Source organism: Triturus cristatus, chromosome 7 (genome assembly GCF_964204655.1).
Source record: "Triturus cristatus chromosome 7, aTriCri1.1, whole genome shotgun sequence".
NCBI lineage: Eukaryota > Metazoa > Chordata > Amphibia > Caudata > Salamandridae > Triturus > Triturus cristatus.
In genome coordinates this window covers 144,788,862-145,359,360 of record NC_140590.1, presented here as the reverse complement: position 1 = coordinate 145,359,360, position 570,499 = coordinate 144,788,862, and the positions used below count along the sequence as shown (strand labels likewise).

The 570,499-nt window shown below is 46.1% G+C and overlaps 1 protein-coding gene across 5 annotated transcripts; it reads right to left on the bottom strand.

The window, feature by feature from the left end:
* Nucleotides 1-89,930: 89,930 nt before the first annotated feature.
* On the bottom strand, nucleotides 89,931-516,821 carry LOC146809062 (B-cell receptor CD22-like). Of its 5 annotated transcripts, none has more exons than XM_085615864.1 (8): nucleotides 516,686-516,821; nucleotides 470,044-470,183; nucleotides 410,559-410,957; nucleotides 249,524-249,817; nucleotides 172,961-173,239; nucleotides 137,411-137,510; nucleotides 132,822-132,885; nucleotides 89,931-93,945 (listed from the first exon to the last, which is right to left on the bottom strand). In XM_085615864.1, exons 2-8 carry the CDS (start codon nucleotides 470,084-470,086, stop codon nucleotides 93,823-93,825), a joined length of 1,302 nt encoding a protein of 433 aa, XP_085471990.1. In that variant the 5' UTR covers nucleotides 470,087-470,183; nucleotides 516,686-516,821; the 3' UTR covers nucleotides 89,931-93,822. The 5 variants fall into 5 exon arrangements, with proteins under 5 accessions (XP_085471990.1, XP_085471991.1, XP_085471992.1 ...); XM_085615865.1 differs by lacking the exon at nucleotides 516,686-516,821 and adding an exon at nucleotides 513,208-513,344 and having other exon boundaries at nucleotides 93,308-93,945; XM_085615866.1 differs by lacking the exon at nucleotides 249,524-249,817 and having other exon boundaries at nucleotides 93,308-93,945.
* Nucleotides 516,822-570,499: the final 53,678 nt, after the last annotated feature.

Below are 570,499 nucleotides of genomic sequence, written 5' to 3'. Positions count from 1 at the left end.
GGCCGTAGCGCTAGGAGCGCTTTGATTCTGTTAGCCGGTGCCCACCCGGCGTGTGCCCCGCTTGTGCCGATTCTAGAGTCTTCTGGCAGGTGCCCACCCTGTCAGGGACATTGCAGTAACTGAAAGCGGGTGCCCACCCCGCGGGATAGTATTTTATAATCGAGGGAGCCTACCCCTCTTGCTGCGCGAAAGTTGGAATCACCGTCGCGGCCCGGGCTTACCGGAAGTCAGGCGGGCTGGCGGGCGGGCCTCCGGGACAACCGGAACTGAGGAGAGGAGGGCGGGAGCCTACCCCGCCTCCTACGGAGCGACGCGGTCGCAGCCAAGTCGGAGGAGCCGGAGATCCAGGCGGGAGCCCACCCCGCGCTGGACCGTGAGGAGAGCGCGGCCGGAGCTTGTGTGGAGGGGGGCGCGAGGCACGTTATCGGTGCCTGCCCCCTCCGCGGTTCAGGAAAAGCCTAGGAAGCCTTCTTCCCCCCCCCCCCGAGCGGAGAGAGAGACGACGCGGGAGTCCCCTGCAGACAGCCCGGTGAGTGTTTAAGAGGGCTGGGGGACTCCGCGCATGTGCTGGGGGTGCGGGGGCAGAATCAGAGCCCCGTGGCTCCAACGTGTACAGGGCATCCTTGTGCTCAGAGCGCCCAGAGCGCTCCAACGAACGGGGCCAATTTGTTCAGAGCCGTGAAGGCTCCAACGACTGGGCACGTTGTCCTCGAGCCTAGAAGGCTCCCACGTACTCGGGGGCATTGTTGTAGTTTCTGAGCGCTTGGCGCTCCAACGATGGGGCAAGGTTTGCGAGAGCCCATCGAGGCTCCACCTAAAGGGGGCACCAGTTGTTTCGTGACGGGGCGGCCCCAGATGGCAGCGGGTCGCTCCCCCCTTGCCCCACAGTAACGTTTAGGGCCACGATGGCTCTAGGGGGCATTTTGTGCATTTAGAGCCACGAGGCTCCAACCCCTGCCATATTTGTTTAGGAAGGCACAGTGGTGCCCCAGCATTTCACCAGTTGCCCAGCACTTAGTGGGCAACTGCTACGTGTAGGCTGTGCTTTGTGCGCCCTGGTCTGCGCAGCCTGCGCAGTCGCGCCCTGACTTTGCTGGGACATAGGGCGTCCTAGCCCCGACAAGGCCAGTTGGCCTAGGGACTGCCACAGGTGGTGGCGAATGTGAGTTTTGCGCTATTGTTCCTTTCCTGCACCTCTGAATGTGTTTTTATGCGTCATGTGCCTTGCTTTACACCTCTGAATGTTATGCATCATGTGTTTATGTGCTTAGACCCCTACAGGTATTGTGATACCTAGGTGGTTGTTTTCTCCCTAGTACAGGTGGTGCTAGTGAGGTCCTGATTCCCTGCGCAATATTTTCCTAAGGTGGTTAGGGTTGCGTAGGTGGTACTTACCTGATACCAGTAGTTACTGGTTGTGTGCTACATATGTTATTTTATACTACAGTATTATTCCTATGTTCTAAGAGTGCTAATTCCGGACAGCGGTCCAGGTGGCCCTGTCCCCTGTATATATAATCCCTTGTAAATTCTGCCCGTGCCTGTTGGCTCATTGTAGAGTGTGTGTTTTTATCTAATGTGTTGTGTATAATACAAAGGCTATTTTTATAGAATACCTTGTGTGGAGTTTCCTTTGTGGTGGGCCTTGGGTGTTGTTGCTGGGTGCACGCGCAAACGCTTTACACATCGCCTCAGGGATAAGCCTGACTGCTCGTGCCAAGCTACCAAGGGGGTGAGCAGGGGTTATCTTTGGCGTGTAACTCCCCAGCCCTGACTAGAGTGGTGGTTTCTGTCTGGCTTTGGCGCAAGCCCTAGCCAACCAGAAATCCCATTTCTAACATTGGTGATCAGCGGTGGGATTTGGACTTGCGTTTGCGCTGTACCGCAGCGGCAACTGGCCGCACTACAAAACTCTGCATTTAGATAAATCACATGGTATAGGGATTATTGTTTTAAAATTGTTTTTAAATTGTCATTTCTTTGGAAATGTGTTTTTGTGCACTCTGAGTTAGGTGTCCCTAGCTCGGGAGGGTAGATCATCCCCCTTAGTGCATTGTGTTTTCTGGATTCACCAGAGGGTGGGATCCAGTGGTGGCAGCGTAATAGTGTCCTGTACATTTGTCCCCCGCCCTGCGCCCAGAGTTGGTACCTGTGTCACGTGGTGGTCAGGTTGAGGAATCAGGGGTGGTAGAAACTGCCTTACCAGTCCAAGGGGAGGGTTGTGTGTGTGGATGAATGGTGTGTGGCACTAGGCAAGTGAGTGTGAGTTCTCTGGGTTAGAGAGCTTGCTGAATCTTTTTGTGAATTGTGTGCTCCTGTGTTAAACGCAGACCCCTAGGTTCTCTGTGTGATCTTTTCTCTAGAACGTCTGCCAGAATGGAGCCTGCTTTTGATCTCAGTGATCTAATTTATTACAGTATGCAGGAGTTGGAAAGGTTCTGTAGAGAGAGAGGCATAGGGGTGAGAGAGTCAGACACTATGTGTGAACTTAGGGGCCACATGATCCAGTGGGTTAAGAGGCAAAGAGATCTTGAGCGCAGTACGGAAAGGGCCCAGGCCTCACACCTGGAGGGTGGTGGGTCTGTGGGGAGCCCTGAAGATTCAGAAGAGGAGGTAGAGGATGACAATACCTGGACGCCAGTAGAGAGTGAGGACCCCATAGGTAGGGCGTCCCTTGCTGGGTCCAGCGTAGGAGGCAGCGCCTCATCCCTTTCCCTGTCCCCAGAGGAGTGGGAAGATAGGAGGAAAGAAAGGGAGCACCAGCTGGCGTTAGAGAAGCTCAGGTTAGAGCATGCTCAGGCTATGGCGCAGCTGGAGGCCAGGAAGCAACAGCGAGAGACTGAGTGGGTCTTGGCGCGGGAGAGGGTAGAGGAGGCTGAGAGGGCCTCCACCAGAGGCAAAGTAGCTCTGGAGGGTAGACTATCCCCTGCGCGCAGTTTTAATTTTCTGGACTCCCCAGGGAGGGTTGAGTCCAGTGGTAGTAGCGATGTAGATTCCAGTGTAGGAAATCCCAGTCCCCCCAGTCTGGTACCTGTTCCCCAGGAGGAGGAGTTAAGGTTGAAGTTCAGGGGCAGTAGGAAACTGTCTCACCAGTCTTGGGAGGAGTTTGTGGATGAATGTGAGGATGCCCTGTTTGATTGGATAAGAGTTCCCGCAGAAGCTGATTATGATAAACTGTGTGATCTGATTCTCAGAGAACACCTGCTCAATTGTTGTGCACCGGGGTTGCGCCAACACCTGTTAGGGTGTGGAGTGTCTGCGCCATTTGAGCTTGGAGATGAAGCAGAGCGCTGGGAAAGGGCTAGAGGTTCTCTAGAGTCATTAGGGAGTGACTCCAAAAGTAGTGGGTCAGGTATCTTCCAGCCCAGCGTGGTGGAAGAGGCTCAGTGTAGCCCAGCTAGGTCCCAGGATAGCGAGGAGGGTGTAGGGGCTCACTGCCTGGCTCAGTGGAGCAGGAGTGAGAGGGTGACCGAGGGTCCCCAGACGCACGAAACCCTGCCTCAGGACTTGGATGGTTTCTTGAGGGAACACCAAGTTGGGGACCTAGGCTGTCCTGTTAGCCCATTTGAGGAAGATCTCCTGGTGAGTAGAGGACCTGGAGCACCTGTAACCAGGGCTCCTGTGGTTCTAGAGTCTGGCAGTACCGCTCCGGTAGGGAGGGTACAGGAGTCCAGTGTGAGGAGTGATTGGGGGATGAGTTCCCCAGTGGAAGAGCCTGTGGGTCAGGGACTACCCAGTTGGGCTAGGATCCCGTGTAGTGGCCAGGGTGGCACCACTTCTGTTCTGGGGGATCTCCGCGCACTGTCAGGTGGACAGGGGACGGGAGATCAGCGCCAGACAGACAGTCGCTCGGCATATGTGTCCTTTGATAGCCTCAGGGGGATGGAGTGGAAATCCCCAGAAGTCCTGGAGTGCCAGGCAATTATTCCACCAAAGGTTCTAGGCCGGAGGTTGGGAGGCCAGGTTCAGGATAAGCCTGACCTGAAGGGTGGGACGTCTGTTACCAGCGTCCCGACCAGTTCTTCTTCCAGAGGTACCGCCCCAGTTGGTAGGGAGCAGGGCTCTGGAAGGGGGTGCAGAGGGTGGGAGAGCCCACCTCTGCCCCCGGTACAACCTGAGGGGTTAAACCCTGGGTTGGAATGGCGTTCTAGGTGTACCCCTCGCCAGAGGAGGAGGAACCCTAGGAGAAGAGGTAGGGGGAGGAGAGCCTTCCCTGAGACTCCTGGTCCGCCTGAGGGTGTAGACCCTAGGCTGGAGAACCAGTGGCAGTCTAGTCCTGTCTTTCAGAGAGGAAGAGTGGAGAATGGCCGCTATGTGCCAGGGGTTACTACCCCCCACTCTGTGGTTAGGCAAAGACCAGTGGCACCTGGGTGGCCTAGGGCCTGGTCTTGGCCGCGGACAGCTTGGGAGTACCAGTGGGGTAGCCCAGTTGGTCCAGACAGTGGTGTTAGAAAGAATTCCATGGGTTCACCGTGGCGTAGAACCGGAGGGTGTCCCTGCAGTTGCGGGCCCGCGTCCGTGTTCTATCGCCCCAAGCAGGGAAGTCCATCACGGTGGTGATTGGTCTGCCCTGCGTTTTGGCTGGAAGGGGGTTGTGTTGGACTTGGCCCTTCTGGCAGGTTCACCCCTGAACTTTTTTGCTTTTTACTGATGACTTGGTGTGGTAATTGTTTGGTCTCTGCGCACTTTCCCTGTGTCCCAGGGTAAAGTGCGTGCGTGCTCTGAGTGCATGTGGTGAGATAGGCCTGCCCTCCCATAGGAATGCATGGGGAATGTATGTGTCCCTAGTAGTTCCTGATGCGTGGGGAGTGCAGGCCCGAGTTTGGTATGTGCGGACTCGTGGGAGTGAGTGCTGCGCGATGATGTGTGCGGCGTGCATGTACCTAGTGTGGAAGTGCCACTTCTAGAAGTGGGCATTTCTGTGTGCAGTGTGTCTGTCGCGTGATTGGCTGGTCATGTCATGTGACGGGCTAGGGATTCCCCAGAGTCAGGATGAGTCACCCAGTGGTGAATGGGGAGATCAGCAGCTAGATGGGTGGGAGGAGTACACCTGGGTCCTGAATAGGACAGGGTTTTCCACACACAATGCTGGCCCCGCCCCCTGCGGTGCGACTGACGACCCTAGCCCTGCCAATGAATAGAGTGAGGGGCTGAGCACATCAAGGGTGCTCCCCAACCAGCTGCGACTGGTTTTTCCCCTCACCCTGAACCCAGAACAAAGGGGTTTTGCTGTATAAGAATGGGGCTGTGTCCCCACAGAAACTGTTCTCTTCTAGGATCACATCTGAGGGGGGCCTGTTGCTGCTGGGCGCCAGGAGAGACCGCCACTGGGGACTGCCTCCCTGCTGGAGGGCCCTGTGAGCTGGCCCCTGGGCCCAGTCTTTGCCCCCCCCATGCTTTTTGGAGACTTATTGCTGGACCTGTGGTTCTAAGCGCCTGGGAGCGCTGGACTGGCCTTCAGCGCTGAAAGCGCTTTCATTTTTGGCCGTAGCGCTAGGAGCGCTTTGATTCTGTTAGCCGGTGCCCACCCGGCGTGTGCCCCGCTTGTGCCGATTCTAGAGTCTTCTGGCAGGTGCCCACCCTGCCAGGGACATTGCAGTAACTGAAAGCGGGTGCCCACCCCGCGGGATAGTGTTTTATAATCGAGGGAGCCTACCCCTCTTGCTGCCCGAAAGTTTGAATCACCGTTGCGGCCCGGGCTTACCGGAAGTCAGGCGGGCTGGCGGGCGGGCCTCCGGGACAACCGGAACTGAGGAGAGGAGAGCGGGAGCCTACCCCGCCTCCTACGGAGCGACGCGGTCGCAGCCAAGTCGGAGGAGTCGGAGATCCAGGCGGGAGCCCACCCCGCGCTGGACCGTGAGGAGAGCGCGGCCGGAGCTTGTGTGGAGGGGGGCGCGAGGCACGTTATCGGTGCCTGCCCCCTCCGCGGTTCAGGAAAAGCCTAGGAAGCCTTCTTCCCCCCCCCCCGAGCGGAGAGAGAGACGACGCTGGAGTCCCCTGCAGACAGCCCGGTGAGTGTTTAAGAGGGCTGGGGGACTCCGCGCATGTGCTGGGGGTGCGGGGGCAGAATCAGAGCCCCGTGGCTCCAACGTGTACAGGGCATCCTTGTGCTCAGAGCGCCCAGAGCGCTCCAACGAACGGGGCCAATTTGTTCAGAGCCGTGAAGGCTCCAACGACTGGGCACGTTGTCCTCGAGCCTAGAAGGCTCCCACGTACTCGGGGGCATTGTTGTAGTTTCTGAGCGCGTGGCGCTCCAACGACGGGGCAAGGTTTGCGAGAGCCCATCGAGGCTCCACCTAAAGGGGGCACCAGTTGTTTCGTGACGGGGCGGCCCCAGATGGCAGCGGGTCGCTCCCCCCTTGCCCCACAGTAACGTTTAGGGCCACGAAGGCTCTAGGGGGCATTTTGTGCATTTAGAGCCACGAGGCTCCAACCCCTGCCATATTTGTTTAGGAAGGCACAGTGGTGCCCCAGCATTTCACCAGTTGCCCAGCACTTAGTGGGCAACTGCTACGTGTAGGTTGTGCTTTGTGCGCCCTGGTCTGCGCAGCCTGCGCAGTCGCTCCCTGACTTTGCTGGGACATAGGGCGTCCTAGCCCCGACTAGGCCAGTTGTCCTAGGGACTGCCACAGGTGGTGGCGAATGTGAGTTTTGCGCTATTGTTCCTTTCCTGCACCCCTGAATGTGTTTTTATGCGTCATGTGCCTTGCTTTACACCTCTGAATGTTATGCATCATGTGTTTATGTGCTTAGACCCCTACAGGTATTGTGATACCTAGGTGGTTGTTTTCTCCCTAGTACAGGTGGTGCTAGTGAGGTCCTGATTCCCTGCGCAATATTTTCCTAAGGTGGTTAGGGTTGCGTAGGTGGTACTTACCTGATACCAGTAGTTACTGGTTGTGTGCTACATATGTTATTTTATACTACAGTATTATTCCTATGTTCTAAGAGTGCTAATTCCGGACAGCGGTCCAGGTGGCCCTGTCCCCTGTATATATAATCCCTTGTAAATTCTGCCCGTGCCTGTTGGCTCATTGTAGAGTGTGTGTTTTTATCTAATGTGTTGTGTATAATACAAAGGCTATTTTTATAGAATACCTTGTGTGGAGTTTCCTTTGTGGTGGGCCTTGGGTGTTGTTGCTGGGTGCGCGCGCAAACGCTTTACACATCGCCTCAGGGATAAGCCTGACTGCTCGTGCCAAGCTACCAAGGGGGTGAGCAGGGGTTATCTTTGGCGTGTAACTCCCCAGCCCTGACTAGAGTGGTGGTTTCTGTCTGGCTTTGGCGCAAGCCCTAGCCAACCAGAAATCCCATTTCTAACAGAGGGTGACAGACAGACGGAGGGAGAGGGTGACAGAGGTAGGGAGAGAGGGCGACAGAGGGAGACAGACAGAGGGAGGAGGCTGACAGAGGGAGGGAGAGAGGGCGACAGAGGGAGACAGACAGAGGGAGAGAGGGCGACAGAGGGAGACAGACAGAGGGAGAGAGGGCGACAGAGGGAGACAGACAGAGGGAGGAGGGTGACAGAGGGAGGGAGAGAGGGCGACAGAGGGAGACAGACAGAGGGAGAAAGGGCGACAGAGGGAGGAGGGTGACAGAGGGATGGAGAGAGGGCGACAGAGGGAGACAGACAGAGGGAGAGAGGGCGACAGAGGGAGACAGACAGATGGAGGAGGGTGACAGAGGGAGGGAGAGAGGGCGACAGAGGGAGACAGACAGAGGGAGAGAGGGCGACAGAGGGAGACAGATAGAGGGAGAGAGGGCGACAGAGGGAGACAGACAGAGGGAGGAGGGTGACAGAGGGAGGGAGAGAGGACGACAGAGGGAGATAGACAGAGGGAGGACGGTGACAGAGGGAGACAAAATCACCCTTGGTGGTGTGGCCATGTCGGCTCGTCAGCAGGTGGACTGTGTGCATGTTGACTAGGTCTGGCAGTGCGTGAAACACACCTTTTTCGTCTTGAAATCACTGGGCCATGTGTCAAACTGTGCACGAGTAGATCCTTGCTGCAGGCACAAACCTAACCTTACACCCAGTATACCCACTCACTGTGTTTGTAAGAACCCAGTCACAAATGCATAAGTCACCCACCTGCAATCTCCAATAGACATGAAAAAGCACCATTTGTCCACGGACAGGGCAACACGTAAGCCGGTTCTGCATCGCATGCTACGCACGCTCGCTACACTGCTCACTGCGTACACAAATGATGCAACAACAAAGAGTGTGTCACACATAGGAAAAGTGATCAAAGCTGTGTCCAAGGGACACACCCATGCACCATGCACAATGCACAGGGACTCTCCAAGTACAGACACGGTACATGACACTCGACCCTGCTGTACACAGCACAAGCCAATCCTGTGACCACTGTCCACTCAAACACAAACTCCACATGCCACCTACCACAGGAACTCACATTCACCGTCATGCCGGCATGCACCATGAGGGGATACACACATCACCTGGTAGACCCAATGACAAATCACACCACACCCAACAGCATGCTTGGTCACACCCCCCCCCCTCACACAAGCACACACCCCCGAAGCAGGCAATGCAAATTGGCACTCCCACAATGGAAATGTGACACAACCAGACCAATCCATAGCCAAATGAGCATCCCAACACTCATTCGACAGGCCAAATAACCTGTACATATCAATCTGTCCCCCGCAGCATACCCATCCACAAGTGCACTGTGAGAGGAATGCTAGACATATCCAACTACCCAGAGGAACTCTGCCAACTTGAATATGTATGAAACATGGATGTTGCATGAAACACCATTAACATTGTCTCCCCCTCACACACAGGGCAACGTCGGCGATCTCCCCCCAACACTGGGGGGGAAGAGTCAAAGGACCAGGCGTGGCGTGACGAGGACCCCATCAGCAGCAACGACTCTCACCACCCCGTGGATGACCCCGACCGACCTGGCCCCTCTGGTGCCCCAGAACCTCCAGCACCTGCGTCAGGTACAACTGTGCCAACCACCACCCCATTCCTGCCACATCCCAGGACACCCCCAGGAGCCCTGCTCACATGGTACAACAGAGCCAGCCTGACCAGGAGGGACACGGTGCTCCGGGCACCCAGGAGGAGGCAGGCAACCCTGCAAATGCCATCCCTCAGGGGTCCCGGAGACCCGATGTGCCCACAAGGGCAGGCCCGGCTCAAGTGGTCAGGGGTGGTGGGAGTGGAGGTCGGTCGAGTCGCGGACCTGACCAGGCAGCTGAGGAACCGGCCATGGCCCAGGTCCGCAACATCCTGGACACATACCGGCGTGACACCAGGGGCATCAGCCAGGTCGTGGAGTCCCTCAATGAGATGAAGGGAACCCTCGACGAGATGAAGAACCTGCAGGCCGAGCAAAATGCCAGTCTACAGCAACACCAAGGACGGATGGAGGCAAGACAGGCTGAGCTCGTGGCGGTGCTAACGGACATAAACCATTCACTCCGTCGGATTGCTGACAACATGGGCAACCTTCCCTGTGCCACCAGGCGAAGACCACCACCAGCCACAGGGAGGGATGAGGAGGAGGAGGATTCGTCCGATGGAGCGTCCCAAGCATCGTCACGGCCTGCTTCTGAGGGTCCCCGGAGGAAGGTGGGTCGTCCACGAAAAAGACCGTGAGAGTCAGCGGAACATCACCATCTCCCAGGTCACCTGGCCTGGCACTTGCACCTCTGGCGCAACAGCAGCACATCATTCAATGACATTCTCTGCCACATGGACTTGCTGGTCCCAGTCTGACCAATGTTGACAAAGACTGTGGCATGGACTCCGATGACTTCCAATGGCAAGGATCCCATCTCCCCTTGTGAACTTTGGATTCTATTCCCCCTGTACAGCACCTAATTCCACCTACCAAGACACGTACCCCACCGCAAATAAACACATCTTTATTGGTCATGAGACGTTGCTGTCATTTCGCATTATTCAACAACATATGTGTGTGGAAATGTCAAAACATGCCTGAGTGTTGAAGTAACCCCAGCCATCCATACCCTGGGATCTGAGTCTGGTACAAGACACACATGGGTCACAAGGTATCATCCAATACAGACATGGCGCACCATACTCACCCGTGATGGGCACAACCAGTTGAGGGGGTTCCTGCACAACTGTGCGGACAGACCTATTTCGTAGAGCAACAGTCATGCGCAGAGGTCAGGGATCATGTGGAGTGTCCTGGGGTGGGAGTCCCAGGTATGTGTAGCCAGGTGGGAGAACTATGTCCTGCATGCTGGAGTCAGGTGGATGCGGAGAATGGTGGCCAGGTCAAGGTTGGATGCATGGAGATGGCACAATGGGGACTTGGATGACAGTGCCACGAGGTTGGGTTGGGGTCGTGGTGGCGGCCTGCATCCTGAGTGTGGGCATGGATTGTGAAAATCATCCTGCAGCTGACAGTGATCCATTGCAGCTATCTCTGTTGGACCGTGATGTGGCTGGGTCGCCTGATGTTGAAGCAGAGCTGTGCAGATGCACCCTGGATGTGGACAGGTATCATGGGAGTTGTAACGTACTTCTCCGTAGAGTGCAGGGTAGGGTTGGACACGGATGTTGTAGTTGACCTGGGGGATGGTCGATCTTGCCTTGAGGTGGACTGAACTGTGGATCTTGTGCATAATGCAGAGTGTGCTCAAGCCTGAGGTACAGATGCTGGTGATCAGCATGGCACCTGTGAGCAAGCAATCCATGATGCCCACCAGCTCGTGTGCGTGGACACTGTCTGCCTGTGCAGGGCCCTTGCAGTTGGTACACAAGCAGTTGACCCAGCTGTAAGGGGACAATCCGCAGATGAACACCTCAGTCGTGTACAAGTCCAGCGTCAGGTGGCCGATTTTCAGCCATCTGCCAATGGAAACCATGCATTGTCCAACATGACATCTGGCAAGGACTGCGTCGTTGGGGAGGGTGAGGAGCACCTGGCTGGCAATGGGACAACAGATGATGTTGGGATACAGTGTGCATGCCATGGTGTAGAGGGGGATCCTGGACACAATGTAGACTGACATACTGAGACATGATACCTGTGCAATGTGTCCCACAACGACACCATACTACATGCAGAGGCCTGGAGTACCACTCCCATGGCCTTGTTGGGGCACAGAGCCGGTGGGGAGGAGGAGGGACATGACCTGGTGTGAGTGACAGGGCCTGGAAGGCATGCCAGCGCCGTGTAGGCAGTTGGAGTTGCCCAATCAGCATGCACACGAGTGTGCTTAGGGTATGTCTGACAGTAGGGGGTAGATTCTCAGATGGACATTGCTAGGAGTGCGTCTGCTACATCAGACTGTAGTGTGATGTGGGTTATGCAAGGACATGAGGGTCGTGCAATGTGCACGTTGCATGTGCAGACGGTCCAGGCTATGCCACCGCAACTGTGTCACACACAAGCAGTCCACTACAAACAGAATGGGTGGAGGGAGGAAGGGTGGTGCGTCCTAGAGGCGTGTGTGTGAGGGCAAACATACATACTCTGTGTGCCCTTGCTGCAGGGCCGGCAGCAGCAGGCGCCATGTCCTGAAAACCATGCCACAAGTTGCACACAAACATGTCAGAATGGACCACTGCAAAAGGTGAATGATAAGGAAGGAGTGTCTGGTAGCACATGGCACACACACAGGAAATGTATGCACATGCAGCAAAGCGGCCGTAGTGGGGACTGAGATGGGCAAATACCCACAAGCCATGTACATCATGCACAGTACATATCATGATCCCTGATACACAGTTTGCATCTTGCTACTCTACACATAGACTCATATGCACAATCTGTGATAACTATGCCAGACATGCCGCATGCACAGTGGCAAGAGACCTGCATTGACAGAGATGAGGCACATTGGAGGCGGAGGGACACCTTTATTGGACATGTGTGGCGGAAGGCAAATGCATCTACATTGACAGATGTACAGGTCATGTGGATGAGCATGTGGGATGTACACTGGCACCCCCCTTTGCAACACAGATGCAGGAGATCCATTGCACTGGCACACAAGTGACCGGTGTGAGGCTAACACCCCGTGCTGCTCACGGAGTGGCTGCTATTCACCATTGAGCCTCAAATCGGGATGACCCACACTATGTCAACCCGGTGCATCCCGTATGTTTCCGAGGGCAGTGTTACACACATTGATGCCTTCATCACAATCCACAATCCCATCACAGATGACTGTCACCAAGTGTGACTATTACTCCAGGTGAATCCAGCCCCATGTCATGTGCCCCATGTTGATTCGACATGTATGCGAAGTAACCATACATGAACAGGTGCAGTGCATACACAATCAAAACATATACCACACCCAAAAAGCCTTGGTGCATCCCTTACCCTAAGGAGAATTGTCACCATGTCCGTGCATGTTACGCTGATTCAGCCCACGTTGCTGTATTCATGAGGAATAGCAGGAGCACAACAATGCCACCAGCAGACAGCATGCGCAAAGACCTGTTGATGAGAGACACACAAGAAGTGACCAAAAAGAAGCACATCCGCATGCATGGCCATGTACTCGACACGTATGAGGTTGTCAACATGCTAGGTGAAAATAGTGTCTCAGGAAAGACATTCATTCATAACACCATCACTGGAGTGACACATCCAAACACACCTCTGACTCACTTGCCATACATGCAGATGGACCCACACATTGCAACACATGCCACACAAGGCTCAATGCGTGCACACTCAGACACTGCAACTCACCACTAAGCAAAGAAGTTGCGTATGAGCCGACTCCGGATGTCCTCCTCCTCCTCCTCCTCAACATCACTTGCCTCGTCACCAAGCCCCTGATCCTCCACGGGTGGATCTTCCTGCTCATCCGGATCCAGGATGAGTGGCACAGCTTTCTCCGCTGCCATGTTGTGCAGCATGCAGCACACGATGAAGATTTTGCAGACCTTCACCGGTGCATATGGGAGTGCACCGCCGGTTTTGTGGAGGCACCGGAATCGGCTCTTCAGGAGGCCAAAGGTCCTCTCGATCACTCGCCTGGCCCGCCCATGGGCGTTGTTGTAACGGTGATCGGCAGCCGTTCTGGGGTTGCGGAGCGGCATGATCAGCCATGGAATGTTGGGATAACCAGTGTCCCCTACATGGAAACATCATGGACAGCTGTGGGTCAGGAGAAGCATTAAGACAGAAAGATGACGCTAAATACAGGAGTAACAGAGTATACCCACCAACAAGACATGCTTGTTCGTTGCGCAGCTGCAGCATCATTTCAGGCACCCTGCTACGCCTCATGATGTAGGCATCGTGTGCTGATCCTGGAAAACAGGCACAGACATGGAAAATCTCCATGTTAGCAAGACACACCACAAGGGCATTAATGGAGTGGTAATGTTTTCGGTTGCGAAAGGCTACCTCCTGTGCCTGTGGTGATACCAAAGCCACATGTGTCCCATCAATAGACCCAATGACATGGGGCATCCCTCCCAGGGCATAGAAGTCACCCTTGACACGTGTCAACTGCTCAGGAGATGGGAAATGAATGAACTCATCCAGGTGAATCAACATGGCCTCTAAAAAATCATACAGGACATGGCTGAACATGGTTTGGGACATGCCACCAACATGAGCTATGGTATGTTGAAACGTACCCGTGGCGAAGAAATGTAGGGCTGCCATCACCTTCATCTTGGGTGTCAGTGCAGTAGGATACCTGTGTCGCGGTTGGAGGTGTGCTTCCAGCCAGCCGGTCAACTCCCCAATCAACGGTTGGCTGAAGCGGTAGCGGCGTATACAGTCACGTTCCCTCAGGGCAGCCAAGTCTGGCATTGGTCGGGGGAGAGGCGGAGCCCTGCATTAATTTGGAAGGGACAACGAAGAGTGAGTACAGTACAACAACAATGCCAATGTACTGAGCACATGTTAAACAGCCAATACACATATGCTACATACAGAGTCAGTTCTGTGCAACATATCCTGGACACGTATGCCAGGCAGGTGACACTCCTACCAAGAGCCAGCCACAAACGTGGATTCTCAAGCTCAACTTGACATGGCATGACACTAGCTGTGGGCCAGTGTAAGTGATCAGGCAGACGCATCACAGGAGTGCCTGACATCCGCATAAGTGCAGAATAAGTATGTTAATCAGACAGACAGGTTGCGGAACACTAGAGGCACAGGTCACATGTCTGTTAAGAACAGGACAGACCACACTCCTTGCCATGACGGGGTACATGTCAAGACAGATCACACATACATTGAGACTACACTGTCCTTGTCTCGCAAGTCCATGTGGGATGCATACATACACACGTTACGTCTGATGCCACATGTGTCCTGGTGTGCATAATGGTGTGCCATGCCCATCTACACACACACACATCTTGGATGCAGCAACTGCAGATGCATTTGACGGTGCACCAACAGCAAGTTTATGGGAACACATGACACACACGTGACATAGTCACATCGTGACACGCAGGTAGTTACATGTCAGGTGTAATATACTGTGTACATGGCATCAGGGGTCACTTGTGGGTGTTGTTGACTGTGCCATGCCAGTGATGCATTGCACAACTAGTCTGTACTTCATGCACACATGTCAAAGGTGGGAAGGGGATGTGTGGCACATCACAGCCTGACACACCTAGTCCTGAGACCTGTGGGACTGCACTGACAATGACATGATGTCCACCCTTGGCCAAGTATGACAGCTCAATTCCTTTCTGTATGCTGCCTGTCACCTGTGTTAGCCGTGAAACGCACCGTACACACGCTCTGAGGGCATGTGTAGGGTCCGTACCACTATGGGAGTGCAGCCATACGTGTACGCCACCGTGTACGGACCGTACACGCATGTGTAGGGTCCGTACCACTATGGGAGTGCAGCCGTACGTGTAGTGTACGGACCGTACTCGCGTGTGTAGGGTCCGTACCACTATGGGAGTGCAGCCGTACGCGTACGCCACCGTGTACGGACCGTACACGCGTGTGTAGGGTCTGTACCACTATGGGAGTGCAGCCGTACATGTACGCCACCGTGATACGGTCTATACACGCGGGTGTAGGGTCCGTACCACTATGGGAGTGCAGCCGTACGTGTACGCCACCGTGATACGGTCCGTACACGCGTGTGTAGGGTCCGTACCACTATGGTAGTGTAGCTGTACGTGTACGCCACCGTGATACGGTCCGTACCCGTGTTTGTAGGGTCCGTACCACTATGGTAGTGCAGCCGTACGTGTACACCACCGTGTACGGACCGTACACACGTGTGTAGGGTCCGTATCACGGTGGCGTACACGTACGGCTGCACTCCCATAGTGATACGGACCCCACACACGCGGGTACGGACTGTATCACTGGAGAAGTGGTGCCCTAGGGGCGTGGAACGCACCGTACCTGTGTGTGTGTATAGTGAAATTACATAGGGGACACATGAGGGACAAGACTAAGGGCCTAAATGCATGCTGGTTGTCATGGAGACCCAGTTTCAAGTTCAAATTTTCAATCAGGTGGCCAGCAGAAGTCGGTTGGTGAAAATATACAAAGTTGCAAAGTGGTTGTTGACTTGACATCCTGCTCATTTTTTATAACATGCAAAGGCAGCCCCTGGGGTAGGTTTAAATGGATTGGAGGAAACGTAGGATGCAAATGAGATTGACCAATCACTCTGTACTCCTGTCCATGAAACAGGCCAGCAAGGCAAATATAAGGCAGCCAGGCCCCATGAGAGAGCACTTGCCTGCACAACCTTTCATTCCACACCACTGCTGCTGCTCGTGATTCCTCTGGCACCATGTCCAGGTCTGTGGAGAGGGCACAGCCATTCACCATGGAGGAGAATATGGCGTTGGTGGATGTGATCCTCCCACAGTACACCAAGCTGTATGGTCGACCAGGGGAGCAGGTGAGTGCAGTGTGCAGACTCCACTAGCTTAGACTGTGCCCCTTTTTGGTGACTGTGACTTCTGGCATTGTGTCCATGTGTGACAGACATGCAATGTTGTTTAGAGTGGGTCCCAGGGTGGGGAAGGCCTCATGTCTCCCAAGCAGAGCATGCTGTAGTTCCTGTGTGCACTCCTCACTTGCATAGTGATTACTGTGACAATGAATGCATGGTGCATGCCACGTTCTGCCTGTCTACTCCTCCTGGTAATGTTGTTTCCACAGTCCTGATGTGATTCTGTGGTCCCCCCAGTGTGACAGGTGACAGTACCCATAGAAGTGTGTTTGTTTAGTGTACCTGTGCTGTGAGTGGCCAAATGAAGTGTTCGTCCCCTGGACATTGGTGTGTGTGTGTAAGTCCCCTGTTATGTGGGTGAGTGCATATGGGGAGTGTTGCACACCAGCTGCATGAGGGATGGATATACCCTGCCCATCTGATGTGAGCAGGGAGCAGTGCTGTGTGACTGCCGTGCTGTGCCAGCCCCACACCTGTGACACCCCCCAGTCTAGTGGCACATGGGCAGAGTGAGGTTTGTACCCACAGTTGGCAATGGCAGCTGATTGTCCTGTGCCTGTGTGTGTCTGTGTACTCTGCTGAGGTTGCGTCAGTGGGCTGGGGCATGTGACTGCTGTGAGGTGCTGTTCATAATCCTGGTGTAGCTTGTGATGCACAGTGTGATCCAGGATCATTGATTGTGTGGCACCCCTCATGCCACCTGTGTACTTTCATTGGCACGGAGTGCATTTGGCCTTCCCCAGAGGATAATGTCCCTATGACAAAGGTGTAATGAGTTGCCTGCATGCCATGGCCTGTTCAAACAAGACAAATTCTTAATATGTGTGTCTCTGTGTTATTGCTTAGGTGGATTAAACTATTCTCACTTTTGCATCCTCACAGGTAGGCGTCTATGCCAAGGGGGAGATCTGGAAGCAAGCCGTCAGTTCCGTGAGGAAGACGGAGGGTCGGAAGCGGCGCCTAGCCCAGGTGAGGAAACGCTGGCAGGATATCCGGTGCTGGACGAGGAGGATCGCACGGGTCCTGCTGGGGGACTCACCTGAGAGCCACAAGAACCGTCGGCGCCGTCGGCGCCGTCGGCTGACCCACATCCAGAAGCGTGTGCTGGCGGTGGTCTTCCCCGATTTGGATAGGCGCCTAGCGGACAAGCAGCAGCTGGAAGGGGGTAGGTACATGTGTGTTTGTTGTGTGTCACCAGCTTTTGGAGGTGCGCAGTTGCATGGATGCACTGCCAGGGTTTGAATGTGCAGTGCATGACCTGTTCCCCAAAGTAGACCGGTGCTGTTTTTCCTCCCTTCCCCTCCTTGCCATGTGTAGTCTGGTCTGTGTGTAGTCACCCTTGCACAAGGTTATCTAGGCTGGCAGTTAATCCAAGTGCACAATGCTTGCAGCATCATGTGTGGGGGTGATGTGTCACAGGTTTTGGGACCTTGCCTGTGCCCTGGCCAGTTCAGTCATTGTGGGGTCCATGTCAGTTGGCACTGATGGTGAGTCCCGACATAGGAGTGTGTCTTAAAAGTGTACTGCCTTACAGCATGCATGTCCAATTTTGTGCCCTCTGACATGCTGTGCATGAGTGGGAGTGTTGCATAGTGCAGGGACGGTTGCTTCAGTTGCAGTCATATCCATCCCGGACCGTGGAGGAGTGTGGCCACTACCGTGCCCTGGGGCACCTTTTCCTAGGTATCACGTGCGTCATCCAACAATATGGACATTCACTGTGTCTTCGGCATAGGCTGTGCTCTGTGGCATTGTACCCTGGCCTCATCTGTATTAACGTAAACTGTGCTACATGTGTCCACTGTACAGGGTGACCCAATTTTGCTGGTGCATACTCACAGTGGGCAGTGCCTGTGTGTCTTGGTACGACAATCTGATGATGGTTGATTGTCAATGATATATGTGGACAGGCGCACCAGGGGTAGTTTGTGTACAAGCAGGATTTAGTGCAGGCCATGTGTTTTGTATCCCAGGGTAAGAGGTGTAAGTACTTCCTCTGTCTCAATCACATTGTCTCAGGTAGGGGGTGGTTTGTGCGGCCAAGGCCTACATGTCAAACTCTGAAGTCTCCTTGCTGGGTCTGGCCTGTGTGTGCTGTATGTCTGGACATGCACTCAAGGTGCAGTGACCCAGTCATGTTGGGCATGGTTTAATGTCTTAGCTTTGCAGCATGTGCCAAAAGGTAATAGACATGGTTCCTGTTCATCCCTTTTTTGGCAACGCTGTGTGGTGCAGATGCTGTGCATGATTGTCCCCAGAGCCTGGCTCCTCTGTAGATTTTGACGTCAAGTTCTTTGCTGTTTTATCATGCTCTCCATTGTTTCTCAGTGGCATGGTGGGGCAATCAACTGTGTGTTGCATGGCCTACATATGGACCTTGTATTGTAGATTTTACTCATGTTGCTTTTCAGGCTATGCACTGTGACCTATGTAGATTCGACTCATGTGACATATGTATACAGGTGTCTGATTATTTCTTGTCTCTTCACCTTGCCCACAGCATCATCGGGGGACTCCGAGGGAGACACTGGTATGGACCGTGAGGAGGGAGCAAGCACCAGTGCCAGCAGTGATGTCCTGTCTGGCGCATCGAGTGGCACGGAGGCCGAGGGGAGTGAGGCGGAGGACCTGTCGAGTGCCACCACCGATTATGACGCAGACGGGTCCAAGGCTGATCTCCCAGAGGGGGCGGAGGCTGCTCCCACAGCAGAAAGCAGCACTCAAGATCAACCCACCCCCTCCATTCCAATCACCGGCCTCCCACTTGCTCGGGTCCCTTCCCTCCGTGCTCGGTCACCACGTGTCTCCTTCTTGCCAGGCACTGCACCCCCTTTACTAGTCAGAGCCGTGAATAAAGGTCTTGGTCTCTACTTAGTAGTTTTAACGCACAACTCACTTTCCTCATAGATAGGCCCACACACCCTCATGCACAACTGCGGCATCTCCAACAAAAGATCTCCAACAAAGAGCCCTCTTGCGGGGCCCGTGGGGGACGGCAGCGCCACCCCCACGAGGAGCAACGCCCCATGATGAAGCAGGACACTCGAAAGGGTGTGTGAGGGCACTATATTTCAAAGGAGAAATTCCTCACATTCATTTAGCCCGACCATAACTAGAACACACACAACCGTTTCTCTCTAATCTTTAGGAACAGTTACCCTCTCAATATTAACACGTGATTTTGAGGGAGCATGAGTACTGGACCTATTCTCTAATTATGCTCCCGGTCCCCCATTCTTTATGTAGTATGACCGCACCCCCTGCCCCTGTCACCACTGCTGCTGGGAATGCCGAGTCTGTGGACATCCTGCGCCAGTTGCAGGTTGGTCAGACTGCGATGCTTAATGTCCTCCATGGCCACACCCGAGTGCTCACCCAGATGGAGGCATACATGGAGGGCATCTCGGCTGCGCAGTCTGACCAACGCCAGTTGCTGAGGTCCATAGACTCGACACTGACTGCAGCAGTGGATCTACTGCAGCGCTGCGCCCCCCCTACCCCTGCACCATCCACACTTCCCACTCCCATGCCTGTCCCACGCACACCCAGACGTCCACATGCACGCACCCCACCAGACACAGGCACCACACCACCAGGGAAGGCAAAGCGCACACCTCCTCTCACGCACACACAGGGTGAAGTAGGCACACCCACTGGGTTGGGGGGCGAACGGAGGACACGCAGCCACAGTGGGAGTCCACATTCGTCACAACCCACTCCCTCCCAATCCACTCCCCTCAGCTCTCCTGGACGAGATTTACACAAAGACTCCTTCATGGCCGCTCTGTCTCTGAGCCCCAGTGTGACACCACCCCGCAAGCGGTCAAAGGAGTCCCCGGTCAGGGTAGTTGAGTCCCCCCCTGTCCACACCATCCCCCCGTAGCGCTGAAACCCATCCCTCCGACCCCCCCCTCCTTGGGGCCTGTGGTTCCTTCGGGTGCAGGGGAGACGCTGGGGGAGCTTGCGTCCGTGTGCAGCGCCATCCTAACCACCACCTTTGGCGCTGCCACACCCCCTGTGGTGGAGTCGTCCGTCCCTGCACCCACAACACCTACCCTTGCCCCTCCTGTCCCTGCGGTGCCTGGTCCTTCCCCCCCACATGATGCCCCCCCTTCTGTGGATGATATTGAGGAGTGAACTGTGCAGGCAAGCTAGGGGAGACGCGTCCCAGTGTGCCCCCCCCCCCAGAATTAAAATATGGACTGGCCTATGGGCCTTGTAAATAGTGGACATTTCAAATCCAATCATTTTTTATGCTGAATAAAGCATTTTGTTTTTCATTTGCACACAAATGCTTTTATGGTATTGCTGTTGGTGCTGCTGCTCCCTGAGTTGGGGTGGTGATAATGTGTTAGGTGTCTGGGAAATGTTGTAGTGTGCTGCTCATGGGGTGGACCCTGCTATCTGAGTGCCATCACAAGGTCTCTGCGAATAATCTTTGGTCATGTAAGCTCTTACTGTATGGTGACATTGTCCCAAGGTGTGTTCCTTCCTCTGTGGACCCTGGCATCTTCCCTGCAGGGTGTTTCCCGATTGTTGTGCTGAGCTGTGTCGACATTTCCTGGGTGTGTGACGGATCGCTTATACTTTGGGCATGCAGGCTCAGCAATGTCTCCACCTGCATCATTTGTGGCATCCTTGGTAGTCACTGTACTAGTGTATGGAGTATATTGTACTATGTCTGGGCACTGCTGGGGGTGTTAGGCACCCACCCCTCCTATGTCTGGGCACTGCTGGGAGGACTCTGCACCTACCCCTCCTATGTCTGGGCACTGCTGGGAGGACTCTGCACACACCCCTCCTATGTCTGGGCACTGCTGGGAGGACTCTGCACACACCCCTCCTATGTCTGGGCACTGCTGGGGGGACTCTGCACACACCACTCCTATGTCTGGGCACTGCTGGGAGGACTCTGCACACACCCCTCCTATGTCTGGGCACTGCTGGGAGTGTTAGGCACCCACAACTCCTGTGTCTGGGCACTGCTGGGAGGACTCTGCACACACCCCTCCTATGTCTGGGCACTGCTGGGAGGACTCTGCACACACCCCTCCTATGTCTGGGCACTGCTGGGGGGACTCTGCCCACACCACTCCTATGTCTGGGCACTGCTGGGAGGACTCTGCACACACCACTCCTATGTCTGGGCACTGCTGGGAGTGTTAGGCACCCACAACTCCTGCGTCTGGGCACTGCTGGGAGGACTCTGCACACACCCCTCCTATGTCTGGGCACTGCTGGGAGGACTCTGAACACACCCCTCCTATGTCTGGGCACTGCTGGGGGGACTCTGCACATACCACTCCTATGTCTGGGCACTGCTGGGAGGACTCTGCACACACCACTCCTATGTCTGGGCACTGCTGGGAGTGTTAGGCACCCACAACTCCTGTGTCTGGGCACTGCAGGGAGGACTCTGCACACACCCCTCCTATGTCTGGGCACTGCTGGGAGGACTCTGCACACATTCCTCCTATGTCTGGGCACTGCTGGGGGGACTCTGCACATACCCCTCCTATGTCTGGGCACTGCTGGGAGTGTTAGGCACCCACACCTCCTGTGTCTGGGCACTGCTGGGAGGACTCTGCACACACCCCTCCTATGTCTGGGCACTGCTGGGAGGACTCTGCACCCACCCCTCCTATGTCTGGGCACTGCTGGAAATGTTAGGCACCCACACCTCCTGTGTCTGGGCACTGCTGGGAGGACTCTGCACACAGCCCTCCTATGTCTGGGCACTGCTGGGGGGAATCTGCACACACCCCTCCTATGTCTGGGCACTGCTGGGGGGACTCTGCACACACCACTCCTATGTCTGGGCACTGCTGGGAGTGTTAGGCACCTACACCTCCTGTGTCTGGGCACTGCTGGGAGGACTCTGCACACACCCCTCCTATGTCTGGGCACTGCTGGGAGGACTCTGCACACACCCCACCTATGTCTGGGCACTGCTGGGAGTGTTAGGCACCCACAACTCCTGTGTCTGGGCACTGCTGGGAGGACTCTGCACACACCCCTCCTATGTCTGGGCACTGCTGGGAGGACTCTGCACACACCCCTCCTATGTCTGGGCACTGCTGGGGGGACTCTGCACCCACCCCTCCTATGTCTGGGCACTGCTGGGGGAACACTGCACCCACCCCTCCTATGTCTGGGCACTGCTGGGGGAACTCTGCACACACCCCTCCTATGTCTGGGCACTGCTGGGGGGACTCTGCACACACCCCTCCTATGTCTGGGCACTGCTGGGGCTGGTGGCCACACACCTCTATGTGTCTGTCCACTGGCGTGGTGCGACCCGTACCCACGTCCTACGGCCTGGGTACGGGCCGTACCACCATTGTTGTGGTGCCGTAGGGGTATGCACCGTACCCACGCCTTACGAGCGTGGGTACGGGCCGTACCACACCCACCCCAACAATTGAGGTACGGCCCGTACCCATGCTTTTGGGACGTGGGTACGGGCCATACCACGCCCACCCCTACGTCATCCCATCAATGTCGGTACGGCCCGTACCCATGACTTTGGGACATGGGTACGGGCCGTACCACCATTGTTGGGGTGCCGTAGGGGTACGCACTGTACCCATGCCTTAGGAGCGTGGGTACAGGCCGTACCACGCCCACCCCAACAATGGAGGTACGGCCCGTACCCATGCCTTTGGGACGTGGGTACGGGCCGTACCACGCCCACCCCTACGTCATCCCATCAATGTCGGTACGGCCCGTACCCATGCCTTTGGGACGTGGATACGGGCCGTACCACCATTGTTGGGGTGCCGTAGGGGTACGCACTGTACCCACGCCTTAGGAGCGTGGGTACGGGCCGTACCACGCCCACCCTAACAATGGAGGTACGTCCCGTACCCATGCCTTTGGGACGTGGGTACGGGCCGTACCATGCCCACCCCTATGTCATCCCATCAATGTCGGTACGGCCCGTACCCATGCCTTTAGGACGTGGGTACGGGACGTACCGACATTGATGGGATGACGTAGGGGTGGGCGTGGTACGGCCCGTACCCATGCTCCTAAGGCGTGGGTACGGTGCGTCCCACAATTGTTGTGTTGCCGGTTCGCGTCCATGTTGACTTCCGTTGTGGCGGACGCAGGCCTTGGTGGAGACGCCCCCACCCCAGAAGTGACCAGGCCCTGGGGGTCAGGTATGTACAGGGCATGTTTGATTTTGGACTTGGGTGGGGGTTATGTTTCCTGCCCCTGCCCCCCCCTTCTGACCTTCTGCGGCGTCTGCGGCGGTTCCTGTACACCAGGTGGACTGCAATGAGGGCCGGGATGACACGTAGGTTGGGGTCCATGGCTGTCCGTCTCGTCCAGATGCTCCTTGTGTGCATCGTCCTGATTTCCCGGCAGTTTTTGGCTCCCGTAAAATATTGTCCGTGCGGAGTGACGTCGGTACGGATCGTACTTGCTGGTTCGTGGAACACTGCCTGACTCCGTCCGGTCGTAACGTCCACTGCGTCACAGATCAGAATTGTGGGTATGTTTTAGTTCGGTCGGTGTTTTTTCCGATTCGTACGGAAATCGTGTTTCCGTACGAATCGTACTTGCATGTTTGTGAGTTATTTCGACCGGGTACGAGTCGGACGGAGAAAACGCTCCGTCCGACGGTTCGTACCCGGTTTTTCCAGGATCGGAATCGGCACCAAAGTTGCCAGAGATTGTTCCAGCATAATCAATTACATATTCCTCTCTTGGGTGTTGCTGGACCAAATGTTTTTTGCATCATTACTGGATTTATTTCTGTCCTTTGATGTTTCTAATAGCTGTTAGTCATGTAAACACTTTTAATATTATATGTTCTGCAGAGTGGGATTTACTTAGCTCTTATCAGCCAAAAAGATTAGTTAAAAGGGATCCCAGAGTGTTTCAGCATTCTGGGGAAAAGCCTGAAATTACCTTGTTTTAGCCGGGGATATGAAAGATTTAAGGGATTTTTAGTGCACTCTGAACAGGTTGCTCTTTCAACAAGCATTGGTAAATGCATTAGGTTTTGCCTATATGATGAATAATAAGCTGTTTTTTGTTGTAAGTTGGAGCTTGCTGAGTAGTTGTACATTACATTACAGAAAGTCTGTTGAAGTGTTATGACTTGTTTATGTACAAAAGCAATATATTGTACTGTTACTAGAGGTAAACTGCGGGTAAGCATTAGCAATATTTTGATAAAATTAAATGAAAGAAGCAAATAATTGAATTTATTGATGTAATAGCAATGGTATGTGTTTAGAGGAGTTATGATAGCTTTTCGGCTCAATGCCACTGCTCCTGCTGCACTATTCAAATCATGCCCTTAGTGCCTGCAAGATAACTGCAGTCGTCACTGCCCGTTTAGTAGTAAAATAATGAATATTTGGTGTTTAGAGGAGTTATGACAACTTTTGGCCAGGTGCCACTACTCCTGCTGCACCATTCAAATCATGACCCTACTGCCTATAAAGAAACTGCACTTGTGACTGCCTGTTTACTAGTTAAATATTGCGATATTTGGTGTTTAGGGGTGTTGCTAGAGCTTTGGACGATGGATTCACTGCACCTGTTGCACTATTGAAATCATGATCCTAGTGCCTGCAAGTGAACTGCACTTGTAAGTGCCTGTTTAGTAGTTAAACATAGTAATATTTGGTTTTTAGAGCAGTTCTGACAACTTTTGGCCCTGGTGCCACTGTACCTGCAGTACCATTGAACTCATGACCCAAGTACCTTAGGCAACTGTACTTGAGACTGCCTGTTTAGTTGTAAAATGTTGCAATATTCTGTGTTTAGGGGGATCCCTAGAGCCTTTGGCACCGGAATCACTGCACCTGCTGCGCCATTCAAATCAAGCCCCTTTTAACTGCAAGGTAACTGCAAATGTGACTCCCTCTATAGTAGTAAAACATAGCAATATTAGGGGGCCGATTCCGATCCTGTAAAAAGGCAGTACGAATTGTCGTATGGATCATTTTCTCCGTACGACTCGTACCAGGTAAACTCATCTTACAACCTAGGAAGTACGATTCGTACAGAAAGCCATTTTCTGTACGAATAGTACAAAAGACCATACAGGTAAAAAAAAACAACGATTCTGATCCGGAACTGATTGTACGCGACGTCCGCACGTATTTAAGCAGCGTTTTCCAGCCCAGCAAGTACGATTTGTCTCTACGTCACTACGTACGTCTCTTTGATTACGGGAACGAACAACAGCCGGGAAAGCAGAATCCTACGCAACGGAGCCCCGGTACGCAATGTACAGCCTTGAACCCCATCGTACGTGTCATCCCGGTCCTCTTGGCCTACGACCTGGTGCACCGTACCCGACGCACACGTTGCAGAAGGTGAGAACAACACCCAGGGGCCAGGGTGGGGGTGAGGGGCAGGAAACATACCCCATACACAAACCAAAACGTATAATATGTAGGCCATAAATTACCACCAGGGTCTGGTCACTTGGGGGGGCTTGTCCAGCAACCCCTGCGTACCGAAACAACGGAAGTGGACGTGTACGGTGCGTACCACACGTACCCCTATGGCACCATGACAACTCTGATACAGACTGTACCCACGCATGAATGCGTGGGTACGGTGCGTACCACACGTAACCCTACGGCACCATGACAACACAGGTATGGACCGGACCCACGCATGAATGCATGGGTACGGTGCGTACCACACGTACCCCTACGGCACCATGACAACTCAGGTATGGACCGGACCCAAGCATGAATGCATGGGTACGGTGCGTACCACACATACCCCTACGGCACCATGCCAACTCAGGTATGGACCGTACCCACGCATGAATGCGTGGGTACGGTGCGTATCACACATACCCCTACAGCACCATGCCAACTCATGTACAGACCGTACCCACGCATGAATGCGTGGGTACGGTGCATACCACACGTACCCCTATGGCACCATGCCAACTCTGGTACGGACCGTACCCACGCATGAATGCTTGGGAACGGTGCGTACCACACGTAACCCTACGGTACCATGCCAACTCTGGTACAGACCGTACCCACGCATGAATGCGTGGGTACAGTGCGTACCACACGTACCCCGTTACGGCAGCAGAAAATTTGGGATACGAGGCATACACACCAGGAATGTGGGCCTAGAGGACTGGCCCAGCATGTTACCTTCATATTGGTGTGTGTGTAGGTCCAGGCCAGCAGTGTACAGCCCCAAGGGGGTGCGTGGGTTGGTGCATATGACTCCCAGCAGTGTCCAGACATATGAGGGGTGGGTGCAGAGGACTCCCAGCAGTGTCAAGACATATGAGGGGTGGGTGCAGAGGGCTCCCAACAGTGGACAGACATATGAGGGATGGGTGCAGAGGACTCCCAGCAGTGTCAAGACATATGAGGGGTGGGTGCATATCACTACCAGCAGTGTCCAGACATATGAGTGGTGGGTGCATATCACTACCAGCAGTGTCCAGACATATGAGGGGTGGGTGCATATCACTACCAGCAGTGTCCAGACATATGAGGGGTGGGTGCATATCACTACCAGCAGTGTCAAGACATATGAGGGGTGGGTGCAGAGGACTCCCAGCAGTGTCAAGACATATGAGGGGTGGGTGCAGAGGACTCCCAGCAGTGTCCCACTCCCAGGAGGATGGATGTCTTACACACACTGCATGACACACCACATGTGGGTGTGAGGACATATAACACATGGCGGATGCAGCACAATACACACCCTGATTTCATGCCAACAGACTGTATAGTCATGTAACTGCATACAAAACTAAGATAGTCAAAGGGAACACACACTGTCACGCACATCCCAGGTGTGATAGGAATGTGCAGGTGCTGGTCCAGCCACCAAGATGTTGTCTCTCATGGAAGGAATACGGTTCAATTCCACTAGATACAATGCCCACAATTGTGAGTCAGGTGCCCAAATACCCTGCATAACAAGTACCATTTGTGTGTTAGGCCGTGATTACACACATGCATAGTGCTGAAATGGGACAATTTGTCCCTGAAGGCATTCCTACATACCCAAAACACAAGTACAGTGACTAGCAAGGATGGCACAGATGATTCAGCAGGAGACATCGGTGAGCAGGCATGGCCATTGTTGAAGGGATCCGTCACCAACAAAGGAAATGTTGACACAGGTCAGCACAACAATTGTGCAACTGTTTGCAGGGAACATGTCAGGTGCCACAGAGGAAGGAACACTCCTTGGTACAATGTCTCCAAAGAAAATTAACACACACTACCAATGATTATTTGCATACACATTGTGATGGCACACAGATACCATGGTCCACCTCATGACCATCATACAAAAATATTTCTCAGAACCCTAACACATTACCAGAACAACAACTCCAGGAGCCTCATCACCAACATCAAGTACCTGAAATGCAATAGTGTTGAAAGTAAAAAAAAAGGCTTTATTCAGCACCATACAAAAAAAATAATTTAAAAGAAACTATGTACAAAGGCCAATGCCCAGTCCATTTCTCTAGTCCAAGGGTGGAAGTAGGGGACTGCGTCCACCCCTACCTTGCCTGCACAAAGTAACCTCAAGGTTTGTCGACCTGGGGGGGGCATCATCAGTGGCAGTACCAGGCACCGCAGGGACAGGAGGGGGATGGGTAGGTGTGGTGGGTGCAGGGGTTGACGTCTCCACCACAGGGGGTGGGGCAGCACCAAAGGTGGAGGTGAGCTCGGTGCTGCACACTGCTGCTAGGACGTCCAGAGGATCCCCTGCACCTGAAGATACCCCAGGGCCAACGGAGGGTGTGGTGGCCGAGGGATGGGGTGCAGTGCTCTTGGGGGAGGGGGTGGACATGGGGGGGACTCAACTCCCCTGCCCGGGGACTTCCTCGCCCGCTTGTGGGGTGGTGGCTCAGTGTGGGCGATGTCCACCTCACCCATGTAGGTCTCCTTGGGTGAGGCTTTGGCAGGGGAGCTAAGGGGAGTGGTTTTGGAGGAAGTGGGTTGTGAGGACTGCGGACTCCGACTGTGGCTGTGTGTCTGTCATCTGCCCCCGGACCCTGTGGGTGTGCCTACATCCCCCTGAGTGTGCGTGCCAGGAGGTGTGCGCTGTGCCTTACTTGGGGGTTTGCTGGATATGTCTGGTGGGGTGCGTGCCCGTGACTGTCTGTGTGTGCGTTGGGTAGGCATGGGAGAGGGCAGTGTGGATGGGTCCGGGGTAGGGGGGGACGGAGCGCTGCAGGACAGCAACTGCTGCCGTGAGTGAAGAGTCCATGGACCGCAGAATCCTGCGTTGGTCAGACATCGTTGCTGACATGCCCTCCATGAACGACACCACCTGAGTGAGCAGTTTAGTGTGGTCATGGAGGACATTCAGCACTGATGCCTGACCAACCTGCAAGTGCCGCAGGATGTCCACAGACTCTTCACTGAGGGCAGCAGGGGTGACATGGGCAGGGGGTGCGGTGCCTGGGCCGTAGGAGACATGGTGGGTCTCAGCATGGACAGGAGGGACGGGAGTCACCACAGACAAGCTGTGTGGGACACTCAAAAGAACACCACCGCCACAACCTGCAACCTCACGCACTGCATCAGCAACTGATCCAACAATCTTGCCACATTGACGGACTTTCCTGGAAGCACAACAACAGTTAAGGCACCTGGGACAAGGCAGACCTACTGGACTCCTACAGACCTAGCCGGACTCTTGTGCAAACCTTGCAACAATAAGAGCCATCATTTTCCTTCCAGCCCTGGAAAACACCACACACAGCCATCACCATATCATCAGCAAGGACAAGTGGAGATCCTTCAAATAGTGCCGAGACACCCAAACACACGACATCAAGGAGCTCATCAGCATTGTGAGTGAACTGACAGCATATCTCCTTTCAAGACACCCCACCCTTGCAAGGCAGATCACATCCCTTGCAACTTTGTACCACTGCAAGCTCATGGCCATACATGACAGCCTTGGCACCCAGAGCCAGACAGCACTATTATCCGCAGGACAAAACCCCTCAGGTTCTGGACTCTCGTCAGCAGCAAGTACACAACCTGGCTCATGTGCAACATACACTCTGGCTCTCCATCAGGCCCCTTCCCACACAACATCTAAACCACATCATTCCACATCCTTGAAGTCCACGTCCAGCGCGTCATGAATGTCTCCTTCGAGTTTGCCACATTCCATGGGTGCAGGAGGCATGCAGGGACCCAGGCCCTTCTTAAACAACGGACGGCAGTACCGCAGGATCTCCTGGTACATCACCCTGCTTCCCTACCCAGCAAATGTCATCAGGAACAAGCAACTGACAAATTTCCTCCATGCAACCAGCTTCAGGCAACCGGCACCAGACCATCTTCCACAGTAATCACGCCACTGCAACCGTCATCATTGCCACCACCAACGACAACTTTGCCCTGCTCAACAATGGTGAGGCCACCACCCTTGACCTCTCAACGGCATTCTACACCGTGTGCTACCACACTGTCAGCTCACACCTCTCCAACACTGGTATCCAGAGGAGGGCCCAGGATTAAATCAGAAAGTAGCTCACCAGCAAGGCCCAGGGAGTCTGCCTCCACCCTGCAACATGTAGTACACTGGGGTCATCTGCCCCATGCCACAGGGCTCTTCTCTCAGCGTGACGATCTTCTATGTCTCCATGACCCCCCTCTCCACCATCACATGCGCACACAACCTCATCATCATCTCGTATGCTATTGACACCCAGCTGCTCCTCAAACTCACCAAAGACCCAGCCATTGCCAGATCCAAACTTCAAGAAGACATGAGATCCATTGAGGAATGGCTGAACATCAGCCACCTGAGGCTGGACTTGGACAGGACAGAGGTCATCATCTGAGGATTGTCCCCTTATGGCTGGGTCAACTCCTTGTGTCCCACTGGTCTGTGCACCGCACCAGCACCCAGTGGCCATGCACGCAAGCTGGTGTTCATCATGGACCCATCGCTCACAATTACCATGCAACTCACCACCATCTTTACCTTATGCTGCAACAACCTCCACATGAAGCAAATGACCCACAGATAGATCCACTCCAAGGCAAGACAGACCGTCCCCCTGGTCCACGACACCAGCCGGCTCAACTACAGCACCGGCCTCCACGGAGAACAACAGCAAAACAGCAGGAGAACTTGTCCACATCCAGGGTGCATCCGCACACCTCATCTGCAACATCCCCCACCCCAGCCACATCACCGTCCACCTGAGATAGGTACAATGGCTCACTGTGTGCTGCAGGATCACCTTCAGACTCCTCAACCACACTCAGGAAGCAGTCCACAACCCCAGACCCAAAACCGACCTTGGACGTGTGTCATCCAACACCCCGTTGGCCCAACTCCATGCAGCCCACCTTGCCCTGGCCACCATTCATCACATCCACATAAAAACTGCATGCAGGAGATAGTTCTCCCACCTCGCCAAACAGACCTGGGACTCCCTCCCCGGGCACATCAACATGACCCATGACCTCTACACCTTCATGTAACTCTTCCAAATTGGTCTGTGTGAGCAGTATTGCAAGCCCCCCCTCAGCAGCTTGAGGCCATCATGGGTGAGTATTGGGCTCCATGTCTGTACTTTGTGATACATTGTGACCCATGTGTGTCCTCGACCGGACTCAGATCCAAGTGTATGGATGGCTGGAGTTAGTTCCACACTCAGGCATACTTCGACATATCCCCACACGTATGTTGTGGACTCATGCTAAATGACTGCAACATAAAATTTCATGTATTATTTTTTTATTTTTATCTCTGGGGCGTGGTTTGTGCACAGAAAAAGGGGCAATGCAGGGACCATAGAATCCAAAGTTCACAGGGGGAGATGGGATCCTTGGCATTTGAAGTCATCAGAGTCCAGCCCACAGTGTTTGGCATCATTGGTCAGACTGTGACCAGGAAGTCCATGTGGCAGATGATGTCAGTCAATGAGGTGATGCTGTCACACATGAAGGCCAGGTGCCAGGCTAGGTGACCTGGGAGATGTGGATGGGCCGCTGCCTCTCATGGTCTTTTCCGTGGACGACCCACCTTCCTCGCGGGACCCTCAGATGCAGGCCTTGACGATGCTTGGGTCGCTCCGTTGGACGAATCCTCCTCCTCCTCCCTCCCTGTGGCTGGTGGTCGTCTGCGCCTGGTGGCACAGGGAGGGTTGCCCTTGTTGTCGGCGATCCGACTGAGTTAATGGCTTATGTCCCTTTGCACCGCCAGGAGCTCAGCCAGTCTTGCCTCCATCCGTCCTTAGTGTTGTTGTTGACTGGCATGTTGCTTGGCCTGCTGGTTCTTGATCTCTGTGAGGGTCACCACTACCTGGCTGATCTCCCTGGTGTCACGCCGGTATGCATCCATGATGTTGTGTATGTGTGACATACCGGTCCCTTCAGCTGGCTGGTCAGGTTCTCGCCTCCGCCTGCCTCCACTCCCACCACCCCTGCCCACACGAGCCTGGCCTGCCGTTGTGGGCACATCGGGTCTACGGGAGTCGGGACCCCTGAGGGATGGCAGTGGCAGTGTTGTCTGCCTCCTCCTGGGTACCCGCCGCACCTTGTCCCTCCTGGTCAAGCTGGCTCAGTTGTTCACTGCGGGCAGGGCTCCTCGGTGTCTCCTGAGATGTGTCAGGAATGGGGGTGGTGGTTGGCACAGATGTTCCTGAACCAGGTTCTGCAGGGGCTTGGACACCAAAGGGTCCAGGTCGGTTGGCGTCATCCGCGGAGTGTTGAGAGGCGTCGCTGCCGGTGGGATCAGGTTCCTCCCGAGCCTGTGACTGTGATTCTTCACCCCCATTGTTGGGGGAATATTCATCACGTTGCCCTGTGTGTGAGAGACAGACGATGTTAATGCTGTTTCATGCAACATGCATGATTCATACACATTCAAGTTGGCACTGTTCCTCCAGGTAGTTGTATGTGCCTAGCATTCTCCTCAATGTTCACTTGTGGATGGGTATGTTGCGGGGGACAGATTGATATGTTCTTCTGAGTCTTTGACATGTCGATTTGTGGCTTGGATGCTTCTTCGGCTATGTATTGGTCTTGTTGTGTTGCATGTCCATTGTGACAGTGGGTAAATCCATTGCCTGTCCTGGTGGTGTCTGCTTGTGTAAGGGGTGTGTGTGACAGGGCCTGCTGGTGGGTGTAGTGTGATTTGGCACTGGGGCTCCCAAGTGATGTAGCTGTCCCCCCATGGAGAATGCTGCCATGACAGTGAGAGTGAGTTCCTGTCCTAGCTATCTGACCTTGTTGTCTTGGTGTTTGTGTTTGCACTGGTCACAGGAGGGCCTTGTGCTGCCTACACCAGGGCCAAGTGTGTAGCTTTCCCAATCCCTGTGCATTGCACATGGTGCATGGGTATATAGCTGGGCCATATGGGATGAGGGCAATTGTGTCTGATTTAGAATTCAAACATGCGTTTTGTGCCACCCACCGTCCCAGCATACCGGACATCCATTCTTGGGTTGGTGCTTCGTGTAGCATGTGACATAGCATGGCCTTGCTTTCTCAATGGGGCATACTCATGTTATTGGCATTAGCATGGTGTTTGACTGTGGTTCTGGCCGGTGATGGCTTGGGGGTAGTTGCGTGCATTTGGTGTAGTTGGGGTGTGGATGCCATTACCCCCATGTTACGTAAGTTCTTTGTGTACTCACCAGGCTCTGGAACTCCTTGTAGTTCATGTACTCCCACCGGCGGAAGCATGGCCATCACCTCCTCCTCCCAGGCATGGTAATGTACTGGTCTGCGGCGCGCACCACCTCCAGTGATGTTGCTCTGGGCGTGTTCCTCATTAATTTTTCTCTTGACCGCCCTCCGCAGATTGTACCACCTGGCTTGGCATTCGGTCCTGGTCCTTCTGATGGGTGCAACAGCATTCACCCTATCGACGATCTTCTGCCACAGGCGTGATTTTTCGGCTATGCTGGTCTGTCTGACCAATGTTCCAAACAGCTGTGGCTCGACTCTGATGACTTCATTGACAAGGATCTCCAGCTCCTCCCTTGTGAACTTTGGATTCTTGTCTGTGGGCATGGTGTGGGGTGAGGGTGTGGATGGTTGTGGGTGTGTGGGTCTAAATGAGACGGTGTGGGTCTGAATGTGGAGAGGGGGTATGTGTGAAGGAGGTTGTGTGAAGGTGTATATGTTAAGGTGGATGGGTGCAGTTGTTTGTGTGCACTCTCTAGCTTCAGTGAGTCTGTTGCAAAGGCTCATGGTTTATGTGTGTGGGCCCTTTTTATTGGTCCATTTGTGGGTGGGACTCAGTTTGAATTTTTGGTGGGTGTGTTATAAGGGGTGGTTGTGAGTTTGCCACTCTGTTTGCCTCTTTGGATGTGTCCAGGTCAGTCCTTTCCATTTTTTGTGCAGTGTAGACGTGTTTTGTGGTGTTGTGCGATTCAAATAGACCCTCCTTGTGCTGTTTTACAGTGTCCGTGGTTCAGTACGGTACAGGGGTACGAGTCGTACAGGCATACACCCCCATACGTTGTGTATGTACGGTGCATACACCGCCATTGCTTATGTACGGTGCGTACACCGCCATCGCTTATGTACGGTGCGTACACCGCAATCGCCTATGTACGGTGCATACACCGCCATTGCTTATGTATGGTGCGTACACCGCCATCGCTTATGTACGGTGCATACACCGCCATCGCCTATGTACGGTGCGTACACCGCCATTGCTATGTACGGTGCGTACCCCGCCATCGCCTATGTATGGCTATGTATGGTGCGTACACCGCCATTACTATGTACGGTGCGTACACCGCCATTGCTTATGTACGGTGGGTACACCGCCATTGCTATGTACGGTGCGTACACCGCCATCGGCTATGTACGGTGCGTACACCGCCATTGCTATGTACGGTGCATACACCACCATCGCTTATGTACGGTGCATACACTGCCATTGCTATGTACGGTGCGTACGCCGCCATCGCTTATGTGCGGTGTACTAATGTACGGTGCGTACACCGCCATCGCTTATGTACGGTGCGTACCCCGACATTGCTAATGTACGGTGCATACACCGACATTGCATATGTACAAGTCATTCCCCGTGTACGGGACGGACGTTTTCCGTACATTCATAAATTGGTAAGCCGGTCCGGATCGTACTTGTACGATCGGACTGTATTTTTACGATTCATACGGAAAAGTGTCCGGGTACGTCTCGTACAACTTTTCCCGATCTGATTCGTACGGATAGGGCTGATCCGTATGTATTTTTCACATACGAATCGTACTTCATGGGTCGGACGGGACTCGTACGATTCGTATGGAAAAATTTACAGATACAAGTCGTACGGGGGAAAAAAATACAGGATCAGAATCGGCACCTAGGTGTTTAGAGGTGTTCTGACAACTTTTGGGAGTGGTGCCACTGCAGCTGCTGCACCATTCAAATAATGATCCTGTTACCTGCAATATAACTGCATTTGTGACAGCCTATTTAGTTGTAAAATATAGTAATAATTGGTATGAGAAGTTGGCCTGGTATATGCTGTCCACTAGTAATAGTAGGCACCTTGCACCAATCCAAACAACCCCTTATTGATGATAGGTTAAAGACAACCTTATTTGAAAGCTATCCTAGTGGTAGCTATGGAGGGCAGCCTTCAGGCTAAGTCTTGGAGGAATGTAAAGCAGCTTGTTTTACCAGTCTATAATCTCTTAAATGAAAGGAAAACCACACCAGATATCTATATAAAATATGTGTATTTATTACAAAACACACCCCACTAGTCTCTTTATGAGGCTAGAGGTCAAAGCACATATGTTACACTTCAAATATCACAGTAAATTAGCAAAATATACGATAGGCCCTAGGGGCGAACCAAACCATATATTAGGAAAGTGGCATAAGAACCACGACTTGACTAGACGCAAGGCCTAGAGCCTGTAGAATCGCTGGGACCCCAAGGAACCACCCAAGGTAGTGACACAGGGGACCCACGGGGGACGTGTGCAGTGTGAGAACACAGCCGCAAGCTCTGTTAGCTTCTATGGGCAAAGTCGCAGTTAGAATTTTTAAGTTTAAGGACACTTAGAGGTGGGCTAGGAACAAACCCTTTTGGACTTAGAGGGTTCTACGGCCAACACCCATTGGAGCACTGGAGTACTGGTGTTACCTAACCCAGGGAAGCTGGGTGCATAGGTGTCAAATGGTGTCGGGTTGCATCGTCATTTTCAATGGTGAGTTGCTGCAAAGTGCTGCTGCCGGGAAGAGGAAAAGTGTCCGAAGAGATCCAAGCCTGGATCGAAGATGTGAAGAACCTGAAAGCAGAGGGGACAGAGTCTGGGTCACTTGCCAGTGACCAGGGCACGATAGACGAATGCCCACCGATGTCGGGTGCTTCAGGTGAGAAGAGGGGAAGCTTGACTCTTCAGCCACGAAGACCAGGAGGCGTCGACGATGACCAGGAGCTGGATTCAAGCTGTCCCACGAAGGATGTCGAGTGCTGCAGCGTCGGTGCCCGGATTGGACACAACAAGACTTGGCAACCCACGCAGGAAGTGGAAAGATGCTTCGGTGCGGACCAGCAAGGTCCAATGGACTCCCCAAGCAATGGAGAGTCAGGGCACGTCTGGAGCAACCAGGGAAGCCCAAGAAAAGTCAAAGTTGCCTTCTCAGGGACCCACCAGTCGACGGATCAGGGATCGCGAAGGTACCTCAAGCGAAAACACAAAGGGCCGGATCAAGGAACACTTGTGGAGTGTAGGCCAGCAATCTTCAGTGGAAAAGGTGCTTGGGTGTCTGCGTTACAAGTAACCTAATGCACAGCCTCAAGGGACGTAGAGAAGCTAATGCACTGGCAAATGTGCACCGTGTCCAGGGAATCCAGCTCCACGGTACCCACGATGGCTACTGGTCTCAGCTTTTGCAGCCTCGGGGATGTCTGGAAACCCACCTCCTGTGTTGCAAATACTTCGGAGTCCGGCAGGAGCTTCGGAGATGCAAAATGGTCAAATGCGTCTTTGGTGCCTACCAAGCAGGGTAGTAACTCCTTTACTCCAAGGGAGATTCTTCAGTCATCTGGCGTTGTGTAGATCGATGAAGGTCCAGGATTCAGTTTCAGAGTTTCGCCCAGGGATATCTAAAATTCTGTTTGCAGAGGTTCCTTCTTTATACCCAAGGAAGGGGTTGGACTAACTCAGGGGACCCACCTATGGGAGGGTTTGGAAAGAGGGGTGGCTACACCCATTTCCTTTGTCCAGTTTTGCACCAGAGCAGGGGCTGGTAGCCCCTGCAACCGGTTTGAACGGGACTATGCTCAGGGATACCAAATGTGCCCCCAGTGCAGGACTTCAAAGCACGCTTGGAGTGCACCCACTCAGCCCCAATCCACTAAGGCCTGTCTGGGAGGTGGTAACATCTCCCTGTGACAGGAAACCTATTGTCCAGGCCTCCCCTGCTGGAGTTTCGGTCAGCAGCAGGAGGCCAGACTTGTTTCTGTGGCTGGCAGCATACTTTTTGTGATGCCAGGGCCCAGGGCCCTGTTAGCTGGTACCAGGTGTACTGGTGCTGTCATGTCTCTCCCTCTAGAAGGGTGGGATCATACTCCCACACCAGTTACTGGTGTGGGGGTATGATTCCAAGGTGTTTGACACCAAACATGACATGTTTCAGTGCAGCCATCCCAAAGTTAGCATTTACCGCAAGGTTATTATGCACTTAAGAGTATATGGTTAGGCTGCATCACAGACAACCCCGGAGAATAGATTCCGAAGCCTACAAAGGGGCTTTGCTCATGCATGGACACACTCTCACTTAAAACCAAGCACCCTGCCTTCAGGATTGATAAGGCCTGTCATAGGGGTGACTGATAGTTTTATATGTGCAGTGATAGTGTGATATACAGTGAACCTATATCTCAGTAAGGGGTGCATGCACCACCTCACTAAGGCTGCTGTAGCAGTCCTGTGGTGTAATTTTGGAAGGCTTCCCAGGGGTGGCATAATACATGCTTCAGCCCCTGGTAGGCCTCTGGGGTACCTATGCCCTGAGTACATAGTATACCATATACTAGGGACTTATAAGGGCACCCCAGAATCCAATCTGCAGTGTACCTAAGGTACAGGGAATCAATTTAGAGAGGAAGTAGCTAGGCTGGGGTCTTGGATTGCAGGGCCCAGCTCGACCGAAGTCGAAAAAAAGTGAAACATCAGCAAAAAGTGGGGTAACCATAAGAAGCAGATCCTACTCTCCTACAATTGATGTTTAGTGAAGTTATGAAAACTTTTGGCTCTGTCGTCACTGCACCTGCTGCACTACTATAATCATCACCCTAGTGTTTGCTAGATAACTGCACTTTTGGCGATGAGGATGGGATCCAAAATGCTGTAATGAAAGTCAAGAAGCTGAGGTGTAGTTTTAGAAGATGACTTATTAGTTTTAGTTACAGATTAGTATATTCTTAGCTAAGACCTTAGGATAGCACCACCAGGAGCATCCTCCCTGCTGCTCAGCCCATACTCCAACTGCCACTCTCCACCTCAAAGGCACCCAAGCATTCCATTGCATTACCACCACTCCAACATTCCACATATCACATTCACATTGGTTGAACAGCAAAGACAAGAACACCAGGGATGCATAGTAAAGTACACAAGATATAACACACCTTCCTTTTTTTCAGAACACATACAAAATATAGGAATGCAAGATGGAACAATGAATTGACATGAGGGAACAGGTATACTGTAAATATACTAGATATAACACATCTTCTCCCTTTAAAGGAACACATTAAAAAATATATGAATGTAAGATGAAATAAACCATTTACGTGAGGGAACATCCACAGTGAAAATACACTCAATCTAACACATGGTTATAAAATCCAATCTGCTCCATTCAATAAATTACATGCCACCCACCAAGAAGGCCCAGGGGCAAACTTGCAGCCAGTTTTGTCCCGAAAATAATCATCCTCTCAGAGAAGGGAGGGAGTCGATTAAGGCCCAGACACGGAACCAGCTCATAGAACACTGAGTAGAAGAAGAGCTTCCCAATGAAGATGTCACTGTGTCTGTAATCACTTCAGTGGTCTATGAGAGAGATCCCAGGGCACCCTGGTCAGAGGGGGCCATGATTATCAAAGTTTCAGGGACCAAGGAGTGTTTTTCTGCGGAGGAGTCTACAGTGCCATCATCTCTGTGACCACAATGTGGCCAAGCCCCTGTTACTCCCTCTGACGTCCCCTTCACCCGGAATCCAGCCACTTGAGCCCCTCACAGTGCAATCATGGCTGGGGTATCCGGTACTCAATGCATGTACCTGGACAAGGGAGATAAGTCCAGCCAGGACCATACCTCCTCTAGGTGTTCAAAGAAATGTGATTTCACATTTGCCAGAACTCTGAGATTTGCAGGATATATCAACAAGCACTTGAGGTTAATTTTGCAGTACTTCTTTTTCACAGCAATGAAGGACTTGCACTGCTCCTCTACCTAATGAGTATAGTGCGGTTAGACAGTAGTGTTGCGTTTCTTGCTTTGCAGGACCGAAAGTTCCCTGCCTGCCATCAGGATAACGCCCCTGTCATGGTAGTTCATGATCCTGGCAATGAGGGCCCTGGGTTGGATCCCCAGCAGCAGAAAAGGGGCTATCGCCTGGTGCACTAATTCTACAAGTCACCCAGTCCTAAAGAAAGGTCTCCACTGATTGGCCCTCCACCCTTTCCGTAAATCCCAGAAGGCACACATTAATTCGACACAGGTGCCCTTCGGCATTCTCAATGCTGTTCTCTAGTGTATTCATGACCACAGACATTTGGAACACAACCTCCAATTGCAAGATACTATTGTTGGATTCTGCATTGTCTACCTTGTCGGTGACTTAGCGCAAGTCTGTGCGTATGAGATTGACTTCGATGGAGACACCCACAATTTGTCCTTTAAGTGCTTTCCTAGAACCCTCTAAGACTGACAGTTAAGCCACTCTAGATGGTTCTGCCTCTTTCTCCAGGGACTGTTTGGACCCTGCCGCATAATCCTGTGTGGCAGGTGGTGGCTGGTGGTATACTGTTATGGTGTTCCCCTGGGTCTGGCAATGAGATCTGCCCTTCCCCTTGCCAGCGGCATCGCCATGAGCCAGCACAAAATAGGCAGTTCAATAAGTCGGGGAGCTACTCCCAGGTGTGCAGGGTTACAGTCTGGGAGAGAAGCTGTCTCAAGACCCCAAACTCCCCAGGGCATTGGGGCAATCAGTGTACTGGATTGCCACCCAACAATTAGAGCTCCAGCAGTGGGCAGGGTGTTACCAGCACCTCAAATCCCTGGATGTCTGCCAGGAAGGGTCTGACTACCTGGGGAGTAGAAGCCTACCAGCTCCTGCAGTAAACCCTTGCCCCGGGCTACAGGGTCTCTCAGCAGCAGGGGCAGCAGCCAGACCATGACATGCTGGGCAGTAGCCCAATCAGGTGGTGAGGGTGTGGCCACCCACAGGTCGTATCACCCCCACCCCCCAAATCAGTCACCCGGGGGTGAAGAAAGACCTACCCCCACTGGATCTGTGGTGGTCCGCATGGAGTTATACTACCCCAATGGGGGGAAGAGGAGCACCAGGCCAGCTCTGTGCTGCTTGTCCACATGAGAAAAGCAAGGCCCCCATCCGCAGTCACCAGTGTCCTCCACAGCTAATGCAGAAGAGGGCATCCCCATCTCTCCTTCTTCACTGGGGCTCACACCAACCAAGCAGGGCCCTGAAACAGACCCCCAGCTATGCCGGCCCCACTGATCAGGGGCCTTGGGGTCAGGCTGCCACCAGCCGATAAAGGTCCTGCGGCCCGCCAACCTCTCTTTGCACCATGGGGCTGGGATTGTGAAAGTCAAGGCTACAGGTACAGTAAGGACAGGAGAGAGAGTAGAATATAGGTGGACTGCTTACAAAGCCTTCTAAGACACAGAGATCCCCAGCGGGCAGCCAAGCACTGGTAGACCACGTGGCAGCAGGTAGGTTATAGGCCACTGAGCGGGTGCCCAGACCTTTGGTGAGTTCCATCTCCTAGAGGCCTCAATGGGGATGGAGGACGGACTGAATCGGGGTGAACTCCCTCCAGCACTGCTACTACACATCCAGGAGCAAGCCTCAGTCAGGCACAGCGTAGATAGGGCACATTATGTCAGGATTTTGGCAGGACTAGTTGGTGGGGCAGCAGAGTTCCCTAGGAGCACGTCCAGACAGCCATGTTGCTTGGCCAAGTCTGCAAACCTAATTGATGGTGGGCAGTCAAAATATCGAAAATTAAATATCGACCCACACTAATATCGAGTTGATAATATCAAAGGAACAGAATATCGATGTTAAGAATATCGATGGACAGAATATCGCCCCTAAGGTAAGTAATATCGATTTTTTTATATCGATGTTACTAATCGAAGTTAGTAATATCGATATCAAATATATCGATTACTAATATCGATGTTACTAATATCGATATTTATATTATTGTTATGTATTTTATTATGTATTTAATACGTATGTGGTATATGTTTTTTGTTAAGTGTTCTACTGGTTTTAAAATATATGTATACAATTTTTATATGTTAATAATGTTTTTTTAAGTCAATTTTGTGTTCTAGTACCGTGGCGGGTTGTGGGTTTATAGGGGAATAGGGTGGGAAGTAATTTATTTATACTAAATTAATTAATAATTTTTAGGAATTATAAATACATTTTAATACATTTTTGCATTTAAGTTCTGTAGCGGGTTGTGGGTATATAGGGGAATAGGGTGGGAAGTAATTTAATTGTAATTAAGTAATAATTGATTTTCATTTATTGGTATTGATAATTATATTATTGTTAATTAACTATTAATTGGTAATTAATTAATTTTTATTAATTAATTAATTGATAATTATGTTAAGTGTATTATTTTATTATTGAAGTGTAATTAATTTTTATTAATTGATAATTATGTTCAGTGTATTATTTTATTATTGGAGTGTGTTGTGTGTTTATAGGGAAATACTGTTGGAAGTCATTGAAATCTAATTAAGTAATTATTACATTTATTGTTGGGTATTGATAATTAATTTATTGGACATTAATTATTAATTGGTCATGACTTCAAATTATAATTTTTTGGTAATGAAAATTAATTTATTGTTCATTAATCATTAATTGTAATTAAATATTAGTAAATATTATTTATTGATATTTTTAATTAATATATTAATAAGTAATTATTAATTGGTAATTAATGTTTAATCATTGTTTTTTGGTATTAAAAATTATTTAATTGTTCTATATTTTTTTAATTGGTAATTACTTTCTAATAATTCATATGTTTTTGTTATGGAAAATATGTTATTGTTCAATATTTATTATTTGGCAATTAGTATATATTAATTATTATTTATTGGTATTTATTATTAATTTATTGTTAATTAATTATTCATTGGTAATTATGTTTTTAGTAATTATTTATTGGTATTTGTAAATAATGTAGAGTTATTTAATAATTAAATCATTAATTATTTAAAAAAATTATTTTATTTATAAGTATGTTATTTTTAACTTCTACTCTATCCAACACTTTCCCTACTGTTGCACTCACTGGAGTTGGAATAGTAATTTTTACCCCTACGCTATCCAAAACTTTCCCTACTGTTGCACTCTTTGGATTTGGAATAGTAATTTTTACCCCTACGCAATCCAAAACTTTCCCTACTGTTGCACTCTCTGGAGTTGAAATAGTAATTTTTACCCATACGCTATCCAACACTTTCTCTACTGTTGCACTCTTTGGAGTGGGAAAAGTAATTTTTACCCCTACGCTATCCAACACTTTCCCTACTGTTACACTGTTTGGAGTGGGAATAGTAATTTTTACCCCTATGCTATCCAACACTTTCCTTACTGTTGCACTCCCTGGAGTGGGAATAATAATTTATACCCCTACGCCATCCAACACTTTCCCTAGTGTTACACTCTTTGGAGTGGGAAAAGTAATTTTTACCCCTACACTATCCAACACTTTCCTTACTGTTGCACTCCCTGTAGTGGGAATAGTAATTTATACCCCTACGCTATCCAACACTTTCCCTACTGTTGCACTCCCTGGAGTGGGAATAGTAATTTTAAGCCCTACACTATCCAACATTTCCCTTACTGTTGTTCTTTTTTGGAGTTGGAATAGTAGTTTTATTCCCTCCGCTATTTAATATTTTCTGTATTATTTTAGCTAATGTAGTATATAATTAATTTTAAAAATATTAAAGGTAAATTTAATTTTTTTAATTTGTTATACATAATTATTTAATTGTTATTTATGTTATTGTTTTATGTGCATAGATGTATTGGTAATTTATCATATTTTTAAATAATTTATAAGTTATTAAAATAATTATTAAAACTGATTATTAAGTAATTATATATATTATATATTATGGTGCCGATTCCGTTCCGTTAATAATATTCCCCGTACGACTCGTATCCGGATTTTTTTCCGTACGAATCGTACAAGTCCCGTACAAACTGGCAAGTACAATTCGTATGTTAAAAAATCCATACGAATCGCAGTGGGAAAATTCCCCAACATGTCCTCGGGTCGGAAAAAGTGTCCAACACGTCCCCGAATGTTTTCACGTACGAATCGGGAAACTGAAGTCCGAGCGCGCAAGTACGATCCGTCCTGTCCGTCCGAATGCACAACCGTATGGAAAAAACACCGTACGGAGCGAACTCCCATAGCAACCATGGAGACGTCCAAACATGTGCCCGCATACGTGCCGAACACCCCCCCAGCCCACCTCCCCCATGTTCGCACCGTAACCCCATGCCCCCCCATGTCCGCACCATACCCCCACACCACCCCCGTAGGCAAGGAGCGTACCCCCACCCCGTAGGTATGGAGGGTACCCCCACCCGTGTAGGTATGGAGCGTACCCACACCCCGTGTAGGTATGGAGCGTACCCCCCCATGTAGGTACAGAGCATACCCCCACCCCACCCCGTCGGTACGGAGCATACCCCCACCCCACCCTGTAGGTACTGAGCGTACCCCCACCCCACCCCGTCGGTATGGAGCGTACCCCCACCCCACCCCATCCCGTAGGTACGGAGCATACCCCCACCCCAACCTGTGTAGGTACGGAGCGTACCCCCACCCCCGTAGGTACGGAGCGTACCCACACCCCACCCCGTAGGTACGGAGCGTACCCCCACCCCACCCCATAGGTACGGAGCGTATCCACCCCCCCTTAGGTATGGTGCGGACCCCCAGCACTACAAGCTGGGGGTCCGCACCGTACCTACGGGGTGTGGGTACGCTCAGTACCTACGGGGTGGGCTGGGGGTACGCTCCATACCTACGGGGGTGGGGGTACGCTCCGTACCTACGGGGTGGGGTGGGGGTACGCTCCGTACCTACGGGGGTGTGTGTATGCTCCGAACCTACGGGGTGGGGTGTGGGTACGCTCCGTACCTACGGGGTGTGTGTACGCACCGTATCTACGGGGGTGTGGGTACGCTCCAAACCTATGGGGTGGGGTGGGGGTACGCTCCATACCTACGGGGTGGGGTGGGGGTACGCTCTGTACCTACGGGGTGGGGTGGGGGTACGCTCTGAACCTACGGGGTGGTGTGGGGGTACGCTCCGTACCTACGGGGTGGGGTGGGGGTACGCTCCGTACCTATGGGGGTGTGGGTACGCTCCGTACCTATGAGGTGGGGTGTGGGTATGCTCCGTACCTACGGGGGTGTGGGTACACCCCATACCTACAGGGTGGGGGTACGCACCATCCATACGGGGGGTACGCACCCTACCCCCAGCACCCTGTATGTACGCACCGTACCCTCGTTTCCCGTATGTACGGCATGTACCCCCAGGCCCCTACACCCTGCCCGTGCCTGTACGCACCCTACCCCAGGCCCCTACACCAGCACCCTCACCCAGCATTGCGCATGTACGAGTCGTACCAAGCCATAGCAAATGTGAGCACTGTACAACAACATGGCCGATGTACGCACCTTACAGATGAGAAAAACACACGTACTGAACCAGGACACTGCAAGACACCACAAGGAGAGTCCATTCGAATCGCACAACACCACAAAACACGTCCAACAAGCCAAAATACATCCAATACACTGACCTGCAACAGCCAAACAGCTAAACAGAGGCCCAAAACACAACCACTCCTTATAACACACCCACCCAAAGTTCAAACACAGCCACACCCACAAATGGACCAATTAAAAGGGCCCACACACACAAACCATGAGCCTTTGCAACAGACCCACTGCTGCCAGACCCCACAGACAACCCACAGCACCATACTTGAAGCCTGACTACACCTTACACTTGCACACCTTCACACAACCACCTTCACAAACACCCCCTCATCACATTCACACACACACCTTCACAACCACACACACACACCCACAACCATCCACACCCACACCCCCAACCATGCCCACAGACAAGAATCCAAAGTTCACAACAGCGGAGCTGGAGATCCTTGTCAACAAAATCATCAGAGTCGAGCCACAGCTCTTTGGAACATTGGTCAGACAGACCAGCATATCAGCAAAATCAGCCATGTGGCAGAGGATCGTCGAGAGGGTGAATGCTGTTGCAGAAGGACCAGACATGAATGCCAAGCCAGGTGGTACGATCTGCGGAGGACGGTCAAGAGCAAAATGACAGATGAATACAACCAGGGGAACATCAATGGAGGTGGCCCGCCCCGCAGACCGGTACACTACCATCCCTGGGAGGAGAAGGTGATGCGCACGATGCCGCCGATGGGAGTACACGGAGTAGGAGGAGTCGCCGAGCCTGGTGAGTACACAAATAACTCACCTCACATGGGGGGAACCGCATCAAGAACCCAACTCCCTATAATGTACGCAACTACCCCAAAGCCATCACCGGACACAACCACACTCCAAAAACACGCACATGCCACTAGCGGCTCCATGCCCAATGCACCAAGCAAGGCCATGCCAAGTCACAGGCCACACAAAACACCAACACAAGACAGGATGTACGTGATGCCGGGAGGGTGGGCCTCCAAAAATACATTGTGAAACTCAGGAGCAGACACCAATGCCATCAGCCCATATGGCCTAGGGCAGAGCCATACAAACAGTGTGTCCCGCACATGGTGGCCTCGTCGCAGGATGACATGGGAATGAAGGCCCAATTTGCACATAACACCAGCTAATGAAGAGGCATCACTGTGAAAGTGTGTCAGCACACACCGCCGCAGCAGCGCCAGACTCAGAGACACTCTGCCCAATGGGGGCCGGGAGATACTAAACAAAGCCACATGAACAAGCCAATGGCCTTTGAAAGACCTGCAAAGTGTGTGTGCCCAGGAAGCTGGGCTGAGGTGACAGAGGGTGACAGACAGACGGAGGGAGAGCGAGGGAGGGCGATAGCGGGCGACAGAGGGAGACAGACAGAGGGAGGAGGGTGACAGAGGGAGGGAGAGAGGGAGACAGAGGGAGACAGACAGAGGGAGGAGGGTGACAGAGGGAGGGAGAGAGGGAGACAGAGGGAGACAGACAACGGGAGGAGGGTGACAGAGGGAGGGAGAGAGGGAGACAGAGGGAGACAGACAGAGGGAGGAGGGTGACAGAGGGAGGGAGACAGGGAGACAGAGGGAGACAGACAGAGGGAGGAGGGTGACAGAGGGAGGGAGAGAGGGAGACAGAGGGAGACAAAATCACGCTTGGGTGGTGTGGCCATGTCGGCTCGTCAGCAGGTGGACTGTGTGCATGTTGACAAGGTCTGGCAGTGCGTAAAACCCCTTTGACATTTGGAAATCACTGGGCCATGTGTTCAAACTGTGCACGAGTAGATCCTTGCTGCAGGCACAAACCTATCCCTACACCCAGTATACCCACTCACTGTGTTTGTTAGAACACAGTCACAATTGCATAAGTTACCTCCCTGCATTCTCCAATAGAAATGAAAAAGCACTATTTGGCCACGTACAGTGCAACACGTAAGCCTGTTCTGCATCACTCGCTACGCACGCTCGCTACACTGCTCACTGCGTTCAAAAATGATGCAACAACAAAGAGTGTGTCACACATAGGAAAAGTGTTGAAAGCTGTGGCCAAGGGACATACCCATGCACCATGCACAATGCACAGGGACTTGCCAAGTACAGACAAGGTGCATGACACTTGGCCCTGCTGAAGACAGCACAAGGCAATCCTGTGACCACTGTACACTCAAACACCCACTCCACATGCCACCTACCTACCACAGGAACTCTCATTCACTGTCATACCAGCATGCACCATGAGGGGATAGACACATCACCTGGTAGACCCAATGACAAATCACACCACACCCAACAGCATGCCCTGTCACCCCCCCTCACACAAGCACACACCCCCGGGGCAGCCAACGCAAATTGGCACTCCCACAATGAATATGTGACACAACAAGACCAATCCATAGCCAAATAAGCATCCCAACACTCATTAGACAGGCCAAATAAACAGGAGTACATATCAATCTGTCCCCCGCAACATACCCATCCACAAGTGCACTGTGACAGGAATGCTAGACATATCCAACTACCCAGAGGAAATGTGCCAACTTGAATATGTATGAAACATGGATGTCGCATGAAACACCATTAACATTGTCTCTCTCTCACACACAGGGCAACGTCGTCGATCTCCCCCCAACACTGGGGGGGAAGAGTCACAGGAACAGGCTCGGCGTGACGATGATCCCACCGGCAGCGACGACTCTCACCACCCCGTGGACGACCCCCACCAACCTGGCCCCTCTGGTGCCCAAGAACCTCCAGCACCTGCGTCAGGTACAACTGTGCCAACCACCACCCCCACTCCTGCCACATCCCAGGATACACACAGGAGCCCTGCTCGCACACAACAACACAGCCAGTCTGACCAGGAGGGACAAGGTACTCCGGGCACCCAGGAGAGGGCAGGCGACCCCGCAAATGCCATCCCTCAGGGGTCCCGGAGACCCGATGTGCCCACAACGGCAGGCCAGGCTCAAGTGGGCAGGGGTGGCGGGAGTGGAGGACGGCGGAGGCGCGACCCTGACAAGACAGCTGAGGAACCGGTTATGTCACACCTCCGCAAAATCCTGGACACATACCGGCGTGACACCAGGGGCATCAGCCAGGTAGCGGAGACCCTCAATGAGATCAAGAACATGCAGGCCGAGCAATATGCCAGTCAACAGCAACACCAAGGATGGTCCGTACACGCGTGTGTAGGGTCCGTATCACGGTGGCGTACACGTACGGCTACACTACCATGGTGATACGGACCCTACACACGCGTGTACGGACCGTATCACGATGGCATACACGTACGGCTACACTACCATAGTGAGACGGACCCTACACACGCGTGTACGGACCATATCACGGTGGTGTACACGTACGCTTACACTACCATAGTGATACGGACCCTACACACGCGTGTACAGACCATATCACTGGAGAAGTGGTGCCCTAGGGGCGTGGAACGCACCGTACCTGTGTCTGTATAGTGAAATTACATAGGGGACACATGAGGGACAAGTATAAGGGCCTAAATGCATGCTGGTTGTCATGGAGACCGATTTTCCAGTTCAAATTATTCATCAGGTGACCAGCAGAAGTCGGTTGGAGACAATATACAATGTTGCCAAGTGGTTGTTGACTTGACATCATGCTCACATTTTGAATCATGCAAAGGCCCTCACTGGGGAAGGTTTGAAGGGATTGGAGGAAACGTAGGATGCAAATGAGACTGACCAATCACCCTGTACTCCTGTAAATGAAACAGCCCAGCAAGGCAAATATAAGGCAGCCAGGTCCCATGAGAGAGCACTTGCCTGCACAACCTTTCATTCCACAACACTGCTGCTGCTCGTGATTCCTCTGGCACCATGTCCAGGTCTGTGGAGAGGGCCCAGCCATTCACCCTGGAGGAGAATATGGCATCGGTGGATGTGATCCTCCCACAGTACCCCAGGCTGTATGGGAGACCAGGGGAGCAGGTGAGTGCAGACTCCACTAGCTTAGACTGTGCCCCTTTTTTGTGACTGTCACTTCTGGCATTGTGTCCAGGTGTGACAGACATGCAATGTTCTTTAGAGTGGGTCCCAGGGGGGGGAATTGCTCATGTCTCCCATGCAGAGCATGCTTTAGTGCATGTCTGCACTACTCACTTGCATAGTGCTTACTGTGACAATCACTGCATGGTGCATGCCACATTCAGCCTGGCTAATCCTCTTGGGAATGTTGTTTCTACAGTCCTGAAGTGATTCTGTGTTCCCCCCAGTGTGACAGGTGACTGTACCCACAGATGTGTGTGAGTTGTTTGTACCTGTGGTGGGAGTGTCCAAATGATGTGTTTGTCCCCTGGGCACTGGTGTGTGTGTAAGTCCCCTGTCATGTGGGTGAGTGTGTATGTGGAGTGTTTCAGGCCAGATGCATGAGGGATGCATATACCCTACCCATCTGATGTGAGCAGGGAGCAGTGCTGTGTGTCTAACGTGCTGGGCTAGCCCATCACCTGTGAAACCCCCAGTCAAGTGGCACATGTGCAGAGTGAGGTTTGTACCCTCAGTTGCCAATGGCAGGTGATTGTCCTGTGCCTGTGTGTGTCTGTGTACTCTGTTGAGGTTGCGTCAGTGGCCTGGGTCATGTGACTGCTTTGAGGTGCGGCACTTTATCCTGGTGTAGCTTGTGATGCACAGTGTGAGCCTGGATCATTGATTGTGTGGCACCCCTCATTCCACCTGTGTACTTTCGAAGCCACGTAGTGCATTTTGCCTTCCCCAGTGGATAATGTCCCTATGACAAAGGTGCAATGATTTGGCTGCATACTATGCCCTGTTCACACCAGCAAAATTGTTCAACTGTGTGTCTCTGTGACATGTAGCAGGTGTATTGATGTTGTCTCACTTTCTCATCCTCACAGGTAGGCCCCTATGCCAAGGGGGAGATCTGGCAGGATGCCGTCAGGGCCGTGAGGTCGGTGGAGGGGCGGAAGCGGAGCCTGGCCCAGGTGAGGAAACGCTGGCAGGATATCCGGTGCTGGACCAGAAGGATCGCCCGGGTCCTGCTGGGGGACTCACCAGAGGGCCATAAGAACCGTGGGTGCCGCCGCCTCACCCACATCATGAAGCGTGTCCTGGCGGTGGTCTTCCCCGATATGGATAGGCGCCTACTGGAGAGGCAGCAGCAGGAAGGGGTTAGGTACATGTGTGTTTGTTGTGTGTCCCCAGCTTTTGTAGGTGCCCAGTCGCATGGATACACTGCCAGGGTTTATATGTGCAGTGCATATCCTGTTCCCCCAAGTCAACCCATGCTGTTCTTCCTCCCTTCCCCTCCTTGACATGTGTACCCTGGTCTGTGTGTTGTCACTCTTGCACAAGGTTACCTAGGCTGCCAGTTAATCCAAGTGCCCAATGCTTGCAGCATCATGTGTGGGGGTGGTGTGTGACATGTGTTGGGTCCTTGCCTGTGCCCTGGCCAGTTCAGTCATTGTGGGGTCCATTTTAGTTGCCACTGATGCTGAGTCCCGACATAGGAGTGTGTCTCACACGTGTGCTGCCTTACAGCATGCATGAACAATGTTGTGCCCTCAGACATGATGTGCAGGAGTGGGAGATGTGCATAGTGCATGGAGGGTTGCTTCTGTTGCTGTCATATCCATCCAGGACCATGGAGGAGCGTGGCCACTACAGTCCCCTGGGGCACCTTTTCCTAGGTATCATGTGTGTCATCCAACAATGTGGACATTCTCTGTGTCTTCAGCATAGGTTGGGCTCTGCGGCATTGTACCCTGGCCTAATTTGTATTTACCTAAAGTGTGCTACATGTGTCCACTGTACAGGGTGACCCAATTTTGCTCGTGCATACTCACAGTGGCCAGTGCCTGTGTGTCTTGGTACAACTATCTGATGATGGTTGTTTGTCAATTATATGTGTGGACAGGCGTACGAGGGGTACTTTGTGTACACTCAGGATTCATTGAAGGGCATGTTTGTAATCCCCGAGTAGGAGTTGTAAGTACTTCCTCTGTCTCTATCACATTGTCTCAGGTAGGGGGGGGGTTGTGCGTGAAAGACCTACATGTCCAAACCTTATGTCTCCTTGCCAGGTCTTGCCTGTGTGTGATGATTGTCTGAACATACACTCAAAATGCAGTGACCCAGTCAGGTTGGGCATGGTTTAATGTATTTGTTAAGCAGCATGTGCCAAAAGTTAGGAGACATGATTCCTGCACATCCCTTTTTTTTCAACGGTGTGCTGTCCAGATGCTGTGCTCGACTGTCCCCAGGGACTGGCTCCTCTGTCTAATTTGATATCAAGTTATTTGCTGTTGTGTCATGCTCTCCATTGTTTCCCAGTGGCATGGTGGGTCATCCAACTGTGTGGTGCAGGGCCTCCATATGTGCGTAGTATTGTAGATGTTACTCATGTTTTTTTTCATGCTATGCACTGTGACCTATGTAGTTTTGAATCATGTGTCATATGTATACAGGTGTCTGATTTTTCCTGTCTCTTCACCTTGCCCACAGCATCGTCGGGGAAAACCGAGGGAGACACTGGCACGGACCATGAGGAGGGATCCAGCACCGGTGCCACCAGTGCTGCCGAGTCTGGCGCAGCGAGTGGCAGGGAGGCAGAGGGGAGTGATGCGGAGGACCTGTCCAGTCACACCACCGACTATGACGCAGACGGGTCTGAGGCTGAGCTCCCAGAGGGGGCGGAGGCTGCGCCCAGTGCTGAAACAAGCACTCCATCTCTCGCCGCCCCCTCCATTGCTATCATCGGCCTCCCACTTGCTCATTTCCCTTCCGTTCGTGCTAGGCACCAACATGTCTCCTTCGTGCCAGGCACCGCACCCCCTGCCCCTGTCTCCCCTGCTGCCGTCAATGCCGAGTCTGTGGACATTCTGCGGCAGTTGCAGGTTGGTCAGAGATCGCAGCTGAATGTCCTCCATGGCCACTCAAAACAGCTGACACAGATGGTGTCGTACATGGAGGGCATGTCAGCAGCGATGTCTGACCAACGGAGGTTGCTGAGGTCCATAGACTCGTCACTGACTGCAGCAGTGGGTCTCCTGCAGCGCTCTGCCCCCCCCTACCCCTGAACCATCCACACTTCCCACTCCCATGCCTGGCCCAAGCACACCCAGACGTCCCCATGCACGCACCCCACCAGCCACACGCAGCACACCACCAGGGAAGGGCAAGCGTACACCTCCTGTCACGCACACACAGGGGGAAGTAGGCACACCCACTGGGTCGGGGGGCAAAGGGAAGACACGCAGCCACAGTGGGAGTCCACAGTCCTCACGACCCACTCCCTCCAAATCCACTCCCCTTAGCTCTCCTGGCCACCAGTCGGAGAAGGCAGCATTCACTGCAAGTGTGTCCCCCAGCCCCAGGATGACACCACCCCGCAAGTGGTGGAGCCAGGGTAGTTGAGTCACGCCCCTGTCCACACCCTCCCCCAGGAGCGCTGCAACCCGTCCCTCTCCCCCCCCCTCCTTAGGGCCTGTGGGTCCATCGGGTGCAGGGGAGACGCTGGGAGACCTTGCGTCCGTGTGCAGCGCCATCCTGACCACCACCTTTGGCGCTGCCACACCCCCAGTGGCGCAGTTGTCCCTCCCTGCACCCACAACACCTACCCTTGCCCCTCCTGTCCCTGTGGTGCCTGGTCCTTCCCCCCCACATGATGCCCCCCTTCTGTGGATGAAATGGAGGACTGAACTGTGTAGGCAAGCTAGGGTGACACGTCCCAGTGTGTCCCCCCCTCAGAATTCAAATATGGACTGGCCTATGTGCCTTGTATATAGTGTACATTTCAGAACCTATATTTTTTGTTCATGCTGAATAAAGCATTTTGTTTTTCATATGCACACAAATGCTTTTATGGTATTGCTGTTGGTGCTGCTGCTCCCTGAGTTGGGTTGGTGATAATGTGTTAGGTGTCTGGGAAATGTTGTAGTGTGCTGCTCATGGGGTGGACCCTGGTATCTGCGTGCCATCACAAGGTCTCTGCAAATAATCTTTAGTCATGTACGCTCTTACTGTATGGTGACATTGTCCCAAGGTGTGTTCCTTCCTCTGTGGACCCTGGCATCTTCCCTGCAGGGTGTTTCCAAATTGTTGTGCTGAGCTGTGTCTACATTTACTAGGTGTGTGACGGATCCCTTCAACTTTGGCCATGCAGGCTCAGCAATGTCTCCACCTGCATCATTTGTGGCATCCTTGGTGGTCACTGTACTTGTGTATGGAGTATATTGTCCTATGTCTGGGCACTGCTGGGAGAACTCTGCACCCACCCCTCCTATGTCTGAGCACTGCTGGGGGTGATGGGCACCCACCCCTCCTATGTCTGAGCACTGCTGGGGGTGATGGGCACCCACCCCTCCTATGTCTGGGCACTGCTGGGAGTCCTCTGCACCCACCCCTCCTATGTCTGGGCACTGCTGGGGGTGATGGGCACCCACCCCTCCTATGTCTGGGCACTGCTGGGAGGACTCCGCACCCACCCCTCCTATGTCTGGGCACTGCTGGGTGTGTTAGGCACCCACCCCTCCTATGTCTGGGCACTGCTGGGAGGACTCTGCACCCACCCCTCCTATGTCTGGGCACTGCTGGGAGAACTCTGCACCCACCCCTCCTATGTCTGGGCACTGCTGGGGGTGATGGGCACCCACCCCTCCTATGTCTGGGCACTGCTGGGAGTCCTCTGCACCCTCCCTCCTATGTCTGGGCACTGCTGGGGGTGATGGGCACCCACCCCTCCTATGTCTGGGCACTGCTGGGAGGACTCTGCACCCTCCCTCCTATGTCTGGGCACTGCTGGGGGTGATGGGCACCCACCCCTCCTATGTCTGGGCACTGCTGGGAGGACTCTGAACCCACCCCTCCTATGTCTGGGCACTGCTGGGTGTGTTAGGCACCCACCCCTCCTATGTCTGGGCACTGCTGGGAGGACTCTGCACCCACCCCTCCTATGTCTGGGCACTGCTGGGGGTGATGGGCACCCACCCCTCCTATGTCTGGGCTCTGCTGGGAGTCCTCTGCACCCACCCCTCCTATGTCTGGGCACTGCTGGGAGGACTCTGCACCCACCCCTCCTATGTCTGGGCACTGCTGGTAGGAGTCTGCACCCACCCCTCCTATGTCTGGGCACTGCTGGGAGGACTTTGCACCCACCCCTCCTATGTCTGGGCACTGCTGGGAGGACTCTGCACCCACCCCTCCTATGTCTGGGCACTGCTGTGGGTGATGGGCACCCACCCCTCCTATGTCTGGGCACTGCTGGGAGTGTTAGGCACCCACCCCTCCTATGTCTGGGCACTGCTGGGGGTGATGGGGACCCACCCCTCCTATGTCTGGGCACTGCTGGGTGGACTCTGCACCCACCCCTCCTATGTCTGTTTAATAATTACTTAATAACAATTAAATTACTTCCCACCCTATTCCCCTATAAACCCACAACCCGCTACAGGCGTAAAACGCAAAATTAAATTAAAAATAATTAATAATTCCTAAAAATTATTATTTAATGTACTATAATTAAATTACTTCCCACCCTAATCCCCTATAAACCCACAACCCGCTACGGAATTAAATTACACAAAAATTAACTAACATAAAATTCATTACTTTAAAAATATTCAAACATACATTCCAAAATTAATATATACTTTTAACACATATACTAACACTTAAAACACTATAAAAATAATCGATATTTTTAACAACTATATTATGACTGTCGATATTACTTACTTCTATATTATGTAAATCGATATTTCCTACCTGATTTTCGATATTCTGCACCACTATATTTTGGCAATTCGATATTCTGTCCATTCTATATTTTCTTTTCGATATTATGACTGTTTACTGGTTTAGCTTGAGCCACTACAAAATGGATGTATTCCTCAGCTAATGATGGATTGGATTTGGATGTTGCCTTGGGATGTCGGGACATATAATCAGCAGGATTTGCAGCTTTTCCCGGCTTGTGAACGATAGTATAGTATAATCTTGAAGGCGGATGCCCCAGCGCTCTATTCTGGGTGGCATTTTGGTTCAGGGATTTCCAAAGATGGTTATCAGGACCTGGTGATCTGTGATAAGTGTGAAGTGTTTCCCATAGATGAAGATGTGAAAATGTTTGCAGGCCCAGACTACCGCCAGGCTTTCCTTTTCAGGCTGCGAGTAGGCTCTCTCTGTGTCCGTGAGACTCCGACTGGCATATGCTACAATGTACCGTTGATCACTCTCTCTGTCATTTTGAGCAAATATCGCTCCAAGTCCTACGGGACTCACAGCCACAGTGATTTCAGTTTTTCTTCTAGGATTGAAATATGCAAGATTATTTGCAGATTCAACCACAGCTTTGATTTCATGAAAGGCTTGATCGCATCTCGTGGTCCATTGAAATGGGCGCCCTTGTTTGGTCAGCTTTGTCAGAGGGTAACTGATAGTGGCATAGTCCTTGATATGGCGTGCACAGTAGCTCGCCATGCCTAAGAAGGAACGTACATCCCCCGCGTCTCACGGCCTGGGGGTGTCATTCAGAGAGCGGCAATCTTTTCTGGATCTGGTTTCATCCCGGCACCTGAGAAGATGTGTCCGAAGAATTATAATGTGGATTTGTGGAATTTGCATTTGTCTTTAAAGTGAGATTAGCCTCCAACAGAGCATGACAGGCTCGGTCCAGCGCTGTGTCGTGTTCTTGCATTGTTGCTCCATAGACTAGGATGTCGTCACTATAGTTTAGAGTGCTAGGAATGTGATGAATTACCTTTCTGATGGCCTCCTGAAAAATCACAGCGGCAGAAGAGACCCCAAAGCTGAGTCTTTTGTATCTGAACAGGCCTTGATGAGTCAAGAATGTGGTGATATATCTTGATTTTTCATGATAGCCCTTGTTAAGGTCTAGTTTGGAGAATATTTGCGCACCATTGAGTGACACAATCATGCCGCTAATATGAGGCCCTGGGTGTCTTTCTCTTTCAATGGCGGTGTTGGGTGCCCTCATATCTACACAGAGGTGCACTTTGCCAGGTGAGCCCTTTTTAGGCCCAACAACCACTGGAGAGACCCAGGGAGTAGGTCCTGACATTCTCTCAATGATGTCAGCCTGGAGAAGATCCTGCAGTTCCTCCTCTACAGACATGGAATTTTCCTGTGATGTTGTGCTATGGGAGTCACACGTTCATTTATATGCAATCGAACTTGGCAATAAGCCATCTTTCCGAGTCCGGTGAACAACTTCAGAAACTTGTGAACTATGTCAGGTTCATTATCGACTTTATACAAAATTTCTAATAGTCGAAGTCGTTCCGCCGTGGGTAAGCTAAGAAGACAATCTGCTTCAGGACCATCAATTACATGAATGTGGGCTGGAATAGTTCTGTCCTTGTACGTGAGATTAGTCGGGAATTGTCCTAAACAAGGAAGAGGTTTCTTTGACATCCAAGTGTACACCCACATATTAGCTTTATGCAAGTGTGGTGGTGGACTCATTATCTTGCATTCTGCAACTGGGATATAGTTGAGAGATGCTCCACTATCCAGAACAAATTTGGCCAAGTGTGTGTACATTTTAAGATCTAGTCGCGGGTATTTCTTCAACCGGTTCGGATCCGCAACCATGCAGACGTACTCTTCACTGTCTTGCGATATTGGTGACAGTGACCTCAACTCACGAGATTGTGATCGACGAGATTGACATGTCCCATGAGACTGACGGCTGGACTGTGAAGAGCCAGTTTAAGAATCTCTGTAGTTCCAAACTGCTTTGGCATGATGGTGAGTGTTAGACTGTCTGGATTGTCTGTAATTGTCTCTGTGGGTGTCTTTGTGAGGAGCTCCACAGACGTTCTCATAGTGGTTGTCCGGGCCACACTTCCTGCATTTTTGGCCTAATGCAGGGCAGGTCTCCGTGTGAGAGAAGTCATATCCACATCGATAACATTTAAGTTGCCTCTTTCAGCTTCCATTCTCTTGGCATGTTCTTCTGCCTGATCATGTACTCGCATCATTTCTTCGATCTCATCCAGAGAGTAGCTTTTCTTTAGTAGACGTCTGCGTAATGACTCAGACTGGCATCCTTCTATGATTCACAGATGAAGGGCGTCTTCCTTCAAGAAAGAATCAAATTCACAGTAGCGGGCCAAGCGTCGAAGTCGCGTAATGAAAGTACTCATGGGCTCGTCTTTTTCTTGAGAAGCCAGATTGAATGTATATCTTTCATAGTCAACGTTCCGTTTGTGAAGAAATTTTCTGTTTAGTGCGTCACGCACATTGGCATAGGACGAAGCAGCATGTAACGAAGCAAGACCAACCGAGGAGTACCGCCTCCGAACACCGAAAGTGATTGATACCCTTTCCCCTCTTCTCTCCCGCCAGCAGCCGGAGTGGACTCCCTCGGGGCCGCAGTTCCCCGTCCCAGGTGAAGAAAAGGGACACCGCTCCTTTAATTGGGAAGGCCTGTCGCCCAACCCCGCCCCTAGCAGTGACGACGACGAGGGATGGGTTGAAATACCCGGAACTGCTCTATCACAGGTGTGCGTTGACACCGGAGGATGAGAGGGCGACAGCGGAGCGGAGGAAGAAGGAACAGTGCAGGACGGAGGACGGAGAGAAGAAACGAAGCAGACGGGATATCGAGGAGAAGACGACTACAAGGCATTGACGCCAGGAGGCCAACGACCCCGTGAGCCACCCAGCCACGTTCCCAGAGGAGCGTGGCTCTCGCAGGTACGCAAACGCTTCACGGGCTGGGTGGGGAGAAAAGGGGCATCGTCTTTAGTAACATAAGGGGAACTCAAAGACTGGAAACGTGATACCCTGGTGACCTCCCGGTAATAACCCACCCGAGCATCACCCCTCACAATAAACCTCTCTTGAGCACTGAGTGATCCCTCACCCCCTTTCCCACATACCGTTAACTGAAAGAGAGCAAACGACTGACCTTGGAACCCTTTTCTGTTTCTCTTCCTGGGTTCATCGTTACCACGCCGCCATCCAAGGACCGAACCAGCCCAAACTGGAGGAACACCCCGGGCGCAGGAGGACGGCAGGACGGAAGGAACCACGAGGCCCCGAGAAAGAGACTCCATTACCGTATTACCGACCCACTCCTCTAAGACGACGTGTGCACAAAACAATAAAAACCCTTGAAGCATTAAAACGGTCTCCAGCAGTATCTACCCGCTCACACAGCGTCAGCCGGAAGCTCCTTTATAATCTGACCAACATCTTTCCCGATTAAATTGCATAATGCAATCAGTTGCTGCTCCTCCTCGGTCACATGAGACCCTTTCATAAAGTCTTCAAAGTCTTCTAGCCATTCCTGCCAGCGAAGACCCATACCTCCCCCCGATATGAGGACCAAGGGTTCCGGCGGGCGTAGAATAGGGACTCCGAGCAAGCCAAGTCTGTGTCCACCCATTTACACTGTGGACGTAGGTGACTCCGGCCTGGTGCTGGCGCTAGTAGAGGCATGACTCTGTATTGACATTGGCGATCCAGACATTGCGTATGAATATGGTGGAGCAAATGTTTTGTGATGGATAGCCGAACTACAGGAACCCTCACAGCGCCTGCCACTTAGTTCAAAATACCACCGTTAGCGCCTTCAATTATGCTATAGTGTAGGGTTAAGAGCAGTCCACCAGCTACTTGATATGTAGGTATTGCCACTCGCATCAAGAAATATCAAGGTCCGGCGACCCGACGAGCTGGCAGTCCCATAAGTCCAGTGATATGGCCTTTTAATGTATGCTAAGGCACCTGATAGCTCCTCTGACAGTCATTTACCAATGCTTGTTGAGGTTTTTGGGAGAATAAACACCAATATCACAAATGGTATAATTACGAGAGACGGTTTAGACTGAGCATGTCAAAGAACATTGCAGAACAGAAAAAGGAAGACTCTCGGTCCTTGATTTTTTGGGAAGTGCACAAGGCATCATATATTTTAAACACAATCAAGAACAGTTGTATCAGCACTGTAGGCAAGGAAATGCATAAAGATAACCCGACATTGAACTTGGTGCTAGAAGGTGCAAGTGGCAAGACAAGTGGCGATGCAAGTGGCAATGTGTGTATAGCGAGAAAGGCGCAAGGTGGAAAAATATATACAGTGAAGGATGGTTCAGATATTGCTTTCAACAAATTTTACAATTATTTGGTGGAACCATGGTAAAAAATGCACAGTAATGTGTATGTTTTGCTACCAGTAGTCTTGAGCTACTCGTTGGAGATCCCTCCTCTACATATAAGGGATAAGATGTATGAAAGGGTTTCACCCATTTCAGGTCTACAGAGAAACGCATGGATGCATAACACCAAAGATTATGCGACGACTCATGATCATTTTCAGTCATGTGCTTTTAACTACCATCCTCCGGCTCTCTGGAAGTTGTTGTCCTGCTTCTTCCCAACTGGACTGGTTTTGTTTACATATCAGCAAATCATGGGTATAGGAATGGGAGGGGATGGGAAGGATATGACCCCTCTCTGCAGATGTTTTAGGGAGAGCGTCAAGGTAGTAAGCAGCCAACAGGGCTTAATGTGAGTTTCACTGTACAGCAAAACTAACAATGTCTAGGCTCCTGCCTCGGCAACGCCTCTTGTTGCTTAGAAGTGTCTTGCGGCAAAAAGAAGCAATGTCAGATCACTCTTGTGTGTCCAACCATTATCAGAGGAGTGCATTTATTAGTGTACAATAGCACAGTTGCGTTCTGTATGTGAGAGGCTTAGAACGTAACGTTCATTTGATGAATCACGATCCATCTTCTCAGATTTACATTTTGGCATTTTTTAAACAGTCCTTCCACACTGGATAACAACATTTGCTTTTTGTTTTGAAGATCTGTAGAGCAAGTCTGCAAAGAATGCTGTAGATTGGAGATTATGTCAACAAAGCAAAATGTAAAAACAAACTAAATTTGAAAAACTGGTTCACTATCATTATACAATATGACAAATGTTTGTTTTTAGAATATGGAGACATTGGTGCATAAACAAGAATTGAAGACTGGGTGTGGGCATCAACTATTTCTTCAAATGAGTCTCAAGCAAAACAAGAAAAACAGCCACTCACTCCCTAATCACACAGCAAGTTGGACCATAGGAGCACCCTCCATGCTGGGATCACCAGGCATCTCACTAGAAGACCACAAATTCAGAACTCAGTCGATGGACTCATCCTCCACCTCACAGAACTCACATCACACCACACCTCAGGGAGCTCCACTGGCTCCCACTACAGAAATATCCTCATTTTAAACTACTCACACACACAGTCAAAGTACTACACAAGTACATAACTTAGGCCCTACCATCTGGAACAGTCACATCACCTTGCACCAACCACCAAAAATATGTACACCAACCACGGACATCTATTTGCATGAGACTAGGGCAAAGTAAAATGTTATGGCTAATCGCAATGTAGGGTGGTTCGAATATACAAAGTGGATTGGGGTCGGTCTCTGAAATTTATAGGAAAAATGTGTGAGGAAGTAAAAATTCAACGTGGCAAGGCAACAGGTGGTATCTGAAGAGGAGCTATTTTCATCGAGGAGTAGCTGGGTGAAGTCACGGTGAAGATTTCTACATTAGGACTTAGTCTCCTAAGTCGAAAATCTCCTGAGGGGTACAGTTGCAGGCTGCAACCAATGAGGGATCCATGCAGCCGGTTACCTCTTCTGCAAGGAGCCACTAAATACAATTTGCTGCTGAGTAGAAGAATGTAGTGGCAGCTACAGTGAAGTCAGGTCAGGCTGACCGGTGATGCATCGGGGGCAGATAAACAAGCAGGTTAGTCTAGGCCTCCTCTCAGTTCTCAGAGCACTTTATGGGTACCTGTTGCGCCACTTTCAAGGGTCCAGGACTGGAGAGACACCACTTTGATGGTCAGGGCTCACTCAGACAGGGTCCAGGTGTAGGTTATAAGATAGTTGGAGTCTTTTAAGTACCTGAGGCTCTGAACAGGACAGCCAACTAGCTCTTGGAGTCACTCTGGAAGTCCTGAGCTTAAGTAGAAGAGCAGAGCTCTAGCAGCAGGGCGGATTCTCAGGGATCAGAGCAGCCTTCCATCAGCAAAGCAGTCCTTTTTGGTGCAGTTAAGCAGACCCTCTGGAGTGCACACCAGGTCACAGCAGCAGGCAACCTTCTGAGCCCTTCTGCTGAGGGTCCTATTTTTATACATAGTGACTCTTTTCAAGTGGTAGAAACTTCTGGAGGCTTTCCCCTATTAGAATTGTCTGTAATTTCCTGCCTCGCTGCACTTGTCCCAGTTTGTCAGTAGGCACAATAGGTTAGTGTGAAGTTCTTTCTGTGAGAGCAGGGCACATTTTATTGAAGTGCAAGTGGGGTTGTGCACAGCCCCGCACACTCATCTGCCTGAGATGGCTCGCCAAGGCACGTCTAGTCCTATATTGTGTGGCTGCGTGGGAAGAATACACAAAGGACAACTGACAAGTACACTCAGTTATGTGACCTAGGAACAGGCAACAAATGGTTAGGACAAGAAAGTGCCAGCGTTATTAATGTGGCATTTTCAGATCTGTGACTTAAAATCTGGCATTACCATTAAAGAGGATTTAAAATTACAATTCCTCAGACACCAAACATGACTTTTCCACCTGTTCCTAATCAAAGGTTAGCATGTATTAAATGTAATAAGGTAACCCTATGTTATCCTATGGTAGAGGTAGGCCTAAAGTATTGAGAAATTACAATGTAAATTTTCACTACCAAGTCATGTAAAACTTAACAGCAAATGTCCAGGTTTTTAATTACATTGCACCCTGTCCTATGGGCTGTCTGGGATATGTTTTAAAGGGCATCTTAAGTGGGTGGCACAATAAATGCTGCAGACCCACTGCTAGAATTTAATTTACCAGCTCTAGGTATATAGAATACCACTTTAGTCGTGATTTACAAGTACCTTAAATATGCCAATTAGTATAAGTCAAATTTTCCTTTTTTAGGAAGTGATCACAAGAACTTTAGCACTTTAGCACTGGTTAGCAGTGGAAAAGTGCAAAGTGTTAACAAAAACACATTCAGAAAAACCACAGAGAGAAGGCAAAAGGTGTGGGAGAAGATCACCCTAAGTCTGACAGGTCTAACAATAACTATTTAGTGAGAAAGTAACTTGGGAGGATATACCATCTCCCTATCCCATTGCAAAGTTTGGAACTAGAGTATCTTGAAATCCTCACTTCCCTATTAGGGCACTAGATAGTAAATAACCTTTTTATAGAGTTTAATTATCTGCTGCAAATGGTGGAGTGCCTAGAAGCAATTCTGTTTGCGCTCGGGGCTATACATGGAAAATCTATTAATTCACATTGAGGCAATGTCAGTTTCTCTATAGCTGTCCAGTGGCATTATTTCAGGAGTTTGTAGATCATATAAAAAAAATAGTAATAACCTATTTTTACGTATTGCATTACTAAACAATCTCCTGTTTCTAACCACAATAAATTGCAGGTGTTTCTTTTACCCAACTCAATGGAACTTACTGGCCTCAGAAGGATGGATCGCCAAGTTAGCCTTGCTGGCATTGGAACCCGAGACCTGCAGATCTCTGCATGTTTATGCAGTTTTCATTGTACATTTAATACATTTGTCTTTTCCTTTTACATGTCCAAAGACAAGGTTGTGATTTTCTTTTTAGCCTGCATTACTGCCACCATTTCTTTAAAAAAATTCTTTGACCTGGGGAACCTGCAACACTCCTGGGAAACATCATGGTCAGGCTAGTAAAATTTTTAAATTCCCTTTGTGGCAACATGTTTTTAAAAAAATGTTGAGATCACTCCCAAAAGTCAAACACCCGAGAGGAATCCAGGCTCCCTAGCTAGGTGTAATTAGAAGATGGTATTCACAGACCACTACTTTCAAAGATCACCTCTTTTGTCACATTTACAGAGGCCTATATTGCGCTGTATTGCTATTTGCATGGGCTCGCAGGGCTGTGGTGCATTAAACCGTATGAAGGAAAAGAATTGGCGAATATACCAAAGGATCTTTATGTGTCATCAAATTAAACCATATTTTAAGAAAAATAAGAGTAATTTTAGCTGTGCATGGAATCAATGGCATAGTTTTATAGATTTAGCTCAGCGAACTCCAATTTAGCTTTACAATCCCTTAATACCAACTGTTTGTTTCCAAGCAAAAATAAGGAGGCAATTTGTTAGCTCAGCAGGGTAAATTGGTACAGTAATAGGTGAGAGTGGAGCCGGGGACAAAAGTCCAAAAAAGACTTAGGGCCTTATTACGAGTTTGGAGGTCCATTGACTACGGTACTCGCAGTCACGGTCTGACTGCTGTGAGCTCAGTGGTCTGACTGTCGTATTACGAGTTGTGTGGATTGGCTTTGCTAAGACAACCAGCAGACCGCTGACCTCCGGGGTCACAGCTGGGAAAAGGCAGCTCCCATAGTGCGGTACCACAGAGTTTCACTGCCATCCGTATTACAAGTTACCTTTTCAATGAGCTGACAGCTGCAGTACGACATCCAGCTTCAAGCTGGTGAAAACGAAGGATTTAGGCTTGTATTCACCCCTTTCTTGTTTTTCCAGGCAGAGTTTAAGGTGGATCCCTTTTTTCAGGTACTCCCTTCACAGCAGCATCTGTTTGCAGCAATGTACAGGTGAGTTATTTTTATACCATATACACATTGATTGGGCAGCCCACATATGGACCCGACCACGGCAATGAGTAGGTGGTATTTTTTTAAATGTATCATGCATAAATGTTCATCCGACACATATGCAGTCGAAATGCTCACACAGGCATCAATACATGTTTAAAAATTATAACCACTGCTGCAGAATCTCTGCAGCCACACTGCGGTCACCAAGGTAAACTCATAATAGGGAGGTCCATAGAACACTGGCGCTGCAGTCTCTTAGGGATCTTTGTTGCCGTTGAAATCAGGCCCTTAGGTTTTTTGGGGTACACCAGCTGCTGTTGGTTATCAATGTTCGTATGAGCTCTAAAAGTAGAGCTATTGCTCCAAGCGCTACAGGTTGCAGCGAAGATTCGGGCAATAATGCTTAGGCCATACATATCACCCTTGGGCCTTCTGTTATTTTATGTTATTTGGATTTGTAGAGTATAACTTGAGGGGTATCCAGGCACTGAGTTGGGGAGTAGGCCAATAGGGCTTCTAGTTGAATAGCTAGGTCTTCAGTTTTTTGCAGAATTCGAGCAGGGATGGGGAGATTGTGATTTGGTGTGGAAAGTCATTCCTGGATTTGGCAGCTATATAGAAGGAAGAGCGTCCTCCCAACTTGCTCTTGTGGACATGTGGAATTTGCGCAGGGTGGAGGTACGCTGAGCACAGTTGTCTGGTGGGTTGATGAAAGTTGAGGCGGTGTTGACGTTGAGGTTGGCAGGTCTGACATTGTATAGGTCTTTGTATTCCTGGGTGAGCAGTTTGAGTTGGCATCCCTTCTGGGTTGGTAGCCAATGTAGCTCTGTGAGGTGGGGCGTGATGTATGCATTGCCGGGAACGTTGAGCATTAGTCCAGCGGTGGCAGTCTAAGTGGTCTGGAGTCTTTGAAGGAGTTGATTTGTGATGCCGGCATAGAGTTCATTGCTGTAGTCTAGTCTGCTAGGTATGAGGGCCTGTGTAGTTGTATGTCTGGTGTCAGTGGGGAGTGAATGGAAAATCCTGCAGAGCATATGCAGGATGAAGAAGCTGGAGGAGGTGGCAGTGTTCACTTGTTTGGTCATTGTGAGTCTGTCGTCCACGATGACCATAAGGTTTTTGCCTCAAAGGTGCCATTAATATACCCCAGAATGGAGTCCAGACCAGGAACAGTCACTAGAGGGAGACATAGTCAGAATTACCACCAAACACCTGGCCACAAAAGCAGAGTGATGACTTTCTCAGGACTTGTTCAGTCAGTATTTCTGTGGCCCTGATGTTCACCCAATTATGGAATGGGAGCAGTGGCCAGTGAAGCTCTGGTCAAGGGAGATGTCTTGCATTCCAGGACTTGTGACCAGCCTTTCGCCTGTGTGACTTGGTCTACAGACACTCAGGCGGTAGTCCACAGATGCAAACCAGCTCAACAACAGGTAGGTCCACCTGGATCAACAGAGATGCTATCATCTAAACAGTGAGTGAGAAGACCATTTATCATGCAGGCCTGGCAGCACCAGAAACCACAGGCAATTGTTCTGCAAAGTCCACACACAAACCTCAGGGCATAACAGGGATTAGCAGAATCCTGAACCCGGATACCTCCCGTACTCCAAAACGCTGCTGATCATCCTTTGTATGCCGGAATGCTTTTGACACATTTTAGAATCCCTGATTTCTCTACCCGGGATTTCGAGCACCGCTACTCCGACCCTCAATTTGTTTCGTCGGACATTGCCTATAGTAATTCCTTTCGGCGGGACTTCATTAAGCACTGATCGTCTAACCCTGCTATGAATATCAGAATCATTGATATTTGCTTTTGTTGCTTCACGTGATTCGTCCAAGGATTTGTATTCTGTATCCAGTTGTTGGAAATTTCTTCTGACCTGATTTTTACTAGCCCCCCATCGTGTAAATTTGTCTTTTGTGGATTATGTATTTATTTGGACGCCTATTTGAATAAATTTACAAACACCAAGTGAATTTATACAATTTCATCTACCAGACAGACTTGAAGTGCGTTTTGTTGTCCCCCTCATTACCTACTGGTCTTCGCCCTGATGAAGGTGTGGCCCGCTTCTGGGCCTTACACCGAAACGCGCCTAGGCGTCTGAACTTACTGCGTGCCTCCTCCCATGCTACTCCTATTTTTCATCAGGATGACGCACGAACAAACCTTCAGTTTAACATCACTTGGTAGTTTCACCACCTTGACCTAGTCTTGATATTTTGGTTGTTGTGGATTGAATGTGTGTTAGTATGATTGTGGTGATGTGTGGGACATTTAAGAATTCTGGTTATGTGTTTCATTTTGTAATTATGCGTTGCCAATGCGTGTCTAATTTGTTGTAATCCTATGTCAATAAAAAGAAAACTTATTTTTCCAATTTAGGTTGTGGTTATATGGCTTGAAAATTGATATTGCTCAGCTCAGATAGATTATTAAGGGACCTATATGTTAGGCCTTTTGTTTCATAATCCAGGCAGGTGCATTTTTCTCAGTGTACTTTTGATACAGACAGCAGACACATAATTAAGGTAACATAGCTCACTGCTGTTTAAAGCAGCTTGGAGGGTGAAAACAAAGCTAACTGTGGTAGAGAAATACTCTAGTGAGAGCTTTATGTAGCAGCTCCTTCTCATCACTAGATGCTCCCATCAGTGTTAACGTCTCATTTCTCAGAGCATTGTCTTCTTAGGGCTCATGGTCTCAAGCAATGTGAGCTTCTATAAGGTGTGTCTTCTAAGTGTGATGGGATCCCAATGTGAACACAGAAGCATAGCCAGGATGCAATGGGCTCTGGCACAAACAAGGAAAACGCCTCTTTATCTGCTGTTGGGGTAGCAAAAATCAGCAGCAATTATTAGGGTTCGGACCCTTATGGCTCTAACGCTGGTGCCACTGCATCTGTTGCACTAATGGTAGCTGCACTCCTGTGTGAACATCTTTACTGTAGTTATGTGATCCCAGGAACTATTAGCTTCCTCCAGCAGTAGGTTCTTGGGCTGTCGGACACCTGCAGTGTGAGCTTTTCTTGAGTGTCTTGTCAATGTTACAAGTCAGCCTTAGTGTGACCTTCTACACAGAGTCTTAGAATACCAGCTAGGATCCAGGGTAGTATCAGATTTCCTCTGCAGTGCCAGATGAAAAGTTTGAAAATTGTTGCTAATTTGTAAACAATTAGTATTTTACACAGATTTCCTTTCTTTTTCATTTCATTTTATGGATGTTTATAAGGACTTCCAGATTTGAGATGTGTTGGTACTAACGTCTCAAGTCTTTCCCCAGTGGCGCTGCAACGTTGTCAGAGACCCTAATAAATATAAGGAAAATAGGAGCCCACAACCTGTGGTACACAGTAAAAAAGCAGCCACAACTGAGGTACAAAGGGTACATTACAGTTCTGTGCCCCGGTGCTGCTGCACCTGTTGCACTATTGATAGCTTATCCCATGGCTGTCCATGTTTACCACAATTAGGGCCTGATTTAGCTCTTGGTGGACAGGTTCGTCCGTCACAACAGTGACTGATATCCCGTCAACCGAAATATGAATCTCATTATATCCTATGGGATTTTTATATTTTGGGGTATATTGTGAGTAACCAGTCCACCAAGAACCAAATGAGGCCCTGGTGGCCCATATATGGAAAATCCAGGACTGAAATATGGGGTTCTGACATGGAATCATCTGGTAACCTTACTCTAGAATGCTTGTAGGGCCTGCATTACACTGGCAAAGTTCTGCATAGCCAGCCAGGCCTTAGTAAGCAATAATCCAGACAGACCTTTCAGTTTTTTTGTTTTACAGGTTTATATAACGAGAACTCGACCCGCAGCGCTTTACCTGAGCACCAGTGTTTTTTGCTGTTGTATCTTTAAGACACAGTGAAATTGAGCGATTTCTCCAAAATCACAGAAAGTCGCGCGATGCAGGGACTTGGACCTGGCATTTTAATTCCAAATTCGGCAGCTCTGGTCATTAAGCTACACACCCTCCCCTCTAATATGCATTACCCTGGCAGAGAAAGTTATCGTTTTTAGGTCTCGGCTGCGAAGGCTGCGCTTGCGCAGTCTCGCTCCGAGATTTAATGACTTGGAGAAGAGGGGCTTGAACCCGCCCCTCTTCTCCCCTGTTCTCCATTGGCTGGCCTCTTGAATGCTGGCCAGCCATTGGAGAAGAGGTCAGTCATTCAGATTAGGCCCCGTCCTTTTCGGATCGGGGGGCGTGTTTTTTGCGAGAAGTCTCAGGGAGGAGACAACAGCAAAACACGCCCCCGAATCCGAAAACGACGCTGCCTTTCTCCGAGGCATTTCTGCTCTGCCTCGGAGAAAGGCGGTGGTGTCTTCAGGTGCCCTCGGCTTGTTGTAAACGCAAATAGTAGCTTTAATTTCATGAATAAATATGGTTACTCAACTAAATAATTATTAGCCAAGCGGCTTTTAATATATGCATTTAAGAATTTTGCAAACTATCTTAACAGCGATTTTACAAAGCTGTAAAATTCATTTATAGATAAAAAAAAGTTTAAAGTACAGAGAAGAGAAATTGCACTTCCCGTTCGGTTTCTAACGACGTATTTGATTACTGTGTAGTTTATTTTAAATACTTTTCCTTAAAAGATTGAGGATTCACGTCTTCCTCGAGTTGGTCTCCTTTGCTCAACTCGAAGGCTGTCGTGTTAGTTCCTTCTCTATGTTGGCAGCTCCACATGTTTTGTTGCAGTGACGCGAGTTTCCTGCGCCTGTCCATGTGTTCAACAAGCTGTAGCAGGATTTTGCAGGACTTAGTAGATACCGGTACCGTTACCATGGAACCCTTCATGCTGTATCCACCCCCCGATTTTAGCTCTCCTCCTCCCGGTTTTCTCCCTCCACCCCCTAGTTTCAGCTCCCCGCTTCCCGGCTTCTGTTCCCCACCCCCACCACCACCACCTCCACCCCCTCCTCCACCTCCACCTGAGCCCCCTTGGGATTGTGGGTTCGAGTCCCATCTGGGGTGGATTAATGTCATTTTTCCTGCTTTTGCCTGGACCGAAGCATTATTGAACCTACCGATTTGCTTACTGCGCAGGGATCCCAATTGAAGGTCGAAAGAGAGAAATTATAAAGTGAAGTGTTACTGAGTCTGACTGGGAGATATGTATTTGCGCGAGAGGTAATAGTGTATTTCGGAATTCTACGATTTTAAACAATGTTTGTTTGAACTGTAGTGTTTTTTGGTAATTCCTTCAGAGATCTGTTTGTGTGATGGCCTGTAAAACGCCGTCCCCACACAATTTATGTGAACTTCCGCGTAGACTGAGCCCCGCAATGCCCTGAATTTTTAACCTTCGTCTTGCTTGTAACTCAGAATGTTTACAAGATGGAAGTATGCGGAAAAAAAAAATAATTGCCCTGCGCAGGAGCAGGAGCACTTACTATAGGAAGGGTCATGGCAACGGTGTGAAATATAGAGCCCCAGTGGCCTAATGGATAAGGTACTGGCCTCCTAAGACAGGGATTGTGGGTTCGAGTCCCATCTGGGGTGGCTGGTTAAATCAGTGTTTTTTAATGTTATTGGCAAGCGTCCTATTTTGTTTGAATCTTCAGTCTCGTGCACTGCAGCGTAATGGATTCGATCTTCAATCGCATGAACTGCAGCGTGATGGCTTCGTTAGGATTCCGGTAAATTCTATTTACACAGACTTTAATCATCCACAGCAGTGGTATTTTGCACCTGACCGTGAAAATATTTATTTAAGATTATATATTATTCATTCACTCGCACAGGTAGAAATCGTAACTATACGCCGATCAATAGGGCTGAAACATGATGGATTAACCTGTTCACTTAAGCGCTGACATTTCAAACTTTGATCACCGCAGCATGGGTATTTTTGAAGACTGTATGTACCTGTTTTATACCTAATAGCAACGAGTGGGTAGACATCGGTTATGGAGGAAGTAATTGTAGCTTGAGATTTCTGACCATAGTAAGTAGTCCCAGTGGCCTAATGGATAAGGCACTGGCCTCCTAAATCAGGGATTGTGGGTTCGAGTCCCATCTGGGGTGGAATAAAGAAGTGTATTTTGCAGTTTATCCAGTTTTGTCAGGGTCTTCACTCTCATCTTCATTAGGACTGTAAAGTGGGTGAAGGGGAAGTCAAATGTGTACCTCTAGTAGTTGAATTTCACAATATCAAACAAGAACAAGCATTTACAATGCAATGGTCTCGGCATTGGTAAAGTTAGAGCAATTGGCATTGCTCATGACATTATTTTTGTTTTTGTTTTTAAAACATTTAAAGAAACGGCATTGTCATGAGCAATGCCAATAGCTCTAACTTTAACAATGCCGAGACCGTTGCATTGTAAATGCTTGTTGAAGATTGTTGTGTCTTGAGCCACTAGGCCCTCATGCTGACAAGCGATCACACGGACACAGTAGTATTGTACTGGAACTGGGCCCAAGGAACGTGCACACGGCCCTTTTTATTAACAGGGTCACCTGACCTGTGATTCCTGTGATGAGTGGGAGTGCAGTGTGGGGTGTGACAGAGATGGAACACTAGAACGTGTCCAGCAGGACACTACAAAAATGGCCCTTAAAAATCTTTTAAAGAATGTGAAAGAGATACTGCCATCAGTCATGTCGTACACTACTTCGAGCGTCCGCTTGCCCACCCAGACGTTAAATTCTGCAGTGAAACCTCTCTATAAGCGGCGGGGGCGGGCCTGGGTGAGGAGTAGCAGGGGAGCGGGAGAGTAGCTGTGAGTGTCAAGCGGTGGCAGTTCAAAAATGGCTAAACCTACCTGAGCAGCGGCCGGAAGTGTAAGTCCATCCGAGGAGACCTAACGCGTCTTCGGTGAAAAGCGAAGCGCTCCGAGGAACTGCGCTGTCAAGGGTTGTGACCGATACAGATAAACAGCAAACACTTCTTGCACTACTGGTGCGGCGGCGCGGGGCTCAGAGGTTTTCAGAAAAATGGAACATCAGATTAGATGAACCATTCTGAGAAGGGAGGAAGTGTCGAAGAGAATGAGTGTTGGAAATGTTCGTGGCTCACCCTCTGCGTGGACCATGCTTATAAATCTGTGCAGCGCGCGCTGCAGCTGAGTTCACTTTTCGCGTTTATTACAGGAGTTCCTCTTGTTTAAATGAATGTTGTACAAAATGAGGGAGTGTCGAACTGTAAAGGGGTATCTGTGTGAGTATGCGCACAATATTTAAAAGGGAACAATAATATAACATGTTATAAGTATTAAATGCCAACAAAATGGACGACGGAACTTACTCGTCAATTATCAATCCGTTTCCAGCCTAATCAAGTGTAATCAGTAAACGACCATGTGAATATTCGTGAATATTCGTTTCACCGACTACTACAATCTGCAGTGCCCTAATAACCCCGTAACCATAACCACCCTATTAAATCTCACCCACCGCTTCTCGAGCCTACCACCCTGCATATTGTAGCCTCTTGGGAACTTCTCCCTCCCCAACCCTTCCTGCACTAGAAACCAGTCTGACATTGTTGAGGCGTCTTCATCCCAGAGTCCCAGTGCTCTCCCAAGGGTGGAGACTCCTGCCCGAAGAGAAGGACCAATGGACTCCACACTTCTTGATGCATTCAGTAGGGCGCGGGCCACCACCAGTCATCTGCTCAATAGCCCTGGGTTGACACAAGACTTCACTCCATTGCTTTGCATGAGGGGCTCGTTTCTTTCCCAACACCTTGCTGACAGTCGCTTTACAGGTCCCAACATATGAACGATCAATGCATGGCATTGCGTACATATGAACGATCAATGCATGGCATTGCGTACATATGAACGATCAACGCATGGCATTGCGTACATATGAACGATCAACGCATGGCATTGTGTACATATGAACGATCAATGCATGGCATTGCGTACATATGAACGATCAATGCATGGCATTGCGTACATATGAACGATCAATGCATGGCATTGCGTACATATGAACGATCAACGCATGGCATTGCGTACATATGAACGATCAATGCATGGCATTGTGTACATATGAATGATCAACGCATAGTATTGTGTACATATGAACGATCAACGCATGGCATTGCGTACATATGAACGATCAATGCATGGCATTGCGTACATATGAACGATCAACGCATGGCATTGCGTACATATGAACGATCAACGCATGGCATTGTGTACATATGAACGATCAACGCATGGCATTGCGTACATATGAACGATCAACGCATGGCATTGCGTACATATGAACGATCAATGCATGGCATTGCGTACCTCAATTCCCCATAAACTGGTGGCTACGCCTATGTGTAAGAGGATATATTCCAGGTTCTGCACATTTGGAGTTCCATAATGTTATTTACCTTGCGCAATGCTTCTTTCTCAAATACCTGATTAATTGACAGTCCCTTTCCCTCCCCAGAGTTACACATCCAGCACTTATATGAAGTACCTGCATAAATAAGGTGTAGTCTGTGCAGAGTAGGAGTCCATCTCATCCTAATTTTCTACCCTGTTTCCTTATGGTGGAGACTTCAAAGATGTTTGGACATTTTATACTAAATCTTCTCCATAATGTTTCAGGGATATCTTTTCCCATCTCCACTTTCTACGTGTGAGAAGTTGGCCTGGCATATGCTGGTCACTAGTTCTAGTGGCCACCTTGCACCAGTCCAATTCGACTCTTGGCAGATAGGTTTAAAGACAACCTTTTAAAAGAAAGCTATCCTAGTGGTAGCTGTGGAGAGCAGCCTTCAGGCTAAGTCTCTGAGGAATGTAAAGCAGCTTGTTTTACCTTATAACCTCTTGAATTACCAAATGAAAAGACACCACACAGGTATATATATGAAATATATATGTATTTATTACTAAATATACTCTACTAATCTCTTTAAGAGATTAGTCCCAGGTAAACATTCAAAAGATCAACATTTCTCAATAAATTAAGCACATAAATCACTGTAGCCCTAGGGGCGTACCAGACCATATACCAAGTAAATGGTATAACAAATTCGACAAGCAAAATGAAGAGACCTAGGGCCTTGGGAATCGCTGGGGCTTTACTGCTGTAGTGTTTTCAGGTAAGTAACCAGCCCACGGGAGGCGCGTGCAGTGTCTAAACACGCACGCGAGTTTCTCATAGACTTCAATGCAAAAATGTCGCGATTTGTATTTTAAAGTTCTAGGGCACTTCTGAGTGGACAACAAGCACACAACTTACAGGGTAAGTATTTCGATAGCCAATGCACACTTGGGCACTGTAATGCCAGAGTTACCTCACCCAGGGAGTCCGGGTGCACAGGTGTCCTTTGGGGTCGGGTCGCGATGCTGATTTCAATGGGAATCGAGGTGTTCTTGCTGCTTGTGTCGTCGAGAGAGGTGTCCGTTCGGTTCCAACGATGGATTGGAGTTGCAGGCGACCTGGAAATTGAGGGGACAGAGTTCAGAGTCACTTGCCAGTGACCGGTGGCCTTCAGGATAGATGACCACAACTGTCGCGTCGCTTTCGTCGCTGATGGTGTTTTGTCTCTTCACCCACGTCGTCCAGGAGGGATCGATGACAATCAGCAGCTGGAGTTGAAGGGTCTCAAGACGTCTGCAGCTGTTGGCGGTGTCAGCACTCGGATTGGAGCCAACAACCCTTGGCAACTGCAAGTCTCGGGTAGAATGAAGATGGTGGATGGCTCAGACCAGCAAGGTCCGAGGGACTTACCCAGCAAGGGTAAGTGAGGGTAGGCCCAGAGCAACCAGGCCAGCCCTTGGAATAGTTGAGGATGTCTTCAGGAGGGCTACTAGCCAACGGGTAAGCAACCGTGAAGACGCCTTTGCAGGAAAACTTCAGCAACAGCCCACGGTCACTCGGGACAGGGTAGGCCGCTGATCTTTGGTTCAGTACCTGCTCGGGACTTGGACATTAAGTGGTCCAAAGCACAGGTTTGTAGTTCGTCGTTCAGGGCTTGCAATCGAAATCAGTGCACGGTTCCCTGGTATTGTCGTTTCTCGTCACTCGTGGGGTCCAGACGCCACAGCTTCGCTGGGGACTCAAAATGGCCATAGAGAGGTCAGGAAATCGACTTCAGGGGACACAGGGACTTCGGTCTCCGGCGGGAGCGGTAAAGTTTGCAACCGTTGTTCAGTGCTTAAGGTGCCTGCAAAGCAGGGGAGCCACTCCTTGGCTCCAAGGGAGATCCTTCGGTCTTCTAAAGGTAGTAGAACGTTGAAGGGACCGGATTCTTCTTTGTAGAGCGTCGTCCAGGTGTAATCTGAATTGCATTGGCAATATTTGGTATCTTATACTGTAAAGATGGGAGGGACTAGCTCTATGGCCACTCCTCTAGGAGGGCCAGGGTAGGGGGTGGTTACACCCACTTCCCTTTGTCCAGTTTCGCGCCAGGACAGGGGCAGAGGCCCCTGAACCGGTTTGAGCTGGCATATGCACAGAGGAGCCTACTGCTCCCCCAGTGCAGGACTTCAAAGGCACTCTAAGAGTGCACCCACCCAGCTCCAATACACTAAATCCTGTCTGGAAGGTTGTGACACCTCCCTGTGACAGGAAACCCTTTGTTGAGCTCCCTCCACTGTGAGTTTCGGTCAGCAGCAGGAGGGCAGCCCGGTGTCTGTGCTGGTGGCATCCATTTTGTGATGCCAGGGCTCTAGAAGATTTCTACCGTTTGGTACAGTGGGCACATGTCGTCCCCTCTAGTAGGGTGGGATCATACTCCCACACCAGTTACTGGTGTGGGGGTATGATTCCAAAACGTTTGACACCAAACACGACATGTTTTGATGCAGTCATTCCAAAGTTAGCATTAACCGGGAGGTTATAATGCACTTAAGAGTATATGGTTTAACCGCATCCACAAAGAGCAGCAGAGAATAGACTCTGCCAGCTGCAGAGGGGTCCTGCTCAGGCAGAAGCACCCCCTCACATAGTAAACCACGCACCCTGCCCTTGGGATTGATAGGGCCTACCATAGGGGTGACTGATAGGTTCATATGTGTGTGTATGGTGAGATATAGAAACCTATACCTCAGTGAGGAGTGCTAACACTACCTCACACAGGCTGCAGTAGCAGGCCTGTGGTGTCAGATTGAGAATGCTTCCCAGGGGTGGCATAATACATGCTGCAGCCCCTGGTAGGCCTGTGAAGTACCAATGCCCTAGGTACCTAAGGTACCATATACTAGGGGCTCACAAGGTACCACAGTATCCAATCACTAGTGCATCTAATATGCACACCAATCATTTTAGGGAGTAAGCAGATAGGCTGGGGTCCTGAATAGCAGGATCCCAGCCAGACTAGTCAAAAACCACTCAAACACCAGGAAAAAAGTGGGGGCAACCATATAGTCAGATTCCACCTTCCTACATAACCCCCCCACAAACGAAAGGAGATAAGGCTAACCTTGTCCAGATAAGCCTTTATTTCCTGAGTGGTCATATAAGGAAGAACCTGCACTAGCATGGTTGCTCCCTGTCTCATGGTCCACTTGGGAAATTCTACCCCAAGGGGTTCTAGAGTTTCTCCAAAGTCTAGGGAAATTACCTGTATTGGTTTTTGGGTCAGAGGTGGGCTGGTGGGGTGTCTGAGTCTGGAAGTGAGGCCCTATTTGGGTTGGTCTCAACCTCCTCAGATCACTGGCCACTATGGAAGCCTTTCTGCCCATGACTGTGTCATATCTGGCCCTAAGGGTCAACCTCTGGCTGCCTACAGCTGGGGGTTGGACCCCTTTGGTTGGAATAGCGGAGGGCACTGGAAGGTTTGGGGCAACTAGGCCCCAGGTTTCCCTGTGTTCAACAACATCCATTTGAGGGGTGCCTATACCTAGGGGTAAGGGGGATCCCTCAGGTTGTAGAGGAATTTTCACCTGGCTAGAACTACTCTGCTGGGTGTCCCTAATCTGCTGATGAGGGGGTTCCTCTGGACAGGGGCCCATTAAGGGTCCACTGACCTCCCTGACCTCTGCAGCCCTGGGCTGACTGAGGCAGGGTAGAGAGGGGCAGGATACCTGCTCCAGACTGGGTACCACCTTGGAAGGATCCCCTGCCATCAGAGAGGTGACCAGGCCAGGCCTGTCCACTTCTGGGGCAGTTACTTCACAAGGGGCAGGATCAGTTCCCTTAGAAACTTGACCCTCACCCTTGGTCTGGTGGGGGGAGGACTGTTCCTCTCCCCCTATGCTCTCTGTTTGGGTAGAGTGATCCATAGTTTCAGGCTTCACTCCCCTTACTTTTTCCTGGGGTGGAGGTGAGGCCCTCAGGGTCTCATCCACTCTCTCAGGGATGCCTAACATTCTTAAATGGGCAATGCGGTCTACCTCAGCCCAAGCTGAGATCTCTAGATCATTCCCCAGTAAACAATCTACAGGCAAGGTTGGGGACACTGCCACTCTCTTGGGGCCAGTGACCCCTCCCCAGCTGAGATTTACTACTGCCATGGGATGGTCTGTCCTAATTCCATCAATGTTGGTCACCTGGTAGCTAAACTCAGGTAAAAGCTGTTCTAGGGGCACTAGTCTCCTTGTCACCATGGTGACACTAGCCCCTGTGTCCCTGTAGGCCACAGCCTCCTGACCATTGATCATAGGCTCTTGTCTGTACCTGCCCGAGATATTGGGACTCATGGTAAAGTTGGCAAACACAATGCCACCATCAAAGACTAGAGTTGCTTGTGTAGGGGGCCTGGTTAGGCCAGAGTCCACCTGTGTTACCCAAGAAAACCCAACTAAGTTTTTGGGTGCACTCCCACCACCTGGGGGATTACTACTGGTAGTAACAGGAGGTGTTGGAGCTGCTTTGGGAGGAACATTCTCTTTATTGCCATTCTTTGGACAGCTGGAGTCAGTTTTCCAGTGTCCAGGTTGCTTGCACACATGGCAATATGGTTTCCTATTGGAAGAGGAAGGATTTTGGGACCCACCCCCAGAACTTGGTTTTTGGGGCCCTTCAGAGGACTTTTCTGTTTTGTCATCCCCACCTTTCTCTTTGGGCTTAGTGGAATCTTTCTTCTGGTCACTACCTTGGTTCTTGGGCCTAACCCTGGTTCGGACCCATTTGTCTGCCTTCTTTCCCAATTCTTGGGGAGAGGTCAGATCAGAGTCCACCAGGTACTGGTGTAAGAGTTGGTTTTGACAATTATTAAGGATCTGCTCTCTCATCATCAAATTATACAATCCCTTAAAGTCAGTGACTCTACTGCCAACAATCCAACCCTCCAGAGCCTTGGTAGCACAATCTACAAAGTCCACCCAATCCTGAGTCTGTGCTTTCTGGGTATCCCTGAACTTCAACCTGTACTGTTCAGTGGTAAGCCAAACCCATCTATCAAAGAACTCTTCAGGGATTCATAGTCATTAGCATCCTCTTCTCTAACAGTGAGGAGCTTGTCTCTACCTTTATCTGAAAAGGAGAGCCACAAGATTGCTGCCCACTGTTTCTGGGGGACCTGTTGAACTTTACAGGCCCTCTCCATAGCAGTTATCCATTTGTGGATATCATCCCCACTCTGGTAGGGAGGAACAACCTTGGACAGGTTCCTATGGTCAGGAGTATAATCTCTGTTTCTAGGGACACTGTTGCTGCCACCAGGGGCATCTAACCCCTCCTCCTTTGAAGCTCTTTGGAGCTCGAAGGCTTCCCTATCTAAGGCCAGTTGCTTGGCTCTGAGAGCAAGCCTAGCTTCCTCATACTGTAGCAACTTGTACCTTCTCTCAGAAGAGGTCTCCCTGGGAAAGTTGGAGTTCTTCTGTGGGACAGATTCTCTTCCAGAGTGGTATGAATGGTCAGATTCCCTTGAGAGGGACCTAGGCCTCTCTCCCACTCTGTCAGTTCTCTTAGAGAGAATTCCTCTGTTCCTTTCAGACTCTTCTGAGTCTGGCCCTTCAATCACAGACTCCAGGTCATCTTGATTTTCATCATCAGACCCAGAGACTATGTTTGACCCACCCCCTGATCCAGACCCACTTGCTCCTAGAGCTTGTTTCAGGTCATCTGCTACTAGCAGATCTATCAGGTGCTGTGATGAGGGACTCCTGCCCACCCTCAGTCCTCTTTCAAAGCATAAGGCCTTCAGGTCAGTGTAGGCCAGGTCTTTGTACTGAGCTGGGATGGACCCACTGGCTCCATCCTGGTGAGGCATACTAGTGTTGTGCAGTGTTGTACTACCTACACTAGTTGTGGCCTACTAAACCTAGCTTGAGCTGTAGCAAGGGTGTGCTTATCCCTTTACACACAGCTCTAAGTTCAGTAGAACTTATTGATACTAGCTTGACTTTATATGTACCTTGAGTACCTTAAGTGGTTTTCAGTTAGTAATTCAAATTGAGATTTTCTGGTAAAACAATGGCAAGCTGTAATCCCACACGCTGCCCACCAATGTGAGAAGTTGGCCTGGCATATGCTGGTCACTAGTTCTAGTGGCCACCTTGCACCAGTCCAATTCGACTCTTGGCAGATAGGTTTAAAGACAACCTTTTAAAAGAAAGCTATCCTAGTGGTAGCTGTGGAGAGCAGCCTTCAGGCTGAGTCTCTGAGGAATGTAAAGCAGCTTGTTTTACCTTATAACCTCTTGAATTACCAAATGAAAAGACACCACACAGGTATATATATGAAATATATATGTATTTATTACTAAATATACTCTACTAATCTCTTTATAAGATTAGTCCCAGGTAAACATTCAAAAGATCAACATTTCTCAATAAATTAAGCACATAAATCACTGTAGCCCTAGGGGCGTACCAGACCATATACTAAGTAAATGGTATAACAAATTCGACAAGAAAAATGAAGAGGCCTAGGGCCTTGGGAATCGCTGGGGCTTTACTGCTGTAGTGTTTTCAGGTAAGTAACCAGCCCACGGGAGGCGCGTGCAGTGTCTAAACACGCACGCGAGTTTCTCATAGACTTTAATGCAAAAATGTCACGATTTGTATTTTAAAGTTCTAGGGCACTTCTGAGTGGACAACAAGCCCACAACTTACAGGGTAAGTATTTCGATAGCCAATGCACACTTGGGCACCGTAATGCCAGAGTTACCTCACCCAGGGAGTCCGGGTGCACAGGTGTCCTTTGGGGTCGGGTCGCGATGCTGATTTCAATGGGAATCGAGGTGTTCTTGCTGCTTGTGTCGTCGAGAGAGGTGTCCGTTCGGTTCCAACGATGGATTGGAGTTGCAGGCGACCTGGAAATTGAGGGGACAGAGTTCAGAGTCACTTGCCAGTGACCGGTGGCCTTCAGGATAGATAACCACAACTGTCGCGTCGCTTTCGTCGCTGATGGTGTTTTGTCTCTTCGCCCATGTCGTCCAGGAGGGATCGATGACAATTAGCAGCTGGAGTTGGAGGGTCCCACAACGTCTGCAGCTGTTGGCGGTGTCGGCACTTGGATTGAAGCCAACAACCCTTGGCAACTGCAAGTCTTGGGTAGAATGAAGATGGTGGATGGCTCAGACCAGCAAGGTCCGAGGGACTTACCCAGCGAGGGTAAATGAGGGTAGGCCCAGAGCAACCAGGCCAGCCCTTGGAATAGTTGAGGATGTCTTCAGGAGGGCTACTAGCCAACGGGCAAGCAACCGTGAAGATGCCTTTGCAGGAAAACTTCAGCAACAGCCCACGGTCACTCGGGACGGGGTAGGCCGCTGATCTTTGGTTCAGTACCTGCTCGGGACTTGGACATTAAGTGGTCCAAAGCACAGGTTTGTAGTTTGTCGTTCAGGGCTTGCACTCAAAATCAGTGCACGGTTCCCTGGTATTGTCGTTCCTCGTCACTCCTGGGGTCCAGACGCCACAGCTTCGCTGGGGACTCAAAATGGCCGTAGAGAGGTCAGGAAATCGACTTCAGGGGAGGCAGGGACTTCGGGCTCAGGCGGGAGCGGTAAAGTTTGCAACCGTTGTTCAGTCCTTAAGGTGCCTGCAAAGCAGGGGAGCCACTCCTTGGCTCCAAGGGAGATCCTTCGGTCTTCTAAAGGTAGTAGAACGTTGAAGGGACCGGATTCTTCTTCGTAGAGCGTCGTCCAGGTGTAATCTGAATTGCATTGGCAATATTTGGTATCTTATACTGTAAAGATGGGAGGGACTAGCTCTATGGCCACTCCTCTAGGAGGGCCAGTGTAGGGGGTGGTTACACCCACTTCCCTTTGTCCAGTTTCGCGCCAGGACAGGGGCAGAGGCCCCTGAACCGGTTTGAGCTGGCATATGCACAGAGGAGCCTACTGCTCCCCCAGTGCAGGACTTCAAAGGCACTCTAAGAGTGCACCCACCCAGCTCCAATACACTAAATCCTGTCTGGAAGGTTGTGACACCTCCCTGTGACAGGAAACCCTTTGTTGAGCTCCCTCCACTGCGAGTTTCGGTCAGCAGCAGGAGGGCAGCCCGGTGTCTGTGCTGGTGGCATCCATTTTGTGATGCCAGGGCTCTAGAAGATTTCTACCGTTTGGTACAGTGGGCACATGTCATCCCCTCTAGTAGGGTGGGATCATACTCCCACACCAGTTACTTGTGTGGGGGTATGATTCCAAAACGTTTGACACCAAACACGACATGTTTTGATGCAGTCATTCCAAAGTTAGCATTAACCGGGAGGTTATAATGCACTTAAGAGTATATGGTTTAACCGCATCCACAAACAGCAGCAGAGAATAGACTCTGCCAGCTGCAGAGGGGTCCTGCTCAGGCAGAAGCACCCCCTCACATAGTAAACCACGCACCCTGCCCTTGGGATTGATAGGGCCTACCATAGGGGTGACTGATAGGTTTATATGTGTGTGTATGGTGAGATATAGAAACCTATACCTCAGTGAGGAGTGCTAACACTACCTCACACAGGCTGCAGTAGCAGGCCTGTGGTGTCAGATTGAGAATGCTTCCCAGGGGTGGCATAATACATGCTGCAGCCACTGGTAGGCCTGTGAAGTACCAATGCCCTAGGTACCTAAGGTACCATATACTAGGGGCTCACAAGGTACCACAGTATCCAATCACTAGTGCATCTAATATGCACACCAATCATTTTAGGGAGTAAGCAGATAGGCTGGGGTCCTGAATAGCAGGATCCCAGCCAGACTAGTCAAAAACCACTCAAACACCAGGAAAAAAGTGGGGGCAACCATATAGTCAGATTCCACCTTCCTACACTACGGTGTTTAATAATTCCATTTAAAAAAATCTAAAATAAAAATACTTCTCATCTGTATGCTTCGTGTACCTCAACCACAAAGGTAACTTCACCACCGCCATTATCAAGCCCTTGTTTAGCTCAGTCAGCAGTTCCTGCTTTTCTGCAATTAACAGGAATAACCACTGCTTGCACCATAGCTAATGAATGGAATTCAAAGGAAGGAAAGCACAATAGGGACAATTCTTTTAAATAATCAAGCTTGATTAACCTACAGACATAAATATGTGTTTCCTATTAAGATGAAGGAGGATAAACCCTTATCACCACGGACATCTCCGTATAGTGAAAATAAAGGCGCTTTGGGCACATGTAAGTAAACTAATCAGGAGACCCATTAAATAGGTACCAGACCTAGAACTTTGGTAGCACCATCGTTTGAAACAGGTAAAGTAGTAGAAATTAAAGTTAGGACCTAGTTTCCATAGGAAAAGCATTTTTTTAATTGACCATAGCTTTAGAGTAGTTTGACCAATCTGCATGAAATTTTGCCGAACAAGTGTGACAGTGGGTACTATTGATTGGGAAAGTTTGGGGGTGATCCATGCAGTGGGGACCGAGAATTTGGGGCACGAAATTAGGATGCGTTTTTAATGTTAATTCTCATGGGAACATTTATTTAGCCACGTCTACAGCCCGAACTGCTGAACGGACTTACACCGAATTTGGCAGGGAGGTAGATGTTGGTTTAGGGAGGTGCCTTTTGCTTATTTGGTGTAAATCAGTTCAGTCGTTTTTGAGATATTTAAGTTTAAAATTATAGTGATATATCTAGATGTGGATATTTCGCAAAGGTTTTGCGCTAAAACGCGAACGAATGCACCAAAGGGAATGCTCTGATTGGCAGGTCGCAGCCTGAATAGAAAGTTGCGGTCGCCATTTTATCTATCAGGAATGTTTCCCAGGGCTGAAAATGTGTGTGAAAGCCAACATAAGGGGTCAGGGTGGAGATACTCTGACTCCATGGTTAAGAAATGGAGGTGTTAGTGACACAAGATATGTGACAAAAATTAATTTGCTTAATCGCGTGCGATATTCACGATGATCACACGACCGCCAGTGCAGCCCCCATGTACCATCATGGGGAAATCGCGACTTTCGATGTCGTCAAGAACATTGGTGAGAGTTATTTATATAGTGAGTTATCTACTGCGATGGTAAGAATTAATTATATTGTTATAATTTTTTAATGTGGTGGTAGCCATTGAAATCCTGCTTTTGCTTTCTGCTTTTGTGACGTACCGGCGGGGATGGCTATGAGCAACATCATTGCGATCTCCGGCGTCACTGCAAAAACAGAAAGTAGGTTTTAGAAATGCTTAAGAGGAAGACACAAAAGGAAATTTGAGCCACCAGCCCTTGCGAAGCCAAGTCCATGTATCTATCCAAAGACCTCCAAACCACACTAGAAGCAGACGGCGTATAGTGCCTGTCTTCAACAAAGGTATGAGCCCCTCGATAAATGATTCCCAAGCCCACCAAGTATGGTACGATACTTAATTAAAAGATTTCTACTCTGTTAATATAATTTTAACAGCAATTGATATAAGCGAGTCTTGCAATTACATATCCGAATCATCAAGTGGTAACGGGGTAGGTGCAGCCCATGGGCCTAATAAGATTAAAGCTATTGAGAGCTCAAAATTAATACCAAAAATTACCTGTAAGTGTTTGTGGACCAACTCCCAAAAAGGTTGCAATATTGAGCATTCAAAAAACATATGTTGATGGGTTCCAGCAACTAGTTTGCAACTCCAACAAAGATCGTTATCTTTAAGTTTTAGTTTATGTAGACAAACCAGGGTCCAGTGTAGGAGATTCAGAGTAAAAAAATTTGATTGAATAAGAGAAGGAGCAATCTTATTCCTTAGCGAAAACTTCCAGATGAGCTGCCAGGTTTCCTGTGAGATATGTTTAAAAGTATCATGTTCAAAATGGTGTAGCCATTTCTCCTGTGTAACAGTAGACTGTAAGGAGGCAATATGACCTGATCTGTACCACATAGAGAGAAGCGAAACAGTAGTTGACTCAGGAAAAAAAGGAATTTTAGATAAAGCTACCTTCAGTTTCAGAAAGGAACAAAAATCCATATTACTGAGATTATAGTCTTTAGCTAAAGAGGAAAAAGGAATCGGGTCTTGCTTAGAATCGTAAAGGTCTTTGACCAACGTAATACCCTTCCTCGCCCAGGAAAACATCGTACCAGAGTCAATATCAGTCACAATTTTAGGATTATGCCATAGAGAGGACCACCTGGATTTATGAATTGGTTTAGAAACCTTTTTGTCTATGCATTTTAATGCATTGATTGCATCTGAGATAATGCTACTTGAGAACGGAAGGGTCAACGTAGATGCGGTCATAAAAGTAGAAGTGGGAAGAGGAGAGCACAACTCTCGTTCAATAAAGATCCAAGGAGTAGTGTGGTTGGAATCCGGTGCAAACCAGAGAGCCCATTGGGGTGCTAAAAAGGCAGTTTGATACAAGTTCCAATGCCCCCAGGGCATAGGGTTTTCTAAGACGTTTATATGCTATTCAAGCGCGTTTATCACTCCATAAGCATTTTGAAGTAAGAACCTCAATCTCATGGAAAAAGGATGAGGATAGCTTCATAGGCAGCATAGACGAAACAAAATTAACAATAGGAGTAATCATCATTTTCAAGGTTTGAAAGCATCCCCACCAGGAAATGTATTTAGGCGACCACGTGTTCAGTAGGTCTTTAACCTTGGATATGATAAGAGATTCATTATATGAAATAGTATCTGACATATTTTTACAGAACCAAATCCCTAGATACTTAATACGCGTTGTTTGCCATTTAAACCCTACATTCCCCATGTGAGAAGGGAAGCATAACACATTCAGGGTGAACTTTTCCATCTTATCCTTATTCACAGTATACCCTGAAACAAGACAACATTTTTCAATAGTGTTGAAAACGGCAGGGATCGCCTTCATGATATCCTACACAAGAATTTCTAGTATGCCTTTTCCTGGCTAGGCTCCTTTCTGTTAGTCAATGTCTTAGTTACATTTGGATAAAAGGTGCGAATTTAATGTTCTCCCGTAGACAAATGTGTTTAGTTGTAATGCAGCTCAGTGGGTTAAGCATTGGTTGTAATGTAGTGCCGCATGGCAGATCCTATTATAATCATGTATTGCGTTGCACCAGAGGGGCTATACCCGAACATCCCTCGTAGCGTCTCTGCAATTAGGCACTCCCATTGCTGAGACCGATTGACTATGCCAGTGCTTGTTTATCATATGTGCTACTCTTTGGGTGTTGTTTGATACCTGTCTACTCTGCACAGAACCAACTTGGTCAACATCTATCAATGGGGGGAGTAATGTATCAAGTAATTTATCAAGTCTACTAGTCAAGGCCTTTGTAAAGATTTTTGCATCCACATTAAAAAGAGTGATGGGTGGTATGATTTGTTACCTGTAGGGTCCTTCCTCACCTTTCTTATAAGAGTGATAGTCACCTCACTCACTGATGATGTAAATCCCATTGATTCCCAATCCGCAGCGGTGTTGGGCGGACATGAGTCCACTCAATATCATAATAAGCCCATAAGACTTTTTTTTACTATGCCGATTAAGCCAATTGTTCTCTAGTGTGCTTATATTTGAAGCACTTCATGGCAATGACTTTATACGTTGAAATGAGTTTTACTGCTTCTACACTCTATTATTTCTGTTATTCTACCCTTTCGAATTTGTGTAATAAATTCTGCTCCAGAACTCATTTTCTGGGTCAGTCCTATCTTTCTTCACTCTATTTAGAAATACTGTTTTGAACCTCATCTCTGGGATACATTACCTCACAATTAAACATTAACACTGTCCCTGATCCCACTCCTGGGTTTGCCATTGAGCTGTAACTTTTAGAGGTAACGTCTCTATGAATTGACTGCTGCTAATGCCATATCTAACCTACTAACCTAAGTAGAGTATTTTTCTGAGTGCTTCTCCTGCTTTTGCCTCATTTTTACTGCTTTCCTCTATTTTTCTGAGTGATTTTCATGCTATTGCCCAGGTTTTTTAAATGCTTTCTCCTTCCTTTCCCCTTTTCTATTCCTGCTTTTGCAGCAATTTGTTACAGCTTTCTCCTTCCGTTCCCTACTCTTTTCAGAGTGCTTTTCCTGCTTTTGCCTAATTTTTTACTGCTTACACTCACCCCTTTTTCTGAGTGCTTTTCCTACCTTTGTATCATTTTTACATGCTTTCTCAGTCCTTTCCCCAAGTGTTTCTTAGTGCTTTCTCCTGCATTTCCCTCTTTTTTCACTGCTTCTACTTGTTTTTTTCCTTCATGCAGCTCTTGCCAACCACGTGATTTCCTGCCTCCTGCCTAGCCCCGCTCACTGCCTGCCAGCACCCCTCTCCCCCCAGTACCTTCTTAATGGAGGCCGCAGCGTGACCCCATTGAGCAAGCCCCAGGCGTAGCGATCCCATGTTGCTGCATCACCCTGCTTCCTCCCTGTTTTCTGGGTACTTTCTCCTGCTTCTGCTTTGTTTTTAGGTTTCGCCTGCACAGCACTTGCACTGTGCTTGTGAAATCTATTGTAATAAATATATCTTTAGAGGGACTTATTAATCCTTGTGGGAGTCACTTTACTTTTCCTCGTTTCTTTTGGTTGTAGGAGTTCTATTTCCTGTTCTTTCGTGTATGTTTCCCTTTTCAGTTTCCCAGCAGCAAAGTACAGTGTTCATCCAATTTGATGGAACTTCTTTTAAGCATCTGAAGCATTGATTGGGAAAACAAAAGCAGGCACCCACTCTAGTTATTTTTCTTTTCTTGATCGCAGTCTATAATTGTGCCTGTGTTTTCAGAATGTCTCTCGTCCTTCTTTGCATTCCTCCTGCATAGTTGCTTATTTACGAGTAGCACTTAGAGCACTGCTATAACGTCCCTGACCCACCCACTCCTGCTTCGTCGCTGTTTCTTAAATAATGTCCCTGTGTCTAGTTACATTCTTAATGCATTTTACACTTGGCGTTTGTGTGCATCTGTTAAAATTCTGCTGCTCAATGTTGTCTTCCATACAAAAACAATGTTACGTGTGTTTGAATGTAGATTGTTTTTCTTTACGCTGACATTTTTTTAATTTGAGACATCATTGCGAAACGAGTTAAAAAGCAAGGTGAACATGGGTTTGAAATCGCTTGCATTGTTTGTTGTTTATCACGCACTAAAATTCGGCCTTTAAAAAAAAATATATATATCAGTGGTTACAAATAAATGTTAATCATACTTCGCAAGTTGTATGTTAGGATCCTGGCTTAAAGTAAAAAAAAATGCTATAACGTGGTCAGAGCTGGTTACATCATATCGCTTTAAAAAAAATTAACTTTAAGCCATGTTGCACAGCAAGTCAACTGCTGTCCACCATGTTAAATAACATTGACAAAGAGAAGAGATTTTGAATAGGCGAAACCTATTGGCTTTGCCAAGAATGCTTGTCTTTCACCTTCCTTTCCCCCGGTTTTTCAGAGTGCTTTTCCTGCTTTCTCCGTTCTCCCCCCTGTTTTTCTGAGTGTTTGTTCTGTTTTTGCAGCATTTTTACTGCTTTCTCCATCCTTCCCCCATTTTTCTGAGTGCTTTTCCTGCTTTGCCTAATTTTTTACAGCTTTTTTCTTCCTTTCCACTGTTTGTCTGAGTGGTTTTCCTGCTTTTGGCTAGTTTTCTCCTTTCTCTTCCCCTTTTTCTGGGTACTTTCACCTGTTTTTGCCTCATTTTTTACTTCTTTCGCCTACCAATCCCCCTGTTTTTCTGAGTACTTTTGTCTGCTTTTGCCTCATTTTTCACAGCTTTCTTCAAGAAGCAGATAACAAATCCTGAGCCTTGAGACCCTCACAGGTGATTTGCAGTGCTTTATAAATCCTGATTGATTGATAAGTAGAATTAGTTTTAAGGGAACTGAGAGAGTATGCTGTAGCATTGTACAAAACAGAATGATACAACATACATGTTAAAAAATGATTATGTGTGTAGATAGGACCTGAACTATTAGTGGCGATTTTGCCTTCAGGAAAAGAACAAAAATTTCAGTTGGAGAAGAAGTTAGTATGCTGTTGGGCCAGGGCCGGACTGACAATGCCGGGCACCGGGCAATCCCCCGGTAGGCTGCCCGGGGTGGGGGCTGGTTTTTCGGCAGGGGGCCGGTTTTGTTGCTGGGGCCGATTTTTGGCCCGGCGCTGCGTTAGTCAGAAAATAATTCAGAGACAGAGAAGTTCACTCAGTACAGACTAGTACTAATCACTTACACACTAATGTGCTCCGTGCGGGGGCAAAAAAAGCACAGTCTCTCTCTGGATTCTCTATAATATCATAAAGCATCGGAGCACTCTCTGTGCAGCGTACTCCATTTTAATAAGGGGTTGGTCGCGCGCAGCGTGCAGATGTCTCCACCGCCGCGTCTGCGCGGTCTCAGTTCACCCACCTTAGGATGGGGCGGCTGGTGGTGGTGACATGCGCAATGGGGTTCGCGCAAAAAAGTGCACGTGACCCGGGTCGTGACGTGAGGCCAGGTCGAGAGGATTAGCATTCCAGAACAACTGAGACTGAGGGATAGGCACCCCATAATTTAATTTATTTAATTCTAGGCCCTGCCTGCCCCTTCCTGCTGCCGACTGTCTGCCGCCCGCAGGTGAGTCACTGATGTGCTTTGCATTTTTGCGTAGCGCCCTGGGCGTCTCCTGAGTGTGTGGATTGTGGTGGATTTATTTGTGAGCAACTGAGTAGGCCTGCTGTTGGTGACCAGGGACCAGGGCGGACGACCCGGCGGAGCCGGCTACTGCCGGTGTGCCTGCCTGCCTGCCTGTGCCTGCGCTGCCTGGCTTGACTAGTTCAGTTGCGCGGTGCCGTGCCTGGGCCTGGAAGCCGGCCCCTACTTCCGAGTCCCGGAGCCTACGCTAGCAGCCCTTTGGTCCCTCCTGTCACGGGCCGGCACTCCAGGCTGCACTGCAACCAAATTAATAAAATAAATAATGAGCGAGCGCCCCCGTCACTACAGGCGAGCAGGGCAATCAGAAAGGGCAAACTCAGCAGTAGAAAGACTACCTGCGATTGGAAGATAGGCTGCCTAGAAGTGAGTTAATAAGACTATTTGTGAATTCTTCTCAACGGAGCGCGCGCTTCCTGAACATGCGGAGCCTACTCTTCAAATGCTATTTACTGCTCGAGTTAGTACGACGAAGAGAATTAACAATTTATGGCAGAAAAGAGCTAGAGTTGCAGAGGTTGGTCATCTAATCTTATTTATCATCGAGGGGGTCCGATATTGGCACTGACCTACGTTCAACTCAATCAACTCCATTGAAGAAGAGTTAGAGCTGCCATTAGACGCGAAGGATTGGCTTTTTCTTCCTTACTGATTCTGCCCTGAAGTTTGGTTTAGACAGTGCGGCAAATTAAAGATACTTTACCCAATCGAATCAATATGGTAGTGCTAAGAAAATAAACCTGGTCACGGACCCTCTAGATTTCAATCAAACCGTAGTTGCCTTGCCTATGTACAAGATGAGTATCCAGAGCAGTGGTCGAAGTGGGTGGGATCGGCAGGGAACTTCAATTCCAAGGATTCCGTTCCCCTACTTTTTATTTTGAAAATGCGTCCCAGGACACAAGAAATCACCATCGCCTATAAATAAAGTTCGGCGTTCCTGGCGTTCATGACGGGCGGCAGAGAAGTAACAGTCTTTTCCTTCTTGCCCTGAGAAGAAAAATACAGTGTCCACTTCTGCTATGCCGCTTCAGCTGCCCCCCCCCACTCTTTCCTTTTTCCCTTTCTTTCTGTCTAGCAGTTCTTCTCTTACTGAAAACCCTGACTTCGAGATTATTTTCTCCCCTGTGAAATGGATCCAAAAAATATTTTTTTTTTGCTAGAAATGTATTTTAATTCCAAAGTGCAGCATCTGGATTAAAAGGTTAAAAATATGACAAATAACGAAATAAAGTAAGACAGAGTGGTAGCAAACTGACCAGATTGATTTTATTCACACCCAAACACATTAGCGCCACTTTTACAGAGTTTGCCAGTGAAGTGCTTTTTTGTTTTCTTGTCTTTGTTTTCCCTGGGCTTGCAACTAGTGCACCAATCCTGGCGGTACTGCAAGGTGTGGATTGGAAAACAAAATGTGTACTGAGGCTCTGCGTCCAGGGATGTGGTCTTTTTACTATACTGCTAACGTTTTGTAAGGATATCAGCAATGGACATTGAAATGGGTCTACTCAGGGCAAAGCACTGACTGATTTCTGAATGATGAGTGTAAAAGCGTTAAGGTAACCATGGTGTTCCTGGTTACATTTCACATGGTTTGCTAAATTTTGCATTCCCAATGACTAATTGCTTTTTCCAGGATGTTGTTTCTTTTTTTTGTAGGCCGCATATTGCTCTTGTCTAGTGCGTCATTTAAATTGAGCCGCATCCAGGTGTTTATAACCGGCAGCAATTGGGTTGTAGTTGAAGGCAGTGTGAGTTTTTCTCAGTGGGGCAGTATGGTGTTCAGTGGGGGAGAGGATGTGGCACTATGGCCAGAGCTGCTGAATTTGGAACAGGGGAACCATGTTCAGCCTTAATAACCAGTCCATCAGACCACTCTCCTGAGAGAGCACAATCGCATGCTAGACCTTAGAAGGCTGCGCAAGACCTTAGAAGCCCTGGTTCCGTAGCACCAGCAGGTGGACCCTAGCAGTGGCAAGTGTAGGTTAACCTTCAAGGTTTGTTCACCACAATCCATACTGAAGTTCGCCTCAAGTCTTGCGGGCAGGCCTATGAAGCAGCACAGTCTAGAAGAACAGTGACTCTGTCACTGTGGTCACAGGACCCTTGAAGGGCCAGCTCTAGGGCAGTGCAACCGCTGTGACCGCGCCGGGTGCTAACTTTGGGTGGTGGCATTATGTTTGCAAGTATATTAAGGTTTTAAAAGCACTTGCTGCCTCCTTACTGGCCTCCAGCAATTTTCGGCAACAATAAAAATGTCATGATGACTGGTGTTTAATGTTCTTCCTAGCGAGAAATAATTTTGTCTAGTGGAAGTTTTGATTCATGGAAAGGTAGCTCAGAGGGTTAATGAGCCTGCTGCAAAGAACAGGTACCATGCAGATCACAAAGTGCACATAATGTAAATAGGTCAGTGGGCTAGTGCTTTTGTCAGAGAGATCCTTTTGTTACTTGCAGTTTATAAGTTAAAATCCTAACATAGAACAGTGAGCTATTAACTTTCATCTAAGAGCTGCATACAAACAGCAAGGTATAAATTAGAGCGTTATGTTTTTCCCCCAGTCTTTGATTATCCTAATGTTGCAAAAAGTGTTCTTTTGGTCAGAAATCAATTCGGATTATTGATGAGAACCCCCAACCATGGTATTACATTTTAAATTCTGAGATTATGTTTCTCCAGACCAATCACTATTAAACTATACGGCCTAGTAGTATGGTTGTCATGTGACTCCTATACCTTGTAGTCCTTAGTCTTATGTAACATTTTCTATACAGTGATTTACACACATATTGATTGTCTCTGAGTAATCTGTGTGATGTAAAGTGCTCTGACACCCTACACTGGTATGAGTGGCACTGTAAATCAAATTAAATGCATCTGAGAGAGAGTGTGGTTATGGAGACTTGAGGGGCAGTGTTAAAGGGTGGTAGTGAGGGAATCCATGGCAGAGGTGGTCATTGGGGGCAATAACAAACATTAATGCACAGGGCACCACCAGTGCTAAGGCCGGCCCTGCCCTTGAGGCCAGTCTGCCTCACCCATAGGTACCTCCATTGGCCTTGTTTCAGAAGTAGTAGCTGCAACTCACTAAGGATTGGCAATGCAGAATTTACACGCACACCAAACTAAGTTCGCAAACTTCACAATCTCTCTGCTTCCTTCACAAGCACTTTTAACATGTGCTGCTTGCTGTGGGGCCACTGGAATTATATATGCAGCAAAGGAGGACAAAATTATGCCGCAGTGTTGACTAAATGATACATTAAAAAAAAGGCTGCAGCGTAATGCAGCATATTTTCTGATATTTTATTATTTTGACATGTGTACACATGCTAACAGTCTTTGGAAAGATTTTGCCTCATTAGTACCAGTGTAACATACAAATGCAACAGTGAGAAAGGTGATCAGCCAACCTTTGCAATAAACCATCCACTCCGCAGCAAAACAAGTCACATTTTTTATTAACTTTTGATACGTTTGAGCTATAAACCGTTTATTATTTAAAATGGTCAGATCATGCAGCAGATCTTGCATTATGAGGCAAATATGGCAGAGCCATAATTATATAGAAAACATTTTGCAAACTAGGATATTTTGCCATTCATGTTTGAACTGCTGTTGTGGAAAACGGGATAACTGCTGATGACAAACTCCATGGCTCGGCGACAAATGGCTTGTGCTTCCACATTTTATCATATTTAGGACATTCTGTGATTAGAAGCATATACCACTTTGTGAATGTGTTTTAATGTCAATAACTCATTATAACCTTAAATAATCATGTGTATCCACTGTTTGATTAAACTTGGCAGTGAAATGCCAAACAAATACAAAACATTGGGATGTTTGCGCATTCTGGCCACACCTCTGACTCCGCCCACTTATTCAATCCTTAGGTTATTCCCGCCCTCTGATTCTCCACCCACAGTTCACCTACTTTTTTCCCCCCACTTCGACCACTGATCCAGAGACAATATTAATCACATGGATACATTTCACTTTTTTACGTCTCGCCATGCGCAACGTTTTGTTTAAGTGGTAAGCCCTGCCGTCCATTGCTTACCACTGGTTGACTTCATTGTGACTCTTATTTGCTTTCTTGTAATTCGTTTGTGTATGTGGGCTTTTCTTCCACCTCTTGCAATGTCCCTCTCCAGGAGCATGGCCCAAATCCTTGTGTCTTCCCACTGCTCGCGTAGTCGGGCACTACTTTTTTTTCTTTTTATCTAAGCACACCACTAGAGTGCATTCCTTTCCAGCAGTCTTTCTTGTGTCCTCATCCTCTGTGATGCTTCAGGCTTTTTTCAGAGAGGCGATTACTTTCTACTGAGCAACAGCATTTGCTGCAGAGCACTAATGTCATTTTACAACTGGTATAGTTTGAGTACTTGGCCAAAGCGCCCTATGATCCCCAAGGTGCCTCTTTAAGAGTCTTTTTTTTATTATGTAGAGAAGGACAGGAATCTGAATGTGATTCTTTCCAAAGAGGTGTGCATGCCATTGATTTCAACTGAGCAACGCATTTTAAGAGGAATTTGTAAAAGGGGCAGAGAGAGATTGTTCTGTAGTTAAAGCTAATTAAAAGTGACACTCCTTGATATCCGACAACAGCTTGTTATTTACTGAGAAAACAGTGCATTGGCAACCAACAATATTACCAAAGATCACCAATTATGCTGCTGGACCCCGTCAGAAAACATTTGAGTAGGTTTAATTTGGCCTACCACCACCACCTTGAACACCACCCTAACAGCCACCAAGACCCTAGCCACAAAAACCACCACAAAAGCCTAACCACCACCACCACCCCAACCACCACAACCACCACCCTAATCACCACCACCCTCACCACCACCCTACCCTAACCACCACCACCACCACCATAACCACCACTGCCAGGCCACCACCTCAACACCCTACCACCACCACCATAACCACCACTACAACCATCCCACCACCCCCACCATTCTAGCTACTGCCACCCTACCCACCACCCTCACCACCACCTCCAATCTACCACCACCACCCTAACACCCTAGCACCTCTCTAGCACCACTCTAACCAGCATCACCTTATCACCACCCTACCACTACCCTCACCACCAAACCATGCAACCACCACCACGCTACCACCACCATCACCCTACCGCCACCATCAACACCCTACTACCACTACCCTACCAGAACCTTACCACCACCACCACAACCACCAACACCACCTTGACCACCACCACTATGACCACCCTAACCAGTACCCTATCACCACTGTACCAGTGGCCAACCCACCACCCTACCCACAGTCAGCTTAATGACCATCACCACCCTAACCATCACCACCACCCTACCAACACCACCCTACCACCACCATTACCCCCTACTACCCACTACCACCACCCTAACCACCACCAGCTTACACCCTACCACTAGGTTGATGCAATTGACTATGTAATGAAAAATGTGCCGTAAAATTCACCATTTTGGTCTGTAGTTTTCCAAAATTTTCCTAACCCCCCTAGTAGCGGTCGGGCTCGCTCGCTGCGCAAGCTCGCTACGCGCCGGGCAGGGGCTGGTCTGGCAAAATTTGCCAGGGCTGCTTTCAGTTCCCAGTCCGGCCCTGTGTTGGGCGCCAGAATAAAGAGGTTCCCTTTTATCGAACACCAATGTACACAGGGAGAAAGCAGCTCAAGGTTTTACTTTAGTGAAGTGCACTGATGAAATCTAAAAAAAGGCACTAAGAATCCATGTCTCATAAAAAGCATTGGGGCACATTATAAAGAACGGCGTTAAAATTATTGCCGCTTTAGCGGCAGGAATCTGCCGCTAAAGCGGAGATAATGGGCTTGATAATATGCCCTTGAGAATTCCAATAGAAGCCCATGTTCTGGTGTAAACATGAGCTTTTATTGGAATTCACAAGGGCATATTAGCAAGCCCATTATCGCCGCTTTAGCGGCAGTTTCCTGCCGCTAAAGCGGCGATAATTTTAACACCGTGCTTGATAATATGCCCCTTTGTATTTTTTCCGAACTGTACTTTGATACAACTTTGAAATAGGAGAGGCTTGCGTAGAACATTTGCAGTTGTTTAAAAGGAAAGAAATATCAGAGGGATTATGTAATGGATTATACAAACGTTCAAAATTAACATTTTTAAGTAAGTAAGGTTGTCAAATAACAAGGATATGGGCCACTTTTTAAGGCTTGAAAAATAACATCCCGGCGATGTAACATGGTTGACTTTGCTGGTTCAGCGCAGAGGAGAACATCTTCTTCTATGGACCTGCTGTGTGTAAAGCGAATTTATTTAAGGGGATCTTTCTCTGAGTATTTTACTTTCAGAGAGTACAGCTGTGAACAGTGAGCAAGATTCGCCTCTTTCTGTCTTAAGAGAAAGCTCTAACTCAGATAAACATCAAGTTAAATGAATATAGGTTAAATGAATTTAGTTCACATGTTGCAAGCACACAAAAACAGGCGTTTGGGTCGGTGGTGAGCCAGCGGAACCCATCATGACAGGGAAGCATGTTTCATTTACAATAGTGCACTGTACATGGACTGTCGGATACGCTCAGACAATTCAGCAACATTTCACAGCAATATGAAATTCACAATGTGATGGAGCAATGAAAAGAAACAGAACAAGAACATTCAACTCAAAGACGTTTCTCAACGCTGACCATTATAGCTAGGGCATGATTTGCACTAAACGCCATTAAAGACAGACCTAAAATAGGGCTTAACACCTTTAAACAAGTCTAAATTGCATAAAATGTAGCTATTGGTATGCGTTCTGCAGGAAAGCTGTTTGAAGAGTCAGAAACTTTGTTACAGTACCAGGAACTTTATTCATCTGCTGGACGGTGCACTTTGGTGAGCCCACCAGACAACGGGACCTCAGGTTAGAATCCAAAACATCAAAATGTGTGTGCCAAATGAAAAATATTGCTTGTCTGAGATGTGACTTCCTTGCTTGATTCTCTAGCATTGCACAGGTTTAAAAAAGCATCTCTATCCGTACTTGTAATGAGACTAAAGGCTCAGGAGATGGCTCGCTTCAGGGCTACGTTGCCCAGGACTTGCATGGTTACGAGGGTGGGCGTAGGGATTGAAATTATGGCTCGTGGGGCGAGAGCATGAGAATTACAGTTAAGATTCTTGATAACCTTTCTACGAGGATTATGATCGAATCAAGGGACACTCGTGTTGCCCTGGGGTTTATGAAGAATCAATCAGGAGAAAAGAAAAGGTAACACATCTCAGAATCACTCAAGTGAGATCAGATTCAGAACACAGATTTCAGCACTTCCAAAAACATCCACTGAGCCAACAGTGACAGTCAGTCATCTGCGCATGTTTCTTCACGTCTGTCACTCCTTCGAATTTCTTCATATTCGGATGCAGTCTGGGTAGTGTCAAGGGCCGCATAGACATTGTCCACATTTTCATAGAGAGTCTGTCCCTGCAAAACAAAGCATGCCTTAAGCACTTTGACTTTTATTGACAAACCCCAGGCCTTACTCAGGCTATTTTGTGCACCTAAACACAAAGGGGCAGATTTACAAGCCCCTTGCGCCACTTTTGCGTCACTTTTCCCATGTTAAATGTGACGCAAAAGTGGCGCAAGGGGCTTGTAAATCTGCCCCAAAATGATTAGAAGAATTATTTTAAATGACCTTGTCAGTAAATGAGCAAAATAGCCAGATTCACAATATAAACGCAGATATTGACAACATCAGTGGTGCAAGTGTGCCTGCAGTGACGTGAGGCAGCTTTTGTAGCTCCAGCGTGAGCCCAGGGGTGTGCTCTGTTCGTGTTATCCCTGTGTTTTGAAAATGACACTAATTAAATAAGTAACATAAGCAGTCATTTTAGGGAGATTTGTGGTTGATTTATGTACTTATCTCAAAGAGAATTAGGGTTTTTATCATGCTATGAAATAATTAGGATGATTGGATTCAGCTCTCTGAAGGGCAGGGGGTTTTGTCGCCAACTTATGCATCTGAAGTTGCTCTACCTGTGAGCTAAATCAATCAAATTCATGACTCTATAACCATTTAGAAGACTGCTGGGGAGGAGGGTGGCAGAAACCAATAACATGCCACTGTACTCTGGTTGGGCTGTGAGTCTGAAAACTTTGGGGCATATGTACAAGTCCCTATCGCCACCACAACATCACTTTTACGGACGTTGTGGTGGCGATAGGGGCAGCGCCTTAAGTACAAGACAGCGTTAAGCCACTTAACGTGGCTTAACGCTGCCTTGTACATAGGGCACTCTTTCACACTATAGTTAGCGTGACAGGAGCGTGCAGTGGGTGTTGTGTAGGGCGTTCCACCGCAACACCCATTGTATTTGATGCTGTCCCCTATGTAGAAGGGTGGCGTACATCGGAGACAGCGCTAACATTAAGACCTGGAAAACCCTGGTCTTAAGTTGACGAAACGAGGAGAAATGCATTATTTCTCCTTGTTTATGCTTTTTCCATGGAAAAAGCAAAATGCCATGGTTTGTTTATGTACAGGAACGTGTCCATAAATAAACCTTTAAAAAAGTCAATTTTGTCACTTTCATGTGTGCTACATGAAGCAGCACACATGAAAGTGACAGAATTGCATTTTAGGATTGTTTATGTGCAGGAAAGGACACCATCCTACACATAATCAATCCTCCCGTGCATGCAGATACCCTTGCACTCTGGTGCACGGGTGCCTGCATTGGCGCTAAGTTGCTAAACTTAGCGCCATCACTTGGAAAATGCAAGGCTGCACCACATTCTTGTAAATATAGTGCAGCCTTGCGTTTCAGAAGTGGCAGAACCTGTTGTTAGCCTCCTTGGCTCTGCCACTTACTTGTACATACCCCCTTTTTTTTCTAAATTCTGCCAAAAAATACAAATTATGTTCAGAAGGTGAGGATTTTAGGACAGATATTTAAAGACGCGGTCTATTAAATGATACATTAAAATACAGGAATTGCTGTTGAAATAGAGTTAGTGGACATGTCATTTGGGAGACTAGATAGCGGGTAACATAATATTAAGATTCTCTAAATGTCATCCCGATAAGATTGTACATTAAAACACTGCAGTATAATAGTTTGGTAGGGTAATATGTATGTTACAGAGATCTATGTGTAACCTGCCTGTTACATGTTGAACTTTGGATAGGAATGAACCGGCCTTAACGTTTTATGAAGGCATTCAGTAAAAAGGCACCACAAAGTACATGTGAGAATTTATGCAGGGTCAGACCCAATCATCAGTCATGCCTAGGTCTACTTTTCACTCCATTGATCTTGCATGAACTAGTACGGTTATTGTAGGAAATTAGGTATCTGGTCAAGCAGCAACCACAATTCTTGTCAGGATGAAACACAAGTAAACCCCACATTAACCTGTGCCCACCCCTCTGGTAGCTTGACACAAAGCAGTCAAGCTTAACTTAGATGGAATATGTAAAGTATTTATGCAGCCCACAAATAGTAATAAAGTAAAACACAAGAAAATACCACACCAATTTAGAAAAATCGAGTAAAATGTAAAAAATAATTTGACACCAAAACAACAGAAATCCAATTAGTGGAACCGGGGATATGCAATTTTAAGGATTTTATTAAGTATAGTGCCGAAAAGCACAAAGCGCAATTCACGGTTATCTGGTTGTGAGAGACCGGGTGAATGTCACAAGTTCAGGTAGATTGCAATAGAGCACAGATTGGATACAGGAACCAGGTTAGTCCCAGTTAACCCCTTCAGTGCCCGCCCCTTTCCCCGCCCAGTGCCGGCCGTTGTATTAGCGGGCGGGGTTTATGACGAGCTGGTCTCGTCATGGGCACAGCGCCACCGCGGCCCATGACGAGACCAGCTCGTCATGGGCATTGAAGAGGTTAAAGAGTTACATTCTAAAATCTATAGCAAAGTGTTCTATTTGTGGTGGATGGGGCCACCAGGAGCGGGGATGGTGTCGTGGATGGCCATTGCTATGGCACGAAGAGCAGGCAGGGTGTTGCGGTCAGTCGTCGCTGTAGTACAAAGATCCGGTCGGGCAGCTCGTATGGTCATTGCTGGAGACTTGCATTGGCATTCACTGCAAGCTGTTGATGCTGATGCACGAAGTGCAGCTGTCGTGTTACTTGACGTCGCAGGTGGTTGCTGTAGCACACAGAGACGGATTCGTCGGAGCTTCACATTGACAGTCTGCAAGGATGGCAAGATCTTGGCATGAACAGCCTGTTTGAGAACTTCAGGATTTCTCCATTTTTTGGATGGGAAGCTCAACTGATGCCACACCAACGGTTCAGGATCTGAGGGACACCTTGCCCCTCCTACATTTACTACTGACTAGTAAACGTACATTTGTGAGGATCCCCCATCGAAATAATAAGAGAGATGGAGGTGGAAATTTTCTACTAAGAGGCTCGTGAATTGCATTTTGTTGTAGGTTAATAGTATTATTACAGAATACTTTACGTACTACAATGCAGTTCGTGAATCAGGCCCGTAAAACCAAGTTGTGTAAGATAGTGTACTGGGCAAGGATGCTAAAGTAGCATATTTTAATTTGGCTAGCTGTTCTTAGAGATCCTGAGTTGTGAGTGGAGTAAAAGCAAATTAATCCTGCTTGCACTTATGTTCAAACTAGCTTCAAGAATATTATTTTCAGTTTCATGTCTGAGCTGTTGAATTTTGTTTATGAAATAATTATTAAGAATGTTCCTCAGGTCTTGTTATGAGAGGACTTGGACATAGTTCTGGAGTCATCTGAGAATTTTCATTGATCTGAAAACCCGCTTTATAGGGACTATGAGATGTAGTAATTGTTTTAGACTAGAACGTTTGTTTGGCTGATATTAATTTGGTTTCATATTCCATCATAGGGATCGCTGCTAAGGGTTATACTAGAGCAATAACAATTGATTGCACGCTTTTATTTCTGTAATACTTATAAAACTGAGGGAACGCCAATAAAATGCCAAGCAGGAATGATGCAGCTTTTCATCCTTTTCAGGTCACTTAATCAATGACACTGGTGTTTGTAATACAACAGTGGTTGTTGTTATCTCTTAACACTTTTTGTTGTGAGTGGTTTGTTTGACTAATTCATTATATTCTATTAACTCCAGGTGCAGCCGGTACAGGTAAGAGGGATGGGGTGGGCGGGGAAAGGGAGGAAGTCGATGGGATAGGGAAAATAAATTGAATAAATAAATACAAACACTTACCTTGCGCTCGCGGTATTGCAGAGTCAGTGATGCGGCGAGCTCCAGGTAAGTGGTTTTAATTATTGGGAGGACTCTCTGAGTGCTTTGAAGTCCTGCACTGGGGGTACATTTGGTGTCCCTGTGCATAGTTCGGCTCAGACCGGTTCAGGGGCTTCCAACCCCTGCTCTGGCGCGAAACGGGAGAAAGGAAATGGGTGTAGCCACCCCTCTTTCCAAACCCTCCCATAGGTGGGTCCCCAAAGCTAGTCCAACCCCTTCCTTAGGTATAAGTAAGAAACCAGAACTTTAGATATCCCTGGATGAAACTCTGAAGCTGAATCCTGGAACTTTGACGCTCTACTAAAGACTAGAGGACTGAAAAAATCTCCCTTGGGGTCAAGGAGTGACTCCCCTGCTTGGCAGGCACCAACAAAGCAATTTGCCTGTCTGCATTTCTGAAGCTCCCGCCGGACTCCGAAGTATTTGCAGCCCAGGAAGAGGATTTCCAGACATCACAGAGTTCGACCCGAGTCTCCAGCAAAGCTGAGACCTGCAGCCCTCGTGAGTAGTGTGGAACCAGAATTCCTGGTCACTGGGCACTTTTGCAAGTGCATTGACTTCTCGACGTCACCTGAAGTCATGCTTAGGGTTACTTGTAGCGCTCACCTCGAGCTGAGAATCCTCCAAAGATTGTTGGTGTAGTCACCCCGAGTGACCAGTGGGCCACCATTTTGTGTTTCCTCTTGAGGTCCCTTCGCGGTCCCTGGTCCATCGACTGGTGGGTCCCTGTGAAGGTAACTTTGATTTTCCTTGGGCTTTCCTGGTTGCTCTAGATGTGCCCTGACTCCCAACCATGTGGTGAGTCCCCCAGCCTTTGCTGGTCTGCACCGAAGCATCTTTCTCCTTTCTTCATGCATTGCTGTTGCCAAGGCTTGTTGTGTCCAATCCAGGCACTGACGCTGCAACACTCAACATCCTTTATAGGACAGCTCAAATCCAGCTCCTGGTTGTCCTCGACGCCTCCTGGTCCTCGTGGCTGAAGAGTCAAGCTTCACCTTCTTTACCTGAAGCACCCGACATCGTGGGCATCCACCTATCGTCTTCCTGGTCACTGGCAAGTGACCCAGACTATGACCCCTCTGCTTTCAGGTTCTTCTCATCTTCGATCCAGGCTTAGATCTCTTCGGACACTTTGCATCTTCCCGGCAGCAGCACTTCTTTGCCAGCTTCCATTGAAATCGACGACACGACCCAACACCATTTGACACCTATGCACCCGGCTTCCGTGGATGAGGTAACACGAGTACTCTGGTGCTCCCGGTGGGTGTTGACCCTAGAACTTTCTAAGTCCCAAAGGATATGGTCCTGACTCACTTCTATGTGTCCCTAAGCTTTAAAAATCTAAGCGCGACTTTCCCCATAGAAGCTAACGGAAGCTTGCGGTTGTGTTCTCACACTGCACACGGCCCCTGTGGGTCCCCTGTGTCACTACCCTGGGTGGTTCCTTGGGGTCCCAGTGATTCTACAGGCTCTAGGTCTTGTGTCTAGTTAAGTCTTGGTTCTTATACCACTATTTTAGTATATGGTTTGGCTAGCCCCTAGGGCCTGACGTGTATTTGTACTTATTACTGTCATATTTGAAGTGTAACTCATGTGTTTTGACCTCTAGCCTCATAAAGAGACTAGGAGGGTTTGTTTAGAAATAAATACATATATTTAATATATATACCTGGTGTGGTTGTCTTTCATTTAGCCATTCAAGAGATTATAGACTGGTAAAACAAGCTGCTTTACATTCCTTCCAGACTTAGCCTGAAGGCTGCTCTCCGTAGCTACCACTAGGATAGCTTTCGATAAAGGTTGTCTTTAACCTATAACCAATAAGGGGTTATTTGGACTGGCACAGGGTGCCCACTATAACTAGTGGACAGCATATACCAGGCCAACTTCTCACATTGGTGTGCAGCGTGTTGGATTCCGGCTTGCTATTGTTTTACCAGATAATCCCAATTGAGTGACTAACTGAAAACCAATAAAGGTACCTTAGGTACATATAATACAAGCTTTAGAATACATTACGTTTTACTGAACTTAGAGTTGTGTGTTAAGGGCTTAGCACACCCTTTCTACAACTCAAGAAAGTTTAGTAGGCCACACTAGAGTAGGTAGTGCAATACACCACACCTCACTAGTAATGTCTTTAAGGCCAGGAACCAGTGGTCCCTGCCAGAATGCAATGGGCTTCTAGTTTCCAGGTATGATAACCTCCCATTCATAGAACTGAGAGCATTATGCACAGCTAGGAAACTGAAGACAGGCAAAAGTCCAACCACCCAGCATCTCATAGAGGTACTCAGGCTGGATGATCTCAAAAGACCTATAGGGTCTGAAGGGGTAGGCAGAGTGGGTGGGACAGCACATGAGGAAGGGCCTAGGGATGAAATTCCCCAAGACCTGACCTCTAATGCTGACCAGGAAGATGACAATGATCTTGACCCAGAAAATCCAGCTCCCCTGGAAGATGAGGGGGAAGGATACACTGGCTCACTTTTTGTCACTCCTGGAAGAGTTGGTGGTGGGCCTAGAAGGCCTAGATCTCCCTCAGTGGAGTCTAACGATTCTGGTTCATCTATAGGGACCTCTATTTCCTCTCATAGGAGGGAAACCTCTCAGGAGAGGAGGGAGAGACTGCTTAAGTATGAGGAAGCTCAGCTTGAAATCAGAAGGAAGCAGGTAGCCATAGATATGGAGGCCCTAGAGCTCTACAGAGCTAAAGGAAAGTTGGGACTAGAGTCCCATGGTGGCAGCAACATCCCTAGAGATAGGGAGAGGTCTCATGGCCATAGAACCCTGGATAAGTGTGTCCTTCCCTACCAGAGTGGGGATGACATCCACAAATGGATAACTGCACTGGAAAGGGCCTGTAAAGTTCAAAGGGTCCCCCAGGAGCAGTGGGCAGCAATCTTATGGCTCTCCTTTGCAGACAAAGGTAGAGATAAACTTCTCACTGTTGAAGAGGAGGAGGCAGATGATTATAACAGTCTGAAAAGTGCATTGATTGAAGGGTTTGGCCTAACCACTGAGCAATACAGGATAAAGTTCAGAGATACCCAAAAGGCACAGAATCAAGACTGGGTAGCCTTTGTAGATTGTGCTACTAAGGCTCTGGAGGGTTGGTTACTTGGCAGCAAAGTGCATGAATTCCAAGGATTGTACAATTTGATTATGAGAGAGCAGATCCTTAATAAATGTCAAAATCAGCTGTTGCACCAGTACCTGGTGGACTCAGATCTGGCCTCTCCCCAATAATTTGGAAAGAAGGCAGACAAGTGGGCCAGAACCAGGGTGAGGCAGAAGGTACAAAACCAAGGTGGTGAACCAAAGAAGCAAGATCCTAAAAACTCTGACAAGATGGGGATTCACAGTCTAACAAGGGAAAAGGCCAAATGAAACCATGGTGCAAAATCTGTAAGCAGAGGTCTCACTGGACAAGTGATAGCACCAAGTCCAAAGACTCAACTCAAGCCACGATTGCCCCTAAGGCAACTGTTCCCCCTAGTACAGCTACAATTGGTGGTGGTAATGTTCAGAATAAGGGTGTAGTAGGGTTAACCCTGCGTTCTGAGATGGACTCTGGCCTAGTCAGAGTTCCAACTCAGGCTGTCCTGATCTGTGATGGGGGCATGGATATGTCCCCCTTTGTGAGTCCCAGTAATTTGGGCAAATACAGACAGTAGCCTTTAATAAATGGAAAAGAGGCTTTGGCATTCAGGGACACAGGAGCCAGTGTCACAATGGTGAAAAAGATCTTGTGGATCCTGGTCAGATTATACTTGGTGAAATGTACCAAGTGACCAATGCTACTAATGTCAGAACAGACCATTCTCTGGAAGTTGTTAACTTCTCCTGGGGATGGATAACTGGCCTTAAGAAGGTTGTGGTAAGTGCAGACCTACCAGTTGAATGCTTGCTTGACAATGATCTAGAAACTTCAGCTTGGGCTGAAGTGGAGCTCAGGATACATGCAGAAATGTTAGGAATCCCTGCTCATGTCTTTGCTGTGACTAGGTCACAGGCCAAAATGTCTAATACTAGACAGGCCCTGGATTCTGGAAGAATGGACCAGGTGCCTCCCAAGAGGAAGAGCAGTAGGGTTAAGGCAGTGCCTGCCCCTTTGACTCAGAATGAAGGTCAGTCTCCTCAGGGGGATGATCTTGAGCCTGAAGAAGGAATTGTCCCAGAGGAGCTTGAACCTTACCAGGTTAAGGTCTTGGGGGCAGGAGGCCCTTCCAGGGAAGATCTGAGCCAGAAACAGAAAACCTGCCCCTCTCTTGATCCCCTCAGAAAGCAAGCTGCTGATGAGGCTGCTGGGAATGATAGTGGCACCCATAGAGTTTATTGGGATGATGGACTCCTTTACTCAGAGTGTAGAGACCCCAAAGATGGTGCTTCCAGGAGGTTGGTTATACCTCTGAAATGTAGGGGCTTCCTATTGACACTAGCCCATGATATTCCATTAGCAGGACACCTGGGCCAGAACAAGACTTGGGACAGAATTGTCCCTCACTTTCACTGGCCACACGTCTGAAGACACTAAGGAGTTTTGTCGCTCCTGTGTGACCTGCCAAGCCAGTGGCAAGGCATGTGGAACCACAAAGGCCCCCCTGATACCACTACCTGTGGTGGGGGTTCCGATTGAGAGGGTTGGGATTGGCGTTGTTCGTCCCATGGATCCTCAGACAGCATCTTGGCACAGATTTATACTGGTGGTGGTGGACCATGCCACCAGGTACCCAGAAGTCGATCCCCTCAGGACCACTACAGCTCCTGTGGTGGCAAGAGCTCTCTTGGGTGTATTCTCAAGAGTAGGCTTTCCTATGGAGGTAGTATCTCACAGAGAAGCAAACTTTATGTCAAGTTACTTAACTGCAAAGTGGAAGGAGTGTGGAGTGAATTACAAATTCACCACACCCTATCACCCACAATGCAATGGTTTAGTAGAGAGATTCAACAAAACATTAAAGGGCATGATTAAAGGTCTCCCAGAGAAGCTTAGGCGGAGATGGGACATCCTTTTGCCCTGCCTTTTGTTTGCCTACAGGGAGGTGCTAATAAAGGGGGTTGGTTACAGCCCTTTTGAACTTTTGCTTGGCCATCCTGCTAGGGGTCCTTTGTGTCTGGTGAAGGAGGGATGGGAGTTACCTCTCAAACCCCCTATACAGGACATAGTAGACTATGTACTTGGTCTCCGCTCCAGGATGGCTGAGTATATGAAAAAGGCAACTAAAAACCTTGCGGCTAGCCAGGAATTACAAAAGGCCTGGTATGACCAAAAGGCTGTACTGACTGTTTATCAGCCAGGACAGAAAGTGTGGGTGTTGGAGCCTGTGGCCCCAGCAGCCCTCTAGAACAAATGGAGTGGCCCCCATACAATTGTTGAACAGAAAGGGGAGGTCACCTACTTGGTAGACCATGGAACCCCTAGGAGTCCCCACAGGGTACTTCATGCCAACAGATTTAAACCATATGTTGACAGGGCTGACATAGGCTTGCTCATGGCCACTGATGAAGGACAGGAGGAAGAGAGTGACCCACTCCCTGACCTGCTTTCTCAGAACCCTGATGATGGATCAGTAGAAAGTGTAGCCTTGGCAGGCAGCCTCACTGTCCAGCAACAAACTGACTGAAGAAAACTTCTCAGCCCGTACAGACATATGTTTTCTCTGACTCCAACCAGTAATGCAAAAAAGAACTTCAAGCATAGTACTCTAAAACAACACCCGGAAACACTCATTGTAGATAACTACCACACAGCGACCAACGACAACACGAAAACTAACTTCATTTTCTACACAAATCGCCCGGCTAAATGGAAAACCACCTTCTCTCTTCACCTTCAAGTCGCCAAGTCAGTAATCATCCCGTATGGTGAAAAAATCTCCACTACAATCTTCCCGACCTTCAAAGGGGATCTCACCATCTCCATCTATAGAACCAGAACCATTCTCATACAGGCCACCGACCCGCACCTCACCACCTTTGACCGCCACTTCCCCACACTTCTTTCCTCGTTAACTCAACTGAGCCGTTAAACCATATCTCCCCAACCCACCATTACCCTTACTAATAATGTGGAACTGATCCAATCTCCCTGACCTGAAGAACCTCTCTTCAACTCATGGACATCCACCATCACTCACTATAATCACACTACCCCTATCATTACTCTCCGCCGCCAAACACCCACAACTATTACATCTACTGAGCACACCATGAACAACAAACTCACAATTGACAAACACCACAAGACCGATCTAGATCTTGACAGCTCGGACTCTAACCTCTGCCCTCCCGTGACCGAAATCCCCACAGGCACTCTCCGCTCGACCCCTGATAATCTGAACCCTCCCTCACAAACTATCTCTTCCTCCAACACAGACCTTTTTCTTTCAACCCTTACTTCCCCCATGTCCAACGTCATCTCCAATCCAGTGGTTACTCTTTCCCTACTACGAATGCACACTACCCCTCCGATGTCCCACATCCACAGACACAACCGGTCTCCACCGATTACCTCACTGACAACCCCCGTGACATCTCCATGGCCAACGTCATCAACAATCCTATAAACTCGTTCCCTTCTGCTGTCGCACACCCACATACACAATCTGCCTCCACCGCTAATCTCATTGACATTCCCCAGAACTCTGACTTCTTACCTAGAATTTCTCTCCCTCCTCACTTGGACAGTAGACCCTCTACTCCTCCTTTGAACTCCTTGAATGGGAGCATTACTAATCCGGCTCCCCGCGTCCAACCTCTCCCCTCTCCTAATCCCACTGATTACGTCAAATCCCCGACCCCTATTCACTCTCCCTCCAAAGACCCAAGTCATTCTCGGCCCCTGCCTAAAACCTTAAACTTTTTCAGCTCAATAGCACAGCAACTGAACAGAATGGAGCTGAAAATTAACTCCCTTGCTGCTGATTTCCTTTACTTACAACAAGATCTTCTCAACAAGACTAAGCTGCCGTGCTCCCTCTCCCCAGGTAGATTTCCTCCACCCCACTCAATACCGCTCCCTTGGCCCCACAGTGTACCCCTCGTCCCTCCAGTCCGTTAGCGAGTCAGGCACTCCGGACCAACCGGGATCGTCAACCCTTTTCGATACCGAAACCTGATGAGAACAACAACTCTTACCTCGCTTTGAGCCAGAAGTCAGCCCCTTCCCCATCCCTGTTATTATCAGCACTAACAGAATCCCTAAAAATGTCGACTCGCCTAGACCTCCTGCTCAATACTCCTCTATCCACCTTACTCCCCCCATCATCGAGGCTCCCCATCCTCTCTCTTGCATGCCCCTCAACTGTAGATCAACAGTACAACATGCCACAGACATTGCTGAAGCTCTACTCGCTGAAAAAATTGACATCGCTTTCCTCACTGAATCCTGGCTCAATGTCCACTCCACCCCCATTCTTGACATTCTCACCCCTCCAGGGTACACCATCATCCGACAAGACAGACCGATCAAAACGGGGGAGGACTAGCCATCATCCACAAGGCAGGAATACAGATTACCAAACTTAAATCTGCAGAATACCTATCGTTTGAATACCTGGGTGTCGAACTCACTGCCAAGGGCACCTCACCCATCAAATTCCACACCATCTACCATCCTCCTGGAGAGCGTACCCTTTTCCCCGAAGAACTAACAGACCTAATATCACGGTTCTCCATGACAGACACTAAAGACGTGTTCCTGGGTGACCTCAATATCCACTGAAACAACTGATATTGCAGAAGACTCCACTGCCGAGAACCTATCCAACTTACTTGAAATATATAACCTCAAACAACTCTGCAATAAACCAACTCACATCAAAGGTGCAACAGTGGATGCGATCATTACCAACAATGATCTGGTCTCTCTGAGAGCGATTTCTCCCATTGACTGGTCCGACCACCACCTCATTCTGTTCAAGATTGATGCACTTGTCTTCCACCAACCTATTTGTGATGACAAACCTAAACACTGGACCAGAAATATCAAAGCAATCCCTTTATCCAAACTTGAATCCAGGATTCATGCCCATCTTCAACTCCAACCCTCATCATCGATGGCCGATGACCTCACTACACACTTTAACTCAAAAATGACAGATGTTCCAGACCAAGTAGCTCCTCTTAAAACCAAACAATTGAGGCAAACCAAATCTAAACCCTGGTTTAACGTGGATCTGAATGAGGAAAAGCGTCAACTCAGACAAATGGAAAGGTCTTGGAGATTAAACCCCTCGACCTTACACCGAGCGCAACTTAGATCTGCTCGGCAAGCATACAAAAAACACATTTTCAGTGAAAAGGCGTCTTTCTTCCACAGCCAACTAGATCTGGCGAAAAACAGACCGAGAGAACTCTTCAACATTGTCAAAAGCCAAACTAACTGCACTCCCTCTCAGGAAATCAAAGCCACCAATGAGCGTTGTGAAGAAATTGCCACCTTCTTCACTAATAAAGTCTCAAAAATTGATCAATCCTTCATCCAAACCGCTAACCCTCCTTCCCTCTTAACCTGCCCCACTCTAACCACCCCTGATTATTCAAAAAGAGGTCTTACCAAGGACAATCAGGTCTGCCTCCAGCTAAAAAACAATGCGCATTGGTCCGACTTTGAGCTAATGGGGGAAAATGAGGTTTTCAGTATAAATTCTAACCTAAAACCTTCCTCCCACACTATGGACCCCATCCCATCCACAATCATAAAAGAAATTAACCACACCATTTCCCCTTTCTGGACAAAAATCATCAACACCTCTCTCACCTCAGGCTGTGTCCCAGACTTCCTTCAACTTGGACAAATCTCACCCATTCTCAAAAAACCAGGGGCCGACCCTAATGATCTCAACAACCTCAGACCTATCTCCAACCTCCCATTCCTTGCAAAAACATTGGAGAAATGCGTTCTCCACCAACTCAACAAACACATTGATGAGTTCAACCTCCTCGACACCTTTCAATCAGGATTCAGGAAAGGCTGTAGCACGGAAACAGCAATGCTCAACGTCTCTGACGATATTCACAAGGCTTTAGATGAAGGTGATGCCTGCCTACTCATCCTTATTGACCTATCTACGGTATTTGACACAATAAATCATTCAGCGCTTCTGGAGACCTTCTCGAAGCGCTCCGGCATCAATGGCACAGTACTAAAATGGTTCACCTCCTTCTTTCAACACCGCTCGCAACAAATTAAAATCAACTCTTGTCTCTCGAAGCCAACAAAAGTCACACATGGGGTCCCGCAAGGCACGATCCTCTCCCCGACCCTCTTCAATCTTTTCATGGAGCCCCTCACAATCATCTTGAAAAAAGCTGGAGTGAATTACCACCTTTACGCTGATGACACCCAAATCTATTTCAAAATCAAGTTTCCCAGCGACATCCAACACCTCAATGCCACTCTAACCGAGATCCAAACTTGGTTCAACGCTAACCACTTAAAACTCAACAGATAAAACAGAAATAATCCTATTCTCTCCAAAAAGCAACCATCATCCAATCCAAGAGTGGCTCAAGAATCTGGTCGCCCTAAACTACCCCATCGTCCTATCCGACTCAGTTAAGTCTCTAGGCATCACCCTTGACAAGAACTTATCTATGGAGGCCCACATCAAAAACTCTGCAAAAAGTGCCCTTTTCTCTCTAAAACACCTTAAAAAATTGAAACCCTTTCTTCCCCCTGATGACCTCAAGACAGTAGTCCAATCCCTAGTTCTCTCTAAAATAGACTACAGGAACGCCATCCTAACAGGGACTCCAAAAGCTCACCTAGCCCCTCTAAGGGCAGTGTTGAACATGGCCGCTCGACTCGTATCTGGAGTAAAAAGATTTGATCACATCACTCCAGCTCTCAACTCCCTCAACTGGCTTCCCAGGGAGGTGTATTTACAAACTGGCCTGCATCACACACAAAACCCTTCACTCTCCAGCCCCTAACTACCTGAACAACAAACTGGTAAGAGCAGGTCAATCCAGAACGCTGAGAAGCTCCAACTCACTTCTTCTTATTCCTCCGAAACTGAAATAGAAAACCACAATATACCGATCGTTCTCTGGCAACACTCCCAGGATGTGGAACGCTCTCCCTAGAGTCCTCAGATGCAAACCCTCCTCCTCCTGTTTCAAAAGGGACCTGAAAATCCATCTCCTTCACTAATACTTTCCTGACCAACGTCAACTAACCTAGACTTCAATATCCGAGTTTACTCCTCTCTCTTGACATTCAAGGATAGTTGGTGACTGGACTGTGTTAACCACCTTATCTTCCATGCTGTATTTTTTTTATCCCTGGTTTTGCTTCCTCACTGCCTGCCTACTATGTAATGCAATTTCTGTCTGTTTTTCTTTACAGTATGTATGTAAAGCGCTCTGATGCCTACGGGTCAAGCTAGCGCTATATAAAACTTTTAAAATAAAAAAATAAAAGACCACCTGGTGCACTCATGAAGTGGACACTGGGGACAGTCTGCCTCTGAAGAATACGATCTACAGGCAACCTGATAATGTCAGGGACTGTATAAGGACAGAAGTCCAAAAGATGTTGGATTTGGGAGTCATTAAACCCTCAGATAGCTCTTGGGCTTGTCCAGTAGTCCTGGTACCTAAACCTCACATCAAAGATGGCAAAAGAGAGCTGAGGTTTTGTGTGGACTACAGGGGTCTCAATGCAGTCACTAGGACTGATGCCCAGCCCATCCCATCCCAAGGGCAGATGAGCTAATAGATACTTTGGCCTCAGCCAAGTTTCTAAGCACATTTGACTTGACAGCTGGCTACTGGCAGATCAGACTAGCTGATGATGCAAAACCAAAGAGAGCATTTTCTACCCCTTGTGGGCACTATCAATTTGTGGTAATGCCCTTTGGTTTGAAGAATGCACCTACCACTTTCCAAAGGCTGGTGAATCAAGTCCGTACAGGCCTGGAAGAATATAGAGCAGCATATCTAGATGATATTGCTGTCTTTAACTCCACCTGCTAGAATCACCTGGTCCCCCTGAGGAATGTTTTGGAGGCCCTGCAAAAAGCAGGCCAAAATATCAAGACTACTAAGTGCCAGATAGGGCAGAGTCAGGTTGTGTACCTGTGCCACCTTGTAGGTGGAGGCCAGGTTCAACCATTGCAGAACAAAATCCAGACCATAATGGACTGGGTTGCTCCAACTACCCAGACTCAGGTGAGAGCCTTTTTAGGCCTTACTGGGTACTATAGAAGATTTGTCAAGGGGTATGGATCAATAGTGACACCCCTTAAAGACTTAACCTCTAAGAAAATGCCCAAAAAGGTTCAGTGGACAGGTAGCTGTCAAAAGGCTTTGATGATCTGAAGCAGGCCATGTGCACTGCTCCCATTCTGCAAAGTCCTGACTACTCCAAAAAGTTCATTGTCTGTCACAGTTTAATGATGAAGGTCAGGATCAACCAGTAGCTTTCATAAGCAGAAGGTTGACGCCCAGAGAGAAACGTTGGTCAGCCATTGAGAGGAAGGCCTTTGCTGTGGTTTGGGCTCTGAAGAAGTTGAGGCCATACTTGTTTGGTACTCACTTCATTGTTCAGACAGACCACAAGCCCCTCTTATGGCTAAAACAGATGAAGGGTGAAGACCCCAAACTTCTCAGGTGGTGCATTTCCCTACAGGGGATGGACTATATAGAGGAACATAGACCTGGGAGTAACCATGCCAATGCAGATGGACTCTCCAGATATTTCCACTTAGAACATGAAGACTCAACTGGTCAAGGCTAGTTTAATGTCCCTGTATTTGGGGGGGTTGTGTAAGAGAGTAGGATCTGCCTCTCATGGTAACCCCCACGTTTTGCTGGTGTTTCACAGTTTTTTGACTTTAGTCTGGCTGGGACCCTGCTATTCAGGGCCCCAGCCTAGCTGCTTCCTCTCTAAATTGATTCCCTGTACACAGTTTGGATCCTGAGGTACCCTTGTGAGTCCCTAGTATATGGTATACTATGTACCCAGGGCATAGGTACCCCAGAGGCCTACCAGGGGCTGAAGCATGTATTGTGCCACCCCTGGACAGTCACCTAATATGACACCACAGGTCTGGTACAGCAGCCTAGGTAACGCTTACTGAGGTATAGGTTCACTATACCTCACCTATCACTGCACATACAAACCTATCAGTCACTCCTATGGCAGGCCTTAACAATCCTGAAGGCGGAGTGCTTGGTTATATGTGAGAGGGAGCCCCGGCATGAGCTGAGCCCCTCTGCAGCCTTTGGAATCTCTTCTCTGGGGTTGTCAGTGGTGCAGCCTGACCATATACTCTTAAGGGCATTATAACCAAACGGTAAATGCTAACTTTGGACTGGCTGCACAGAAACATGTGGTGTTTGGTGTAAAAACACCTTGGAATCATACCCCCACACCAGTAACTGGTGTGGGAGTATGATCCCACCCTTCTAGAGGGAGAGACATGGGAGTACTGGTATACCCGGTAGAAACTTAATAGAGCCCTGGCATCACAAAATGGATGCTGCAGGCAAAGACACAAGTATGGCCTCCTGCTGTTGACCGAAACTCCAGCAGGGGAGGCCTGGACAATTGGTTTCCTGTCACAGGGAGGTGTGACCACCTCCCAGACAGGCTGATGTGTATTGGGGCTGGGTGGGAGCACTGTCTGAGTGCTTTGAAGTCCCGCACTTGGGGCACATTTGGTGTCTCTGTGCATAGTCCAAATCGGACCGGTTCAGGGGCTTCCGGTCCCTGCTCTGCTGCAAAACTGGACAAAGGAAGTGGGTGTAGCCTCTCCTCTTTCCAACCCCTCCCATAGGTGGGTCCCCAGAGCTAGTCCAACCCCTTCCTTAGGTATAAGTAAGGAACCTCTGTAACCAGAACTTTAGATATCCCTGGATGAAACTCTGAAGCTGAATCCTGGTACTTTGATGCTCTACTAAAGACTAGAGGACTGAAGAAATCTCCCTTGGGGTCAAGGAGTGACTACCCTGCTTGGCAGGCACCAACAAAGCAATTTGTCAGTCTGCATTTCTGAAGCTCCCACCGGACTCTGAAGTATTTGCAGCCCAGGAAGAGGATTTCCAGACATCTCAGAGGACGACCCGAGTCCCCAGTAAAGCTGAGACCCGCAGCCCTCGTGAGTAGTGTGGAACCGGAACTCATGGTCACTGGGCACTTTTGCAAGTGCATTGACTTCTCGACGTCTCTTGAAGTCATGCTTGGGGTTACTTTTAGCCCTCACCTCGAGCAGAGAATCCTCTGAAGATTGTTGGCCTAGTCACCCCGAGTGACCCATGGGCCACCATTTTGTGTTTCCTCTTGAGGTCCCTTCATGATCCCTGGTCCATCGACGGGTGGGTCCCTGTGAAGGTATCTTTGATTTTCCTTGGGCTTTCCTGGTTGCTCCAGATGTGCCCTGACTCCCAACAAAGTGGTGAGTCCCTCAGACCTTGCTGGTCTGCACCGAAGCATCTTTCTCCTTTCTGCATGCGTTGCTGTTGCCAAGGCTTGTTGTGTCCAATCCGGGCACCAATGCTGCAGCACTCGACAACCTCTGTGGGACAGCTCAAATCCAGCTCCTGGTTGTCCTTGACGCCTCCTGGTCCTCGTGGCTGAAGAGTCAAGCCTCACCTTCTTCACCTGAAAGACCCGACATCGGTGGGCATCCGCCTATCATCTTCCTGGTCACTGGCAAATCACACAGACTCTGTCCCTTCTGCTTTCAGGTTCTTCTCATCTTCGATCCAGGCTTGGATCTCTTCAGACACTTCGCATCTTCCCGGCAGCAGCACTTCTTTGCCAGCTCCGATTGAAATCGACGACACGACCTAACACCATTTGACACCTATGCACCCGTTTTTTCCCTGGGTGAGGTAACACGAGTACTCCGGTGCTCCCGTGGGTGTTGACCCTAGAAATTCCCCATAGAAGCTAACGGCACTCGCGGCTGTGTTCTCATACTGCACACGTCCCCCATGGGTCTCCTGTGTCACTACCTTGGGTGGTTCCTTGGGGTCCTAGCGCTTCTACAGGCTCTAGGCCTTGTGTCTAGTTAAGTCAGGGTTCTTATACCACTATTTTAGTATATGATTTGGCTCGCCCCAGGGCCTGACATGTATTTGTGCTTATTACTGTCATATTTGAAGTGTTACTTATGTGTTTTGACCTCTAGCCTCATAAAGAGACTAGGAGGGTGTGTTCAGAAATACATACATATATTTTATATATATACCTGGTGTGGTTGTCTTTCATTTAGCCATTCAAGAGATTATAAACTGATAAAACAAGCTGCTTTACATTCCTTCAAGACTTAGCCTAAAGGCTGCTCTCCATAGCTACCACTAGGATAGATTTCAGTAAAGGTTGTCTTTGACCTATAACCAATAAGGGGTTGTTTGGACTGGTACAGGGTGCCCACTATAACTAGTGGACAGCATATACCGGGCCAACTTCTCACAGACAATACTTAAGGTTTCATTCTCTCTCCCACTAGCAACAAGTGCATCAATTTCAAAGCTGGCTTTACCTGAACAAAACATTCAGAGTTTATTGAACAATCTAGCCTGATTCTTAAACTGTTACATTACTTCCTCCAGTTGTTTTTGCTTTTTGTGAAACCTACTACATGGTGTAGTTGAATAGTTTGAAAAAGAGATTACCAAAGATCTAGTCAGTTCCAACAGTGGGGAGATTTACAAGCCCCTTGCTGAACGTTTGCGTCACTTTTCCCATGTTAAAAGTGACGCAAGGGGCTTTTAAATCTGCTCTAGTGTTTTCAGTGAAGTATGCGGTAACTAAAGATTTGGGTTGAGCACGCCATTCTGGCATCAAACAGCGCTCCCAGATTTCTTGCCAACTTGACAGGAGAATTTCCACGTTCTGTGAGCACTCAAAGGGACCGGATGTCAGGTCTGTTCCTCTGAATATACAGATCCCCGTCTTTGTTGCATTTAGAACAAGGACATTTTCTTACATCTAGTGATGTAATTGATTTACACAATCTGGTATTTTGCTACAGTATGCCTAGGATTTTGAAGATAAAATGCGAATTTGGGTGTCATCCACGCACATTTAATATTCTGCCTCACATTGACGTGGGACTTGTGCCAAGGGGCTCATGTATATATTAAACAGTATTGCTAGCTTTGTATTGTCGATTGTCTGCTGTTTGCATGATTCAACTGTTTACAATACATGTAAACCACACACAAAAAAAGATTTTATGTTAACTCATCGTTGCAGATATTGCAAATTAGTATCAAGTAATACAATCAGGTAGTTGTGGAAGTTGTGGTAGTGGTTCATTCGGAAAGAACCTCCATTTGTTAGAAATACTTTTCCTTTACCCACCCTTTTTGCCTATAATTTTTCTTTTTCATATCTTACTTAACTATTCTTGAAACATTGGGGTTGAACCTCTTTCCAATGAGATGTAAATATTAAACAAATTACCAATATAACTATAACCTACCAAGTTCTGGTATCCCTATCACCTATCCCTAAATGTCTTGAGATTCTTGACAGAACTGATTTTCAGTATAAAATTGATACTCATTGAGTTCATAATGAATGATAATCTCTTACTCAAGCACTCCTTATTTGTTGGGCAATCCCAACCTATATGTACCTCAGTCTCTTTTCCACTACATCCTGGGCAACTACTACTAATATTAACATTCAGTTTGTGCAATTGATCGGGGGTGTAATATATCAACCAATGTGCATTTATCTGCATGTGTTTAATATATCAGTATAAGTTGATACCTGCTTCTTTCTGCGATTTATTTAGCATTTTCCATAAAGAACTAATTGACAATATTCCGATGTTTTTGCAACCATCTTACACACAGAGCTTTTCTACGGTGTTAGGTGGGATCTCCTACTATTCCCCTTGCTGTTACGATTAGTGATGAGATGTAGTGCTTCAGAACACTTGGGGCCATATTCTCAAGGGAGTGGAGGAGAGAGGCGTCAGCCTTCTTGACCTAACGCCTCTCTACGCCACTTTGGAAACGCAAGACTGCACCCTATTCTTGAGTATATGGTGCAGCCTCGCGTTTCCCCCTGTGATGGTGCTAAGTTTCACACCTTAGCGCCAACGCAGGCACCCTTGCACCAAAGTGCAAGGGTGTCTGCAAGCAGGGAGGTTTGTTTATGTACAGGAAGGTGTCCCTTCCTGCACAGCGAGAAGGAACCCTATTCACAAAGCAGCGTTAAGCCGCGTAAAGCCACTTAACGTGGCTTAACGCTGCCTTGTGAATAGGGCTAAGCCTCTATCGCCACTACAACGTCACTGAAAGTGACGTTGTGGTGGCGATGAGGACTTGAGAATATATATATATGATATTCTAAGATGGGGCAATATGTACTCTCTCCTTCGGGGTGGAAGCTTAGCTGTGACCACTTCCCAAGAGATGATTTAGCTTTTGAGGAACCAGTCACTGATTTTTTCAAGATCAGTGTTTAACCATTACTGTATTTTCTGAGATTTATGTGGAGTATCTGTGTTGGTATACAGGAATTTTCAAACATCTCTGCAATTGCTGATGTTTTTGATAAATGTCATTATGGATTATATATATAACCAATTTAGGATTTGGGGTGTTGAGAATTGGAAGATCTGGGTAGGGGAACTGATCTCCCTTCATGTTCTCAATTAAAAAATTATCAAGAAACATTCCTGCACTAATGATGTAAAATCTATCAGTGATTTGGAAGGTCGCACAATAATACCCTTTCCAATCTCAAAGGGCCATCCCTTCTCCTTCGCATGAATGATTTAACTTGCAAGTGCTAGCCGTTGTTTCTTTATTTCCAAATGAAAATACTGATTTTAGAATCTATTTTGTAAAGAATTAATCAGTAAGGGAGCCAGGATGTGTAGAGAGAAGAAAATTAAACAGGGACAATGTGTGCATTTTCATCATTGCAGCTCTTCTTACAATCGATACGTGCAGCTTCTGCCATCCATTTAGCATGGATTTGATCATGTGTGTCAGAGGGAAGTAGTTTAATCTATGCAGCTCCTCATATTTCTCAGTGATTTTGATCCCAAGGTACTGTATTGGCTCCTTGTTATAGTATACAAACAACGGTTTGTGAGACATATCACCCATGCCCAGTGCCTCTGTATGCTGCTACAGTGTCTCTTACCTTATCGCTCAGGACAACGGTTTCTGTTGATCCCGCATTAATTATGGATATTGACCAGATGAGATGGTCAGGGAAACCAATTCTTCCCATAACTTTGAAAATGTATTTGAAATCCACCAGGTTAAAGGTCTTCTCCTTGTCAAGAAATCCAGCTGATAAAGGAGGTTCACTAATTGTGAAATAGTCTATCACTTCAGTTAGATAATATGTGTGAGGGTCTGATTTAGATCTTGGTGGACGAATTACTCCCATCACAACGGTGAAGGATATCCCGTCCACCGAAACATAAATCCTGTAGCATATAATAGGAATTATATTTTGGTGGGCGGGATGTCAATCACTGTTGGGACGGAGTAACCCATCCGCCAAGATTTAAATCAGGCGCTTAGTGTCTAGCTGGTGAGTTGAGATGAACCCATTTTCATCTTTGTTTAATATTTCAGGATAATAACTTTTGTGAAGATTTTATAATCAGTGTTGAGTATCGAAATTGGTCTATGGGAGTTTACACCTGCAAAGTCTTTGTCTTTGTTAGGAAAACAATTCAGAATTCCTCTTTCAAAAGATGGCAGAATAGTGCTGCCTTTAGTATCCCATTAAAGTGTTGTGAGTGGAACTTTTAATTTTAATTGCTTAATTAAGTGGTAATACCATTAATTTGAGAATGCATCTTTTTTTTTTTTTGCAGAGTTTTATATAGCACAAAATAGACCCGAATCCAATCAGGTATCAGAGCGCTTTACATAGCACCAGTTACATTACATGAGGACACACATTCATTTTTGTTAAGCACGGGCAGATTAAGTGATTTGCCCAGAATCACAGGAAGTTCAGCGTCATTGCCGAGACTCGAACCCAGTTCCGAGGTTGAGCACCCTAGACGTTAGGCCAACTCCTCTCCCCAACTCCTTCACCCGCTGCTTTGCATCTGGGAAAGATTTTTCACTACAGTGACTAAAAAATGTAGCATTTTCGTCGTGGGTTCTCAACTTAACAGGAATTAACTAAACTTGGCCCCCTTTTTTGAGCTAAAGTATGGCTCTGCCAATCATGTTTTTCTATCAATTTTTCTGTCTATTTATGCCTACGCTAGTGTGAGAAATTGGATTGTTAGTTAGGGTGGATGGTTGTCCACCACATGAAATAATGCTACTATTCATGTGAGGTCCATTAAAAGTTTTGGTTATTTAAACATGAGCTCAACCCCTACAAGCTATGGCAGACAGCAAAGAGGCTTAACATAAGAAAATATGTAGAGCCGATAAAAGTAAAACAACAGCTAAAAAGTTGAACACATAACACAATAATAATCCCATTCTACTTTATAAACAGGAAGAGTAATTTACTGAACAAATTAACACAAAAATGACAAAAACGACTAGACATATGAATTTTTAAAGATATAAATGAAAAATGCACCAAGTTGCCTTAAGCAGCCACCTCGGTCATCTGGTTGCACTTTGTTCGACCTGGTGGAAACGTCACCAACCGACGTCAACAGCTTTCAGTGAGCTGGTGTTGAGAGAAGGGGATTGAAATCAACAGAGTCAGGATGCAACCTTAGTAAAACTTTAGTTTTAAGTGGAAAAAGCTCTCAAGTTAGAAGTTCAAGGTTTCGTACCCCAGAGGCCTCTGGCATCAATCAGTTCTTCTTAGGTGATAGCGTCAACTAAGCTGCGATTCGGAGTCTGAGAGGGCTTGGCATTGATGGACTCCAATGCTGAGAAGACAACATAGCAAGAGGAACGGCAAAGCCAGGCCCAGCAACATTGAGGCCCCCTCCTCCGATCGGCAAAGTAGGTTGGTCCTCCCGATGGTTCTCCAGGTAAAAGGTTTGTAGAAAGTTTCTAAATGCAAGGGTTTCACAGGATGTTAGGAGGAGTACACTTTGACACAGCTAATTGTCCCAGGACTCAAGGTACAGTACTTTGGGTTCAAGACTCACTCTTACTGAAGCCACCAGCGGGGTCCAGAGCCGGTCCGGTTGGAACTGGTAAGCAGGGCTCTTCAGGAAGAGGGGCTTATTGCAGCTTGTTGTATTCATGTAACTTAAAAAGAGGCAATCCAGCTTATCCTTGGATTCTTTTCCTTATCTTCTGGGCAAGTGACAGCAGGTCTGCCCTTTCAGGTCTCCTCACAGGTCTCAGCAGCAGGTGCAGTCCTTCTTCTGTCTTTCACAGCGCCAGTATTATTCTGAGGAGGGTGCCTGAGGGTTCCACTTGTATGCCTGGCAATAGCTGGTGGGGGGACTCCTGTCCCCTACCTGTCAATAGAGAAAATGTTCCAAGGAATATCCCTATAGCCATACCCACTTTTGCAGCAGTTCCTGGGTGTCCTACTGCAAAGAATCTCACAATGCCCTCTCTACTAAAACCAACATGGTAGAACCTTTATTTCCTTGAAAGTAGCTAGATGTGTGGCCAGGCAAATGAACAACCCCTCCCCCTCTGTGTTTACTGAAAACAAGTTATGGAGACGGTTCCTCTCCCATTGGGAGTAGTACCTGGCTAACTAGAGGGACAAAGCTGGGGCAGGCCAAGGTGTTAGCATATCTTCCTGTGATATGGCAGGCCTCTTTGAAACTTAATAAGTTCCTGGGCACTCTCCAGAGGGCAATTCTTTCACAGTAACAGAACACCTCCCCACACCCAAGACATTTGAGCCATAGCTAAATCGGCCGGAATCCCCACCTCCGGGCCAGAAGCTCCGCCTCCGGCCCGGAAGCCCCGCCTCCGGGCCGGAAGCTCCGCCTCCGGGCCGGAATTTCCGGCCCGAGTGCGGACGTAAGTTTAGGAGTCGTAAATCCATTCTGTGAATAGCAAAAGTACTAAGTTCATTCTGTGAATAGCAAAAGTAGTAAGTTCATTCTGTGAATACCAGAAGTACTAAGTGCATTCTGTGAATACCAGAATGGTACTAAGTTTAGGATTTAGTCTTAAGTTTGTTCTGTGAATCGGGCCCCCAGTGTGTATTAGGCATGTCCCCTAATAAACCTGCAGGTTTTAAATCCAATGGTGAATGTCTTATGCAGATGTCTGTGACAGACCCCTTACTGGTTTGCTGGTGGTGCCTAGAGCCGGATCCCAACTCCAAGTCCTACCAAGAATGCTGTGCACAGAATTTCTTGGCAGTCTGTGAGAGTACTTTAAAACTGCTGGTTGCTTGACAGTAGACTACTCCGCACCACTCCAATTTTGTGTCACTGGAAGGTCCTGGGCCCACTCTCAGAGTCACTTCCAACAGTTGGCATTGAGGTAAACATTTTCGTTGTGCAAGCTCCACAAGAGAAGGATTAGACCAAGAAAACTTTACAATGCTGGTCAAAGTCACTGGACATTGCAGGAATGAGGCCACAAGTCTAGACCGACTCTCATGCTTCCACGGCGGAGCCTGAGTCTGGGTCCTCTCAGTTGGTCTTAATTTTCTGGAGCTGGATGACTCCCGCCCAACTCAAGTATTTCTATGAGGCTATACACATCAAATTTGGGCAAGCTGACCCTTCAGGTCCAGACCGGATTTCTGCCAGTAGGTTTGGCCTCTGCACCAGTTAGGCCTTGGCCTTTTCAATCCATTCCTGGATCTGGACCAACTCTGGTTGTGGATCCACAACCTTCACTTCAGTCTGTTCCAGTGGCGCCGTTCTCAGCATCGCTGATGCCCCTCAGTAGCACTACCACGATTGTCATTCCTGACTCCGATACAGAGCCTGAGTGGCATAGACCGACGCAGATTCTGGTGCCAAACGGACTTAGACCCTCCTAGTCAGAAACAGTGTCTCCCTTTTTTTGACAGGCTCTGTGGGAAAATACGATTGGAGTGGATCTGAGGATCCTTATGAATATTCTGACCCCTTGAAGAGCCCTTGGCCAAAGATAACTGGTATGAGGAGCCGTCTGATGCCAGTGGTCTGGACTTGTAAGTAGAAAATGGCCTAGTCTCCCCTCCTAATATGGCTGCAGAAGAAAATGCTTAATTTGCCATGCTGGTGCAAAGGGTGGGTGAGGTACTGGACCTTACGTTGCCCTCAGTGGCAGTCAAGACCAACGCCTTGATAGAGGTGCTTTAACCAGGGGAAGCCGCCATGGAACCTCTCTCCCCTTTAATGAAGCCCTCACTCATGTCTAACCCTGGGCGGAGTTGGTGGAGTTGCACTACATGAAACTACGCAAAGTGCAAAAAAACTCCACTGCACTACGTGGAACTCCACAAGCGGCGGAGTACAGTAGAAAAATACTGTTCACAGTGATTGCACAGTGTCGAATGCTTGTCCGCACTGTGAAATCATGGGAACAGCACCATGCACAGCACAAGCTTACCTTTTCTGCCGCTCAAGTAGATTTTTACTCGAGCGCCAGCTTTCTCAACGCGAACGAGCAGTTTCTCAACGTAAGCGGTCGCTAGCATACACCACCACGCGCAATGAGAAACCTGACCCACCCCGCGTTGAGAAATCTCGCTGGGAGGCTTATTTTCCACGCTCGCGCTCGCCAACTTGATGTTGGCGATCGCGAACAAGGAAAAATCTCGCCGGGAGGTGGATTTTCCTCGCTCACTCTCACCAACTTGACGTTCGTGAACGTGAGCGAGGAAAAAAACTACGCGCCGCTGCGCGAGGCGGAGATTTTTGGAACTCCGCGAGCTACGCGTAACATGGAGTGCGGGAAACTCCACAAACTCTGCCATGTACTGCTGCTTCTGTGCACAGGAAGATAGACGCCTCCTCCGCCCCACTTCTGGGGTTGGGGATCCAGCCCTCCTCTCCAGCCTAGCCCCATGCTTCTGGTGCAGAAATAATCACACAAAAAAAACTGATGTCAAGATACAAGGGTATCACCTATATGGCACCGTGCATGTCACATCTGGCATGGGCGCTGCCGACACAAAGCAGAAGAGCACCACCTACTGGTGCACAGAGGTACTGCTCAATATTTTCAGCATCCAGTCTGACTCGAAGGAATATTCTAAGGTAAGGAATCTGCAGCTAGATAGAGTATACCAGATAATGCATATCTCAAGGTAACCATCTAGTTCAAATGCTCATTTGGAAGTAGTTTTAGGTCGATAGTATGAAAAAGCTTTGCTTGAGCCCTTTCGGTTTTAGAGAGGGAGGTAATACTTTTTTAAGTTACGATCTTCTTCATGAAGTTGCAAATTGATCTTCCCTTCTAGACTTTGTGTTGGAGAAGATTTGCAGTCAGAATTTTCACTTTCATGTGGTAATTTTCAAAGTTTATTATGAATGTTCTAGGGAACACATTGTTTGGCTTAACAGAGAGTGGAATGTGATGTTCCCTAGTAATCATAAGGTCTTCGTTATTGTCCTGTAGCACTTGAGTTCAAATGAGTCTATCAGTCACCTCAATTGCTGAGGACTTCTGTTTGCTTTGTTCAGGGATTTCTATAAATGTTAAGTTTGAGCACCACATTCTATTCTCTGTGATCTTCCAACTGAGCCTTTAGGCTGGGGGTCTATTTGGATGACACATCTTTGTTTCTTGAGGTTGTTTTGGCTCTCTTCACAGACTGATACTCTCTGACGTAAGTCAAAATCTGATTTGAGACTTTGCTTTTAAGTAGACAAAATGTTGCAAAGAGGTCAATTGATTCACAGCTTAGGAGGCTACTCTAGCTCTTGTTCATACAGGCACTATGTTTGTGTTGGAATCTCTCGTTGGCATTCCTCTCCATCTTGAGGGGTCTGGATCAAAGATGCTTCTAGATTGGCAGATCCCAAAGGGAAAATGAGTCCACTAATTGTAAAAGAAGTGTTGTCCTTCAACTGTCCAAGGTTAGCTACTGCTTCTTCTGAGCTATTTTTCAGATTTATCTGTTTAGATCTAGTCCCTGATTTGAGTTTTTTGTAGTGAAAACTGAATAGGATTTCATCAGGTGCTCCTTTGAAGTTGTAGCTTTGTCTTGCGACTGAGCCTCTGAGTGAGATATTGTGACTAAGTGTTCACCTCCCTTCTGCCATGGTAGCTTTGAACTGTGACCTTCCACTGTAGTATGTCATGTTCTGTTATTTGAAAAATATTTATAGAGCGCACATACACCAGACGATTTCTTGGCGCTGAAAATAGGAATAGCCTGCTGCTTAATTGGTCAGTCATATGCCTGGGAGAACAACACATTTTTTAGAGTCTCCTGAATAAAGGATAGCTTGTACAGGATCTAATGTTAAAAGGAAGAGAGTTCCAGAAGTGGACCGCAAATCTACAGCCGCCTAGGCTCTTCCCTTTGTTTATAAGTAGGTCTAACCAGAAGGTAAGGATGAGTTGACTGCAAATTGTGGACAGGACTTTCCGTTAGAATCAAATTCGAAGTACCATAGAGAAATTTGAAGATGAGACATATGATTTTAAATGCACAGCGTTGTATTACTGGGAGCCAGTCTAGCTTTTTCATTAGAGGAGTGGCCTGTTGTCATCTCGGTTGATGATAGGTCAGTCTAGCTGCCTGGTTTTGCACCAGCTGTAGTCTTAATATTAAGTAGATCGGGATTCTGAAATAGAGTGAATTGGCATAATCAATATGAGAGATGACCAGAGATAAAACAACCTGTATAAGTGCTTCCGTGGTAAGAAATCTGCGGGTTTTCCTGATCTTCTTAAGCTGGAAGAAGCAGGAGAAGACTACCGTCCTAACCTGGAACTTAAGAGAGAGGTTGCTGTTGATTGTGACACCAAGACTCTAGGCTGAGCATGATGGAACGGGAGGTTTTCCAAACTAACAGGCCAGAATTTAGAATTCCAGGGGTTGTGAGAGCCACCAACTAAGAACAGTTCTAGTACTAGGAGTATCTGCCATAAAATGTTGCATTAGTTGGTTGTCCATCGTAGAGGCTCCATTGCTCAATACTTTGTTTGGGGCACAATTAGATGACGTGTCAGTTACTTCTAAAAGCCGGTTGGAGATAGAGTCTTGGTTTGGGTGCAAACTGCTTTAGAATTTCCCTTTGGCTGTGCCCACTGAAGTTCCTTTTTAAGTTTCAATTGATTTTACATCTGTTGTGGATAGTTCAAGCGCTACAATGTGTGCCACTCCTTTCTTAATGACTACTTTCATCTTTTTCACTTTACTATTTTAGATGATAGCCCTGATCTTTTCTGCATTTGATTGGTGACGGTGGGTAAATGTAACTTTATAGATTTCATAGCAGGGCTGTAATCCTGGAATGTGGTCTTTCATAGGCAGTGTGTAGAGTAGTGTGCCGGAATAAAGTGACAACGGGCTGGGAGGAGGACAGAGCAGAGTTTCCTTAGTGAGTTTTCGCTTCCACAATGACCCAAGGTCATGCACCTCCAAAATCTGCAAATGTCCAGTCTTTGTGCCTCTTCCTGGGCTGTCTTCATGTCAGCTGTAAAAACAGTATCCTGTTCTTCGATACTGCCGAGGGAAGAGGGTGGAGGAACGCCACCCGGTTAAGCCTCATACAGTGCCACCTCAGGACTAAGATTCCTCCTCAGGAGAAACACGCCATCAGAAAAACAATAACCCTACAGATAAATGATGACACTGATCAAGGTCCTCCTGGCACTTCAGATCGACAAGCAAGCCGGGGAACAGGATACGGAATACATGAAACTACATGAGACGCTTCTCTGGACTACAGGGCCTACATGGGGAGGGAGGGGAAATGATCCTAAAATAAGATTCTGCTTACCGTTACTGGAAAGGGCTACTCTATTGAACTGGTCATCTTGGATCCCAGAGACATTCATTAGGGATGGGATCTATGGGGAATCATTGGACTGTTTCAGGCTTTACACCCCATTGGAGTGAAAACTGTTTACACTCCACGACAAAAACTTCATCATTCTTTGAGGTATCGCGGAGGAAGAGGGTGGGGGAGGGAGGGGAGAGGGAGTTTCTGTTATTAATGTTATTGGACCCAGTTGCCCTAATGTGCCCGCAATGCATTGTTCCACTTAATGTTTTGCTCACACACTCTGTAACCTGTCTCATTGCAAACTATGACTACACACCCACATAAAATAAAATCAGTAGGGCATATCTTGGTGGTCACCTGGAATATTAGAGGCCTGCTCGATAAGGTCTAGTGGGATGCAGTCCCCAGACAGGCAAAATGCTTGGGGGCTGACATCCTGTTACAGCAAGAAAATCACCTGTTAGGGACTAAAACCCCATGTCTGACCCATTTTGGCTTTGTTCACATATTCCACTCCAGCTTCACTAGGGGCTCTAGAGGAGTGGCCATCTTAATCCACCACAGATTGCCATTCACACATATATGCACTTGGGCTGACTCGCGGGGCAGATTCCTCTCTATTCACGGTACAATCGGTGGGGAGGCCATCATGTTAGGAAGTGTAAATGCCCCACCGCACCTCGGCTACACATTCACCGAATGCATAATCGACACCTGGGGATCCTTACCTGACGCCCTGGTGCTGATTGGGTGAGATTGGAATGATGTCATACACCCTGGGCAAGATAGATTCCCCCCTACATCCACACACCCTGCACAAAAAGAGTCCTGCTTGGGGCCACTGGTGGATGCTTTGGGATGGTCAAACACCTGAAGGAGGCTTTACCCATCAAAAGGCGGGCTTTACATACTTTTCAACAGTGCATGGGTCATTTTCAAGACTTGATCACATTTTTATCACCAGGGAGCACACACATCGCCTGATCAAAGCGGATATTTTACCCAGAGGCCTATCAGACCACTCACCTATCCAACTGCAGTTAGAGCTAGAACCTAGACGGACACCATTTCATTGGCAGATGTTACCATGGCATCTGCACAGCCCAAGCTATCGAACCCACTTACATAGAGCTCTGAAAGAATACTTCTCGATAAACAAGGGAACGGTGATCTCCGCCACCACATTGTGAGAAGCCATAAAACCCACTATTCGTGGCTTAGTCATTGCCAAGCGTCACAAAAGGCACAGCTTAACACTGCTAGAAGCATAGATCATACAAACTGAATTGATAGCACTAAACAGAGAAGGAAATAGTGCCTGCCGACAATTAGGCATACTGCAGAAGAGATATCAAAGCATCCAGCTAGATGAGGCCAAGCACATCTGCTGGGCCACACAAAGCAGGATCTATCAATGGGGAGACAAATCAGGGAAACTCTTACACAGGCTCCGCCAATACTCCTTTAAACCTGTACAACTCCCTATCATTAAGTCACACACAGGTTCGATGATCTCTAATCCCAGGCACGTGGCCCGATCCTTTGTCGACTTCTACCAAGCATTCTATACTAAACGCAAAATCCTGTCAGAAGAGCAGATCGTAGATTTGTTTCGAGATCTGCCACTTAGGGCACTCACCACTGCTGCACCAGACTCCCTGGAAGTACCTCTGTCACTGAAAGAGTTAACCTCAGCAGCCTCAGAAATAGCGTCTGGCAAATCGCCAGGTCCCAATGGGTTTCCAAGTGAATTCTTCAAAATGAATATGATGACACTGGGACCGGGGTACCTCTCAACTTCCTTGAGAACAAATGCCTACCTTTTGACTGGAAGCATGCAGAGATAGTGGTCTTTCCCAAGCCAGGACGCCCACCCGAACTCTGCGCATCCTACTGGTCAATATCTCTCCGCAACATTGAATCCAAGTTTCTCGCCAATATACTGGCAATTAGATTGCTCCCTCATCTTCAAGCCCTGATCCACCAGGATCAGGCAGGCTTTATGCCCCACCGAGCAACCTGACACAATATACGCAGAACGCATAATGTGATAGCGGCCATAGATAAACTAGAAAGACCAGCTGCCCTATTACTTGTAGATGTGGACAAAACGTTTGATTTGGTCAGCTGGACCTACATGTTCATACTACTGCGACACTTGAATATGGGTCCCTGATCTATAGCAATAATTACACTATTATACACTGCCCTAGCGGCCTCAATCCAGGTTACAGGGGCCAAATCAGCTCACTTTTCGATACAGAGGGGAACCCAACAGGGATGCCCCCTCTCCCCTCTGCTTTTTGCCCTTGCCATTCAGCCTCTCGCGGCTTGGGTATGCATGGATTCACTGTATCGTGGTTTTGATGGACCCCGGAAATCTCTGATCGAATCGCACTCTATGCAGATGACGTCATATTCTTCCTAACTGATCCTCACCGATCATGACCAAGAATATTGCCGATAATGCGCATCTTTGGCTAGACCTTGGGTCTTTACAGGAATGCTTCTAAATCGCTGATCTGGCTGATTTGAGGGCCATTGGGGAATAGCCGAAGGGAGGAGGAACTTTTACAATTGTCACCTGGGCTCACAAATCTGGGAGATAACATATTGATCCTCAAAGCATTTCGTGGAAACATAACTTAGAAGAGCTCACCGTTCACCTGTTCTTTATATAGCAGGGCCGATTCCAAGGATCTTCCTACTACAACACATGTGTTGAACCTGACTCAGCAACATGACCCTTTGTACAATCGGCTGGTGGGGATGCCTAATGCAGGCAACCCCTTTGTGGCACAACCGTCTGCTCCAGTATCTAGCTGACCTGCAGGTTTTCGGTAACTGGGACCAGATAGGAGTCTCAACACTGGGAGATCTCATGAAAGGAACAATCCTCAAATCCTTCGGAGACTTCCAAAGACTTCCTCATGCCTCATTCTCAATTCTATCAATTCCTGCAACTGCAACATGCTCTTCTCCCATATATTAAAAATCTGACCAATCAACCAGAATTCAGCCCCTTGAAGGGCAAGCTACTAATGGGGGACCTCGAGGAACACAAGATATCTAAGATCTACCAAACCCTAGTTTCTAATAGCGCAAAACCTTGGATACTCTAAGAGCCACATGAGACGCAGATATAGGACCAATAGACGGGGACAATTGTGCCGAAGCTCTGCAATCACAACATAAGGCCGAAATTTCCTCTCAACTTCATCTTATTCTATTTTAAAATTTACGCAGAGCGTATTACACCCAACACAGATAATGGAAAGCAGGATTGGTTGCATCCCCACTCTGTCTCCGGTGCCAATTGAAATAAGGCTCCGTCATACACACAACGTGGTCCTGCCCGACACTAGATCGGTTCTGGGGGGGTACTCACCTGTCTGACAGAAGTATTGGCATGGGTCAATGAGATCTCCCAGTGTTGAGACTCGAGGTCCCCCATTAGTAGCTTGCCCTTCAAGGGGCTGAATTCTGGTTGATTGGTCAGATTTTTAATATATGGGAGAAGAGCATGTTGCAGTTGCAGAATTGAGAACGAGGCATGAGGAAGTCTTTGGAAGTCTCCGAAGGATTTGAGGATTGTTCCTTTCATGAGATCTCCCAGTGTTGAGACCCCTATCTGGTCCCAGTTACCGAAAACCTGCAGGTCAGCTAGATACTGGAGCAGACAGTTGTGCCACAAAGGGGTTGCCTGCATTAGGCATCCCCACCAGCCGATTCTACAAAGGGTCATGTTGCTGAGTCAGGTTCAACACATGTGTTGTAGTAGGAAGATCCTTGGAATCGGCCCTGCTATATAAAGAACAGGTGAACGGTGAGCTCCCCATTATCCACTGTTCAAGTTGATAGACGGGGTCATCCCATGGCCCTTACCACCATTCATTCAGTACTTGCAGTTGTGCAGCAGCGTGGTATAATTTTATGTCTGCGGCGGCAATGACAGAACAGGCTGACCGATACACTTACACCACGCTGTATTTAGATTTCACTACCGCTGCAATTATTTAGGAGTGTTTTATATAAAAATTGTATACTTGCTGTTTTTGCTTTTAAATTGTTTCCGCCTGTTTCCCCACTGGCCGCATTGCTTGCACTTAAAATCTGTCACGGCACCATTCACCATTTGGGTGTTTGCTTCCCTTTACGACCGCCATCTTGGGAGTAGGGCTGAGATGCCCCCAAGACGTTTACCGGGGCTGCGCTCTAGTTCGAGCGAGCACCGCCTGGCAAATGGTATTTAGGGGCCAGTTGGTCGGCGCGCGGTCAACAGACTGACCGATACGCTTACACCACGCTGTATTTAGATTTCGCTCCCGCTGCAATTATTGTGGAGTGTTTTATATAAAAATTGTATACTTGCTGTTTTTGCTTTTAAATTGTTTCCGCCTGTTTCCCCACTGGCCGCATTGCTTGCACTTAAAATCTGTCACAGCACCATTCACCATTTGGGTGTTTGCTTCCCTTTACGACCGCCATCTTGGGAGTAGGGCTGAGACGCCCCCAAGAAGTTTACCGGGGCTGCGCTCTAGTTCGAGCGAGCACCGCCTGGCAAATGGTATTTAGGGGCCAGTTGGTCGGCGCGCGGTCAACAGACTGACCGATACGCTTACACCACACTGTATTTAGATTTCGCTACCGCTGCAATTATTGTGGAGTGTTTTATATAAAAATTGTATACTTGCTGTTTTTGCTTTTAAATTGTTTCCGCCTGTTTCCCCACTGGCCGCATTGCTTGCACTTAAAATCTGTCACAGCACCATTCACCATTTGGGTGTTTGCCTCCCTTTACGACCGCCATCTTGGGAGTAGGGCTGAGACGCCCCCAAGACGTTTACCGGGGCTGCGCTCTAGTTCGAGCGAGCACCACCTACCACACGCTACTTAGAGGCCATTATGGTCGCGCGCAGCGTACGCGCGCAGGGTCGCGCCGGAGGTGCGCCAGAGGTAAGCCCGTTTGCGCCCGTTCGCGCACGGAACGCGACGGGCGCGGGAAAGGCTGCTTCTTTTACGCAGGGGGGGTTTACTTACTCTCAAGAAGAACTCCTTAGTTTGAACCCCAGTGCCACTACTCAGCCTTTGGCTGAGCAACATAACACCAGTAGGTGTCCATAAACACTGTCTTGTGGTCTACTAAACGTAAGATCGCTCAGTAAACACCATGAGGAAATCGTGCTCCTTATCGAGTCCAAACAGATTGATATACTCTTTATGACAGAGACCTGGACTAGAGTAGATAGTATGGTGGATCTGGGCTTAGCCTGCCCCCCAGGCTATAAAATTAAACATAAACCCCGGGTGGGAGCCAGGGGAGGTGGAGTTGGCATAATGTTTAGGGAGACCTTACATCTCTCCCAGATTGACATCAAGCCCATTCCGGGCTACGAACTATTGGGCATTTCCCTAAATAGTCAGGCAGGTGTACTATACACAGGGCTGCTGTGTTACAGACCCCCGGCTAGTTCTTTATCAGAGGTATCAGTGCTTATTGACCTGATTCATGATCTATACAACTCCCATACTAGACTCTTGGTATTGGGAGATTTCAACTTATGGCCAGATGGTCCAACGGACTCTGCTTTGAAAGATCTGGAGCAGGCCTGTAGCAACGTACAGTTGCAACAGCTAGTAACCCTGCCGACCCATTCAAAAGGTCATATTCTAGATCTGATTTTTGCATATATAGGGAATGTAGTTATTCAGAACATTCAACCTCAATGTTGGACAGACCATGCGTTGGTTCATTTCACCCTTTCTTTCCCCGCAGCCTCTATGAGGAAAGGTAGCCTAGGTGCTACTAGGATGAGTAGACAATGGTCTAAGCTCCTAAATCAGTCCACCTTGCCTGCCTTGCTTCCGATGGGTTTCTCTTTGGGAGATAGTGTGGATGTGAGCTATGAAATGCTTAGCCAGCGAATTGTGGTCTCACTTGACTCATTAGCTCCTTTGCGAAAAATAAGACATAGGCCCACTCATGCTATGCCTTGGTTCTCTGAGGAATTGCTTCAATCCAAACTCCAGTGCAAGAGGATGGAGCGTGCTTGGAGAAAACAGTACCGGGAATCTGATAGAGCCTGTTAAAAGCAAACGTTGGCAACTTATAAAGTACAGATTAGATGTGCCAAAGCTAAATTCCTGGAGGACTCCCTACTGTCGGCGGCGAACAAATCTCAGGCGCTGTTTAAAATTGTTAAAGATCTATCACGCCCTGCCTGTATTGCAAATGATGTCCCTGCATCTCAATCTTTGTGTGACTCATTGGCACAGGCCTTCGAGGAGAAGATTGCTACCATTCTGAGCAATCTTGCTATCTCGTCAAGCTCAGGCACTCAGTCTCTGCCCACTCCTACCTTGACATCTGTCATGGAGGGAGATGTTGGCTTAGTACGCCTGAATAGTTTCCCGGTGCCATCTTTTGAGGAATTCAGTGCACTGGCTGATGGTGTCTCCTCGGGCTCCCCCCTTGATCCACTTCCTCATAAATTTTGGAAGATATTTCGGGAAAAACTTTTTCCGCCATTATTTGCGATCTGCTGTCAATCCCTCAGGTCTGCACAAATACCGGATTGCTGGAAGTTGGCAGTGGTGTCTCCACTTCTTAAGAAGGAAACTTTGGACCCTTCTTGCCCTGCCAATTACAGGTCCATTTCTCTTCTCCCTTTTCCAATCAAAATCTTGGAGAAATGGGCCACAAAACATCTTTCCAGCTATCTGGAGAATCAAGCATGCCTGGATGTGGCCCAATTTGGATTTAGACCAGCCCATGGGACAGAGTCAGCATTGGTGACTGTACTTGATGACCTTAGGACGCGTGCCGACCAAGGACGGGCAGCCTTTTTAGTGCTGCTCGATATGTCGGCCGCGTTCGATACGGTCAGCTATTTGATCTTGATCAGGAGGTTGGAGGAAGTGGGGGTGACTGGCTCGGCCCTTGATTGGCTGGTGTCCTATCTGGATAATAGACACCAGGTAGTGGCCCTGCCACCGTTCAAATCCACTATCAGAAGTGTTGGCCAGGGCGTGCCTCAAGGGTCAGCCATCAGTCCTATTCTTTTCAATCTCTACCTCCGCCCCCTGATCAAGCTGATAAAATCTTTTGGCATTGCAGTCACCAACTATGCGGATGACACCCAACTTATCTTCTCGTTTGAGGGTAAGGAGGCGGTTTCACAAGAGATCTTCCATCGCTGCATGACTTCCACGGCAGATTGGCTATGTCACAACTCTTTACAATTTAACAGTTCGAAAACTGAGGTGTTATACTGTTCAATTTACCGTACCCCAAGGCCTCTTCCGTTGGGCTTCTGGCCTCCTTCCTTCCAGGGCACCAGCATATCAGCAGATTTTGTGCGGAACTTGGGTGTACTTTTTGGCTCCAATCTTCAATTGGATGCATCTGTTAACAAAACAGTGGCAACGTGCATGGCTTTGCTTCGCACGTTAAGGAAGATCTTACCACTACTCCCAGCACAGGCAAGACCAGAGGTAGTGCGGAGTACCATCTTAAGTCGACTCGACTACTGCAACGCACTACTTCTGGGAGCCCCGGTGACTTTGGTGGGTAAACTACAACTTTTCAGAACTTTGCGGCTAAACTGGCCCTGTCTCGCCGGCGTGCTGATTCTTCCATCACTGCGCTTAGGGACCTTCATTGGTTACTAGTCCTTCAGCGGATTGATTTCAAAGCCCTCTGTATAGTATTTAGGGCTCTTCATGAACAAGGCCCCATTCCTTTACAGAACATGTTCTCGTGGTACACTCCGTCTAGATCTCTCCGATCTGCTACAGCTTGTCTGGTGGTAGTTCCTAAAATCCTGAGGACTCGGTTGGGAGGGCGGTCCTTTAGGTTTTCAGCAGCAATTTTATGGAACTCCTTACCGCTGGCTCTGAGGTGTGTGGGAGATCTCCCCTCTTTTAAGAAAGCCCTGAAAACACACCTTTTCCCAAGAGGGGCGTAATCTTTACAGTGTTTTTTTTTAAAACATCGTGCAGATTCCATCAAAAGTCTAAAGCGCCAGGATGCCCGTTGGGTGACAGTCATTGCGCTATATAAGTATATCTATACATACATACATACATACATGCGGAGGTCTCCGAAATTAATACTACTACACAGTACAGAGGGCATAGGGGGCAACAGATATAAAAGACACCTGTTATTCCCAGGACTCACAGTACCAAAGCAGGATATAGCCAGGCAATGGAAGGCAGAGGATCCACCCCGGGTTTCGCAATGGAAGATAGGCTTGGACTTCCTTATGGAGTTGGAGCTCCCAGTCTATATTGCCCGAGTATGTTCACAGAAACACGCCAAAATATGGGCAAGGTGGGCCACCTATAGAAACATTCCCCTGAAAAATTATAATGTTGCAGAGAGACAATTGGATATAGAGATTAAAACAGTTCTGTAGAAACAATGAATAACCAACTCTACCCATAGACATGCTTGGCGATGTGTGTGACTCATTCTTTATAATAGGCAGAGGCGGGACAATGTTAGAGTTAGGATAATTATATTCTATTGCAATGGGCCTTGTAACAGATTGTTTACCGAGGAATGAAGATCAATATATGTACTATGATATGCTCTGCCTATGTTGTATTGCCTCATGCCATTCAGGCCTATTGTGACTTTAAAAATCAATACAATTTGTGATAAAAAAAAAAGTATTTGTGCCAAGCCTAATCATCTTAATGTCAAACATTGCTATTTATCTTTCCCTCTACCCTCCAATACCAAACAATTTCCTGGCAGCTTCCCAGTTCCCTAAGCTGTAAACACTGGAGCACCAGGCAGATTCGGGATAAATGGGATCTACAGGCTAATGATGGTGGCATGCATGTGCAGCTTACTTCTTATTATTACTGCTCTCTGCTTCTTTCCATAGCAGAGGGTCTGCTCACTTAGTGCAGTCAGCAGTGGATGCTGCACTTCTTTTTAGCTGCACTCACGTGATGAAAACTCCAAGAGGCAGAGAATTTCCCATAAAGAAGCCTCACAAATGCAGAGTTCTCTGTTCACCAAGTAGTTATGCAGCTCCAGTGAAATCTGTGCTTGTAAGGAGGAGAGTGTGTGTTCCCATCTACAGGAGCGTGTTGGCTGCTACAATCCTAATCAACGTCTCCGGTAGAATGGACCCAGTAGTGGTAACTGATGAGGTACTTCATTGGAATTTCTGAGCATATGTTCCTATGTCCTTATGCTTATCTTGTGATTCCTGGCCACTTCTGCAATCTACTCAGTAAGCTCAATTGTGTCACAGGTTGCAGAGAGGTTAAACAGTACCAAACCAGACTGGGAATCTTCATCCAGTAACGGTCTGAGTCCTGACTGGTGGTGGAAATTCAATGGGTAATTTTGTCCCACATAATTTTGAGTTATGTTGTTACTTTGATATTGGCCAGAATCTTTAGGGCTCCTGTAGTTGTTTTTAGCAGAGGTATAATGAAAGCCTGTTTGTGTGGCTGGGATATACTTTCTAAAAGAGAGATAGGTAACTACATATGTGAGGTTCAACATGAAAGTTGTAATGAATTGTTTTATTACGATATTCAGACATTTGTGCACAATCCACTCTTCATTTTTTCGAGCTTTTGTCTGGAAGGTAATTCTCAACATTCCTCCTCTTTAGAGGTCTGAAAGCTGAATATGCTAGTTTTAGTTTAGGTGGGGCAGTAGAAGGAAAAGGATTTTGGACAATGTCACCCTAGATTATCTCTTGGTTGTTCTGTTAAATAATTTTATAGGCTCATTGCATTTTTGTGAGGGGCACAGAGAACCTTCTTTGGGGCTTCTGGTTTCATAAGTATTATTATCACTCATAGTAACAACTACAATCATAATAATAATAGCAACACTGACAAAATATTATTATGATTACTATTGCTAATATAATTACTATTGCTATTATAATTCTTATGATGATTATTATTATTATTATTATTATTATTAGTAGTAGTAGTAGTAGTAGTAGTAGTAGTATTAATATTATTATGGGGAGCAGAAGAAGGGGAAGGAGAACAACATGAAGAAGAAGAGGAAGGAGAAGAACATGAAGGAGAAGGAGAACGAGGAGAAGGAGAAGAAGAAGGAGAAGAAGAATGAGAAGAAGAAGAATGAGAAGAAGAAGCAGGAGAAGTAGAAGAAGAAGAAGAAGAAGAAGAAGAAGAAGGAGAAGAAGAAGAAAAAAAATACTTCTAAGAAATAAGCAAGCCTCAAATAATAACCAACGTTCCGGGTCTTCATCGAATTACTAGATATTAAATCGCTCACCCCATCATGATGTGGCAACTGTTTCAAATGAGTGGAAACGTTGACGTTTTTCTTCTTCTTGCTCCTGAAAGTGAAAGAAAAATTGACATGAACGCTATATCCACAATAAGATTTACATCTACCACAGATATTGCAAGACTGCATTTTTTCTGACAGCTTGAGATCTGTTTTTGGGCTTCTAGATTTTTTTAGGTTTGAGAAGGAATTATAAAACGATGTTGAATGATGTATGTAAGACATCACATAGAAGACACAGAGGACTAGAGTTATACACCCACTGGAACAGTAAACAAGAATTTATAGCTGATGATTTACAATGAGCATCATTATTGCATGAGCAGACTATTTACGCAACCACAGGGGATGGTAGTGTTATATCATCATAAACCACATCTGGGTCAAAATCCAACTCAACAACATCAGAACCAGACTGGGAGAAGAGTTTATATTGGTGGTTTAATGTTCCTGTGTATCTCCTGGGAGCTCCTCGGGGTGGATCTAGGTGACTCCATCCTCATGCCTGACCTTCCACCAACTGATCAGACACCTTTGATCTGCCTCCCTTCTCCCTCACTGACACCTCTCGGATCCATTGATCCAACAGCGGAGGACTTTCCTTCTCGCACATGTCAGTCAATGCATGAACAACCTTCCGCTGCACCTCAGGAACGCACCACTGCTCCAGCAGCTCAGGAGGGAACTCAAGAGCAGGATGTTTGAATGAGCAACCACTTACCCAGTGCCTTGCAACCCTCACAGGGGATTTGCTGCGCTTTATAAGTGTCTGCATAATAAACTTCCTCCATAGGGTAATAACCGTAAGCCTTTCCGGGACAGATAAACGGACCCATTGTTGGTAAGTGGATTTGGAGGGATGCATTAAGCCTGCTAGATAACGTGCAAGAATCAAAGTTTCCTAAAATATAATATATATTTAGTTTAGTAAGTAATATCTGTGCTTAATTTGAGCTGGTGGTTGCAGCTGGAGCCCACCAGCACTCATTTTAAGGGACTGACACTTATTTTTCCTCATCCAACTTTGACAAACTAAGAGAGAGAACAGCACAAAAAGGAAAGAAGGAGATGGGAAAAAATGGCAAAGCGATAGAAATGGGGGTCTCTAGTTGGCAGTGGCTTTTAATATGTCCAAGTAGGGATCCTTCCTTCTAGTCTGGATAAGGGAGTTACACTCCTGCTATAACCCCTGCTCACCCCCTTGGAAGCTTGGCACAAGCAGTCATGCGTATCTCAGAGGCAATGTGTAAACTATCTGTATGTAACACACACAGTAACACAATTAAAACATTACAAATGGACACCACACCAGTTTAAAAAAATAAACAATTTTTATCTAAACCAAACAAGACCAAAATGACAATAAACCAACATACATAACTCAAAATATTACTTTTAAAAGGTTTTAGCAATTCTGTCCATAGAGAACTATGGATGCGGTGATTTTACTCAAAGTACCTTTAAATGCATCAAAACTCACTAGGCAAAACGGCTGCAGAGGAGGGAAGCATTGGTTACTGAGTCCTTGGGGAGGCAATGCGTCAGTTCTGCTGCACGCAGGAGAAGTGTTGCATCGAATCCGGACTGTAGGGGGAAGCAATGCGTGGAAATCCAAGACGGTTCTGGTCTGCGGGTGAAGCGTCGGAAAAACTTGCTGCACAGTTGCCAAGCATGCATATATACGAACATGCTGGAGGTCAATGTGGTGTCGGAAAAAAGACTATGCATTTATTTCTTGAGCCGCGGTCCAACGATGTATCGATTCATTCAGCCACACAACCAGGCCTGCGTCAGAGTCAGTGCAGTGGTCTTGGACTTCGGAGACAGGTGCGTTGAACTCAGGCTGCTGTGGTTTGTTCAGCAGCAGGCAGGCGCTGCATCAACTTCTTTGGCAGCACGGCACTGGTGCATGGAAAATCTTTCCACACTGCAGTGCTGCGTCAAAAAAACAGGTGCTGGAAGGGAGATGCATTGATTTTGATAGTTTATTGATGCATTACACAGCAGGAACAACCTCCAAGGGCCCAGAACTGGAATTGGCACCACAAGGCAGGTCAGAACTCCCAGCAGTCGAGTTCAAGGATGCTGCAAGTGAATTGTTTGTGTCCCTGAGAGTTCTTAACAGGAGGCAAGCTCTACTTCAAGCCCTTGGAGAATCTTCTTTAGCAGGATTCAGCAAAGTAAAAGTCCAGTCCTTTCCACAGCCCACAGGCAGAAACAGCAACTGCAGGACAACCCAGCAAAGCAACTCACAGCAGAGATGCAATATCCTGACAGCTCTTTGGCTTTTCTTCTTGGCAGGGTCCTCTTAGTTAAGAACTGTTCTAAACATCTGGGTTTTCGGTCCAATACTTATACCCCTTTTGGCCTTCGAAGTTGGCATATTTCAAAAGAAAATCTTTATTGTATAAAAAGTTCTTGCCTTGCCCAGCCTTGACTCCAGACACACGCCAGGGGGGGTGGAGACAGCATTGTGAGAGGGCATGCATTCAGGTGTTAGTGACAATTCCCCCGCCACTCTAGCTCAGGAAGACCCATCAGCCTGGTGATGGCTCATCAGGATATGCAGGACACACCTTAGCTCCCTTTGTGTGACTGGCCAGAGTGAATGCACAAGCAGGCACCTGTTAGTCTAAACCAGACGATGATTCCAGAGGTGGGCAGAGGCACAGGATTGTTGAACAAGAAAGTGCCCACTTTCTAAAAGTGGCATTTTCAAGCACACAATTTAAAAACCAACTTCACTAAAAAAGTATTTTTTAATTCTGAGCTCAGGGAGCCCAAACTCCAATTCTCTTTCTCTTCCCAATTGAAAGTTACACTTGTAAAATGTTGCAAGGCAGATCAAATGATAGCCTATTGGGGAGACAGGCCTTGCAATAGTGAAAAACGAAATTGGCAGCATGTCACTATCAGGACATTGAAACACAACAGCACATGTCCTACCTTTCACATTCACTGCACCCTGCCCATGGGGCTACCCTGAGCCTACCTTAGGGGTGCCTTACATGTATTAAAAGAGAAGTTTAGGGCCTGGCAAGTCGGTGCACTTGCCAGGTCGACATGGCAGTTTAAAACTTTACTCACAGACACTGAAATGGCAGGCCTGAGACAACTTTACTGGGCTACTCATGTGGGTGGCACAAGAGTGCTGCAGGCCCACTAGTAGCATTCGATTTACAGGCCCTAGGCACCCGATTAGATTTTTCCTTATTCGTTGAATATAGACCACAACAGCACATCAAATCATACATTTCACACAGTATCAGACTAAAAGCATAATTTCATCAGGGAAGATAAATACAAATATAAAAAGCTTATTATCTAATGCAGGGTAAAAACATTACAAAGTGTGCTTATTAAGTGCTAGTACCCAAGTGCATTATCTGAAACAGGTTCAACAAATTCAGACTTTAACAATAGAATACTACATTTGAATGAATACAAAATTACCCTGTGTCATGAGATTGATAGAGAATCCCTCTAGTCCTTAAATAGTTTTTCTTAAATCTGAGGGCACCTGAGAGGCATCTTTGAACCCCAAAACGAATCATAGGAGAGGGTAAGATTAGTAAAATCAAGAATGCGGGCCTTACTTGCACAAATTGGTTGTTTCCTGCCAGCAGCCTCAGAGTAATATAAAAATTACAGAAGAATATAAAATCCAAAAGGCCCTTGTCTAAAAAATTACCACAAGTGCAAGGTTTCAGGGCTCCTTGCTTTGAAAATCCCATTGGGACAAGTTAAGAACCAGTGTATGGAATTAAATCTTAATCTGATCGATATAAAACGATGGTGAATTATTGACAAATAACAAATAGGGTTCCCCCCTCAAGCTTGTTGTCAACAAAACATGTTGACGCACTGTGGGTTTCATAAATTCCCTATCTTTCCTTTCCCCAAGCCACCTGGCCAAAAGGATGTCTTTAATGGCCTGCACATCACTTGGGCGTAAAGATTTGGGGTTGGTGAACAAATACAAGCAGCCTAGCCTCATCAGCTGCTCCTGAACGTATCCTAACCATGGAATATGCAGAGCTCCTTCCAGGGCACTACAGTCCTTTCGTACATATTGATTCAGGATGGAAGTAGAAACCACAGAGCACTTTACTAGGGATTTACCTGTACATCAGATATGCCAATCATGGATAACCAATCAGTATTACAACTTTTCCAGAGAGTGCCTACTGTTTAGCACTGATCAGCAGTGATAAAGTGCCCAGAGTACCGAAACCAGCAAAAACGAAGTGAAGTTCAGAATACAGTCAAAAAGTACAGGAGGTAGAGGCAAAAAGACACGGGAAACCAGGCCAAGGATCCTAGGTCTAACACAGAGGAAGAAAGAAACAATGACAAAGGACCTGAATGGGTATAAAAGGCACAGAGAGTGTCTGGTGGGTATTGAAAGAGGCATAAGGTGGAACCAAGATTACATGGCTTTGGTCTTCAGCACCCCAAGCATTCGAAGAGCTTCTGAGCAAAACTTTGGGCCCAGGCCCATATAGGTTTTCAAATTAAGATTTTAGCACAATGCATCGAAATATTAGTAGTGCATTACCAGTTTTCATACTTACCTTAGAAATCTCCTGGTCAACAGAATTGCCCCAATTGCTGCAGCTGCCAACACTGCAACCAAAACTCCGGTGACGAGAGCAACAGTTGAAGAGCCGCTCACTGAACAGAAAACGACAATATAATAGTTAAAGCGGCCAGAAAATACAAACACAAAACGTTTTAGTGGAATTCAGCAGCACAAATGGGATATAACACACTGTCACCACAGCTATTTTAGAACACAGGCAGCTTCAGAGCGGACACAAGATGCTTCTTGTAGGAGTTGGGATTAGGAACATACAGTGGGTAAGATGTTCTCGTTGAATAGAAATCTCTAGCGTGTGCCAGCATCTTTATGAGTCATGGTAAAGAAGGCGCTGGTGGTTCAAAACAAGGAAGGCAACTGTGGCATCTACATGAGGAATGGATGTTCAGGAGAGGATTCTATTACAGGACCGGAGCCTTCGGATTATGCTATCTCCTTCTTAACTGTATGAATCACAGCAGCCAATAAACATACAATTTAGTAAAACAAACTACATTGTCCATGTTGCTCAGCGTAAGCCACGCCTCCTTAGCCCTCCATGAGAGCCCTGGTCACTGTCCCAGCCTCCTCTTTCTTTGCTGCTCACAGCACGAGATAAGTATCGCTCATTCTAACTGTATATATGTACTGATTGGGTCGCAAAATCGCACCAGCGCGCGGCGCTTTGAGTGGTTACTTACTTTGGCAGAAGTGTTTCGTAGGACACGATTTTTGCAGCATTGTTGATTGGCGCGTTGCACCGCTAGTGGGAGTTCTGCCGCTCATCTATTCTCCCAATTGCAGTTATTGTGGGATATGTAGCGCGATCACCGCGCGATTGTACCGCGCCGCTTTGCGGCATAATTTCGGGCCGTTTGGCGGTCCAGCGCGTTAAGCACGGTGTCAGGGCTTCTCTAATCGCCCGAGGACACGTAGAGCCGGGTGGTTACCGGCCGACGTGTGCAGCTCACGCGACGCCCATTTGGGCTGGTTTTTGGTTGCATTTGGGCTCGCGTTGGGCTGCACACGCCGATCTCGGCTTCCGGGGGGTTTCTGGAGCACATTTCGCTCCGTGACTGTTGCGCCTGACTGGCTGCAAGAGGAGTCGCCCTGGGAGTAAGCACACACTCCAGAGAATTATTTATTTTGGCTCTGACGCCTGAAAAGGCTGTAATAATACTGACTACAGCTTCTGCTGAGGGGGCTAGGTACAAAACTGAATTGTGTGCACCTGGGCTGGCCCCCCCCATTACTCCTCCATAATACATAATTATTTATTTCTTTTACCGCTGGTGGATTGGTTCAAGTTGCTCTACCATTGCAAGCATGAATGAGTGGGTACGGTACGAAGATGAGGAGGATGTCTTTTATGAGGGACAGCAGGAGATTGTCCTTGAGGATGATATAGTGGAGGCTCTGGACGCTTCAGTCCAATCCTCTGTGAACAGGGCCCTGGAGACTACAGTTCCTTCGACTGTACAACAAGCATTAGCAGCTGCATTGAAGCCGATTACCAAGCAGCTGGAGAGTTTTGCGAAATGCCACAGTTTCACCAAAGAGAAGCACGGGGCGCTCTAGCATGGAGCTGGCCAAAGTGCGCCACTGGCCACATGCCACAACCCTGGACACCCTTCCTCCACCTGCGGGTGGCGACCACGCGTACTCTGCTGGCGGAAAAGCCAAGAGCAAGCAAAAAGTCTATGAGGACACTCATACCACCAATACTGATACTGACACTAATACCACGGATGAGGAGTCCCCCCCTAGAAAGAGGGCTAAGAAGGTGGTTCCGGCAACTTCGGAGACGACGTCAAATACTCCTTTCACTTTCAACCCTAGAGAGATAGTTCACCCAAGGTCTACGGACTGGGCTCCAGCACCAGAGGTGATCGAATATCTGCATGAGAATATTCGCAAAGGGTTTGATAAGGAGGTCAGGAATCGACTTCGGTCGGAATGTCCTAGGCCGGATCTTCTGGATAAAGTCGCGGAAACGCCAGAGATAGACGTAAGTTTGTTAACGTTTTTGAAAAAATTCGCAAGAGACCCCAAGGAAGGGATAGACCGAGCCTGGAGAGGGTGTCAAGATAAGCTACCTAATGTCGTGGGTCCACTCGCAAAGATACTGGAAATGGCCTTGGTGGCCAAGGAGTCGGCGACTCCAGTGGATCCAAATATTTTAGCCGGATGGACACAGAGGGCAATCTGCCTGCTGGGTAATGCCAACTGTGCCATATCGACGGAAAGGCGCAAGTCCCTGCTTATGCGCATGGACATTAATCTTACTGATTCAGCCGCTGCTGAACCGGGACCGCTTGCAGAGGGCAATTTGTTTGGGGACTGGTTCGTGAAGGACATGTCAAAGTACGTAGGGACCTTCACATCACTGGACAAAGCGCAATCAGGGATAAAGAGGGTATTTACCCAGGGCCTTTTCAATAGGGCCGGACGAGGTAGGGGACCCTCGTCAGGCCGTTTCTCCAACCAAGGTCCCCCCAGAGGTGATTTCGGCCGCGGAAGAGGTGAATGGGACTCTACCAGAGGGGGTATCTTCTATCCCACCCGCCGCCGCTTCAACAAGCGCAGCTTCCAAAGTGGCGGAAACAGAGCAGGCTTCCATGCACAAAGTTCCACAGGTGAGTGTAGCAGACTTGTCTCTTCTGCCATTGGGGGGTCGCACTCAGTTTTTTCTCCACAATTGGCGCACCCTTACTCAGGATGCGTGGGTGCTTCAGACGGTTCAAGGATTCCATCTGGAATTTTAGGAACCTCCCTGTCAGGACGCATGGCCCAGGCCTCTCCATTTTTCCCAACACAAATGCAACTTTATAGACGAAGAAATAGAGGCCTTGCTGCAAAAGCACGCAATAGCTTTATGCAATAACAAGCCTCACGGCTTTTGCAGCAATGTTTTTCTGGTCCAGAAGAAGGGAGGTGGATACAGACTGGTTTTGAATTTGAGGGAATTCAACCATTTTCTAGTGTACAAGCACTTCAAGATGGAGGGGATACACCTTTTGGCGATCTGTTGAAACCGCGAGATTGGCTGGTCCGGCTGGATCTCAAAGATGCATACCTGTCCATCCCTATTTTTCCTCCGCACCGTCGTTTCCTGCAATTTCAATGGAAAGGTCGGTTGTTCGAGTATTTGGCCCTTCCTTTTGGGCTTTCCTCGGCTCCCTGGTGCTTCACCAAGGTGATGAAGCCGGTGGTCGCTCATTTGCGAGAACAGGGGGTGCCCATGATCATTTATCTGGACGATATCTTAATCATGGCTCAAAGTCTGGCTCTAGTCTTGCAGCACCTTCAAATGACAATGTCTCTTTTGCAGAGCCTAGGATTTGTGATCAATCAAACCAAGTCTGCTCTAATACCATCGAACAACACCGAATTCCTGGGGTTTGTGATAGACTCCAAGAAGGCGCAATTGCACCTTCCAAAAACGAAACTCAGGGATCTAAAAAAGGAGGTAGTAGCTATGTTAGACAAGCAGATGTTATCTCTCAGGATCATAGCCAGAATAGTGGGCTTGTTGGCATCATCCATACAAGCAATTTTTCCGGGACCATTGCATTACAGGGCATTGCAGAGACTGAAAATTCAGCACCTTCAGAAGGGTCTAGCTTATTCGGACCTGATCCCGCTCTCACAGGAGGTTCGGGACGAGATGCAATGGTGGCTGGGACATGTAGAAGCGTGGAACGGCAGAGCCATCTTCGGCTCCCTGCCGGAAGTAGTCATCGAGTCCGACGCCAGTCGTTGGGGCTGGGGAGCGCGTTGTGGCGACATTTCCACAGGCGGAAGATGGTCTCCCCAGGAGTTAGAGTTGCACATAAATTTGTCTGGAGCTCCTAGCGGGCTCCTTTGCAATTCGGATACTGTCACCCAGACAGACAGCTTGCTGCATCCTTCTCAGGATGGACAACGTATCAGCAGTGAGGTACATAAAAAAGCTGGGGGGAACGAGATCACCCCTGTTAGTGGAGATTGCCAAGGACTTTTGGCACTATTGCCTGAGTCATCAGATAACGGTAATAGCGGAGTATATTCCAGGGCAGTCCAACCTCATAGCGGACTGGAATTCCAGACATCTCAGGGATTACAGCGACTGGAAATTGATGCCGAGCATTTTTCACTGGCTGCAGAAGTTTTGGGGGCCGTGTCAAACGGACCTGTTTGCTTCCAAGTTGAATAGACAGATTCCCAACTTCTTCAGCTGGAGACCGGATCCAGTGGCGAAAGCCACGGATGCGTTCCTCCAGGATTGGTCGGGAGCGGTGAATTATGCTTTCCCGCCATTCCTCCTCATTCCAAGAGTAACCTCTCATATTCTCAGGCAGCAAGCGGAGGTGATCTTAGTGATGCCACGGTGGAGATCGCAACCATGGTTCCCGATACTGTTAGAAATGAGCTGCGATCTTCCCAGGAGGCTCCCTTGGTCGGAGTCTCTCCTCTTGGGACCTCACGGGGAGCGACATCCTCTGATCACATCGGAGAGGTTGTCGCTGATGGCATGGCGAATTTCCGGCAACAGTGGGAAATGCCGGGATTTTCGGAGACAGCTTCAGGCTTCATCAGGCAAGCGTGGGCTCCTTCCACCAGGAAGCGATATTCATCAGCCTTGACACGCTGGATGGGTTGGTGCGTGGAACGGAATGTGGATCCCGTGGGGACAGGATTATCCCATATTGTGAATTTTCTTTCGGAAAAAGCAGCAAGTGGTTTAGCTTATCGTTCTGTAAATAATTTCAGATCGGCCATTTCGGCAGGGCACGCTCCGGTGGATGGGAAACCGGTGGGCATGCACCCTATGGTCTCCAAACTTCTTAAAGGTATTCGAATAGCGAATCCTCCCAAACCCAAATATTCGGGCTTATGGGATGTGTCGTTAGTCATTTCTCTATTCAACAGTTGGCCGGTGAATAGTCAGTTATCAAGGAAACAGTTGTTCGCTAAATTAGCGATGTTACTATGCTTATCAGCTCATAGACGTTCATCGGATGTACGGGCATTGGACATTACAGGTAGAGTATTTATTTACTCCGGAAGGAGTTTCTTTTACTATTACGGGACGTACTAAAACACTTTCTAGACACATTGAGTATAATGCTTTTCCTAGTAATGAAAAACTATGTGTGGTCCAATGCTTGAAAACCTATGAGGAATGTACCCGATCTTTGAGATCTGAGGGTTCTACGCAACTCTTGCTTGCAATACAAAAACCTTTTAAACCAGTGTCTGCTGCAACTATAGCCAGATGGCTGCGCTATATTATGAAGGAAGCAGGTGTTGATATTCAAATGTTTGGTGCACATTCTGTGCAAGGTGCAATGGCTTCAAAGTCATTTATGCTAGGTTCTAGTATTCAGGACATTATGCGTTGTGCTGATTGGTCTTCAGAGTCAACATTCAAACAGTTTTATTACAAGCCGGTGCGAGACATAACATCTGTGGTATTTAATAAGCGTTAAACTAGCATAATCCGAAGCCTCCGGTCCTGTAATAGAATAAAAAATTAGCTAGCATTCGCGCCAAGAATTTTCAATTCTATTAAGGACACGGAGGCGAGGATTATCCCACCCGGCTATGTACAATGTGATTGTTCATGTTTACCCACCCATTGAAGATTATATGAAATTTTGATGTAAACGGAGTTTACGGGTTGTTCATGTTTGATTTTCCTAGGTACAGACAAGAAGTCTGAATGAATATGTCTTCACGTTGAAGCTTTTTGGGAGGAATTTGTGTTCCGGTTAATCTTCCAGGAAAGACGAGAAGTCTGAATGCGGATATCTTCACGTTGAAGCCTGTTCGGAGGACGTTGGGTTCCTGTTAAACTTCCAGGTTGGAAGATGTTGTGAAAGTTGTGGATTAGTGGACTTTACACAGTTCAAGCAAAGAAAGAGGAGGCTGGGACAGTGACCAGGGCTCTTATGGAGGGCTAAGGAGGCGTGGCTGACGCTAAGCAACATGGACAATGTAGTTTGTTTTACTAAATTGTATGTTTATTGGCTGCTGTGATTCATACAGTAAAGAAGGAGATAGCATAATCCTCGCATCTGTGTCCTTAATAGAATTGAAAATTCTTGGCGCGAATGCTAGCTCATTTTTGATTCAAGCTCCTCAAAGCTATCCTGTCACTGCATCTGTGCTATGATGACCACTGACGCAATGTCTTATTTTTGAGTCGTTTCACCAATCATTTTTACATGAGCTTTTTCTTTAACAGTTTGTGTGTGCGAAATCTGCATTGCTTTTGGAAAAAATGCCATATGCATACCCTTCTACCAAGACTCAAAGTTTTCACTCCGGGGTCTGGCGGGGGTGCTGCAGACTCAAAGTTTTAATTTACACTAGTGCTTATTGAGAGAGGGAAGCACTGAAAATTGTGTCTGACCCATCATGTGGCAGCCTGAACTGGTTAGTGGCTGCCTCAAAGAAGCCAGACATGGGATTGAAATGCCACTGCACCTTAATTTAGGTTTTTTACTGCCTCGCTATGAACATCTCAACAAAATCCTCCTGTCAGGCGTAAACCTGTTATTCAAATGATTTCGTTCATGCAGTTAGAAAGTTATCACTGACTGTCAGATTCTCAGTATGAAAATATTTGTTTGTTTTACATTGTTTTGTTCCATCCATTGTGTGAGCTATCAGAATGTTTCTTCCAATTGTAGGACTGTCATCTTACCTGTTCTTGGCCATTAGTATTTCCTAACTCTTTTCCTAACTCCGATTTCGATGCGGTCGGAAATGTCTCCAACCGTCGGTCAGTGCAGTTCCGACCGCATTGGAATGTCCTGTTTGGGTTCCTTTCCGACCGAACCATTTTGATGGGGTCGGTCGGAAAGTTATCCGAACTGGATTACCCAATGGTCTCCGACGGGCTCGGCTGCAATTCGGAAATCTTCCATCAATCCCTGGGTGGCTCTTTCTGGCCAAGGGATTACAATGGAAGATTCCCACAGCCTTTCTGTGCCAGCTCTTCCGACACAGAAATGCTGTGGGAATCCCACTTTGGGGGCCCCTTGTAGGGCCCCCTTGGGTGCAAGGCCACGGATGGTGGCCTAGGGGGCACCTATGGTGCCTCCCTGTTGATCCCTCCCCCCAGTGGCAGGCACCTTGAGGTGCCTGCCACTGGGTGCAGGGTTGAACTGCACCCCTGCTCTTAACAATGAGAGCATGCAGGAATACATGCTCCCATTATTAAGAATATGATTATGACAGAACTCCTACTTGCTGGGCTGGAACTGATGACAGGAGGTTGTTCGGTTCCAATTCCAAAACGATGTTGGACGGACCCCAGTATGTTCAACATCGCAATCGGGCCCTTAGTGTGATTCTGAATTAGAACGTCGAGGTTTTCAATGTGCCATGCACCAGTGCCTTAGGTGCCACCTTTATGTCACCTATTTAGAGGCAGCTGCACACAGCAGGCATGCTGGAGGAATGCCAATGAAATGCCAAATGTAAGCACGTCTGTGCTTTTCCACACCCGAATGCCACCAGTCACCAGCCACACTGCCTCTGACATCCCTGATAATCCCATTGCCTCCTCAGCTAGAGTCATATCCCTCTCTCTGTCATAGCCCTGCTGAATTGCTTGGACTATTTTTTTCCACTTATAAGCTATCAGTTGTGCAATTTCTGCGCAGCCACACATTGCCTCACTATGAGTCTCTTTTTTAGAACTGTGGCGAGTGGTCCCTTATCTTGCAGGGAAGCAGTGGTCATTACCTTTGCCCCCTTTGAAGATTACCACTCATCACATTCAGAGACCTCTGCCTGCCTGTCTCTGTGCCTTCAGAGGGGCGCAGCCATGTCAGCTCCACTTAAGGCATTGTGTGTTTGCTGAGTGTCTGCCATGTTTCATGCGTCTATGGAGTGAACTTTTTTTTTGTTGTAAAAACAAACTACCAAAATGGCAGTTTGATTTTAAAAAAAAAAAAATAAATAAGGACCGTGACACACTGCAAGTTTTCACACAGTGAGTGAGGGATAATTTTCTTTTTCTCAGTTTGCTGGAGGCCCCCTCAAAAAATACCGCCTAGCCAGTGGCCTAGCCAGTGGCCGGTCCTCCACTAAGGTGGAGGAGCATCTCCTCACAGCTTTCAGCAGTGGAAATAAAGGAAAAATTAAATGCTAACAACTTGTTATTATTAGCATTTTATTTATTCCTTCAACGAAATTTCCGCGGGGTGGGGCGGGGTTGCTCTGCTCTGAGAGCATGGGGAGGAGTGGTGAGCACTCTGTAAGGGCGTAATAACTGATTGAACTGCCCTATCGGGCAGGCCAAACAGTCATTCATACTTTGCTTGTTCTCCACCCAGGCTGCATTACAGCCTGGGTGGAGAGCATGCCCAATCTCCCATTCCATAGCTATGCACCGAACCATAGCACCCAGACCAATCACTACGTGGCATTGCAGCACTGTGATTGGTCAGGGGAGCCTGGGTGTGCTTCCTGTTCTCAGCTGGAAAGACAGCCAGAGAGGCGCGGGATGACAGAACGATGCATCGAATAGGGACGTTTAAAAAAAATATTTTTGAAAGCCTTCTTCCCCCCCAACTCCCGCCCCCCTCAACCCCAATCTGTGCCAGTCGCCATTGCGCCTAGCCAATTACGATGTTCCCGATGGGCTGGTGATCTCTTGGCAGTGGAGTCCCAATGGAGTGACGTTTCGCTGCTGGAAAGGTGGGTAAGTACAATGTGTGTATATCTGAAACACATATATTTTGTGTATGTGTTGTAGTGTGTATGAAAGTCAAGTTTACTGTATGTTTTCTTGCATGTTAATAATAACAAACTGTTAACATGCACTCCATAGGAGAAGTGACGGTGAAACCTAATTTCAAATCTGGCGACAACGAGGTCTGGTGGCAGCAGCACAGGAGGGAGATGGACAATGTCGTCCGACACAGATTCCGAAATGGGACCCCAAAAAAAGGTGAGTTATCACCTCTTTCTGTGCCTTTCTGCCGACTTGCTCATGGCAGTGTCTCTGCCAGGAAAAGTTTTACTGCCAAACACTGGGCCTATGTACCTAGGTAGTGATCTTCTGGATGCAATATTTACTCTGCCGACATATGATGTGGCTTAGTCCTTGTATATCTTAGGCCTGACCAGACCACTTGGCTGTTCCTTTTATGCTCTTAGCCTCTAAATAGTAGTTTGTGCAGGGATCAGAAAAGAATAGGCCACTTGTACTGAGGCCTGCTACTAATAATGCATACTTACACTGATCCCACAAATGTAGCTAAACATGGCAACTTATTTTCTAAAGTTTGCTCGTTTATGTACGTATACCCTATTGATCTGCTAGTTATTTTCTGAACTGTCATGGACCCTCAGAATATGCATCAGAGTTCCTCAGGTTAAAAACTACTGTTTTATGACATTTTAAACTAGACTTCAAATTCCTTTTATTTAGAGAATTGTTAAAAGTTTTTGTGTGCTATTTACAATTTATATAATAATCTTTCGGACCTACTCCTTGATGTAGTGTTTGTGAAGATTTTGACACTTTTGTTCGTAGTTTAGGTTATTATTATTTTAAGGTTATTGCCACTTTGGCAGTTTGAGTTCAACAATTTTGTATTCACTAAATTGAGGATTTTGCAAAGCAAAACATATAGTCCCTAATTATGATGTCGGGCGGACTTGAGTCCACCCGACAACGTTTCAGTGTGGGGAATCAACCAACCCTGGGTCACCAGTTATAACACCTTATTATGATGCAACCGCACTAGGTGCAGTCTCAAGCTCCCATTTCTCTATGGGAGTTTGTGCTGCAGGAGGTTTCCCCCGCAAAACAAGCTCCCATAGAGAAATGGTAGTTTGTGTAAATCGATGCACTGAGGTGCTTGGCACAGGGTGCAGAGATATATAGGGGGCACCAGGTGCCCCCAGACCACTAACCAGGGGCCGTTGAGGGATGGGGCCCTTCTAGGGGCCCCTTCAGTTGCTTTCAGACAGGCTTAACATGTTGGTAAGCACGACATGGAAAGCCTGTTGGAAACTGACATCCTAATCCCTATGATGGAAACACCGTATGTAAGGGTTTATGTGGCGGTTTCCGAGCTGGTCCTTGAGCCTGTCGGAAGCCGGCCGGAATGAACAGCCGATTTAAACTGCCTCTATTGTAATTAGTTGTCGGACTTTAAACCATGGATGTCAGTCGGAAAGTCTCCATCCTGTGGTGGTGAATATTATTATTATTATCATTACATACTTTTTTTAACATTCAATTTTTTGGATGCAACATAGTTGCACTGACATGTCTAAATGTCTAAATGTACATTTAGATTTCATGAGAGCCGTTTTTAGGGTTGATATTATATGATCAACTGGAAAAGAGCTTCAACAAGCACTACTGAGAGACAAGCTTTGGCTCCACCCAAATGTTTGTCCCTTTGAGAACAGATGGTGAATGGAAAGAAGCTGTGTGCTTCTGTTGAAAAAAAATGTGTTTTCCAGTTGGGTAAAACCACCAGCTACTGATCAAGGTAACAGGACTAATCAGTTTACTAAGAAGTTATGATAAAGACTTATTTATTGTGAAAAGCTAGTGGTAAAAACACCATGCCTTTATGGATTTATTGTCTTTACACTGTGTTGTAGCTTGTGGATAGGTACTTTTTTTTACAGAGAATGTCACAGATTATCATAGTAGGCAAGGGTTTTGGTTTTGGTTACTGCAGTGCTTAATTTGTAAAATCATAAGTGCCAGGGCTTGTGGGCCACTGCAGCTTGCACCACCCATTGCCCCCGCCAGCGCTGCCAATGACAGCACCAACACAACTCCTAACCATCACACTCCTACAAGTGTGACAATGCAGAATATTCCAAGCCCAACAACTATGAGACTGGCTTGGCCGACATTTATTAGTAATTTTAATGTACATTGAATTCATTAGTCAAAGCACGTTCAGTCTAACTGCTCACTCAGATCAAGCCATCTTCGCCTTTCGGTGACTCCCAGTTTTCGCTGCTCCAGAATGGGTGGTGGAGCTTTTGCAGTGATCACGGCTAAAGCTTGGAACAGCCTGCCTCTATCCCTGCGTATGGCTGAATCTGAAACTATTTTCCGACGCAACTTGAAGACCTGGCTGTTCTCTAACTCTTAGCCCTCTATGATGTCCCGCATCTGTCGTCTGTCCTAGCGCCGGGACACCCCCATTGGGGGTAGCTGTGCGCTTTACAAGCTTCAAATAAATAAATAAAATTAACATTGGTTGGTATGCCTATCTTTACATTGCACAAACAGTGCCACCATGTAACAGACTGTCATAAGCGCTGGTGTTGACAATTAAGTGATGGTGCCGAGCACCAGAAATCACCAACTCAAATTAAGCACTGGGTCACTCCCTGAAACAAACTCTCGGGGTAGAAGGCCTGCAAGCTGAGAATGTTATGCTGTTTTAAGAATGTTTGTATATTGTATTGCAAATGTAATGTAGTATGCTTGTAATCTTATGACTGTATAATAATGGTTGCTTTATGACAAAGCTTGTGCTCAATACAGTGGGTTGTAATTTGTTATGGTGTCTAGCCAATGATAACAGCTATAGGCCTGACTGGTTATTGTAACAAGATATGTCTATGTTAGGTCTGATCTGTTTATTACAAAACGTTATGACAAAAGCAGTAAGCTTAACATATTCATTGTGAAAAGCATATGTTTAAGCCAAAATGCCTTCCAAGGTGTTTTTTTTTGTTTCATAATGTTTTAATATGAAAATTTCAAGATACACAAAAGAAAGCATGAATACATAGAAAATATCATAAAACATTATAAATTCATGAAGATCATCAATAAAAAAGGGCAATCAATAAGTATTAAATGGAAAAGAAAATTAAAAAGAGATTATAGAATGAATAAGATGAGTAATAACAAAGAAGCATACTACATATGATATATTTAGGAGTTCAAAAACGGTATTATATAAGAGACTATAAAGGAGATAGAAAGAACATATAAGTATATTTATGAATATAATAGAGAGAATTACAGTTAACATGGGTTGGACATTAAAAGAGATGGAGAATAATATAGATAATTCACAGATGGGCAAACAAATAAGTAAGGGGGCAGATACAAATATATATAGATATATATAGAGAAAAGAATAAAGAATGTGAAGAGAGAAGTAGTTGTAAACTCCTTACCGGGGTAGAATAGGAACATAAAGAAAATAGCAAAGAGACAAATAAAAAAACCATAAGATTAGGAAAAAAAGAATATGAGGAGAAAGGAAAGAAATCAGAGGTCACAGAGAAAAGGAGCTCACACTTGTTGGAAAATTTCCTCTTGGTCCTGTGATCTATATATAATAGGTTCATAGGATGCCGTTTAAATCATTGCTACCACCCATTCTTCCTGCGAGGAAGGACTAGACGATTGCCAATGTCTCAGAATACAGATTTTTCCAGTAGAAAGTGCGGTGTGCAGAAGACGACGTTGTGGACGTGTAAGGGCAGGAAAAGTTCTAAAATCATGTAATAAAATGATGGAAGGAGTGAGAGGAGTAGAAAGGAAAGAGATTAGACCCTGCAGGGTGTCCTCCACATATGTCCAAAAACGTTGCATGGAAGAACACTCACACATTACATGGAGAAGGTCACAATTGACTCCAGGACATCTCCAACATTTAGAGTGTGACAACATCGTGCTCCTTTCAGTTTCAGAGGTGCCCAGTACCAAATATACAAAGTGTTGAAAAGGCAGAATTTCAAACGAGCTTCTTGGGTACCTTTGTCGAGAGCTTCTAACATGTCCGACCATGCATCTTCTTTAATAGTAATGTATAGGCTGTTGCCATTTCTCTTGGAGAGCTTTAAGAAGTGGTTGCGAATATAGGTGATGAAATAGAACACTATATAAACCTGACAACACTCCTTCCTGTCGACCCAAGTAAGAAGATAATTTAAGATTGGTGAGGGATTCAGAGTCCAGGGAGGAGAACCTAGACTTCTTCTCAGACAGTGCTGTAACTGTGTGTGAAGTGCGGCCTGATGTAGTGGAAGACCAAACTTCTCATTAAGTGAATTAAAGGACTTTAGCTCTCCATTCGATATAACTTGATCAAGTGTATGGATGCCTCTTGATTTTCAACTAAACCATTGGAGCGCTTGACCATTTATTCAGATACTTTCATTGCCCCAAAGAGGTGCTTTACAGTGCAAGCGGTGGGTCACTAGGAGGAGGTGGTATACTCATTGCCATGTTTGATATGTAGCTTGCATCACTGGATGTGGGGAGGGAGAACATGGGTTTCAGGTTCCATAAAGAAAATCAAGACTATCCCTTCGATTGAGTAGGGAATGTTCCATGGAAACCCATTGTAGAGGATCAGTTATGCCCGAAAGTACATACACTAAGTATGAGAGGTGCAAGGTTAAAAAATAATGTTCTAAAGATGGTAATCCTAGACCACCATAGGAGCGGCGAGCCAGTAATTTAGTAGCAGCTAAATGAGGGCGTGTAGATCCCCAGACAAAAGATCGGATTCGGGAGTCTACTTTACGGAGTGTAGTTAAGGGAAAGAGAATCGGAAGCATTCCAAGTATGTAATGATAGCGAGGTAAGTTGACCATCCTAATGGCCTGTATCCTTCCCCACATGGAAAAACCAAAGAGATACCATTTGGCAAAGTCAGTTTCCATTTCGGTTATAAGGGGTGAGAGGTTATCTGAAACCATACTTGTTAAATCTCTATTGACCAGAACACCCAAATATTTTAATTGGGATGATTTCCAACAGAAGGGGTACCCAACAATTGACGCTTTTGTGGTACCAGGAGAAATCAGAAGAGCCTCACTTTTATCCCAGTTCACTTTGTAACCAGAGTAGATTGCAAAGCCATCAATAATTTCAAGTAAAGCTGGTAAAGAGGGAGGAAGATCTGTTAGCGTGAGAAGAATGTCATTGGCATTTAAGTATAGTTTAGAGATACCTCCTGCTATGGATATACCTTGAATGTATGGTGAATGTCGAACAAGTGAGGCAAGCGGCTTTATCTCTAGTAAAAATTAAAGGGAGGAAATAAAAGTGGGGAAAGAGGGCAACCTTGTTGAGTGTCCCTCTGGATGGGAAAAGGATCAGAAGGAAACCCACCGCAATTGACTTGAGCTGTTGGAGTGTTATATATGAGACGAACTTTAGAAATAAACTGATCACCTAGGCCAAAGCGTTTCATAGTCTCAAAAATATATTTCCAGTCAATACGGTTGAATGCTTTTTCTGCATCCAGTGAAAGAACTACAGCACCTTCCATCAACCTATTTGCAGACCATAAAGTGTGAACTAAAGTTCGGAGGTGATTCCTAGATGAGCGACCTGGGACCAAACCAACCTGTTAATGTTAGCGAAGGGATAACTTTACAAAGGTGTGCCACTAAGATATTTGCTAGAATTTTGACGTCACTATTTATTAGCAAGATGACCCGATAGCTACTACAAGCAAGTGGATGTTTGCCCGGTTTGGAGATAACCGTGATCAATGCTTTGTTAGAGATAGGGCCAAGTGAATGTATTTGAACCGTCTCATGGAAGGCAGAAAATAAGGTATCAACCATTTGTCCCAGTCCATTTGTAAAACTCTGCAGGAAAGCCGTCTTCACCTGGAGATTTATGATAAGACAGTTTGGTGATGGCTGCAGCAATTTCTTCTTTGCTAATATCACCACCAAGGAGGGCTCTACCTTCATCCGTGAGGCAAGGGAGGTTAATATCAGCAACATATGACAGAAATTGGTCCTCAGTTACTGAAGTTTGAAGGGTATAGAGTTTTTTTATAAAAGGTTGCAAAAGTGTCTACAATTTCTTGTGGTCTAAGAATGTCACCCTTTTCTGTATGTAATGCAGGAATGGCCATAGCTGCCTCACGTTGTTTCAATTGTGCTACAAGCAATCAACCTGCTTTTTCTCCTTGTTCATAATGCCTACCCTTCAGGCATTGAAGAGCGTATTCAGCTTTGGATGTGTATAAATTATTAAGCGCCAACTTAGCAAGTTCAAGTTTTTGGTGATTAGGTATTGTGGGATGAGATGTGTATTGATGTGTGAGGGAACTAATTTGAGTCCCCAATTCAGTACGACGTAAGGACGCAGACTTATTGGCCTCAGCAGCGTCTCTTATTAATTGACCACAAATAGTTGCTTTGGCGGCAGCCCAGATAATTCTGCAGGACCTAACAGAAGATTTATTGACAACTAAATAATCTGAGATATGTGAATGAACTAGAGTTTTGGCTTTGGGTGGACGGTATCTTTGGATATTCATACGCCATGGTTTACGGCCTGGGGAAGTTAAACCTATTTCTCAATTAATAGGAATAGAGGCATAATCTGATATTGCAGCTTCCAAGATACGGAATTCAGTGGTATTTGCAACTATTGAATGTGAAATGAGAAAATAGTCTATCCTAGATGGTGTTCCATGAGTAGAGGAGAGAAAAGTGCACTCCTGAGGGGTGCCAAAGGTGCCAGTGGTCCACTAGTCTGTGATCTGATGTTATGTCTCTCAGTAAAGCTCTGTCTCCCTCATTACATGGGGCATGTTCTGTCAATTATGGCATCTCAGGCAATATTCGAATCACCGCCAATAATATAGCTGAATGCACCAATTTCAACCGGCAAACGGTTCAAACTGAGAAAGAAGGGACGTTTGGTCCTACACAGAGAATCTTATCTCCTATTTTTAGCGTTGAAAATGAATATATGCCATTCGGGTCAATCCAGGTTTTGATAATAGTAACAGGTAAGGTTTTGTGTGGTAGAATAGCTACAACACACTTCCTTGGGCGACTCTCGTTAGGAGAAAGTTGTGTCGTTACCCCACCGTGAATTACTTTTCCCACCCAATCTCATCATAACACTTGGAAGATTCTAGAGCACCCCAAATGGGTTTCTTGCAAAAGAGCAATTTCAGTTTTTTTCACCTGCAAATAGGAGAGTACTTTCTTGCACTTAATAAAGTAGAATCAGTATTGGGTATAAAAAGGGTGAAAGAAATAAAAATAAAGAAAAGGTTCCGGGCAAGGGAGATAGTGAGTATGATTTACTTGTTAGTGTATAGAAGAGATAGTAGAAAGTAGAAGAAATAAGATACTAAAGGGACTAGAAGGAAAGAAAAGCAAGAAAAAGATAACTAAGGGTAGGTATACTGCAAGGGGAAGAGGCAGTTTAGGGGAATAGAACTGTTGTCTACGGGTCCTAGCTGTCGGATTATTCGCGGCGGAGGAGCCCCCCACAGCGATAAATGTGGAAGGAAGGCATAGGAATGACAAATTATAAGCAGGAATGAATGTGCTTGAGGATTATGGAAATTGATAGGCATTCATGTATAATGGTATAAATGTAGTAAGAAGGAAGGATAAGGGAAGAGATAAGTACTAAATATAACCATTATGAAACATAATGATAATTAAATATTATAATAATCGAATATTGACACAGTTAAATATTATGATAGTAAATTAATCTAAATACTAATGTATCAAACTAATCTATTAGGCAAACAATTCTTTTTAAACAGTTTACTTAAATAGAAAAAAGAGAAAGAAAAAGAAAAGTAGAGGAACAAAACTTTCAAGTATTATGGTTGGGGGGATCTCATAGAGCAAAGAAGAAAGTCTGAAGTATTTACAATTTTATATGTAGCCTACATAAAGGACAAATAAACGGTAATTTTATAAAATTACCAATAATTAAATAGTAATCTAATTGAATAGCATCATACCTAGATAATGTGATAATTAAACATTATGATAAGTAAATATTATCAAAAATACTTTTTAGAGAGAAGGGGAAGCGTAGAAATTGTAGGAAAAAAGTAAGAAAAAATAGTATAAAGAGTATAATGCGTAACTGTAAGGCAAAAATCCATATGCATAATCTAATTCTTAATTTATATCATTTCAAAATTCTGCAACAAAATAGATAGTACAACCAGATAGAAGATTTCATAATACTATGAAAACGAGCATGAATAAAATATAATATATAGAAGTATTAAAAGAGAGAAGGGGGGGGGATCAAGAATGGGTTAGAATATGTTAGAATATAGTACGGATATTGTACAACAAGGAATGTGCAACTGAGTAAAGAGATATGCAGATACTCATAAGGTCACATTTTCAGTAGACAATAGGATAAGGCTCATTCCTCTGTGCTACATGATTGGACAATTAAGTAAGAAATCAAAGTTCAAGGAATATCGTCTTAAGGTGATGGAGGAGACTTAAGGGGTGAACATGATTTGTCTCTATCTCTTTCCTGCGTAAGAGCAGCTACTGCTTGAAGGACTTGAGCTTAATCACCAAGAGAGCGTATATGTCTATCTGGATCTCTTCCTCTACTTTGGGAGTGGCCTGGATTACGTTGGACATCATTAGGAATCTGCTTGGAGGTCAGTGAAGAAAATGAATGCTACAGCTCAGGTAGATTCAGTATATTCCATAGTTTGAGGAGTAATGCTGTCAAGGAAGCGTCACAAGACATCTGGATTGAAAAAGTCTTTGGATATGCCATCCTTAGTAATTCTTAGTCATGCTGGTTCGAAGAGGCCATATTTGATGCCCAGCTGGCGCAAGCGAGGTTAAAAAGAGAGAAAAGCTTTACGACAGTCATTTGTTTCTCTTGAAAAGTCTGCAGAGACTCGGATCTCATGACTTTCAAATACATATGGATCATGTGTATGGGCCGCAGTGATTAACTGTCGAGCTTGTTCATGTCGCAAAAAGCAAACAATAAGTGTATGTGGTTGTATATTCTTCCCTGCCTTAGTAGGACCAATGCGGTGTGCTCTCTGCATTTCTAATGGCAGGTAAAAAGTAAGACCTGTAATCTTTGGAAGAGCCACCTTTAGAAAGGATTTAGCGTCTGATTCTTCTTTTTCTTCCGGGAATCCAAAGAAGCGCACATTGTCTTGACTATTTCTATCTCTTAAATCTATCACTTTGCTTCTAAGGAAGAGAAGTTCTTGGTATCGATCTGGTATATTGTTAAGACAATTCCCAACTGTAGCCACACGTTTAGTGAGACCATCAAGCCAAATTTGGAATCCAGCAATATCAGCACATATGGATTTAGTCTCAGTAGTAAGAGCAGAGATAGACGTCGTCCTACAGCAGTGATCTCTTGGAGTATCCTTTCCATGGTAGAATGTGGTGTAGATGCCATCATAAGGTTAGATGTCATTTGAGCGAGGAGGAAGTATTATAAGTTTCAGAGGTGAAGAGATTCTGACTTAAGATTTCAGAATAAGAGGGTTGTTTTGCAGATTTACTTGTCGCTTTTCCAGAAGGTATTCCAGGCTGTTTCTGTGCTAAGCGACATTTCTCCTATCATCAAGCCCCATGCTATGAAGCATAGCGGCAAGAAAAGTAGTAACCCCTGTTATCGCTACTTTCCTTACGCCTGCTTCAGGACTGACTTAGCCATGATATCCTATGGAAGGTGGACATCATGGCTAAGTTGGTGGAGCCCTATCAACAAGCTAACGCCACATTTTGTGAGATTATCGCTGGGTTTCCAGCGATAATCTCACGTTCGGCAGTTAGTGCTAGGATTTTTTATCGCTTTTGAGATAAGCGTTGCTAAGAGCACTCTATCTCAGTGATAAAAATGCACGCTAGCCGGCAATAATTATCCTAGCGCTAAGTGCACTTAGCGATAATTATCGCCGGTTGTTGCTGATATGGCCCCATGTAAGTGATGTGGAAGTGAGACAGCTGTAAATTTATGCGATATCTCTAGTTCTGTCTGAATTAGACATATGCTCAGCTATGTGTCGGTCATGTCTTCCAGCTTCATCCCAAGTGCAAGTTCAGTGCACAAGGCAGATACATGTGCACTATTTATGTTCTGCACACACATTGCAAATTGTGCATAAGACAACTTCATTTTTATCCAAACTCTTGTTGATTCAAGCCCCTTGACGTAATGGCAAGACCTGAGGGATCCATTATGGTCTATGTCTTATATTTATTAGAATATCAGTCTGAGTATAAAATTAAACTACATTACTCAGCATGTATTGGATAAAGACTACATGGAACCTGAACTAATCAATTATAGTTTCAGAGTATATAAACCATCACTGGCACTTGCAAGTCCTCCTTCTAACTGCTCATTTTGCATTAGGTAAATTTCATTTCAGACCATAGTATTCTGTTGAGTTTGTGTGTGGCTTACATTTTAACAGATTAGTATGTTTGTGCCATGTTTGACTTTTCCACGTTGCTGGGTGCTCTCCAACTGCCGGGGCACCATGTGCATTAGAGACTTCTTGTCAGGCACGTGCAAAAATGCTTGCTTTCCCTCCCACGATCACATCATGTCAGATGTTCTATGTGTCTCCAGCACCACGCTCCTCCTCTTTGGCCTTCTGTGCTTGGCCGATTGAGACAGCACCCCAACCACCTCAATTCTTCACCTCTTCCCAGCTTTGTTTAGAGACAAGTTGTCACGAATCCAAAATGTTGTTCTCACTAAAAAGTATTGTGAACGATACTTGGCAGACTTTTAGGGAAATGCTGGTCTTACAGACTATAGCTGCTTGTATTAGTGGTATTCTAAGTGGGATTCTGAAAATCTAATTTATGAAACAATATTACAATTAAATGAAACTGCGAAAATCACTTAAAAATAGCCATTAGCGAAGTATGTTATAACATATGCTTCTGGTTTATCGATTCAGGGCCCTCCTTCAGGAGCAGCCCGTGCAGGTAAGCAAGATGAGGCAGTGGGGCCCGGTCGGTGGGGGTGGTGATCTCAACAGAGGACGACGTGGGGAAATGAATTATTTATTTAATTTTCCTTCGTGGTCCTCTGTCGAATCCCCGCCCAACCCGGCCCCACTGCCCAATGGTTCTTACCTGCACGGGCCGCTCCAGCCCTCCCTACAGGTGTCCTTTATCAATATCTCCAGAAGGGATATTTCTCCTTTCCATTTGAACTTTCCCAGTGTCTCTAGGTCTAGAATTACTGTGTGTGCAAACTTCCAACCCTATCATCTGGAAACAACATACCTTGATGATTGAGTAGAGCTGTAGGGATTAGACAGAGGTCCTGTGCCAGCCCAGTAACTACAGCTTGGACGAGCTGCAAGAGTACTCCCACATCCAATCTGCCCACAATCGCTACCCACAGAAGATATCTGCACGCACCTTAACCATCTGCCCAAACCAGGAGTAAATGTGTGTGAATATTGGCTAGTTATTTCCCTTGGAATGAGGAAAGCATATGGATTTGAATATTGAAAAGACCCTCTGGGGTATATTCACAAGAACGTGTGATAACTACTGCAAGAGTAGCGTAACGCAACTTTCAATATCGCAGCCCATCGCGGGAAAATAGCCCAGCGTCAACGTGGGATTCACAACAAGGCGGTAGCATGCGATAGTCTGCCGAAACCCCGGACAATGTCTGTGATAAAACCACCTCGATGGAGATAAAAACACAAACCACAACACCAAAAAACCTGCGATGGGCCAAAGCGCGATGAAGAAATCAGTGATAAGCAGCGCCAGGCCTGCAACACACACCTGGCAGGTGGGAAAAATCTCCATAAAAGCAGAAAAAACACCCACACACAAACTGACCTCCACCCAAGCACCATGGAGGCAGCCAGAGCAGGCTCAGAGGACGAGCGCAACCCTACAAGCACCCCAGATGACCAGCCTGGGACCCCGGAGACAGGGCAGGGCAAGGACAAGAAGATGAGGAAGACGAAGTTCAGTCCGCAGGCGAACAGGATCATAGTCACGGCGGTGATGGAACACCATCAACAACTCTTCGTCACCTCCAACGTGTCACTGGGCACCAAAACTGCAATATGGCGGGACATCGTCAACAAGGTGAATGTCGTCGGAGAGCACAAGCAGACAATGGACGAGGTCAAGAGGCGATGGAATTACATCAAGCGGAAGACCAAGGTGAAACTCGCAGCCAACCAGAAGGCAGCAATGCAGGCTGGAGCTGGATGACATGGAGGAGCTGGTGTAGACAGTCATCAGTGTGGAGACTGTGGCCGGAGGCGGGGGACCGGATACTGCTCGACAGGACACAACACAACCGCAACAGGGTGAGTGACCACCAGGTACTGGGGGGATGGGTGGAGATGGTCACAATGGCACACATGCACAATCAAGCACAGCACAGTGCACACCCACAATGACTCTGGGTCATCGCCCAAATCTATAGACTGTCACAATGCTGTCTGAATGTAATCCTGTACCATGCGTCTACACACATCTCCCCTTCACATCGCAGGGGCACCGTCAACACCTCCTGCAGAGCAGTCCCAGCCACTCTTAATGAATGACGAGGAGGACAACACCAGCATCGACGCCCAAACCTTCCAAGGCATCATTGACCTCATCCGCCACTCAACTCCAGGCTCAGGGCAGCCCAAACCACCCAGCAGGAGGCACCCACAGCCCCAGCACCCTCCCAAGACCTCCAGGAACAACACATGGCCTTCCAACGCCATGTGCTGGAGTGCCAGATGGAGACATTTTTTTTTAGATGGCTGAGCAGGTGCGGGTGGCCTTTGGAATCATGGTTGCCAAACTGGACGCCATCCTTGATTGTCTATGTCCGCCCCATGGTCTCCAACGAGCCCTGACTGACATTGCTAGAGTCATGACGTGGAAAGAAGAACACCTGTCCACTCAGAGTAGCTCCAGCGATGCCAGCCGTTAGCTAGCACACATACGTGGGCTCATGGAGGACATGGTGCGGATGGAGGCGGAAAGGATGGTAGCCACTGCTGCACATCATCGAAATGTAGCTGGGATCTATCATGCCCTACAGACCTCCACCATGGCATTGCCACCACAAGGCGTGGCGCTGATGAATGGTGCTGCCCCCACACCATCCACATCTCCGCCCCCTGGTGTGTCAGTGCCTCCCAGTGCAGCAGCTGGAACCACTCAGGCCCCTGATGTGTCAGTGGCACACAGTGCGGCAACCGGATCCACTCAGATCCCTGATGTGTCAGTGGCACACAGTGAGGCAGCCAGTTCTACAACAGCCACAGGTGGGGCAGGGCACACACCCGGGGACGAGGACGTGTATGGGACTGTGGTCAGAAGGACCAGGCACTAGCATTCATTACCGCCACCCAACCCGTGTCTGCTTGGTCCCGCACATGGCCTCATGACCTTCCACTGACCCACGATACACTCCGATGCACTCACCTTGGACAGTGACATGGACTGCCACTTCCGGATTGATGACCAATGACACGGTGACCAGGCTGCGTACTGTACCCTTCCCTTCAGCAGGACTTTTCATCCCCGGATGGACTCTAGCTGGCCCTCCACGGGCCCATATTGTGTAGTGTGCTGGGCATTGCCCTGAACCGCTCCGGCTGCATAACTGCACTGCACATCCATTGACGCACTGCTGTGTCATCTCCATCATCAGTCATGTATGCATGTGTGGATATGTAGGGATAGTGATTTCCCTTGCGTCAATGATGGTCATCCTGTGGGATGCCAGTCAGTTGGTGCTACATTGCATTTTCTGTACCGGGTCTCGTGAACACTACAACTGGGACACACGCATCACTCAATTCCTTGTCCGGACATGGACTGAACCGCATCCAGAGCCCACGTGTCATTGTGGCAAGCCCTGCACTAGTCCAGCATAGGCAGGCCAGACCACTCCGCTTACGCTCCGAGGGGGGGCCCTCATTCCTCTCCATCGCAGGCGAACTCACAGGTGGGTTGCAGGTCACTGGTCTAGTTGTCAGCATGTCACAGCCACTCCCTGAGGGTAGGTTTGCATGCACACCGCACCCATCCGGCACAGGCATCACAGGCCATGTGACTCCACCAACATATGGGGCTGACAACGTCACATTCTCCTCTGCCCATGGTGACTGAATGACGGACGCCACGGTTCCCAATCATGAAGGGCATATGAGTTTTGTTGATTACAGGGTTAGTGACAACCCAGGCCTGCGTACAGCATGGGCTGACCACCATGTGGCGCTGACTGGAGTTGCACAGGGTTAGTCGCACCCGGCACATTGCGGCAGGCACAGGCACCCCACCACGGGACAGTGATATTGGGTGCACTGAGTCAGTGGCACCTTAAGCTGCTGAGCAGGTGGGCACCCTGCGATTATGCCCTGTCCCGGCAGTCCGGGCAACTCCGGTTTCATGTGTCCTGCTGGACCCCAGTGTAGGCCAGAGCCAGCGGGCAGCGCAGGCCTACCGCCACGTGGCCTCGCTTCCGCGTCACAGACTTAGTGGCACCCACAATTGATGTACGTAATGCTGAACAAATCAAAACTGATCGGGTGTGCAGCCTGTGATGTTGCCGGGTGCACTGGTATATCCTCAGCCATGGAGTATTCAAGACCCAGCAACACACGTGAAACCTGGTGACCTGTGGAGCGTGGCTGCATGGTGTGGCGGGTGCCATGTCCATGGGCCCTGGGCTTGTGGCTTGCAGCGGCACGTGGTGGGACATCCAGTCTACACACTGGTGGCGGAAGGTGAGCAGTGAGGCCTGGGTGTGCATGGGCAGGCATGCTCCTTGGGCGGCAGGTGCCTTTGTGATGTCTCTGCCTGGGTGTGCATGGGCGGGCAGGCGCTGATGTCTTGTGCAAGTGTGTGTACTGTGCCAGTCATGTATCTGAACTGTTTCAGATGACAGCTCTGACTCAGATGCGTGACCTAATGGACTGCCCTACATACCGGCACGTGGTTGGAGACACAATGGTGGCAGCAGGTGAACAGTGTGGCCTGGGTGCGCAGGGGTGGCTCTCTCTCTTCTTCTCTCTCTCTCTCTCTCTCTCTCTCTCTCCCTCTCTTCTTCTCTTCCTCTCTCTCTCCCCCTCTCTTCTTCTCTCCCTCTCCCCTCTCTTCTCTCTCTCTTTCCCCCTCTCTTCTTCTCTCTCTCTCTCTCTCTCTCTCTCTCTCTCTCCCCCCTCCCTTCTTCTCTCTCTCTCTCTCTCCCTCTCTTCTTCTCTCTCTCTATCTCTCCCTCTATTCTGCTCTCTCGCTGTCCTTCACTCTCTCTCTGTCCTTTGATGTGCGCTGGACACACCTTCTCATCATGTTTTTTGTCTTGCAGGATGTGACCTACGGACTGTCCCACGGGGAGCCGCCATGTGTCTTCATTTGATTTCAGTGTTCATTTTGATAAAGTTTTTTTTTATTGCTTCGAAAGTGAATGTGTGATGCTCATTTCTGTGTCAACACATGCATTTCAACTGTTGTGATTGTGCGACATCATGCAGAATAATTTGTACATGTTTTTGTGTAGCTGATGTGGCGTGTCTTTGTTGGGGGTGTGTGCCAGGGAGGGGTGGTCCGGGGGTGGTGTCAGTGGCCATCCGAAATGCATGATGTGTGGCTCCATGGCATCTGTTGCACTTCCGATGTGGCCCTGGGCTGGTCTCCCTTTTGTGGTGCTGGCTGCTGTCTGACTTAACACCAGGTCAGAGCAGGTGTAGATTTCCTGGTGCTAACACGCCTTATCGCTGGTTTTGTGTTCTTATCGTTGATCTGTCTGGTCATTGAGAGTGTTAAGGTGTGGTGTTGTTGTAGCTTTGGGCACGAGAACGCCTACTCTGCATCTCATTAGCGATAGTTGCGGGGATCCTCTGTGGCGATGTTTTTTGCGGCTGCTATCACGGGTAAACTGGTGCTGTGTGCTGTTAACACCAGCTTGCGAATGGGGAGGTAAATTTATCACGACTTTGGCTGCGATAAAGTGCCATTAATTCGGCGCTAGCTCCTTGTGAATATGGCCCTCTGAGTATACAAATAATGCATAACATGCTTATAGTAATTACAGATATAGACTCAGAGTCTGACACATTGATGAAAATATCTCACATGATGTGTGAGGACAAAAAGAGTGATGTTGATGATACAGTGATAAACGGAAGGGATGATACTAATAAAACAGGGGCAGATTATAACAAAATGAAAAACAGGGATGGTAGATTGGAGAGAAGTAAATGTATCTTGTCATTATGACTATGTTCAGAAAACTATGTTTATATTACCATCAGTCTCTTAATCTGAACAATGTCCCAAATTGTACCCCTGAAAATTTTCATACTACATCCAGATGAATCAGAATCTTCCTCGGAGGAGTGGATGGAAGGCTTTAGGGTATAGCTTTTACAATATCTCATGACAGAAAACAAGCCGCCATATTACACTGATTAGGTGCAGGAGGTTTGGCGATTTATCACAAACTTCCACCCCTAACACAGGAAAAAGGGGGAGACACATTATTTTATATAAAGACACTAAAGCTAATAGAGTTGTATTTCACAAGCAGAACCAATATAGTAGAGCTTTATTAATTATTTTCAAAAGTAAAAAGGCAGGATTAATCAATTGCAAATAATTGTTACTGCTCTGAGAACACTATTAGTTAAATGTGCATTCACAGGTGTACAAGATGAGTACATATGCACTCAATTAATGATACCCACATCACAGCAATTCAACAGAGGTTATGGAGTACAGGGAATTTCACCTTAACTGGAGCCCTATAATTATCCAGGGAGAAAAACTGACTAATAAGTATGTTAAGATCATGAGTGAATAATCACAAGGGGGAGCAAACCTAATGGGGGAGGAACTGTATCATTTTCAATTGTAAAGTCAAATGATACATTTTCAAGAATTGAGTCTGTAGGTGATAAACCTATTGGCCGTAACCAGTTAAAAAGAATATAATCTGGCAACATATCTAAAATGTGTCAGCTCCAACGAATGGGCTGATGATTCAGAGAATTCTGCGAAGGAAGTAGCTTGCATGAAATGTAAAACAATTGTTGCATGTTTATATACAATTACACGTGGGGGATATCTATTAACAAGAGTATATATTTTCTTTCGGGTGTTGCTCAAGATAATGACAATAGTGAGAACTACGTAGTAAGCATTGAGGTAGTAACACCACACAACTGATATAAATTAAAGAAGTGAAGGAATAGACCATGATACCCACAGGAAAAAAGTGTAAGAGACCCATAATGCTTCTTATGCATTGATGATGTAGAGTTTGATATATTGCTGGATTCTGGGGCACGATATACCATTGTGTCACAAAAGGAATTTAAAGAAATGTTAAGTTTGGAACATAAAGTGGTTCATGAAACTAATATAAACTTAGGAGGATATGATGTTGAAAATATTGAAATGGTTCAGCATTTCATTTTGGATATTGGACTGAAAAATTGAAAGGTACAAGTAAGAATCCTCATAGTCAAGTAAGGTGCACTCACTTTGGGTTGGATACATCAAGCAGCCCCGGGAATGCAATTGTAGCCAGGAGCATAAGAACAAATTATGCTCATTGAGAGTTGCAAAGAATCTGTATATTGGGTTGAGGGATATCCCAAAGTATTCCGCGAGAAATTTGTAGGTTTTAAGAGTGTATTAAAAAGGAATGCACAACCTAAAGTCTATTAAGTAAGAAGTCTCCCACTAGCTAGCAGTCAAATGCAAAATGAATCAAATAATTGGGTGGCGCCCATTATAGTGGCACTTAAACTGGATCTCTCTGTAAGGATGTGTGTTGATATTTTCTATATTAACAATGCCATATGGATCAACAGATGTCCTACTCCAAAAATAAGAGATGTTGTCCACAATCGACCAAGCTAATTGGTTTTCCACTATCGATCTATCCTCAGCAAACCACCAGATTTAGTTGCACCTATCATCATGCCACCTAATGTCATTTGTTACACCATTTAGGGTGTTTCAATTCAAACTTATGCTGTCAAACAGTGATGCAAAAATGATTTCCTAATATATTTGGGGAGTATTATTTCCAAGGTGATATCTTGGTATTTGTGAAAACTGAGGTGGAACATGGCAAACGACAGGGGAAAGTATTGGATATTCTTCAACAAAATGGGTCAACTGTTAAAGCTGAGAAATGCTAACTAAAGGTAGACAGTGTTATGTACCTAGGACACATCAGTAATGGTGAACAGATTAGTCATAGAGACAAGCTGATTGATAGTATACAGAATGCTACCATACCAGTATGGATTGGTTGAATTCTATGCCAAATTTGTAGGGGTGTTATTTGATAATACTAAACAATACAGGAGTTATTAAGGAAGAGTAACATGTATATGGTGTCATGAATGTCGTGTGAATTTGAAAACACCTGCATAAAGAGCATTTGGAACAAGAGTGGTTAGCAAACATAACTAATGTAGATTTTAGTGCTATAACAGAAAATGAACAGAGACAGGCATATGATGAGGTTGAACAGCTTTTCACGATGGCAAATGGGTCTGTTAAGGGTGGGCCAGTTCTCAAACAGATTTTGAGGGATATCATTGTGTAAAAGATGAGTTAAGTTAAGATGTGTAGGGCTTCAGAAGAGGCAGTTAATTGACTTCTCCCAAATTATTAGGAATCAGACTAATCGTATCCATTTAGGTCACATGGGACAGAGTAGAATGAAGAGCAGGTTGAGAGAGATTACTCGATAGCTAGGCATGGATAGAGCGATTGAACATGAGGTCGAAGAGTGTTGCTTATGTGCAAAGGGTAATAAGGTACAGAAAACACATATGCAATGATACAGCCTTTGTAATTCCTCAGGAGGCTCTGGGCAAATGTTGCTGTTAATATAATTGATCCAATTGGAAATCTGGGAATGAAGCATAGGCATATCATAGTGATGGTGTATTATTTCCCCAAATCAATGGAGTTTGAATTTGTAGGGAAGGCCACACCCAGGAGAGTGATACTGTATTGTATTGTATTGTATTGTATAAAATTCTTCTATAGCGCTTTCTGCCACCCTACGGGTATCCTGGCGCTAAGAGACTATAAAAAACCTAGGACAGTAGGAACGTTCGCCGTTGGGCCAAGAATGTTACACTCTATTCTCTGCCAAAGAGCCATGTTTTAAGATTTTTCCTAAAAATCAGCAATGATTTGGCTTGGCGTAGTTCTTGGGGGATTTGATTCCAAAGGCGGGCTGCCGCCGTACTGAAGGCCCTGCCTCCCGTCTTGGTGTGTTTTACTCTGTCGACCACTGCCAAACTTTGGCTGGTGGACCGAAGAAGTCTCTTTGGTTCATACCATGAAAATCTGTCGCACAGAGGGGGCGGACCAATGTTATGGAGGGCTCTATACACCATGACCAATGATTTAAACTCGATCCTTTTATTGATCGGGAGCCAATGAAGGTCCCTCAGTGCCGATGTTGTTGAGGAGTCACGTTGTCTTCCCAGGGCCAGTTTGGCTGCGGCGGACTGTATTCTTTGCAATCCCTGTACAGTGTACCGGGGGGCACCCAGGAGCGGTGAATTACAGTAGTCCAGCCTGCTTAGGATCACGCTCTGAACCACCAGAGATCTGGTCTCAATAGGGAGAAGCGGGAGAATTTGACGCAAAGCTCTTAATAAAGCAATACAGGTACCTATGGTCTTGTTCGCCTGGGATTGCAGCTGGAGATCTTCATCCATCATAACCCCCAGGTTACGGACTGTTTTTACTGGCAGTGTCGGGGCGTCTTCCGGCAAAAGCCGGAACTCACCCAAGAGATGTTTAGGCAGTCTAGCTGCACAGCAGTGCAGTAACTCCGTTTTCCCGGCATTCAGCTGCAATGAATTGGCTCTCAGCCAGTCTGAGACTTTCCGCATGCAAGCCTGGAAAGAATTCATGGGCACTGCATGCTCTCCCTCCACGGAGAACATTAGCTGGATGTCATCAGCATAATTAACCACCTCAATCCCGTAAGATTTTATTAGAGGGATCAGGGGTCTCAGATAGGCATTAAAGAGTATAGGGCTGATAGCTGAGCCCTGGGGTACTCCATGGCGAACCGGAGTCCAGGAGGATACAAAAGGCGCTAGGGTCACTGCCTGTTGACGATCCGTCAGATATGACCGTAGCCATTCCAAGGCGCGACCTGTCACCCCCATATCTTCTAACCTTGCCAGCAGCACTGAGTGATTAACCGTGTCGAATGCTGCCGACATGTCCAACAGTACCAGCATAGAGGACAGCCACTGTCGGCACGCATTCGGAGTTTGTCCAAAACGGTAATCAATGCAGTTTCCGTCCCGTGCCCAGGCCGGAAGCCAAACTGGTCCCTGTCCAAAATCAGATGTTCTTACAAAAAATTAGAGAGGGATTTGCTGACTATTTTTTCCAAGATTTTAATTGGAAATGGCAAAAGGGAAATTGGGCGGAAATTAGCTGGCAGTGATGGATCGAGAGAGGGTTTTTTCAATAGTGGGGTGACCATTGCCTGTTTCCACCTGCTTGGTACGGTACCTTCACTCAGGGATTGACAACAGATTTGCCACAGATCTGAGAATAGGGCGGGTCCGAGCTCCTTCCAGATCTTGTGAGGAAGGGGGTCCAAGGGTGATCCTGATGATATCTCCTGCGCTATCTCATTGAAAGAATCCTCCGTAGGGGGGTTAAAATGGCTCAGAGTAGTGTCTCTCCTGGTATCTACACTAATCGTGGAGGGCTCTATAGCATTCTGATCGAACCCACCCACGATATTGTTGACCTTCTCGACAAAAAAAGTAGCAATTTCGTTGCACAAGTTTTGTGATGGCTGGAAAGTACTGGCCAGACAACCCGGGTTACTAAGGTCTCTAACGATGTTGAAAAGTGCCCTAGTTCCATTGGGTGCCTGCAGAATGGAATTGGCATAAAATTTCGCCTTAGCTTCCCTAATAGCTGCCTTATATTGGAGTTGTATAATTTTTAAGGCTATTCTGTCTGCTTCCAGGTACTGTCTACGCCAGCTTCTTTCGGTCTGTCTGCGTACTAGGCGTAACGCTTTTAGCTCCTCACTGAACCAAGGGGCCGAAGGAGTACTACGCATTCTCAGTTTTTTTTTTGGTATGTGGCCTTCCAATACTAAGTTGATGGATGTACTATATCTAGTATAGTTTTCTTCCGGTGCGGCTTTTGGGTCAAACAGGTTAGAACGTGGGAAAAAGGAGGATGCTCCTCTCTTGATGAGTTTAGCCCAGTCTCTTCCCCACCTAAAGTGGGCTTGTCTGTTCCCAGCCAGTTTGTCCTCTTGTGTGCTTATCCTGAACTGTATTAGATAGTGGTCAGTCCAATTTAGTGGAGTAATACTGATTACTTCAGTTTCAGAGGATACAATTCCCAGTAAAAGGTTTCATGAGTGAGAGCTACCTGGAGGAAGTGACATCTGACAATGGTGTGTTCTACTGAAATGTAGACTTACATCGCGGTTACAACATGGTACGTAACAAAACCGCTGTTTATTATCCAAAGGAAACTGGTTCAATAGAAAGGGTGAACTGTGTTATCAAAGTGAGTATTCAGTTAGTGATTGCAAATGGAAGATCAGTGATTGAACATATAAATCAGATGGTGTGGAGTTTTAAGGAGGACCGTTCATAGACCCACAAAGCATATTCCATTTGAATTAGCAAAAGCCAGAAAAAACAAGACTATTTTGGTGGTCAGCGGTGTGGATTTAATTAGCATGAAAAAAATTATTAAAACTGAAAGGAAAATAAGGTGGAAACAAGGAAAATATTAGTCATGATTTGATATTTGAGAATTCTACATAACTAAAATAAACTTATTATTAAATACATACACAATGACACAGATGGAGAGGATATGTATAGGTTTCATTTTGTGATGTTGCTATGTATAGGTTTGGTCAAATATGAGTCAATAAAATCAGATCTAGTTGTTCTTCCAAAGTACTTAAGAAGAACGATTCTGAGCGTAGCCAATCAATCAATCAATCAATCAGTGACATTTATAGAGCGCACTACATACCCGTAGGGTCTCAAGGCGCTGGGGGTGGGGGGGTGCCGCTACTGCTCGAACAGCCATGTCTTCAGCTTCTTCCTGAAGGAGAGGTGGTCTTGGGTCAGGCGCAGGTCGGTCGGGAGGGAGTTCCAGGTCTTGGCGGCCAGGTAGGAGAAGGACCTTCCTCCTGTGGTCGCTCTTCGGATGCGGGGGACGGCGGCGAGGGCGAGGTTAGCTGATCGGAGGTGGTGTTTGGGAGCGTAGAAGTTGACTCGGCTGTTGAGGTAGCTCGGGCCTTGGTCGTGTAGGGCTTTGTGCGCGTGGGTGAGGAGGCGGAAGGTGATTCTTTTGTTGACGGGGAGCCAGTGAAGGTCTCTCAGATGTCCGGAGATGTGGCTGGTTCGTGGGATGTCGAGGATGAGTCTGGCTGAGGCGTTCTGGATCCTCTGGAGTCTCTTCTGGAGCTTGGCGGTGGTACCGGCGTAGAGGGCGTTGCCGTAGTCCAGTCGGCTGGTGACGAGGGCCTGGGTGACGGTCCTCCTGGTCTCGGTGGGGATCCACCAGAAGATCTTCCGTAGCATGCGTAGGATGTTGAAGCACGCCGAGGAGACGGCGTTGACTTGCCTGGTCATGGAGAGGGAGGAGTCCAGGATGAAGCCCAGGTTGCGTGCATGGTCTGTCGGTTTGAGTGCGGTGCCCAGGGCGGGAGGCCACCAGGAGTCATCCCAGGCGGAGGGTGAGGAGCCCAGGATGAGGACCTCCGTCTTGTCCGAGTTCAGCTTCAGGCGGCTGGTCGTCATCCACTCGGCTACGTCCTTCATCCCTTCGTGTAGGTTGGCTCTGGCGGCGGCGGGGTCGTTGGTCAGGGAGAGGATCAGCTGGGTGTCGTCGGCGTAGGAGATTATGTTGAGGTTGTGTTGCCGTGCGATGGCCGCGAGGGGGCTCATGTAGACGTTGAAGAGGGTGGGGCTCAGCGAGGATCCTTGAGGGACGCCGCAGATGACATCGGTGGCCTCTGACTTGTACGGTGGTAGACGGACTCTCTGTGTTCTTCCGTCGAGGAAGGAGATGATCCATTCCAGCGCCTTGTCCTGGATTCCGACGTTGCTGAGGCGCTGTACTAGGGTGCGGTGGCAGACAGTGTCGAATGCTGCGGAGAGGTCTAGGAGGATGAGGGCCGCTGTTTCTCCGTTGTCCATCAGGGCTCGAATGTCATCGGTGGCGGCGATGAGGGCGGTCTCGGTGCTGTGATTGGCTCGGAAGCCGGACTGTGAGGGGTCGAGGGATCCATTCGTTTCGAGGAAGGCGGCCATCTGCTTGTTGACGGTCTTCTCGATGACTTTGGCTGGAAACGGGAGGAGCGAGATGGGGCGGTAGTTCTTGAGTTCGGTGGGGTCCGCTGTGGGTTTCTTGAGTAGCGCGCTGAGTTCGGCGTGCTTCCAGCTCTCAGGGAAGGTGGCGGTGTCGAAGGATGTGTTGATGATGTCTCGCAGGTGGGGTGCGATGACAGCGTCAGCCTTGTTGAAGACGTGATGAGGGCAGGGGTCGGTCGGTGATCCGGAGTGGATGGAGTTCATCGTGCGGATGGTGTCTTCGGTGCTGATCGGAGTCCAGGCTTGGAGGGTGGTGGTGAGGGGTGGTTGTTCGGTCTTGGTGTGCGTTGGTTGGTTGCTGAAGCTGTTGTGTATGTCCGCGATCTTGTTGTGGAAGTATGAGGCGAGGGAGTTGCAGAGGTCTTGCGATGGGGTGATGTCGTTGTTTTCTGCGCTGGGGTTGGAGAGCTCTTTCACGATGTTGAAGAGTTCCTTGCAGTTGTGTGCGTTGTTGTCCAGCCTGTCCTTGAAAGCAGTTTTCTTGGCGGCGCGGATCAGCTGGTGGTGTTTCCGGGTGGCCCGCTTGAAGGTGTTCCTGTTGTCCGGTGTGGGATCCCTTCTCCAGACTTTCTCGAGGGCTCGGCAGTTCTTCTTGGAGCTCTTGAGTTCGTCGGTGAACCACGGGGCTTTCTTGCTGCCGGGTCTGCTGGGCGGGGTCCTCAGCGGGGCGAGTTCGTCCGCGCAGTTGCTGATCCACTGTGTGAGGTTGTTGGCGGCCTGGCTGGGGTTCGCTGAGCTGGCAGGGGGGTGCTGGCTCAGGGAGGTGGCGAGCTGGTCTGCTGTGATCTTGTTCCAGCTTCTGCGGGCGGCCTGTTGCTGGTGGTGGTGGGTCGTTGTTCTCTTGAAGGTGAAGTGGACGCAGCTGTGGTCCGTCCATTGAAGCTCTGTGGCGTGGCTGAAGACGATGTCTTTGCAGGATGAGAAGACGGCGTCGAGTGTGTGTCCGGCGAGGTGGGTGGGGGTGGATACCAGCTGCTTGAGTCCAAGATTGGCGAGGTTGTCGAGCAGGGTGCTGGTGTTGCGGTCGTTGTTGTTCTCCAGGTGGAAGTTGAGCCAAATGAAATTGTTGATACAGTGGTTCAACCACTATTCCACTGTTTGCCAATACACCAATTCCTGTCATTGCCCTGCTTGAACATGTCTTGGAATATAGTAGAAAATGTTCATCACGCTTCTTTGTTAAAGCTGCTCACACATGACTGAAGCCAAAATGTCATGAATGTCTATACTACATTCAGTAGTAAAAACTCATTCAATTGACCCTAAGTTACAGTAAAGGAAAAAGACCAAGAAGGGAAATATCTCAAAAAGGGAAATATCACAAGAAGGAAAATTGTCTTTATGTTAAGACAAATTATAAGACAACACTGGTCCTTAATAATTGTTTATGATTTAGCCGAGAAGTAAAAAAGACGAGTATTGCGCCATTGATCCTTCTGACCTGGACACAGAGTGTTATATATTTTGAAGACTATGCGAGTCCTGCTATTTCCAATATTAGATGCAGAGCCTCATTACAAAAATTGATTTGGCATTATCGAAAAGCAGTCCACTTTTGGGGCAACTTTTAAAAGTTAAATATTGAATAATTTTTACTGATGTTCTAAAGGTCTAGTCCTCCTTCAAAGGAGTCTTGGAAACCAGGCTTATTCTGTATGAACAGCTGGTAACTTTATTCTAATAGACGAGACATTGCAGCCTCTTATCAGCAATGGCCAGCATTGTTCTCATGATGCAAAATGTCCTTTCACCAACAATTTATCAGGAGTCTGTGTAGAGCATGTAAAAATCTGGTAAGTGTTTCAATTCAGAATCATCAGTGGCAGAAGAATATTCCAATTTCTGGCAAAAAAGTACAGCGGATCCATGGGTTCTTCATTCAGCATATAAAGTTTCTCTCTCCTCTATAACAGTACAGTTGGCCTTACCCACTGCAACATATATTAGGGACTTATAACTAACTTAAATGTGTCAATCGGACGGATGCTAATTTTACCTTGTTTAAAGAAAAGAGCATACACTTTTTACCCCTGGTTGTCAGATATAAAGTGCACAGAGTCCTAAAGGCAAACAAAAACAGTGTCAGCAAGAGAAGATAAAAATATGGTAGAATACCATGCAAAAGATGGTAATTTCTAACAGTGGTCGACTCCGGAAGCTCATGAACTTTTCCTCTGATTTCCAGAAAGTCAATCAAAAAGATGAAATTTGGAGCAGGATGGCACATGGAAATTGAGCCATGGATCTTTATCATTGCAGCCATGAAACACTACTTCAGCAATACTTCACATATAAACCTTTGGAGGATTTGTGAGAAATTTGAGGTATTGTTCTGGTACATTATTTTCTTGTCACTCTTGATTTTCAATCTCAAAATGTGTTGGAAGATTAATAGCTAAATTCTCATTATTAGTGCCATCTTGAGGCCTCTAAAGGCAGCTAAATTGCTCAACAATACAATATGACAGAACAGAGCTTCAGTTGGCAATTAGAGGAATAAAACATGTCTTTGTTGATAGGTGAGTGGAGCACTCATTTGGCAAGCTCTTTCTTTGTCAGGGAGCGCTGCAAATCATTGAATGGTAACTGCTTATTATTCACTGAGCTGTTAATATCATGCAAAACGTGGAGCATTGTTTAAATAGAGATCAACTATGAGTAATGGATTGGAATGATGGTTAATGTTGAAAAAAAGGCACATTATTTTAATATTAATTGACAAACGTCTTTTAACTGGGAATACCTTTTCTGAGTGTTTATTGCATCTACAAATGGAATATACTATGCAAGGTCAAAAGGATCAAATGTTTTAATTGTGAAAAATGTAACTACACATCACAACTTCCCACCCCCTTAAATTATTCAAATGAGAACTAATCCAGGAGCCAATCCATCAAGCCATGGGTATCTGAGATAAATTTGATTCTCGTCTGCTTCCCTTATGTGAAGTGTGTGATTTTGGTTGTGGTTAGGAGAATACAGTTTGACCGTCCATTGATAATTTATTGTTTATTGATTAATAGATATAATTGGACATAAGCTCTCCACCAGGCTAATGTTTCACTTGTTTCCAGCACTAAACCCCCAACATTTGCTTCTGATATAATCTATCCCCCTCATCTGTGTCCTATTACCCAACGAATCATGACTTGGAGGCGAGAGACTCATAATAAGAGAGGGCTATGAAATAACTCTGCAGCTTAACTGTTGCCCAGCTCCTTCTATGGGTAAGAGTGGTCATTTGAGTGGATAGTTTGTATAAAATCCCACCAGTCTTAGAGCCAAAATCACACTTAAGCCTCCTGTTTAAAACCTACAACAGGTTAAGGAGGCCAGGAGGTTACCTGCCAATGTCTGACTGTAGAATATGCCTAGCATAATGCAAACTTTGCACTTACCAACAACCCTAAGCAAGATGTGAGGGGAAGAAAGAGATGGACCAATCTCATTGTGCGCCATGCAGGAGTAACGTCCCACAGCTGCCGCCGTCACATTCGGCATCCTCAGGACAGCCATGGATTGGTTATGTATCTCAACGTTGTCTTTGTACCAGGTGTAGCGGGAGACTGCAGGATTACTGGCATTAACCAAACACTGGAATGACACTGTGTCTCCTGCATTTACCTCATCGCTGGGTGATGAAGATGATATCACTGCTCGTGTCCCTTTTGGGGTATCTAAAAAGAAACACAAAGGAAGAATGAGGAGTGGAAGTGCTGTAGGAAAGTGCTGTGGGACAAACATATTTAGTGCTTTAAAAGATCATATTTCTCCTAACACAATGAAAAACTTTACATTAAGTGCAGTATCCATCTATTTAAACAAGGGTGATCTAAATGTTATTAATATTAGCAGTAGTAATAGTAGGAGGAGGAACAATAGTCGGTACAGAAGCAGCAAAACTAATGGAAGTAGTAGAAATTTATTTTTTCTTCTAAGTATTATTATGATTAAATAATAATAACAATAATACTAATAACACTTTAAGATTTGACACAATGAAATGCTTATTAGAAGGGTTGTTTTCCCTTCGTATAGTATTACTCAGTGCAATGTGTGAGGCAGTAAGCATTGCTTTTCAGTTCCTAGTATATGATACCTGAGGTCCCCAGGGGGTGAAAGTTAAAGTGTCCCCCAGGGGCTGCAGCACCTACTGTGCCTGCCTGAGTGTGGCAAGGCAAACTTGACTTTGCCATTTAGACTAATGACTCAGTCAAAACCTCCCTTTTTATTACATATAAGTCAACCTAAAGTAGGCCTATCAAGCCATGGGTAGGGTGCTATATATTAAAAAGTAGGACATGTAGAAGCCTATTCTGGCAAGTCATTAGGACCAATAACTTGACTGCCTCTGACCACCAATGAGCAGCCTGCAAGGCCTACTCTCAACAATCAGAAGTTGCATCCAAGTTAATGGACTTGCAAGAGTAGTCAAAATGCAGTTTGGTCGCATGAATACTAGCCTTCACTAAAGGGAAAAGCTGGTTTCACTGTGACCAGAAACCAGTATTCCAGTGGCAACTGGGATACAGCAATAAGTGAGTTACCTGAGAAGATTATTAGAGCACGCTGCACTTTGGGGGTTTTAACTTGGAGGCAGGCTTTTTAACTTGTGATTTTAACTTTGATTTTAACGCTGATTACATTTTGGGCAATAGTGCACTGTACCTTTAAGGCTCCACCGCGCACCAAATCCCAGGTCCACCGCGGAAGCTCCATTGGTGTGGAGGGAGGCGGCCAGAGGAGGCGGGGCTCAGGCAGGAAGGAGGAAGTAGTCATAGCTACTTAAATCGCATGGAAGCCCGGACGCGCAGCGATAAGTGAGTTACCTGAGAAGATTATTAGAGCACGCTGCACTTTGGGGGTTTTAACTTGGAGGCAGGCTTTTTAACTTGTGGTTTTAACTTTGATTTTAACGCTGATTACATTTTGGGCAGTAGCGCACGATACCTTTAAGGCTCCACCTCGCGCCAAATCCCCGGTCCATCGCGGAAGCTCCATTTGTTTGGAAGGAGGCGGCCAGAGGAGGTGGGGCTCAGGCAGGAAGGAGGAAGTACTTGTAGCTACTTAAATCGCATGAAAGCGCGGAGGTGCAGCGCACGCGCGCAGCGAGTGCTCCGCTGGCACACCAAAGGCAAGTCCGTCTGCGCCCGGCCGCACCCGGCCACGCCCAGCCACGCCCAGCCGGGACCAGGGGCTAGAACCCCTGGCCAACGGGCTATAGAGAACCAAAGGCACTCGGCCTTTCAATTATATGGACAACGAATCCCAGTCAGAGATGAATGCACACATGCTATTAGCTTTTCAAATGGCCCTGCATCCTGTGCCCACTGTTCCTTTGACCCTGCAAATATCACACTAACACGCTTCACACCAGAATGGCAGAATGAACACAAAATGTTCCTCCTCAACTTTAGGTCCCTCCCAAAACATGTGGGGGAAATCAATATTTTATTGAGGGAGGAACAGCCGAAAGTTCTGTTTTTAACAGAATGAATGAATGAATGAATGAAAGTAAATTTATAACAGCGCGAATTGCTGCCCTGAGGCGTCCAAGCGCTAAAGGAACCAGATGGTAGACTAATTGAGGTTGAGGACCGGTAAGGAAGGAGAACTGGGTTTATTGAGAAGAATTGAACAGGTGCGTTTTTAGTTGTTTGCGGAAAGCGACGAGGTCAGGGTTGGATCTCAAATGAGAGGGGAGGGAGTTCCAAATCTTGGTGGCGTTGAAAGCAAACATCCTTCCACCCGATCTTGTCCTTTTAATTCTAGGGACTGTTGCCATAAAAGACTGGCTGGATCGTAGTTCTCTACCTGGACGATACTGGTTTACTAGACTACGAGTGATTAGGGGTCCCGAGTCCCAGAAGGCCTGGTGAGCAACACACATTGCCTTAAAGGTGACTCTCTTACGCACTGGGAGCCAATGCAGGCTAGTCAGTGCCGCTCTAACTGGCAGTCTGCGTGAGATCTGTAGCAGGGTACGAGCAGCACAGTTCTGTACCAGCTGTAGCCTCTTTAGGGTGTACTCAGGAGCACCTAAGTAAAGGGCGTTATTAGAGTCCAAACGTGACTGTATTAGGCCCTGTACAGCCGTTTGCTTTGCCTCCATTGGGAGCAAAGGAAGGACTTTCTTCAGTGTCCTAAGCAATCCAAAACAGGTGGCTGAGAGCTTTGTGGCCTGGATGTTGAATGACAACCTTTTGTCGAGCCATACCCCTAGGCTTTTGATGTTATCCTTTGGGGCCGGGGGGGGGGGCCTAGACAGGTGGGCCATAGTGAGTTAAAAAAGGTGGGATCAGCCGGGCCCAGGAGCATAAGCTCCGTTTTGTCACCATTAAGCTTTAATGATGACAGAGTCATCCAGGCCTTTACCTCCTCCAAGCATTTTATTAGTCCACCTAGAAGTGGTTGCTGAGCCTCCTGCGCTAATGAGACCACCAACTGGGTGTCGTCCGCATAGGATATGATCTTGACTCCATACGGACGAACTACCTCAGCCAGAGGCCTCATATAGATATTAAATAGCGCAGGGCTTAGAGAGGAGCCCTGGGGGACTCCACACTTCAGGGGCATGCTGGAAAACACTGTCTGTCCGTCAAACACTCGGAATGACCTGTTACTCAGAAAGGATTTTAACCAGAGCCAGGCCTTATCCACAATGCCGACATTCGAAAGACGGTTCAGTAGGGAGTTATGACTGACCGTGTCGAACGCTGCGCTGAGATCAAGGAGGATCACTGCCACTGATCCTCCCTGGTCAAGAATTTTCCTGGACTCCTCGATGACCATGAGGGGAGCGGACTCTGTTCCGTGCTTAGGTCTGAAACCTGTCTGAGTTCTGTCTAGCAGCTGGTTATCTTCAAGAAAGCTAACCAACTGGAGATTGACATACTTCTCCACGATTTTACTCACCCAGGGTAGCAGGGAGATAGGACGATAATTGCCAAAGTCCAGTGGGTCCAGGTTTGGCTTCTTTATCAGTGCTCGGACCATCGCCCGTTTCCAGGCAGGAGGAACGGTGCCAGAAGTGATGGAAGCATTCAGGAGATTTTTGATGATAGGTAAAACAACCTGAGACGCTAACAACATTGCTTCTGGGGGTGCCGGGTCAGTTGGCGAGCCAGATTTTACTTTCCGAGCCATGGCCTCTACAACCTCGAGATCCATGCAAGGAAAGTAATCAAGCGTAGGTGAAGAGCTTAGAACATCGGCTGTCCTCCTGGTTTTATCCTGAACTATCAGAGGAGTGGTAGTGCAGGGAAAAGAGGCGTATATTTTATTAACTTTGGCTGAAAAGAATTCCGCCAGGTCATTGCATTGGGAAGCAGATTTTTCCTCATATCTGCTGGGAGGGGGAGGCTTTGTAAGTTTTTGCAGGATTTGGAAGATTTCCCTGGGTTTAGATTTTGCAGCTCGGATCTTGTCAGCAAAGTAGACCGCTTGAGCAGCTTTTACTTCCTTTTTGTAGGCTTTTATTTCTTCTCGATATAGAGTTTTTTCCTCCATGGAGTAGTCTAGGCGCCATTTCCTTTCAATTTTTCGGCATTGGCGCTTTTTTTCCCTGAGGGCCTCCGAGTACCAAGGTGCTGTTTTATGGGGGCGTTTTACCGTTAAATTCTTAAGGGGAAGGATAGTATCGAGAGAATGCCGGATCCAGTTCTCATAGGCCTGGTTAGCCAGACATGGATCCTCATTATTAGAGGGAAGTACTTTCGTGAGTTCATTTTTCCATTCATCTACTGGTATCCGCGTCCAGGATCTAGCATGTCTTATCATCGGTGTTACCGGACTAGGTTTCTGGGTAAACCAAGTAAAGGGCACCAGAGAGTGGTCAGTCCATGGGAGGGGGAGCGGGAGCCCAACCACAAAATCCACACAGTTACTGAACACTGGATCTAAAAGGTGTCCTTTTACATGAGTCGATGTTTTTACTCGTTGGATAAGTTGAAGCGCGGCCAGGTCATCGACTAGTATAGTAGCCGTAGGATCCAGCGATGAATCAAAGTGAAAGTTGAGATCGCCTGGAGGTACTAAACTCTTCGTTATCTAGTCGCCAGGTACCTCCGGCATGGAAACTTATTATGATAAGAGCCCTCTTGAAAGAGCCCAACCTTCACCCAGAGGTATGGAGTAACTATCGCCAGGTCTCCCTGCTTCCTGGGAACAGCAAAATACTGGAGAAATATGTAAATAAACTCCTCCCAGAACACCTAGAGAATCACTCCCTTCTGATTACCACCCAGACAGGATTCCTACCTAATCATGGGACAGAGACAGCCTTGCTAGCAGTAGTGGAAGAATCTAGGAAAATCCTTGATCAAGGAGGGACAGTTGCAGTTATCCAACATGACCTGAGCTACGCATTTGATACGGTCAATTATAACATCTTATTTGACAGGCTCAGAATGGTGGGAGTCTCAGGCAAGGTCTTGACATGGATTAAATCCTTCCTGAAAGAGAGAGTATTCCAGGTGTTTGAAGGGAATTGCACCTCCATATGTCTGCCACTCACATGCAGAGTGCCCCAAGGCACATCATTGAGCCCCACCCTTTTTTATATTAATCTTAAACCCCTGGCCGAATTAGTACTACCTTATGGGATTCAAATGATCACATACGCAGACAACACGCAATTGGTAGTAGCATTAAAGCATCCAAAGAACACACCAATTAATCTTGAATCCTGTATGAAAACGGTGGCCACCGGGATTGACCAGTCTTGTTTCAAACTCAACAGAGACAAGACTGAGTTAATGATTTTAGATAACCATTCCTGCGCTTCAATAGAACCAATGGGACTAAACTGGCCTAAATGTCTTGGTCCATCACCAACCCCTAAAGGTCAGATTAAAAGTTTAGGCGTCTGGCTAGATAAATCTCTTAATTTTAATAGCCAAGCAATCAAATTAGCTGCATCTTGCTTTGGTATTATTAGAATGCTGCGGAAAATCCTCCCACTACTCCCGGTGCCAGCAAGCAGAGTCATTGTACAGGCATTGGTACTTTCACGATTAGATTACGGGAATTCACTCTACCTAGGCACCACAAAGGCGACTATAGGGAAACTACAGGTAGCACAGAACTGCCGCTGCATGCTGCCTGAGTAAGTCCTTCTGTGCCCCCTGCTCACAGTTGTCTGCCTTCGTTCTCTGTGCCCTTGTGCCCCCTCTCCCCCGTTTTTGCATTTCTGTGTCCCCTGCTCACAGTTGTCTGCCTTAGTTTTTCTGTGCCCTTGTGCCCCCTCTCCCCCGTTTTTGCATTTCTGTGCCCCCTGCTCACAGTTGTCTGTCTTCGTTTTTCTGTGCACTTGTGCCCCCTCTCCCCCGTTTTTGCATTTCTGTGCCCCCTGCTCACAGTTGTCTGCCTTCGTTTTTCTGTGCCCTTGTGCCCCCTCTCCCCCGTTTTTTTGCATTTCTGTGCTCCCTGTTTCCGCTTTTTCTCCCATTGGTGTGCCTCTCTGCCCCCCTCCCCCGTTTTCCCTCCGTGCCACCTTTCCCGCCACTGCGTCCCTGCGGCCCCACCCCCCGCTGTCCCATTCGCCACCCCGCTCCCGCCTCCCAGCTGCACCTCCCTCCCACAGCCTCTCATATGGAGGCCGCGTAGCGACCACGCAGCGGATGCGCGCAGCGGGCGCGCCGCTGGCGCGCCGAGGGCACGCCTAAGGCAAGCCTGTCTGGCGCCCGTCCGCACCTGGACCACGCCCAGAGCCAGAACCCCTGGCCCCCACCGCACCCAAAGTACCCGACTGAGATACGACTCCGCCACCCTCAACGCACTCAACACCGGACGACCACCCGCCTGCTACCAAGCCACCCCGAAGCGAACCCACGGACCCTTCACCTGCCAAGCCTGCAAATTCACCTGCCTTCGAACCTGCCCCCCGCCCACCAAACACAGCAGCAACAACAACAACAACCACCTCAAGTGCATCCTCCTCAACACCCGCTCCGTCCACAAATACGCCGTCGAACTCTGGGACCTCCTCGACACAACAGCTCCAGACGTCGCTTTCCTCACGGAAACCTGGATGAACGCTTCCTCGGCCCCCGACATCGCCAGAGCCATCCCGGATGGATACAAAATCACCCGGAAGGACCGCGTCAACCAAACCGGAGGAGGAATTGCCATTGTCTACAGGAACACCATCAACATCACGACCTACATCGAAGACACACTCTCCGCCGCCGAACACCTACACTTCCAGATTCACACCGACCCCAAGACCACCCTTAGAGGGACGCTCATCTACAGACCCCGGGCCCGCTCACACAATTCAGCGAAACCATCGTCGACTTCATCAGCCCGCACGCCCTAGCCTCACCAGAATACATCCTCCTAGGAGACCTGAACTTCCACCTGGAGAAAAACAGCGACAACAACACCTTCACCCTGCTCGACAACCTTGCCAACTTCGGACTCAAACAACTGGTGAACACCCCCACCCACCTCGCTGGCCACACACTCGACCCATCTTCTCCGCCAGCAACCACGTCTCCTTCAGCCACTCCACCGTACTACACTGGACCGACCACAGATGCATCCACTTCACCTTCAATAAGAACACATCCCACCACCGCACGCAACAGATCCCCCGCAGATGCTGGAGCAAAATCACCACAGACCAGCTCCTCTCATCTCTAAGCCAGAACCCGCCAGCCGACACCGCTGACACCAACGAAGCAGCCCACAACCTCGCACAGTGGATCACCAACTGCACAGACGACCTCGCCCCACTGAAGAACCCCCCAGGCAAGACCGGCTACAGGAAAACCTCATGGTTCACAGACGCTCTTAAAGATTCAAAGAAATCCTGCCGAACCCTCGAAAAAACCTGGCGCCACGAACGGACAACAGAAAACATTACAGCCCTCAAGAACGCCACGCACAAACACCACCAGCTGATCCGCACCACCAAAAGATCATCTTTCAAAAAACGGCTAGACAGCAACACCCACAACAGCAAGGAACTCTTCAGCATCGTCAAAGAGCTCTCCAACCCCAGCGCCAGCAACAACGACATCATACCGACACAAGACCTCTGCAACTCCCTCGCCACGTTCTTCCACCGCAAGATCGCAGATATACACGACAGCTTCGGACCCCAGACTCCGCCTCCAGTCACCGAACCAACGACCCCGACCACCACCCTCCGCGCCTGGACCCCCATCAGCACTGAAGACACCACTCACGCCATGAACACTATCCACTCCGGCTCCCCCTCGGATCCATGCCCCCATCATATCTTCAACAAAGCCGACATCATCATCGCACCCCACTTCCGGAACGTGATTAACAACTCCTTCACGTCAGCCACCTTCCCTGAGAGCTGGAAACACGCAGAAATCAACGCCCTTCTGAAGAAACCCACAGCGGACCCCAAAGACCTCAAAAACGTCCGCCCCATCTCTCTTCTTCCCTTCCCGGCGAAAGTCATCGAGAAGACATCAATAAACAGCTGACTGCATTCCTCGAGGCAAACAACTCGCTCGACCCATCCCAGTCCGGATTTCGAGCCAACCACAGCACCGAGACCGTCCTCATCGCAGCCACCGACGACATCAGGACCATGATGGACCACGGAGAAACAACCGCTCTCATCCTCCTGGACCTCTCGGCAGCCTTTGATACCATATGCCACATATATCTACATGAGCCCCCTCGCCGCCATCGCACGCAAACACAACATCAACGTCATCTCCTACGCCGACGACACCCAGCTGATACTCTCTCTCACCAAAGACCCAGCCACCGCCAAAACCAACCTCCAAGAAGGAATGAAAGACGTCGCAGAATGGATGAAGCTCAGCCGCCGGAAGCTGATCTCAGACAAGACGGAGGTCCTCATCCTCGGACAATCGCCTTCCGCCTGGGACGACTCCTGGTGGCCCGCAGCGCTGGGCTCTGCGCCGACACCCTCGGACCACGCCCGCAACCTGGGATTCATCCTGGACTCCTCCCTCATGATGACCAAGCAAGTCAACGCCATCTCGTCCTCTTGCTTCAACACCCTGTGCATGCTAGGAAAGATCTTCAGGTGGATCCCCACCGAAACCAGAAAGACCGTCACCCAGGCCCTCGTCACCAGCCGACTGGACTACGGAAACGCCCTATACGCTGGAACCACCACCAAACTCCAGAAACGACTACAATGCATACTTAACGCCTTCGCACGACTCATCCTCGACATCCCTCGTCACAACCACATATCCGCCCACCTGAGAAACCTGCACTGGCTCCCCGTCAGCAAGAGGATCACGTTCAGGCTCCTCACCCACACACACAAGGCACTCCACAACATGGGCCCCGAATACCTCAACAACCGCCTCTCGTTCTACACTCCCACCCGCCAGTTCTGCCAGCCTCGCCCTCACCACCGTCCCACGGATTCGCAGAACCACCACCGGAGGAAGATCTTTCGCCTACCAGGCAGCCAAAACATGGAACTCCCTCCCTCCCTGCACACCTACGACTGACCGAGGACCATCTCACCTTCAGGAAACACCTCAAGACCTGGCTATTCGAGCAGTAGCAGCACCGCCCCCCCCCACCCCCCCCCCCCTCAGCGCCTTGTGACCCTCACGGGTGAGTAGCGTGCTCTATAAATGGATTGATTGATTGATTGAACTGTGCAGCCAGGTTGGTTGCTGTATCACACCCCCTATTGGCAATCCGTTCAGTCGGTCTTAAAAAAACTTCACTGGCTGCCAATAAAAGAACAGACTAAATTTATAGCCCTGTGTATAGCACATAAAACACTTTGAGGGACAGTTCCCAAGATGAACCACTCTCTTATGGCCTTCTACCACCCTACAAGATGTTTCCGGTCAGCGAATCAGTTTTTGGCAGTGATACCAAAAACCAAGAGAGTACGACCAGGTGGTCACACATTCTCTTACGACGCGGCTTAATTATGGAACACTCTTCCTGTTCAGCTGCGTGCAACTATTCACCATCTCTCTTTCTGTAGGCAGCTGAAGACTTGGCTCTTTCAGAGTCTGCCTTAGTTAGGTCTCCTTCTTTGTGCTGCATACTCTGCTTATCACGGATAGCATGAGGAGGCCTAAAGGTAGACAGGCGCTCTATAAATATTGATAATGATAATAATAATTATAATTTGCTGGTACTCAGAGGACTTAAAGGGACATCAATCCCTGTGGCCAAAATCACCCTCCTTGACTGAAGAGCAGCCCCAGGAATCCCCCTGTTGACTGCACAGCATCCTCACCATCTTACAGACTATTCAGCATCCTGTATCCTTTGCATCAGGACCACTCCATTGAAGTCCACGGAGGTTTACTCCTAGAGCTTGGAAATTGACTGGAGACTGTTTGGTGACATGGTAACTGTCCTAGAGATTCTTACTGTCCACCTTGACATCCCTCCTGCTCAAATTGGTCACCCAAAGTACCCAAACAAACATTTCTAAACTTTCTAGTTACCAATGCTAGCTGGAATTTTGAGTGAAAAACAGTGATTACAGTGTCTTTAAAAACCTATATCTCCTGCACCCTACAATAGATTTAGTTCATTTTAGTGTCTAAAAATTCAAAAATTTGAATCTATTTCCATAAATTGTTATATTTTTATATTTGGGTTGTGTGACTTTCTCGTTTTGGTACTACTAAATGCTCGACTGCTCAAAGCCACAGCTACCCAGCTTTGGGCTAAAGGTTTTACAGACAAGCCCGACTGGATCCAAGGTGGTATTGTGAGTGTATTACAGGGTGAGGTTTCACAACCACACCTTATAATACACCAGTGTAGCCCAGAACTGTAGTAATAAATGTGGTTTAGCTGTACTGTTGTCCCTAGTAACATTTTTTATGGGACAAATTATTTTCATTGGATTGCCATGAGGAGCGTGTGTGTGTGTGTGACTCTGTGTGTGTGTGTTTGTATAATTATAGGTATTTTATGTTGTGTGTGTGTGCGTGTGTGTAATGATTTGGTCAGGTACTGCATTGCTTTAATGGTTTGTTTTTTAAACAAAATTAAACTATCAATTATTTGAGCTTTGTAACATTTAGTTGCGGACAAGACAAGGCTGAGGAAGGATCCTAGATGATTGAAGTTCAAACTTTAGGATGGGTCCCAGTGGTGGTGGCTTGAGTGGCCAGTAAGGATCTAGGGATGCTTCTTCAGATTAAAGAGATTGGAAGCAAGAATGGAACCAGGAGATGCAGTGTGACTTCAATAAGTGTCAATAATCATACCTAGGTGTTACAAAATATTAAACTGACATAGGCGGAAATATGCTGTATAGTGACAACAAGCTAATATAGTGGTGCAGCTAATTCAATGAAAATGAGAGCAAGGAGGTGAAATATGGATGACACATAGGGGCATGTAATACGTTACATGCGTTAGTCTGCTAGTGGAAGTAAATGTGATTACGGCTCCCTGGTGGCACCAAACATGTATTAAGGAAGGAGCAGAGGTGACACCCAAGTGCACACTCTCAGATGGAATATCCTCCCCAAAGCACACTGCCCCCTCACCACTAATGGATTTCTGAGTAGGCAGGGAACTTTAGCACAGAGGCCTAACCCATTCAAATTATCCCCACTGCTTTCCATTACTTCCTCCATTATGCCTTCTTGGATTGTAGTGACAGTGCACTGAGTGACGAAACTCAACTGCCCGTTCATGCCACAGAGGTGTGGTGATATTGCTGAGGGAAGCTTTCAAATGCTCCCAAATATTCAAGCTAAGGATTATATTTTGGGAAAGTAGACGTTCTAGAGCCTTGTGTCCTCTCAGCATCTGGGAGAGAGAAAAAACAGGCATGTCATTGCCCATGCAGCAGAGGATGTGGGTTGTTGACAGAACAAACACGGGGGCATATCAGCAAGGAACGGCGATGAATAACGCAAAGCGCGCTTAGCGCTTTGTTATTCATCGCCGTCTATCTCTGTAATTTATCGCCCTGGTAGCGCGTTATCAACAACGCGTTGCTCTAGGGCGATAAAAATTCCAGATATAGCGGGGGAAATCGCCATTTTGCAGGGAACATCGCTGGTTTTCCAGCGATGTTCCCTGCAAAAGGGTGATAAACTTGCTGATACGACCCTGTGGTTGTAGCAGCATAATCCTCCCCCTATGTTAGGGATGGGTAAGTCAGGATTTTAGCAGATGTTAGGGGCATATTATCAAGGACGGCGTTAAAAATTATCGCCGGTTTAATGGCAGAAAACTGCCGCTAAACCGGCGATAATGGGCTTGATAATACGCTCTATGGAATTCCCATAGCCAAAAAAGCAGAGATAAAGCCCTTGTTTATATGCCCCACCATTTTATCTGTTGACCATTAACACTGCTTTTCTCATGCCTTAGCATGCCCTAGCCGCTTAAGATTGCCATGTTTCTGTAAGACTTTAGCTGAACTACTATAATTTTTCCACACTTCGGGGCATATTATCAAGAAACAGCGTTAAAATTATCGCCGATTTAGCGGCAGAAAACTGCAGCTAAAGCGGCGATAATGGGCTTGATAATATGCCCATGAGAATTCCCACAGAAGCCCATGTTCTGGTGGCAACATCGGCTTCTATGGGAATTCTCTGCGGCATATTATCAAGCCCATTATCGCCGCTTTATCGGCAGTTACGCGGTCCTTGATAATATGCCCCTTAATTACCCATCAGGACCCCACCCTGGCTTGCCTTGGGACTGGAAACGAGCCAGTGGACTCCAGCCCATTGTTCCCCGGGGTCTGCTTTATGAGATCAGTAACCTATGATTGGGCCAACTCTGCAGTGGGAGTTGAGATCCCAAAACAGACAACACAAGAGAAGCAGCCTGTGTGGGCCTGACTTTACCCATGTCATGCTCACTGGGGCTGGGGTTGTTGGGCGATCTCTCACTTGGAATGCACAGCTGCTCACACCCCCTGTTGGTGCCGGCGGACTTCCAGCTTGGCACGGGCCAGCAGCAGGATTGAGGCATGCTGCAGTGAGAAACAGCAGCGGGGACACTCACGATGACCCACTGTGCGGGGCCCCGCAGTAATGAGGCCCAGAGGTGAGCAATGGGGCCAGCTTCATTAAGGTGAAGCCTCTGAACTTCACCCTGGATGAAAGGATGCTGAAGTTACCGCTGAAATAAATTAAACAGACTCTGTGGCCGAATGCATGAACTGATTGACTCTTCCATAACCTAGTAAGGAGCATGGAGGTGCTGGGAGTTCCCTTGACCTCCTCCTATTTGCAACACACAGCTCAGCTGCCGATGCACCTCTGTCTTGAGGCAGACTGCAGTGGGAAATGACGGCAAGAGCTGAGGCTCACTGAACGACACCAAGAGCAAGCGCATTGGTAGGGCGGGGATTGGAGGTGAGTGGAAGGACAGAACAATGTCTTTGAACTTCCATGGGATGCTGAGGATACACATGGTATACCTTGGGCATTATTGGCTACTGGTTGAGCTTGGGAGCTGATGTAATCAGACCTGAGTTTCTCTTTGCTCCCACTCCTTAATCCCTGATGGTCTACGACCCTTGCCATAAAAGTGATGGGAAGGGCTTTGGCCTGGGTTTCACCATACTCTGATTGATGAAAGGGGGCTTCTGCCCCTCAGTGCAGGGTGATCCGTTTGAGGACACATATCTGTCTATCACACGGCCTGTCCTCCCTCTTTCCTTCCCACTCCTCCTAAATATATGCCAGAGGGAGGCACACTGCCTGGCCTTGTGAGGATATGTTGTGCTTAAAAATTCAAATGAACTCCAAACGTGTGGCAGAGCGCCAAAATGGAAAAGGGTAGAGAGGTAGGGACTACTTCTGATGGGAAGATCAACCACTTCGTAGGCGCGGTGGAGGTCAGGCAGCGGCCCAGGCGAGTACTCCAACCTTGACCTGAATGCCGGTGATGGAGGACTTCCAAAATCCTAAAGGCAATCAAATAACACAGGGCAGCCTTAGAAGGGAGATAGACAGAGTTGGTATAAAGATTTCCCGCCTACAACAAATCTCACAACAGTGGTGGTGTCCCGAATATCCTCCATGGACAACAACTGTGCTCTCTGAGGCAGAAATTACAAACCTCTATGACATGACATTACAATTAGAAATGAGTGTTAAAGATGCAGAGGGAAGGGCAGGTGCAACAACCTGAGCCTCCTAGAAGTTCCTGAGAACACAGAAGGGCTGCATTGTGCTGAAAACCTTCTTCACTGAATGGTTCAAACCTTGGGTCAGTATCTCTCAATATGTTTTGTAATCGAGAGAATGCATAGTTCCCTCAATAGGAAACCATGGCCAGAGGGTCCACCTCATCCATCATTCATCAGTAGCACTTTTGTACTTTTCAATTCTTCCATAGTGCCAATAGATCTCATGAGTGGGTGAGCGCACAATAAAACTTGTTTGATATAATAATCATTGAATATTGTTTAAATGCCTTTCTTAAACAAGAATGAATCATGTGTTCATTATTTTTTATTAAGATAGCAAGTATTCAGGTGAGTAGGATATTCCTTATACTCAACCACTTCATCCTGCATACTGAGACTGAGACCTCTCACTAAGGTTATGATGTTCCCTGATCATACAGCTCAGGTCCAGCAACAATGGAGAGCATTCATGGAGGTCAAGGCCAAGATGAGGGTAATGCAAATTAAATACATGCTCCTCTACCAGACTGGACTCCAGCCACCCACCATGATAAAACACATTTCCCCAATGGTGTGTAGAAGGCCTGGAACTGAGTGGAGGAGTGACCACCTGTGGCTTGACCCCGAGACTCACTCCTGACCCTTAAATTGAATAATTAGGAGACGGCCTCCCACCCACTAACTTTAAGCAAGCAAGACATTCTGGACAGGCCATATCCACTCCATGAAGAAGAATGAGCTATATTATTGGGTGATAGATACATCATTTGTGTAGCTTAGGGAGGATTGTTTGGTTGTGGTTGCCAGTTGCAATATGCATTTGGGATGTTTGGGTTTATGTTACCATTCGCACTGCACAGCAGCTCACACAAGTGCCAGTTACTTTGCACCTAATCCCTCAAAGGCACATGCTAATATAGACAAACATTAGCGGTTTCTTTCTTGGAACGTTAACAGGCTTAATAACAAGTTTAAGAGTTCATTGCTTAATTACGCCGAAAAAACTAGCACCCAGGTGTCCTCCTGCTCTCGGACATGCATTCAATGGACAAAAATTGTAACTTCCTGAACAGGTATGGATATACACGAGTCTACCATGCTGGATATATGAGGGGATGAGGGATGTTGCCATCCTGCTCCAGAAGTCCTTTTTTCTGGTTGCATCAAACAACTACACAGACCAGCTTGACTGCATTGTGTCACTTATGGGCACACTATGAGGTCACACCTAGACCATAGATTGAGCGCATATACACCTGAGCCTGCTAGACTCCTCCCTGGCTGTATTATATCAACAACTAAAACTAATTCCCAGCTAATCCCAGAGGGAAGGTTGGTGGTGAGTGGAGATTTTTAAACCATCACATTCTTCTAGTTGTCGACGGATATTGAGGGTTTCCCCTGGCACCATCAGCTCAATTTATGGGAATGTGATGTTTGGAGGAAGTGGCACCCAAGTGGGAGGTATTATATCTTTTTCTCTCACTCGCACCCCTCCTTCCCTCATTTCAGTTACTACTTCTTGCTAGTGACTGACATGATGGGAGTGAATGGGATATGTACTCTCCCTCAAAGTTTTTTGTCCACTCCCCAATGGACTTAACTACCGGACTAGTCTGCTGACCGGGATGGTGTCTTAACACATTTTGACTGAATGGGAGGTTCGCTGACATACTCGGGGTGGGGGCTCCCATTTTAATACCAATATTGGGTAGATGGGCTCAGCAGTACAATGGAACTTTACCTAAAAAAAAACCATTCGAACAAAAAGAAATTACCACTGGTCCAGGCGAGATGGATTTACACATCAGTCATTACCTTCAGTGAAACAACTCCGACATACATGAAACGGAGGATACCCCTCAGAGGATTTCAAAATCAACGATCCCAGAATCTGTTCACATCGCGAAGATACCGCATTGACACCAGCCCTCCTGTCGTATTTGACAAAACTTTATTAACATCACTGTGGCTGGCAAACGTATTGCGTGGTTGGCAAAAATATTGCGTGGTTGGCAAAGCGCGTCCGTGGATGACTGCAATGCTGCATAAAGCTTGGACATCAGACCCCCCAAACACAAAATGGCCGCACGTAATTCACTGTCGAGCCGGGTGGCTCACGGCACGTCAAGGCTCCAAATACGTACTGTCCAAAACTTGCGTGTCACAGAGGATCCCACGAAGAAAAGCACGTCATGCAGGATTCTACGAGGAGACCTGAGGTAAATCAGCGCGCGCTGTTAGAGACTCGCGCCCGGTTTTTTTTATTTAAAAACTGCAGTTAAATTAACAGTAAAGTGCTCCCAGGTAATTTCCTCTGTATATTGCCGCAGAACGAATTGACAAGGCCAATACACAAAACTCGTCGCCAAAATTAATATGTTGTAATCTGTACAGGATGACACTTGTAGCCATGTTGTAGGTTTCAAAGCCTTCTTTATTAGTTCCAGTTCCAGATCACTTCAGACAAGGTTCAGCCACGTACCAGCTTCATCATTAGCCTATCTTAGGCCCTTGTTACAGCCTCTATGTCAGCCCATGTAGCAGCGTATAACACGGCCCCACCAGGAGCAGCCTGCCTAGCTGCTCAGCCCATCTCCAACTGTCATCACTCACCCACACAGGCACCCAGGCATTCCATTCATCACAGTCACACCAACATTCCGTTACCATCTCTCACTCTGGCTGAGCAGCTAGGAAGACCTAGGCTAATTACAATTAAGTAAAACTCAGGATATAACAGTTATCATTTAGGAAGTAATTAAGGCAGTTAGCTGTGGTCAGATCAAAGTCTTAATAACAGGAGCCAGAAAAGACAAAAGTGGGAATATCGATGACCTGGAGAGTCAAAACTAGGAACTCGAGAGCAAGGCCACCTACCCATGAAACAATCATATCCTTAGCTGACTGAATTCTGTAGGGGAAGAAATTAGACATTGTAGGCTAGGAGAATCTCCAAACTCCCTTTGCTGGCAGCTAAACACATGATTTATGAATGGGGCAACACATCAGGCAATGTGCTTTACTGGCTAATGACAATCAACCTTGAATTCCACATAGTCACACAGATATGTCATAGTGATGGCACTTTTATACCATACCATAGCTGAAGCGTTTTCTATACTACTATACCCCCCCCCCCCAGCAACTCAAACCAACAGCACATGATTTGAGAGTTAGGTTCTGAGAACCAGACCGAAATAGTGAACGTGATGCCCCCCTTACACTTGAAGAAGTTCAAGAAGACTCTGGGCCCCAATGGGTTTCCTGAAGAACTTTTTCAGAAATACTCCTTCATACTGGTCCTACACCATCTGACTTTGTATGAGGAGGCGATGGATGTGGAACAGTTACTTGCTGTTCCCAAAGGGGCCACCATTGTCACGATTCCCAAGGAGGGTAAGGACCAGACCGAGTGCTGATCCTATAGGACTATCTGATTACCTTGGATGCAAAGATTCTGGTTAAAATCCTGGTTACATGACTAAAACACGTAATATGATCCCTGATCCACTATGACCAGAATGACTTCATGATGAGCCTTGGCTGCGGATACAGATGGTCATGGCCAAGCCAGCTAAACTGAATTGGCCAGCTGTGCTAATTTTGGTAGACTGCGAGAAGGCATTCAACATAGTCCACTAGCCCTTCATGCTCCAGACCCTGAAGAGTGGGAATTTGGACACCAGTGCCTGTGGTATGTTCAGAACTTGTAGCATGCTCCTTCAGCATGTGTGTGGGTCAATGGGGTATTGTACCTCCGTACCCGATAGAAAGGGCTACAAGACAAGAGTCTTCTCTTTCTCTGCATTGCATCGTTCTCATTGTTGAGCCACTGGCAGAGTTGGTCTAATATGATGTAGTATTGTGGGGGATTAGATTGCCCCCTGGTCATGAAGATCGAGACACGTTATACGATGATGACCTCCTGGTGTATCTGCAGTGACCGAGAGGCAAACACAGTGGCTTCTGCAAATGCTCCACATTTATGAAGATGTCTCTGTTCGCCACATTAAACAAGCTAAGCCAGAATATGTCGAGATCATAACACATCACTCTGAGAATGGCTGGAGAAGGTTTCAGAATATTTTCACTTCTTTAGGCATTTACATTACTGCTGACCCACAGCAGCAGCACTGGACTATACAAAGTGCACGATTACTGACACAAACTAAATATGGCAAACTCCTCTGTTGAATATGGGCTGTGGGGCCCCCTTTAAGAAGATGACACTCCCCAAGCTGTGTGAAGTCCTCCAGAATTTCCTATTTAAATTTATGATATTAACACCACGCTCTGGAAATTCCTGTGGCGGGGGCCCCAATCCCCAGGTACGTTGGCCAAATCTAACCCGGCTCCGTATGACGGGGGACTTGAGACAACATACCTCCACTTATATTACCAGGCCTCGCAGCTAGTGGTCATAAATGACTAAGGGGCATATTATCAAGGACGGCGTTAAAAATTATCGTCGATTTAGCGGCAGAAAACTGCCTATGGCCCTCTATGGCTCCTTTGCTCTGTTGGCAGAGGGAACTGAGACATATTAAGTGGTTTAAGAAGATTACAAGGGAAACACATATTTGCTGTAATGTGGTAATGTGGCTGTTTGAGTTGCTTTACTATTAAAATAACAATAAAAAGATTGTATTTAAAGCAAACTGTTTTCCCAATTTGCCCTACTACTGTATATCGTATTGGTGAAATGCAGGCATTTTTAGTACAACCTTCACACAACACCTTCTTACCTGACAGCTTTGTGCTACAGACTTGTTTCCTTTCTACTGAAATTGGTGTCTCCCTTCCAAGTAGGACAGTCCATAATTCTTCCAATTCTCATTTTTTTCTCTCAGCCATGTCACCCTAAGGAGAACAGTAATATTTACTAGTAACACCTCTAAAGGGTCCTTTGCATTTACAAAGAATAATTCGGTGGAATATCAGCTTTTTGTTGGTTTGCTGGTGCTAAAAATAGAAGATTATGTTAGAAGTAGTCCTGGTCCTGATTGATCATTCTGGCAAGAAGGAGTCTTCTGAGGGCCTTTGAGCTGATTCATCATAGCCAGGCTCGCCAATATGGCATTGAAGAGGTGTGAACATCTTCCAGGCTGCTACATAGGAGTCTATCTTTTACCAGTGGAGGCTTTAGATGGTGGGTGGAGGGTCCCCCTACTCTAGTTTCACATGCGTTATGGATAGCAATTTCAAAAAGCTAATACTATCGAATTTCCATAGGAAGTGCCTGCACTGCCTTGAACTGCATAGTCTGCTTACTGAAACAGATGTCTGGAAGCTTTAATTAGTCTCATAAGGTCTCAAAATATCATAATAATGTTAGTAGGCCTGTAGGCCGAGTAACTTGAATAATCTACTCAACCTAGCTGTAATGTACTTGACCCATAAACTAATCTCAAATTCTGTGATCATTGGCAAATGTAATATTTTTTTACAGAGTTGCCTTTTTCTTCATTCTCACATATCAGTGCACTTTCAAATTTGTGAGTTCAGCATTTCTTCGTACAAAACAAAACACATTTTTTAAATTAAATAGATACACCAGTACATGTCCTACCTTTCACACAAACTGCACCCTGCCCAAGGGGGTACCTTGGGCCTACCCTAGGGGTGGCCTTTATGTCAGAAAAGGGGAAGTTAGGGCCTGGTAATACAAATATGCCAATCATGGATAACCAATCACAATAACAATCTACACAGAGAGCATATGTACTTTAGCACTGATCAGCAGTAGTAAAGTGCCCAGAGTCCTACAGCCAACACCAACAGGTCAGTAAAGAATAGGAGGAAGAAGCAATACGTTTGGGGATAACTCTGCAAAAAGAGCCATTTCCAACACAACCCCCTTCCAGCTTAAAGCCAGGGTAGACCAATCAATAACTCAATGGGCTTCCTGGCTTGGGTTGATAGAACCTGGCCCGAACAACAGAGGTCTATTCCTGTTCTATGCCTCCTTGAACCCAGTTGGAACTCTCAATCTATACTCTCAGGGCCCCCTTTACTAACCCATGGGGGACCCTTCTCCTCACCTGGGGACCCCATCTGCGCAGTGCCTAAACTTACTTTGCTCACAGATTTGTTCCAACAGGTAGACAGTACCCACATGACCAACACAGTGCTGTGGCCCAGTCCACCCCCGGGTGTGACTCCTGCCCCCTCCCAGGGGCAACTCTGTCCACCAGGACAGCCAACCACAGTGGTCACTGACAGCTGTCAGTGACAAGAGCCATGCCTCATGCCTTTTAGGCCTCTCTAACCTCTGTGGCATCAGAAACTGGGGTGCAGTAGCCCTAGGTGCCTGGCGCCTTTTCTCCACTCTTCCTCCTGCCAAGTGAGGTATAGCATCCTGACCCACCAGACCAGGGTCTGTACCCTGCGGCTGAACAAGAGACTGGGATGGGCCCTCCCACACCTTGTCTTCCTCCCCTGGCTCTGCTCCCTCCCACCTGGAGCTGTACTCCAAAAGACAACTTGGTAGGGGGGACACCCTGAACCTGGTCCTTCAACCCTGGGTCTGTACCCTTAGGCTGGGCCTGGGCTGGCAACCCAGGACTTTCGGGGGAGTACACCCCCCCCCCAAGGGAAACACACTCCTCATGAGTTGTACGAGACTCTGCCTGGCTGAGGTGTCAAGCCTCCTGTCCACTTGACAGAGCATGAAGACCCTATAGGCCAGAAGTGGCCCCACCAGGTCAGTCCTGGTGTACTCTGACCTCAGAGCTGGCACCCCATGACCTACTGGTCCTTTCACTGGGGACTGCATCCCCCCTCACCCTTTTCTCTGGACTCATGCACCCTCCCCACTGGAGAAGTGCTGCCAGACACCAGAACTGGTGAGATGCTGGTTACAGCAGTCTTCACCAGTTCACCTGACACTTTGGGATCCCCCTCAGGAAATGGCCTCCGGTACAGATTAGGCCCCCCTCCTGGTGTTCCCTTATGGACCCAACCAGGTCCTGGGACTGGGTTTGGGGCACCTTGGGACACATCCCACTCCCACTCCTTCTCCCACTACACTGGAACCTCTCTGGGCTACAGCAAACCTCCCCTTCCTCACTTGGTTGGGGAAAACCTGAGCCACCCATCTTCAGGATCACTCACAAAAGCTTCTTCAGATCCTCTGGAATCCACCAAAAGGTCTGCCATCAGTGCAAGCTCCCTGGAATCTGAGAACTCACAGTCCACCTGGTGTTGGCATAGCTCTGGAAAAAAGGAACTTAACCCGTTCTGTGCTCATGATGCACAGCGGGCGTGTGCTCATGACAGCTCCAGGTCGTCATAGCACCCACCCATGGGAGAAGCGCTGGCGCTCCCCCCGTGGGACACGATCGACTGGTTTGTACCAGGGAAGGCAGGGGAAGCCCTTCCCCTGCCTCCCCCCGCCCCGCCCTCTGCGTCATCCCTCGCGCGCTGACATCACTGGAGGTTTCCCTTTGTTCCCCGAGGCGCAGGAAGCCATTTGCTTCCAGCGCGTCGGGGAATAAACAGGTACGTTTTGTTGCTGAGGAGGGGGGGATTTCTCCAAAAGAGGCATTAGGGGAAAGGAAAGGGTTTTCCTTACTCCCGGTGCCTCTTTTGTGCATTCCTGCTGCACGATCGTGCAGCAGGAATGCCCACTAGCACCAGGGATTTAAACATTTTTAATTTAAAGGGCAATACTGCATGCGGGGAGCGGCCCCTTAGGCAAGGGTTACCCTCCTTATTGGGGGCATAATTAAATAACTTTGTCTGTCCCCCTGGGAGGGCAGATTTTTGCATAATTTTATTTTTATATTGCCCATTGGACCAAGAGTCCATTTTGTGTGGGGAGGGGCTGTCTGCCCCCATGGGGGGGCAGATCTTGCCTTTTTATGTTATCTAGGGCCCACTAGGCCAACAGGGTTTGTTTTTTTGGAGTGTGACCCGTTGGGCAAGGGTTGCTCTCCCTTGGGGGCTGTCTCTCCCCATATTTGGCCCACTAGACCACCAGGGATTTATTTGCAGGGAGTGGCCCCTTGGGCAAGGGTCACTCCCCTTATGGGGGCAAAGTTTTTGGCTTTGTCTGCCCCTCTGTGGGGCAGATTTCGCCATTCTTTTTTAATGTGGCCCACTGGACCACCAGTGAATACTTTGTGGGGAGTGGCCCCTTGGAAAAGGGTCACTCCCCTTCAGGGGCTATGATTTTGGCTGTCTGCTAAAATGGCCCATTGGACCAAGAGTCCATTTTGTGAGGGGAGTGGCTGTCTGCCTTTTTTTATCTAGGGCCCACTAGGCCACCAGGGGATTGTTTTTGGGAGTGTGACCACTTGGGCATGGGTTGCTCTCATTTGGGGGCTGTGTCTCCCTATGTTTGGCCCACTGGACCACCATTGAATACTTTGTGGGGAGTGGCCCCTTGGGCAAGGGTCACTCCTCTTCAGGGGCTATGTTTTTGGCTGTCTGCCCCCATTGGGGGGGGGGGGCAAATCTCGCCTTTTTTTTAATCTAGGGCCCACTAGGCCACCAGGGATTTTTTTTGGGGGGGTGACCCCTTGGGCAAGGGCCGCTCCCCTTTATGGGAGGATGATTGTGGCCATTTCTGTCCTCTTTGGGTGGCAGATCAACAGTATGTTTTTTAGGCCCATCTGCCCAAAGGGGGCCAGAAGCCACTAAACAACAGGGGTTTTTAAATTTTTGAATTGGAGAGTGGCCTCAAGGTCAAGGGTTGCTCCGCTTTTACAGGGGTGAATATTTTATTTATACTCTTAGGCCCACCTACCTCTTAGCTTAGCTGGTGGATTGTGTGTGGACTGGTGCATTATTTGAATATGTGATTGTAATGGTTTATTTTCTCCTTTTTATTCTAGTGTAAAGCTTTTGATTCCTGTTTGCGGTTTTGGCAGTGGTTGTTCTGCAGTTTAGCGTAATTGCATTTATTTGGTAAGAAAAACATTTTTGTTGTGTTTACTCCAAATTAGTATTATTGTCATGCATGAATGGATTTTTTTGTAAGTGGTGTCATAATGGCAGCATATTTGTTAGTGTTCAGAGCATGAAATTCTTTGCGATGTGTTTTGCATTGTCTTATGTGTAATTTTCTTTTTCTTTTCTTTTTTAGTGGGATATTGTTGATCCTTCCTGTGTCTGTGCAGAGTAGGTGGTGGGAGTCTAGCTGCTGCTGTCAAGTGAGTGGTATAGTGTTGGAGTATATAGGTTTTTTGTGATAAAGCTACATTTTGTTTATTTCTTTTTTTACAAAGGGTTTGTTGTTGTTGACTTGTTTGACAAGTTACCTTGATTAGTAAGCATTATGGCTAGCCGTAGATTGACTGCTCAGCAGGTGGTTGGTATGCTTCTTGAATCTTCCTCAGACCATGACTATGAGACTGACAGTGCGTCTGAGGGAGAGGAGGGAGGGGACGATTCAGGCAGTGAGTTTTCTCTCCACATGGAATCATCGGATGATGAAGGTACTCTCAGTGCGAATGAAGGTACTCTCAGAGCGGATGAAGCTACTCTCGGTGTGGATGAAGCTATTCTCAGTGCAGATAAAGTGCCTGTTTTAGAGGAAGATACTGATGTGCCGATGGTGCTAGAGGCATCTGGATTGCAGCCTGTGGCTGCTAGGCTTCCTACTGGAAGTGCTGGACTCTGGGTTGATCCAAACATGATGCAGCCGGTGTTGCCTGCCTTTAGTGGTGATGCATGGTGCAGAGTGGATTGTGATAACTTTTTGCCTATACAGTTTTTCAGTTGTTTATGGAGGATATATTTTTGGGCGAGATTGTTGAGCAGACTAATTTGTATGCTGAACAGTTTTTGAGGGACAACAGTGACAAACTTAGGCCCCACTCTAGAGCTACCCAGTGGACTCCCATAAATCTGCAGGAGATGAAGAAGTTTTTGGGTTTGACTTTATTGATGGGTTTGATAAAGAAGCCGTTAATGGCTTCATATTGGTCTACCAGTCCCTTGATGGCACCAGCCATATTTCCTGCAGTTATGACTCATGATCGGTATTTACTTTTGCTTCGGATGCTGCATTTTGTTGATAATGCTTTGGCGTTGTCACGAGATCACCCTGACTGTGAATGTCTTTTTAAGATTCGGCCTGTTCTTGATCACTTTGTAGATCGATTATCAGAGATCTATACTCCAGGGAAAGAAACATCTATTGATGAGTCTTTGGTCCTGTTCAAAGGCCGTTTGGTTTTTAGGCAGTACATTCCTAGCAAGAGGGCACGCTATGGAATTAAGCTGTATATGTTATCTGAGACAGGATATGTTTCTAAGTACCGTGTGTACACTGGTAGGGATTCCACTATTGACCCCCCTGGTTGTCTGTCCACTTTTTGAGTTTCAGAGAAAATTGTGTGGGATCTTGCTAAAGGACTGTTTATCAGAGGCCACCATTTGCTGTTCAATTCTTTAAGAAATTGTTCAAAGTGGACACTTTTGCTTGTGGCACCGTAAAGGTTATCCAAAAGAGCTTGTTTGCAAAAAACTTCAGAGGGGACAGTGTAGTTCCTTGCTTAGTGATGAATTACTAGCTGTGAAATTTGTGGACAGGAGGGATGTGTACATGCTGACTACCATCCATGATGAGAGTACTTCACCTGTGTCTGTTTGCGGTCAGATTGCTGAATTGCGCAAACCTGTACTTCAATAAGCACATGGGTGGTATTGATAGAGTAGACCAGAGGTTTGAACCTTACACTGCTATTCGTAAGGCTTACATTTCGTATAAGAAGTTGGCCATCCATCTCTAAAATTTAGCAACTTTCAATGCGTTTGTTGTGTTCAAGGAGTGTTCTCCTGCGTCAAAGATGACTTTTGTTCAGTTTCAGCAGTCTGTGATAGGCAGCCTTGTTGTTGTGGAACAGGCAAGTGTTCCTAGAGTTGTAGTGGTGGAGGTTGTGGCTCGATTGAAACATCGCCACTTTCCTGATCACATTCCTTCCACACCCTCAAAAAACTTCCCCACTAGGAGATGTAGAGTCTGTTGGCGAAGAGGTACGCGGAAGGAGACTCGTATGTACTGCCCCTAGTGTCCCTCTAACTCTGGGCTGTGTGTGCCTGCTTGTTTTAGAACATACCTCACGCAAAAGAATTATTGGGAGCATCCATGAGTGGTAAAGTTCTGTTTCAAGGTTGGCATTAGTGCAATGTATTTAGTTTCAGAATTTGTATTAGTATATTTGTATCGATTAGAAATTTGTTTGTGTTTTCTTTTCAGTATAAAAAAATCCTAAATGAGATGGTGGTGTGTGTAGGCTGTGCTTGACTGGTTGTGTGCGTGGACTGGCGCTTGGCTGGTGGTGTGCGTGGACTGGCGCTTGGCTGGCAGTGTCCATGGACTGGGGCTTGGCAGTTGGTGTGCGTGGGCTGATGCTTGGCTGGAGGTGTGTGTGGTCTGGTGCTTGGCTGGCGGTGTGCGTGGATTGGCGCTTGGCTGGCGGTGTGTGTGGATTGGCGCTTGGCTGGCGGTGTGCGTGGACTGGTGCTTGGCTGGCGGTGTGCATGGACTGGCACTTGGCTGGTGGTGTGCGTGGACTGGTGCTTGGCTGGCGGTGTGCGTGGACTGGCACTCGGCTGACGGTGTGAGAGTAGTGACTTGCTCCTGGTCACTACACACACTGCTAGCTAAACGCTACTCCACGCAATCCTTGAGCTGGTGTGGTTGCTGTGTCAGGAATGTGGGCATGTGAGAGTGATGGGCCCTTGAATGGCACTGTCTGCTGGTGTGAGTGTTGTAATGTGCTGGGCCCGCGGCTGGCGCTGTGATTGGTTTTGTATGTGTCACACGTTTGAAAGGTGTATGAATGGTCTGTAAAGCAGTTGGTGCCTTGTCGTGGCTTTACAGCTCACGAGCTGTGTGTCAATGGTTCAGTTTCTCTACCTTTCAATTATTAACGGTGCATTTCCTTTTTGTGAAATCTCTTGTTAATAAAATGTGATATACTGAACCATCACTTGCCCTCATGCCAAATCCAACCAGTATGTGTGTGTGCTTGAGGAATAGATGTCTGTGCAGGAATCTTTGTCTTTTTAGTCTCTCTGCAAGGTGTACATTCCATCTAAGAATAACCTACCAACTGTAAATCTTGTCATAAACTAAACACCCATGGGAGTATATGTTGATGAAAGAAACAACTTTCCTATCCCCCGCCGTTCTCCAAGTATTCCAATAGAAATAGTACCTGTCGTGGGTACTTGGGCCTCCCATCTGATTGAGGCACCGTTTGTATCGGGAGACCCGGGAGAACGCTGGGTGGTAAGAAATTTGTGGCAGCCCGGTGATGCCACAACTTTCCCATAGAAAAATGTGTGAAAAAAGTGATTTTTTCAGCTAAAGTTGAGGTTTGCAGGGGATTCTGGGTAAGGAAACGTTGGGGGATCCACGCAAGCCATACCTCCCTGGAATCCCCAGGGTGTCAATTTTTCAGAAATGTGTAGGTTTGGTAGGTTTACCTAGATGGTCATCGAGCCCAGGGCCAAAAACCCTGGTGACCCCCCTTGCAAAACCAGGTTGTTTTGTGATAGGCAATTTTGATGTCTCCTCACTACGTTTTAGGCCCTTGCCTTTGCGGGTACTTGGGCCTCCCACACGTGTGAGGCACCGTTTTTATTGGGAGACCCGGGGGAACGCTGGGTGGTAGGAAATTTGTGTCAGCCCGGTGATGCCACAACTTTCCCACACAAAAATGTGTGAAAAAAATGATTTTTTCAGCTAAATTTGAGGTTTGTAGGGGATTCAAGGAACTGTAAGGGCATTCCTGTCAGGCGGCACCCTCCTGACTTTGTTTCCACCGCTCTGCCCGGCCACCAGATTCTCCGGCCCAGCACTGCCTCAGCTTTCATTTTACAAATGAGAGCATAACTGAGCTCTTTTGAATTCCTGTCAGACGGGACCATTTTAGTCAAAGGCGGTTTCTACGAAGCATCCCATGCGGCCTGTTTCTTATTCCCGACGACCTCCACAAGAGTGAACTCACCTGTGCTCCGTGTGGCGGGTGCCCCTGTGTGCAATCTGCTGTTCCTGTCACCGATTCGTTGTTTTCGCCTCAGGCTCAAAGAAAAAATAGCTGAATATTCTTATCTACTGATTCAACACGACTTTCACTAAGGTGACGAGTTCATGAGAGTTAAGCCTTGGTGCAGGGTTCTGCATGCACGCTGATGGGCACAGCTTATCGTATATTGCCTTTTTATGGTTTTAATTTCGTTGTGAGCACGCTGATGGGCACAGCTTATCTTAAATTGCCTGTCAATTGCCATGAAAAGTTGTTTTTCGTCTTTGAGCACGCTGATGGGCACAGCTTATTATACATTGCCTGTCTTTTGCCATGAAGAGTTGTTTTTGTTCCTCCTGCAAGCTGATGGGCACAGCTTTCATTGTAGTAGACTTTCAAGGTTAGGTACAGTTACATACATTCTAGGGTCTGATTAATCCTCAGCATTTTTTCATCTTACTTACGCTGAGCCTTGCTGCCATCGCCAGTAGACACTGGTTAATGGTTCTTAATTTGCATTTCCTTATTTGCTTGCACTATGGCTGCATTAAATATGGCGTTTCCTCCACCTTTTCTGAATGAAGTAGGAGATCCAACCATTCCAAGGAAAGAGTGGAAAGAAATATTTGAATCGTACATTATAGCGATTGGTGGAGATCAATTTTCGCACTTCAGGAAGCAGCACATTTTACTGCATAATTTGGGAATTGAAGACCGTAAGACTTACAATAACTTAAAAGGCCCTGACACAGAAGTTGAAGAAGGGAGTGAGGGAGATTTCAATGTCTACCTAACTACAGTAAATAACTAGAAAAACATTTTGGGCAAGTCATAAATGTGGTGCTAGAAAGGCACACATTCTTCTTCAGAGTACAGGGTAAAAGTGAGAAGGTTAAACCTTATATTGCTGCACTTAAAGGGCTATACAACACGTGTGATTTTGAAGGGTTAGCGGAATCTCTCATTGGAGACCAATTGGTTAGGTGCACAAACAACCATTAGATACAAGAAAAACTGTTGGCAGGTAATCCAGATCTTAAACAAGCAATAGAAATCGCATTAAGTGTCGAACACATTGCAGAATGTATAAAAGAAATAAATGTGAGTACTGAGTCCCGTCATGAAGTAAATGCTATTGCTAAACATGAATCAGCGAAGGACAAGGAGCTGAAAACAGAAATCAGCTGAGTACCAACTTCAAAACTAAATGTTATAGGTGTGGTAACCCAGCACACTTAGTGAATAATCCTACTTGTCCAGCGAAAAATGTAACATGCCACAAGTGCGGAAGGAGGGGACACCTAGCCAGAGTGTGCCATGACACTAATCCAAAAAAAGTTTTCTTGATCAAACCAGAACCTACACCAGTGGAGGCTAAGTTGGTATTCCAAGTAGAAGACAACAAAGGCATGGTCAAATTTCCGGAATGCAACTTCACCCTAGACAATAAGTTGGTCAGAGTTTTTGCCGACTCATGTTCTCCATACACCCTACCGGACAGTAAGATGTTTGAGGGTTTGTTTCCCAACAAGCTGAGTACTCTCGCGGAAGCAGACATCAAACCCAAAGGTTATGGGGGTGATCCCATTTCCCTGTTAGGCATGACCACTATGCTAATTAGTATAAGGGTAGGAGCACAGTGGGCAAGATCTATGTAACTGAAAAAGGGTCCAATCTACCAGGGTGAAAGTAGCAAAATGATCTAGGCATGAAACTTGATCCTAACAATCATGATCAAGTCCTGTTGGTGGGTCGTTCCGTGTTTGGTCAGGCAATCTGCGAAGAATTCCCAGATGTTTTTACTAATAGATTAGGGGGCATATGTATGAAACCAAATTTTAGTCGCAAACGCTGCGAATCGCAAAAAACAGCTTTTGCGAATAAAATTTAGCTATTTCATATGTATGAAACACATTCCCAGTCCAAAATAAGAAATCGCAAAAAGGATATCGCAAACTAAGAAATCGCAAGGACATGTATAAATAAATCGCTAATTGTGAAATTGTGAAATTCGCAAAATAAGAAATTGCAATTAACACCAAGTGCATGCAGGTGGTAAACAGGTGCAAGGTACTTAAACCACCCCACAATGCAACAGAACATTCTACAATGGCAGCACTGTTTGTGATAGCCAGGAGGCTGCGTATTCGGGCTCTTGCACAGAGGAGAATGAGACAGGAACGTATATTCAGGCTGCACATCACTCTGTTCCAGCAGACTGAAGAGGACATCCATGACAAGTACAGGCTGCACCCACAGACCATATTGGACCTGATTGAGGAGCTGAAACCCTATTTGGAACACCCTACACATAGGACACAAAAAATTGCCACACATGTGCAGGTCCTGTGCTCCCTGCACCTCCTGGCGTCAGGGAGTTTTCAAGGAGTCATAGCGGAGGTTGGCGGGGTGTCACAGAGTGCCCTTTTGCGCTTTTTCCATGCCTTTCTAGATGCAATGCTACAGAGGCTATCACATCACATATACTTCCCCACCACCCAACAGACATTACAGCAAACAAAACTTGACTTCTACCAGATTGCACGTTTCCCCCACGTCATTGGCTGCATCGATGGGACCCATGTGGCCATCACACCCCCATCAGCAACTGAATATGTCTACAGAAACCGTAAATGCTACCATTCCCTGAATATACAGATTGTGTGCAACGCAAAGTATATCATCAATGGCATTGTACCCAAATACCCTGGCAGTACACATGACTCTTTCATCTTTAGACACAGTGGAATACACAGACGTCTGAGTGCTGGAGAGTTTGGGGAGGGATACCTGCTAGGTAAATACATGGCACACATCCATACATCCACTACATCACTGGAGGGGGGGACATTGACTTACCTATTGTGTCTATCCCTGCAGGTGACAGTGCCTATGCAGTGCGGGACTTCATCCTGACCCCGTATCTGGATCCAGCCAATGCAAGTGAGAGGAGATACAACAGGGCACACAGATCTTCACGCTGCGTCATTGAGCGTACGTTTGGAATCCTAAAGAGCCGGTTCCGGTGCCTGCATAAAAGTGGAGGTGCACTGCAATACAGCCCTGAGACCTGCTGTAAAATCGTGGCAAAATGTGCAATGCTCCATAACATGGCTATGAGGAAAGGCACCACAATTGATGTGACCGATACAGACACATCGGATGACAATTGCCCTGCTCCCCCTGGCAGACCAGCATCAGGAGTCGGGGCAGCTGCTGGATGCCAGAGACGGACTGAGATCACACAAAACTACTTCTAGGTGAGTAATGATGACATGAGCCAAAAAATTATTCTAATGTGTGCTGTGTTTATTCACACTTCTGGAGCATTCATTGTTGCTGTACCCAGCACATGTTATGCACACAGTGCAGATACGGCACAAGTAAGTGTTCAATATGCATTGCTGGGTTACAGCACCCATTGATGCTAAATTGTCACCGAATAGTTCACCTCCTTCCGTGACGCATTGGTGCTGTTTGGGTTCTAGGCTGAGTGCCCTCCGTGGTGTTTCTAGGTCCTGCACCCTGTCTGGAACTGCATCTTCTTGCTCCAGGCAATGTAGGTGTGATGCTACTCCTACTTGAGGTTTCCTCACTCTCGCCAGAGACCATGAGAGCGGTGCCACCTGAGTTGGCCGTCTGCATTTGTTCCACTGCACTGGTGACCTGTTCTAGCCCTCTTGCAATGTCCTGACAGCAGTGCAACATTTCCAACTGCATGGCAATGCTGCGACGTGTCAGATTGCTGGTGGTGGTGCAGAGGCGGTTCATGGCCTTAGTGTAATTGTGCAGCTGTGCATTGGCACGTCGGGCAGCCCTGTCACTGGCGTCTTGGTTGTGCCTCTGGGTGTCACAGAGGTCACGTATGGCACCTGCCATGGCCATGATGCCCTCCCCCATGTTGCGCTGATTTTTGTTCAGAGTGCATAGCTGCCTATTGATTGAGCGCAATGATTCACATTGCAGGCGCTGTACCTGCAGCATGCTGTGTTCCAGCCCTGAAAATATGGTGTTGTCCGCATCAGTGGCAGTGCTGCTCCTGGGCCTTGACCTGCGTCTTTTCAGTGCTGGAATGCTCAGCCTTGGTGTTTCCTGACTCGGCATGTGTGACACACCCTGACTTTCCTCTCTTCTGTCACTGTCCTCCCCTGTGGCCTGTATGTCATCCTCCAATGGAGGCAGTGGGGGCACATGTGTGCGCTTCCTGTGCATGATTGTTGTGTGCTCCGGAACATCACTGGAGTCCCCATCGTCATGCTGCTCCTCAAGATGTTCATGCTCATCTCCCTCTGCACTGTCATCGCGTGCCCTGGATTGAGCTGTGGATGTAAAGGGGACTTCACGAGTTTGTGTCATTGTCTGCAATTTGCACTCAATAAAGTTTCTACAGTTTGTCTAGGCTAACTTCTGACACTGTATTATTCCCATTATCCCCGACCCACATGTTGCATTAGATTACATATTACTTCAAGTTCCATGATGCATTGCTGGGTGTGCTGTAAGACTTGGACTGGAATGACATTTGTTGTGTATATTTTGCGCATTTGGGGAAGTGTGCATGGGATGGGGATCAGGGCAGATTTATTTTGCATGCATCCTACCTTGGCTGCTGGATGCAGGGTCGGAGCTGTCAATGTCAGCCACACCACCGACGCTCTCAGGCAGGAGGGTGGACTCCAAAAGCTCCTCGTGGGGTGTTGGCTCTGCTGCTGTGGATGGTCCACCCCGGTATTGTTTGCATCCTTGAGTCTGGATGCCACCCTCTCCTTCGACCTTTGCCGCATGTCGTACCATCGCTTGCGCAACTCCTCAACAGTGCGATGTGTTACACCCACAGCATTCACTTTCTGTTGTATCTCCAGCCAGATCTTTCGTTTTCTTGCTTCTGGGACTTGCAGTGCCTTTTTCCCAAAGAGGAGCTCATGGCTGCAAACCATCTCCTCTATGAGGACCTCCTGCTCCTTGTCAGAGAACTTGTGCTTCCTCTTTCTCTTCTCAGCCTCCTCGCCCTCATGTTGCTTCTGGGACTCCATTGGGGTTTGTTCTCTCCTGGGTTGCCTCCTCACACTCTCCAAACAGCCTCTGGGTGTAGCTCAGGTAAGCAGGTGCAGGAAATCACTCCCACTTCCTGGTTATGATGTCATCAGGCTGCACCTGTATGGCAGATTCCCGTTTGTGCCATTTCCTAATTTGCGAATTTCGCAATTAAGGAATCGCAAATAATGTTTCTGAGACTTTTTTGCAATTATTAAGAAATCGCTAAACAGTAGCGATTTTTTTTTTACATTCCGATTTGCGAATCTCAAACTGCAAATCGCAAAATATCGCAATTTGAGATTCGCAAAACGGGAGTTTCATACATATGCCCCTAGGTCTTCTCAAAGACTTCCAACATTGCATAAAACTAAAAGACAAAGCCATGCCCATAAGGTAAGGCCAATTACACATTTAATGCAAGAACCCATACGTAAAGAAATAAACAGGTTGTTGGAGTTGGGGGTCATAGAACCTATAGAAAGTTCCCAGTGGTTGGCCCCCATTGTAATTACGTCTAAGGCGGCCAGCAAGGATTTCAGATTTTGCATTGATCTCAGGGACCTAAATAAAAACATTTGGGTAAGTAGACACCCGTTACCCAGGATACATGAGGTGTTAACTCTCATCAGAGATGCCAGCCATTTCAGTGTCCTTGATTTATCATCGGCATATCATCAAGTGGAGTTACATCCGGAATGCCGATTCCTCACCTCATTTATCACACCTTTAGGGGCATTCCAGTATCTCCGGATGCCTTTTGGGTTAGCTTCTGCTGCAGCTGCTTTTCAAAGAATCATGCAGCATGTGCTCAAGGATGTTCTGGGAATACTATGTTTTCAGGACGACATATTAATATTTGGTAAAGACACCAAGGAACACAATGACAGTCTAAGAAATGCATTACACAAGTTGAGCCAGGCAGGCTTGACCCTGAAGAAAGAGAAGTGCCAAATAGGGGTGAATTCAGTATAATATTTAGGTCATACTATTTCCAGTGAGGGAATTAAACCTAAAACAAACCTGATTGAAGCCATCCTTGATGCAGCTGCTCCCACCAATGTAGAAGAGCTGAAATCCTTCTTAGGGTTATCAGAATATTACTCTAAATTCATTCAGAACTATGCTAGCAAAGTAGAACTGTTACGCAATCTCCTCAAAGGCCAAACTAAATTTCATATGGAATGTTGATTGCCAAACGGCATTTTTGGAGATTAAAACATGCATTACCAAGCTACTTTTTTAGGCAGGTTTGATCCCACTAAAACCACGTATCTGTCCACCGATGCCTGCAATAAAGGGTTGGGGCCAGTCTTATACAAAGGATGGGGAACACTAAGTAAGTGGTGGCTTTTGCCTCCAGATCATTAAAAGGTGCCGAGCAGTACTACTCAGTGATTGAAAAGGAGGCGCTAGCCTGTTTCTGGGCAGTTAACCACTTCAAATTTTTTCTGTGGGGCATACCTTTCACTATTAAGAACTACCACAAACCCCTCACTTATGTGTTTATAACCAAAGGTTCCACCAGAACGACACCCAGAATAGGTAAATGGATGATGGGACTGGAAGAGTTCAATTTCAAAGTCGAGTACGTACCTGGAAGGAACAACGTGGTAGCAGATTTTCTGTCTCGTGCCCCTCTTAATACTGACTGCAACACAATAGAGGAGGAAAATTATGTAGTAGTTCTGGAAGTAGCAGTATTGGATAAAAAAGAATGGGAAAACTATGAAAGTCTTGACACTACGGTAGCTGCCCTAAAAGAACTTATCAAAAAGGGGTGGCCGGACCAAAAGAGCACACTACCTGAACCCATTAGCAAGTTTTGGGAGGTGAGAATCGAGCTTTGCATAATCAATGACACAATCTACAGAGGAGAAAAAATCGTACCCCCTGAGGGAATGAGAGACAAAATTGTCAGGTTAGCCGACATGGGACACTTAGGGCGAAGTTTAACTAAAAGCATGGTACATGAAGAATACTGGTGGCCTGGAATGGACACCATAGTAGAGGATCTAGTCAAGAATTGCAGGAAGTGTGCTAGAAGTGACAAAACGCTTTCAGTAAGAAAACCACCGTTGTCGCCTGTCCAAGTCCCTAACCAACCTTGGTCTAAACTGGCGTTAGACATTATCGGACCTTTGAATCTCAGGCAGGTGAATGAACGTTTTATCCTAGTTCTCATAGATTATCACCCAAGATGGGTGGTGACTAAATGGGTGAACTTAATCGACATCAAAGCTCTAATCCAATTTTTGAGAGACATTTTTTATGAAGAATTTATACCGGATGCTATTGTAACAGATAATGGGGTCCAATTTACATCAGACTTGATGAAAGACTTTCTTGCCAACCTATGCATCACCCATCTGAAGACTGCGTTGTACTTTCCCAGAGCTAATGGGTTAGTAGAACGAATGAATAGGGTCATCAAGGAATGTCTATAGAGAGCACAAGCCACCAATGTAGCAGCGAAACAAGCCTTGCAAGAAATGATATGGGCCTACAGAACAGCCCCGAACACTGTCACAGGAGTTTCACCATTTATCTCCCTTAAAGGAAGGAAACCTAAAACCAACCTCACTGCGGGATGGGTGCACACGATCAATGATTGCAAGGTAGATAGATCAGACATTGCCAAGAAAAAATAAATAAAATAAAGTTCGTTAATTTCCAAGTCTCCTTTCCTTGTCTCCTGTGTCCAGGACCTTTGCTGCCCTTATGGCACGAGAACCCTTGCTCTAAACATATTGCATCTCCTTTTCCCTTCATCTATGTGTTTCTTTTCCCTCCTGCCTAGGGAGGTGTGTTGTATCCCAGTGGTTTGCCTTTCCCTCTCCCTGCTCCTTTCCCTGCCACCTTGGAACATTCCATGCATTGTGTCAACATTCCACTGCTGCCTTTAGTGGCTGTCATATTGATTATCTGACTGGAAACTGTTGGTGATGCATGTACAATAAAGACTGGAGTTCTCTTACCTGATTCTGTGAGTTTAGAATATTTCCCTAGATGGCCGCTGAGCATGGGGCCAAAAACCCAGGTGACCCCCCCTTGCAAAACCAGGTTGTTTTGTGATAGGCAATTTTGATGTCGCCTCACTATGTTTTGGGCCCTTGCCTGTCGCGGGTACTTGGGCCTCCCACACGAGTGAGGCACTGTTTTTATCGGGAGACCCAGGGGAACGCTGGGTGGTAGTAATTTTGTATCAGCCCGGTGATGCCACAACTCTCCCACACAAAAATATGTGTGAAAAAAGTGATGTTTTCAGCTGAATTTGAGGTTTGCAGGGGATTCTGAGTAAGGAAACGTTGGGGGATCCATGCAAGCCATACCTCACTGGAATCCCCAGGGTGTATAGTTTTCAGAAATATGTAGGTTTGGTAGGTTTCCCTAGATGGCTGCCGAGCACAGGGCCAAAAACATAGGTGACCCCCCTTGCAAAACCAGGTTCTTTTGTGATAGCCAATTTTGATGTCTCCTCACTACGTTTTGGGCCCTTGCCTGTCGTGGGTACTTGGGACTCCCACACGAGTGAGGCACTGTTTTCATCGGGAGACCCGGGGCAACGCTGGGTGGTAGTAAATTTGTATCAGCCCGGTGATGCCACAACTCTCCCACACAAAAATGTGTGAAAAAAGTGATTTTATCAGCTAAATTTGAGGTTTGTAGGGGATTCTGGGTAAGGAAAAATTGGGGGATCCAAGCAAGCCATATCTCCCTGGAGTCCCCTGGGTGTCTAGCTTTCAGAAATGTGTGGGTTTGGTAGGTTTCCTTAGGTGGCCGCTGAGCACCGGGCCAAAAACCCAGGTGACGCCCCTTGCAAAACCAGGTTGTTTTGTGATAGGCAATTTTGATGTCGCCTCACTACGTTTTGGGCCCTTGCCTGTCGCGAGTACTTGGGCCTCCCACACGAGTGAGGTACCTTTTCTATCGGGAGACCCGGGAGAATGCTGGGTGGAAGAAAATTTGAGTCAGCCCAGTGATGTCACAACTCTCCCACACAAAAATGTGCGAAAAAAGTGATTTTTTCAGCTAATTTTGAGGTTTGCAGGGGATTCTGGGTATGGAAACGATGGGGAATCGACGCAAGCCATACCTCCTTGGAATCCCCTGGCTGTCTAGTTTTCAGAAATGTGTGGGTTTGGTAGGTTTCCCTAGGTGCCGGCAGAGCCAGGGTTGAAAAACTACAGCTAGGCACTTTGCAAAAAAAGGGTAATTTTTCACTGTGGAATTGTGGTGTGTCCACGTTGTGTTATGTGCCGTTTCCTGATGCAGGCACTAGGTCTACCCACACAAGTGAGGTACCATTTTTCTCGGAAGACTTTGGGGAACACGGGGTGGGTGGAAATTTGTGGATCCGCGCTAATTCCAGAACTTTCCATCACAGAAATGTGAGAAAAATGTATTTTTGTGGGCAATATTTTAGGTTTGCTAGGGATTCTGGGTAACAGAACCTGGTGAGAGGCAGTTCAGTCACACCATCTTCTATTCCCCTGTGTGTCTAGTTTTAAAAAATGTATAGGTTTGCTAGGTTTCCCCAGGTGCCGGCAGAGCTAGAGTTTAAAAACTACAGCTAGGCACTTTGCCAAAAAAGGGCCATTTTTCAATGTGAAATTGTGGGGTGTCCACGTTGCATTTTGCGCCGTTTGATGTTGCGGGCACTAGGCCTACCCACGCAAGTGTGGTACCATTTTTCTCAGAAGACTTTGGGGAACACGGGGTGAGTGGAAATTTGTGGATCCACGCAGATTCCAGAACTTTCCACCACAGAAATGTGAGGAAAGTGTGTTTTTTTGGACAATTTTTTAGGTTTGCAAGGGATTTTGGGTAACAGAACCTGGAGGGAGGCAGTCAAGTCATCTCATCCTGGATTCCCCTGGGTGTCTAGGGTTAAAACACTACAGCTAGGCACTTTGCCAAAAAAAGGGTCCTTTTTTACTGTGAAATTGTGCTGTGTCCACATTGCGCTTAGCGCCGTTTCATGTCACGGGAAAAAGGCCTACCCATGCAAGTGAGGTGCCATTTTTCTTGGAAGACTTTGGGGAATGTGGGGTGGGTGGAAATGTGTGGATCCACACAGATTCCAGAACTTTCCACCACAGAAATGTGAGGAAAATGTGTTTTTTAAAATAGTTTTTTAGGTTTGCAAGGGATTTTGGGTAACAGAACCTGGAGAGAGGCAGTCAATTCACCCCATCCTGAATTCCCCTGGGTGTCTATTTTTCAAAAATCTATAGGTTTGCTAGGTTTCCCCAGGTGGTAGCAGAGCTAGGGTTAAAAAACTACAGCTAGGCACTGTGCCAAAAAAGGGTCATTTTTCACTGTGAAATTGTGGTGTGTCCACGTTGCGTTTTGCGCCGTTTCATGTCGCGGGAATTAGGCCTACCCACGCAAGTGAGGTACCATTTTTCTCAGAAGACTTTGCGGAACGCGGGGTCGGTGAAAATTTGTGGATCCACACAGATTCCAGAACTTTCCACCACTGAAATGTGAGGAAAATGTGTATTTTTGTCAATTTCTTTGGTATGCAAGGGATTCTGGATAACAGAACCTGGTGGGAGGCAGTCAAGTCAGCCCATCCTGGATTCCTCTGGTGTCTAGTTTTAAAAAATGTATAGGTTTGCTAGGTTTCCCTAGGTGGCGGCAGAGCTAGGGTTAAAAAACTACAGCTAGACACTTTGCCAAAAAAGAGTCATTTTTCAATGTGAAATTGTGTCCACATTGCGTTTTGCGTCGTTTCCTGTCACGGGCATTAGGCCTACCCACACAAGAGAGGTACTATTTTTCTCGGAAGACTTTGAGGAACGCGGGGTGGGTGGAAATTTGTGGATCCACACAGATTCCAGAACTTTACACAACAGAAATGTGATCAAAATGTGGTTTTTTGGCCATTTGTTTAGGTTTGCAAAGGATTCTGGGTAACAGAACCTGGTGAGAGCCAGTCAAGTCACCCCATACTGTGTTCCCCTGGGTGTCTAGTTTTAAAAAATGTATAGTTTTGCTAGGTTTCCCTAGGTGCCGACAGAGCTAGGGTTAAAAAACTACAGCTAGGCACTTTGCAAAAATGGGTAATTTTTCATTGTGAAAATGTGTTTTGTTCATGTTGCGGTTTGAGCCATTTCCTATTGTGGGCACTATGCCTACCCACACAAGTGAGGTACCATTTTTATCATATTTGTAAAGCAACTGTTATTACCTATTGACTTTCAATGCATTTCTGCCTTCCAAATGAAAGACAATATTTAATAAAGAAGTCATTTTGAAAAATGACCGATAATTCTCATGCTAGTATGACTATTCCCGATTTCCGAAATGTGCAAATATCTACTCTTTCTAAACTCTATATTTTGTTCCCATTTCAGAAATACATAGGTGTCTTTCATACGAATTTTTCCATGTATACATTTTCCCAGAGTAATTACTACATACCCGCTACATAATAAAAAAACATTGCAAGTCGCTGCTCAGTGTTTGGCTCTGGGTTCGTCGGGTTCTTGGTGAACCTACAAGTCCTATATATTCCCTCAACCAGTAAGGTCCTGCGGATGTAACTGTATATTGCTTTCAAAGAGCTGTCATAATTAGAAGAAGTTACAGGTAAAAACGTTGACACAAAAGGCTGTTTTTTTCAACTAATTTTCAATTTTTCCTATATTTAACTGTTAGGTTCTATAAAGAAACCTTGACGGATTTACACAAATGACCCCTTGATGAATTCAGAATTGTGTCTACTTTTAAAAAATGTATAGCTGTCCAGGATCCATTCTTGCTTTCATACCCATTTCTACCATTAACTGGAAGAAGGTTGAAAGCACATAAAATAGCAAAAATAGGCTATGTCCCAGAAAAATGCCAAAACTGTGTAAAAAATGTTGGTTTTCTGACAAAAGTCTGTCATTCCCTAAAAGCTGGGAAAATACTGATTTCAGCCCCATAAACCCTTTTTTGATACCATTTGCAGGGAAAAATCCAGACACTTTCATTTGCAGCACTTTTCCCCCATTTTTCCCCAAAAAACAAACATTTAGCTGTATTTTGTCTAACTTCTGGGTCCTCTCCAGGGGAATCCACAAACCCTGGGTACCTTTAGAATCCCCAAGATGTTGGAAGAAAAGGACGCAAATTTGGCGTGGATACTTTATGTGGTCAAAAAGTTACAGGGGCCTAAGCACGAACTACCCCAAATAGCCCAAAAAAGGCATAGCACAAGGGGGAAAAGGCCTAGCAGCGAAGGGGTTAAAATATGCTTTCTAACAATTGAGTCACACAGCCCCCACAAGTGTTAACCATGCTCCCCATACCTCACCATCCAGTGCCTCACAAATGTATCTCACATCACCCTCCTGAGACTGGCAAGTTTGTTTCTGTCATTCGACCCACACTCTTCTGGGCGGTTTCCACACACATGTACCAGGACTTCTCCCATGGGGGAACCCTTCTCCCTGCACCTCTCATCTAGAGTCAGTAGATTGCCCCTCCCACCATTACGACTATGAACCCCTCTGTCAGTTCCCCAATCAGCCTCAGGGACCCTGCACACCACTGGAGCTACCTCATATCCTTGAACCTCCTGGTTTGTGTCAACCCTCTCCCTCAAGTCAGACGCCACATCTCTGGGTGTAAGTACTTCTCTCGCAGCACTAGACATCACATTTTTGCTGCCACCATCTGAGCTGGACTCCGCCCTCAAGGCTTACTGCTCCAACTCAACCCCCTTGATCTCCTCATCAAGCTCTCTCATTCTCACCTCATTGACCAGAATCATTTCCTGTTCCTCTACTTCCCATTTCTTTTGCAACATCTTAAATTCTCATTTTACTAGCTCCAACTCAAGATCCCTGGCCCCCTGCCTGCCCACCAGCTCTTCTGTGGAAAAGCCTCTACGAGAACCCCTACTGCCTGCTCTGGAGGACATCTTCCACCCAGATTGAGATATGATGGTTGTAAGTTTGCATAAACATCGGAGAGGAATAGCAAAATGGAAAGAAACGGTGTGTGGTCACTCACTGGTCTAAGCGCAGAATTTGTAGTGCAACCATGAGTCACTGTGGTACTGCACAAATGCAAGTCCTAGCCTCACTGCTGACAACCAATGTTAGAAATGGGGGTCTCTAGTTGGCAGAGGTAGGTACCTTTGTCCAAATAGGGACCCTTGCTTCTAGTCCGGGTAAGGGGGATACACACTTTAGATAACCCCTGCCCACCCCCTTGGTAGCTTGACACAAGCAGACAGGCTTATCCCAAGGGCAATGTGTAAAGTATTAGTATCAACACTCACAGTAACACAGCGAAAACACCACAGAAGGACACTACACCAGTTTAGAAAAATAAAGTATCTTTATCTAAACTAATCAAGACCAAAATGACAAACATCCAACATACACAGTTAAAAATATAACTTTCAAAAGGTTTTAAGAACTTGTACCATAGAAAACTATGGATGTGTGACTTTTCACCAAAGGACCTGTTGATGCGTCAAAGTTCCACAAGCCAAACTGCCGCAGAGTCAGAAAACAAAGAGACACAACACTCCTGAGACCTTGGGGAGGCGATGCGACAGTTTCGTGACACACAGAGAATGAGTTGCTTTGAATCCCGTCTGTATGGGGAGTGATGCATCGATTCTTCATGACGGTTCCGGTTCGCAGGTGATGCGTCGAGAAAGCGTATCCCACATGTACGAGCGTGGACATCTGGGATGCGCTGGCGACTGATGCCGCGGCGTTGAGCAGTGCTGCGTCGGTCATCTTCATGTTTCTTCTTTCTTGCAGCTCCCAAACAGCAGCAGCAACCTCCAGAGGCCCAAAACTGGCACAGGCACCTCCTGGCAGGCTAGAACTCACAGCAGCAGAGTTCAGGGGAGCTGGGGGTGAAGTCTTTGTGTCCCTGAAACTTCGGAACAGGAGGCCAGCTCACTTCAGGCCCTCGGAGATCTCCTTCAAGCAGAGGACACAGCACACAGCAATGTCCTTCTCCTTTCCTTGGCAGAAACAGTAACTGCAGGCCACCCCAGACACACAGCAAGGGCAGTACTTCTCAGTTTCTTGAGCTCTTCTCATTTGCAGAGGTTCTTCTTGATTTCCAGGAATGTTCTAAAGTTCAGGGGTTTTAGGTCTATACGTATACCCCAAAATGTCTTTGTTTTCTTTGTGCAAGGGGCTCTGAGCCCCGTTCAAACTAATTCTGGGGGGCACTCTGCAATTGCACAAAAGCATCCATTGTCAGTGTGGGCCTTAGCTCCAGACACACCACATGGGGCAGAGCTGGCATTGTGGAAGGCAGGCACAGCCCTATTCAGGTACAGGTGCTACTCCACTCCAAATGCAGATCAGGCCTATTCCGCCTAGTGCTGACTCATCCAGACTCCCAGAGCCACTGCCCCTCCCCAGCCCCTGTCACTCCAAAGCCAGACAGTCAATCCAAAAACAAGCAGAGACACACAGGTTGGTTGAACAAGAAAATAGCCACTTTCTAAAAGTGCTATTTTCAAACACACAATTTAAAAACCATCTTTACTAAAATATGTGTTATTAAATCCTGAGTTCAGGAATACCAAACTCAATTTTTCCACCTTATCCCTATGGGAAGATATGCTTGTAAAATGTTACAAAGCATTCCCCATTCTGTCCTATGGGTCAAGACAGCCTTTCAATTGTGAAAAACGAAATTGGAAGTATTTCACTATCAGGACATGCTGCACACACCAGTACATGTCCTACCTTTCACATACACTTCATCCTGCCCAGAAGGGTACCTTGGGCCTACCATAGGGGTGCCCTATATGTAAGAAAAGGGAGGGTTAGGGCCAGGCTAGTGGGTGCACTTGCCAATTCGACATTGCAGTTAACAAATTGTGCAGAGGCACTGCGGTGGCAGGCCTGAGACATCTTTTCAGGGCTACTCATATGGGTGGCACAATCAGTGCTGCAAGCCCACTAGCAGCATTTGATTTACCAGTCCTGGCACACTCAGTGCACTTTTCCTAGGGACCTACTGGTAAAACAAATATGGCAATCATGGATTTACACAGAGATCATATGCACTTTACCATTGATCAGCAGCAGTAAAGCGTGCAGAGTTCTATACCCAACAACAACAGGTCAGTAAAGAATAAGAGGAAGAAGCAATAAGTTTGGGGATAACAATGCAAAAGTACTCATGAGCCATGACTTGGCTCTCAGTTTGCTAATAGCATTGCCATAAGGGCAGGAGCAGTAGTGTTCATGTTTAAAAACTCACTTTTTATTAATATATTACTAAAGCATGACGTGGTGGCACACTGTCATTTACAGACAGTAAATTTCCAAGAAATGGTTAAAACCTTCCCACTACCTTGCAGCTTTACTGATAAAAATAGCGGCCCGATTCACTAGAGTAAACTTAGATGTTTGGTCTAAATTTCGAAAAAAACGTCTACGTTTATGACTTCGAGAATTCACAAAGGGCATTTACGAGTACTATCTTTATGTCCGTACTCCGGCAGAGATAAGGCCCGAGTGCAGATATAAAAATAGCACTCGTAAATGCCCTTTGTGAATTCCAAAGTCGTAAGCATTGATGTTTGTTCTAAGTTTAGACCAAATGTCTAAATTTATCTTTGTGATTCGGGCCCAATAGTGTATTAACAATAATCTGTGAACATTGGGTTTCAGAAAACATATTTATCATTTACACATCAAGTAAAGTGTTCTGATTTGTTTTTCACCCTATTAAAATAATTTTTCATCACAATGAAAATTAAAAAAATGGGCTTTCACAACTACTGAAATATATTTTGAACTGTTTGTACAGATTACTTATTAGCTATTTAAAAATGTGTTAGTGGAAACCTTATACCCTACAGCATTTCATTTCAGACTTCCTACAGCAGGTCAGACAGTTCACTCTACAAAATCCTGGAACTCTGCTGCCAGAGAAGGAAATGTAATTGCAAGCTGACTTCTGACCTCTGTCTCAAAACACAGTAAATGTGACAAGATAAAAACAAGATTAAATGCATCTTTAATACCACTTCACTGTGTGACTGAACAGAATACCTGTTCTTTGTCAACTCACCAAAATGGAATATTATGTGCTAAATATACCTGGACCTGATAAAATCTGACTCCACATAGAGTAGATTTTTTTAGGCCTGCACATGCCGCAGTGTGCATGTTCCAGTTATATGGTGGCCAGTAGCGGCAGCTACGGGGCTGCAGTGGTGAGGTAGGGATGGAGGTTAAAAAAATTAAGGAAAAAAATAAAAGGGGAAAAAAAAACGGACCGGTCAGCTTGCACTTCTCCTCTGTCCCTCTTCTTCTTCCGTTGACGCAGGAAGCACCCAAGCTTCCAGACACCCCTAGCCAATCACAAGGCTGCATAGTGATTGGTCTTAGTGCCATGGTTTGGCACTTAGATAGGGAGTCGGATCCTGGGCATGTTCTCCACCCAGGTGTGCAACACAGCCCGGTGGAGAACATGCCAAGTGCGCATGACGGTTTGGCTGACCCAAGATGGCAATCCAAACTGTCATGCGCACTTAGAGTGTCAACCACTCCTTCCCCTCCTCTGTGGGTAGTCCAGCCAGCCCCGCTCCTACAGAGGAGTACTGAAAAATAAAATGTTAATAACATGCTGTTATTATCATTTTATTTTTCCTGTGGGTTGTGGTATGACGCTCCTCCGCCTTAGCAGAGGAGCTGTCCCTGATGGGGGCACCACCCACTAATGATGCAATGGTTTGTAGAATTTTGAAGCAGCTCTGAGCGTGTACTGTATCAGCCTTCTATTCCAAAGGCTTTTTGTCAATTATTTACAGCTGCCTCTCACTAGCCCTCCCTTTCCCAATGTCGTCACAGGGTATTGAGTTGGGAAAGGGAGGGATTACAGCCTTGGTCAGAGGGCTTACAGCGGTGAGAGACCCAATGTCACTGAGTCAAAAGACTCAACTGATGGCTTTGTGAGGTCGGGTCACATGCTACATGCTGTAAACAGATACAATGTGTATGGGTCTGCCCCTCGTGCATCAGTTTAGAGGATTCCAGGAAGTGAGCATTTCAGCAGCAGAGCAGCAGCCCTGTGTAAAACGAGCGGACTGCTTGTGTGAGTACCTTTGTCTGCTACACCAACTGGATGGAGATGAGGACAAGACTGGTGGTGTAAGTATTCACAGTGGCGGCTCCTCCGTTAAAGCCGTGGGGCATCGCCCCACTAACCAATTTGCCCCCCAGATATGGAAAAGTAAAATTGTAATCAACTTTATTTATTACCATTTTATTTTCCCAAACCCGGCCAAGCGTCAGGACGGGGGCGAGGCTTTCTGGTTTCTGCTGCTGCCAGTCAGGCAGGACCAGAAAGCAAAGATAGGCAGGGCACTTAGGTTTAAACTGTACATGTCTTTTTGGCCGGCCATCTTGCAATGGCCTGCCAGATATGCGCAGTTTAAACTCAGCTGTTTTAAGGCTCTAGTGCCCTCTGGAGCGGCCCTCTGGAGCGGCAAGAGAGGCCGCTCTCTCTAATCCTGCCGTTGCTTTCAGGCTGCATGAAAGCTGCACCAGGATTGGTTACTGCAGCTTCCTGGTCACGGGTTGGACCTTGCCTGCCTACCCTCTTAGAGCCGAACAAGGCGGACGTTGAGTCAGTATTGAAGGTATGTGTATTTTTTATTTTTATTTATTAATAACTTTTATTTTTTTACCTCTTGCCCTACTACCCTCCTTAAAAGCCAGTTACCACTGGTAGTCTTTTTTGCCTTATGTGCCTGCTTTCTTCCTTTTCTATCTTTTTCTCACTGTCCCCCGTCACAACATCTTCTCCCTTTACCGCTATGTGCTGTCCCTCCCTCTCTTTCTGTCTAGCAAGTATTTAATTGAACACTTGGCAGATGCAACATTCTAAATTCTGCCTGGCTCAGAAGCAACAAAGACTGATGCTTTTGCAAAGTGGTCATTTATCCCAGACGTATATTTTGTGTCTAGAAAGGAAGTTGCCTAATTAAATTAGGGAACTTGCTTTATAGACATAGAATCTACGTGTGGGAACCGATGTTTCTGAAATGAAGTCAATAATTACAGAAGTATGATTTGCAAGTTGCCTAATTAGAATCTGCGTGCTGAATAAATGACTACTTTACAGAAATATTGGTCTTGGTTGCTTTTTAGTGTGGGAGAATTAAGAATGCTGACTGCTAGTGTGCCCCCTATTCAGTGAGCTGTGTTGAGAGGCCAAGGATGGGATGATCATGTAGTCATAAGAACTTTGTGAATGCACTGTCTGCAGCCTTTACTCCAGAGCTCTCAATCATGGCCCGCTACTAACACCTGGAAGTGACTCAGTTGAAAATATGGACTACACGCAAGTTGTTTATTTACTATTCAAACTGGAGATGCCTTAATGTAGAACATTAGCAATGCATTTTAACTGCTAGCCCCTCTCCCAGACAGGAAATCTAGTGTTAAGATTTAAAACAGTACTAAGGCAGTAGTGATATAATGATATAGCAATAATGTCTGTCCTGGACGAAAACTGCTCACATATTGCTAAATGTTAAGCAAATGACTCCAACTCAGATACTTGAAAAAAGGAGTGTGCATATACTGCTCCAATCACAAGAACATCAGATTCAAATAACACAGGAGATTGTGAAAGAAATACAAAAGAAACATCATGAGAAGAAAGTCATAGTGTCACAATAAAACCTCTAGTTTAATATCTAATGCAGAGAAACCAGAAAAGCATGCCTGCTCTAATAATCCATGTTCCCAATATCAAAACCAGACAGGCATGTAATGTCTTGCGGGTCACATTCTAGTGTTCCGCAGGAAGCTGTAACCCCAGCCACTCCCTCGAGGGCTGGACACACTACATCCCCACACCCATCCATCACAGGTGCCACGAGTGACGTGGCCCCATCAATAAAAGGGCCCGGGTGCACGTGCTCGAGGCCGGTTACTATACTATACCAGCCGGTGTCTGTGTCCATCATTCCCTCCCATGTGGGCCAGAGGCCCAACACCACACTGGCAACAAAGCGGGTAGCCTGCCCCGCATGCTTTCTGCTCGGCACTTCGTTGACCCTCGTGGGGGAGGATACGTGTCCGAGAGGCGGCACCCCCACAGCGCTGTCCGCAGCCACCAGTGACTGCCGCGGTGACCGGGCAAGACACCTCTCTCCACAATTCACGGAACGTCGACCAGAATCTTGCCGTGCCTTCATCCCCACTGATGCCAGAGTGAAGTAGAGAAGGATGGACTGGCAACCCCGGTGTGTGTGGGACCCCGCTCACCAGCGTGCCTGCAGGGCCAAGCGACCCACAAGTGAATCCCCGCTTCACCTCCTCTTGCCAGTGCAGCTGCCACCCACTCAGCGCTGTCACACTGCATGTGCAATGAAGGGACATGCTAATACCGCCAAAATGAAGAGGACACAGTATGCAAGGGCACAGCTCCCTGCACAACATGGTTAGCCCACCCCAGCGGTGAAAGGTGCCCACACCGGCAGCCCCAGTCCCATCCTGCCTGCCGGTTCACCCATTGAGAAAAAACAAGCCACTTTCTAAAAGCTTTGCGGTGTAGCGACCGCCCGAATTCAGCAGGAGCGCCGACCTTAGCAGTGACAGAGAGGAGCGCCACGAGGCCTTAGGCGGCTGCCCGGCACCGTGCTGCCTCACATGGAGCAGAGAGCGCCGCCCCTGTTGGTGCCAACCAAGGCAAGGGGAATCCTGCCTTGCGCGGCTGCATCGCAGGACCTGCATGGCCCGGAGACCCGTGATTAAGGCGACTCGGACGCAGTTGCCTCAGCACCACCTGCTGGTCACATTCCGCGCCAGCGTCCCCACCAACAGTCGCAATTAGTAGTTGGAGGACAAACTGCCACAGCCTGCGAGGTCACCCAGCACCACGGCGCACAGTGAGCAACACCCCTGCAGGCCGCCCTGAAGCCCAACTCAGAATAAAGGCATGGAGGGACCCTGAAGCAAGTCGTGCCCCAAGCAGCCATGTCCCTGCCACAACAAACGCGCACAGACAGCCGATAGCTGCTTACGTGCCAAAGCACAAGAGCCGCCTCCTCACCATTCGACCCCTTGCCCATGCGTGCTTGGACTCCAGCACGAGGCCGGCAGCATCGCCAGGACGCTGCACCGCCTGGTGCCTGCATCTTCTTTGGCAGAGGCCTGCACTTCCAGGACAGACTGCCTGGTCCTGCGAGTTTGAAGCACGACACTGTCATCTTGTGGCCACCGCGCGCACTGCACCCAAACCAATGCTGCACAGTCTGCAGTGGTCCTTCAGCCTACAGCGCTACGCCACCTACTGGAGTGACAGGGGGGAGGCCACAGAACCCAGAAAAACAGCAAGATAAGACTGGGGATGTGCTAGCACCACTAACCCACCTTGCGGTTGCATCTCCACTCGAGTGTGGCATCCACTTCCAACACCACTGCCACACACCAGCGGGTGTCCTCAGCTTGCCCACGGCCTGCAGTAAGGAAGCCGAGAGTCACCCTCACCCAGCTGCACAGGCACCAACTCTGGCAGACAGTCAATGAAAAATGGGGAACTTTAGAGAGACACTGTCCAGTCAGGCTTCAACCAAGGACTACCAGCAATCTCCCCAGAAACTGCTGTGGGCACCACATGCCTCGACGGGCTGCCTCTCCAGGGTGCCCGAGTCGCTCCAGGCACGGCAAGCCATGGCCCAGACGGTAAGGCGGAAAAAGTGGCCCTCTGCACCCTGTAAGTGAGAGCAGCACACACCCAGTTACAGGCAAAGCATGCTGAAGAGCCTGAGCACTGCTCCCAGTGCCACTGCAGAGATCAGCAGAAGGATGCCCCCAACAGTTCAAAGAAGAGGAGGGCCAAATCCACACCCAGCAAAGAGAAACCAGGAGGCCAAGACCGCCCCAGTACAGGAATGTGCCAAGAAGCAAAGGACAGCAAAGCCAAACAAGACAGCAAGCCCCAAGAGAAACACACAAAGGTGGGGTGCATTGTATGCCACCCCAATAGACCACTCTGACATTCTAAGGGAAACGACTGTTGCATAGCACTGAGCGCTCCCAGAAAGCCTGACAATTCTCCAGCCCAAGCAACACCAACCATGCTCAAGCACCGACACCAAGGGTGATGCAACACAAGCCCCCACCATTACAAGTGGAAGGCCAACCCTAGCAGCAACGCCTCCAGAGAGCTGTCCCCATTGACAGGGCAAGAAAAGACAAGTGCAAGGTACGCACCACATGTGGCTGCCCAATGCCACTGCTGGTGAAGAGGTCGCATCACCCACTCCCACAGGTGAACATGCACGACCGCAAGCCACACCACCAGCACACCATGTGCCCAAAGACGGCACCCAAGAAGAAGACGGTGCATACTAAGTCAGAAGTGCACAGGAGGCTGCGCCAGTGAACCTGGCAGCACGGGCAGGCGCCCAAGATATAGAGACATCTCCACAAGGAAGCACTGCTGAATGCAGGTAGGTGAGCACCCACGTCTCCACCGCCCCAGCGAAGCCCCGCAGCGGGCTGATGACCACACACAGTGTCCTCCCTCACACTGCCTCAAGACAGAGTCGGCCGTGACCCAAGACAGGCAAGAGAGGAGTCACACACCCCACGTGGCAAGATGCCACAGCTACCTACGCTCCAACAACCAGCGACACGCGACCGGACGTCACGTTGCCCAGCAAGCAAGGAGTGTGCTGGAGCGAAGGCAGAAGCCGGCGCCATGACAGCGCCGCCTCGAGGTCCAAGCACAACGCCCTCGAAGAAAGAAGAGAGTGACAGCCCTGTCACCCCGAAAATCAGAGGAACACAGGTGGGGCTGAATAGACCAACAAAGGGAGAAGACCGAGGACTCACAGCAAGCCAAGAGCACACCCTGACACACCAGACAGCCACCAAGGCGGACCGACGTCCCAGGATACAGCCTCACAGATGAACCGAACATAAGCCGCAGCAAGCACAGACCACGTCTCATCCCAACGCTTCCCTAGGCAACCGTCTATCCCCGAGCGTCAGCAGTCTAAGTCATCCTGTCCGCAGATGCCATGGGTGAAGATCAGCACTGAGTGCCCGCCCTCACATTGCCTCAAGATGGAGTTGGCAGTGGCCTCAAAACAGGCAAGAGAAGATCCGTACACCCTACGTGTCAAGCCGCTACCAAAGTTCAACCTCAACAAAGCGGAGACACCTGACATCCAAACTCTCCCAGCAAGTCACCACCGCCTGTCATTCCTCCTCACCACATAACTGGCAACCGCCATCAGGCCAGCCATCAGCACATGCATCAAACACCACTTCCAGAGTACAGATGGACTGGAGTCCGACACCGTTGCCACACCAGCCGACTAAAAGAAATCAGAAGCCACCTGTGAACCTGGCCTACACTGGAACCGCAGCAGCGAGTGCAAGTCTTGGCCTACACTCATCCACCCAAGAGGGTTGTGCGCGACTAAGTAATGGCTCCTCAGCGGTCCTGCAGCTGCCCCCAGACGGCACGCAAGTGGCCCCCAGCACAGCCCTCCCACAGTCCCGCAGCAACCCTGAGGACAGGCCTCCCCAGGTGGGAGAGCGAGAAGAGACATTGCCCTACCGACAGGTTGCCGGTCACAGCCAAGCAGTTCAACAGGGACAGTCGGTCCAGCAACACTTCCTTGAATTGTCCCCGTGGACTCCATACATGCTCATGACGCATCCCACCGTAAAGAACTGTTAGAATTTACCACAGACCATCACCGATGTCAGCAAGGTGGGAGCCATGCAAGAACGCATGACATGTCATCATCCGTGAACTGAAGGTATGCAGCGGACGTCTCCAAGCCAGCGCTTGTGTCCTGAACCCCTCAGGTTAAACTACGGGTGCCCGCCGAGAGGGTCCTGCTGCAAGCCAAGTCACCAGCTCCTGTCTGACGTCGTCCTGCCACCTGACTCAGAAGACTGATGGACCCTGTGGTATTCAGATAACTGTTTGGTTGGACTAACGTTTTCTTTATTCCTCAATAAAGTTGGGGAGGATTATAATGTACTGCGGGACACATTCTAGTGTTCCGCAGGAAGCTGTAACCCCAGCCACTCCCTTGAGGGCTGGACACACTACACCCCCACACCCATCCATCACGGGTGCCACGAGTGACGTGGCCCCATCAATAAAAAAGCCCAGGTGCACGTGCTCCAGGCTAGTTACTATACTATACAAGCCGGTGTCTGTGTCCATCATTTCTTGCCATGTGGGCCGGAGGCCCAACACCAAATGGCATAGGTCTGGAGTAGGGAGCTCACCAAATGGACACGGATGTATGACGTTACAACGCGTGCTGTTACAACGCGTGCTGTTACAACAAAACTGTTACAACGCAAGTGGATTTACAACGCATGCCATTACAACGCAAGTCTTTACATCGACTTGCACTAGATTGCGTGCTAACATTAGAAAAGTGTAATTTACTATTCCAACTCCAGTCCACTTAACAGTAGGGAAGGTGTTGGGATAGTAAACTACACTATTTGTAATGTTAGCACGCCATCTAGCGCAAGTCGATGTAAAGACTTGCGTTGTAATGGCATGCGTTGTAAATCCACTTGCGTTGTAACAGTTTCGTTGTAATGGCAGTGCGTTGTAAAAGTTGTGTTGTAAAGGTTGTTCCCCAATGGACACTAATAATAAGTGTCCTTGAAAGAGTCTACTGTATTTTGCCCTAATTCTAACCAGAGAAATATAACTGGTACTCACTAAAAATATTTAAATCAATGATTTTTTTATCCTAGTTTGACATGGAATTGTACTGTAATAATTGGTTGAGGGGGTAGAAGCACTACTCAGGCAACAACCGCAATCCTTGTCAGGGTGAACCACAAAAGTCAGTAAATTAAGCTCTGCTTAACACTCGGATAGCTTGCCACTAAATCAGTCAGGCCTAACACAGAGGCACAGTGTTAAGTATTTATTCAACACACAAACAGTAATAAAGTGAAAACACTATACAAGAAAAATCCCACACCAATTTAAGAACACAGTGTAATATTTAATAAATAAAATGAGACCAAAACAACAAAAATCCAATCAGTAGACCCGCAAATATGCCATTTCAACGATTTAGGTAACTATAGCACCTAAAAGCACAAAGTGCCACTAGAGGTCATCTGGCTGACCACAAAGGAGCATGGGCCAGATACAGAAAACAGGTTAGTCCCACTGAAAAATGTACCTGCTTAAAATTCAGGGCAAATAGTCTGGTTCGCTGTGGAGGAGGCCACAAGGAGCAGTGAGGGTGCTGCGGTTGGTTGTCACTGTTGCACGAAGAGCAGGCCTGTAATTACGAATGGTTGTCACTGTAGCAGGAAGATCCAATTAGTCATCATGGACGGTTGATGCTAGAACTTAGGGTTGGTGGTCCTTGTGGACTCTGGGTTCTGTAGTGCGAACTGCAGCTCTTGTGTTCCTGGTTGTCGCTGTCGATCACTATAGTGCAAGAAGTAGGGTTTACTGGAACTTCGTGTTTGCAGTCGCCGCAGGCACAAAATCTCAGAGCAAACTGGCCTGTTTAGGGTCATGAAGAACCCAAAACTTTAGGAATTTTCCTTTTATTCGCAGAGGAGTTTACTGTGATGCCCATCAAGGGTTTAGGACCTCGGGAGGCACCTCCTGGGAATCAGGGATTCACTCTAGCAGAGGCCAGCAGGGCTCAGGCAGGTTCAGTTTTAGGTCCAGTTGCAGCAAGTCAACTGGGGATTTGCAGGGAAGCCGCTGGAGCTTGTTGTGTCATCCCTGTAGCTCAGAACAGGAGGTCATCCAGCTGACCTTTGAAGTTACTCTGGTGGTGCTGGGTACAAGGAGACAGTTCTCTCTTCTTCAAGCAGTAAGACAAGCCTCAAGCAGGAGGGCAGTCCTCTGAAGAACAAGGCAGGCATCATGCATCAGGGTAGACCTCTGGTAGAAGAGGGGCAGTCCTCTGAGAAACGAAGCAGCCTACAAGCAGTATGGCAGTCCTATGAGAAATAATGCAGGCCTCAAGCAGCAAGGCTCTCCTCTGAAATACAAGATGGTACTTCCGAAGTCTTCCACAGGTCCAGGATTGTCCTCAAGAGTTGGTCTGAGGTCAAATATGTATACCTGGTGCTAACCTTTAAAATGGAAGAAATATCTAGACTTCCCCTCACATCTGGTTCTGGAAATTTCTTTCTTTGCAGTGCCCAAGCTCAAAGGGGTTTCGGGTGACAATAGGCTTGTGTCAAGATATGTATGGGTGCATTAGAGCCAGCCCCTTTGAAATGTAAGTGGGGTTGTGAACAACTCTGCCCTCCCCACTCTAACAGGATGGCCCATACTGACAACACCTAGTCCCCCTTTGTCTCACTATATGGTAGGATTACACAAAAGTCAACTGCCATTCTAATCACAGTCTTGTGACCCAGGACACATGCTTCAGGCACCAAATGGTCAGGACAAGAAAATGCCAACTTTCTAAAAGTGTAATTTTTCAGAAATTCAACCTAAAATCTGACTTTACCATTAAAGAGGATTTTAAACTACAATTCATTTCAGACCAAACATGATATTTCTACCTGCCCCCTATCAGCATTTATTAAATGTAATAAAGTAACACAATGTTATCCTATAGGACCAGTAGGCTTTGGGCAAGCAGTAGTGAAAGGCAAATATAAGAGATTTTTACTACCAGGAAATGTAACACTTAGAACGTACATGTCCCACTTTTTCAACACACTGTACCCTGCCATATCAGGTGAATAGGGCCACCATAGGGGATGACCTACATGTATTAAAAAGGAAGGTTTAAGCCATTACTTTTCTAAGCCAAGCCCAATTGGCAGTTTAAACTGCATATATATGACATCTAAAATTACATCACTGATGACATGATGACATCATCCTGCTACTGTGTGTTTCTGTAAAGTTTAAATATGTTTAATATATATAGGGAAAGGCCTTTTAAAAAATGAGTGGGTGTATAAGTGTCTGAATGGATGATTTAGTAGGTGTGTGTATTGCTCTATAAGAGAGTGGTTAAACGTATCTTACTGAATGCATGGGTTAGTGACTAAACTGTGTGAATGTCTGTATCCGTCTGTCTGTTGGTGTGTAAGTGGCTTCATGGGTTTCCGAATAGTTACATGAGTTTCTATATGGGTTATTGATTGGTTGTCTGAGTATCTCTATGGGTGGCTGAGTGTTTGTGCGGGTGGGGTGTGTGTGACTCTGTGCATAGATGTGTGAGTGGGTGATTCACTGGGTGCATGGTTTCAAGAGTGCTCCTGTGATGGACTGTATGGGTGGGTGAGTGTGTGTATAGGTGTGTTGGTGAGTGAATGTATATATCAGTGGTACATGTGTGAGTAACTACATATGTGAAAGGCAGTATATATATATATATATGTGTTGGAGTATATAAATAGCTATAAGTGAGAGTGTGTGATTGTGAGAGTGGCTGTATGGATGAGTGTGTGCTTGTATCAATGATTGTATAAGAGCGTAAGAATGTGCTAGTATTTGTATGAGTAATTGAGCTGGTGTGTGTATAACTGTATAGGTGAGTAAATGGCAGTGTGATTAATTATTTGCATGACTGACTAGGTGTGTGAGTACCTCTATGGATGAGTAGCGGTGTGTGAGTGTCTATATAGGTGTATGAGTGCATATGATAGTCCTATACTGAGTGGCCATAATTATGAGTGACTGTACGGGTGAGTGAGTGGATGTGTGTGTAAACCTAAGAATCAGTGAGTAGGTATGTGGTTATTGGTGATGGAGTGTCTATGGTTTTGAGAATGGCAGTTTGTAATTTAGAGTGGGTGTATCAAAGGTTATATTAGGTTTTGAGAAGATGCATCTAATTATCACATGGATGATGTCATCAGTGATATCATCAGTGATGTCATTTGAGATGTAATCAGTGATGTCATCAGTGATGTCACTGACCATGTCATGAGTGATGTAATTTGTGACGTCATCAGTAGTGCATTGCGGGGGTGCGAGTTATAGTTAGCTGTACTAGCTATAACGGGGACATTTCTATGGTTTTGTACGAGTGAAATGTCCAACTAACTATAACTTTCCCTAAAACCTATGGTTTTTTCTGTGAATTTCAAAGGTTTTTTAAATGCTAATTTCTAACTATAACGTGCCTGAAACCTATGGTTTTTTCAGTGAATTTCAAAGGTTTTTTAAATGCTAGTTTCTAACTATGCCTACAGAGGTCGGACATGTGAAGAAAGAAGAAAAAACTCACAGAAAGAAGCTAAAGAAATGCAGAAAGAAGCAACAGAAGTCCACAAAGACAAAGAAAAGTGCAGGAAGAAGCAAGACATGTGCAGAAAGAACCAACAGAGGAGCCGAAAGAGGCCTTGTTGCAAAATCATCCTGCGCCCACAACTTTTTAAGATGGGTAAAGGTGGTAACTGACTCTGACTAACCAGGCCTAGAGCCAGTGCTATGCTAAAACACACTTAGAATACAGTAAAAACACCTACATACACTAGGGAACACTATGCGTTGGGGTACCCCTGTGATTAGCATGACCTCCTCTGTAAGGACCTAGTACATAATAGGGCAGGGGGATTAAAACTACCTCTTAAAACGCGCTACGGGCGCGTTTGCACAGTGGTGAAGGGAGGCGATTTGTAAGTTGGGGAATTCATTCCCATTGGATACTGAGGGTCTCTGGGGGCCAACTAGCCCACCAGATACCTCCGGTATGTGCCAGGGAACTGTGTTGCAGAGAGGTGTTCAGAAGTTATGCCCCTTTTTACTCCTCTCTGCAATGCATTGCAGTGGTGCGTACTGGAGGTACCTGGTGGGCTAGTTGACCTCCAGAGACCCTCAGGATTGAAGAGGAATTAATTCCCCAACTTACAACGCGCCATGGAGAAAACACGTTTTGGTACCCCCTTCCCTTTTTTCTGGGCCCCCGCTTGGCGAATCACCCCAAAACTTCCAGGATAGGAGCTGACCATAACGCGCCATAAGTTTTGAAAATTTCGCGAAGATTCGTCAACCGGCGCCAAAGTTATTGGGAAAACAAAAAACGAGTTTCCTATACTAGGTCCTAACTATAACTACCTACTGAAGATCGCCATTAGGTAATATAGATATATATATATATATATATACCTGCAATGTGATCCTATAATCCAGTGCGCTCACCAGCGGGGGTGCTCTGCCTTGGGGCCAGACCCTGGCCCAAAATGTTCAATTTTTGGAACGAATAACGCAACACTCACGGCTTGGATTTATGCTGATTTCATCTTCAGTTGGCACTCAAACCAACACATTTCAGCCCTCTCACAGATTTGCTCAAGTTTAGTGAGTCCTTCTTCCATTACATCTTTTATATCCACATTTCCCCTAATGCAGCATTATGGGAGTTGTAGTGTATGACAATCGTTTCACAAAATTATTTACATTTATACCATAAGAAATGCGCGTTTTTAGTCAGACCTGTACATTTTTACATTTACATTTTGAAAAAAATTATTGTACTTCGATTTTTACTGAAGTAATTGCATTTATCTGGTTAATTTTGGTATAGTACCCATGATGTCGCGATACCGGCTTTTAGTCCGCCCAATTTTATTTTAGTATTATTTTGGGTCTAGTACCCAACTCTAGAAATATTGTTTCTCGGTTTGGATGAACACTTACCATTGTATTAATGTTCATTTATCTTGGGTGGTTCTGATGATTAATTTAGTATCTTCATCTATGACTTCAAATGCCAAGTATGTACATATCCATATTATTTTTGCTCATACAGATATTCATTCAATCCAAGTGTACAAAAAGGTCTTCATCGTTGTTCATGCCTCTAGGGGTTTTCGTTCTCAGCCTAATGATGAAACGTTACTCCATTTGTCGCAGTTTCTTCATTCTATTTCTCCCACATTCTTCCAGAGGTATCATGTGAATTCCGTAGTAATTTATGGCTTTCCAATCACCTTTTTGGCAAGACGCCATATGCTACGCTGTTGCATATGTAAAGTTCCTGTTTTACAGCTCGAATGTGTTCGATGATGCGCTTTTTGAGCATGCAGACGGTGCTGCCGACGTACTTCATCCCACAAATACATTCGATTATATAGATGACATATTTTGAAATGCACAAAATCTTCTGATCAATCTCGATTATGTTCCCATTCGGTTCTGTGATGGAGCACATATTTTTACCAATTTTGCAAGCCTTGCAGAGATTACAGTTTTTGAATCCTTTTTGTTGATTAGTGAGCCAATTCTCATGTTCTTTTTCTTTAAAATGGCTTGTCACCAAAATATCTTTGAGAGATTGTGTTTTCCTATAGGTAACAATTTGTCTCTCTCCCAGTGTTTTTCCTATATCTGGGTCGCCTGGAATTAAGTGCCAATATTTCTTGATTTTGTTGACTATTTGGCCACTTTCTTTACTGTAATCTCGGTGGCCCATGGTTCTCTTGTTCTTTTGTTTTTGGTATTAATGTCTCAGCTCTTGGTTTTTTGTCAATTCTTTTCTTGCACTTTTTTAGAATTCTTTCATTATACCCTCTTGATCTTAATCTGTCCATTGATTCTTGAATTTTCTACTCTGCATCATTTCCGTTGGAATAGTTGTGCTTCATACGCATAAACTCCCCGTACGGGATGCTTGCTATTAATGACTTTAGATGGAAACTCGTTCCAGGTAGGATGTCCAGAAAATCATTATAACTACACACAGGTCACCTATATAAATATGTTCGGAAATAAAAATTAGCAAAGATACATGCGAACAAACAAGACACTCGATAAAATGAGACAGTGGCTCAAAATGAACATGACGAACCGATAATGACAATAGAACAAATACCGGATCTTCTAAATATGTTTGATCTCGTGTACAATCAACATGGTGAGTAAATCACGGAAACACAACCATTTGAACATCTCAACATCAATACTGATAAAAGAGTGGATAGCGGACTTAAAAAGAAATCCAAATATTGTCCAGCCCTATCCCCAGGCAACAGGTTTGATTTATTCTCAGATGCCATAATTGAGGTGTTAGAAAAAATGTCAAAATCTAGAAACACAAATCAGAGAGAGAATCTAACGGTAAAGGAAAGAAAAGCATTAAAAACATTGATCGAAGATAAGAAGTTAACAATAAAGCCTGTGGACAAAGGAGGAAACATTGTCCTGATGGGCACTGTAGATTACATACATGAAGCCCTAAGACAACTAAACAATACTACCAACTACTGCAGGATACAAAACAATCCAATAAACAAGATGACAGTGGATTAAAATCTTTACTTACAAGAATGTTATAACAGCAACTTGATCAATGACGACGAATTTAAATTCCTTTTAAAAGATTTTCCAGTGACACCCTGTCGGAGGGATGGGCGGAAACAGAAGCGAGGAGGCCGTAATGGGATAATAGTGGTGGTTTTATTCTTTAATCATACAAGTTCATTATAGGAAATTCTTTACATATGCATGTATATATAAGGCTGTTCTGAATGTCTTTAGAACGTTTCTTCACGCTCTTCCGCTTCTTTTTTCCTTCTTTAGGTATTCCCCTGCCGGTGGAAGGGCTCCCGGGAGGCTTGGAGGGATGGAACAACACAACAAAAGGAAGCGGTAAGTATGTAAGAATTGGAAGGGGAATTTTTCTTCCACCACACCCAGGTGAATTACGGAAGTGTCAAAATAAAATAATTTAAAAAATATATATATATAGGGTACACTTCATCTGTAGGGCTTTTGTTTTGTTGCCCAGATTTAATTGCTTTCTTGAGCGTTCCGATTTGGAACAAGTATCATTCCCTGGAAAGGGGTGGAGTAGTGCTGGATAGTAAGGCAGGAAAGTGAGACAGGAAAGGGAGGAGGGTGACCAATTCCCCAAGACTGTTTAACACCCAGAGTCAGTGCTTGAGCCTTTCTAATGCAGCCTTGAAGATTCCTTACTCCACCCTCCACCCACCAACACACCTTTGTGCCCGCAGCACGTATCGCCTCAAGCCGCAGCCCTCCTGGGTTGCGGTGGCTCCTGCGCGTCTCCCGGCATCCACCACTCTTCCCACCACTCGTCTGGGTCTTCTTCTGTCACTAACGCTCTGGTTCCCGTATTCTGTAGGGGGTCGTCTGCTCGTCCGGTCCCGTTTCTGGAATCGCTCTCCCAGGAATCCTCCTTCGCGTCTTCCTGGTTCCTGACGACGACCTTCCTCTCTGTCTCCGGCTCCTTTACAACACACCTCAGGGCACCGGATTCACCTTCCTTGCTCACGTGCTTGATCTGGATTGGCTCAGATCCCGGAACCACGGTAGCTCCGCCCTGGGAAGGGGAAGGATAGTTCTTGGTTAGCGTTTGCTGCACTATGGGATTTTTCTCCTCATCCACAGCACACAGAAACCAAGGTGAGTAGTCCATTGGTCCCTCAAGGTTTTGGGGGGGAACTTCCTCACACACCCACAATCTATTTTTTACCAAAAGTTCTTAAGACACTCTAGCATCCACCAGGGAGACCAATAGTCTGCTCTTGCGACTCATTATATGAGAATGTTTCGCAATATGTGGACTCGTTTTTAGCGCCAATAGCTCTTATATAAGGGATACAGGGGACTTCCTCCGAATTTTAACTGGAATAACCTGGAGTCAACAGTACCTTCTAGTCACAATCAATGTAGTATCCCTCTACACATCCATCAGGCATGAAGTGGGATTGGAAGCATGTGGATATTTCTTAAAACAGAGGAACATTACTGAACTGCAACATACTCGAACGCTCCTAAAAATGATCGAAATATGTCTTACAAACAATATTTTTCTCTTCAACAAACAACTTTTTAAACAGCAATGCGGAACTGCCATGGGCCTTTCTTTCTCACCAAATTACGCAAATATCACCATGGGATGGTGGGAAATAACAATAGCCTGGAACTCTGAAAAGCAAGAAGATCTAGATAAGATCATAGTATGGGTCCGCTACATAGACGATTTATTTCTAATATGGAACGGAACACAACAGAGTTTCAATGAATATTACTCAAAACTGAGCAATAACAACATTGGTCTATCATTCACATGTACTTCAAGTAGGAAAGAAATAGACTTTCTGGATACTAAAATATATATTGAAGATAATTAAATTAATTCCACTTTGTTTCGCAAGAAAACTGCCACCAAAAGCATCCTACATGAAAGGAGTTTCCATCCAAAGTCAATAATAGAAAGCATCCCGCACGGGGAGTTTATGCGTATGAAGCGCAACTGTTCCAAAGAAAATTATACAGAGGAGAAAATTCAAGAATCAATGAACAGATTAAGATCAAGAGGTTATAATGAAAGAATTCAAAGAAAGTGCAAGAAAAGAATTGACAAAAAACCAAGAACAGAGACATTAATACCAAAAACAAAAGAACAAGAGAACCATGGGCAACCGAGATTTGTAACAACTTACAGTAAACAAAGTGGTCAAATAGTAAACAAAATCAAGAAATATTGGCGCTTAATTTCAGGCAACCCAGATATAGAAAAAACACTGGGAGAGAGACCGATTGTTACCTATATGAAAACGCAATCTCTCAAAGATATTTTGGTGACAAGCCATTTTAAAGAAAACAAACATGTGAATTGGCTCACTAATCAACAAACAGGATTCAAAAAATGTAATCTCTGCAAGGCTTGCAAAATTGGTAAAAATATGTACTCCATTACAGAACCGAATGTAATCAAGATTGATCAGAAAATTTTGTGCATGTCAAAATATGTCATCTATATAAGCGAATGTAATTGGGGGATGAAGTACGACGGCCGTACCATCTGCATGCTCAAAAAGCGCATCCTCAAACACATTCGAGCGGTAAACAACAAGGACTTTACGTATGCAACAGCGAAGCATATGGCGTCTTGCCAAAAAGGCGATTGGAAAGCCATGAATTACTACGGTATTCACATGATACTTCTGGAAAAAACGTGGGGGAAATAGAATGCAGAAACTGCGACAAATGGAGTCACGTTTCATCATTAGGCTGAGACATTTGAACACATAGATGAAGATACTAAATCAATCATCAAGAACCACCCAAGATAAATGAACATTAATATAATGTTAAGTGTTCATCCAAATCGCGAAACAATATTTCTAGAGTTGAGTACTAGACCCAAAATAATACTAAAACAAAATTGGGCTGACAAAAAGCCGGTACAACGATTTTTTTCAAAATGTAAATGTAAAAATGTACAGGTCTGACTAAAGACGGACATTTCTTCTTGTATAAATGTAATAAGTTTGTGAAATGATTGTCATACACTACAACTCCCATAATGCTGCATTAGGGAAAATGTGGGTATAAAAGGTGTAATAGAAGAAAGACTCACTAACAGTGAGCAAAGCCGTGAGAGGGCTGAAACACGTTGGTTTGAGTGTTAACTGAAGATTAAATCAGCATAAATCCAAGCCATGTGTGCCGCGTCATTTGTTAAATAAATAAATATATATATATATATGTATATATATATATATATATATTGCCTACTGGCGGTCGCTAGTAGGCAGTTATAGTTAGGACCTATTTTCCATAGGAAATCCGCAACATTCTATTCTCAATAAGTCTGGCACCGGTTGACGAATCTTCGCAAAATTTTCCAAACTTTTGGCCAGCTCCGGTCTGCTCCTATCCCAAAAGTTTCGTGGTGATTCGTCAACCGGGGGCTGAGAAAAAAGGGGGGGCCCAAAACGCGTTTTCCCCATGCAATTTCCCATAGGACCTGTTGACGCAGCTACAGCCCGAACTGTTGAACGGAATTACACCAAATTTGGCAAAGAGGTAGTCCTCGGTTCAGACTCATGTCTTTTGCATACATTTTGTAAATCCGTTCAGTAGTTCCTGAGAAAATTAGAGTAAAAAAGATAGATATATCTATGGCCTCGGAGAATCCGCACACCCTATGTGCACCCTAAGCGCACCCTCTGCGAACCGAGCGCGCACCCTCCCGATCACGCTCTGAATAGTAATTGGCTGTCAAGTGTCTGTCTACATTCGAAACCAGGAACTGTTGGCAGCCATTTTGTGCCTCGGTAGAAGCGAGGCTGATTAAGTAAGGAAAATAAGTGTGTGAAAGATGTAAAGGGGGCAGGGTAGAAATACTCTGACCCTCTTGTGTTGCTTAGGGGGTCCCAGAAGGACCCCCTGGGGCCCCCTTTTTTAATTTTATTTTTTTAAATGGCGAAATGCGGGCAGGGTGCGCGGATGCGGCCGGAAAAAACAACAACCCCGAAGCACGGGCTTCCGCGCTTCGTTAATAATTAGCCCCCGGGTGGGCCAAATCCCGGGGGCAAAATCTTTCTAAATTAATGGGGGTGGGGGGATGCGTGGCCCCCTTCCTGGAGCCCTTGAGGGCCCTGGGGACCGACACCCCTCAGGGCCGGCTCCTACAGTGTCCTGGGGTGCCCACCCCCAGGACACTGTTGTTTGCTATGAGAGGGCGGGTCTCTCCCGCCCTCCCATAGCAAACTTTGTTAGGATTTTAAAAGAGAGAGCAGGGAAACCTGCTCTCTCTTTCAAAATCCAAACGATATTGCTTTCCCATACGGGGAGCTGCATGTCAGCAGCTCCCCATGTGGAAAAGCAATGCCGGTTCCCGAAGGACGCGGGGAGCCAGCTGGGACCGTGGGGGCGTTGGGGCTCCCCCACGGTCTCCAACATTTTTTTATAAGCCCCGGGGGATGGGGTTCCCGGGGATAATAAAAATCAGTGATAGGGGCTATTTTTTTTTTAACGGTAAAATTAGGAATCACGCATTCTAACGCGTTGGGTGCATGATTTCTCCCGCGTTGGGTGCGCGGTTCCTAACGCGTTGGGTGTGCGGATCCAAAAAAGTATTGAAAATAGAGTTTAAAAAATATTTTACAAAATATCTAAAAAAAAAAATTACAAATTTACATTTGTTTTAAAAGAAAACATTAAAAACAAATAATATTTTTTAATTTTTAAAAGAATTAATTGAAAAAAAAAGTTAAAATGGTGGAAAAAAAATATTTAAAAAAACATAATTAAAGGAAGTGACACACTGAAATAGAAAAAATTAGAAATCCAATGAAAATCATTAAACATCATAGCTTTGGAGATAAGTTAGAGATAGGAATTAGCATTTAAAAAACCTTTGAAATTCACTGAAAAAACCATAGGTTTCATGCATGTTATAGTTATGAATTGACATTTAAAAAACCTTAGAAATTCACTGAAAAAACCATAGGTTTCAGCGGCGTTATAGTTAGCTGGACATTTCCCTCGTACAAAACCCTAGAAATTCCCCCGTTATAGTTAATTCAGCTAACTATAATTTGCGACCCCGCAATGCACTACTGATGACGTCACATATTACATCACTCATGACATGGTCAGTGACATCACTCATGACATCACTGATGACATCTTGTTTTGTTTCGTTTTGTTGTTCCTTTTTTGTGGTGGGGGGGTTGCCCAGTCCCACCCTGGCACCCCAACATTCTTGCTTGATGTGTGCAGCTTGGGGAGTCCAGCCAACTCCTCTCTCGGGCTTCTCCCATGCTGGCTTCATGTGTGCAGGAAGTTTAGAATATGATGGCTGTACGCTGCCCCCCAGACACGGGCACTGGGAGTGGGGTTGAGGCCACTACCATGGGGGGGGGGCGATGGCGCTCCCCATTTCTTTTTTTTTGTTTTTGGGTGCAGGGATGGTGTCCTGGCCTCCTTTTCAGGTTATTTGGCCCAGGGGATGGGATCCTCAGAACAACAGACAATCTGGAGAGGGAGCGCCATGCACACTCTCTCCCTGGAAATAAATAAATTATTCCATTTTGGGCAGACCCCCAGAACCTGGACTAAGCCAACTGCAATTCCTGGAAAAGTGGTGGAGCCCTACACACTACTTCGCCCAGGAAAGTTAACGATCGCTGATCTTAGAGAGGCCATAACTCATATCACATAGGGTGGATTTGGATGATCCTGGGCTCGTTTTATTTACTCTTGGTGGTGAGCTCTAGTCGCTAAGAGGATTTCCAGCAGGTCTTCTGGTACCAAAATCTGCAGGGAGCTGGTTCCACTGACTTCCTGCACCAGGTCTTCTCCTGATAGCTGTCTCTGGGTGTAGAAGTCTAGCTCTTTTCCTCAACTGAAACTCATTTTCCTGTGGAGAGTCCCACTGGTCCTGGGGACAACAGCAGCAGAGTTCTTGGTTCTTTGGGGTATTAGGGGGGTTTCTCCTTCCAGTTGTCCATGGCTGTCACAATCCCAGGGTTCAGCAGTGATAAAACACAAAGCACCAGCAACCTTTTCTCTCCCTTGTGCATGAGTTTTTTAAAGGGGGTGGAATGTTCTAGAAGCAGGCATCCCGTGGCATCGTGGTGTTTCGTCAACCGGGGGCTGAGAAAAAAGGGGGGTCCCAAAACGCGTTTTCCCCATGCAATTTCCCATAGGACCTGTTGCGCAGCTACAGCCCGAACTGCTGAACAGAATTACACCAAATTTGGCAAAGAGGTAGTCCTCAGTTCAGACTCATGTCTTTTGCATAAATTGTGTAAATCCGTTCAGTAGTTCCTGAGAAAATTAGAGTAAAAAAGATAGATATATCTATGGCCTCGGAGAATCCGCGCACCCTATGCGCACCCTAAGCGCAGCCTCTGCGAACCGAGCGCGCACCCTCCCGATCACGCGCTGAATACTACTTAGCTGTCAAGTGTCTGTCTACATTCGAAACCAGGAACTGTTGGCAGCCATTTTGTGCCTCGGTAGAAGCGAGGCTGATTAAGTAAGGGAAATAAGTGTGTGAAAGATGTAAAGGGGGCAGGGTAGAAATACTCTGACCCTCTTGTGTTGCTTAGGGGGTCCCAGAAGGACCCCTGGGGCCCCCTTTTTTTATTTTATTTTTTTAAATGGCGAAATGCGGGCAGGGTGCGCGGATCCGGATGGAAAAAAAAACAACCCCGAAGCACGGGCTTCCGCGCTTCGTTAATAATTAGCCCCCGGGTGGGCCAAATCCCGGGGGCAAAATCTTTCTAAATTAATGGGGGTGGGGGGATGCGTGGCCCCCTTCCTGGAGCCCTTGAGGGCCCTGGGGACCGACACTCCTCAGGGCCGGCTCCTACAGTGTCCTGGGGTGCCCACCCCCAGGACACTGTTGTTTGCTATGAGAGGGCGGGACTCTCCCGCCCTCCCATAGCAAACTTTGTTAGGATTTTAAAAGAGAGAGCAGGGAAACCTGCTCTCTCTTTCAAAATCCAAACGATATTGCTTTCCCACACGGAGAGCTGCATGTCAGCAGCTCCCCATGTGGAAAAGCAATGCCGGTTCCCGAAGGACGCGGGGAGCCAGCTGGGACCGTGGGGGCGTTGGGGCTCCCCCACGGTCTCCAACATTTTTTTATAAGCCCCGGGTGATGGGGTTCCCGGGGTAATAAAAATCAGTGATAGGGGCTATTTTTTTTTTAACGGTAAAATTAGGAATCGCGCATTCTAACGCGTTGGGTGCATGATTTCTCCCGCGTTGGGTGCACGGTTCCTAACGCGTTGGGTGTGCGGATCCAAAAAAAAATGGGAAAAAAAGTATTGAAAATATAGTTTAAAAAATATTGTACAAAATATCTAAAAAAAAAATTACAAATTTACATTTGTTTTTAAAAAAAACATTAAAAACAAATAATATTTTTTAATTTTTAAAAGAATTAATTAAAAAAAAAAGTTAAAATGGTGGAAAAAAAATATTTAAAAAAACATAATTAAAGTGACACACTGAAATAGAAAAAATTAGAAATGCAATGAAAATCATTAAACATCATAGCTTTGGAGATAAGTTAGAGATAGGAATTAGCATTTAAAAAACCTTTGAAATTCACTGAAAAAACCATAGGTTTCATGCACATTATAGTTATGAATTGGCATTTAAAAAACGTTAGAAATTCACTGAAAAAACCATAGGTTTCAGGGGCGTTATAGTTAGCTGGACATTTCCCTCATACAAAACCCTAGAAATTCCCCCGTTATAGTTAATTCAGCTAACTATAACTTGCGACCCCGCAATGCACTACTGATGACGTCACATATTACATCACTCATGACATGGTCAGTGACATCACTCATGACATCACTGATGACATCTTGTTTTGTTTCGTTTTGTTGTTCCTTTTTTGTGGTGGGGGGGTTGCCCAGTCCCACCCTGGCACCCCAACATTCTTGCTTGATGTGTGCAGCTTGGGGAGTCCAGCCAACTCCTCACTCAGGGTTCTCCCATGCCGGCTTCATGTGTGCAGGAAGTTTAGAATATGATGGCTGTACGCTGCCCCCCAGACACGGGCACTGGGAGTGGGGTTGAGGCCACTACCATTGGGGGGGGGCAATGGCGCTCCCCATTTCTTTTTTTTTGTTTTGGGGTGCAGGGATGGTGTCCTGGCCTCCTTTTCAGGTTATTTGGCCCAGGGGATGGGATCCTCAGAACAACAGACAATCTGGAGGGGGAGCGCCATGCACACTCTCTCCCTGGAAATAAATAAATTATTCCATTTTGGGCAGACCCCCAGAACCTGGCCTAACCCAACTGCAATTCCTGGAAAAGTAGTGGAGCCCTACACACTACTTCGCCCAGGAAAGTTAACGATCGCTGATCTTAGAGAGGCCATAACTCATATCACATACGGTGGATTTGGATGATCCTGGGCTCGTTTTATTTACTCTTGGTGGTGAGCTCTAGTCGCTAAGAGGATTTCCAGCAGGTCTTCTGGTACCAAAATCTGCAGGGAGCTGGTTCCACTGACTTCCTGCACCAGGTCTTCTCCTGATAGCTGTCTCTGGGTGTAGAAGTCTAGATCTTTTCCTCAACTGAAACTCATTTTCCTGTGGAGAGTCCCACTGGTCCTGGGGAAACAGCAGAAGAGTTCTTGGTTCTTTGGGGTATTAGGGGGGTTTCTCCTTCCAGTTGTCCATGGCTGTCACAATCCCAGGGTTCAGCAGTGATAAAACACAAAGCACCAGCAACCTTTTCTCTCCCTTGTGCATGAGTTTTTTAAAGGGGGTGGAATGTTCTAGAAGCAGGCATCCCTGGTAAATTCTAGGGTGCCACATCACCTTCCAACCCTGTCCCAACCGTACTGCACAGCAAGATGGGACAGTTTGAAATGGCATCATCCAGAAGTCATTGGTCGCACCTGCTCTTGGGGTCTCAGCTCTGCCCCTCCTTGAAATCACTGCCAGGGCGCTTCCCACCAAAACATCTTGGAGGAACCGCCTCCTGTGTTTGCTTCAGTTGTCTGGGCTTCCTTCTTTGCTCAGTGGTCCAGGGCTGTCCCCAGTGTGACAGGTAATTAACAAATGTAGATTTTCATCCTAACCCCTTCCTCCTCGGGAGCTGAGAGAAGCAATGGTAAATATTCTTCTAGGCCTTTGTTCCCACTGCTGGGGAGAAATACAATTACCTTGGCCCAGCAGGGTGACAAAAAGCTTGGGCTCTGATCCTGAGCTGAGCCAGAGAAATATGACTATTCTGGATAACCCATAAGTTGTACAGATACCTTCTTGGAACTGGCAGATTTGCTTTCGGCGCACATATCCACACCAATTTGATATGCCATTGGAGTTCGTACGTCATGGGAAGCGAAAATGCACTATAAGGCAGTTATACCTCCATGTGTATAATAAAGTGTCACTGCAGACAAAACAGTAAACCACACTGACTTTCCCAATAAGTGTACACTACCATTATAAGGCCTTCTAATCCTGCAGAATCTACCCCAAGCTACCTGTACACAGTTACTGGGCTGTTCACAACAGTAGTCTAACAAGTGCAGCCCTCACACGTTCGCCCACACGTATACATGTGCTCAAGTGTAACCAATCAAGTGCCCCTATACTTTGCTGCATCGCAGAAGCATTATCTAAAAAGGCAGACACTGGCGGTAAATACATGCAGTCCATGGGCCTTGTGATTACAGTGGATTAGGCACGTGTAGTGAGATTCACCTACAATAAAAAGTCCAAAAGGACAGGCTAGAGTGTGATTTTAGCTCCAAAATTGGCTGGCTGTATGAATACTCACCCATTTGCTATGAGGTGGGTACTTGGCTCTGGAACCTTGACATTATAGGCATGTCAAAGCCTGCAGGAGGGCGGAATTGTTTCTATATCTTGGCAAAATCTTACTTATCCTTACTAACTTCAATGCATCTCTGCCTGCTTTGATGTTCGTGATAATTTTATTTCATGCATTTAAAGTTATAAAGGGAACTGGGGAAAGAGCAAATACCTGCCCATGTCTGGTACTTCACCTAAGGTTACTCCCTCTGATATGACATGAGATGGCGTAAGAGTGGGCTAAAAAGTCTTACAGTACTTGTCAATAGGGGCTTGGCAAAGATGGTAGAAGAGAACCTAAATCCCTTGATATTGCAAACAAAATACAATTTTACAAGATGGTCACATCTTCAACTCTCCCATTGAGGAAGAGTAAAAGTAGTGACATTAATAGCTGATCCTTGAAATAATTATGTGTGCATAATTGATATACAGTTCCATACTGCTCTGGATAAATGGTTTAATTAAGCTTCTTGTTTGGGGAGCGACGCACCCCAGATCGAAATCGTTCAAATTTCATTTCACATACTTCACTGCATGGCTTACCATTCCATATATAGAATTCTACTATTCGTCCCATCACCTTTCTATACTGTCCCGATCATTACCACCATGACTAAGTTTCAATTGAATTCATGCCACTGAGGAGTACTCTTGAACAGCCCTAACATACATACTCAGGTCCCTGCCACCCATTCTTCACCTACCATGAACAGATCATAAAGCATTACATTTTTCGGTACTAGGTCTCACTTGTATGCATCACCTCCTGTTAAAACTCGTCCCTGGCACAAAATACAAAAAAGAGAGTTAGAAGAAGTCCTTGAGAGTAACTCCCCTATGGATGTCTCTGACATCAATCTGGCAGCTGACAAATTTGATGACTGGATCAGGTCATCAGTAGACCAGCTGGCCCCGGAAATAACAAAGAAACTGTGAAGAAGCTAGGCGTCTGCACCTTGGTATAACTTAGATCTCAGACATTTCAATTCCGAATGTATACGACTCAAACGAATATGGAAGGTCGATTACAGTAAGGAACGCAAAGTGGCCTACAATCTAGTCCTGGGGGAATACAAGGACGCAATCAAAAAAGCTAAGACAGATTATTTAACAACAAAAATAGATGCAGCCAAAAACTCCTCTATGGAGCTTTTTAAAATGGTCACTGTCCTCTCTAAAAGGCAGTAGGATTACCAATTCACACCTCACCAAACTTTCTGTATATAAGATTGCAAACTTTTTTCAAACCAAAGTACAGTCAGTCCATAACACACTCCTTAAGACGGTACCCAATTCGACTGAAAATAATGAAAATACCATTGAACTCCTGAAGACGGTAACCAATTCAAATGAAAATAATGTTAATACCACGGAGGACAACCTAACCATCAGTAGCTTGTCCAGGTTCTCTACTCTAATGATAGAGAAAGTAATAATCTGACCAAGTCAGTTTCTTCTACTGATACATGTCTTCCTGCCATTCCAAACCTGGTCTCCGAAAAGACCAGTACACATCTAGTCCCTCTATTAAAGGAGGTTATCAGTTCTGGGTCTTTCCCCCAGTCCTGCAAAAAGGCATGCATTAGGGCTATCTTGAATAAACCCACCTTGGATCCCACCGAGATTAAATACTATTGTCCAATATCGTGTCTACCAATACTGGCTAAAATCTTAGAAAAATCAATTAACATGGAACTAACCCACTACTTAGATTGCAATAATCTCCTAGATTCCACACAACATGGCTTCAGACCTCGTCACTCCAAGGAGTCGGCCCTGATTATGGCCAAAGAGTAAATTCATAGAAAGTTGGATGGGGGGGAGAGCCGTCCTCATTCTACTTGACCTAGCAGCATTCGATACTGGTAACCATGTGGTGCTAATGCGGCGGCTGAAGGTATTAGGTATTAAAGAGAAGCATCTAATCTTATTCAGAGGATCTGTTGGGACAATCTTAAATCAGAAAACATCTGCCTCCTGTGTGGAGTACCACAAGGCTCAGCTCTATCACCAACCTTGTTCAATATCTATGTCACCCCTCTGGCCAAACTAATCAGAGAACAGAGTTTCACGCTGATCTCATATGCGGATGATACCCAGATAGTTATATTTGTCTTGTGGAGGGTTGAAGTTACAGCTGTTAGCTTCAACAATTTGTGAAGTGTATTATGGACTGGATGAATTTAAATTTCCTCAAGCTTAATACAGATAAAACAGATGTCATGGAGTTTGGGCAGAGTCCATCTATATGGAATAAATCTTGGTCGCCAACTAAGGCAGGTAACTGCCCCGTTCCATCTACTAAGGCAAGAAACATTGGAGTAATATTTGACAACCAGTTAAGCTTTGCAAGACAGATCAATCCCCTGACTTCCTCTTGCTTCTTTCTATTGAAAATTCTTCGTAAGATCTTGCCTTTCATTCCACTGGACCTCAGAAGAACGGTAATAGGATCTCTAATCCTCTCAAAAATTGACCCAGCAATGCATTGTTTTTGGGAATTGACAAGTATCAGACTGCCAAACTGCAGTCATTGCAGAATGCCACTGCACGAGTACTACTTAATATCCCTAAATATCATTCAATTTCAGCTAGCATTAGGCAGCTTCATTGGCTCTCAATCCAACAGCGTGTAGAATTTAAAGCTTTTTGTCTGGTACATAAGGCACTGTATGGTGGGGGAGCCATGGACATTCAGAAACTATTTCTCTGGTATTTCCCGCGACGGAGTCTTAGATCAGCCAATACAGGGCTAGTTCAGGTTCCCAAGACTCAAAAAGCCAGATGGGGAGGTACAGCCTATCTCACCGGACAGCCAAATTGTGGATCAAGCTGCCGATTATTATTAGGCTACAGTCCAACATGCTTCTCTTTAGGAAAATGGTCAAGACCTGCCTTTTGCCCCCTCAATAAACTTCGGTACTGAGCCTGGGCAATTGCGACATGTCACCCCTAGCACCAAGATGCCTTGTCATTAGAGCGCTTTATAAATATGATACTTATTTACTTACTTGCTTACCCACGGTGTATACAGCCTGATTAAGCATATTGGTAACTCCGTCACAAACATGACAGATATCTCTACCACCGTAATACTTAATACAGAGGACGGGCTATTTGTCATGTTTGTGATGGAGTGAGTCTTCCCTTAAACTCTAAATCTGGCCAATAGTCTTTCTTGTAATTGGGGCCATATTAATTAACTGGAAGGCAGCACATTGAAAACTTAGGTTAGACCCACTAATAATGATGTTTGGAAAGTCATGAACTTCAAAAAGTGATGTATTGCTAGCATATAAGTGCAGTCCAAGGTCTGTATACACTTGTGATCCATAGTGATATCCAAATGTGGTGACTGGATAATAAAATTAATCCACATGGTATTGTACAAGCGAGCTATAAACCGTGGTAATGATCTGATGTAAGTGCTTGCCCAGTATGGGGTTAATTTTTAGGCTCAGTGAAACAAGACCCTACAACCTAGAATAGGTGCTTGACTATGCCCGCAGTCACTAATGCTTCCCATATTATACATCATTGGAGAGGTAATCTATGTTATAAGTGGTTTATGTTCTCTTTAGATCTGCTGTCTTGTTCTTATTCACTGTGGCCCTATACATACACATTAGAGTGAAACTGTTTATTAAGTTAGGTGCATAGACGTATAGTAACTTACATTTCTTGTCGCAGGCAATCTGGCTCCTATGCCAGTAAACACAAACTCTTGTGGGGTTTTCATGTGCAATGTTAAGCACGTTAAGCTGTGGTTTGCCTCAACACAAACTGATTTCACTCAACAGACTGCTAAATGTTTGGATGTAATTTCAGACAAGATTTGCCTGGGTATAGTTCCTAATCACAACAGTAGCACCAAATGTACAAAAAATAAGAACTGTGATTTCCTAATAGCAATTTTTACCTAATCACAAGTAGAAAATTGCAATTCCTACTGTAAGACAATGTACAAACTGCAGATAGTGATTCCTAATGGGCTCACAAACAGACCTACCTAGTGAATATTAAGGAAGTAGGTGGCAATTTGCGACCCACTTGGAATTGCAGCCATCAAAGTTATGGTGGCCTGCTGTAGTCCCCAGACCACCATGTCTATGATTGCTTTTCAATAAAGCAATCTATTTTTTTAATGCAGCCTGTTTTCCTTAAAGGAAAATGGGATTTGTTTAAAAAGATTAAATGAAATGTTTACGTTTCACTTTTTGAGAGCAGGCAGTGGTCCCTCCTCTTAAAAGATATTTGTTTCAACATTTGCAAAGGGGAAGGGTTCCCGTGGAGACCTCTTCCAATTGACCATGGTCAACTGACCAATTGAGGTCAGTTGACCCTGATTGGGAGGGCATTTTTAGTGTTTAGCACATTGATGCCAATTCACTTTGGTTTTTGCCACCGTCTGTGAAGTGTACAGTCTAGTTGATGTGGGGTGATGTCCTTCAGGGACATAGAAGAGCTGGTGCACAGATGAGCCTCTTGCATGCCGATACTGTGCCTAAGGCAAGACAGTCTCCTCTCGTCTGCGCTCAGCACACGCTCAGCGTCAGCCATGCTGCCCAAATGCCATCTCAGCAGGGTCTGTCTTAAAAATACTCCCCTTCAGCGATTTAAGCTCTAAATCCTGGAGCATTATGTTCTGGTCAGTATGACCTGTCCACTTCATCTCTGCCACTGAACTTTCCTCTATGCTCCCTTAAACTGCCTGGTTTCATGTCATCTGGTAACATCTCCTGGGCTAACATCTACCAGGCTTTCCAGAATGTTAGTAGCCGCCATGCCAATATTCTTAGGATCCATGCAGCGTTAATAATGGTACGGTCCCTCCACCTTCAGAAGGGAAGTAAAGCCCAGGCTCTTTCTGAGATCAGAAGAGAGCAAGTCACCTAAAATGTCACAGAAACTACCACAATATGGTAAAACCCCTGTTGTCCTGATAAAACAATCTGTCCCTGCTTCCTATCTCCTGAAAAGACTACTGCTTACTTCTCTAGTACATGTTCAGAGCCATATAACAATCAAATCAGACAGCATCAAATCAAAAACCCAAAGTTCACGCCTATACTTTCAAGCAGCCATCATCAATGTACCAACCAAGCTGCTGCATCCTATGCAAAGAGATCTGTCCATTAACCACTGGCTCCTTGGATGATGTTAGTATAGTAGATACCTGCAGGTCCCACTCACTTCCCTCAACAGCTTTAACATTGGAAGCATTACCAATATACATTTCCCTACTCATTAACCCTATATTTCCTCCTTTGTCTGAAGGTTTAATGATTAAGTCATAATCTTCTTTCAGGCTCCTTACTGTTTCCCGCATTTCCTTCTGGGAGTCATTTATTGGTCTGCGTCTTCTCTTCCTATTCTTTAGATCCTTGATGACTAGATCATGAAATACATCTATTACATCCATTGAGGACTTAGGTATGTATCTTCAATTTCCTGGCAACCAACTTCCATATGGGAGGAGATTAATGCAGACCATCCAGGCGGATAGCTGTCCTCTTTCGCTCCCTTTTTCTTCTAGAGGTAATAACGGAGTATGTTTCTTTATTACTGTATCCAGAAGAGAACCTCTGTTAAATGCTCAAAAGTCACCAAAACCACCATATGTGACCTGAAGCAGAACTCAACGCAGATCACCTTTCCTTCGTCACACTCCTAAACTCTGTAATTCAAGTCAGGATGAGATCCCACTCTGATCACTCACATATGACACCAAAATGTTTCCCATACTGGACTCATTGCAAATACAACACCCTCTCAAACAAGCACTTCCCAGTGGTGTAACATGCTACCGGCCCGATCATGCGCCTCAGTGCCTCGCGGTGGGATATGAAGCCCTATGCACATACTGAAGTGGGCCAGGTCTCAGGCCTGGCAGTAATTAAAAACAACATTGAAAAGGGCTCCACATGGCCCTATATGTATGACCTTAACATTAATTGCAAAAAACACTGATCACTTTCTGAACAATTAATGTAAAAATTGTTACAGTAATCCATGTCAGTGATTTAGTTCCTGATTATATTTCACATGTTTTACTAAATCATGCATTCCTCAAGCGTGTTTACTATTTCCAAGAAGTTATGTTTCTGTATTTTATTTTATTTGTAGCATAATTCTCCTGAGCAGTGCATACTTTGAACTGACTCACCTCCAGGTGTTTATAAAGTACCACTGCAGTGCAATTTTCTCACAGTTCCTGTCATTGATTTAAAAAAGTGTTAAGTACATGATCATCCTTGGGCTTTAAGTGAGCCGGATCCATCGGGCTCTCATCACGGTAGTAATTCAAATGGAAATTGAAACTGGTCCATATTGGATGCTTTGTTCAGGTTTTTACCTTCACTGGTAAGAATACAGATCGAATTCCGAACAATAAATGTAAAAAAATATTAAAGTAATCCGTGTCAGTGATTTAGTTCTAGTATTTTTATTATTACATATTCTATTTAATCTTGCATTCCCTAAGAGTGTCAGCTGTTTCTCTGTTTCCAGGATGTTGCATTTATGTATGTTCATTCCTGATCATATTACTCTTGTATACTGAGTCGCCTCCAAGTGTTTATAACGAACCACAATTGAGAACTCTGGAATTGTGGCTAAAGGCAATGAGAGTTTCTTACACTGGCTGTGCCAGTGGGCCCAAAAGGCATTCAGAATTCATGTACATCCAATCCCTGGTCTCTCTGCAGACTGCCTGTGATGCTGTGCAAATGTGTGTGAAGGCGGTAAACTGTTGTCAAAATATTGACAAGGCAAAAGTAAACGATTATGCAGTGCTTACAGGGGAGTTGGTGTGCTGTGTGTTTGGGTGGTGAGGTGAAGGTGATGCGAGGTAGTGCATTCATGAGAGAGTGAAAAGGTGCTGAAGAGGAAATAGCTGGGATATAAGATATGCAGATGGACTAGATTTGGGGAGAAAGAGGGTGTACATGTCTAACAGATGGCCATGATAGAGCGTCATGTTATTCTGAAATTTGTAGGGGTGCATCATATTCACCGTTAGTCAGCACCCGCATATTAATCGATGTAAGCTAAGAAGTGTCATAGAAATGTATTGCCAGAATCGTTTAACATAGAGGTGATTAGAAATGTAATAATGCTTTTTGTGAAGAGTAACGCTGCAGACTATCGTGAATGTATTTAGTAAATGCATAATGATTAGTTTCATGTAATGCAATGTGCTAGTTAAACGCGTGCCATGTTAAAGTTATACGTGTAGGTTGCTTATTCACTTATATGAGAATAAGGAACTATTGCTTAGAGTGTGATTTAGTAGCATGTTTAACAGTGTAAAGGCCTGATCGCATATACGTTTAAAGAGAAAGGCCTGTTCATTTTCTTATGTTAGCTAATGTTGTAGGCCGAAAAATGATTTCCCTTGGTAAAGGCTTTGGGTTGCAGGGAGATGCAAAATCCTGGAGAAGTGAAATGTTTTTCGTTCCCATGTTTCTGTTGCAGGTGCAAGGATATTTAGCTCGTTAGTGAGACTAGGTCTTTGTTTTAGGAGTTAGGATGCTACGAGAAGCCAACAGGGGAGTACGTTGGAATGTGAGGATGATACTTTCAGCGGAGAAGGTGCCTGGGACCCAAGGTCAAGCTAAACGTTGTTGGATGCCATATAAGTTTTGGTGGAAAAGTACTGGAAGAAGACCTGGCTGAAGAGGTGTGCCGAAGGGCGTATTCTACGTTTTTGGGGTTTTGTATTAGGGACAGTGCCCCATGGGTTGAGCAGTTGAGGTTTAGAAGGGGAGCTAGGAAGAGCATCTTAGGTCGAGCTCTGACCAAGTGAATGCACTTCTTAGGGAGTCTTCACTTCTGACACCTTTTGACTCTCTTGCCGGGGACGGGAAAGGCTAAGTAGGGATGTCACCTTAGAGTTAGTGTAGGGATAGATTAATTCATTTCCTTTCAGACTAATGATTCCTAATGTAGACATTGGCTTAACCATTGTTTTCTTGATGCTTCTAGAGTCAGTGATTCTCTTTCTTTTGAGTCGGATGAGAATCCTACGTAGGCTTGCATTTGTATTAGTGCCCATTTATCTTCTACACCTTGTACTAAGGTGTTTGTATGTTCAGTTATTTTTGGTTGTAATAAAATCCTATACATTTTAGATTCGGAGTCAGTGGTCCTTTCCAAATGAGATCTAATTTTGGTGATTATGTTTTGATAATTATATTTCCTCCCCTCTACACTATTTAGCAGATAAAAAGATCCTGGCTTCCTGAGAGGATTCTTGGAGATAATCAGGTAGACAAGAATCCGGTCCTATCAGTCATATCAGGAAGGATTGAGACACTTTGAAGACCACCACCACTTCCACAGGACGTAGTAATAATTAACTCACAGTCTCAACATTTTTAGAATTGTAATTTTTTATAAATTAAATATTTACAATAAAATGATTGTTGTTACTCTTTTATCCTACATCAAACATTGACAAAGCCAATAGTCTTAACTGATTTTAAGTGTATGACAGAAGTGTTTACATCTGGATGAACTATGGGAACGCTCAGTGAGCCACCAAACTACTGGTCTGGGGCTCACTATGGAAATCTTATAAATATAGGGGCAGATCTACAAGAAACTAACGCAGCATGGTGCAGCAAGTTATTTTGCTGCGCTGCGCTTTGTTAATTTAAAAGCACAGGGATGTGACATATTTACAACAATATGTCGCATCTCCATGCTTCCCCCTGCGCTGGCGCACAAACTGCTGCCGTGAGCCGGCACAGGTACCCTTGCACCATGGTGCAAGGATGCCTGTGTCGTGGGGTGATTGTTTTTGTGCAGGAAGGGGCACCTTCCTGCTCAAAAACAATAAATTGAGGTGATTTCCACTTCCAATGTGTGCTGTAGAATACAGCACGCATTGAAAAATGAAAAAACGAGGAGAAATTAAAACATTTCTCCTCGTTGCACCTTGCTACGCCACCCCGAGGGTGGCGTAGTATTCTGACCCATTTCCAGATTTACGATGTCTCGTAAATCTGGAAATGCATCAATGGACATGGGTGTGTTGTGGGAACACCCACAGCAACACCCATGTCACGCCCCTAACACGCAAAGTGTCGCGTGAACAGGGGCGATATTTACAAGCACAAGTTAACCTCTTCAGCGCTGCGCGGATTCCCGCGCGGTGCTGAAAGTTCTGAGCGCGGGCGGGGCCATGACGGAACGGTTCCGTCATAAGCACAGCCCAACCGACGTGCATGACGGAACCGTTCCGTCATCGGCGTTGAAGAGGTTAAGTCACGCAATGTGACTTTACCTGTGCTTTTAAATATCACTCTACAGGCTGCACCACTGGTGCGTCACGGCACGTGATGCACCGGCGGTGCAAGGAGCTTGTAAATCCACCCCATAGTTTACATGTTTAAACCACACCCTTAATTATATAGGCTACACACAGTTTAGAGACCCTGCACGGTTTTCATCCCACTAAGAGCACTGCCTATACAAATGCACTTTCAAATAAAATAACAAGCTTCACCTTTCTCTTCACTCATAGGCTGAAGAAAACTGAGAAACAACACTACAGAGCTGCACTAGGACACCAAAATACTGGCGGGACAATGAACTTTTGCTCGCTAAATGTTTTATAAGTGTGTAAAAAGTAACCCAGTAGTTAGAAGCGTTCTGATTGGCTGGGCAGCTCCCACACTTCTAATCTAGATGATTATACAATTTAACACATCCTATTATTTCAATCTCTCGGTAATGTCAACATTCATTTCAAGTAATTAAAGATGAAAGACTCACAACTAATGGACAATCTAATGGATTTAGACGATGATTTGTCACCGGGGTAATTAGCTGAACACAAAAAGTCCTCCATATGGTGCTCTGCGGCGGGGGTGTAAGTCAACAGCAACACAGTCTTCCATCTCCCACCCGAGAGGTCTTCGTGGTAAACGCTGACACTCCTATGAATCTTGTCCCATGCCAGGGTAGGTGGGTGGGCGGGGCAGGTGTGCTCCACAGAGCAGGTGATTGTTACTGGGACCCCTTCAGTCATTGTGTGAGGGTAGGTCACCGTTGGCTGCGTTGGGGTACCTGCACAAAACACAAACGGACACGTTTGACCATTTTCCCGATGAAGGATCTCCCTATGAAAGTGTATGATGGCCATTTGTAATGCATTTTTTTTATATCAGGATGCAGAGTATTTTGATCAAATGGGGCAAAGTGTATTTGAGATGACTTCACACACAGCTTGATTTTTCTGTAATTGGCATGTCTGAGCAGCAGATTTCTTGCACTAAGCACTGATTAGGGCATAATTAGCAATGTCTAGTTGTTTATCTTTCCTCGTGAAAATGTACCTCTTGGGCCGTAGGCTCAAAAGAGCACACCCTTCACCTCTTCTCATCAGCCTCTATGCACAGCTGGCGGCCTTCAGACATAACATGCTCTTAACATCCATGTTTCCAGTACTCCACTACTAGTTCCTGTAGGGCACAGCCTTTGCAGTGGTCATTCACCTCAACCCTTGTACCTACAGGGGACATCCCTTTGAGATCAGTGGCCACAGGGCGTGGCCTTCAGCCACACAAAGTGTCAATTCACCTGTATTCCACACTTGTTGACCATGACATATGGCCATGCTCTCTGGGTATTGAATGTAGGACGTGGCCTTCAGTGAAGCTCTGCTCCCCGTGTCGCACAATAGTCTGCAGAGGACCGAACCTCGATGCACTATGTAATTTTCACTGTGCACAACCTTCGGCCATGCTCAGCATGGACTGGGAGCAAAGACTATCTTTCTACCGGGCATTTTACCCCAACCTCAGTGCCAGGCAGGCAAATCATGCCACCACACCAAGCAGTTGCTGGGCACATCAATGTGCACAGAACATGGCCTTAGGACTCGGGACATATGGCTGTGTCTACCAAGTGATAAACGCACGACAGGGCTTTAGGCCAATCCTTTGACTTGTATTTCTACAGGAGTACTAACTGGGCTTAGTCCCTGGCTGGAAGTACTGCTTTCTAATGTATGCAGTAGAATATAAAACCTTAGGGACTGCCCTGTAGCTTCCTCCACCTTGAGTAAATTATCCCATCAAAGAACTGCACAAATGAGGGTTTTGGAAAAGGTTATGAAGGTTATTCCGGCAACTGTGTGTAACAGGTAGTTTACAGGTTTGCCCCAGGGAGATGACTCAGTAGGCTGAAAGTCTATTGCATATATCTATGTGTAGCCTGCATTCACATTCTCAGTCGCATAAAACTGTTGAATGTCTCACTGCATCTGCTGCATGAAATTTTATGTAAGCAGCAGGTCACACTCAAATACCAACAAAACAGCTCAGTGGGTTGAGTGAGTGCTTCAGCAACCTGTGTGTAAGCTGAACGTCGCAGGTTCTAGTTACTGTACTAGCTTTCTGCTCACTCAACAGGGTGAATGTGTATCAATCTACATTTTTACACTACACTACATTACAACTGAAAGGTTTCTCAATAGGAAATAGCTATTTACAAGGCCGTCGGCCAAATAGTGCATTATCTCTGCTATTTACCAAAGGTCCGGCAAATAGTACATTGTCTTTGCTAGTTAGTCATCCAGAGCATAAATAGGAGAGATGAAGTACAATTTGGCCAGCAGGTAGATAAACAGTGTGAAACAGGTGTTTATTTAGCCAGCCGTCAAGTAAAAAGTGACTCCAGGCAAAGGTAGGGTGGTGACTATCTTGTAATGGGGCTACAACATGCATAAAGCATTTGAAAGTAAGTGCATATACAAATGTACAATATTTTACAAAAAGGTAAGAGCATGGATTAAGCTATGCTATTTATAGACGAAAAAGATGGAAATCAATTTTAAAACAATCCCTTGTGTTATTTAACCCCTTCGCTGCTAGGCCGCCCCCCCCCCCCCCTGTGCTAAACCTTTTTTTGGCTATTTTGGGTAGTGCGCGCTCAGGCCCCTGTAACTTTTTGACCACATAAGGTATCCACGCCAAATTTGTGTCCTTTTCTTCCAACATCATGGGGATTGTAAAGGTACCCAGGGTTTGTGGATTCCCCTGGTCGGGTCAGAGAAATTAGCCAAAATACAGCTACAGTTTGGGTTTTTTGGGGAAAATGGGAAAAAAGGGTTGCAAATGAAAGTGTCTGGGTTTTTCCCTGTAAATATTATCAAAACAGTGTTTGTGGGGCTGAAATCACAATTTTCCCAGCTTTTAGGGAATTACAGACTTTTGTCAGAAAACCAAAATTTTTTACACAGTTTTGGCATTTTTCTGGGACATAGCCTATTTCTGCTATTTTTTGTGCTTTCAACCTCCTTCCAGTTAATGGTAGAAATGGGTATGAAAGCAATAATGGATGCTAGAATGCTATGCATTTTATAAAAGAAGACAACATTCTGAATTCAGCAAGGGGTCATTTGTGTAGATCATTCAAGGTTTCTTTATAGAAACTAACATTTAAATATAGGAAAAATTGATATTTAGTTGCAAGAAACAGCCTTTTGTGTCAACGTTTTCACCTGTAACTTCTTCTAATTATGATAGCTCTTTGAAATAAATATACAGTTAGATCCGCTGGACCTTTCTAGTTGTGGGGGTATATAGGACTTGTAGGTTCACCAAGAATCCGACAAACCCAGAGTCAAAAACTGAGCAGCAATTTGCAATGGCTTTTTATTATGTACCGGGTATATAGCAATTATTGTGGGAAAATGTATACATGGAAAAACGGTATGAAAGACACCTATGTATTTCTGAAATGGGAACAAATTATAGAGTTTAGAAACAGTAGATATTTGCACATTTTCGAAATTGGAAATACTCATACTAGCTTGAGAATTATCGGTCATTTTTCAAAATGACTTCTTTTTTACACAATGTCTTTCATTTGGAAGGCAGAAATGCATCGAAAGTCAATAGGTAATAACAGTTGCTTTACAAATCTGAATTACCCTACGTCTCCCGATAAAAATGGTACCTCACTTGTGTGGGTAGGCATAGTGCCCACGACAGGAAATGGCTCAAAACCCAACGTGAACACACCACATTTTCACAATAAAAAAATTACCCTTTTTTTGCAAAGTGCCTAGCTGTAGTTTTTGAACCCCAGCTCTGCCGGCACCTAGGGAAACCTAGCAAACCTATACATTTTTTAAGACTAGACATCCTGGCAAATCCAGGATGGGGTGACTTGACTGCCTCCCACCAGGTTCTGTTGCCCAGAATCACTTGCAAACTTTAAAAATTGTCAAATAAAACACATTTTGCCCACATTTCTGTGGTGGAAAGTTGTGGAATCTGCGTTATCCACAAATTTCCACCCACCCCGCATTCCCCAAAGTCTTCCAAGAAAAATGGTACCTCACTTGTATGGGTCGGCCTAGTGCCGGCGACAGGAACGGCACAAAACACAATGTGGACACACCTCAATTTCGCAGTGAAAAATTACCCTTTTTTGGCAAAGTGAACAGCTGTAGTTTTTTAACCATAGCTCTGCCGGCTCCTAGGGAAGCCTGGCAAACCTATGCATTTTTTTAAACTAGACTCCCAGGGGAATCCAGGATGGGGTGACTTGACTGCCTCCCATCTGGTTCTGTTACCCAGAATCCCTTGCAAACCTAAACAATTGTCCCAAAAAACATATTTTGCCCACATTTCTGTGGTGGAAAGTTCTGGAATCTTGGTGGATCCACAAATTTCGACCCACCCGACGTTCCCCAGAGTCTTCCGAGAAAAATGGTACCTCACTTGTGTGAGTCGGCCTAGTGCCCACGACAGGAAACGGCGCAAAAGGCAACGTGGACACACCTCAATTTCGTAGTGAAAAATGACCCTATTTTGGCAAAGTGCCTAGCTGTAGTTTTTTAATCATAGCTCTGCCGGCACCTAGGAAAGCCTAGCAAACCTATACATTTTTGAAAACTAGACAACCAGGGGAATCTAGGATGGAATAACTTGACTGCATCCCACCAGGTTCTGTTACCCAGAATCCCTTGCAAACCTTACAAATTGTAAAATAAAACACATTTTGCCCACATTTCTGTGGTGGAAAGTTCTGGAATCTGTGTGATCCACAAATTTCCACCCACCCCGCGTTCCCCAAAGTCTTCCAAGAAAAATGGTACCTCACTTGTATGGGTCGGCCTAGTGCCGGCGACAGGAAACGGCACAAAACACAACGTAGACATACCTCAATTTCGCAGTGAAAAATGACCATTTTTTGGCAAAGTGAACAGCTGTAGTTTTTGAACCATAGCTCTGCCGGCACCTAGGGAAGCCTAGCAAACCTATACATTTTTTTAAACTACACTCCCAGGGGAATCCAGGATGGGGTTACTTGACCGCCTCCCACCTGGTTCTGTTACCCAGAATCCCTTGCAAACCTAAACAATTGTCCCCAAAAATATATTTTGCCCACATTTCTGTGGTGGAAAGTTCTGGAATCTTCGTGGATCCACAAATTTCCCCCCACCCCGCGTTCCCCAGAGTCTTCTGAGAAAAATGGTACCTCACTTGTATGGGTTGGCCTAGTGCTGGCGACAGGAAACGGCACAAAACACAACGTGGACACACCTCAGTTTTGCATTGAAAAATGACCCTTTTTTGGCAAAGTGCCTAGCTGAAGTTTTTGAACCATAGCACTGCCGGCACCTATGGAAGCCTAGCAAACCTATACATTTTTGAAAACTAGACACCCAGGGGAATCTCGGATGGGGTCACTTGACTGCCTCCCACCAGGTTCTGTTACCCAGAATCCCTAGCAAACTTAAAAAATTGTCAAAAAAACATATTTTGCCCACATTTCTGTGGTGGAAAGTTCTGGAATCTGTGTGATCCACAAATTTCTACCCACCCCACGTTCCCCAGAGTCTTCCGAGAAAAATGGTACCTCACTTGTATGGGTCGGCCTAGTGCCGGCGACAGGAAACGGCACAAAACACAACGTGGACATACCTCAATTTCGCAGTGAAAAATGACCCTTTTTTGGCAAAGTGAACAGCTGTAGTTTTTTAACCATAGCTCTGCCGGCACCTAGGGAAGCCTAGCAAACCTATACATTTTTTTAAACTACACTCCCAGGGGAATCCAGGATGGGGTTACTTGACCGCCTCCCACCTGGTTATGTTACCCAGAATCCCTTGCAAACCTAAACAATTGTCCCCAAATATATATTTTGCCCACATTTCTGTGGTGGAAAGTTCTGGAATCTTCGTGGATCCACAAATTTCCACCCACTCCGCGTTCCCCAGAGTCTTCCGAGAAAAATGGTACCTCACTTGTGTGAGTCCGCCTAGTGCCCGCGACAGGAAACGGCGCAAAAGGCAACGTGGACACACCTCAATTTCGCAGTGAAAAATGACCCTATTTTGGCAAAGTGCCTAGCTGTAGTTTTTGAATCATAGCTCTGCCGGCACCTAGGGAAGCCTAGCAAACCTATGTATTTTTTTAAACTAGACTCCCAGGGGAATCCAGGATGGGGTTTTTTGACCGCCTCCCACCTGGTTCTGTTACCCAGAATCCCTTGCAAACCTAAACAATTGTCCAAAAAAACATATTTTGCCCACATTTCTGTGGTGGAAAGTTCTGGATTCTTCGTGGATCCACAAATTTCCACCCACCCCGCCTTCCCCAGAGTCTTCCGAGAAAAATGGTACCTCACTTGTGTGAGTCGGCCTAGTGCCCGCGACAGGAAACGGCGCAAAAGGCAACGTGGACACACCTCAATTTCGCAGTGAAAAATGACCCTATTTTGGCAAAATGCCTAGCTGTAGTTTTTGAACCATAGCTCTGCCGGCACCTATGGAAGCCTAGCAAACCTATACATTTTTCTAAACTAGACTCCCAGGGGAATCCAGGATGGGGTGACTTAACTGCCTCCCACCAGGTTCTGTTACCCAGAATCTCTTGCAAACGTAAACAATTGTAAAAAAAAACCACATTTTGCCCACATTTCTGTAGTGGAAAGTTCTGGAATGTGCGTGGATCCACAAATTTTCCCCCACCCAACATTCCCAAAAGTCTTCCAAGAAAAATGGTACCTCACTTGTGTGGGACAGCCTAGTGCTCACGACAGGAAACGGCGCAAAACTCAAAATGGACACACCTCAGTTTTGCAGTGAAAAATGACCCTTTTTTGGCAAAGTGCCTAGCTGTAGTTTTTGAACCATAGCACTGCCGGCACCTATGGAAGCCTAGCAAACCTATACATTTTTGAAAACTAGACACCCAGGGGAATCTCGGATGGGGTCACTTGACTGCCTCCCACCAGGTTCTGTTACCCAGAATCCCTAGCAAACTTAAAAAATTGTCAAAAAAACATATTTTGCCCACATTTCTGTGGTGGAAAGTTCTGGAATCTTCGTGGATCCACAAATTTCCACCCACCCCATGTTACCCAGAGTCTTCCGAGAAAAATGGTACCTCACTTGTATGGGTCGGCCTAGTGCCGGCGACAGGAAACGGCACAAAACACAACGTGGACATACCTCAATTTCGCAGTGAAAAATGGCCCTTTTTTGGCAAAGTGAACAGCTGTAGTTTTTGAACCATAGCTCTGCCGGCACCTAGGGAAGCCTAGCAAACCTATACATTTTTTTAAACTACACTCCCAGGGGAATCCAGGATGGGGTTACTTGACAGCCTCCCACCTGGTTATGTTACCCAGAATCCCTTGCAAACCTAAACAATTGTCCCCAAATATATATTTTGCCCACATTTCTGTGGTGGAAAGTTCTGGAATCTTCGTGGATCCACAAATTTCCACCCACCCCGCGTTCCCCAGAGTCTTCCGAGAAAAATGGTACCTCACTTGTGTGAGTCCGCCTAGTGCCCGCAACAGGAAACGGCGCAAAAGGCAACGTGGACACACCTCAATTTCGCAGTGAAAAATGACCCTATTTTGGCAAAGTGCCTAGCTGTAGTTTTTGAATCATAGCTCTGCCGGCACCTAAGAAAGCCTAGCAAACCTATACATTTTTGAAAACTAGACAACCAGGGGAATCTAGGATGGGGTAACTTGACTGCATCCCACCAGGTTCTGTTACCCAGAATCCCTTGCAAACTTTAAAAATTGTCAAATAAAACACATTTTGCCCACATTTCTGTGGTGGAAAGTTCTGGAATCTGTGTGATCCACAAATTTCCACCCACCCCGCGTTCCCCAAAGTCTTCCAAGAAAAATGGTACCTCACTTGTATGAGTCGGTCTAGTGCCGGCGACAGGAAACGGCACAAAACACTTCATGGACATGCCTCAATTTCGCAGTAAAAAAATGACCCTTTTTTGGCAAAGTGAACAGCTGTAGTTTTTGAACCATAGCTCTGCCGGCACCTAGGGAAGCCTAGCAAACCTATACATTTTTTTAAACTAGACTCCCAGGGGAATCCAGGATGGGGTTTTTTGACCGCCTCCCACCTGGTTCTGTTACCCAGAATCCCTTGCAAACCTAAACAATTGTCCAAAAAAACATATTTTGCCCACATTTCTGTGGTGGAAAGTTCTGGACTCTTCGTGGATCCACAAATTTCCACCCACCCCGCCTTCCCCAGAGTCTTCCGAGAAAAATGGTACCTCACTTGTGTGAGTCGGCCTAGTGCCCGCGACAGGAAACGGCGCAAAAGGCAACGTGGACACACCTCAATTTCGCAGTGAAAAATGACCCTATTTTGGCAAAATGCCTACCTGTAGTTTTTGAATCATAGCTCTCCGGCACCTAGGAAAGCCTAGCAAACCTATACATTTTTGAAAACTAGACAACCAGGGGAATCTAGGATGAGGTAACTTGACTGCCTCCCACCAGGTTCTGTTACCCAGTATCCCTTGCAAACTTTAAAAATTGTCAAATAAAACACATTTTGCCCACATTTCTGTGGTGGAAAGTTCTGGAATCTGTGTGATCCACAAATTTCCACCCACCCCGCGTTCCCCAAAGTCTTCCAAGAAAAATGGTACCTCACTTGTATGAGTCGGTCTAGTGCCGGCGACAGGAAACGGCACAAAACACAACATGGACATACCTCAATTTCGCAGTGAAAAATGACCCTTTTTTGGCAAAGTGAACAGCTGTAGTTTTTGAACCATAGCTCTGCCGGCACCTAGGGAAGCCTAGCAAACCTATACATTTTTTTAAACTAGACTCCCAGGGGAATCCAGGATGGGGTTTTTTGACCGCCTCCCACCTGGTTCTGTGACCCAGAATCCCTTGCAAACCTAAACAATTGTCCAAAAAACATATTTTGCCCACATTTCTGTGGTGGAAAGTTCTGGATTCTTCGTGGATCCACAAATTTCCACCCACCCCGCCTTCCACAGAGTCTTCCGAGAAAAATGGTACCTCACTTGTGTGAGTCGGCCTAGTGCCCGCGACAGGAAACGGCGCAAAAGGCAACGTGGACACAACTCAATTTCGCAGTGAAAAATGACCCTATTTTGGCAAAATGCCTAGCTGTAGTTTTTGAATCATAGCTCTGCCGGCACCTAGGAAAGCCTAGCAAACCTATACATTTTTGAAAACTAGACAACCAGGGGAATCTAGGATGAGGTAACTTGACTGCCTCCCACCAGGTTATGTTACCCAGTATCCCTTGCAAACTTTAAAAATTGTCAAATAAAACACATTTTACCCACATTTCTGTGGTGGAAAGTTCTGGAATCTGTGTGATCTACAAATTTCCACCCACCCCGCGTTCCCTAAAGTCTTCCAAGAAAAATGGTACCTCACTTGTATGGGTCGGCCTAGTGCCGGCGACAGGAAACGGCACAAAACACAACGTGGACATACCTCAATTTCGCAGTGAAAAATGACCATTTTTTGGAAAAGTGGACAGCTGTAGTTTTTGAACCATAGCTCTGCCGGCACCTAGGGAAGCCTAGCAAACCTATACATTTTGTTAAACTAGACCCCCAGGGGAAACCAGGATGGGGTTACTTGACAGCCTCCCACCTGGTTCTGTTGCCCAGAATCCCTTGCAAACCTAAACAATTGTCCAAAAAAACATATTTTGCCCACATTTCTGTGGTGGAAAGTTCTGGATTCTTCGTGGATCCACAAATTTCCACCCACCCCGCCTTCCCCAGAGTCTTCCGAGAAAAATGGTACCTCACTTGTGTGAGTCGGCCTAGTGCCCGCGACAGGAAACGGCGCAAAAGGCAACGTGGACACAACTCAATTTCGCAGTGAAAAATGACCCTATTTTGGCAAAATGCATAGCTGTAGTTTTTGAATCATAGCTCTGCCGGCACCTAGGAAAGCCTAGCAAACCTATACATTTTTGAAAACTAGACAACCAGGGGAATCTAGGATGAGGTAACTTGACTGCCTCCCACCAGGTTATGTTACCCAGTATCCCTTGCAAACTTTAAAAATTGTCAAATAAAACACATTTTGCCCACATTTCTGTGGTGGAAAGTTCTGGAATCTGTGTGATCTACAAATTTCCACCCACCCCGCGTTCCCTAAAGTCTTCCAAGAAAAATGGTACCTCACTTGTATGGGTCGGCCTAGTGCCGGCGACAGGAAACGGCACAAAACACAACGTGGACATACCTCAATTTCGCAGTGAAAAATGACCATTTTTTGGCAAAGTGGACAGCTGTAGTTTTTGAACCATAGCTCTGCCGGCACCTAGGGAAGCCTAGCAAACCTATACATTTTGTTAAACTAGACCCCCAGGGGAAACCAGGATGGGGTTACTTGACAGCCTCCCACCTGGTTCTGTTGCCCAGAATCCCTTGCAAACCTAAACAATTGTCCAAAAAAACATATTTTGCCCACATTTCTGTGGTGGAAAGTTCTGGAATCTTCGTGGATCCACAAATTTCCACCCACCCCGCCTTCCCCAGAGTCTTCCGAGAAAAATGGTACCTCACTTGTGTGAGTCGGCCTAGTGCCCGCGACAGGAAACGGCGCAAAAGGCAACGTGGACACAACTCAATTTCGCAGTGAAAAATGACCCTATTTTGGCAAAATGCCTAGCTGTAGTTTTTGAATCATAGCTCTGCCGGCACCTAGGAAAGCCTAGCAAACCTATACATTTTTGAAAACTAGACAACCAGGGGAATCTATGATGAGGTAACTTGACTGCCTCCCACCAGGTTCTGTTACCCAGTATCCCTTGCAAACTTTAAAAAATGTCAAATAAAACACATTTTGCCCACATTTCTGTGGTGGAAAGTTCTGGAATCTGTGTGATCCACAAATTTCCACCCACCCCGCGTTCCCCAAAGTCTTCCAAGAAAAATGGTACCTCACTTGTATGGGTCGGCCTAGTGCCGGCGACAGGAAACGGCACAAAACACAACGTGGACATACCTCAATTTCGCAGTGAAAAATGACCATTTTTTGGCAAAGTGGACAGCTGTAGTTTTTGAACCATAGCTCTGCCGGCACCTAGGGAAGCCTAGCAAACCTATACATTTTTTTAAACTAGACCCCCAGGGGAAACCAGGATGGGGTTACTTGACAGCCTCCCACCTGGTTCTGTTGCCCAGAATCCCTTGCAAACCTAAACAATTGTCCAAAAAAACATATTTTGCCCACATTTCTGTGGTGGAAAGTTCTGGAATCTTCGTGGATCCACAAATTTCCACCCACCCCGCGTTCCCCAGAGTCTTCCAAGAAAAATGGTACCTCACTTGTGTGAGTCGGCCTAGTGCCCGCGACAGGAAACGGCGCAAAAGGCAACGTGGACACACCTCAATTTCGCAGTGAAAAATGACTCTTTTTTGGCAAAATGCCTAGCTGTAGTTTTTGAACCATAGCTCTGCCGGCACCTATGGAAGCCTAGCAAACCTATACATTTTTTTAAACTAGACTCCCACGGGAATCCAGGATGGGTTAAATTGACTGCCTCCCACCAGGTTCTGTTACCCAGAATCCCTCGCAAACCTAAAAAATGGTCAAAAAAACACATTTTGCCCACATTTCTGTGGTGGAAAGTTCTGGAATCTGCGTGGATCCACAAATTTCCACCCACCCCGCGTTCCCCAAAGTCTTCCAAGAAAAATGGTACCTCACTTGTATGGGTTGTCCTAGTGCTGGCGACAGGAAACGGCACAAAACACAACGTGGACACACCTCAATTTCGCAGTGAAAAATGACCCTTTTTTGGCAAAATGCCCAGCTGTAGTTTTTGAACCATAGCTCTGCCGGCACCTATGGAAGCCTAGCAAACCTATACATTTTTCTAAACTAGACTCCCAGGGGAATCCAGGATGGGGTGACTTGACTGCCTCCCACCAGGTTCTGTTACCCAGAATCCCTTGCAAACCTAAACAATTGTAAAAAAAAACCACATTCTGCCCACATTTCTGTAGTGGAAAGTTCTGGAATGTGCGTGGATCCACAAATTTTCACCCACCCAACATTCCCCAAAGTCTTCCAAGAAAAATGGTACTGCACTTGTGTAGGACAGCCTAGTGCTCACGACAGGAAACGGCGCAAAACTCAACATGGACACACCTCAGTTTTGCAGTGAAAAATGACCCTTTTTTGGCAAAGTGCCTAGCTGTAGTTTTTGAACCATAGCACTGCCGGCACCTATGGAAGCCTAGCAAACCTATACATTTTTGAAAACTAGACACCCAGGGGAATCTCGGATGGGGTCACTTGACTGCCTCCCACCAGGTTCTGTTACCCAGAATCCCTAGCAAACTTAAAAAATTGTCAAAAAAACATATTTTGCCCACATTTCTGTGGTGGAAAGTTCTGGAATCCTCGTGGATCTACAAATTTCCACCCACCCCACCTTCCCCAGAGTCTTCCGAGAAAAATGGTACCTCACTTGTATGGGTCGGCCTAGTGCCGGCGACAGGAAACGGCACAAAACACAACGTGGACCTACCTCAATTTCGCAGTGAAAAATGACCCTTTTTTGGCAAAGTGAACAGCTGTAGTTTTTGAACCATAGCTCTGCCGGCACCTAGGGAAGCCTAGCAAACCTATACATTTTTTTAAACTACACTCCCAGGGGAATCCAGGATGGGGTTACTTGACCGCCTCCCACCTGGTTCTGTTACCCAGAATCCCTTGCAAACCTAAACAATTGTCCCCAAAAATATATTTTGCCCACATTTCTGTGGTGGAAAGTTCTGGAATCTTCGTGGATCCACAAATTTCCCCCCACCCCGCGTTCCCCAGAGTCTTCCGAGAAAAATGTTACCTCACTTGTGTGAGTCGGCCTAGTGCCCGCGACAGGAAACGGCGCAAAAGGCAACGTAGACACACCTCAATTTCGCAGCGAAAAATGACCCTATTTTGGCAAAGTGGCTAGCTGTAGTTTTTGAATCATAGCCCTGCCGGCACCTAGGAAAGCCTAGCAAACCTATACATTTTTGAAAACTAGACAACCAGGGGAATCTAGGATGGGGTAACTTGGCTGCATCCCACCAGGTTCTGTTACCCAGAATCCCTTGCAAACTTTAAAAATTGTCAAATAGAACACATTTTGCCCACATTTTTGTGGTGGAAAGTTCTGGAATCTGTGTGATCCACAAATTTCCACCCCCCCCGCGTTCCCCAAAGTCTTCCAAGAAAAATGGTACCTCACTTGTATGGGTCGGCCTAGTGCCGGCGACAGGAAACGGCACAAAACACAACATGGACATACCTCAATTCGCAGTGAAAAATGACCCTTTTTTGGCAAAGTGAACAGCTGTAGTTTTTGAACCATAGCTCTGCCGGCACCTAGGGAAGCCTAGCAAACCTATACATTTTTTTAAACTAGACTCCCAGGGGAATACAGGATGGGGTTTTTTGACCGCCTCCCACCTGGTTCTGTTACCCAGAATCCCTTGCAAACTTAAACAATTGTCCAAAAAAACGTATTTTGCCCACATTTCTGTGGTGGAAAGTTCTGGATTCTTCGTGGAGCCACAAATTTCCACCCACCCCGCGTTCCCCAGAGTCTTCCGAGAAAAATGGTACCTCACTTGTGTGAGTCGGCCTAGTGCCCGCGACAGGAAACGGCGCAAAAAGCAACGTGGACACACCTCAATTTTGCAGTGAAAAATGATCCTATTTTGGCAAAATGCCTAGCTGTAGTTTTTGAATCATAGCTCTGCCGGCACCTAGGAAAGCCTAGCAAACCTATACATTTTTGAAAACTAGACAACCAGGGGAATCTAGGATGAGGTAACTTGACTGCCTCCCACCAGGTTCTGTTACCCAGTATCCCTTGCAAACAATTGTCAAATAAAACACATTTTGCCCACATTTCTGTGGTGGAAAGTTCTGGAATCTGTGTGATCCACAAATTTCCACCCACCCCGCGTTCCCCAAAGTCTTCCAAGAAAAATGGTACCTCACTTGTGTGGGTCGGCCTAGTGCCGGCGACAGGAAACGGCACAAAACACAACGTGGACATACCTCAATTTCGCAGTGAAAAATGACCATTTTTTAGCAAAGTGGACAGCTGTAGTTTTTGAACCCTAGCTCTGCCGGCACCTAGGGAAGCCTAGCAAACCTATACATTTTTTTAAACTAGACTCCCAGGGGAATACAGGATGGGGTTTTTTTGATCGCCTCCCACCTAGTTCTGTTACCCAGAATCCCTTGCAAACCTAAACAATTGTCCAAAAAAACATATTTTGCCCACATTTCTGTGGTGGAAAGTTCTGGATTCTTCGTGGATCCACAAATTTCCATCCACCCCGCGTTCCCCAGAGTCTTCCGAGAAAAATGGTACCTCACTTGTGTGAGTCGGGCTAGTGCCCGCGACAGGAAACGGCGCAAAAAGCAACGTGGACACACCTCAATTTTGCAGTGAAAAATGACCCTATTTTGGCAAAATGCCTAGCTGTAGTTTTTTAATCATAGCTCTGCCGGCACCTAGGAAAGCCTAGCAAACCTATACATTTTTGAAAACTAGACAACCAGGGGAATCTAGGGTGAGGTAACTTGACTGCCTCCCACCAGGTTCTGTTACCCAGTATCCCTTGCAAACTTTAAAAATTGTCAAATAAAACACATTTTGCCCACATTTCTGTGGTGGAAAGTTCTGGAATCTGTGTGATATACAAATTTCCACCCACCCCGCGTTCCCCAAAGTCTTCCAAGAAAAATGGTACCTCACTTGTATGGGTCGGCCTAGTGCCGGCGACAGGAAACGGCACAAAACACAACGTGGACATACCTCAATTTCGCAGTGAAAAATTACCATTTTTTGGCAAAGTGGACAGCTGTAGTTTTTGAACCATAGCTCTGCCGGCACCTAGGGAAGCCTAGCAAACCTATACATTTTTTTAAACTAGACCCCCAGGGGAAACCAGGATGGGGTTACTTGACAGCCTCCCACCTGGTTCTGTTGCCCAGAATCCCTTGCAAACCTAAACAATTGTCCAAAAAAACATATTTTGCCCACATTTCTGTGGTGGAAAGTTCTGGAATCCGCGTGGATCAACAAATTTCCACCCACCCCGCGTTCCCCAAAGTCTTCCAAGAAAAATGGTACCTCACTTGTATGGGTTGGCCTAGTGCTGGCGACAGGAAACGGCACAAAACACAACGTGGACACACCTCAATTTCGCAGTGAAAAATGACCCTTTTTTGGCAAAATGCCTAGCTGTAGTTTTTGAACCATAGCTCTGCCGGCACCTATGGAAGCCTAGCAAACCTATACATTTTTCTAAACTAGACTCCCAGGGGAATCCAGGATGGGGTGACTTGACTGCCTCCCACCAGGTTCTGTTACCCAGAATCCCTTGCAAACCTAAACAATTGTAAAAAAAACACATTTTGCCCACATTTCTGTAGTGGAAAGTTCTGGAATGTGCGTGGATCCACAAATTTTCACCCACTCAACATTCCCCAAAGTCTTCCAAGAAAAATGGTACCTCACTTGTGTGGGTCAGCCTAGTGCTCACAACAGGAAACGGCGCAAAACTCAACATGGACACACCTCAGTTTTGCAGTGAAAAATGACCCTTTTTTGGCAAAGTGCCTAGCTGTAGTTTTTGAACCATAGCACTGCCGGCACCTATGGAAGCCTAGCAAACCTATACATTTTTGAAAACTAGACACCCAGGGGAATCTCGGATGGGGTCACTTGACTGCCTCCCACCAGGTTCTGTTACCCAGATTTCCTAGCAAACTTAAAAAATTGTCAAAAAAACATATTTTGCCCACATTTCTGTGGTGGAAAGTTCTGGAATCTGCGTGGATCCACAAATTTCCACCCACCCCGCGTTCCCCAGAGTCTTCCGAGAAAAATGGTACCTCACTTGTGTGAGTCCGCCTAGTGCCCGCAACAGGAAACGGCGCAAAAGGCAACGTGGACACACCTCAATTTCGCAGTGAAAAATGGCCCTTTTTTGGCAAAATGAACAGCTGTAGTTTTTGAACCATAGCTCTGCCGGCACCTAGGGAAGCCTAGCAAACCTATACATTTTTTTAAACTACACTCCCAGGGGAATCCAGGATGGGGTTACTTGACCGCCTCCCACCTGGTTCTGTTACCCAGAATCCCTTGCAAACCTAAACAATTGTCCCCAAAAATATATTTTGGCAACATTTCTGTGGTGAAAAGTTCTGGAATCTTCGTGGATCCACAAATTTCCCCCCACCCCGCGTTCCCCAGAGTCTTCCGAGAAAAATGGTACCTCACTTGTGTGAGTCGGCCTAGTGCCCGCGACAGGAAACGGCGCAAAAAGCAACGTGGACACACCTCAATTTTGCAGTGAAAAATGACCCTATTTTGGCAAAATGCCTAGCTGTAGTTTTTGAATCATAGCTCTGCCGGCACCTAGGAAAGCCTAGCAAACCTATACATTTTTGAAAACTAGACAACCAGGGGAATCTAGGATGAGGTAACTTGACTGCCTCCCACCAGGTTCTGTTACCCAGTATCCCTTGCAAACAATTGTCAAATAAAACACATTTTGCCCACATTTCTGTGGTGGAAAGTTCTGGAATCTGTGTGATCCACAAATTTCCACCCACCCCGCGTTCCCCAAAGTCTTCCAAGAAAAATGGTACCTCACTTGTGTGGGTCGGCCTAGTGCCGGCGACAGGAAACGGCACAAAACACAACGTGGACATACCTCAATTTCGCAGTGAAAAATGACCATTTTTTGGCAAAGTGGACAGCTGTAGTTTTTGAACCCTAGCTCTGCCGGCACCTAGGGAAGCCTAGCAAACCTATACATTTTTTTAAACTAGACTCCCAGGGGAATACAGGATGGGGTTTTTTGAACGCCTCCCACCTGGTTCTGTTACCCAGAATCCCTTGCAAACCTAAACAATTGTCCAAAAAAACATATTTTGCCCACATTTCTGTGGTGGAAAGTTCTGGATTCTTCGTGGATCCACAAATTTCCATCCACCCCGCGTTCCCCAGAGTCTTCCGAGAAAAATGGTACCTCACTTGTGTGAGTCGGGCTAGTGCCCGCGACAGGAAACGGCGCAAAAAGCAACGTGGACACACCTCAATTTTGCAGTGAAAAATGACCCTATTTTGGCAAAATGCCTAGCTGTAGTTTTTTAATCATAGCTCTGCCGGCACCTAGGAAAGCCTAGCAAACCTATACATTTTTGAAAACTAGACAACCAGGGGAATCTAGGGTGAGGTAACTTGACTGCCTCCCACCAGGTTCTGTTACCCAGTATCCCTTGCAAACTTTAAAAATTGTCAAATAAAACACATTTTGCCCACATTTCTGTGGTGGAAAGTTCTGGAATCTGTGTGATATACAAATTTCCACCCACCCCGCGTTCCCCAAAGTCTTCCAAGAAAAATGGTACCTCACTTGTATGGGTCGGCCTAGTGCCGGCGACAGGAAACGGCACAAAACACAACGTGGACATACCTCAATTTCGCAGTGAAAAATTACCATTTTTTGGCAAAGTGGACAGCTGTAGTTTTTGAACCATAGCTCTGCCGGCACCTAGGGAAGCCTAGCAAACCTATACATTTTTTTAAACTAGACCCCCAGGGGAAACCAGGATGGGGTTACTTGACAGCCTCCCACCTGGTTCTGTTGCCCAGAATCCCTTGCAAACCTAAACAATTGTCCAAAAAAACATATTTTGCCCACATTTCTGTGGTGGAAAGTTCTGGAATCCGCGTGGATCAACAAATTTCCACCCACCCCGCGTTCCCCAAAGTCTTCCAAGAAAAATGGTACCTCACTTGTATGGGTTGGCCTAGTGCTGGCGACAGGAAACGGCACAAAACACAACGTGGACACACCTCAATTTCGCAGTGAAAAATGACCCTTTTTTGGCAAAATGCCTAGCTGTAGTTTTTGAACCATAGCTCTGCCGGCACCTATGGAAGCCTAGCAAACCTATACATTTTTCTAAACTAGACTCCCAGGGGAATCCAGGATGGGGTGACTTGACTGCCTCCCACCAGGTTCTGTTACCCAGAATCCCTTGCAAACCTAAACAATTGTAAAAAAAACACATTTTGCCCACATTTCTGTAGTGGAAAGTTCTGGAATGTGCGTGGATCCACAAATTTTCACCCACTCAACATTCCCCAAAGTCTTCCAAGAAAAATGGTACCTCACTTGTGTGGGTCAGCCTAGTGCTCACAACAGGAAACGGCGCAAAACTCAACATGGACACACCTCAGTTTTGCAGTGAAAAATGACCCTTTTTTGGCAAAGTGCCTAGCTGTAGTTTTTGAACCATAGCACTGCCGGCACCTATGGAAGCCTAGCAAACCTATACATTTTTGAAAACTAGACACCCAGGGGAATCTCGGATGGGGTCACTTGACTGCCTCCCACCAGGTTCTGTTACCCAGATTTCCTAGCAAACTTAAAAAATTGTCAAAAAAACATATTTTGCCCACATTTCTGTGGTGGAAAGTTCTGGAATCTGCGTGGATCCACAAATTTCCCCCCACCCCGCGTTCCCCAGAGTCTTCCGAGAAAAATGGTACCTCACTTGTGTGAGTCCGCCTAGTGCCCGCAACAGGAAACGGCGCAAAAGGCAACGTGGACACACCTCAATTTCGCAGTGAAAAATGGCCCTTTTTTGGCAAAATGAACAGCTGTAGTTTTTGAACCATAGCTCTGCCGGCACCTAGGGAAGCCTAGCAAACCTATACATTTTTTTAAACTACACTCCCAGGGGAATCCAGGATGGGGTTACTTGACCGCCTCCCACCTGGTTCTGTTACCCAGAATCCCTTGCAAACCTAAACAATTGTCCCCAAAAATATATTTTGGCAACATTTCTGTGGTGAAAAGTTCTGGAATCTTCGTGGATCCACAAATTTCCCCCCACCCCGCGTTCCCCAGAGTCTTCCGAGAAAAATGGTACCTCACTTGTGTGAGTCGGCCTAGTGCCCGCGACAGGAAACGGCGCAAAAAGCAACGTGGACACACCTCAATTTTGCAGTGAAAAATGACCCTATTTTGGCAAAATGCCTAGCTGTAGTTTTTGAATCATAGCTCTGCCGGCACCTAGGAAAGCCTAGCAAACCTATACATTTTTGAAAACTAGACAACCAGGGGAATCTAGGATGAGGTAACTTGACTGCCTCCCACCAGGTTCTGTTACCCAGTATCCCTTGCAAACAATTGTCAAATAAAACACATTTTGCCCACATTTCTGTGGTGGAAAGTTCTGGAATCTGTGTGATCCACAAATTTCCACCCACCCCGCGTTCCCCAAAGTCTTCCAAGAAAAATGGTACCTCACTTGTGTGGGTCGGCCTAGTGCCGGCGACAGGAAACGGCACAAAACACAACGTGGACATACCTCAATTTCGCAGTGAAAAATGACCATTTTTTGGCAAAGTGGACAGCTGTAGTTTTTGAACCCTAGCTCTGCCGGCACCTAGGGAAGCCTAGCAAACCTATACATTTTTTTAAACTAGACTCCCAGGGGAATACAGGATGGGGTTTTTTGAACGCCTCCCACCTGGTTCTGTTACCCAGAATCCCTTGCAAACCTAAACAATTGTCCAAAAAAACATATTTTGCCCACATTTCTGTGGTGGAAAGTTCTGGATTCTTCGTGGATCCACAAATTTCCATCCACCCCGCGTTCCCCAGAGTCTTCCGAGAAAAATGGTACCTCACTTGTGTGAGTCGGGCTAGTGCCCGCGACAGGAAACGGCGCAAAAAGCAACGTGGACACACCTCAATTTTGCAGTGAAAAATGACCCTATTTTGGCAAAATGCCTAGCTGTAGTTTTTTAATCATAGCTCTGCCGGCACCTAGGAAAGCCTAGCAAACCTATACATTTTTGAAAACTAGACAACCAGGGGAATCTAGGGTGAGGTAACTTGACTGCCTCCCACCAGGTTCTGTTACCCAGTATCCCTTGCAAACTTTAAAAATTGTCAAATAAAACACATTTTGCCCACATTTCTGGGGTGGAAAGTTCTGGAATCTGTGTGATATACAAATTTCCACCCACCCCGCGTTCCCCAAAGTCTTCCAAGAAAAATGGTACCTCACTTGTATGGGTCGGCCTAGTGCCGGCGACAGGAAACGGCACAAAACACAACGTGGACATACCTCAATTTCGCAGTGAAAAATTACCATTTTTTGGCAAAGTGGACAGCTGTAGTTTTTGAACCATAGCTCTGCCGGCACCTAGGGAAGCCTAGCAAACCTATACATTTTTTTAAACTAGACCCCCAGGGGAAACCAGGATGGGGTTACTTGACAGCCTCCCACCTGGTTCTGTTGCCCAGAATCCCTTGCAAACCTAAACAATTGTCCAAAAAAACATATTTTGCCCACATTTCTGTGGTGGAAAGTTGTGGAATCCGCGTGGATCAACAAATTTCCACCCACCCCGCGTTCCCCAAAGTCTTCCAAGAAAAATGGTACCTCACTTGTATGGGTTGGCCTAGTGCTGGCGACAGGAAACGGCACAAAACACAACGTGGACACACCTCAATTTCGCAGTGAAAAATGACCCTTTTTTGGCAAAATGCCTAGCTGTAGTTTTTGAACCATAGCTCTGCCGGCACCTATGGAAGCCTAGCAAACCTATACATTTTTCTAAACTAGACTCCCAGGGGAATCCAGGATGGGGTGACTTGACTGCCTCCCACCAGGTTCTGTTACCCAGAATCCCTTGCAAACCTAAACAATTGTAAAAAAAACACATTTTGCCCACATTTCTGTAGTGGAAAGTTCTGGAATGTGCGTGGATCCACAAATTTTCACCCACTCAACATTCCCCAAAGTCTTCCAAGAAAAATGGTACCTCACTTGTGTGGGTCAGCCTAGTGCTCACAACAGGAAACGGCGCAAAACTCAACATGGACACACCTCAGTTTTGCAGTGAAAAATGACCCTTTTTTGGCAAAGTGCCTAGCTGTAGTTTTTGAACCATAGCACTGCCGGCACCTATGGAAGCCTAGCAAACCTATACATTTTTGAAAACTAGACACCCAGGGGAATCTCGGATGGGGTCACTTGACTGCCTCCCACCAGGTTCTGTTACCCAGATTTCCTAGCAAACTTAAAAAATTGTCAAAAAAACATATTTTGCCCACATTTCTGTGGTGGAAAGTTCTGGAATCTTCGTGGATCCACAAATTTCCACCCACCCCGCGTTCCCCAGAGTCTTCAGAGAAAAATGGTACCTCACTTGTGTGAGTCCGCCTAGTGCCCGCAACAGGAAACGGCGCAAAAGGCAACGTGGACACACCTCAATTTCGCAGTGAAAAATGGCCCTTTTTTGGCAAAGTGAACAGCTGTAGTTTTTGAACCATAGCTCTGCCGGCACCTAGGGAAGCCTAGCAAACCTATACATTTTTTTAAACTACACTCCCAGGGGAATCCAGGATGGGGTTACTTGACCGCCTCCCACCTGGTTCTGTTACCCAGAATCCCTTGCAAACCTAAACAATTGTCCCCAAAAATATATTTTGGCAACATTTCTGTGGTGAAAAGTTCTGGAATCTTCGTGGATCCACAAATTTCCCCCCACCCCGCGTTCCCCAGAGTCTTCCGAGAAAAATGGTACCTCACTTGTATGAGTCGGCCTAGTGCCCGCGACAGGAAACGGCGCAAAAGGCAACGTTTACACACATCAATTTCGCAGCGAAAAATGACCCTATTTTGGCAAAGTGGCTAGCTGTAGTTTTTGAATCATAGCTCTGCCGGCACCTAGGAAAGCCTAGCAAACCTATACATTTTTGAAAACTAGACAACCAGGGGAATCTAGGATGGGGTAACTTGACTGCATCCCACCAGGTTCTGTTACCCAGAATCCCTTCAAACTTTAAAAATTGTCAAATAGAACACATTTTGCCCACATTTCTGTGGTGGAAAGTTCTGGAATCTGTGTGATCCACAAATTTCCACCCACCCCGCGTTCCCCAAAGTCTTCCAAGAAAAATGGTACCTCACTTGTATGGGTTGGCCTAGTGCCGGCGACAGGAAACGGCACAAAACACAACATGGACATACCTCAATTCGCAGTGAAAAATGACTCTTTTTTGGCAAAGTGAACAGCTGTAGTTTTTGAACCATAGCTCTGCCGGCACCTAGGGAAGCCTAGCAAACCTATACATTTTTTTAAACTAGACTTCCAGGGGAATACAGGATGGGGTTTTTTGACCGCCTCCCACCTGGTTCTGTTACCCAGAATGCCTTGAAAACCTAAACAATTGTCCAAAAAAACATATTTTGCCCAAATTTCAGTGGTGGAAAGTTCTGGATTCTTCGTGGAACCACAAATTTCCACCCACCCCGCGTTCCCCAGAGTCTTCCGAGAAAAATGGTACCTCACTTGTGTGAGTCGGCCTAGTGCCCGCGACAGGAAACGGCGCAAAAAGCAACGTGGACACACCTCAATTTCGCAGTGAAAAATGACCCTATTTTGGCAAAATGCCTAGCTGTAGTTTTTGAATCATAGCTCTGCCGGCACCTAGGAAAGCCTAGCAAACCTATACATTTTTGAAAACTAGACAACCAGGGGAATCTAGGATGAGGTAACTTGACTGCCTCCCACCAGGTTCTGTTACCCAGTATCCCTTGCAAACTTTAAAAATTGTCAAATAAAACACATTTTGCCCACATTTCTGTGGTGGAGAGTTCTGGAATCTGTGTGATCCACAAATTTCCACCCACCCCGTATTCCCCAAAGTCTTCCAAGAAAAATGGTACCTCACTTGTATGGGTCGGCCTAGTGCCGGCGACAGGAAACGGCACAAAACACAACGTGGACATACCTCAATTTCGCAGTGAAAAATGACCATTTTTTGGCAAAGTGGACAGCTGTAGTTTTTGAACCATAGCTCTGCCGGCACCTAGGGAAGCCTAGCAAACCTATACATTTTTGTAAACTAGACCCCCAGGGGAAACCAGGATGGGGTTACTTGACAGCCTCCCACCTGGTTCTGTTGCCCAGAATCCCTTGCAAACCTAAACAATTGTCCAAAAAAACATATTTTGCCCACATTTCTGTGGTGGAAAGTTCTGGAATCTTCGTGGATCCACAAATTTCCACCCACCCCGCGTTCCCCAGAGTCTTCCAAGAAAAATGGTACCTCACTTGTGTGAGTCGGCCTAGTGCCCGCGACAGGAAACGGCGCAAAAGGCAACGTGGACACACCTCAATTTCGCAGTGAAAAATGACTCTTTTTTGGCAAAATGCCTAGCTGTAGTTTTTGAACCATAGCTCTGCCGGCACCTATGGAAGCCTAGCAAACCTATACATTTTTTTAAACTAGACTCCCAGGGGAATCCAGGATGGGTTAACTTGACTGCCTCCCACCAGGTTCTGTTACCCAGAATCCCTCGCAAACCTAAAAAATGGTCAAAAAAACACATTTTGCCCACATTTCTGTGGTGGAAAGTTCTGGAATCTGCGTGGATCCACAAATTTCCACCCACCCCGCGTTCCCCAAAGTCTTCCAAGAAAAATGGTACCTCACTTGTATGGGTTGTCCTAGTGCTGGCGACAGGAAACGGCACAAAACACAACGTGGACACACCTCAATTTCGCAGTGAAAAATGACCCTTTTTTGGCAAAATGCCTAGCTGTAGTTTTTGAACCATAGCTCTGCCGGCACCTATGGAAGCCTAGCAAACCTATACATTTTTCTAAACTAGACTCCCAGGGGAATCCAGGATGGGGTGACTTGACTGCCTCCCACCAGGTTCTGTTACCCAGAATCCCTTGCAAACCTAAACAATTGTAAAAAAAACCCACATTCTGCCCACATTTCTGTAGTGGAAAGTTCTGGAATGTGCGTGGATCCACAAATTTTCACCCACCCAACATTCCCCAAAGTCTTCCAAGAAAAATGGTACTGCACTTGTGTAGGACAGCCTAGTGCTCACGACAGGAAACGGCGCAAAACTCAACATGGACACACCTCAATTTCGCAGCGAAAAATGACCCTATTTTGGCAAAGTGGCTAGCTGTAGTTTTTGAATCATAGCTCTGCCGGCACCTAGGAAAGCCTAGCAAACCTATACATTTTTGAAAACTAGACAACCAGGGGAATCTAGGATGGGGTAACTTGGCTGCATCCCACCAGGTTCTGTTACCCAGAATCCCTTGCAAACTTTAAAAATTGTCAAATAGAACACATTTTGCCCACATTTCTGTGGTGGAAAGTTCTGGAATCTGTGTGATCCACAAATTTCCACCCACCCCGCGTTCCCCAAAGTCTTCCAAGAAAAATGGTACCTCACTTGTATGGGTCGGCCTAGTGCCGGCGACAGGAAACGGCACAAAACACAACATGGACATACCTCAATTCGCAGTGAAAAATGACCCTTTTTTGGCAAAGTGAACAGCTGTAGTTTTTGAACCATAGCTCTGCCGGCACCTAGGGAAGCCTAGCAAACCTATACATTTTTTTAAACTAGACTCCCAGGGGAATACAGGATGGGGTTTTTTGACCGCCTCCCACCTGGTTCTGTTACCCAGAATCCCTTGCAAACTTAAACAATTGTCCAAAAAAACGTATTTTGCCCACATTTCTGTGGTGGAAAGTTCTGGATTCTTCGTGGAGCCACAAATTTCCACCCACCCCGCGTTCCCCAGAGTCTTCCGAGAAAAATGGTACCTCACTTGTGTGAGTCGGCCTAGTGCCCGCGACAGGAAACGGCGCAAAAAGCAACGTGGACACACCTCAATTTTGCAGTGAAAAATGACCCTATTTTGGCAAAATGCCTAGCTGTAGTTTTTGAATCATAGCTCTGCCGGCACCTAGGAAAGCCTAGCAAACCTATACATTTTTGAAAACTAGACAACCAGGGGAATCTAGGATGAGGTAACTTGACTGCCTCCCACCAGGTTCTGTTACCCAGTATCCCTTGCAAACAATTGTCAAATAAAACACATTTTGCCCACATTTCTGTGGTGGAAAGTTCTGGAATCTGTGTGATCCACAAATTTCCACCCACCCCGCGTTCCCCAAAGTCTTCCAAGAAAAATGGTACCTCACTTGTGTGGGTCGGCCTAGTGCCGGCGACAGGAAACGGCACAAAACACAACGTGGACATACCTCAATTTCGCAGTGAAAAATGACCATTTTTTGGCAAAGTGGACAGCTGTAGTTTTTGAACCCTAGCTCTGCCGGCACCTAGGGAAGCCTAGCAAACCTATACATTTTTTTAAACTAGACTCCCTGGGGAATACAGGATGGGGTTTTTTGAACGCCTCCCACCTGGTTCTGTTACCCAGAATCCCTTGCAAACCTAAACAATTGTCCAAAAAAACATATTTTGCCCACATTTCTGTGGTGGAAAGTTCTGGATTCTTCGTGGATCCACAAATTTCCATCCACCCCGCGTTCCCCAGAGTCTTCCGAGAAAAATGGTACCTCACTTGTGTGAGTCGGGCTAGTGCCCGCGACAGGAAACGGCGCAAAAAGCAACGTGGACACACCTCAATTTCGCAGTGAAAAATGACCCTATTTTGGCAAAATGCCTAGCTGTAGTTTTTTAATCATAGCTCTGCCGGCACCTAGGAAAGCCTAGCAAACCTATACATTTTTGAAAACTAGACAACCAGGGGAATCTAGGGTGAGGTAACTTGACTGCCTCCCACCAGGTTCTGTTACCCAGTATCCCTTGCAAACTTTAAAAATTGTCAAATAAAACACATTTTGCCCACATTTCTGTGGTGGAAAGTTCTGGAATCTGTGTGATATACAAATTTCCACCCACCCCGCGTTCCCCAAAGTCTTCCAAGAAAAATGGTACCTCACTTGTATGGGTCGGCCTAGTGCCGGCGACAGGAAACGGCACAAAACACAACGTGGACATACCTCAATTTCGCAGTGAAAAATTACCATTTTTTGGCAAAGTGGACAGCTGTAGTTTTTGAACCATAGCTCTGCCGGCACCTAGGGAAGCCTAGCAAACCTATACATTTTTTTAAACTAGACCCCCAGGGGAAACCAGGATGGGGTTACTTGACAGCCTCCCACCTGGTTCTGTTGCCCAGAATCCCTTGCAAACCTAAACAATTGTCCAAAAAAACATATTTTGCCCACATTTCTGTGGTGGAAAGTTCTGGAATCCGCGTGGATCAACAAATTTCCACCCACCCCGCGTTCCCCAAAGTCTTCCAAGAAAAATGGTACCTCACTTGTATGGGTTGGCCTAGTGCTGGCGACAGGAAACGGCACAAAACACAACGTGGACACACCTCAATTTCGCAGTGAAAAATGACCCTTTTTTGGCAAAATGCCTAGCTGTAGTTTTTGAACCATAGCTCTGCCGGCACCTATGGAAGCCTAGCAAACCTATACATTTTTCTAAACTAGACTCCCAGGGGAATCCAGGATGGGGTGACTTGACTGCCTCCCACCAGGTTCTGTTACCCAGAATCCCTTGCAAACCTAAACAATTGTAAAAAAAACACATTTTGCCCACATTTCTGTAGTGGAAAGTTCTGGAATGTGCGTGGATCCACAAATTTTCACCCACTCAACATTCCCCAAAGTCTTCCAAGAAAAATGGTACCTCACTTGTGTGGGTCAGCCTAGTGCTCACAACAGGAAACGGCGCAAAACTCAACATGGACACACCTCAGTTTTGCAGTGAAAAATGACCCTTTTTTGGCAAAGTGCCTAGCTGTAGTTTTTGAACCATAGCACTGCCGGCACCTATGGAAGCCTAGCAAACCTATACATTTTTGAAAACTAGACACCCAGGGGAATCTCGGATGGGGTCACTTGACTGCCTCCCACCAGGTTCTGTTACCCAGATTTCCTAGCAAACTTAAAAAATTGTCAAAAAAACATATTTTGCCCACATTTCTGTGGTGGAAAGTTCTGGAATCTTCAAGGATCCACAAATTTCCACCCACCCCGCGTTCCCCAGAGTCTTCCGAGAAAAATGGTACCTCACTTGTGTGAGTCCGCCTAGTGCCCGCAACAGGAAACGGCGCAAAAGGCAACGTGGACACACCTCAATTTCGCAGTGAAAAATGGCCCTTTTTTGGCAAAGTGAACAGCTGTAGTTTTTGAACCATAGCTCTGCCGGCACCTAGGGAAGCCTAGCAAACCTATACATTTTTTTAAACTACACTCCCAGGGGAATCCAGGATGGGGTTACTTGACCGCCTCCCACCTGGTTCTGTTACCCAGAATCCCTTGCAAACCTAAACAATTGTCCCCAAAAATATATTTTGGCAACATTTCTGTGGTGAAAAGTTCTGGAATCTTCGTGGATCCACAAATTTCCCCCCACCCCGCGTTCCCCAGAGTCTTCCGAGAAAAATGGTACCTCACTTGTGTGAGTCGGCCTAGTGCCCGCGACAGGAAACGGCGCAAAAGGCAACGTTTACACACATCAATTTCGCAGCGAAAAATGACCCTATTTTGGCAAAGTGGCTAGCTGTAGTTTTTGAATCATAGCTCTGCCGGCACCTAGGAAAGCCTAGCAAACCTATACATTTTTGAAAACTAGACAACCAGGGGAATCTAGGTTGGGGTAACTTGACTGCATCCCACCAGGTTCTGTTACCCAGAATCCCTTCAAACTTTAAAAATTGTCAAATAGAACACATTTTGCCCACATTTCTGTGGTGGAAAGTTCTGGAATCTGTGTGATCCACAAATTTCCACCCACCCCGCGTTCCCCAAAGTCTTCCAAGAAAAATGGTACCTCACTTGTATGGGTCGGCCTAGTGCCGGCGACAGGAAACGGCACAAAACACAACATGGACATACCTCAATTCGCAGTGAAAAATGACTCTTTTTTGGCAAAGTGAACAGCTGTAGTTTTTGAACCATAGCTCTGCCGGCACCTAGGGAAGCCTAGCAAACCTATACATTTTTTTAAACTAGACTTCCAGGGGAATACAGGATGGGGTTTTTTGACCGCCTCCCACCTGGTTCTGTTACCCAGAATGCCTTGAAAACCTAAACAATTGTCCAAAAAAACATATTTTGCCCAAATTTCAGTGGTGGAAAGTTCTGGATTCTTCGTGGAACCACAAATTTCCACCCACCCCGCGTTCCCCAGAGTCTTCCGAGAAAAATGGTACCTCACTTGTGTGAGTCGGCCTAGTGCCCGCGACAGGAAACGGCGCAAAAAGCAACGTGGACACACCTCAATTTCGCAGTGAAAAATGACCCTATTTTGGCAAAATGCCTAGCTGTAGTTTTTGAATCATAGCTCTGCCGGCACCTAGGAAAGCCTAGCAAACCTATACATTTTTGAAAACTAGACAACCAGGGGAATCTAGGATGAGGTAACTTGACTGCCTCCCACCAGGTTCTGTTACCCAGTATCCCTTGCAAACTTTAAAAATTGTCAAATAAAACACATTTTGCCCACATTTCTGTGGTGGAGAGTTCTGGAATCTGTGTGATCCACAAATTTCCACCCACCCCGTGTTCCCCAAAGTCTTCCAAGAAAAATGGTACCTCACTTGTATGGGTCGGCCTAGTGCCGGCGACAGGAAACGGCACAAAACACAACGTGGACATACCTCAATTTCGCAGTGAAAAATGACCATTTTTTGGCAAAGTGGACAGCTGTAGTTTTTGAACCATAGCTCTGCCGGCACCTAGGGAAGCCTAGCAAACCTATACATTTTTGTAAACTAGACCCCCAGGGGAAACCAGGATGGGGTTACTTGACAGCCTCCCACCTGGTTCTGTTGCCCAGAATCCCTTGCAAACCTAAACAATTGTCCAAAAAAACATATTTGCCCACATTTCTGTGGTGGAAAGTTCTGGAATCTTCGTGGATCCACAAATTTCCACCCACCCCGCGTTCCCCAGAGTCTTCCAAGAAAAATGGTACCTCACTTGTGTGAGTCGGCCTAGTGCCCGCGACAGGAAACGGCGCAAAAGGCAACGTGGACACACCTCAATTTCGCAGTGAAAAATGACTCTTTTTTGGCAAAATGCCTAGCTGTAGTTTTTGAACCATAGCTCTGCCGGCACCTATGGAAGCCTAGCAAACCTATACATTTTTTTAAACTAGACTCCCAGGGGAATCCAGGATGGGTTAACTTGACTGCCTCCCACCAGGTTCTGTTACCCAGAATCCCTCGCAAACCTAAAAAATGGTCAAAAAAACACATTTTGCCCACATTTCTGTGGTGGAAAGTTCTGGAATCTGCGTGGATCCACAAATTTCCACCCACCCCGCGTTCCCCAAAGTCTTCCAAGAAAAATGGTACCTCACTTGTATGGGTTGGCCTAGTGCTGGCGACAGGAAACGGCACAAAACACAACGTGGACACACCTCAATTTCGCAGTGAAAAATGACCCTTTTTTGGCAAAATGCCTAGCTGTAGTTTTTGAACCATAGCTCTGCCGGCACCTATGGAAGCCTAGCAAACCTATACATTTTTCTAAACTAGACTCCCAGGGGAATCCAGGATGGGGTGACTTGACTGCCTCCCACTAGGTTCTGTTACCCAGAATCCCTTGCAAACCTAAACAATTGTAAAAAAAACACATTTTGCCTACATTTCTGTAGTGGAAAGTTCTGGAATGTGCGTGGATCCACAAATTTCCACCCACTCAACATTCCCCAAAGTCTTCCAAGAAAAATGGTACTTCACTTGTGTGGGTCAGCCTAGTGCTCACGACAGGAAACGGCGCAAAACTCAACATGGACACACCTCAGTTTTGCAGTGAAAAATGACCCTTTTTTGGCAAAGTGCCTAGCTGTAGTTTTTGAACCATAGCACTGCCGGCACCTATGGAAGCCTAGCAAACCTATACATTTTTTTAAACTACACTCCCAGGGGAATCCAGGATGGGGTTACTTGACCGCCTCCCACCTGGTTCTGTTACCCAGAATCCCTTGCAAACCTAAACAATTGTCCCCAAAAATATATTTTGCCCACATTTCTGTGGTGGAAAGTTCTGGAATCTTCGTGGATCCACAAATTTCCCCCCACCCCGCGTTCCCCAGAGTCTTCCGAGAAAAATGGTACCTCACTTGTGTGAGTCGGCCTAGTGCCCGCGACAGGAAACGGCGCAAAAGGCAACGTGGACACACCTCAATTTCGCAGCGAAAAATGACCCTATTTTGGCAAAGTGGCTAGCTGTAGTTTTTGAATCATAGCTCTGCCGGCACCGAGGAAAGCCTAGCAAACCTATACATTTTTGAAAACTAGACAACCAGGGGAATCTAGGATGGGGTAACTTGACTGCATCCCACCAGGTTCTGTTACCCAGAATCCCTTGCAAACTTTAAAAATTGTCAAATAGAACACATTTTGCCCACATTTCTGTGGTGGAAAGTTCTGGAATCTGCGTGGATCCACAAATTTCCACCCACCCCGCGTTCCCCAAAGTCTTCCAAGAAAAATGGTACCTCACTTGTATGGGTTGTCCTAGTGCTGGCGACAGGAAACGGCACAAAACACAACGTGGACACACCTCAATTTCGCAGTGAAAAATGACCCTTTTTTGGCAAAATGCCTAGCTGTAGTTTTTGAACCATAGCTCTGCCGGCACCTATGGAAGCCTAGCAAACCTATACATTTTTCTAAACTAGACTCCCAGGGGAATCCAGGATGGGGTGACTTGACTGCCTCCCACCAGGTTCTGTTACCCAGAATCCCTTGCAAACCTAAACAATTGTAAAAAAAACCCACATTCTGCCCACATTTCTGTAGTGGAAAGTTCTGGAATGTGCGTGGATCCACAAATTTTCACCCACCCAACATTCCCCAAAGTCTTCCAAGAAAAATGGTACTGCACTTGTGTAGGACAGCCTAGTGCTCACGACAGGAAACGGCGCAAAACTCAACATGGACACACCTCAATTTCGCAGCGAAAAATGACCCTATTTTGGCAAAGTGGCTAGCTGTAGTTTTTGAATCATAGCTCTGCCGGCACCTAGGAAAGCCTAGCAAACCTATACATTTTTGAAAACTAGACAACCAGGGGAATCTAGGATGGGGTAACTTGGCTGCATCCCACCAGGTTCTGTTACCCAGAATCCCTTGCAAACTTTAAAAATTGTCAAATAGAACACATTTTGCCCACATTTCTGTGGTGGAAAGTTCTGGAATCTGTGTGATCCACAAATTTCCACCCACCCCGCGTTCCCCAAAGTCTTCCAAGAAAAATGGTACCTCACTTGTATGGGTCGGCCTAGTGCCGGCGACAGGAAACGGCACAAAACACAACATGGACATACCTCAATTCGCAGTGAAAAATGACCCTTTTTTGGCAAAGTGAACAGCTGTAGTTTTTGAACCATAGCTCTGCCGGCACCTAGGGAAGCCTAGCAAACCTATACATTTTTTTAAACTAGACTCCCAGGGGAATACAGGATGGGGTTTTTTGACCGCCTCCCACCTGGTTCTGTTACCCAGAATCCCTTGCAAACTTAAACAATTGTCCAAAAAAACGTATTTTGCCCACATTTCTGTGGTGGAAAGTTCTGGATTCTTCGTGGAGCCACAAATTTCCACCCACCCCGCGTTCCCCAGAGTCTTCCGAGAAAAATGGTACCTCACTTGTGTGAGTCGGCCTAGTGCCCGCGACAGGAAACGGCGCAAAAAGCAACGTGGACACACCTCAATTTTGCAGTGAAAAATGACCCTATTTTGGCAAAATGCCTAGCTGTAGTTTTTGAATCATAGCTCTGCCGGCACCTAGGAAAGCCTAGCAAACCTATACATTTTTGAAAACTAGACAACCAGGGGAATCTAGGATGAGGTAACTTGACTGCCTCCCACCAGGTTCTGTTACCCAGTATCCCTTGCAAACAATTGTCAAATAAAACACATTTTGCCCACATTTCTGTGGTGGAAAGTTCTGGAATCTGTGTGATCCACAAATTTCCACCCACCCCGCGTTCCCCAAAGTCTTCCAAGAAAAATGGTACCTCACTTGTGTGGGTCGGCCTAGTGCCGGCGACAGGAAACGGCACAAAACACAACGTGGACATACCTCAATTTCGCAGTGAAAAATGACCATTTTTTGGCAAAGTGGACAGCTGTAGTTTTTGAACCCTAGCTCTGCCGGCACCTAGGGAAGCCTAGCAAACCTATACATTTTTTTAAACTAGACTCCCTGGGGAATACAGGATGGGGTTTTTTGAACGCCTCCCACCTGGTTCTGTTACCCAGAATCCCTTGCAAACCTAAACAATTGTCCAAAAAAACATATTTTGCCCACATTTCTGTGGTGGAAAGTTCTGGATTCTTCGTGGATCCACAAATTTCCATCCACCCCGCGTTCCCCAGAGTCTTCCGAGAAAAATGGTACCTCACTTGTGTGAGTCGGGCTAGTGCCCGCGACAGGAAACGGCGCAAAAAGCAACGTGGACACACCTCAATTTCGCAGTGAAAAATGACCCTATTTTGGCAAAATGCCTAGCTGTAGTTTTTTAATCATAGCTCTGCCGGCACCTAGGAAAGCCTAGCAAACCTATACATTTTTGAAAACTAGACAACCAGGGGAATCTAGGGTGAGGTAACTTGACTGCCTCCCACCAGGTTCTGTTACCCAGTATCCCTTGCAAACTTTAAAAATTGTCAAATAAAACACATTTTGCCCACATTTCTGTGGTGGAAAGTTCTGGAATCTGTGTGATATACAAATTTCCACCCACCCCGCGTTCCCCAAAGTCTTCCAAGAAAAATGGTACCTCACTTGTATGGGTCGGCCTAGTGCCGGCGACAGGAAACGGCACAAAACACAACGTGGACATACCTCAATTTCGCAGTGAAAAATTACCATTTTTTGGCAAAGTGGACAGCTGTAGTTTTTGAACCATAGCTCTGCCGGCACCTAGGGAAGCCTAGCAAACCTATACATTTTTTTAAACTAGACCCCCAGGGGAAACCAGGATGGGGTTACTTGACAGCCTCCCACCTGGTTCTGTTGCCCAGAATCCCTTGCAAACCTAAACAATTGTCCAAAAAAACATATTTTGCCCACATTTCTGTGGTGGAAAGTTCTGGAATCCGCGTGGATCAACAAATTTCCACCCACCCCGCGTTCCCCAAAGTCTTCCAAGAAAAATGGTACCTCACTTGTATGGGTTGGCCTAGTGCTGGCGACAGGAAACGGCACAAAACACAACGTGGACACACCTCAATTTCGCAGTGAAAAATGACCCTTTTTTGGCAAAATGCCTAGCTGTAGTTTTTGAACCATAGCTCTGCCGGCACCTATGGAAGCCTAGCAAACCTATACATTTTTCTAAACTAGACTCCCAGGGGAATCCAGGATGGGGTGACTTGACTGCCTCCCACCAGGTTCTGTTACCCAGAATCCCTTGCAAACCTAAACAATTGTAAAAAAAACACATTTTGCCCACATTTCTGTAGTGGAAAGTTCTGGAATGTGCGTGGATCCACAAATTTTCACCCACTCAACATTCCCCAAAGTCTTCCAAGAAAAATGGTACCTCACTTGTGTGGGTCAGCCTAGTGCTCACAACAGGAAACGGCGCAAAACTCAACATGGACACACCTCAGTTTTGCAGTGAAAAATGACCCTTTTTTGGCAAAGTGCCTAGCTGTAGTTTTTGAACCATAGCACTGCCGGCACCTATGGAAGCCTAGCAAACCTATACATTTTTGAAAACTAGACACCCAGGGGAATCTCGGATGGGGTCACTTGACTGCCTCCCACCAGGTTCTGTTACCCAGATTTCCTAGCAAACTTAAAAAATTGTCAAAAAAACATATTTTGCCCACATTTCTGTGGTGGAAAGTTCTGGAATCTTCAAGGATCCACAAATTTCCACCCACCCCGCGTTCCCCAGAGTCTTCCGAGAAAAATGGTACCTCACTTGTGTGAGTCCGCCTAGTGCCCGCAACAGGAAACGGCGCAAAAGGCAACGTGGACACACCTCAATTTCGCAGTGAAAAATGGCCCTTTTTTGGCAAAGTGAACAGCTGTAGTTTTTGAACCATAGCTCTGCCGGCACCTAGGGAAGCCTAGCAAACCTATACATTTTTTTAAACTACACTCCCAGGGGAATCCAGGATGGGGTTACTTGACCGCCTCCCACCTGGTTCTGTTACCCAGAATCCCTTGCAAACCTAAACAATTGTCCCCAAAAATATATTTTGGCAACATTTCTGTGGTGAAAAGTTCTGGAATCTTCGTGGATCCACAAATTTCCCCCCACCCCGCGTTCCCCAGAGTCTTCCGAGAAAAATGGTACCTCACTTGTGTGAGTCGGCCTAGTGCCCGCGACAGGAAACGGCGCAAAAGGCAACGTTTACACACATCAATTTCGCAGCGAAAAATGACCCTATTTTGGCAAAGTGGCTAGCTGTAGTTTTTGAATCATAGCTCTGCCGGCACCTAGGAAAGCCTAGCAAACCTATACATTTTTGAAAACTAGACAACCAGGGGAATCTAGGTTGGGGTAACTTGACTGCATCCCACCAGGTTCTGTTACCCAGAATCCCTTCAAACTTTAAAAATTGTCAAATAGAACACATTTTGCCCACATTTCTGTGGTGGAAAGTTCTGGAATCTGTGTGATCCACAAATTTCCACCCACCCCGCGTTCCCCAAAGTCTTCCAAGAAAAATGGTACCTCACTTGTATGGGTCGGCCTAGTGCCGGCGACAGGAAACGGCACAAAACACAACATGGACATACCTCAATTCGCAGTGAAAAATGACTCTTTTTTGGCAAAGTGAACAGCTGTAGTTTTTGAACCATAGCTCTGCCGGCACCTAGGGAAGCCTAGCAAACCTATACATTTTTTTAAACTAGACTTCCAGGGGAATACAGGATGGGGTTTTTTGACCGCCTCCCACCTGGTTCTGTTACCCAGAATGCCTTGAAAACCTAAACAATTGTCCAAAAAAACATATTTTGCCCAAATTTCAGTGGTGGAAAGTTCTGGATTCTTCGTGGAACCACAAATTTCCACCCACCCCGCGTTCCCCAGAGTCTTCCGAGAAAAATGGTACCTCACTTGTGTGAGTCGGCCTAGTGCCCGCGACAGGAAACGGCGCAAAAAGCAACGTGGACACACCTCAATTTCGCAGTGAAAAATGACCCTATTTTGGCAAAATGCCTAGCTGTAGTTTTTGAATCATAGCTCTGCCGGCACCTAGGAAAGCCTAGCAAACCTATACATTTTTGAAAACTAGACAACCAGGGGAATCTAGGATGAGGTAACTTGACTGCCTCCCACCAGGTTCTGTTACCCAGTATCCCTTGCAAACTTTAAAAATTGTCAAATAAAACACATTTTGCCCACATTTCTGTGGTGGAGAGTTCTGGAATCTGTGTGATCCACAAATTTCCACCCACCCCGTGTTCCCCAAAGTCTTCCAAGAAAAATGGTACCTCACTTGTATGGGTCGGCCTAGTGCCGGCGACAGGAAACGGCACAAAACACAACGTGGACATACCTCAATTTCGCAGTGAAAAATGACCATTTTTTGGCAAAGTGGACAGCTGTAGTTTTTGAACCATAGCTCTGCCGGCACCTAGGGAAGCCTAGCAAACCTATACATTTTTGTAAACTAGACCCCCAGGGGAAACCAGGATGGGGTTACTTGACAGCCTCCCACCTGGTTCTGTTGCCCAGAATCCCTTGCAAACCTAAACAATTGTCCAAAAAAACATATTTGCCCACATTTCTGTGGTGGAAAGTTCTGGAATCTTCGTGGATCCACAAATTTCCACCCACCCCGCGTTCCCCAGAGTCTTCCAAGAAAAATGGTACCTCACTTGTGTGAGTCGGCCTAGTGCCCGCGACAGGAAACGGCGCAAAAGGCAACGTGGACACACCTCAATTTCGCAGTGAAAAATGACTCTTTTTTGGCAAAATGCCTAGCTGTAGTTTTTGAACCATAGCTCTGCCGGCACCTATGGAAGCCTAGCAAACCTATACATTTTTTTAAACTAGACTCCCAGGGGAATCCAGGATGGGTTAACTTGACTGCCTCCCACCAGGTTCTGTTACCCAGAATCCCTCGCAAACCTAAAAAATGGTCAAAAAAACACATTTTGCCCACATTTCTGTGGTGGAAAGTTCTGGAATCTGCGTGGATCCACAAATTTCCACCCACCCCGCGTTCCCCAAAGTCTTCCAAGAAAAATGGTACCTCACTTGTATGGGTTGGCCTAGTGCTGGCGACAGGAAACGGCACAAAACACAACGTGGACACACCTCAATTTCGCAGTGAAAAATGACCCTTTTTTGGCAAAATGCCTAGCTGTAGTTTTTGAACCATAGCTCTGCCGGCACCTATGGAAGCCTAGCAAACCTATACATTTTTCTAAACTAGACTCCCAGGGGAATCCAGGATGGGGTGACTTGACTGCCTCCCACTAGGTTCTGTTACCCAGAATCCCTTGCAAACCTAAACAATTGTAAAAAAAACACATTTTGCCTACATTTCTGTAGTGGAAAGTTCTGGAATGTGCGTGGATCCACAAATTTCCACCCACTCAACATTCCCCAAAGTCTTCCAAGAAAAATGGTACTTCACTTGTGTGGGTCAGCCTAGTGCTCACGACAGGAAACGGCGCAAAACTCAACATGGACACACCTCAGTTTTGCAGTGAAAAATGACCCTTTTTTGGCAAAGTGCCTAGCTGTAGTTTTTGAACCATAGCACTGCCGGCACCTATGGAAGCCTAGCAAACCTATACATTTTTTTAAACTACACTCCCAGGGGAATCCAGGATGGGGTTACTTGACCGCCTCCCACCTGGTTCTGTTACCCAGAATCCCTTGCAAACCTAAACAATTGTCCCCAAAAATATATTTTGCCCACATTTCTGTGGTGGAAAGTTCTGGAATCTTCGTGGATCCACAAATTTCCCCCCACCCCGCGTTCCCCAGAGTCTTCCGAGAAAAATGGTACCTCACTTGTGTGAGTCGGCCTAGTGCCCGCGACAGGAAACGGCGCAAAAGGCAACGTGGACACACCTCAATTTCGCAGCGAAAAATGACCCTATTTTGGCAAAGTGGCTAGCTGTAGTTTTTGAATCATAGCTCTGCCGGCACCGAGGAAAGCCTAGCAAACCTATACATTTTTGAAAACTAGACAACCAGGGGAATCTAGGATGGGGTAACTTGACTGCATCCCACCAGGTTCTGTTACCCAGAATCCCTTGCAAACTTTAAAAATTGTCAAATAGAACACATTTTGCCCACATTTCTGTGGTGGAAAGTTCTGGAATCTGTGTGATCCACAAATTTCCACCCACCCCGCGTTCCCCAAAGTCTTCCAAGAAAAATGGTACCTCACTTGTATGGGTCGGCCTAGTGCCGGCGACAGGAAACGGCACAAAACACAACATGGACATACCTCAATTCGCAGTGAAAAATGACCCTTTTTTGGCAAAGTGAACAGCTGTAGTTTTTGAACCATAGCTCTGCCGGCACCTAGGGAAGCCTAGCAAACCTATACATTTTTTTAAACTAGACTCCCAGGGGAATACAGGATGGGGTTTTTTGACCGCCTCCCACCTGGTTCTGTTACCCAGAATCCCTTGCAAACTTAAACAATTGTCCAAAAAAACGTACGAAAGTTCTGGATTCTTCGTGGAGCCACAAATTTCCACCCACCCCGCGTTCCCCAGAGACTTCCGAGAAAAATGGTACCTCACTTGTGTGAGTCGGCCTAGTGCCCGCGACAGGAAACGGCGCAAAAAGCAACGTGGACACACCTCAATTTTGCAGTGAAAAATGACCCTATTTTGGCAAAATGCCTAGCTGTAGTTTTTGAATCATAGCTCTGCCGGCACCTAGGAAAGCCTAGCAAACCTATACATTTTTGAAAACTAGACAACCAGGGGAATCTAGGATGAGGTAACTTGACTGCCTCCCACCAGGTTCTGTTACCCAGTATCCCTTGCAAACAATTGTCAAATAAAACACATTTTGCCCACATTTCTGTGGTGGAAAGTTCTGGAATCTGTGTGATCCACAAATTTCCACCCACCCCGCGTTCCCCAAAGTCTTCCAAGAAAAATGATACCTCACTTGTGTGGGTCGGCCTAGTGCCGGCGACAGGAAACGGCACAAAACACAACGTGGACATACCTCAATTTCGCAGTGAAAAATGACCATTTTTTGGCAAAGTGGACAGCTGTAGTTTTTGAACCCTAGCTCTGCCGGCACCTAGGGAAGCCTAGCAAACCTATACATTTTTTTAAACTAGACTCCCAGGGGAATACAGGATGGGGTTTTTTGAACGCCTCCCACCTGGTTCTGTTACCCAGAATCCCTTGCAAACCTAAACAATTGTCCAAAAAAACATATTTTGCCCACATTTCTGTGGTGGAAAGTTCTGGATTCTTCGTGGATCCACAAATTTCCATCCACCCCGCGTTCCCCAGAGTCTTCCGAGAAAAATGGTACCTCACTTGTGTGAGTCGGGCTAGTGCCCGCGACAGGAAACGGCGCAAAAAGCAACGTGGACACACCTCAATTTCGCAGTGAAAAATGACCCTATTTTGGCAAAATGCCTAGCTGTAGTTTTTTAATCATAGCTCTGCCGGCACCTAGGAAAGCCTAGCAAACCTATACATTTTTGAAAACTAGACAACCAGGGGAATCTAGGGTGAGGTAACTTGACTGCCTCCCACCAGGTTCTGTTACCCAGTATCCCTTGCAAACTTTAAAAATTGTCAAATAAAACACATTTTGCCCACATTTCTGTGGTGGAAAGTTCTGGAATCTGTGTGATATACAAATTTCCACCCACCCCGCGTTCCCCAAAGTCTTCCAAGAAAAATGGTACCTCACTTGTATGGGTCGGCCTAGTGCCGGCGACAGGAAACGGCACAAAACACAACGTGGACATACCTCAATTTCGCAGTGAAAAATTACCATTTTTTGGCAAAGTGGACAGCTGTAGTTTTTGAACCATAGCTCTGCCGGCACCTAGGGAAGCCTAGCAAACCTATACATTTTTTTAAACTAGACCCCCAGGGGAAACCAGGATGGGGTTACTTGACAGCCTCCCACCTGGTTCTGTTGCCCAGAATCCCTTGCAAACCTAAACAATTGTCCAAAAAAACATATTTTGCCCACATTTCTGTGGTGGAAAGTTCTGGAATCCGCGTGGATCAACAAATTTCCACCCACCCCGCGTTCCCCAAAGTCTTCCAAGAAAAATGGTACCTCACTTGTATGGGTTGGCCTAGTGCTGGCGACAGGAAACGGCACAAAACACAACGTGGACACACCTCAATTTCGCAGTGAAAAATGACCCTTTTTTGGCAAAATGCCTAGCTGTAGTTTTTGAACCATAGCTCTGCCGGCACCTATGGAAGCCTAGCAAACCTATACATTTTTCTAAACTAGACTCCCAGGGGAATCCAGGATGGGGTGACTTGACTGCCTCCCACCAGGTTCTGTTACCCAGAATCCCTTGCAAACCTAAACAATTGTAAAAAAAACACATTTTGCCCACATTTCTGTAGTGGAAAGTTCTGGAATGTGCGTGGATCCACAAATTTTCACCCACTCAACATTCCCCAAAGTCTTCCAAGAAAAATGGTACCTCACTTGTGTGGGTCAGCCTAGTGCTCACAACAGGAAACGGCGCAAAACTCAACATGGACACACCTCAGTTTTGCAGTGAAAAATGACCCTTTTTTGGCAAAGTGCCTAGCTGTAGTTTTTGAACCATAGCACTGCCGGCACCTATGGAAGCCTAGCAAACCTATACATTTTTGAAAACTAGACACCCAGGGGAATCTCGGATGGGGTCACTTGACTGCCTCCCACCAGGTTCTGTTACCCAGATTTCCTAGCAAACTTAAAAAATTGTCAAAAAAACATATTTTGCCCACATTTCTGTGGTGGAAAGTTCTGGAATCTTCGTGGATCCACAAATTTCCACCCACCCCACCTTCCCCAGAGTCTTCCAAAAAAAATGGTACCTCACTTGTATGGGTCGGCCTAGTGCCGGCGACAGGAAACGGCACAAAACACAACGTGGACATACCTCAATTTCGCAGTGAAAAATGGCCCTTTTTTGGCAAAGTGAACAGCTGTAGTTTTTGAACCATAGCTCTGCCGGCACCTAGGGAAGCCTAGCAAACCTATACATTTTTTTAAACTACACTCCCAGGGGAATCCAGGATGGGGTTACTTGACCGCCTCCCACCTGGTTCTGTTACCCAGAATCCCTTGCAAACCTAAACAATTGTCCCCAAAAATATATTTTGGCAACATTTCTGTGGTGAAAAGTTCTGGAATCTTCGTGGATCCACAAATTTCCCCCCACCCCGCGTTCCCCAGAGTCTTCCGAGAAAAATGGTACCTCACTTGTGTGAGTCGGCCTAGTGCCCGCGACAGGAAACGGCGCAAAAGGCAACGTTGACACACATCAATTTTGCAGCGAAAAATGACCCTATTTTGGCAAAGTGGCTAGCTGTAGTTTTTGAATCATAGCTCTGCCGGCACCTAGGAAAGCCTAGCAAACCTATACATTTTTGAAAACTAGACAACCAGGGGAATCTAGGATGGGGTAACTTGACTGCATCCCACCAGGTTCTGTTACCCAGAATCCCTTCAAACTTTAAAAATTGTCAAATAGAACACATTTTGCCCACATTTCTGTGGTGGAAAGTTCTGGAATCTGTGTGATCCACAAATTTCCACCCACCCCGCGTTCCCCAAAGTCTTCCAAGAAAAATGGTACCTCACTTGTATGGGTCGGCCTAGTGCCGGCGACAGGAAACGGCACAAAACACAACATGGACATACCTCAATTCGCAGTGAAAAATGACTCTTTTTTGGCAAAGTGAACAGCTGTAGTTTTTGAACCATAGCTCTGCCGGCACCTAGGGAAGCCTAGCAAACCTATACATTTTTTTAAACTAGACTTCCAGGGGAATACAGGATGGGGTTTTTTGACCGCCTCCCACCTGGTTCTGTTACCCAGAATCCCTTGAAAACCTAAACAATTGTCCAAAAAAACATATTTTGCCCAAATTTCAGTGGTGGAAAGTTCTGGATTCTTCGTGGAGCCACAAATTTCCACCCACCCCGCGTTCCCCAGAGTCTTCCGAGAAAAATGGTACCTCACTTGTGTGAGTCGGCCTAGTGCCCGCGACAGGAAACGGCGCAAAAAGCAACGTGGACACACCTCAATTTCGCAGTGAAAAATGACCCTATTTTGGCAAAATGCCTAGCTGTAGTTTTTGAATCATAGCTCTGCCGGCACCTAGGAAAGCCTAGCAAACCTATACATTTTTGAAAACTAGACAACCAGGGGAATCTAGGATGAGGTAACTTGACTGCCTCCCACCAGGTTCTGTTACCCAGTATCCCTTGCAAACTTTAAAAATTGTCAAATAAAACACATTTTGCCCACATTTCTGTGGTGGAGAGTTCTGGAATCTGTGTGATCCACAAATTTCCACCCACCCCGTGTTCCCCAAAGTCTTCCAAGAAAAATGGTACCTCACTTGTATGGGTCGGCCTAGTGCCGGCGACAGGAAACGGCACAAAACACAACGTGGACATACCTCAATTTCGCAGTGAAAAATGACCATTTTTTGGCAAAGTGGACAGCTGTAGTTTTTGAACCATAGCTCTGCCGGCACCTAGGGAAGCCTAGCAAACCTATACATTTTTGTAAACTAGACCCCCAGGGGAAACCAGGATGGGGTTACTTGACAGCCTCCCACCTGGTTCTGTTGCCCAGAATCCCTTGCAAACCTAAACAATTGTCCAAAAAAACATATTTTGCCCACATTTCTGTGGTGGAAAGTTCTGGAATCTTCGTGGATCCACAAATTTCCACCCACCCCGCGTTACCCAGAGTCTTCCAAGAAAAATGGTACCTCACTTGTGTGAGTCGGCCTAGTGCCCGCGACAGGAAACGGCGCAAAAGGCAACGTGGACACACCTCAATTTCGCAGTGAAAAATGACTCTTTTTTGGCAAAATGCCTAGCTGTAGTTTTTGAACCATAGCTCTGCCGGCACCTATGGAAGCCTAGCAAACCTATACATTTTTTTAAACTAGACTCCCAGGGGAATCCAGGATGGGTTAACTTGACTGCCTCCCACCAGGTTCTGTTACCCAGAATCCCTCGCAAACCTAAAAAATGGTCAAAAAAACACATTTTGCCCACATTTCTGTGGTGGAAAGTTCTGGAATCTGCGTGGATCCACAAATTTCCACCCACCCCGCGTTCCCCAAAGTCTTCCAAGAAAAATGGTACCTCACTTGTATGGGTTGGCCTAGTGCTGGCGACAGGAAACGGCACAAAACACAACGTGGACACACCTCAATTTCGCAGTGAAAAATGACCCTTTTTTGGCAAAATGCCTAGCTGTAGTTTTTGAACCATAGCTCTGCCGGCACCTATGGAAGCCTAGCAAACCTATACATTTTTCTAAACTAGACTCCCAGGGGAATCCAGGATGGGGTGACTTGACTGCCTCCCACTAGGTTCTGTTACCCAGAATCCCTTGCAAACCTAAACAATTGTAAAAAAAACACATTTTGCCTACATTTCTGTAGTGGAAAGTTCTGGAATGTGCGTGGATCCACAAATTTTCACCCACTCAACATTCCCCAAAGTCTTCCAAGAAAAATGGTACTTCACTTGTGTGGGTCAGCCTAGTGCTCACGACAGGAAACAGCGCAAAACTCAACATGGACACACCTCAGTTTTGCAGTGAAAAATGACCCTTTTTTGGCAAAGTGCCTAGCTGTAGTTTTTGAACCATAGCACTGCCGGCACCTATGGAAGCCTAGCAAACCTATACATTTTTGAAAACTAGACACCCAGGGGAATCTCGGATGGGGTCACTTGACTGCCTCCCACCAGGTTCTGTTACCCAGATTTCCTAGCAAACTTAAAAAATTGTCAAAAAAACATATTTTGCCCACATTTCTGTGGTGGAAAGTTCTGGAATCTTCGTGGATCCACAAATTTCCACCCACCCCACCTTCCCCAGAGTCTTCCAAAAAAAATGGTACCTCACTTGTATGGGTCGGCCTAGTGCCGGCGACAGGAAACGGCACAAAACACAACGTGGACATACCTCAATTTCGCAGTGAAAAATGGCCCTTTTTTGGCAAAGTGAACAGCTGTAGTTTTTGAACCATAGCTCTGCCGGCACCTAGGGAAGCCTAGCAAACCTATACATTTTTTTAAACTACACTCCCAGGGGAATCCAGGATGGGGTTACTTGACCGCCTCCCACCTGGTTCTGTTACCCAGAATCCCTTGCAAACCTAAACAATTGTCCCCAAAAATATATTTTGGCAACATTTCTGTGGTGAAAAGTTCTGGAATCTTCGTGGATCCACAAATTTCCCCCCACCCCGCGTTCCCCAGAGTCTTCCGAGAAAAATGGTACCTCACTTGTGTGAGTCGGCCTAGTGCCCGCGACAGGAAACGGCGCAAAAGGCAACGTTGACACACATCAATTTTGCAGCGAAAAATGACCCTATTTTGGCAAAGTGGCTAGCTGTAGTTTTTGAATCATAGCTCTGCCGGCACCTAGGAAAGCCTAGCAAACCTATACATTTTTGAAAACTAGACAACCAGGGGAATCTAGGATGGGGTAACGACTGCATCCCACCAGGTTCTGTTACCCAGAATCCCTTCAAACTTTAAAAATTGTCAAATAGAACACATTTTGCCCACATTTCTGTGGTGGAAAGTTCTGGAATCTGTGTGATCCACAAATTTCCACCCACCCCGCGTTCCCCAAAGTCTTCCAAGAAAAATGGTACCTCACTTGTATGGGTCGGCCTAGTGCCGGCGACAGGAAACGGCACAAAACACAACATGGACATACCTCAATTCGCAGTGAAAAATGACTCTTTTTTGGCAAAGTGAACAGCTGTAGTTTTTGAACCATAGCTCTGCCGGCACCTAGGGAAGCCTAGCAAACCTATACATTTTTTTAAACTAGACTTCCAGGGGAATACAGGATGGGGTTTTTTGACCGCCTCCCACCTGGTTCTGTTACCCAGAATCCCTTGAAAACCTAAACAATTGTCCAAAAAAACATATTTTGCCCAAATTTCAGTGGTGGAAAGTTCTGGATTCTTCGTGGAGCCACAAATTTCCACCCACCCCGCGTTCCCCAGAGTCTTCCGAGAAAAATGGTACCTCACTTGTGTGAGTCGGCCTAGTGCCCGCGACAGGAAACGGCGCAAAAAGCAACGTGGACACACCTCAATTTCGCAGTGAAAAATGACCCTATTTTGGCAAAATGCCTAGCTGTAGTTTTTGAATCATAGCTCTGCCGGCACCTAGGAAAGCCTAGCAAACCTATACATTTTTGAAAACTAGACAACCAGGGGAATCTAGGATGAGGTAACTTGACTGCCTCCCACCAGGTTCTGTTACCCAGTATCCCTTGCAAACTTTAAAAATTGTCAAATAAAACACATTTTGCCCACATTTCTGTGGTGGAGAGTTCTGGAATCTGTGTGATCCACAAATTTCCACCCACCCCGTGTTCCCCAAAGTCTTCCAAGAAAAATGGTACCTCACTTGTATGGGTCGGCCTAGTGCCGGCGACAGGAAACGGCACAAAACACAACGTGGACATACCTCAATTTCGCAGTGAAAAATGACCATTTTTTGGCAAAGTGGACAGCTGTAGTTTTTGAACCATAGCTCTGCCGGCACCTAGGGAAGCCTAGCAAACCTATACATTTTTGTAAACTAGACCCCCAGGGGAAACCAGGATGGGGTTACTTGACAGCCTCCCACCTGGTTCTGTTGCCCAGAATCCCTTGCAAACCTAAACAATTGTCCAAAAAAACATATTTTGCCCACATTTCTGTGGTGGAAAGTTCTGGAATCTTCGTGGATCCACAAATTTCCACCCACCCCGCGTTACCCAGAGTCTTCCAAGAAAAATGGTACCTCACTTGTGTGAGTCGGCCTAGTGCCCGCGACAGGAAACGGCGCAAAAGGCAACGTGGACACACCTCAATTTCGCAGTGAAAAATGACTCTTTTTTGGCAAAATGCCTAGCTGTAGTTTTTGAACCATAGCTCTGCCGGCACCTATGGAAGCCTAGCAAACCTATACATTTTTTTAAACTAGACTCCCAGGGGAATCCAGGATGGGTTAACTTGACTGCCTCCCACCAGGTTCTGTTACCCAGAATCCCTCGCAAACCTAAAAAATGGTCAAAAAAACACATTTTGCCCACATTTCTGTGGTGGAAAGTTCTGGAATCTGCGTGGATCCACAAATTTCCACCCACCCCGCGTTCCCCAAAGTCTTCCAAGAAAAATGGTACCTCACTTGTATGGGTTGGCCTAGTGCTGGCGACAGGAAACGGCACAAAACACAACGTGGACACACCTCAATTTCGCAGTGAAAAATGACCCTTTTTTGGCAAAATGCCTAGCTGTAGTTTTTGAACCATAGCTCTGCCGGCACCTATGGAAGCCTAGCAAACCTATACATTTTTCTAAACTAGACTCCCAGGGGAATCCAGGATGGGGTGACTTGACTGCCTCCCACTAGGTTCTGTTACCCAGAATCCCTTGCAAACCTAAACAATTGTAAAAAAAACACATTTGGCCTACATTTCTGTAGTGGAAAGTTCTGGAATGTGCGTGGATCCACAAATTTTCACCCACTCAACATTCCCCAAAGTCTTCCAAGAAAAATGGTACTTCACTTGTGTGGGTCAGCCTAGTGCTCACGACAGGAAACAGCGCAAAACTCAACATGGACACACCTCAGTTTTGCAGTGAAAAATGACCCTTTTTTGGCAAAGTGCCTAGCTGTAGTTTTTGAACCATAGCACTGCCGGCACCTATGGAAGCCTAGCAAACCTATACATTTTTGAAAACTAGACACCCAGGGGAATCTCGGATGGGGTCACTTGACTGCCTCCCACCAGGTTCTGTTACCCAGAATCCCTAGCAAACTTAAAAAATTGTCAAAAAACCATATTTTGCCCACATTTCTGTGGTGGAAAGTTCTGGAATCTTCGTGGATCTACAAATTTCCACCCACCCCACCTTCCCCAGAGTCTTCCGAGAAAAATGGTACCTCACTTGTATGGGTCGGCCTAGTGCCGGCGACAGGAAACGGCACAAAACACAACGTGGACCTACCTCAATTTCGCAGTGAAAAATGACCCTTTTTTGGCAAAGTGAACAGCTGTAGTTTTTGAACCATAGCTCTGCCGGCACCTAGGGAAGCCTAGCAAACCTATACATTTTTTTAAACTACACTCCCAGGGGAATCCAGGATGGGGTTACTTGACCGCCTCCCACCTGGTTCTGTTACCCAGAATCCCTTGCAAACCTAAACAATTGTCCCCAAAAATATATTTTGCCCACATTTCTGTGGTGGAAAGTTCTGGAATCTTCGTGGATCCACAAATTTCCCCCCACCCCGCGTTCCCCAGAGTCTTCCGAGAAAAATGGTACCTCACTTGTGTGAGTCGGCCTAGTGCCCGCGACAGGAAACGGCGCAAAAGGCAACGTGGACACACCTCAATTTCGCAGCGAAAAATGACCCTATTTTGGCAAAGTGGCTAGCTGTAGTTTTTGAATCATAGCTCTGCCGGCACCTAGGAAAGCCTAGCAAACCTATACATTTTTGAAAACTAGACAACCAGGGGAATCTAGGATGGGGTAACTTGACTGCATCCCACCAGGTTCTGTTACCCAGAATCCCTTGCAAACTTTAAAAATTGTCAAATAGAACACATTTTGCCCACATTTCTGTGGTGGAAAGTTCTGGAATCTGTGTGATCCACAAATTTCCACCCACCCCGCGTTCCCCAAAGTCTTCCAAGAAAAATGGTACCTCACTTGTATGGGTCGGCCTAGTGCCGGCGACAGGAAACGGCACAAAACACAACATGGACATACCTCAATTCGCAGTGAAAAATGACCCTTTTTTGGCAAAGTGAACAGCTGTAGTTTTTGAACCATAGCTCTGCCGGCACCTAGGGAAGCCTAGCAAACCTATACATTTTTTTAAACTAGACTCCCAGGGGAATACAGGATGGGGTTTTTTGACCGCCTCCCACCTGGTTCTGTTACCCAGAATCCCTTGCAAACTTAAACAATTGTCCAAAAAAACGTATTTTGCCCACATTTCTGTGGTGGAAAGTTCTGGATTCTTCGTGGAGCCACAAATTTCCACCCACCCAGCGTTCCCCAGAGTCTTCCGAGAAAAATGGTACCTCACTTGTGTGAGTCGGCCTAGTGCCCGCGACAGGAAACGGCGCAAAAAGCAACGTGGACACACCTCAATTTTGCAGTGAAAAATGACCCTATTTTGGCAAAATGCCTAGCTGTAGTTTTTGAATCATAGCTCTGCCGGCACCTAGGAAAGCCTAGCAAACCTATACATTTTTGAAAACTAGACAACCAGGGGAATCTAGGGTGAGGTAACTTGACTGCCTCCCACCAGGTTCTGTTACCCAGTATCCCTTGCAAACTTTAAAAATTGTCAAATAAAACACATTTTGCCCACATTTCTGTGGTGGAAAGTTCTGGAATCTGTGTGATATACAAATTTCCACCCACCCCGCGTTCCCCAAAGTCTTCCAAGAAAAATGGTACCTCACTTGTATGGGTCGGCCTAGTGCCGGCGACAGGAAACAGCACAAAACACAACGTGGACATACCTCAATTTCGCAGTGAAAAATTGCCATTTTTTGGCAAAGTGGACAGCTGTAGTTTTTGAACCATAGCTCTGCCGGCACCTAGGGAAGCCTAGCAAACCTATACATTTTTTTAAACTAGACCCCCAGGGGAAACCAGGATGGGGTTACTTGACAGCCTCCCACCTGGTTCTGTTGCCCAGAATCCCTTGCAAACCTAAACAATTGTCCAAAAAAACATATTTTGCCCACATTTCTGTGGTGGAAAGTTCTGGAATCCGCGTGGATCAACAAATTTCCACCCACCCCGCGTTCCCCAAAGTCTTCCAAGAAAAATGGTACCTCACTTGTATGGGTTGGCCTAGTGCTGGCGACAGGAAACGGCACAAAACACAACATGGACACACCTCAATTTCGCAGTGAAAAATGACCCTTTTTTGGCAAAATGCCTAGCTGTAGTTTTTGAACCATAGCTCTGCCGGCACCTATGGAAGCCTAGCAAACCTATACATTTTTCTAAACTAGACTCCCAGGGGAATCCAGGATGGGGTGACTTGACTGCCTCCCACCAGGTTCTGTTACCCAGAATCCCTTGCAAACCTAAACAATTGTAAAAAAAACACATTTTGCCCACATTTCTGTAGTGGAAAGTTCTGGAATGTGCGTGGATCCACAAATTTTCACCCACTCAACATTCCCCAAAGTCTTCCAAGAAAAATGGTACCTCACTTGTGTGGGTCAGCCTAGTGCTCACAACAGGAAACGGCGCAAAACTCAACATGGACACACCTCAGTTTTGCAGTGAAAAATGACCCTTTTTTGGCAAAGTGCCTAGCTGTAGTTTTTGAACTATAGCACTGCCGGCACCTATGGAAGCCTAGCAAACCTATACATTTTTGAAAACTAGACACCCAGGGGAATCTCGGATGGGGTCACTTGACTGCCTCCCACCAGGTTCTGTTACCCAGATTTCCTAGCAAACTTAAAAAATTGTCAAAAAAACATATTTTGCCCACATTTCTGTGGTGGAAAGTTCTGGAATCTTCGTGGATCCACAAATTTCCACCCACCCCACCTTCCCCAGAGTCTTCCAAAAAAAATGGTACCTCACTTGTATGGGTCGGCCTAGTGCCGGCGACAGGAAACGGCACAAAACACAACGTGGACATACCTCAATTTCGCAGTGAAAAATGGCCCTTTTTTGGCAAAGTGAACAGCTGTAGTTTTTGAACCATAGCTCTGCCGGCACCTAGGGAAGCCTAGCAAACCTATACATTTTTTTAAACTACACTCCCAGGGGAATCCAGGATGGGGTTACTTGACCGCCTCCCACCTGGTTCTGTTACCCAGAATCCCTTGCAAACCTAAACAATTGTCCCCAAAAATATATTTTGGCAACATTTCTGTGGTGAAAAGTTCTGGAATCTTCGTGGATCCACAAATTTCCCCCCACCCCGCGTTCCCCAGAGTCTTCCGAGAAAAATGGTACCTCACTTGTGTGAGTCGGCCTAGTGCCCGCGACAGGAAACGGCGCAAAAGGCAACGTTGACACACATCAATTTCGCAGCGAAAAATGACCCTATTTTGGCAAAGTGGCTAGCTGTAGTTTTTGAATCATAGCTCTGCCGGCACCTAGGAAAGCCTAGCAAACCTATACATTTTTGAAAACTAGACAACCAGGGGAATCTAGGATGGGGTAACTTGACTGCATCCCACCAGGTTCTGTTACCCAGAATCCCTTCAAACTTTAAAAATTGTCAAATAGAACACATTTTGCCCACATTTCTGTGGTGGAAAGTTCTGGAATCTGTGTGATCCACAAATTTCCACCCACCCCGCGTTCCCCAAAGTCTTCCAAGAAAAATGGTACCTCACTTGTATGGGTCGGCCTAGTGCCGGCGACAGGAAACGGCACAAAACACAACATGGACATACCTCAATTCGCAGTGAAAAATGACTCTTTTTTGGCAAAGTGAACAGCTGTAGTTTTTGAACCATAGCTCTGCCGGCACCTAGGGAAGCCTAGCAAACCTATACATTTTTTTAAACTAGACTTCCAGGGGAATACAGGATGGGGTTTTTTGACCGCCTCCCACCTGGTTCTGTTACCCAGAATCCCTTGAAAACCTAAACAATTGTCCAAAAAAACATATTTTGCCCAAATTTCAGTGGTGGAAAGTTCTGGATTCTTCGTGGAGCCACAAATTTCCACCCACCCCGCGTTCCCCAGAGTCTTCCGAGAAAAATGGTACCTCACTTGTGTGAGTCGGCCTAGTGCCCGCGACAGGAAACGGCGCAAAAAGCAACGTGGACACACCTCAATTTCGCAGTGAAAAATGACCCTATTTTGGCAAAATGCCTAGCTGTAGTTTTTGAATCATAGCTCTGCCGGCACCTAGGAAAGCCTAGCAAACCTATACATTTTTGAAAACTAGACAACCAGGGGAATCTAGGATGAGGTATCTTGACTGCCTCCCACCAGGTTCTGTTACCCAGTATCCCTTGCAAACTTTAAAAATTGTCAAATAAAACACATTTTGCCCACATTTCTGTGGTGGAGAGTTCTGGAATCTGTGTGATCCACAAATTTCCACCCACCCCGTGTTCCCCAAAGTCTTCCAAGAAAAATGGTACCTCACTTGTATGGGTCGGCCTAGTGCCGGCGACAGGAAACGGCACAAAACACAACGTGGACATACCTCAATTTCGCAGTGAAAAATGACCATTTTTTGGCAAAGTGGACAGCTGTAGTTTTTGAACCATAGCTCTGCCGGCACCTAGGGAAGCCTAGCAAACCTATACATTTTTGTAAACTAGACCCCCAGGGGAAACCAGGATGGGGTTACTTGACAGCCTCCCACCTGGTTCTGTTGCCCAGAATCCCTTGCAAACCTAAACAATTGTCCAAAAAAACATATTTTGCCCACATTTCTGTGGTGGAAAGTTCTGGAATCTTCGTGGATCCACAAATTTCCACCCACCCCGCGTTCCCCAGAGTCTTCCAAGAAAAATGGTACCTCACTTGTGTGAGTCGGCCTAGTGCCCGCGACAGGAAACGGCGCAAAAGGCAACGTGGACACACCTCAATTTCGCAGTGAAAAATGACTCTTTTTTTGGCAAAATGCCTAGCTGTAGTTTTTGAACCATAGCTCTGCCGGCACCTATGGAAGCCTAGCAAACCTATACATTTTTTTAAACTAGACTCCCAGGGGAATCCAGGATGCGTTAACTTGACTGCCTCCCACCAGGTTCTGTTACCCAGAATCCCTCGCAAACCTAAAAAATGGTCAAAAAAACACATTTTGCCCACATTTCTGTGGTGGAAAGTTCTGGAATCTGCGTGGATCCACAAATTTCCACCCACCCCGCGTTCCCCAAAGTCTTCCAAGAAAAATGGTACCTCACTTGTATGGGTTGGCCTAGTGCTGGCGACAGGAAACGGCACAAAACACAACGTGGACACACCTCAATTTCGCAGTGAAAAATGACCCTTTTTTGGCAAAATGCCTAGCTGTAGTTTTTGAACCATAGCTCTGCCGGCACCTATGGAAGCCTAGCAAACCTATACATTTTTCTAAACTAGACTCCCAGGGGAATCCAGGATGGGGTGACTTGACTGCCTCCCACTAGGTTCTGTTACCCAGAATCCCTTGCAAACCTAAACAATTGTAAAAAAAACACATTTTGCCTACATTTCTGTAGTGGAAAGTTCTGGAATGTGCGTGGATCCACAAATTTTCACCCACTCAACATTCCCCAAAGTCTTCCAAGAAAAATGGTACTTCACTTGTGTGGGTCAGCCTAGTGCTCACGACAGGAAACGGCGCAAAACTCAACATGGACACACCTCAGTTTTGCAGTGAAAAATGACCCTTTTTTGGCAAAGTGCCTAGCTGTAGTTTTTGAACCATAGCACTGCCGGCACCTATGGAAGCCTAGCAAACCTATACATTTTTGAAAACTAGACACCCAGGGGAATCTCGGATGGGGTCACTTGACTGCCTTCCACCAGGTTCTGTTACCCAGAATCCCTAGCAAACTTAAAAAATTGTCAAAAAAACATATTTTGCCCACATTTCTGTGGTGGAAAGTTCTGGAATCTTCGTGGATCCACAAATTTCCACCCACCCCACGTTCCCCAGAGTCTTCTGAGAAAAATGGTACCTCACTTGTATGGGTCGGTGTTGGACTTGGCCCTTTTTGCAGGGTCATCCCTAAACTTTTTGCCTTCCTCCGGTATTTTTTCTGACCTGGTGTTGGCTGTTTTATGACTCTGGGCACCTTACCACTGCTGACCAGTGCTAAGGTGCATATGCTCTCCCTATGGTAAAATGTATACATTGATTGGTGTCCATGTTTGGCTTATTCGGTTTACTATCAGCCCCTAGTAAAGTGCACCAGGAGTGCCAGGGCTTGTAAATGCGAATGCTGCTGGTGGGCCTGCAGCACTGGTTGTGCCACCCACAGAAGCGGCCTTGTAAAATGTGTCTAGGGTCTGCCACCGCAGACCCTGTGCGCGGTCTGGGACCGTCGCGCTGACTGCGCAAGTGCCCCCACTTGCCAGTCCCTAAACCTTCCCTTACCTACATATTAGCCACCCCTCTGGTAGGCCCAAGGGCAGGGTGCATTGTAGGCATAAGGTAAGACATGCCCTGATGTGTGTGGCATGTCTTAGTAGTGAATTACAGCCATTTTCGTTCTTCACTATTGAAGGCTACCAGCTCTCCATAGGCCAGAATGGGCTGCTGGAGTCACTACACGCTGTGACCCCAGTGGACTCAGAGAGCATGGTAGAATGTCAAGTTTAGTATGCCTGAACTCAGAATAATAAAATACTTCTTGTAGTCAAGTTTATTTTAATATCCTGGGTTTGTAAATACGACTTTTAGAAAGTTAGTATTTACTGACCTGACCATTTCAGTCCGCCTCTGCTGTGTGTGTGTGTTCTGCCTAGCAACAGTAAGGAGCAGGGTTGGGGAATCCCCAGAGACAGGCTGGCTGCCAGGTGGTGGGTAGGGAGATGACCCCAGGATGGGTGGGAGGAGTACACCTTGACTCTTGAATAGACCTGTGCTCTGCCACCACAAAGCCGGCGCCACCCCCTGTGGGGCGGCTGATGTCGCTGCCCTGCTGCTGAAAGGAAAAAGCAGAGTCACCATAAAAAGTGCTCCAGAACTGGACTGAGCCAGGCCCAGGCCCCCTGGCGCTAAAGAACAAAAGAATCACGGTATAAAAGTAGGAGCCTGGCTCCTAAGAAATCAGAATCCTGTTTTACCACAAAGAACCTCTGCCCGACTAGAAGGAGAAGGAGACGCTGGAGGAGCTGGCCTGCTGCCTGCCTTGCTGAGAAAGGAGAGGAAGTGACTACTGAAAAGACTTTGCTGCTTTGTGCTTTAAACATTCTCCAAGGGCTTGATCTGAGCTTGCACCCTGAACTGAACCCCAGGACCAGTGGGTTCTCTGTGCTTTTGCTCGTCCTCCGATTCGAGCCGTGTGTGCATCCTGCTGGAAAGAGACTGCGCCCCTCAACGCCCCTCCTAGGGCCGTGACACTCAGGAGCTCGCCTGCCGCAACCCCGTGAGAGCCCCGCTCCGTCCGGAGCCGCTCTCTGTCCCCGGGCTAGGCCGCCTGCACCCCTGTCACCGCCTGCCACTGGAGCGCGCTGAACGCGCTATCACCCCTCCCGCCGGAAACCGTCCGACGACTATGATCTACGCCGGGTCATCCAGCTGCACTGACTGTGCCCTGTGACCCCGCTTCGCTGTCCCCGGACATCTCAGGCCGCGCCGCCCCCGCTGTGGAGACCCCCTGCACCGCCGTGCTGAGGGTCACTGGCCGCGCCTGCCTACCTGCCCACACCCGCTGATCGAGGACCCAAGACCACTTCCCAAGCTGAGAGTCGCACCGACCTGTGCCGACTCTCCACATCACGAAAGAAGTTCCAGTATCGGGCTCGGGGCCCGCAACGCCTTATTTCCCCGTTCGCCGGAGTCGATCTCTGTAAGTACTGGAACCACAAGTAACATTTGCAAGAGACTACAAAGTATCCATTTGAAACTACGAACAAAGAACATTTGCCTGCTTTATAACCTGGTGGCCTAGCGAAAACGTTATTGGTCTTGTGATAAGTCTGCTGAGATATATATACTTATTTTTACATAAAGAAGCGTATTTTTCTACATATCCAAGTCTGGTGTCCGTTTCTAGGGGGATTGATGTATTTACTGTGTGTGTGATTGTAAGTGCTTAACCAACAACGCCTGAGGAATCGCCTTGGCTGCTCACGCCACGCACCTAGAGGGTGAGCAAGGGTCATTCAAAAGGGGTTATCCTGCACCCTGACGTGGAGGAGAGGGTTCCTGCTTGACACAAGGGCAACCTTGCGCCAACCAGAGATCCCCGACTCTAACTGTCGGCCTAGTGCCGGCGACAGGAAACGGCACAAAACACAACGTGGACATACCTCAATTTCGCAGTGAAAAATGACCCTTTTTTGGCAAAGTGAACAGCTGTAGTTTTTGAACCATAGCTCTGCCGGCACCTAGGGAAGCCTAGCAAACCTATACATTTTTTTAAACTACACTCCCAGGGGAATCCAGGATGGGGTTACTTGACCGCCTCCCACCTGGTTCTGTTACTTAGAATCCCTTGCAAACCTAAACAATTGTCCCCAAAAATATATTTTGCCCACATTTCTGTGGTGGAAAGTTCTGGAATCTTCGTGGATCCACAAATTTCCCCCCACCCCGCGTTCCCCAGAGTCTTCCGAGAAAAATGGTACCTCACTTGTGTGAGTCGGCCTAGTGCCCGCGACAGGAAACGGCGCAAAAGGCAACATGGACACACCTCAATTTCGCAGTGAAAAATGACCCTATTTTGGCAAAGAGGCTAGCTGTAGTTTTTGAATCATAGCTCTGCCGGCACCTAGGAAAGTCTAGCAAACCTATACATTTTTGAAAACTAGACAACCAGGGGAATCTAGGATGGGGTAACTTGACTGCATCCCACCAGGTTCTGTTACCCAGAATCCCTTGCAAACTTTAAAAATTGTCAAATAAAACACATTTTGCCAACATTTCTGTGGTGGAAAGTTCTGGAATCTGCGTGATCCACAAATTTCCACCCACCCCGCGTTCCCCAAAGTCTTCCAAGAAAAATGGTACCTCACTTGTATGGGTCGGCCTAGTGCCGGCGACAGGAAACGGCACAAAACACAACATGGACATACCTCAATTTCGCAGTGAAAAATGACCCTTTTTTGGCAAAGTGAACAGCTGTAGTTTTTGAACCATAGCTCTGCCGGCACCTAGGGAAGCCTAGCAAACCTATACATTTTTTTAAACTAGACTCCCAGGGGAATACAGGATGGGGTTTTTTGACCGCCTCCCACCTGGTTCTGTTACCCAGAATCCCTTGCAAACCTAAACAATTGTCCAAAAAAACATATTTTGCCCACATTTCTGTGGTGGAAAGTTCTGGATTCTTCGTGGATCCACAAATTTCCACCCACCCCGCTTTCCCCAGAGTCTTCCGAGAAAAATGGTACCTCGCTTGTGTGAGTCGGCCTAGTGCCCGCGACAGGAAACGGCGCAAAAAGCAACGTGGACACACCTCAATTTCGCAGTGAAAAATGACCCTATTTTGGCAAAATGCCTAGCTGTAGTTTTTGAATCATAGCTCTGCCGGCACCTAGGAAAGCTGAGCAAACCTATACATTTTTGAAAACTAGACAACCAGTGGAATCTAGGATGAGGTAACTTGACTGCCTCCCACCAGGTTCTGTTACCCAGTATCCCTTGCAAACTTTAAAAATTGTCAAATAAAACACATTTTGCCCACATTTCTGTGGTGGAATGTTCTGGAATCTGTGTGATCCACAAATTTCCACCCACCCCGCGTTCCCCAAAGTCTTCCAAGAAAAATGGTACCTCACTTGTATGGGTCGGCCTACTGCCGGCGACAGGAAACGGCACAAAACACAACGTGGACATACCTTAATTTCGCAGTGAATAATGACCATTTTTTGGCAAAGTGGACAGCTGTAGTTTTTGAACCATAGCTCTGCCGGCACCTAGGGAAGCCTAGCAAATCTATGCATTTTTCTAAACTAGACTCCCAGGGGAATCCAGGATGGGATGACTTGACTGTCTCCCACCAGGTTCTGTTACCCAGAATCCCTTGAAAACCTAAACAATTGTAAAAAAAACACATTTTGCCCACATTTCTGTAGTGGAAAGTTCTGGAATGTACGTGGATCCACAAATTTTCACCCACCCAACATTCCCCAAAGTCTTCCAAGAAAAATGGTACCTCACTTGTGTAGGTCAGCCTAGTGCTCACGACAGGAAACAGCGCAAAACTCAACATGGACACACCTCAGTTTTGCAGTGAAAAATGACCCTTTTTTGGCAAAGTGCCTAGCTGTAGTTTTTGAACCATAGCACTGCCGGCACCTATGGAAGCCTAGCAAAGCTATACATTTTTGAAAACTAGACACCCAGGGGAATCTCGGATGGGGTCACTTGACTGCCTCCCACCAGGTTCTGTTACCCAGAATCCCTAGCAAACTTAAAAAATTGTCAAAAAAACATATTTTGCCCACATTTCTGTGGTGGAAAGTTCTGGAATCTTCGTGGATCCACAAATTTCCACCCACCCCATGTTCCCCAGAGTCTTCCGAGTAAAATGGTACCTCACTTGTATGGGTCGGCCTAGTGCCGGCGACAGGAAACGGCACAAAATACAACGTGGACATACCTCAATTTCGCAGTGAAAAATTACCCTTTTTTGGCAAAGTGAAGAGCTGTAGTTTTTGAACCATAGCTCTGCTGGCACCTATGGAAGCCTAGCAAACTTATGCATTTTTCTAAACTAGACTCCCAGAGGAATCCAGGATGGGGTGACTTGATTGCCTCCCACCAGGTTCTGTTACCCAGAATCCCTTGCAAACCTAAACAATTGTAAAAAAAAAACACATTTTGCCCACATTTCTGTAGTGGAAAGTTCTGGAATGTGCGTGGATCCACAAATTTTCACCCACCCAACATTCCCCAAAGTCTTCCAAGAAAAATGGTACCTCACTTGTGTAGGTCAGCCTAGTGCTCACGACAGGAAACAGCGCAAAACTCAACATGGACACACCTCAGTTTTGCAGTGAAAAATGGCCCTTTTTTGGCAAAGTGCCTAGCTGTAGTTCTTGAACCATAGCACTGCCGGCACCTATGGAAGCATAGCAAAGCTATACATTTTTGAAAACTAGACACCCAGGGGAATCTCGGATGGGGTCACTTGACTGCCTCCCACCAGGTTCTGTTACCCAGAATCCCTAGCAAACTTAAAAAATTGTCAAAAAAACATATTTTGCCCACATTTCTGTGGTGGGAAGTTCTGGAATCTTCGTGGATCCACAAATTTCCACCCACCCCACGTTCCCCAGAGTCTTCCGAGTAAAATGGTACCCCACTTGTATGGGTCGGCCTAGTGCCGGCGACAGGAAACGGCACAAAACACAACGTGGACATACCTCAATTTCGCAGTGAAAAATGACCCTTTTTTGGCAAAGTGAACAGCTGTAGTTTTTGAACCATAGCTCTGCCGGCACCTAGGGAAGCCTAGCAAACCTATACATTTTTTTAAACTACACTCCCAGGGGAATCCAGGATGGGGTTACTTGACCGCCTCCCTCCTGGTTCTGTTACCCAGAATCCCTTGCAAACCTAAACAATTGTCCCAAAAAATATATTTTGCCCACATTTCTGTGGTGGAAAGTTCTGGAATCTTCGTGGATCCACAAATTTCCACCCACCCCGCATTCCCCAGAGTCTTCCGAGAAAAATGGTACCTCACTTGTGTGAGTCGGCCTAGTGCCCGCGACAGGAAACAGCGCAAAAGGCAACGTGGACACACCTCAATTTCGCAGTGAAAAATGACCCTATTTTGGCAAAGTGACCAGCTGTAGTTTTTGAATCATAGCTCTGCCGGCACCAAGGAAAGCCTAGCAAACCTATACATTTTTGAAAACTAGACAACCAGGGGAATCTAGGATGGGGTAACTTGACAGCATCCCACCAGGTTCTGTTACCCAGAATCCCTTGCAAACTTTAAAAATTGTCAAATAAAACACATTTTGCCCACATTTCTGTGGTGGAAAGTTCTGGAATCTGTGTGATCCACAAATTTCCACCCACCCCGCGTTGCCCAGAGTCTTCCGAGAAAAATGGTACCTCACTTGTATGGGTCGGCCTAGTGCCGGCGACAGGAAACGGCGCAAAAGGCAACGTGGACACACCTCAATTTCGCAGTGAAAAATGACCCTTTTTTGGCAAAATGCCTAGCTGTAGTTTTTGAACCAAAGCTATGCCAGCACCTATGGAAGCCTAGCAAACCTATACATTTTTTTAAACTAGACTCCCAGGGGAATCCAGGATGGGGTAACTTGACTGCCTCCCACCAGGTTCTGTTACCCAGAATCCCTCGCAAACCAAAAAAATGGTCAAAAAACACATTTTGCCCACATTTCTGTGGTGGAAAGTTCTGGAATCTGCGTGAATCCACAAATTTCTACCCACCCCGCATTCCCCAAAGTCTTCTAAGAAAAATGGTACCTCACTTGTATGGGTTGGCCTAGTGCTAGCGACAGGAAACGGCACAAAACACAACGTGGACACACCTCAATTTCGCAGTGAAAAATGACCCTTTTTTGGCAAAATGCCTAGCTGTAGTTTTTGAACCATAGCTCTGCCGGCACCTATGGAAGCCTAGCAAACCTATGCATTTTTCTAAACTAGACTCTCAGGGGAATCCAGGATGGGGTGACTTGACTGCCTCCCACCAGGTTCTGTTACCCAGAACCCCTTGCAAACCTAAACAATTGTAAAAAAAAACACATTTTGCCCACATTTCTGTAGTGGAAAGTTCTGGAATGTGCGTGGATCCACAAATTTTCACCCACCCAACATTCCCCAAAGTCTTCCGAGAAAAATGGTACCTCACTTGTGTAGGTCAGCCTAGTGCTCACGACAGGAAACAGCGCAAAACTCAACATGGACACCCCTCAGTTTTGCAGTGAAAAATGACCCTTTTTTGGCAAAGTGCCTAGCTGTAGTTTTTGAACCATAGCACTGCCGGCACCTATGGAAGCCTAGCAAAGCTATACATTTTTGAAAACTAGACACCCAGGGGAATCTCGGATGGGGTAACTTGACTGCCTCCCACCAGGTTCTGTTACCCAGAATCCCTCGCAAACCAAAAAAATGGTCAAAAAACACATTATGCCCACATTTCTGTGGTGGAAAGTTCTGGAATCTTCGTGGATCCACAAATTTCCACCCACCCCACGTTCCCCAGAGTCTTCTGAGTAAAATGGTACCCCACTTGTATGGGTCGGCCTAGTGCCGGCGACAGGAAACGGCACAAAACACAACGTGGACATACCTCAATTTCGCAGTGAAAAATGACCCTTTTTTGGCAAAGTGAACAGCTGTTGTTTTTGAACCATAGCTCTGCCGGCACCTAGGGAAGCCTAGCAAACCTATACATTTTTTTAAACTACACTCCCAGGGGAATCCAGGATGGGGTTACTTGACCGCCTCCCACCTGGTTCTGTTACCCAGAATCCCTTGCAAACCTAAACAATTGTCCCAAAAAATATATTTTGCCCACATTTCTGTGGTGGAAAGTTCTGGAATCTTCGTGGATCCACAAATTTCCAACCACCCCGCATTCCCCAGAGTCTTCCGAGAAAAATGGTACCTCACTTGTGTGAGTCCGCCTAGTGCCCGCGACAGGAAACGGCGCAAAAGGCAACGTGGACACACCTCAATTTCGCAGTGAAAAATGACCCTATTTTGGCAAAGTGCCTAGCTGTAGTTTTTGAATCATAGCTCTGCCGGCACCTAGGAAAGCCTAGCAAACCTATACATTTTTGAAAACTAGACAACCAGGGGAATCTAGGATGGGGTAACTTGACTGCATCCCACCAGGTTCTGTTACCCAGAATCCATTGCAAACTTTAAAAATTGTCAAATAAAACACATTTTGCCCACATTTCTGTGGTGGAAAGTTCTGGAATCTGTGTGATCCACAAATTTCCACCCACCCCGCGTTCCCCAAAGTCTTCCGAGAAAAATGGTACCTCACTTGTATGGGTCGGCCTAGTGCCGGCGACAGGAAACGGCGCAAAAGGCAATGTGGACACACCTCAATTTCGCAGTGAAAAATGACCCTTTTTTGGCAAAATGCCTAGCTGTAGTTTTTGAACCAAAGCTATGCCGGCACCTATGGAAGCCTAGAAAACCTATACATTTTTTTAAACTAGACTCCCAGGGGAATCCAGGATGGGGTAACTTGACTGCCTCCCACCAGTTTCTGTTACCCAGAATCCCTCGCAAACCAAAAAAATGGTCAAAAAACACATTTTGCCCACATTTCTGTGGTGGAAAGTTCTGGAATCTGCGTGGATCCACAAATTTCTACCCACCCCGCATTCCCCAAAGTCTTCTAAGAAAAATGGTACCTCACTTGTATGGGTTGGCCTAGTGCTAGCAACAGGAAACGGCACAACACACAACGTGGACACACCTCAATTTCGCAGTGAAAAATGACCCTTTTTTGGCAAAATGCCTAGCTGTAGTTTTTGAACCATAGCTCTGCCGGCACCTATGGAAGCCTAGCAAACCTATGCATTTTTCTAAACTAGACTCCCAGGGGAATCCAGGATGGGGTGACTTGACTGCCTCCCACCAGGTTCTGTTACCCAGAATCCCTTGCAAACCTAAACAATTGTAAAAAAGAACACATTTTGCCCACATTTCTGTAGTAGAAAGTTCTGGAATGTGCGTGGATCCACACATTTTCACCCACCCAACATTCCCCAAAGTCTTCCAAGAAAAATTGTACCTCACTTGTGTAGGTCAGCCTAGTGCTCACCACAGGAAACAGTGCAAAACTCAAATGGACACACCTCAGTTTTGCAGTGAAAAATGCCCCTTTTTTGGCAAAGTGCCTAGCTGTAGTTTTTGAACCATAGCACTGCCGGCACCGATGGAAGCCTAGCAAAGCTATACATTTTTGAAAACTAGACACCCAGGAGAATCTCGGATGGGGTCACTTGACTGCCTCCCACCAGGTTCTGTTACCCAGAATCCCTAGCAAACTTAAAAAATTGTCAAAAAAACATATTTTGCCCACATATCTGTGGTGGAAAGTTCTGGAATCTTCGTGGATCCACAAACTTCCACCCACCCCACGTTCCCCAGAGTCTTCCGAGTAAAATGGTACCTCACTTGTATGGGTCGGCCTAGTGCCGGCGACAGGAAACGGCACAAAACACAACGTGGACATACCTCAATTTCGCAGTGAAAAATTACCCTTTTTTGGCAAAGTGAACAGCTGTAGTTTTTGAACCATAGCTCTGCCGGGACCTAGGGAAGCCTAGCAAACCTTTACATGTTTTTAAACTACACTCCCAGGGGAATCCAGGATGGGGTTACTTGACCGCCTCCCACCTGGTTCTGTTACCCAGAATCCCTTGCAAACCTAAACAATTGTCCCAAAAAATATATTTTGCCCACATTTCTGTGGTGGAAACTTCTGGAATCTTCGTGGATCCACAAACTTCCACCCACCCCGCATTCCCCAGAGTCTTCTAAGAAAAATGGTACCTCACTTGTATGGGTTGGCCTAGTGCTAGCGACAGGAAACGGCACAAAACACAACGTGGACACACCTCAATTTCGCAGTGAAAAATGACCCTTTTTTGGCAAAATGCCTAGCTGTAGTTTTTGAACCATAGCTCTGCCGGCACCTATGGAAGCCTAGCAAACCTATGCATTTTTCTAAACTAGACTCCCAGGGGAATCCAGGATGGGGTGACTTGACTGTCTCCCACCAGGTTCTGTTACCCAGAATCCCTTGCAAACCTAAACAATTGTAAAAAAAAAACATTTTGCCCACATTTCTGTAGTGGAAAGTTCTGGAATGTGCGTGGATCCACAAATTTTCACCCACCCAACATTCCCCAAAGTCTTCCAAGAAAAATGGTACCTCACTTGTGTAGGTCAGCCTAGTGCTCACGACAGGAAACAGCGCAAAACTCAACATGGAGACACCTCAGTTTTGCAGTGAAAAATGACCCTTTTTTGGCAAAGGGCCTAGCTGTAGTTTTTGAACCATAGCACTGCCGGCACCTATGGAAGCCTAGCAAAGCTATACATTTTTGAAAACTAGACACCCAGGGGAATCTCGGATGGGGTCACTTGACTGCCTCCCACCAGGTTCTGTTACCCAGAATCCCTAGCAAACTTAAAAAATTGTCAAAAAAACATATTTTGCCCACATTTCTGTGGTGGAAAGTTCTGGAATCTTCGTGGATCCACAAATTTCCACCCACCCCATGTTCCCCAGAGTCTTCCGAGTAAAATGGTACCTCACTTGTATGGGTCGGCCTAGTGCCGGCGACAGGAAACGGCACAAAATACAACGTGGACATACCTCAATTTCGCAGTGAAAAATTACCCTTTTTTGGCAAAGTGAACAGCTGTAGTTTTTGAACCATAGCTCTGCCGGCACCTATGAAAGCCTAGCAAACCTATGCATTTTTCTAAACTACACTCCCAGGGGAATCCAGGATGGGGTGACTTGACTGCCTCCCACCAGGTTCTGTTACCCAGAATCCCTTGCAAACCTAAACAATTGTAAAAAAAAAACACATTTTGCCCACATTTCTGTAGTGGAAAGTTCTGGAATGTGCGTGGATCCACAAATTTTCACCCACCCAACATTCCCCAAAGTCTTCCAAGAAAAATGGTACCTCACTTGTGTAGGTCAGCCTAGTGCTCACGACAGGAAACAGCGCAAAACTCAACATGGACACACCTCAGTTTTGCAGTGAAAAATGACCCTTTTTTGGCAAAGTGCCTTGCTGTAGTTTTTGAACCATAGCACTGCCGGCACCTATGGAAGCATAGCAAAGCTATACATTTTTGAAAACTAGACACCCAGGGGAATCTCGGATGGGGTCACTTGACTGCCTCCCACCAGGTTCTGTTACCCAGAATCCCTAGCAAACTTAAAAAATTGTCAAAAAAACATATTTTGCCCACATTTCTGTGGTGGGAAGTTCTGGAATCTTCGTGGATCCACAAATTTCCACCCACCCCACGTTCCCCAGAGTCTTCCGAGTAAAATGGTACCCCACTTGTATGGGTCGGCCTAGTGCCGGCGACAGGAAACGGCACAAAACACAACGTGGACATACCTCAATTTCGCAGTGAAAAATGACCCTTTTTTGGCAAAGTGAACAGCTGTAGTTTTTGAACCATAGCTCTGCCGGCACCTAGGGAAGCCTAGCAAACCTATACATTTTTTTAAACTACACTCCCTGGGGAATCCAGGATGGGGTTACTTGACCGCCTCCCACCTGGTTCTGTTACCCAGAATCCCTTGCAAACCTAAACAATTGTCCCAAAAAATATATTTTGCCCACATTTCTGTGGTGGAAAGTTCTGGAATCTTCGTGGATCCACAAAATTCCACCCACCCCGCATTCCCCAGAGTCTTCCGAGAAAAATGGTACCTCACTTGTGTGAGTCGGCCTAGTGCCCGCGACAGGAAACGGCACAAAACACAACGTGGACACACCTCAATTTCGCAGTGAAAAATGACCCTATTTTGGCAAAGTGCCCAGCTGTAGTTTTTGAATCATAGCTCTGCCGGCACCTAGGAAAGCCTAGCAAACCTATACATTTTTGAAAACTAGACAACCAGGGGAATCTAGGATGGGGTAACTTGACTGCATCCCACCAGGTTCTGTTACCCAGAATCCCTTGCAAACTTTAAAAATTGTCACAAATAAAACACATTTTGCCCACATTTCTGTGGTGGAAAGTTCTGGAATCTGTGTGATCCACAAATTTCCACCCACCCCGCGTTGCCCAGAGTCTTCCGAGAAAAATGGTACCTCACTTGTATGGGTCGGCCTAGTGCCGGCGACAGGAAACGGCACAAAACACAACGTGGACATACCTCAATTTCGCAGTGAAAAATGACCATTTTTTGGCAAAATGCCTAGCTGTAGTTTTTGAACCAAAGCTATGCCGGCACCTATGGAAGCCTAGCAAACCTATACATTTTTTTAAACTAGACTCCCAGGGGAATCCAGGATGGGGTAACTTGACTGCCTCCCACCAGGTTCTGTTACCCAGAATCCCTCGCAAACCAAAAAAATGGTCAAAAAACACATTTTGCCCACATTTCTGTGGTGGAAAGTTCTGGAATCTGCGTGAATCCACAAATTTCTACCCACCCCGCATTCCCCAAAGTCTTCTAAGAAAAATGGTACCTCACTTGTATGGGTTGGCCTAGTGCTAGCGACAGGAAACGGCACAAAACACAACGTGGACACACCTCAATTTCGCAGTGAAAAATGACCCTTTTTTGGCAAAATGCCTAGCTGTAGTTTTTGAACCATAGCTCTGCCGGCACCTATGGAAGCCTAGCAAACCTATGCATTTTTCTAAACTAGACTCCCAGGGGAATCCAGGATGGGGTGACTTGACTGCCTCCCACCAGGTTCTGTTACCCAGAATCCCTTGCAAACCTAAACAATTGTAAAAAAAACCACATTTTGCCCACATTTCTGTAGTGGAAAGTTCTGGAATGTGCGTGGATCCACAAATTTTCACCCACCCAACATTCCCCAAAGTCTTCCAAGAAAAATGGTACCTCACTTGTGTAGGTCAGCCTAGTGCTCACAACAGGAAACAGCGCAAAACTCAACATGGACACCCCTCAGTTTTGCAGTGAAAAATGACCCTTTTTTGGCAAAGTGCCTAGCTGTAGTTTTTGAACCATAGCACTGCCGGCACCTATGGAAGCCTAGCAAAGCTATACATTTTTGAAAACTAGACACCCAGGGGAATCTCGGATGGGGTAACTTGACTGCCTCCCACCAGGTTCTGTTACCCAGAATCCCTCGCAAACCAAAAAAATGGTCAAAAAACACATTTTGCCCACATTTCTGTGGTGGAAAGTTCTGGAATCTTCGTGGATCCACAAATTTCCACCCACCCCACGTTCCCCAGAGTCTTCTGAGTAAAATGGTACCCCACTTGTATGGGTCGGCCTAGTGCCGGCGACAGGAAACGGCACAAAACACAACGTGGACATACCTCAATTTCGCAGTGAAAAATGACCCTTTTTTGGCAAAGTGAACAGCTGTAGTTTTTGAACCATAGCTCTGCCGGCACCTAGGGAAGCCTAGCAAACCTATACATTTTTTTAAACTACACTCCCAGGGGAATCCAGGATGGGGTTACTTGACCGCCTCCCACCTGGTTCTGTTACCCAGAATCCCTTGCAAACCTAAACAATTGTCCCAAAAAATATATTTTGCCCACATTTCTGTGGTGGAAAGTTCTGGAATCTTCGTGGATCCACAAATTTCCACCCACCCCGCATTCCCCAGAGTCTTCCGAGAAAAATGGTACCTCACTTGTGTGAGTCGGCCTAGTGCCCGCGACAGGAAACGGCGCAAAAGGCAACGTGGACACACCTCAATTTCGCAGTGAAAAGTGACCCTATTTTGGCAAAGTGCCTAGCTGTAGTTTTTGAATCATAGCTCTGCCGGCACCTAGGAAAGCCTAGCAAACCTATACATTTTTTTAAACTACACTCCCAGGGGAATCCAGGATGGGGTTACTTGACCGCCTCCCACCTGGTTCTGTTACCCAGAATCCCTTGCAAACCTAAACAATTGTCCCAAAAAATATATTTTGCCCACATTTCTGTGGTGGAAAGTTCTGGAATCTTCGTGGATCCACAAATTTCCACCCACCCCGCATTCCCCAGAGTCTTCCGAGAAAAATGGTACCTCACTTGTGTGAGTCGGCCTAGTGCCCGCGACAGGAAACAGCGCAAAAGGCAACGTGGACACACCTCAATTTCGCAGTGAAAAATGACCCTATTTTGGCAAAGTGCCCAGCTGTAGTTTTTGAATCATAGCTCTGCCGGCACCTAGGAAAGCCTAGCAAACCTATACATTTTTGAAAACTAGACAACCAGGGGAATCTAGGATGGGGTAACTTGACTGCATCCCACCAGGTTCTGTTACCCAGAATCCCTTGCAAACTTTAAAAATTGTCACAAATAAAACACATTTTGCCCACATTTCTGTGGTGGAAAGTTCTGGAATCTGTGTGATCCACAAATTTCCACCCACCCCGCGTTGCCCAGAGTCTTCCGAGAAAAATGGTACCTCACTTGTATGGGTCGGCCTAGTGCCGGCGACAGGAAACGGCGCAAAAGGCAACGTGGACACACCTCAATTTCGCAGTGAAAAATGACCCTTTTTTGGCAAAATGCCTAGCTGTAGTTTTTGAACCAAAGCTATGCCGGCACCTATGGAAGCCTAGCAAACCTATACATTTTTTTAAACTAGACTCCCAGGGGAATCCAGGATGGGGTAACTTGACTGCCTCCCACCAGGTTCTGTTACCCAGAATCCCTCGCAAACCAAAAAAATGGTCAAAAAACACATTTTGCCCACATTTCTGTGGTGGAAAGTTCTGGAATCTGCGTGAATCCACAAATTTCTACCCACCCCGCATTCCCCAAAGTCTTCTAAGAAAAATGGTACCTCACTTGTATGGGTTGGCCTAGTGCTAGCGACAGGAAACGGCACAAAACACAACGTGGACACACCTCAATTTCGCAGTGAAAAATGACCCTTTTTTGGCAAAATGCCTAGCTGTAGTTTTTGAACCATAGCTCTGCCGGCACCTATGGAAGCCTAGCAAACCTATGCATTTTTCTAAACTAGACTCCCAGGGGAATCCAGGATGGGGTGACTTGACTGCCTCCCACCAGGTTCTGTTACCCAGAATCCCTTGCAAACCTAAACAATTGTAAAAAAAAACACATTTTGCCCACATTTCTGTAGTGGAAAGTTCTGGAATGTGCGTGGATCCACAAATTTTCACCCACCCAACATTCCCCAAAGTCTTCCAAGAAAAATGGTACCTCACTTGTGTAGGTCAGCCTAGTGCTCACGACAGGAAACAGCGCAAAACTCAACATGGACACCCCTCAGTTTTGCAGTGAAAAATGACCCTTTTTTGGCAAAGTGCCTAGCTGTAGTTTTTGAACCATAGCACTGCCGGCACCTATGGAAGCCTAGCAAAGCTATACATTTTTGAAAACTAGACACCCAGGGGAATCTCGGATGGGGTAACTTGACTGCCTCCCACCAGGTTCTGTTACCCAGAATCCCCCGCAAACCAAAAAAATGGTCAAAAAACACATTTTGCCCACATTTCTGTGGTGGAAAGTTCTGGAATCTTCGTGGATCCACAAATTTCCACCCACCCCACGTTCCCCAGAGTCTTCTGAGTAAAATGGTACCCCACTTGTATGGGTCGGCCTAGTGCCGGCGACAGGAAACGGCACAAAACACAACGTGGACATACCTCAATTTCGCAGTGAAAAATGACCCTTTTTTGGCAAAGTGAACAGCTGTAGTTTTTGAACCATAGCTCTGCCGGCACCTAGGGAAGCCTAGCAAACCTATACATTTTTTTAAACTACACTCCCAGGGGAATCCAGGATGGGGTTACTTGACCGCCTCCCACCTGGTTCTGTTACCCAGAATCCCTTGCAAACCTAAACAATTGTCCCAAAAAATATATATTGCCCACATTTCTGTGGTGGAAAGTTCTGGAATCTTCGTGGATCCACAAATTTCCACCCACCCCGCATTCCCCAGAGTCTTCCGAGAAAAATGGTACCTCACTTGTGTGAGTCGGCCTAGTGTCCGCGACAGGAAACGGCGCAAAAGGCAACGTGGACACACCTCAATTTCGCAGTGAAAAGTGACCCTATTTTGGCATAGTGCCTAGCTGTAGTTTTTGAATCATAGCTCTGCCGGCACCTAGGAAAGCCTAGCAAACCTATACATTTTTGAAAACTAGACAACCAGGGGAATCTAGGATGGGGTAACTTGACTGCATCCCACCAGGTTCTGTTACCCAGAATCCCTTGCAAACTTTAAAAATTGTCACAAATAAAACACATTTTGCCCACATTTCTGTGGTGGAAAGTTCTGGAATCTGTGTGATCCACAAATTTCCACCCACCCCGCGTTGCCCAGAGTCTTCCGAGAAAAATGGTACCTCACTTGTATGGGTCGGCCTAGTGCCGGCGACAGGAAACGGCACAAAACACAACGTGGACATACCTCAATTTCGCAGTGAAAAATGACCATTTTTTGGCAAAATGCCTAGCTGTAGTTTTTGAACCAAAGCTATGCCGGCACCTATGGAAGCCTAGCAAACCTATACATTTTTTTAAACTAGACTCCCAGGGGAATCCAGGATGGGGTAACTTGACTGCCTCCCACCAGGTTCTGTTACCCAGAATCCCTCGCAAACCAAAAAAATGGTCAAAAAACACATTTTGCCCACATTTCTGTGGTGGAAAGTTCTGGAATCTGCGTGAATCCACAAATTTCTACCCACCCCGCATTCCCCAAAGTCTTCTAAGAAAAATGGTACCTCACTTGTATGGGTTGGCCTAGTGCTAGCGACAGGAAACGGCACAAAACACAACGTGGACACACCTCAATTTCGCAGTGAAAAATGACCCTTTTTTGGCAAAATGCCTAGCTGTAGTTTTTGAACCATAGCTCTGCCGGCACCTATGGAAGCCTAGCAAACCTATGCATTTTTCTAAACTAGACTCCCAGGGGAATCCAGGATGGGGTGACTTGACTGCCTCCCACCAGGTTCTGTTACCCAGAATCCCTTGCAAACCTAAACAATTGTAAAAAAAACCACATTTTGCCCACATTTCTGTAGTGGAAAGTTCTGGAATGTGCGTGGATCCACAAATTTTCACCCACCCAACATTCCCCAAAGTCTTCCAAGAAAAATGGTACCTCACTTGTGTAGGTCAGCCTAGTGCTCACAACAGGAAACAGCGCAAAACTCAACATGGACACCCCTCAGTTTTGCAGTGAAAAATGACCCTTTTTTGGCAAAGTGCCTAGCTGTAGTTTTTGAACCATAGCACTGCCGGCACCTATGGAAGCCTAGCAAAGCTATACATTTTTGAAAACTAGACACCCAGGGGAATCTCGGATGGGGTAACTTGACTGCCTCCCACCAGGTTCTGTTACCCAGAATCCCTCGCAAACCAAAAAAATGGTCAAAAAACACATTTTGCCCACATTTCTGTGGTGGAAAGTTCTGGAATCTTCGTGGATCCACAAATTTCCACCCACCCCACGTTCCCCAGAGTCTTCTGAGTAAAATGGTACCCCACTTGTATGGGTCGGCCTAGTGCCGGCGACAGGAAACGGCACAAAACACAACGTGGACATACCTCAATTTCGCAGTGAAAAATGACCCTTTTTTGGCAAAGTGAACAGCTGTAGTTTTTTAACCATAGCTCTGCCGGCACCTAGGGAAGCCTAGCAAACCTATACATTTTTTTAAACTACACTCCCAGGGGAATCCAGGATGGGGTTACTTGACCGCCTCCCACCTGGTTCTGTTACCCAGAATCCCTTGCAAACCTAAACAATTGTCCCAAAAAATATATTTTGCCCACATTTCTGTGGTGGAAAGTTCTGGAATCTTCGTGGATCCACAAATTTCCACCCACCCCGCATTCCCCAGAGTCTTCCGAGAAAAATGGTACCTCACTTGTGTGAGTCGGCCTAGTGCCCGCGACAGGAAACGGCGCAAAAGGCAACGTGGACACACCTCAATTTCGCAGTGAAAAGTGACCCTATTTTGGCAAAGTGCCTAGCTGTAGTTTTTGAATCATAGCTCTGCCGGCACCTAGGAAAGCCTAGCAAACCTATACATTTTTTTAAACTACACTCCCAGGGGAATCCAGGATGGGGTTACTTGACCGCCTCCCACCTGGTTCTGTTGCCCAGAATCCCTTGCAAACCTAAACAATTGTCCCAAAAAATATATTTTGCCCACATTTCTGTGGTGGAAAGTTCTGGAATCTTCGTGGATCCACAAATTTCCACCCACCCCGCATTCCCCAGAGTCTTCCGAGAAAAATGGTACCTCACTTGTGTGAGTCGGCCTAGTGCCCGCGACAGGAAACAGCGCAAAAGGCAACGTGGACACACCTCAATTTCGCAGTGAAAAATGACCCTATTTTGGCAAAGTGCCCAGCTGTAGTTTTTGAATCATAGCTCTGCCGGCACCTAGGAAAGCCTAGCAAACCTATACATTTTTGAAAACTAGACAACCAGGGGAATCTAGGATGGGGTAACTTGACTGCATCCCACCAGGTTCTGTTACCCAGAATCCCTTGCAAACTTTAAAAATTGTCACAAATAAAACACATTTTGCCCACATTTCTGTGGTGGAAAGTTCTGGAATCTGTGTGATCCACAAATTTCCACCCACCCCGCGTTGCCCAGAGTCTTCCGAGAAAAATGGTACCTCACTTGTATGGGTCGGCCTAGTGCCGGCGACAGGAAACGGCGCAAAAGGCAACGTGGACACACCTCAATTTCGCAGTGAAAAATGACCCTTTTTTGGCAAAATGCCTAGCTGTAGTTTTTGAACCAAAGCTATGCCGGCACCTATGGAAGCCTAGCAAACCTATACATTTTTTTAAACTAGACTCCCAGGGGAATCCAGGATGGGGTAACTTGACTGCCTCCCACCAGGTTCTGTTACCCAGAATCCCTCGCAAACCAAAAAAATGGTCAAAAAACACATTTTGCCCACATTTCTGTGGTGGAAAGTTCTGGAATCTACGTGAATCCACAAATTTCTACCCACCCCGCATTCCCCAAAGTCTTCTAAGAAAAATGGTACCTCACTTGTATGGGTTGGCCTAGTGCTAGCGACAGGAAACGGCACAAAACACAACGTGGACACACCTCAATTTCGCAGTGAAAAATGACCCTTTTTTGGCAAAATGCCTAGCTGTAGTTTTTGAACCATAGCTCTGCCGGCACCTATGGAAGCCTAGCAAACCTATGCATTTTTCTAAACTAGACTCCCAGGGGAATCCAGGATGGGGTGACTTGACTGCCTCCCACCAGGTTCTGTTACCCAGAATCCCTTGCAAACCTAAACAATTGTAAAAAAAAACACATTTTGCCCACATTTCTGTAGTGGAAAGTTCTGGAATGTGCGTGGATCCACAAATTTTCACCCACCCAACATTCCCCAAAGTCTTCCAAGAAAAATGGTACCTCACTTGTGTAGGTCAGCCTAGTGCTCACGACAGGAAACAGCGCAAAACTCAACATGGACACCCCTCAGTTTTGCAGTGAAAAATGACCCTTTTTTGGCAAAGTGCCTAGCTGTAGTTTTTGAACCATAGCACTGCCGGCACCTATGGAAGCCTAGCAAAGCTATACATTTTTGAAAACTAGACACCCAGGGGAATCTCGGATGGGGTAACTTGACTGCCTCCCACCAGGTTCTGTTACCCAGAATCCCCCGCAAACCAAAAAAATGGTCAAAAAACACATTTTGCCCACATTTCTGTGGTGGAAAGTTCTGGAATCTTCGTGGATCCACAAATTTCCACCCACCCCACGTTCCCCAGAGTCTTCTGAGTAAAATGGTACCCCACTTGTATGGGTCGGCCTAGTGCCGGCGACAGGAAACGGCACAAAACACAACGTGGACATACCTCAATTTCGCAGTGAAAAATGACCCTTTTTTGGCAAAGTGAACAGCTGTAGTTTTTGAACCATAGCTCTGCCGGCACCTAGGGAAGCCTAGCAAACCTATACATTTTTTTAAACTACACTCCCAGGGGAATCCAGGATGGGGTTACTTGACCGCCTCCCACCTGGTTCTGTTACCCAGAATCCCTTGCAAACCTAAACAATTGTCCCAAAAAATATATATTGCCCACATTTCTGTGGTGGAAAGTTCTGGAATCTTCGTGGATCCACAAATTTCCACCCACCCCGCATTCCCCAGAGTCTTCCGAGAAAAATGGTACCTCACTTGTGTGAGTCGGCCTAGTGTCCGCGACAGGAAACGGCGCAAAAGGCAACGTGGACACACCTCAATTTCGCAGTGAAAAGTGACCCTATTTTGGCATAGTGCCTAGCTGTAGTTTTTGAATCATAGCTCTGCCGGCACCTAGGAAAGCCTAGCAAACCTATACATTTTTGAAAACTAGACAACCAGGGGAATCTAGGATGGGGTAACTTGACTGCATCCCACCAGGTTCTGTTACCCAGAATCCCTTGCAAACTTTAAAAATTGTCAAATAAAACACATTTTGCCCACATTTCTGTGGTGGAAAGTTCTGGAATCTGTGTGATCCACAAATTTCCACCCACCCCGCGTTCCCCAGAGTCTTCCGAGAAAAATGGTACCTCACTTGTATGGGTCGGCCTAGTGCCGGCGACAGGAAACGGCGCAAAAGGCAACGTGGAAACACTTCAATTTCGCAGTGAAAAATGACCCTTTTTTGGCAAAATGCCTAGCTGTAGTTTTTGAACCAAAGCTATGCCGGCACCTATGGAAGCCTAGCAAACCTATACATTTTTTTAAACTAGACTCCCAGGGGAATCCAGGATGGGGTAACTTGACTGCCTCCCACCAGGTTCTGTTACCCAGAATCCCTAGCAAACCAAAAAAATGGTCAAAAAACACATTTTGCCCACATTTCTGTGGTGGAAAGTTCTGGAATCTGCGTGGATCCACAAATTTCTACCCACCCCGCATTCCCCAAAGTCTTCTAAGAAAAATGGTACCTCACTTGTATGGGTTGGCCTAGTGCTAGCGACAGGAAACGGCACAAAACACAACGTGGACACACCTCAATTTCGCAGTGAAAAATGACCCTTTTTTGGCAAAATGCCTAGCTGTAGTTTTTGAACCATAGCTCTGCCGGCACCTATGGAAGCCAAGCAAACCTATGCATTTTTCTAAACTAGACTCCCAGGGGAATCCAGGATGGGGTGACTTGACTGCCTCCCACCAGGTTCTGTTATCCAGAATCCCTTGCAAACCTAAACAATTGCAAAAAAAACACATTTTGCCCACATTTCTGTAGTGGAAAGTTCTGGAATGTGCGTGGATCCACACATTTTCACCCACCCAACATTCCCCAAAGTCTTCCAAGAAAAATGGTACCTCACTTGTGTAGGTCAGCCTAGTGCTCACCACAGGAAACAGCGCAAAACTCAACATGGACACACCTCAGTTTTGCAGTGAAAAATGACCCTTTTTTGGCAAAGTGCCTAGCTGTAGTTTTTGAACCATAGCACTGCCGGCACCGATGGAAGCCTAGCAAAGCTATACATTTTTGAAAACTAGACACCCAGGAGAAACTCGGATGGGGTCACTTGACTGCCTCCCACCAGGTTCTGTTACCCAGAATCCCTAGCAAACTTAAAAAATTGTCAAAAAAACATATTTTGCCCACATTTCTGTGGTGGAAAGTTCTGGAATCTTCGTGGATCAACAAACTTCCACCCACCCCACGTTCCCCAGAGTCTTCCGAGTAAAATGGTACCTCACTTGTATGGGTCGGCCTAGTGCCGGCGACAGGAAACGGCGCAAAAGGCAACGTGGACACACCTCAATTTCGCAGTGAAAAATGACCCTTTTTTGGCAAAATGCCTAGCTGTAGTTTTTGAACCATAGCTATGCCGGCACCTATGGAAGCCTAGCAAACCTATACATTTTTTTAAACTAGACTCCCAGGGGAATCCAGGATGGGGTAATTTGACTGCCTCCCACCAGGTTTTGTTACCCAGAATCCCTCGCAAACCAAAAAAATGGTCAAAAAACAAATTTTGCCCACATTTCTGTGGTGGAAAGTTCTGGAATCTGCGTGGATCCACAAATTTCCACCCACCCCGCATTCCCCAAAGTCTTCTAAGAAAAATGGTACCTCACTTGTATGGGTTGGCCTAGTGCTAGCGACAGGAAACGGCACAAAACACAACTTGGACACACCTCAATTTTGCAGTGAAAAATGACCCTTTTTTGGCAAAATGCCTAGCTGTAGTTTTTGAACCATAGCTCTGCCGGCACCTATGGAAGCCTAGCAAACCTATGCATTTTTCTAAACTAGACTCCCAGGGGAATCCAGGATGGGGTGACTTGACTGCCTCCCACCAGGTTCTGTTACCCAGAATCCCTTGCAAACCTAAACAATTGTAAAAAAAAAAAACATTTTGCCCACATTTCTGTAGTGGAAAGTTCTGGAATGTGCGTGGATCCACAAATTTTCACCCACCCAACATTCCCCAAAGTCTTCCAAGAAAAATGGTACCTCACTTGTGTAGGTCAGCCTAGTGCTCACCACAGGAAACAGCGCAAAACTCAACATGGACACACCTCAGTTTTGCAGTGAAAAATGACCCTTTTTTGGCAAAGTGCCTAGCTGTAGTTTTTGAACCATAGCACTGCCGGCACCTAGGGAAGCCTAGCAAAGCTATACATTTTTGAAAACTAGACACCCAGGGGAATCTCGGATGGGGTCACTTGACTGCCTCCCACCAGGTTCTGTTACCCAGTATCCCTTGCAAACTTTAAAAATTGTCAAATAAAACACATTTTGCCCACATTTCTGTGGTGGAATGTTCTGGAATCTGTGTGATCCACAAATTTCCACCCACCCCGCGTTCCCCAAAGTCTTCCAAGAAAAATGGTACCTCACTTGTATGGGTCGGCCTACTGCCGGCGACAGGAAACGGCACAAAACACAACGTGGACATACCTTAATTTCGCAGTGAATAATGACCATTTTTTGGCAAAGTGGACAGCTGTAGTTTTTGAACCATAGCTCTGCCGGCACCTAGGGAAGCCTAGCAAACCTATACATTTTTTTAAACTAGACCCCCAGGGGAAACCAGGATGGGGTTACTTGACAGCCTCCCACCTGGTTCTGTTGCCCAGAATCCCTTGCAAACCTAAACAATTGTCCAAAAAAACATATTTTGCCAACATTTCTGTGGTCAAAAGTTCTGGAATCTTCGTGGATCCACAAATTTCCACCCACCGCGCGTTCCCCAGACTCTTCCAAGAAAAATGGTACCTCACTTGTGTGAGTCGGCCTAGTGCCCGCGACAGGAAACGGCGCAAAAGGCAACGTGGACACACCTCAATTTCCCAGTGAAAAATGACCCTTTTTTGGCAAAATGCCTAGCTGTAGTTTTTGAACCATAGCTCTGCCGGCACCTATGGAAGCCTAGCAAATCTATGCATTTTTCTAAACTAGACTCCCAGGGGAATCCAGGATGGGATGACTTGACTGTCTCCCACCAGGTTCTGTTACCCAGAATCCCTTGCAAACCTAAACAATTGTAAAAAAAACACATTTTGCCCACATTTCTGTAGTGGAAAGTTCTGGAATGTGCGTGGATCCACAAATTTTCACCCACCCAACATTCCCCAAAGTCTTCCAAGAAAAATGGTACCTCACTTGTGTAGGTCAGCCTAGTGCTCACGACAGGAAACAGCGCAAAACTCAACATGGACACACCTCAGTTTTGCAGTGAAAAATGACCCTTTTTTGGCAAAGTGCCTAGCTGTAGTTTTTGAACCATAGCACTGCCGGCACCTATGGAAGCCTAGCAAAGCTATACATTTTTGAAAACTAGACACCCAGGGGAATCTCGGATGGGGTCACTTGACTGCCTCCCACCAGGTTCTGTTACCCAGAATCCCTAGCAAACTTAAAAAATTGTCAAAAAAACATATTTTGCCCACATTTCTGTGGTGGAAAGTTCTGGAATCTTCGTGGATCCACAAATTTCCACCCACCCCATGTTCCCCAGAGTCTTCCGAGTAAAATGGTACCTCACTTGTATGGGTCGGCCTAGTGCCGGCGACAGGAAACGGCACAAAATACAACGTGGACATACCTCAATTTCGCAGTGAAAAATTACCCTTTTTTGGCAAAGTGAAGAGCTGTAGTTTTTGAACCATAGCTCTGCTGGCACCTATGGAAGCCTAGCAAACTTATGCATTTTTCTAAACTAGACTCCCAGAGGAATCCAGGATGGGGTGACTTGATTGCCTCCCACCAGGTTCTGTTACCCAGAATCCCTTGCAAACCTAAACAATTGTAAAAAAAAAACACATTTTGCCCACATTTCTGTAGTGGAAAGTTCTGGAATGTGCGTGGATCCACAAATTTTCACCCACCCAACATTCCCCAACGTCTTCCAAGAAAAATGGTACCTCACTTGTGTAGGTCAGCCTAGTGCTCACGACAGGAAACAGCGCAAAACTCAACATGGACACACCTCAGTTTTGCAGTGAAAAATGGCCCTTTTTTGGCAAAGTGCCTAGCTGTAGTTCTTGAACCATAGCACTGCCGGCACCTATGGAAGCATAGCAAAGCTATACATTTTTGAAAACTAGACACCCAGGGGAATCTCGGATGGGGTCACTTGACTGCCTCCCACCAGGTTCTGTTACCCAGAATCCCTAGCAAACTTAAAAAATTGTCAAAAAAACATATTTTGCCCACATTTCTGTGGTGGGAAGTTCTGGAATCTTCGTGGATCCACAAATTTCCACCCACCCCACGTTCCCCAGAGTCTTCCGAGTAAAATGGTACCCCACTTGTATGGGTCGGCCTAGTGCCGGCGACAGGAAACGGCACAAAACACAACGTGGACATACCTCAATTTCGCAGTGAAAAATGACCCTTTTTTGGCAAAGTGAACAGCTGTAGTTTTTGAACCATAGCTCTGCCGGCACCTAGGGAAGCCTAGCAAACCTATACATTTTTTTAAACTACACTCCCAGGGGAATCCAGGATGGGGTTACTTGACCGCCTCCCTCCTGGTTCTGTTACCCAGAATCCCTTGCAAACCTAAACAATTGTCCCAAAAAATATATTTTGCCCACATTTCTGTGGTGGAAAGTTCTGGAATCTTCGTGGATCCACAAATTTCCACCCACCCCGCATTCCCCAGAGTCTTCCGAGAAAAATGGTACCTCACTTGTGTGAGTCGGCCTAGTGCCCGCGACAGGAAACAGCGCAAAAGGCAACGTGGACACACCTCAATTTCGCAGTGAAAAATGACCCTATTTTGGCAAAGTGACCAGCTGTAGTTTTTGAATCATAGCTCTGCCGGCACCAAGGAAAGCCTAGCAAACCTATACATTTTTGAAAACTAGACAACCAGGGGAATCTAGGATGGGGTAACTTGACAGCATCCCACCAGGTTCTGTTACCCAGAATCCCTTGCAAACTTTAAAAATTGTCAAATAAAACACATTTTGCCCACATTTCTGTGGTGGAAAGTTCTGGAATCTGTGTGATCCACAAATTTCCACCCACCCCGCGTTGCCCAGAGTCTTCCGAGAAAAATGGTACCTCACTTGTATGGGTCGGCCTAGTGCCGGCGACAGGAAACGGCGCAAAAGGCAACGTGGACACACCTCAATTTCGCAGTGAAAAATGACCCTTTTTTGGCAAAATGCCTAGCTGTAGTTTTTGAACCAAAGCTATGCCGGCACCTATGGAAGCCTAGCAAACCTATACATTTTTTTAAACTAGACTCCCAGGGGAATCCAGGATGGGGTAACTTGACTGCCTCCCACCAGGTTCTGTTACCCAGAATCCCTCGCAAACCAAAAAAATGGTCAAAAAACACATTTTGCCCACATTTCTGTGGTGGAAAGTTCTGGAATCTGCGTGAATCCACAAATTTCTACCCACCCCGCATTCCCCAAAGTCTTCTAAGAAAAATGGTACCTCACTTGTATGGGTTGGCCTAGTGCTAGCGACAGGAAACGGCACAAAACACAACGTGGACACACCTCAATTTCGCAGTGAAAAATGACCCTTTTTTGGCAAAATGCCTAGCTGTAGTTTTTGAACCATAGCTCTGCCGGCACCTATGGAAGCCTAGCAAACCTATGCATTTTTCTAAACTAGACTCTCAGGGGAATCCAGGATGGGGTGACTTGACTGCCTCCCACCAGGTTCTGTTACCCAGAACCCCTTGCAAACCTAAACAATTGTAAAAAAAAACACATTTTGCCCACATTTCTGTAGTGGAAAGTTCTGGAATGTGCGTGGATCCACAAATTTTCACCCACCCAACATTCCCCAAAGTCTTCCAAGAAAAATGGTACCTCACTTGTGTAGGTCAGCCTAGTGCTCACGACAGGAAACAGCGCAAAACTCAACATGGACACCCCTCAGTTTTGCAGTGAAAAATGACCCTTTTTTGGCAAAGTGCCTAGCTGTAGTTTTTGAACCATAGCACTGCCGGCACCTATGGAAGCCTAGCAAAGCTATACATTTTTGAAAACTAGACACCCAGGGGAATCTCGGATGGGGTAACTTGACTGCCTCCCACCAGGTTCTGTTACCCAGAATCCCTCGCAAACCAAAAAAATGGTCAAAAAACACATTATGCCCACATTTCTGTGGTGGAAAGTTCTGGAATCTTCGTGGATCCACAAATTTCCACCCACCCCACGTTCCCCAGAGTCTTCTGAGTAAAATGGTACCCCACTTGTATGGGTCGGCCTAGTGCCGGCGACAGGAAACGGCACAAAACACAACGTGGACATACCTCAATTTCGCAGTGAAAAATGACCCTTTTTTGGCAAAGTGAACAGCTGTTGTTTTTGAACCATAGCTCTGCCGGCACCTAGGGAAGCCTAGCAAACCTATACATTTTTTTAAACTACACTCCCAGGGGAATCCAGGATGGGGTTACTTGACCGCCTCCCACCTGGTTCTGTTACCCAGAATCCCTTGCAAACCTAAACAATTGTCCCAAAAAATATATTTTGCCCACATTTCTGTGGTGGAAAGTTCTGGAATCTTCGTGGATCCACAAATTTCCAACCACCCCGCATTCCCCAGAGTCTTCCGAGAAAAATGGTACCTCACTTGTGTGAGTCCGCCTAGTGCCCGCGACAGGAAACGGCGCAAAAGGCAACGTGGACACACCTCAATTTCGCAGTGAAAAATGACCCTATTTTGGCAAAGTGCCTAGCTGTAGTTTTTGAATCATAGCTCTGCCGGCACCTAGGAAAGCCTAGCAAACCTATACATTTTTGAAAACTAGACAACCAGGGGAATCTAGGATGGGGTAACTTGACTGCATCCCACCAGGTTCTGTTACCCAGAATCCATTGCAAACTTTAAAAATTGTCAAATAAAACACATTTTGCCCACATTTCTGTGGTGGAAAGTTCTGGAATCTGTGTGATCCACAAATTTCCACCCACCCCGCGTTCCCCAAAGTCTTCCGAGAAAAATGGTACCTCACTTGTATGGGTCGGCCTAGTGCCGGCGACAGGAAACGGCGCAAAAGGCAATGTGGACACACCTCAATTTCGCAGTGAAAAATGACCCTTTTTTGGCAAAATGCCTAGCTGTAGTTTTTGAACCAAAGCTATGCCGGCACCTATGGAAGCCTAGAAAACCTATACATTTTTTTAAACTAGACTCCCAGGGGAATCCAGGATGGGGTAACTTGACTGCCTCCCACCAGTTTCTGTTACCCAGAATCCCTCGCAAACCAAAAAAATGGTCAAAAAACACATTTTGCCCACATTTCTGTGGTGGAAAGTTCTGGAATCTGCGTGGATCCACAAATTTCTACCCACCCCGCATTCCCCAAAGTCTTCTAAGAAAAATGGTACCTCACTTGTATGGGTTGGCCTAGTGCTAGCAACAGGAAACGGCACAACACACAACGTGGACACACCTCAATTTCGCAGTGAAAAATGACCCTTTTTTGGCAAAATGCCTAGCTGTAGTTTTTGAACCATAGCTCTGCCGGCACCTATGGAAGCCTAGCAAACCTATGCATTTTTCTAAACTAGACTCCCAGGGGAATCCAGGATGGGGTGACTTGACTGCCTCCCACCAGGTTCTGTTACCCAGAATCCCTTGCAAACCTAAACAATTGTAAAAAAGAACACATTTTGCCCACATTTCTGTAGTAGAAAGTTCTGGAATGTGCGTGGATCCACACATTTTCACCCACCCAACATTCCCCAAAGTCTTCCAAGAAAAATTGTACCTCACTTGTGTAGGTCAGCCTAGTGCTCACCACAGGAAACAGTGCAAAACTCAAATGGACACACCTCAGTTTTGCAGTGAAAAATGCCCCTTTTTTGGCAAAGTGCCTAGCTGTAGTTTTTGAACCATAGCACTGCCGGCACCGATGGAAGCCTAGCAAAGCTATACATTTTTGAAAACTAGACACCCAGGAGAATCTCGGATGGGGTCACTTGACTGCCTCCCACCAGGTTCTGTTACCCAGAATCCCTAGCAAACTTAAAAAATTGTCAAAAAAACATATTTTGCCCACATATCTGTGGTGGAAAGTTCTGGAATCTTCGTGGATCCACAAACTTCCACCCACCCCACGTTCCCCAGAGTCTTCCGAGTAAAATGGTACCTCACTTGTATGGGTCGGCCTAGTGCCGGCGACAGGAAACGGCACAAAACACAACGTGGACATACCTCAATTTCGCAGTGAAAAATTACCCTTTTTTGGCAAAGTGAACAGCTGTAGTTTTTGAACCATAGCTCTGCCGGGACCTAGGGAAGCCTAGCAAACCTTTACATGTTTTTAAACTACACTCCCAGGGGAATCCAGGATGGGGTTACTTGACCGCCTCCCACCTGGTTCTGTTACCCAGAATCCCTTGCAAACCTAAACAATTGTCCCAAAAAATATATTTTGCCCACATTTCTGTGGTGGAAACTTCTGGAATCTTCGTGGATCCACAAACTTCCACCCACCCCGCATTCCCCAGAGTCTTCTAAGAAAAATGGTACCTCACTTGTATGGGTTGGCCTAGTGCTAGCGACAGGAAACGGCACAAAACACAACGTGGACACACCTCAATTTCGCAGTGAAAAATGACCCTTTTTTGGCAAAATGCCTAGCTGTAGTTTTTGAACCATAGCTCTGCCGGCACCTATGGAAGCCTAGCAAACCTATGCATTTTTCTAAACTAGACTCCCAGGGGAATCCAGGATGGGGTGACTTGACTGTCTCCCACCAGGTTCTGTTACCCAGAATCCCTTGCAAACCTAAACAATTGTAAAAAAAAAACATTTTGCCCACATTTCTGTAGTGGAAAGTTCTGGAATGTGCGTGGATCCACAAATTTTCACCCACCCAACATTCCCCAAAGTCTTCCAAGAAAAATGGTACCTCACTTGTGTAGGTCAGCCTAGTGCTCACGACAGGAAACAGCGCAAAACTCAACATGGAGACACCTCAGTTTTGCAGTGAAAAATGACCCTTTTTTGGCAAAGGGCCTAGCTGTAGTTTTTGAACCATAGCACTGCCGGCACCTATGGAAGCCTAGCAAAGCTATACATTTTTGAAAACTAGACACCCAGGGGAATCTCGGATGGGGTCACTTGACTGCCTCCCACCAGGTTCTGTTACCCAGAATCCCTAGCAAACTTAAAAAATTGTCAAAAAAACATATTTTGCCCACATTTCTGTGGTGGAAAGTTCTGGAATCTTCGTGGATCCACAAATTTCCACCCACCCCATGTTCCCCAGAGTCTTCCGAGTAAAATGGTACCTCACTTGTATGGGTCGGCCTAGTGCCGGCGACAGGAAACGGCACAAAATACAACGTGGACATACCTCAATTTCGCAGTGAAAAATTACCCTTTTTTGGCAAAGTGAACAGCTGTAGTTTTTGAACCATAGCTCTGCCGGCACCTATGAAAGCCTAGCAAACCTATGCATTTTTCTAAACTACACTCCCAGGGGAATCCAGGATGGGGTGACTTGACTGCCTCCCACCAGGTTCTGTTACCCAGAATCCCTTGCAAACCTAAACAATTGTAAAAAAAAAACACATTTTGCCCACATTTCTGTAGTGGAAAGTTCTGGAATGTGCGTGGATCCACAAATTTTCACCCACCCAACATTCCCCAAAGTCTTCCAAGAAAAATGGTACCTCACTTGTGTAGGTCAGCCTAGTGCTCACGACAGGAAACAGCGCAAAACTCAACATGGACACACCTCAGTTTTGCAGTGAAAAATGACCCTTTTTTGGCAAAGTGCCTTGCTGTAGTTTTTGAACCATAGCACTGCCGGCACCTATGGAAGCATAGCAAAGCTATACATTTTTGATAACTAGACACCCAGGGGAATCTCGGATGGGGTCACTTGACTGCCTCCCACCAGGTTCTGTTACCCAGAATCCCTAGCAAACTTAAAAAATTGTCAAAAAAACATATTTTGCCCACATTTCTGTGGTGGGAAGTTCTGGAATCTTCGTGGATCCACAAATTTCCACCCACCCCACGTTCCCCAGAGTCTTCCGAGTAAAATGGTACCCCACTTGTATGGGTCGGCCTAGTGCCGGCGACAGGAAACGGCACAAAACACAACGTGGACATACCTCAATTTCGCAGTGAAAAATGACCCTTTTTTGGCAAAGTGAACAGCTGTAGTTTTTGAACCATAGCTCTGCCGGCACCTAGGGAAGCCTAGCAAACCTATACATTTTTTTAAACTACACTCCCTGGGGAATCCAGGATGGGGTTACTTGACCGCCTCCCACCTGGTTCTGTTACCCAGAATCCCTTGCAAACCTAAACAATTGTCCCAAAAAATATATTTTGCCCACATTTCTGTGGTGGAAAGTTCTGGAATCTTCGTGGATCCACAAAATTCCACCCACCCCGCATTCCCCAGAGTCTTCCGAGAAAAATGGTACCTCACTTGTGTGAGTCGGCCTAGTGCCCGCGACAGGAAACGGCACAAAACACAACGTGGACACACCTCAATTTCGCAGTGAAAAATGACCCTATTTTGGCAAAGTGCCCAGCTGTAGTTTTTGAATCATAGCTCTGCCGGCACCTAGGAAAGCCTAGCAAACCTATACATTTTTGAAAACTAGACAACCAGGGGAATCTAGGATGGGGTAACTTGACTGCATCCCACCAGGTTCTGTTACCCAGAATCCCTTGCAAACTTTAAAAATTGTCACAAATAAAACACATTTTGCCCACATTTCTGTGGTGGAAAGTTCTGGAATCTGTGTGATCCACAAATTTCCACCCACCCCGCGTTGCCCAGAGTCTTCCGAGAAAAATGGTACCTCACTTGTATGGGTCGGCCTAGTGCCGGCGACAGGAAACGGCACAAAACACAACGTGGACATACCTCAATTTCGCAGTGAAAAATGACAATTTTTTGGCAAAATGCCTAGCTGTAGTTTTTGAACCAAAGCTATGCCGGCACCTATGGAAGCCTAGCAAACCTATACATTTTTTTAAACTAGACTCCCAGGGGAATCCAGGATGGGGTAACTTGACTGCCTCCCACCAGGTTCTGTTACCCAGAATCCCTCGCAAACCAAAAAAATGGTCAAAAAACACATTTTGCCCACATTTCTGTGGTGGAAAGTTCTGGAATCTGCGTGAATCCACAAATTTCTACCCACCCCGCATTCCCCAAAGTCTTCTAAGAAAAATGGTACCTCACTTGTATGGGTTGGCCTAGTGCTAGCGACAGGAAACGGCACAAAACACAACGTGGACACACCTCAATTTCGCAGTGAAAAATGACCCTTTTTTGGCAAAATGCCTAGCTGTAGTTTTTGAACCATAGCTCTGCCGGCACCTATGGAAGCCTAGCAAACCTATGCATTTTTCTAAACTAGACTCCCAGGGGAATCCAGGATGGGGTGACTTGACTGCCTCCCACCAGGTTCTGTTACCCAGAATCCCTTGCAAACCTAAACAATTGTAAAAAAAACCACATTTTGCCCACATTTCTGTAGTGGAAAGTTCTGGAATGTGCGTGGATCCACAAATTTTCACCCACCCAACATTCCCCAAAGTCTTCCAAGAAAAATGGTACCTCACTTGTGTAGGTCAGCCTAGTGCTCACAACAGGAAACAGCGCAAAACTCAACATGGACACCCCTCAGTTTTGCAGTGAAAAATGACCCTTTTTTGGCAAAGTGCCTAGCTGTAGTTTTTGAACCATAGCACTGCCGGCACCTATGGAAGCCTAGCAAAGCTATACATTTTTGAAAACTAGACACCCAGGGGAATCTCGGATGGGGTAACTTGACTGCCTCCCACCAGGTTCTGTTACCCAGAATCCCTCGCAAACCAAAAAAATGGTCAAAAAACACATTTTGCCCACATTTCTGTGGTGGAAAGTTCTGGAATCTTCGTGGATCCACAAATTTCCACCCACCCCACGTTCCCCAGAGTCTTCTGAGTAAAATGGTACCCCACTTGTATGGGTCGGCCTAGTGCCGGCGACAGGAAACGGCACAAAACACAACGTGGACATACCTCAATTTCGCAGTGAAAAATGACCCTTTTTTGGCAAAGTGAACAGCTGTAGTTTTTGAACCATAGCTCTGCCGGCACCTAGGGAAGCCTAGCAAACCTATACATTTTTTTAAACTACACTCCCAGGGGAATCCAGGATGGGGTTACTTGACCGCCTCCCACCTGGTTCTGTTACCCAGAATCCCTTGCAAACCTAAACAATTGTCCCAAAAAATATATTTTGCCCACATTTCTGTGGTGGAAAGTTCTGGAATCTTCGTGGATCCACAAATTTCCACCCACCCCGCATTCCCCAGAGTCTTCCGAGAAAAATGGTACCTCACTTGTGTGAGTCGGCCTAGTGCCCGCGACAGGAAACGGCGCAAAAGGCAACGTGGACACACCTCAATTTCGCAGTGAAAAGTGACCCTATTTTGGCAAAGTGCCTAGCTGTAGTTTTTGAATCATAGCTCTGCCGGCACCTAGGAAAGCCTAGCAAACCTATACATTTTTTTAAACTACACTCCCAGGGGAATCCAGGATGGGGTTACTTGACCGCCTCCCACCTGGTTCTGTTACCCAGAATCCCTTGCAAACCTAAACAATTGTCCCAAAAAATATATTTTGCCCACATTTCTGTGGTGGAAAGTTCTGGAATCTTCGTGGATCCACAAATTTCCACCCACCCCGCATTCCCCAGAGTCTTCCGAGAAAAATGGTACCTCACTTGTGTGAGTCGGCCTAGTGCCCGCGACAGGAAACAGCGCAAAAGGCAACGTGGACACACCTCAATTTCGCAGTGAAAAATGACCCTATTTTGGCAAAGTGCCCAGCTGTAGTTTTTGAATCATAGCTCTGCCGGCACCTAGGAAAGCCTAGCAAACCTATACATTTTTGAAAACTAGACAACCAGGGGAATCTAGGATGGGGTAACTTGACTGCATCCCACCAGGTTCTGTTGCCCAGAATCCCTTGCAAACTTTAAAAATTGTCACAAATAAAACACATTTTGCCCACATTTCTGTGGTGGAAAGTTCTGGAATCTGTGTGATCCACAAATTTCCACCCACCCCGCGTTGCCCAGAGTCTTCCGAGAAAAATGGTACCTCACTTGTATGGGTCGGCCTAGTGCCGGCGACAGGAAACGGCGCAAAAGGCAACGTGGACACACCTCAATTTCGCAGTGAAAAATGACCCTTTTTTGGCAAAATGCCTAGCTGTAGTTTTTGAACCAAAGCTATGCCGGCACCTATGGAAGCCTAGCAAACCTATACATTTTTTTAAACTAGACTCCCAGGGGAATCCAGGATGGGGTAACTTGACTGCCTCCCACCAGGTTCTGTTACCCAGAATCCCTCGCAAACCAAAAAAATGGTCAAAAAACACATTTTGCCCACATTTCTGTGGTGGAAAGTTCTGGAATCTGCGTGAATCCACAAATTTCTACCCACCCCGCATTCCCCAAAGTCTTCTAAGAAAAATGGTACCTCACTTGTATGGGTTGGCCTAGTGCTAGCGACAGGAAACGGCACAAAACACAACGTGGACACACCTCAATTTCGCAGTGAAAAATGACCCTTTTTTGGCAAAATGCCTAGCTGTAGTTTTTGAACCATAGCTCTGCCGGCACCTATGGAAGCCTAGCAAACCTATGCATTTTTCTAAACTAGACTCCCAGGGGAATCCAGGATGGGGTGACTTGACTGCCTCCCACCAGGTTCTGTTACCCAGAATCCCTTGCAAACCTAAACAATTGTAAAAAAAAACACATTTTGCCCACATTTCTGTAGTGGAAAGTTCTGGAATGTGCGTGGATCCACAAATTTTCACCCACCCAACATTCCCCAAAGTCTTCCAAGAAAAATGGTACCTCACTTGTGTAGGTCAGCCTAGTGCTCACGACAGGAAACAGCGCAAAACTCAACATGGACACCCCTCAGTTTTGCAGTGAAAAATGACCCTTTTTTGGCAAAGTGCCTAGCTGTAGTTTTTGAACCATAGCACTGCCGGCACCTATGGAAGCCTAGCAAAGCTATACATTTTTGAAAACTAGACACCCAGGGGAATCTCGGATGGGGTAACTTGACTGCCTCCCACCAGGTTCTGTTACCCAGAATCCCCCGCAAACCAAAAAAATGGTCAAAAAACACATTTTGCCCACATTTCTGTGGTGGAAAGTTCTGGAATCTTCGTGGATCCACAAATTTCCACCCACCCCACGTTCCCCAGAGTCTTCTGAGTAAAATGGTACCCCACTTGTATGGGTCGGCCTAGTGCCGGCGACAGGAAACGGCACAAAACACAACGTGGACATACCTCAATTTCGCAGTGAAAAATGACCCTTTTTTGGCAAAGTGAACAGCTGTAGTTTTTGAACCATAGCTCTGCCGGCACCTAGGGAAGCCTAGCAAACCTATACATTTTTTTAAACTACACTCCCAGGGGAATCCAGGATGGGGTTACTTGACCGCCTCCCACCTGGTTCTGTTACCCAGAATCCCTTGCAAACCTAAACAATTGTCCCAAAAAATATATATTGCCCACATTTCTGTGGTGGAAAGTTCTGGAATCTTCGTGGATCCACAAATTTCCACCCACCCCGCATTCCCCAGAGTCTTCCGAGAAAAATGGTACCTCACTTGTGTGAGTCGGCCTAGTGTCCGCGACAGGAAACGGCGCAAAAGGCAACGTGGACACACCTCAATTTCGCAGTGAAAAGTGACCCTATTTTGGCATAGTGCCTAGCTGTAGTTTTTGAATCATAGCTCTGACGGCACCTAGGAAAGCCTAGCAAACCTATACATTTTTGAAAACTAGACAACCAGGGGAATCTAGGATGGGGTAACTTGACTGCATCCCACCAGGTTCTGTTACCCAGAATCCCTTGCAAACTTTAAAAATTGTCACAAATAAAACACATTTTGCCCACATTTCTGTGGTGGAAAGTTCTGGAATCTGTGTGATCCACAAATTTCCACCCACCCCGCGTTGCCCAGAGTCTTCCGAGAAAAATGGTACCTCACTTGTATGGGTCGGCCTAGTGCCGGCGACAGGAAACGGCACAAAACACAACGTGGACATACCTCAATTTCGCAGTGAAAAATGACCATTTTTTGGCAAAATGCCTAGCTGTAGTTTTTGAACCAAAGCTATGCCGGCACCTATGGAAGCCTAGCAAACCTATACATTTTTTTAAACTAGACTCCCAGGGGAATCCAGGATGGGGTAACTTGACTGCCTCCCACCAGGTTCTGTTACCCAGAATCCCTCGCAAACCAAAAAAATGGTCAAAAAACACATTTTGCCCACATTTCTGTGGTGGAAAGTTCTGGAATCTGCGTGAATCCACAAATTTCTACCCACCCCGCATTCCCCAAAGTCTTCTAAGAAAAATGGTACCTCACTTGTATGGGTTGGCCTAGTGCTAGCGACAGGAAACGGCACAAAACACAACGTGGACACACCTCAATTTCGCAGTGAAAAATGACCCTTTTTTGGCAAAATGCCTAGCTGTAGTTTTTGAACCATAGCTCTGCCGGCACCTATGGAAGCCTAGCAAACCTATGCATTTTTCTAAACTAGACTCCCAGGGGAATCCAGGATGGGGTGACTTGACTGCCTCCCACCAGGTTCTGTTACCCAGAATCCCTTGCAAACCTAAACAATTGTAAAAAAAACCCCATTTTGCCCACATTTCTGTAGTGGAAAGTTCTGGAATGTGCGTGGATCCACAAATTTTCACCCACCCAACATTCCCCAAAGTCTTCCAAGAAAAATGGTACCTCACTTGTGTAGGTCAGCCTAGTGCTCACAACAGGAAACAGCGCAAAACTCAACATGGACACCCCTCAGTTTTGCAGTGAAAAATGACCCTTTTTTGGCAAAGTGCCTAGCTGTAGTTTTTGAACCATAGCACTGCCGGCACCTATGGAAGCCTAGCAAAGCTATACATTTTTGAAAACTAGACACCCAGGGGAATCTCGGATGGGGTAACTTGACTGCCTCCCACCAGGTTCTGTTACCCAGAATCCCTCGCAAACCAAAAAAATGGTCAAAAAACACATTTTGCCCACATTTCTGTGGTGGAAAGTTCTGGAATCTTCGTGGATCCACAAATTTCCACCCACCCCACGTTCCCCAGAGTCTTCTGAGTAAAATGGTACCCCACTTGTATGGGTCGGCCTAGTGCCGGCGACAGGAAACGGCACAAAACACAACGTGGACATACCTCAATTTCGCAGTGAAAAATGACCCTTTTTTGGCAAAGTGAACAGCTGTAGTTTTTTAACCATAGCTCTGCCGGCACCTAGGGAAGCCTAGCAAACCTATACATTTTTTTAAACTACACTCCCAGGGGAATCCAGGATGGGGTTACTTGACCGCCTCCCACCTGGTTCTGTTACCCAGAATCCCTTGCAAACCTAAACAATTGTCCCAAAAAATATATTTTGCCCACATTTCTGTGGTGGAAAGTTCTGGAATCTTCGTGGATCCACAAATTTCCACCCACCCCGCATTCCCCAGAGTCTTCCGAGAAAAATGGTACCTCACTTGTGTGAGTCGGCCTAGTGCCCGCGACAGGAAACGGCGCAAAAGGCAACGTGGACACACCTCAATTTCGCAGTGAAAAGTGACCCTATTTTGGCAAAGTGCCTAGCTGTAGTTTTTGAATCATAGCTCTGCCGGCACCTAGGAAAGCCTAGCAAACCTATACATTTTTTTAAACTACACTCCCAGGGGAATCCAGGATGGGGTTACTTGACCGCCTCCCACCTGGTTCTGTTGCCCAGAATCCCTTGCAAACCTAAACAATTGTCCCAAAAAATATATTTTGCCCACATTTCTGTGGTGGAAAGTTCTGGAATCTTCGTGGATCCACAAATTTCCACCCACCCCGCATTCCCCAGAGTCTTCCGAGAAAAATGGTACCTCACTTGTGTGAGTCGGCCTAGTGCCCGCGACAGGAAACAGCGCAAAAGGCAACGTGGACACACCTCAATTTCGCAGTGAAAAATGACCCTATTTTGGCAAAGTGCCCAGCTGTAGTTTTTGAATCATAGCTCTGCCGGCACCTAGGAAAGCCTAGCAAACCTATACATTTTTGAAAACTAGACAACCAGGGGAATCTAGGATGGGGTAACTTGACTGCATCCCACCAGGTTCTGTTACCCAGAATCCCTTGCAAACTTTAAAAATTGTCACAAATAAAACACATTTTGCCCACATTTCTGTGGTGGAAAGTTCTGGAATCTGTGTGATCCACAAATTTCCACCCACCCCGCGTTGCCCAGAGTCTTCCGAGAAAAATGGTACCTCACTTGTATGGGTCGGCCTAGTGCCGGCGACAGGAAACGGCGCAAAAGGCAACGTGGACACACCTCAATTTCGCAGTGAAAAATGACCCTTTTTTGGCAAAATGCCTAGCTGTAGTTTTTGAACCAAAGCTATGCCGGCACCTATGGAAGCCTAGCAAACCTATACATTTTTTTAAACTAGACTCCCAGGGGAATCCAGGATGGGGTAACTTGACTGCCTCCCACCAGGTTCTGTTACCCAGAATCCCTCGCAAACCAAAAAAATGGTCAAAAAACACATTTTGCCCACATTTCTGTGGTGGAAAGTTCTGGAATCTACGTGAATCCACAAATTTCTACCCACCCCGCATTCCCCAAAGTCTTCTAAGAAAAATGGTACCTCACTTGTATGGGTTGGCCTAGTGCTAGCGACAGGAAACGGCACAAAACACAACGTGGACACACCTCAATTTCGCAGTGAAAAATGACCCTTTTTTGGCAAAATGCCTAGCTGTAGTTTTTGAACCATAGCTCTGCCGGCACCTATGGAAGCCTAGCAAACCTATGCATTTTTCTAAACTAGACTCCCAGGGGAATCCAGGATGGGGTGACTTGACTGCCTCCCACCAGGTTCTGTTACCCAGAATCCCTTGCAAACCTAAACAATTGTAAAAAAAAACACATTTTGCCCACATTTCTGTAGTGGAAAGTTCTGGAATGTGCGTGGATCCACAAATTTTCACCCACCCAACATTCCCCAAAGTCTTCCAAGAAAAATGGTACCTCACTTGTGTAGGTCAGCCTAGTGCTCACGACAGGAAACAGCGCAAAACTCAACATGGACACCCCTCAGTTTTGCAGTGAAAAATGACCCTTTTTTGGCAAAGTGCCTAGCTGTAGTTTTTGAACCATAGCACTGCCGGCACCTATGGAAGCCTAGCAAAGCTATACATTTTTGAAAACTAGACACCCAGGGGAATCTCGGATGGGGTAACTTGACTGCCTCCCACCAGGTTCTGTTACCCAGAATCCCCCGCAAACCAAAAAAATGGTCAAAAAACACATTTTGCCCACATTTCTGTGGTGGAAAGTTCTGGAATCTTCGTGGATCCACAAATTTCCACCCACCCCACGTTCCCCAGAGTCTTCTGAGTAAAATGGTACCCCACTTGTATGGGTCGGCCTAGTGCCGGCGACAGGAAACGGCACAAAACACAACGTGGACATACCTCAATTTCGCAGTGAAAAATGACCCTTTTTTGGCAAAGTGAACAGCTGTAGTTTTTGAACCATAGCTCTGCCGGCACCTAGGGAAGCCTAGCAAACCTATACATTTTTTTAAACTACACTCCCAGGGGAATCCAGGATGGGGTTACTTGACCGCCTCCCACCTGGTTCTGTTACCCAGAATCCCTTGCAAACCTAAACAATTGTCCCAAAAAATATATATTGCCCACATTTCTGTGGTGGAAAGTTCTGGAATCTTCGTGGATCCACAAATTTCCACCCACCCCGCATTCCCCAGAGTCTTCCGAGAAAAATGGTACCTCACTTGTGTGAGTCGGCCTAGTGTCCGCGACAGGAAACGGCGCAAAAGGCAACGTGGACACACCTCAATTTCGCAGTGAAAAGTGACCCTATTTTGGCATAGTGCCTAGCTGTAGTTTTTGAATCATAGCTCTGCCGGCACCTAGGAAAGCCTAGCAAACCTATACATTTTTGAAAACTAGACAACCAGGGGAATCTAGGATGGGGTAACTTGACTGCATCCCACCAGGTTCTGTTACCCAGAATCCCTTGCAAACTTTAAAAATTGTCAAATAAAACACATTTTGCCCACATTTCTGTGGTGGAAAGTTCTGGAATCTGTGTGATCCACAAATTTCCACCCACCCCGCGTTCCCCAGAGTCTTCCGAGAAAAATGGTACCTCACTTGTATGGGTCGGCCTAGTGCCGGCGACAGGAAACGGCGCAAAAGGCAACGTGGAAACACTTCAATTTCGCAGTGAAAAATGACCCTTTTTTGGCAAAATGCCTAGCTGTAGTTTTTGAACCAAAGCTATGCCGGCACCTATGGAAGCCTAGCAAACCTATACATTTTTTTAAACTAGACTCCCAGGGGAATCCAGGATGGGGTAACTTGACTGCCTCCCACCAGGTTCTGTTACCCAGAATCCCTAGCAAACCAAAAAAATGGTCAAAAAACACATTTTGCCCACATTTCTGTGGTGGAAAGTTCTGGAATCTGCGTGGATCCACAAATTTCTACCCACCCCGCATTCCCCAAAGTCTTCTAAGAAAAATGGTACCTCACTTGTATGGGTTGGCCTAGTGCTAGCGACAGGAAACGGCACAAAACACAACGTGGACACACCTCAATTTCGCAGTGAAAAATGACCCTTTTTTGGCAAAATGCCTAGCTGTAGTTTTTGAACCATAGCTCTGCCGGCACCTATGGAAGCCAAGCAAACCTATGCATTTTTCTAAACTAGACTCCCAGGGGAATCCAGGATGGGGTGACTTGACTGCCTCCCACCAGGTTCTGTTATCCAGAATCCCTTGCAAACCTAAACAATTGCAAAAAAAACACATTTTGCCCACATTTCTGTAGTGGAAAGTTCTGGAATGTGCGTGGATCCACACATTTTCACCCACCCAACATTCCCCAAAGTCTTCCAAGAAAAATGGTACCTCACTTGTGTAGGTCAGCCTAGTGCTCACCACAGGAAACAGCGCAAAACTCAACATGGACACACCTCAGTTTTGCAGTGAAAAATGACCCTTTTTTGGCAAAGTGCCTAGCTGTAGTTTTTGAACCATAGCACTGCCGGCACCGATGGAAGCCTAGCAAAGCTATACATTTTTGAAAACTAGACACCCAGGAGAAACTCGGATGGGGTCACTTGACTGCCTCCCACCAGGTTCTGTTACCCAGAATCCCTAGCAAACTTAAAAAATTGTCAAAAAAACATATTTTGCCCACATTTCTGTGGTGGAAAGTTCTGGAATCTTCGTGGATCAACAAACTTCCACCCACCCCACGTTCCCCAGAGTCTTCCGAGTAAAATGGTACCTCACTTGTATGGGTCGGCCTAGTGCCGGCGACAGGAAACGGCGCAAAAGGCAACGTGGACACACCTCAATTTCGCAGTGAAAAATGACCCTTTTTTGGCAAAATGCCTAGCTGTAGTTTTTGAACCATAGCTATGCCGGCACCTATGGAAGCCTAGCAAACCTATACATTTTTTTAAACTAGACTCCCAGGGGAATCCAGGATGGGGTAATTTGACTGCCTCCCACCAGGTTTTGTTACCCAGAATCCCTCGCAAACCAAAAAAATGGTCAAAAAACACATTTTGCCCACATTTCTGTGGTGGAAAGTTCTGGAATCTGCGTGGATCCACAAATTTCCACCCACCCCGCATTCCCCAAAGTCTTCTAAGAAAAATGGTACCTCACTTGTATGGGTTGGCCTAGTGCTAGCGACAGGAAACGGCACAAAACACAACTTGGACACACCTCAATTTTGCAGTGAAAAATGACCCTTTTTTGGCAAAATGCCTAGCTGTAGTTTTTGAACCATAGCTCTGCCGGCACCTATGGAAGCCTAGCAAACCTATGCATTTTTCTAAACTAGACTCCCAGGGGAATCCAGGATGGGGTGACTTGACTGCCTCCCACCAGGTTCTGTTACCCAGAATCCCTTGCAAACCTAAACAATTGTAAAAAAAAAAAACATTTTGCCCACATTTCTGTAGTGGAAAGTTCTGGAATGTGCGTGGATCCACAAATTTTCACCCACCCAACATTCCCCAAAGTCTTCCAAGAAAAATGGTACCTCACTTGTGTAGGTCAGCCTAGTGCTCACCACAGGAAACAGCGCAAAACTCAACATGGACACACCTCAGTTTTGCAGTGAAAAATGACCCTTTTTTGGCAAAGTGCCTAGCTGTAGTTTTTGAACCATAGCACTGCCGGCACCTAGGGAAGCCTAGCAAAGCTATACATTTTTGAAAACTAGACACCCAGGGGAATCTCGGATGGGGTCACTTGACTGCCTCCCACCAGGTTCTGTTACCCAGAATCCCTAGCAAACTTAAAAAATTGTCAAAAAAACATATTTTGCCCACATTTCTGTGGTGGAAAGTTCTGGAATCTTCGTGGATCCACAAATTTCCACCCACCCCACGTTCCCCAGAGTCTTCCGAGTAAAATGGTACCTCACTTGTATGGGTCGGCCTAGTGCCGGCGACAGGAAACGGCACAAAACACAACGTGGACATACCTCAATTTCGCAGTGAAAAATTACCCTTTTTTGGCAAAGTGAACAGCTGTAGTTTTTGAACCATAGCTCTGCCGGCACCTAGGAAAGCCTAGCAAACCTATACATTTTTTTAAACTACACTCCCAGGGGAATCCAGGATGGGGTTACTTGACCGCCTCCCACCTGGTTCTGTTACCCAGAATCCCTTGCAAACCTAAACAATTGTCCGAAAAAAAATATTTTGCCCACATTTCTGTGGTGGAAAGTTCTGGAATCTTCGTGGATCCACAAATTTCCACCCACCCCGCATTCCCCAGAGTCTTCCGAGAAAAATGGTACCTCACTTGTGTGAGTCGGCCTAGTGCCCGCGACAGGAAACGGCGCAAAAGGCAACGTGGACACACCTCAATTTCGCAGTGAAAAATGACCCTATTTTGGCAAAGTACCTAGCTGTAGTTTTTGAATCATAGCTCTGCCGGCACCTAGGAAAGCCTAGCAAACCTATACATTTTTGAAAACTAGACACCCAGGGGAATCTCGGATGGGGTCACTTGACTGCCTCCCACCAGGTTCTGTTACCCAGAATCCCTTGCAAACTTTAAAAATTGTCAAATAAAACACATTTTGCCCACATTTCTGTGGTGGAAAGTTCTGGAATCTGTGTGATCCACAAATTTCCACCCACCCCGTGTTCCCCAGAGTCTTCCGAGAAAAATGGTACCTCACTTGTATGGGTCGGCCTAGTGCCGGCGACAGGAAACGGCGCAAAAGGCAACGTGGACACACCTCAATTTCGCAGTGAAAAATGACCCTTTTTTGGCAAAATGCCTAGCTGTAGTTTTTGAACCATAGCTATGCCGGCACCTATGGAAGCCTAGCAAACCTATACATTTTTTTAAACTAGACTCCCAGGGGAATCCAGGATGGGGTAACTTGACTGCCTCCCACCAGGTTCTGTTACCCAGAATCCCTCGCAAACCAAAAAAATGGTCAAAAAACACATTTTGCCCACATTTCTGTGGTGGAAAGTTCTGGAATCTGCGTGGATCCACAAATTTCCACCCACCCCGCATTCCCCAAAGTCTTCTAAGAAAAATGGTACCTCACTTGTATGGGTTGGCCTAGTGCTAGCGACAGGAAACGGCACAAAACACAACGTGGACACACCTCAATTTCGCAGTGAAAAATGACCCTTTTTTGGCAAAATGCCTAGCTGTAGTTTTTGAACCATAGCTCTGCCAGCACCTATGGAAGCCTAGCAAACCTATGCATTTTTCTAAACTAGACTCCCAGGGGAATCCAGGATGGGGTGACTTGACTGCCTCCCACCAGGTTCTGTTACCCAGAATCCCTTGCAAACCTAAACAATTGTAAAAAAAACACATTTTGCCCACATTTCTGTAGTGGAAAGTTCTGGAATGTGCGTGGATCCACAAATTTTCACCCACCCAACATTCCCCAAAGTCTTCTAAGAAAAATGGTACCTCACTTGTGTAGGTCAGCCTAGTGCTCACGACAGGAAACAGCGCAAAACTCAACATGGACACACCTCAGTTTTGCAGTGAAAAATGACCCTTTTTTGGCAAAGTGCCTAGCTGTAGTTTTTGAACCATAGCACTGCCGGCACCTATGGAAGCCTAGCAAAGCTATACATTTTTGAAAACTAGACACCCAGGGGAATCTCGGATGGGGTCACTTGACTGCCTCCCACCAGGTTCTGTTACCTAGAATCCCTAGCAAACTTAAAAAATTGTCAAAAAAACATATTTGCCCACATTTCTGTGGTGGAAAGTTCTGGAATCTTCGTGGATCCACAAATTTCCACCCACCCCATGTTCCCCAGAGTCTTCCGAGTAAAATGGTACCTCACTTGTATGGGTCGGCCTAGTGCCGGCGACAGGAAACGGCACAAAACACAACGTGGACATACCTCAATTTCGCAGTGAAAAATTACCCTTTTTTGGCAAAGTGAACAGCTGTAGTTTTTGAACCATAGCTCTGCCGGCACCTAGGGAAGCCTAGCAAACCTATACATTTTTTTAAACTACCCTCCCAGGGGAATCCAGGATGGGGTTACTTGACCGCCTCTCACCTGGTTCTGTTACCCAGAATCCCTTGCAAACCTAAACAATTGTCCCAAAAAATATATTTTGCCCACATTTCTGTGGTGGAAAGTTCTGGAATCTTCGTGGCTCCACAAATTTCCACCCACCCCGCATTCCCCAGAGTCTTCCGAGAAAAATGGTACCTCACTTGTGTGAGTCGGCCTAGTGCCCGCGACAGGAAACGGCGCAAAAGGCAACGTGGACACACCTCAATTTCGCAGTGAAAAATGACCCTATTTTGGCAAAGTGCCTAGCTGTAGTTTTTGAATCATAGCTCTGCCGGCACCTAGGAAAGCCTAGCAAACCTATACATTTTTGAAAACTAGACAACCAGGGGAATCTAGGATGGGGTAACTTGACTGCATCCCACCAGGTTCTGTTACCCAGAATCCCTTGCAAACTTTAAAAATTGTCAAAAAAAACCCCTTTTTTCCCACATTTCTGTGGTGGAAAGTTCTGGAATCTGTGTGATCCACAAATTTCAACCCACCCCGCGTTCCCCAGAGTCTTCCGAGAAAAATGGTACCTCACTTGTATGGGTCGGCCTAGTGCCGGCGACAGGAAACGGCGCAAAAGGCAACGTGGACACACCTCAATTTCGCAGTGAAAAATGACCCTTTTTTGGCAAAATGCCTAGCTGTAGTTTTTGAACCATAGCTATGCCGGCACCTATGGAAGCCTAGCAAACCTATACATTTTTTTAAACTAGACTCCCAGGGGAATCCAGGATGGGGTAACTTGACTGCCTCCCACCAGGTTCTGTTACCCAGAATCCCTCACAAACCAAAAAAATGGTCAAAAAACACATTTTGCCCACATTTCGGTGGTGGAAAGTTCTGGAATCTGCGTGGATCCACAAATTTCCACCCACCCCGCATTCCCCAAAGTCTTCTAAGAAAAATGGTACCTCACTTGTATGGGTTGGCCTAGTGCTAGCGACAGGAAACGGCACAAAACACAACGTGGACACACCTCAATTTCGCAGTGAAAAATGACCCTTTTTTGGCAAAATGCCTAGCTGTAGTTTTTGAACCATAGCTCTGCCGGCACCTATGGAAGCCTAGCAAACCTATGCATTTTTCTAAACTAGACTCCCAGGGGAATTCAGGATGGGGTGACTTGACTGCCTCCCAGCAGGTTCTGTTACCCAGAATCCCTTGCAAACCTAAACAATTGTAAAAAAAAACACATTTTGCCCACATTTCTGTAGTGGAAAGTTCTGGAATGTGCGTGGATCCACGAATTTTCACCCACCCAACATTCCCCAAAGTCTTCCAAGAAAAATGGTACCTCACTTGTGTAGGTCAGCCTAGTGCTCACCACAGGAAACAGCGCAAAACTCAACATGGACACACCTCAGTTTTGCAGTGAAAAATGACCCTTTTTGGCAAAGTGCCTAGCTGTAGTTTTTGAACCATAGCACTGCCGGCACCTAGGAAAGCCTAGCAAAGCTATACATTTTTGAAAACTAGACACCCAGGGGAATCTCGGATGGGGTCACTTGACTGCCTCCCACCAGGTTCTGTTACCCAGAATCCCTAGCAAACTTAAAAAATTGTCAAAAAAACATATTTTTCCCACATTTCTGTGGTGGAAAGTTCTGGAATCTTCGTGGATCCACAAATTTCCACCCACCCCACGTTCCCCAGAGTCTTCCGAGTAAAATGGTACCTCACTTGTATGGGTCGGCCTAGTGCCGGCGACAGGAAACGGCACAAAACACAACGTGGACATACCTCAATTTCGCAGTGAAAAATTACCCTTTTTTGGCAAAGTGAACAGCTGTAGTTTTTTAACCATAGCTCTGCCGGCACCTAGGGAAGCCTAGCAAACCTATACTCTTTTTTAAACTACACTCCCAGGGGAATCCAGGATGGGGTTACTTGACCGCCTCCCACCTGGTTCTGTTACCCAGAATCCCTTGCAAACCTAAACAATTGTCCCCAAAAAAATATTTTGCCCACATTTCTGTGGTGGAAAGTTCTGGAATCTTCGTGGATCCACAAATTTCCACCCACCCCGCATTCCCCAGAGTCTTCCGAGAAAAATGGTACCTCACTTGTGTGAGTCGGCCTAGTGCCCGCGACAGGAAACGGCGCAAAAGGCAACGTGGACACACCTCAATTTCGCAGTGAAAAATGACCCTATTTTGGCAAAGTACCTAGCTGTAGTTTTTGAATCATAGCTCTGCCGGCACCTAGGAAAGCCTAGCAAACCTATACATTTTTGAAAACTAGACAACCAGGGGAATCTAGGATGGGGTAACTTGACTGCATCCCACCAGGTTCTGTTACCCAGAATCCCTTGCAAACTTTAAAAATTGTCAAATAAAACACATTTTGCCCACATTTCTGTGGTGGAAAGTTCTGGAATCTGTGTGATCCACAAATTTCCACCCACCCCGCGTTCCCCAGAGTCTTCCGAGAAAAATGGTACCTCACTTGTATGGGTCGGCCTAGTGCCGGCGACAGGAAACGGCGCAAAAGGCAACGTGGACACACCTCAATTTCGCAGTGAAAAATGACCCTTTTTTGGCAAAATGCCTAGCTGTAGTTTTTGAACCATAGCTATGCCGGCACCTATGGAAGCCTAGCAAGCCTATACATTTTTTTAAACTAGACTCCCAGGGGAATCTAGGATGGGGTAACTTGACTGCCTCCCACCAGGTTCTGTTACCCAGAATCCCTTGCAAACCAAAAAAATGGTCAAAAAACACATTTTGCCCACATTTCTGTGGTGGAAAGTTCTGGAATCTGCGTGGATCCACAAATTTCCACCCACCCCGCATTCCCCAAAGTCTTCTAAGAAAAATGGTACCTCACTTGTATGGGTTGGCCTAGTGCTAGCGACAGGAAACGGCACAAAACACAACGTGGACACACCTCAATTTCGCAGTGAAAAATGACCCTTTTTTGGCAAAATGCCTAGCTGTAGTTTTTGAACCATAGCTCTGCCGGCACCTATGGAAGCCTATCAAACCTATGCATTTTTCTAAACTACACTCCCAGGGGAATCCAGGATGGGGTGACATGACTGCCTCCCACCAGGTTCTGTTACCCAGAATCCCTTGCAAACCTAAACAATTGTAAAAAAAACACATTTTGCCCACATTTCTGTAGTGGAAAGTTCTGGAATGTGCGTGGATCCACAAATTTTCACCCACCCAACATTCCCCAAAGTCTTCCAAGAAAAATGGTACCTCACTTGTGTAGGTCAGCCTAGTGCTCACGACAGGAAACAGCGCAAAACTCAACATGGACACACCTCAGTTTTGCAGTGAAAAATGACCCTTTTTTGGCAAAGTGCCTAGCTGTAGTTTTTGAACCATAGCACTGCCGGCACCTATGGAAGCCTAGCAAAGCTATACATTTTTGAAAACTAGACACCCAGGGGAATCTCGGATGGGGTCACTTGACTGCCTCCCACCAGGTTCTGTTACCCAGAATCCCTAGCAAACTTAAAAAATTGTCAAAAAAACATATTTTGCCCACATTTCTGTGGTGGAAAGTTCTGGAATCTTCGTGGATCCACAAATTTCCACCCACCCCAAATTCCCCAGAGTCTTCCGAGTAAAATGGTACCTCACTTGTATGGGTCGGCCTAGTGCCGGCGACAGGAAACGACACAAAACACAACGTGGACATACCTCAATTTCGCAGTGAAAAATTACCCTTTTTTGGCAAAGTGAACAGCTGTAGTTTTTGAACCATAGCTCTGCCGGCACCTAGGGAAGCCTAGCAAACCTATACATTTTTTTAAACTACACTCCCTGGGGAATCCAGGATGGGGTTACTTGACCGCCTCCCACCTGGTTCTGTTACCCAGAATCCCTTGCAAACCTAAACAATTGTCCCAAAAAATATATTTTGCCCACATTTCTGTGGTGGAAAGTTCTGGAATCTTCGTGGATCCACAAAATTCCACCCACCCCGCATTCCCCAGAGTCTTCCGAGAAAAATGGTACCTCACTTGTGTGAGTCGGCCTAGTGCCCGCGACAGGAAACGGCGCAAAAGGCAACGTGGACACACCTCAATTTCGCAGTGAAAAATGACCCTATTTTGGCAAAGTACCTAGCTGTAGTTTTTGAATCATAGCTCTGCCGGCACCTAGGAAAGCCTAGCAAACCTATACATTTTTGAAAACTAGACAACCAGGGGAATCTAGGATGGGGTAACTTGACTGCATCCCACCAGGTTCTGTTACCCAGAATCCCTTGCAAACTTTAAAAATTGTCAAATAAAACACATTTTGCCCACATTTCTGTGGTGGAAAGTTCTGGAATCTGTGTGATCCACAAATTTCCACCCACCCCGCGTTCCCCAGAGTCTTCCGAGAAAAATGGTACCTCACTTGTATGGGTCGGCCTAGTGCCGGCGACAGGAAACGGCGCAAAAGGCAACGTGGACACACCTCAATTTCGCAGTGAAAAATGACCCTTTTTTGGCAAAATGCCTAGCTGTAGTTTTTGAACCATAGCTATGCCGGCACCTATGGAAGCCTAGCAAGCCTATACATTTTTTTAAACTAGACTCCCAGGGGAATCTAGGATGGGGTAACTTGACTGCCTCCCACCAGGTTCTGTTACCCAGAATCCCTTGCAAACCAAAAAAATGGTCAAAAAACACATTTTGCCCACATTTCTGTGGTGGAAAGTTCTGGAATCTGCGTGGATCCACAAATTTCCACCCACCCCGCATTCCCCAAAGTCTTCTAAGAAAAATGGTACCTCACTTGTATGGGTTGGCCTAGTGCTAGCGACAGGAAACGGCACAAAACACAACGTGGACACACCTCAATTTCGCAGTGAAAAATGACCCTTTTTTGGCAAAATGCCTAGCTGTAGTTTTTGAACCATAGCTCTGCCGGCACCTATGGAAGCCTATCAAACCTATGCATTTTTCTAAACTACACTCCCAGGGGAATCCAGGATGGGGTGACATGACTGCCTCCCACCAGGTTCTGTTACCCAGAATCCCTTGCAAACCTAAACAATTGTAAAAAAAACACATTTTGCCCACATTTCTGTAGTGGAAAGTTCTGGAATGTGCGTGGATCCACAAATTTTCACCCACCCAACATTCCCCAAAGTCTTCCAAGAAAAATGGTACCTCACTTGTGTAGGTCAGCCTAGTGCTCACGACAGGAAACAGCGCAAAACTCAACATGGACACACCTCAGTTTTGCAGTGAAAAATGACCCTTTTTTGGCAAAGTGCCTAGCTGTAGTTTTTGAACCATAGCACTGCCGGCACCTATGGAAGCCTAGCAAAGCTATACATTTTTGAAAACTAGACACCCAGGGGAATCTCGGATGGGGTCACTTGACTGCCTCCCACCAGGTTCTGTTACCCAGAATCCCTAGCAAACTTAAAAAATTGTCAAAAAAACATATTTTGCCCACATTTCTGTGGTGGAAAGTTCTGGAATCTTCGTGGATCCACAAATTTCCACCCACCCCAAATTCCCCAGAGTCTTCCGAGTAAAATGGTACCTCACTTGTATGGGTCGGCCTAGTGCCGGCGACAGGAAACGACACAAAACACAACGTGGACATACCTCAATTTCGCAGTGAAAAATTACCCTTTTTTGGCAAAGTGAACAGCTGTAGTTTTTGAACCATAGCTCTGCCGGCACCTAGGGAAGCCTAGCAAACCTATACATTTTTTTAAACTACACTCCCAGGGGAATCCAGGATGGGGTTACTTGACCGCCTCCCACCTGGTTCTGTTACCCAGAATCCCTTGCAAACCTAAACAATTGTCCCAAAAAATATATTTTGCCCACATTTCTGTGGTGGAAAGTTCTGGAATCTTCGTGGATCCACAAATTTTCACCCACCCCGCATTCCCCAGAGTCTTCCGAGAAAAATGGTACCTCACTTGTGTGAGTCGGCCTAGTGCCCGCAACAGGAAACGGCGCAAAAGGCAACGTGGACACACCTCAATTTCGCAATGAAAAATTACCCTATTTTGGCAAAGTGCCTAGCTGTAGTTTGTTGAATCATAGCTCTGCCGGCACCTAGGAAAGCCTAGCAAACCTATACATTTTTGAAAACTAGACAACCAGGGGAATCTAGGATGGGGTAACTTGACTGCATCCCACCAGGTTCTGTTACCCAGAATCCCTTGCAAACTTTAAAAATTGTCAAATAAAACACATTTTGCCCACATTTCTGTGGTGGAAAGTTCTGGAATCTTCGTGGATCCACAAATTTCCACCCACCCCACGTTCCCCAGTGTCTTCCGAGTAAAATGGTACCTCACTTGTATGGGTCGGCCTAGTGCCGGCGACAGGAAACGGCACAAAACACATCGTGGACATACCTCAATTTCGCAGTGAAAAATTACCCTTTTTTGGCAAAGTGAACAGCTGTAGTTTTTTAACCATAGCTCTGCCGGCACCTAGGGAAGCCTAGCAAACCTATACTCTTTTTTAAACTACACTCCCAGGGGAATCCAGGATGGGGTTACTTGACCGCCTCCCACCTGGTTCTGTTACCCAGAATCCCTTGCAAACCTAAACAATTGTCCCAAAAAAAATATTTTGCCCACATTTCTGTGGTGGAAAGTTCTGGAATCTTCGTGGATCCACAAATTTCCACCCACCCCGCATTCCCCAGAGTCTTCCGAGAAAAATGGTACCTCACTTGTGTGAGTCGGCCTAGTGCCCGCGACAGGAAACGGCGCAAAAGGCAACGTGGACACACCTCAATTTCGCAGTGAAAAATGACCCTATTTTGGCAAAGTACCTAGCTGTAGTTTTTGAATCATAGCTCTGCCGGCACCTAGGAAAGCCTAGCAAACCTATACATTTTTGAAAACTAGACAACCAGGGGAATCTAGGATGGGGTAACTTGACTGCATCCCACCAGGTTCTGTTACCCAGAATCCCTTGCAAACTTTAAAAATTGTCAAATAAAACACATTTTGCCCACATTTCTGTGGTGGAAAGTTCTGGAATCTTCGTGGATCCACAAATTTCCACCCACCCCACGTTCCCCAGAGTCTTCCGAGTAAAATGGTACCTCACTTGTATGGGTCGGCCTAGTGCCGGCGACAGGAAACGGCACAAAACACAACGTGGACATACCTCAATTTCGCAGTGAAAAATTACCCTTTTTTGGCAAAGTGAACAGCTGTAGTTTTTGAACCATAGCTCTGCCGGCACCTAGGGAAGCCTAGCAAACCTATACATTTTTTTAAACTACACTCCCAGGGGAATCCAGGATGGGGTTACTTGACCGCCTCCCACCTGGTTCTGTTACCCAGAATCCCTTGCAAACCTAAACAATTGTCCCAAAAAATATATTTTGCCCACATTTCTGTGGTGGAAAGTTCTGGAATCTTCGTGGATCCACAAATTTCCTCCCACCCCGCATTCCCCAGAGTCTTCCGAGAAAAATGGTACCTCACTTGTGTGAGTCGGCCTAGTGCCCGCGACAGGAAACGGCGCAAAAGGCAACGTGGACACACCTCAATTTCGCAATGAAAAATGACCCTATTTTGGCAAAGTGCCTAGCTGTAGTTTTTGAATCATAGCTCTGCCGGCACCTAGGAAAGCCTAGCAAACCTATACATTTTTGAAAACTAGACAACCAGGGGAATCTAGGATGGGGTAACTTGACTGCATCCCACCAGGTTCTGTTACCCAGAATCCCTTGCAAACTTTAAAAATTGTCAAATAAAACACATTTTGCCCACATTTCTGTGGTGGAAAGTTCTGGAGTCTGCGTGGATCCACAAATTTCCACCCACCCCGCATTCCCCAAAGTCTTCTAAGAAAAATGGTACCTCACTTGTATGGGTTGGCCTAGTGCTAGCGACAGGAAACGGCACAAAACACAACGTGGACACACCTCAATTTCGCAGTTAAAAATGATCCTTTTTTGGCAAAATGCCTAGCTGTAGTTTTTGAACCATAGCTCTGCCGGCACCTATGGAAGCCTAGCAAACCTATATATTTTTGAAAACTAGACAACCAGGGGAATATAGGATGGGGTAACTTGACTGCCTCCCACCAGGTTCTGTTACCCAGAATCCCTTGCAAACTTTAACAATTGTCAAATAAAACACATTTTGCCCACATTTCTGTGGTGGAAAGTTCTGGAATCTTCGTGGATCCACAAATTTCCACCCACTCCGCGTTCCCCAGAGTCTTTCGAGAAAAATGGTACCTCACTTATATAAGTCGGCCTAGTGCCCGCGACAGGAAACGGCGCAAAAGGCAACGTGGACACACCTCAATTTCGCAGTGAAAAATGACTCTATTTTGGCAAAGTGCCTAGCTGTAGTTTTTGAACCATAGCTCTGCCGGCACCTAGGAAAGCCTAGCAAACCTATACATTTTTGAAAACTAGACAACAAGGGGAATCTAGGATGGTGTAACTTGACTGCCTCCCACCAGGTTCTGTTACCCAGAATCCCTCGCAAACCTAAAAAATGGTCACAAAAACACATTTTGCCCACATTTCTGTGGTGGAAAGTTCTGGAATCTGCGTGGATCCACAAATTTCCACCCACCCCGCGTTCCCCAAAGTCTTCTAAGAAAAATGGTACCTCCCTTGTGTGGGTCAGCCTAGTGCTCACGACAGGAAACGGCGCAAAACTCAACATGGACACACCTCAGTTTTGCAGTGAAAAATGACCCTTTTTTGGCAAAGTGCCTAGCTGTAGTTTTTGAACCATAGCACTGCCGGTACCTAGGGAAGCCTAGCAAACCTATACATTTTTGAAAACTAAACACCCAGGGAAATCTAGGATGGGGTGACTTGACTGCCTCCCACCAGGTTCTGTTATCCAGAATCCCTTGCAAACTTAAAAAATTGTCCAAAAAGCCACATTTTCTCCACATTTCTGTGGTGGAAAGTTCTGGAATCTGCGTGGATCCACAAATTTCCACCCACCCCACGTTCCCCAAAGTCTTCCAAGAAAAATGGTACCTCACTTGTGTGGATCGGCCTAGTTCCCTCGACAGGAAACGGCGCAAAACGTAACGTGGACACACCTCAATTTTGCATTGAAAAATGACCCTTTTTTGGCAAAGTGCCTAGCTGTAGTTTTTGAACCATAGCTCTGCCGGCACCTAGGGAAATGTTGTAAAGGAAGATACAAAGTCCATCTGTACATGTAGGTTACTTCTTTATTAGTAGCTTGGTTCCAACATAGGTGATCAGGATAACAGGAGAAGTTAGATGGTAGAAAGATAGCGTTACAACAAACAAATGATGGACGGAATGCTGACAATGTAAACATTCTCCCCCAGTCAAGAGATCTGGGTTAAATCCATCGTTCTTTTGCCCACTACACCACCCCAGTTTAGACATGGCCATATGCAAATCAGTCTTGACCCTGTGTCTCATGGGAACAGTCCAGCCCGAACTGCCAAGCCATGTCATCCCTGGACCGGAATCAAGCATCCTAGGACCGGTTTCTGGCTATCAGCCGTCATCAGCCAGGATAGCTTGACTCCAGTGGCGTAGTGAGCACGGGTCCCACGTCTGGGAATACCCATCCCACTTAGGGCGAAAAGCGTTACAACAAACAAATGATGGACGGAATGCTGACAATGCAAACATTCTCCCCCAGTCAAGAGATCTGGGTTGAATCCATCGTTCTTTTGCCCACTACACCACCCCAGTTTAGACATGGCCATATGCAAATCAGTCTTGACCCTGTGCCTCATGGGAACAGTCCAGCCCGAACTGCCAAGCCATGTCTTCCCTGGACCGGAATCAAGCATCCTAGGACCGGTTTCTGGCTATCAGCCGTCATCAGCCAGGATAGCTTGACTCCAGTGGCGTAGTGAGCACGGGTCCCACGTCTGGGAATACCCATCCCACTTAGGGCGAAAAGCGTTACAACAAACAAATGATGGACAGAATGCTGACAATGCAAACATTCTCCCCCAGTCAAGAGATCTGGGTTAAATCCATTGTTCTTTTGCCCACTACACCACCCCAGTTTAGACATGGCCCTATGCAAATCAGTCTTGACCCTGTGCCTCATGGGAACAGTCCAGCCCGAACTGCCAAGCCATGTCTTCCCTGGACCGGAATCAAGCATCCTAGGACCGGTTTCTGGCTATCAGCCGTCATCAGCCAGGATAGCTTGACTCCAGTGGCGTAGTGAGCACAGGTCCCACGTCTGGGAATACCCATCCCACTTAGGGCGAAAAGCGTTACAACAAACAAATGATGGACGGAATGCTGACAATGCAAACATTCTCCCCCAGTCAAGAGATCTGGGTTAAATCCATCGTTCTTTTGCCCACTACACCACCCCAGTTTAGACATGGCCATATGCAAATCAGTCTTGACCCTGTGCCTCATGGGAACAGTCCAGCCCGAACTGCCAAGCCATGTCTTCCCTGGACCGGAATCAAGCATCCTAGGACCGGTTTCTGGCTATCAGCCGTCATCAGCCAGGATAGCTTGACTCCAGTGGCGTAGTGAGCACGGGTCCCACGTCTGGGAATACCCATCCCACTTAGGGCGAAAAGCGTTACAACAAACAAATGATGGACGGAATGCTGACAATGCAAACATTCTCCCCCAGTCAAGAGATCTGGGTTGAATCCATCGTTCTTTTGCCCACTACACCACCCCAGTGGTCCTAGGAAACCGGTCCTAGGATGCTTGTTGCCAGTCCAGGGAGGACCTGGCTTGGCAGTTCGGGCTGGACTGTTCCCATGGGGCACACGGTCAAGACTGATTTGCATATGGCTGGGTTCAAACTGGAATGGCATGGTGAGCAAAAAAATGATGGATTTAGGCCCATATCTCTGTACTGGGGTGAATGTATTACATTGTTCTGCATTCTGTCCATCAATTGTTGTTTTTGCATTTGTCACCCCGAGTGGGAAGGGTATGCTCAGACGTGAGTCCCTTGCTCTCCATGCCACTGGAATCAAGCTATCCTGGCTGACGAGGGCTGAAAGCCCGAAACCGGTCCTAGGATGCTTGTTTCCAGTCCAGGGAGGACCTGGCTTGGCAGTTCGGGCTGGACTGTTCCCATGGGGCACAGGGTCAAGACTGATTTGCATATGGCTGGGTTCAAACTGGAATGGCATGGTGAGCAAAAAAACGATGGATTTAGGCCCAGATCTCTGTACTGGGGTGAATGTATGACATTGTTCTGCATTCTGTCCATCAATTGTTGTTTTTGCATTTGTCACCCCGAGTGGGATGGGTATGCTCAGACGTGAGTCCCTTGCTCTCCATGCCACTGGAATCAAGCTATCCTGGCTGACGAGGGCTGAAAGCCCGAAACCGGTCCTAGGATGCTTGTTTCCAGTCCAGGGAGGACCTGGCTTGGCAGTTCGGGCTGGACTGTTCCCATGGGGCACAGGGTCAAGACTGATTTGCATATGGCTGGGTTCAAACTGGAATGGCATGGTGAGCAAAAAAACGATGGATTTAGGCCCAGATCTCTGTACTGGGGTAAATGTATGACATTGTTCTGCATTCTGTCCATCAATTGTTGTTTTTGCAGAAAGATAGCCCCACCAGGAGCAAGCTCCTTACAGCTCAGCCTGAGTAGACCAACTGACAATCTCACCCAGAGAGGCACTCAGGCATTCTATGATGTCATGCAACATTCTAACAGAGCAGTACAGTGGAGAATAGCTGAAAAGTAATTTACTACACATCCTCTTTCCTTAGGGAACAACAGAAGTAAAAGTAAAGACAAATAAGATACCCCAAGAAATCTTTAGCAAGAAGTTGCAACAATGAGGTGCACATATCCACAGGTGTATTGCATGAGGTATCTTGAATTCCACTGGCATGAACAGAAATGTGTTAAGATGTTAAACATTACAATCGCAAACAATATTACTGCACGCCCCATCCCCCTCCCTTAGGGAAAACACAGCAGCTTAGATAGAACACTGCAACAAAGAAGGGCGGTCACCCACACAACCTCCCCATACTCGGGTACACCGCAGGGTAGACACCCTGTTAAACAAAAGTGGGTGTAAAACACAAACCCTTGGGAGAAAACAACATCCCCAACAAAGAGATACAATAGTGGCTCAATACACTCTAGATAACAAGAAGAGTGCCACCACAACAACAAATATACTCCAGAGAGGAAACACTCTGAAAAGAAACACGAGGTCCCTTGGTAGAAGGCATGCTGACACTTAAAGAGGTCTAAACACTAACGAAAAAACATCCCCCTCAAAGTTGTACAAGCGTGAAACCCTTGGCCACGAATTCCACGCAGGTAGACTTCGACCGGAGCATGGTGTCCACATGAAAGGAAGACCCAAGATAACATTAGGAACCAACCAAAAACTTCACCAAGGAACACGACAGGGTACCAACGCATGAAAACTAAACAACCCCCCTAGATAGGGTACACCATAGGGTACACACACCCAAGAAAACTAAAAACTAAAATTGAGGCATTGCCTACCCCCCACAACCTCCCCAAAGAAATGGGTACACTCTATGTACAGAGACTACACAATTAAAGGCATTGACTACCCCCACAGCCTCCCCAAAGAAATGGGTACACTCTACGTACGAAGACTGATAAATTAAAGGCATTGACTACCCCCACAACCTCCCCAAAGAAATGGGTACACTCTACGTATGAAGACTAATAAACTAAAGGCATTGACTACCCCCACAACCTCCCCAACCAAAAACTTCACAGCTTCCCCTAAGTAGGGTACACAACAGAATGAGGAGACAATACACCAAGAGAACAACAAACCTCTCCCTGGCAGGGTAGACCAAAAGGTATACATCACCCTAAAACGAAACTTACATCCCCATGGCAGGGTACAACCTCCCCAAAATGGCATTGAGTGCCCCCAGAACTCCCACCAGGAAGGTTACACACCATTTTGTTAAGATACATAAGCGCAAATGCAAAAAATGAATCTGCATGGTATAAATATAAACAACATTCTAGGCCGATGAATACGCACACATTAACAAGCATAGAATGAATCTGGGTGGAGTAGTTCTTAAACCACAGTTTATATTTCCAGAGACCTGGTGGGCGACGTCTCACCCATGCCCAAATAAATGTAACGAGTTCACCTTAATGGATAAGATGAAGGGCTGTAGCACCATGTGAAGACTCCGCAAAGCGTCATCGTAGCGAAGCACCACCAGACAAAATACCTGTGAAGCAAACAAGAACTCCAGGCAAAATGAAAGACAGTCACCAAGACCTCCTGCGATGCTGTATCGTCACTGCCGTTGCCACGCAAGAACACACGTGAGGTACATTGGTTGGCAAATTGAGCGCTTGCACCAACTGAAACCTTGAACCACGGCTAACCACAAAATGGCGGCACGTTTTTGACGTTGGGCCGGGTGGCTCATGGCACGCATGCACTGGAGAGCGTCCAAGAGCAGCTGAGCAGATGCGGGAACGTCGGAAGAACTTCAGGGGTTTGTGACGGAGGTAAGTGCGCGCATGCTGGAGCTCGCGGCAAATATACAAATATTCAAAAAATGCGCACAGCATGGCGAACGGCTAAATAACCAACTGTCTCACCCCAGACATGGTACCTCTACAGCAAAGCCAATTAGGGGACACACGCAGCCCTACGAATGTCAGTTAATCCAAAACGCTCCGCTTTACGCCACATGAGACCCGCAGTAAAACAGGAGCAAAACGCAGTCGCCGATCAGATGGCTTGCACTGTGTGCAGCTTTCCGCTGCTCCAAACAACCCCAGCTTGCTGATCTCTCCACAGAGGCACCCAGGCACTGCAAGTCTTGTCACTGCTTGGACCCAAATCATTCCTCCGCGAACAGGTAAGCCGAACGTACATAAAAGAAACACAGTCACAGATCCAATGGCTTGAGCTGCATGTAGCTCTCCGTCACACCAGCCAAACAGAGTAACAGCCAATTTCCTCACCAGATGAATAAAGATTTCTCACTGCAAGATGCTCAGAATGACACAAGAAGTCTCTCTCCCTTTTTTAAATACATCGCTGCTCTCACAATGAGACTTTGATGGCAATTCACTGAGGGTGCAGACAAGACACGACACTTCCAGGAGGGCTGAGGGCTAAAATTAAGCAAAAGGACACTGCAGGCTTGTTGCCAGAGAGAAGTCGTACAGGTGACAGTAGGCTCCTCAGTAAAGTGAAGACAAACACCCAGGCTGCAGGCTGTCCAGATGGTACAGGACACTGGTCAGGCTGACCAGGGCGTTACTTTTAAGTTTCAATTGACGTCTTGAAAATAATATAGTCTTTAGTTCCTTATGCTTTATTTCCATGGTTTCTTTGTAGTCTTTACTCCTTAATTCACGGGTCAGTTCTTCAGATCATCGCCAAAATTGTTGTAAAGGAAGATACAAAGTCCATCTGTACATGTAGGTTACTTCTTTATTAGTAGCTTGGTTCCAACATAGGTGATCAGGATAACAGGAGAAGTTAGATGGTAGAAAGATAGCCCCACCAGGAGCAAGCTCCTTACTTTATTCATCTGGTGAGGAAATCGGCTGTTACTCTGTTTGGCTGGTGTGACGGAGAGCTACTTGCAGCTCAAGCCAATGGATCTGTGACTGTGTTTGTTTTAAGTACGTTCTGCTTAACTGTTCACGGAGGAATGATTTGGGTCCAAGCAGTGACAAGACTTGCAGTGCCTGGGTGCCTCTGTGGAGAGATCAGCAAGCTAGGATTGTTTGGAGCAGCGGAAAGCTGCACACAGTGCAAGCCATCTGATCGGTGACTGCGTTTTGCTCCTGTTTCGCTGTGGGTCTCGTGTGGTTTAAAGCGGAGCGTTTTGGATTAACTGACATTCATAGGGCTGCGTGTGTCCCCTAATTGGCTTTGCTGTAGTGGTGCCATTTCTGGGGTGAGACCGTTGGCTGTTTAGCCGTTCGCCATGCTGTGCGCATTTTTTGAATGTTTGTATATTCGCCGCGAGCACCAGCATGCGCGCACTTACCTCCGTCACAAACCCCTGAAATTCTTCCGACATTCCCACAACTGCTCAGCTGCTCTTGGACGCTCTCCAGGGCATGCGTGCCGTGAGCCACCCGGCGCGGCGTCAAAAACGTGCTGCCATCTTGTGCTCGGTAATAGCACATACAGGGTCTCTTGGTATTCTTTGGTGAAGTTTTCATTGCCAACCACGTTTATGTTGCTTGAGCGTTTGACACTACTTTGTTCAGAATCGCCATAGACTGCGGTATCTCGGCAACGGACACGGATATGTTTTCCTTTCCTACAGTTGAACTCTGTTCTTCGTCGAGTTCCAGACACTTGGCTTGTGAGACCAAGCCTTTCACCTCATTGAGGACATTGGTCTGTGCATTTCTGTTGTGTACTGTACTGGATGCCAGTGCAGCAAGTGAAGGACGCAATACAACTAGTATGGATCTGTCTGTCGAAATCTCAGGTGAGAGATCGCTCACCGGAGCTCCTTCCTCTTAATTGCCTATATTGTTAATTCAAGCCTAGCAAACCTATACAATTTTGAAAACTAGACACCCAGGGGAATCCAGGATGGGGTGATTTGACTGCCTCCAACCAGGTTCTGTTACCCAGAATCCCTTGCAAACCTAAAACATTATCCAAAAAATACATTTTGCACACATTTCTGTGGTGGAAAGTCCTGGAATCCGTGTGGATCCACAAATTTCCACCCACCACGCGTTCCACAACGTGGACACACCTCAATTTCGCAGTAAAAAATGACCCTTTTTTGGAAAAGTGCCTAGCTGTAGTTTTTGAACCATTGCCCTGTCGGCACCTAGGGAAACCTACCAAACCCACACATTTCTGAAAACTAGACACCCGGGGGCTTTCAGGGAGGTATGGCTTGCGTGGATCCCCCAATGTTTCCTTACCCAGAATCCCCTGCAAACCTAAATTTTAGCTGAAAAAATCACTTTTTCGACAAATTTTTGTGAGGGAAAGTTGTGGCATCACCGGGCTGAAACAAATTTTCTACCACCCAGCATTCCCCTGGGTCTCCCAATAAAAATGGTGCCTCACTCGTGTGGGAGGCCCAAGTCCCCGCGACAGGCAAGTCCCAAAACATATTGAGGCAACATCAAAATTGCCTATCATAAAATGTTTTAGGCCCCTGCCTGTCGCGGATACTTGGACCTCCCACACGAGTGAGGCACTGTTTTTATCAGAAGGCTTTGGGGAATGTGGGGTGGGTGGAATTTTGTGGATACACCCAGATTCCAGAACTTTCCATGACAGAAATGTGAGGAAAATGTGGTTTTTTGGACACATTTTTAGGTTTGCAAGGGATTCTGGGTAACAGAACCTGGTGAGAGCCAGTCAAGTCACCCCATCCTGGATTCCCCTGGGTATCTAGTTTTAAAAAATGTATAGGTTTGCTAGGTTTCCCTAGGTGCTGGCAGAGCTAGGATTCAAAATCTACAGCTAGGCACTTTGCAAATAAAGGGTCAGTTTTCACTATGAAAATGTGGTTTGTCCACTTTGCGTTTTGGAACGTTTCCTGTCGTGGGCACTAAGGCCTACCCATGCAAGTGAGGTACCATTTTTCTTGGAAGACTTTGGAGAACGCGGTGTGGATGGAATTTTGTGGATCCACGCAGATTCCAGAACTTTCCACCTCAGAAATGTGAGGAAAATTAGTTTTGTTTGGACACATTTTTATGTTTGCATGGGATTCTGGGTAACAGAACCTGGTAAGAGCCAGTCATGTTACCCCATCCTGGATTCCCCAGCGTGTCTAGTTTGTAAAAATGTACAGGTTTGCTAGGTTTCCCTATGTGCTGACTGCGCTAGGGCCCAAAATCAACAGGTAGGCATATTGCTAAAAACAAATCTGTGCCTAGTCTGCTATCTGCCGCCCTGGGGGGAATATCAGGGGTGGGATTGCCCTGATATGCCCCCAAGGGAGGCAGAAACATTGTGGCTATTTGTTTGGGGGGTGGGGGTATTGGTATGCCTATTCTGGGCAGCCCCCGCCCCCACACATAAAAAAGCCTGCGTAATCGTTGGCGTCTCGTGGGCTTTTTGCCCGCTGGGGGGGCAGATTGGGGGCTACTGCCCCCATATTATCCCCAGGGTGGGCAGAAAGGATGTAATTGTTGCGGGTGGGGGTGGGGGCATTGGTATACCCCTTTTGGGCAGCCCCCACCCTAATTAAAATTTGCCCCAAAAAATCCCTGCTGTCTATTGGGCTTTTAGCCCCCCCGAGGGAGCAGATTGGGGCTACTGCCCCATCTGCCCCCCAAGGGGGTAGGAAGGTTATCATTTTTGCGGGGGATGGGGTCATGGGCATGCACGTTTTGGGCAGCCCCACTCTAATTCAAATTTGCCCCCAAAAAAACACTGGGGGTCTAGTGGGCTTTTTACCCCCCAGTGGGGCACATTGGGGGCTAATGCCCCCATCTGCACCCCAGGGGGGGCTAAAAGTCCAATAGACGCCAAGGAGTTTTTTGGGCAAATTTTAATTAGGGTGGAGGCTTCCCAAAACAGGCATTCAAATGCCCCCACCCTAATTAAAATTTGCCCCAAAAATCCCTGGCGTCTACTGGGCTTTTTGCCCCCCCCGGAGGGCAGATTGGGGGCTACTGCCCCATCTGCCCCCTGGGGGGGCAGGAAGTCTGTAATTTTTGCGAGGGAAGGGGTTGGGCATGCCCATTTTGGGCTGCCCCACTCTAATTCAAATTTGTCCTGAAAAAAAACCTGGCTTCTAGAGGGCTTTTTGCCCCCCCCCCCTCCAGCGGTGCAGATTGGGCTGAAAGTCACTAGACGCCAGGGAGTTTTTTGGGCAAATTTAATTAGGGTGGTGGCTGCCCAAAACGGGCATGCCAATGCCCCCACCCTCATTAAAATTTGCCCAAAAAAATCCCTGGCGTCTACTGGGCTTTTTGCCCCCCCCCCGGGGGGCAGATTGGGGGTTAATGCCCCCACATGCCCCCAGGGGCAAAAAGGCTGTAGTTTTTGCGGGGGAGGGGATGGGGGCATGGGCACGCCTGTGTTGCGCAGCCCCCACCTTAATTCAAATTTGCCTAAAAAAAATCCATGGTGACTAGTGGGCTTTTCGCAACCCCGGGGGTGCAGATTGGGGGGCTACTGCCCCATCTGCTCCCCGGGGGTGGCAGGAAGGCTGTAATTTTTACTGGGGAAGGGGTGGGGGCATGGGCATGCCCGTTTTGGGTTGCCCTACTATAATTCAAATTTGCCCCCAAAAAAACCCTGGCGTCAAGAGGGCCTTTTGCCCCCCCAACCCCCGGCAGGGCAGATTAGGGGCTAATACCCCCATCTGCCCCCCGTGGAGGCTAAAAGTCCACTAGATGCCAGGGAGTTTTTTGGGCACATTTTAATTAGGGTGGGGGTTGCCCAAAACGGGCATGCCAATGTCCCCCTCACTAATTAAAATTTGCCCAAAAAATCCCTGGCATCTACTCTGCTTTTTGCCACCCGGGGGGCATATTGGCAGCTAATGCCCCCATATGCCCCCCAGAGGGGGCAGGTAGGCTGTAATGTTTGCGGGGGAGGGGGTAGGGGCATGGGCATGCCTGTTTTGGGCAGCCCCCACCCTAATTCAAATTTTCCTAAAAAAAATCCCTGACTAATGGGCTTTTTGCCCCCCCGGGGGTGCAGATTGGGGGCTAATGGCCCCACCTGCCCCCCAGGGCAAGCAGAAAACCTACTAGACGCCAGGGATTTTTTGAGCAAATTTTACTTAGGGTGGGGGTTGCCAAAAACAGCCATGCTAATGGCCCCACAATAATTAAAATGTGCCCAATAAAATCCATGGCGTCTAGTGGGCTTTTTGCCCCCCTGGGAGGGCAGATTGGTGGCTACTGCCCCATCTGTCCCCTGGGGGGGCAGGAAGTCTGTAATTTTTGCAAGGGAGGGGGTTGGGCATGCCCATTTTGGGCTGCCCCACTCTAATTCAAATTTGCCCTGAAAAAAAACCTGTTGTCTAGAGGGCTTTTTGCCCCCCTGGTGGGGCAGATTGGGGGATAATGCCCCCATCTGCCCCCCAGGGGGGGCTAAAAGTCCACTAGACGCCAGGGAGCTTTTTGGGGCGAATTTGAATTCGAGTGGGGCAGCCCAAAACGGGCATGCCAATGCCCCCACCCTAATAAAAATTTGCCCAAAAAATCTCTGGCGTCTGCTGGGCTTTTTGCCCCGTGGGGACATATTGGGGGCTAATGCCCCCATCTGCCCCCCAGGGAGGGCAGGAAGGCTGTAATTTTTGCGGGGGAGGGAGTGGGGGCATGGGCATGCCTGTTTTGGGCAGCCCCCACCCTAATTCAAATTTTCCACAAAAAAAATCCCTGATGACTAATGGGCTTTTTGCCCCCCCCCCCGGGGTGCAGATGGGGGCTAATGCCCCCATCTGCCCCCCAGGGGAAGCAGGAAGCCTACTAGACGCCAGGGATTTTTTTTGACCAATTTTAATTATGGTGGGGGTTGCCAAAAACGGGCATGCCAATGCCCCTACCCTAACGAAAATGTTCCCAAAAAAATCCCTGGCGTCTAGTGGGATTTTTGCCCCCCCCGGGGGACAGATTTGCGCTACTGCCCCATCTGCCCCAGGGGAACTGTAATGGTGGTGGGGGTGGGGGCTTTGGCGTGCCCGTTTCGGGCAGCCCCACCCTAAAATAAATTGCGTAGAAAAAAATCCCTGGCGTCAAGTGGGCTTTCTGCCCCCCGGGGGGGCAGAAAGGCTGTAATGGTGGTGGGGTGGGGGCATTGGCCCCCACCCTAAAAAAAATTATGCAAAAAAAAAATCCCTGGTGTTTAATGGGCTTTCTGCCCCCCTGGGGGGCAGATAGGGGGCTACTGCCCCATATGCCCCCCAGGGGGTGCAGAAAGACTGTAATTTTGTGGCTGGGGGCATCGGCATGCCCGTTTTGGGCAGCCCCCACCCCTAATAAATACCCCATAAGAATATCTCTGGTGTCTAGTGGGCTTTCTACCCCCCAGGGGAGCAGATGGGGGCTACTGCCCCATCTGCCCCCAGGGGGGCTGAAATGGTGGTGGGGTGGGGGCATTGGCGTGCCCGTTTCGGGCAGCCCCACCCTAAAATAAATTGCGCAGAAAAAAATCCCTGGCGTCAAGTGGGCTTTCTGCCCCCCGGGAGGGGAGAAAGGCTGTAATGGTGGTGGGGTGGGGGCATTGGCCCCCACCCTAAAAAAAAATTATGCAAAAAAAAAATCCCTGTTGTTTAGTGGGCTTTCTGCCCCCCTGGGGGCAGATTGGGGGCTACTGCCCCATCTGCCCCCAGGGGGGGGCAGAAAGACTGTAATTTTGTGGCTGGGGGCATCGGCATGCCCGTTTTGGGCAGCCCCCACCCCTAATAAATACCCCATAAGAATATCTCTGGTGTCTAGTGGGCTTTCTACCCCCCAGGGGAGCAGATGGGGGCTACTGCCCCATCCACCCCCAGGGGGGCAGAAAGGCTGTAATGGTGGTGGGGTGTGGGGGCACTGGCATGCCCATTTCGGGCAGCCCCACCCTAAAAAAAATGGTTCAAAAACAAAATCCCTGGCGTTTAGTGGGCTTTCTGCCCCCCCCGGGGGGGCAGACTGGGGGCTACTGCCCCATCTGCCCACCGGGGGGGCACAAAGACTGTAATTTTGTGCCTGGGGGTGGGGACATCAGCATGCTCATATTGGGCAGCCCCCACCCCTAATAAATACACCATAAGAAAATATCTGGTGTCTAGTGGGCTTTCTACCCCCCAGGGGGGCAGAAAGGCTGTAATGGTGGTGGGGGTGGGGGCATTGGCGTGCCCATTTTGGGCAGCCTCACCCTAAAAAAATGGTTCAACAACAAAATCCCTGGCGTTTAGTGGGCTTTCTGCCCCCCCCCCCCCCCCGGAAAGAGAGTACCCTGGTGTGAAACCCAATGACCTAGGGGACCAGGGCCCAGATTAACAAGTGGATCAGAGCAATCATTACAAGTAGCAGGACTAAGGTGAGGAGGGGGGGCCTCATTTACAATATGTTGACGCGCGACAGGGCAGCAAGCCTTCCTGCTGAGCTGCCATGCATCAAAAGAAAAGGGCAGGAATGTACTTTATCTACAAGATAAAAATGCATACCTGACCTTTTCCCCAGCGCTGGTGCACATTTGGCTGCCATGCGCCTACTCGGGCACCAGGGTGCAAGGATATCTGCATTATAGGTATTTTTGTGCAGGAAGGGACACCTTCCTACACAAATACAGTCATGATAGGTATTTTACTCTATCTATGAGTGCAACACTCATAGAAAAAGGAAAAACTAGGGGAAAAAATATATTTCTCCTCATTGCTCCTCCCCTGGGAGGTGTAGGAATCTTTCAAAGTCCTAGGTTTACGAAACCTTTCAAATTCGGGAATGTGTCAGGTTCTGTGGATGTTGTGTGGCGACACTCACAGCAACACTCATGGAACGCTCCTTTAATGCAGAGTAATGCATGAAAGGTGGCCATAATTGCAAGGTGATAAAAGCCACACAGGGTAATTTTGTGTGGCCTTGTAAATATGAGCAAGCCCATTCCACTGAAGGTGCATCAAAAAAAGTGACTCACCGGCTGCACAATAAGATAGCAAATAAGCCTCTAAGAGTGCCAGGAAACAAGAAGTAAGATGGATCAGGACCTGCAGCACCAGGGCTAGGAGGATGGCAGTGAGGAGAGCCAGGACAAGGTGATCAGGACCGAGTGGATCAGAAAGGAACAGGGCTAAGAGTGGGTAAATGAAGAAGAACCCTGAGGTCCAATATGATAACAACCACAATACAACAAGAAGGCCCAGAATGACCAGGACCAAGGAGGCCAAGACTGGGATGGCAGGTGGGTCAGGTCCAGGAGACCTAATCTCAGGAGCACACATCCATAAGCAAGAGCACCAAGAGGATCAGGGACAATGGGCACAGCATTTTGAGAAGGACAAGGACTATAAAAAACAATAATAGCATGGCCTTGGCCAGGAGTGCCAGGTAGCTGAGACCAGGGACACAGGAAACCAGAGTCAGAGGGAAAAGCTCTAAGAGGACCAGGAAACAAAGGACTAGAGGGACCAATAAGATCATGGCAAAGTGGATCAGGACCTTGAGTATCAGGGCCAGAAGGACCAGGGTAAAGAGAATCAGGACCAGGGATATCTGGCTCCAGGCTGAATACAGCCTGGAGGTCTAAGCCAAATGGATAGGTACAGGATGACTAGAAAGATGAGCAACAGGATGTTCAGGCCCAGAAGGGCCAAATAAAGGAGGAACATGATGAGATTGTATAGAATGCCAAGGACAAGGAGCAGGAAGACCAGGAACAGGAGGATCAGGACCAGCTCAGGGAAGACTAGATTCAGGTCACTAGGACCAGGGATACCAAATAAGCAAGAAAGATGAGGGGGTTACTACCAAGAAAATCCAGGAGCACCAGAGCCAGGAGGACCAGGACCAGAGCAAGGAGGATTTGCATGATCAGCACCAAGAGGGCCAGAAACCAGCCTAGAAGTAACAAGAGGGCAAGGGTCAAGAGGACTAGGTCAAGATGGACCAGTAGGAGCACAACCAAGGAGAAGGGATTAGGTCCCAGAGGCCCAGGTGTATCAGGACCTAGCATACCAGGACAAGCAGGACCAAGAAAAGGAGGTTTATGGCAAGAAAGGCCAGGATGACAGGAGCCATGATGACCAAGCCAGGTGGCTAAGAACAGGATGACCAGAACAAGGAGGATCAGGTCAAATTGCATTAAATAGTCCAAGATGACAATGAGCAGGTGGATCAGAATCAAGATTGTCATGACGTGTTGGATGAGGACCCAGAGAACTCATTAGGTCAGGACAGGTGGTCTTGGACCTTTAAGATTAGGGACCAGATGGGAGAGGATTGGGTAGACTTGAAGGATCAGAATAGGCAGAACAAGGACCATTGCTAGGAGGACCAGATAGGTCAGAACCAATTCCACGAGAAGCAGGAGGACTAGGAACCGAGGTATTAGGACCAGGCTGGTGAATATCAAGGAACCACGGCAGCCAGAGCAATGAGGATCAATGGGACCAGACCAGGACCAAAATGACCAGACCCAGGAATACTTAGAATGGGGCTAGGAGGAGGAACAATGCCTAAAGGCATAGAAGGACTTGAAAGAGTAGGAAGAAAACCCGGAGCAGGAGGACACCTATGTGAGTCTACCCCACATGTATTAGGATCCCTTTTGTAAATGGTTCTTATTCATGCTTCTTATGCTGCCTGCCCGGAAAACCTTCAGTTCACATATAGAACTGGTGAGTATTTGCTCCAAAACTAGAGAATGCAATGTGAATAAAAATCTGGGACTGTTAATATCTGGCCACTGAATGATAGAAGACACAGTCTGATGTTGGCACCATAATCTGAAGGTGAATTTGAGGGCATAGGGACTGAAATTTAGCAGAGGAGTTCAAAGGTAGATGATTGAAAATGTGTGTGTTCTATGAAGGATGGCATAAAGGGTTTGAGAAACTGAGATGGCTGAAGTCAGGGAAAATGGGCAATGGCTAACAAATGGGTCAAAGGGCTATGACAATCAGCAAAGGGGAGCTAGGCTGTGATGAGCAGATAAAAGGGTGATGGAAACCCTAGAAAGATCATCCCAGAGGGCCCAAAGAGGGATTCTGTGTGACCCCATATCTTTGCACTGACATACAATATGCATGTATGTGCGATGTGTGAATATGTTTGGTATATTTGTGACAAGTGCATAGTAGTAAGACTCATTGTGTGATGAGAGTCTAAGTGCATGAACCAGTGGGTAGCAACTTTCCTACACAGTCAGTGTGTATTGATTGCACACCTGTAGATGGAAGATATAGACCCAGAATGGAATTGAGGGAGAATGGAGAAAAGGCTACCCAAAGAATTACTGTTAGATCTTTTAAAGTAAAGGGCTGCTGATTAGTTCTTCCTCAGTGATGATATAAGGTAGATGGCAGGAGTAATGGATAAGTCAAAGGTATCTCTTGTCAAAGGAGTCAAAAGTTCTAAACTAGGCAGCCATTTCGTCCCTACCTAATGACTGTTCATAAAGGCTGATGACAGCCAGGTGCTGAGATCTCATGCTTCATTGTGTCCTTGTATTGGATACTTCTGCTGGAGCCAGCACTATTGCTACTGCTGTGCTAGTCAGCACCAAGCAAAATATCTGTGTTTTCTCTACAGCCAGAAAACGGTAATTGAAAGACCATCACCCCAAATTAGTTCTGAAACCTCAATAGTGGCTCCACGTCTCCCATATGGTACCTGGGTATTAAAGTGGAACTGTGAAATGATTGATCTATAGCCGACACGAATAGAGGTAACACAATGTCTCTGTTTATTCAGTGTCTTTATTTCTTTCAACATTTGTTAGAAAGTGAATGCATAAAAATATATGTGAGTTTCTTATCTTCTGTTTACTTGTTGCCATATGTCTGTCTCTGATTTACTGGGAAAATTAATTTATATTCCAATGACATTTCAATTAATTATAGTCACATTCCTTTGCTTGTGGCTCCTCGATGAAATTGCTTTCTCTGATCACCCGACAGACTAGAGGCCATAGAAAGAAGGAATTTATACTGCCTACCCTATTTAGAGTAATACCTATCTAAAAATAATGACCATGTACCCTCGGGAAAAAAAAACAGCATGTAAGACCATTAGCATTTTAGTTTATCAAAAACAAGCTCCCATTTTGGGAGTTTGTTTTTGAAAAACAAAAACATTTGTAAAGTTTGCTGGTCATCCATCATGTCTGATGGTGCTGTCCTTCGAATGTTTCGAGCATAGACAGGTACTGCCATGACCACAGTTCCTGTCAATGTAGAGAGTTGTCCAAAGGGCCAGCAGACAGCTCTGAATTTGGAGGGCAGAGGTCTCCCAGGATGGTGGAGGTATTGTCCTCCGCCCTCCTGATGAAATTAACTTGGTCCTCAAAACTCTAATCAGTCCCGTAGTTTTTGTTCCTCCTGTCATGAGATTGGAATGAAGTCTCTCAATTTTACTGTGTTGGTCACTTCATAAGGGGCTGTATGCAACAGTATATGTTTTTTAAAAGTCAACCTAAATATTAGATATCTCTGTGTCAGTGGAATGCAACATTTCCAGCTCTGGTTTTTGCTTTTACAAATCATTATTTTAAAATACTTTAGTTTGATGTGTTTAATTTATCTGAACCAGCACACTCTGAATTGCTACAAAAAAGAGGTGTTCTGATAACATGGAGCCTTTTGTTAATCCTACATCTGGACCTGTTACATATTTATAGCTTTGTGAGTAAGAGCAAGTACATAGCTTCAGAAGAGCAGACTGATTTAACTAGTCTAGCTAAGGTTCTAATAATCTTTATCATTAGTCACCTCTGCAGTTAAACGTAAAGGAGTAGGAGCACTTGTGGAGCATGAGACAGCTCCAGAAAGGTATTTCCAAGTCGTTATTTCAATGAACTTGCATTTATAGAGTGCAGCTCATCACCCGGGAGGGTCAGGCAGTAGGCTCTTGCTGGGATCCGTCAAAGAGCCAGGTCTTGAGTCCCTTCCTAAATTCTAGAAGAGAGGATGATGTTTGAAGGAGAAGGGGAAGGTTATTCAAGGACTTCATGGTGAGGTAGGGGAGATAACCTCCTCAACTGTGGCTCCTGTGGATGTGGGGAGTGTGTACGAGGGTGAGGGAGGTTGAGCACAGGTATCTGGAGGGCTAGTGGAAGTTCAGACAGTGTTTGGAGTATGCTGGCCCTTGGTCATGTAGGGCCTTGTAGACATGTGTCAGCATCTTGAATTGGCATCTCTTCTGGATGGGGAGACAGTGGAGGTTCCTGCAGTGGGGGGGGGGGTCGAGGATGAGTCTGGCAGCTGAGTTCTGAATCATCTGGAATCTCTTCAGGAGTTGGGTGGTGATTTCTGCATAGAACGCGTTGCCATAGTCCAGTCTCCTGGTAACTAGGGCTTAGGTGACTGTTTTACTGGGGCTGATGGGGAGAGATCTGGAGATCTTCTAGAACATGCAGAGGGTGTTCAATTAGCTGGAGAAAACTGCGATGATCTGGCGTTTCATGGTGAGTTTGCAGTCCAGGATGATACTGAGGATGTGGGCCTGGTCTGTCAGTGTGGGTGAGGGTCCGAGTTACGAGGGCCACCAGGTTTTGTTCCATGGGGAAGTGTTGTTGCCAAACATCAGTACTTCCGTCTTGTCTGTTGAGCTTCAGGCAGTTGGTCCTCATCCATCGGCTTTCACTCATCATGCAGTTGTGGAAGTTGGTCCTGGTGGTGGAGGGGCCTTCTGAGAATGGGAGGATGTTGTCTGCATCGGATATGATGTTAAGGACATGGCTTCTGACAATGTTAGCCAGGGGTTTCATGTAAGTGTTAAACAGGGTGGCACTGAGGGATGAACCTTGAGTGACTCTGTAGAGGGTGGAAGGCAGATTCTGTGGGTACATCCTGTGAGGAAGGATGCAATCCACTTGAGAGTGTCTCCTTGTATCCCGATCCAGTGGAGTCTCTTGATGAGTGTGTGGTGGGATACGGTGTCAAACACTGCTGAGAGGTTGAGGAGAATCAGGGCCGCAGTTTCCCCATGGTAAAGGAGGGTTCTGCTGTCATCAGTGGCAATGATCAGGGTGGTCTCCATGCTGTGGTTGGTGCAGAAACCTGATTGGGAGGTGTCCAGCGTGATGATTGTCTTCAGGTGTTTGATGAGTTGGAAGTTGATGGCTTTCGCAAGGACTTTGGTGGAGAAGGGAAGTCATGAGATGGGGATGTAGTTCTTGAGTTCTTGGGGTCAGTGGAAGGTCTTTTGAGGAGGAGTCTGACCTATGCATGTTTCCATGCTTCAGGGAAGGCAGCCATTGTGATGGATGCGTTGGGAATGGAGGCGGGTTCACTGCAGATTTCTTCCTCCCAAGGTTGAAGAAGTGGTGGGGACAAGGATCTGAGGGTGCCTAAGAGTGGATGGAGATCATGGTGGCTGTGGTGGCTATCTTGTTGTGGAAGAAGTCCACAAGGGTGTTGCAGAGTTCCTGGGAAGGGGAGGTTGTTTTTACAGTTGCTAACAGGCTTTCAAACTCTGACAATGCTGAAGAGTTCCTTTCTGTGGTTGGAGATTACTTCAAGCTGGTCTGCCAGGGTGCTTCTTTTTGTTTCTATTAGGAGTTGGTGGTAGTTGTTGAGGGCTGACTTGAAGGTGACTCAGTCACTGGGGTTTATGCTGGTGCACCTGTCTTGACCCATGGTGTAGTGGATAGGACAGGCATTCCAAGCCATGTCACTTGGAAACATTTAAACATTTGGGACCTTTAAACCAAAAAGTTAGAGCCAGCATCCAAGCCACTTTTATGACTAAGGGCCTCATGTCACAAAATCACAGGGTTTGTGACCGACCACAAAAGTGCTTATCATTATGTGCAAATCCCTTTCTATAAGATGGGGAAACATTTTGACTAGTAAAAAAGACTTCTGCAATCACTCCTGAATTGCAAATAGGAGGATTCATGAAAGGGTTTTTCTCCCTCCCCATTTCAATTCAGAAAATAATTTATTGAAAGGTTGACTGCAATTGCTGTTGCAACCATTGATGAGCTAATGAACCCTGAATTGAGGTCATAACCAATTTGTAAATGGGAAGGGATACTCTTAGGACCCCTTACCCTTTGGGAATAATGTTGACAGCCTCAGGGGTTGAAGTTTACCAACTAAAAACTTTTTTTTAAAAGAAAACAGCACTGGTTTCTTTATGAGCTGCTTTTAAAAAATAAGAAAAGTGGGTGCTTTCATTTTGGACTACAGGCATGGAAAGAAGTGTGCTGCCCCTTGCAGGCCACCAGCTCTATGATTACACTCAATCACGAAGGGTCGAAGATTGGCACCTGCCTAATGGATATTGAATAGGCAGGTTGTTCTGCAAACCCCTGCAATTCAGTATTTTCTGAACCAATCCAAAAGTACATATAGTGGTTTGCAAAATATCATTTGTAAAAATTATGTGCGTAATTTGCAACCACTTCTTGTGACTGAAATAATATATCAGGGACCTAATTTTCATAAGGAGATGGATGCCAACTATATGTACTCCTTATTTGCAGTCCTACCTGGTGTAAGCACCTGTTGAAGTCTGCATAAGTCATAATAAAACAGACAGCAGCTGGGTAAATATTGAAGTTCCACTGGTATTTTGAAAGGGACCGGCAACGTTGTGCACACTGTCTAATATTTCGCTAGCCAAAAGGCAAATAATGAAGTTTCTTTACAAGTTATTAGCAAGGCCACGAGCAATACTGTACAGCAGTTCTGATATTTATCCATCTGCCGGGTAACTATTGACATTTCTTTGCTACTTGCCAGGCTACTGCTCAAATAATAATGTTTAACCAGCAGCCATATAAATATTTGCATGGCTGCTGGCCTAATTGGACATATCTGCTGTTTTACCAACATCTGGGTAAAGAGTAAAGTTTTTTTGTTTGATTGACTGCTGGCATAATAGTACAAAACATCTGCTATAGATCCAGTGGCCTGGTAAATTGTAATGTTTCCTGGTTATTTGTAATGCTACCAGCCAAATAGTCCTTATTCTCTACTAGCTGGTCAGGGGCCGGGTAAATAGTGAAATTGTTTTGCTATTTGTACAATGGGCAGCTGAACAGTGCAGAATCTATGCTATTTAGCCTACGGCAGTGCTTTATTTGGGCCAATGTTTTTTGATGCTCTGCACTTAAGTGTGAACACACAACTTATGTCAGTCTGCTACATGGTGGCACTGTTTGTCTAATTTAGAGAGGAGCACAACAATAGTTGTTTAATAATTCTACATAGAATGAATATGACTAATACCTGCCGCCAAAGCTATTTTTATAGCTTTGAAGGCCTGGAATTGTCAGAATTATTACAATTGTAGGTGAGTAATGGTTAGTAGTTGTGTTTTTATCATAATTGGCCGAGCTGACAGCAGCAATGACAACGGCCCTGGCACACATGTTTTCTACAAACTAAGTCCTGGCCAGTGGCCTGGTAAATAGTGAGGTTTTTCTGAAATTTGCAGGCCAGCTGGTCAAATGCTTCAGCTGTTTTCACTCGTGTCGGCCAAAAAGTGCAGTATCGCTATTATTTAGCCAGCAGCTGGGTAAATAGTGAAGTTTATCTTCTATTTTCAAGGCCACCAGCCAAACAATAAATATTTTCTACTATTTAGCCAGCAGCCACATAAATAGCAGAGAAAATTCACTATTTTCCCAACAGCTGGGTAAATAATACTGCCCAGACTTCAAAGATCATCAGGGTTGAATACTAGGCCATCCTCAATAAAAGAAACTGAAAATGTAATAATTGCCAGCATTGCTCTCTTCATGCAGCCTCAATGTCCTAACTACACATTAGTTTGCTGCGCGTATATTTCATTAGTATTTATCCTACGATTAGCACTGTTAAGGTAAACAAATCATTAATTTAGCGCCTTGATGCCGATGGGTAATTGTACGTTTTATTAATTAATTTCATTTTAATTTAAGTAATAGTCCATTTAGTATGAGGCTTCATACACAGCACCGCAATGCATTTAACCCTATATATTAAAATGTACTAGAAAATAAACACAGGGGACATCAGAAGATCGTATAAAATCGATATTTCATTGTAATTATCATAGACACTTTTTTGCAGTTTTATAGCACAACTTCAGCCCAATAACATTGGAGCGCAAATGGCAGTAAAGTTATTGCACTGTACAGCAGGTACAATTTGTTTATTTCCAGGCTGTAGGCTTCCGATTTGACTGTTTAATTTTGTAAATAGGAGGTATATCCTTGCTTGTTTTGAGCAGCACCACTATGTGCCTGCCTGACTTCGTATTAGTCTTGAGTTTTCAATAAAGGTTGTGGTGTGTTGGGAGTTGTGTTGACCAGTGGCGGCTCCTACGCAAAGGCAAAGGAGCGTCGCCCCGCTGCTCAAAAGGAAAAATAAAATGGGGGCGTGGCTTGCGCGCCGCTGCGAGATGGCGGACTGCGCTTGAGCTCTGTGCCGAGCGAGGGCCGACGGAGGTTTAGTTGCCGCTTCGGACTGCCCCGTACTTTTCAGATGTTGGCCTCATGATTATAACGCTGCCGAGTGTGTTATGAGGGAGTTTTCCTGAGCTTTGAAGCTGCCGGCGACCACATTTCGGTCGTCTTAAGGTGGCGCTCGGTGTTTTCACGAGCGGCCGCCATTTTGATTCTTCACTGACGGAGATGTTTTTTCTCCTCAACACGACGACGTTACTGCTACAAACTTGCCAGGAATGAGGACAAACAAGAGCTGGTGACGTTTTTCACACTTTATAAGTCTATATTGATTTTTTCTTTCCTCCTGTTGCATTGCTGCCTATTGTGAGAATATTTTTGGTTTTCTTTTAATATACCTCTCGTCAGAGCACCGCCTATGCCTTTATATGGGGCTTCTTTGCTCTATGTTTCCCTGCTTCTTGGTTGTTTCTGGGTGTCGAGAGGCGTCCTCTTGGTACCTGCAGGGCATGATATTTTTGTGATGAGGTTCCTCTTCCTGACCTTGTAAGCCCGCCATTATTATTGTCCTGTTCTTCTTGCTGAAAGTGCGCTCTCCATTTTTGCTCATTTCCTTATTGCACATTGAGTATTTTTACATCCTCTGGCATTTCCTTCCCTTAATCTATCTGAAGGGGTGTATTTTGCTCCTGCTGAGGTGGTGTGATCTATGGCTGCGAATATGGGCCCGTCACCAAATGCTAAAGACGCAAAGGACTCTAAAGCGTCTCTTAAGAGGTCCAAACAGGTATCCCCTACACCTGAGTCTGCTCAAAAGGACACCAACTCCACTCTTGAGACTATCCTGACGCGCCTTAATGAGGTTCATGAAATCGCGCAGTCTACCAAGACTAACACAGACTTACTGCAAGTGGAGGTGTTAGCCATCAGGAATGATTTCAAGGCCCTTTCCCTTCGTGTTTCAGATACAGAAGCACGTATTAGTGGCGCAGAGGATACCATGCAAAAGCAATCTAGATCTCTTGTCCAGTTAGAGCGCTCAATGGCAGCATTGCGGAAAGACCTCACTGAACAAGAAGATCGTAATCGCAGATCTAATCTGCGCATTTTTGGTCTTCCGGAGGATGTTGAGAAAGATGCATCTTCTATGATTGATTTCCTTTATCAATGGATTCCTTCTACGCTGCAAATTTCTTTCCAAAGAGATTTTGAGCTGGAACGTGCACACCGTGTTCCCACCTTTCGCCCTCAGTCTGCTGCGCAACCAAGAGAGATAATTTTTAAGCCACTGCGCCATCAGCATACAGAACAAATTCTGGCTCATATGCGGAAGGTTAGAGTTGTCTCTTGGAATGGCCATCGCATTTCAATTTCTCAAGACTTTGCCAGAGACACAGTAATAAGGAGGAAGGGTTTTCTTAATCTCCGGAAGCATCTATCTGAGATGAACATCCCCTTCTCTTTTGCTGGCCCTTCAAAATTCCGCATTACTTTCAAAGGTCGCTCCAGAGTCTTCGATGAACCTGCTGAATTGGCCTCGTTTTTGGATAATCAGATGGAGCTACAGATGGAACTTAAAATGGAGGCCTCGCTTGATCCTGGTTCCTCTGGCACCTGATGCGGTTATATATAACTGCAATGAGTTCTCTTCTTTTCCAGATCTATTAAGTTTAGTCTTTTTTAGATCTGCGTGGTGGTCCTATTGTCCATTGTTCTTGGTGTGCTTTTGTCGTCTTTTGGTGCTCCCTTCCTACCGTTATGGTGTAGTGGTTTATTATTGTCGTTAGATCTATTGTATGTATCTTCCAATTTGTCCATTGTTCTTGGTGTGCTTTTGTCGTCTTTTGGTGCTCCCTTCCTACCGTTATGGTGTAGTGGTCTATTATTGTCTCTAGATCTACTGTAGATATCTTCCAATATTTCGTGGTTGTGTTTCTTGATAGTTTGACTTCACTCCTGCTCGCTGGTCGTCCTTATTACTCTTTTCCTTCCTAATTTGTCTTTCTACATATTAGGTCCTGGTCCGTTTCTTATCCCACTGTATGACTTCTTTTATTTTCTTCGAATTTTTGTGTGAGATTTGGTCTTTTCTTTCTTTGTTTTTGATCTTTCTGACTGATGGTCGTCTTCTGTTGTCTTGTATCTATGGAGTACGCCATTGTTTATCAAATGTATTGGTGTATAGAGTGGTAACATAATTGATTCATAGATGCTTATTAGATGCTTATTAATTGCTATAATTAGAGTTAATCTTTTTTTTTCTGTATAGTTAGTGTTTATATCCATTTCACTGTTATATCATTGATTGGTTTGTTTATTTATTATTATTAATTGTCTTTTTCAACTAGGTCGACGTTCTATAGCTGTATTGTAATTGATAGGCTTATGTTTCTTTACTTCCATGTTCATACGTTTAAGATATTCTCGCCTCTTTTAGTTAAATTGAGTTTATCGGGTTCTATATATTTGTGGACAGTTATCTATAAGCTTATCTATAGATTTTACATATTTATATATACTCTCATTTCTCTTATTTATCTGCCATACGGCTTCATTGATTGTTATATTGATCTGTTATTACATGCCGTTCTCTATCATGTTTCATTTATTTTCTTCATAATGTACCATATAGTCTGCTTTGGAATGTATTTCTTTCTCTTTATTCTTTTTTGCTCTTCATGGTGTCTGCTTTGGTGTTGCTCTACCTACTAGTTATGATAGCTTTTAGCTCATTTTTCATCAGCTCTTATTGATTGCATTAGTTATTTCTCTCTTCTCTGCTTTTTCCACTTTTTTATGATATATTATATGGGTTACCTATTTATCAACTTGGTTAAAACATGTCGCCTTTATAGACTTACATGTTGTACTGTTTCTAGAATACTATAATTAATTCTAGTTCATATCTTTCAGATAGTTCTTCTTTTTAAATACGCATAACCAGCTATGTACTGTTTTGAGGCTATTTATGCTGATGGTTTTTTATTCCTCATGTTGGTCCCCTTGCTCATTTTCCCATGTCCCCCTTTGTATGACTTTGGTCTTTTTCAGACCTTCCTTGTGGGCCCTTCTCTCTCTTTTTCTGTTTATTTTCTTGCTTTCTTTTTGCTCTTGTTTCTCCTTTTCTCTTCGGATTTCCTCCTTGGATTCTCCCTGTTTCATGTTGGTGTCTGGTGTCTGGAGGTGAGTTTTCTTGGATGTTGTAGTTCATATATCATATATGAAATATCTTTTTCTCCTGTTAATGGCTCTATGTCTGGATTGAATATACTTTCCCTTAATGTTAAAGGGTTAAATCACCCAGCTAAAAGGTCAAAGATTTTAGACTACTGCAAGTCGCTTTCTTCGGATCTGGTCCTTTTTCAAGAGACAAAGGTCTCTGCCAAGGAGGCGTTATTTCTGAAGAAAGAATGGGTTTCTGATGTTGCTTGTCCAGATGCTTGTGGTAAAAGAAATGGGGTAATTACTTTAGTTTCTAAACACTCTGGTTTATCTATTGTTTCCTCTGAACAGGATACAAAGGGACGTTTGTTACTATCTAAGGTGTCTGATGGCAATGCTGATCTCTTTGTCATGAATATTTATGCCCCTAATAAGGATGATCAGTCTTTTTGAAAAACAATCACCAAAAAGCTAAATGACACACCTCATTCTGGCAATCTTATTGTAGGTGGAGACTTTAATTTACCAATGGATCCTATCTTAGATAGAAATTCTGCCTTTAACTTTCGTCCCCCTCTAGCACATAAACAACTGATTAATATGTGTTCTCTGATCCATCTTCAGGATGTCTGGCGTCTTCATAATCCCACTGGCAGTGACTTCTCCTTTTTTTCTTCCCCTCATTCGTCCTTTTTTACGCATTGATTATCTTTTGGTTCACTCCTCTCTTGTTCAATCTTCCTCATCTCCGCTTATTCATCCTATTTTAATTTCAGACCATGCCGCGGTGACTTTCACACTTATGTCTTTTGCTCCTAGGGCAAGATCTCGATCTTGGAGACTAAACACAGAAATCTTACATGATGATTCCCAGGTTCGAGAGTTTTCCAATGATATTGAGACGTTTTTCCTTGAGAATGTTGGTTCAGTCAGCTCCCCTGTTGTTCTCTGGGACTCTTTTAAATGCACTTTCCGTGGTCAGGTCATTAAATGTATGTCAAGGAGAAACGCTGCCATTAAAAAGGAGCTCACGGACTTAGCAGATGAGATTAAACGTCAGGAATCTCTTTTTCAACATTCTACGGATAAGTCATGCCTACAATCTATTAAGAATTTAAAATATACGTACAATACTATAGTCACTAAGAGATCTCATATTGGTCTTCAGGTTCAGAAATCTAAGACGTTGCTGTTAAAAACTCGTGCGGGCAAGACTCTTTCAGCTACATTAAAGTTCCAGGAATATTCTTATAAGTCTTCCCAAATCTCTTCTATTACTGACCATCTTGGTAAGAAAAAATTTCAGACTGAAGAAATTCTTGAGGTCTTTCGCGATTTCTATAATAATTTATATACCCCCTCTACTCAAGCTTCTTTTGAACATTGCCAGCAGTTCTTAAAGACAGTTCCTTTGAAAGCTGTATCGGAGGAAGATAATAACTCATTGAATGGCCCGATTACCTCTGACAAAATTATTTCGGCGATTAAAGCTACTCGCTCCGGTAAAGCTCCAGGTCCTGATGGATATCCTATTTTGTTTTATAAAACCTTTATTTCTGTGATTGTTCCGAAACTTCAATCTGTCTTTGATGCTTTTATTAAAGATGGTTCTGTGTCTGGTTCTGCTGCTGATGCTACTATTGTAGTAATCCCCAAAGAAGGGAAAGATCATTAGGACCCCAAACATTTATGTCCTATTTCCCTTTTTAACATGGAAGCTAAGATTTTTGCTAAAATCTTAGCTAAACGCTTAGAATCATTTATTCCTCAATTGGTTCATCCTTCCCAAACAGGTTTTGTACAGGGGCGTCTTGCACGTGATAATATCCGTACTTTTTGTCACATTCTCGGTTCCGCCAAGCGATCCAATCTTCCGGCGGCGGCCTTGGCCCTTGATGCTGAAAAGGCTTTTGATAAGGTCTCTTGGCCTTTTCTACGAGCTGTTTTATGTGCACATAATCTTGGTGATTCCTTTATCCGTATGGTTATGTCTCTTTACTCTTGACCTAGAGCTAACATAAGAGTGAATGGTGCTACGTCGTCCTTTTTTAACCTTTGCCAGGGTACTAGACAAGGGTGTCCATTGTCTCCTCTTTTATTTTTGTTGTCCATTGATCCTCTTCTCAGAATGATTGACGTACATCCAGACATTAAGGGGTTCTCTTTTGGATCTCATCAGATAAAAACAGCTGCTTATGCTGATGATGTTCTCATTTTCTGGGACGATATTGCACTGGCCATCCCTGCTATTTCTGATACGATTTCTATTTTCTCAAAGGTTTCAGGATATACCCTGAACAAAGATAAGACAGAGATGTTCCCCTTAAATGGTTACTGTTTCTCCTCTCATATGGGTTCGGCGGGCTTTAAGTGGCAATCTAAGCAACTAAAATATCTGGGTATTTATTTTTGTTCCACCCTTTATGCTACGGTTACTTATAATGAATCTCAAACTATTCTTAAGGTGCGAAGTCTTTTAGAAAATTGGTCCCCAAAGCATATTTCTTGGTGGGGTCGACTCCAAACTCTTAAAATGATGATAACACCTATTATTAATTTTGTTTCTTCTATGCTCCCGGTAAAGCTCTCTGATTCCTTTTTTCACGAACTTGATTTACTTACTTCCAAATTTTTATGGAATGACAAAAGGGCTAGAATTGCTTATAAATTCTTGCGGAAATCCTATGATATGGGAGGATGTAATCTTCCTGACTGGGGGAAATATCAATCTGCTTTTCTGGCTTCTCAGGGTGCGCTCTGGTTTTCCTCTCCCTCTATTCATGTTCCAGCTTGGTTGCTAATAGAACAGGAATTGGCCTCCCCTCTTCCGACTGCCTCTTTTTTAACCACGAATACCCTTTCTATTCCATTCTCTCGATCTATTATTCTAGACACTATTGCTGCGGTTCGCAAGGTTGATAGGAGAGTGGCGATTCCACTGCATAAAACTAGATGGTCATCTATTTGGCGGAATTCCAAAATCAAAATTAATATTGATCCAGAGTTGATGTCTTATTGGTCTGGGAAAGGTATCTTTATGATTCCAACAATGATCCTCTCCCTTTCTCTTCCCTGGCTCAACAATTTTCTTTATCTAATTTAGATTTTTATACCTTTCTTAAGATAAAGGTAGCACTTGCTAAAGTACGCCTTCATCCTTCTTCCCCTACGATTACGCTTTTTCAACTATGGATTAGGTCTGGTCATGTAGCATCTAGGATTTATAAATTTTTGTCGTCTTCTACACTTCCTTCTCAAACTGTCGCACAGCAAAAATGGCTGAATCATTTCGATCATAGTGTTACCGATCATATTTCTTCAGACACTTGGCAAGATATTGGTAAGCTCTCTCTTCGTAACAAAATCGCCCCCTCATTAATGCAATCTAAGTTTTTCTCTATTAATCTTCTTCACTGGACTCCCACTCGTTTATATTCGTTAAATCTCAAGGAAGACAATCGATGTTGGATTTGTGGTCTTACACCAGGCGATTTTCAGCATATGTTCTTTGATTGCTCTCTTCTCCAACCCTTTTGGGGTTTAATTCACAAACACCTCATGATTATCTTTAATGTCAAGTTTCAACTCTCTTTTCCATTAATTCTTTTAGGTCCGTTGGCGGCCTCGGTCCCTTTGCCTTTAGATTCCATGGAATTACAACTGTTGGATCTTTTACTAACTATTGCAGTCAAAGTAATTCTCATGGAGTGGAAATCTTTTTCTTCAGTTTCTTACCATACTTGGTGGGCATGGGTTTCCTTTTTACGAAGTGCTCATACGTCAGTTGATCACGCTCATCTCTCTCCTTCTATATCTAATGGGGTGTGGAAGGCCTTAGATACGTACATGGAAATGGCCTCAGAGGGGTTGGTGGAACAATACCCTTTTGATTTGTCTGGTTAATGTTGTCTTGGGTCTTGAGTGAATCCTTTGGAAATCCTTTTCTCTTCTTTCACTTCGTCTTGTCTTTCTTCATCTTTATCCTACTTTTTCCGTCTTTGCTTTCTTCCTTTCTTTCCTTTCATCCCTAAATTAATATCTGATGGTGATACTTTTGATAATCACTTCTCCCGGTTATCAATTGCTTCTTCTCTAATTAACTTATTTCTCTGATATTTACAGATTAATTAATGTTAAGATGATGTTTTTTATTGTTTAATCTCAATCCATCATATTGTGTGTCTTAGCTGATATCAATTGTATCACTCTTGCTTGTATCCTACGTTTTCATTTGCTCCTTTAAAATAATAAATTCTTTTGAAATCAAAAAAAAAAAAAGGAAAAATAAAATGATAATAACCATTTTGTAACTATCATTTTATTTTTCCTTTTGCAGTCAGTGGCGAGGCAGGGCTGGCCAGAGCAGGAGGAGGAGTGGTTTATACTCCCTAAGTGGGCATGACTGTTTGGCCGGCTCAACCGTCATGTGCACTTCGCATGTTCCCCAACATGCTGCATTACACAGCTTGGAGAGGAACATGCACAGGCTCCCAGTCCCTGTATGAGCACCAAATCACGGCGCTGAGACCAATGCAGCATTGTGATTGGATCAGGAGAAGCTGTGTGCCCGGGTGCTTCCTGCTGCTGGCCGATGGTAAAGGACGGAGGAGAAGCAGCGGCCGGCCATTCAGGTAACTTCTTTTTTTTTTATATTAGTCTCCACACACCCCCCACCCCACCACCCCGTCTGGAAGCAGCTGCTACTGATGATGTTAAGTGGAATGTGGTGTCTGGTGTGTGTTTTCCAGGAGGATTTATAGGGCAAAGGTTTAGAATGTGGCTGGGCAGTTGAAGGAAGCCGGAGCTGTAAGCTGTATCTTGCTATTGTCCCATTAATAAATCCTGAAACAGGAATTTAGCTGGTGTCATCGATACAACAGGTTGTTGAAAACAAGTGTGAAAGTATGCCTATAACCAACCTTGTTGACCTCCACCCGCCTCCCGGCCTTCTTTAGACAATCCGCATGTGTACAATCATTCAGTCATGGTACCTAGGAAGGTCTTAGTTCTACATGTTGCTTAAACCAAGGAGAGAAATGTCAAGCCTCGGATCAGCGTTTTTATGGAACAGAAAATAAAGGAATTACATGCAGATGTCCGAACAGTCAGCTGCTCCTTGTCTACTTTGAGAAAGAACTGAGGGAACGGGGATGGTTTTTACATGCAGTGTAGCGCTGTGGCAGGAATGGCAAGGGTAAAAGTCAGATGGGAGAAATAAAAAGTGAGGTATTGAAGCTCCTACGGTGAGAGATTGACACTTGTCTTGTGTTTTTTATTCAGAAGGGGTCCTTAATTCCTCGTGCTCCAGGTATTAGCCTGATTGTGTCCTGTACTTTCAATACATATCATTCTGAGTCCAGCCTTTTTCAATTCTGCTTCTTTCAACAATCCAGATTTATACTGACTTCTCACATCCACACTCCGCATGGCTCTGCTCCAACCCTCTTGTTGCAAAGTCATCCTTGTGCTCTGTGCAGTCCTATTTTTTGTAAACTGGAATTGGTGGCAACTGACTCTGACTGTCCCTGGGCTCTGCCTAACCAGGCCCAGGGCAAGTGGTAGGTTAAAAACACAGTGAAAACACCCACATACATGAGAGTACACTATTAATTAGGGTACACTTACAGTTTGGCACAACCTACCCTATAAGTCCCTAGTAGATAATAGGGCAGGGGGATTAAAACGGGCTAAAAGTGCCTAGAATATAATAGGGCATGAAAGTTTAGAGGCCAGCAACCCTTTCATGTGTGCACTGCTCAGAGCCTGAGGTCATTTTAAAAGTAGCCCTGTGTTGTAGCACGGGTTTTAAATGTAAATTGTGTCCGAACTCGACTTTGGTGGTAGGAATGCTCAAAAAGTGAGAAACCAAAATATTTTGCCATTTTAGGTATGCCCATGGTCTTCCCTAGGAGTCCCAGAGGTGAGAGGTCATGTTGTTATAAAGAGGCCCTTATAAAAGATGTTTTATATGACCTGGGGATAGAGAAATTGCATGTTTCACTATCCCCATTGTATTGAAGTGCCTCCTAAAATTGACTGTGGTTTTAGGGGTCTGTGGGGTCTGTGGAGTGAGGGTCGACACTATGTTTGCATATTCAGGACCTCCAAAGTCTCCCCTAGGTGACCCAGGGTAGAGGGGTCAGCTAACTATAACCAAGCCCTTTATAAAAGATTTATATGCCATGGTGATGGAGAAATTGCACATTTCATTTTCCCCATTGTAGATACCTAGTCCCATAGGATAACATTGCAATAATTTATTAAAGCAAAACTATAGCTAGGAATTAAATGAAATACCATTCAAGGAGTTAGGAGAATGGTATTGATAATTCCAACAATATGCAAGTGTTTAATTTATCCTAAAGTATACAGAAAAGAAGTTAGAACACTTGTGTGTGTGTGAGCCAAAATTCAGCCTTCCTGCTCTATTCCCTGTTTGGTAAGAGTTAACAGGATTATCCAGGCTGCTTTGATGAAGTGATAAGTGGCTCAACCAGGGAGAGGCTATCTGGTCGAGAGAGCTCTGCTACACTTACATGCCAGAGCAGGGGGAGGGGTTGTAAAGCATGAAGCTTCAAAGGTGGATAGGACAGGCAGTGAATACCAGGTCCATCTACCCACCAGCCCCTCTGACGCAGCCAAATGGCAAGCTTACGGCAGGAATTTGCAGATGGTAGGGGAGAAGAGCTATGGAAATGAGCCATACTGAAGTTTAGTTTAACTAGTTCTTGCTCCTCTGCTGAGATTTCAGCCATACTGTATTTTGGAGGAATAGTGCTTTCTGGGAGAAGATTATGTCACACTTTGGAAGTAGTCAAGCTCTGGGGTGTTGTCCTGCACCTAATTGGACAGAAGTGCTCTCTTGCTTAACCCCAGAGAAAACTGAATAAATATAAAACTGAATAAATATGTGAGAGGTGCAGAACCTCTCAGATCTACTGCTTGAAACTAAGAGAAGAAGAAGGCTTGACATGCTGGAACCTTGATTTGCACCATGAGGCCCTGCATTCTGACTGACTGTGCCTGCTGCATTATCTGGAACTGTCGTTGGGTGTACCTTGCTTTAAGAGGAATAAAGAGTGGATTCCTTGCAAGTTGCAGGTTAACAGAGCTCACCTGGGCCATCACCACCAAGAATCCCCTGCCTGGAGTGGGTCCAGCGGATTTGGAATGGTTTTGTCCAGGTGCATTTTGGTAATTGTGGTTCCAACATTTCAAGGGCCATCTTGGAACTTTCAGACGTTTGAATTGTGTTTTGGACACTGTGACCCCAAACACGAACTTCAGGAAAAAGTTCCAGAAGTTTTTTAGCAACTTTGTGAAAAAGCTCCATAAAGGGACCTACATAACCACGAGAGCCAATCCAGCCACCATTAACCACGAGCCGGCCTGACCTGCTGGTTCATCCTGCTAAAAAGCGCCGGAAGTGCAACTTTCAGAGTTTGACCGGGAGCTCCCTGGAAAGCAGGCAGGTGAACCCTCACTGAATCTGGACTGGTGAAGAGAATCGAGGGATACCAGCAGAAAAAGCTCCAGAAACATTTTTAAGTCAGAAGGAAAAATCTCAACCAATGCCTACCGTGAGGAGTATCCGAGCAGGGCTCCATCGCATTCGGCCTGAATATTTGACCTTGTCCCAGTCAAGTGTGACCATATGTCTTAGAGTGGTGCTATTGGTTTCTAAGTGCTACATAGTACTAAATTGTTAAAAAAAAATCATATGTCTGGTTACCAACATTGGATGTTTGTCATTTTTGAGTCATTTTAAAGATAGACATTTTATATATTTTAATAAATTGATGTGGGATTTTTATTGTGAGGTGTGTCTTAATTGTTTACTGAGTTTGTGTTTTTAACTGCTTTACTTACATGTCTCCTAAATTAAGGCTGCATGCTCGCAGCCAAGCTACCAAGGTTGAGCAAGGGAGTAATTTATTGAGACCTGTACTGAGCCCTAGACTGTGTTAGTGGCCTTATTGCCAGTGGTAGATACATATTTACCAGTACTACTAACCCACTTTCCAACACCTCTGCTTTCCGATGTATGCTCTGTCATGATTTTGCCACCCTGTGCATCTGCTTAGAGGCACTCTACATGGTTTTGCCACCTTGCACATCTGCTTATGGACCCTCTACATGATTTTGCCATCATGTCTATTGGATTAGGGACATTCTACATGATGTTGCTACCCTTCACATTTGCTTTTGCCACCCTAAACATCTACATCGGGACCCTGTACATTCACTTTTGCCACCATGTACACTTGGTTTTGCCACTGTACACCTGTTAGTGATTCTCTGCATGATTTTTCCACCTTGTACATCTGCTTAGGGACCCTCTACAAGACTCTTCGGCCCATGACATCGTCTTAGGGGACCCTCTACATGATTTTGCCACTCTGCAGATTTGCTTTTGCCACCCTGTACATCTGCTCAGGACCGCCTGTGTCCATCTTGAAAATGCACCACCCACCTTGTACATACACTTTCCACGACCCATACCCGCTCTCCATACCACCTCACTACATCTTGATGCATGCTCTACTTCCTCTCTCCCCTGTGAACACATCCTCCCCAGGCGGTCCATGCCTCTGGGAAGAATACCGGCTGCAGCGTGTCTGGAGGTTTAGGGATCTGCGGCATTTGTCACAGTCAAGCACTGGCACCAGGCTCTGATAGATACCCCGAACCAGCGAATGGGAGTAGTGTAGTTTTGAACTGGTTCACTTCTAACGAACCACTCTGAAACAGTAACACGCTGTTGGGAAGTGGGAAGTGGGAGCGGAATGGTGAACACCTCGTGGACATCGAAAGAGGACTAGGGATTCCTTCCTGGCTGCTTGCGCAACTACCCTGCGCCACGGTTTATCGAACTACGGAGGTGGCAAAAAGGTCCCGGAGTCGGCGCCCCGCGTTTCCGTCCCTGACACCCAGTGGAGGTCTCATCGCTGCCCGGGGGGTACGCGTGGACAACGGGGGTGGCAACATTGTGGCGGGGCCTGGGACGGCTGCTGACTACCGGGTGAGTGTTGGCTGTGCAGGGGCCCGCCTAAACGCCCTTGGGCGCGAGGCCCCGCTGACTCAGGCACCATAACAGTCAACCTCCACTCCGGAAAAAAAAATAAACCTGCATCTACACGACCCACCTGCCTGGTCGAGTGCAGGGGGAAAACATTTCAGGCGGCTGGGAGGGGACGCGGGGAGGCGGAGACCCGTGGGGGCTGGAGACGGGAGAGTCTTCATAACCATTCGATCCAGTGGGGACCAACCCGGACGCAGGAGCAGGGCTGGGAGCAAGATCGCGCCCTGGGCATCAAGGTGGCCTACTAGCTGAAAGTTTGCCTCCTTCACTGACCGTTGAACGAGAGTAGGCCACGCTAAGACTATTGGCGCCCAAACTTGAGTCCACCCCGGAGGTCCCTGGGGACCTCCAGTACTGCGGAGGGTGGACCTGCGCCTGCTCCGCGGCGGTGGATCACAGTGTGGGAGAGCGGAGGCAGGCATATTCACTGGGATGCGCTACAGACTATTTTTCGCCCGCCGTTGGGGAAACCGCCAACGAAGACTTCATTCACTAGCAGCCTGACATTAGCGTCACCAGGCAGCGCCAGGGCTGCATTAAAGCAGAGCCGGTGCCCCGCAGTGCGGGACGCACCAAAGACTGCTTTTCGCCTGCCGCAGCCCGGGCAAAGGGCGGGCCGTCAGGGGCAAAAGGAGGCCGGCCCGGGCCATCCCTCTAAGCGGAATATACTGCATTCGGGCTTAGACTGTTTTTTGTTAATTCTTAATATGTTGTTCAGTCAAAGCTAGGCTTTAAAGTGATTATTTCATATGATTCACTGTAACAGCGTTTTTAATGGTGTTATTGTTAACTTCTTAAAGACCACTACCCTTTGCAAATTGTGAAGTATTGGGATATTACTATCCTAAACGATTAAGCATTGTACGTGTTGCATCATGGGCAAAACAAATCCTCCAACCTCTCGCCCTCTCACACAACAAAAAGCAGCCCTAATACCAGTCCCGAGTTTAACTGCTATAGATAAAATGTTACAAAAAACAATAGGGGTGGTAGCATCAGCTATTGAGAATACCGAAAGACGCCTTTCCCTTACTCCAGCTATACCCCTCTTGCCGTCTGGGAATATATCTTTAGCCACTTGTAATACACCTGACTCACTGTTAGCTTCCTCCTTTGCTGAGCTCCCTTGCACACAGGTAGTGCAATATGTTAGCTATCCGACTAATTTGGTCACTGAGTCAGCTCCTAAGTTGATCAAAAAGGCTCCTAAGCTCCGCCTTAGAAATAAGAAATCAAAAACGAAAAAAAAAACACCGAAGATTAATACATCTGCCCTAGACAAATCCCAGGATGATTTAGGCACCCCTCTTTCCATTTATTAATCGATCTTCAGGCCCAAATTGAACAGCGTATCAAATCTCAGTTTAAAATCTTGATGAGTAGAATTGATAAAGTAGTTTCATTGATAAACAATAAGAGTCATGGGGTGAACAGTTGCCCATACGCACTGGGAATAACCTTGCGACATTGGCTGCAGGTAACATTGACCAGGTGATTCAGGGCCCTACTCCTAATGAAGGGTCTCGATCTGACGTCCAGGCACAAGGATCGGTATCAATGAATACGTGTAGACGCACCCCTAACAACATTGGTCCCGGCCCTGACACCCGCTCCAGTTTACAACCGGATAAAGTTACTCTTCCCACTCTAGACCCACCCATATTCCAAAAATCCATTAATAAGCAGCAGCCGGAGGGAAGTCTGGCACCTCAAAAGGTCAACATGAATTTTTCCAAAAATGGAAATCAACAATCATTATTTTACCCCCAGTTACTACCTGAGGCTTCTCCGTATGTGGTGGTATTAACCGGTGTCCCTCCGCTGTTGGGCGAACGAGGCGAATCATACACCGCCCTGAAGAATAAAACCACTTTGTGTTTAAACAGACATAGACCACTAATGAGATCGGGTCAGGGGGAAATACTATTTGTTAGAAAAGTCACCTGGCTGGGGACCAAACCAAAAGATATTGGAGGGGAGTGCGTGATTGTTAATTTTAGGGATCCTGGAGTAGTCAAGCATATCCTTGATTGGGGAGGACCCTGTCAAATGGGTGCTATTATTCCACTTCCTTTGGGGTACTTCTACTCTCGGGAAATAGTACCAGGGGGACTTGAACCAACTCATTTTCATCAAGGTGGCCTGGAGGGGGAATATAATATACCCACAGCCAATGGATGTGGAGAAGTGTGGCTCAATGATTAGAGCGGCATACCCTGATGCAGAGGTCTAGCCTGGGACCAGGGTTCAATTCCCCGCCTCGGCGGGTCTTGGGCTCAAAAATTCCACGGACCTGATAATTCTCACCTCAGTGCCTATTCCAATCATGGAGTCCCACTCTGGAACTCTGGGCAATAGCTTGCTTAATCTCCACAACAGCCCCCACAACGCTAAGGATTGCTGGCCTCCACCTTGGGGGTGCCCAGGAGTCGATGCCTCACAGGGAAAGCCAGGATGGGTTCCACAGCAGTATTCGTACAAGCGCCTTGATACCCTTGCGGGTGAGTAGTGCGCTATACAAGTATCAAATGTACACATTTTTTTACAAATTACATTTACAAATGTAGTGCCTTGAACAATGCAGATTGACTATTTCATTCATTGGGGTCTAAAAAAATGAATTCCAACGTAGCTGGGTGGTCCGTGGAGGCTTCTGGGGTTAAGGAAGTCGGTCTGGAAATAATCCCCTTAAGCCCAAGTGCAGATACAAGCTTGTCAAGAGATGGATTTGAACTGGACAATTCTGCAGGGACTCCTTCTATCAACATGCCCTCTTCTACCTCACCCAGTCCTCATAGGGTGGAACCCCAAAGATCATTATTAGGATCCTGGAATGTAGCAGGGCTGAGATCTAAGCTATTCAATCCAGAATGGGGTGAGTTGGTGGATCAGTATGATCTGTGCTTGTTTCAAGAAACCTGGATGGTGACTGCCCCCACAAGGGTGGGATTTGCAACATTCCATCTACAGGGACCTAGAGGAAGACCTTCGGGGGGACTGTGCATCTGGGTATCTGCGCACCTATAGATTCTCATTCCCCGGATATTCTCTCTATCGTCCTTAAATGTATGGATAGCTGGAAGGTGATGGTTGTTAACATATATTGGGTGCTGCATTAGTGCAGGTCGCGCTGTCATTGTGCAGTGTTTTTAAAAGTACCAGTTTTGTATTTTCGTTTTTTTCTTGGATTACCCCTGTTTTTACTGTTCTTCTGCCTGGGTACTCGTCCCCTCACTTGCATTTAAAATTTGGAAAGCGCACCACCGTTTGGCGGGTCCGGGTCCGGGTCCCGGGGTTGGACTCTTGTGGGCGCCATTTTGGCTTGGGTTGGTGGAGATTTAGGCGGGCGCCATCTTGGAGCGTCCCCACGCTCGAGCTCTTTATTGCGACGCCTACTTAAGGCGGACTCGCTGGTCTTTCATTTAGATTGGGTGCTGCATAAGTGCAGGTCGCGCTGTCATTGTGCAGTGTTTTTAAAAGTACCAGTTTTGTATTTTCGTTTTTTTCTTGGATTCCCCCTGTTTTTACTGTTCTTCTGCCTGGGTACTCGTCCCCTCACTTTATTTAAAATCTGGAAAGCGCACCGCCGTTTGGCGGGTCCGGGTCCCGGGGTTGGACTCTTGTGGGCGCCATTTTGGCTTGGGTTGGTGGAGATTTAGGCGGGCGCCTTCTTGGAGCGTCCCCACGCTCGAGCTCTTTATTGCGACGCCTACTTAAGGCGGACTCGCTGGTCTTTCATTTAGATTGGGTGCTGCATTAGTGCAGGTCGCGCTGTCATTGTGCAGTGTTTTTAAAAGTACCAGTTTTGTATTTTCGTTTTTTTCTTGGATTCCCCCTGTTTTTACTGTTCTTCTGCCTGGGTACTCGTCCCCTCACTTGCATTTAAAATCTGGAAAGCGCACCGCCGTTTGGCGGGTCCGGGTCCCGGGGTTGGACTCTTGTGGGCGCCATTTTGGCTTGGGTTGGTGGAGATTTAGGCGGGCGCCATCTTGGAGCGTCCCCACGCTCGAGCTCTTTATTGCGACGCCTACTTAAGGCGGACTCGCTGGTCTTTCATTTAGATTGGGTGCTGCATTAGTGCAGGTCGCGCTGTCATTGTGCAGTGTTTTTAAAAGTACCAGTTTTGTATTTTTGTTTTTTTCTTGGATTCCCCCTGTTTTTACTGTTCTTCTGCCTGGGTACTCGTCCCCTCACTTGCATTTAAAATCTGGAAAGCGCACCGCCGTTTGGCGGGTCCGGGTCCCGGGGTTGGACTCTTGTGGGCGCCATTTTGGCTTGGGTTGGTGGAGATTTAGGCGGGCGCCATCTTGGAGCGTCCCCACGCTCGAGCTCTTTATTGCGATGCCTACTTAAGGCGGACTCGCTGGTCTTTCATTTAGATTGGGTGCTGCATTAGTGCAGGTCGCGCTGTCATTGTGCAGTGTTTTTAAAAGTACCAGTTTTGTATTTGTTTTTTTCTTGGATTCCCCCTGTTTTTACTGTTCTTCTGCCTGGGTACTCGTCCCCTCACTTGCATTTAAAATCTGGAAAGCGCACCGCCGTTTGGCGGGTCCGGGTCCCGGGGTTGGACTCTTGTGGGCGCCATTTTGGCTTGGGTTGGTGGAGACTTAGGCGGGCGCCATCTTGGAGCGTCCCCATGCTCGAGCTCTTTATTGCGACGCCTACTTAAAGTCGTCCTCTCCCGCGCAGCGGGACGCCTTCGCTTAGCCGGAGTCGTGCCAGAGTCCTGCCCGTCTGCGCTCGTCCGCGTCGAGGAAGCGTGAGCGGGGCCTGGACTCTGGCAGTTAGTCATCGTACCATTGTAGCATCATGCAGAATACCTTGACGCTCAGGTACAATTGTGCCGCTTTGCTTTCTATCAGAGAGAGGCTTACGGTGTGTGCTCAAGACTCTGTGCACCCGTTGTCGGGTCCCTATGACTGTGCCTGTGGCAGTCTGTCACTTGATACCCCGTCTGGGGTGCGCGCTGTAGAAAGGAATGCCCCTAATACTCGTACTAATATCTCTGAGCGTGTACTTCGCATCTGGAGTCTGAACGTGAGATCGTTGGTCAAGCACCATCAGTGCTTACGTGACATCATCGAAAAGGACTCTCCTGACCTTATCTTTCTCACTGAGACTTGGCTTCAGGATGCGGATACTGCAATAATCAATCTGGCATTCCCTTCTAATTATACAGTGTTCACTCTTAATCGCACTTCTAGAGGGGGTGGCATAGCTATGGTGATAAAATCCTGCTTTCCGGCTGAATGGAAAGCTCTTGATTTACCAGCGTGTGAGAGTGCTTCTTTTAAGGTAGCTTTCAGTCATCAGTTTACACTTAGTGGTATGCTTATATATCGTCCGCCAGGGAATGACACTGTCTTCAAGGCCGCTCTTACTGACGTGGTCAGCTCTTTAGCTCCGAGATGTGCCAATTTTAACATCGTAGGCGACCTCAATATCCATTTTGATCAGAGGTCATCAACACCTATTAATACCTTGCTAGCGGACCTTGAAGCCATGCAAATGACCCAGCTAGTTACCTCCCCTACCCACATTGGAGGTCATATCCTTGACCCCTTCTTTACCACACTGGAGCGGGTTAGGGTCTCTGACCCGATGGTGGTAGGTTGGTCGGACCATCTGCTGGTTAAAGTTTCATGCCCTATAGATGACCCGCAATTTATACCTGTGGATAGACTGGTCCTTAAAAGAAATTGGCACAAGCTCAAACTGGAGGAGTTTTATAAGATCTTGGAGGCGCAGCCCCTGGGCAATCTGCTGAACGTGGAACAAGGATACGAGCAGTTTTGTAACTGGGTCCTAGCCGCCCTTGACTCTCTTATACCGATGCGCTGGTCGAAATGCCATGCTAAAGTTCCCAGCCCATGGTATAATGATACTCTTGCCGAGCTTAAGAGAACATGCCGGCAAGCTGAGAGGGCGTGGCGGAAATCCTTTGATCCCACCCTGAAATCTTCGTATTTTGCCCAGCTTAAGATTTATCATAGGGCAATCTGTCAAACCCGGGCCGCATACTATGCTTCTGAGTTTCAGAATAGCCCCAACCCGTCTAAATTAATTTTTAAGGTTCTTAAAGACCTTATGGGGAAACGGGCCACCTCGGTGGAAATCTGCACGGACTCTCACTGTGAAAGTTTGGCATCCTTTTTCGTGGAGAAAGTGCAGGCGATCTACCGAGGATTTACGTCATCTGTGCCCGGTGCTGAGCAAACTGATGTGATGGCTACGGTTCACGATACCTTGTCCTTCCTGCCAGTAATGTCTGACGAGGTTTTCGACACCCTGAGCCTCAAAATTAAATCCGGTTCTCCATTAGATCCGCTGAAGCCAGAGCTATTCAGACTTCTTCCTCCTCTATGTCGTGAGCCTCTACTGGATTTGATCAATCTATCGCTGACATCGGGCGTGGTCCCTTCTTACTGGAAGCAGGCAGTGGTCAGCCCTATTTTAAAGAAGCCTAACCTTGACCCCCTATTGCCAGAAAACTACCGTCCCATCTCCCTCCTGCCCTGGACCGCCAAGGTTACTGAGGCACACGTGAACTCCATCTTGTCTGCCCACCTTTCTCGAAATAACATTCTTGACCAGAGCCAGAATGGTTTTCGTGCACAACACAGCACCGAAACTGCACTGCTCTTTATGACCGAGCACTTGCGAACGGTGCTGGATGCTGGGCAGACAGCGGCGCTCCTCCTGTTAGATCTGAGCGCCGCGTTTGACACGGTGTCTCACGACATTCTGATCCGACGTTTGGAGGGAGTGGGAATTGAGGGGACTGCTCTCCAATGGTTTCGCTCTTTCCTCTCGGACCGGTTTTTTAAAGTGGCTATTCCACCTTGTCAGTCCTCTTTCCATCCACTGGGGCTGGGGGTTCCGCAGGGCTCTGCGTTGAGCCCCACTTTATTCAACCTGTATGTGAAACCGCTGGCTGCTGTCGTCAGACAATGTGGCCTAACCATGACATCGTATGCTGACGACACGCAGCTGGCGGTGACACTCAGCGGTGCCCCCGAGGTGAACGCTCCCAGATTTCGTGCAGGACTCATAACCGTGGCAAATTGGATGCGAACCAACTGTTTGCAGCTAAATGCCAAAAAAACCGAGGTCCTGATCTTAGGTAAGCAGGCGGAGCTCTGGGGAGATCAGTGGTGGCCTCCAGAATTGGGGGTGACTCCCATCCCAGCTGCCGAAGTTAAGAACTTGGGGGTTTGGCTGGATCCTATACTCTCTTTTACCAGCCATACGAAGAAGGTTGCAGCTACCTGTTATGGTATTCTGCGAGGACTGAGACCGGTCCTCAAATTCTTCGACCCCCCTACTCGGCAACTGGTGGTCCAAGCCTCTATTCTTTCTCGGCTGGACTATGGGAGTGCGCTGCTGCTCGGAGTGAATCAGGCGGAGGCTACTAGATTGCAAAGGGTGCAGAATGCCGCGGCGCGTGCCATTGTTGGCCTCCCTAGACAGTGCTCTGTCTCTGCAGTTTTGACCTCCCTTCACTGGCTGCCGGTCAGACAGAGAATTAAATTTAAGGCTCTTTGCCTGACATTTAAAATCTTGAAGCTTTCCTCTCCTCCAGCCCTCGCTAAGCTTGTTTCCTCCTATGTTCCTACGCGGTCTCTTAGATCGGAATCTCTCCATCTGGCGGTCAATACGCGGTTTAGACTGAGTAGGATGGGAGGGCGCTCCTTTCGAGTATTAGCAGCAGGATTATGGAATTCTCTTCCTGTCCATATACGAGCCCTGAACAGTCTTACTTCCTTTAGGCGTGCCATAAAAACTTTTTTGTTCCCAATCGCTGACTAATTCCCTCCTTTCCCTTACTAATATCGATTTGTTGTGTTGTGGTACCTGATCAGGCGCCGGGACGCCCCTTGGCTGGGGCAGCTGTGCGCCTTATAAAAACTATTAACATAACATAACATAACATAACATATTTGCGTCTTACCCCCCACTAGCTGGGGCTATCCATGTTAGAGGCTCTTGACAAACTTCTTTCATTTTCTTCACCATCTACACATAGAATTATGGGGGTGACTTTAACTGTCACTTCGAACCTCTTGTGGGGATCCCCTCTGTAACTTTAGAGGAGAATTCCATCTGGCATATCCACGAGTGTTCTATGTATTCAGCCATGTGCTTAATGCCAGTGCCATACAGATTAATAAGCTTCTAGTAACCCACTCTCTTAGAGCCTGCAATGGCAGACTCCCTCCTGATGTTCCAGGGAACTTTACATTCAATATAGTGGGGAAAAGTACTACTATTGACTACATCATGGTCAATGTAGAATTCTGGTCTCAAATAAGGGCTTTTTGTGTAATTGAAAGGGTAGATAGTGACTACAATCTTTTGTCTCTAGAACTAAAACACACACTGGGTCACCCACATGGATCAGGGGAGCTGGAGATCCGTGTTGACAGGAATTTAATCTCAGTAGCGGGTGGCAGACGCATTAGGTGGGCCAAGTTTGTGTTAGCACCCGAAAAAAGTGCTGAGCTATATTTAAATGTAGCTCGCTCCCTAGAAGAGGCCTTTGAACTTCCAGCTGTGAATAATGATCTTTCTTACTTTCAAGCACTGGACCGTATTCACACTAGTTTAATCGCCAATATGGCCGATTATTTTTATAGCTCAGTGAATAATAGGACACGAACAAAAAACAGGTCCAGTTTTAATAAAGCTTGTAGGGAGGCGAAATGTGCACTTGTTAGCGAGGTTAAAATAGGTTCTGTGTAGAGTATTAGAGTGGCCAGAATTGCTTATAAAAGTAAAATCACGGAGGCCAAGTTGGAATGGGAGGCCCTAAGATGGGCAAGTATAAAAGAAGCCTTGGACAGGCGCAACTATGGCGCGTTTTGGAACCTTGTGAGATCAGGCTCGTTAGAAGGGACGCACACTATAACACCCAATCTGAGCGAAGAGGTTTGGATAGCCCATTTTAAGCCCTTGTACTCCCACACTGACATTGTTTCCTCGGTAGAACTAGGTCTCCCTGCAAAGTGCACATCCCCTTTAATATTATCGGAGGTGAAGGACTCGATTGTCAATCTCGTTCTATGCAGGAAATTAAGGCGGCCCTTAAAAGTTTGTCTTCCGGGAAGGCTCCGGGATTGGATAGAATCCCAGGAGATCTATTTCTGAGTGAGCAGAAGGTTTGGGTTCCCTATATCTGGTTATATTTTAATGCCATTTTACATGGCATGGATATTCCCCGAACTTGGTTGGGAGCCGAGATCATACCCATCTATAAAAAGGCATCCCCACTTGATCCGGCTAATTACCGTCGCATTAGCCTTATTGATGTCTTGCAGAAACTGTTTTCCCGCCTCTTACTAACGAGGTTGCAGTGCTGGATGGACGATAAACACATCCTGACCTCCCTCCAAGCGGGCTTTCGTGCTAAGGTCTCTACCATCGACCAACTGTTTAGGCTTCAATTGGTCTATTGGAAGACGGTGACTCTGGGGGCTGGTAGCCTGTACTTGATCTTTGTAGATCTTCGATCTGCATTTGATTTGGTACAGAGGGAAAGGCTCTGGGCCATACTGATAGAGATGGGTGCCCCAGCATACCTGTGCCAATTGTTCAAACGTTTACATCAAGGCCACTTTGCGAGGGTGAGGTATGGGAGAAATGGGGAGATTTCAGCCCCCTTTCCGGTGGAAAGGGGAGTGAGGCAGGGGTGCGTGTTGGACCCTACTCTCTTCTCTTTGTTTCTTAATGGACTAATTGACCATCTTTTTTAGATTCTCCTAGCTTAGCAGCCCGCAAGATACCAGCCCTGATGTTCGCTGATGACACCCTTTTGTTATCAAAATCCTCTATGGGTATTCAGCGAACACTGGAGGCGTCCTGCTTTTTCTGCAAGACAAGAAGTTTGGAGATCAACCTCTCCAAAACCAAATTCATGGTCTTTAATGCAAAATCACCTAATTGTCCCCACCCCCATTTGGATGGCACGGTGTTGGAAAGAGTCTCCACCTTTGACTATTTAGGAGTGACACTCAACGATAAGATGGGCTGGGGGTCGCAGATGGCCAAGGTAAACATGAAGTTGGCCCAATCCTCTGGTGGTATCTTAAAGGTCCATAAAGAGTGGTCACTTAAAACCCTGGGACCCCCTTTAGAAATATACAAGGCCCAGGCGAGAGGTGGGGCGCTTTATGGGGTAGAGTTATGGGGCCATCTTAGCGCCACCCCCTTGTCCATCACTGAGAACAGCTTTATTAGGCGTCTATTGAGTCTCCCGCAGAGCACACCTCTGATTCCTCTACGGTTAGATCTGGGTCTGGCCCCCATACTGGGGATCATTTCGAACCGACCTGTGATGTACTGGAGGTGACTCTGGGCTACCCCAGAGCTGCTAAGCTATCGGGATGACCTAAGGGATTTAATGACCATAAGGGGGGTATGGAAAATCCCCTGGCTAAAATATGTTAAGCTGCTCTGTTATGCACTGGGTAGGGAAGACGTTTGGCTCTCTCTGGAGCAGACATGTCCTTTGATGCCTAAAGGGGTGTTGGTCAACTTACTCAATCAATATCGAATGGATCTTGTATGTTCTAGTCCATCCCTGGGCAAGTTGACCAACAGATTTTTGGAGGTGAAGGATACTTACCGCTTCGAGAAACTCTTGGATGATATTCAGCCCTCACTGACGAAGAAACTTTATGTCCAATTTAGACATGGGACACTTCCACTGAGGGCAGTGACAAACAAGTGGTCAATCTCTTCACATGTTTCTAGCTCATGCCCGGGATGTGATGGTTGTGAAGAGACGGATCTGCACGTTCTGCTCTTCTGCCCTCTTTACACCAGGGCTAGAGCTAAATGCATTGTCCAGCTTTGTAAGTCACTGGGTCTCAGGGACAACAGGGAAGCATTTAGAATATTTAAATACGACATCACCCCCCTGATTGTCTTTGCGACCTCTAGATATCTCTGGGCCATGTGGTGCGCTAGAGGCGCAAAAATCAAAAAACAATTATCTGTTACACCCGCGTTACCACAGACCCAGCATATCACAGGGATTCCCTGATATTAACTTGTGAAGGGATTGATTTTACTCTTTTATCTGTTATGTTTTAAATTGCATAAGATTATTTCCTGGTTTTATACTTGCATTTAAAAACTATTTTAGGAGTATTCCTCTTCATCATGAATATATTGCATTGTGGGATATTGGTATGTTTTATTTAAATCTTTGTAAATATGTGCTTTTATGGTTTTTAGCCAATAATAAAGCTTTTTTGACTGACTGACTGACATCCTCCCCATGGCCCACATTTGCTCTCCAAACTCTCCCACTCCATTGGATATCCTCTCTCTATCTCAATCATATGTCCCCACTAGTCCTGTACTCTCTGTTCTCCCCATGCACTCTTTGCCCTCCCTATGCACTCTCAGCCCTCCACATTAAGTCTCGGCCCTCCACATGCACCCTCTGTCCTCCACATGCACTTTCTATGCTCCACATTCACATTCTGCCCTCAAAAAGGACATTCCATCCTCCACATGCATTCTCCATATTCCACAGGTGCTCTCCACCATCCACATGTACTCATTAACCCCTTCACCCTTTACATATGCAGGCCACCTTTTTCATCTTCTCACTTTACACATTGCCTCTTAAGTTAAGCCTGAATGCTCTGTGCCAAGCTCTGTACCACCCAAAGGGTGAGCACAGGGTAATTTAGTCCGTGTATCTGACTTACCCTGACTAGGATTGCGGTTCCTGCTTGGACAGGGAGCACATCTTTTCCAACCAGAAACCCAATTTCTAACAATATGTATTCCAACCTGTACTTCCGCAATCCGTTCTTCAAATCGATCATGGACATGTGCTCTCCACTTTCCACATGGGATCTCCATGTTCAACATGAACTCTCTGCCTTTCACGTCCGATCTCCACTTCATACATCCACTCTCCACTCCCTCTTTAACCTCATTCTTAGCCATTCAGCCCCATGTCATTGGTAGAGCTATGGGGTCTCTGACAGCACAGAAGCAGCTGGGCTATCCGCCTCGTGATGGACAGAAATGCCAGCAATTTGTGCACAAAAGTGAGGAATAATGGAGGCGGAATGGAACAGAGGCTCGCCTTATAATTCAAAAGGGGCTCGTGTCCCTCTCACCCCTTTCACATGACCCACTTTAAAAAGCTTCAGGGGTGTTTTAGAGACTCTGGAGACTAACTCTAACATACATCACCAGTTTGTCAGGCTCTCTCCTTCCTCCATTTTGTGAATCACTCTAATACATGGGATGGAAAATGCATTGCTTTGGTGCTGCAGTCAAAAGCACACCCACTCAACACTCACTCCACCTCATATCTAAAGAGCAAACATTCATGTGCCATCCATGCCCTACATGGATGCAGCGAAGGACCCGGGCTAAAGGAACTAGCAGAACCCTTCCTTTAGCAGGTGATGCCGGTAGACCTCCTCCCATGTAGGTTGTCGTGACCTGGGCACAGGGCACTAGGACCCTGGACCAGACTGTGTGGGAAATGGACAGGGAACCGGACACCACTTCCGGTGAGGGGGTGCGGGACGGGCAGACAAGGGAAGACCAGGGACGAAGCAGGACGCGTGAGCATTTACTGTAAGAACGGAATAAAGGTACCTGAACACGGACACTGACTCCTGTCGTACTTCACCACCACGATACGACAACTGGCGACAGAAGGTGCGATCATCGGCGCGTGAGTCCATTGCGCCCAGGAGCGACGAGAAGACGCCAGGAGCCCACCCTGAGTCAAATCCAACAATAAACATTGCGGAGAAACGGCGCGGGAGCCCACCCCGGCCGTAACAAACAGCGGAAAGAAAGAAGTGACCCGGCCGTGACTGCAAGCCGGTGAGGACAACAAGAAGAAGCGTGCGTGTGAGCAAACGTAAGAAAATCTCGCTCGAGATCTCGCGAGAAGGCAGCCATTTCAGAGTCAGGCGAAAGCGGCCAATCAGCGCCGCGGAAGGCCCGGCGGCCATCTTAGAGTCAGGCGGGAACTCACAAGGTCCCCGCGATCTCGCGAGACTTGGCGGCCATTTTGAAAACAGGCAAAATCAACGAATAAGGAGCGAGAAAGGCCTGGCAGCCATTTTAAAGTCAGGAAATAAACGAAAAAAACAGAAAATAAAGTGGGAAAAGAGATTGTAAGGACTAAAGAATAAGAAAAAGTGCATCAACAAAAGAAATAGATAAAGAAAAAGGGGAATGAAGCAATTTAGAGTAAAACAAACTACCGAAAAGAAGTAAAAGTGCGGCAACCGCAGAAAGAAAGCAGAAAGAAGAAGAAAAGCTGCGAAAAACAAAGAGACAATAATGACTGAACAAGCGAGTGACAAACCTAGCGCTCAATACCGTAGACCGCTTCCATTCAACCTTTCAGAACCACAAGTAGGCATAAGATGGGAGCGATGGGTTCGCAAGTTCGAACGATACATGCGCGCCACGGACGTAACAGACGCTAAGCAGTTGCATCTATTTTTAAATCTCGTAGGGGACGAAGTAGATGACCTACTAGTCACATTCCCTGATGACCAAACGGCAACACACAAAGGGCTAATAAAGTGCCTCTCAGACAGATTTGATCCACAAAGAAACATTGATTTCGAAAGATACACCTTCGCAATTGCATTTCAACACACAGACGAGTCCCTTGATGACTTTGCGACAAGACTGCGCAAATTGGTCACACACTGCGAATTCGACAAGTTCGACAACGAACAAGCAATTCGTTTGCGCATCATTGAGGGATGCAGGTCAATGGAATTTCGCACACGAATTCTGAAAGAGCCGACTTCGCTGGAGAAAATTCTAACGATGGCCAGGGCGGAAGCGAGGGCGACGGCACAAGCAAAGCAGATGGAGCTTGGCAAAGAGAGGCGAATGGAGCAAGCAAACCGCATGGTCGGAAGCAGCCGCGCGAACAATTGGAAGAAAGAGAACAATGAGCAACCGCCAAGGAAACAACATGAAAAAACATGCTACAGATGCGGACTTGAGTTCCCACACACCGGCGTGTGCCCGGCAATGGGTCAGACATGCAGAAAATGCAACAGGAGCAATCATTTTGCTAGCGCGTGTCTGGGCACACAATTCAGAAGTGAGTTCAGAAGTGAGAGAGGACGACCGGGAAGACAACGAATGACGACAAACAGATATGCCAGGCACATGGAGACGGCAAACCGCAGCTCGTCAACTGAATCTGATGGAGAGGTGGTGCAAGAAAACGTAGGCCGACTATACTTGATGTCCGAAGGTGCCTCTGCTGAAGAAGACAAAGGGCGAGAAAGCATCCACCTAATAAAGAAAGATCAAGTACAAAAGACAGCAACGGTGAACATAGATGTGGGACAACACAAAACATGCTTCGTGTTAGACAGCGGCGCCACATGCAACATCATGTGTGCATCAGAATATGAAAAGATGGAGATAAAGCCGGCGCTAGTGCCATCCACGGTTGACGTATACTCGTGGGGATCAAAAAAACCAGTGATCAACATGGGGAAATTCACAGAGACACTCATATACAAAGACAGATCAAGAAAAGAAGACATACATGTACTGAAAGGTGACGTACCAGCACCATGCTTACTAAGTAACGTTACAGCACAGATGATGGGCCTCCTCGCAATGACATACCACATGTCAGAGAAGAAAAACATCCTGAGAGAGTATCCAAGGATCCTACATGGACTAGGAAAACTGAAAGGACGACAAATAATACTGCACATCAATGAAGCAGTAAAACCAGTAGCTCAACATCACAGGCGAGTACCGATACACCTGCAACCGCAAGTCGAAGAAGAAATACAAGCATTACTAAATCAGGACATCATAGAGCCGGCGGACGGACCAACGCCATGGGTGTCCCCGATAGTGGCAGTCCCAAAAAAGAACACATCAAAAATTCGCATCTGTGTAGACATGAGGATACCAAACACAGCAATTGAACGAGAAAGACACCCTGGACCACACCTAAATGACATGATCAGCTGCCTCACTGGCACATGCCGATTCTCAAAGCTGGACCTGTGCAAAGGATATCATCAGCTAGAGCTTGACCCACAGTCAAGATACATTACGACATTCTCCACACACATGGGTCTATTTCGGTACAAGCGGCTGAGTTTTGGCATCTCATCGGCGGCAGAAATATTTCAAGAAACAATACGGCAAGTCATAAGGTCAGTAAAAAACAGCCTCAACTACAGTGATGACATTTTGGTATTTGGTCGAACTGATGACGAGCATGACAAAGCATTGCGGGACGTATGTTCCGAACTGCAACAGTCAGGTCTAACACTGAACGAAGACAAGTGCGAAATAGGAAGAAATGAACTGGTGTTCTTCGGACACATCTTCTCAAAAAAAGGGATGCGACCAGATCGCAGCAAAGTGGAGACGCTGGAAAAAGCAAAACCTCCGAGCGATGTTGCAGAAGTGAGGTCATTTCTGGGGCTTGCCAGTTACTGTGCGAGGTACATTAAAGACTTTGCCACGGTAAGCACACCATTGAGAGAATTAACGAAACAAGGCCAGACATTCATGTGGACCGAAGACTGCAACAAAGCATTTGAGGCCATCAGACATGCAGTGGCAGCAGTGGACCATCTGGCATACTTCGACCCCCTGCTGTTCACAGAACTGACGGTGGACGCCAGCCCGGTGGGGTTAGGAGCGATCCTGGCACAACATAGACCAGGTAAAGAGTCCCCAAGAAACATAGTGGCATACGCAAGCAAAAGCCTGTCTGAAATAGAGAAGGCATACTCACAGCCAGAAAAAGAAAGTCTCGCAGTAGTATGGGCATGCGAACACTATCACATGTTCATATATGGGAAACCATTCACCATCATAACGGATCATCAGGCCCTAGTAACGATCTATGGAAATCCCAACGCGAAAATACCACCTAGAATAGAAAGATGGGGCATAAGGCTCATGGACTACAACTTCAAGATTGTGCACAAACCAGGGAAAGAGCATAACCCGGCAGACTACATGTCAAGGCACCCGTTGCCACAGACAACTGAAACAACATCAATAGCGGAAGAATACCTGAACTTTGTACTTAAACAAAACACGCCAGGATCAATAACGATGGCAGAGTTGGAGCTCGAAACAGGGCGGGACACCACAATGCAGGCGGTCAAAATGGTAACTAGACAACAGAGATGGAGGCATGTCAACAACAACAGCATCATGGAAAACGGAGTGATAAAAGAAGAAATGTTGGCGTTCAAAAAGATTAATGAAGAGCTATCAGAGACAAAAAATGGCATAATAATGCGAGGAACAAGAATAGTGATACCAAGAGCTCTGCGGAGACAGACTGTAAACTTAGCGCACGAATCACACAGAGGCATGGTGGCAACAAAGAAACTACTACGGGAGAAAGTGTGGTTCCCGGGTTTGGACAATATGGTGGAGGCCACCATCACAAACTGCCACATCTGCCAAACGACGGGGCAGCCAGCAAAACCAGAACCATTATAAATGTCAAAACTACCGCAGGCAGTGTGGACAGAACTGGCAGCAGACTTCTATGGGCCTCTGGAAACGGGCAACTACCTGCTCATGATAATTGATGAATTCTCCAGATTTCCCATCGTGCGACAAGTATCGTCAACATCAGCAAGCGCAACGCTGCCCACTCTGGACGACATATTTGCGGCGTGGGGATCCCCACAAACATTAAAGACAGACAATGGTCCACCATTCTCAGGAGAAGAATTTCGAAAATTTATGGACTATTTAGGGATCCACCACAGAAAAATAACGCCGCTGTGGCCACAAGCCAATGGCATGGTGGAAAGATTTATGGGGAACATAAAGAAGGCTGTCCAAAGAGCAAAGCTGGCGCAGATATCAATAGGACAGGCTCTGTGTCAAGTACTAAGGGACTATCGGAACACTCCTCACAGCTCCACAGGACGGTGTCCCGCGGAGCTAGTTCTCGGCGATCAAGCAAGACGAGGCTACCGCAGATGGAAGCAACAACAATGCCAGAACACAGCAGCATCGCCATCAAAGACAAAGAGGCCAAGGATAAAATGAAGACATATGCCGACGCAAGGAGACATGCCACTCCTGCACACCTCAAGCAAGGCGATACTGTAGTGGTGCGGCAGCGACAGTTAAGAAAATCGGACAGCCCGTTCTCAAAGGAGCCACTGATGGTGACAGAGGTAAAAGGGCCCATGGTAACAGCATCAGCAGGACGTTACCATATCACACGAAACAGCTCACACTTCAAGGAACTAAAGATCATGGACGAAGACGGAAAAGATGTTGCAACAGGAGACGCAGGCATAAGACAGAATGAAGAGGAGCAGATGGACAAAGGAGAAACACGCCAAAGAAGAGAGGGCAAAAGACCAAAGAGACTGATTGAAGAAATGTAAGGAGGGCTCTCTCTCTCTCTCTCTCTCTCTCTCTCTCTCTCTCTCTCCCTCTCTCTCACTCTCTCTCGCTCTCAACTATATCTCTGTCTTTTCTGCAACAAAGGGGGAGATGTCGTGACCTGGGCACAGGGCACTAGGACCCTGGACCAGACTGTGTGGGAAATGGACAGGGAACCGGACACCACTTCCGGTGAGGGGGTGGGGGACGGGCAGACAAGGGAAGACCAGGGACGAAGCAGGACGCGTGAGCATTTACTGTAAGAACGGAATAAAGGTACCTGAACACGGACACTGACTCCTGTCGTACTTCACCACCACGATACGACATAGGTAACATAAGAAAGCCTGATACCGCCAGTATACCTGCTGCCACAGCTGACAGTATTTCCTAGTCCCGAGGAAATAACATTAGTCAGAGGCAATGAATAGAGGCGTGCAGGTTGAGTGCCCCTGGCCTTCAGACCACAAAGTTTTGTTCGGGGTCTCAGTTCACTGTCACAGGCCCTCAGCACAAATGCATGATTGTAGTGGATATGGGAACAAAAATCACGCGCCCCTTTCATGCCATGCAGGTACTATTCCCACCACAAGTCATTAGGTCTCGCCTGAGACAGCGCTTTAGCGCTGCTCTGGCGAGACTTATAGTAAGCGAGTTTTGGCAGTGCAAACAGTGGCTTTGCAGGCCTCCAAATACAGTGCATGTGCGCCGTCCGGGCGCGCGCACCATTTGGAGGCCTGAAAGCACTCGTTTGCTTTCACTTTCGCGGCCCCTTTGATGTCCCGCACCACTGTGCCCGCCCCCACTCCCCCCTCCCACTCCCTTCTCGTCAACTTCAGTGCGCGCTTGTTTTTAGCTCTTTTCCGTTGGAAAATGTTTAGTTAAGCTGAAGATGTGAAGTTGTTTAATTGCCATTTGTTGAGGTTTCTGGGTTAGCACAGGGCACGACTTCCCCAAGGCTCTAACGTGTTTGTAATATGGAATAACATGCATTTTATATCCTGGCTCCTTTCTGCAGTTTTAAACGTCCCTTGGTCAGGGAAGGCTCGTGAACTGTTGGAGAACATGAATGTGCAGTGTCCACCCTCACTCGCCTCTACTCTGTTCGGAAAGATTTTATTTTCATTGGTTTTATAGTACATTTGTTTGCAGTTCCGCAAGAGGAAGGGCGTGGGGTATTGAGTTGTAATGTTACAGCCCATGCCTCGCATGAATTGTCATGTATATTTGAGAAAGTATCATTAATAAACGTTGGATGCGGTTTGACTCGGAAATAAAAATGTTAGCTTTCAGGTTTACCAATCCAAAAATGACGCAACCACCAGCAGTCACGTAATCAAGTCATGCACCCTTTTTGTATTTGTACATTTTTTTTGCCGATTGTATAACAACGCCAAAAGACAATTTTTAGACAAACAGGTCCCAAAATTGGCTTTGCCAATGCTTGTTTTTCCCGTTTAGTAATCTTTCACTTTGTAATTTATTTTGTTTTCTGGGCAACCCTCGACACTCACCCATCAACTGTCATGCTATTCCCATCCGGTGTTATTTACTAGCTTTTATTTTGAAACCTGCAAGTTTATCCTCCTCACTTAGCGGAGCTGAAAACAAGTTGTTTAAAGTTTAGTGTGTCCCGGCATGGACGCATTGCGCATCCATGTCCGTCCATTGTCGCTGGCTGTTCAGAGGGCTCCTCGGCACTGTCGCCAGCTGCCTTTTGAAGCCAACGCAATGACCAGGAGACAGGTCGAACTGCACCAAAATGAATCCAACGTGGCTTTTTGGTACTGGAGAGGGAGCACCCAAACAGTAAAATGTCATGTTAAATGTACATTGAAAATTCTTGCACTAGAGCTTCTTGAGAACCTCAAAGCAGAAGGAACGACAGAACGACGTTAGCTCTGGAGAAGGTGACACATTCGTAACAGCCGGTGCTCGATGCACAGGACTTCCGTTTGATACCGGAAGTGAGGGGCACCCAGGACAAGGCCACTGGCAAGGGGGAAGCAGGTCTACACTTGAGGGCACCAGGCGGCAGCCTCAAGGCACACTAAGGAAGCACCATCACAGAGCAGAAATGCAAAGGATTATGGGATCAGATAGAAGGCTTTTAGAAATGACTCACATGAAAACTGCCAATGAATAATGTGCAAAACAAAAAGGTAGGAAGGAAAATTGTACAAACAAATTTGAGTTGTCTGAAACCAAACAAAAAAATCGATACGTCTTAAAGGATTAAAAAGGAAATAATTAAAATGGCCGCACCTAAAACATTAAATGCAGGCAACAATTTTAAACAAGGTAAACAAAGTAAAGTGGTAAACACTATGGCAAAAGTAGCCTCTGTTGAATACGGATACCTAATCTTTAACCTCCCTGCCCTCCGACCCCACTATCCGTCCGCTACAAATATATTTTTAGGTCTCGCCTGGCTATCGCATAAGCGATAGCTCAGCGAGACTGTAAGGGGCTCCAAAAAGTGCTCCCAAAGATGGCGAGCACGCGCACAATCACGTGCATCGTGCCGCCATGCAATCCACTTTTGGGGAAGCGCTTCAGCCCACTGGAGCGTGCACTGGTGACGGGCGTGCAGTTACGCGCACAATGACGAGCAGAGGCGCCATATGGCTTTCCTCTCGTCATGGTGCGTGCACTTCGCACCACGCCAGCCAGCCTGCTTTAACTTTTGCGCCTCAATGCTCCTCCCCCCTCTCCCCCACCACAGAGCGCGTCTCGCGGCCGCGCGTCGCTGATGATCTAGAGTCCAGAAGAAGGAATTGCCCAGCAATGAGATTGTCTGCAAGATCTTTCCCTCCAGGAGGCATCGCCTGCCACGTGCAATTTTTCCATAAACGATTTCTGAAGCCCCCACCCCACCAAATCTCGAGTATCAGCATTACATCGGTTGCTTTATATCAAGGGCTGCAGATTACCCCAAGACGCATCGTACTTCAAAGGGTCCTCTCCCCCGCGTGGAATGCGCTCCCCCCCCCCCCCCCCCCCCCCGCCAAGCGCGCACGCCACGCTCCGCCGGGCTCGTCTTGTTATGACCTAGTCCTGACCACCTGAGTGCACTCTTCCTGTTCCCTAACACAGGCTTCTCCACTATAACCCTCTTTTCATTAATTTTACTCAGCTCTCATCTTTAACCCAGCCCTTCTTTCATTTACTCTGCCCTCTTTTGTTTGCATTTTTATATCGTGCTAACTCGACCCGAGGGTAATGGAGCGCTTTATTTGTGCACCAGTTACGTCACATTTTTGTAGGCACGGGGAGATTTAGTGCAAATGATTTTCCCAGAATCACAGGGTGGCTTCCCCATTTCCAAAGTTGGCTGCTCTGGTTGTTGCGCCAAATGCTCGCCCCTTCTTTTTATTACACTTCACCCTGTGACACAGTCCCACAGCACTCTCCATGCCTCTTTTCTCCGTCAACCCTCAGTACCCTGTCCCCTTAGCCTCCCCTGCCTGTCCCTTTTAACTCTTCCCTAGCCCCTCACATTCTCACCAGCGGCCTTGCGGTGGGAACGGTTTCCATGGTTACCATATGTCCGTCTCGGGGTCCCTCGCTGTGATGCAGGGCTCTGACCCTCCCAGGCCTGTGTAACCAACATTCAGATGGTGGGCTCTGACCCCACTAGCTAGTGACCATACGGCAGCACTGCCTCCCACAGTCTAACAGCTCTTGCTGTGGAGACCGGCGGTCCTCGACGACCGGGCACGGCTGCGGCCTACTCTGCACACTGACAAGCGCTTCGTGAAAAACAAGTGTTGTGCACAGCTAGATGAGAAAGACAATGGTGTCTGGGTGTGATAATTCACATGTGTAGCGGGCAGGAAGCAAAGCACAGCACAATCTACACACAATCTCTTGGGCGCACACACGCATGTACACTCAGTACATGCAGTAAACCCACCATTGCGACCATCCAATCGCAAATACCAAACAAACACAAGACATCACACAAATTCAACTCGGGAACATACAAGGACAATGTTTGAGGTGTTGCGCCGAAGTAATGTTAAACTATGATAATGGTAGCTTCTTCAAGATTCTACTCTTAAGGTAAAGATTGTGTAGTGTTTAAACAACACGAGACTAGTTATGTTTCTAAAGGTCCATGATGTTTTTATCTTTTTTTTTTTACATAAACACGCGTATAGGCCTATTTTTCGATCATTAAAAAAGAAAAAGCCTCTTGTTGAATGATTACACTGGGAAAAAAGGGCCATTATGTGTCGCGACGTATAAAATCTCATCTCTTCACCAGGGCCAAATACTTTTCAAATTGGTAAGCCAAATGTCACAATAAAAAGGGAACCATAAAACCACCATTAACAGAAAACAAAGACAACGAAAAGCAGAAATACATTAAAACAAATGATGCATACTCAGTTCTTTTAATTATAAACTCCACAACACATGTTACCTTACAACCACATATGCGTGGTCACAAATGCACACACAGGCACATGGCCACATCTGCCCAACGCTTAAATAGAATGTGTGTCTTTCCCACACATTCAGGCCCATTCTCTTACACAATGCATTTCTCCCTCCTACCTACACTCACAGGATCAAAAACACAACCAATCACGCACAGAATCATACACACAAATGGGCTAAAGAACAGCCACAAACATTGTTCAAAATCACTATTTCTTATATATAACTACACTATTCTGAAACAATAAAAACAAGTAAAACACATAAAATGGCGTCCTACTCTGGAGGTGGGGCCTACATTATCAGCAGGTTAACTCATCAAAAATGCACAAGGGCTCCTTTTTTCTTCCGTGTCACACCCACGTTGCGAATAAAGGAGATTGGGGGAATATAAACATTTGTCATAAGAACAGGGCCTTCAATAGCATATAGGGGGGGGGGGGTCATTAATTATCTAACTATATCAGTTTTCCCAGTATTCAGCTAATACGGCAAAACAGAAAGGCCCGCTTTGCGCAGATGCGCTTTCTCCCCCACCTGACTTTGTCGCTTTGATTTTTTTTAAGATCAAAGGCTGTCACCAAACTTGGCATGCTCGGGTAGATATTGTTCTCGTGACAGGATGAAGATCCGAGAGAGAAAGCACGCGCCTTCGGAAGTGGCCGCGCAAACAGGAATTTGCACTGCAATAGGTCTTGCATGTACGCGAGTTTAAGCTACTGGCATTGTAAATAACCATGCCTTTTATTTTAGGTTTTAAAAACGAAAACCAAAATAAAAGGCATTGTCATTACAATGCCAATAGCTCAAACTCGTGTAAATGCGAGACCTAATGCATTGCAAATGCTTGTTTTTTCTGACTGATTGATTTTATACATAGATATATTTGCTTTTATTACATAATTAATTAACTATAAGTCATACGTTTTTATTGGTATTATTTTATTATTTGTACGTGGTATATTTGAAAGAATTCCAATGTATAAATATGTTTTTAACCAGGTTTTTTTTTATGTATTGTTCACTGTGGTGTACTTTTATGGCTTTGGTTAGCCAAATAAAGTGGTTTGAATTGAATTGACTCAACACAAAGATCCCCGGTTCAGTTGTACGGTACCTAATGTAATGTGTGCTTTGGAACGTGTACAGTCCTGGCTGGTAGCAACATGGATTCCCAGCTGACATCACAAATGCCAGCTGGCTTGAAGCCTCACCGAGATTGCCATATTCCCGGCCTGTTGCATAACACACACCCAGTGGAATGTGATGAGGGCTCCTGAGTCCCCCATATGTCACCGATATCATATTCATCGTTCTTGGGCTCAGTGGGGGCCCGTGTAGGGTCTGGGGGGGGGGGCTAAATGGTTGGGGGCCTCTCTGCACCGCAGGCGCTGCATGGGCCTGCATTAATCCCTGCACACGCCGTAACTTAGCCCCCAGCTCTATGTTCTCACGCTGTCCTTACTAGCACAGGAGCTGGTTACTTGTGTCATGGCACCACACCTACTGTAAGGCAGCAGCAAGGGGGTCACCCCACAAAGCTATGCGCGGCCTTGACTCTGTTTAAGGATGAGAAGGCTGCACTTTTACCTGCCAGGTATCCAGGAAAGGATGTGGCACTGTGGCCTCAAGTGAACCACTATAAGGGCTTTCTTTACACGAGCCAGATGATCCTAAAAGGACTGTATGGGGAGAGGTGTAGCAGGTGCTGTGGCACCGGGGCTATAAGGCCTCAAGGGCCCAGTGAACCACAATTAGGGCTTGTTTTTCCTAGTGAGTATTTTCCGTGCACCATGACCTATAGCATCCTAGCTCCCACTGCGTACCTGTGTACATTTACAACTGTTGGGTGAATTGGGCCCAAGATCTGCGCTACCCATAATGCACTTCGAAGTATCCGTTTCAAACATTCCGGTTCTTACTATGGCCGGCTGCAGAACACTGACCTGAAACTTCAAGAGAAACGACGCGGTAGGGCTGACGGTAGTCCATCCGTCCAACCCGTCCAGGCAACGGGTAATATTCACCAGCATCTTGTCTAGACACGTTGTTTAGCTGTAGGGTGCAGTTGTGACCTTCCAAATCACCCACGAGAAGAGCGCGTCCTTCATTCTGTGGCAAAACGATTGTTGGATCCTGGGTGCTGTGAACCGCTAGGCACGCGTGAATCCTCCACCTGCGAAACCCCCCCTGGCACCAGGTGAATCCATCACTTCTGTCCCATAGAGGATGGGAAACGTTGAACCTGCAGGGGATCACCACGCAGGACCCCTCGAGCGCCGTGATCTGTCGTGGCACCGAGAACCACGTCCCCCGCTCCTCGAAGACCGACTGGCAAAGAAGCCCTGCAAAAGGAAGACGAGAAAACGTAGCTGTGGTTAGATCACTCTATTATTCTGTACACCGACACACGTACATAGAGAATGCTGAGCAATCGGTGGCAAAGGCTTGATGGGCGACTCATAAACTGGCCAGGCCTTTCCTAAACTAATTTGGTAACCTCCGGTCATATAACTTACATATAACATAAACAAGGGGCAGGCACTGACATGCCAAGAAACATGACAGTCGTGGTATTACTGGGCCATTTTATTTTACACTGCGTTTTCTCAAATGACAGCCACCTTTCTATTCACAAATTCCACCTGTCCTGAGCAGGTGAAATTGGCCACTGGAAAAACAGGGGGTATTACTATATGCAGTAATAATATTACCAGGTCACTTCCTAATTGTGCATCTGGTACTACTTGTAATAATGTGGAGTGGCATTACCTTATAAGGTCACTAAAAACGACATCTTCAAATACCATCTTACACTAGCACAGCCATAAAAAACACATCATATCACCTTTTTGATACCCCAAACCGTGGTCACACATCACACGATCACAACATACACCACAACAAAGAAGACCACTAGAACAACGCTGATGTCCAACACGACAAAATAACTTTCCACCGCTAATCACAACAGGCAATGCCATGCCCTCCACGTCACATTACACCAGGGTATATATCTTCAGACTTATCTCATCTTACAAGACCACTCAATGCCATCCATTATTATGCCACACCGCAACAGACTCACTCTTGGATAATGAGAGAGAGGAGGCCAGATGGCTGGAATTCATATAATTGAACAAACATGCGATGCTCCACTGCCTGGGGCCTCATTACAAATTGCACGGTGCCCACAACAGAAAATGTCCAAAAACGCGGAATTAAGTTTTTCCTTTAAAATGTTCTCATTGTGGCAATGTGGGTAGCTGTAGTACTTGTACTGCGCTTGGCTGGCATGCAAGGAAACCTATTATGCTCTTACATTTCTGAGTACTTGATACCTGGGGAAGTCAAGGGTGTTAGAAATGGGGTCTCCAGTTGGCAGAGGTATGCATCCTGCCCAAGTAGGGACCACCACTCTAGACAGGGTAAGTTAGATAGAGTCCCTATATTTACCTGTGCTCACCCACTGGTAGCTTGGCACAGAGCAGGATTAATTTAAGAGGCAATGTTTAAAGTATATGTGCAACACTTATTACAGTAAAACAGTGAAAACACCATACAAAAATAATCCACACCTGGTTAGAAAGAAAGGGCTTGATTTATTGAACAAAACAAGACCAAAACGGCTAAAATCCAATAACTAGAACTTGAGACAATCATTTTTGAAAATGGAATGCAAAAACAGTGCTTAGAAGTCACTAGCGGTCAAAAGGTTACTTCAAGTCATGAGGGACCAGTGCACAGCTAAAGGTCGGGCTGACTGTGATGGAGGGCAGGCTGGTACCAGGACCCAGACAGGTCATGCTGAGAAAGTACCTTGTATGGAGCGAAGTGTCAAAGTTGAAGGCTCGAGGATTTGGGGAGGCACTACGTCGTCGTTGATCCGGGGATGTAGGCGAGCATTATTGCTGACCTGTGCCATCAATGGAAGCTTCGGTGTTGAATCCCTTTTCAATGCAGTTGCTGTGTCGATGTCAAGATGCACAGGGATGCCTTCAGATCGACACATCGTCGTCGCCGATTCTCACAGACGGGACCCGATTCATTGTCGAATCAGCGTCAATGATTAATGTTTGAGTTCTGACCAGTGCAAATTCAGGACTTTGTTAGTTCTTAAGCAGAACAGCACAGAAACCCAGTTCTGAGGCCCTGTACTGGAGTGGGCACCTCAAGCAAGGATAGGACTCACAAATGGCAAAGTCCAGGTGCTGGATGCAGAGTAGCATGCAGTATTTGATGTATCTGAGACTGCATAACAGAAGGCAAGTAGTCACTCCCTTTGAGTCACTCTGGGTTCAAATGGTGAAAGTCCAGTCCTTCTCATCCAAGTAGAGAGGGCAGCAGGCAGGGCTGCACAGCAGAAGAGCAGTTCTCTCAGATCAGGAGTCCTACAGAGTAGCAGTCATTCAGCAGCACAGCATTCCTTCTGCCTGGCAGATCATCCACAGGTCCAGCAGTGTAAAAAGTTGGTGGGATCAGATGCCCAGTATTTATACATTGGTGCCCTGGTTCCAGTGGTTTCCTGTTACCACCAGCACTGGCTCCAAGCTGGCTACACTAACAATACAGGGTCCCTAGGCCTTTTATGAGACTGTGCAAAGCCTTTTCAGGTGCAAGTGTCAGCTCCTCCCACCACTCTTAGCTCAGGAAGGCCCATCAGCCTGGTGATGGACCATCATAATGTAAATGACACAGGCAGAGGAACACAGGGCTTAAGAGGAGGGAAAGGCTAACTTTCTAAGAGTTACAAAAGGGGGTGGTGATGGACGGAGCATCAGAACCAATCAAACACTCACACCCAGTCAACAGATCTGTGTTTGATCCATCACTGTTATTTAGCCCACTCTGCCACCCCAGTTCAGACATGGCCATATGCAAATCAGTCTGACCCTGTGCCACATGGGAACAGTCCAGCCCGAACTGCCAAGCCATGCCTTCCCTGGACCGGAAACAAGCTTCCTAGGACCGGTTTCTGGCATTTCAGCCATCTTCAGTCAGGCTTGCTTGAATCCAGTGGCAAAGTGAGCAAGGGACTCACGTCTGAGTATACCCTGCCAACTTATGGCAAACAAAGCGGTACAAAAGGGGGTGGTGATGGACGGAGCTCAGAACCAATCAAACACTCACACCCAGTCAACAGATCTGGGTTTGATCCATCACCGTTCTTTAGCCAACTCTGCCACCCCAGTTCAGACATGGCCATATGCAAATCAGTCTGACCCTGTGCCTCATGGGAACAGTCCAGCCCGAACTGCCAAGCCATGCCTTCCCTGGACCGGAAACAAGCTTCCTAGGACCGGTTTTGTACCGCTTTGTTCGCCATAAGTTGGCAGGGTATGCTCAGATGTGAGTCCCTTGCTCACTTTGCCACTGGATTCAAGCAAGCCTGGCTGAAGACGGCTGAAATGCCAGAAACCGGTCCTAGGAAACTTGTTTCCGGTCCAGGGCAGGCATGGCTTGGCAGTTCGGGCTGGACTGTTCCCATGAGGCACAGGGTCAGACTGATTTGCATATGGCCATGTCTGAACTGGGGTGGCAGAGTGGGCTAAAGAGCGGTGATGGATCAAACCCAGATCTGTTGACTGGGTGTGAGTGTTTGATTGGTTCTGATGCTCCGTCCATCACCACCCCTTTTGTACCGCAGTAATGAGAGCCAGGCCTCATGCCTCTCAAGGCTCTCTATCCTTTGTGTCATCAGAGAGTGGAGAGCGGTAGCACCAGGGGACTGGCACCTTTTCTTGACTCTCCCTCCTGCCAAGTCAGGTATGGCATGCTGACACTGGCCTACCAGCCCAGGGTCTGTACTCTGCGGCTGGACAAGAGACTGCTTGTTCCATACCCTGTTTTCCTCCCTGGGGCTCCGACCCTCCCACCTGGAGCGGTACCCCCAGAAGACAACTTAGTAGGTGCACTGTTAGCAGTTGCCCCTTCCTCCACGTCAGGGGGGACACCCTGAACCTGGCCCTCCAACCTCGTGTCTGTACCCTTAGGCTGGACCTGTGCCTGGCAATCCAGGACCTCCTGGGGAGTACACTAACCCCCCCCGAAGGGAAACACACTCCTCATGAGTGGTACGTGAGTCTGCCTAGCGCATGTCTCCAGCCTCCTGTCCACTTGACAGAGCATGAAGACCCCCCAGGCCAGAAGTGGCCTCACCAGGGTCAGTCCTGGGGTGCTTTGACCTCAGAGCGGGTAACCCCTGACCCGCTGGTCCTCCCACTGGGGACTGTCTCCCCCTCTTACCCCTTTCTCTGGATGCATGCACCCTCCCAACTGGAGCTGTGCTGCCAGACACCAGACCTGGTGCAACACTTGTTACAGCAGTTTCCCCCAGTTCACCTAATACCTTGGGATTCCCTTCAGGAAACAGCCTCCCGGTACAGACTAGGCTCCCTTCCTGGTGTTCACTCATGGAACCAAGCAGGCCCTGGAACTGGGCCTCGGACACTTTGGGACTCAGCCCACCCCCATTCCCTCTTCTCAGAGACAGGACATGGGGCTCCCATTCCACTACACTGGGACCTATCTGGGTGACTCCAAACCTCCCCTACCTCACCTGGTTGGGGTAAACCTGAGCCACCTCTTTCAGGATCACTCCCAAAAGTTTAATCAGACACTCTGGACTCCACCAAAAGGTCTGCCTCCAGCGCAAGCTCCCTGGAATCAGAGAACTCACTCTCCTCCGGCTGTTGGCATAGCTCTGGAAACCAGGGACCTAAAGTATGCTCTTCAACAATTGCATCACACAGCTCCCCACAATTGTTAACCAAGCTGCCCTTTGCCTCACCATCCAGTGCCTCACACAAGTACCCCACAACATATCTCTTCTGAGACTGGCAAGACAGTGTCAGGCTGTCTCTGTCACTCAACCCACACTCTTCTGGGCAGTCTCCACACTCACACACCAGGACTCCTACCATGGGGGAACCCCTCTCACTGCACCTCTTATCTAGAGTCAGTACAGTGTCCCTCCTACCACTAGGAAAATGATCCCCTGTGGAAGTTCACCAATCCACTTCATGACCACTGCACACCACTGGAGCTACATCATAAACCTGAACCCCCGGGTGTATGTTATCCCCCTCCATCAAGTCAGGCGCCACATCTCTGGGTGTATGTACTTCCCCCTCAGCACTAGATAACACTGTTTTGCTGCCACCATCTGAGCTGAACTCCATCTCCAACCCAGCCAAGCTCACTTCCTGAGCTACATACAACTCTTTTTGCTTGGTTGAGACACTCAGGGCCTCAAGCCTTGCGAACTCCTCATCGAGCTCTCTCATTCTCAACTCATATGCCAAGATCAGTTTCTCTTCTTCCAAAGCATAAGCTCGCCTGTTCTCCTCTGCCTTGGCCTGGATTTCCATTTCCATCTGCTTTGTTGTGATCCTCAGGACTTCTAGCTCCTGATCTCTAACCCTTTGGTTCTCCTCCATCTCCTCTGGGGAAAACCTTCTTGGGGAATGGTGGCTGCCAGCCCTGGAGGCTGCTCTTGACACAGGCAGATCCTGTGACCTGAACCATTCCCTTGTACAGCCTCATCCATCTCTGCATCACCTGTCTCCCAAGACTCTTTGGCCTCCCACCAGACCACCAGACCCTTAAGGCCTTCTGTAGTTGCTCCTTCCTGGAGCTACTTTTCATGGGACATCCAAAATATTTGCAAAATTGCTTGCGTTGATCTACTTTGTAGGAATGCAACATTTCAATGTCAAACTTCAATTCTGCCATCTCACTTGCTGGTTTCCCTTTCTGAGACATGGTGCATGGATACTTTAAGGGTCACTCAAAAATAGAACCAAAAACAAAACACAGTATGTGGTTGCGTAGTGGTCTGCACTAAACTAGTGATGTACACCAATCACAGTGGGTCAAGTACAAATACAGGTTCAAATCCTCACCGCTGACCATGAATGTTAGAAATGGGGATCTCTAGTTAGCAGAGGAAGGTACCTTTGTCCAAATAGGGACCTTTGCTTCTAGTCAGGGTAAGGGGTATACATACTCTAGATAACCCCTGCTCACCCCCTTGGTAGCTTAGCAAGAGCAGACAGGCTTATCCCAAAGGCAATGTGTAAAGTATTTTTACCAACGCTCACAGTAACGCAGTGAAAACAACACAAAAGGACAACACACCAGTTTAGAAAAATAAAATATCATTATCTAAACTAAACAAGACCAAACACCAAAAATCCAACATACACAGTAAAAAATATGACTTTTAAAAAGAACTTGTACCATAGAAAACTATAGCGCATGACTTTTCACCAAAGTACCTGTAGTTGTGTCAAAGTTCACCAAGCCAAACAACTGCAGCGTCGGAAAACAAAGAGATTAGCCACTCCTGAGACCCTGAGGAGGCGATGTGACAGTCAGCCCCACTGCACGCGGAGGAAGGGTTGTGTCAATTCTGGTCTGTATGGGGAGTGATGCATCGATTCTTCGTGCCGGTTCTGGTCCGCAAGTGATGCGTCTGGAAAGTGTATCACACAGGTATGATGAGTGGATCTTCGGGAAGCGTTGACGATCAATGCGGCGGTATTGCGTGGCGCTGCATCGGTCCTCTTCAGCCGCGATCCCTCGATGCGTCGATTCTTGCAGCAATGACAGGCACTGCGACGGTTTTCGCAGCGGCACGGCTATGATTGGAAATTCTTCTCGCGCCGTGAAGATGAATCAGAAAAACAGCCGCAAGCACAGTGATGCGTCAGTTTCTGTAGTTCTTTGAGTTTCTTCTCTCCACTAGCTCCCAAAAAGCAGCAGCAACCTCCAGAGGCACAAAACTGGCACCGGCACATCACGGCAGGTCAGAACTCACAACAGTAGAGTTCAGGGGAGCTGCGGTGAAGTCTTTGTGTCCCTGAGACTTCTGAACAGGAGGCCAGATTACTTCAGGCCCTTGGAGATCTCCTTCAAGCAGGGGACACAGCACACAGCAAAGACCTTTTCCTTTCCTTGGCAGAAACAGCAACTGCAGGCCAACCCCAGACACACAGCAAGGGCAGTACTTCTCCTCAGTCTCTCTAGCTCTTCTCCTTAGCAATGGTTCCTCTTGAATTCCAGGAATGATCTAAAGTTCAGGGGTTTTAGGTCTGATACTTATACCCCAAAATATTTTTGTTCTCTTTGTGCAAGGGGCTCTGAGCCCAGTTCAAACCAGCTCTGGAGGGCACTCTGCAAGTGCACAACATCATCTATTGTCAGTGTGAGCCTTGGCTCCAGACACACCACAGGGGGGGCGGAGCCAGCATTGTGGAAGGCAGGCACAGCCCTATTCAGGTACAGGTCCGCACCCCCACCCCCAAGTGCACACCCTCAGTGCTGAGCCCGACTGACTGGAAGCTGTGGTGTTACAAAAGTGCCCTGGGGTCTTATGCAAGTTAGGAAAATGGGCCCCATCCACCCGGATGGATAAAAAAGAGAGCCCTGATTCAGGAGCACAGGCCTCTCACACACCAGCGCCCCAGTGGCACTGCACCTGCTGCACGAGTGATGGCTACGCCCCTGACATGCGCTCGTTGACTCATTGCACCTCCTGCTGACGCGTGAGTAGGAAAAGGGTTCCATATTTCTAACTAATAGTGGCAGAAAACTGCCGCTAAAACGGCGATAATGGGCTTGATAATATGCTCTATGGAACTCCAATTGAAGCCCATGTTAAATGTGAAGCACATCTAACATGGGCTTCAATTGGATCTCCATAGAGCATATTATCAAGCCCATTATCACCGTTTTAGCGGCAGTTTTCTGCCGCTAAAGCGGCGATAATTTTATCGCCTGTCTTGATAATATGCCCCTAAGAGAGATGGCATCCTGAGCAAAACAAATTTGCAAAATCACCAGTTGATTTCCAAAATCCTGTTTTCTGCCCATAATGTGATGAGATTTTTTCCATTCCCAATGTCTGGCATAGCCTGTGGAAGCACTCTGATACCTTCATGTCTAGCAATTGCTATACAAAACTCTAAAATAAATAACTAACCCTCTTCCTCTACCCCCTTACATACTCAGAATTGTTTGTGTGTATGGGAACCAATGTCAATACCGCTTTCATAGTTCCCTTTCTGGACCCTCACTTTTGTCTGTCATTCATTTCAGGACAATAGCCTGTTCCACAGACTCTAAATCCCGTGATCTTTTCTATGTTTTCCAGAAGTTTCACATCGTAGAGCAATCTCACGTAGATGCTCTCTCTCAAACATTGCACTGTGCACTGATTAAGTACAGTACTCTTGCTGATGTGAAATGCCATCAGTTGGGGACGTCAGACTAGCTTCCATCTTGTTTAACACTATTGACCTCTTTGTGAGAATGGTGGAAGAGATCATTTCATTCTTATTGGAGAAACCTTGCCAGCTCTTTTGTTTTTTCCCCCCCGTATGATTTCTAGAAACCCCTGTTCAGTTGATACATCTGTTGCCAGTATTATTTGATAAAGCTTTGAGGTCAGGTATTTGTCTATTTCTGCTGTTTGTAAGAGTTTCTTTAACCCCTTCAGTGCCCGCCCCTTTCCCCGCCCTGTGCCGGCCGTTGCATTAGCGGGCGGGGTTTATGACGAGCTGGTCTCGTCATGGGCACAGCGCAACCGCGGCCCATGACGAGACCAGCTCGTCACGGGCATTGAAGAGGTTAATGAATTGAGAACCCTTTGGCCATGATCGCCTTACGTGGAGTACAGTGCCAAAGCTGCGTTTATTTACCTTTTTGCTTCTCAGATTTCACAAACGCCAATCCCACGTACATTGCAGCACTAAGGCCCTATAATGGAAACAAGGGGGCAGATTTACAAGCCCCTTGCCAAATGTTTACGACACAGTTGTGTCATTTCTGTGACGCAGCGGCGTCGTAAACAATGCTCCTCCATGCGAGATTTACAACGTGACGCAGCTAGTGAGATGTGTCACGTTGTAAAGCCCTGCGGTACATTATACCTGCGTCAGGTATAATGTATGTATGGTGGGCGTTTCGTCACAAGGAAGCCCCGTAAAAGTGACAAAGTGAAATGTACAAGATTTCACGGAGTCACTTTTACGTCCATGCTGCGTCAAAACCTGCACCTGCTTGAAGCAGGCGTGAGGAGTGACGCAGCATGTTAGGCATGGGCGCCCCTGAGCATTGCTGGAATTGCGTCGCGCTTGCGACATGACTCCAGCAATACGCTGCCCTTACGGTAGAAGATGCGACACGCATCTGGCTAACCTTGCGCCACGGTGCGTCGCATTGTAAATGCGACGCATCCGTGGTGGCGCAAGGGTATTTCTGCGTGTGACATCTTTACTGGTGCATCCCTGCTGATATGCAGGGATGCGCCAGTCCTCGTAAATCTGCCCCACAGTCTGGGATTACCAGGCCCCTAGCTGTTGGGAGGGAGGGGGCAGGTTTGCTTAAGTTCCTGTTTTTAGCTTTTTTGCTTCCCATATAAAATTAGTGCGCTAGTTCGGTATCCTAATCAGGGTTCCAGTGACTGCCATGGCTTCAAAAAGCTTAATCAAGAGAAAAGTAGGTTGTGCCAACTTAGGGGAGCGTTTTTTTATGTAGTAGAGGGGAGGCTGGCACCTTGCCTCATTAAGCGTCTGGATTTTAATTGTAATGTTGATGTTCATATATTTATTGAATGACTGATACATCTGAGGTATAATTTCATGTTGGTGATGTAGTGTGGATTGCGAAGCCCTCAGGCCCAATACATCTGATTTATTGATGTTTATTTAAAACCCTTATACTTTATGGAACTTGTCAAGTTTATCAAGCAACATGGTGTCACCTGCAAACAGGTGAAGTTGGAATGTATCTGTGTCCTAGCCAGAACCATTTGGCCGACGATCGCTACATACCTTTGTTTGTTTGTATGTTTCTGTACATGAAGCAAAGACCAGGCGAGGCAGAGTGGGGGAGGAGGGGCAGTTAAGAGTGCTTAAAACAACGCCAGGTGGGAGTACCTACAATCATGCCACAGGACCCCTTCTATATACTGCTATGTGCCTTTATGCAACAGCCCCCAGGAGTTTGTGCGCCCCAGGCGCTTTGTTTTCATGTAGGCGCTTCCTTATCCGGGGAAGTCCTCGTCATTCATTGATTGAGGGGAATCCCCATGAGGGACAGCTCTGCTGCTCAGGCCTCAGACTGGAATATCTGGTACTGTCTCAATCAGTGGCGGACCGGGAACAGCAACCAGCCCTGGCAGATTGCTGCTCCACAGCCCCGGCCCTGGGACATGGGGAGGGGGTGGGTTGCAAGCAAGAAGCACCCCTCCCTCAGTTTTACTGGGCACAAACGATAATCTGAGGAAATGTCTTCACATAATGTACAGATGTATTCTGATCAGATTCAAATGCTTGTTTCCACCACACTTAATTACAAAGCAAATGTGCGTCATTTGTACTATGGTAATTCTGATGAATTCTGAAATATCAGCAGTTTATTTTTGTGGTGTGCTAGAAAAATAGCATCCTTCCCCCTCACCTCTCAGATGGCTATTCAGCGGGATTGTCACATAAATTGTCTCCCTCTGACATCAGAGGGAAAGAAAGTAAACAAGCTCTCTGAAAGACAGGGCATGCATTTGACCTCTGTTTTTTAACACACAGCAAATGTTACAAGATCAGAACAACATTTAAAACCAGGCAGCTGAGCTGTCTTGGAGGCTTCGATCTAAAAGGGATGTTCCACACCTACTAGAAATGCTGTAAACTGCTTTCCCAGACTATCAGAACTGTATCTATAGATAAGTAACCCATGTTTAACCCCTTCGATGCGGCGCCGATTCCCGCTCACCGCTGACCGTTTCTTGCGCGGGCGTGGTCATGACGGAACGGTTCCGTCATGAGCACAGCTCAACCGACGCTCATGACGGAACCGTTCCGTCATGAGCACCGAAGGGGTTAAAGAAATTGAGCAGAACGCACCGTTTTACATCATATTTTAAAACTTTTTTTTCCATTGTCAGTGTGGGTGCGAAAAGCACCACCGTAAATAGGTAATACAATATTATTATAAAAGATCATTAAAAATTTTTTTTTTTAAATGCCCAACTAAAAAAAAACTGGAATGCTTTGATAATCGAACTCTGATGAGTTTGCTTTGAAATAAACTCTAGAACCAGTTTTTGATGTGTGATAAATTCAGGGCCGATTAACCAAAGGCCCGGAAGAGCACTCGTAAAGTGCCTTGCACACTTACATCGCCACAGCTTTGCCATCCTAAATCCGCACTAGCGTTGTGGCGGTATGGACTCTGTGCCACCATCAGGAGGGGTGGAGAGGGTCTTGTGTTTGGAGGTGAAAGGTCACTATATAGTCAGCATAGTCGGCCTGAAACTGTTGCAGAGATTCTGCTCATGCACAGAACTATGCGCAGGAAACCAGGACCTCAGTGAATTATGGTGTACCAAAAACTCACCTCAGAACCCAGAACCCCTATCCGACCAGCATCAGTGTCCCATTCGTTATCCGTATTATCTCGGAGGTCCCAATGAATAGACAACCCAGAACAAGCGACTTAGAGTACTCTCAGGAATGGTGGGAATCAGAAATACCTGTTAGTAATTATTCTCATATCAGTCCACAACAAGAGTAAACAAAGACACGGTTGAGTTTAAGGAGTTTATTTTATAAACCTCGTGTCATAAGATGCAGTACTTTGGCTAACATAAGCAGACAAATGATTAAAATCAAAACCATCAGCATTGTTACAATACCATAGAAAATGAAAGGAGAAATCATATTACAAATTACAGTGGATTACAGCCACCTTCCTTTCGCTAGTAAACTAATATTATTATACTAATAAAAGGTCTCTAGGCTTGAATGGGGAACCCCATACCGTAAAGATCAGCTTAGTGGAATCACATCGCAGGATCAGGTGTGGTCTGGTCCTGGGAAAGTTCTTCTTCAGAATGTGTGTGATGCATGCAGCCTGCAATATTAAAAGCACTCAACTTTCAGGAATTTGCAGCTGCGTGCGTGTTATGGCTAAATAGTGGGCCGATCAACCTGAACTAAAAACATGCATTGTCTAACGACCCAGACTGTTGCTTTACACAATGTTCAGACCAAGGTCGCAGCTCACGGCTAGGGATGTGAACAACAGACAGTTCTCATGCGAAGAAAAGGCGAGCAAGCACTTTTCAAATAATAACATGTAACTGCAGTGTCGTGTGCAAAAGCAGCAAAAAGCGGCAAGATGGCTTTCTAACATCTAACGCGGTTATGCTAACTTAGCAATGAATGTACGTAAAGGGCAGCCCCCACTACACCCCCCCTTGATCAGACCACTAGCCAATAGGGATACAATCAGTGAACGCAGAGTTCAAGTTCGATGGAACGGAACCAAGTGCACTAGTTGGAAATCCATATAAAAGGCAGTGAAGGTTCGAATAGAAAAAAACAAAAAAGGAAAAAAAATTCTAATGGAAAGGGTAATGGCAAGGCTCAGAGAGCCCTCAATGAAAAAAGGAAAACATATTAAATTGAAATCCCCCCCAAAAAATCTGTGCAACGAAAAGTCGGATGACCTCCCAGTTAATCCATCAACGTGTATGCACAGTAAGTAGCAACAGCTTCCAAGAGAAAATCATTGGAATGATCTGTAAAGGTATCTGCCATCCAGTTCAATAAGGGAAATGAACATACATGTTCCTCGACAATCGGGGCCTCTAGTACCATCAGAGGACAACCGAAGTGTTCTTCAAGATAACTTCTTGCCAGAAAGTCATATGCAGCCGTACCGATGTCCCAATTCCCTAGGACTCCATGTGCCGCTCCACAGGCCATAATCCTGACACCAGAACAGTCCAACTCATGAGCCACTAAGGGACTCATTAGTCGATCATAATCCGGGGCGGGAGACACCGAGTTTGATAAGCACAATTCCAGAGCCCATTGGAAGGGACAGTCTAGACAATGAAAGACAGGTTGTACGCATGTAAAGTAGGAAAACCGGAAGGACAATCCATAGGCTATGCTTAAGGTTGCCAGTGGCAATGTACCAGAGTATTCAAGCATCCGGTCACGGTGATGTAGCAGCCGAGGCAGGCTGGCGTGTGACACAAATGGTGCAGCCATTGCGCAGTAAGCAGACCAACAACAGCACTCCTGTTACTAGGGCCAGAATCAACGGGAGACCGCCAAAGACGTTGGAAAAAATAGAATGAAAAAATGCCGGGATCACACCAAAAAGAGTTTGGAAGGAGGTCATGAGGCCGGAGCCCACAATTTTGAAAAAATGTGCCGAGCCACTTGTAGACGAGGCATTAAAGATAGTTTGAATCAGAGCCCCAAAATGAAGTGGGAGATCAGTATTCAAAAGCGCTTGCACCTCGGTGCACGTATTTGCCACGTGAAGGACAAATGTTTCCCGGGAAGAAGTCAGCGCGACTTCATTTTGAGACAATAGAGCCCTTATTCTGCTCATCTTGTTGAACTCTGCTTTCAAGGTTGGAATGGAAGCCCAGATGGATACATCCAGCCGCCCATGCAGAAGTGGGAAAAGGACGTTCTTACAGAAAACTACCCTCTGTGATACAGTCACAAGGTAGGGAATTCCCACTAGCATCCCGCAGCAAGCTTCATTATTTAAAAGCAAATAACTACCGTTAGCCAGCAGTGTGAACGAGGGTGTAATAACTGGTACTGGAATCCCTTTTAGGACTCAAGCTTAATTAGGAGCATGCACATTGCATGCGCCATGCAATTGAATGTGCCTACATACTACAGAATGATCAGGTGTGGAGGTGCATTCCTCACCCTTCAAGTAGACCTCTTTACCATCTCTTGTACATCTGTATGTAGAGGGGAGTGACCAAACTTCGTGCAGGAAGGCAGAACCCAGTTGTTCATATCTGCCCAGGGCATAATGTTTCATGCATGAACTGAACTTAAAGAGAGGAAACGGCAATGTGATTAACCCGTGGATAAGCCACACAGCGGAATTCAATTCGGCCACAGAGAAAGGCAAAGGCTCTAACTTCTCAATATGCAGTAATGAATATGTTGCATCTTTCATGGACATGAACTGTTGTTTTGCAGTGAGATTAAAGGGAAGAAATAAAGATGAAGTATTCATATAGTCCCTTGGGACTTTCCCAGCCTTTAACGTTTGCAATGTCCATGCAAACTGCATTACAGAACGCAATTGATTTTGACCATGATACAAAACAGACATATCATCCTGCACAATATCGACAACAGAAGAAACAATATTGTCTAACGTATAAATTCTGGCAGAAAGGGTGTTAATGCTATTATCTATAACTGCTAGTACTTTTTCCATATTGGCTTGATCAATAGCCCTCATTCTGGAAGCAGCTTCAATTTGCGATAATTTCCAAACTTCGTTATAAATAGCATACACCCATCTTTTGGACATGCCACCCACAGGACCCTTAACAAAATCATTCAAATCTATCTTGTCATGTAATTTAGATAAATGAAGTTTAACCGATGCTAGAGTGGAATGTTGCAGCCAAGATTGGCATAACTTCCCTACAGAGTAGGTAGTTACTGAATAAGAAGATTCAAAACGAGGGTCCACGCGAACCTGCGTATACCCAGGTTTCAACCCCAGAAAACGATGTTGACAGGAATCTGAGCTCGTCTGCCATATTAACCATCCTTCTGGATCAAATTTAGAAATATTGAAGGATGTATTAGAGATAGACGACTGCAACTCATCAAGTGACAGATCTGTTTGGTTATCCCAATTCGGATAAGCACCCAGATCTGGAGTAGAGGGAAAATTTAGTTTTTTCGAAGTAGCCAATCCAAGACAGGTGGTTTGGAAGATTGTTGAATTTAAAAACAACATGTGATTTGGTATAAGGCAGGCACGATGCAAAGCTTCTGTTCCTTGAACCTGCCACGGTTTGGAACCCCAAACCGATTTAAGATCAATAGCAGCCTTCCACAGATCATAACCTTTGATTGACAAATCATCCATAAAGGATTTAGAATATAATAATTTTGTGCGTGTCAGCCTAACTTTCGAGGCAGACTCAGCTGCCACTCTAAAATAAAAGGAGGCAGGATTGGAAATACTGAAATTAGAAAAATATTTGTATTTATCTACCAATGTGGTTGAGCTACCTAGAATTGGTTTTGGACAATGTTCCCATTGGGTAAAATGTACAAAATTTCGAAACGTATTTGCTTTATGCAAGAAATGATTGCCATAATGTTGAAAGCAATATTGTTCAGCATAATTAGCCGTATATGAATACAAATCCTCAGCATCAAATGCGGCATAGTATTTCAAATCAGAAAATAGTGCTTCTATGGCATGAACGTCCCAATCATCGGAACGGATCTTTTGTTTAACTACATCACCCATAGAAACACGAAATACATTTGGTACATTGATAACCTCATGACCATGAATTTGAAATTTAACAGCATCCCACGCAATCCCATCTAACACGGGCCAGGCAGTAATATTCACAAAAGTCTGGTCCTCTTCATGATGTGTGATGAGGAGTGGGGTGCCAAAGTTCCATCAATTATTCTAATTGTAGATCTTTCTTTTAGGTAGCGTCCATTCACAAGACGAAAAAATACCACTACGAATCCAATGGACATGAACAAAAAGATACATACGAGCACCAGCCAAATGTAAGTCCAAGGAGGAATTAAAAAATGTCTCTTAAACCAGACAGCAAAAATAGAAACTTTTGATGTGGAATTGGAAGTCAATGAGTTAGTGTCAAAGGAGAAACGTGACTGGTTAACTGCGGTGGATTGTAAAACAGGCAATTGTACATCTGCAGGATAAGCATACTCAGTATCTTCAGGCAGACCACCTGCGGGTGGTAATAACAAAGGATCAGTAACTGTATGCATCTCGATGGCAACATCAGACAAGGTGGTAGAAGCTGGAGTCAAAACAGAATTTCTCAGCATCGCAGGGCAAGAAACCGCTGGAGTCATACTAAGAAGAATCGGCCACTCGCTGTAGTTTGACATTGTCAATAGAGATGTACCTGTTATCCTTGCGACCAGGAAGTGGAGGTAAAATGACTGTTCTTGTACCCTGTACGCATAGCACTGGAACCGGCGCACGAAAAGAGGGGCCAAACTCCTTCTTGTTCTTCACCTTCTCACGGACCAGGTCACCAACTCGAGGTAGCTAGCCGACTACTGGAATCTGCAGCGCAGCATCAGATGTGGAGGGCATGTGTTCCTTCGACAGACTGTCCCTGGCTTCTTGTAGAGTCTGCAATACAGCACAGTGTTCATCTACGTCAAAGGGTGTGGCTGACGCCGCCATGTCTAGACCATCAAGGTCCGGGACAAACATTCTTACTCCAAAGAGCATCATGTATGTGGTCCGCCCACCCAGAGACCTTCTAGGGAGATTATTAAGTGCACGTTGGACGTTATACAAATGGGCTAGCCAGTTCCGACCAGTGCCTAAAACCCTTGCTGTCAAAGATTGCTTTAAGTCACGGTTCATTCGCTCCACCACACTTTTGCCCTCAGGCCGGTAGGGAGACGAAAAATTGACTTGGACCCCCAAATTGCTCATGGCTTCTTTGTACGCCTTAGATGCGAACGCAGGGCCCTGATCAGAATGAAAGGTACCACATGCAAAACTTCCCACAAAGACATGCAAATCCCTGATGACAGTACGGGCATCAGCACTGCTTTGTGGCCACACCCAGAGAAAACGTGTGCACGAATCCACTGCAACCAAGATGTACTTGTACGCAGTATCAGAGGAAAAAGGACCACAGTGATCTAAGTAAACACACCAAAGTGGTTTATTAGATATGTACAACTGAGTTTGTGGTGGGCGTGTAGCAGTTGAAGGTTTAATCTGCTGGCAAATGTCACAATCAAGAACATAAGCGCGAGCCTGTTTATATAGGCCGTACCACCAGTAACATTGTTGTAACAGAGATACAGTAGCAGCAACGCCAGCGTGGGCGCTGGCCATCCCCTCGTGAGCTGCCAGTATCAAAGATGGTCTGCAATCCGCGTTGGGAATCAATCTGTCACCAACGTCGTTAATCCTTACTAATGGGACGTTATCAGGACTTAAGTGATAATGGTAACGAGAAGAGAAACCTTCGGGTAATTAGTTCCCTTCTCTGTAGCAGCTATAGCTGCCAAGATGTCATCATCGATCTTACTTTTGGATCTTGTAACTGCTGCTACTAAGTATGTTGCCACTGCTGTTTTTGCTGCCTCGTCAGCCAAGCTGTTGCCGACAGCATGGACACCGACTCGTTGGAGACCAAGAGTGTGAATAACATTCACGAGCGGCAGGCGTTCTTTAAGTTCTGCCACTCGAACCCAAAGCATTTTATGCTTAATTGTGCTACCTTTGGAATCACGATATTCATTTTGAGACCAAAAATGTAGATTGTCGTTGTATGACTGAACACAATAAAACGAGTCACTTACTATAAGAGTAGTGACCCGAGAATCAGCAAACTCTAGTGCAAGCACCAGAGCACGAAGCTCTGCCAATTGTGCGGTACAATCACCTAACGACTGCGTATGCACGACATCAGATTGGAATTCACCATTTACGAATGTACCCACCACAATTGCGCAGACCGCTGAATAAGCATGCTTCGATCCAATCGCCGGTTACGCCGAACCGTCAGTGTAAATGACACAATGGTAATCTTCAAGCGGGCGCAAAGACAGAGGAGCCGGATGAACGAATTCATATTGCAAGTACTCCTGAGTCTGTAATGAGGCATCAAAGATATAGGTGACATCGGGCGATGTCAAGGAAGTGACCCATTGTACCCACCGTGGATGCAAAGCTTTAGAATTTGGTACACTTGCTTTTGTCACTGCCTCAAGGGCAGGATATGGTGTGACAACCAACATGCGCTTTCTTTGTGACAGCGCTCGTTCTTTGAGAATCTCCATCTGCACTGCCGTGAGAACCTTTTCGACAGTGGAAAAGCGCAGTTCAGCCGAAGTGTACAGGTGTGATTTATATGCAATGGGGACTGTATCGCCCTCATTGAATGTTAAGTACGTGAAACCCACTGCACCTGGTTCAATTCTTATTACCAGGTTGGTGCGGTTATCACGCGTCAGTAAGTATTTTGAAGCAAGAAGATCAGCTTGCAATAATTGCAAGATAGCTGAATGCTCTGGCAGCCAGTTTGATTTTGAAAAAGTAGGTTGTACCAAGGCGTAAAGCGGCTTGATACGCTGGGCATAATCAGGAATGTATGTTCGACCGAAATTCAGAAAGCCCAGCAAAGACTGTAATTTTTTCAGTGTTGTAGGAGCACGCAGGCATGCGCACTTCTCCAGAAAGTGAGGAGCCAATCCTCGACCTTCATTGTTGAGCTCATAGCCCAAAAACAACACTGTATACTATGCAATGTGAGACTTCGCAAAATTGAATTTGTAACCGACGTCTGCTAACATCACAATAATGCGATCAACGCGACCCAGATGCGGCCACAACTCGTCGTCTGTGAGATAAATATCATCGACATACGAGTACGCATCCAGGTCTATGCTCTCCAAAAGAGAGACAACACGAGCGGCAAAGTCGCCAGGGCTGTTTTTGTAGCCCATGGCTAATCTCGTAAACTGTTTTTGTTTGCCGCCTGAAGTAAATGCTGTCCACTGACTACTAATAGTGGACAGGTTATGGCTGTAAAAGCCATTGGAAATGTCAAGTGTGGTTTTAAACCGTTTTCTCATGAGACTGTCGACGAGAGCCGAACTGTGAGTATTCTGTACCGCGCATGTCCGGCAATGAGAATTTAAATGCCGGTATTCCAAAACTAGGCGGTACGACCCATCAGGCTTCGTCACAGTGAATAAAGGATTATTCATTAACTCCTTGATATTCCAATTGTTCAAGGATCTCTGCGACGTGAGGTCTAGCTTCTCGACGCATGGGATATTGGGGCTGCGGCTGGGGCATAGACCGCAATGGAATCTTATGGCTGGGGGACAATTTATCCCAGCCTACCTGAGTACGATACAAAGCCGGTGCTAGCACCAAAGCCCACTCCTCAGCGAACTTTTTAGCGTGTTCCTTTGGCACTGTGTGCGCAAAGGACGGGAGGATTACCTCCACCCCTCTAGGAGCATCTAAAATGAAAGCCGGGGGCCAGTCTGCCTCCGCTAGGAGAATGTCATAAGAAGAGGTCAGATTATCCCAAAAAATCCCTTGTATTGTACGTTGTATGTCACCTTCAATTAAGAGGACTATGTTATATAGCCTATAAGGGGGAGCCACTGTAATGTCCGCAGTTTCAAAAGTAATGAACGTGTCAGTTGCTGTCGCCTCCAGATATGGACGCAGTGCTTGTCGCACTACTGTAACTTCCGCCGCGCTGTCGAGCAGCGTTAGTGCCCATGTCAGGTTCCGAAGCTGCGTTCTCACCATCTGTGGCTTACCTCGCTGTTAGCGCAGCAACCTTCTTCTTTTGAAACGGGGGTCGTTGACGTGCAAACTCGCCCTGCTTGCCTTTATCGTCAGTCTGACGGGGCTGCTCACGTCCTTGTTGGGCACCCCGTCGTTCCCACGGTCTCCGCCACCAGACTGTGAAGCCGATGTGTCCTGTGAAGAACGAGGAGAACGTTGTTCAGAAACCTGAAATCTATCAGGTGACTTAATACTAGAACGATCGCACAGATCATATGTGCGTTCACTAGTCGACTGTACGGGCGAAGCCGGACAAGACCCCTGTTTCTGTTGCTGCTTTCCCTGTTTCTTGTTACGCCAATTTTGTTTTGGAAAATTTGGGCGTTCGTCTTTACCAGACGAGCTCACCTTGGTTTGCTGTATCAAATCAGGAACTATTACTGTTGGTTTAACACCTAAAGCGCTGCGGCCAACAGTTCTATATGCATGTCGAGTTCGTCCACTGCATCTAATTTATTAGCCACTTGGAATTGCATAGCATCTCCTTTGAGGTTGCCCATTATCATGGAAGCAACCACATTGAACACCCCGACAAGCCGCATTCCTAATTCTACATCCGCCTCCGCACCGTGATTCTCTTTTACACGTTTAATGACGGAGGGTAGTACAGACATAGACGGAGTGCCGAAGCACTTCGAGTAGGTCGCGGCAAAGACCTTGCCCCAGTTGTCACAATCGACCATCTCTGGGACTAAGGGCCATATGTAGGAAGCCCAATACCGGTCGGTAACGGCCGATTTTCGGTAAAAATCCCGTTACCGACCGGTATTCAGGCTTTTGGTATGTAGGGGGCACATTTCAGGATTCGCTAATTTACCGAATCGGTAAAATTACCGATTCGGTAATTTTACCGATTCGGTAAATACCGAATGCTGAAATGATATGTAGGGGGAGTGTGTGGGTGTTGTGGGGATTCGTTATTTACCACCAACTAAAAGTTGGTGGTAAATGACGAATGGCTGTGAAAAAGCATTTTTTTGCACTTAGAAGTGTGCAATGTGGCAGACATACATGCCCTTAGGGCATGTATGTGTGCCACATGTGCACACATGCAGGAATCAGGGGTGCAACAGGGTGTCACTGTGACACCCTGCCACCCTTGATTGTGCTCCCCCCATTACCGAATCGGTATTTACCGATTCGGTAATGGTAACTGGCTTCCCATTGATTCCTATAGGCCTCCTGGCCCATAGGAATCAATGGGAAGCCAGTTACCATTACCGAGTCGGTAAATACCGATTCTAAATTACCGACCCATTCCGAATCGGTAAATATTACCGATGGATTACCTACATAGCATTTACCACTTCATAAATACCGAATCAGTAAAATTCGGTATTTATGAAGTGGTAAATGTTAGGCCACCTACATATGGCCCAAAGTCCTTCGGTAAACTAATGGTAAGTATCCTGTGTTTCTCCACAGGAGTAGTATTCGGAAAAACTGCTTCCAGTTGGTCAAATTTCTCAGCAAGCCAATAAGGTAATTCATCCATATTTTGGGGGTGCTTGCCCATCACCGAATTAACTATAACCGGACTAATAACCACTGCGTGGTGATCAGTCAGTTATCCCCCAACAGCAGGTGCCCCCACCTGCACGTTGCGTGACACATATTGCACCAAAGCCCTATGTACCGTAATAAGGGCTGTGTGGAGCACAGGTAATTCAGCCACCGGCACCTGTAGATAGCGGGGATGAGGCGTGAATCCGGCTAGCACCAGCCATGTGGCCCCTGCTATGCACAAAGGGCCCATTCTAGCCGGTGTTACCGCATGGGGAAAGGCGACATTAAACCAAATAGTATGCTGCCAAGCAGAAAGAGGAATTTCTTGAGTCCTATATGGCGTATAGTTTGCAGGTAGTACTGTCGCAGTATAGGAGTGAAACGTATTATCGCCTTCATCCTCTGCCGGCAAAGTCACCCAAGAGTAAAACAACTCATAAGGATATGACGCATCATCACTGCGACAAAAATCGTCCGGCACCCCATACTGCGTCACGTGACGTCGTAGGGCTGTACGGCTATGTGCCGGAATTTCAACTGCCATAAGGACACTCTACAACGAGTTTTATCAGTAGCACAAGGGTTCAGAAACCTTTTTAATGATCAAGCTTGAATGAACCGATCACGTTAGTAACAGGTAGGTTAAAAGCCGTCACTCCTGTTGTCCGGAAACAAGAGGGAGGGTGTCATGGACTAATACAAGCACTACTAAGGCGTTTCAAATCAATAGACTTAACGTTAGGTGCGCCATGTTGCAGGGATTCTGCTCATGCACAGAACTATGCGCAGGAAACCAGGACCTCAGTGAATTGTGGTGTACCAAAAACTCACCTCAGAACCCAGAACCCCTATCCGACTAGCATCAGTGTCCCATTCGTTATCCGTATTATCACGGAGGTCCCAATGTATAGACAACCCAGAACAAGCGACTTAAGAGTACTCTCAGGAATGGTGGGAATCAGAAATACCTGTTCGTAATTATTCTCATATCAGTCCACAACAAGAGTAAACAAAGACACGGTTGAGTTTAAGGAGTTTATTTTATAAACCTCGTGTCCTAAGATGCAGTACTTTGGCTAACATAAGCAGACAAATGATTAAAATCAAAACCATCAGCATTGTTACAATACCATAGAAAATGAAAGGAGAAATCATATTACAAATGACAGTGGATTACAGCCACTTTCCTTTCGCTAGTAAACTAATATTATTATACTAATAAAAGGTCTCTAGGCTTGAATGGGGAACCCCATACTGTAAAGATCAGCTTAGTGGAATCACATCGCAGGATCAGGTGTGGTCTGGTCCTGGGAAAGCTCTTCCTCAGAATGTGTGTGATGCATGCAGCCTGCAATATTAAAAGCACTCGACTTTCAGGTATTTGCAGCTGCGTGCGTGTTATGGCTAAATAGTGGGCCGATCAACCTGAACTAAAAACATGCATTGTCTAGCGACCCAGACTGTTGCTTTACACAATGTTCAGACCAAGGTCGCAGCTCACGGCTAGGGATGTGAACAACAGACAGTTCTCATGCGAAGAAAAGGCGAGCAAGCACTTTTCAAATAATAACATGTAACTGCAGTGTTGTGTGCAAAAGCAGCAAAAAGCGGCAAGATGGCATTCTAACATCTAACGCAGTTATGCTAACTTAGCAATGAATGTACGTAGAGGGCATCCCCCACTACACCCCCCCTTGATCGGACCACTAGCCAATAGGGATACAATCAGTGAACGCAGAGTTCAAGTTCGATGGAACGGAACCAAATGCACTAGTTGGAAATACGGTTGTGCTAATGTGCACTTTTTATTAACGTGCCCCAAATCATTTCTAAACGAATGGGATGATTTTCTATTTGTAATCTGGATGTTTTGAATGCCCCCCATCTGCGCCTGACTTCAAGTAGGGAAGGTAACCCTGTGTTCGTGGAGCTCCACCTCTTCTCAGCCTTAAGTACTTCCACGCCATCTCATGAGGTACGTATATTTTGCGTAAGCCTAGGCCACAATGGCAGACTTACATCTATATTACCGTGAGTTGGGAATGTCAGTGCCCTGGGTTTCTTCATAACAACTGATAGGTCTTGTGAGCGGGTCTGAGTTGGGTGAAAGGAGTACCACACTGAGTTTATACTCTGCGAGAAACCGGTCAGTGTGTGGTACTCTTAGTAATGTTACTGCCACACGGTGTGGGTAGTGAAGGGCTGTGCACTCACCTGCCGGGAGGCCCTGCGGCTGCTACTCACAGCCCATGGCAACCACGAACTCCACACAGCTCTGGGGTCCTCCAACTCCCCCAAGGACTTCACACCCGGCTTCATAGATGTCCCCAAAGCACTCTTATTCACGAGGTCCTTCCTGCACACACCCCTTTCCACGCGGTCCCGGGGTCCCTCATACACTGTTATCCACAGTCTTGGGATCCCTCTGCCGACCCCACACGGCCTGGTGACGACGCAAGAAGACAGCTGAGCCAAGACCAAGCCCAGGGTGGCATCTAGAGAAGAGGGGCAGAGCATGCTGTGTGATGAGAGGCGGCCGACAAGTGAATTCCTATCCCTCACCCGAGAGACCACACCCATGTCCCCATCATCCCTGGAGTTTCCAAGTTTAAAGAAGAGAGCAGGCTGCCTGGACATTGGCAGCATTCCTGAAACAAGAACATGAGGGCGGAGGTGGTGATTGGCAGGGGTTAGACTGAGATCAAAAAAGGGACCGGGCCCTAATAAATGTGACCCCACAGTCTTTCCTTGTTCCCCTCCCTGTTACCATTTATATGTAGTCACTGTTATTGTCTGACTTTTGATACTGGTCCGTTACCTTGTCCTGTTTCAAAAGGCTGCCCTTAATCCACAGGCCTTCCTTGTCTCTCTTAGAACACATACTCAAGCCCATCAAACGTTTTTCAACATCAAAGGAGAAAAGGATGGCTTCCACTCTGATGTATTACTTTTTTTATTGTCGCTGACCCAACTTCCTTCAGCAGTGCAAGACTGGTCCGGGTTTCCCAGCAAGAACGGCACACCGAAGTGGATGCCTGCTTGTGCCCCGGGGGGACCGCAGAGTGCGTTCTGTTAGAGAAGCACTCTAGTACATCCCTGCTTGTGCCCCAGGGGCACTGTAAAGTGTGCACAATGCTGCAGACAGCATGGCACTGCAAATGGAAAATCAGGGACTGCCTGCACGTCCCTGTTCGTTCTGCGACAATACTCCAGGGGCAGAAACTTTGCTATGTGCATGCCAAGAAAGTGCACGAACGGGAGTCCGGGTGGGAGGGGGCCGAGAAGGACGGGCTACGGGAGAGTGTGGGGTGCGGTAGGGGAACAAAATAGTGCCTGAAGTAAAGGGGCCTATAGCCGTGGCAGGATACAAATGACGACACGATTGTCATGAGGCGGAACTAAGAAGCATAACACCTATGGGAAGTCTACATTGAGGAAATAAGCCAAAAAGAAAAATGGGCGGAGAGTGGGCGGAGCTTCCACAAAGCTTCCCCACTATAGTTTATACTGCATGCCTCACAAAGCAATGGCAGCACATTCGTGCTGCAAAGCTAGGGGAGACCTAAAAAAGGGTGTTCACCTGTGAAAGAAGGTGTAAACACTGTGGTAGGAAGGACAGTTTTAACCTGTCCTTCTTACGCTGCTTAATTGTGGACAAAACAGATAACTTCTTTTCAACAAGCTATGTCTGTACCACAAAATATGGAAATATCTACTAAATATGAAAGGCACACATTCAGAAAGACTGAGGGTAAAAGTAAACAAAACTTAGGTTTGCGAAGGAAAGCACATTGTGAGTGCAAGTGTTCAACATTCAGCCTGGGCAGGGTAAGAAGATATTTCCTGACCGAAATACACGTTTTAAAGGGGTTGTCAGAAATGCCCTTCCCGACAGTGCTGATGAGAAGGAAAATGTGCAGCGTACTTTCGATGTGAGTCGATATAAGGGGCAGCCGAGCACACAAAATGCCAAACTGGAGTATGTATAGTCGCAGGCCTGTGATGCTCTTTTATGTACTCTAACAAGCTTCTGTGAAACATACAGAGACTATTGTGGCACAAATAGAAAGAACTGTTCCGGCTTTGGATTTTACAAACAGGAAGTTCTCATTTCGAGACAGATTCAAAAAGCATACAAGGGCACATAAATGAGTATGAACATCCATTTCTCACAAATGCTTTTGTGACTCGGCTCGAGATCATATCTGATGATAGATTCGGGGGGTTTCCATCGTCCGTTTCAGGGAAAGAACTGTTAAAAATGTGAAATAATCTAATATCTAAATGAGATAGGAGAGCTGTGGCGATTGGACGCAAGGTCATACAGATCTTGGGTTTTGACCAAATTCAAAGTAAAAAAACTTTAAATGGAAAATTGAGGAAGATCAAAAATCGTTGTCAAGTGTTCGATCTTTTACCTGGAGTGAACAGACAGACGTTTTTTAAATAACTCTCAGAACATACTTTTAAGCATACCAATATAATTAATTTAAAGGATTTCATTGTGTTAGAAAAGATATTGTCATGGCTACGTAATGAATAGGAGTGAGCTAAAACTATTTAAACTGCTGCTGTTCTGTTTTAGAGACAATAAGTCTGCACTTATGTCTGGTTCTTCATTGATTAATTTAAAATTCAGTTTAATAGAAAAACACTCCAATCTGTGACAACTTAAGACTCCAAACTCTTCTCCAGGGATCTCAAACTGGTTGTTACTTTGCATATGTTTCAATATAAGCACTGTATTGACCCACGAGCTGATATATTGCCATTACCATATCTCGACGGTCCGTGCCCCACAAATTTATCACACAGAAGTGCTTAATTTGTAAAATTAAATGTGCCGGGACCCAAAGATTTGCTTAGAAACCCAGCACCAGCAAGACCACTGGCTCAATGTCAGTGAAATTGCTCTCCCTCCCTCGCAGCTCCACCATTAAGTGAGGCCTTCTCCCAAGCCCCTTCACTCTCGAGTGTTGGTGTTGGAGGCCCTCCTCCACCCGCAGGTTTCACCTGCGCCTCATCCCTGGTGGTCCAGTGGACCTCTTGCTCCGCTTTTCCCCTCCTTTTCACTCATTTTTTCCCTCATTTCAAGCTCCCTCCTTCACTCTCCTTCTGTGTCTTTCCTCCGTTTTTCACTCGTTTTTTACCCTCATATCAATCTCACCCTTTCACTCTCCTGTGTCCTCTGTGTCTTTCCTCCACTCTTTCTTGCACTTTTGCTGCCTTATTTGCACTTTTCTCTCTCTTTTTGCCTGTTTTTCCCTGCTGCTGCTGCTGCCCCCGCGGCCCCTCCCCCCCAGCACAACCAGTGTGACCGGCCCAATCCAACTCCCCTCTCCTCCTCCCAGCTGTCCAGCCCTCTCCGACCCCTACTTAATGGCTGCTACTGCGCGGCTGCGCCGCCAGGGCGCCAAAGGCAAGCACGTCTGCACCTGTCCGCGATCGAGTGCGACCAGCGCCAGAAACCCTGGATCTCTGCACAGCCAACGCTACGACCCAGCGGCACGCTCTCAACCGAGGCCGCAACAACAACTGCAAGCTAACATCACCAGCCAACACCCACGGACCCTTCAGCTGTCACCGCTGCCGGCACACCTGCAGCACTGCCAAGACCACTGACCCAGTGCAATCCGCCCGCAAGAACACAACCGAACGGGAGACCCTGCAATGCATCCTCCTCAATGTCCGATCCCTCCACAAACACGCTACTGAAATCTGGGACCTCCTCGACAGCACTACCCCGGACGTAGCATTCTTTACCGAAACCTGGACCAACACCACCTTTGAACCGGACATCGCCATTGCCATTCCCCAAGGATACAAGATCTCTAGGAAGGACCACCCACCCGCCCGGGAGGAGGAATCGCCATCATCCACAAACCCACCCTCCACCTGAGCACACTCCCCGACGAGCCCACAGACCTGATGGAACACCTTCACTTCAAGATACTGGCCAGCCCTACCTCCACCCTCCGAGGAACCCTCATCTACCGACCCCGCGGACTTTTCACCAACTTCATCACGGACATCATCTTGCCGCATGCCAACACATCCACCAACGATGGATTTAACCCAGATCTCTTGACTGGGGGAGAATGTCTGCATTGTCAGCATTCCGTCCATCATTTGTTTGTTGTAACGCTTTTCGCCCTAAGTGGGATGGGTATTCCCAGACGTGGGACCCGTGCTCACTACGCCACTGGAGTCAAGCTATCCTGGCTGATGACGGCTGATAGCCAGAAACCGGTCCTAGGATGCTTGATTCCGGTCCAGGGAAGACATGGCTTGGCAGTTCGGGCTGGACTGTTCCCATGAGGCACAGGGTCAAGACTGATTTGCATATGGCCATGTCTAAACTGGGGTGGTGTAGTGGGGAAAAGAACGATGGATTTAACCCAGATCTCTTGACTGGGGGAGAATGTCTGCATTGTCAGCATTCCGTCCATCATTTGTTTGTTGTAACGCTTTTCGCCCTAAGTGGGATGGGTATTCCCAGACGTGGGACCCGTGCTCACTACGCCACTGGAGTCAAGCTATCCTGGCTGATGACGGCTGATAGCCAGAAACCGGTCCTAGGATGCTTGATTCCGGTCCAGGGAAGACATGGCTTGGCAGTTCGGGCTGGACTGTTCCCATGAGGCACAGGGTCAAGACTGATTTGCATATGGCCATGTCTAAACTGGGGTGGTGTAGTGGGCAAAAGAACGATGGATTTAACCCAGATCTCTTGACTGGGGGAGAATGTCTGCATTGTCAGCATTCCGTCCATCATTTGTTTGTTGTAACGCTTTTCGCCCTAAGTGGGATGGGTATTCCCAGACGTGGGACCCGTGCTCACTACGCCACTGGAGTCAAGCTATCCTGGCTGATGACGGCTGATAGCCAGAAACCGGTCCTAGGATGCTTGATTCCGGTCCAGGGAAGACATGGCTTGGCAGTTCGGGCTGGACTGTTCCCATGAGGCACAGGGTCAAGACTGATTTGCATATGGCCATGTCTAAACTGGGGTGGTGTAGTGGGCAAAAGAACGATGGATTTAACCCAGATCTCTTGACTGGGGGAGAATGTCTGCATTGTCAGCATTCCGTCCATCATTTGTTTGTTGTAACGCTTTTCGCCCTAAGTGGGATGGGTATTCCCAGACGTGGGACCTGTGCTCACTACGCCACTGGAGTCAAGCTATCCTGGCTGATGACGGCTGATAGCCAGAAACCGGTCCTAGGATGCTTGTTTCCGGTCCAGGGAAGACATGGCTTGGCAGTTCGGGCTGGACTGTTCCCATGAGGCACAGGGTCAAGACTGATTTGCATATGGCCATGTCTAAACTGGGGTGGTGTAGTGGGCAAAAGAACGATGGATTTAACCCAGATCTCTTGACTGGGGGAGAATGTCTGTATTGTCAGCATTCCGTCCATCATTTGTTTGTTGTAACGCTTTTCGCCCTAAGTGGGATGGGTATTCCCAGACGTGGGACCCGTGCTCACTACGCCACTGGAGTCAAGCTATCCTGGCTGATGACGGCTGATAGCCAGAAACCGGTCCTAGGATGCTTGATTCCGGTCCAGGGAAGACATGGCTTGGCAGTTCGGGCTGGACTGTTCCCATGAGGCACAGGGTCAAGACTGATTTGCATATGGCCATGTCTAAACTGGGGTGGTGTAGTGGGCAAAAGAACGATGGATTTAACCCAGATCTCTTGACTGGGGGAGAATGTCTGCATTGTCAGCATTCCGTCCATCATTTGTTTGTTGTAACGCTTTTCGCCCTAAGTGGGATGGGTATTCCCAGACGTGGGACCCGTGCTCACTACGCCACTGGAGTCAAGCTATCCTGGCTGATGACGGCTGATAGCCAGAAACCGGTCCTAGGATGCTTGATTCCGGTCCAGGGAAGACATGGCTTGGCAGTTCGGGCTGGACTGTTCCCATGAGGCACAGGGTCAAGACTGATTTGCATATGGCCATGTCTAAACTGGGGTGGTGTAGTGGGCAAAAGAACGATGGATTTAACCCAGATCTCTTGACTGGGGGAGAATGTCTGCATTGTCAGCATTCCGTCCATCATTTGTTTGTTGTAACGCTTTTCGCCCTAAGTGGGATGGGTATTCCCAGACGTGGGACCCGTGCTCACTACGCCACTGGAGTCAAGCTATCCTGGATGATGACGGCTGATAGCCAGAAACCGGTCCTAGGATGCTTGATTCCGGTCCAGGGAAGACATGGCTTGGCAGTTCGGGCTGGACTGTTCCCATGAGGCACAGGGTCAAGACTGATTTGCATATGGCCATGTCTAAACTGGGGTGGTGTAGTGGGCAAAAGAACGATGGATTTAACCCAGATCTCTTGACTGGGGGAGAATGTCTGCATTGTCAGCATTCCGTCCATCATTTGTTTGTTGTAACACATCCACCAACTACATCCTACTGGGAGACCTAAACTTCCACCTCGACGACCAACTGGACCCCAGCATAACATCCCTCCTGGACAACCTCCACAACATTGGACTCTGCCAGATTGTAACCAAACCCACGCACTCAGCAGGACACACCTTTGACTCCCTCTTCACAACAGGAAGCTCCATCACCTTCAGCCACACCACCGAACTCCCATGGACTGACCATCGATGCGTCCACTTCACCTTCACAACACCCACCATCCACAGACACCAGCACCTGCTCCCACAAAGAAACTGGACCAGAATCACCGATGAACAGCTATCCTCATCACTCAGTAACTCCACCCCAACCATCACGGAAAATGATGACACCAACACCGCAGCCCGAACCATGCACAGATGGATCTCTGTCAGCGCCAACACCATAGCCCCCCTCAAGAAAAACAACACCCACGCCAAGAGAGCTAGATGGTTCATCACCGAACCTCGAGAGTCCAGACGCGCTTGCCGCCGCCTCGAAAAGGCCTGGAAGAACACCAAATCCACAGAAACCCACAACAACTTCAGAGCCGCCACCAACGCCCACCACCAACTCATCAGAAAAACGAGGAAAAAAACGATTGAAGACAGAATCTCCACTTATGCACACAACAGCAAAGAACTCGTCAACATCATCAAGGAGTTCGCCCAACCCACCAGCGAGTCCACTGACATCCCTCCCTCACAAGACCTCTGCGACAAACTCAGCACCTTTTTCCACCACAAAATCAAGAGCATCTACAACAACTTTGACGAAGACTACCAACACACTGAACCCTCACCAACCACCCCGACAACCTGAAGCCAGCGATCGGCAACTGGACAGCCCTCACCACCGAAGACACACTGAAGAGGATGAAGTCAATCCACTCCGGGGCCCCCACGGACCCCTGCCTCACCACATTTTCAACAGAGCCGCCGACACCCATGCTCTGCCCCACCATCAACCACTCCCTGGCAACCGCCTCGTTCCCTGATGACTGGAAACAAGCTGAGATCAACCCCCTCCTGAAAAACCACTCGGCGGAACCCACCGACCTCAAAAACTACAGACCCATCTCCTTGCTTCCGTTCCCAGCGAAAGTCATTGAGAAAGCCATCACCAGCCAACTCGCCACATTCATCGAAGAGCACAACATCCTCGACTTCTCCCAATCCGGCTTCAGAAAAAACCACAGTGCGGAAACTGCCCTCCTCGCCGCAACAGACGACATCCATACCTTACTGGACAAAGGAGAAACAGCAGCCCTCATCCTCCCCGACCTCTCAGCAGCGTTCAACACAGTCTCTCACCGCACCCTAATACACAGACTCCACGATGCAGGGATCCAAGACAAGGCCCTTGACTGGAGCCGCTCCTTCCTCTCCGGCAGAACGCAGTGGGTCAGACTCCCCCCCTTTCCTCTCAGGCCCTACACCTACCACCTGCCGAGTCCCCCAGGGGTCCTCCCTCAGCCCTACGCTCTTCAACATCTACATGGCTCCGCTCGCCCCCATCATCAGAACCTACGGATTCAACATTGTGTCATACGCAGACGACACCCAACTCATCCTCTCCCTCTCCAACGAACCCAACTCCGCCAGACAAAACTTTCAAGAAGGCATGGAAGCCGTCGCCAAATGGATGAAAAACAGCTTCCTTCAACTAAACACCAACAAAACGGAAGTACTCATCATGGGCCCAAACCCAGACGCCTGGAATGACACCTGGTGGCCCCCCGCCCTCGGAGGCCCGCCCACCCCTAGGAGCACGCACGCAACCTGGGAATCATCCTGGACTCAGAGCTTAAAATGGACTGCCAGATCAACTCCGTCTCATCCTCCTGCTTCCATACCCTCCGCCTCCTACGTAAGACCTTCAAATGGATCCCACTCGAACACAGAAAGACTGTCACTCACGCCCTGGTCACCAGCAGGCTCGACTGCGGCAACGCACTCTATGCCGAAATAAACAATAACCTCACCCGCAAGCTACAGAATATCCAAAACGCTGCCGCAAGACTGGTCCTCAACCTGCCAAGACACTGCTACAACTCCCAGATCGGGAGACCGCTCCTTCTCCTTCCGCACGGCCAGAGCCTGGAACGACCTTCTGCTCCACCGCAGACAGATAACATTGCTCCCCATCTTCACAAGCAACCTCAAAACTCTGCTCTTCGACAGACCCCCTCCTTGATGGATTGGAACCTGCGAACCCCCCACCCCCACACCCCTCAGCGCCTGGAGACCCTTAGGGGTGAGTAGTCGCGCTTAACAAACACCTGATTTGATTTGATTTGACCAGTGCGATTGCATAGCGCATGTTTCTATTTCTTGCATCTTTAATTCACCACCAGAAACTTCCTGTCCCTTAAAAACACTCTTGCTTGTTCTTTCACATTTCTGGTTCCTCCCGTTTTCACGTTTTTTCTATCTTTCTTTTCCCCCTGTTTTACTCCCGTTGTTTTATTTCTATCTGTGCTCTGTGTTGATCTCTGAGGAAAATAAGTCCTAGTCCACAAAATGATTGCCAGTGGGCCCCACATGCATCTATCGCCTCAATTTAAGCACTGCCATAAAGTACCACTTCAATCAATGCCGGCATCCATATCAAACCACGCCGACCCAGACACCAATTCGCTATAAACCAGTACATGGATGTATACCCACTTTGTACAACACACCGTCCCACAGCCACATTTCATCATGTCTTAATGTATCAACTTATTCACCACCTATCACATAACACGCTATCACACCATTTAACAGCATACCCAATTCCCATCAAATCAAATATGATGCAAAAACAGTCAACTAGATACTGCATACAATATGTTGTAACACAGAGTCCCACACTAAATCATAATATACGTCACTACACCATATCCCAACATCTAACAACTCATTAGTATAACCACAGTATTGAACAAAATATTACACACACCCATACATCCCCAGACCGTGACTGCAGCACCAATTGAATTCATCATGGCTTTAACTAGGCTGTCATGAAGAACTATTTTGAGTTTGAAGGAACCACATATGAACAGAAACACATAACATCAATGGGAAGCACCTTCGCGCCTAGCATTGCATGCCTGTACATACACCATTTCAAACAGGAAAATATCAGGGAAAACAGCCCCTATTTGTGCGACATAAAACCCCGGCAACAGTACATAAATCATGTCCATGTCGTATTGGAAAGGCACAGCAACAAAAGCAGAAGAATTTCTTAGTTGGCTTAATACACAAAACCAGTTCTTAACTGACAATGAGGAACCAAGAAATCCTGTTTCTAAATCCACTCATCAGACCTTGGTACAGGGGACTAACCACAAAGGTGTGCACTAAACCAACAGATATAAACAGTCTCCTCAGGGCCGGACTGGGAAGAGAAACCGGCCCTGGCAAACTGCTCAGCCACCCCCTCCTGGAGTGAGGGGGAGTGCAGCCGAGCAGTTTGCGAGGGCCGGTTTCGGCCGATTTTGTTACAGGGGCCCGATATTGCCAACCCTGGGTAACAAAAACGCACCCACCCTTACTGCCTACCGGGAAACGCCCGATACCCGCTATGGTCAGTCCGGCCCTGGTCTCCTCCAATTTGACTGTGCACATCCAAGAACACAGAGGGACAATTTACAAATAAGGCACTTCTTACATCTACGAATACATTGTTCAGACTTGGGAGAATACAGAAAAGAGGCAAAACTGCTTACAGACAAATAGAAGCGTAAAAAATTCCCCACAACACCTGGCAAATAAGGCAGAGAAACGTGCTAAATATCACAATAGGGAACATCTCCTAATGGACAAAGAAAAGCAAACAAACTAGCAAGTCATTTGTTTTACGACATATAGTAACAATTCTAACAACGTTAAAAAACAGAATAAATAAGCATTGGAGAATACTCAATAGTAATACTTTATAGTTAGCCTAACCTATGTTCTCGTTTAAAAGAAACACCAGTTTACGGTACATGTTGGTCCATACACGGGTAAGGAAGGTAGACAAAGGAAAAGAGAATACAATTTGAGGTCTTCCACAGTCAAAGGCCATTTTCTATGTGGCACCTGTTGTGTTTGTGCATACATAAGACACACTACAAACATAGAATTCAGCCCACAATACCCTAGAGAACAGAAAACCCACATCAATTCTATCTCACATAATGTAATTTACCTAATCAAATGCCCCTGCAGCCTGATGTATGTAGGCATGACAAGCAGGAAGATAAGGCTACGGATTATCGAACATCATAACACCATCAGATGTAGACATAGTACAACGAAGATGGCTAATACTTTTGTGGCCAGTGGTCATAGCGAAAATTACATGTCATGGACAATAAATGAAAAAGTGACAGGGACAACCAACAGAATCAAGGTCCTAAGAGAACAGGAACAGAGATGAATGAAATCCCATGGAATTTGATTACTTCATTATGAAGGTAACATGGATATTTGACTACTACTTAGAGAAGTCAATGGTATTGGTTTTGAGAGGGGCAGATACATTTTTGTCAGTTCTCGCTAGAATTCAATTCTAGGGTGGAACGTCAAAAGACCAGGGAAAAAGGGGGGGTCCAGGTTAGGTAAATTAAGCGTCGACGTTTCGATCCGACTTGTGGCCAAAAGCGGGTTTAAGTTATTCCTCGGCCTGGCGGATCTTCATCAGGACTGACCTGGGCAACCCATCAAATGAAAGCGAGGACAGGAGTCCATGGTTCCTTAAATGAATCCAACATGGGGGTTTGCATCTTCCAAACGTAAATACTTTACACTTAGTCTCAATCAATAAACCGGTGAGTTAGAGGGTGGTGATTCCGCAAAACTAGAGAAATTGAATTTTCAAAACTCCTCCGGGGCCAAGTCAAACGCGTCTGCACTCTACGACCGTCTCCAAGGTAACCTTGGAGACGGTCGTGCCACCCTAGAATTGAATTCTAGCGAGAACTGACAAAAATTTGTTCAGTGAATATAATTGGGCCAGGTTATATATGGGCGGTGATTTACAACCTCCCCCTTTTTTGTTGCTTTGACATATTGAATTCTCTATATACTTCGGTTGAAGTATCTCCTTTCATCACCTCACTCTTGAGCACCCTGTCTTTCTGCACGTCTCCCCCTGGAGCAACCTTTTTCAAATTGCCAATTGTACTATGTATTGTCTGGCTCACACCTAAATTGCTTTAAATAAATATATGGTGACCCTGATTATGGTCGTTTGTTGCACTTTTTATATCCTTGTATAATTGTTATATTTTCTATATTGATTGCTCTATTCTATAATTTATTAAATTATAATCCTTGAGTGATTCAATTGAAATATAGGTTCAGGACCACTGTCTTTAATATGGACATGAACATTTTGGTATTATTTGTTGGCAATAGCCCGATGGGTCGTGAAGGGAATAGTTTGTTTCCATTGGTGACTATCTTTTTAGATGTAACTGGACAGGCATTATGCATATGATATACAAAGAAACATAATGGGGCCTCTACATTTTATTTTTATTTTTTCAGTACATAAAAACTGTGAATTATACAGTTTCAACTGATTGCATACTTAAGAATCTTGGTATGTTAGTGGCATGAGATATCTATGTTTTGCACTAATCTTAAATCATTGTATGTTTAAATTGAGAATGTGATCAGCAGATAAAGAATAGTGATCAATGGATTGTTATAGCTTCAAATATACTCTTATCTTGAAGAATTGGTCACATTGTTTGAATATTTGTAATATTGAGAAACGCGTTACAAGATGGCCGCCATTTTGTCTTCAGTAATTGTTACAGTATGCTGTCTTTTATGTTCATTAATGTTTTTGTTAAAATGGCAGCATTCGCTATCATTTAATATCGTGAACAAGGCTCAGAGAGAGCTGCAATGCGTAGATGTGTTGCCTGTCTATGTCTATGTGGGGGTATTTGTAAAGCGCACTGTTACTCCAAGGAGGGTCCTGGCGCTAGATGCAGAGCGGTAGCAGTGGGGTAAGGGAGGGATTAAGGGCAGAAATGGAGTCAGGTTTTCAGTTTTTTCATTGAGATGTCATAAGTGATGTCACTGACCATGTCATGAGTGATGTGATATGTGAGGTCATAAGCAGTGCATTGCAGGGGCACGAGTTATAGTTAGCTCAGCTAACTATAACTGCTGATTTTCTCTGGTTTTGTACGAGTGAAGTGTCAGCCTAACTATAACATCTCGTAACCTGTTTTTTTTCAGTGAATTTCTAAGGTTTTTATTTATTATATTTCCTAACTATAAAGTCCCTGTAACCTTTGTTTTTTTTAGTGAATTTCTAAGGTTTTTTTAATGCTAATTCCTAACTACAACATCCCTGTAACCTTTTTTTTTTCAGTGAATTTTGAAGGCATTTTTAATTTTATTTCCTAACTGTAACCTGTAAATATTAAGAGTGGGTGTTGGAGTGGCTGTGTAGGTTGGTAACTGGGTGTGTGAGTGGCTGTATGGGTCTGTGAGTGAGTATGTAGCTGATCCACCCTCATTTGAAAATAATACAGATAACCCAGGTGGCATGACAGACTCTTAGGAGCCAACCCGCAAGGGTTCTCGCTTTGAGGTTTTTGTCTCCCTGGGTCTGACTTTACTTAAAGGGATGCATTTTATAAATTCATGTACTATGTTGGAAATCAAATAATATATGTATATTGGCATGAAATGTGATTCGATTGATTACGTTTTTATGTATTCAAAAAAATGTCTGGGGTCTCTGTTCTTTTATAGTTCATTGAACCGAAATAAAGTTAATATTGATCAATCGAGTGTGTAACGTCTGGGTAATTACGTAAGTGCATGAGTAGTGCCTTGGTGATTGTATGATTGCATAGGTAGTGTCTGTATTAGTCTATGAGCACAATTACCCAGAACACACTGCGAATATCAGGTGTTTTTGACAAAGTATGAAACACATATATAGACATATTTTACATAAAGTTTCAGTGTAGCTATTTAGTATTCTTCTGTTAACTCAAAAATGCATTTTCCTTCTTTACAGCAACACCTGAGGTTGCAATGACATCAGTAGTCACTAATACAAATGACATGTAAAACAGATATATAGACATAGTTTACACAAAGTTTGAGTCCAGCTGTTTACTAACATATTGGTTTAACTTTATTTTAACAACACATTTATAATAAAACAACAGTTTCAAAACATAACTCAACATCTGAACAACAGAACATTACTACCAAACACCCATCAAACTACTCATGGGGAATTAAAAACTGCTGCAAAACTAGTGCAATGCACAATCTGCGAACATCACGTGACCCGGAAAGTAAGGAATATAATTTTATAATATCCTTTTCAGTAAAATAAATAGGAAGTATACACCCACTCCACCTTCTTGAATCTTCTTTTCTAAAACTTTACAGTAAGCAAGTGGTAGATTTTGGCTGGAAGCATTTTTTGGGACTTTCTTGTACCAATAATAGCAGCACAGCAAGGAGAGGGGGATCAGCTACAACAACAGCAGGAGTAGGTTGTGGAGGAGGTCAACACAGAAGATATTAAAGATGAGGGGCCTCTCCAGAAGAGGGCAAGTGTGACTTGGGATTTTTTTTAAATCCCATCTGGGGAATTAAAAACTGCTGCAAAACTAGTGCAATGCACGATCTCTACAGGGATGAACAAAAAATTCTCATGTGGGACGATATCCATGTTATATCATCTTCAAACCTATCATAGAAAACATCTCCAACTACTGATCAAGCAGAGGGAAGCTGAAGTACCATCTACATCAGAGGCAGCAGTAACAATTGCCAGCCATAAAGTCCCTTCAGAGGTACAGACTACTACAACAGATATGGCTCCAGTGTTTTCAAGAATGGCCACATATTGCATGGACCGTAGTGTTGTTATAGGTGCTGGTGAGGAGTGTGTAACAGCTATTCACAATGCTGCAAAAAATCATACATGCTCATTTTTTCCCTTTTATATATTTTTTGTGCCTTTCTCAGCGCACATTTTTCAAATTCCTCCTCTCACGGTGGCCAAAACAAAAAGAAAACAGAAAAACATGTCACTAGGTGAAAAACGGAATATCGTTGGATAGTACACTTTTCAATTAAAAGAATAGGAAGAACATGCCCATTTATATATCTAGAGCATTCTTTAAGAGGGATTCATAGTGCGCAAGAAGAAGGCAATGCAAAGCTAAAGGACCCTCGACTAGCAGCCACAACAACACTGAGGAAGAGAGCCCATTCAGAGGTCCAATCTCAACTTCAAGATTTGGCTCCACAGTTTTCCCAGAAGGCATCATGCATGGATTGTTGAGTTGTACTGAGTGCTGGAGAGCAGTCCATAACGGCCCTTCGCATTCTGCACAGAATAATAAATGTTGATGTGTTTTTTTTATTTTTGGCCCTTCGTAGTTTTTCTACATTAGCCGGCATTTTATTATCTTACAAAATGGGTATCTAATATCTATGTGTTGTTCATTTATAATTTATTCTAACACTACTTATATATAACTTGCTGTATAGACAAGTCAAACCAACCTTCTACAAATAAATACACAGCTAACTTTCACCAGTTATAATTATTTACTTTTTCACTTTTCAACAGACTGTGTTTAAATCTTCTATTAAGTTCATCAACAACATATACAAACATACTCTGTTTTTTAGACCACACGTTGTTAAATTTTGTAATCTCTTTTTTTAAAACTGTCAACTGTAATATTTGTGTTTTGTTCTGCAACTCCTCCTCTTAACAACTCGTCATTTTCCCAAGAATCCTAATCAAGACCAAAGAAACAAAATTGCACATCACTAAAAAAAAATCTACGTCTGCCACACTACCATGAAAAAGTGCACGATTCATTTCTTTTCATATAGTACAGCCTTCTAACTGAAATTTGCATTGTTGAGTAGTGTAACTTCTTTTGTGTTTTAAACTTCACCTTGGAAAAATACGTAGGAATTTTCCTTATATATCAATAGATTGCTGTCTCATACTACAAACACTATTACAATTCCATTTGTATACAGGAGACTAATTACACCTTCCTTGTACCTCTTCTGCAATAACTTCTACATTTCTAGGTACCATCACCTCTTTTGCTATAGGACTGCCATTCTTCACTTCAGAACATTATCCGTCCTCTTTCATCAATAGCACAAACAAATCTGTTATCCTCGAAAAAGCTTTCTTCATTAAAAAAAGGCTCCTTACTGGAAGTATGTATCCATTCTTCCCTAAAACTGTACAAAAGTTGCTTCTATTCACTGATCTTATCTTCTGTTGTTGTTTTCCTCATGCACAACACTATTTTGTCAAGAGTCTTCATTCTGTTCAGAATCAAAATGAAAACTCTCTCAACACATTCTTTCTGTTTCACTGCATCTCTCCTTCTTCCACACTTTTAAAAATTCTTTCTGTTTCACTGCATCTCTCCTTCTTCTACACTTTTTAAAATATCTCGCTAAATTTACAATCACTCTACTATAAAACATCCTGCCTCTGATTTTCTTAACCTCTTTATGTCTCCTGGTTATGTTGTGTCCATCTTTATTACAATCTTTTCTCTCCTTCCAATGTATGGTTTTTCCATTCTTGTTGTTTCTCATAGTCATAATTGTATTTTCTTTATTTTGTAATCTTTGCAAATGTCCACATATATTTTTTAAAAATGATTTTCTTCTCTTAACAGTTGCTCATTTTTCTTTCAGCACTTTTTCTGCATTTTGGCCTTTTTGTAACTCATTTCTGCAGAGATACTGTAGTTGCTCCTGTTGGTTTTTCCCCTGAGCTTTTGTAGGCATTCAAACTGTTTGTAATTATGTATATACTGTTCTGTAAAAAAACAAGTTTATTTTAATTTTTACCCTAGCCAACGTACAACTACTTTACTACTGACTTACACATAATACAAAAAACTGTTTTTATGGTATGTTGCAGTTTTAAATCTACAGATGAACCTTCCTATATTACTACATGCACTTACTTCAATATAGCGAACTCAAAGCAAAACACAAAACTTTATTTATTAGTCACCTTTTAACATTTTAGCACCCTGTCTAAAACACAGCTGCACTATATCTCACTTCTAACTTATACATGGTGAAAGACCAGTTTAGACCTTCTGTAGTAAATTTTAAAATGAACATCAAGTCAAGGGAGCATATTTACAAGCCTGTGCACCAAAGTGTCACTTTTTTTGACACACCATTGACATAGTGTGATGCTCCATATTTACAAGGCCACGTAAAGCCACTCTGCATGGCTTTTCATGGCCTTGTAAATATGGGCCCTTTTCAAGCAGTACTTTGCATGAAAGAAGCGTTCCTTCTGTATTGCTGTGGGTGTTCCCATGCAACTCCTATGCATTTTGCCACATTCCCAGATTTACAGTGATTTGTACACCTGGAAATGCGTCAGAATTCTATGCCTCCCCAGGGGAGAGCAGGGAGGCACAACAAGGAGAAATACTTGTATTTCTCCTAGTTTTTCTGTAATACACATAGAAAGAGGAAAACACTTCTCATGATTGTTTTTGGGCAGGATGGAGTGGCTTCCTGCTCAAAAATAATCCTTCCTGCAACACAGGCACATCGTGCAAGGGTGCCTCCATAAGAGCATGACAGCCAGTTATGTGCCAGTGCTGGGGAGAGCACAGGTATCCATCATATTGTTGTAAATATGATGCATCCAAGTGCTTTGAAATTAATGCAGCATGCCGCAGCCAAATGGCTTGCAGTTCTGCGCTGCTTTACCCAACACTGTGAATCAAAAGCACACCATAAGAGCTATTTCCCTGCCTCTCTCCCACTGTGTCACTTGTGTATTTAGTATCTCAGTACTTTTCTACTTAAATGTATTTAGTTTTTGGGAAACGGTGCATATAAAAATCTGCAAATTAATCTATATCCAACCATTTAGCTCACAAATTCTTCAGATTACTTGCAAAGAGTGCGTGACAGGTTACATATATAATCCCCCACATGTTCCTAAAATACTACATATTCCTCAGTAAAACTTGTAACTACATGGGTTTGTGGTTGAATACATCCATACTCCCTGGATGATTGAATGAGTGCATAGGTAGTGCCCTGGTGATTCCCTGAGGATACAGGTAGTACCTAGATGATTTCCTGACTATGTCATAGCTCCATGGGTCATTCCATATTTGCATAGTTACTGCCTGTGTGTTTGCGTGTGTGTATATCTGGGTGTTTGGATGAGCGCATCAGTAGAGCCTGAATGATGATACAAGTGCGTTACTAATTCTTCAATAATTCAATACATGCATCAATACTGGTGAGATGATTATATTAGTGCAATGCTAGTGCCTAGATGATTACAGGAGTGCATACAAAGTATGTAGGTGATTTATAGATTCATGGATAGTGCATACATGATTGTTTAAATCTATGCATAGCACCTAGCCTATTGGATGAGTGCATGAATAGTGTTTCAGCGATTGGATGCTGCCCATTTCTTTTTGGAGAGTGAACAAGTAGTGCCTGGATGTTTGGATAACTACATGGCTTGTGCCTGGATAATTGAGTAGGTGCATCAGTAGTGCCTGGCTTATTAGATGAGTGCATGAGTAGTGTCTGAGAGACTGCATGTGTCCATTGTAAAAGCTTGAGAGATCGGATGAAAGTAAGTGTACTGCTGGGGTGATTGTAATAGTGCACTACTATTGCCTCAGTAATTAAATGACTGCATAGGTACGGGATGAGTGATAGGTTTACTATAATGGTACAATGGTATGTAAATAGATGAGTGCATGTAGGTTTTTCATGAGTGCAAGCGTGTGCCTCAGTATTTCAATGACTGCATGGTTGTAAGTGCCTAGGTTCTACGCAAATGTAATAATGATTGCATAGCTACAGCGTTTGCTAATTGCATACGTAAATAGTTAGTACCTAGATGATTAGATGAATGTATGTGTAGTGTCTGCATAGTTCAATGACTAAATCATTTCTACCTGCCTGATTGCAAGAGTAAATGTGTAGTATTTGGGTAATTAACTAACTCCATGGATAGTGAATCACTGATTTGATGACTGCCTGACTAGTGGCTGGGTGATTGTATGAGTATCTGAATACTGCCTGACTGATTGTGAAAGCACCTTCATTGCTGTTAGATACATACAAGTTGTGACTATATCTCTAAATCATTGGATATTTCTGAAGTCTAGATATCATCCTTGATCCATAATTGCACACATGGCTCTCTAGAAACATACATTGTGCTGTTACTGAGCGTGCACATGCATCAGTAAGTTTCTAAAACGGAAAACAACAATTTGACATTTTTCAAAGCTCAAAACCTTTCGCGAATGACATACCCACATCATTTCTCAAATACTTCTTCTGCTTCTAAAACATATTTTCAGCATATCTCAAACAAAAGTTACACTCAAAATGAAGCTAATAGAAGAACTCTCGAAGCATTCTGCACTATTAATCCTCCTCAATTTTAAACAAACCATGTTTAATGAAAAAACACTACCCTCAACATATCCATAAAATGTTCATTAGCCTTACTGAACATATATCACCATGTAAACAGATATGCAATTTTTTAATTGATGTACACCTTCCAGCCATCTTTTAAAAAATATATACCTCTCTGCATCTTTAAGTAAACTCAAAAGTCCCACAGTTTATATAGCTATGTGCAAGTACAAAAACCATATCTCTCCTTTTAAACACATGCAAACCGGTCATATAAGTTAAAAACCACATTGACAAACACTTCCCAATAAATACCTAACAAGTATTTCTTTTTTCTAAGTCATATACAGGCAGACAAAATGTTCGGATCTTTTATTTGTGACTACACTACTCCTGTTTAATAATGTAACTAAAAGTACTACAACTGCCACAATGCAAATAACAGATGTATGCATTCTGCACATGAATTTTACACATTTAAAACATTCTTGGTTGCTCATTGCAACTTTGCACAATACTATACTGTTATTTTTCAATAAAGTACAAAATGTAATAAAGAGGCACAATTTCATTTTTTTCTTACTCTCCAACACATTCACCACTAACCTCTTAAACAAATACCCTTTAATAGATACAGCTCATCGCATATATTTTTTCACATCACTGTGATGCTCTTTTTTATCAAACTCCAATATACATATTCATTTCTAATGTAGTTTTTTTAAGGATTAAAAAGTTATGTACATACCATTAAATTGAGTTTGTAGATTATATTGTTGTTTCAGCTCTCTGCGCATACTTTTGGAACTGTTAGGATTTGTAAAAACTAAGCACAGGAATGGGACACCACTCTCATAGAAAGCAGCTAAAAAATGGCAACCTCTTCAACTTTTAACTCTATCATCATGAGAAAGGCAGCAAATGAAATCATGTCTTTCATTTTGGGCTACTGCATCTCCACTTTTGAATGGTTAGCATCTGTTATCCCTTTACCTCTCTTTCAAAATGAGGTTCCAGTCGGCACGTTTTCGCAATGTTTTTGTGATCATCGTGGAATAATCAAAAAAAAAGACAGGTGTTGAAACCTATAGCTAGCTTTATTTTTAAAAAAATGTAAATACTACACAACAGTTTATTACATAGTCTTGAGTGGGAAATTAAAACTTGCCATTAATAAAATTGTGTTGTTATTACTCAACTTAAAAAAAAAATATTCTGTCTCTTTAACACCCTTCCCCCATACACTCTTAGTTCAGTGTACATAGCAACCCAGTGTTACCAGTAGGTCACACGTTTACAGCACATTCTAGAAGGAACATGCTACTTTCAAATACGATACAACAGGTGTGCTTTATTCCACAGATTCAAAAGCATATCCATGTCTATATTACATTTTTTTTTTTAAACAACAGCCAGCTTCCTTTTGCACAAACATCCCTTTTGGTGGTTGCGGTCATGGGGCCACCTCCTGCCGAAACATGCCTATAATAGTGGTCTGGATCTTTCGTTTTTGTGGTGCCACTGAAACAGGCGACTTCCAGAGAAAACTAGGAGGTGGTAGACTCAATGTGCGTCTTGCGGGAATCACTGTATGCGGCGGTGTCTGCATCTGAGTCTTGTGCCTTTAGGAGGTTGCTGATGCAATGATGGCACATGACAGAGGACACTCTTTGCAGAATGGCTGCTTTGTGTAATGCAGTCATGCTCTTTTTCCTCATGACCGCCTTTTTCTTCTATCATTGTGAACTAAGTTGCTTCCCCTCTCTCATCACCACCAGCAGCAGCTATCTTTTTAGGGTGCTCCTCCCACCGGATTGTGTGATGTTTCTTCAGATGGGTTGTTTAGCCTTCAGTATCTTCTTGCAAACCTGCCTTACCTCGACAAATGCTTTTGTGGCAAATGGAGCATATTGTAATAATGGAGTACATTGCAATGTTATCCTCCTGCTTGGTAATAGAAAAAAGTCCCTAACTGTGTCCTCTAACTCTCTGTAGGGTGTACCTAGACTTTGGTAGTGGAGCATGTTATGTTATGTTATGTTATGTTACTGATTATTTATTGAGTGCACAACCACCGGAAAGGTCTCTTGTCACTAGGTAATGAAAAGTTGAGAGTCTCTTTCAATGATAAGCCTGTGTGAATAACCACTTCTTCAGGTGTTGCCTAAAATTGGTGTAGACAGAACACTGCCTAATTTCCACGGGGAGTGTGTTACAGAATCGTAGCACCATGGTAGAGAACCTACGGCCTCCAATCCTGAGTTTCTTGTAGGTTGGTTTGACCAAGTAGTGAAGGTAGCTTTAGCGCAGTTCCCCTGTCGGAAGATATTTTACATTTTGAGCTTTCACCAAGCCCGGGCACCTCAAATGCAGTGCCTTATAAATATGGAATCCGGCAGTGGTGGTGAGACCACATCCCTCTGAACAAGTTGAATAGGAGGGGTCATCTCTGGATCCCCTAAGCCATCCTCCATACTGACTATCACAGGTGCTTCGCCACTGTCACTTTTAAGGCTTTCAGGAACTTCCCTTTTCCTTTGTCTCTCATGGCAGGTCTCGGACTCGTCCCGGACTCGGTGGAGGTCCAATCCATGTCCAGATCATAAGAAGGGGGATTTGGAGAAGATGGTGGAGTAGCCTTTCTTTTTCTTGCTGGAGATTGTGAAGCCAATGGTTGAAGAGCAACATCTTGCTGAGCAGGAAACACTCCCTCCTGTTCTACTCCAACTTAAGGAAGAACTGTTGCTGGTGGCGGCTCCTATTGTCCACTTTCCTGCATCTATTGATTATTTTTATGGCTGAAACAAATTCAGTTCAGACTCACTCCTCGTCGCCATGACTGCATAGGAATCTATAGACAATATCATTTAGTGAGGTCATCACAAATAATTACCAATAGTGTATTTAAACCATGCATAAACATAATATTTCAATAACATACAGGTTGAAATGGTTACTTTATGTCCCTCTAAGGCCTATGAGACACCTGTGGCAGGCTAGGGGTGCAGAGGTAAAATTGAATAATTCGTAGAATTTTTTTGCTGGTGTGCGGTGCACCTGTGGCCTATAAAACACATATGGAATGCAGGGGAATATTGAGTAATTCTTAAAAACATATTTTGCTTTTGTCTGCCTATGGTCCGGCCAGGAGGCACCTATGGTAGGCAAAGAGTGCAGGAGAGAATTTAATAAGCCTTAAAAAAATGATTGCTGTTGTGAGGTGCGCTTATGGCCTATGGTGAGACACTTATGGCGGGCAGGGGGTGTTGCGGAAAATCAAATAATTGAAAATAGAATTGATGGTGTCCGCCTAGGGCCTATCAGAAATTCTATGGGGAGGAAGGAGGTACAGGGTACAATGGAAATAAATGAATTAAAAAAAGAGTGTACCATAATGATCCTGAAGCACATTAATGTTGTGGCAGGAAAATAAAATTACCAAAAAACAAAAGAGCATAGGCTTCTTCTAGCTATAACCCTAGAAAATTGATTGGAATAGTGAAAGAAAAGGATGTAACAAACTGGCTACACAAAATGGCTGCTAGCCACATCTTCACAACAACAACCAAGAAGGTATGGACAATAAAGAACGCATGGAGGCCTAGGGCCAAAGGAAAGTGATAATGCAAAATGGTTGTCTGCAACATGCTCACAAAAACAAGGAAGAAAGCATAGACAACAAACAAAGGGGCAGATTTATGAGCCCCTTGCGCCACTTTTGCGTCACTTTTAACATGGGAAAAGTGACGCAAAATTGGCGCAAGGGGCTCATAAATCTGCCCCAAAGTGTTCAAGGAGCCCTATAGGAAAAACATACTGGCTACATAAAATGGCTGCCCTGCCACGTGGGCACCAAGGGTGAAGGCATTAACAACAAATGACATATGGAGGCCTATGGCAAAAGCACACTGACTGAATAAAAAGGCTGTCGGCCTCATGTTCACAACAACAAGGAAGAATGCATGTGCAACAAAGAACACATGGAGGCCTATCTTAAAAGCACCCTGCTTACACTAAATGTCCACCCTGCCACATGGCCATCAAAGGCGAAGGCATGGGCAACAGATAACACATGGAGGCCTATAGCAAAAGCACACTGGTTACACAAAATTGCCACTATGCCATAAGGCCACCAAGTGAAAAGGCATGGGCAACAAAGACAATGTGGAGGCTAAGGGCAAAAGCACACTGACTAAATAAAATGGCCACACTGCCACATGGCATGGAGAACAAATACAAATGGTGGCCTATGGCAAACACACACACACACTGGCCACGCAAAAATGGCCACTTGTCCATCAATAAAAGAAGGAGGAATGGTAAACAAAGAAGAAAAGACTACCATGAAGTCACCTTTAAAAATTCCACAACAAAAACATTCAGATGCATCAACATTTACCCCACAATAATACACTTTAAAATTATGCAGTATTATGTGAAAAAACAAAAAAAATCATTTTGCATGTAATCCAAGGCCATTTAAAAATCAATAGATCTGTCCTAACGATAGAGCAGTCAACCTCAAATCTGGGGAACTGGGTTTGAGTCCCAGTAACGACGCTCAACATCCTGTGATTCTGGACAAATCACTAAATCTCCCTGTGTCTAACAAAAAAAAAAAAAGAATGTGTCTTTATGTAACTTAATTGGTGCTCATGTAAAGTGCAGTGATACCTAATACCTTCGGGTCACGTTTGTGCAATATAAACTCTGGAAAAAAAAAGTTGTTTAAGAAAAACATAGAGCACAGTAAATATTTTTAAAAATATACCCAAAGCCTAGTGCTGGCAGACCATTGCCCTTTAGCAGACTAAGGGCCTGATGTATCAAAGGATTTTACCCATTCTGGGGCCGATTCCGATCCTGGAAAAATTTTCCCCGTACGAATCGTATCCGGATTTTTTTCCGTCTGAATCGTACAAGTACCGTACAAACTGGCAAGTACGATTCGCATGGGAAAAAATACATACGAATCGCATTGGGAAAATTCCCCCACACGTCCTCGGGTCGGAAAAAAGTGTCTGACACGTCCCCGGACGATTTTACGTACGAATCGGAAAACTGAAGTCCGAGCGCGCAAGTACGATCCATCCCGTCCGTCCGATTGCACAACCGTATGGAAAAAACACCGCACGGACTGAACTTCAATAGCAACCATGGAGACATGTGCCCGCATACGCGCTGTCCCCCCCCAGCCCCCCGTATGTACGCGCCGTCCCCCCAGCCCCCCGCGGATGTACGCGCCGTCCCCCCACCCCACCCCGTATGTACGGTGCGTACCCCCACCCCACCCCGTAAGTACGGTGCGCACCCCCACCCCCGTATGTACGGTGCATACCCCCACCCCCGTACGCGCTGGGGGTATGCAACGTACATACGGGGGTGGGGGTACGCACCGTACTTACGTGATGGGGTGGGGGTACGCACCGTACATACGGGGTGGGGTGGGGGGACGGTGCGTACATACGGCGGGGGGGCTGGGGGGACGGCGCGTACATCCGCGGGGGGGCTGGGGGGACAGCACGTACATACGGGGGATTGGGGGGGTACGGCGCGTACTGGTCCCCCAATTCCGCTCGCATCGCGGTGTACTTTGCTTTTCCGGCACTTTTTAGGTGCCGTAAACATATTGCCGTCCGGACTGCTGTCGGTTCGAATCGTACTTCCTGGTTCGTGAAACGCAGCCTGAATGCGTCCCGACGTCACGTCGGCGCTGTTCCAGATCACATTGGTATGTATTTTTTCGTCGGTCGGTGTTTTTTACGATTCGTACGGAAATGGTGTTTCCGTGCGAATCGTACTTGCATGTTTGTAATGTTTTTTTCCCGGGTACGAGTCGGGCGGAGAAAACGCTCCGACCAACGGTTCGTACCCGGTTTTTCCAGGATCGGAATCGGCACCTCTGTGTCTATGGGAACATTTGTTGGTACATATATGCCTAGGTCACAGATTGTAAAATGAGTGAAATGGTGAATTTTGTACTACCAACACACACAAAAATGGAGAAAGTATCCTATAATACCAGGCCCCCAGTCCTCTGAAAAATATACAACTTTTCTCCTTAAAAAAATCTTAAAAAGTTAATGCAAAACAGGCCCCCATTGCAAATCGAGCCCCCTCACAATCAAATGTAAAAATGTAAGAAAAAAGAAAAAGGTAAAACAAATACTGCTGCATGGCCTCCATGAAACAACAAACGTATCCAAATGTTATTTAACTTCCTTCATTTTCAAAAAAATCCTTAAAATTAGCAAAGGGGATGCCAAATCTCACTCGCCAGCTCACATTGTGAAGTCTTGTGTTGTTCCTGTTGTCATCTCATTGCTCAAACTGGAAAAAAATTCCACCATGCAGCGTTTGGCAGATTTTGTAGCAACGCTATGTTACAAGAGTAACAAAGAGATGCCAAAGTTAATCTCAAACAATGGTGATTGTTTGGAGCCACATCCTAATCCATTGTTTTTCACCCACCAGACCACTTTAGTTTAGAAATAGTCACATGCAAATCAGCTTTGGCTCTGCTCCAATAGGAACAGTCAATCCCGAACTGCTAAGCCAGGTCCTCCGTGAATCAGAATACAAGCAACGAAGGACAGATTCTGCCCTTGTTATGGGCTCATAAGCTCATAGCTTGAATTCAGTGGCACTGTGAGCACGCGACCCATATCTGGGCATATCAGTCACACGTAGGGCATAAAAAATAAAGTGATGGCTGGAATATTTGTCAGTGAGGTTTGATGTCTAAAGAATTGTCATTTTAAAACCTCTTTAATGGTGAAGTCGGATTTTTAGTCACAATTATGAAAATTACACTTTTAGGAAGTAAGGGGCGGGCATCAGAAAATAAAGTGATGGATGGAATGCTTCAGATCGCTTGGTCCACATCCAAATCTGTCATTTTTCACTCACCATGCCATCGGTTTGGACCCCGCCATAAGCAAATCAGCCTTGACCCTGTTCCAATAGGAACAGTCCAACTGAAATGCCAAGCCAGGTCATCCTTAAACCAGAATACAAGCAACCTAGGTCACATTTGCCCTGATAAGGGCTCATCAGCCACTATATCTTGATTCTAGTGGCACAGAGAGCACGGGACCCATATCTATTTAGGGCGTCATCTGCAACAACAACAAAGTGATGGATGGAATGCTTGAATTAATCTCAATAACTGGCAATTGTATATGGCTGGCTTCAAACTGGAATGGCATGGTGAGCAAATAAACAATGGATTTAGGCCCAGATCTCTGTACTGGGGTGAATGTATGACATTGTTCTGCATTCTGTCCATCAACGGTTGTTTTTGCATTTGTCACCCCGAGTGGGACGGGTATGCCCAGACTTGGGTCCTGTGCACTCCATGCAGCTGGAATCAAGCTATCCTGGCTGAAGAGGGGTGAAACCCCGAAACCGGTCCTAGGATGCTTGTTTCCAGTCCAGGGAGAACCTGTCTTGGCAGTTCGGGCTGGACTGTTCCCATGAGGAACAGGGTCAAGACTGATTTGCATATGGCTGGGTTCAAACTGGAATGGCATGGTGAGCAAAAAAACAATGGATTTAGGCTCAGATCTCTGAACTGGGGTGAATGTGTGACATTGTTCTGCATTCTGTCCATCAACTGTTGTTTTTGCATTTGTCAACCCGAGTGGGACGGGTATGCCCAGACGTGGGTCCTGTGCTCTCCATGCTACTGGAATCAAGCTATCTTGGCTGAAGAGGAGTGAAACCCAAAAACCGGTTCTAGGATGCTTGTTTCCAGAGAGGACCTTGCTTGGCAATTCGGCCTGGACTGTTCACATAAGGCACAAGGTCAAGACTGATTTGCATATGGCTGGGTTCCAACTGCAGTGGCATGGTGAGCAAAAAAACAATGGATTTGTGCTCAGATCTCTGAACTGGGGTGAATGTATGACATTGTTCTGCAACCTGTCCATCAACTGTTGTTTTTGCATTTGTCACCCCGAGTTGGACGGGTATGCCCAGACATGAGTCCCATGCTCTCCATGCCACTGGAATCAAGCTATCGTGGCTGAAGAGGGGTGAAACCCTGAAAACGGTCCTAGGATGCTTGCTTCCAGTCCAGGGAGGACATGGCTTGGCAGTTCGGGCTGAACTGTTCACATGAGGCACTGGGTCAAGACTGATTTGCATATGGCTTGGTTCAAACTGGAATGGCATGGTGAGCAAAAAACGATGGATTTAGGCCCGGATCTCTGTACTGGGGTGAATGTACGACATTGTTCTGCATTCTGTCCATCAACTGTTGTTTTTGCATTTGTCAACTGGATTGGGACGTGGGTCCCGTTCTCTCCATGCCACTGGAATCAAGCTATCCTGGCTGAAGATGGGTGAAACCCCAAAACTGGTCCTAGGATGCTTGTTTCCAGTCCAGGGAGGACCTGGTTTGGTAGTTTGGGCTGGGCTGTTCCCAGGGTCAAGACTAATTTGCATATGGCTGGGTTCAAACTGGAATGGCCTGGAGAGCTAAAAAACAATGGATTTAGGCCCAGATCTCTGTACTGGGGTGAATGTATGACATTGTTCTGCATTCTGTCCATCAACTGTTGTTTTTGCATTTGTCACACCGAGTGGTACGGGTATTCCCAGATGTCGGTCCCGTGCTCTCCATGCCACTGGAATCAAGCTATCCTGGCTGAAGAGCGGTGAAACCCCGAACCCAGTCCTAGGATGCTTGTTTCCAGTCCAAGAAGGACCTGGCTTGGCAGTTCGGTCTGGAATGTTCCGATGAGGCACAGGGTCAAGACTGATTTTCATATGGCTGGGTTCAAACTGGAATGGCATGGTGAGCAAAAAAACAATGGATTTAGGCTCAGATCTCTGAACTGGGGTGAATGTATGACACTGTTCTGCATTCTGTCCATCAACTGTTGTTTTTGCATTTGTCACCCGGATTGGGACGGGTATGCCCAGACGTGGGTCCAGTGCTCTCCATGCCACTGGAATCAAGCTATCCTGGCCGAAACCGGTCCTAGGATGCTTGTTTCCAGTTCAAGAAGGATCTGGCTTGGCAGTTTGGGCTGGACTGTTCCCATGAGGCACAGGGTCAAGACTGATTTGCATATGGCTGGGTTCAAACTGGAATGGCATGTTGAATGTAGGTCCAGATATCTGTACTGGGGTGAATGTATGACATTGTTCTGCATTCTGTCCATCAACTGTTGTTTTTGAATTTGTCATCCTGAGTGGGAGGGGGATGCCCAGACGTGGGTCCTGTGCTCTTCATTCCACTGGAATCAAGCTTTCCTGGCTGAAGAGGGGTGAAACCCCAAAAACGGTCCTAGGATGCTTGTTTCCAGTCCAGGGAGGTTCTGGCTTGGCAGTTCGGGCTGGACTGTTCCCATGAGGCACAGGATCAAGACTTATTTGCATATGGCTGGGTTCAAACTGGAATGGAATGGTGAGCAAAAAAACAATGTATTTAGTCCGGGATATCTGAACTGGAGAGAATGTATGACATTGTTCTGCATTCTGTCCATCAACTGTTATTTTTGCATTTGTTACCCGGAGAGGGACGGGGATGCCCAGACGTGGGTCCCGTGCTCTTCATGCCACTGCAGTCAAGCTATCCTGGCTGACAAGGGTTGAAACCCCGAAACCGGTCCTAGGATGCTTGTTTCCAGTCCAGGGAGGACATGGCTTGGCAGTTCACGCTGGACTGTTCCCATGAGGTACAGGATCAAAACTGATTTGCATATGGCTGGGTTCAATTTGGAATGGCATGGTGAGCAAAAAACAATGGATTTAGGCCTGGATCTCCGTACTGGGGTGAATGTATGACATTTATCTGCATTCTGTCCATCAACTCTTGTTTTTGCATTTGTCATCCCGAGTTGTACGGGTATGCCCAGACTTGGGTCCTGTGCACTCCATGCCACTGGAATCAAGCTATCCTGGCTGAAGAGGGGTGAAACCCCGTAACCGGTCCTAGGATGCTTGTTTCTAGTCCAGGGAGAACCTGGCTTGGCAGTTTGGGCTGGACTGTTCCCATGAGGCACAGGTTCAAGGCTGATATGCATATGGCTGGGTTCAAACTGGAATTGCATGGTGAGCAAAAAAACGATGGATTTTGGCCCAGATCGCTGAACTGGGGTGAATGTATGACATTGTTCTGCATTCTGTCCATCAACTGTTGTTTTTACATTTGTTACCCTGAGTGGGACAGGGATGCCCAAGCATGGGCCCCGTGCTCTCCATGCCACTGGAATCAAGCTATCCTGGCTGAAGAGGGGTAAAACCCTGAAACCGGTCCTATGATGCTTGTTTCCAGTTCAGGGAGGACTTGGCTTGGCAGTACGGGCTGGACTGTTCCCATGAGGCACAGGGTCAAGACTGATTTGCATATGGCTGGGTACAAACTGGAATGGCATGGTGAGCAAAAAAACAATGAATTTAGGCCCAGCTCTCTGTACTAGGCTGAATGTATGACATTGTTCTGCATTCTGTCCATCAACTGTTGTTTTTGCATTTGTCACCCCGAGTTGGACAGGTATGCCCAGACGTGGGTCCCGTGCTCTCCATGCCACTGGCATCAAGCTATCCTTGCTGAAGAGGGGTGCAACCCCGAAACTGGTCCTAGGATGCTTGTTTCCAGTCCAGGGAGGATCTGGCTTGGCAGTTCAGGTTGGACTGTTCCCATGAGGCACAGGGTCAAGACTGATTTGCATATGGCTGGGTTCAAACTGGAATGGCATGGTGAGCAAAAAAAGATGGATTTAGGCCCAGCTCTCTGTACTGGGGTGAATGTATGACATTGTTCTGCATTCTGTCCATCAATAGTTCTTTTTGCATTTGTCACCCCGAGTGGGACGGATATGCTCAGACGTGAGTCTCGTGCTCTCCATGCTACTGGAATCAAGCTATCCTGGCTGAAGAGGGGTTAAACCCCGAAACCGGTCCTAGGATGCTTGTTTCCAGTTCAGGGAGGACCTGGCCTGGCAGTTCGGGATGGACTGTTCCCATTGGGCACCGGGTCATTATTTATCTGCATATGGCTGGGTCCAAGCTGGAATGGCATGGTGAGCAAAGAAACAATGGATTTAGGCCCAGATCTCTGTACTGGGGTGAATGTATGACATTGTTCTGCATTCTGTCCATCAATACTTCTTTTTACTTTTAAAAAGTTAGCATTTTCTTTCAGTAACCATTTGGTGCCTTCAACTTGTCTCTGGAATACACATCTTTGTGGGTGATGGGTAGCTTACTTCCTGCCCTCTAGACAGGCAGACAGAAAGGAAGGGTAGGTGTGACTGAGTGGCCATTTGCATGCTGATGGGTCACCCTGAGCAGGATGGGAGGAGCTGACACACCTGGAAGGGCTGTGTCCTGTCTCCACACAAAGGGTTGCATACCCACCTAGTTAGTCTGGAGCCAGAGCAGGAAAGAAAGGGACTCTGTGCACTTCAAGGCAAATCTTTGAAGTCTCCCCCACTCCAAATCCCCAATTTGGTATAGGTACTGGACCTCTGACACCACCAAATCAGAACACTTCTGGAACTGAGAACATTCTACCACAAAGGATTGTCACTTTGCTGAACTGCTTTGCTGTGTTGGCCTGCTCCTTCTTGCCTGGCGGTGAGAAGGACTGGCCCTGCAACGCTACATCACAGAAACAAAGTATCTCAAAGGGCTTGCTGACATGCCTCTTGTTTCTGAAAGCCCAGGTATATCAAAGACTTCACCCTGCAACCTGTAACCATCACCTGGACTCAGCCAGCTGTGAGCCCTGCTCTGCCAACTGGTGCCGATCCAGTCCTAGGACTTTGGAATTTAGTTTTCTGTTCTGCAACCCAGAAAGCCTTACATTGACAGCGTTGAGCCTATCGGAAGTGGCACTTTTGAGTAGATCTTTAACTGAGGGTGGTTTTAACAAACTAATGATAGAAGGAGACTGGAACTTGGTGACAGTCCCCATCATGGACAAATCTCTACTAGGCCCTTGGTTTTTACTCCCACTACAGTGAAAGAGTATGCTGCCTTTGCATAGTACACAGATCGGAATAGGAAATAGACTTCTTTATAAATAGCACTATTTTTCCCAAGGTTTGGTTCTGTAGGGTTGATGTTAGTAAAATATATGACCAGGGGCCAATATACCTAGCACTCAGTCTCCAAATAATCTGCCCCAGGCCAAAAGATGAAGGACCAACGTTCCGGATAAGAAAAGGAAGCTGAAATATGTATTTTGGCACAATTTAGAGGTTAGCATCCCCTCTGTTGAATATCCACAAATACTCACGTCAGCAGGGAAATCATACATAAGAGGAACGCTTAGGGGAAACTTGAAAATGACTCACAAAATAGCAGATGCCAAAAGGATGGCTCTGGAGTAGTATGTTTGAGTCACAGAACACAGATATCGTCAGCATTCAATGGAAGACCTACAAAACTGAACAAGAAAAGAATTTGGGCTGATTATAATCTTCTCACTGGCAGCGTAAAAATGCCTTACAGACATAAAAGGCATAAAAGGCATAAAAGGGAAAGTGAATGCACACAAAGGAAAAGTAGGCAGGCTTTTAGCTTTCCCGCTGAAGCAAAGGGAGGCTGGACATTCCATACATGACTTCAGATGAAACACCCTAGCGAATTGAGTGGTTATTATGAATTAATTTGCATTTTTTTATGCTTGACTCTACACCTCCAACCATCCAGTTAGCTCAATGCAAAAAGTCACTTACGTGGCTAATATAGAGATCGCAATAAAATTGGTGTCAAAGGGCAAAGCACCTGGGGAGGATGGCTTTCCAGTAAAATGTTATAAAGCTACAAGCTTGCTTATAACTCCACTCTGAACAAAGTTCTACTGAGGTACCATGGAGAAGGAATCACTATGAGCCGAATATAATAAGGCATGCATATCCTTAATCCACACACCATGCAGAGATACACTCTCCTGTCCCACGTATGCACCTATCTCACTTCTCATTTGAGATATGAAGATACTTGCACAAATACTGGCCATGAGATTGAGGAGGGGTGATACATCTACCTGTATATTAGAATCAAGTCTGTGTTGTACCTCATCACCCCTATCAAAATCATATGCTGACATTGGCACATTTAATATGGCACCTGAAAAGACTAGAAGACAAGAAGATGTGCTTATCCCATGATATTGAGAAAGCGTTAGATAGATGAAGTGACAATACATGTTCATAACACTGCAAGACTTTGGGTAAAACTTTATAACATTGGTATAATGGCTCTACCTATGGTGCAGATTAACTAATTTTTTATATAAAAGACAATACAGATTAGCAGAAACACCAGACAGGGGTGTCCCCTGTGCCCTCTTCTTTCTCCTGGCCTTAGAGCCCCAAGCCATTGCCATCAGGGAGTCTCGCGGGATAATGGGGATCGGAACTCCAATGGGAGAGTTCAGACTAATGCTATATGTAGATGATGCACAGTTAACAATCGGAAACCCAAAGACCACAATTCTAGTTCTGACAAAGCAAATAGATGATTTCTCCATCTTTTTGTGATACAAAATAAACTAGTCCAAACGTCAAGCAATACCTATTACACCTGTCACATCATTCAAGTGTTTTGTACCTATCTGCCTAACCTATATGCTGAAGTATTTGAATGCATTGGTCAGTAGAAATTTCACTTCCATGATGAAGGATAGCATAGTGAATCTACCCAAGAAAATGAAAGCCAATTTCTGCAATTGTGAAGTTCTACACCTCTCCCAATGGGTAAGAGAATGGTAGTGCCCCTCCCAGATGTATTTACATTTTGGGTGTGTTACCCTGTAGGTTGGTATCTTATATACACCAGCTAATTGACACCCAGATAAGAAAGCTTGTCTGGGCTCAGACAGCGCCACACCATGCCTCTTCAAAGTTATAAGCTGCGACCACATCTGCAGGACTACTCTTACAGCATATGCAAACATATTATAGGGTGCATCATCTGTACCAAATGACATATCATCTGAACTTCCACAAAGAGATCCCAAACTGGATCCTGCTGAAGCAACATAATCGAATGGGTCAGAATGGACTTCACACCCTTCATAGAGGAAATAAATTGACAATAGACCAAAATAACCCAGTCATGGCTGAAATGATTTGTGACTGGGAGCTGGCATATAAAGCCTTAGGGAAAGAGCGTCTCTCCACCAAAGAGCATCCAATTTGACACAATGCAGCACCCACAATAGAGAATGCCTCTTGTATGTGTCAATATTGGAGTGACAAAGGAATATTGACTATTAAGCATGTTGTTACAGCAGGAGCTCTCAAATCCGTCTTGGATCTTTCAAGAGAATTCCACCTATCAGTTTTGTAGATACTTCTACAACTAGGACACTACCTGGAGGCCCAGATGGGGTTACAAAAGTGGGTAAAGATCCTACCTCCATGCATACCTACTGCGTAAGATGGGGTTATTATAAAACAATAACTGTGGACTATATGAATTAATGATTACAAAACTATTTTCCAAGTCACCAGAAAGCCTACTCCAACCCAAGTTCCAAAAGAAGATTAAAAACAATGTAAACGGAAAATGAATGGTCCCACCTCCTGACGACTCATGATTAAGGTCAAGGGGCCACATCTCAAATTCAGCTTCTTCATGAAAATGTCTGCTTCCTTGGACTGCTGATCTTGCAGACAACCAGAAGGAGATATAGTCCAGATACTCCGGTCCTTCCCTAACTTTCAGACCTACTGTGGATAAATGTGGCCTGCCATTGGTGATACAAGTGGCCTAGTCTTTATGCCTTGAGCAGAGCTAGAAGTGTTTACTTACCAACTTACTTGCCTGCTTACTTGCTTACACTTAAAGCTACTTCTGTACGCTTTGACTTGCCATGTTATCAGGTACTTTTTGCATCTTCATAGCAAGATTAGGGCTGATCTTGCTGGTTGTTATACTAGTTGTTTGATACATTTATTAATATTGGTCTTTTATGCTTTATTCATATTGATTTATGTCTGTAAATATTTGCAATAATGGTCACTTTTTAACAGTACTGCACTAAATTAACTGACTGACTATACAACAAAAGTTTGTTCATTGATGTGCTCTGCTGACAAATGAGGGAGTGACAGTAAAAGATTATGGTGTGGGGTAATGTTACAACTGCAACCAACACAGGTATGAAAGAAGAGTTGGCAACAATTAATAAATCGACACCACAGGTGCTCTACTGGCCCAATTGTATTTGTTTAGAACAAAATAAAAAGCAACAGGGAATTAACGATAACCTGCATTGGTGGTTGCTATTTGTTTGCCGTTGCAGACTGGTTGGGTTTTCCAATGTTTTCTGCCAATGCTGTTAAGCAACAGCAAAAAGAGAGGCTTATTACCAATGTTGTTTATTATTAGCAAAAAGACGCACAATGATATGTACGAGCGCATGAATCATCCCGCATGCATGAACTTTATTATGCATGCATGCATATGCGTCATGGATCTATTGCGGCTCAGCATAAGCACATGCCTGTTTTACTATGCATGCACTCACATGCAGCAAGTCACCATTAGTTTTTTTAGGCCTCGCCTAGGCAACACATGCACTGTCTCTCCAAGACATGCTGTATCTACTCTGTAGGCTTCAAGCACGTCATCGTTTTTTGTTCGTTCTTTTGTGTGTCGTTCTGAAATCCTTACTTTACAGAGGAGCATTGTTTTAAATTAACCCCCCTTTTGGTGTTTTAGCCCATGTATTCGTTCCCTTCTGCCTATATCTGTTAGTTTCAGTGCACTTTTTTTTTGTTGTCCTTGCTCTGTGTTTTCAGAAAGTTGTGTTTTGGTGCATATTGAACTAAATGTGCTCAGATAATGTGATTTGCTTTTCAAACCACAAAAAATTATTTTATTATTGAAAACAACATGTTTGAGTCACAGCATGTCTCTGTTTTATTTTTATTTTTGGTTATCACGGAAGAAGACCCTGAAACTTGAATTTGGTTCCCCAGGCAGTAGCTGCAGATATTATGTGACATGTATTGCTTCACAATGTTGTGTTTCTGTGCATTTCAAAGTAAATGTGCTCAGCTGAAGACATTTACTTTCACATTTTTAAACGACATACAGTACTTACTTTTTTAATAATGGCCTGTCTCAGTCACAGAATGTCTCTGTCTTTTAACTTTCTTTGCTTATCATGGGGAGAGCACACCCAAACTTCATTCTGGTTCCCTCTCTAAATCTTATGCGACTTGTATTGCTTCAGAGTGTTGTGTTTTTGTGCATTTTAAAGTAAATGCAGTCAGCTGATGGCATTTGCTTTAACATTTTTTTAAAAACATATTGTATTTTAGGGATGCTTGTCTTTGCCTCTGAGCACACTACACAAGTGCTCGGGTTAACTCCGCATGCCGCTTGCCTTATTAGTCATCCTCCCCAGTGCGCTCCCCACTGTTTCACCCAGGGTGTTTGCAAAATTGGATTTCTTTCATCAAAACAAAGGAATCGATAGAAGAGCAGCTGGCATAGCCCTGCTCTCACACCAATCCCTCCATGGCCTTGGTTCTCCTCTCCTACCCCTTCTTGCAAAATGCAATTCAACCATTTTGGCAAATATGCTTTCAGCAGCAGCAGGATCTTAATGTGAGTGCCAAGGAAGGGCTGTCTCTCCCCTTTATTATCCAGCTCTCCTTCAAACCAAATCACAGCTCTTTGCTGATAATACTGTCTTTGAGTTCGTACCTCGACAATGGCATTTCAGTAAAACACACAGCTCCCATGTCACATCTGTGTGGTAAGCTGAACATCTTGAGCAGGGCCACTGAACAGCTACCTGGGAGGAGGGAGGGAAGACCTTCCTAGAGGCCCATGAATAGCAGCGATATACCAATGCGAACAATACAAGGCGCACATCTCCTCAACACACAGGATAATCTGCTTTACTTATGCCCACCCACTCCCTTTAATTTCAACCCTGTGTCTTGTCCCTCCTCCCACCCACCTCATCTCTGTTTCTTCACTACCCTCGTTAGCCACCCTAACCCAATTGACAAACCCAGTAGGGTGCTCATGGGCAAGACCTATTGGCTTTGCCAGTGATTTTTTATTTATACATCCAAGATGAAAAAGGCAATCTATGAAATACTAGTTTAAAAAAATTACTTAAATGTGCCAGAAGGCAAATTTTGTTTAAGGAGCAAACTGGCAGCGAATTGCAGCCACAGTTCCTTCCAAAAAATAAATGCAGACACATTTTAATAGGGACGGCAGAGAAGCAAGGGAGGAGTTGGTAGGGGGAGAAGTAATCATGGGGTAGTAACAGGAGAGGGGGATCGGGAAACAACAGATAAACATGAGGCAGGGGAATTAAACAATAAAACAAATCAAAAAGCCATCACTGAGGACTAGGGAAACAGTGGTTATGTTGGGGCTAGGAGAAACACAGGGCATGCGGGGGGTGAGTATTTGATGTGGGAAGCAGCATACAGGGAGAGAGCAAGAAAATGTATGCACTCGCATGGAGTGCTCACCTGTGGTCAGTCAAGGGATTGCCCAAAGTCCACTTTAAAAAGTTATATTTTTCACAACATGTAATTTACAATAACATCTAACAGCAATTTGTAAGTGTGATTTAAACATAAATTCATATCTGGCAATCATTGCAAAGAAATGGTAACAGATTGTCTCACAATCTGCTAAAGAGTGATAATGAAGTACCTTGAAGAAGAGCACACAGGAAAGCTCCCTGCGTGTAGTCCATTGTTAATAATAAAATATGTTGCTCATCAATAAGACTCCTTTGTACTAACTTGTCTGAAGAATGCTGAGGTTAAAGCGCCATCATTTTGAGGACAGTCCTAGAAGATCAAAAAGGCTAAATTAAATATTAAATAGACCTTAGAATATGAGTCACACTTTAGAGCTGACACTTCACTGATTGTTTAACTCAATCATTTCCACATAAGACTGTAAATCAGGGGTGTCCAATGTTGGTCCACAACTGCCATGTTTAAAAAACAAATCTCTTTATTAAACATATGTCAGTTACACATACAGCATTACATTGACGATCGCCTGAAGGCACCAATACAGTCACCGTTGCATAAGATTCCATGTTTCGTTACAGTACTCAGGATGGATCTCCACTCTCCCTCCCCACTATTCTAAGGTGACCGTCCCCACCCTGCTTTAACTCCCTGTCTACCCTCCCTCCCTCACCTCCTTCACGGATTCCTATATGTCTCCCATAGGATCCAAACTTTCTCCATTTTTTGGGGGCAACCCCATCTCTCATATATTGTTTTTTTCTGCTGCACAGCACCAATCAAGGCACATCTGCCATGCTGATGTCTCATTTTTAGAATAATGACATTTACTTTCACTGTATACACATTTATTCCTGGTTCATATCCTGAAAATATGCCACATATGTGATTATCACGCATGCTGGTTCCACCTGGTCTTAACCATGCATATGCTTTTACCACGCATGCCTTTACATCAAAGTATGTGTTGTTAAGGCATGTATGGCAAAGACATATGCGTGGTTAAGACTTATCAGGTAAGTGAAACCCCTGACCCATGCCTCCACCCTGAGACCTAAAACTACTGCCTCTCTCCTGAAAACCAACCCACTCCCCCAAGCCCTAGAAACTTCCCTGCCCCCTAAGCCCTAAAGACTGCGGCCCACCCATAAGCCCTAAAAACTACTCGGCGCCCCCTGCACCCTAAAAACTACACTGCCCCCTAAAAAGTTCCAGATCCCTGCCCCCGAACCCTGAGCCTTAAAACAGCCCCCAAGCCCATTTCCTGAGACCTAAAACTACCCCCTCCTTCCTCTAAACAACTCCCTCCCCAAAGCCCTAATAACTACCCTGAACCCCCCAAGCCCCACAAACTACCCCGAGCCCCCAACAACTTCACCATCCCCCCTGAGCCTTAAAACCGTCTCTGACTCCCCCTGAGCCCTAAAAACTTCCCCAACCCTCCACCCTGAACAAAACCTGAACCCCTAGCCCTGACATCTACCTCAACCCTTAAAAACTACCCAAAACCTGGCCACAGCCCCACTTACCTCATCGCGTCCTCTCCCGATCCTTCCTGCTTCCTTCAGCTAGACCCCTCACTGCCTTAACCATGCATATGTGTGGTTAAGGCATATGCGTGTTTAAGGCAAGCATGGTAAAGCTTGCGTTGTTGGGACACACATGGCTCTGCCTGCGTTGTTCTGAAAGTTTCCCTCAGTTGGAATATGATTTTCCAATGTTTGCATACTGCTTGGCTAAATTATTGTTCACTCTTCCAACATTCCTTTAAGTTGTGAAGTCAAATGGATGGCCACATTAACTGATGAGTGCATTGTAGAGTGAAAGAATATATTTATATATACTATGGAATGGCACCATACTCAATCTCTTTGATCTTCAGGATACGCGAATAGCATGATGGGTAGTGGAGTACAAAAGCAACCTGTACATCTGTTCACCCCCTAAACATAGGTTCCTGTTCATCTGACACCTTCCAACCTGCTGGCATTGAATATCAGCCGTTAGCACACATGCCTTTACAATGCGTGCCAGTACTGTGCATGTAATCCAATGTGTTGGCCTTTACAATGTACATCGTTGTTTGTGTGCGTGTGTGTTTATATATATATATAAGTCTATATTACCTACTGGCAGTCGCCAGTAGGTAGTTATAGTTAGGATCTAGTTACTATAGGAAAATGGCAACATTCTATTCGCAACAACTTTGGCGCCGATTGATGAATCTTCGTGAAATTTTAAAAACGAATTCTGTGTTGAGATCAGCTCCTATATTGAAAGTTTGGGGTTGATTCGTTAAGGGGAAGCGAGAAAAAAGGGGGGTCCCAAAACGTGTTTTTTCAATGTTAATTTCCGTAGGAAACTTTAGACAAGGCTACAGGTCGAACGGGTGAACGGAATTACCCCACATTTGGCAGGGAGAAGGGTCTTGGTCTAGAAAGCATGCTTTTGTTTATTTGGTGTTAATCCGTTCAGTAGTTTTTGAGAAATATCGAAATTTACAGATATCAATATTTGGGAATTCTGCCATCTGATTGGCTGAGGCGTTACGAGCACGAGCTTGCTGCTGATTGGCTGCGAGCGCTGCAAGCGTTTGCAACTAGGAAGTGTTGGCTGCCATTTTGTGATTCCGTTGAAGCGAGTAAGGGGGACAATGGGTGAAAAATGTGGGAAAGAGGAGGGTAGGAGTACTGTAACCTTTGTGGGGTGTTTAGGGTGTGTTATAGAGGGGGTGCGAAGTGAACTAATCATACCTACCAGCGTGAAAGTTCTAGGCTATGAAAATTGAGTGAGGTATTGGCTAGTGTGTGATGTTTCTAAGGTGAGCTTGTGCGTGACTCGAGGATTAAAGCGTGAGCCCACACTGTGTGTCTTATGGTGTGAAGTCATGTGCCCTGGCCGCTGCAGTACAGTTGTGGAAGTAGTGTCAGCATGTGTTAATAACTACTAGGATGAACTACTGACCCGTAGTGGTGTGAAAGTCCTGGGTACAGAAAATATGTGAGGTATTGACTAGAGTCTCATGGAAGGAGGAAGTGTTGGCTGCCATGTTGTGATTCCGTTGAAGCGAGTAAGGGGCAAAAAGGGCAAAAAAAGTCGGAAATAGGAGGGTAGGAGCACTGTAACCTCTGTGGGGTGTTTAGGGTGTGCTATAGAGGGGGTGCGAAGTGAACTAATCATACCTACCGGTGTGAAAGTGCTAGGCTACGAAAATTAAGTGAGATATTGCCTAGAGTGTGATGCTGCTAAGGTGAGGTGGTGCGGGACTCGGGGATTAGAGCGTGAGTCTAAATTGTGTGTCTTTTGCTGTGAAGTCATGTGCCGTGGCCGCTGCAGTACAGCTGTGGAAGTAGTGTCAGCATGTGTTTATAACTACTAGCATGAACTCCTGACCCGTACTGGTCTCAAAGTTCTGGGGTACGGAAAATATGTGAGGTAGTGTGTAGAGTCTCATGCTGCTAAGCTGAGCTGTTGCCGGACTCGGGGATGAAAGCGTGAGCCCAAACTGTGTGTCATAGGCTGTGAAGTCATGTGCTCTGGCCGCTATGCCACATCTGTGCAAGTAGTGTCAGCATGTAGTTATAGCTACTTGGAGGAACTTTTGTCTCAAACATTGTAACTTGTGTAAGGTGCTTAGGGGGTGTTATATAGGGAGTGTGAAGGTAAATGTGTGTGTATGAAATGAATTTGGTATTTGGAAAGTGGAAAGCACTGACTCCTACGGGTCTGATGGCGCTGGGGGCGTAAGGTTGGGTACTGCTGGAGTTGGGAATAAAGCTGATGAACTACTGACCCCTATTGTGAACTTTTAACGTGCATGTGCCGTTAAATGTTCGATAAAATGTTGCAAAAGTATTTCATTAGGTTAAAAAAAAATTATGAACTTTTAACCTGCAGGTGTCGTAGAAGGTTTCAGAAAGTGTGGTGATCTGTATGTGGTGTGGAATAATAAGTAGTTTTTCGGAAGGAAAATTCAAATTAACCAATGGAGGTATGTTTTGGAATGTCGTTAAAGGAATTAAGTATTCTGATTTGTTCTTTACATGTATTTATGTGTGGAGCGACAGAGAAATTATGCCATTCCTGGTTTCATTCTTGATGAAATCGGAGCTTTGCATGTACTATGTGAGACAGAGAGAATTGTATGTGTGTGTCATTTGAAATCTAGATTACAACTACAAAGGTGAGTTAGAAATGAAAAAGGTGTGTTTTGTGTTTTATAGTATTGATTAAGTATTTGAGGTGATGTTTTTAATTTTGAAAGTATAATTTATTTCAAAGTAATATAGTTTTACTAAAGTGTGGTATTTGATATTGGTTATGAAATATGCATAACATTTGAGCTGTTGTTATATAAGTATTTTATATATGTTTAGGAATTTTTCACAGGGAAGAAGTGTAGTTTGTCATCTTTATAGGACTGTATTGTTTTGAAAATGAGGTACAGTGTTAATTTGAGTTTGCAATGTATTTGGGGAGATAAAGAAAATGTTGCACGTTTTGGACTGATACTTTTTGTGGAAATAGTGGGGTGGGTGGGTGGCGGTAGGAGACGTATGTGTTATTAAGTTAAAAGCGATAAAACGAAATGCAGAAATGTTATGTGGGCATGTTGTGGTCTTATTTTTGACACTGAGAGGTAGGTTTGAATGTAAGTCAGGGTAGGTTGTAGTACAGTGGGGCCGTGTACAGTGTTTGGAGATTACATGGAGAGAAGTTGGAGATAGGAAAAGTGATACATTCCTTTTATAGTTTGAATCATGTGATCCTAAGTTGAGAGTGTTTAAAGAACTTTCGTAACATATAGATGTCTAGCTAGTAAAGGTGGTGTAGTTCGACTGGGCCCATTTATAAACCGTGCTATGGGATGGTTTATGTTTTACCCGCCAATTTGCATGTTTGAATACTTTTTGCTGATAAGTGTTATGGCAGACATTTGTTAAAATTAATGTTGTATATGGGTATAGTGGCACGGCTAGGAATGGGGGGGTTTCTGTTTGATTTCGTACTGTTAAGCAAGGGCGGGGGTGGGTGTGGGGGAGGTAGTTATGTTGCTGTTTGAAACACAGAATATAGTAACTTGGAGATGTGGAGGTACTAAAGGTGATGTAGTACCACTGGGAGCACTTATAAAGTGCCATATGGCTCGGTATATGTTTTACCCGCAAATTTGCATGTTTTAATAAGTCTTGCTGATGAGCTTATCAGGAGACATCTGTTGAAGTTAAGGCTGTGTATGGCTATAGTGGCGCTTCTACGTTTGCTTGGGCTCTTTCTTTTATTGCGTAAAGTTAAGCAAGGGCAGTGTTGAGGTGGTGTAGTGGTACTGTAACTATTTATAAATCGTCTTATGGTATGGTGTATGTTTGAGTTGCAAAATTGTACGTTTTAATAGCTTTTGCTGATGAGCGTACCAGCAGACACCCGTTGCCATTAAGTCTATCTATGGCTATAGTGGCGGTAACGGGAGTGCAGGGGCTCGTTGTTTGATTTTGTAAGGTTAATCATGGTATGGGTGGGGGGGGATGTGCATATGTTGCTGATTATAAGACGGCGATTTTTAACGTGGGCATGTGTTGTTAGTAAAGGTAATGTAGTTTCACTGGGCCCATTTATTAACCTTGCTATGGTATTGTTTATGTTTTCCCCGCAAATTTGCATGGTTGAATACTTTTTGTTGATAAGTGTTCCAGCACACACCTGTTAAAATTAAGCCTGTGTATGGGTATAGTGGCGCTACTAGGAATGGTAGGGGTTTCTTTTTTATTTTGTATGGTTAAGGAAGGGTGTGGGTGGTTGTGTGTGTGGGGGAGGTGGGTATGTTTCTGATTAAAACACACTTGCAGATGTCGAGCTAATAAAGGTGATGTAGTACCAATGGGAGCCCTTATAAAGTGCCCTATGGCATGGTATATGTTTTACTCGCAAATTTGCATGTTTTAATACGCTTTGCTTATGAGCGTTTGAGAAAGTGGGTTGCTCTAAAAGGCGGGGGAGCAAAGCTCTTAAAGGGGTGTTGGCTTTGCAAGTTGGGCCATGGTCTAAATCAAAATAAGTATCATTGTGTGCTTTAGAAAATCCTCTCCAATTATCCTACGTTTGGAAAAAAACAATGTGGGTAACGTAGTGTGATGTCTCCATTTCTCAGTAGTGAGCAAAATAAGTATGCGTACATTGATGTGCATGCTCTCACTGCAGTGCACTAAACATAAATAAAAAAATGGACCTTGTTTGCGAGGGGCGAAAATAAAATTTACTATGTTTGCGAGGGCTCAAAATAGAGCCTGATAGAGACCCTTTTGGAGGCTGCTTGAAAATGAGTGCTGGTCCTCAGACCCGGCCCAATTAAAGCCCATCTTTTAATTGATGCTTACATTCCTACTTATATACATACTTACATCTGTTCCTGCACTTATCTTAAGCATCTATGAGCGCACTCGCCTATTGTAAGCACTGTGTCATTCATGCAGCCATACCACTATATATCCATAGATACATCTGTCCCATAACCAATCCTTAGCATCTATCAGTCCACCAGTCTATCATAAGAACTGGTCCCTGTATTCATTTATCCTTCCATTCATACATTGATCCATCCATCTATGCATTTATGCATTGATGCATCTGGCCATGCATCCACTCGCCTTTTATTCAACTATACGTTCTTATTTTCGGGCATTGCCTGCCTCCAATCCTAAATAGGACGTATTATACTTATCCATCCAGCCTGTTAAGGGGTCGAAAAGGTTTGCCAAAAGCATTGACAGGCAGATTATTTTATAAAGAATAACAAAGCTTTGAGTGGCTCTTTGTGGAGCATACTTCACCATCCTTTTCTGGTGGCGTTTTAAAGAAAGGTACATATAGCGAAAGAAATGTAAAGGAGCTTTTAAGTGTAAGAGGTTAATTTTGAAACTTGGGGCCATATGTAGGAGGCCCAATACCGGTCGGTAACGGCCGATTTTCGGTAAAAATCCGGTTACCGACCGGTATTCAGGCTTTTGGTATGTAGGGGGCACATTTCAGGATTCGGTAATTTACCGAATCGGTAAAATTACCGAATCGGTAATTTTACCGATTCGGTAAATACCGAATCCTGAAATGAGATGTAGGGGGAGTGTGTGGGTGTTGTGTGGATTCGTTATTTACCACCAACTAAAAGTTGGTGGTAAATGACGAATGGCTTTGAAAAAGCATTTTTTTGCACTTAGAAGTGTGCAATGTGGCAGACATACATGCCCTTACGGCATGTATGTGTGCCACATGTGCACACATGCAGGAATCAGGGGTGCAACAGGGTGTGACTGTGACACCCTGCCGCCCTTGATTGTGCTCCCCCCATTACCGAATCGGTATTTACCGATTCGGTAATGGTAACTGGCTTCCCATTGATTCCTATGGGCCTCATGGCCCATAGGAATCAATGGGAAGCCAGTTGCCATTACCGAATCGGTAAATACCGATTCTAAAATACCGACCCATTCCGAATCGGTAAATATTACCGATGGATTACCTACATAGCATTTACCACTTCATAAATACCGAATCGGTAAAATTCGGTATTTATGAAGTGGTAAATGTTAGGCCACCTACATATGGCCCATAATGTTTTGTCGAGTTGTATATAGGTACACTGTTTAAAAGTGGCCGTGACTGACAGATACTGAATACCTGTATTTCTTACATTTTAGAAAGTATACCAGGGAGGTAATTTGGGGTGGTGAGAACCTTGATTTCTATATTTCCATGTGAAGTACAGTATAGGAATATAAGAGTAAGTGGAAAGCTTTTATGTTCATATTAAAGAGGGGGTGTGAGAACTAAGTGAGGCAGGCAAAACGTGTGTTTTTGTAGCCCTAAAACAAGAGCATGTGTAAGGTCAGAGCAGGTTTGTGCTGGAGTTGCTTGCTTGTGGTGGTTTCAAAAGGAAAATTTCGGGGAGCCTACATTTTTTAGCAATTGGCAGAGTGGGGATGTAGGGGCTGTAAAAAGGGGTGAAAAAGAACAGAGTCTTCCTTACCAAAAAATGATCTTTTAAAAACCTGTGAAGTACTCGGGTGCGGTTGTGTGTGTGCGCTCTGGAAGTTGTTTGAGAGAGTCCGGGGCAATGGGCGATGCATGCCTGGTGGTGTTTTTGCTAATTACCCCACGATGATGTTGTTCCTGCGTTGCAAAAAGAGAAGGGAAATTCTGAGAGAAAAAGTGTCTTTTTAAAGGATTTCCCTTTTCCTAAAATGCGAGTCACCTGGCATGATGTCTGCACTTCTAAGTAGAGAGTAATGTGCATGCTCTCACAGTCTCCCTGCAGTGCAATAAAGAAAAAAGAAAAGGGTTGAGGTTTGTGAGGCCCGAAAGTAGACCCCCATAAAGACCTGTTTCGAGGCCACCTAAAATAAAGTGCTGTTGCTCAGACACCCACAGACTCCCCTCCCCCCTCGGACTTAAAACCGGGGGGAGGGCAGTGTTATGTTTGGAAAGTTGTAGATAAAATTGTAGGCTAATAATGGTAATTTTTGTGTGTGCTTTTTGGTTGATAATATCATCTTAAGTACATAGATTAAAACAATTTAAAAATACTATCTATAAAGTTGTCTGTAGTGGGTTGCAAAGAGAGTGGTGTGGGGTGGTGGGGTGCGGCGTAGAGGTGAAAAGTACGAGGTAGTGCAGTCACATATAAATTGTAAAGGCGTTTGTAAATATTTAAATAAATACTTTCTGTATGTTCTATGGCACTACTTGTCACGTTAGTGCTGCTCTGTCGTGTTTAATCACGTTGCAGCACTGGGTGTGGAAGTCATTAGTGGACGTTTTGTAATTGTAGGTTATAATTTAACATAGTGAACAAATTTGAAAAACTAATTGAATCTATTTCTTTTTCAGAAAATTATTTCGTTTGGAATAAAATTTGTAATTTTCCGAGAAGAAGTAAAACAAAAAATGAAAAGAGAAGAAAAATATATATTTGTGCAAAAGGCAAAAGTTTGTATTTGGAAAAAATAGGAGTACTACACAAAAACTTTGTTCTACTATAAGTACAAGATGACAAAAGGATCACACAAGAGGAAAAATAGGAATTTTTCAAGTAAGGTGAAGCAGAGTTCAATTTCAAATACCAGGAAATGGAAAGATGATAAAGAAATAGTATCTGTTACTCGGAGACAAAAGGAGTTTCATGAAAATCGTTAGAGACTTTTTTGATCTAGAGTGATTCAGCATTCAATGAAAGGATGCTTCAAATATAAAAGGAATTTTTTGGATTGAAAGAGAAACAGCGTATTGAAAGTATAGTGGATAGTGCTTTCAATTTAAAACAGGAAGTTATTCATTGTGATTTTGAAGAGAAAGTATTAAACAGAACGTCAAGTTGTTAAAAGGTCTAGATCTATGTCACGTAAGAAAATACACTGAGAAATATGGGCATTCTCTGGCTTGTCTTTGAAGAAAAGTTTGTAAAAGTGTTTTTATCAGTTGAGGATGTTAGCAGTATGTTATTCAGAAATGCGGAAGTTTGTGAGGAAAGTGTACTATGTAAAAAGTTCTGCATTATTTTTAAGTGAACTGAGTACAAGTCTTTTATATGCTTCTTTATTAGTTGTTCAAAAAAGTGTGATGATATTGAAATGCGATATTTTGGTTCAAAGGAGCAGTTCATAGAACGTGAACGTTTGACAATTACAGATGTTGGAGGAGATGGGAAAGTGATTAGCACTGATCAGTTTGAAGAAGAAATTGGAAAGTTTAACGTAATGTGGTGTGAAATACGAGACTATGTTTGTGTTTGTTGTCGGCATACTGATTATAAAAGTCAAAGTAGGAATGTTGATTTATATATATATACACATCCCATTTAAATATGCATTTAAAAAAAAAGTTTAAAAAGTCATGACCTTGAAGCAGGAAGAGTCACATACAAAATATATCAAGGTATAATAAACAGGTTATAATTCATCGGGAAAAGAGCATGCTAAAAACATACTTTGTAGCTGTGAGTGCCACCTACCCCTAAAAATGTTTTTAATTCCAAGCAGGCCCTGGTTCTTACCAGTGATTTCAAGTAATTTGAGTTAGGTAGTGATCAACGTATATGTAAATATTGTTATAACAAGTTAGAAGAGAACAAAATGCCTTTTAGAGCAGTACACAATAACTTAGAATTAGAAGCTATTCCGGAGGAACTGGCAGTACTGAATACATTTGAGTCTGTTCTAATTCAATGTGTTAATTCTTTTCAAACTATAATTCGGATGGAGCCTAAAACATGTAAACTGTCACCAACAGACTTGCAAAGAGGGTTGAAGGAAGAGTGGTGTACTTACCTTGAGATTTTAAGAAAAATATTGAAACTATTGCTGGAGTGAAAGAGGAAAATTAGGCAGTAGTCATTCTAGTAAATGTTGTAGTAACAAAAAGTCAGAAAATATTGAAAGATTTTGTGGGTGTTAATAAAGTTGAAAAGGCTACCTTATAACTTATAGAGAACAATATGTATTACAAAACTGTAAATGTGGGTGAACAGGTAATAAGTTTAGATATTCTGAAGCTGCAAGCGGTACAGGTGCATCATTATACAGGTCCACCTTCTCCTGTAGGAAACAGCTGTGGAAAATAATGACCTTCCAAGGTTTTCTCCCATACACTTATTGGAGTTCCCTGTGCTTTTTGCATTTCAAATAACTCAATGTTGCTTCCTATTACTTCTTTTGAATGCAAAGGACATATTGTGTAATGTTCATAAATATCTTCAGTCATTGACATGTCCACTTTCTCTATTTGACCACTTGAAATTTCAGATTATATTCTGAAGATCCTAGATTTCGACAGTTCATTTTATACATATTTCACCTTTTTCTTTGAAAGTGATCTGTCTTCTTTGTCGTATGCAGTGAACCACATACTTCAAACTAAAGTTCATCAATAAGTTCTTTCTGCAAAAGAATTTGTGGAGAAACTTCAAGAAAAAGATGAAAATTAAGAAGGTCACTTAATCAATTTGATGGCATGTCAATGTGGAATAAATGAGTATTGGTATTGTCGTCATGAAGAACTCAAGTGTATGTTACGGAACGTAGGTACAAGAACATGGTTTGTCTCACTTAGCTTAGAGTATGCATGGGAAGATTTGCTTGACTTTCTAAGAGAAGCGAATTCATTTAAATGTGGTGGATAGGATTCGCTTGCTGATCGAGGTTGGTAGAGTACCGGTACGGGACTGTAATTTTCTCCCCCCCCCAAAAAAGTTTGATATCAATATTTTTTTGGGAAGATATAAAACATTACATAATTTTTAAAGTTGAAAAAAGGATAATAGAGTTGCAAAATATTAAAAAACAATTAGAAAAAATATAGGTTTTTATTAATATTAAAATATGAAATTAACGTTTAAAAAACCTTTGAAATTCACTGAAAAAACTAGGGGTGGGCGGAATTTGCGAAATCTACTTTCGCAAATTATCGCAAAAATGTTAAAAATTATCGCAAACACGCGGAAATATCGCGAAGATGCGGAAGTTTTTTTGCCGCATGTTCGCGAGATTTTCTGCATGGTTGCGGCTCGCCAACTTACCCATGTGGTTGCTCGCGGGCACGGCCATCTTGTTTTCAGTTGTCTCGCGGTGCATGATCGCGAGAAGAAAGACGTGATCGCGCGATGCATGACGTCACTGCGGGCGCGAACTGTCGCGAGACAGCGCAAATGGCTAAAGACAATACAACATCTCATGGAGAACGCGACCGGATCAAGAAAACTTGTCGGCGAACGCAGGGATTCAGGTAAGGCGATCGCGCGTGCGCGAGAATGTATTATTTTACAGCACGAGCAAGAAACAAATTATCGCCAAGCTGCGGAATGCGGATATTTTTACATTTTCACGCTCTCCGCGGAACGCGAAAATGTCAAATTATCGCAATGTCCGCGACCGGAAGGAAATTTTCGCCCAGGCCTAGAAAAAACCATAGGTTTTACAGACATTATAGTTAGGAATTAGCATTTAAAAAACCTTAGAAATTCACTGAAAAAACCATAGGTTTCAGGGACGTTATAGTTTGTTGAACATTTGACCAGAGAAATTTGCCAGTTATAGTTAGTTGAGCTAACTATAACTCGCGCGCCCGCAATGCACTGCTGATAATGTCACATATTACATCACTCATGACATGGTCAGTGACATCACTGATGACATCTCAAATGACATCACTGATAACATCATCCACGTGATAATCTGATGCACATACTTATGCCCTAATATAAACTATGATACACGCACTCTAAAATACAGACTACTATTTTTGAAACCATACACACAAGAATGCCAGATACTACATAGCACCGACTGTTTCCTAAGTCTATACACACATCCACTGTCTTACTCATACAGTTACTCATCAATGCACCTATACATAGTCACACTCTACCACTCATCCATAGAGTTAGTCACACACCTAGTTAGTCATGCAAAGAATGAATTACATACTCATTTACTGTACATGTGTACAGTTATATACACCAACTGAGTTATTTATACACACCCCACATCACTTACTTATGCAGATACAAAGACATACTTATTGTCTTATACAATCAGTGATACAAGCAGACACTCATTTATACACCCACTCTTCAAATAACTTACTCTGACATATAGTCATTTATATACTCCAACACTCACATATACTGCCTTAAAACATATGTAGTTACTCACACATATACCACTGAGACATTCATTTACTCACCACACACCCATACACACACTAAGTCACCCATACATCCCTTCCTGGATGCATTTTTGAATCCATACAACCAATGAATTACCCACTCAGACATCTGTTCACAGAGTCACACCCCCCTCCACACAGACACTCAGGCACTCATACAGATACTCAGACAAGAAATCAATAACCCATATAGACACCTATTTAGATACTTACCAACCCATGCAGCCGCTTAAACACCAACTGAGAGACTAATACAGACTTTCACACAGTTTAGTCACTAACCCATACATTCAGTAACACATGTTCAATCACTCACTTATACAGTCAGTCACGCACCTTCTAAATAATCCATTCAGGGACTTGTAAATTCACTCTTTCTTCAATACACCTTAGCATAGATATATATGAAAAATATTTAAATTTACAGAAACACACATTCACTGGATGATGTCATCAGTGATATCATTTGAGATGTCATCAGTGATGTCATCAGTGATGTCACTGACCATGTCATGAGTGATGTAATATGTGACATCATCATCATTGCATTGCGGGCGCGCGACTAATAGTTAGCTCAACTAACTATAACTGGCGAATTTCTATGGTTTTATATGAGTCAAATGTTCAACTAACTATAACAGCCCTGAAACCTATGGTTTTTTCAGTGAATTTCCAATGTTTTTTAAATGCTAATTCCTAACTATAACGTCTGTAAAACCTATGTTTTTTGTCAGTGAATATATATATATCTGGATGTCAAATGCCCACCTGACCCCTGGTGTGGAGAAATGATCGGAGCAGTCATGAAGGAGAAGGCGGAGAGAGAGGTTTTGGCCTTCAAAGCTGTAGGGCTCTCTTGCGGGGACTTTGGGGCTTATGTACAAGGAGTTAACGCTGCCGTAGCATCAATTTTTTTATGCTACTGTAGCTTTTTATCATCGCCGTATTTACAAGTTGCCGCTAAACGCAGTTAGCCCCAGTTTTCTTTCGTAAACATTTATTTTTCTGGTCGCCACTTCTGTTAGCGAGACTTAACAAAAATGAGATGCAAGATTGCCGTACCTGTTAAAAATTCCTGCAAAGCCCACTTTACAATGTTTGCAATGATTTATCGATCAAGCGTACTTAAAAAAAACTCACTCTAAGCCCAGTTAGTGGCTCGATTTTAAGACTAGAAACAAGCTGGACTAAAAAATGGTCCAAACACACCTGTACATAAGGGACACAATCCAGAACCCTCATTTGCTCACCTAATGATGACCTGGGGGTACTACTCTTGCAGCTTGGAGCTCCAAGAAGAACACAACAACCACCACCAGGACCACCACAGAGACAGCACCAAAGAAGAGAGCGGGTGTACTGTCAACGGATCACCCTGATAGACCTCCGGCCAGAGGATGTGATAGCCCACTGTAGGCTGAAAAGGACCTTTATCTTATGCTTACTCACACAGCTAGCCCCAAGGCTGCGGCACCATCACAGCGCAGCACAAACATCCCTCCATAGACAAAGCTACTTACAGTGCTGCACATGTTGGCCTCTGGTACCTTTCAACCAACCACTGGTAGAGTGGATGGAGTCTCACAGTCATCCTTCGCCAGGTTCCTCCCCAAAGTCTTGAGTGCCATTATCAGCCTGAAGCCACAGCACCTACACTTCCCCAATACCGCACAGGAACAACTTGACAACAAACAAGGCTTCTATGACATTGCTGGGTTTTTGCATGTGTTGGGGACAAATGACTGCACCCAGGTTCTACTTGTGCCTCCTGTGGACACTGCACATATATACAGGAACAGGAAGCACACACACTCAATGAACATTCAGGCAATTGTGGACCACCTGGGCCTGTTCATTAATGTTGTTGCTAAGTTCCCTGGGAGTGTGCATGACTCATACATATTTTGGCAATCGATCATCAACCAGCGGTTTGAGAATGGCACCAATGGAAATGGACTGCTCATTGGTAAGTACAAATTAAACACACCACACACTTCAAGCACACAAGCATGTAGATTAAATATGAGACAATGCACAGGTAGCCAATGTAATATGACATACCTTGGAACAGGTCCAAGCAATATACACAAGTACACAATGCAAATAAATTAAGACATTTGGAACACAGCCGAACAAGGGAAGAGCCATGAAAATCTCACACAAACCACTATGGCATCCTTGGAATATAGATTCTACAGAACTCCTCAGACAGAAATGTAAATACGTGAAAGCCCAGGTCTTAAAATTACTTAAGAGGCATTACAAGGTGTGCAGGAGATTATACCTGAAACAAGTTTGTTGACATCCTTCTCAGTAAAAAATGTAGAGTCTGTATGTGTGTTGCTTGTTGCCAAGCAACAGCCGCATTACAACTCTGCAAGCTCAGCAAAGTCTATCTGTGTGTCGATTTACAATCTGATAACACATAGGAAACCTATTTGTTTCACAGTGATTGAATTGTAACTAGGTACATGAAAATGGATGTGCATTAAAAACAAGCATTGGCACCCTGCACTCGCCAAAGCACACTACTCACGGTGCATTCACATGGGTACACCTCACACCCTAACACTTATTCATCCTTCAATCACACAGACACACCACTCACCTCTCAACCTGCACTCCCAAACTAAGCACCCTACCCTTATTCTCCTCCTACCCATGACTCAACCTATACATACCCTGTAATCACACACTGCATCCCTTTCACTCTTGCAGTGCTGCCCTTACCCAATGCTCCACTTATACTCATCCACCACTGACACTGCACACAAACACCTCTCATACTTGACCCAGACACCCAGCTGAACACCAAGGTAAAACTTACAAAGAAAATATTATTAATCACATAGGCGATACCTATTGCATTTACCAATGATTTTTTCTCACTAGCTGACTAAAAAGAGACCCCCTTCACACTATTTAACCGGCCACCAGTCCATTTGTACATCAAACTATTTAGCCTGTGGCTCACTAAACAGTTAGGATTGTGGACTATTTTGCCGGCCATCGGATAAATAGCAGAGATTATATATTATTGTTATGACCCTGATACACAAGCACAGCACACACGCTCAAAGATCCTTAACACGTGTGTAAGAGTGAATGCAAGAGTAACAAGTTGGTTGGCAAAGGGTAACAGCCACAAGACACACAGAAAACCTTAAGAGGCGTGGTTCCCTGTTTAATGCCACGGAAACACGTCAGTGCTTAACCTATAATAAGACTACGCCCTCGTGTTGTCAAGTGCTTGACAATACGATTTGGCGGCGTCAGACTCGATCCCCTTGTGGAGTCAGCTTGTTATCAAGTTTCCTGTTCAGTTTAATTCAGCAGGAGACAACCGAAGGCTTTTCCCGGTCTGCGCACAGGAGAGCGTGCAGACATTTCCAGCCGCGGAGGCTTCCTTCGTCCCAGTGGCTTCCGGGTCTGAGCTCAGGAGAGCTTGTAGACATTTCCAGCGGTGGAGGTTTTCTTCGTCCAGCAGCTTCCCAGGTCAACAAGTTTGTCGACATCCTTCTCAGTAAAAAATGTGGAGTCGGTATGTGCATTGCTTGTTGCCAAGCAACAGCTGCATTACAAGTCTGCAAGCTCAGTAAAGTCTCTCCGTGTGTTGGTTTACAATCTGATAACACATAGGAAGCCAATTTGTTTCACAGTGATTGAATTGTAACTAGGAACATAGTAGTGGTGGATGTGAATTGAAAGCAAGCATTGGCACCCTGCACTCGCCAAAGCACACTACTCACAGTGCATTCACATGGGTACACCTCTCACCCTAACCTTCAATCATGCAGAAACACCACTCACCTCTCAACCTGCACTCCCAAACTAAGCACCCTACTCTTATTCTCCTCCTAGCCATGACTTAACCTATACATACCCTGTAATCACATACTGCATTTCTTTCACTCTTGCATTTCTGCCCTTACCCAATGCTCCACTTATACTCATCCATCACTGACACTGCACACAAACACCTTTCATCCTTGACCCAGACACCCTGCTGAACACCAAGCTAAAACTTACAAGGAAAATATTATTAATCACATAGGCGATACTTATTGCATTTACCAATGTTTGTTTCTCACTAGCTGACTAAAAAGAGACCTCCTTCACAATATTTAACCGACCACCAGTCCACTTTTACATCAAACTATTTAGCCTGTGGCTCACTAAACAGCAAGGATTGTGTACTATTTTGCCAGCCGGCAAATAGCAGAGATTTATATTATTGTTATGACACTGATACACAAGCACAACACACATGCTCAAAGATCCCCAAAACGTGTGTAAGAGTGTATGCGTGAGTAACAAGTAGGTTGGCGAAGGGTAACAGCCACAAGACACACAGTAAACCTTAAGGCGCGTGGTTCCCTGTTTAAAGCCACAGAAACACGTCAGTGCTTAACCTATAAAAAGACTACGCCCTCATGTTGTCAAGTGCTTGACAATATGAGTTGGCGTCGTCGGGCTCTATACCCTTGTGGAGTCAGCTTGTTATCAAGTTTCCTGTACAGCTTAATTTAGCAGCAGGCAACTGTTGGCTTTTCCCGGTCTGCTATCAGGAGAGCATTCAGACATATCCAGCAGCGGAGGATTCCTTCGTCCCAGTAGCTTTCCGGTCTGAGCTCAGGAGAGCTTGCAGACATTTCCAGCCGCAGAGGTTTCCTTCGTCCCAGTGGCTTCCCGGTCTGAGCTCAGGAGAGCTTGTAGACATTTCCAGCCGCAGAGGTTTCCTTCTTCCAGCGGCTTCTCCAGTCTGTGCTCAGGAGATCGTGCAGACATTTCAGACATGGAGGTTTCCTTTTCATGTAGCGTTCCTGGTCTGACCTCAGGAGAGCGAGCAGACTATTCTGTGAGGGCTACCAATCATCGTCTTACTCACAGAAGACTTGTAGTTCAGGGATCTTGTTTCCTGGATGTCACTCCACGTGCTGGTACACAGTAGTAGTGTTTTGGATAATACTTATCTTTTCTTTCTTTTCCGGTACCCTTGCTGATTTTGTGTTTGTGCTTCTTTCATTGTGCCGGAGCGCTTAACTATCCACTTGGGCATATATTCCAAGATCCGAGGCTCTCAACAAGACACGGTGCTACGAGACCCTTGGAACCAAGCAACAGATAAACTCTTTATTATCTGTGTTGAATAGTGGTTTGTGTGTTTCACTTTTATCAGCCTATGGGTGATACCTTTTGGATGTCTGCTGTATGTATGAGATGTAAGTATGGTTCACTAGGGGATCTAACTCACCTTCTAGATTACCTTGCACCTTACATTTACATATGTCATTTATGTTTCACTACAGCTCACAGTGACCAGGCTGCAAGACGTAGGGCATGGAGAACCCCGACCATCTAACCTCACAGGGACTGCGCTGTTGATTTCTCTGCAGCAGTTTCTTTTTTATCCCTAATTCCCTTTCCCCTGTATGTTGTCTCATGATAAAATTGTGTAGTATTGGCTCCCAGAGGACACCAGCAGGGAGAAAAAGATATACTTGCATCGTACATCGCCCCTGCTGATAGTTTGTTGCAGGTTAGTGGCTTTCCTTCTGACTTTCTGAAAGATTGTCAAGCCCACATAAACTATTCAGCCCGGACAATGGATCCCTCTACGGTGCTCACTTTCGTCCTGGAAACCATGACTGCATTACGGATCGAGGTTGACGCTTTCCGTACTGAAAACCAAGACCTACGTAACAAACTAGGGTCTATGCGGAGAGAGGTAGCAGGGTTATCCAGGAAAGAAAAAATAGATACTCACGGGGAGCATATATTAGAGGATGGACACTACCTCCTCCACAGACTTCAGTATCCCAGACTGAACCTGCTGCACAGTCCGGGGGGCATATGGGAGCAGGATTCTTTTCATTCTCATTCCCTATGAGTACCCCTGCCATGTAGGTGGTTCAACCTGTACAAATCCCATTGACTCTCCCTGAATCATTCTTTGGGGATCCGAAGAAGTTCGAGATATTTCTTGTGCAAACCCTCTGTGTTCAGTAACGACCAGGCTAAGACTGCATTCATAATGTCTTATTTGGGAGGGAATGCAGCTAGCTGGTCGATTCTCTTGATAGAAAAACATGACCCTTTATTCTACAACTTCTCTGAGTTCTGCGTGGAAATGCAGAAGCTTTCGATAGAAAAGCACATCTGCTATCCCTAGATAGGGAGCTGATAGCCTTAAAACAAAGCTCACAGGACCTCCTTACCTACAGCACCATGTTTCACAAACTCCTGGTAGAAACTGATTGGCCCACTGAAAAATTAACCTCTCTGTTTTATCAAGAGTAAAGAGGGGAGCTGAAAGATGTCCTCGTTCTGTTAGTACATCTGCCCCAGTGTTGTGACGAACTGATAGACCTCACCGCTCAGCTAGATCACCTCCTCCAAGAAAGAAAAGGGGACAGGTCCAGAACAGAAACTAGGTATTACATGCCCCGTCCTAAGCCCATTTCAGAGGAAAACACCCGAGGGGCAGAAGGAACAGAACCTATGCCAGTGACCGCGAACCTCTCAGTCCAGACGAGAGAGAGAAAAAAACATAAGCTGAAACTATGTTTCTACTGCAGCAAAGCTGGAAACTTCATTAAAGAATGTAAAGCTAGAACACATCCCATCGAGAAAAACGCCACAGGAAGGATTCCTATGGCGACCCATTCCACCTTACAGTCGAAAAACTTGAGATCTCGAACAAGAAGGACACCCCTTTTTTGAGAATACTTAAGAATGAGGTCTCTTCAGCCGTGGCAAACACCATCCAGACATCAGTGGCTCATATGAACGTGTATGTCACGATAGTTCTTCCCATGGACATTAAGTTGGAGGTGCATGCCCTATTGGATCCCGGGGCCACTGGCAATTTTATAGACCAACATTATGCTCAGGAGATAGGAGTCTCCTGCATCAAGAAAGGAGCCCCCGAGATGGTCAAGGCGGTGGACGGCACTGCCTTGTCTTCAGGACCAGTGCGATACCATACACAGGCCCTCCTAATGAGAGTGGGGGATAACCATTACGAACAAATCCAGTTTGACTTGATCAACGCCCCCCAATTCTGCCTTATTTTAGGCATGCCTTGGCTCGTGTATCTTGACCCCAGCGTTAAATGGGCAGCCCGCACTGTCAGGATGGATTCCTCTTTTTGTCTGCAACACTGTACCAGGAGGAGGGTCCTTAGACAAACCAGCGCTCTTTCTATCTATTAGGTGCGCTGAACAGTCCTTGTGTTGTAATACCTTATTGCCTGAAGGGTAAATGTCTTATCGATCCGTGTTCAGCAAGCAGGAAGCCAGACAGGGACCTCCCCACAGAGATTATGACTGCCGGATATATTTGATTCCTGGCGCCTCCATTCCATGCAGTAGGATCTACGCCCTCATCAAACCAGAAACAGCATATCTCCGCCAGTATTTTGATGAGCATTTGGCCTCCGGATTTATCCGACCCTCTCCCTCACCTGCCTCTTCTCCACTGTTTTTTATACCCAAGAAAGAGGGTGGTCTCAGGGCTTGCATTGACTATAGGGAAATCAACTGGGTTACTACTAAAAATCAATACCCTTTGACCCTCATCCCTGTGTTACTCAATCAGCTAAAGTGGGCCAAGATATTCACGAAGCTGCATTTACGAGGAGCCTACCATCAAGTGAAGCACGGTGATGAGTGGAAGACAGCATTCCGAACCAAGTTTGGCTTATTCGAGTACCAGGTAATGCCCTTTGGGTTGTGCAATGCTCCTGCTGCTATCCAGTATTTTATGGCCGATGTTTAGAAGGGCCTGCTAAACGTATTCTGTACAGTATATATAGATGACATTCTAATATATTTTACAAACCCGAAAGACCATGTCATACATGTGAAAGCAGTGTTGGATAGACTGGCACAACATTCCTTATAAGCCAAATTAGAAAAATGTCTGTTCGACATCACGTAAATAGAATTCCTGGGATACATCATCAACCCAGGAGGACTGAAGATGGACAACATTAAGATACGTACCATTACTCAATGGAAGGTTCCCGCTTGCGTGAAGGCATTGCAAAGTTTTTTGGGCTTTGCTAACATTTATTTTGGGCTTTGCTAACATTTATAGGTGCTTCATAAAGGACTTTTCAAGAGTTGTACAACCGACCACTTGCTTACTGCAGAAAGGAGTCCCGTATACATGGACAATCAAAGCCGAACAGGCTTTCCAAAAACTAAAAAGATGTTACACACAGGCTCCTGTCTTAAGACATTCAGACGTGACTCTCCCTTTTGTGGTGGAAACAGACGCTTTTCACTACGTCCTAGGAGGAGTGCTGTCAGAGAGGCATTCGGATACAGGACAACTTCATGCAGTTGCATTTTACTCCAAGAAACTCATGCATTGCGAAATCAACTACAATTTCACAGATAAAGAGCTCTTAGCCATCAAACGGGTCTGTGAGGAGTGGAAGCACTATCTGCTAGAGGCCAAACACCATCAAAATCTACACGACCACCGGAATTTGTTATTCCTCAAAATGGCAAGAGCACTTACTGCTCGGCAGCTTCGAACTATGACTTTATCATAAAGTATAAACCTGGCCCTCAAAACGGAAAGGCTGGTGCACTTTCAAGACCCTTCCATCTAGCTGGGAAAGGACTTTCCTTGTCCAAAAAAACTCCCAAGATTCTCCAAGATTCATTGAACCCGAACAAGAAATTGCTCTAATTACCACCAGTGAATTGCTAGAAAATCCAAGAACTAGCCTTAATAATGTAAATCATCAAAACTGGTTGGATGAAGACCCAGACAAACTTATCCTGAAAGACAGCCTGCTATACCATGACCAAAGGCTACACATCCCCCAAAGCCCCTTACAGCGCCAAGCACTGTCCTGGATACATGAATCTACCCTGGGAGGACATCTGGGCATATGTAAGACCATTCAAGCCATGAAGCGCCACTTTTGGTGGCCCTCACTCCAGCCCGACACCACACAGTACGTCAATGTGTGTGCAGTTTGTGCTCAGGGGAAAGCCAGTCATCAGAAGCCAGTAGGATTGTTGAGGCCCAAACCCATACCTCCGGCTCCCTGGCACACAGTGTCCATGGACTTTATAGTTGACCTACCTTTGAGTCGGAAACTCAACACTATACTCATGGTCATAGACCACTTAACCAAAATGGGACATTTTGTTGCAATGACCAAGGTACCTACTTCAGCAGAACTAGCCCAGTCATTCTTACAACACATTGTGTGTGTTCACGGCATACCTGCCATACTTATCACAGATACGGGATCCCAATTTGCCTCACGTTTTTGGAAGGCATTATGTGAGACCATAAAGGTGGATGTGCATCTTTCAACAAGCTACCATCCACAGACAGATGGAAAGACAGAAAGGCTGAACCATACTCTGGAACTGTATCTACGTTCTTTCACTCTGCAAAATGAAGAGGAGTGGAGCGTGCTGTTGTGGATGGCGGATGGCGCATATAACAACGCTGAACATTCTTCCCTTGGCGGTTCCCGGTTCTACTGTCTAAATGGATATCATCCTAACATGTTACCCTTTGAATGGCCTGTTAGGCCCAATCATGCCTCCATCCCGGAACACCACGCTCACTTAAGGGCCGTACTACAAGGTGCAAAACAGCAACTAGAAAATGCACACGAAACAGGGAAATTCCAAGCTGATAAAAAACATAACAAGGAACCTTCCTACAAAATGGGGGATCAAGTGTGGCTGAGTACCAAGAATCCGCATATCAAGGGAAACACTAGACTGAACCCCAGATACATAGGTGATTAATCTGGTGGCCATGAAATTATCTCTCCCCTCCTCCTGGCATATCCACCCGGTATTCCATGTGTCCTTGTTGCGGCCTTGTCCTGGCCAGACCCGTCCTGTTTCCAAACCCTCACCCTTGGATGTTGAGGGTGAGGAAGAGTACAAGGTTAAACAAATCCTTGAGTCCAAGCTAGTGAGTGGGTGTGTGCAATATCTAGTAGACTGGAAAGGATTCGGAACCGAAGACAGGACATGGGAGCCAACGAGTAATCTCCATTGTCCAGTTCTTCTAAGGCGATTCTACACGCAATAGCCCTCCAAGCCTGGTAGACCGGACAATGGTCTTTGCGGGGAGGTTCTGTTATGACCCTGATACACAAGCACAGCACACACGCTCAAAGATTCCCAACACATCTGTAAGAGTGTATGCGTGAGTAACAATTTGGTTAGCTAAGGGTAACAGCCACAAGACACAAGGAACTACGAGTCCCAGAAAACCTTAAGGGGACGTGGTTCCCTGTTTAATGCCATGGAAACACGTCGGTGCTTAACCTATAAAAGACTATGCCCTCGTGTTTTCAAGTGCTTGACAATGCGAGTCAGCGTCGTCGGACTCTATCCCCCTGTGGAGTCAGCTTGTTATCAAAATTCCCGTTCAGCTGAATTCAGCAGGAAACAACCGTCTGATTTTCCCGCTCTGCGCTCAAGAGAGCATGCAGACAGTTTAGTTCAGCAAGCTTTATTTGGTTTGTACAATAACCAGAAAAGCAAAAACAGTTAAAAGATACATGAGAAATAAAAAATTTAAAAAAACAATCAATCGTACATGAATGATCCCGTTAATTACACATATAATCAATTAATAGATACAGTACTATTTCTTACATCAATTGCTTTTTTAATATATATAACGCAACATGAAAGTATATCACTGGGTCATTTAAGGTAACAAGTAGTTTCATAGCAGCATTGGTTGTATTCAAGTTGTGTTTTTTAAATAGTGGCTTCAGGTAAAAACATCTAAAATGCAGATAGAAATTACATAATAACGAAAAGTGCATTGTGCTTTGTTTGTATTGCTCAACACAAGGGCATGGGGACGTCAGTTGAGACTTCATAACTGGGTAAGTGACCAGGTAATGTACAATACCTAATCTCAGTCTTGTTAATATGAAACAATGAGAGGGCTTGATGACTATGGACAAATAGTCTTTAAAACCCTCTTGAGCTCTATTGCTTTATAAAATATAAATGTGGTTTGCTTCTCTAGGCCTCTCATAGGGATCTCACTTTTGTGAGCCATGAAGATGTCCTTTATCACTTGTTTAGACAGAGTTAGTACGTGCTCGGGCTTTTCCTAGATCTTGATCTTAAATAATACGTTAAGTAGATCAGCAATATATTTTAGCCAAGAAATACGTAAGCTATTGTCTAATTTTAAACAATCCTTTATAATGGTCTCGGTGAATTTAGTTTCTTCCTTGGCCCACATAGATCTCCAGAGCATTACAAGTGGCATTGCAATCATATCAGATAAATAGTTTATGCCTACTTCTTGGTGCATTATATCTGTAGCGGCAGAGAGAGGTAAACATAAAAGGCATTTTAAAAAAGAGTTCTCTTCTTGAAACTAAATCTGACAATGGTTGTGGCCCCAAACACCTGCGCCATGCAAAGCGATTGAAGCACATCCAGCCGTGTATATAACTGTCATGTCCTTTATGCAGCGATCTCCCAGTTTGGAGGCAAACTGGAAGACCCCATGCATGCTCTTTGGCATCTTCGATCGGACATTAGTTATTTCGTGTATCCAATTCCCATTTCCTGAGAAACTTATTCCCAAATAACAGAAATTATTGATTGTTTCTCCTCTGGTGCCTTCAATAACAAATGTGCTGTGTTTCTTTTGCTTAAGGCCGCATTCCATGGTAAAAGTCTTAGTTTTATTAATTAAACATTTTCTGCTGATGATAAACACACTGAACTTGTCCATTAAGCGTTGTAGGCCAACCAGCGTTCTGGACAGAAGAACAGCATCATCTGCGTAAAGCAGAATCAGTATTGGCCTACCAACTATTTGGGGAGCATCCGCCTGCACCAACTGGAAGGATTTATCAACCTCATTTATAAATAATGCAAAAAGCAGTGGTGCTAACACACAGCCTTGGTGGATACCACGTTTTAACTCAAAATTTGGGGTGCACTCACCACATTGGCCATACCGAACTTTGCACAGCAGTCTCTCATATAATCTTGCAAGAAAGTAAACAATGGGTTTGGGGGGCCCAAGATTTAGTAGGGCTGGCCACAAAATGGCATGGTCAACAAGATCAAATGCACTACTTAAGTCTGCAAAGCACAAATATAAGCTCCCCTGCTTTGCACGTGTGTATTTGCCTATTAAAAGTTCTAGGTTGATACATTATTCTAGTGTTCCCAGTCCTTTCCTTAAACCATATTGAGCTGGGGATAAAATCTCGCTCTCAGCTGCCCACTCCTCTAGTCTTACCAATAATACTTTACTCATTACTTTTACTAAAGAGTCTAGAAGTGAAATGGGGCGATAGTTATTAGCTTCAGATTTGTTCCCTTTTTTAAAAATGGGAATGATTATTGATTGGCCCCATGTTGGCGGTGTACTCTCTGTCATGGCTGAATTAAAATTCTAGTAAGGACTGGTCCCCAAAGGTCTGTAGTAGCCTTGTAGATATCTATTGGGACCTCATCCGGTCCCAGGTCTTTACCTCCCCTACTTTCATTTAAAGTTAACTTAACTTCAAGTGTGAAATCTAGGGGTATGACAGGCCACTTACTCTGTTGTGTTTTGGGGGCTAGATACTTCACATTCAATTGAATTAAAAATATTAGTAAAATGTGACACCCAAGCTTCACTGCTAACATCTGATAATAATTCTGGGAAAGAATCACTTTTTAGATAGGGCAAGTTTAACAGTTTCCCAAAATAGTTTATTGTTGCCTGTATCCGCTGCCAATGACAATTTCTCCCACACTAACTTCGGTAATTCTTTTTTCCTTATTTTAAGAGGGGATTAAAATTAAGTTGTAGATTTTTAATTAGTTCTGGATTCCTCTGGTTATTATTAAGAGCTTGTTTAAGTTGTTTAGACTCCTGGGTGCACATGTGATTAAACCAGCCCCTACGTTGTTTGGTTTGTTTTCTGAGTGGGGCAGTTAATATCCCTTCAATAGTGGTGTTTATTTTAACAAATTTAGATAGCAACAAGGGAGCATTAACATCCTCTTGGAGGCAATAGGAAATCTCTGCTCCACATTTGACAACAGTGTCATGTAGTATTTTGGTCGGGTCAACCACCTCCCATTTAATTCGCATTCCATTTGGTCTAGTCGGAGCAGTATTAACAACAGTATCTTGTGGTAGTAGGATTTTATTGCTCCATACCCATATCATCATTAGAATACAATTATGGTCGCTGAGTGCAAGCTGGGTGATCCTTGGTGTGGAGCATATATGGATGATACTTGCAGAGATCAGCACATGGCCTATAACAGATGTTGCGTTCCTGCCTATAAAAGTTGGAATTACCCTACCATCATTATCACGGGCACACTGTAACGGGCTTTTCCCGGTCTGCGCTCAGGAGAGCATGCAGACATTTTCAGCCGTTGAGGTCTCCTTCGTCCCAGTGGCTTCCTGGTCTGAGCTCAGGAGAGGATGCTGACATTTCCAGCCGCGGAGGTTTCCTTCGTCCAGCAGCTTCCCCTGTTTGTGCTCAGTATAACATACAGGCATTTCAGCCGCAGAGGTTTCCTTTTCGTGTAGCGTTCCCGATCTGAGCTCAGGAGAGCGGGCAGACTATTCTGGGAGGGCTACCAATCACTGTCTTACTCACAGAAGCCTTGTAGTTCAGGTATCCTGTTTCCTGGACGTCACTCCACACGCTAGTGCGCAGTGAAGCGTTTTGGATAATACTTATCTTTTCTTTCTTTTCCGGTACCCTTGCTGATTTTGTGTTTGTGCTTCCTTCATTGTGCCGGAGTACTTAACTATCCACTTGGGAGAATATTCCAACATCCGAGGCTCTCAGCGAGACACCGTGCTATGTGACACTTGGAACCAAGCAACAGATAAGCTCTTTATTATCTGTGTTGAATAGTGGTCCGTGTGTTTCACTTTTATCAGCCTATAGACAATACCTTTTGGATGACTGCTGTATGTATGAGATGTAAGTAGGGTTCACTAGGGGAGCTAACTCACCTTCTAGATTACCTTGCACCTTATCTATACATATGTCATTTATGTTTCACTACAGCGCACAGTTACCAGGCGGCAAGGAGAACCCCGACCATCTTACCTCGCAGGGACTGCGCTGTCTTTTTCTCTACCGCAGTGTCTTTTTTGTTTTATCCCTTATTCCCTTTCCCTGTATGGTGTCTCATGATCGAGTTGTGTAGTATTGGCTCCCAGGGGACACCAGCAGAGAAAAAAAGGTATACTAGCAATATATATTTCGCCCCTGCTGATCGTTTGTTACAGGTTAGTGGCTTTCCTTCTGACTTCCTGACAAATATTTGTCCGGGAGCCAGGTAAATAGCCACTTAAGTGATGAACAGAGGAATGACCCTAGGGAATAAGTCTTATTTTGGGCATCCTTAGTTGGGTTTGAAAAATCCTTGAATCTATTGCAGAGAGGTGGTGTAAGCACAGTAAAATGGGACTTTATCTTTCTGTGACGATGCTCAGAGCTGTTAGGGTATTGGCAAAGTGGGCAATTGCCAATGGCTGCCTTTTCAAGGGGTCCCCTTTTATAAGAGCCGCAGAGTTCTGTCATCTATATGTTAAAAAAACTCTTATGTGTCCTTATTACCTCTTTGCGAGAGCCAGCCATGCGCAGTCCTGAATGGATTTGTGGCTGTCCAGTGCTGTGCAAGTTAAAGTCCTGGCCCCCTTCTATATCTCTGTAAAAAAATTGTTGTCCAGAGATTTACATTTTTGATTCGTGTTTTTGGCTCATTAGCAAAGTAATTTAGCTTGAGTAGACATTGCTGATCTGGGGCAAATTGTTTTGGACTACATTTTTGAAAATGGCATATGTGTTGCTGTGATGATGTAATATTTCTGGAACCATGAGACCTATATATTTCATTTTGGTGTCAAAACAGGTTTTGGAGGTCAAGTAGTCTTATAGAGACAGAAAACTCCTAAGAGCAATCATTCTGCCATTTTCCAAAATGGCCACTATAATAGAGGAATAAGAGACATTTATAGAAATGAAACAAATAATAATGTTTTTCAATCCTATTATGTACACACCAATCAATGTTTATGATCTGAAATTGAAAAAAAATAATGTTTATCGCTCCTGTTTTAGACACATTTACTTAGCTCACTTTTTTTGTTTCGGCAATCACTCTTGTTACATATGCAGAATGTTGAAGAGCATATCAACAGAGACATCTTTTTGTAACAGTTTTTTTGAGTGCATGTACGTGTACGTTCTGTGGGTAGATGCTTTAGAAATGTCATAGGTTTTAGCACCCCATCAATACCTTCCCAACCAAATTCACCTGAATATTTCTCTACATATGCATGATCCAAAACATTTACACATCTTCTGATCAAGTAGAACGCTCTTTTAATGTGTCCACGCATAAAGTATGATGTCAGTGGAAGGTCCCTTAGCGGGACTGAGATCTTGAACTCACTATACCTAAGATCTTCAAATGTGTTACACTCAGAACTCGTTTTTTTCACACTTGCATAAGTTATTTTTCTACGTCTTTAAAGTCACATTCTTTTTCTGTCTCAGCACATCCTTTTAGACACTATCACAGGTTAAACAGGTAAAGCTCCAAGCTTTGTTCCAAATTTGCTCATAGTTTCATCACCCATAAGAATATATGCCTTGATAAGACCACTGGGTATCTCTGTGTCAAGTTTCTTGTACAGAATATGAATCGGGATTCAGTGTATTTTCTCACCTGTTCCATAACTCTGACAATCCTTGAATTATGAACATTGCAACAAATCAAAGAAGCATAATAATAACATCTGCGTCATTTGACATTACAATGACTCGATTGGAACAATTTCGAACAGCCCACTCAGCATGTGGCACAACACAAAGTTCATCTTCCTCCAATTTGCTGTTAAGTTCTTGAACAATATGGCTCATATCTATTGAATATATTTCTACAGGCACCAACTCCTCATTGACAATCGTTCCACTTGCAATAATTGGAAATTCAGTGTTCACTGACTCATGAGCAACCAATGTTTTGTTGTGTTAACATCTCAAGTTCATCTTGTTCGATGTTGTTGACCAGAATTTATAAATTGCACAGGTATAAGTGTCAAATGTTTGATGCATACAAGGTCAATTGTTCCACTTTGAACATTTGTCTGATTCTCTCACATTCTTTGACAGATAGTTGAAGATACCTGTCAAAGACAATGTGCAGTCCTGCAAGATTCACAATGACTTTGATATGTGTAGAACAATCTGAACGGCCTCTCAAAAGTTTTGCATTGTTGAAATCTTGAGCATTCGCAAACTGTGACATGTAGTACAAAATAACAGCAGTTTTCAATGAGGACATCATTTCTGATTGAAATTCTTCACGTGGAAGTCTTTTTTTGAGCTCTTGCATGAGTTTATATTTCACTGGTTTGGTTGCAGCATCTCTAACAAACAATGCGTTTGTTGGAAGAAGATCATGCGATAGAATTTCGGATACCGAGCATCAGAATCCCGAGGGCGGAAACGCAATTGTATAGGGACTACGTGCCGGTTCCGACTGGCCGACAGGCTCAGCCAGCCGGAATGACCGACCGGTTTCCGACCGCCTACGTTGTGGTCAAAGGCTTTACGACCGACATCGAAATCAGGCCAATAACATCTACCAGCTAAATTGTAAACTTGGAACTAGAGTATCCTAAAATCCTCATTTCTTTATTTGGACAATCTTGGTCAAATTATCTGCTGCCATTTTCCTACTTTAATGGTCTGCTTTAGAGTCCCTAGAAGCAATTTTGTTTGTACTGGAGACTATGAAAGAAAAAAATATTAAATCACATAGAGGCAATCTGAAGCTTCCCCATAGTTCTCGAGTGGCCCCATTCCAAGAGTTGGTATATCATAAATAATCAAATAGCAATAACTTGTTTTTACATACTGCATTAATAAATAATCTGCTCTGTCTATGCACTATAAATTACCCAACTTAATGCTACTCAATGTAATGGCCTCGAGGATGGATAACTGAGTGGGACTTGATGGCATTGGAATCGAGATCTGCAGATCACTGCATGTTTATGCAGTTTTTATTGTGAATCTAATATGTTTGTATTTTTCCTTTCATTTGTACAAAGATGAGATTGCGAATATTTGTATTCTGTATTACTGGAGCCATTGTTTCAAACATGTCTTTGGCAGGCGAACCTGCAACACTTCTGGAAAACATCATGGTCAGCCTTTATGTGAAAATAGTGTTTTAAAGTTCTATTTGTGGCAATATGTTTTCAAAACTTTCTTGGGGCCACCCCCAACACCCCCAAAACAACTCAAGTTCTCTTGCTTGGTGCAATTCTGAGATGGAATTTACAGATGACGTCTTTCAAAGGCCACCTTTTATGGTAGGGTAAAAAAGGTTTATATAATGCTGCATTGTCATTGGCATGCCGGGCTGTGGTGTAAAATATAATAATACAACAAGGGGTCTTGATGTGTCAACAAATTAAGCTATGTCTTTTAAAAAAACAGAGTAATTCCTGCTATGTCTGGTATCATTGGCATAGTTTCATGGATATTGGGCAGGCAAATCTAAATTAGGTGTTACAACTCTTAACACTAATAGTTCGATTCATAGCAAGGATCAGGGAAGGACTTGTTAACTGGGCAGGGTACATTGGTTCAGTAACAAGCGAGAGTGGAGCCTTAGAGTAACAAGCAGGGGCAAAAGACCTAAGAGATTTATTTTGTTTGTGTACACACAAAAAACGATCTCTGTCCGGCAGTTGCTATTGGTTAGCAGTGTTGGTATGAGTTCTAAAGTAGAGCCTATGCTCCAAGTGCTACAGGAGGCAGTGACGAATCGGACCGAAATCCTTAGAACACACATATCAGGCATGGACCTTCTGGGCCCTGAGCTCAAAGGCGGCACTATTAAGGCGTGTATCCCAGAATGGAGTCCTGACAAGGAACAGTCACTTGAGCGATACATAGAAAGATCACCAAACATCTGGCCACAAAAGCAGAGTGACGCCTGCCTCAAAGGTCTAGCCAGATTTGTCCTTCCAACATTTTTGAGGCCCTGAACTGTAGCCTTTTTGGGAAAAAGGGGGTGGTGATGGACAGAGTTTCTGAATGATGCAGAATACTCTTACCAAGTCAAGAGATCATGGTTTTAATCCATCACCGTTTTTTAGCTCACTGCACCATCCCAGCTCAGAACCTGGCTACATGCAAATTAGTCTGTACCTGTCCCAGTGCATGATGGGAACAGGGCAAACCAAACTACCAAGCCAATTCTTATACTGGGAAGGAAACAAGCTTCCGGGGACCGGTTTCTGGCATCACAGCCTTCGTCGGCCCGGCTTGCCTGAATCCTGATGGTGCAATGAGCAAGGGACTCGCGTCTGAGCATACCCTCCCACACTGAGTGTGGATAAAATCGATTTGGGAAAAAGGGGGTGGTGATGGACAGAGTTTCTGAATGATGCAGAATACTCTTACCAAGTCAAGAGATCATGGTTTTAATCCATCACCGTTTTTTAGCTCACTGCACCATCCCAGCTCAAAGGCGGCACTATTAAGGCGTGTATCCCAGAATGGAGTCCTGACAAGGAACAGTCACTTGAGCGATACATAGAAAGATCACCAAACATCTGGCCACAAAAGCAGAGTGACGCCTGCCTCAAAGGTCTAGCCAGATTTGTCCTTCCAACATTTTTGAGGCCCTGAACTGTAGCCTGGCACTGATGTTTACCAAATTAAGGTGGAATCGGAGCATTGGCCAGCAAAGCCCTGGTCAATGGCGAAGTCCTGGATTTCAGGACTTGTCACCAGCCTTTTACCTGTGTGGCTTGGTCTACAGATACCCAGGTGTCTTTCTACAGACACCCAGGTGGCCTTCCACTGACACAAGCCGGGTCAACCACAGATCTCAGATGTGCTATCATCTAGAGCAGTGAGTGAGAAGACCCTTTTGCCTGCAGGCCCAGCAGCATCAGAAAGCACTGTCAAGTGTTCTGCAAAGTCCACACAAAACCCCAAGGCATGATGGGGTTTGCAGAATCCTGAACACGGGTGACACAGTCAGCCGTCACAGAGGTAAGGTAACATAGCTCATTGCTGTTTAAAGCAGCTTGGACTGTAAAAACACAGCTGGCTGTGGTAGAAAAATACTCTAATAAGAGCTTCATCTAGCAGTACCTTCTCATCACTAGAAGCCCCCATCAGCGTGAGCTTCTCATTTTTCCGGGCAACGCCTTCTTAGGACTGGAGGTATCAAGCAATGTGAGCTTCTTCCAGAGGTGTCTTCAAAGTGCTATGGGATCCCAGTGTGAACGCAGAAGCGCAGCCAGGATGCTATGGGCCCGGAAAAAAGGAACATTGCCCCTTTGACTGCTGTTTGGGTAGAAAAATGCAGCAGTTATCAGGGTTCAATGGACCCCTCTGGGATCTGGCCCCGGTGCCACTGCACCGGTTGCACCAATGGTAGCTGCGCTCCTGTGTGAAAGCCTTTTTTGTGTTTTTGTGATCCCAGAAACTAATAGCTTCCTCCAGCAGTAGGTTCTCAGGCTTGTGATTTTAACCATCATGTGAATGACCCATCCTGCTCACAGGCAACCCAGCTAGTGCTATCTCTAGCGGGGTCCAATTTAATACAGTATGTTATCTCCCCCACCCACAAGGCAGGACACACTCTCTGTTAGACCTGGCATCATTTGCGCGGGTCTCCCTTCCTCTTTTCGCTTCCTATCTTTTATGCCCTTCCTCTTTTTGCTTCCTATCTTTTATGTTGGCTGGATTTAGATGTTCTGGGCGCTGTGCCACTACTAATCAGTGCCACAGAGTGAACGCTCTCTGTGTAAAGAAGACTGTATGAATTGGGATAACCATAATTGGCTCATTTGGTTTACCTTTCAGTCCCCAGTCTAAGTGCACTGTGTGTGCCCAGGGCTGGTAAACCAAATACTGCTGGTGGGCCTGCAGCGCTGATTTGCGCTACCCACCGAAGCAGCTTTTAAAGTATGTCTGTGTAGCATGTTCTAATAGCGAGTTAAAAAAGACTTAAAAAGACAGAGTATGCTGTTCCTCCTGGTCAGGGGTGATTCTGTGAGGTACACACTCTACCCCAGGAAGGAGATAAAGTGAAAAATGATATCTAACAAAGCATGAGAAGTACATGTGGTAGGGGGGGGGGGGACCACCAGGGTGGAACTAAAACCCTCACACACCCAGCACGCTAGGTGTCATGCTTCATCATCTGGGTTTTGCTCCTCGTTGGGTCGGCGCTGCAATCCCCAACGGGCACCCTTAGAAGGGGCTCTTTATCGGAGATCTTTTGTTCCTTGCCGAAAGATGAGTGCAAGTGAGGGCCAGGTAGGTGTAGATGTTGGTGAGTGTATATAAAAAGGGTTGATTAGTCTGAAAAACAAGTTTATTGGGTCAGTAAACCACCCTATTTAAAAACAGTGTGAGTGGCGGTAGTCTGGACACATTGGGTCAAGGACTCACATCGCTCAACTCAGATGGTCAACATGTTTCTCACCTAATGGTCAGGAGGATCCAGCGGCAATTCATCAGGACCAGTGTGGTGCAAACTATCTACAATTGTGAGGGTGTATGACAGGGTCTCACATTTATGTGTATGTACCTAGTCAAATCTGCCCTATGAAAGTGTGGAAGAATCTAACACTTTCGCAAAGGAGTGGCCTAAAAGAGAGGGAAAAACAAGCATAAAAGGCCAACACAAAACATTAAAATCACTTTATCATCTATGTACATGATAACATGGAGCTGAAAACTCCTAGTATGCATGCACTAAACAGGAAGCAGATACGCTTGAATATAGTGATCATGCATTGGTGGATGCAGTGTATGACACCGTGTCAAGGTAGTCTTAAAAGAACCTTTGTGAAAGAACTTAATTCAGGGGAACCTGAATAGCAGTGATGATGTCAATGCGCTCACCTAAAAATTAAACTAGTACCGCTCCAGTCTGTGCGTGGCGAGCCTCTTGGGATGGCGTGGTAGCCTCCTGTAATATACATTGGAACACAACTCAACTCGAAGAGTATATTGACAAAGTACACCTGCTGTGCGCTAGGTGCGGTAAAGGACATGTAGACTATGGTGCTAGAGACCTCAGGCAACAGGGAACACCGTTCGGGGAGAAACCCACCCCTAAAGCCCAATGCGCCGCCCACGAGAGTAGGCAACCCATAACGGCGTCAGAGTCAGCTCAACCCAAAAGCAGCGATCACCTGTCCACCCCCGCGTCCAGGGACCACAGTCCGTCCAACAGTTGCTACGTGGTCCGACCAGTTTACTCACGTTTTTGATGCCCAAGGTGGTCATAGAACCTACCCCGCTCCGCTGAAACCGGAAAATGATGTTCACTATCCAGCGCTCCATTTATGAACCGGTTGAGACAGGTGAGGGCGTGTTAATTGATTGGGCGTTCAGTGTCATGTGGTTCGTGTGTGCAGGAACGCCCAAGTTCTATGTGGCTATGGGCGCCATCTTAGAACGGGGTACTGATTCCGTACCAGTTAGAGTGAAGATAGTATCGGTAACTCATAAGTAATTAAAGAGACCCAGTTGGAGTCTAGTCACTCTTTTGAGAAGGAGAATGTGTACAACCCTGTATTGGTTGGTCCCTAGTGTGTGGGTTAACACAACCTGTTCTATGTGACTATGGGCGCCATCTTGTAACGGGGTACTGAAACAGCATCAGGTGGGGTAAAGGTAGTAACGGTATCTGTTAGTGTTCAGAACTCCCCAGTTGGAGTCTAGTCATTCTCATGAGCATGTGTAAGGCCCTGTGTTAGTTAGTTCCTAGTGTGTAGGTAAATACAACAGAGCGAGCAATATCGGTTGTACGCATCGCATAAAGGAATGCGACGTGAGAGCTGGAAACAGCGTATCTCTGGAATCACTGGCACAATATTCACGCACCAGGGAAGTCCAGTTATTAATATTCGGAGATAGCTATCAATACATAACTGGACCACATCATTACACATGCGTAGAGTCCCAAGAAATGTAGGCTCAGTTATACTACTGTGGATGCAGTGTAGACTTATCAGTGCATCAGTGCACCCCAGGGTATATCGTCATTCAATCCTCTCTTATCAGCTTTGAGTCGATGTACCCATCTTTGTTCAAGTTTGAACAGTGCCTGTGATGTGATTCTTGGGTGTGACTCCAAAACAACCCATCTAAGCGAGTCTGGTGTGTGGTGTAAATTCTTAAAGTGGGTGTACAGTTTTGTGGTCTCCTTCATGCATCTTATATTGCTCTTATGCTCGGTGATGCGTATCTTAATAGCTTGTGTTGTCATCCCTATGTAGATCAGTGCACAGGGACATATCAATAGGTAAATGCAGTTAGTCGAGTTGCAATTCGTGTGGCGTGTAAGTGTCCAAGTGAAAGTATCAGACAAGGTAACCTCCTTAGTGGCAATTTTCTGTTTGCAGGACGTACAATTGCCGCAAGGGAAATGTCCAACAACTGGTGGAAGCCCCCATAGTGTGCCCTGGGGGTTCTGTGTTTCTTTTCTGGCAGGCCTTGTATGGATCAAAATGTCTTTGAGATTCTGGGTCCTCTTAAATGCAAATCTGGGATGGGGTAAGGAAAGTTCCCCAGAAGACAAGATACCCCAGTGTTTTTTAATCACTTTTTTCATTTCATTGGATGCTGGAGTAAACGAGGTAACACAGGTCAGGATATCAGTTTGTTCCCTAGTCCTGGTCTCTAGAAGTACCTCTCTGGGGTTGTTCCTAGCGCGTTTCATTGCTCTTTGAACTGTGTTGGTCGGATACCCTCTGTCTGTTAGATTCGTCGCTATCCACTACTGAGCTACAGTTTCTCCTCAGACGGAGAAACTGACCAAACGGTAAGTTGTCCCTCAATGCCTTGGGATGGTGGCTACTGTAGTGTAAGAGGCTATTCCTATCAGTAGGTTTCTTGTAAAGCATTGGGCTTTAGGGGTGGGTTTCTCCCCGAACGGTGTTCCCTGTTGCCTGAGGTCTCTAGCACCATAGTCTACATGTCCTTTACCGCACCTAGCGCACAGCAGGTGTACTTTGTCAATATACTCTTCGAGTTGAGTTGTGTTCCAATGTATATTACAGGAGGCTACCACGCCATCCCAAGAGGCTCGCCACGCACAGACTGGAGCGGTACTAGTTTAATTTTTAGGTGAGCGCATTGACATCATCACTGCTATTCAGGTTCCCCTGAATTAAGTTCTTTCACAAAGGTTCTTTTAAGACTACCTTGACACGGTGTCATACACTGCATCCACCAATGCATGATCACTATATTCGAGCGTATCTGCTTCCTGTTTAGTGCATGCATACGAGGAGTTTTCAGCTCCATGTTATCATGTACATAGATGATAAAGTGATTTTAATGTTTTGTGTTGGCCTTTTATGCTTGTTTTTCCCTCTCTTTTAGGCCACTCCTTTGCGAAAGTGTTAGATTCTTCCACACTTTCATAGGGCAGATTTGACTAGGTACATACACATAAATGTGAGACCCTGTCATACACCCTCACAATTGTAGATAGTTTGCACCACACTGGTCCTGATGAATTGCCGCTGGTTCCTCCTGACCATTAGGCGAGAAACATGTTGACCATCTGAGTTGAGCGATGTGAGTCCTTGACCCAATGTGTCCAGACTACCGCCACTCACACTGTTTTTAAATAGGGTGGTTTACTGACCCAATAAACTCGTTTTTCAGACTAATCAACCCTTTTTATATACACTCACCAACATCTACACCTACCTGGCCCTCACTTGCACTCATCTTTCGGCAAGGAACAAAAGATCTCCGATAAAGAGCCCCTTCTAAGGGTGCCCGTTGGGGATTGCAGCACCGACCCGACGAGGAGCAAAACCCAGATGATGAAGCATGACACCTAGCTTGCTGGGTGTGTGAGGGTTTTAGTTCCACCCTGGTGGTTTTCCTCCCCCCCCTACCACATGTACTTCTCATCCTTTGTTAGATATCATTTTTCACTTTATCTCCTTCCTGGGGTAGAGTGTGTACCTCAAAGAATCACCCCTGACCAGGAGGAACAGCATACTCTGTCTTTTTTAAGTCATTTCAGGGCTTGTATGCTGGACCTCGTTAAATATAGCCCACCCCTTCCTTTCTTTGTTTAGCTAATAGCGAGTTACCCTCCATTTCACTGTTTACTATTGTGAGGCTATTGGTTCTCATACGCCAGAATGGGCAGGCTGAGTATTACATTCCATAATCCTACCTGCCCCCAGGAACCTGATAGGAAATTCAAATTTGATATTGTTTTAAGCTCAGGACATTGAGATACATCTTTTAGTAAGGATCATTTGCATATCCCATGTTCGAAAATGCCTCTTCTAGAAACGAGGTATTTTCTTGCCTAAGCTTTCCTGTATGCTTTGCTAGTATGTGTATTGGTCGTCTGGTTTTGGAGCAGCAGGGCCAGCTGGGTCAGACCTGGCTAGAAAGAGAGATCGGCATTCAGAGCATGGGGAGGGGTGACTCTTTGATCTGAGCAGGGCCGTGCCTGGCAAGGTGAATGATGGCTCCACCTCCCACAGGGCGTCTGATAGTAGACCCCCTGATTCTCAAAGGGCAGGATGTTGCCTCATAAACCAAGTGCTACCCAACCCCACCGAACTGGTTCTGGCTGGATTCAGTGATTTGTGACTTTAGAGAACAAAGACTTTTTAGGTATAAAACGCTGGGTTGAAACCTTTTGCAAGTGTGTTCCTTCTGGATGTCAAGACGAAACTCTGTCCGAGTGAACAGAGGAAAGGACTTTGAAACTTTCACCAAGCTTGCTGAAGAAACTACCCGAGAGCCTGAATTGAGAGCGCCTCCTGCCGAAGTCTCAGGGACATTAGACTTCACCCCGTCAGAGCTGTCTGAATTCCTGTGCGAGGGATTCTACTTGCAGGTGAGGCCTCCATTGAGTAATCCGGAGTCTCTAGTTCTACTGTAAGGAACGCGGACTGGTAACCCTTTGTTAACTCAGTGTAGGCCCCCGCAGCTAAGAGAGAGCTGCCGCCGCTGAGAGCCCGCCTTAATATGAACCTTCGGAACCTTCGCTGAATCTATGAGGGCCGCCACAGTTAAGAGAGAACTGTTGCTGCTGAGTGCCCGCTGTTGTGCCAGCCTGGTCGAGATCATCCTTTGTCCTGTGGGCCACCGCAGCTAAGAGAGAGCTGCTGCCGCTGAGTGCCCGCACTTGTGCCAGCGGTGCATCATCGTGATTTGTCCTGTGGGCCGCCACAGGTAAGAGAGAGCTGCTGCCACTGAGTGCACGCACCTTTGGCAACTTTGCATCATCGTGATCTGTCGTGTGGGCCGCCGCAGCTAAGAGAGAGCTGCTGCCGCTGAGTGCCCGCACCTTTGCCAACTTTGCATCATCGTGATTTGTCCTGTGGGCCGCCGCAGCTAAGAGAGAGCTGCTGCCGCTGAGTGCCCGCACCTTTGCCAACTTTACATCATCGGGAGTCGTCCTGTGGGCCGCCGCAGCTAAGAGAGAGCTGCTGCCGCTGTAAGCCCACCACGGAGCTGCACAATTAGAGTCATCGCCACCACCAGCCACGGCCGCCGGAGACGCGTGCTGCTGCCACTGAGAGCCCGCCTGTCCCAGAGTGCCCAAATCATTGTGAGTGCACGTTGTGGACCACTGCAGTCAAGAGTTGTGGTCGCTGGGAGTCCGCCTGTCACCGTCTCCGCTCCTTCGAGAAGCTGCGTGCTGTGTCCCCGTCCAACGGAAGGTATCTGGTGCGCAATGGGTCGCGTTTCTAACATTCTGGATCTGGTGTTCTCTCACTTGGAGTCTCTTCTCATTGAGGCACCCATTGCTCTGGTCTGGTCTGACCACTATTTGATCCCTTTCTCCTTCAGCATGGAGAAACCTGGCTACAATAGAGGTAGCAACATTTTTATTAAAAGAAATTGGAAAAACTTGTCAGAAGCATCATTGGCACCCATCTTACAAGCCAGTCAACCTACTCTCTCGGCCGATCCTAATGAGGCTTCTCGGGCCCTTGATCATTGGATTTCTACAGCTGTTGAATCCGTCGCCCCGGGTAGAGTTGCGAGGTCAGCGAGGCTCTCCCCTTCTGCTCCCTGGTTCTCGGACTCCCTTAGAGCGGGATTCGTGAAATAGTAAAATCGGACTGTAAGGAGGGAGGTGCACTTGATCCCTCATTTACGAATTTAGCCCGATTCCAATGCAGAAGTGGTGGCGGAAATTCAGGGGTATAAGTCAGGGGCTCCGGACGTCCCATGCCCCCCGAAACTATGGAAAGCCATGACACACTCTGTCAAGCATGTACTGTAGCACGTGCTGTAGCACATTTGGAATTTATCCCTGACGTCCAGAATTTATCCCGACATATGGAAACACGCCACACTCCTCCACTTGAGGAAAAAACCAAATGGGGATCCTGGGGATCTAAACAACTATAGGCCTATTTCATTGCTATCTGCACCAGGTAAGATGCTGGAAAAACTGGTGCAGCGGCAACTGACTAATTTCATTGGGAACAAAGGCAGTTTACATGATACCCAATCGCAGTGCTTAATTTGTAAAATATGAAGTCCAGGTGCTCAAATATTTGTTGGTGGCCAACACCCATTTTCCCCGGCTCCACCCACTCACTCTATTGGCTCCACCCACATCCTCAACTGGCACTGCTGAAAGCCATATGTAATTCCCGATCTGAATTTCAGCATAGGAGCCTTCCTCAGATAAAGTTTTGATAGGAAGTCCCCTGCCCCGCGAAAAGTTTGAAAAAGATTCAATCAAAAGTGCATTTAAAGCATAAGTTTGGAATAAATTAGCTAAAATCACAAATGCATTGAAAAGGGGAACGTGAAATATCCCAGTGCTCCATGTGCCGATTTGGGGAAAGGACAATACTGGGATATGTGCAAATGTGTTTTGTGTTGTCATTTTTAGTAGAGTCTATGTGTGTGTCATGAGTTCAAAGATGCAACTTTTATATATCTTATGGCACAAAATAAGCCAAAATGTTCTGAAAAAGAAGATAAAATGAATAAAAATCCCTCTTTCAAAGTGGTCCTGTTGCAGCTCATGCACTAATACAGAGAAATTCCTAGTTAAATGTCTGCACTTTGCTCAAAGGCAATCACTTAAAACTGGAGCCTCATGAGGAAAGTGTTCATTGACAGAACTCAGCTGTAGCCTAGTTTTATGTGAGTGCACACTTTACAGCATAAACATTTAACTGTGAATTTCTCCGAGTTAGTGCATGACCTACAGAGAGCATAGCTCAAACGACGAGAAGCAATCAGCGCTCAGTGTTCATGAGCTGTGAATCCACTCAAGCATTAACAAGGGCAAATTCTGAGTTAACTGTATTTGCTTTAGACGGTACAATAGCGGCATAAAAAGAGGCTCACTGACCATCAACATCAGGCTCGCCCTGGGAAGAACACGAGCTCTGGGGAGAACCCAGGAACGTAAGGTGGGCCATACAGCACACGGGGCACCTATCAGACCACTCGTATCCAGGCCCACCTCTATGAATCAAGGCCAGACTTCCATATCTGGCATTGGATGTTTCCTTGGGAGGATGGAAGGCCAGTTTTGTTGCTGGAGGCCAGTTTTACAGTGCTGCACTCTCGGACCCCAGTAACAAAATCAGCATACTAGCATAACTAACACAGCAATCACTTTTGTTTCCAGCCTCCCTGCTTTTTTAAAGCAGTAGCTGCAGAGTTATTTGTATATCAAGCATAATAAACTTGTTAAGATATCTCTGGAGATTAATCTTTCTGTTGGAGTTTTGTCCAGTGCAAGTTTTAACTGATCTACAAAGTAACGCAGAGGGTTAATATGCCTGCTGCAAGAATGTGCACCTTGCAGATCACCTAAATGTATTTTATGTGCACAGCTCTGTGGGTTACTGCTTTTGTCACAAAATATCCTTTTGTTTCTGTACGGTTCATATGTCACAATAGTAATCTTGCTCAGTGAGCTATGAACTACCATCAAAAAGAGCTGCATGCAAACTACTTGGTACAGGCTAGAAAGTTATGTTTTTTTCAGTCATTCATTATCCTAATGTTGCTAAAAAGGGTTTGTTTGGGTAGAAGTAAATTCTTATTAGTAAATGTAACCCTAACCACTGTTATGTTTTGAATTCCAAGTTTGTGCTTCTCCAGCCCAAGCACTCTTAAAAAATGCCTACACCTCGTAGTGCCCTTGGTCTTATGTAGCATTTTCTATACACTGACTTACACATACATTATTCATTGTCTCGCTGTGTGTTTGATGTAGAGTGCTCCGACACCATAATCTGGTATGAGAAGCGCTATAAAACAAATGAAATACATGAAGGGGCTATGGAGGGATGAGGGGCACTGTTGGAGGATGATAGTGAAGGAACCATTGAAGGGGTCCATTAAAGATTGTCCTATCCTAGTGCATTGTAAGCTTTTCATTTACTATGCTTTAAAAGCTAATACAATTGAATGTATATTGAAAAATGTGTTGTAGAATGCACCATTTTTGTCCAAATTTTCTTGGGGGGAGAAACCCTCAAACCCCTACTTGTGGCCGGGCTCACTTGCTATGCAACATACGGGGGCTGGTCTGACGAAATTTGCCAGGGCTGCTTTGGTTTCCCAGTCCGGACCACAGGGTCAGATCGGGAAGGCGGGCAATTTAGCGATGGGCCAGTGCCCCAGGGTCACCTGTGGGCCGTTTTTTTAAGGCCTCTGTGAACCGGCCCAAGATATTTACCCTGCCAGGCCACTATAATGTGGTGCCAGCATCACAGGCACCCCCCTTGTGTAACTTTCCCTGCTGGACCATGACCCATCCCAGTTCATGGCCCTTACTCTATAGTGAGCTGGGGAAGAGGTAAGTAAGAGAAGTAGCCTCCTTAGGACTGTTGTCAAATCTTTTTAGCCTTGTTTGGGAGGGATGGGGGGGGGGATAGGGTGCTCTTGTATTAGCCTCGCTGTGAGACAACCTTTCAGAGGGGACAAAAATAAATTGGATGTCTGATGGGTAGTATGGAGCGAAGCTGGCGCTGCTGCTCTGTGCGAAGTCTGCTCACTAGAGTGTGACTCGCACTGTACTTCTTATGGTCTCCTTGGAGTACGTAAACTTGTATTGCTGCCACCCACTTGTAATTAAAACGTCATAAAAAATCATTTTCTTTATACAAAAGACAAAGCTTTGGGTCTGCAACATCTCGTTAAAATTTCTTCTGTATTCCTAACTCGTTTATTGAGACATGAGGCTGAGCCAAGTTGAGGTATGATAAACGTCTAATAATGGGCCAGGAGATGGGTCCTGGGGGGTAATTCTTCGGCGCCCTCTTTTTAACACAATCGCCAACCAAGAGGAAGATTGCAAAAAACAGCAGGACGTTTGAGAGCATTACCTGGTGCAGAATGAAAGTTACCGCAGACCTAACCGACAGCTCCATTGAAAACAAGGGAAGGGTTTATCAGTCCAGGTTACAATCGCTGACGATGTAAAAGACCTGAAAGTCCGAGGGCCCAGCCTCTTGATGGACTCCCGTGGGTGTCATCGCGTTTAACTCTTTGCAGTTCATCAATTGTAACTTGCTGAAAACTCATCTTTAGCGATTTGTGTGCCAAAAATCTAAAATGTGTGAACGATGTCTTCCTAGTTTCACTTCATTAGTCAGAAAAGTTGCCCTACACATTTACATTCAGTCACTGATGTAGGAGTCACAGTCGGACGGCAGATTTTCAAACAGCAGGCCAGGTGTTAGACATGCAAGACAACAATGGCAGCATTAGCAAACAGGACTACACTGGCACAGGCAGAAGACAAACAAGGCAGATGTAAGGGCTCAAGAAAATCAACAGTTGTTTACTTACTGGTTACCAGCTTCTGCACGACACGCAGCTTCAAATAATAGTACTGAACTGCCTGTGCGTCATGCGTGTCAAACTGAAAATGAGGCCATAAGTACCTTGGCAAGAGCATTTAGAACATCTATTCTGTCCTGTCAAGCTTGTACATAAGTTATTAAGTCAACATGTGGGGATCTGGTGGAGGCGGCGGCTAAATACCCATTACAAGTTGGTAAGCCTCAGTTGCCCCTCTGGCGAGAATAAAAACAAAGAACAGTCTCTACTTACTGGGCTTACATAAGAGATGGCACTTCTTTAGAAAATCCCGAAAATCAATATATATTTGAGTTAGCCACGTAATCATCCACAGTTGAGGAAGGCTTACAGAGATTTACATTTCTGGATGAAAAATTAATACCACATGCGGAAAAATGAGCGACCATTCACGCAGGTGCACGGACACTTTGAGGGAAAAAAATAACTCCAACTTATTCGACAAGGACAACAGCACGAATCTGAAATTCCGGTCATTTGATCTCGCATTTTCATTACAGTCCCTTGGGCTAGCTTGAACGGAGCACGCTTTTTAAACCCTTGCAGCCCTCTTCACCCCACGCCACTCCCTAGAGCAGTGGAATACTTTCAAAATCTTCTTGACACAGGTTAACGATGAAACTATGTGACTCAAGCGCAGCCTCTGGCAACCATGGGTTAGATGATACAAGGCAATATAAATCAGACTTGTATGAAGCAAGTAAATCCAATCAACAAAACTCATACCTGTACTGATCGTGGGCGCTTGTTTAAATTCTCTTCTGCTGGACGTTTTACGTTACTGTAAAACATTTTACCTGCAGTACTGCGCACTTCTAGCCTGCCTTGCCCCAGTACAGCCAAAAGCCCGCACTCAAGCAGTTCCAACGGAAATGAAACCTTGTTCCATTGAGTAATTCAGGCGCGATCCGCTGACGTAACATCACCAACGTGATGATGTCACTCTTTTAATATGCCTGACCGGGGTGGGCCTTCCTATGAGGACATACAAGGCAGCAACCGAGGAAGAGCACAAATGAATGTTTTATACAAGGCAGCAACCGAGGAAGAGCACAAATTATTTTTTTATAATTACTGGGCCATCTGCTGGAGGAGAAAGATCGCATAGACCCGGCCCCGTGAAATAAGTGCCGGTGCTGAGCACCGGAAAGCACCGGCACAAATTAAGCACTGCCCAATCGGGCTTTAGATCAGATTTTAGTACCGAGACCGCAATCCTAAAGTTGGCTGAGTCAGTGAGACTGGCGGTGGATTCAGGGGCATCCGCTCTCTTGGTGCTCCTGGATCTGTTGGCGACATTCGACACTGTTGACCATACCTTGATGTCTCAGAGACTGCAGGACTGGGCATAGGGGTACGTGCTAGCCTGGCTGAACTCCTACTTAAGCAATCGCTCCCAGAAGGTCTCACTACAGCCATTTGTGTCAAAGCCAAAACCAGTATGGTGTGGAGTCCCTCAAGGGCTAGCGTTGAGCCCTCTCCTGTTTAACCTATACCTGGCTCCGCTGTTCTCTTTGGTAGTCAGTTGGGGGGTGAAAGAGATGTCATATGCTGACGACCCCCACTGGTCTTCTCTTTTAAAGAACAGTCTGAGGACTCCTTCAGGAGTTTCAAAGGCTGTGTAAGAGACATTGCGTTGTGGATGAACATCAAACTAAAGCTCAACGCAGGAAAGACGGAGGTGATGTTTTTTGGGAAAGCGTCACCTCCAGCACCGGATCTCTGGTGGCCTGAGGAAATGGGCCCCCCTCCGTCACCTGCAGACAGTATAAAAAATCTTGGGGTGAAGTGAGAGTCTGAGTTGTAATTTTTGGCGAGATACGGCAGGTGACGGCCACCTGCTTCAGTAAACTCAGACATGTGCGCAAATTTCTACATTTACTGCCAGAAGCATGCCGAAAAATGACTGTCCATGCAATGGTAACTTCTAGGCTGGACTATGCCAACAGCCTCTATTTAGGCCTACCAAATATCTAATCAGGCGCCTGCAGATGGTCCAGAATGCGGAGGCGAGACTGATTAGGCGGGTCCCTTTCCGACATCATGTCTCTCCGCACTTTTAAAGAACTTCACTGGTTACCTGTTGCTAAAAGGATCGAATTCAAGGCGTTGACATTGGCTTTCCGAGCTACCCATGGCAACTGACCCAGCTACCTGAAGCTAAGACTACGTGGTTATAAGCAGACGAGATCACTAAGGTCTAACTCAAAAAGCCTGCGCGGCATACCCCGTAGATCCTTTACGGTTGGGACAGCAAAATTGTGGAACTCCCTGCCAGACGACTCACGCAACATTGAGGCAGACCCCCTTTTCAGGCAAAAGGCGAAGACCTGGCTCTTTAGGGCAGAATAATGGATCTGTGGCTTTGCTTACTGGTTTACAACTGCATACTGTCGATCGCTTAGCGCCCGGACACCTCTGCTTGAGGTAGCTGTATTATTATTATTGTTATCAGGGCCGGCTTTAGGGCGGTGCGACCGGTGCCACCTCACCGGGTGCTGGCTTTCTGGGGGCGCCGCGCTTGAAAGTTTATTATGCTTTTGAAGCGCCTGCTGCAGCGTTTCTTTCCCGGCAATTACCAGGCCTCACATAAATGTCACAATTACTCCTGTGATTAATGATCATCCTGGAGAGGGATCAGCATTTTGCATAGTTGAGGTTTTGACTTGGCTGAAGTTAGTGCAGAGGGTTAATATGCCTGCTGCAAAGAACGAGTACCAAGTAGATTACAGAGTGCGTATGATGTAAACAGATCAGCAGGTTACTGCTTTCAAAAGAGACATCCTTTTGTTACTTGCAATTTATAACTTAAAGTCCTAATATAGAATAGTGAACTATTAACTTTCATCCTAGAACTGCATACACACTGTAAAGTATACATTATTAGAACATTGATTAATGTTGTAAAAAGGATTAATTTGGCTAGAAATCGATTCTTATTATTAAAGAGAACTCCCAACTATGCTGTTTCTTTTTCGACTCTGCGTTTGTGCTTCTCCACACCAAGCACTCAAACTATACTGCCTACCAGTATGGATGACATGTGACTCCTACACTTTCAGTCCTTTGGCTTATGTAACATTTCCTATACACTGATTTACACACGTATGATTGATTGTCTCTGTGTAATGTGTGTGATGCAAAGTGCTCGAACACCCTACACTGGTATGAATGGCGCTATATAACTAATTCAATGCATCTGAGAGAGTGTGGTTATGGAAACTTGGTCACTGTTAAAGGGTGCTAGTGAGAGAATCCGTGGTGGATGTCGTCATTGGGGGGCGCCAACAAACATTGTCGCACAGGGCGCCACCAGCACTAAAGCCGGCCCTGATTGTTATTGTAGGACACCTGCAGTGTGAGCTTTTGTTGAGTATCTTGTCAATGTTACAAGACATCTTTAGTGTGACCTCCTCCTCGGGGTCTTTGAATCCCAGCCGTGTAGTATCAGATTTCCCCAGCAGTGCCAGAAAGCCTATTTGTAAATTATTGCAAATTTTTAAACTATTACTATTTCAAAAAGATTTCCTTTATTTTTCAATTCAAACCTTGTGGTTTTTCAATGTTATATATGTTTATAGGGACTGACAGGTGTGCGACATGCTGGCATTAATATCCCATAATGCAAATAAGGAAAATAGGCTCCCGCAAGATCTGGTGCATAGTAAATAACAGCCCCAACTGAGGTGAACACAGCACATTACAACTCTGGTGATGGCCACGCCCATGTCTGTCCCTGTTTTCACTAGAAAGTTAGCATCCATGTGGCAAATACATGAAAAGAAAGTACATCATTGAAACACGGGGCTGTTTCCGACATAGCAACACCTGTTAACCTTACTTGACAACGCGTGTCGAACCTGAATTATACTGGTATGGGACGGCATAGCCAGACCTAAGTAAACAACCCACAGAGCCCTTTCAGTTTACTATGCATTACCCTGGCAGAGACAGTTACACTTCTGGAAACTGGGCCTAAAAACGTCTAAGAATAGCTCCCTCAAGCAACGTAAAGGGGGCGCATAGCGTTGCTTTGCGTTGGTAGGTGAGGTGGGAGGAGGGGAGGGGGCAAGGGGCAGTGGAAGAGTATTCTGGTGCTGTTGGTGCCCTGGCCATCGGACAAGAGTCTTAGTAATACACGTTATCGAGACAGGTTCATTTCCACACACTCAAATGACGACAGTTCTATAATGGCGAAGTGTACCTGCTGAGCGGCCTGGAGTAGAGCTGTGTCCGCCAAAGGACCTAGCGCCTCTTCGACAACAAACGAAGCGCGGAGAGGAGAGGCGCTGTCAAGTGGTCTCTTCTCGTCTTGCAGTCAGCGGAGAAGCAGGGGGAGGCGGGGGATTGTCGGGGAAAGAACAGTGTAAGAAGAGGAACCATTCTGAGAAGGAAGGAAATGTCGAAAAGTGGTTTGGATATGTGTTTCAAATGTGCGTGGTTCACTCTCTGCAAGGGAGGTGTTAATGATACTTCTATAAATGCAGCGCGCGCTGCAACTGAGTTCACTCTTCCTGCTTATTACAAGAGTTTAATGTCTTGCTGCTTATTACAGGTATGAGGTATCTCCGTTTTGCATGCTTATTACAGGAGCTTCTAATGAATACCGCACAATATTGCTCCACATCCGCTTGTATCACCTGGCTCCAGGTCTTTAGTTTACCAGTCCGGATTCACTACGGCTTTGCAACAGCGCTACTGAGACTCAAACTGGCGCGAAGCGGCGCATATGCTACGCATGCTGCTCTGCAACAGCAACATTGTGGCTGCACATAATCTTAATGACTAATTTAAGGTTTAATCTATACTAAATCCAGTGGAGTTTGTAAAGTGGGGGCAACTCGGCCCTCACGCCCACATGTCGGTGCGGCGCCCCCCCTCCCCCGGCCTCTCGGTGTTGGGGGTGTGTCGCGGGGCGATGACGCGCGCTGCGCGCCTTTAACCCCGATAGGTTGATGCCTCCCCCGTGACCCGGAAGCAGCTTTTCAGCTTCCGGGGCAGGGGGGCGGGACGGCCGGGGGGCGGGACCTCTGGGCTAACAGGCAATCCCCGATATAAGACGCGGGGAGCGAGCGGGGCGCCCTCTTTCCCCTGGCTCGCTCCCCGCGTCTCACGTGTGCCCCATGCTTGGGGCGTCTCATTTTTCCCCACCCACCAGCCCTAAAACAAGCTACTGAACAATGCTAGTCAGGGGTGCTATTTAAGTTTGACATAGGCCTTTTTTCCCGTTGAAAGGTAGGATTGGTTGTTGTTAGGTAGGAATGTTGTCTGTACTTAGGCCTTTTTCCCGTTATACAGCTGTGATTATGTTATTAAAGGGGCAATATTGTGGGTACCTAGGCCTTTTTCCCGTTATATAGCTGTGATTATGTTGTCATTAAAAAGGTAATATTGTGTGTACTTAGGCCTTTTTCCCATTAGTACAGCATGCGTTGTATTTATATGATTTGGTTTTAGTTTAGTGTAGTTGTCCTTTAGCGAGTTCTTTTCCCTAGGTTCATCGTCGTATTTATTAGGGTTGGTCAGGCGGTAAGGTCATGATCGGTGAGCAGCAATTTAAGGTCCTAAGGGGGGCGTCACCATCCACGGAGGGGGCGGCCCAGGGGGAGGGGCCACTGGTCCCTCCTAGAACTTCAGGGGCAGGAATATCCGCTAGCTGCTAAGAATGCGGGGGAGGGAGTCACGCTTTCCTTAGGCTGGTAGCCACCCCGCACATACACCATGACGTCAGCGTATGACGCAGAGTGTAAGGGCCCTCCTTGTTGGTTAAATGGAGTTCACGATGGCGACGGGGTAGGCGGTCCCCTGTCGCGCATGCGCACCTGTGAGTAAGGGCGTGGTTAGTAGGACTTGACACCGGTTAGCGACCTTGCCGTCCGGCCAGAAATGCTAGAATGCAAAATTCAGGCAGGATGTTAGATTCGGATAGGAAACACGCTGTATTAGACGTTTGTTAAGGTTAGCCTTTGATATTTGTCTACAATACTGTAAATCTAATGTCATGAATTTTGCTTATTCTTGCATAATTGATGTAATGTTGATATTCATCCTTTTATTGTTTTGTATAATAAATACGGCCGGGAGGTCCCTGACCCCCCGCCTTCCAAAGATAATTTGCTTATGTCAATACTTCAAGGTGGTGTGGAAAGCTGGGAGGGGTGGGTAGCCAGTCACGGACCATGTGAATTTCCACACTGCAAAGGGTCCACACATTTTTCGTTAAGCATTATTGCAAACTCAGGGCAAAAATAACATTTGTGCCAGCGGGAGCTGCTTTTTGTGGTTTGTTCACAGTAGTGTGCTGAACTGTGGGGCACAGTGGACACAGACGATTTTGGTAACCATCTTGTGCATGTTTTTTCACATGATTAGCACCCTATAAACTGTGCTAAAACAGGACAAATGCGGCTGGTCTGGAAGTTCTGATATGTCATCGATGTCTATATTTCTAGCTTGGCTCATAGTGAAAGTAAGAGGTTGTTTTAGACAGATAAGTCGAGTTAGAATGTACAGGGTGACAAAAGACAAAGGTTTCCAGGCGCCAGAGACACCAGGAACACAAAGGAGCATCAATGGATGAAGAGAAATAGGAATTAAGAGGCTGATTGCGACGGCGGAAGGCCCGCCACCGCCAGCCGTGCAATGGTGGGTGTTAGAACTAGGGAGCTCTAGTTGGCTGAGGTAGGTACCTTAGTCCTTAGGACCCTTGCTTCTAAGTCAGGGAAAGGAAGGACACCTTCTCAGATAGCCCCTGCTCACCACCTCGGTAGCTTGGCATGAGCAGCCAGGCTTATCTCCAAGGCAAATGTGTAAAGTACTTGCAACCACACTCTCAGTAACCCAGTGATAACACCACAAATGGACTCCACACGAGTTTCATAAAAAAACAATTATATGTTTATAAAAAAGATATACGATGAGACCACACGATAAAAGTCCAACATATGCGTATTTGTAATATTTCACCTTGCCGGTTATTAGACCAGCAAGCCCTTGTAGGTTCTTGCAGTATTAATGAGCCATTCTCGATGATCCAATGCAGTCCTAATGCAATGCTATGCAGTTCGTAATCCAAGAATCAGGCACTTCGTAATATAAAAATAATGCAATTCATAATGCAAAAATCAGGCAGATCGTAATGCAAAAGAATGTACTTCGGCACAGATCGCGGTGCTCTGGACGATCTCTATGCCACTCTTACTGACTCGCAGTCAGCTTCTACCAAAATATGCCCCAACACTGTTATGATGGAAAACAAAGTGCAGCTCCACACTCCGGCCTGGTACTACAAGTACGGGTCTCGATACGGACAAGAGCGGAGGCTCGCGCTGCAAAGATGGGAAAGGCAGAGAGCGTTTCTCTTGTAGCCCCCCTGCCCCAGGCGGCGAGACACTCCCGCTCGCTGAGCGTTACCTGGGGGGGTACGATCTCCCTCTCCTCTCCTCGTGGCTTGGGCCTCCGATGCAACTTAGTTAATCTTGGCCCGTGGAACTCAAACCCCCATCAGTGATGGTTCGAGGTCTCTCCTTGGTAAAGGCAGGCTCGGGCTGGAGGCGGTGAATCCTCACACCTCCTCTGGGGATGCCGGTCCGGGCCGATGGCAATGACGATCGCAGCACTTCTGGTCACGCTATCGATCAAAGCAGAGAACAAGACAACACACAGTCACGGGGCAATTTCTCTAGAAGGTCTCAGGCTGCAACAGGACTCACGCACACAGCTTCGCTGAGACTCACTTGAGCTCCGGGTGCACATGATCACAGGGCAATCCTCACGAAGGTCTCAGGCTGCACGAAGCACAGGCACACAGCGTCGCTGAGACTCACTTGGACTCCGGGCACACAGTGGTGCTGACACTCACTTGGACTCCGGGTGCACACGTTCACAGGGCAATCCTCATGAAGGTCTCAGGCTGCACAAAGCACACTTACACAGCGTCGCTGAGACTCACTTGGACTCCGGGTGCCCACGATCACAGGGCAAACCTCACGAAGGTCTCAGGCTGCAGGAAGCCCACTCACACAGCGTCGCTGAGACTCACTTGGACTCCGGGTGCCCACGATCACAGGGCAATCCTCACGAACGTCTCAGGTTGCAAAAAGCACATGCACACAGTGTCGCTGAGACTCACTTGGACTCCGGGTACACACGATCACGGGGCAGTTCTTACGAAGGTCTCAGGCTGCAAAAAGCACACACAGCATCACACTTGGGAAATGTTATGTTCCTGAGATTATACAACAGGGAGCCAGCTCTCCTCGAGCCCTTGGGGACAAGTTACTTCAGGACACAGCACACAGCAAAGTCCTTTCAAGCAGGGGGACACGACACACAGCAAAGTACCTTAGCCTCTCCTTGGTTAAATCAGCAAACTGCAAGCCAGCCCCAGAACACACAGCAAGGGTCAGTCCTGTCCTTCAGTCTCTTCAGCTGTTTCTTTCTTGGCAGAGGTTCCTCTTGACCAGAAAATTGTTTCAATCCTTTTCAGTCTTGATCAGTCCAACATTCAGGGGTTTCACCTCTCATAGTTATACCCCTAAATGTCTTTAAAGTCTTTGTGTTCAGGGGGCACTGACCCCTGTCCAAACCAGTTCTGGGTGTCTCCCTGCCAGTGACACCTTCTTCCTATGTTTTGTGGGGGTCTGGTTCCTCAATCACTCAGTGGGAGGTGGAGTCGTTGTTTTATGGCGGCAGCCTAGGCCTCTTCACCTCCAGGGGCTACTCCTCCCCCTACACTCCAGATGCAGGTCAGCCTGTTGCTGTCTCACCTACTCCCCTGGGTCAAGACATTTCCCAGATCCTATCACTTTCAAATCCAGATAGTCAATCCACAACCAGGCAGAGACACACAGAATTGATAAAACACAAAACAACAGCCACTTCTAAAAGTGTGATTTCTAAACACACAATGCAAAAAACACCTTCACAAAAAGATGTGTCATTAAATTGTGAGTTCAGGCAAACTAAACTTCACCTCTCCATCTTAAGCCCATGGGAAGATAGGCTGGAAACATATTACACAGCCTTCCCCATTCCTTCCTATGGGCAAGATGGCATTGCAACAGTAAAAAACGAAATGGAGAGTATTTCACTGTCAGGACATGGTACACACCTTAGTACATGTCCTACCTTTCACAGACACTGCACCCTGCCTAGGGAGATACCTTGGGCCAACCATAGCGGTGCCTGATGTGCATAAAAAGGGAAGGGTAAGGCCTGGCAAGTGGATGCACTGGTCAGGACAACATGGCAGTTAGCAAACTGCGTGCAGGCACTGCAGTGGCAGGCCTGAGATTTGCATTTGCATTACCAGCCCTGGCACACATAGTGCCCTTTACTAGGGACTTTACTAGTAAGGCAAACATACCAATTATGGACATTCAATTACCATAACACTTTATACAGGGAGCACTTGCACTTTGACACTGATCGGCAGTGGCAAAGTACCCAGAGCATCTAAGTTGACAAAACCAGGTCAGAAAAAGGGTCTAGGGGGAAGGCAAAAAGTTTAGGGAATTTTAGCCAAAAAGGGCCAAGTCCAACAGCGGGCCTTCTGCCATCGGACTACGATTTCCCCCACCAAATCAGGATGGCGGGGGGAATCCGACCGTGACAATGGCGGGCCCAAAGACCGTCCACCATGGATCCGCCACAGGCAATCGGTCCGATTGCCTGGCGGAGCAGTCAGCATCTGTAAAATGGTGGCATACCTAGCAGGCACCGTCTGCCAAATTACAATGCTGCATCCCCGTCAGCCAGTGTATGGTGGTGGAGCCACCATTCCCAGGCTGGAGGGGATTGTATTTGGGGGCCTGTTGCAGGCCCCCCTAGGGTGGGGAGTTGGGGGTGCACTGGGGGATACCCATGGTACCCCCCCTACATGTCCCTTCAGTAAGTGGCAGGCATCGTGAGAACCGGTGCAGTGGAAACTTCAGTGGTGCTGGGGAACAGTTTGCGATCAATCGGAGGAGAACAAGTGAGAGGATACTGACATTGACTTTACAGAACAAGTTGGAGTAGAATTCATGGAACATCGTTCTGCAGATGACATTTATTTATTTATTTTAAAGGTTTTATATAGCGCTGGCTGGACCCGGAGGTATCAGAGCGCTTTACAAAATGAGTGTAGTTACAGGTATAAAACAGTAGTACAAAACGTGGATTTGACACAGGTTGGGTTACAAGGTACAGGTTAAAATAAAACAATGAAGAGTCAAGTCTAGTGAGAAATAATAACAGGAAAATACAATGAATACAAGTAGTTAGGTTATATTCAGTAACAGGTAGGTGGAGGGGGGGATAAGGGAACAGGGGTGGCGGGAGGAGAGGCGTGGATAGGGTGGATGAGTGATCATAGGCAAAGGGAGGGAATTAATGACTGAGGGGAGGGAATATGGAAGGGGGTGAGCAAGGCAGAGGCGTGGAGGGGAAGGGAGGGTAAATGGAGAGGGAAGGAAAAGGTAGGGAAGAGGAAAATATTAAGGACCCCAGTATTTGTTGAACAGGTGCAGTTTGAGGTCTTTTTTGAAGCTCAGGTATGAGGGGTTGCAGCGCAGGTCTTTAGGGAGGGCGTTCCAGATGGTGGGGGCATTTCCGGAGAAGGAGCGGGATTGCGTAGTTTTATTTTTGGTCAGGGGTGGGATAAGGACGAGAGAGTTGGTGCTTCTCAATGATCGAGAGCAGCCCGCTTTGTTGAGTTTACTAGAGAGATACAGCGTGTTCTCATGATGAAGGGCTTTGTGCGTAATGCATGCAATCTGAAATGTGGATCTGCCTTCAATGGGTAGCCATTTAAGGGACTTGAGGGCTAGGGAGATGTGATCAAAGCGTTTGCAGTCAGTGATTAGTCTGGCAGCAAGGTTTAGCACCGATTTGATTGGTGCTAGGTGAACTTTTGGGGTACCGGAGAGGATAGCGTTCCCATAGTCAATTCTTGAGAGGACTAGAGATTGGACAACCGATTTGAAGTACTCTTCTAGCAGATCTAAGGAGGGCAAGATGCGCGTCTTTTGTCGTTGAGATTGGAATTGCACCAAGATTTGGATGGTATGTTTCTTATGGTATTTAGGTCTCGACTGGCGAAAGCAGCGCACATGTGCTGCTCTCGTCATACGAGAGCTTCTCGGGATCAATACAGATTCCGAAGCTCTCAGAGGCGAAGTTGAAGCCCCGCCCATCTTTTTGATTGGTTCCCGTCATCTTGAATGCAAAACGCTGGCTTCTCATTGTAAAGGAGGCTTGTTAGTCCCTCCTTGTTGCCGCCTTGTCTCCTTTTGGCCACGCCCACCGGGATTTGATCTTTTACCGGCGGCGTGACATTATCCTTCATTCGGCCCTAGGCACTTATTTTTTCTCACTCAGCTTTGGCAAAGTCAGCCGCATGTTTGCTTTCACATCGGGCTTTCGCTTAAAGTGAAAGCACGATGCGCAAGTAAACACGCGGCTGACTTTGCGTTACCACTCTTGTTTACTCGTGCATTCTTTCAAGGAACGACTACTAAAGTAGGATGCCCCTTCTTGGACCAAAACACCAGTACTGCTTTCATGACTTCTCTCTTTTTTGTCGGTGACCTCGACTTGGGTGATAGGGAAAGAAGGCTCTGTGAGACGAGTGGCTTCCTTTGAATCATGCCCCAGCTGGGATGCGGGGACAGCACGGCTCCTTGTCTTCAATCTGCTCAGTCCTTTGCGTGTTCCTTTTGAAGACGGGTGTTTCTTTCACAACGTTCTGCTGTTGCTGAGATGTGTAGAGAGCACGTGAAGGTCCAGTGCGAACAACCAAAGCAGGAATAGATTTGGAAGGGAGGGCCTGTATTAGTAATGATGCGTGGAACATTTTAGCAGAATCCTGACAGTCGTGGACGTCTGACTGAGAGATTGTTAAAGCGAATTCTTCGGAATCTGAGCTTTCTGAATTCCCTTAGCGTTCACAGGCCCCATTGGCTCGCGGCCAGAAATCTGAGCGTTCGATGCCTGAACTTTCTGCCAAAGTTAACTTTCACTGAAGAGCTGTCCACTGTCAAACGTCACATTTTTGTAATACATAAACTACAAATATTTTGCCTAGTTAAAGAATCACGTCAGCAGATCTTGTGGCATATGCCATATGTATATCCGGGTATTGTTGCTGCCCGTCAACCGCTATCAGTAAGTGTAATCCTGATGCTAAGAGTCCAAGGAAAAGAAGGACTGGTTCTGCCCATCCATTTATTGGCAGAGGTGCTCAGAGTTTCCAGTTTCACAGACGCTTTAAAAGAAATAACGTCACCCGCGTGCCAAGTTGAGGAAAACACTTCTGCTCCATCATGTTCTTGGCAGTTTTCACATGCGTGTGACCATGTTGTGTGAAATCAACACACTTAAAACGGTGCCATTTGCACTCGGGCATAATTCAGGCAGCCATTGTTTGAAGGTTTTTTGTTCAAGTGTGTCAGTGTTCTTGGCACAAAGTATGGCATTGGCAAGGTGTCACATGTAGGCTCGTGACTAGTACGGCTGAGTGTGTGCTCTTAACGAGTGACGGTGATGTCATTCAGATCCACACGTTCGCTTTAGGTTTTGCTAGTTGTGAGACTGATGGAGACGTCTTCAATGGTGCATGCAGTGTGTGGTGCAGCAGAGATGGCAAGCTACCCTGCAACGTTGTCACTCCTTCCAGGTTTGTGAGGGATCTTGAATTTAAAGTCCTTGAATCGAAGACCCTACTTCACCATCCCAGAGGCATTTTGTCCATGCTCACAAGGGCAGTTAAAACTATATAATAGCCACACGACTGGATGGCTCTACTTCTAGGATTTAGAGGATACTTTTGTTGTGTCAGCCAGGTTGTGACTTTCACAGGAGATTATCTGATTTTTCTGCTGAGGGGTGAGTAAGTGAAGGGGCATTGCTAGGGGCCAGGCGTTATTATGGCTGTTGGGCCATTGTCACACTTCCCCTGTGCCCGCCTCCCACTTTTAGGCCTTAATGGAAAGGGTGTGTGCACAGGCCACATGTAAAGTGGCACGAAAGTCAGAGCTGCCAAGGTGATGGGGAATCATATTCTAGTCCTGGCATAGGCCCAACATACTGTGATTCTGAACAAATCATTTAATCATCGAGGCCCTAAAATAAAAATGAATCTGATCTTGTGTAATGCAACTGGTGCTCATGAATAGTGCTCCAATGCCCTTGGATCGAGTTGACATTACATAGAACTGTAAAAAAAAAAATACAAAATAACCATCTGTTCATGTTTTAGGATTCTGCAAAGGCCGGAGCATGATACATAAAAAGGATTTTTAATGTGAAATGTCCTTATTTTTACTATAGTTTTTCTGCCTTCGTTTAGTGCAACTATCTGCAGACACAGAGGAGGCCCAAATTATGTGACAGGTTTGAATAAATTATGCTCCTGGTCCTGGCCACCCGACCCCGACACCTCAGGGTCCACCACTAACCCTTCCCCTGGAAACTAGGGAGCCCATCGCCCCCACTCAGATCTCCACTGGGTCAGTTACCTAGCCCACCTAGGGTACCTAGGGGCTATCACTACACACCATCACTCAAGAACTACCCTCCTTAGGGGCCACCCACTACCAGGGGCCACCACTGGGTTGCTCACCTCCCCACCAGTTAACCTGGGGGACCTGCCGGACCCTCAACTCTACCACACCCTCCTCCCACCGTGGGAAAAGTTTCTTGAGGTACCCCACCATGGGAACCCCTGGGGCGCTACTACCCGGGGTAAAGAAACCTCCTGCCCAACCCTTCCAGTGGTTTTGGCCTGCGCCATTAGCGAGAAACTTCCACCTTCTAACAGAGATGCACTATTCATTCTTTATATCTCACATTCAACTCTCACCCATGTTCATTGCTTCAGTCTGTTCCCCATCGGGCTCTGTTCTCTCCTCCCAATCTGGTATTGCATCCGCCTCCACTCTTCTCCAGGTCTGGCATTCCAGTCTAGTTCATTTGCAGTGCTATTTATGTTCCAGATATAGCAATGGAGTCTCCTCCAAATCTGACACTCTGCTGTCCTCCATATCTCATGATCCACACTCCTCTAGTCCTCCTCTGGGGCTTGCTGGCACCCAATGGCAATAGACCATTCTGTGGGAGGTGAGATCTGGAGCTCGTCTAGTCTGTGCTTGGGTTGCTTCCCAGGTTGTCTACTCGTAAATTGTCAGGATTGGTTCTAGACTAAAAGGAGTGGACATCAAGCAGCTCCGAGATTCTGATGCATCGCACTGCAAAGTGTACAACACACACCCGTATGGGTAGTTGAAAGTGCAAGTCACCAAAGAGCACAGACACTCATAGCTATAGTTTACATGGCTTGGATGAGACCAACAAGATGTCATTTCGGATTATGGGGCAGATGATGGATTGTGTGACAAATATGGCAAATCTATAATTATGCAAAAAATCACCACAGCCGCACAACTGCATAATTCCAGTAGCCCTCTCAGTGATGGATCATTAAGGCAGCTTCAGAAAACATTTAAAAATGTTTTTCCCTTAGGTTTACTGTTCTAAGCACTTACTGATAAAAGGAAACAAGCATTAAAAATGCAATAGGTCTCGCCGCTCATTAAGTTAAAGCCATTTGCTTTGCTATACAATACCATTAGCAAAGCAAATGGCTTTAATTTAATCAAAGCCGAGACCTATTGCATTTTCAATGCTTGTTAGTTTGGATTGGGCAATTTTGTCTAAGATGTCAGAGACGGATTTGTTATAATGTTCGGTAAGTTGATTGGCATTGTGTGAGCATTGACATTCTACGATCCACAACTTGAAGAAGGTCAGAATCCTTATTGACGGTCTGAGAAACCTTCGTACTGTGGCGGATAACAATTTTTTTTTTTTTTTCAATACTTCTACATTACTTAAGTGCAGGCGGCATTGTAATGCATAATGGCATAAATAAGAAACGTAGAGCAGCAGATGAAAGTGATGTGTACACAAATGCAATTGATGACTTAAACTATTATTTCAAACCTACTTTTTTTGTGGTTGTGGACAGATAAAAACATTTCCACAGGAGAGAGGGCAAGAACAAATTTGTCGCTGCTCTAAAAAACATAGCCATTACTTGCCATTTTGGTGATCTGCATGAAGAGTTCATACGAGATCAGATTGCTATGCAAGGTTCAAACACTAGTATTCAGGAAAATATGTGGGCAAAAGGGGAGAGTCTGTTACAATCCATCATGGGCATTGCTAGAAGGGCAGAACTGACAGGGACATGTGCAAAGGCTGTACTATCAGAAAACATAGAAAAAAAGAAGAATGTAAAGTGGGCAGAATGGTAGATTCCCGACAGTTAAGAAAACAGGGAAAGTAAAACACTTGTAGCAATCCATTCCAAAACAGAATGCATGTTAGTAACAGAAGGAAAGAGAGTTACTGTTAAGAAGTGGAAAAGTTGTCCCTCTACACAGCTTAGGAAGAGAATACTTGAAATTTGTCATGAGGAACATTTGGGCATAGGTAAAACAAAGAGTTGAGTGAAGAGTTGGTATTGGTGGCCTGGAATCAACATTGCAATTGAAAGAACAGTGAGGAATTGCACCATGTGTAATAACTCAGATAAGAACCAAGTTACATTCAGACCTCCCCTGCATCCCATTATTTGTCCCACCATGAGTTGGGAGAGAGTGGGAGTAGATATCATGGAATTCATTACCGAACATGGTGAGCAAGTCTATACCATTCTTCTCATTAATCGTTTATCAAAATGGCCAGAGATAGGTTTCCGCAATAAAGCAGATGCATGCAAAGTCGTAAAATTCTTGAACGGCATTTTATTAGCAGATGCAGTCTGTGCAGATAACAGCGGTGGGGCCATGTAAGGGGGGATTCCGAGTGACGATGAGGGGTGAAACCCCTGAAACCGGTCCTAGGATGCTTGTTTCCAGTCCAGGGAGGACCTGCCCTGGCAGTTCGTGCTGGACTGTTCCCATTGGGTGCAGGGTCAAGACTGATTTTCATATGGCTGGGTCCAAACTGGAATGACATGGTGGGCAAACAAACAATGGATTTAGGCCGAGATCTCTGTACTGGGGTGAATGTATGGCATTGTTGTGCATTCTGTCCATCAATTGTTCTTTTTGCATTTGTCACCCCGAGTGGGACGGGTATGCCCAGAGGTGGGTCCTGTGCTCTCCATGCCACTGGAATCAAGTTATCCTGGCTGATGAGGAGTGAAATCCCTGAAACCGGTCCTAGGATGCTTCTTTCCAGTCGAGGGAGGACCTGCTCTGGCAGTTCAGGCTGGACAGTTCCCATTGGGTGCAGGATCAAGACTGATTTGCATATGGCTGGGTCCAAACTGGAATGGCATTGTGGGCAAACAAACAATGGATTTAGGCCCAGATCTCTGTACTGGGGTGAAGGTATGACATTGTTGTGCATTCTGTCCATCAATTGTTCTTTTTGCATTTCACCCCGAGTGGGAAGGGCATACCCAGACATAGGTCCCGTGCTCTCCATGCCACTGGCATCAAGATATCCTGCCTGATGAGGGGTGAAACCCCGAAACTGGTCCTAGGATGCTTGTTTCCAGTCCAGGAAAGACCTGCCTTGGCAGTTCGGACTGTTTCCATTGGGTGCAGGGTCAAGACTGATTTGTCGATGGCTGGGTCCAATTTGCAATGGCATGGTGAGCAACAAAACAATGGATTTAAGCCCAGATATCTCTACTGGGGGGAATGTATGACATTGTTGGGCATTCTGTCCATCAATTGCTCTTTTTTGCATTTAGCACAAAATGTGACACTTAAGTAGGAAACGTGATACTTTTATAGGAAAGGAGACTTTGTAGAATTAAACGTGACGCATTTATATGAAAAGTGACGCTTTAGCACAAAAAGTGACACTTTAGTAGGAAAGGTGACACTTTCCTAGGATACTAGAATTTTCAGTAGTAAACATGATGCTTTTGTAGGAAAGGTGATGCTGTAGCAGAAAATGTGATGCTTTAGTGGAAAGAGCGTTGGGTTGGACACCACACATCCCCTCTAAAGAATCAAAAACAATGCCTTGGGCATTGTGTAACTCACAACTTGGCTATTTCTCCAGTGAAGTGCCAGAAAAAATGAGACTTTAGTAAGAAATGTGACACCTCCAAATAGGGAATGATGCAAGGTTTCTTCCATGCTGAAACCAAAAAATGCGAACTTCCTTTCAATTTCACTTACAGTCTTTTTTCGTCTTTGCTGGCTGGTGGAGCTGTTTGTTGGTTGCTGGAGATTTTGTTGTTGTTTGTTAGTCTTATTAGTGGCTATGCTTTCTCTATCGCATCCCAATTTTTTTATTTTTGTCTTATAATTGTCTTTTGTGTTGTTTAGTGTAGTGTTTTGTGGGGTGTTTCTTTAAATAAGAGTTTATAGTTATAGGGGCAGGGGAAGAAATAGTGTTACTGTTTTTGTGTTGAGGGTTGCTAGTGGAGGTAATGAGATGTTGGTCAGGGTTAAGATCCCAATGGAGGAGGAGTTTGGGGGCCTGCTGTGGCTGTTGGTCAAGTACCCGCCCAACATGATAGGAACTAGAGGCAGGGTCAGCCAAGTCTCCACAACCCGTAAAAGATGGCACCGATGGGACATGGTGTGGTACATTTGAGCTGAGTATTTGTTGTCCAGTGAACTATCCACTAAATCAAGCACCGGTGGGCAGATGTCAGACAGGAGCAGGATCTACTGGATCACCTGGGCATAGAAGTTACCGATAAGTCACTATAAACCATGAGCTTGTAGCTGTGTGGCTTTCGCACCATACTTGTAATAGTTTACATTCTGGAAGGCCAGATATGTATATAGGTTACAATGGCATGATACGGGCTAACACCGTTACATACACTGAACGTGTCACAGGCACTCTGCGGAAACCTTACATGTGGATGTACAAGAGAAGTAAGACACAGTTGCATTTGCAAGGCCAAATTGCTATGTGAATTCATTTGCAATTATGCAGGCCCACATGATGGCTGCCTAATAATATGCTGTGCTACTCTTGTGGGTGCTATGGTGTGGATACGTATGTCACATGTACCATCACCTGCCCCCAAACCAACTGTTGCAAATTAGTTCTAATTTCTCTCACCCTTATTATGGACCAAAAGTGCAAACATGTCACACGAATTATGTGACACAAATGTTGCATGGGATGAACTGTGATTTCCCTGACACAGTACATTTACCAAGTCCACGTTTGAGCAGGATACAGGTGTGGTTGAGGTGTAACACCTATCCCAGACCACACTTCCAATAGTCAACAGCTCATCTAATATAGACATGTGCACAGGGAACATTTTACCAGTATAGGTGTCCTCCTAATGTTGTTCACAACATACCATGCACATGGCTTCAGATTACTGTCCCCTACCCTACCAACATTGGTACAGTCTAAATGACTGAAGGCATGTCAGACATTCAGGCCAATCAAACAGTATATTGGTTGGTGTTCCACACATGTACCTTTAGTACAGCATCTAACCAAAGTTTGAACTCAAACGCGCTGGTGTGACCATGTGAGCAGGCTTCGCATACCTAAACATGTTTCCATCCTACTATAGATGCTGCATATGTAATAGTGAGCTGGCATATTTAAAATGTATCATTTATGATAGCATAAGCAGCGGCCAAGTCACACATCCCTATTTGTTGCAGGGAGTGCATAAGTCCATTGTCCACGCCAATAACTAACTTGGATTAACCCCTAAGCACACATCAATCATGATATGTGGCAACTGTCATCCCGCATCAAGAGTAACAGCCCATCCCTCAGATGTCTGCATATCAGTGACATGTGACATATAGTGCCAGAGAAGATAAAGCCAAAACGGAATGATGGTACATGGGCAATTGTGATGAAACTCAATGTGAAATGGAATTAGAGGGATGAACTTCTGTCTGTCTGCTGCACATTGCTACTGTATGTAGGCATACACATGGAAATGTATGGTACTTTTTGTGTGGCAGGTCCGCACAGCCTCTGATGAATCCTACACCAGTGCAGACTGAATAAGTATGAGTGGATTTGGGACGGGTCACCAGTGCACGCATGCCAATTCTGTAACAAGTCTGACTCCTACCCAGTACGTCCAGTGCACTGTAATAGACACATGTTCATACCTTTGTCGTATTTTCTGAGACATAAGGCCACTGCATAAAGTACCACAGGCTTGTATGCACTGTGTTGTCAGCATACAGGCTATTCCATTACTGTATCCCCAGGATTTCTCTCCATTAAACAATTTCTGGCCAATTACCTGTAAGATACATCTCAATGCACTCAAATGTTTGTGATCTACAGCATGCACATACACACTCATCAAAGGAAGTCAGTCTGAATTGATGTGCTTCCAGGTAACAATCTGTACAGAAATGAAGGGACAAACTATTGGGTATGTAAAGGAGCACATGCTCTTGTCTGATTGTCATTCGGTGCTCACTGTTATAGTGTTGCAGGTATGTCCATGTATCATTCTTGGAGAAGTATTCAACAGCTCTGTAGAATCTGATGTAGCTAGCCACACTCTGTCTATGTATCAACTACCTGGCACTAAGCCAATCTGTGTGTGGTCTTGTGTATATGCTATAACAGTGAAGCATTGCTAAGGCACAATACGCGTACTTGCTCCACATCACTCATTTCACATAGGTGATTGGCCATAGTTTACCCTCTCGCATGTTGCATGACATTCTCCAGCGAGCACCCATATAGACCATGTGCACCATGCCATGTGTACACAACATCATAGATCAGAATCTGTCTTCATATGCACATGGGAACCATAGCAATGAGGCCTGTCACTGCCATTTCATGTACCTACAAGGCCAAGATCTGAGTAATTTAGCATTGGTATTTTAGGGGTGGAACATGCTACTCCTGATGGTTGGTCATGATACATGACATAGAGGTCATTAGTTGGCAGGACACGCCACTTGTGCTGCTAATCTTAATTAATGTATGTAAATGTTATATTTAGAAGACACATGATGGTGCTTCCGGCAAGGATTCACATGGATGAGTGTGGCTCTAATGGTATGAATGTGATCAGTATGACTAAGGACAATGGCACTGTGCAAACATTTGAGATTTTAATTAAAAAAGCTTTTATGTAATATGTTTGATTCATTGTTTCACAGGCTGCTATTAGGTCTAAGCCTTCTTATTTACATTTCATTGTTTTGTTGTTATATCAAAGATAGTTTTTGATTGGATTCTTTTAGTAATTGTCTTTTCCATACACAGGCGTATGATATTGATGTATTTATATATAAAAAACGTACAATGAGAGTTCAAGTGATGATCTTGATAAAGATGGTATAAACAAGAACGATACCATTGAAACGCGTCGAGGCTCATGGTCCCTAATCTGTGACGTGGGCTTGTACAACAGATGAAATATTCATTTATCATTGAGTTCCAGCCTTAACTTAACTCTGTCATAGATAGGTTTTGTGAATGACAAATTGTACTGTCTATTATATACTCTCTGCTACCTTTTATATACTTTCCTATTTTTCTCTCCTAGGATTGGTGTAACTATACATTATGCCAATTTTAATACATTGTATAGACCCCTATGTAATATTTGAGTGATTGATCTATACCTGTATTTGGTTCTTAATGCTGTGAAGTGAGAGCTTTTTTATTATTGTTTTTAATAAAATATGTTGTATGACTGTAAGTCTATATTTGCGTAGTGGCAGAGTACTTTTGAAAGTATATTTTCTTTTACTTAGTAAGGATGATTGAAGGGTGTGATCAATGAGAATGGACTGATTATTGGTTTGACCAAGGAAAAACATACATTTTCTTCGTTGAATACAGAACCCTATTCCTTTGGCTAATAAGGGGTCCCTCTCAGTTTTTTTTCCTCTCCAATAGATGTGACCCTAGAGCAGGAAAAGGCCTATTGGATCTCTCTGGAGAGTTACAAGCACATGCAGCATGTTGCCAATGCCTTCAAGCTCTTGGGGCACAACTTTGCCAGATCAAGGTCAGCAGGGAACTGGAAGTCGCCACCTCAGGGACAGGAAGCAGTGGACAGGGCAAGCACCAGGCCTCAAGTAGAGTATTTCCGTTGGAGGCGAAACCAGGCCCAGTTACAGTACCCTCCACAGCCCCACCAGCAGCAGCACCACAGCCAGTCACCACAACCTCACAGCAGCCAACAGAGATTGAGAGGCAGTTGCTGAAGGCACAGAAATACTCTAATTTGAAGTTGGCAGGACTTCAATTGCAGGTGGCAACCCTCATGCAAATGGTGCGGAGTTTACAGCAGGCTGCTGACTGTATAGGGACTCAAATTTAGACCCTGCCTCCAACTTTCTGGCCCTCTACAGTTCTTCCTAATTTTTCTTAATAGATTAGCCTTTAGTTAAAGTGTTTTTATAGATTTTAATATTTTTTTCTTTTTCGATGGGGACATGGGTGGGTGGGTTGTTAAGTTGGGGGGGTTAATGTTTAGTATGTGTATTAAAAATAAAAAAATAAAAATATACAATTGAGTATAGCTGTAATTTATGTTAGTCCCATGTGCAAATGTGTTATAATGATGAGTTGATGTTTAACCTGTCTGCTGTGGTATACGTGTAGTGTAGAATAAGTTAGGATTTGGTAGGCTACCTTTGTTTTAATTTAAGTTAGGATGGTGTAGGTAAATTAGAATAGGTTCGTTTAGGCTTTAGTTTATAGATTTTGAGATTATTAGTGTGTGTTAAATAAAATCTATTTTGCACTTTCACAGCTACTTACTTAGTTCCTGCGTGGCAGTTGTGACCTCTGCATAGGTTGGGTGATGCATATGCTTTAGGATTTCCTGCCAGTGTTTGTTTACATGTGTTACTAGGTCAGGCACCTAAGGAGTAGATCATATAAAGATAGCAATAGGGTCACTTAAGGGATATTCAAACCTGATTGGACACTGTAAGTGGCACTCTACTGTGAATGGACAGACAGCCCTAAACAGCTATTAACCTAACGTTGCACTGTGTGTTCATGTGATGCTATGTGTTTTGTATGTATGACTGACTCAAACCATTGTGAGAAAACTTGGATGTGTTGTGTGCCCCACTGATGGCAGCCACTTACACACTCTCCCTAGGATAATTTTGTTGTCACATCACTTTATTTTGTTCAATGTATTTGTCTTGTGGCCAGTATGCATGGAGATATGTCCCACCTGGGCAGAAATGATATTCATTCTAACCATTGACTGATTGCTTATTGTAGCACTTCATGCATGTGACCAAGGGTAACTACTTGCTAGTTTAGATACACATAGGGATCATAAAAAACGTTCTTGTGTGACCATGATCATTTTTACCCCTGGTTTAATAATACACATTTTACTTTAGATAGTAGGTAGTGTCTTCAAGATCAATACTTCCTCCATGGTCTAATTACTCAAATCATGAACAGATATACAACATGCTGGGTCTGGTTAGTGAAGTTATTGGCACGTGAACCAAGGAGCAAGGAACAAGCAGCAGTCCTTGGAGCAACAACCTCAACATCATTAGTGAGCCATTGGATGTCCTTACGGAGTCCATGGGGGATACATGTCATGGGACTTGTGGAGTAGAGGAGTGTTCCAGTGAGAAGGAGGACCAAATTGCCATTAGGGAAGATAGGCCACATAGACAGTCTACACATCGGTGAAGATGTGGATCCTCTGTTACCAGCAGGATTTCCTGTGCTATCATGTAAGGCAGCACAACCCTGAGAAGTGCCTACTGATTTGCTAGCACAGTAACAATTTTGCGGCATAAGGCACCCATTGTTGCTATGTATGAGTCCTGCTTTTGCTCCATGGACTCCCAAGATTTTGCGTATTGCTCCCAGCTAGTTGGGAACCTCACTGGTACCACTATGGTAGGGCATATTTTCATGTCTCTGCCTCATGACACCAGCGATGTCAACCAGGGATTGGTGCAAGCCATGTAGCGAAGGATAGGTGCCTCTTACAGCCACCGAGGTATCCTTATTGGGACTGAGGCAGCTACGGACTCCCTCTAGGGTGCCCGCCATGGTTTCCATCCCTGCCTGCACCTCACCTACCAGCCCTCACTGGATTCCTACCACATGATGTTGGAAGTCAAATTGAGGGTCCTCAGGCCTGGGGTGGGATGGCAGGTGGTGTTTAATGGGTGATAGGCGGATCCTCAAGGGACCCCGCTAAGCTGTCAGCCCTTCCTATGACCAGATATAGTGCTTGAATGGAGTCAAGGATTTGCTGGAGAGTGTCTTGGTCAAGGGTTGGCAGGCTGTCATCCTCAGCAGGATCCTCATTTAGGACAGGCAGCTGGTCAGGATGTGATGTTAGATCCTCTTCAATTCAAATGATATAAGTTGATGGTTAATCCATGTCCGATGTTGACATGAGTTAACAGGTTGACATTCAGACTTTCTATCAAATCAGCTTTCTTGTCAACGTTGATTTATAGTACATCTGTTGCTAAAAGGTATTGAGGCTAAGTTGCACTGCTGTTGCCTTTCAGATGGCAGTAGCTCTGCATTGTTCACGCAACCGCTGTGTGACAAGGCTATCTTGTTGTTTCGTGGCACATATGGCTACACAGTTAAATGGCTTGCCGTTCCTGCACATGTAAATGAGGTGAGGTCCACATCTGCCTCTGCGATTTGCTTTCTTTTTCATGTACTCTACTCTGCTGTGTTTTGACTTATGAATCCCCATTCACACACAGAGGCAGTACAACATGCTCAGCCAGCAGTTACAATCAATGCACTGCACAACCAAGGGGCCTCTGCGAGTTGCAATTTGCGAGTTGCAATTTGCGAGTTGCAAATGGCCATGGACAACAATGTCTGAGACACTATTTGTGATTCCCAATGAGGTAGCAAATTGCATGCCTCATGAATATTCATAAGGCACTTGCACTTTGCGACCCCATTGGGAATGGCAGACCCTCCCAGGGATGGTGGCCTGCTGGGATCAGCAGACCTCCAATGTCTGGGACTTATTTTAAATAAAGCAGGTTTTTTTGGGCAATGCTGCCTGTTTTCCTTAAATGAAACAGTTTTGTTTAATTTTTTAAGGGCAGGTAGTGGCCCTTGAGACCACTGCCTGCCCTTAAAAAATATTTTAAGAGTTAGTCACAAAGGGGAAGGGGTCCCCCTTTCCTGTTTGCAAGTGTGGTAAACTGCCACTGCTTTGCGACCGCAATTGCGGTCGCAAAACAGTCATACATTGTATTTGGGGTCGCTAATAGGAAGGGAACTCACCTTCCTAATAGCAAGTTGCAAATCCTATTTAGCGACTTGCACAAAAATTGCGACTCGCTACATAGGGTTTGTACATGGCCCTGTAGGTTTTTGCTTGTGCAAACAGGTCGCAAACCCCTTTGCGCATGCAAAAACGGGCCGTACATCTGGCCCACCATCTTTTATTTCAACACACATGGTCCTCTGGTGTGCATCACTTGCATTCACCCCCACACCCAGGTGCTTATTTATAAGCCCAGTGCACCCCCAGAAACTCACTTTTATGACGTTCCAGAGTCTCACAGTGCAGGCCCATATCTACGAGGCCATGCAAAGCCACCCTGCATGGCTTTTCATGGCCTCGTAGACTGCCTCGGGGAGGCGTGCCATGGGCATTGCAGTATGTAATCCGACTAAACATCCATGACTTTTGAGACATTCCCAGATTATAACATAGTGTAAATCTGGGCATGCAACAAAAACCCGCGCCTTCACAGGGTTGGCGTAACAGTTGTTTTTGTGAAGGAAGGTGTTTGTTCCTGCAAAATAACAACATGATTTAAATGCAGGCATGGTGCAAGGGTGCCTGCATTGCCACAAGCATTTGTGCCCCAGTGCCGTGTAAGAGGACAGAAATGTGCTGTAACGCAGAGAGATAGTGCATTCCTGCCATTTTATATTGACACAGGCAAGACAGCAATGGTGCCTTGTGTCAAATTGTTGTAAATGAGGCCCCCAGTCTGTTTCAGTACATGACAGGAGTTTGGCAGTTCCCCAGCATGGCAGCAGACACCTGGGTGCTCTCACTCCGCACATCGGGACAGCTGCATGTTATGTAGTTTTATGCAGGTTACTAAACACGTTTCTCAAATCATGTTCGCATGTGTTGATACTTCACGTGGCCCACACCTGACCCCTATTTCAGGTGAGCAGTTTCTCCTCTTACAAATCCATTCCATTCCATTGCTTTCCAGTCATGATTTGTGCGACGTGGCCCAAGTTAAGCACAGTGTCCTTATGGTGTAAGGAACCTGCATTGTCACAGCAGGTTGGGCAGGGTTCATGTGTCCGTGCATGATGTGTTACAACTTTATGGCATTTTTGGAACTAGGCAGCGCTGCAAGGTTTTTTGCTCTGCTGCCCTACATTATGTAGAAAAGGGCAGGAATGAGCTGTATTAATGACATGGCACATTCCTGTCCTTTCTGCCTGCACCAGGGCACAAATTGAAGTCCAGCGCCAAGGCAGGCACCCTTGCACCATGGTTCAAGGGTGTCTGTGTTCTTGGTACAAATGTGCTTGTGCAGGAAGGGACACTTTCATGCACAAATTTGATCAATGTATGCGTTTTGCTCATTCTAAGTGTGCTGCAGAATGCATGACATATAGTAAGAGCAAAAAAAATTAGGAATACATTTTTATCTTTGTAACGCCTCCCCTGGGGAAATGCACAGTGTTGACACATTCCCAGGTTTACAGATTCTTGCACATCTGGGAAGGAGTCAAAACCCATGAATGTTGCATAGGAAAAGCCACCGCAACACCCAGGGAATGCCTCCTTGATGTAGAGTAAGGCAAGGCAGCATAGCTGCCAAAGTTTCAGATTGCTATGTGTGACACTTTCATAACTTCAGTGTAATTATGAGTGACATTTCCACAGATATGAGTGACACTTTCTCACCAGCAAAATAAATGGAGTGTTTTCCAGGATGAGCATCTTCCAAATTCGTTGGCTGAGCCTGGAGGGTGGGCACAATTCTGAAGTCCTGTCCATTCCTGTGCTGAGCTGTCAGACTGGTCATCTGTGTATGCCAGCCGGATCGGAGAGGAAACTCACCCCTCCGGGACTGGACTAGGACAGAAAACAAGTCAGGGCACCAGAAGAACAATGGCCTCCATTAGGAAATCATACTGTTAAAAACAGGACCATGGTTGCAAATGGGACAGATTGGAACATGTGAAGATGCTGTACAGGTGTTTTACATGTGTCTTGCTTCGCCCTCCCAAAGTACCACTCCCACACGATGGCTCAAACACGACAAAGCAAGAGAGATATAACTCAACACAACCTAGAAAGGGGTTACAGAAAGGATTTCCCAGTGTCAAATGAACAACATTCAAATATATATATATATATATTCACTGAAAAAACCATAGGTTTCACACATGTTATAGTTAGCTGGACATTTTACTGATAAAAAACCAATGAAATTCCCCCGTTATAGTTACTGTAGGCAACTATAACTCACGCGACCGCAATCCTCTGCTGATGCTAATACTGTATTTAGACACTTATTTGCCCATGTCTTCTTCCATTAAATTTTAGCTATACATATATTACAAATATTTTTTTTTCATAAAGACACATATGTCATCAGCAGAGGATTACGGTCGCGTGAGTTATAGTTGCCTACAGTAACTATAACGGGGGAATTTCATTGGTTTTTTATCAGTAAAATGTCCAGCTAACTATAACATGTGTGAAACCTATGGTTTTTTCAGTGAATTAGCAAGGTTTTTTAAATGCTAATTCCTAACTATAACGTGTGTGAAACCTATGGTTTTTTCAGCGAATTTGTACGGTTTTTTAAATGCTAATTTATTTATGTATTATTTTTTATATATTTATTTTACAATAAACTACGTATTAAAAATTATTATTTTTTTTTTTTTTGGTTTTCACCCTGCGAATTTTTTTTTTTTTTTTGTAAAAAAAATTTTTTTTTTGTGTTTTTCAGGGTGCGCGCACTGTGCGCGCACCCCCGCGATTTTTTAAAAAAAAATTTTTTTTTTTTGCCTTCGGGGTCCTTCAGGGACCCCCTGACAAAGGCTAGGGGGTCAGGAACTCTCTACCCTGCCCCCTTTTTACGTTTGCCACCTTCCTTTTTCACTCTCGCACTGAAAACAAACAAAATGGCGGCCGACACTTCCTGATTTCGACCGATTCGAACGTTGACTAACATGTAACCACCAATCAGAATTACGCTCGCGCACGTTAGGGTGCTCGCACGGTGCTCGCACGGTGCGCGCACCCTGCGCGCATATATATATATATATGCTTTTAAATGCTATTTTCTCCGGAAATACTGAACAGATTTACACCAGACCTGCAAAAGGCACTTCCTTGACCTTATGGCTACCTCTCTGCCAAATTTCAAGTAATTCTGTTCAGCCGTTCGGGCGGTAGCTGTGTCTAAAGGTCCTATGGAAAAATGCATGGGGAAAACGCGTTTTGGGACCCCCCTTTTATCTCAGCCCCCGCTTGATGAATCCCCCCGAGACTTTCAGGGTAGGAGCGGAGCGTAGCGCCCCACCTATTTTGAAAAATTCGCGAGGATTCATCGACTGGCGCCAAAGTTATTCAAAATAGAATGTTGCGGATTTCCTATGGAAAAGGGGTCCTAACTATAACTACCTACTGGCGACCGCCAGTAGGTAATATATATATATATATATATATATATATATATTACCTACTGGCGGTCGCCAGTAGGTAGTTATAGTTAGGACCCTGTTTCCATAGGAAATCCACAACATTCTATTTGGAATAACTTTGGCGCCGGTCGACGAATCCTCGCGAAATTTTCAAAATAAGTGGGGCGCTACGCTCCGCTCCTACCCTGAAAGTCTCGGGGGGATTCGTCAAGCGGGGGATGAGATAAAAGGGGGGTCCCAAAACGCGTTTTTCCCATGCATTTTTCCATAGGACCTTTAGACACAGCTACAGACCGAACGGCTGAACAGAGTTACTTGAACTTTGGCAGAGAGGTAGTCTACAGGTCAAGGAAGTGCCTTTTGTAGGTTTTGTGTAAATCTGTTCAGTAGATCCTGAGAAAATAGCCTTTAAACCAATATATATATCTGTGGCAGCTTACGGTGCGCTTACCGTGCGCTTACCGTACGCGTACGGTGACGTGCGCGAGCGCGATTCTGATTGGCTGTTAGATCTTAGTAAACATTCGAATCGGTCGAAACCAGGAAGCGGCGGCCGCCATTTTCTATCTCGCACTCTGAGGGGGTGGAAGAAAAACAAAGGCAAAAAACATATAAAGGGGCTGTTTAGACTGCTCCCAACCACCTAGCCTTGATGAAGGTGTCCTCAAAGAACCCGCAAGGGCAAAAATGCAATTTTAAGTTTTTTTTAAAAATCGCCGATTACGCTTACCGTACGCGTACGGTAAAAAAACTGCAAAAAAAAAAAATATCCATAATCTCCACACCCCGTGTGCATTGCGTAAAACAGCACCGTAGCACAACAAAAAATCAGACATTACCTTTCACAACGAAGCGCATAATATGTCCTCCATGCGTGCGTACATGGCCCCTTCAAGCGTAACGTGGGCCGCGCACCGCGTGCCCACCCTGCGTGCACGGCACTAACTGCGTAAAGTGGGCGCGCGGTGCGCGTGCTCACTGTGCGCGCACGGTGCGCGAAGCGCACCGTGAGCGCGCGGAACAAACTGCGTTAAGTGGGCGCGCACGCCACGAATGGCGTAAAGTAACTTAGCATTTAAAAAAACGTACAAATTCACTGAAAAAACCATAGGTTTCACACACGTTATAGTTAGGAATTAGCATTTAAAAAACCTTGCAAATTCACTGAAAAAACCATAGGTTTCACACATGTTATAGTTAGCTGGACATTTTACTGATAAAAAACCAATGAAATTCCCCCGTTATAGTTAGTGCAGGCAACTATAACTCACGCGACCGCAATCCTCTGCTGATGACATATGTGTCTTTATGAAAAAAAAATATTTGTAATATATGTATAGCTAAAATTTAATGGAAGAAGACATGGGCAAATAATTGTCTAAATACAGTATTAGCATCAGCAGAGGATTGCGGTCGCGTGAGTTATAGTTGCCTGCACTAACTATAACGGGGGAATTTCATTGGTTTTTTATCAGTAAAATGTCCAGCTAACTATAACATGTGTGAAACCTATGGTTTTTTCAGTGAATATATATATATATATATATATATATTATCTACTGGCGGTCGCCAGTAGATAGTTATAGTTAGGACCGTGTTTCCATAGGAAATCCGCAACATTCTATTTGGAATAACTTTTGCGTCGATTGACGAATCCTCGCGAAATTATCAAAATAGGTGGGGCGCTCCGCTCCGCTCCTTCCTTGAAAGTCTCGGGTGAATTCGTCAAGCGGGGGCTGAGAAAAAGGGGGGTCCCAAAATGCGTTTTCCCCATGCATTTTTTTCCATAGGACCTTTAGTCCGTGCTGCAGCCCGAACGGCTGAACAGAAAACCTTGAAATTTGGCAGAGAGGTAGTCCTCAGGTCACGGATGTGCCTTTTGCAGGTCTGGTGTAAATCTGTTCAGTATTTTCTGAGAAAATAGCATTTAAAAGCATATATATATCTATAGGCGCGCACCGTGCGCGTACGGTAAGCGCACCCTGCCGTGCGCGGGCGCAATTTTGATTGGTTGTTAGATCTTAGTAAACATTCGAATCGGTCAAAACCAGGAAGTGTGGGCCGCCATTGTGTCTCTCGCAGTCCGAGGGAGGTGCAAAATAAAGGTGGAGAACATGAAAAGGGGGCAGGGTGGACAGTACCTGACCCCCTAGCCATTGTCAGAGGGTCCCCAAAGGACCCCCAAGGGCCATAAAAGTTTTTAATATTTTTACGAAAAATCGCGGAGTGCGCTTACCGTGCGCGCACGGTAGAAACTGGAGAATTACGCGAAAGGCGTAATGTGGGCGCACGGTGCGCGAAGCGCACTGTGCGCCCACAGAGCGCGCAAGGTACGCGAAGCGCACCGTGCGTGCACGGTACGCGCACGGTGAAAAACCTTAAAAAAAATAAAATAAAATAATAAATACATAACTTAGCATTTAAAAAACCGTACAAATTCACTGAAAAAACCATAGGTTTCACACATGTTATAGTTAGGAATTAGCATTTAAAAAACCTTGCAAATTCACTTAAAAAACTATAGGTTTCACACATGTTATAGTTAGCTGGACATTTCCCTCGTAAAAAACCAATGAAATTCCCCCGTTATAGTTAGTAAAGGGAACTATAACTCACGCGACCGCAATCCACTGCTGATGACGTCAGATATTACATCACTGATGACATATGTGTCTTTCTGTAAAATAAATATTTATTAAATATGTATAGCTAAAGGTTAAAGGAAAGAAAAATGGGTAAATAAGTGAATAAATACAGTGATGTAATATCTGACGTCATCAGCAGTGGATTGCGGTCGCGTGAGTTATAGTTCCCTTTACTAACTATAACGGGGGAATTTCATTGGTTTTTTACGAGGGAAATGTCCAGCTAACTATAACATGTGTGAAACCTATGGTTTTTTAAGTGAATTTGCAAGGTTTTTTTAAATGCTAATTCCTAACTATAACATGTGTGAAACCTATGGTTTTTTCAGTGAATTATATATATATATATATATATATATATATATATATATATATATATATATATATATATATATATATATAATCTACTGGCGGTCGCCAGTAGATAGTTATAGTTAGGACCGTGGTTCCATAGGAAATCCGCAACATTTTATTTGGAATAATTTAGGCGCCGGTTGACGAATCCTTGCGAAATTTTCAAAATAGGTGGGGCGCTCCGCTCCGCTCCTACCCTGAAAGTCTCGGGGTGATTCGTCAAGCGGGGGCCGAGAAAAAAGGGGGGTCCCAAAACACGTTTTCCCCATGCAATTTTCCATAGGGACATTTATTCCAAGGTACAGCCCGAACGGCTGAACAGAATTACTTGAAATTTGGCAGAGAGGTAGTCCTCAGCTCAGGGATGTGCCTTTTGCATATATGGAGTCAATCTGTTCGGTAGTTCCTGAGAAAATCAAAAGTAAAATCATATATATATGTGGGCGGAGCCTAACCACACATCTCATCCTGAGATCTGATTGGCTGTCAGCACTTCATCCAAGAAGTGTTGGCAGCCATCTTGGGACCAATATACATGATAGCACCTCATTAAAAAGCATTGCAGTTAATAGAAGGTTTTAAGACTTTAGTTACATTATAAATCATTTGTTGATGGTACCCTACTCATTTTAGGAATTGTGGTATGTTCTAAGGTGATTTCACCATGTGAAAAAGCCTTCTGCTGGGATATCATGATTGAGAGAAAAATATTTTCTCATGCTTTTCCCACAGAGGTTTGGAAGGTGATCTATAAGCTAAACTGAGAGCTTATTTTCTGTAAATTCACATTATCTTTCTCAGTCATGTGAGAATGAAGTCTGACATTCTCAGTAAAACATGTACATCCAACAAGGGCAGAGACTGTCAGTTGATTCCTTTGTGTTCTACTGCAGCTTCCCAGAGTGTTCCAAAGAACAACTAGAGCGCTAACAGTCCTACTTATGATAAACGTATGGCACACCTGAAGCCATCTTGCTTGGATTAAAGTGGTAACTCTTAAAACATTTAATTTAAAAAGGAACAAAATGAGGGGGTTCATTTTTCCATAAAAAGTATGATTAGTGCTGCAGAAAGAAAAATTAGGGCACATTTTGAGTGACTTCTCAAATCCTCTTCTATTTCATTAAAAAATTCTGACATGCAGACTGAAACATGCACTTTCAATACCAGCAGCAGTTTTCCCTGGTGAGCAGTAGCTTTACTACAGTGATCTAATGAGCAAAAAGATTGCTAACATTCTGAATTTATGGCAAATGTGTGACACATCTGAATGCCTTCTTGATGGAATCAAAGTAAAAAACTGAAAGTATTTCCTACTGAGGAGACTGCAGTAAATGAGGAAATTAGTAAACTTCATAACAAATAAGTCTCCCAAGATGGCCACCAGAGACAAAAGAGCCCAAATGTAGCCCAAATATCACCCAGATGTAGCCCAAGTATAGCCCAATGACAGAATGTCCCAGAGTGTTCTTAAAAACAACTAGAGCGCTTACTGTCTTCATTATGACAAAAGTATGGCACACCTGAAGCCATCTTGATTGGAATAAACTGGTAACACTTAAAACATTTAATTTAAAAAGGAACACAATGAGGGGGTTCATTTTGCCATAGAAATTATGATTAATGCTGAAGAAAGAAAATGAGGGCACATTTTGAGTGACTTCTCAAATCCTCTTCTATTTCATTAAAAAATTCTGACATGCAGACTGAAACATGCACTTTTAATACCAGGAGCAGACTTCCATGGTGAACAGTAGTTTTACTACAGTGATCTAATGAGCAACTAGAGTGCTAACATTCAGAATTTATGGCAAATGTGTGACATATCTGAATACCTTCATGATGGAATAAAAGTAAAAAACTGAAAGCATTTCCTACTGAGGAGACTGCAGTACATGAGGAAATTAGGAAACTTCATAACAAATACATCTCCCAAGATGGCCACCGGAGACAAAAGAGCCCAAATGTAGCCCAAAATCATCCAGATGTAGCCCAAATATAGCACAATGACAGAAGTGTGCAAAACACTTATTATTTTGTGTTTTTGCAGTGTTATATAGTGCAGACTTCTCAGGTATTGGAGTGCTTTACATGAGCATTGGTTACATCACACAAGAACAAATTCATTTTGGTTGTAGACATGGGGAGACTAAGTGATTTGAGCTGAAGCAGAAACTCCAACCTGGTTCCCCAGTTGCAAAGTCTGCAGTTCTGGAAGTAACACCACATCCTCTCCCCTAAGTGCAACATTTAATCAAGTGGTCAACGGGATAAAAAAACATAAAGATAACAAATAATTTAAAAGTGCTTTGTCGCTATTTGAAAACTCAGAAAATATGTCCTTATTTTAGTCTTTTAGAGCACTAACCATAATTTTGATGCCAATAAGACCCTCTCATATATGTAATTTCTAAAGGAAATGCTCTAGGTATTACAGTTTTGATTACATCAAGATGACGTCAGGCGTTCCACACTATTGTAATAAATATAGAATGTTAGCAATCTAGTTGTTCATTAGGATACTGTTGAGAGGCAGAGGCCAGGGGCACGGACTCTGAAAATTGAAGGCAGGTAGGAGGGTGCAAAGGCAACAATTTAACCACACTGAGCAGGCAGGAAGGGCCGTGGCAGCACAACAGACTATGGAGGGCAGTGGAAAGTGGGGCAGGGGCAACAAACCAACAATACAGGACTTGCAATGTAATAGACCATTGTGGGCAGAAGGAAGAGGCAATGGTAGTACAGCCATACATGCCAACAGACCCGATTCAGCCAGAAAACGTCCAATGTTTTTAAGCTCAAATGGGCTTTATTTGATCTGTCTCCTGTCTACAATCTCCTCTTTTTCAATGTAACTCAAAGGGGAAAATCAATACCCCAGTTTTCTTTCAAAATTTCCCTCTTACCAAGTTCAAAATGTTCGCAAGTATGGTATATTGGATCATGGAAGGAAATGGGGTAGGGACATGGACTTGGATAACAGAGGACAGGAGGGACATGGAGAGGTGCACCAAACTGACCCTGCAGGGCAGGCATCAGGGTTAGCAGCAGCACAATACACCACACAGGGTTTGCGGGACGGGAGTGCAGCACAACAATCCATAGAAAGCAAGAGGGAGGGGACAGGACCATGCACATGGACAACAGAGAACAGAGGGGCAAGAGGCAATGGTAGCTAGCTGACCATAATGGACAGACAGGAGAGAAAGCTGTAGCATAACAGACCATAAAGGGCAGGAGGGACGGATCAGAGGCATTACAATGGAACAGACAAGCCAGGAGGGAGGGAGTAGGGGTCTGCACATGTAAACAGAGGGCTGGGGGCAAGGGGGCAGGGCAGGAGCAGCAAGATAGCCATGGAGGTCAGGCAGGATGGGCACTAGAAGCAAGACACACCATGAAGAGCAACAGTGAGACTGTGATGGCATACACACAGACCATGGAGGGAAGGTGGGAGGGGGTCAGGGGCAGCTAACTGACCACACAGGGAAGGTGGGAGGGGCCATGGCAGCACAGAAGACCATGCATGGCAAGTGGGAGGGTTAGTGGCAGCACAATGGCTATGATGGGCAAGAAGGAGGGTGCAGGGGCATGCACAAAGGACGATGGAGGATAGAAGGGAGGGTCAGGACCTGTGCACAGACAAGAAAGTTCAGGGGAAGGGGCCTCACAACAGACCGCACGGGGCAGGCAGGAGGAGCAGTTGCAGCACAACAGACCAGGGAGGGCAGAAGGGTGTGGCAGTACAATGGACCATGTAGGACAGGAGGAAGAGGATAGGGGCATGGCATGTGGACAGGCAGGGTGGAGGTGGCAGGGACAGGTTACAGTCATCTGACAATGCTAGGCAGGTGGGAGGGGAGTGGCAGCTCAACAGAACACTCAGAGTAGATAGGAGTGGCAGGCCCATGGAACATGGTGGGCAAAAAGGATGGAGCATGGGCATGCACAAAGACATCGGAGGGCAGGGGGAAGGAGAATAGGGGCAGCAAGCTAAGCACAGAGTTTAAGCAGGAGGTCAATGATGGGGCATAGAATTGGGCAATGGAGGGCAGAAGGAGTGGACTGGTACATCATACTAAATTGAGGGCAGTGGCAGCACATCAGACCATGCATGGCAGGAGGGAGGAGGCTAGTCCATGGATTCACACAACAGAGGATAGGGAGGAGGGGGATGGGGCAGGAGGCTAACTGTTCAGAGAAGGCGGGTATTAGGAACTTTATTGTTTTTAAAATGTGTGTCTGTGCGAACTACTTAAAATATGAACAAGTATGCAGCATAATCTCACGTTTATTCAGGAAGAAGAGGACGTTTGTGACTGTGACTCCGGGCTCACTTGGCAGAAACACCCCCTGACCCTCCACCCCCTATCGCAAAATGTAATGCCCGTGAAACGCGTAGGTGAACACAGTGGTATATAGAACATAGTCCTGAGAGCACGATTGAAAATGAAAACTAGATATAGTGTATGGTATAAACTATGCACCAAAAAGTGGGATATAAGATGAACCGGGCGTGAAATATAATATGCAATACATTGTGCGCAATGACAGATTCATTGGAGAGCGCGAGATAGCACAGGCACTAGCGCGTGCTATGCGATATGCGCCTTGGAGTGTAATATGCACAGGGCAGTGTTGTGTAACCTAACTAGTCTCTAAAGTTGTAATATAAAATATGTGCAGGTGAGTGTAACGTTGCATATGCACTGTGACAAAGATATGGATCCCAGATTGTAATATGTATAGCATAGCACTGTGCGTTATAACATAGGCATCTAGGAAGGCACGTTAGATGGGGCAATATAACCCGTGTGAAGACAAGTGTGGCATGACATATTCACGGGGTGGTGTTACAGTGCACATGGGCTAGTGAGTGTCATAGCATATGCACTAGCAAGTGGAATATAACACAGAGGTGTGTGGCACTCAGCAGGCAATGGTGGGTGTAACACAGCATTGGGCTCTGCCAGGAGCGCGCTGTGACTCTCAAGTGATGTTCGTCCCCTTTCCAGAGAGTAAAATAAAAAGTATTACACATCCGGCAGTGGATGTGTGTTTTATTAACCGTGAGGGGGGTTTCTTAGTTTTGGTCGAATTTTTGTCGAATCCCCTTTGAATGGCTTGGTGTGCATGTGTATTAAATGTGCCCGTCAATAGCTACCCATGTTTGTATAAATAAACGACAAGGGTGTCTACCGGGATTAGGCACGGTAGGGCATCAGACATGTCAGAGCTTCACTAGTGGTGTAAATACATTCCACGTGGATTCATTGTATGCATAGTCGCCTTTTAATGAATATCACGCAAATCGTCATGGTGATAGGTACGTACGGTTTGTCCAGCATGTCCTAGGTGTGTCTATAAATATATATTTTTTAAAAATAATAAAAAACAGTGGCCGGCCCTGGGGATTGGGGTCAAAAAAATATAATTAGGAGACAGGCCCTGGGGGATGGGGTCATCAGGGCCAATATATTAGAATAAGAAGGGGAACCACACAGCCCCCCTTCTTAAAAAATTAAAATAAATAAAAGACTGGCATCGTGCCGGAGGCCACGCCCCCTCCTTGCAGCACTCTGCAAACGCGCCCCCTGGCGAGTTGTAAGTTGGGGAATTAATTCCTCTTCAATACTGAGGGTCCCTGAGGGCCAACTAGCCCTACAGGCATCTCCAGTATGCGCCAGGGAGCTGCGCTGCAGACAGGTGTTCTGAGGCCAAGCCCCTTTTTACACCTCTCTGCAACGCAGCTCTGTGGCGCTTACTGGAGGCACCTAGTGGTCTAGTCTGACCCTAGGGACCCTTAGGATTCAAGGGGACTTAATCTCTCAACTTAGAACAGCCACAGGGCGCATTTACACAGTGGTGAAGGGAGGGGACGGGGCCTGAGGTGACGTGTGCAAACACGCACTATGGCACATTTTAAATTGGGGATATAATTTCCCTTCAATACTGAGGGCCCCTGGGGGCTAACTAGCCCACCAAGTGCTTCCAGTAAGCGCCACTGAGCTGCATTGCAGAGAGGTGGTCCAGGCCGTGCCACTTTTTACACCTCTCTGCAAGGCAGCTCTATGGCATTTACTGGAGGTACCTAGTGGGCTAGTTGGACCCTAGGGACCCTCAGGATTCAAATGAACTTAATCTCCCAACTAAAAACGGACACAGGGCGTGTTTACACAGTGGTGAAGGGAGGGGACGGGGCCTGAGTTAACGTGTGCAAAAACGCCCTGTGGCCTGTTTTAAGAGGTAGTTTTAATCCCCCTGCTCTAATATATACTAGGGGCTTACAGAGGAGGTCATGCTAATCACAGGGGGACCCCAACGCATAATGTTCCCTAGTGTATGTAGGTGTTTTCACTGTATTCTAAGTGTCTTTTAACATAGCACTGGCTCTAGGACTGGTTAGTCAGACTCGGTTACCACCAGTATCCGTCTGAAAAAGTTGAGGGTACAGGATGATTTTGCAACAAGGCTTCTTTCTGCTCTTCTTTTTGTTCTTTCTGCACGTTATCCTTCTTCCTGCACTTTTCTTCGTCTTTGAGGACTTCTGTTGCTTCTTTCTGCACTTCTTTTTTTTCTTTCTGTGCATTTTTTCTTCTTTCTTCACATGTCCTATCTCTGTAGGCATAGTTAGAAATTAGCATTTAAAAAACCTTTGAAATTCACTGAAAAAACCATAGGTTTCAGGCACGTTATAGTTAGGAATTAGCATTTAAAAAACCTCAGAAATTCACTGAAAAAACCATAGGTTTCAGGGGTGTTATAGTTAGCTGGACTTTTCACTTGTACAAAACCATTGAAATTCCCCCGTTATAGTTAGTTCAGCTAACTATAACTCGTGCACCCGCAATGCACTGCTGATGACGTCACATATTACATCACTCATGACATGGTCAGTGACATCACTCATGACATCACTGATGACATCTCAAATGACATCACTGATTACATCACTGATGAGATCATCCATGTGATAGAGTGGCAGACCTCCTCTCACCCTAATATAACCTTTGATACACACATTCAAAAATAGAGACAAAAATTTTCAAAACAATGGACATACCAATACCAGTTACAACAACCTCTTCAGTAATTCTAAGATCCACATACACTCATTCACCAACAGTCCTATACAGTCACTCATACATGTACTCACTCATCATATGTACTCATACACCTATACATCCTGTTACACAATGCCACTCATCCATAGAGTTACTCACACACATAGTCACTCATGCTAATAAAGAATCAAACATACATTTACTTGCATATACAGTGATCACACACCACCACACTTCTACGGAAACGTACACATACTTAGTCTTTTAAACAATCACTTATAGAAACACATACAGGACCTCTTTCAATCTCTTACTCTCACATATACTCACTTATATACACCGATAGTCACATATACTAGTTTAAAACATATGTAGTTACTCATAAAGACACTATTGAGACAGTCATTCACTCACTAACACACCCATACACACACTCATCCACCCATACAGTCCTGCACACATGCTGTCTTCAACACATACAAACAGTGAGTCACTCATTCATGCACCTATGCACTACATAATACCCCCCACCGAACCATGCAGACACTCAGACTGATACTCAAAAAACCAACTAATAACCTATATAGACACCCATGTAGCTACTCACCAACCCATGCAGCCACTTATACACAAAGTGAAAGACTGATACAGATATTTACATATTTATACATTACTCACTAAGCCATGTATTCACTATGATACACTTAATCAGTCAGTTACACAATCAATTTTTCAAAAACAAATCATCCATTTAGACACTTATATACCCATTTATTCTTCCATCGACCTTGAGATATACATATATAAAACATATTTAATTTTCAGAAAAACACACATTCACTGGATGATGTTATCAGTGATGTCATCAGTGATGTCATTTGAGATGTCATCAATGATGTCATGAGTGATGTCACTGACCATGTCATGAGTGATGTAATATGTGACGTCATCAGCAGTGCATTGCGGGCGCGCGAGTTATAGTTAGCTGAACTAACTATAACGGGGGAATTTCAATGGTTTTGTACAAGTGAAAAGTCCAGCTAACTATAACACCCCTGAAACCTATGGTTTTTTCAGTGAATATATATATATATATATATATATATATATATATATATATATATATATATGGCCGTAGAGGATGCACCACCATGGAAATCAACAGCATGGGGCCCAGGGGAATCGCGAAGCAGCAGAGTCTCCTTTATGGTGCAGCAGGGTAAGGATATGAAAAATCAGCAATCCCGGTTCTGAGGCCCACGGTGGCTGAATACATTGACTAATATTTTGGCACAACGCACTGAACCCACTGAGGCAGAACTTTGCTCAGGTCTTTATGACTACAGGTTCCAGCATGCCTTTAGCAGAACTCACTTGAGAGCCCACCTGGGATGTATAAATCAGCAGCATGCAGTAATGGGGCCTGTGAGCCGCTAGTGATGTGCAAGTCTTCCTCTGACGAAGGAGCTGGTGAAGCCCCGAAACGCGTTAGGAATGGGTTATTTTTTATGGACTATGAATGCTGGTTTCCGTTAATAAAGGATGTTTACATCACCTTGCTATCGGTGCATCCTTGCCTCAGGGCAAACTTTGTGTGGATATATGTATGTATATATAAATATAAATATATATATTCACTGAAAAAACCATAGGTTTCACACATGTTATAGTTAGCTGGACATTTTACTGATAAAAAACCAATGAAATTCCCCCGTTATAGTTACTGTAGGCAACTATAACTCACGCGACCGCAATCCTCTGCTGATGCTAATACTGTATTTAGACACTTATTTGCCCATGTCTTCTTCCATTAAATTTTAGCTATACATATATTACAAATATTTTTTTTTCATAAAGACACATATGTCATCAGCAGAGGATTACGGTCGCGTGAGTTATAGTTGCCTACAGTAACTATAACGGGGGAATTTCATTGGTTTTTTATCAGTAAAATGTCCAGCTAACTATAACATGTGTGAAACCTATGGTTTTTTCAGTGAATTAGCAAGGTTTTTTAAATGCTATTTCCTAACTATAACGTGTGTGAAACCTATGGTTTTTTCAGTGAATTTGTACGGTTTTTTAAATGCTAAGTTACTTTACGCCATTTGTGGCGTGCGCGCCCACTTAACGCAGTTCGTTCCGTGCACGGTTTTTATCAACTTTAATAAGCCCTGTACATTTGGTGGCCTTCGGCCACCAAAAGCACAGGGGGTGAGGTCAATGTGGATAGTGTTTTTTTTATTTCGATTTTATAATTTCATGTTGCCAAAATTACGTTTTTTTTCTCTATTAATAAGCCCTGCACATTTGGTGGCCTGCGGCCACCAAAAGCACAGGGGGGGGGGTAAGTGTGGATAGTGTTTTTTTTATTTTTAGTTTTTTACCGTAAGCGTACGGTAAGCGTACGGTAAGCGTACGGTAAGCGTACCCCGCAAAATTGCCGAAAAAAAAATAAAACCGTTTTTGCTCTTGGGGGATGTTTGGGGACTCCCTCAACATGACTATGTGGGAGGGAGTTGTCAAAACAGCCCCGTAACATGTTTTTGGCCATCATGTTTGATAAACAACACTCAGTGCGAGAGACAAAATGGCGGACGCCGCTTCCTGGTTTCGGCCGATTCGAATGTTTACTAAGATCTAAGAGCCAATCAGAATCGCGCTCGCGCACGCCACCGTAAGCTTACGGTAAGCGTACGGTAAGCGTACGGTAAGCGTACCGTAAGCGGGCTCAGATATATATATTGATTTAAAGGCTATTTTCTCAGAATCTACTGAACAGATTTACACCAAACCTACAAAAGGCACTTCCTTGACCTAGGGACTACCTCCCTGCCAAATTTCTAGTAATTCTGTTCAGCCGTTCGGGCTGTAGCTCGTTCTAAAGGTCCTATGGAAAAATGCATGGGAAAAACGCGTTTTGGGACCCCCCTTTTATCTCAGCCCCCGCTTGACGAATCCCCCCGAGACTTTCAGGGTAGGAGCGGAGCGTAGCGCCCCACCTATTTTGAGAAATTCGCGAGGATTCGTCGACCGGCGCCAAAGTTATTCAAAATAGAATGTTGAGGTTTTCCTATGGAAACGTGGTCCTAACTATAACTACCTACTGGCGACCGCCAGTAGGTAATATATATATATATATATACACACATATATATATATATATATATGTATATATATATATATATATACACACACACACATATACATATATATATATATATATATATATATATATATATATATATATATATATATATATATACATATATATATATATATATATACATATATATATATATATATATATATATATTGCCTACTGGCGGTCGCCGGTAGGTAGTTATATTTTTAACCTAGTTTCCATAGGAAAAGCATTTTTTGATTTGCTAATAAATTTTTTATATATTTTTTATATATTTATCAGCAAATTTGCACAAGTCTACGACTTTGACTGGCACACTCCTTATTAATGTCTGTCAGTATAATATATTCAGTCGTAGACCAACCTTACTTTGTACAGATTATACAACTGCATTGATGCACACATCAGATTCCCGTTGAGATAGGACTTAACCGGTGTCTCTGTAAGATAAACACATCCACCTTACTCTATTCTCGGTGCACTAGGGCATGAATACTGTTCTAACAAAACATAGTCAAATTAATTTGACCAAAGCATATAAGAATGAGGGGACATTTCCATCTATCTTTTGACCCATCTACTGATCGTGCTGCTTTCATTTTCAACATATGTAACCAAGATAACCAAAGAATCTAAATGTAACGCTTTTTGCACAGTATACACTTCTAGGCTGTCCTTGCACATTTTTTGCACCCCACACTCAAGCACTTTTTTCATTTAACAATGTTGGTTTTTTATTGTTATTGATTTTAAATGTGATCGTGACGTACTAATTAGATGATAAGATAACGTTGACGTTTTATAACAGCATACAAAGTTTCTAAACATATGACAATATTTATCAATATTTTATGAGAGTATTTTTAGTCATTTAGGTGGATATGACATTTTATCTAACCTTACCTGTTTGGTCATTTACGAATGCTATGTCTGTTGTTCATGTCTATGACGGGATTAGCGGAGTATGCTGATCACGTGGTCACGATCTCAATTGCACTGTCACTTTAAAAAGGTGTTCATTCTCTTAGTCCACTGTCATGTGATCAAGGCTCAGGCGAGCCGAAACGCGTTATGGTGACAGAGAAATAAAAACGATTATTGCACTACAAGTTGGGTCCGTGCCTCTCTCTCTCAGAGAATCGTAAGCGGGGAAAAGCTACGGAGGACGAAGCGTGATATATATATATATATATACATATATATATATATTCCAATCGAAAGCACTCCCAATTGAAAACACCACTCGCAACGTGATTTTCTCCATCATTTATTGGCAGGCTACAGAGTAACTGACGCGGCAGTTTCAGCAGTTCATGCGCCTCTCTTTGGCCATACGCGTTTCAGGTAACTTCTCCCTTGTTCACTGGCTAGGCTTCATGGAGACCAGGTGGGCAACAGTGACACCGCATTTGCAGCGTGATTTTCAAGCCTTCCATAGTGGGCGTGTCTTTTCAGGCATTGTGGTACTTGTAGTGTTTGTAAAATACCCCACCAACTCGCTCCTGTAAGTATCTCTTACCCGGTTGGGTCTGCCTTCTGTGCCGTGTAGCGACTCTGTTGTTCGTAGTCCACCAACAGGTCACGTTGCTCCTAGGCACCTTAATTCGCAGTGCTGCGGACTCGCTCAGTCGGCGATGGGGTGTTTTCGCGACCTGGAGTCGGCCGCTATACATTCCAATCGAAAGCACTCCCAATTGAAAACACCACTCGCAACGTGATTTTCTCCATCATTTATTGGCAGGCTACAGAGTAACTGACGCGGCAGTTTCAGCAGTTCATGCGCCTCTCTTTGGCCATACGCGTTTCAGGTAACTTCTCCCTTGTTCACTGGCTAGGCTTCATGGAGACCAGGTGGGCAACAGTGACACCGCATTTGCAGCGTGATTTTCAAGCCTTCCATAGTGGGCGTGTCTTTTCAGGCATTGTGGTACTTGTAGTGTTTGTAAAATACCCCACCAACTCGCTCCTGTAAGTATCTCTTACCCGGTTGGGTCTGCCTTCTGTGCCGTGTAGCGACTCTGTTGTTCGTAGTCCACCAACAGGTCACGTTGCTCCTAGGCACCTTAATTCGCAGTGCTGCGGACTCGCTCAGTCGGCGATGGGGTGTTTTCGCGACCTGGAGTCGGCCGCTATACATTCCAATCGAAAGCACTCCCAATTGAAAACACCACTCGCAACGTGATTTTCTCCATCATTTATTGGCAGGCTACAGAGTAACTGACGCGGCAGTTTCAGCAGTTCATGCGCCTCTCTTTGGCCATACGCGTTTCAGGTAACTTCTCCCTTGTTCACTGGCTAGGCTTCATGGAGACCAGGTGGGCAACAGTGACACCGCATTTGCAGCGTGATTTTCAAGCCTTCCATAGTGGGCGTGTCTTTTCAGGCATTGTGGTACTTGTAGTGTTTGTAAAATACCCCACCAACTCGCTCCTGTAAGTATCTCTTACCCGGTTGGGTCTGCCTTCTGTGCCGTGTAGCGACTCTGTTGTTCGTAGTCCACCAACAGGTCACGTTGCTCCTAGGCACCTTAATTCGCAGTGCTGCGGACTCGCTCAGTCGGCGATGGGGTGTTTTCGCGACCTGGAGTCGGCCGCTATACATTCCAATCGAAAGCACTCCCAATTGAAAACACCACTCGCAACGTGATTTTCTCCATCATTTATTGGCAGGCTACAGAGTAACTGACGCGGCAGTTTCAGCAGTTCATGCGCCTCTCTTTGGCCATACGCGTTTCAGGTAACTTCTCCCTTGTTCACTGGCTAGGCTTCATGGAGACCAGGTGGGCAACAGTGACACCGCATTTGCAGCGTGATTTTCAAGCCTTCCATAGTGGGCGTGTCTTTTCAGGCATTGTGGTACTTGTAGTGTTTGTAAAATACCCCACCAACTCGCTCCTGTAAGTATCTCTTACCCGGTTGGGTCTGCCTTCTGTGCCGTGTAGCGACTCTGTTGTTCGTAGTCCACCAACAGGTCACGTTGCTCCTAGGCACCTTAATTCGCAGTGCTGCGGACTCGCTCAGTCGGCGATGGGGTGTTTTCGCGACCTGGAGTCGGCCGCTATACATTCCAATCGAAAGCACTCCCAATTGAAAACACCACTCGCAACGTGATTTTCTCCATCATTTATTGGCAGGCTACAGAGTAACTGACGCGGCAGTTTCAGCAGTTCATGCGCCTCTCTTTGGCCATACGCGTTTCAGGTAACTTCTCCCTTGTTCACTGGCTAGGCTTCATGGAGACCAGGTGGGCAACAGTGACACCGCATTTGCAGCGTGATTTTCAAGCCTTCCATAGTGGGCGTGTCTTTTCAGGCATTGTGGTACTTGTAGTGTTTGTAAAATACCCCACCAACTCGCTCCTGTAAGTATCTCTTACCCGGTTGGGTCTGCCTTCTGTGCCGTGTAGCGACTCTGTTGTTCGTAGTCCACCAACAGGTCACGTTGCTCCTAGGCACCTTAATTCGCAGTGCTGCGGACTCGCTCAGTCGGCGATGGGGTGTTTTCGCGACCTGGAGTCGGCCGCTATACATTCCAATCGAAAGCACTCCCAATTGAAAACACCACTCGCAACGTGATTTTCTCCATCATTTATTGGCAGGCTACAGAGTAACTGACGCGGCAGTTTCAGCAGTTCATGCGCCTCTCTTTGGCCATACGCGTTTCAGGTAACTTCTCCCTTGTTCACTGGCTAGGCTTCATGGAGACCAGGTGGGCAACAGTGACACCGCATTTGCAGCGTGATTTTCAAGCCTTCCATAGTGGGCGTGTCTTTTCAGGCATTGTGGTACTTGTAGTGTTTGTAAAATACCCCACCAACTCGCTCCTGTAAGTATCTCTTACCCGGTTGGGTCTGCCTTCTGTGCCGTGTAGCGACTCTGTTGTTCGTAGTCCACCAACAGGTCACGTTGCTCCTAGGCACCTTAATTCGCAGTGCTGCGGACTCGCTCAGTCGGCGATGGGGTGTTTTCGCGACCTGGAGTCGGCCGCTATACATTCCAATCGAAAGCACTCCCAATTGAAAACACCACTCGCAACGTGATTTTCTCCATCATTTATTGGCAGGCTACAGAGTAACTGACGCGGCAGTTTCAGCAGTTCATGCGCCTCTCTTTGGCCATACGCGTTTCAGGTAACTTCTCCCTTGTTCACTGGCTAGGCTTCATGGAGACCAGGTGGGCAACAGTGACACCGCATTTGCAGCGTGATTTTCAAGCCTTCCATAGTGGGCGTGTCTTTTCAGGCATTGTGGTACTTGTAGTGTTTGTAAAATACCCCACCAACTCGCTCCTGTAAGTATCTCTTACCCGGTTGGGTCTGCCTTCTGTGCCGTGTAGCGACTCTGTTGTTCGTAGTCCACCAACAGGTCACGTTGCTCCTAGGCACCTTAATTCGCAGTGCTGCGGACTCGCTCAGTCGGCGATGGGGTGTTTTCGCGACCTGGAGTCGGCCGCTATACATTCCAATCGAAAGCACAGTGTTTGTGGTGGGGTATTTTACAAACACTACAAGTACCACAATGCCTGAAAAGACACGCCCACTATGGAAGGCTTGAAAATCACGCTGCAAATGCGGTGTCACTGTTGCCCACCTGGTCTCCATGAAGCCTAGCCAGTGAACAAGGGAGAAGTTACCTGAAACGCGTATGGCCAAAGAGAGGCGCATGAACTGCTGAAACTGCCGCGTCAGTTACTCTGTAGCCTGCCAATAAATGATGGAGAAAATCACGTTGCGAGTGGTGTTTTCAATTGGGAGTGCTTTCGATTGGAATGTATAGCGGCCGACTCCAGGTCGCGAAAACACCCCATCGCCGACTGAGCGAGTCCGCAGCACTGCGAATTAAGGTGCCTAGGAGCAACGTGACCTGTTGGTGGACTACGAACAACAGAGTCGCTACACGGCACAGAAGGCAGACCCAACCGGGTAAGAGATACTTACAGGAGCGAGTTGGTGGGGTATTTTACAAACACTACAAGTACCACAATGCCTGAAAAGACACGCCCACTATGGAAGGCTTGAAAATCACGCTGCAAATGCGGTGTCACTGTTGCCCACCTGGTCTCCATGAAGCCTAGCCAGTGAACAAGGGAGAAGTTACCTGAAACGCGTATGGCCAAAGAGAGGCGCATGAACTGCTGAAACTGCCGCGTCAGTTACTCTGTAGCCTGCCAATAAATGATGGAGAAAATCACGTTGCGAGTGGTGTTTTCAATTGGGAGTGCTTTCGATTGGAATGTATAGCGGCCGACTCCAGGTCGCGAAAACACCCCATCGCCGACTGAGCGAGTCCGCAGCACTGCGAATTAAGGTGCCTAGGAGCAACGTGACCTGTTGGTGGACTACGAACAACAGAGTCGCTACACGGCACAGAAGGCAGACCCAACCGGGTAAGAGATACTTACAGGAGCGAGTTGGTGGGGTATTTTACAAACACTACAAGTACCACAATGCCTGAAAAGACACGCCCACTATGGAAGGCTTGAAAATCACGCTGCAAATGCGGTGTCACTGTTGCCCACCTGGTCTCCATGAAGCCTAGCCAGTGAACAAGGGAGAAGTTACCTGAAACGCGTATGGCCAAAGAGAGGCGCATGAACTGCTGAAACTGCCGCGTCAGTTACTCTGTAGCCTGCCAATAAATGATGGAGAAAATCACGTTGCGAGTGGTGTTTTCAATTGGGAGTGCTTTCGATTGGAATGTATAGCGGCCGACTCCAGGTCGCGAAAACACCCCATCGCCGACTGAGCGAGTCCGCAGCACTGCGAATTAAGGTGCCTAGGAGCAACGTGACCTGTTGGTGGACTACGAACAACAGAGTCGCTACACGGCACAGAAGGCAGACCCAACCGGGTAAGAGATACTTACAGGAGCGAGTTGGTGGGGTATTTTACAAACACTACAAGTACCACAATGCCTGAAAAGACACGCCCACTATGGAAGGCTTGAAAATCACGCTGCAAATGCGGTGTCACTGTTGCCCACCTGGTCTCCATGAAGCCTAGCCAGTGAACAAGGGAGAAGTTACCTGAAACGCGTATGGCCAAAGAGAGGCGCATGAACTGCTGAAACTGCCGCGTCAGTTACTCTGTAGCCTGCCAATAAATGATGGAGAAAATCACGTTGCGAGTGGTGTTTTCAATTGGGAGTGCTTTCGATTGGAATGTATAGCGGCCGACTCCAGGTCGCGAAAACACCCCATCGCCGACTGAGCGAGTCCGCAGCACTGCGAATTAAGGTGCCTAGGAGCAACGTGACCTGTTGGTGGACTACGAACAACAGAGTCGCTACACGGCACAGAAGGCAGACCCAACCGGGTAAGAGATACTTACAGGAGCGAGTTGGTGGGGTATTTTACAAACACTACAAGTACCACAATGCCTGAAAAGACACGCCCACTATGGAAGGCTTGAAAATCACGCTGCAAATGCGGTGTCACTGTTGCCCACCTGGTCTCCATGAAGCCTAGCCAGTGAACAAGGGAGAAGTTACCTGAAACGCGTATGGCCAAAGAGAGGCGCATGAACTGCTGAAACTGCCGCGTCAGTTACTCTGTAGCCTGCCAATAAATGATGGAGAAAATCACGTTGCGAGTGGTGTTTTCAATTGGGAGTGCTTTCGATTGGAATATATATATATATATATATATATATTGCCTACTGGCGGTCGCCGGTAGGTAGTTATATTTTTAACCTAGTTTCCATAGGAAAAGCATTTTTTGATTTGCTAATAACTTTGTCGTCATTTGACAAATGTTCGCGAAAGTTCCCCCCAAAAAAGTCTATCCAGGTCAGCTCCTATCCTAAAAGTTTGGGGGTGATTCGTCAAGCGGGGGCTGAGAAAAAATGGTGGTCCCAAAACGTGTTTCCCCATTTTAAATTACATAGGAAATTTTGAGACGGGCTACAGCCCGAACTGCTGAACGGCATTACCCCAAATTTGGCAGAAAGGTAGAGCTTGGTTCAGAAAGCGACCTTTTTTAGGTCTAGTCTATGCAGCGTGCATGCGCTGCGTAGGAAGAGACCTTTAGCCATCAGCACAGATTTGCTGCCAAAAACGTGCACGCATTGCATTGCTTTGAATGCAATGCATGCACGTCTGGCGATTCCCTTGCGGGAGCGAGCTTTCAAACAATGTGTTAATTACAAACATATGGTTCCTGCTCGCTCCCTCAAGGGAAACAGGCGCAGCCCCCTCCCCTCCTCTCTCCCCTCCCCCTGCTGCCTCCTCCTCGCCTCATCTTTTTTTTCCCCTTTGGCGCGAGGCGCGTGCTTGTTGAACTAGCATAGTTGTTGGAGATCACTCTCTTGAAGTCACTCTCTGTCATTTACGGCTGGAAATCTCACCCTGAACATGTCCTTTCACATATTGCTTGATGCTTTTTGGCTTTCGAAATTTCTGCAAATATGTGATGAAGTGTGGGATAGGACATTATGCCAAGCTTATTCCTGCTAGTAGAAGGCACCCACGAGTACTGAACTTTGAATCGTATTTTTCTTCTATTATACGACGGTAGTCGGGCTGGTATACCTCTCTTACCCTCAGTAGACCCTCCCTTCACACACCCTCATGCACCATCCGGCAGTCATAAAAAGATCTCCAACAAAGTGACCCTTTGGGGGACCCGTAGGGAATTGCAGCGCCGGCCCTACGAGGAGCAATGCCCGATGATGAAGCATGACATCCCTTGGGGTGTGTGAGGGCACTAAAGGACAAAGATAGATTTTTCTTTCTCCTTCTTTATGGGCTCTCGTTCCTAGGATTCTTTCTCCTTTTTCTTTCTTCTTTTTTCTCTTTTTACATGGGTGACTTTTGCACCCAGTTGCATGGGTGACTTTTTGCACCCTGCTATAGGAACTGTGTCCTCTTGTTGTTTATTTAGGCATTAGGAACATGGACACAGGACCTTTATTAGCTCCTAGGTCCCCCCCTCTCTTCTTTGATATAGATAATGAACGGCGGCTGAGCCGAGGGACCAGATTTTTACTCTTTTCCTTTTTTCACCGTTCTCAGACACACGTGTCATTATTATACTGATAGTATAAGGTGGTCGGACTTTGCCTTAAAACACTTGTGATGGCTCAAGTTCCAGCCCACCTTCCTACTCGATTGCTAGGGTGATCTATGGGGTGGGGGCACCTGTGTTTACAGAGTCTTCAGGCCCCAGATATAGCCCCTTGAGTGTCACTTTACATAAAATATTTCCTAAACATTGACTAATTGTCCAACCATTTACAACACAGACTCTCCCTGAATTCCAAACGGGATGGGATCTTGCTCAGTAATAGGTATTTTTTTGGAGCCACTGGGTTCTTCTGGCGTGAGTTAGCTCAACAACGTATTACCGTCCAAGATTGTGGGAATTTCTGTCTGCAGTTTCTGTCGCTTAAATATTGCCCCATTAACTAATTGTTATTTCGAGAGTCGGTATTCAGATACTGGGGAGTAGTTCTCCCCACATATGCACATGCGCATTCCACTCGCGCATGCGCTCCGCTGTTTTGGAAGTCTAGAGCCTACCCCGGTAAGGGAATCCGCCCAGACACCTGATCCCGCCATTTCATTAGTATCGCGTCTTGCCATGATGAGCTCATTTCCGGCATACGCATGGACGGGGTAGGTTCAGAGGAGGGAACACCCGTATGAAATTGTAAGTGGAGTATTCGTTATAACTTTAAAATGTGTTGTAAGATTTTGAGCAGTTTGGTCAGTGCATTGAGCACTTTGGTCTGATGACAAAATATCCTTGTTTGTCTTTACAGCCCGGTTACTTGCGGGCATCCATTGCTCTTGCCAAGGGGAGTTACATTTTTACAGTGCTAGGTAAGCACTCCCTTCACAATAGATAGCTTTGTTTTATCGGCTTAGCAACATTATACTGGTGAGACCGCTACACGAGCATAGTATCTTTTGGCTAATACAGCTAATGCACGGAGTAAGCTCCCGTTAATCTGCCTACGATACCAATACATGACTGGGGCTCAATGGTGCATTAACAATTAAAATTGTCTTGTGTGTCTGCTCTGTTTCTTAATACTTTGATCTAATCGATGTGCACATAGTGTTAGCACATTATGAAGCATCAAGTTCTATTGATGCCTATATCTGTGGTTGATTTCGTTTTCTTTTTCCTAGGCATGGTCAGGAGCAGTCTCTACCATAAAGCTGTAGCCACAATGAGGGCACACAGACTTTTGCTCTGCCCTGACTGAAGAAAAAAGAGGGTATTTTAATGCTACGTATTTTGGTTTATTGTGCATCTCACTTGTTTAATGATTTTGGTCCTGAAGAAGCGCCACCGACCTTTTTGGCAATTTAGGCGCGAAACATGTTGACCTGACCTATGACCTTTGACACCTAGGCATAGTGTGCCTCTGGGGCGATGTTTTTACTGCAAAGGGTAAAATGTTTACAACTACGCTGCAGATTTACCCTTGCTTATTATTTTTCTATATCACTTTGCACGCACCTCTCTTACCCTCAGTAGACCCTCCCTTCACACACCCTCATGCACCATCCGGCAGTCCTAAAAAGATCTCCGACAAAGTGACCCTTCGGGGGACCCGTAGGGAATTGCAGCGCCGGCCCTACGAGGAGCAATGCCCGATGATGAAGCATGACATCCCTTGGGGTGTGTGAGGGCACTAAAGGACAAAGATAGATTTTTCATTCTCCTTCTTTATGGGTTCTCGTTCCTAGGATTCTTTCTCCTTTTTCTTTCTTCTTTTTTCTCTTTTTACATGGGTGACTTTTGCACCCCGTTGCATGGGTGACTTTTTGCACCCTGCTATAGGAACTGTGTCCTCTTGTTGTTTATTGAAGTGGGGCTCTCACAATAATTTAGATTAAATCGCAAACCCTGAATAGACAGACGAGGCAATGTCATCTCTCCCAGTACTACTAACAAGTGCTTTCTCTGCCCTCGCCTCTCTTCCATTCTTCGCCCTCTTATTGTCTCTTCACCCCCTCCCACACACCTCCCCTCCCCCTCCGAGCTGCACTCACCCGGGTGTTTGTTGTCCCTGCGGTCACTTTTACTTTCACAATAACACAGTCTCAGTTCCGAGGGATGTTTCTTCTCGCGAGGCTCCGAGAAGCAGAATGGCGATGAAAGAATTTGTTGTGTTGTAGATTTGCCGCATATTTATGGGACATTTGTTATTTCAGAAATCTTAAAGTATGTCATGGGCGTTGGATTTAAGAAAATGCATCGCGGGTCTGGGCTTTTTTGAGCGAGCTGTCAGATACTGAAAGGAAACCCGGACTTTGAGAATGCGGTCTGACTTAATGGCAATAATAACATTGGCATTAATATTATAATTATTGTTATTCAATAACAACCAAAACAACAGTGACAATAAATCTTACATAGAACTTTGTATGGACTTGTGCGAATTTTAAGAGATGTAAAACATCAAGGTTTAGTATTACTCAATTTACTGACCCCAAGAGGCCGAGTCCGCCTGGCCCAAAATCCTACTCATCACCTTTCAATAACTCACTGAGCCATCCTACCGGCAGCTCACGCACTTTCTGCTGCACTTTCAGTCTCAAGCAGGTGTGTGAAATGATAGGTAGTTGTTATCCCGCCAATTGCTTGGCTTCGCAGCGCTGTCAGTACCAAGGTGTGTGTTTGCCCAGGAGAGAGTGGTGTCCTATCCCTGCTGTCAGCATAGGGAGTCTAGTGCTGTGTTGAAGATTGGATTTCCCTGTGAATTGTGTACCCAGGAAGGCAATCATGCTTGAACATATTTGGTATCAGTTTTTTACCATTTCACCCAAAGGCACACTTTTGTTTAATGAATTGTGTCACTTTTTGTGAGGAAGGAAGCCCACACTGGAAAACGCAGCAAATAGAAAGCAAGACAAAAACCTTTCCCCGGTAATATTAAAAAACAGTGACAAAGTACCTCCTGGGTCCCTCATTGAGTAACTGCAAGGAGGATCCGTTCTAGGTCCTAAACTGGGTGGATCAGGAAATATGGTGGTGGATTCCATCCCAGCCGCAAATCAGTGTGATTCCTTGGTGAAAGTGGGAAAGAAGAACCACCAATTGTGATTGTATTTTACATATTATATATGCATGTATATAACGGCTATGTAGCACAGACATGTCCACAAAGCTGCAGAGTGACTGGAAGGAATGTCAGGGGTGGGGCATTCCATGAAAAGGTTAATTACAGATTAGAGCCAAAGAGAGGTTCATTTAATGTTCAGATTGTGTGTAAAGTTATACTGTTGCAAGACAAGAAGTGTATGATGTGATCTTATATTTAGCCAGGATGTATATTTATATTCAATTGTTTTGTGAGGAGCTGCAAGTATCAGACTAAAATGCAACAAATATAGATTTTGCTCTGCCTTTGCTTGTTTAAAATCTCTTCACTGGCTTCCTATGCACAAAAGAGCAAAATTGAAACTTCTCTGCCACTTGCACAGGCGATCCACAAATCTGACTCAACATTTCTACCTTCCAAACTAGAATTTTACAACCCAACCCAAAACTTAAGATCTCAGAACCTGGCTCTGCCTAAGACAATGCATATCAAAAAAATTAGGGACAGGGGTACACTCCTTTTGAGGTCTCGCCTACGCAACGTGCATGCACTGCATAGGAGGTGACCTCTTGTAATCGATTCGCTTATTCGGTGAAAAACGTGCACGTGTTGCCTTGCTTTCAATGGCAACGCGTGCACGTTGGCGATTCCCTTGCGGGAGCGAGCTTTGAATGGTGCTCCTGCTCGCTCCCGCAAGGGACACGCTCTGTGTGCTCTCGGCCACACTCCCCCTACCCCTCCCCCCTCAGCAGTTACAGGCGCGCAGGGGCCATATATATATTTTTTTAAATTATCTTGTGCCGTATCCGCTTTCACTTTTGTATAAGCAGGCGCGCAGTCCCAGACGTCGAAAGTCTGCAGCTCTGGCCGTTTCGCTTGTGCTATTGCAGTCGAGTAATATTACGAGTGACACTTGGTGAGTATTATGAAAGAGCTCAGTGGAACACTTTCTTCCTGGTTTTCTACAATGGCTTTTAGAAAAAGGTATTTGGGGTTGTAATTAAACATCCAGGGCTCTGATGGCAAGGAACTGCAAAACAAGCAGTTTATGAAGTGTCAATTGCGGCCTCCTCCTAAAGACATGCTCCACAGGGTTTCTAAGATTCGAGCTGTTGCCGTGCCCTGTAATTGTTTCCCACACTCTGTTTTTTTTCGCCCACCCTCCCTTCTTCCAATCACTTCAGTTTCTTAATGATGTGATTTTCCTTTATTCTTTTTTCAAATTTTCTGATCCTTTTTTTTTTTTTTTAAAGCACAGCATACAGTTCATAGCCGACGCGGCACGTTTCGTCCCAACGGGACTTCTTCAAAGCTCAACAAAAGTGATGCGTGCAAAGTCCAATGTAACGCTAAGTACTGTATAGACGGGTATTTGAAAATCATAAATCTCTGTATTGAAAAGACGTACAACTATATCATGTTGTCGAGAATAGGTAAGTAAAGGTTTGATAACCACAGGCAGGCGCAATGTCGTATAGCGGCGTAGTCTAAAATCAGAATTTTGAAAAGTTCATCTGACAAGAAAAATCACATCATTAAGAAAATGAAGTCCGTTGTGAAACCTTTGGGAGACATTCTGTTATTGTTCATGTATTTATTACCATCTGTTACTGATGTATATAATTGTTGATTACACATAACTATAGCTGTGTGCTGAGCCATCCCTGCCTCTTCAATCCATTTAATGTCCACATTTTGCAAAGCTAGATCTTTGTCAATCAGATGTAGCCCCTCCTGCTATCCTAAGACAAGTCTTTGAAATAGTTGCGCCGACAATTCTCAATGTAGTTAATGCGTCCTTCAAAGCAGGATCTGTGCCTCTCCTATGGAAGCAGGCGATGGTGAGAGCCTTATTGAAGAAACCTGATTTAGATTCTGACATTTTATCCAATTATCGCCCCATTTCATTACTGCCTGCTATGGGGAAACTGACAGAGAAATATGTCAACACCACAATCTCAACTTTTTTAGAAGAGCATAACTGTCTCCAGCCTACTCAGACAGGGTTCAGAGCTCAACAGAGCACGGAAATTGCTCTGTTAGTTGTGGTGGAAAGTTTAAGAAAAATCACGGATAATGGGGACTGCGCGGCACTGATCTTACTTGATCTTAGCGCAGCCTTTGATACCGTGAATCACCAGCTTCTGATCCAGAGGCTTAAGGGCGTTGGAATTTCTGGTATGGCATTAAAGTGGTTGCAGTCCTTCCTTCAAGACCGATCATTTGTGGTTTTTGATGAACATTTCTCATCGGAACCATTACCTCTTAGGTGTGGGGTGCCTCAGGGCTCGTCCCTGAGCCCCACGCTTTGTAACGTGTATATGAGCCCTTTGGAGGAACTGGTAACCCCTCATGGCATCCAGTTTGTAACATATGCAGACGACACCCAGCTAGTAGTTTCTTTTAGTCAAGAAGATAAATCTGCTCCTAATCTGGCATTGTGTCTGCAAGAAGTGTCGAGGTGGATGGACGACTCCTATTTGAAGTTTAACGGTGATAAAACTGAACTGTTATTCCTGGGAAACTGTCCCCTGTGCACTATTGCTCCCTCCTGGCCCAAATGTCTTGGCACTTCTCCAACCCCAAAAGCTGAAATCAAGAGCCTGGGGGTCTGGATAGACCACAATCTGAATTTTAAAAAACAAGCAAGCAAGGTGGCCGCAGGTTACTATGGATTGCTCAGAATGTTCAGGAAGATTCTCCATCTACTTCCTCCCACTGTTAGGAGAATAGTGGTCCAGGCACTTGTTCTTTCCCGCCTGGACTATGCTAATGTCCTTTATCTGGGCGCCCCTTTGGTAGCCACCAATAGGCTACAGGTCATCCAGAACTCCACTGCACGATTACTCACCAACTCTGCTAGACGCACGTCTGCTAGACCTTCTCTGGCAACACTGCATTGTCTGCCGGTTGTGCAAAGGATCCATTTTAATGCATTATGCATTGCTCATTAGGCCCTCTCTAATAAGGGCCCCCCCTATTGTTAGATCCCTCATTCAGCCATACTGTCCTTCTAGACCACTGAGATCAGAAAATAAGCATCTTGTCCTAGTCCCTACTATAAAGAGGATGCGCAGCGGAGTACGTCACTACGGGTATAATGCGGCGAAACTTTGGAACAGTTTGCCACTGATGATTCGGTCTGAATCTAATTACCTTCTGTTCCGTAAACGTTTAAAGACTTATCTGTTCCCTTAAATCTTGTATCTGATCTAGGATTTGCTATAGCGCTGGGACGCTCTAGGGTAGCCATGCGCTCTATAAATGTCCTTTCAATTCAATTCAATTCAATTCAATTCAATACCTCTGTGTTCAGCATACCTTTTGCACCAGTAAACATAGCTGTGTCCCACAATCCACACTTCAAGGGGCATATTATCAACAAACAGCGATGATTATCGCTAAGTACGTTTAGCGCGGTGTTTCTTATCGCCGCCCATCGCTGGATTTAATCACCGAGAAAGCGCCTTATTATCGACGCTCATCTCCAAGGTGATAATAAATCCAGTGATAGTGGGGAAATGAAGGAATATCACATGTAATCCAGCGATAACAACTCAGCGATAGGTAAATCCTTGCTAATACGACATGGTGCGCTTAGCCTAACAATCGACCTCTCATAGGATAATATAGCCAAGTCTGGAATTTTGCAGACGTTAGATTCCAGCGTTAATGGGGGTTTAGCGCGATTTTAATTGTCGCTATGCGGGTCCTGGGCATCATTGTAAATATCGTGATGCTGCATTACCGATGTATTCCCATGGAAGTTATGTGAGGAACGCCTGCTTTGCATCTTATTAGCGATGCGATGCAAAGCGTTAGTTAAACGGGTGCTAGCACAAGGAAATACGCGCTAAAGCCTGTTAGCGTGTCCTTGATAAAACTGCGATAAAATTATTGCTACTTTTCAGCCGAAAACGGCCGCTAAAGCGGCAATAATGGGCTTGATAATATGCCCCCAAGCATCTTGAAGGAAAGTCTGGATGCACTGAAAAGATGTGCGTAGTTGAAGTAGACAGTTGATAGAATGAGAGGTATCTAAAATGGTGGACAAGATGCAGTTTTAAAAAAAGAAGAGAAATGATTGGCTGTTTAAGACATTATATAGTGAAAAATAGGGTGCATGTTTCTGTGTTTTAAAAGCATGTTTCTTATTGGTTAGTAAAAAATGTTTGAAAGGTACATTAGATAGGATAAGCTCATATTTTGGAAAGTCAAGCACACTTGCTGTTTGTATTTGCAACATTGTGTGCTGAACTTGTGACCTGTGATTTCAGTTGAGTGTTCCATGAACTGTTGTTATTGAAACAGGCATTAAGAGAATGGGGGTAGGTTTGAAAGTTACTTGTGGCATTAAAATGTGAATTTGATATCAATATTAAAGTAATATGTTATAACAGTGAGATTTCACAAGTCTGTGCATCTTTAAAAGTAGTGTATTATTAAAAAAAGTGGTAAAATTATTTGTAATACTTATCAACTCCCGTATGGATTGGCGGTGCCATCGCTTACGGTGCACAGTGCAGGCGCGACTCCAGAAAAGTTCCGAAGCATTTTTGATTCAGTTAGAAGTCAGTTGGCAAGGGTTCATATGTGTAACCAACAGAAATGTGTTTTAGAATTTGAAATAATCTGGGAAGCAAAATGATTTGTTATTTACATCTCTATGTGTAGAGAAAGAGAGGGAAAGTTTGCCATTACTGGTTTTGCTAAGAGCAGTGCATTATATTGATTGTGTGCATAAGAAAATCTGGTGTGAGATTCTGATACTTCATAATCTACAAATCAATTTGAAAGGTGAGTTATCAATTTGTGAGGTGTACATGTGGTGCCTTTGTTTTTAAAGATAAAATATAAATAAAGTTTGAGATATATTCTTGTTAGAAATTTTTTCGCTCCACCACCTCAAATGGACCGGTCCACTTATCTTGGAGCGCACCAGGCTCCACTGGGGCCAGTACCCAAACCTTTTGACCAGGTTGAAACTCGACCAGAGTGGCATTATGGTCGTGCCAACGTTTCATCTCCTCCTGGCTGGCTTCCAGATTTGCCTCAGCAATGTTTCTGAAACGCCGAGTTTGGTTCCTGAAGGCCAGGATGTAGCTAAACACATCCTGGGGAGGTTTCCTGGGAGATTGCTCCCAGCCTTCCTTGACCAAACTCAGAGGCCCTCTTACCGGATGGCCATAGAGCAGTTCAAAGGGGCTGAACCCTAAGGACTTCTGTGGCACTTCACGGTATGCAAACAACAGGCTTGGCAAGAGGACGTCCCACTTACGCCTCAGGGGCTCCTCTAGGCCCATGATCATGCCCTTCAAGGTCCGGTTGAATCTCTCAACCAGACCGTTACCCTGGGGGTGGTAAGGAGTGGTGAACTTGTAAGTCACCCCACACTCCTTCCACAGAGACTTCATATACTGGGAGATGAAGTTGGTCCCCCTGTCGCTCACCACCTCTCTGGGGAACCCCACACGGGAGAAGATCCCCATCAGTGCACGTCCCACCACGGGGGCCGTCACTGTCCTGAGCGGGATGGCTTCAGGGTACCGGGTGGCATGGTCCACCAAGACCAGGATGTACCTGTTGCCCATGGCTGTCTTGGGGTCCAGAGGCCCCACAATGTCAATGTCCACTCGCTCGAATGGGGTGCTAACAACTGGGAAGGGTTGGAGTGGGGCTTTGATCTTCCCCCCACTCTTCCCACTTGCCTGGCAAGTCTCACAGGTCCTACAATACGTATCTGAACTCTTGCGCATCTGGGGCCAATAAAAGTGGGTGACCAGCCTTTCAAAGGTCTTGGTCTGCCCCAAATGTCCTGCCAAAGGAATGTCATGAGCCAACCCCAGTAGGAAGGTTCTGAAGCACTCGGGTACCACCAGCACACGGGCTGACCCCGGCTCAGCAACCTTAGGCTCGCTATACAGGAGACTGTTCTCCCAATAAATCAGATGTGAACTGGACATATCACCTGCTGCCTGGGCTGCAGCCTGTTGCCGCATACCCTCAAGAGAGGGGCAAGTTCTCTGCTGTTCACAAAACTCCTCCCTGGTGGGCCCCCCTTCCTGCGGCCACTGGGTCAGCTCAGGCAGGTCCCCCAGGTCGGTACTC

Coding starts and splice junctions, on each gene's coding strand:
- LOC146809062 (XM_085615864.1), bottom strand. CDS start 470,086: ATGGACTACACGCAGGGAGCTTTCCTGTGTGCTCTTCTTCAAG. Junction 137,511..172,960: donor CATCTTGCTTAGGGTTGTTG/GTAAGTGCAAAG, acceptor TTTTCTGTTCAG/TGAGCGGCTCTTCAACTGTT. Junction 132,886..137,410: donor TTGACCAGGAGATTTCTAAG/GTAAGTATGAAA, acceptor TTTCACTTTCAG/GAGCAAGAAGAAGAAAAACG.